At 37.1% G+C, this 543,189-nt stretch overlaps 7 protein-coding genes across 22 annotated transcripts; 3 read left to right on the top strand and 4 right to left on the bottom strand.

The window, feature by feature from the left end:
- Positions 1-15,557: 15,557 nt before the first annotated feature.
- ZNHIT6 (zinc finger HIT-type containing 6) lies at positions 15,558-58,141 on the bottom strand. Of its 7 annotated transcripts, none has more exons than XM_039320972.1 (10): positions 57,971-58,123; positions 52,263-52,328; positions 52,071-52,177; positions 51,134-51,219; positions 47,638-47,741; positions 43,758-43,826; positions 43,000-43,080; positions 42,751-42,843; positions 27,670-27,806; positions 15,558-19,014 (listed from the first exon to the last, which is right to left on the bottom strand). In XM_039320972.1, the coding sequence occupies exons 1-10, from the start codon at positions 58,039-58,041 to the stop codon at positions 18,938-18,940; spliced, it is 891 nt and encodes a 296-aa protein (XP_039176906.1). In that variant the 5' UTR covers positions 58,042-58,123; the 3' UTR covers positions 15,558-18,937. The 7 variants fall into 7 exon arrangements, with proteins under 7 accessions (XP_039176906.1, XP_039176907.1, XP_039176911.1 ...); XM_039320973.1 differs by having other exon boundaries at positions 42,751-42,831; positions 57,971-58,122; XM_039320977.1 differs by lacking the exon at positions 57,971-58,123 and adding an exon at positions 57,679-57,916.
- Positions 58,142-62,775: 4,634 nt separating this feature from the next.
- On the bottom strand, positions 62,776-206,457 carry COL24A1 (collagen type XXIV alpha 1 chain). The gene is made up of 61 exons (XM_039321005.1): positions 205,979-206,457; positions 202,581-202,640; positions 193,593-193,654; positions 185,609-186,879; positions 180,128-180,181; positions 175,124-175,177; positions 171,945-171,998; positions 170,513-170,566; positions 163,925-163,969; positions 162,756-162,809; positions 159,268-159,312; positions 158,010-158,063; positions 157,259-157,303; positions 153,091-153,144; positions 152,287-152,331; positions 147,581-147,634; positions 147,447-147,491; positions 146,988-147,041; positions 144,831-144,884; positions 142,179-142,232; positions 139,901-139,964; positions 137,765-137,883; positions 136,970-137,014; positions 133,268-133,321; positions 132,624-132,668; positions 126,881-126,934; positions 125,879-125,932; positions 125,103-125,156; positions 124,227-124,280; positions 122,680-122,733; positions 122,210-122,254; positions 122,075-122,119; positions 114,757-114,810; positions 111,806-111,859; positions 111,501-111,554; positions 109,688-109,741; positions 106,870-106,923; positions 104,066-104,173; positions 99,057-99,110; positions 97,619-97,726; positions 96,084-96,137; positions 94,555-94,608; positions 92,797-92,853; positions 92,012-92,065; positions 90,971-91,024; positions 90,787-90,840; positions 88,315-88,368; positions 87,758-87,865; positions 86,916-87,023; positions 86,233-86,340; positions 86,098-86,151; positions 85,711-85,773; positions 81,637-81,690; positions 77,501-77,536; positions 73,464-73,499; positions 73,341-73,367; positions 72,607-72,672; positions 71,446-71,614; positions 70,044-70,153; positions 68,556-68,771; positions 62,776-63,789 (listed from the first exon to the last, which is right to left on the bottom strand). The coding sequence occupies exons 1-61, from the start codon at positions 206,032-206,034 to the stop codon at positions 63,643-63,645; spliced, it is 5,178 nt and encodes a 1,725-aa protein (XP_039176939.1). The 5' UTR covers positions 206,035-206,457; the 3' UTR covers positions 62,776-63,642.
- A 52,060-nt stretch (positions 206,458-258,517) lies between these two features.
- ODF2L (outer dense fiber of sperm tails 2 like) lies at positions 258,518-288,031 on the bottom strand. Of its 5 annotated transcripts, XR_005553916.1 has the most exons (18): positions 286,977-287,111; positions 283,425-283,589; positions 279,337-279,463; positions 278,710-278,841; positions 277,598-277,660; positions 275,619-275,690; positions 272,830-272,946; positions 270,476-270,661; positions 268,399-268,508; positions 266,492-266,627; positions 265,985-266,095; positions 264,705-264,809; positions 264,413-264,571; positions 262,443-262,528; positions 262,188-262,350; positions 261,003-261,128; positions 260,203-260,313; positions 258,932-259,049 (listed from the first exon to the last, which is right to left on the bottom strand). XR_005553916.1 is itself a non-coding variant. In XM_039321026.1 (17 exons), coding segments are annotated over exons 2-17 (1,824 nt in total). In that variant the 5' UTR covers positions 283,427-283,589; positions 287,905-288,031; the 3' UTR covers positions 258,518-258,920. The 5 variants fall into 5 exon arrangements, 4 of the variants coding, with proteins under 4 accessions (XP_039176960.1, XP_039176959.1, XP_039176961.1 ...); XM_039321026.1 differs by lacking the exons at positions 260,203-260,313; positions 286,977-287,111 and adding an exon at positions 287,905-288,031 and having other exon boundaries at positions 258,518-259,049; XM_039321025.1 differs by lacking the exon at positions 260,203-260,313 and having other exon boundaries at positions 258,518-259,049.
- Positions 288,032-297,210: 9,179 nt separating this feature from the next.
- Positions 297,211-322,921, top strand: LOC120297887 (calcium-activated chloride channel regulator 1-like). 2 transcript variants are annotated; one of them, XM_039321031.1, is made up of 14 exons: positions 297,211-297,403; positions 299,002-299,142; positions 301,651-301,801; positions 302,340-302,448; positions 303,432-303,600; positions 303,679-303,900; positions 305,555-305,779; positions 308,332-308,509; positions 310,069-310,175; positions 312,612-312,842; positions 314,074-314,341; positions 317,379-317,543; positions 320,629-320,865; positions 321,182-322,921. In XM_039321031.1, exons 1-14 carry the CDS (start codon positions 297,221-297,223, stop codon positions 321,661-321,663), a joined length of 2,868 nt encoding a protein of 955 aa, XP_039176965.1. In that variant the 5' UTR covers positions 297,211-297,220; the 3' UTR covers positions 321,664-322,921. The 2 variants fall into 2 exon arrangements, with proteins under 2 accessions (XP_039176965.1, XP_039176966.1); XM_039321032.1 differs by lacking the exon at positions 310,069-310,175 and having other exon boundaries at positions 312,721-312,842.
- A 5,973-nt stretch (positions 322,922-328,894) lies between these two features.
- SH3GLB1 (SH3 domain containing GRB2 like, endophilin B1) lies at positions 328,895-349,150 on the top strand. 3 transcript variants are annotated; one of them, XM_039320997.1, is made up of 11 exons: positions 328,895-329,084; positions 335,575-335,716; positions 338,027-338,155; positions 338,543-338,676; positions 338,925-339,017; positions 341,290-341,328; positions 344,143-344,166; positions 344,905-344,994; positions 345,762-345,862; positions 346,330-346,564; positions 348,675-349,150. In XM_039320997.1, exons 1-11 carry the CDS (start codon positions 329,013-329,015, stop codon positions 348,780-348,782), a joined length of 1,167 nt encoding a protein of 388 aa, XP_039176931.1. In that variant the 5' UTR covers positions 328,895-329,012; the 3' UTR covers positions 348,783-349,150. The 3 variants fall into 3 exon arrangements, with proteins under 3 accessions (XP_039176931.1, XP_039176930.1, XP_039176929.1); XM_039320996.1 differs by having other exon boundaries at positions 341,290-341,376; XM_039320995.1 differs by lacking the exons at positions 341,290-341,328; positions 344,143-344,166 and having other exon boundaries at positions 328,896-329,084.
- A 19,434-nt stretch (positions 349,151-368,584) lies between these two features.
- SELENOF (selenoprotein F) lies at positions 368,585-390,387 on the bottom strand. The gene is made up of 5 exons (XM_039321006.1): positions 390,262-390,387; positions 387,987-388,154; positions 376,745-376,808; positions 371,205-371,254; positions 368,585-369,474 (listed from the first exon to the last, which is right to left on the bottom strand). Exons 1-5 carry the CDS (start codon positions 390,355-390,357, stop codon positions 369,343-369,345), a joined length of 510 nt encoding a protein of 169 aa, XP_039176940.1. The 5' UTR covers positions 390,358-390,387; the 3' UTR covers positions 368,585-369,342.
- A 489-nt stretch (positions 390,388-390,876) lies between these two features.
- HS2ST1 (heparan sulfate 2-O-sulfotransferase 1) lies at positions 390,877-496,353 on the top strand. Of its 3 annotated transcripts, none has more exons than XM_039320970.1 (8): positions 390,877-390,897; positions 391,198-391,466; positions 468,987-469,225; positions 477,342-477,427; positions 482,504-482,648; positions 484,743-484,840; positions 488,269-488,426; positions 493,425-496,353. In XM_039320970.1, the coding sequence occupies exons 2-8, from the start codon at positions 391,343-391,345 to the stop codon at positions 493,649-493,651; spliced, it is 1,077 nt and encodes a 358-aa protein (XP_039176904.1). In that variant the 5' UTR covers positions 390,877-390,897; positions 391,198-391,342; the 3' UTR covers positions 493,652-496,353. The 3 variants fall into 3 exon arrangements, with proteins under 3 accessions (XP_039176904.1, XP_039176903.1, XP_039176905.1); XM_039320969.1 differs by lacking the exon at positions 390,877-390,897 and adding an exon at positions 390,912-391,099; XM_039320971.1 differs by lacking the exon at positions 390,877-390,897 and having other exon boundaries at positions 390,914-391,466; positions 482,504-482,642.
- The last annotated feature ends 46,836 nt before the right edge of the window (positions 496,354-543,189 follow it).

The following is a 543,189-nucleotide window of genomic DNA, read 5'->3' as shown; positions in this document are numbered from 1 at the left end:
ACAAAGAATAAATTGTTAAGTACAGGAACTGAATTTGGAATCCTTTAAGGGCTATAATAATCTTCTGCTTATCCAGATCAGCAGTTGGTCTATGGCCCAATATTTAGACTGCAAATGGCTCCCAAAGGTTTTCAGCAGAGGCATTTCCTAGATCAGGGGTCTTCAAACTTGGTCTTTTTATGACTTGTGGACTTCAACTCCCAGAATTCCTCAGCCAGGCAGGCTGGCTGAGGAATTCTGGGAGTTGGTCCACAAGTCATAAAAGGGCCAAGTTGGAAGATCTCTATCCTAGATTAACCATCTGCAATGTTATTAAAACCTGAAGTGCAAGAGGCTAAACCTAAAGTGTTCACTGATCCTCTGCTGGACTATGGAGTCTCCCGTTTTATGAGACTGTCTTTTGAAAAATATGTATGGGTGATGTTCATATTTCACTCTAGGGATTGTTCTAAAAGCAATATATTAAACAAGGCAGCATGCTTATGGATAAGCTGGGATTTTCAGCACAAGAGATTCAGTCTGTTGGAATGTGATTGTTTAACTTGCTGGGTTTTTGTAACCACTCTGTCAGAAAAATTGTTATGCTGCTCTTGACATCCTATTAGACAAAGCTGAAGTCCTAGTAATTTCAATGCTCTCAGTGCCTCCCACAGGCAAAAAGGTAGGTTGCAAATCTCAAGTAATACAGTTAAAATATGCATTTTCCTAGCTTTCATGCTTTGATAAAATTCATGCCACCTCACAATATCTGTACAGTCCTAGCAAAGCAACCCATAAGATAAATAACCGAAAGAAATCCTTTCTGCCAGGCAAAGCAACCTTGATTAGTTTTTATTCTAGCAGGAACAAACAATAGTAGAACCCTGTTTCTCAAATTAAACCTGTAAAGAATACAACAATAAAATCTAGGCTCGGCTGTAACAACATCTTTTAAAACAGAGGCCTTCAAACTTGGCCCTTTTATAACTTGTGGACTTCAACTCCCAGAATTCCTCAGCCAACGTGCTGGCTGAGGAATTCTGGGAGTTGAAGTCCACAAGTCATAAAAGGGCCAAGTTTGAAGACCTCTGTTTTAAAATGTACTATATTTAACAACATTAATTTTACCAAATTAATAATTTGTCCACAGAACGTTTATCATAAAGTGTTGGCATTTTGCAGAATTCCGTTCTGATATCTTTAATTAATCTGGCATAGTGCACACTTAAGTATAGCTGTACAATCCTTATGTAAGATTGTACAGGTAGTCCTCAACTTAAAGACAACAACTGAGTCCAAAATTTCTATTGCTAAGAAAGGCAGTTGTGAAATGAGCTTTGCCCATTTTACAATCTTTCTTGCCACAGTTGTTAAGTGAATCACTGCCACAGTTAAGCTAGTAAGATGAGTGTTAAGTGAATCTGGCTTTCCCATTGACTTTGCTCGTCAGAACATCGCAAAAGGTGATTACATGATCCTGGGACGCTGCAGCCATCATAAATATGTGCCACTTGTCAAGCATCCAAATTATGATCACCTGACTATGGGGATGTTGCAACAGTCATAGGTCATTTTTTTCAGTAGTTATAACTTTGAACGTTTACTAAATGAATGTCTGTAAGTCAAGTACTACCCGGAGCACATAACATGCACAAAACCAATTTATCAAAGATTTAGCATAATGTAGAGATTAGTACAGAAAACCAAAACAAACCCATGACGTCTGAAACTCCCACATATTATCAACTTAATCTGCTTTACACAAGCATTGTGACAATATAATGACAAACTGTGAAGCGTGGCAAAGGAACAAGATATAAATATGCACATTTTTTAAAAAACAACAACACATCCTTTTCTTGAATGTTTAACATTATAGCCAGATTTTCCTAGATTGTGAAATTTGAAAGGTTTCTTGCTGGCCTAGTCAAAAAATTATTTTGCAGACTCTTTTGTTCATCATTTTGTTTATTAGCAACTGTATGATAAAACTGAAAAATTTGTACACTTGCAAATGTTCTTCTACATTGGACCAGGTAACCTGAAGTCAGATGGCATTTGATGAAGACTGTCATGTGTTTCTACAATTATTTCCACACTTAACTGATCCTCTGATGTTTCAGGCATTTCTTATTTCTTGAAAAACTTCATTGATTCAATGCCAAGCAATCGTATTTGTGCAGAATTCAAAGATCCAACACCTTGGCTTCTCTACTGAGAGAAAATATTACTGGGGCTTGCAAGAGGCCGATCTTTCAAGACATTGCTGTTCCTGAAAGGCTAATAACCCCCAGGTCAGGGGTAGGCAACCCAAAACACTTAAAGAGCCACTTGGACCCGTTTCCCACCAAAAACAAAACACTGGGAGCCGCAAAACCCTTTTGATATCTAAAATGAAGATAACACTGCATATATCCTTTTTTACCTTTATTATAGGTGTGTGTGTGTTTGTGTGTGTGTGTGTGTGTGTGTTTGTGTGTGTATGTATGTGTGTGTGTGTATATATGTATATGTATGTGTATGTATATGTATGTATATGTATGTATGTATATATGTATATATGTATATACACACACATACACATACACACACAGGTAAAAAAAAGGATATATGCAGTGTTATCTTCATTTTAGACGTCAAAAGGGTCTCTCTCTCTGTCTCTCTCCCTCCCTCTCTATCTGCCCTTGGTCTGCCACTCCTCTTCCCCCGCTCTCTTTCTTTCTTTCTCTCTCTCTCTCTTTCCTCTCTCTCCCTCCCTCTCTCTCTCTCTCTCTCTCTCTCTCTCCCCCCCCTCCTATCTGCTGCTCACCTGGCAAGCTTCAAGCTGTTGTCCAACAAGCTCAGGGATAAGCAACCTCGTCTCTTTTATGACTCATGGACTTCAACTCCCAGAATTCCTGAGTCAGCCTAGCTGGGCTAGCTAGCTCTCTCCTGCCCTTCCTGCTTCCTGCTTCCTGCAGAGATGCAGCAAAGGGAGGAGCTCTGCCCAGTAAGCTTTTCAGCTCCTCGGGGAACACTGTGAGTGCACGCTCTTTTACACATACACACACACACACACACAGACACACACACACACAAACACACACACACACACACACACACACAGAGAGAGAGAGAGAGAGAGAAGCAGGGAAGCGCAATTGCCTCTCTCTGTCTCTGTCTCTCTCTGCAAAGGCAGAAGAGGCTGGGAGCCACAGGGGAAGGCTCAAAGAGCCGCATGCGGCTCCGGAGCCGCAGGTTGCCGACCTGTGCCCCAGGTCCTATTGACTTTTCACTGATGCTATGGCTACTGGCCTTCAAGAAACAAGGGCATCCAGAAAAATCAGACACAATTCTAACACTGACAAAGCAGGAGGGGTAGCGTTGTGAGGGAATGGACGAAAGGAGCTTTAACTTTCCTTCTTAATCTTAGCTACGTAGATACACTGTATGCTCAGTTATCATGCAATGCTTAAGCCAACAGGGTTGAAGAAGTTTTGTCTACACTAAAGTGACTGTAAGAAGTAGGATGCAGCCCAGAAAGTCATGAAGCATAGGCTATCCCTGTTCCACAGCCACTTAGACAAGGTTCACAAAGGCAGAGGTCATTGGTTAGAGCAGGGGTGGGGAACGAAGGCCTTTTTGTGAATTGTGGACTTCAACTCCCAGAAACCCTGATGCAGCCATTTTGCCTTGGGAATACTGGGAGTTGAAGTCCACAAATCATAAAGGGGCCACCGTTCCCCACCTCTGGTTTAGAGTTTTGAGAAATAACCCAGTACTTCAACTGTGGTACACCAAAGGACCATCTTTATCATCCAACTGGGTTGTGCCAGGTCATCTAGCATGCTAGCTTTAGATCAGCAAGAATTATTTTTATGTCAGGTGTTCTGTTTCTATGTAGACCCTGTAGATCAGAGGTATCAAACTACTGGTCCACGGGCCAGATGCATCATAGTGAAACCACGCCCACCCCATTACCAGCAATGGCAAAAGTTGCAATACATCACGACATGTCAGGTGACGTTGCAAGTTTGACACCCCTGCCATAGATCAATCCCTTTTGAAATTTTAGCAAGCATAGTTTGCTTTTTATCTCCTACAATCAAAAGCAGATTCACAGATAACATTCTCAATATTATGGACTTGAAGGGAAAAAAATCACTGAGGTTAAAATGGCAATCTGGGAAGTATGCAGTTTTCTCCTATTATTTATGTGCCATTCTTCTTGTCTCAACACTCAAATACATATCTCCTTACATTTATTTCACTTCTGGTCATCTTGACTTCAATCCTTTCCCCATTGTTCTAGAGACCCATAGCATATATTTATTTTGGAAATGTTTTACCGTAAATGCCGGCGTATAAGACGACTTCCGCGAGCGCTGAAATCGGCGCCAAAGACGGGGGTCGTCTTATACGCCGAGTCGTCTTATACGCCGAAAATACTGGTAGTTTCCGGCATATAAGATGACGTTCTAGGAATGCGGCCCGGCTATAAAGACAGGGGTCGTCTTATACGCCGGGTCACCTTGTACGCCGGCATTTACGGTAAATGTCTTACTTCCTAACTGAGAATTATAATTCTATGAGGGATTAAGGTAATAATCATCACCAAGCTGCAGTTCTCAAGACTATTTGGAAGGAAAGCAATTTCAAGCATTAAATATTTGATATATACTTTTAACATTGGGTGAGGCCTACTTAGTTCCTGTGTGTAGGGCTGATTGAAGAAAAATTCTGGGAGTAAGAGTGGGTTTGGATTTCAGTTCTAAGGATAAATGAGAATATTCTATTCGATATTCTATTCAATATTGAATTGGCTGGGAGCCACAGGGGCCACCCTTGTTCTGCAGTAGAGTGAGTAGAGAAGCTTTCTCATTAAGGCAATGTGCTAAATCATGTCAGTTGAAGGAACACAGTGATTTACTACTGGGTGTTTATATGACATCACTGAATAGCAGGGACTTCCCTCCTCCCTCCGTTCTTTCCTCCCAAGATTACAAATTACATGAAGAATTTCATGTTGTCATTGTAGAGGCTAAACAGGAAAAAACACACAATACCAGAACACCCAGGCCTTCACTTGCTCACTTGTTTTATCCACAATCATATCCATACACATCACTTGTGCTGTCTCCAACATTTTGGCTACAACAGAGTAAATCTCTTACTTTATTAAACCTTATTAAACCTCTGCAATACATTGCATCTTTGTACATGCTTTCAACACCAGATAGTGTTGAAATTATTCAGACTGGTTAACACGGCAAATGTATTGATATATGTAATGTTGTATTAGAGGGGAGAGAGGGTGGTAAGGAAAGTTTTGGCAATTCAATATCCGCCTCGCTACCTTGAACAACTAAGAGCTAGAACAATCTAGTTGCAAAAGATAGCTGAGGGTCTGTGAAGACCAAATTCATTTCCAGAATCTTTGCCCTGAGTTGGAGGCAAAAGTACTAAAAGTAACTCTACATAGCTATGATTCAAACTCAGTAGTATTAAGGCTTTAGACTACACATGGTTCAAGGAATTACTGGATAACTTTGAGCTAATCTCTCAAAGTTACATTTATGGGTATAAAATAAATATAAAATATAATTTTTTAATGGTTGGTTATAGTTGGTCTTAATTTTGATGTTTGTACTGTAAACTATGTAAAATTGGTCACTGGCAAATAAAAAAGTTAAATAGCAAATACATGCAGATCTGATTCAAATTGTTGATTCACAGGGTTCATTCAATCTGACCCAAATTGATTTGGAAAATGTAACTGATTTGATAAAATGAAGAGGCATCCAATCTGATTATTTCATCTTCCAATTTGATGTCAGCTTGATTTGGAAATGGGATGAAATTGGCTCTGAATTACATCTCCTAATTACATACTATAATCATGATGAATCATGATGTCTGAATCATAATAGTCATGACATAATGTTATTTTTTTACCCTCTTTCATTCTTCTATGTTTGGGGCATTTCAGAATAATGAAAAGAAAATCCAGAAATTAATACTACAAAAAAAAATTCTACGTCTGTGAGTATGATAATTTTTACAACAAATATTGATATTAATATAATCATAGGAATGACAGAAGCCACTCTGCATTTAAATTAACTGAAATCACATTGAGCAGTTAGCAAAGTCTCACTAAAGGAACAAATCCCCTGAAATCTGATAGAGAAGAAGCTTCAAAATGAATGAACATGAAAAAAGCAGTGACACTTAATCAATTTTTTTTTTGGGGGGGGGATAAGCACAAACAATGGAATTGAAACTGGAGGCAATCTATACAAATTGTCAGATGATAGATTTATTTCATCTGCAATACAAAATAACTATATACCAATTACTGGAACCAATTAAAGTGCTATTGCTATTATTATTCTGTAAAAGTAGTTAAAATTATAAGCATCTTTTCAATAATAAAATATAAAGCAGGTTTTGAAAAATCATTTGTACTTGAATTCCAGCCCTCCACACCCTGTATGGGCTTTGTTTGATATTGGTCCCATTTTCACAATTTACTTATTCATCAGTTAAACTCCCAATTGGTTTTTCTGGCATCACAGAATTAACCTTACTGCGTTAAAAGTTACCATTTGGGGAACAGGATATCCACTTACTTTCTTCAAGAAGCAGCAGTATCCCATCAGCCTTCGTTCAAAGAGAATACTGGCAAGATTTCATTATATTATTTCATTATTCATTACCTCTTTTCTGATTGGCTTAAGCAAATAGTAATAGGCACTGCAGGATTACTTGTTAGAGTCAAGTAAGGTGTGTTTGTACCTTGGCAATGATGTCTATAAAATATCAATTAGTTTGGTGGACCAATGGACCCCTTTTTATTCCTTCCAACCCAACAAATTTTTGGAAAGAATTACATAAATGGACTGTTTCTGATGGTGAGCAGGATGACTCTCCAAAAGTTGGAACAGGATAGGACCAAATGTGGTGTGGTAGGAGAAATCAAGAAAGGAAAAATTGAATTTGACAATAAACCAGATCTGTCCAGTAACTCCAGAGGAAAAAAATATTTTAGATGAAAATCCCTTGAAATGGTCCTAACTACTTTATTCTAAACCTTGTCAGCAGAGAAGAAAATACAGACTTCTACTTTGGTCACTACTGGAAAAAGGATTGGAAAGAATTCCAGAAGCCATATTCTGCAGCCTTTCCCTACTCACTGTTGTTTCCACAACACATCTACACCTCCACCGCCCACTGACCCAGTTAACTGTGGGAACAGGGCTCGGCCTTTGCTGAAAACTAAAATCATACAAATCAATCATTGCAGTCTAAACTAAATTAAGAATGAATTACCAATTAGATGATAATGAGGAGAGTAGCTGTAGCGCTTCCAAATTATTCTAACAAAGATGCTGATACTTTCCAGCACATAAAGTTGTTTTATGTAGGGATAGTGAGTGACAATTGTTTTGGAAATGGAATACATTTGTTGGAACCTGACTCTCAGCTACTGATAAAATGGTTTGGCTTACAAAAAATAATTAAAGCTGTTAGTGAGTTCTTCTGATCTGCACTGTAAAAATTACAGAATGAAATGTACACCAGCTGCTGAAATAAGCCAATCATGGAGGGAAAGGATGGAATAAAAGAAATATAATGTGAAATGGTTATGTTTGTGCTGAAACCTCCGAAGCAGTCAGTCTGCTTACTCTTATTTTAAAAAATGACATGTGAAGTTATAGGTAATTATGCCTATAATGGAACTGGATGCATTGAGCCTTGTTCTTTGGAATCTGTACAGCAGGATGGAGGAGAACTGGAGACTAGCCAGTGCTGGGAAACCTTACTGGTGAATCAAGGTTTTGCATCTCTTTGCATTTTGGAAAAAACAGAAGGCTCTGGCCAGAATCCTGGAATGATAGAACTCTAGCCAAGTGGCCAAAGGCCTAAACTGAGCAGCTTAGGGGACAGCTTGAGATGTTTGAGTAGAACAACACATGCATACACACACATACACACGTGTACAGGTAGCATCACTCTTTAAGGTATGTGTTTTGTGAATCAGGGTGCTGCCTAATTGTATGAGTGTCTAATCAATGTGTGTGCATGTGTTGCTTCTGTGAACTTCTGTTGGATGTAAGCAGAGTAGTGTGTGTGTGTGTGTTCTGTCGTCATGTTGTATCCATGTATTTTTTGTACACTGATTTAGCATAAGATTTTTCATATACTGATCTGGTTTATGGGACTAGAAAAGTAGGATGGAGGAACGACTTAGGCTGCAATATTCAGGTGAAGTCATGTTAGGAATATTCCACAGTAGCCCAATTAACTATGTTATAGGGATATAAGATTTTTTTCAGATGTGTGGGTTGTTGGTTTTTTTTTACTGCTCTCGACACCCAGGTTATTTTGGTGTTGGGGTGAAGATCACCTTTTCTCATATCGAATGGATAAAGTTATCAAATGGATTAAGTTTTGGGAGACGTATTCTGCTGACAGACAGAAAAAATTCTGAGCCCATCCATATAATTATCTCTAACATCTCAGTGGATTAGGAAGAATAAAAATGCCATATAGGTACAGTTGAATACTACAGAAATATGACTAACAGTCCAGAAAAATATACAAAGATAGGATATCAGAGGGCAAACTGAAAGGTCGAAGAAGTGGCTCTGAGCCACATTACTAATCTTCTACTTAGGGACAACCATACTCTCAACAATCCTGCTTTCTATGGCTTCCCAAATTCTACGTGCATATACCAGGACCAAAGAGCAGTATCCCTCTGTGATTTAAAAAAAGACTGGTACAAGTGTCTCTTGCTTTTCCTTTGTTGTTGTTGTTGTTAATTGCGAAGTCGTGTCCGACCCATCGCGACCCCATGGACAACATTCCTCCAGGTCTTCCTGTCCTCTACCATCTTCTGGAGTCCATTTAAATTCACACCTACTGCTTCAGTGACTCCATCCAGCCATCTCATTCTCTGTCGTCCCCTTCTTCTATTGCCCTCAATCTTTCCCAGCATTAGGCTCTTCTCCAGTGAATCCTTCCTTCTCATTAGGTGGCCAAAGTACTTGAGTTTCAACTTCAGGATCTGGCCTTCTAAAGAGCAGTCGGGGTTGATCTCTTCTAGGACCGACCGGTTTGAACGCCTTGCAGTCCAAGGGACTCGCAGGAGTCTTCTCCAGCACCACAGTTCAAAGGCCTCAATTCTTTTGCGCTCAGCCTTTCTTATGGTCCAACTTTCACAGCCATACATTGCAACTGGGAAAACCATGGCCTGGACTATACGCACTTTTGTTGGCAGGGTGATGTCTCTGCTTTTTAGAATGCTGTCTAGATTTGCCATAGCTTTCCTCCCCAGGAGCAAGCGTCTTTTAATTTCTTGGCTGCAGTCCCCATCTGAGGTGATCTTGGAGCCCAGAAAAATAAAATCTGTCACTACCTCCATTTCTTCCCCATCTATTTGCCAGGAATTGAGAGGGCCGGATGCCATGATTTTGGTTTTCTTAATGTTGAGTTTCAAGCCAACTTTTGCACTCTCCTTCTTCACCCGCATCAAGAGGCTCTTTAGTTCCTCTTCACTTTCTGCCATTAGAGTGGTATCATCTGCATATCTTAGGTTGTTGATATTTCTCCCGGCAATCTTAATTCCAACTTTTGATTCATCTAGCCCTGCCTTTCTCATGATGTGCTCTGCATATAAGTTAAATAGGCAGGGCGACAGTATACAGCCTTGCCGGACTCCTTTTCCAATTTTGAACCAATCAGTGGTTCCGTGTTCGGTTCTCACTGTTGCTTCTTGACCCGCATATAGGTTTCTCAAGAGACAAATGAGATGGTCTGGTACTCCCATCTCTTTAAGAACTTGCCACAATTTGTTGTGATCCACACAATCAAAGGCTTTTGCATAGTCAATGAAGCAGAAGTAGATGTTTTTCTGGAACTCCCTAGCTTTCTCCATGATCCAGCGTATGTTGGCAATTTGATCTCTAGTTCCTCTGCCTCTTCGAAATCCTGCCTGTACTTCTGGTAGTTCTCGATCCACATACTGCTGGAGTCTAGCTTGTAGGATTTTAAGCATAACTTTACTAGCATGTGAAATGAGTGCAATGGTGCGATAGTTTGAACATTCTTTGGCATTGCCTTTCTTTGGAATTGGAATGTAAACTGACCTTTTCCAATCCTGTGGCCACTGTTGAGTTTTCCAAATTTGCTGGCAAATTGAGTGTAGCACTTTTACTGCATCGTCTTTTAAGATTTTGAATAGCTCAGCTGGAATACTGTCACCTCCACTAGCTTTGTTGTTGCTCAGATTTTCTAAGGCCCATTTCACTTCACATTCTAGGATGTCTGGTTCGAGGTCAATGACCATCTCATTGTGGTTATCTGGGATGTTAAGCTCATTCTTGTATAGTTCTTCTGTGTAGTTTTGCCATCTCTTCTTAATCTCTTCTGCCTCTGTTAGGTCTCTGCCATTTTGGTCCTTTATCATGCCCATCTTTGCATGAAACGTTCCCTTCATATCTCCAATTTTCTTGAAGAGATCTCTGGTCCTCCCTATTCTGTTGTTTTCTTCTATTTCTTTGCACTGTTCATTTAAGAAGGCATTCTTATCTCTTCTAGCTACTCTCTGGAATTCTGCATTCAATTGGGTGTATCTTTCTCTTTCTCCTTTGCCTTTCGCTTCCCTTCTTTCCTCAGCTATTTGCAAAGCTTCCTCAGACAGCCATTTTGCTTTCTTGCATTTCTTTTTCTTTGGGATGGTTTTAGTTGCTACCTCTTGTACAATGTTGCGAACTTCCATCCATAGTTCTTCAGGCATTCTGTCTATCAGATCCAGTTCCTTAAATCTATTTGTCACCTCTACTGTATATTCATCAGGAATATGATTTAGTTCATACCTGAGTGGCCTAGTGCTTTTCCCTACTTTTTTCAATTTAAGCCTAAATTTTGCAACGAGAAGCTCATGATCTGAGCCACAGTCAGCTCCTGGTCTTGTTTTTACTGACTGTATAGAGCTTCTCCATCTTTGGCTGCAGAGCACATAGTCAATCTGATTTCTATGTTGACCGTCTGGTGATGTCCATGTGTAGAGCCGTCTCTTGGGTTGTTGGAAAAGAGTGTTTGTTATGACCATCGTATTCTCTTGACAAAATTCTATTAGCCTGTGCCCTGCTTCATTTTGTACTCCAAGGCCAAACTTGCCTGTTATTCCGGTTATCTTTTGGCTTCCTACCTTAGCATTCCAATCCCCCATGATGATAAGGACATCATTTTTTGGTGTTAATTCTATAAGGTGCTGTAGGGCTTCATAGAACCGGTCAATTTCATCCTCTTCAGCACCAGTGGTTGGGGCATAGATTTGGACTACTGTGATATTGAATGGTTTGCCTTGGATTCGAATTGAGATCATTCTGTCATTTTGGGGATTGTATCCCAGTATTGCTTTTCCTATTCTTTTATTGACTATGAAGGCTACTCCATTTCTTCTGAGGGATTCTTGCCCACAGTAGTATACCTGATGGTCATCTGAGTTAAATTCACCCATTCCTGTCCATTTTAGTTCGCTGATTCCTAAGATGTCGATGTTCATTCTTGTCATCTCTTTTTTGACTACGTCTAGCTTGCCTTGATTCATGGATCTTACATTCCAGGTTCCTATGGAGAAAAAATCTTTACAGCATCGGACTTTCCTTTCACCACCAGATATATCCACAGCTGAGCGTCCTTTCGGCTTTGGCCCAGTCGCTTCATTCTTTCTGGCGCTACTAGTACTAGCCCTCTGCTCTTCCCCAGTAGCATATTGGACACCTTCCGACCTGAGGGGCTCATCTTCCAGCGTCATATCTTTTTTCCTTTTAGTACTGTCCATGGGGTTTTCATGGCAAAGATACTGGAGTGGTTTGCCATTTCCTTCTCCAGTGGATCACATTTTGTCAGAACTCTCTGCTATAACCTGTCCGTCTTGGGTGGCCCTGCACGGCATAGCTTATAGCTTCATTGAGTTACGCAAGCCCCTTCGCCACGACAAGGCAGTAATCCATAAGGGGCTTGCTTTTCCTATTACCCCTTATATTAGATGCAACTTAATCTAAGTATTCCAGTAATACTTTTATATCTCTTGCATAACCCAACCTCTCTGAATGGCTCTCTGAAGCTCCAGAGTTTATGGAAGCAAACTACACATAGTTAATTTTATATCTTTACATGACACTGTGATGTACAGTATGTACTCAAATGAACATTAAAGAATATAGAGGAACAATATGCATACGTTCCATTTTAGTTAGGGGATTATGCCAAGATTATTAATGCAAACAGTGTTTTGTATATACTGAGACAATGCTTTCTTTTTTCCTAAGACAATACATATTGCCTGAACAGTGTGTGAAACCTCATAGTTATGACTGCATTCTTCCAGCATTACTTGGAGAAAATATGCTTATTGACTAAGAAATATACTGCTCAAAAAAATAAAGGGAACACAAACGTATAGGATCCTATATGTTTTTGTTCCCTTTATTTTTTTGAGCAGCATATATTGAATCTTATTATAGAAAGAGTGAAGTATGAAGGGAATTCTGATAATTCCCAAAAATCTGCTGCTAATGGTTATAAAGAGGGAATTAAGAAAAAATGATCTGCATCTTAGTTTATAAGCATTCATAAATTACTATACACATTCATAAATTAGTTTATGTTATTTTAATCAGAAAGTACATTAAGCAAATGTGTATGTGTGTTTCTCAATACGGCCTGCTATAAAGATAACTTGCAGAATGTAAATGCCTGTGGTTCAATTACTATTCAGAAGAAAGCAGACTTGGAAGGATGCCAATGTCTCATAGCTGAACACAAACATCTGACTTAGCATTTTATAGACAATAGTACACTCTTTTCTTTGTCTATTAATATAAAGTGGCGACTTCAATGGCCTGTTAGTATTAGCCATTAGACAGGAGTATCTGCACTCTTGTGTACTTCTATAGAAGGACAGCATTGTGTTGAAAGGGGAGGAATAATTTTATAGTAAGGATTATGTTAACTTCAAATTGTGAAATGACAAGAAAAAACATATTGGACCCAATACAACTGGAGGACTTCAGCTCATATGGGAACTGCTGATTTAACAACCAAAGTATTACAAAAGAAGCCATTTCTAAAGTAATATGGGGCAAGGGAGAATTAAGAGGCTGGTTACCCAATCATACAATTCAGCAGAAAAACAGCCTACCTAATCCAAATGATAATTGCTTTACTTTATCATCTGTGACCGAGCAATCAATTTGTACATTGACATACTGTGGCATTTATTGTAATTTCTTATCTGTTTCTCTTGTTTGCTGATTTCCTTCCATTTCATTGCAAATCTTCATGAAATAAAACCATATGTTCTTCCATAGCAACATTCTAATACAAATACAGACTAATCTTTGTTTGCTGGAATACACAATCCCCCCCCCAATCCTATTAACACAATCTGCATCTGCATGTAGTTCAACCAAATTCCATAGCAACCATATAAATAAAAATGATGGCTTTTTTATTTTTTCTTTAAAAATGTTTTCCGGGAAATAGCTTGGAACATAAAAGGAAGAATGCAGTATTTGTAAGCAAAAACAGCTTGAACTGAGTAGCATCACTGGTTATAAAAGGATTCTTTGCAACTTTCTGCTACAAAATACTGTTATGTGGCTTTAATTTGCATTAATTAGAATTACACAGATTCCCATCACCGTGCATCTATTTCATGAATATTGCTCCAAAATAAAAATTACAAATGGCATCTATTAAGAGAAAAACTACATGTTTGGCCTGAGAAAATGGTTACACCTAAACCACCAATTATGTGTCCTACCATAACTAGTGAGATATATATTAATTGTACATACAATATGTTTAGAAAGAAACAAAAAAGATGGAGGTAAAACTACCAGAGGCAGAATTAGGTATCAAAACTTGAAGAGTTAGCTCAGAAAGCAATTTGAAAATTAAATAATATTAAATAAGCATTTCAGTACTTTTTTAAAAAAAGTTCCTGACTTTATTTAAAAATAAATTGAACACCTATTTTAAAACACATATTTTGAAATTTTGATATGGTGGATTGTATTTGTCTACTGTTTTGGTAGGATAAGGGAATTCTTACAGCATAGTGAGTTGCGTAATAACCTACTATTACTATCAATAATAATAGTAATACTATTGAAATGTTACAAGTGGTGAGCAGCAGTGCTGCTATTTAATCTCTCTCCAATCCCCGTAACATATTGGCTTTCCCATACTGGGTAACCCAAAAGGAATGATGGGGAAGTGCTCATATGGTCCACATCTGGGTGATTCAGCAAATGTGACAGTAGATGATACTCCATTTTTTTTCCAGTTATGTAATACTTTAATTATTTTTCAGTTCATTTCAAATGTTGCTTCTTTCAAGTGAGTTCAAAAGTGACTTCATCAACAGGAAGACCAGTTTATTCGGTCTCTCCCTCTGCAAAAGATCTGACAAATAAGGACCACAGTTCCATTATGGTCAAGAAATATTTCTGATGACTCAGGCAAGACCTGACCCTCCTATCCTCCAGCCTTAATGGGTCCCAATTATTAATTAAAAGTATTACTAAACTGACCAGTTATCTCCATGAAAGCTTCCAATGAAAACACTGGGGAATCACTTAAAGCGAGTGCTGCTAATACTTTCTTAAACAGATTGTGGGCTCAATCATATAAATGATCTTCACATTCCTATTCCTTGGGATCCTCTGAACAGGCAGTTAATCTAATAAACAAGCTGGAAAACCATTAAAAAGTTTGGCTGCTGCTTTTGTATTTTTTTGTGGGTGGAACAACGAAGGGCTAGCTACACAACCCACTCTTCCCCCTTTTTATAAAAACAAGACAATAAAGTTATCATAATAAATAATATTTACTCACCCTTTAGACAAGGACAATGAGCTAATGTTTATTTAATATCTTGAAGCTACAAATGTACCAACCCAAGAGCTAAAGTTGCTATTACCGTAGCAGTTTTTCCAGTCTGTTATCCAATCTAACTTTAAATGACTCAGTTAATAAGATGCTCATCATTTCCCCAAGAGGCCACTGCACAGAGCCGTTAAGTAAGTTATTGAGATTTTAAGTTATTCATCCAAACTCGGTCAGCTGCTTTTTCATTATTTATTTGAAGTCCATCCTGAACCAGCATGTCCATTTGGCAGATAGTTATGGCACGTGAGAATCTTTTGCTTACTATAAAGGATTCTAATAATATTCTCCTTAATAATATGGTAATGTATGATAGATTGATTCACAGTCTGCTGAATGAGACACCCAAAATGCTCCTTATTAGCTCTATTTTTGGCTTGGACTGAAGTACTGAATGGGGTCTCCAGGACTCCACATTGTGGATCCTCTGCTATTCGGCATCTTTATCAATGATTTGAATCGTAGGATTGATGGATGCTTAGCAAGTCTGCAATTGACACAAAGCTGGGAAGTCTGGCTAATACTTATGAGAAGCTGTAAAGCGTTCCAGGCTGACTTGAGCTATGGGCTGAAATGAACAGAACGGAACTTAACAGCATCTAGACAGGAAAAATATAAGGCACAAGTGTAAGTTCAGCAAGGCTTGGTTTGGTATTTAATAGAAAAGGATTTGGATATACTTGTTAACCACAAGCAATATATGAACTAGAAGAGGGATACAGTTGCTGAAAGGGTTAACAATACCCTGAGATACATTTACAGGAGTCTAAATCACAGGAAGTAATTGTTCTGTTCCATTCTGCCCTGATTTGAGCACGCTAGTTCAGTGCACCCTTGTTTAAAAAAGCCTATGAGAAACTGGAGTGAGTTGAAAAATGGATTACCAAGATATAAATGAAGCCCTATGAGAATGTTAAAAGACCTGGGCATCTTTACCCTATAGCAGAGGTGACTGAAAGAAGAAATGATAGCAGTCTTCAAATATGTTAAGAACTAGCATATTGAAGAGGGAGTGGACTAATGTTCTATTCCTGAGGGCAAGACCAGAACTATAATTATAAGGAAGTAGATTCAGTGGCGAGTTCTCCTTCCCTGGGGGGGGGGGGGGGGTGTCATCAAAAATAGGTTGAGCATGCATCAGATATGCTGTAATGGAACCTGCACGGAATAGGTTATGATTAGAACATAGAATAACAAGGGTGGAGGGGTTTTGGAGAACTTCTAGTTAAGACCAGTTCAAGCTGGAGAGCTAAGCCAATCTGGTCAAATGGCTACCTAGTCTCTTCTTGAAAACCTCCAATGATAAGAGGTAAGCCATTCCCCTGATGAGGAATTGTTCTCATTATTAGGAAATTTCTCCTTAGTTCTAGATTAGATCTCTCTTTAATTATCTTCCACCTGTTACAGGTCGTCCTCGACTTACAACAGCTCATTTAGTGACAGTTCAATGTTACAACGGCACTGAAAAAAAGTGACTTACAACCTTTACAGCGTCCGCAAGCTCATGTGATCAAAATTCAGATGGTACATATGACCATTGCAGCATCCCGAGGTCAGATGATCACCTTTTACGACAACCAAATAGGCAAGCCAGATTCACTTAACAATTGGGTTACTAACTTATTAACTGCAGCGATTCCCTTAATAACTGTGGCAAGAAATGTTGTACAATGGGGCAAAATTTACTTAGGAAATGTCTGACTTAACAACAGAACTTTTGGGCTCAATTCTGGTCGTAAGTTGAGGACTACCTCTACATCTTATCCTGACCTCAGGTGTTTGGAGAATAAGTTGACACCCTCTTCTCTGTGATAGCCCCTCAAATATTACAATACTGCTATCATATCAACCCCAATCCTTCTTTTTGTTAGACTAGTCCAGGGATGGGCAACCCTGGCTCTTTTATGACTTGTCGACTTCAACTCCCATGCTGGCCCAGGAATTCTGGGAGTTGAAGTCCACAAGTCATAAAAGAATCAAGGTTCCTCACCCCTGAACTAGGCATACTATGTTCCCTCATATGGTTTAGCCTCATCTTTGTTGCTCTTCTTTGCACTCTTTCTAGTATCTCAACATTATGTATTCCGGTGACCATATCACTAAGATATCTTGTAACTCCATGAATTTATGCGATAGCCAGTAACTAAAAAATTTAGTAACATTTAAGTACTGTAGCTATAGGTCATTACCCCAGAGGCATGCCAGCATTGAGATGAACGGTTTGAACTAGTTTAGTAGTTCAATATCATACCGTTGCAAATAATTAGAGTAGTTTAGATTTTTCCAACTATTCTAGGTTTCTTCCCTACGTTCCAAAACTGGCACGTCGACAATGAATGACCCGAGAAGAACGACAAAGGCAACAAATGGATTAACTAGATTCTGACTCATGCTCCTCAACAACATTCCCCCACCCGCAAAATGCCCTGGGGTAAATATGTTTGCCACAGCAAATGGCAACAACTTGACTTTGAAAAAAATGAAGTGTCACATTTCTTCATTTTGTTGACTCTGCCAATACAGTTATCTTGTGTCTTCTTTAAAATAGCTAGAACTTTCTTGGAGTAAAACTGGGCTTTAGATGTGCTTGTGATAAAATATGTTAAAGGTCGCTGGGACCGTCCTTACTGTTAGTAGGGAATGCTGATGTCTAACCCTCTGTCTTCTTTATCTTTTTAAAAAAGCATTACGAGAAAACTTTAGTTGATCAAAGTTATGATGGTAGGAAAAGTCAGTATTTTTAACCCCTTAAGTCAGAGGTTTCCAACTTTTATCGTTTGGCGGACCGAAGGGAAAAGGTAGTGGAAGCATTTTACGTGCACCCGCACGCGCACAAATGGGGCTGTGAGTGCCCGCGTGACACTTGCTAACACTGCCCCATTTTTGCTGTGCGGGAGCTAGCACTGTCCCGTTTTTGCCGTGTGGTGCTGTTTTTGCCACGTGGCAACAGTGCTAGCGTGAATGGGGGTGAGTGCACACACACATGTGCGTGCACTGGCCAGTCTGTTCCATGGCCCGGTGGCCAGCAGGCCATGGGCCAGTAGTGGGCTGTAGGCCACAGGTTGGGGACTCCTGCCTTAAGGCATGTGGAAGATTTCACCCTGGAATAGTGGAGAAACATGAGTTAATTCATAAAATAAAATTAAAAAATTGATACATTGTGGGTTTGTGGAACAAAAAGGGAAGGATACAACAGATCTGAATTGAAGATAGTTAATTTTGTGGAGTGATACTGAATACAGACAGGAAAGTAAAGATGTAGGAAGAATTATGAATTATGAAAAGATATGTCAAAGAGTATCAACTGAATGATTGTGGGTTGATGCATGTTTTGCTCCCATAAATGGTTTTAATTGAAGATTTAGAGGAAAAAATTGTGAAAAAATGTGCAATACTGAGTTAATGCAATCAACAGGAAAAATATTCTATTAGGTGATGTGAATGAATGGATGACAAATGAAAGTACAGAAGAAGTGATTGAGCCATTTAGAAATATCTTGATGAATATCTACTTTAAAAAAGGTTTGCTTTGAATACCTGGTTTAAGTATAAAGAAAAGGAGTAAATACCATCTAAAAGCATGATTGAATGTTTGAATGTGATGAAAACCATAAATGATAGAACTATATGGAATTGTTAGCAAGTACTTGAAAACTGAGCAAGGAATAACATAAAGAAATGTGATGTCTACGTGATTCTTTAACATATTTATAATACATCAATAAGGTGATCTTGAAGCTATGTTGGTTAGGGACATGAACGTACAATATACTAACTGAAGTCAAGAAGTGAAAATAAAACAAGCTTGCAAATTCTATAAAACCCTATTACACACTTGATCTTTTAATCTTTATTTAATTTATTTGTTCAGTCTGTACTGCTTTTCAGTGATTATAGATTTTGATTTTTTTTAATACAAAAAATAACATTCAAAACAAATATACTTGCTGAATACGTCCTAAAAATGGTAAGTATAATATAAAATACTTCAATCTGTATTCCACTGATATCTTCAGGAGCTATCATGGATTTCCCCTTCTTCCTCAGAAGACCTTTCCTTAATCATGTCTTCGTTAGGTGTATTGATTTCTAAAGGGGAAAAAGAAATATATTTATACAGTTTTTGCTATTAATTCAATCTAGTTGCATCTGCTACTAATGTGCTTATCTATAAACACATCGTTATTGATAAATAGCTTGCCATAAGATGTACAAATATGGATTTTCTATAAAATTATAGTTCTCAAAATAATACAGGTAGCCCTCATTTAGCAAGTGTCTTGTACAACAACTCTTCAAAGTTACCATGGTGATGAAAAAGTGACTTTGGGACCCATCCTTACATATAAGCCCTTCCCAGGTCTGTAAAACAAAGGTAAGCTGAAGTACGATCATAAGCACAGTCTCTGTTTCACTTAGCAAGCACTTCACTGAACAACTGAGTTGCTTGTCCCAAATTGTGTTTGCTAAATGAGGACTACCTGTAAAGCACTGCTAACAGTTAAAAAAAAGGTTCTGTTATCCTCTGATCAATTAAGATAGTTTCAAATCTTTAATCTAGAGGATCAAGCTACCCTCACCAATTCCACTCCTTACTCCTTGCACACCCTCCCCAATCCTTGCCACACTTCTTGTATACTCCCTTGTTCCCTCCACTACCTGGCAGCAGCCACTTATTTGCCTACTGGCTTCAGACTTGTAATTTCTTATGGTCCCACTGATTTTGCTTGTGCAGGGAGAAAATCAATGGGGAAACTGCAGGGAAGGTTGCAAGTTGCTTGGGTAAGTGTATCCCTCTCCTGCACACCATTCCCCAATCCCCCTACATTCATGCTGGCCTCACACATCTTCAGGGACCCTCCTGACCCACGCAACATCCTCGTGCACCTCTCCAACCTGTGCTGCACCCTTGCTACACTTCTCAGGCTTTTGGGAAGCTTGCAGGAGATATTAGCAATCACAACTAAGTTTAAACTGCTGGCTTCCCCAATGAATTGTGGAATATTGTGAGGTAATTTGGAAATGACAATCACATTTCCTGCTCTGGCTTGTGGGAAGCCTCCACAACTTTTAAACATTTCTATTCCAGGGGAGTAATGTGTCCCAGATTTTAGACACATTCTAAAAGCTAGCCACTTAAGGTACCTTGGTACAAAAAAAAAATGTTGTCCTACGATGTGCTGTTTGCTCAATTTAAAATTACAGACAGCAGAGTTTTAATAGTATATAGATAGTATATGTCAAATCAGCTCCCCACCCCCCAAAATCAATTCTGCAGAACAATCAAATGTCCCTGATTATCCAAAGCAGTTCCTTAAGAGCTGATTTCTAGAGGCTCACTCATCCTCTACTACTCTATGGCTCAGAAGTACCAGAAAGTAATAATACCAAAGTAGTAGTAGATGTTCTGTGGGTTTGGTCAGGCTTCATGAAAAGAATTTCCATTTCTGATAAAGATCAGCATTCCTTTTACTATATTTAAGTCCTAAAAATATTAATAATTACTGTTTTATCCAAGATGATTCCTCCCTTCTCGTATTATTATGTATGCTGGAAAGGTATGGGCAGAAGTTCTGTGAATACAGTTATGACATTTCGGGCAAAAACTAAATATGATTGCTATGCCAGAGAAAACCTGGTATTTCCTTTTACTGCAATTTATTCTGATAATTTGATATTTGGTGTCTGAAGTCAGGCTTTAATGTCAAAAACTTCTGTGATGTGAATCCTAATGATTGGAATTTCAGAATCACGTTGAATTTCAACGTTTGCCTCAGATGGAAGGGTGATTTGGATCATTATTCAGAAAATGACCTTTCATTTATTTGAGATTGCTACTTGTCTATTTAGTCTCCTAGAATTCTGTCTGTTCAAAGAAATAAGGAGATTTGAAGGTTTGCTGAAAGAGATTATTTGTTGATCTGATATTACCTCAGGAGCAACTTTCTTTTTCTACTGTATATTCTACTGGCAGAAGAATGCCGGGAAACCGATAATATGATATCACCTGACAGTGATTTTATTAACTACCTTGCCTAATTTCAAAATTGTTTAGCTATAGAAGCCTTGAAATCTTGGAATACAAAAAAAAAAAAAATCTTAATGGAGAAGACCTGATCTAAGTGATTTTAAAATGTTTATCTAGTCATAAGCATTTTGGCTTTCATGGCCCAATCGGAATCAATTGTGTCTTCTATTTACATTTTTTTCTGATTCTTCTTGCAGTGAGGAATGTATAAATTATGTACTTCTGTTTCAGGAGATTTAGAAGTTCTGATTTTCCTTCTCTCAACACATTAGTGAACCTTGCCACTGTATTGTTTTACTGATGTAGAAGCAGAATCTTTGCACTCTAAAATTAAAGGATCTAGAGCAGGGGTAGGCAACCTTGGCTCTTTTATGACTCGTGGACTTCAACTCCCAGAATTCCTGAGCCAGCATGTATAGTTATATATAGGTAATCCTTGATTTACAACCACAACTGAGCCTAAGATTTCCATTGCTAATCAAGACTGTTGTTAAGTGAATTTTGTCCCATTTTACGCTTTTCTTGCCAATTATGAAGTGAATCACTGCAGTTGTTAAATTAGTAACACTGTTGTTAAGTGAAGCTGGCTTCCCCTTTGATTTTGCTTGCAGAAGTTCTCAAAAAGTGATCACATGACCCCAGACACTGCAACCATCATAAATATATGCCAGTTGCCAAGCATCCAAACAAGATCATGGGGATGCTACAATGATCAAGTGAGAAAAACAGTCGTAAGTTACTTTTTTCAGTGCTGTTATAACTTTGAATGGTGACTGTAATTCAAGGGCTACCTGTAATTAAAACAGAGAACCTGAAAAAGACCCAAATAAATTTGATGTGAATACAAAGATGAGTCTTTATGATGTTGTGTCAATTATTTGCAGCAGAATGAAATTATTTTTTTTTCTCACTCTGAGTTTCCAAGTTAATCAAGGCACAGAAAATGCACACTATCAGAATGACACATTATTAATAGATGTTGTACAATTCCCATTTTCTAAAATGGGAAACATAGGATACAGGAGGATCTAGACAGACTTGAACATTGGGCGCTATCTAACAAAATGAAATTCAATGATGAAAAAAGTAAGGTTCTACATTTAGGCAAGAAAAAACAAATGTACAGGTACCTTGCTCAATAGTAGTAACTGTGAGAGGGACCTCCGAGTCCTAGTGGACAATCACTTAAATATGAGCCAGCAGTGTGCTGCAGCTGCCAAAAAAGCCAACACAGTGCTAGGCTGCATTAATAGAGGGATAGAATAAGATCACGTGAAGTATTAATACCACTTTACAATGCCTTGGTAAGGCCACACTTGGAATACTGCATCCAGTTTTGGTCACCACGATGTAAAAAAGATGTTGAGACTCTAGAAAGAGTACAGAGAAGAGCAACAAAGATGATTAGGGGACTGGAGACTAAAACATATAAGGAACGGTTGCTGGAATTGGGTATGTCTAGTTTAACGAAGAAAATGACGAGGGGGGACATGATAGCAGTGTTCCAATATCTCAGGGGCTGCCACAAAGAAGAGGGAGTCAAGCTATTTTCCAAAGCGCCTGAAGACAGGTCAAGGAGCAACAGGTGGAAACTAACCAAAGAGAGAAGCAACCTAGAACTAAAGAGAAACTTCCTGACAGTTAGAATAATTAACCAGTGGAACAACCTGCCTCCAGAAGCGGTGAATGCACCAACACTGGAAGTTTTAAAGAAGAAACTGGCAGCCATTTGTCCGAAATGGTATAGGGTTTCCTGCCTGAGCAGGGGGTTGGACTAGATGATCTACAAGATCCCTTCCAACTTTTTATTACTATTATTATCATTATTTCCAAAATCTGATGGGAGTTTCAGCTTCCATGCTAATCTTAAATAAGACTTAAAAGAGAAAAAGAAAGAAAGGGAACAGAGTTATTTCTAAGAAAGCTTGCAGTACATTTTCTCATGTTTCATTCCCATCGAGAAGGCTTTCTAAAAGGAAAATGAAGCATTTCAAAAATTTAGCTTAAATTATGCACTTCACTGCATAATCAGATACTCTATTCTTTTCGGCCACTACAGAGGCCACATATCTACTTCAAGGGGAAAGATATCTTCAGTGAAAAAAATTGGCCTAGACAGTTGTGTAGTAGAAACTTTCTGAGCATGCTTTTTTTCTAACCCAAAGAGTGATGGAAAGCAATTATGTAAAGGGGCTCAGGATTCTGCTTGTCAGCAGGAAAGCCTTTTGAAAACCGAACAGAAACTTGGTCTGGGGGCAGAATCCTCCAAAAGAAAGACTGAGTTGAAAATGGGCCAAGCACTGAGGAAAAAAAAAATTCAAATAATCTCCTCATGCAGTCAAAATGGGTCAGCATCTTGGAATGTTGCCAACTCCTTCATTCTAAGCTCCCTCCTTTTTTTCCCTAGTCATGTCACTCAAAAAAGAGCTATTATAAAGAAGTTGGGGGGGGGGGATCCAGACGTCAAACCCGGCGGTGCTTTCCCTTTTTCGTTGTCTAAAGAATACTTTAGTAGGTCTGCCGGCAAAGACAGACTTTCAAAACAAAAATCAGGACAAAAGCTTTTAAGCTATAAAGAGATTCCTTTGTTTTCTGTTTCTTACACAGGGAAAAATTTTCTGCCTTCTGTGGGATTGTTCCCCAATAAGTTTTGCCGTCATCATCATCGTCATCACACCATCACTATGATGACTTGTCTTGAAGTCAAATGAGAACTGAGGACCGATCCCTGTCTTCTAAATGGAAGATCTGAAAAATATCTTTAGGGCATGGAAAAAAGAACTTTTCCATTCTTACTGTCCTCTTTATTTTGCTGTTAAAACTATTTCTATAATCAAAGTAAAGAAATATGAAAATGGAAGAAATGCCCTTAAGCTTCTCCTAAAGAAACTATTAACATGTGACGTAGGAACTCTCATGCCCTCAGTTGGGAAGTCAGCAACGTAAAAATGTCTCTGTTCCAACAGGTTCACTGAGATATGGGTTATCTGCCATGGGCCATCTCCATATCTGAGAAGAGTACACTCAATCATAAACCCAGGATGCTGCAGAGATACACTGCCTTGTGTTTTGGAATGACAATTGATGTATTATTTATCTGATAGAAACATAAACTGTCCCCCCCAGCAACAACTGTGACTGTGACTGCTAAAGATTTGCAATTATCTTGAAAAAGTTTATCTTGTTTTGCTCAACATAAAAGGGTTTCTCAGTTCTGACAGATATACGTACATACAAATTATGCACAAATATATAATGAGAGAATCACTTCCACAGATTTATGACTGAAGGAAATCTCCAGCTGCGGTTTCAGCTGAAATAAAAATGTTTAGCCTGCCAAGTTGGGGACTTTGCCCAGGATTACTTTCTTTCTTTTGCTATTTTTCCTTAAGAGGTCATCTAAAATTCAGGCTTGTCTTCCTTTCAGGGCAATATCTTTGTGGCAAAAAGTGACAGAAATAAAAAATAATGACATAATTATGTTTCACTGCGAGTATTAAGAAAGCAACATAAGCATTTTTTCAGTTATAACATCTAATAAAATAATTTTGTCAGATGGTATTGCATTAAGGATTCTCTTAGATTTCTAATTCATGCAGAAAACTGTTGAATCCTGATATTTCTGCACATTTCAACATAGTGCTGTGGAATGGGAGCCAAAGATATTGTAATAAAGACTGCCTAATGCCTGGCTGTTGATGTCATAGTGTGATCACTCATTTCCTGATGTGCTCATCACCCGGATCCTTCTGTGTTCCAGCTTACCCCAATTCTCCTTTTGTAGCTTTATTAATTCTTTCTAGACTGTGGCCGAGTAATTTTACATATAGACAGGAATCCACACTCCCTACTGAAACAGAGCTAATGGAAAACTTACAAGAAACAGAACAAAAACCTATGGTGTATCAAGAATAGAAAAAATGGTTTTTCTGTAAAATTTATCATTTCAGCTAGATAGCCATACAAGTGGGGTTCTCCCTTATCTTCTGTCAAAGAATTTATGCGAATTCAGAGATTCACCACATGCTGGCAATAGTATCATTACTGTTGAAATGAGTGAGTTTCCTTTAAAATGTATTTGCTGCTAAATTTCCCATAGTTAAAGTTATATTTAAAGCTGACTGGAAATCTATCACAGCTAGCATAACTTTTATCTTTTTAGTGCCTTTGCATCCTCTCCTCTTTCTGGATATCTGTGCTGGTTAGACAGATCCTATGCTCTTCCTTTGCATAGTACTAATTCACCTTTATTCCATAAAGACAGAAGTTTCAGGCAATCAATCTTATCCTATCCTAAGATAGGACAGGATTACTCAATCCTATCAAATTCAAATTCAATTTGCATCCTTTTTGGTGCCCTTCAGTCACCTTGGAGCATATTAACTATTCAGGAGCCCAAGACTGCATAATAATAACAATAACAACAATCATCATCATCAAGTTGGAAGGGACCTTGGAGGTCTTCCAGTCCAACCCCCTGCTCAGGCAGGAAACTCTATACCAATTCAGACAAATGGTTGTCCAGTCTCTTTTTTTTTTAACTTCCAATGTTGGAGCATTTACAACTTCTGGAGGCAGGTTGTTCCACTGATTAATTGTTCTAACTGTCAAGAAATTTCTTCTTAGGTTGCTTCTCTTTTTCATTAGTTTCTATCCTTTGCTTCTTGTCCTGCCTTCAGGTGCTTTGGAGAATAGCTTGACTCCCTCTTCTTTGTGGCAGCCCCTGAGATACTGGAACACTGCTATCATGTCACCCCTAGTTCTTCTCTTTAAACTAGACATACCCAATTCCAGCAACCATTCCTTCCTATGTTTTAGCCTCCAGACCCCTAATTATCTTTGTTGCTCTTCTCTGTACTCTTTCTAGAGTCTCAACATCTTTTTTACATCATGATAACCAAAACTGGATCCACTATTCCAAGTGCGGCCTTACCAAGCCATTATAAAGTGGTATCAACACTTCACATGATCTTGATTCTATCTCTCTGTTATTGCACCTAGCACTGTGTTGGCTTTTTTGGCAGCTGAGTACACTGCTGGCTCATATTTAAGTGATTGTCCCCTAGGACTCCAAGATCCCTCTCACAATTACTACTACTGAATGTGGTAGTACCTATACTGTACCTGTCTATATGGTTTTTCTTGCCTAAATGTAGAGCCTTACATTTTTCACCATTGAATTTCATTTTGTTAGATAGAGCCCAATGTTCAAATCTGTCAAGATCCTTCTGTATCTTAAGCCTATCTTCTGGACTGTTGGCTATTCCTGCCAGCTTGGTGTCATCTGCAAAGTTGATCAGTTTCCAATGTATCTCCTTATCCAAATCACTGATGAAGATGTTGAAGAGCACTGGACCCAGAACAGAGCTCAAAAACTTTCTTTGTGCCCTAGCCGTATGATTCCTCAAGTGTGCTCTGTGGTGACTTGGGGCACTGAAGAAAATTCACAGGGGTGCCACAGGATATTTTACAACTTAAAAAATTATTTGCAATATGCAAATAATGCTTTTACATTGTAAACCTCCCAGACAGTACTATGGGGCAATGTATAAGCCTAAAATACTACTGCTATGCTGTTGCTATTAATAAATAGAATAGTTGGTAAGTTTGCTTTGGCATTGTGGGATGTCATGTCATACAGTTTGAAAATTAAGGATTTTCTGAGACAAGAAAGTTTGGGAACCCATTTTTTTTCTCTCCCACCAAGCCTAATTTCAACATTAGTAGCTTCCTGCCCTCTTCTTTCTCATGTCAACTTTCTTTCCTTGTGACAGATTCTGTGTATAAAAAACATTATTTTGTTTATCCCCCAGCTCTTTCTCAGTCTCAGATTGTATGACAAATGCAGTTTATATGTTTGAGAGATCATGTGATAGTATGTCAGAGAGTATATATACTTTATCCATTCCATTACACTAATTCTATACTACTAGTCAACTTTTATTAAGACCTTTTAGTTATTGCTGAATTGCTATGAACATCCCTGAGTTTAATAGTTTAATAGCACCTGAAGGGACTCTGGGTTCTCAACTGGATTTTAATGGTTTCATCCTACAAGAATCAGAATTTATAGCCAGATATAACTTGAAAATTTGAAGTCCTGTGTAAGCATTCAAAGTATATAGACTTCCAATTAAGAAGGACATTTGTTCTGGAAAACTGCTGATTTTAACACAATGCAACATTGTCTGGAAGAATGTTTGCAAGGCAGCTGTCCTATAAAATTCGAAATAATAGAAAATACTTATAGTTTGGGTTTTAGATTTTGCCTGTGGTTTGTTCTCCAAGCTTGTTTCAATATAATTTTTGATCATTTCGTTCAGAAATTGGTCAATCAACAAGAGCACCAATCAGCTGCTCAGAATTCAAATATAGCACCAAACAAACAAACAATTGCTTGACCAACTGACCATATTGGCACACAAGACATTTATAAGCTAAGGAGACTAGGACAAGAAAATCCTGCTGATGATGTTACCTAGCTTGGTAATGAAAAATTCAGAAATTATACTGAAACAAGCTTGGAGAACAAACCACAGCCCAAACCTATAAAATTCAATTACTTAGAAATCAGATCCGTGATATCTTGATATATTTCCCACAAAACAAATGAGCAAATGTTTTGGCATCATCATCATCAAAACAACTCTTCATAGACCACTACCTAAATACATTATTCTCTGCATCAAATATTATTTAGAATATGCAACAAATACCTTTGTTCACATTCTGGCCAAGAATCACCATATCTGTTGTGAATTTCCGCAATACCACATGCAAAGTTGGATATTCAATGACAACCTTCCCTTTCAAATTGTCTAGAAGGCTTTTATGGGCATCCAATTCTTGATACCTTTTTGAAAGGATAATAAGCACAATAAGTATTATATAGGGATTTCATTATTCCAACATAAAAATAAATGTCTTGAGCACAAGCGTACTATATCAATATCTTTGAAAATGCAAAAACAATATGACATTTTTTTCAGAAACAAATATTCACTTCTCTTATCAGATGTCAGCCTTTAAAAAAGTTGACAGGTTTGCCGATTAAACTTCAGCTTTCTAGGACATGTGAAAATATGTTTAGTATTCTGGTGAGTCACTCTCCAAGACATATTTTTATGCAATGTTAATTCACCCTGTATTCCATAGAGACATGTATTTCAGGCAACCAATGGAAAATCCCTAAAATTTATTCTGAGGTAGTAATAAACCTTTTACAGCTCAACATTCCATTGCAACGTGCAATTCCATATTGTTGGCCTTTAAAAACAGTCCATTTTTAGGATGTTCCAACATAAGTTTTTTTTTCCTTTTCCAACTACAGGAATGCCTAATTTGGGCTTTGCTTATGATGTTGAAATAACTTAGCTATGTAGCATTTTCTGAGAGAAAGGAGGAACGGGGAGAGTTACAACTATTTTACTTAACGTTTCTTTAGTAAAGAGAATGCCTTGGAGTAAATATATATCACATTTCAGATTTTCAAGCCATAAAACCTTAATCAATGGATTTAAATTTTGAAAAATATCTTTTTTAGGATTTTCTCCAATGGCAAGAATACTTTTAGCATTTTTATTATAATTCTTGCCAAATTTCAACTAACTCAGGTGGATGTATCTTGAAACAGTAGGCCATTTTTTTCTGATAAAAACGTAGACACATTTCTTATTTAGTTTTTGTTTGAAATAAAATAAAATGGAAACAGTAATTTAGGTGATCAAATCCAATCCCACTGTTCAGTTCAGGAATAAAATCAATCTGTATTCATAGAAAAGCATACACCTACATTAAGCATGATTGTATAGCTAACATAAGGAATAATTTGGCCATTTCATTTTGTTTTACATATTGTATAGGCTGCCTAACACCGAAGACTCTGGGTAAGTTACAATATGCTGAAATTATGTGCAGCAGTAGAAATGAATCAGAATGATAAAAACAGTAATGTTATAAGAGAGAACTATATACAATGCTTGAGATTTTTCCTCCTACATGTATATTTTCTACATGGAACACAAATTAAAGTCCTCTACTATAATTTCATGCGGGATCTGTTAGTGCTAAAATGCACCAAACGGATACATTGAGATGCCCATTTGTTGTTTATTTAATCCTTTATCTAATGTGAATTATAATGACAGCCAAAGATAGACCATGTAGTATGAATTGAACACACTCAGGTGGAACATAAATAAAACTGATACTGAGGTAGGTAGGATTACAAGTGCATCTCCTACAACTCCATGCAAATAAAACAAATGACACAGTAGTTTTACTTTACTCTTTTGCTGTGCTGGGTTTCGTTCTGCAGGAAATTGTATCACAAGATAATCCAACACTTGCAATTTAAAGACATGTAATTTCATTTCATTTCTAGAATTTATTGAATCTAATAACTCACCATTATTGGCAGCTTATCGGATCTAACCGCCCACCAAACAAGAAAAATTACTCTAATGACTTTGTTTCTGTTATGTCTAATTACTTGAGTATCAAAGCAAAATAATGTTACTGCCTTAAAAAAAGTTGCAAGGTAGCCATATAGCTGAAAGCTATAAAACTTTTTAAAGAAGTTTTATCCCTATATCTCATTGGGTTTTCTAGATATAGATGGGGCCCCTAAGTTGAAATAATAGAAAATACTTGTAGCTTGGTTTTTTTTATGTTGGCAGTGGTTTGCTCTCCAAGCTTATTTCAATTTAGTTATATACTAAATAGATAGATGGGCCCATAAGTTATATACCATTAGAGAAGCAGAAAGAAGATCAGAGAATTATCTCAGGAATAAATTGCTCTTTCAATTTCCCAATAATGAACTAGCAATATTAAGCAAAGCACTCTATGGACCAAATTTTGAAAGTTTAATTAATATACAATAAAGTTCACAGAACACTGTTACATAGCAACATGATACTGCTGGGAAGAATTAGTGGTTGTTTGTTGAAGCAGAATTCAAATTGCAATACTCTAACTTTGTAGTTTAATCCTGAACTCCCCATATCAACAACTGCAAACTGAATTCCCCAAAGAAAAATTCCATTTATTCGTTTATTTACAATTACCCAAATGACTTTGATCTTTGATCTAACACCAATTCCATACATAGGGTACCATTTTTCTCCCTCTGGGACTATGCATTCATGGCAATAAGTAAACATCAATAGAGTATTTATAAATAACTGTAATAATTTGTATTTAGCCATTTTTTTTACAATTACAAATATACAAACTACTACACTTCAGAATAAACTTCTCATAGGAAAATAATGAGAATGTCAATGCCTCAAACCCCAAATTAACAGACATAAATTCCTAAGAGAAATTATAATTATTAAATAACTACCATGCTCTTAAAATGATTGTGGGAGCTGGGAGTTTGAGGGATTCAGAAGGCACCAGGTTGTCCTTTTCAATGTCAAATATGCAATTATCCTAATCTGGACTAGTATAGATTATTTCTGCTATAGAATTCCTTAGCAATAACGACAGGGCACAGGTTAATATTTTTGATAAACTTTGCAGAGTTAGAGTTTAATGATCCAAATTCAATTAAAATACAGTACTGCAACTTGCTTTTCCTGGTTGGAAAGAAAGAACTTTATGCAAGAGTTACTTCCCTTAAATCCAACTTCAATCATCAGGAAAATAATTTGGTTTATTTATTTTTTTACCTCAAGTAATTATGACCAGTTCTTCCTAAACCCATTTTTTTAAAAAAAGGATAAGAGTATTTTAAATTCAAAGAGTGCTTTCATAACATTTGGAATGGCACATGAGGAGAAACATATTTGCAGATTTATTTACAGTACTTTAATACAAAGTACGGCGGTACCTTTCCACTGGCAAGAATCTCCACGCATTCTTTTCTGATTAAGCAAACATTTACCACCAAAAGGCTAAAGTCATTCACATGCCACAATACACTTTCCATTATCTCATGTTTTAGACAAAACATCCTTAGCGTCCAGCTTGGCAGAGCATAAAACATTTGTACTTTAAACTATTTTATGATAGTAAATTATTCAAGTGTTAGATCACCAAGGCCTAGTTTTAAGTAAACTTTATTGGTTGACAGACAGGGACAACTTCTGGCTAATACCCAAGGCCTCTGGTAGAGTGTGAAGAGCTAAAGAACTGTAAGAGAGGAGAAGAGTTTACAGTAATGTTACTAACTAAACTTATTGCCCTGTTTTAGTTTTAATTCCTTGGTTAACCCTTTCTATTAAAATATACTATTCTCTTTACTATAAATTTATTCAGCATTTAAATAAGCCTTGAAATACGTTGTTTATTCAATTTATCATCAATTCTACCACAGATTTTCAACATTGCTAAAACAACAAACCTAAATTAGGTATTTCAAAGTAAACCTCAGAGATGACAATGTTAGATTTGACAGTTTTTCATATTATAAGAAACCACCTCACCCCCCCCCCCACAGCTTTTATAACAGAGCTTTATCTCTTACATTCTTGTTGACATCTAATTTCCATATTCAGCAGGAAGGAACAGATGAAAGGAAACTAAGAAGAGACCAGAAGGTTATATATTAATCTTTAGCTAATCATGTTTGGCTAAATATAACAGTTATTTACTGCTGGATCATAATTTGCAGTCTTTAGTGCTGTGTTAGTTCATTTGATCTACAGCTTTGTCCTTGTCTTTTAAAGCTTTAGCTTCCTTCTCTCTTTGACATTCATTTTTTTCAAAAACTGGTTACCATCTGCTCTGTCTCTTTCAACCTGGGCTTTTTAAGCTTCTTAATCTTCTCCCAATTTGACAGGCAATTTTCTGAGATAAATGAAAAATGCAAAGGTGTTGTTTAGCTCACTTCAATCTCTCCTAATTTTAGTTTTCACAGTACCCATGGTAATAAAGGTGAATTTTTTTTGTGTGTCTCCTTATACAAAAGGGTCTTTGTTAGCTTCTAATATTTTACTTTATAGATGATGCTATTTCTACTGAATTTTGAAAATATATACCCTGCCTCTCTGTCATAATTAAGATAAATAGGTAATTATTTTTAAAATAATTTTAATGAAGTTTTTAGTGACCACTAAACAAATTCAAAATAAACCAGAAGGTACCGGGGGAAGGGGGGGGGAGAGTAAAAACTGTAGCCTCCAACCTTCAGCACACCAAGCATAAGCTAATATAGTAACTTTTTATTCCTTTTATAATTACCTTTTCTTCCCAGAGCCTAACATTTATCTATTGTATGTGCAACCCATAAATTGTCTTTTTTTAAGTTCTGCTTCAGTAAATGGTCCAGTACACGTTATCAGAAATATTGTGCAAATTGTTTAACTCTGATCAAATAGTACAATTTTAAATCCTTTCTTTTCGCTCCTCATAATCTTTGTCCTGTAAATCATTCCAATGGCATTGTAGGATTTAATCTTTCATTAATCTCTAGCATTCAATAAGAGTTTTAATCATGGAAATTTTGTGGCTGATGATAAAGATAAAAATCTTATGGAGTTGCTCATCCGATCTTGCAGAGTATTCAGATGAACACTGTGTGTTTGGGAAAAGAATTCTTGTGTAAGAATTTAAAAAAATATTCTGATATCTGCATATACTGACAAAAAAGGCTCCTGAAGGGAGTCACAATCTGTCACCATTACATTTTACAGACCAGTCCTCAAGGAAATGAATATTGTGAATTTGGGGACCAGGTGTGTAACATTTCATATGATTCAAGAAAAAGACTTATCTACTTATTTCCTTATTTGCTATATTTGTATCTTCACCTTTCCCTTAGAAATTCAAGGGGGCATACAAAGTTATTCCAATTCTTCCCTCCACCATAGCCCTGTGAGTAAGTCAGGCTGGGAGAAAATTACTGCTCAAAGCCACTCAATGACTTTTCATCGCTGAAGATGAAGAAGGTGGATAAACGTAGGTCTCTCTGGTGCAACCATGATCACTGTATTAGACTTGGTCTCAAAAGCCAGTGCATTATTAATAGAGTATGTTCTATTAACAATAATGTACAATGTTTGACTTCATTTCATGAAGTAGGAGGGTAGAAAGAACAAAGAAGAGATATACATAACACTTACAATTCCTCTCATGTATTAATTCAGAGGAGCTGCATTACAGCAGAGATAATAACTAACAGATGGACATTCATTCCTAAGTAGTGAACAAACCTTCCTTGTGGTTATGATTTCTGAACTAGAATACAGCAAGATTTACTCCACAGTTGTACAGCAAGGGAAAAAGCTACACACTGGATTGTAAATTTAGTTTATATAACTTACTTTGAAATTTTGTCTGTATGTTTGCCTCAATACTAATTTAAACAGGGTGGAAAAATTAAATTATCTATCTTTTTCAAGATGATTTTTAAAGAACACTGGCACTGAATGATTCTTTGGCTGAAATCCACATAACAAGAATTCAAACACTAAATAAATGCAATTTCCTGAAAACACAGACACTTTGTCAACTGAATTACCAACTATTTTCCCTCAGCTAACCTCTTTAACCACTTCCATACTTCTCAACTGAAGTTGAAGATCAACGCTTTTGGATGGAGTTTTGTGAGAAGAAAAGAATCATGTTAGTTATCTTCACCTCTAAACAACAATTCTTTTCCTTCATATAGTCTACACTACCATAATGTGAAGAATGGCACTTTTTAACTCTTTCATAAAGGATCGTGCATATGTTTATAATGCAATGAACCATGATATTCATATTTTACTTAGGTAAATTACAATATTGCTGAAGAAAAAGGTTCCTACAGAATGTATCTAGATTTGAAGACATTTGTAGAACAGATGTGGGTTGTAAAACATGCCATGAATGTATTCTTAACACATGAAAGTAGTTGGCTATGCTACTTCAGTGACTGTTTAACCCAATTTCAGACACACAAATACACTTTGAACATTTCAAAAATGTGACCCAGAGAAGGAAAATGTTGAGACTTGGCTTTAACTATTATAACCACAGTAGCTTGAAAATTCAGTTATAAAAAATCCCCCTAAAACATTCATTTATGCAATAATTCCATTTTTAAAATTGCTTAAGACAATTAAAATTAAGGTACCTCAAATATGTTCCTTTTACAATTATAAGGTCAACAGATTTTAGAAGGAAAATCATAAAAAAGAGGGATCCTCCTGGAAAGTAGTTGCTCAATTTTGGTGCATTTACCAAGAAGACCATGTTTTGAGTTGCTATCCATCTGCTTTAAATGCCAGTGGAATAAAGACAGCTTTACAAAGATTATATAATACATATGAGAGAAAAACAGACCTGTTAAGATTGATTTACATTCTTTATGGCCTGAACAGAATTGTAAAGGCACTTTCCACTTGCCGTGCAAACCAATGACCATTTTCTGAATTTACTAACTATGGTAAGCAGCATATCACAGCTGTAGTCTGAATTAAGTGCAACGTCTGATAATATTCAGAATTAGGCCAAGAGGATAAATGATAATAATTCAATCTGGATATCAGTGAAATGTACATTTTTATGAGTGTGACATTCTTATTCAGAAAAGGGTGAACAAGCCATAAAAAAAATTGGAAAAAAAAAGCATTCTTCCTGTGAATTGTTGCCACCAGGGTCCTTAATATCCAAGAATAACACTAAATCTAAGGATACAAAAACTTAGTCTTAACATGGAATAGAATGCCACGAAACACTTGAAAAGTTAATTACCAATTCTACTAATAGTCAGATTTATACCAGGGTGTTAATCATGTATTTGTTGGTTGCTGACTTAAGAAATACTTATCATGTGCCTTAATATGGCTGCTAGGCTTGGGCAGGGCAGAAGGCGTACAACACAGTGCATCTAGGCAAGTTACTGAAAATTAGAATGTAGCTATACCAAACTGCTGATTGTCCTTTTTTTACACAAAGATTTTAAACTCATTGCTACTTCTCCCCGCTCTTCCCACATTTCAGTTAATTCTTTGCCCTTCTTGACCAACAAGTGAGCAATTTCTCTTTCAAACAGTATTGTTTTCTACTCTTCTTGAAGCACCAAAGGGAAAAAAAGAGAAAGTTTAACGCAAGGTGCGAAGTACAGAAATGTGACCGGATTTACAGTGCAAGTCATACATACATAGATAGTAGGAATTCAGGCTCCTGGTCTTATTAAAAAACCTGAAAAGGATGAAAATAACTCAAGCCATCTGCTACCTTGATGTAAAACATAGATCTGTAAAGACTCCAACAAAGTTTAAAAGTCACAGACCTGGGAGCAAAAGTCTGAATAAGGAAAGATAACAGTACAACATCCAATATATGTATTTCAGAGAATAAGACCAAAGTTCATGAACAAGCTCATTCAGAAATGATCACCAATGAAATAATAAAGAATAGCACCATCATTTCACTCATTAAAGGTTGCTTTAATGAATGCCACAGGGCAATGGGACTGAAACTCAGGAATGTGTATAAGTAGTAAAATATGCAAAACTGAGGCACAATAGGAGGAAATGCAGCAAGTTAGGAAGTCCCAGAAAACAGTATCATTAACTATTCATACAACTTCCTTTTCAAATGTAATAATACATAACAGGGCCTGCAGAGACCATAAGGAATCTTTTAAAAACTAATATGAAACTGAAAGGAATAGAAAAGGTTCATATCTTCTTAGGAAAAATTAAAATTAATTGAATGGATAGACTGGAATTAAATATTCTAAAAGGAAATAACGTTGATAGAGAAAGGATAAACACATTCCTTGGTTAACAACTTGTTTGCAGTTGTGTATGTTCAATCTTATTTTGCATTTACTGAAACAAAGCATTTCCCAAGTTGGCACTCTCCATATGTTCTGGCTCCACAACAACCAGCATTTCCATCCAAGATGGTTGAAACCTCTGGCAGTTGTAGTCTCCTAAGAAAGGAAAGGCGCTATTAAGGCATGCAGTATATTTTTTGAGTAATCCAATGTTTATTATTGCTATATATTCTGAATATATAGCATATATGGTCACACAATCTAAAACTACTCTAATGTAAATATGAGATATGGTGTCGCCATTAACTAACACAAACTTCTTGGAAATGCCCCTTTAGTTAGAAGTCTACAATTTTTAATTTATACAGTTGATTATCACTATTTCACACATACACACACAAACACAAATTAAAGAAAACTGTTTTGTTTCAAATGCTGTAGCTTCAGCAGCTCCTTACAGATTTAAGTTTTATTCAAAAGTTCTACTAATGTTTGCTAAGGAGTATCCAGAAGCAGGGCAAGGTAAATAAATTCTCACTTTGCTTTCAGACAGATGTCTTTTAAATTATAGTTTTAACACTATTCAGTTATATTTTTGAAATTTAAACAGTGTGAAATGGCATCAAAGAGAGCACTGAAGGGGGCAGAATATAAACAAACCAATTTATTAATCATTGTGGAAGATTCAATAATTCATTACAGCAAAAGTCTCTAGGACCAGATGTTTTGTTTTAGGGATAGTTCAGCCTTATTCAGAACTTAGCTGAAAATGTATCTGACACACTTGCTTCTGCAGCTGGCAAATTCATGCAGACAAGCTTGGATCTATATCAGGAACTCCAAACCTGTAAGTGGTACATAAGCTTCACTCCACCCACCAATGTGCCCTATTCACATTCCCAAATGAAGTCTAGTATATGGATTTTAATTTAGATAGCTAGATATTGAAATAGTCTGATGTCTTTGCCAAACTATACTTAGGATGAATTATGATGAAAATATAAAACGGATGTATTAGAAACTGTGTAACGTTTATGATGAAGCAGGGCGAGAAAATATATCAGATATATCAAGTATTGCCTACATTTTAGTTATTCGAGACAAGAACCTTTAAAACAGTGTTTCTCAACCTTGACAATTTTAAGGCATGCTGGCTGTGGAATTCTGGGAGTTGAAGTCCACATGCCTTAAAACTGTCAAGGCTGAGAAACACTGCTTTAAAAGAACAAAGTCTCTTTATTAAAAGTGCTGTTAGGCCATGCATTCATCTTACCTGGCAAATGTCCCTTCATGAATAAAAGAAGTCTTCAATTAATATACAATAGGTTGTCTTTAAAAAAAATCTTAAACTTCACATTCCCATAAGGTCTTTGCATTCTTATGAAGTTTTTATTTGCCGATTGCCTGCCAAAAAGCCACTCACTTTTGAAAACAAACATATTCCAATGGCTCTGCCAGTGAAAGAAGGTCAAAGCTCTCATGACAAGGTCAGGAGAACAATTCTAGTTCATTTCTGTCAGTAAAAGATAAAACGGAGGGATTCCCTTTTGGCAAAGAGATGAGCAAATACGTTTTGTAGGTTCTCTTGGACAGCAGCACACAAAATTCCTACCTCAAACCAGAGGAAGAAACAATTTAAATTATTGAGGCTAGTCCCAATTATTCATCCACTATTACTAGTTCAAATTCTACAATATCTACATACTTTGTAGCATTTATCTTCTTACAGGTATACACTGAAGATAGCTTAGAACAGGGGTGTCAAACTCAATTTCATTGAGGGCATCAGCATTGCAGTTGCCCTTGGGGGGCCAGGTGGGTGTGGGCAGGTGAGTGCGGCCTACTGGGAGGGCGTGGAGGGAGTGGGTGTGGCCTACTGGGTGGGCGTGGTCAGCTCTACATTGTTTGCGTCAATGGTGCCTGTGGGGCCCTGGGCAAGAGTGGGACAGATCTGAGGGTCTCTGGCAGAAGGGGATGGAACCAGGGTAAGTGCCAAGGCATGGTCCACTGGAGGAGCCTCACTGTTCCCCTCAGGCCATGTAGGGGGGGGGGTCTTATGGAGCTAAGACTGAATGCGTTTCAGCATAGATGGTCACCACAAAATTGTACATTGGCTCCCGGCTGGCCTGGGCCAGGGCCCAGGCAGAGGGGGCCATTCCCTCACTGTTTCCAGGATGACTTCATGGGCCACATGAAACCACTTTGCGGGCTGCATCCATCCCCCAGGCCTTGTGTTTGACATGTCTGGCTTAGAAAGTGAACTTTTTAAAAATTTGTTACAGAGTCACAGTAGAATCAGCTTGATACAAAATAATTCTTGAGAATGTTCATTATTTATATGCTAAGAAGTAATTGCTTATAAAAAGAGTTTTTTTAAAGCTGCTTTGTCAATCATTTGCTTTTAAAAAATTTCTTTTTAAGAATAGGACGGCTTTTGAGGTAGTGCTAGGAACTACCAGGTTTGATAAAAAAAATATTATTGGCAAGGCTAGAGTAAATGAATAAATGACTGACCAATATTAGGCAAGTACAGTATTAAAGGTTGCACATGATGGGATAGGATAAGGTGTCAGCAAGTAACTGGTGAGAAAATGTGAAGCTAGAAAATTGCAGTTCTAAAAATCATTCTTTTTTTTTTTTTTTTATTCTTCCTGAATTTATCAGTAAAGAAAAGCCTTGATTTCTGTGATTGGCTTTTAGACAAGAGAAACAAAACAAAACACAGATTGAAATTCAGGATATTCAGGTACAGAACTCATTTGCTAGTTCCTTGAGATGCGTATGTGAATGTAAATATTACCTGCTGCTAGCATTCCACTTTTGATATTCAAGATGCCAATCTATAATCTTGTGCAATCTAAGGAAGCATAAGGTATCTATTTATAGTGCAATTGCAAATGGAGAAGAGCGAGCACTATTTGTTGAATGAATTTAGATGACAGTTTTTTACTGAAGAATGTAATGGATTCTTGCTAACATAGCACATCAAAAATATATTGAAATACATAAGGAAGTATATCTCTGAGGAAATGAGGCAAAAACAGGCTCTCAGTATTAAATGAAAATACTGATAGAATACTGGAAAAAAAAAGAGAAATATGAACAAGGTTCCTAAACTGTTTCCCCCTTTAGCTATTCATAGCTTTGTAATAAATAGAAAACCTGTGTGATTCTTAAAAAAATATTGTAAATAAAAATGTAATTCTTAAAATGTTTCCTCAACAGATTATTTTCAAAATTGCAGGTGGCTCAACTTTTACTAAGTATTTACAGAATTCCTATATGAAATCAAAATTTTAAACTATGACGGTAAGGTTCATTAAATTCAATGACACATAAACCACCAAACAATTTTTTAAAAAATTGAAGAGTGTCCACTATTTAATAATTCCGCATTTAAAGGTGGATAATTGAAAAGCAAATAGCACTGACAGAACTGAAATCAAACTAAGTTATAGCAAATGTAATAAACGCCTTTGAGAACAAAAAGGGTATGATAAAAGTCAGTCATGAAGAAAAATCCTGAAACTATGTTTTACATTGCATTTTCTCACCAGCAAACATCGTGGGAAAGATTATAGAAAGATATATGGAATAGTAGGAGTAGAAATTTGAAGATTGTAGAAAATTGATGCAAACCATCACCACTTTAAAAGAAAGATTGCTGTAATATCACACTGGCATATAATAACTGGAAATCCTCAAGACAGATTTGGCAATGAAAGAAAAAATAAATTTCAGTACTATGGTTTAGCTCAGTGGTTCTCAACCTTCCTAATGCCGCGACTCCAATCATTGGTCGTAAGTCAAGGACTACTTGTATTTCCCTGCGGGCGGGGCAGGAGGAGGCACGCACACTCCACCTCCTCTCCTGCGGCTGCAGGTGGGCCGTCGCCCAACAACCGCCTCGGCCCGGGAGTGCCGCACATGCGTGGTGCCGCCCCCTGCGCCGGCCGAAATGTAGCTGGCAAGCAGCAGTGATGGCACAGGCCGACCACCGGCTGGGCCACCAGCTGGCCCAGCCCAAGGGAGGTAAGGCACCCGCCGGGCCCCACACGCACCAGCAACCCTCCCTGCACCCGCCTTTGCCCCGCTAGCCTTACCTTGGCCACCGCACGTTCGATGTGGCGGCAGGCAGGCCCAGGCGCTCCTGGGTGCCCAAGGCATGCGGCAGTGAGGGCGCAGGCCGACCACCGGCTGGGCCACCAGCTGGCCCAGCCCAAGGAAGGAAGCCAACCACCGGGCCCCATGCGTGCCAGCAACCCTCCCTGCGCCCGCCGCTGCCCCGCTAGCCTTACCTTGGCCACCGCACATTTGGTGCGGTGGCAGGCAGGCCCAGGCACTCCTGGGCGGCCATGGCACGCGGCAGCAAGGGCGCAGGCTGACCACCAGCTGGGCCACCACCTGGCCCAGCCCAAGGGAGGTAAGCCACCCGCCGGGCCCCACACATGCCAGCAACCCTCCCTGCGCCCGCCGGCCTCCCACCTCTGGCCCTCTTTTACTTACATTTAGTAGTTGCTCAGCAGGGAGGGATGGAAACGTCCAGAAACCTCGCCTTAGCTGCAGACAACTTGCAGCACCGTTTGCAGACTGGGCTTTTGGTGGGCTCAGCAGGGCAGAGACAGCCTGGACAATTCCTATTGGCTTTTGAAAGCCAATAGAATTAGACTCTATTCAAGAGAGTCTATTCTATTGGCTTTCGAAAGCCAATAGATTCTATTGGCTTTCAAAAGCCAATAGAATAAGAGGGAGTAGCACAGCTAAGGAAAAGGGGAAAAAAATGGCGGACTGCGTTGTTTGGTGACCCCCGTAAAATGGTCGTTCGACCCCAAATGGGGTTGCAACCCACAGGTTGAGAACCGCTGGTTTAGCTATTCAAAAGAAAATTAAATTAGCAGTTAGCTAAAGACTAGTTCAATATTTAGAACTGGTCGTTCCACCCCAAATGGGGTTGCAACCCACAGGTTGAGAACCGCTGGTTTAGCTATTCAAAAGAAAATTAAATTAGCAGTTAGCTAAAGACTAGTTCAATATTTAGAACTGTAATATTTAAAACACAAAACAAGGAGATTTCTTCACAACAAATATATGTGTGCCTAAGAAATATCAAGGATGTAGCACAACCCAACAGCTTAGTCATCATACAAAGGAACCAAAGTTCAACAATTACTCCTTCATTGATATCGTACTATAAGATGCTCCTACAACACTTCTGAAGGAATATCTGAAACCATACACTTATAAGAAGTAGTGCACAGAAAGTTTATTCAGGTATGAAAAAGCCTTATCAATTACTCGTGATACATGATGAGGCAAATATATATATTATCGCAAACACGTCTTTTATTGAGTACAATAATTTCTATTACTCAATAAAACATTTTCTGGAAAGTCACTTGGGAAAATAATAAGATGTAGTTCCCCAACCAGATTGTATTATTTGGCAATTGCTTCTTTCCTTCCCTTACTGGAAAAAGCAATAATCCTACTGTATGAAATCATTACTAAGGCATTCCAAGAATACTGTGTTGGACAAAAGGATTAATTCTGAAGAAGACAAATAGCTATATCTAACAGGAATTTAAGAAACTGCAAACATAACCAAGGAACAACAGTGTATTGTCCCTGCTCTGAATTGATGATTAATAAGGTACTTGTAACTCTCATGTAATCTTGATCTGCATAACCAAACATCTTCCCTTCCCCCCTTTGACCATTTCCTTATTCAACATCAGCTAGCCAATCTAGACATCTGATGAAGGGAGGTGAAGTTCATGAAAGCATTTTAATAAACACATTTAATAAAATGTATTAACTGTAGTTGAAAAGGTACTACCAAATTGCTTCTAATCTCTGTGCCATCAGTAACATCACAACTCTTCACCGTTTCCTCTAAAAATCTGCCTGCTTTCTTAAAATCTCTCTCTTCTCTTTTCCTTTTGTCTGACAATGAATTAGCCTTTTTATGCTGTATATTTTACTTGTGAGAATGAGTAGGATTAATCATTTGTGGATTCTCCCAATCTCTGGAATCATTTCCGTTTTTCCCCTCTGCCTCAGACAAAGAAAAAGGGAAGCTGAGATCAAAAGAGTTCTATGAATAGATGTCACTATCATAGGTGGGATGGGTTTGTCATCTGTCAAGCAAATTTGCTTCTACAGTATTGACAGAATTTTAATGTCTTATGTATTCTTAACGATCAGTCACATAGTTTCAAAAAAAGAACAAGGGAAGCTGCAAACCCTATTGTTTTCACCAGAAGGAGGATTATTAAACACATTACTGTACTGAATAAACAATTTCCAAGATGACCCAATATGTTTAATAATATCATCCTCACAACAGAAGTTGTCATTGTCATCATCATCATCCATTTTGCATGGAAAAAAGATTATACCTGACCATGGAAGAAGCGAATTCCAGCACAGACCAAAGTAAAGAGAAAATAAATTCCTTTCACCATCTGCAATAACTATAAATTTATTTTATTTCCTAATAAAATAAGAATGTAATATAATGAAACTATAATAGTATTATACAGTACAATGTAAATACCATAATGGAATTGGCTACACCAGGGGTGTCAAACTTGCAATGTCACTTGATATGTTGCAACGTATCACGACTTTTTCGCCATTGCTGGCAATGGGGTGGGCGTGGTTTCGCTATGATTCATCTGGCCTGTGGGCCGACAGTTTGACACCCCTGCCTTACACCGATTGATACATCATATATTGATCCTCAAGAAGCCATGAAGAAGCCTTACATTTGTACATATAGCTTAAAGATTTGCAGTGATCTTCATTTTAAAAAAATAGTTTCACACAAGAGTCTTCTCAATTTCTACCCAGAATCAAACCATGTAAAGTATGTTTATGCAAACTATGTGTTCTGCATAAGCTGTAGGCCTTCTTTGGATATTACAATTTTGAAGAGAGAAAAATATCGTTTACACAATGCTGAATCTTTCTTTTTAAAAAATCCAATCTCTGATCATCTCATACTTCATCAATTGATTATCTGTAACCTAAGTAGATTTGCTGTTCCCTTTAATAACAATAAAATTAAAATTCTTACCTGATAGAATTATGAGGCCTATTTTCTACTTTCAACAAAATTTGTATGTCTGACTGGGGAGACACTGTGTAGATTTTTAATCTGCAATAAAAACTATTAACATTTTAAAAAATCACATAACAAAAAATACAGAAAGTTTAAAATCTGTTGTTTCAGCAAGAGAAACCAATCAAAAGAATAATATACACAATACACTGTATTAATACACTGAAATAATAGAAAATACGAATATTTTGTAGAAGGAAGTACCTTTGCTGCTTGACAAGATCAGCTTCTTGAGGATCAATATATGTCTTCAAAATATCACACAAAGGTTTATCATCTGGGACCCTTTATCCAGAAATACAAATCATCAGTGAAGATATTTGTAGGAATAGACAAACCAGTTAGCATCATATTAATATGTACTGTATGTAGTTTTATGATTTCCTCTGTTTCAGCTATATATAGTTCATTCATATGTATATGTATACACACACACACATATACACACACACATACATATGCACATACACACACACCATTTAGAAATTCATACCCAAGATACCAAAAATACTTTCTGTTAAATTATTCCTGTTCCAGTTACTTAGTCCAATTGAAATAATGCTTTCACATCTTTAAATAAATCTTACTGTTGTATATTCTTTTCTAAATAGGAAACCGAAGAAAGTGCTTGAGGGATGATGTTTACTAGGTTACATACCAAGATTGTAATACAGGATATAGCCATATAAAAATAGTATGTACAATAAGCCATACTTTCTTGATTTAAAGCTTCCTAGGTTACACAGATAAAGCTAAAAATAGATAAGATGATATGCAATTTTAAAATAGTTCAAAGAGAAATATCCCAATAATTTGTTTATTCAGAAGCTTGTGTATTTTTTCCAGACAAAAAAACTCAAATGTAATTGTAAAATATAATCCGGCAATTATTTAAATAATTTAATTATAGAATTATTTAAACTTCAGTGAAAGTAAATTTGCTGCCAAGTATGTATGAATACCTTTGCTCTGTGAATTTAGCATGACTCTGAGGAAATATAAGCTTCAAGTGCCAGTAGAACTTTTGTTCCCTGAAAAAAAGAAAACAGTACAGATCCTTAAAATTCTTTTTATTACAAATGCAATTGTAATAAAGAGAAAATTCAAAACAAGTTAAGAAGTAGGAGAAACCTGTTGATTTGGGGAGATATCAAAAGTCTTAAATTGTTCCCACCAAAATATAACCCAACAGGAAAATCAAGTACTTCCCCATGGCTCTAAATACAAACTTTCTTCTACTTTTTTAAATATGGTTTAAACTTAACTGCTATTTTCCTTACATTTAAGGATTGATGTTTCTTTTCCCATTACACATGTATGTATAAACACAAGTATCACAAGTATGATGTTAATAAATAAATAAAAACAATACAGTGCTACGGGTATAAAATTATTTTGATCTCTGCGTAATAAAATAACATTCTGTCAGCAGATCGCAAACAGAAGCAGTGTAGATCAGTCGGTTCCTAGGTACGATGAAATACTATGTCCAAATTGTTGGATGTAACAGCCTGGGAATATGTATAGCATTTTTCAATCTTTACTTAGAAATAAAGATTCATGTTTTGCTAGGATGAAATAAAATAATTTTACTTTATAAATTACCCAAGCAGACTGGTAATAGTCTGAAAAAAGAACGATTTTTGGAAGAAAGCAACTAACATTTTTAGAAAGGAGGGAAGTTGACTCATGACTAGAATAAGAAGTTGGCACGTATAAATAGAAGGAGAATAAAGAGAAGCAAGCACTGCAAAGAGGTTCTGAAAAATCTGTTTCTTTTCTACAAATACAATGCAAAGTAGTAAGGGAATTTGGAGACGACAGATAGTATGTATGCCGAAGCTGTTCTCAAAAAGTGTGAAGTCTCTTTGTTGGCTTTTACCTTTACCTAACGATGTACAACTAAATGTTGGAATTATATCTGTAATGTAGGGCCATAACAAGGTGCTTCTTCAGAATTAGGTTTCTGGGAGCTAATTTGTACAAACGATGAATTAGTTACTGACATAATTTTATCAATCTTGTGATAATCTGATGTACGTGTCTTTAACTTCCATGAACATCTAGGCAGAATGCAGATAGAGGTTTATGGAGTTACGGTGTAATACTACTGGATTATACTTTTATCTAGCACATTGGTCTTTTAAACAGCAGTGGATAGTCAGATTATGTATTTATTCACATAAATTTAAAAACACCTTTGACTGGACAATCACTTGTCTGACATGGTATAGGGTCTCCTGCTTCAGCAGGAGGTTGGACTATAAGACCTCAAGGTCCCTTCCAGCTCTATTCTGATTGAGGGTTGCCTCTTTGCCCCATAACTGTTTGAACAAATTATGCTCTACCCAATCTCTTTCTATTGTATTAATTAGTAGCAACATAGGATTCTGAAATTATCTTTTCAGTTTCTATTCTGCTGACAAAATGTAGAAGCCTTTTGCAAATATTAATTATCAGTGCAACACTATTTCTTCTTTCTCAAAAAAGGCACAATTTATACTTCACCTCCTTTGGTATGTAAGGGAAGCAAAATCTGTGGTGGAGTCCAGTGTTCTATAGGTTTTATCACGTATCTATTGTATTCATTTGCAAACACATTATCCTGCAATTCTTCTTTATTGGTTGCATCTTACATTGAGATGTTTTCACTTGATGCTTTCATTTTATTAATGCACAGGAAAACTGTCTCCAGAAATTCTTTTGCCAACAAAATTTAGAGCCACATTAACTGAATTTCAACAATAAAGGTGGGAATAAAAGCATTAAAGCCCTTCACCAAATATTGAGACAAGACAGAAGAAAAACATAGAAACCATATTTTTCACTTTCAAGAGATTTATAAACAAGACATTAAATCAGGGATGAGCACAGCCTATATCTGATAACACAAGTTCTGGCTTCTAGAATTTTTCAAAAGTGAATGTTGATATCCTATAGCTCTTTTCTAGCGCTGTGTGGGCCATCAGTGAAGCATGTGTAGATCAACATACAGAAAGACGGGGGGGGGGGGGGGGGGAAACACTCAGGAAACTGCAGCCAGCCTCCCAGGGGATGCAATGACTAATGCTTGGAGGAGAGAAGTCTTGCTTGGGCTTCATTATTCATGAAGTTTCCATTGGAATGTTTGTTTGTTTGCCCAGTGCCACAGTCTCCCTTTTTCTTAGAAAAAATTCAGCATGATGAAAAAGGGAACTAAATGAGTATTTACCCAGAAAATTTAATTAGGCCATTGCAATTCACGAGATTAAGGAACAAATTTAGCTGTTTTTATAGTAAGAATAATTACAAGATTCTTTAGGCAAAAGAAAAAGAGATGAAAGATGTGGGAACTTTAACCAGAAATTATCTATGTCAATTTTTGTATTTACATGGACAGCAGCTAAAAAAGAGTTAAGTCAAAGTAATTGTGAATAGGGGTTATTCTTTTTAACTACTGATCAGTTGAATTAAGCATGAATCATAAGTTCACTGGACATAAACCATTTATATGCCAAGCATCTGTCTTTCAGCCAATTTGATTATGTATTTTTTTAGAAACCCCATGATGTTGCAAAAAGTACTATTGTGGTTCATTAAGACAACAATGAAATCATAGGAATGGAAAGCCATATTAATACTCAAACATAAACTCATTTATGATTATATCTAGTAAGATTACATAATATTCTGATATAATTAGAAATAAGTCAGGTGTTGTTTTTTTTTAGCAACCAACACCATTATCTTAGGAGTTGATCAACATTTTTGTCCTAAGGCAGCATCTGAAATAAATATTTAAAGATTTTAAGTTGCACAACTCATTGATTAAGCAAAACTTTTATAAGTGATCACCTTATTGCTACAATGATCTGTATTCACTCACTGAACAGAACTGAAAGGTATTTGAGTTATGTTGCTGAAAACAGGAGCAAGATGAGAACATTTCTATTGCAAAATTTACAAACTTTTTTTGCAAATTTTAATCTGACACTGTCTTGATCACTAAAGCTGGAGGTTTTGCATGTTTTTGTGATATTCCTACTTAGATACAGATTTCTACTTCGAGCATAGAAGTATATTGGCCATTATGCTAATTTCTTCTTGCAAATGCCTTATAGTAATACAAAATATTTGCAAGAGAGCCATCTATTGGTTTCCAGAATTATAGCCAAGTTACTCTTTGCAAGAAAACAAAAAGCCTTACGCATAAGCTTTTGTGGATCAATGTCTATTTCATCCACTGAAAGAACAGTTATTAAAACAGACTGTGCTATTAAGACAGAGCATAACATTTGTGCATAAATATTGCAGACACGATTTATAGATTTATCTGTGTTGTTACATAAAAGCTTTGCCTCCTATCTAATTCAGTTATGCTCCTTGAAACCAATGAAGTGTATTAGCATCTCCTTGTTGATGAAAAAATCATGTTTCTTTTCCATCATTCTCTGCAATAAAGCTAGAAAGTTTATCTCATTCTACTGCTATTATCGCATTATACTGATGACAAAATTAAATGCATACTGTACATAGTACACACTGAGAAAACAACATAAATATAAATCAGTCAAAGGACAACTTGATTCAGAATGGTGAAAAGCAATCAGGACCCCTGTGGATCAACTGAAAATAATTCAGAGGTTATAGCTGGATAATGTTTTATTAGCATGCATCAAGAAGACACCCTTTCAGACCGGAGTTGTGATGTGTGCACCAAGTATGTAAGTGGCAGAATATATCTGACATTGCGCTGAATTTCATCACTTGCTCGCCTTAACATACTTACACATAAAAGCCATATTTAGAATGAAGGGCTTTGTTGAGCTAACATCATGCTGATAATAGTAGCCAGAAACTTACTTATTGCTATAGAAAGTAGAATTCTCTCGTCTCTTTGTGAAGCCAATCGGTAAAGTTTGCAAGCAGATCTTGCATCTTCGAGCTCGGTTTCTCAGAAAATTTACCTGATGAGAGATGCAGGGTTTTCAAATGCAAGGATAAGAATTGCTTTAAAAGGAGAACTACTTTAAAGAATTATTTTGAGAAATTGCGGTTTAGCACTACTAGGCCAAGCTTCACATGTTCAAGACCCAGAAACTAAGAGAATCGTGGAATCTTTTGCTTTCATTGAATTTGTCATGTCTAAATCTTGTTTCAATAAACCACAGTGAAGATTAAGCTTAAATTTTAGTCACTAAAGCAGAAAAACCTTCTAACCTCCTCATGACCCAACTATAAAACACAGGAGTGCAAAATTTGCTCTTACAAACTTACTTTTCTAAAAGTAAACCATAATTGAATGTTAGGTTGAAAGCAGATGTATCACGTTTCACAGAATAGATGAGATGTTCAAACCATTTCTATATGGGGCTCTAAGGCAGGGGTGTCAAACTGCCAGCCTGTGGGCCAGATGCATCATAGCGAAACCGCGCCCATCCCATTGCCGGCAACGGCAAAAAAGTCACGATACGTTGTGACACGTCACGTGATGTTGCGAGTTTGATACCCTTGCTCTAAGGCTTTGCCTTCACTATGAGGGACTTATTCACTAAAGGTTAGCAAGACTGAAAATATATCCAACAGCAACAATTCTCAAAGTCCTATCTTGTAGAATTGACTGCTCAAAAATGATTGAATTTATCTAGAGTATATGCTTTATTATCTCAGTAACAGGCTGTGCAAATCCTTTGGAAGAAATGCTTCAGAAAAAACAGGGATGGGTACACAGTAGCTCTTTTCAATCATTCAAGGAGGACCATTTTGCAGGTGGTTTCAGCAGCTTCTCCAGCTGGCTCTGCATGTGTGCATTTCACACAGCAGAAATAACAGGAAGCAGCTTCTAAAGCAGCTGTGCAAGCCTGGAAAAAGAAGTGGCTACTTTAATAAGCCAAAAAGAAGGAGTTTATATGTGTTCCCAAATGTTCTGAAACAACTCTTTCAAAAGATTTGCATAGCTCTACTCAGTAAAATAACTCCTTTTCATAAAACTGTCACTTGATTTTATTTATTTATGCCTTCATTTAATTTTTAAATGGCATACATAAAGAAGGCATTGACTGTTCTATACAAATGAATGCGCCTTCAAAAGCATACAATTCTGCAGTGCTACATTAGATGAAACTTAACAGAACTTAAATTCTGTGTTAACATCGCATGAAATTATATTGGATAAAATTATATGAGATCTATGTTTATATACTAATATTCAGTACCAGAAACGATAATCTTTTAACCTTAACACGTATTTACAAGTTGTCTCTTTATATTGATGTTTCTCAATTTTAGCAATATTAAGATGTGTGGACTTCAAATCCCAGAATTCCTTAACAATGCTCTAAAGATTTTCAATGTCACACTTAAATCTAATTCTTGCATATAAAAATAAGTCACAAATCCACAGTAAAGTCACATATATGAAAAACAAGCTCTTTCGCAAAACGGCTCCTTTGGGGAGAGTCTGTATATTCTTATGCACAAATAGCTGCCAGCAATTGGCATGTTCAGTCATAAAATGCTTATTTAACCAAATACAAAGAAATGAAGCTGCTCCTTTCCATCTTATCAATTGTTGTGGAATCTTTCTACTGCTCTTGAGATGTGGGAGCACTTCTAATGAATCATTGGTTTACAGTCATTAATTATATTTTAATTGTGAAAGTGCTTAAGTCGCATATGGAAATAAATATGCAAGAAATTTGTACTTTCAAACTTGCCTTACATCTATAGAATATCAAAAATCAGATGAGGCAGAGCTCCTAGAATACATTAAAAGAAACATCTATAGGCATTCACATGCTTACAGGGTGCTTGCAAAGCATAGCAAGTCTCCTACACAAATCAAAAGCAAACCCTTGAAAACCTATTGCTATATTACCTCTCTAGTTATTTCTTGCAATTCTAAATGAGAAATTTCCACTTTGCTAGCCGTTATTCCCTTAAGCTGTCTTTATTCAGCAAAACCAAATAGTGTCAGCACTGCTTACAAATAGATGCTTCCAAGTGAAACCAAACAGCTTAACCATTTTCCTTTCTACATTCACTCAACCTAATCATTCTGCAGACACACTTCCTGCTTCTACCAGCAGCAATTATCAAAGGGGGGGGGGGAAAGGTGGAAAAACACATCTTTCAAACAATAAAATGGAAGATTCTTCCGTGGGACAATGCTCCCTGCAAAATTCTTGTGTATCACTTGTTTTATGCAGAATATAGGCTTATTTAGACCTGGAGGAATGTTGTCCATGGGGTCGCGATGGGTCGGACACGACTTCGCAATTAACAACAACAGGCTTATTTATAGCTCTAGAAAACGGGTGTCAAACTCGCCGTGTCACGTGACGTGTTGCAACGTATTGCGACTTTTTTCACATTGCCAGAGCTGGGGTGGGTGCGGCCTCCACATGATGCAACCAACCCATGGGCCAGCAGTTTGACACCCCTGCTCTAGAATTTTACCACTGAATGGCAAACATGGAGAAATGGTCTTCATTTTGAAGTGTCTTAGCTCCTCTGAGGGCATTTTAGTAATCTCTGTGATTTATCTTTGTCCTTTTTTCTTTCCTTTCTATTTCCTTCAAACTTAACAAAGATAACAGCAGGGGCTTCCATGCAGGGATATATGCATTCCTGTTCAAAGTTACAATCAACCTGAATAATTTATGAGACTTATATACCGCTTTAAGTGCAAGCACTCTCTAAGCGGTGTACACCAGTAAGCAATGTATAATATATATTTTACATTGCCCCCAACAATCTGGGTCCTCATTTTACCTACCCCGGAAGGATGGAAGGCTGAGTCAACCTTGAGCCGGTGAGATTTGAACCGCTGACCTGCTGAACACAGTCAGCTAAAGTGGCCTGCAGTACTGCACTCTAACTGCTGCGCCACCTCGGATCTTTTAGAGGACTTATAATCTGGATTTGAAGTTCCAAAAGTCAGGGCCCCTCCATAGTCATGGGTCTAAACTTTTGTTTTCAAAGCTTGGAAAAAATGATGATATATAAAATAACCAAACAAAAACAATATGGCATACTGAGTAGTATTCTCCCAACTGCTGGGTTGCCAATATGGACACAGTTGCAATATTTTAATTAAGAATTACCACAGTACAACAATTATTTTCCTGAGGTTAAAGAGGTACTAAACTCAGTTTAGATTAACATCTTTTTCTTCTAACAGTATCTGTATCTCAAAACTTCCTCACAACAATCTTCAAATGTTGTTCAGTGTATCCATTTCAAGGTAACCTTGAATATAATGTGATCTTCCATGCTTATCTTTTCATTATTTACATTCCCAATCTTTTTTTCTAGTTGAAAAAAAATGTAAAACATTTAATTTCTTTAGAATATTTACAAATCGATTGCTTTTGGGTTTATGAGAAATAGTATCTCGAGCAGCTCGGTCAGTCATTCTTCCCACGTCTTCTAGAAATCGATAATCTGAAGAAGAAAAACAAGGAAAAAGGCAAGGAGACATTTTACTGAAATAAAAGTGATGCTGATATGTAAAAATATAAAGAACCACATATAAGTAGTGTCTTTAGCATTAAAATATTCAGTATGTATAAGAATGTATACCAGAACCAGAAGCAATTAAGATTTTGCAATACCTTTTAAGTAAAACTATTATTATTTTCAAAGTCAGAAAACTTCAGAGAAGGAGGGTACACTGTTGTTGTTTTTCTTACTCAAACATGCTTTTTTTCTGGAATCATAAAGTTATCATACAACCCCAGGAGAAGAGAAATTTCTTTATGGAGAAGCTGGGATTTCATATTTTATTCTGATTTTTTAAAAATTCTCTATGCTGTTTTGATGGTATTAGTGTATGCTAGATCTGACTAGTCACTGACTGCAAATAAATTTTACTATTATTATTGCTGAGAAGTGCAGTTCCATTCCTGTTTTTCAAGAATTTTTTCAAGCTTTGGAATCTGCGAAATTTTAAATACTTCTATATGTGCTAGGATTAGATTTCTTTTAAGAAATATACTTACATTGCCTCATTCTCAGTCCAAAATATTCTCAACCTATCTTTGTGTTCTATCCGACATACTATTGTGTTTGTTTTAGGATACTCGGACAAACTACACTGCTAGTATAGTAAAAAGGAGCTTACTACTGGCACAGTAGCAAGAGTTTACCAAAAAAAAAAAAAAAAAAAAAAAAAATTATAATTCTATTTTTTTAAAAAAAATAAACAACTATATAGCACACTGCACTAGTGTAGATCATTGCTTATCCCAAGCCCTAGAGTACTTTGAGTATTTTTATTGGACTAATATTCTTACCACTTAGAAGAGTTAAGTTGCTGAACTCATTCACTGAAACAAAGGCTGCTTTTTCTCTGATTCCATTACAGCTGTATAAAGCTTTATGTTTTTTTACACAAGCCAAACTGAAAGCACAAAAGCAAAGAAACACTGTTATTTTATTTTCAGTACCTAAGATAAAAAAAAAAAAGGTCTTTGGTTTATACCTACCTGCATGAATATTTCATACATCGAGGGCATCTGTATTTTGCTGCTTCTGTATTACAGAGTTCACATCTAAAAAATTGAAATTTGAGATGCTACATGTACACGTAAACAGCACAGAGAAAAGTCTCCACACAAGGGAATTTTGGAAAAGACAAACTAGTGAAGAAAAATTATCAGAATTTTTCACTTTTGTTCAAGTGCAAACTCCCATTGGCAGCCTTGGCTATCTCCCCAAAACTGATTTATTACAAATTAATAAACTATGTCGGGATGTCTTTGCTGTAACAGCATTCCACTGCATTTCCTGCAAAAGATGTTAAAATATTGTTACTGATAATCTGAGCCCCTTGAAGCTTCTAATGAGAATCGACACAACAGGGTCTTACATCCTGTTAATGGCCACTCTCAGGATTCTGGCTTATCGTTTGTCAGCAGCATCCTGGTAAATGCTGCTTTATCATTTCTTGCCAGTAGAAGCAGTTAAACAATGGAAATTCTTTTCCATGCTTTGTTTAGCCTGAAATGTAACTGAGTAACTTGGACTGGTGCCCCATCAGCTAGAGATGATGCATCAGAGTTCCAACTGGCACATCATACTAAATTAGAAATACACAACCTGAACACTAGCAATTTGTGATCTGATCTACAATCAGCTCCTGGCTGGGTCTTTGCTCTTGTAATTGATGGCACACCGATATTAAATAAAAAAATCAAATCCTAATGGTGGGTTTCTATACCATATGAAGTCAAACAGTGACAATATGTGAGCCTAGGCAATGAGACGCCACTATTCTAAAAATGTGTTTTCTTTTTAAATCACCAAACTGACATAGTTTTGGGTCTTTCTGTTTCACACTGTTACCACATCTATTAAAAAAATCAATTCCTAGATGGCTACATAGAGGTACAGAATAATTTCTTGGGGCCATGTAAGTTTTCCAGTTTTTGCAGCCCAGATATGGTAGCCTTTTCCCTCCTTGTTATGTATATGTCATCATGTGAAGATCACCTGAAGTGTTAATACCATTTTATAATGCCTTGGTAAAGCTACACTTGGAAGACTGCATCCAATTTTGGTCACCACGGTGTAAAAAAGATGTTGAGACTCTAGAAAGAGTACAGAGAAGAGCAACAAAGATGATTACAGGACTGGAGGCTAAAACATATGAAGAACAGTTGCTGGAATTGGGTATGTCTAGTTTAATGAAGAGAAGGACCAGGGAAAACTGTGACTGAATCTGGATGTTTTGCTTCAGATAGCACGAAGCCTCCTCCCAGAAGGTAACAAGGAACAAGCAGCTAAACAAATCTTTTGGAGCAAAATAAGCCTGATCACAAGGCATACCCTTTCTTTTATACATTGCTTTATGAATAAAATCAGAGCATGATGAACTTGTTTATATGGAACTAACTCAATTTTTAGTTTTAACTGCTGTGGAATTTTTTCTTTCAAAAAGGCCAAGTGTCAGGTTGCTGACTTAGCATTTTCCGAATTGTGCTTTAAACCTAGGTCAAACTGATCCCGACATAATTTAATACAGTAAATTCTGAGAAACCATTTATAGATACAGGGAGAACAGGCCTTTTTCAGGTTTGTCACTATAGAAGTAGCGATAGTTCTAAAGAAGTCCTGTTCTCCTTCATATCTATAAATGAATTACTAGTTGTATCTGCAATTCTCACTTGTTTTAAGATAAAAGCCTAAAATAATGCTAAGAAATATTTGTGAAAAGTATAAGAGCTTCAGTAGAGCAAAGATACCTTGATGAGAAATAATGCAAAGTAAGCAGAATTTTGTAAAAAAAAAAAAGTATGATATTTTTGCTTTTTAACTGTGTTACATCTAATATTTATTTATTTTATTTTTATATATATATATATATATATATTTATCCTTATAGTGCAAATGTATTGGGATTTTTCACCCAAAAAATGAGTAAATGATGATGTGGTGAGAGGGAGCTCAAGGTGTTACATGAACTGGGTTCAAAGATCATAGATTTCCCAGCTCTGAAATTTAATTTCGATTTCTGTTCAATGATTTCCGAAGTAGATTGGCTGATATTTTTTTCAGAACATTTCTAAAATTTATACCGCAGCCATGACAACTCCAATGATGTTTACACAAACATATTCAATAAAATAAATGTATGTACAGTATCCAAAGTGAATCCAAAAGAGATGTTTGCCTGTCATATACACAACGAAGCCAACAAGTCGTCTTTGAGCTGAGCACACATATTGTTCTTCTATTTGTTCATATCTTTTTAGGAGCATTTGAGATATGCAAAAATTCAAGTCAATGTTAGATGTAAAAGTACAGCTCCAAAGTACAATAGTCCAAATTAATACAAAAATAATGTGAAATTGTGCCAAGCTTGTGTCAAGCATCCTTCCCAATCAACATTGTCCACAGGTTTGTCATTTGCAAATGTAATTCTGTAATACCAGCAGAAGATCGCTGAAAAAAATGTCAATACTCATAAACCATTCATTATTTTTCACTTGGTCTACTCTGCAGACAGCTATAGTCACCTAAACCTTTGCATACCAAATTTGAATGTTGGAAAATGTTTTATTTCAAAAATCTCTTACATTTTATATATTTATTTATTCTTTTTTTCAGACATAAACCACTTGACTCTGGGCTGCTTACAATTCTAAAATTACAAACCAATGAAAAAAACATTTAAACCCTAAAAGCACCCATAAAATAAATAAGTACAAATAGTAGCTGTGATGATCAGTCAACTAATAATAAAGACAAATACAGGTGGTCCATGACTTACGACCACAATTGAGCCCAAAATTTCTGTGGCTAAGTGAGACATTTGTTAAGTGAGTGTTGCCCTATTTTATGAATTTTAATTCTACAACTGTTGAACGAAACACTGCAGTTGTTAAGTTAGTAACATGGTTGTTAAGTGAATCTGGCTTCCCCATTGACTTTGCTTTCAGAAGGTCACAGAAAAAAGAGAACACATGACCTCAGGACACTGCAACAGTCGTAAATGAGTCAATTGCTGAGTATCTGGTGCAGTCTCTTCTTAAAAACTTCCAGTGTTGGAGCATTTACTGCTTCTGGAGGCAAGCTGTTCCACTGATTAATTGTTCTCACTGTCAGGAAGTTTCTCCTTAGTTCTAGGTTGCTTCTCTCCTTGATTAGTTTCCACCAGTTGCTTCTTGTCCTGCCTTCAGGTGCTTTGGAAAATAGCTTAAGTCCCTCTTCTTTATGGCAGCCCCTGAGATATTGGAATACTGCTATCATGTCCCCCCTTGTCCTTCTCTTCGTTAAACTAGACATACCCAATTCTCGCAACCGGTCCTTATATGTTTTAGCCTCCAGTCCCCTAATCATCTTTGTTGCTCGTCTCTGTACTCTTTCTAGAGTCTCAACATCTTTTTTACATCGTGGTGACCAAAACTGGATGCAGTATTCCAAGTGTGGCCTTACCAAGGCATTGAAGAGTGGTATTAATACTTGCCATTTGTCCGAAATGGTGTAGGGTTTCCTGCCCGAGCAGGGGGTTGGACTAGATGACCTCCAAGGTCCCTTCCAACTTTACTACTATTATTATTATTATTAAAAGGATGCTGCAAAGATCAAAACTGTGGAAAACGGTCATAAATCACTTTTTTAAAGTGCTATTGTAAATTTCAAGGGTCACTAAATGAATTGTTGTAAGTCGAGGACTACCTTACATAGCCAAGTTTTTAAAGCTTTGTGAAAGGCCAATAGGGTCATTCTATTCAAATATTCTAAGTGAATAACTTAAAGGTTTAATCAGTGGTGGGATTCAGCTAGTTCACACCGGTTCGGCAGAACCAGTAGCTAATTTGTTGTTGACTTTGGCAAAGCGGCTGAAGCCTTAGTCCTTTTTTGCAAGGGCCAGGTTGGACCGCCGGAAGTGCACGGATGCCAGTTCCGGAAGTCTGTTCCGAGCCTCGGAGGCCTGGGAGAGGCCTCCCAAGCCCAGAATGGCCCACCAGAAGTCCATTCTGAGCCTTGGAGGTCCAGGCCCAGAATGGATTTCTGGAAGCGATGTCCACGCAGAGAACCGGTTGTTCAGGTATTTGAATCCCACCACTGGGTTTAATCCAACTAGCACAATTATTTGACTCCAATATTAAAGTGTCTCTTGAGGAATTCTACACTTAAATTGGGCAGCAAAAATTCTTGCACTGCATCATGTTCAGTTCCTCTCAAATGTTTCCATATAGTTTACCCCCTTCAGCTTCTTATATTTAACTGGCAATTTGCTTTGGATATTGTCCTGTTTATATAAAGTGTATACAGCACACTTTACAACTTACACCTCGACTTATAACCACAATTAAGCCCAAAATTTCTGTTGCTAAGCGAGACATTTGTTAAGTGAATGTTGTCCCATTTTATGATCTTTCTTGCCACAGTTAAGTGAATCACTGGAGTTAAATTAGTAACACGATTCTTAAGTGAATCTAATTTCCCCATTGACTTTGCTTGGCAGAAGGTTGCAAATGGGGATCACGTGACCCCAGGACACTGCAACCATCATATACATGAACTGGTTGCCAAGCATCTGAATTTTGATCATGTGACCATGGGGATGCTGCAAAGGTCAAAAGTATGAAAAATTCATTTTTTTCCAGTGCTGTTGTAACTTTGAATGGTCACTAAAATAAACTGTTGTAAGTTGAGGACTGCCTGTGCTTAATATTCAAAGAAATCCCCACACCACGTTTTTGTGCTTCTACCTATTCCCCTTCCCCACCTCCCAAGATTATTCAAATAGAGAATGCGTGTGGACAAAAATGTCTTTTAAAAGGGAGAAAATCCTATATGTCAGTGGTGAGTAAAATTTAAATCCACAGGAACACTTTTTGAACTAGAAGACCTCCAAGGCCCCTTCCAACTGTTATTCTGAAAGAAATGATACCTAACAATTAGACACAAATGACCTTCAACTACAGCTGACAAGCACCAGCACTGACTGATGCCCTATCTTTCATTTCCATTTCAGCAATATAGGCAACACAGATAGTCCTCGACTTAGGATCACAACTGGAGCCCAAACTTTCCATTACCAAGCAAAATATTTGTGAAGTGAACTTTGCTCCCTCTTGCGACCTCTCTTGCCACAGTTGTTAAGTGAATCACTGCAGTTGTTAAGTTAGCAACATGGCTGTTAAGTGAATCTGACTTCCCCATTGACTTTGCTCCTCAGAAAGTTGCAAAAAGATAATGACCCGGGGACAATGCAATTGTCATAAAAGTGAACCAGTTGCCAAACATCTGAATTTTGATCACGTGACCACGTGGATGCTGCAATGGTCATTTAAGTGTGAACAACATAAGTCACTTTTTTCAGTGCGGCTGTAACTTTAAATGGTTATTAAACGAACTGTTGTAAGTCGAAGAAGAGCCAAGGTTGCCTACCTAGGGAACCATTCAAAATAAGACACAACTCCCGCCTCCTACAACCGGCTTATAATAGCAGCAGAGCAACCAATACTAAAAACGGCAGCCCCCACCCCAACGCCAGGCTACAACTCGGCGGTCCACGCGGGAAGCTTAAAGTCACGAGGTTTGTTTCTCCACCCTCCATCGGGATCGTCCCTCGTTTCCGCCTGAAAACCTTGGGCCCCGCCGCTCGCGAAAGGAAACTCGTACAACCGCCCTGTGGCAAAGGAAGAGGTCGGAGAAATTGGAAAAGGAAGCGAGGGCCTACCTCCGCAGCGACATCTTCCGCTGAAGGCTCTCGACCGTCCCGCACGGAAAGGCTCCCGTCGCGGTCGCCATGCTCGGCGCCGCGCTTGCTGCAGCCTAGACTGGCGCGTCAGCTCGTGAGAGCGCGGGACAGCGCCTCCTATTGACCGTGCGGAGAGAAGCAGCGGAAACAAATCCCTGGGAGGCGCCGCACGAGTTTAGAGTCGCTGGGGCGGGCTGAGAGGCTTGGAAATGAGGGTAGATGGATCGTTCCCGGCAGACCCGGGCAGGGAAATGATGGAGGAGTTCCTCTTTTCTTGCTAAGGAATCGGGCAAAAGTGGTGCTGGTGCAATTGGCCATAGGCAGAGTAGACTGCAATGAGGAGTAAATGGTATTGGTAACTGGGGAAAAAAGGAAGGGTCCGTTAACACGTGAAATCTGATTCCTGAGAAGCTTCGGAGCCTGAATGGATCAAAAAGGAAATGAAGCGTTTTAGGTGTTTGGCTTTATTGCTTTGGGCACTCTCGCTGAAATGGGGGCATTCCCTGTGCTAGATGCTAATATTAGTATTTCATTTTTAATGGAGTTGTGGCTCCAAACACAAGCTTCTGGGGACTTAAGATATCTGGTCCAAGGTTTTTTGAGGTCTGCAGTATAAATTTTGTACAACATAAGAGACAACATAGCTTGTCTTGTATTCTGGGCATAGTAATTTAACAACGGAGTGACAATTTATGAGATTATTACATACAGTAAATACATGCCACTTTAGTGTAGTGGGGAAGGTGCTGTGTTAGAAACTTGTGAGTTATAATGCCGCCATAGGTCTGAAAGGCGGTGGTGACCTTGGGCCAGTTTTTTTCAGCCCAACTCACCTAACAGTTATGTAGGGAAAATAGGGGGAAGGAGTATTAAGTATGTTTGTCACCTTGAGTTATAATAATAAAGGATATATATATATATATATATATATATATATATATATATATATATATATATATATATATATATATATAGGAAAATTTGGAAACGAAACGAAAGCTTGGCAGCTTTTAGTAAAGTATATTTTTATAAAGGGAGTTGGAACAAAGGAAGGCATGATAAGCCTACAAACAGTTGCATTTCTTTCTGAGCAAATGTTTTATAATTAGATTTGTAATTTGCAGAGATGCAATGCTTACTATTAAAAATTAGCCACAAGTAAAAACAATTGTGCATATTCTGCATATTGAATAAAGAGAAGATAGTTTTTGTATTTTAAATCTGTTCTAGGCCTCACACTTTTAAAGCAGCAGGCCTTTGTTATAATTTGGAACTATTGTTTGTGGGAGGGCTACTTATGTCAGTTAATGACTTAAGACAGAATTGTCAAATTGCCGACCCGCGCGTCGGATGCATCATGCCAAAACTGTCCCCACCCTATTGCTGACAATGGAAAGAAAGTTGCGATATATCATAACACATCATGTGAGATTGCAAGTTTGACACTCCTGACTTAAGATGTCATAAGAATCCTGAAGCAGTTAAACTATATAGGTGGTCCTCAGTTACGGACTGCAATTGGGACTGGCAACTCTGCCACTAAGTGACACGGTGGTAAAGTGAAACATCCTGAGACTGTGCTAGACTTACAACATCAGTTCTAACTGGTGATGAAGAGAATCATTGCAGGTTATGACTGCAACTTGTGACTTCCTGCTGGCTTTTGCATTGATTGTTTGTGGAAAGCTAGCTGTGATCGCAAATGGTGATCACATGACTATGAGATGCTATGAGCATAGTAAATGTGGGCTGGTTGCCAAGTGCTCAAATCATGATCTGTTCTATCCCAGCCTATTGCCGTCCTTGTTAAAGGCACAAGGACCAAACCCCTGCTGATGCAATAGGCTGGAGACTTTACAACAAAACAAAACTCTTTTAATATGGTTGACAAACCTGTAAAATAGTCCAAAACACAAACAGCAAAACTCAAGTCCAAAGGAAACACGATGCAAACATAAGAAGTCACAAGCAAGATGAACAGACCAGGATTCCAAGAAGCACTTTGCAAACGGTTGCCTTCAGCAACCAGCACCACCCACATCTCCCTTTATTCAGCAGTCCCAAGGCGTTGCCTCTTATTGCCTTTTCTTTTTACTCTGGAGGTGCCTCATTGACTGTTGATTTACTCTTGCTAATTGACGATGTGTGCTGGTGTCAATTAGCAAGTCCATGAGGTGTGGGTCTTCCGGGTCTGACTCATGCTCCACACACAGCTGAGCTTCATCAGGAACACGACTGGAGGGCCTAGACTCTGCATCAAACTGTGAGTCCTGTAATTCATCAGAGCCTCTCTCTGCCCCTGATGGCCCTTCAAATGCCTCCTCCACCTCTTCCTCAGATTCCTCGGACTCAGCTGTTGTGAGCACAGGCTGGCACAGAATCACAACATGATCATGTGACGGGAACACTGCAAGGGACACAACTTCAAATAATGGTCTAAACTCTAAAGTCTGCTTTTTCAGTGCCCTTGTAACTTCACAATCAATGAGTGGTTGGTGAGGACCACCTTTAGGTCAGTCCTGGATCACCCTCTCTGTACAGGGTGGTAAGAAGGACCATGTTCCAGAGACACTTTTATTAATTCTCTGCAGCTGACTTCAGCTGTTCCTGTTGTAGCAGTGCAAGGAAAGGATAGGGTTGGAGGAGAGGATTACTTTTATTGGTTCGTTCTATTGAACCCACACATAATTTCTTTTTGCAATAAATATATATAAGTGGTCAGAAATCACTAAGGTGTTAATGATATTGGTTAAGGAAAGGCAAATTAATGGCAAATCACTATTTACTGAATTTCTGGACTTCTCTTATCCCAGATAATTTAAATGATGGATGGATGTTAAAGAAAGTATTTTAAAAGTATGGTGTTCCTTATAATTTTTATATACAAAAAGTCCTTGGCAAAGCTCTGGAATGAAAAATAAAATAACTACAGCATTTTCTCCTTGACCGCACTGAAAGCTGCTTGAAATATTGTCCTAGATAAGAATTATTTTGGGGAAAAACTTCAGCCACAGACCTAATTATTTCTTGAGATGGGAGACCTCCAGGAGTACACTGAGAAACTGGAAAAACATCTTGGCAACAGTAATAACATACTATATCTGTATGACGGAGCCCAGGGTGCATTCTGTTTGCTTGGAGAAGTTCCATTACCAGATTAGGTACTAGTGCTAGTGAATTTGGGGCTTACTCCGTTTATATACAGTAGCTTGCCCTGCCAATGTTGGTGGGTGTGGTGTATTGTTGCCAGAAAAACAGTATGTTTGTAGCCATGAAGTCAATAACCAAACTCAACAGGAAGAATAACTAACAGAATTGGAAGGGACCTTGGAGGTCTTCTAGTCCAACTCCCCCCCCCCGCTCAAGCAAGAAACCACACCATCACCACCACTGCCATCATCGTTACTGTTTGGTGTTTCAGAATGATCTAATGCCAGTTACGGTTTCAGAGCAACATGTGAACGTGTGAAATAATGTCATTCACCAACTGAGGAACCATTACATCCAAGGATGTAACGTTCTTGGTATAGCTGCAGAACAATTATTTTCAGATTCGGATACCTATGAAGTAATACGACTTGGTTCCATCTTATCTCTTAACTTTAAACATGGTAATAACAAAACAAGCATTTCTGAGTATTTAGAGCAGTGGTTCTCAACCTTTCTAATGCCATGACCCCATAATACAGTTCCCCATGTTGTGGTGACCCCCAAGTGGGTGTGGCCACCAATAAGGGAGTAGGACAGCTAGGGAAAAGGGAAAAAAATGGCGGACAGCGTGGTTTGGCGACCCCCGTGAAATGGTCATTCGACCCCAAATGGGGTCCCGACCCACAGGTTGAGAACCACTGATTTAGAGGGTAAGATTTTTTTCTGCAACAAGAAACTTAACTATTATTATAAATAACTCATATTTTACAAATCACCAAAGTCTTATGATAAATGAAAATTAAGAACATACTTGGCTAGTAAGAGGTAAAAAAGGGTTACTCTATAAAAGTTTGATATTTAAAAGTATAACAAATGTTAACTTTTTGATTCTGAATCATCCATATATAGCAGGACTAGTCAACTTATGCTGTTTCCCTGCAACTAGTCCCTATGGATCCAATAATGATATAGCAGTTGCTCTAGATTTGCAAGCATTCAGGCTGCATATAGTAGGAGTGCACCTATGAATTCATGGGTAAAAATGACGTCTGAAAAACTAGTATATTAGAGAAAACTGGTGTAAAGATGTATTTCCTTTCTGTGGTCAAAAATATGTTTTAAACCTTTATCTTTCTCACTGCTTAAAGTTATATATTCTAGATTTTATTCTGCTGGCCATTACTATTTAGTGAGTTGTTTCAGATTCAAACTGCAAATAAACTTATTTAAATGGATAATGACATACTAAATTAATCTATCCCACCCCAAGCCATCCCATCTAAAAGGAAGCAAAATTGTCATGTTTTCTTTGAAGGGAAGTACCGTATATGCCGCCGTATTAGGCGACCCGGCATATAAGATGACCCCCGTCTTTATAGCCGGGCCGCATTCCTAGAACGTCTTATACGCCGGAAACTACCAGTATTTCCGGCGTATAAGACGACTCGGCGTATAAGACGACCCCCGTCTTTGGCGCCAATTTCAGCGCTCGCGGAAGTCGTCTTATACGCCGGCATTTACGGTATTAAAGTATCTGATATTCATTTAAAAATTGTTATAAAACATTTGTGAGAAATTAATAAACTTATGAAGATAAACAATTTTGGCACAAAAGCACAACATTTTCAAAGTGACTTATTTAAGAGTATAATTTAATAGCCATTTAAATATATGCTGTATTAAGATTTTCAACAGTTACAAAATATTTACACAAGATATAATTATAGATTGCCCTGGAAAGTTAACATCTTTAAAATCATTGTATGTAGTCATTCTACAAGTACAAAATTCTGTTCTTTTTATAAGCACCAGATAGGTCTGTCCCATCCATTTCATGTTACAGACAGAAATATTTTCAAAACAAGATTTTCACATAAATAATGTTTTCAGTTATCATGAAAAATGTGACCAAATATTTTTAAGACACAATTTTACAATGAAAAGTTGCTTTGATGTAACCAGCACATACAGCCTAAAAAAAGCAAAGGAAAAAAAATAACACTTTATGTTATATATGGAGCGCCAGGCCACACAAACAGGAAACACAAAAGAGGTAGTGGATCATCTGTGAAGATGTTTGTATCCGAAAAGGACCATCATACAACTAAAGTGTTTAAGGGATTTTTATGGCGGCGTAACTCATTGTCAGTATAACATAAGCTATTGCACATTTGGGAGCATAAACCATACTCCTTTTTACTGCATTCTTCCATCTTTTAAGGTGTCATGGACAGTGCTGTTAATAAAATCAAGAAGAATTTCCATATATGTATATTCTTTGGTTCAGAGAATATCATAAAAAGCACCAACCAAAAATTAAATATTTTATTAATATTGTCAAAAGTTTCTTTCTGAAACCATTTCTCCTTCATAGGAGGAAGTCTTTTTCTTCCTGAGATTCTTTAAGAAATCACCAGCATGTTGCTGTACAATTCTTCCACAGTTTTATAATTATTTCTTGTGTCCTGCATATGGCGTTAGGAGGAGGTTTATTCAAAATCTTAGAGAAAGCACACAAAGCCACTTTCTATGTATCGCTGTTGTCCTTGTTTGAGATGAGAAAATGGATGAACCTGAAGAACTGGTAGTTGATTGGTGTCTTGAGTGTGGAAAAAAAATTGAGTCTTATGCCAGTTGCCATCTTGAATCTGCAATAAAAGAAAAGTAATGAAAACTTAAAATCATGCAATATTTTAATTCTGTACAATCTTTACAGAGAAAATCAAGAAAGAAGCAATAGTTATCACCAAGGATATGTAGATGTTCCATGCACAATTATGTGCATAAACAACTATTTTGGAGAGAGTGTTTTAACAAAATATCTATTTTAGATGTTTTTATCTCATCTGAAAATAAGACTTTTCATTTAGTTACAAACTAAAAAGTGGTTGTTCCAGGAAAAAAATGGATGAGGGAAAATAATTGGACAAAGCCAAGGACATAACAGAGGCAGGGAAGTGCATGTTATAGGAAAGCTAGTAGAATATTTTGTTTAAGGACATCAGCAGCAATCATGGCTGAAGGAAAAGAGGGACTGGAGGGATATGGAAATGCTGAAAGGAGAATATAAGATACTTGCCTTTCTTGATCCATCATATAGGAATTGCTCGGAATATTGTTTCATGTGAAATCTAACACAACCAAAAACTTCAGGATTTTGGAAATGGCTCAGCAGAACTTCACAAGCAATATATGGTATTCTGCTTTCTTGCACCAGCTCAAGACAATAAAAGCATCTGTCTAAGCACTGAACAGCCAAAAACCTGGCTAAAATTCATCAAAATGGCTGCATCATTTCTCTTCAGATCATTTTGCTTCTATTAATCAGTTTATTATACTTTGGGGAAACTACAACAAGATTGTGAAATGTTCTTTTATACCATGTTGTATAGTATAATACCAACATTTTGATGGCTGGGGTCCCTGTTTAAAATTTTAGAGGAGGTCACACTACAGGTAGTCCTTGACTTACGCTCACAATTGAGCCTAAAATTTATGTTGCTAAGTGAGACATTTGTTAAGTGAGTTTTGCCCCATTTTATGACTTTTCTAGCCACAGTTGTTAAGTGAATCACTGCAGATATCAAGTTGGTAACACGGTTGTTAAGTGAATCTGGCTTCCCAATTCACTTTGCTTGTCAGAAGGTCACAAAAGAGGATCGTGTGATGCTGGGACACTGCAACTGTCATAAATGTGAGACATCTGCCAGTGTGTGAAGTTTGATCACATGGCCATGGCAATGCAGCGGTCCTAAGTATGAAAAATGGTATAAATCACTTTTTTCAGTGCCTTAACTTTGAACGGTCACTAAATGAACTGTTGTAATTTGAGGACTACTGGTATATGGAGGAATTAAAAATACGGGGCGAAGAGGTTGTTGCAAAGTTTTAAAAGGGGAAACTGAGATTTCCCTTACTATTTAATAGAATCTTATTTAGTAGAGGCATTTCAGTGTAATGTTTAAACTAGAACCAGCCTAGATACTGGGAATCCATGAATGCCAGTCCTGGGTTGGCATGAAGCCAGCTGGGTGAGTTTGGGCAATCACTTTCAGCTCTAGAAAGAAAGCAGTGGCAGACCCCTTCTGAAAATTGCATGCACTGATGGTTCAGGTATTTGCCAGGAAGCAAAACTGATCTGCAGGCACTACCACTATCAATAAAAAAAAACCTTATTATACACCACCCTTTTCATTTGTTTCCTGTAATCTCCAATTTCTAGAAATTACGGTCAAAGGATGTTCTTTATAAACAGTATGCTAAGCTACTTGGAAGAACAGTGGAATATAAATGTAATAAATAAATATAATTGCTATCGGAAAACTAAGTATTGGAAGAAAAATACTTATTTCTACTTCATTTACTTCTATTTCCACTTCCACTGCATAGCTTTCTGTTCTTTTTGGGTTTGTCATCCTGCCATCTACACTGTACCTGCAAACTGAGATTTGTAAGATTTACAACAAAAAAAAAGTATTTGGAGTACAACTTTTTGTTCATAAACCAGAGGTGATTTGATACTCATTGGAAAAAATGAGCTCTTCCAAGTATCCATGAATAGTCATGAGCATTTTAATTTAAAACCCAACAACTTTCATTTTTAAACCATTATTTTATGATTGTCTTTATCTTGGGTATATACACAACAGCAATAGGCGTTCATGGCAATTATAAATTTGGGCAGAAAAATTTATGGGCTAGTATAAAAGAATCAGATCTGCATGCTTGCTCATTTGTTCTTGTGCCAACGTCTACAAATTTTTTGACTAATAGAAAATGGAGTCCTAATGTTGTATCTTGCACATTGGAATAGATGTGTCAAACACGGGCTGCAAAAGTTAAGCTCGCAAGGATATAGCACGTTAGGCTTCTGTTTAAGAATATCTACATTACTTAAGGGAATAAAAATAAATAATAATGATTATAGATTGAGAGCTTTTGCAGATGATTTGGTTTTAACTTTACAACAACCGATTCAATCGGTTAGTCATCTATTGGAACTTATAACTCAATATGGAAAAGATTCTGGTTTTAAAGTTAATAACAATAAGACTAAGGTATTATCTAAGAATATGACTGAGAAGGATAATGAAATTTTAGTTAGACTTACAGGTTTTCAGATAGTGAAGAAGGTTAAATATTTGGGAGTGTTTATAACTGCTTCTAATGGAAAATTATATAAGAATAATTATGGAGTATTATGGACAAAAGTACAAAAGGATTTAAATGATTGGAAAAAATTGCAACTGTCGTTGTTGGGGAGAATATCAGCTGTCAAAATGAATGTTCTACCAAAGTTTCTTTTTTTGTTTCAAATGATACCTATTTTAAAAAAAGATGCTAATTTGGATGAGTGGCAGAAGGGTATCAATAAATTTATATGGTCTGGGAAGAAACCAAGGGTGAAGTTTAAGATTTTGCAAGATGCTCGTGAAAGAAGAGGGCTTTAAGCATCTAATTTGAAATTATATTATGATGCAGCTGCACTAACTTTGATAAGTGACTGGCTTAATTTAATAAATAAAAATATTCTTTCTCTTGAAGGGTGGGATTTATTATATGGTTGGCATGCATACTTAATTTTTAATAAGAAAGTCGATTGGGCTTTTAAATTGCATATTTTAAGAAGTGCCCTACTTTGAGTTTGGAAGAAGTATTATTATAGGTTAAATTATAAAATACCTATTTGGGGGATTCCTGGACATGCAATAGAGGGGATATCAAATGGGATGAATTTTGGAAAAATTTCGTATAAAGAATTACTTATCTGGTCAGGTAATGACTGGCAATTAAAGTCTTTGGATGTATTAAGACAAGAAAACATTTTACAGTCATGGTTTCAATATTTACAAATAGTGGACAGGTGGACTTTAGATAAGAAAGTGGGGATAACATTAGGAGATGAAAATTTGATAATACAGATTAAAGATCAGAACAAGGCTCATATAAAAAGAATTTATAATATCTTAATAGAATTGGACTCGGAAACGGAATTGGTTAAAGATTGTATGGTGAAATGGGCTCAGAATATTCAGGAACCAATCCCATTGGATTTATGGGAGATAATTTGGATTAGAAATGTTAAATTCACACAGGCTCAAAATTTAAGAGAAATTTTTTATAAAATGATTTACAGGTGGCATTTGGATCCTAAAAAGTTATCTTGTATGTATCCTAATTTACAGCCCAAATGTTGGAGATGTGGTAGTTCTGATGCAACTTATTTTCCTATTTGGTGGACTTGCAAAAATATTAAGGCTTTTTGGATTGTGATTCAAAATATTTTTAAAAGGAAGATAAAGTTGATTCCTCAACTATTTTTATTAGGGATTTTTGAGGATTTTGATGTCAAAGAAACTATTTTAATGTTGAATTTAATTACAGCAGAAAGGTTATTGATAGGTCAATATTGGAAGAAAGATTCATTGCCTACATTAGAAGAATGGACATTTAAGGTTTCTAATCTGGCAGAAATGACTAAAATTTCTGCTTATTTAAAGGGTCATACACAAGAAAGATATATTTTGGTATGGAGAAGATGGATAGATTATATTCAGACTAAATATGGAACTGAAAAGTTCCATTTATTTTATGATTTAAAAATAAGTATTATTAATAATATTTTATAAAAAAATTATTATATAATAATTGCTTATAAACTGATTTGTTTATAATATGTTATTAAGGTTTAAAGGGAGTTAAGGGTTAAGTATGATTTTAATTGTTGTATAAATTGTTAAACTTGTTTAGCTTATAATTAATATACTTGTTAACTTAATTAGATTATGTTTAATATGTTTGAAATACCCTGTATTTGGCTCTGGGAAGTGGGGGGGATGGGGGTGGGGGGTTATTGGGCTTATTTTGTAACTGTTAATAAAACTTTTTAAATAAATAAAAAAAAGAATATCCAGATTATAAATCATAGCTAATCTCAGTTTTTATGGATGTTCTAAATTCATCATAATCTATAAACAATTACCGTATTTTTCCATCTATAAGACGTACGTGTATAAGACGTTCTCCGCACCGATCAGCTGTTTGGCGGAGCACCGAACAGCTGAGCCAGCAAATCCGCAAATTCGGCCAGCAGAAGATCTTGCCCCCTCCCCCCTCCCGTTAGTGGCAAGCCCACAGAGGCTTGATACCTGCACCAGGCGGCATGGCAATCCACATACGCATGCCCTAGGCTGTGGAGGTTACCATTACTTTTCCGTGTATAAGATGCACCTGATTTTTGAAGAGGGTGTTTGCAGGAAAAAATAGTGTCTTATATGCGGAAAAATACGGTAACATTTTTGGTTGAATGTTAATAAAATGGAATCCATATTGTTTGTGGACAAAATCCATACATGAGAAAACAGGAAAGTATTCTTTATATTAAGATTTTCAGTAATGACTACAAATAGTTTACCATGCATTCATCCATAAGAACTTTTGGTTCAAGCAGCGTATTTGCTTCAAAAATATCACCATTCCATCCTTTGAAGATCAGGGAAGGTTTCTGATCATGTAGTTCATTAGTTTTCCACACTGGGGTATTTAGGCAGTGAACTGTAATAGTGTGGGTTGCTTCTGAACTAAGTAAATGAAGGAAGTTCATCTGTACTTTTCCAATGTTAAATTCCAACTGTTTAACAAAAGTAAACATTATTAGAGAAAATACGGTGGTAGTTCATAACCACAAATCATACTGACACTGTTCAGTTTAGATATATTTAATTTATACTTATTCATTAAAATTCCATTGCAATCACAAACTATTGTTATTTAATCTGTTAATTATTCAGGCACCATAAGCATATTCCTTCCTTTTCTCACAAAACCGGATTTACACTATAAATATGAGGAAGAAGGTGACATAATGGGAATGGAAAAAACAACACTGCATACTTTGCTTTTCAAATTGTTGTTTCCATATGGACCTTGTTTAGGACCTTACATTGACATTTGGCTTGAATTTCTAATGGTTCTTCAACTACATAGCAATCCATTTCAGGTCTAGAACAATAGTGAGAATCAGCCTTTTTTTTTTTTAAGGCCATTTTCATCTTGTTTTTTCTCTTTGTTTCCACTAAGTTCACTAAATGTTTTAGGAAATGTGATACAGACACAGGGAACAAAAGAAATTATTAAATAATACTACCACTATACTAGTAATGAATAAGGTTTTGTTCTCCATGTAACCCTAAAGCATGATAAGACCCTAATCTAATCTTGCAAATTTGTAATAATTCTCTGGAAATTATTTTTGAGTAAGACTGTATAGGACTAATGGGTTGTACATCTACATAATTGCTGATCACTATACTATAAATCATTACTTGTCTCTTTTTTCTTTAAATCAGTGGTTCTCAACCTATGGGTCGGGACCCCATTTGGGGTCAATCGACCATTTCACGGGGGTCGCCAAACAACGCAGTCCACCATTTTTTCCCCTTTTCCTTAGCTGTGCTACTCTCTTTTATTCTATTGGCTTTCAAAAGCCAATAGGAATTGTCCAGGCTGTCTCTGCCCTGCTGAGCCTGCCAAAAGTCCCATTCTGCAAACGGTGCTGCACCAGTTGAGTAGTCCTCGACTTACGACCGGTTGGGGGTCGCGGCATTAAAAAGTTGAGAACCACTGCTTTAAACATTCAGCTAAGAACATGTATTTAATTCATGATCAAATATGTTCCATTGCAAGAGGCTGTTATTACATAATTTCCTATGTGTTAGCTGCCTCTACCCATCAAAACTAGGTTTATTTGTTGTGTAAATATGCATGGATATTGCAAAATATGCAAAAGGGAAGATATTTTTAATGATTGGGCAGCCAAATTCCATAGGAAAATTCCAACTCTTATAAATAAATAAAATAGCAGTAAGAATACAAGTATCTGGTTGTTGCAGAAATGATCTACCTTTGTGACAGATACAGATGATAAACATGTCTGGCCACCAGCAGTGAAGTTGCAGAAAACCTCAATAGCATCTGAAGGGCACCCAATATTTGGATCAATCCAATATTTTCCTGTGAGTAAATAAAAGATAGACAAATTCTAAAATACGTTTTTCGCCTGTGGAAACCTAGTTTCGTAAACAGAAAAGGCTTCAGTCTTAAGTTCTCTTCTGCCTTTATGTTTTCAGATTCCAAAAATACAACGGGAGAAAGAAGAGAATTAGAGTTACAGGTAGTCTTTGATAACCAACCACTCATTCAGCGACTAAAGTTGCAATGGTACTGAACAAGGGATACTTAAAACTGGTTCTCAAAATACCAGCCATTGCAATATTCCCACAGTTCCGTGATTGCAATTTGGGCGCTTGGCAACCAGCTCCCACTTACAATGGTTGCAGTGTCCTGTTGTCATGTGATAGTTATTTGCCACCTTCCCTACACTCTTCTCACAACCACAGTAAATGGGGATGCCAGCAGGGAATTTCACAACTTGCTTTGATAAGTTTCCCCACCCCACCTTCCTGCATACCACACCCTCCTTTCTTGATCACTTTGCACTTGGACACACCCACACTCTCCTCCCCTTAATGTCCCTGAATTCACACCCAGATTCTCCTACACCCTGAGCTCACACTCTCACCCTCCTTCCGTTGACCTTCCTGTGTTCGCATGCACCTGTGCACATGTGGGACTCTTGCTGCTTCTTAATGAGCCATGCATGGGTCTTGATGTTTCAAAGGCAACTGGGACAGCCTGGATTGCTGTCGCTAAGCAATGTGATCATGTGACATAGCCCTTTATGACCATAGTGCTTAGTAACGGCCCTTCCTGTTCCAATTTGCTGCTGTAATCCAAGGACTACCTATAACTGTACTGTGGCTCAACTATATCCAATTGAGTTGTGAGAAAAAGATGTAAGGACATTTTTCTTTGTAATTATTATTTCTGTAACTATAGTCAAAGACACCTACAAATACGTCATGTTAATAATGAGAATATTTTTTCTGTGATTTCACAACACTAGCAGAAGAAGTCATACAATTATAGAATTAGAAACTTTGTAGAACAGAAGAGTTTATAAGCAGTATCTTAGGTTCAAGATACTTGAAGTTCAAACCAGCTAGATTATGAAGAAGAATTTATTCACAGAATAAACTTTCATATAAAAATCATGTATAAGCTAGGCAATTTTTGCCATAGCTTCTGAAATAAAATATATGAATCTTATGCACAATAGGCAATTCTATAATAAAAAACCAAGAGTTCAGTAGCTGTGGATCTTTTATATTAAATAATCTCTGAACTCTAGACAGAGCAAAAGCTGTATAAAGTTTAAGAGCTTATTTATTTTATCGGAGACATACCATTGGATACTTTACGTTCGCAGTTGAGCAAATCTCTGCAGATACGTGCTGGATTATCTCGGGTTCCCAGTGGGTTTTTGATGCTATGGAGTAAATTGCTCAGATAATGTAGTGTTTTGAATATTTTGGCACTGTGGTCCAAGAATGTCACTTCAGTGTTCTGATAATTCTGCAAAAGGAAAAAAAATTATTTGCTGAATATGTGTCAGCATAATGCTATGGCTATAAAAAGACAAAATATAATTTTAACTAAACATAACTATAATTTTCTAGATTACCAGAAATAATAATTCCATTTTATGTTGGCAGGCTAGAACACCCTTTTCCCCAAACACACACACAGACACTGCCTCCAGTCCTGGGCACCATGCCTGCAAGCTTCAGACAAACTGGAACAGATTCAAAGAAGAGTAACATAGATGATCAAGGGACTAGAAATTAAGTTTTTATGTGGTGGAAAGAACTGGGAAAGTTAACATTCTTTAATTACATAGTGGGCATCAATCAGTAAGATTAGTATCTGTTTTCTATTACCCTGATGTGCAGTCTATAGAATAATGGAAGTTAAATGACAGGAAACAAATTCTGATTGAATGTTAGAAAAAAAATCTTCTAAATCTGTCAAAGAGCAATTTGACAGTGGAAACAAATATTCAGACTGATGGTAAAATTCCACTTGTTAGATGTGTTCAAGCGCAGCTGGAAAGCTATCTGTCAAGGCTGATTTAATTTGGCTCCCTTCACAGGGAAAGTATGAGGATTGACCTAAGTGATTCCTTCCATTTTTATAATGCTATGATTTTACTATATCATGTTTGGTTCCAATACCTGTTTAATCCTTTTCTATATTAAAAACTAATGCTGTAATATTTCCTTATGAGATGAGGTCATGTCATCTCTCTTTTTTGTTTACACCAGCCTAAATAATTTGGTGTTAAAACACAGTTGCATAATGTCTATAAGCATTTAGGCTAAAAGGCTCAGATACTGTAGCTACATATATCCTTTTCTAGTTTGCCATTCAATGCTTTTCCACATAAAGTAATACAATATTTCAAACTCTGTAGTAAAAGCCTTTAAAATGATGCATATCTTATTCTTGAAATGGTAATTCTAATGTATGTGTGTAATTTATCAGTTTCAACGTGTAAATATTGTTACCTCCATTTCTAAGGCAGCATTTGATTCAATCAAGGCTTGAATAGTGGCACTCATGTCTATTTGTTTCTGCATAAAATCAAAATGTTTCTTATCAGTAACATAACTGTCCAGAAATTCAAAATCAATCACATGGATCTTTCTACAAAATTAAGAACAGTTATTAGATAGGCAAGGACATTAACTGCAAGGGCTCCAGGAAACTGCCTGAGATATCAAAGTGATAAAAAAGGAGTATTTGTATTTCATAAGAATTATTATTTCAAATATAGGATAAGTACAAGAAGTTTATATTTTTTCATAATGATTCGAGTATTGTGATATGCATGCATATAAACATAGCCTAGTTTTATAAAAGTAACACGAAATATGAAAAACAACAAATGGTATCACTAATCAGGGATATATTTTGAACTGGCAGTTGTGTATTGACTGTACATTCCCTTGAATTAAATCAGTCATTTCCAAGAAGATTTGCACATGCTGTTCTACATGTTACCTGTACAACGAGCATAATCTTTTATTATTTATTTATTTATTAAATTTATTTGATACCTATAGCATATCAAAATGACTCTGACCGGTTTTAAGATAATACAAATGGAAGTAGAACTATAGCAGGATTAAATTATTTCCATTTAAATGGTGACTTTAGAGAAAAGGTCAAAGGTTAGGTTTGTATCCTTTAGCTTTATTACCCAGTGATTAAGTTATTCTAATAAATAAATGGAACCTACTCTGGGTCCAGGTCCTCCTGGTGGACCCTAGAAATAAAAGGGAAAAAGAGAGTTCATAGGATTGTACGTTATATAAATTGGGGGTTATACAATATGTCTTTTGATAGTATTTTGATTCCTTACGGGTAGACCTGGGTGACCGCGGGGTCCTTGAGGGCCCTGAGTGAAAAAAAAGAGATGATAAAAATGCCTAAGTAAGGGTAAGATTACTTTAAATTTTCATGTATCACTTTGTAATTAAATGTAATTTAATTCAAGCCTTTAAATAAATGTAAACAGACAAATAGAAGCTATAGTTGTGATTTATACAAAGATTTCGCAATACACTATAGGCCACTTATCTAAGTTCCTGAAAGTATGTACTGTATATTTATAAAGCTATTCTGTACTATTTTTTCAAATCTACAATCCCTTCTAAAAGATGGCAACCCAATAAGACTGGATAAGTAAAATTATTTTATTTTTCATTCCTTGTATACATTTGGAGATCATTTTGAATTGATTAATTAAATTATACCATAGACACAAGCAGCCAGCATTTTGCATAATCCCCAGTCAATTAAAATGTTACTCTAAAACAAATCCATGCATTACACACTTAATTTATTAGCAGTGCATAACTATTGCAACTGTCAGATGCAACTGTCTGCAAATCTGTTTTACATAAGTTAATATTTATTGCCTATAGGAGGACAAATACTTCCCAAATACACAAGCTTCCTAAAAAAATAAATTTGCATTGCTGTTTCGCAATGTCGGACTTGAGTAATTGTGCCATATTTGTACCATGCCACAGTACTTTTTTTTTTCTTCCATTAAATTGTATCCCAATTCTTGGACACCACCTGGACAATTCCCTGTAATTTTCTTAAGTTTTTCAGAAGTGGTTTGTCAATGCCTGTTTTCTAGTGCTGAAAGAATGTGACTAGCCCAAGGTCACCTTGCTGGATTTGTGGCCAAGGTGGGACTAGAACTCCCAATTTCCCAGTCTCTAGCCTAGTGCCTGTATCCACTGCACCAAACTGCCTACATAAACAGATACTTAAAGACATATAAAGAAGCCTCAAAAATGTTGCACAAGTTAAATTAAGTGGTTAGGTTAAATATGTACTGGGTTATAAATAAATAAATAAACCCCCTCGTACATCCATCAGAACTAATTCTTCCATCACCTTCCCCAACCATTCAGCAAAAGTTTTCTGCACCGCTTTAAGTTAAAAAAAAAAAACCTTGTTCAGAAGTAAATAACAACAGGATCTAGGAAAGATGCCAATGGTTTCCCCCACCTTCAGAATAATACAATCAGATGTACTATGGAACTGAATGATTTTTTCTTAATGGTTTTCAACATAAGTGGAAATAAAAAATTCTGCTCTTGTGGAGACTAAACTAATTGGTTTGTGCTGCCAAGAATTTATGTGTAATTCTTCTCTGACAAGTCTCATGCAAAGAATGTCAAGATGGAAGAAAATGTCTAATTGCAATGACCAGAAGATTAAATACTGATGCCGATTTTCTCCTGAAGCTCACTGAAAATACCATTAGCTAGGAGTTTATGTCAGGCTAATTTAATTTAGTTCAGCCGATAAACAACAAAAGTATCTTTAGACACTGAACCATTACAATAAAATGAAATACCTAAAGCTCCAATCCTAAATATGTAGTACAAAGGAAAAAGAACTGACAATAATTGGCTTAAGCTGTAGGACTGTCTGGACTCATCAGGATTAGAAAATAGTATTTATAGGACCAGTGCTTGTTCTGAAAGTTGCTATGAGTCTGAAAATGATTTAAGATTTCTACTTTTCTCTTACATGGGTAAAACATTATTAATAATATCTAATATCTGATAGGAAATCCCTCATGGAAAAAGTGAAAAATGAGCTTGTGATTTGTATGTTTGAAAATTAGAAAGAGTAGTAAATGTAAAGAGGGAAATTATGGTGTGACTTTCTATTTATAAGGACTATCAAAAAGACTGGAACCTGCTTTTACCTTTTCTAAATTTTCTTTTTCCATTTTCTTTCTTTCTTCTTTATATTATTCCTTATATCCTTTGTTTCTTTTTAATATTTGTATTGCTTTTATCGTGTTAAAATTTCTTCAGTAAAAATTATATTAAAACACTAATACATTAAAAGCATGTGGAATTTGCTTTGTTGTCAGCTAATGATCAGCTGCCAACATTTAGAATTGAAGGTGACAGATATGACATATGAAAAATAAGCATTATTTGTCCATAAAAGATATAATAATAAACAGATCTCAATAAAGTTACTTCATCAGGGTTGGCCTAAAATATTTGAATCAGCACCAAGCATGTGCTGCTTTCACACAGATACGCACTCCAAAATTCTTTGCAATGTATTTGTGCATATATTCCAATGATAGCTCACCCTTTGTTCTAAGAGGTTAAGTAGGGATCTTGACTCATTTTATTCCCATAACTTTGAGCTCGCTTGGAGTGAGTATGAGTAATTGGCTACAAATTACCCAGTTAGCTGCATAGTCCAACACCTCCTCTACTGTCCTATATTGGCTTGCAGCACACTGCACACATTTTGATTATTATTAGGGTTTTATTGTTACCCCAGCAAATGGCTTAAGTTTTGTGTACTGTTGGACTACCCTTAATCTTTGGATTGAGTGATTTAAAAATACTGCAATTAGTCACTCAATCAACCATCTTCATTCAGTAAAATTACTGTAGTAAAGGACATAATGGGCATTGAAATTAAAACCAGAAATTTTACTTTTACTTTTTTATGGCTTCAGCGAAGAAACCTGGGAACTGGAAGTTTATGGAGACCAACAAAATTTTCTGTTAGAGATATCTAATCTCAGCCATTTCTTAGATTTTCTGGACGACAGAGAAGCCATTCACATATTCATGGGAATTAGGCAGAATGTAGCATTTTACATTATTCCTGCATAAACAGAGACAGAATTCTCATTCCCAAAGCTAGTGAAGTCATTAGCAGGAAGGTCTACAAGTGCATGTTTTATCAAGATCCAATCTGGAACCAGAGTTTTTATCTTCCAAACTTTTGGATTCGTGCTGGAGCCCATCTTCAGGGAACTTCTCTCTAGTAGACTATGTGCTGTTCTCTGTGTGGTATTTATACTGCCTATCGTTCATCTAAAAAGCCACTTACAACAGGCACTATAAAGACAAAAATTCTCAACCCGGTGACTGATCTAGACTGGATCCTGCAATATTATCCTGGGAGATATATATTCTCCTTCATGCATGCTTTGTCTTCAAAAGGTCCCAGAGTCTGTCAGTTCCAGGAATGAGCTAAAACTGAAGTCCCCAACCTTTTGGGCATCAGGAACCGGTTCCATGGAGAGACATTTTTCCATGGATCGGAGGGGTGTGGTTTTGTGTGGATGGGGCTTTGCTTGTTTGTGTGGACGGTTGCTGGCATGCCGTGGCCCGGTACTGGTCCACAGACAGGGAGTTGGGGGCCCCTGAGCTAAAAGATTCATCTAAAAATCTACAGCTGCTATTAATATTTTCACCTAAGAACCAATAGTCTGACTTTGTACAAGACATTCTACATTCCCTACGTTTCCTTCTTTTCATGAGTTGCAAAATATAATAAAATATAATAAAAAAACTACATCTCTGATTTTTCAAAACAAGAATAAGTGAATTGTATTTGTCTGACTGATGAGCTCTGATCAAACAGGCTTGTTCTGTATCCTTTTGTACAGGACATATCATCACTAGGAAGTATAGAGAAGACATTTTCAGCTATTCAACTATGATACCTGGATATTGGGTATATATACCACTCAGTATTATAATGACTATAGTGATATATAAAGCCAGCCAACTATGCAATGGTAAATAAATCAGTCCAGTCTTTTTGTTTAAAAGCATGCTTACACTAAATAAATACAAAAATTTCACCCTACCATACTTATAGCACGTATACCACCTATTGTGCATCCACTCTAATTTTTGCTTTGGTGAGCCAACATTACTAGACAGGAGGCCTTGTAGTGGTACACAATATCAGCCAGCCCAGAAACAATTTAGAACCACAGCAGTATGATCTCTTATATAACTTGAAATCATCTTTCAGGGCTTTGCTCAGCACCCTTACATATATCCCTAACCCTTTCCACAAAATATAAATATTGGTTTCACTTACAATTTCACCTCTGGATCCCTTTTCCCCCCTGGGTCCCTGGGGAAAAAATGAAATTACATTAATCTTATATGTCCTCTATCATTTGCTTTCAATCACACTGAGATGTAATGATATCTAAATACTTATATGAAAAAATGCATTAATTCAGCTGTATGAATATTCACAGAAAGGCATTTTTTTTTTACTGGATTCATTGGCATCCTTCAGTCTCGAGAGACTATGGTATCGTGCTCTGGAAAGAGGTCCTAAGGCAGCATCTGGTGTGGCTAAAAAGGCCAATTCGAGAATGGCAGTCCCTTCCACACTGAGGACAGATAAAATCTGTCCCCTGTCCAGCCCCCAGATTTCGCTGGTTCCGGGACTGCCTCTTTGCCTCAGCCTGCCACACAAATGTTTCTTCAAATTGGATTAAAATTATGTTTAATAACTTTGGAAAAAAATAGAGTATTATACCATAGTTCAACTAATACAAGTTTTCAAAGAATTTATATAAAATATTTTTAAATAAAACTTTCTGTTTTAATTTCTATGTACAAATAACATAAATTTAATCTGCAAAATCAGCTTGTTCTTCACACTTTTTAAAATGTGTGTCTTAATTCAGTTTATAGATCAGTGTAATTCTATTTGCTGTATTTCATCTACTGTCTGTTTAGGTATAAATCTATGGTAAATCATAATAATTATATAGAAAGTTAAAATTCTCTCATGAACAATGTACATATGTATACTTCTTGTTCAATCATTGAGGCACTTCCAACTCTTTGGGATCCATTATATTATCAGGTTTTGGTTGCCAGTAATTGCTTCAGTTGGCTATTTTGGTGATTGCCTTTTATTTTTATATTCTTGACTTATTTTTATCCTTGACTTCACATTCTATGTCCAATATATTTAAGCTTGAACTTCTAGCATTACTAGTGCTTGCAGTGAGGACTCTAGAGTTTGTATTCATGAGTTCTACTTTTGTGATTGAATTGTCAACAATTTTCTCTAACACTACAATTCTTTTTTGTTTATTTTTATTTGATATTATTATATTGTTTGCTGCTAGAGTCATTAATGTGAGAAGGGCATTAATTGAATAACATAAATACATTCAAAGGCATCCATTTTTCTTTGTTCAGTTTCTAATATTTTTAGAGTTATATGTTACAGCTGAGGCAACCATGCTTTGACAATACATACCTCTGTTGCCAGTGTAATATCTTTGAGTTTTAATATACAGCTAGATCTGTCCTATTTATTCTCTGAAATAGTAGATAACCTATTTAAATATGGTGAGAACATACAACCTTGGTGAATTCCTGTCCCAGGAATTTGGATGCTCCATATTCTAATCTAAGTGTTACTATCTGTTCATCGTATAAATTCTTAAGCAAATTGATGAGGTGACCTGATATGCTCATGTTTTTAAGGAATATCTATGATGTGTTATAGTCCACATAATGATAGTCTAATCCAGGGGTCCCCAACCCCCATAGCATGCCAGCAACTGGGCTGCACAAACAAGCGAAGTCCCATTCGTGGGATGCAGGGAGCACACGAAACCACGCCCCCTCCAGTCCATGGAAAAATCTTTCTCCATAGAACCAGTCCCTGGTGCCCAAGGTTGGGGGCCTCTGGTCTAATCAATAAAACAAATCAGAAGTCATTTTCTAACTCTTCTGCCTTTTCCACTATTCACTGAATATTCACAGTGTGATCGCAAGTATTTCTGCCTCTTTTGAATCCACCTTGTACATTTGGCAATTCTTGTTTTATGTACCATTGATGTCTGTATTACAAATTCCAGAGCATTATTTAATAGTCTGTGCATTAAATGAAACTTTTTTTTAATAACATGAGCATGTTTCCAGCCTTCCCAGGTTTTTTTTTCTTTTTTGGTATTGAGATATAAATGAATATTTTTCCAGTCCCTTAGCTTCTACCCTGTTTTCCATTGATTATGATTATATACTATTAAGTTGGTCATGACTCCAGAAATCCACTGGTTTTTCTTCTATAGTTTTGTTAGTGATATTTTCTACAGCTCATAAACTTTTCACTTTCCAAATGTATGCCTTTAGTTCAAGAATCCAACCTTTGTATGTGTTACAGACTAAGGATCTTTTTTGTACAATTGTTTTATGTATTCACATTCTATTTTTTTTCCCTAGCAGATGCTTGCCTTCTGTGCCTTTTGTTTCTCTTGATCTTTTGTAACTTTCTTAAACAAAACTTTTAAATCTTTTAGATGTTATGCTCAAGCTCATTGTTTATTGAGATATAACTTTTTTCATTTTTGTTCTTCTCTAGTACTTGGTATTTAATTGACCAACTTTTCCTCTGCCTACTTTGTCTTTTGTTTTTCATCTTTTTTCAGATATTTTCAACATTAATAGACACTCATTTCAACATCTTTTGTGGGTTTTTTTGTATTTTAGGACATTTTTCTTTGTGAAATCTTACAAATTTCAGTATAGAATTTGTCAAGTCCATCTAATCTACTGTATTAGATCTATTCCTTACATTACGCTCATGATAATATGGAATATCGCAATGTTGGTATTTGTTGGTCTCATGAATTTGCTTTATTTACTTTAAATTGTAATTTTTCAAGGAGTTTGTGATCTGAGCTACAGTCAGAATGACATGTTTTTTGCACACCAAATGGAGCTTTTCCAGATTTGACTGTTGTTTACCTAGTGAGCTTGATTTGGGCGCTTCTACTCAGGTAATGTATTGAGTCGTCTTATAATTTATTGGAATAAAGTATTTGCTAGAAATGTTGAATTTTCTTGGCATATTCTTATTACTCTGTACATCGAGATAATTTTTTCCCAGTATTGCAGGTATATTTCACTTCTAACATAGAATCCTCATTTGCTATAACTATTATGCTGTCTTCTGCTATTGTATCAACAGTGTTTTAAATTTAAGTCACCCTAGAACTGTTAGCCTTCTGCTTCCTCTGCCTCTGTGGTTACAGCACAGATTCAATCACTATAATAGTAATTGGACTGGTTTATTCTGAAATTGAACTGAAATTAATTTTTTTATTTGGAAACGGTACACAAGCATTGATTTTGATTTCTTTTTGTTAATAAGTAAACCAGTAATGTATGAAGTAGGTCTCATGTTCCTTCTAACCTATTGCAGACCATTTCAGTTCGCCGATTTCCAGAATACCAATGTTTGATCTTAATATCTTAAGTCTCAAAACATAAATTTTGCCTTGATTCATGGATCTGTCATTCTATATACCAATTGTATAATATCTTTAGAGAACTGAACTTCTGTTTTGCTTCTGGACGTGTCAACAGCTGCATCCAGCTATATCATAAAGCACTAGTATTACTCATATTTGCTTTCTGCTGTTTGTTTATTTATTCCCTGTCTTTATTATTTTTATAAATAACTTAAGGTAGTGAACATAGCTATTTCTTTTTCCTCCTAATTTCCCCACAACAACACTGTGAGGTGGGTTGGGCTGAGAGAGAGTAACTGGTTCAAAATCACCCAGCAGGCTTTCATGTCTAAGGCAGGACTAGAACTCACAGTCTCCTGATTTCTAATGCAGTGCCTCAACCAGTAAACCAAACTGGCTCTTCCCAGTAGCTTCTGATTTGGAGATTCATATTCCAATATTATTTTAATATTGTCCCGGTATGAAAGTCCACTTAATTTTCATGGAAGAATCTTGAAAACGGTTGCCATTTTCTGCTCTGATGTATTGTATTTAATATATATGTACCTATATGTTTTGTTACATTGAATATATGGTTAATTAAAATGTTATGTATAGAAATGACACAAATAATTTTCAGTTTATTAAGAATATATCTGAATGGTTCAGTACCATCCAAAGCATAAAACAAAAACGAAAAGTAGTATTTATGCGTATAATTAGGACTTTCCTACAGAACATTAATATTTATGTACGTGTATATTTTCCTGCTAAAAATAAGCAATTATCTAATTTTTTAGAATAGTTTATGAAATTTCCATATATTGCAACTTTTTAATAAATATTCCTTGCCTTCAAAAATGTTTGTGGACTAAGGACAACATATCTTAATAAAAATCAAGAGAAAGCATTACATGTAGGAATAAAAAACAAAGGGAGATTTCAAATTGTGATGAATTGCACTTACAGGTCTGCCAGCTGGACCAACAATACCTTCGTAACCTACAGGGCCTGTGTTTCCCTGAAAACCAAAAGGAAAATAATTTGTAGAGCAATAACTGAATGCAAATGTTCTTATGAAAACTTCATGTTATGTCATATTTTTATTTACATTCCACTACAAAACATATAATGATACTAAACTATTTTCTGGGTACAAGATAAATGTAGAATGCAAATTTAGTTTATCTCATTTTTATTTTCATATTCTGCTTTGCATTTCAGAGAGGCATTTATGAAAATTTGAATACTGTACTAAAGGTAAAGGAAATTGATTTCTGTTTATTTAAAAACAAAAGTGAGCAAGCATTACATTTCATGTATACATTTTATGTTTAGATTATCAAATATAGTATGCAGCAAGCTGTAATTTCAGTAAATAAGCAAAATCACCACTAATTTTTTCTAACGAAGTTATATTGCTTTACCAAACATAAAAACAATACAATTTTATAAAGTTATTTTGATGAAACAGGAATTTCTTTCACTCAAATATTTTGCTTTAAGGCAAAGATAAAGATATGTACTACTGTTATTAGGTAATTGCTGTCTAACTCTACAGTCTAGTTCTTCTGAAAATTAAAAAAAAAATTAAATCAGTAAAACAATTCAGAAATAAATGCATAAAACCAATAAGAAAAACTAAGATTAATCCTAGTCTAATAAAGTTTTGAAGACTATGTAAAATCATTCAAGGAGGAGGCCAAGTATATTTTGTGCAGGAGGAAAAGGCTTGGTCCATGTAATGAAAACCTTTATTTTCTTAATGATAAACTCATTACTAATAACTGTTTTGGAAAACTCAAAGTTATATAGCAATAGCACTTATATATCGCTCCATAGTGCTTTACAGCAATCTCTGAGAAACTTCAGTATAGTATCCCAACAATCTGGCTCCTCATTTTACTGACTTCGGAAGGATGGAAGCTGGTCAACCTTGAGCTGGTCAAGATTGAACTCCTGGCTGTGGGCAGAGTTAGTCTGCAATACTGCATTCTAACCACTGTGCCATCAGGGCTCTTATCTGCTAAGCATGGTAATTTGTGTACATATAAGCAAGTAAAGGTACTTTGATGGATTTGAACTAGTGGCTGGACCTTAATGGAGAAGGTCTAAATGATCTGAGGAGAAACATTGAAAGATTTATTTCCAAATCAAGCTTTTTGGGAAACTATGATTAAAAAGGCCAGGAAGGATCCAGTAGGATCCCTTCTGCTCACTCCATCCACATTTTCCTAATAGCTTAAGATGTCCCTTATGTAATCGTTTCCTGATTAATGGAATTAGATTTGGGACCTACTGGTGATTCATGTACAGATTTGCTGAGATGTTGTCTTATTAATATCTGAGTTCAGTAGCAGATAGGACAGATGAACTGCTCTACATTTCCAGCAAATGATTCAGGAATGCCCTTTTATTGGACTAACTCCTGAATGCAAATCAACCTCCTGCTTCTTCACAGTCCTACAAGACCTATGCCTGTGGCAGCTGAAGTTTGACTTGTGAAGAAGACTGATGTGGTATCTGCAAAAATTAAACTCTTGATGGTACAGAAAGAACCACTGTAGAAGGCAAACATGAAACTTCGGTCATGCTAAACTATCTAGAAAAAAATACAGTCAGATTCAAAAGATGGATAAAAACTTGAATATCCATATCTTACCCATATCTAAGACAGCATCTTTAGCAATTTCTCTTGAAACAGGGGGATAAGGTTCAGGTACCCATAATTTTAAAATGAGTGTAATTGTTTATTTTGTTTTTAAACATATCACTGTTTACAACCAAGAAGGCTGATTTTTATGGAGACGTAGCTTTATCTGAACGTTTTCTCACTTTTCTTTGGAGAATCTGAACTCTGATCAGCAAGTTCTCTCATGACCAGAAGTTGACATTCTAACCTCGTTAATCGACTGTTTTAAATATTACAGCTTTTTAAAAAAAATTCTAGTAGACATTGCCATCTGGTGGTCAGAACTATTTTTTTTTTCAAATAGGAAATTTGGTCAGCCGTTTAGGTTCTAAGACAGGGATCTTCAAACTTGGCCCTTTTATGACTTGTGGAGTTCAACTCTCAGAATTCCTGAGGAATTCTGGGAGTTGAAGTCCACAAGTCATAAAAAGGCCAAGTTTGAAGTCCCTGTTCTAAGAGAAGAGAATATTTGTAGCTCAGGATTGAACCGTGGAGTCCTTGGTGCTCTTTGAGGAGCTTGACTAAATCCAAACACTGATAGAGAATTCCTGGAAGCCTATAACACAGACGAATCAGCCATCAACAAGCACATAAGCAACATTTTACATACCATTCATAAGAGACAAACGAAAAGTTAAAAAGGAAACAAAAAGACCAAAACACCTTGCCAGCAATCAACTCCCAGATAAACAAGGATTAACACCAGGATTAGTACCAGACCAACAATCAAGAAGTAAACAATAATCCAATCAAGGATCTACCAACTCAGATAAACAATCAAACACTAAACAACAGCCTAATCAAGGAACTATCAAGAAGAAAATAACACTCCCACCAATGCTGTGTAAGTCGCTACAATATATATAAACCAGAGGTCTTCAAACTTGGCCCTTTTGACTTGTGGAGTTCAACTCCCAGAATTCTTCAGCCAGGCAGGCCTGGTTTAAGAATTCTGGGAGTTGAAGTCCACAAGTCATAAAAGAGCCAAGTTTGAAGATCCCTGATATAAACAGAGAGCAAACCCCACTCCCTTCTAGCACTGAAGTTTTTTTCTAGTTGGGTAATGCAACATCTGCAAGAAAACAACAAAACTCACAGCACCAAGGATCCACTAAGATATTTTATTCAACAATAGCAAGAGCAACCACTATAAGTCCATCTCGTATTTTAGGTATTAAGAATGCTTGGGCTCGTCCAAGAAAAAAATAAAGCAGATGCTCTACAATTGAAACTTGCCATCCTTGCTATATCAATCAGCTGAGCTATTATTCAATAATATTCAATTTTTTTTGCTCATAGATGTCTGGTCCTGTAGCAATGCTAAAATGAAGCTAGAGAAAATAACAGCGCTAAAAAAGGAAGATGCACAGCAATGTTGCCCTGCATCATTTCTTCCTTTCATGTTGCACTGAGATGTCACACAGAAATACATAAGGAGTGAATTTTGAATTTTGACACTGCAATGCACAAAAATTGTAGGATTATAGAGTCATGAAATCGTAAAATAAATCAAGAAATTTATAGCTCATTTAACCACTAATTGTGGAAGCAAGAAGAATTTTGAAGTGTTCTTAAAGATTAGTGAATTAACCACAGTTAATTTATTATAATATCTACTTTTTGTACAATTACCTGGAAATAAGTCAAATTAACTTTAATTGGTTTTTACTTATTTCTTCAGAGATTAACATAGGACTATTTTAAATAATGCAAAAAATGATAATATCTCCTTAATAATAAAAATACAATAAATGAAGAATATTGGCTATTTGCTGATCTTTTATAACAGGGGTGTCAAACTGCTGGCCTGCAGGCCAGATGCATCATAGCAAAACTGCGCCCACCCCATTGCCGGCAAAGGCAAAAAAGTCGCGATATGTCATGACACCTCATGTGACATTGCGAGTTTGACACCCCTGTTTTATAGCATCTCAAAAGATGCTGTTTGAGGCAAGCCAACTTTATCAATGTCAAAATAGGTATTGGGACAATCTTTCCCCACTTGCCCTTGAACTAAATCTTAATTTATTTACTGAAAAGCAAAACTTTGGGTTAGGTATTCACACAATTTCTTACTGCTACAATAAATGTGTGGAAGATTCCTAAGAAAAATTAAACATTCAGGAGAGTATTAAAAACGATGTTCTTTCTCAAGGCTTTGGGAGAGCAGAGCCGCAATAAGATAGACAACACCTTTGGCATTTGATTTTTATCACTTCTGCTAATTAAGTATTTTATGTTGATTTTAGATACATATTGATTATGACTGTAACTTGCTTATGATTGACTGGCCTGGTGTGAATAGCTATAAACAAACAAATCTTGATATTCATATAGGTTTATACTTACTATTTCACCTATTGGGCCTTTAGGTCCCAAAATTCCAATTAAACCATGATCACCTTCAGGGCCCTAAAAATATAACACAATATACTTTATTTATTTATCAAATACACAACAATTGAATAAAAACCACAGATCTAAAAACAACAAATATAAAAAAAATTATAAAAATACACATTAAGAAATAAAATTTATCATCCAGTGGCCTCATGTACATATTAAAAAAGGAGAGGAAAGAGCAACTAAGCTCTGTGGCACCTCACATGGTAAGGGCCATGAGGTGGACTTCTTATTCCATGTCATGACTGGAATTGACCATCATCTTCCATTTAAATTCATAAGTCTTAAAGATGCTTAATATTTATTTAAGCTGGTCACAAAGAAACCACATACCTTGGGACCTGGAAACCCTTGAAATCCCATCAAACCTTGATCTCCAAATTCTCCCTGTAATATTTGTAGACAAAAGAATTAATACTTTGGAATGACAATTTAATAGATACTTTACATACTACAGCAGATACATACGGCGAGTCCTTTCTGGCCAGGAAGTCCTGGTCGGCCTTGATCACCTTGTGTCCCTGGAAATCCTCTTCTACCTTGCTTTCCTAGATGTCCCTGAAGCCCTTGTTCACCCTGCAGCAAGCCAGAATGAGAATGAATACATATTCTCAGAGAGAAAAAGAATGCCATCACCCTTTCCATTTATACTGTACTAGACTGGAAACAGACCAGATGAGCTACTGCTACTTTACTACAAACTACATTAACAGAATCTTGCAAGACTCAAAGTACAAATCTCTCACCATTTCCTTTATGGCCTGACAAGTTAGGGAAGAGGGTTCCTTCTAAGCCTCTTTCTCCACTCATTATGCAGTTGTAGGTTATATAATCTCTTATCTGACCATTGTTCCCTAGGATTCATCCTTTGCCCAACTTCTCAAGGTCTTTCTCACATACCATTACCTGAGCAAAGAATCTTTTGTTATTAATAAAAGCAATTTAAAACAATTTTAAGAAAGTTATGTACATCTTTGCTTTCACTGTGCTCTATCGTAAAGTCACTGTGGAGTGTATTATAAATTTATTTATTTTATTTAGCATATTTATATAGCTGCCCATCTCACAAATACAGGACTCTAGGCAGCGTACAACACAACAACAGTTACAAACTCCATAACAACCTAAAAACATCAAAAAACCTCAAGTACCTTTAATCCTGGCAGGCCAGGGCTTCCTGGCACACCTGGTGAACCTTTACGTCCATGAGTTCCAGGATATCCTGCTAGTCCAGCTAGTCCTGGGCTTCCTCTGGTACCCTTGACAAACAAAAGCTAGTTAAACAGAGTCCCTTAAGTCAGCCAACCCATTTATTTTTAGCAGAGGACAAATACAAGTTTTAATATATTCAGAATAACCACTATTATTTAATATATAAATTTGACTACCCATATTCACACACTGTGATGCTACACCCTTGAAATAATGCCATTACAGAAAGCACCATGTACAATATCTAAAATATCAGATATAATAGCATAAATCAAGCAGCATAAATAATGAATACTAACTCTACTAGATTCTAATTCAGAAATTACCTCATGCATGGCAGAAAGCTACAAACATCAATATCAAACTGACTACTTATAACTGGTCAGAAATTCCACCAACATAACAAGATAAAGGTGGCTCTTAATAAGATAAAAAGGAGTTCTTAAAGCTGTAAAAATATTAAGGTGAATATGCGGAAGGCATTGCTTATGTTCTCATTGTAACATATTCTGTTTCTACATAGGTTGATCCTATGCTACAGTGTAAAGTAAGTAAAGAAATGGAATTTGCATTAATGAAATATGAAAGCTTCTTCCCAAAGGAAAATGGTTGGCATTATTTGAGTGGGAAGTGACATCTGTAGGGAAATACTGACACTGTATTCTTGTGTAATATTTGCTACTATATATTACTGATGATGCCATTTTTTTAAGGCCTCCGTCATCATCACCACCATAACCACTGTCATAATCGGAATAAAATTAGTTCAACTGTTACTCACAGGAAGGCCCTGCTGTCCAGATAACCCCGGTTTTCCAGGATTTCCAGGAATACCTTCTGATCCAGGGTTGCCAGCTACACCTTTCTGACCAACAGGACCAGGTTCTCCCTGAAACAAATGTGAATTCTGCTTGAAATGCTCTACACCATCTAGATCTAAGTAATACCAATGACAATTTGACACAGTCAATAACCAATGTGATGGTAGCTCAGGTTGATAATATGGGACTGAAATTAGATTTGCCTACTTCATTTTAACTATATTTCCTCCCTGAGTGTATGTATTCATAATAAAATCAGGCTGCAATTCTAAAAATACATTTCAAATATAACCTATATTTTAGTGGAGCTTAGTTTCCTGTTAACATCTCAAGATTGCAATATAAAAGTATTTTATTGTACACTAGATTTCTAACCTAAAAATTAAGGACATTCTATCCGATTTGCTATTTATCTTTAACTGATAATGTGTCTGTCTGCATAGAATAACCTAAACTTATCTGTATCTGTATTGGCCATCACTTAAAATAGAAGCACTTAATCAATCATTTTACTCACAGGCGTTCCAGGTTTCCCAGGCTGACCACTTGATCCTTTTTTTCCAATAGGACCCTAGAAATGTCAAAATATTTATTAGCTCACAAACTATAAAACCTAACAATCAGTTAGGATCCTGAATTTTCCCACCATATCTTTTATTATTTATTTATAAAATGTACAGGCTACCCATCTTACCTCAAGGTAACTTTGGGTGGCATACAGTCATAAAAAATAAAATTATATAAACTAAAAACATAAGCAAGTAATAAAAATCCAGAACAAGATGTTCCTCGGGGCAGGTGCAGTGGCAGAAAAGCCCCTTCTCCTGTATATCACTACTCGGAATAATTTAGCTGATGGGGTTCGCAACGTGTCTTTTCTGCCAGCATAGGTGGGGATGGCCAATCCCAGTGGGATGAGACAGTTCCTCAAGTAGTCTGGATCCATACCATTAAAGGTGATTACCAACACTTGAACTGCATCTGGAAGCAGACTGGCAATCAATGCAGTTTGCGAAGCTGTGGCGTTACATGGGATGAATAGGACCTCAATGACTGAATGCATTCTTAGCAGTTAGAGATTATGAGCTGACTACATATTCTGTAAGATGTTTGTTCATTTACCACAAGTGTAAACATTTTGTGGTTTGACTGTAGCTCTACAAAGCTACTGATATATGCACTTTAATAAAATGTGCTTTACTTTCGATCTCAGATTGTCACATATCTTCAGAGCACAATTCTACTGAAACAAAAGTCGGTTTAAAGTGGGAGTTTGAGAGTACAATTGGAATCCTGAGAGAAAGCTCTTATTATATAATTTAAAGTCATTATTATGACTTAAAAATAAATCTGTAACAAAGTATATTGATATATTATTTAGAAATCAATTACTTGTGTTTATTTGTAATTTGCCCAATAAATCAAACAGAGATGAATTATGCCACAATCCATATTTTCTTTCCGAACAGGTTCAAATGGGCTTTTACCGTAGCCACAATTCAGAGAACAGCAATGCCTTGTAAGATTACTGATGCTTTACTTCACCTCCCACTTTTCAAATAATATTCCCCATGTGCTACATGACTGTTCTTCAAATGTACTTAGGATTTAAAAACCTTGTAAGGGTTAAGGCAGACAGCAGCTATTGTTAAAAAAAAAAAAAGTAAACTAAAAGATCTGCTTAGGAATCAGAGTTTTCTTTTGTAGTACTTTGCCCTATATAGATCTGGCTTCTAGTAGATTCTATCTAGTAGATTTCCTTCTTTTTAAGAGAACAAATTATCCAGGAAAACAAGAAAGTTGCTACCTTCATTATCCACTTCGAATCTTCCAAATGTGAAACTAGACAAGAAATTATCCAGAGCTACTGATGTTGTTCATTCTGAGCAGGCTTATCCTTGGGCAACAAATAGGAAATTTCATGCTGTCATTAAGTTTTGAATTGCCTCTAATAGAGGGAGGTTTAGATATGGATCATATCCAATCTACTAGCTAATTCCTATTTGGAATATTTTTGGTTTTATTACAAAAGAGGCAGGTACAACAATAAATTTCTATGTTGTGCTACTGAAGTGGCATGTTTTATTATTTATAGTTATTTTATTTGCATTATCTTTTTCCACGTTATTTTTTTCATTCTGTTTTACTACTTTGCCCTGCTGTAACTTTTATATGTAAGCTAAATTTCTTCCTCCTTTTTCTATTCTTTCTTTCATCTACACTTCCATTCTTCCATTTTGCTTTTGTTCTTGCTTTAGCTACACTGGAATACCAACACCTGCTAATCTGTATCAACACTGGTTTGGTCTTCTTTGACTCCACCACCCCCTCCTATGATAGCCCAGTGGTTAGAATGCAGTATTGCAGGCCAATTCTGTTGACTGCCAGCAGTTCGGCAGTTCAAGTCTCACCAGCTGAAGGTTGACTCGGTCTTCCATCCTTCAAAGGTGAGTAAAATGAAGACCCAGATTGTTGGGGGCAATATGCTGACTCTGTAAACTGCTTAGAAAGGGCTGTAAAGCACTGTGAAGTGGTATATAAGTCTAAGTGCTATTGCTATACACCCAATTCCTAGGCAGTTCCTTCCTAGATGGCTTTTGCTGGTTCTAAATCAGGTATAACTGATATTAGTGTTCAGGCTGAGGTAGTTTGAAAGCAGGGGTGGAGGCAGTTCTCTAGGCAAGTGGCATCTGTTCTGTTTATCCACTCACAGGGATTCATGGAGGTAACTTGGATACATAGGGAAATGAATATATGCAAGTCATGAGAACTTTATGCAAATGATGCCAGAACTCATTCTTGTCATTTTGACGTAACCGTGGCTTATTATGGATGTAGCTGCACCCAGTAGCTTCAGCAATACTCTTTATATCACCCCAAGTTCTACAAAACAGCAACTATGGCCAAAACAAAATGTTTCTAGACTTTAAAGCACTGAATAACTTTGTTTTGAATTTTTTCCCTAAAAAATTTCCCACTTTCTACTTACTCGAGATCCTCTTTCTCCTTTTAGCCCTTGCTCTCCCTGTTCGCCTGGTTCACCCTTTGGGAAAAGAAAACAGTAATGTAGATAATGTTTGTATGATAACAAACTGAGACTAAATGAAGATTTTCTATACTTATTTTGAAAATATATATATGCAGAATTACAATGTACTGTGCTAGAGACTTACTGGTGGCCCTTGTTGTCCAACAGCACCTCTAAGTCCTGGGAGTCCGGGGTGACCCTAGAAACAAGAGAACCTATTCTTGATAAGGAAGTTTCCATTTCTTTCAAAAGTGTAAATTCTAAAATGCTAAGTCACGCTTTAATTAACTGATGTTACTATGGTGTAAAGAAGCAGCATCTCATCTCAGATATATCTATGTTGTAAGAGGAGGGTGGCAGAAGTAATCAAAAGGCAAACAACACCATTCAAAGTGGGTGTTATTACGAATACACATACACATACACATATGTATACACAAAGACATTTGTTTACATTTTAGCAGACAAAACATTAGTGTCTCTTATTTCAATATAGTCTTTAAAATCTTGTATGCCATTTTGCTTGTTGATAAGTCTAAAATCTATTCTTCTAGATCAGGGGTCCTAACCCTCGGTCTGTGGACCGGTTCCGGGCCACGGCATGCCAGCAACTGGTCCATAGAAACAAGCAAAGCCCCATCCATGGGATGCAGGCAGCACACAAAACCATGCACTCTCCGGTCCGTGGAAAAACCTTTCTCCACAGAACCGGTCCGTGGTGCCCAAAAGGTTGGGGACCTCTGTTCTAGATGTCTTGTGATATCTGCAAGATCTTGCTGCTTTTATTAAATGGATAGAACCCACTTTGCAGCATATGCTCTGCCCTCTTTTGCTATGAGGGTGATGTGAAAAACCAAGCCTTTTTCTAGTCCAAGTTCTGTATGACACCAATACAAATATGATATTGGCTATCAAAAGAAAAACAAAGAAGCTTTAACTTTATTTCCCAGGTCCCAAATCTTTTTATTTAGTTTCAAAGTGCTCATTTTGATAAATTGATCCTGAATTCTGTTTAAGGTTTAGTTTTTATGTACGATTAGTTGCTATGTTCTCCATTTTTTTTTTCAATAATCAATGGTGGTCCTGGATTTATTTTTAAGAGGTATTCCGATAAGTGTAAGACGGAGTCATGTTGTGGTAAGTTCACTACAAGTAACATGCATATAAACAGCAAAATAAGTTTTACCATGTAACCTATGTCACCAGGTTCTCCTCTCTCTCCCCGTTCACCAGTAGGACCCTAGAGAAATAACCATAAAGAATCCAGACTGTTTAAAATTTCATTTGAAATACAGTTACTGCATTTTTTTTTTTACCAAATAGCATATCTCTGGGAGAAAAGGAAAGAAAAACAAGATGTTAGCAAATTCCAAAACACTGCAAAGCATCACTGAAATTTAATTTGTTATTAGTTCTACAGAACTGAAAGAATATATAACCGCAAGAGTTAAAGTGCTGTCTAAAAATGCTTAGCTTTCGAATCTTTCTTGCTCAAACTTAAACATTTCAAACTGAAAATTAGATTTTACAGTAGATGCTAGAACGTTTAAGGAAATGAGTACTCCTAATAGTTTGGATTTATGTAGAATGTTAAATCAGCTAAAGTGAGTCACATTATTTCATATAATATATTTTTACTGTCTAACATCCTTATATACAGCGTAATATTATCTGCATACAAATGAATGGCCAGAACCTTTAATGGATTAATTAAATCCATTCATACATTTACTAGTTCCTATATCAGTGAGATAGCTCCTATCTCCTCAGTGTTTTCCTTTATTATTTGTAGTGCAGATCAACACAGTGCATTAACTAATATTACTACTAACCTCTAGCCCATAGTCTAAGAACCATGGGCTGTATCAATAGGGTGTGGTACACATGCAACCATGCACATGCATATTTTAAAAGAAATTGTATCTGTTTATACAATGTTGACTGTAATTTTCTGGCTAAAGAAAGACCTACTGGTTCACCTAGGGGCCCAGGTGGTCCTAGCATTGAGCTGTCTTCCCCAGGGTAACCCTATAAAGAAAATAAAACCAATTGTTTATTGGTCACGAAATCTATTTTCTTATATAAAATACATAAATTATACATACTTTGCTTCTTTAGTATATGTGTGTCATATACATACTAACACAAAATATTGTTCAATTTATATAATGGATTGAGTTTGTGACAGCAATCTGTAAAATAATGATTTCACAACTTTTTTTTTAAAGAACTATGAAGTAACACATTCAGTTACCTACAAAACAATTATACGCATTATCTATTTGAAAGTAAATCCAATTAATATTGATGAAACTTACTCTCAATAGCATAGAATATACACATTCTAATTTTTAATTTTTTTAAATATTTTTTAAAATTCTGATACAGAAAAGACCTATTTATTATATTAATAAAAAAAGCTATAGCTTTGTTTTCTATCATTGATTAAATGTATTTTGTAAAGTCATAATTGTCTTCTACAGATACAAATATTTTCATCAACAGTTGCTTTAGTTAGCTAAATGCTAGCTTTGAGTCTGCAATACTAAATCTTTGTAAGCAGAAAAACCAGGCTTTTGATTCAGAATTCCATATGTTTTCCACGTAAAGCTGCATTATCATTAATGTCAATGTGAGATGGTAAATTTATAGGTACACCCTTTCAAAAAGCCACATTCTTTGAAGTTATATGTTCTCTTTTAATGTGGAAATTTTCTCAAAGATCCACAGAAATTTATGAAGTTTTTAAAAAGGTCGGAGTTCCATATGCAACTTGGAAATATTATGCCAGCAAGCAGGGTGATCGAAATTTGCAGAAGACAAATAATGGAAACACCAGGATCAATTTTAAAAGACTTGGGGGCTTTAAAACTCTAAATTATTCGGACCAGAGTATCTGAAGATTACTGGGAACTATATGAAAGATAGTTCCCAGTAATCAAATTTAGAAACTGTATGAACTGGTAATTGAAGCAGATGTCAGGATGATAGGTATTACAAAATTGCTCACAAATTCTTACTCTAGAAAATACAAAATTCTCTGCCTTTCAAAGAATTCTTAAGACAATTTTTATTTTAATTTATATGTTATTGTTGTTGCTCTTCATTCACAGCAGCTCTTCATTTCAAAGAGAAAATTATGTAAATTGTGTGAAGTTTTTATATCATGGATCTAACTGAATTTTCTAAATACTACCTTGTGAGTGCAATATGGTCTAAAAGATAATTGAACTGTTATAAGGTACTATGTTTCTGATTTATAGACCTAGTTTGATGTGGTGGTTAAGGCATTGGGCTAAAAACGGAGAAACCTAATCCTGCCTTGGGCATGGAGCCGGATAGGTGACCTTGTGCCAGTCACTTTCTCTCAGAAAAGGAGTCTTAAAAATGACTAATCATTTCTGAAAAATCCTGCAGGGACTTGTCCAGTCTCTGACAAATAAGCAACAATCTATTCACCCTTCAATTGTACACCCTCCTAAGACTCCACTAGGTTTGCATGGACAGTAGCTACAGCATATAAAGTGATAGCTTTAGACTTCCAATAAATGCTATGATACCTGCTGTAGTAGATGATTAAATGATTAAATTTATCAAATTCTTCAGTTTATGTTTTTAATGAAATGAGAAAAATTAAAGCTCATGCAACATGCAGACAAAATCTGTGAATCTTCATGGTTGCTAGCCAGCAGAAATTTGTCAATAAATGCAACACTTTCATCTCCTTACTTTCTCTCCTTTGGGTCCTGGAGGGCCAAGTGCTCCCATCGGACCTTGGTGACCCTAAGAAAAATATATGTCATGCAATATCTGCAGTTAAAAAAACACAAGTAACAAAAATTCTTTTCTGCATAGAGTGATAAAAAATCCATGCTTTGTATAATCAGAGTCACCTTGTGACGAGATGGGAGGCAAATAAATTTAATAAATAAAATAAATCTACCGGGACAGATTTTTTCAAGGCTGATGGAAATTGAGCAATTGGCATAAAATTACTGATGTTTAACTGTTATATTTATCTATTTATCCAATTTATATAGCCACCTATCTCACAAAACAAGCTGTCAAGGTTCTGACGGACAGAGACAAATAAAGCAGAACTCCGAGGCTTGCAAATTCCTCAAAGAACATGTTTATTAGTTACAAAATATCAGCATGTCAAAAGTGAAGCCATAGTCTGAAGACACACGTAACAATTCTCCAATATAAAGTTAAGAAATCCCACCCCTAAGGCTATACAAGCAAATATGTTCCCAAATACATCTTCTTGGCAGGCTTTTCACAAAACGCCCAGCTTGCAGTCTCGGGAGCAGCCGATGACCTTGGTTCCCATGGGATAAAAGTTTATTTAGACTAGAGAAGCATCTGGCAAACCCTCCTCCCTCCATTCTAGGTGTCAACTGAAAATGAGTAGGAAAAATGGCTGCAGCCATGCTTATTTTTAGAGTTGACACAAGCGATTTTGGGGGGTGTACAACAAAACTAAATAGTCAATAAATACTTAAACTATCATAATTATTAAAACATTAAAAGCATAAAAGGACTATAAAAACAGCAAGAAGAAATAGCAGAAAAAGGGATGTTAATAATTACAGAGACACCTAACTAGTTCATCCATTCCTTGGATGTCCCAGGCCTGCTGGCCTAACCAGGACTTAAGGGATTTTTGGAAACTCGGAAGAAATGAGGCCACTCCTACCTCAGTGGAGAGAAATTCCACAGCATGGATGCCACAGCAGAAAAGCCCCACCACCTAGGGCCTGCCAAATCTAATTCCCTTGCCGATGCTGATAAGGGTTTAAAAATTTTTTTAAACCCTTATCAGCATCGGCAAGGGAATATTCTGAAAAATTGTATGACGATTTCCACAGCTGTTTTCAAATGGATAACTGTAGAAAGCCAAAGATGCTTTTAAAAAGTAATGGCCAGATGCTTTTAAAATGTAATGGCCAGCAATCACAACAAAATATGGAATCAATAAACAATAGCCAATTGCTGGCCATCAACACATCAATCAACCAACAGGAAGGCACCACATAAATACGGCTCACAGAATAACCAAAGCGTATATTCCTATAGAAAGAAATTCCCTGAAGATGGGCTCCAGCACAAGTCCGAAAACTTGGAAGCCTAGTCCCGATGACAGACCCAGATCTTGCAACATTATCCCAGGACATGTATATTTGCTTTCATTCATTACATAACAATCATAAAATTAATGGATAGGCCCATGAACCCATTTCAGAAATGTATCATACCCTATAACCTGGAATTCCTGGTTTTCCTGCTGATCCCATTGCTCCTAAATGTCCCTGCACAAGGAGAAGTAGCAATTAACACATTTTAATACTTTAATAATTTCATTAGCCAAGCTATCAGTTCACATAGTACTTCTAATTGGAAATATTCACAAAGCATGGAAATAGAGAGAATTAAGCAAATTACCTACTGGAATTAATACATTTGAAATAAGCTTAATCCTAGTTAAAACCATAAGAATACTTTTTAAAAAAGTAATACTAAACAGACTTGTAATATAGTAAATAAATATAACTGAATCAGATTATAAAAAATACAAGGTGGAAATCTGATGGTCTTGTCTCTTAAAAAGTACATAAAATAATGTAAACATATAAAAAATGTGCTATAGAACACAAACATTCAATTTCCGGATACAATATTTCAAATATAAACAATGCTGATACATAAGCATAAATGAAGCATATATAATAAATTAGCCCAGTAAAATATATGTCTGCCTTGAAATATGTCATTTCACAGTGTACCTGTGAAAAATAATTCTGATATGACATGACCATAACGGAACCTGCCCATTATGATCATGACTGTCATAAAGCAGGTCAACGCATGACCAATCTGATTTTATGATCTTTTTCTTTGTAGCAGGCATTAAGCGATTCACCACAGTCCTTAAATCTACAATGATTAAGTGAACATTGTGGCTATTAAGTGAACCCATATTTTCTATGGGGTATGAAAACTGGAAGTAAATGCTGCTTCTCGGCAAAAACATAAACCATGTGACTGCAGGATGCTGCAAACAGACATAAAAAAAGCCATCCAGAGTCACTCTGGATAGTGAGATGGGTGGCATATACATTTAATAAATAAATAAAATTAATAAATAAATGTGGTGAGTTGCCGAATGCCCAAAATGCATGGATGTGACTGTGGGGGGGAGAGGCAGTTGCAACGTTGGAACCAGGTCATATGATTCTTTTTGGGAGAGGTTCATCTTAACTTTGACTGGTGGCTAAGTGAACAGTTGTAAGTTGAGGACTACTTGTATGCCAACCGTGGCTTCTTAAGAGAAAATCAAATATAATATAAATAGAATGGATAAATAGATGAATGAATCTGCCTTATAGAGATATATATTTTCTATTTAGGCTGATGGAAAAAAGCAACTGAACTAATTAATGAACGGGACTTGTTTGCATGGAAAGTAGGTAATGCCTCTCAGCTCTTGCTTTTTAAATAAATAGTACTGATAACAGTATAGATTTTGAAAATAGCTTCTATATAATAACAGAAAAACTGTTACTTAAAAATAAGTCACTCAACATTCTCACTCCTTTTGTCTACATATCACAAAAGGTGATTGACAGGGTTAACCTGTTAACTCTGTATGATGATTTATTATGGATGCTGTGAATTTTAGACAATTCACAAATCCGGACAAATCAATCAGCTTTAAATAAGCTCTTCACCTGCAACAAAATTCATATAAAACTACAGAGGATTATAAAGCTTAAATTAATGCTATACCAACCACTGGTCCTCTAGTTCCTCTTGAACCCTTTGGTCCAATTTCACCAAGCTTGCCAGGTTCACCCATAGCTCCGATTTCTCCTGGGAAACCATGTTGACCCTTTTCCCCCTATTTGGGTGGAGAATAAAACATTACACCAATTGAAAATCACACTGGAAAGCCAATATAGGTATAGGTAGTTACTATGATCACAACTGGGACCAGAATCCAGCAAGTGGGACATCACATGACTGGTTTGCTCAATGGCTGCAATCTTGGCACTTAAGGTTGTGGGTGATCTTGTGGGTTATTAAGTGCAGAGAGAACCAGGTAAAGAGCGTTGGCTGCCTTAAGGAGGTGGAGTAGGCCCTGGGAGGCCTGATGCAAGCCATGCACAAGTGTTTCCACTCAGAAACTGAAAATCCTTCATGTGCAAGCAGGCAGGCAAGATTTCAGCTCTGTGCAAGCAAGCAAGAAGATTTCAGCTCCACACAAGCAGGCAAGAAGCTGAAAAGCTTCAGCAGGCAGTTCTCTCCTCCAATTCCCAGAGATGAGAGGGAGTGTTCTTGACAGCAGCAACAGAGCTTGCACTCTTCCTTACCAACTTCCCATTGACTTTCTATGGAAGCCAGCAGAGAAGACTACAAATGGTGAACACATGATTGCAGGATGCTTGACTAGTCATAAGTGAAAACAGGTTTTCAAGCATCCACATCAGGATCACTAGGTCATTGGGGGGGGGGGTGTTGATGCAATGTTTTGCAATGGCCAGAAGTGCTTTGCTAGTTGCAAAGCACCCTCTCTGAGGACATCATTAATTTTCAACTGTTGTTAAGAGAACAATTTAAGTTAAGGACTATCTGTAATGCCAAACATTATTTGTTATTCTATTCTTAAAATTGAACAGCGGGGTGGCCTAGTGGTGAAGACGCCTGCCTTCCACTCAGAAGGTTGAGAGTTCAAACCTAGGTAGTAGCAAATAGTTTTCTTTCAGGGCGCAAAGAGAAAATATCTGCTGTGAACTCCATGAAGGCATCAGGAAGGACATCTGGCCAGTAAATGCTCAGCTCCATTCACATGCCCCAACTCTTCCCCAAATTAAGGGAAAAGAAAAAAAATCTATTCTTAAAACTATCACTTTTTTCTTTTTACAACCCTGTAATCCCTTATTTCAGGGTAGAATTGAAGCGACAGTACGGAGCTGAGCATTTACTGGTCAGATGCCTTTCCTGATGCCTACGTGGAATTCTTAGAAGGATCTCTGCACCCTGAAAGAAAAGCCTCCGCCACTACCTAAAATTGAATTCTCAACCTTTTGAATGGAAGGTGAGTGTCTTCACCACTAGGCCACCATGCCACTCTATTGTTAAAAAGAGCAGTATTTTATTAATATTGAATCCTTAATGAAAAATAATTTGTTTTCTGTCCAAATTCAAAATAAAAGAGGAAGACCACTTACCTTTTTTCCTGAACGACCTCTTTGACCTGGACTTCCTTGATTTCCTTCAGGACCCTACAGTAGTTAAAATAAAGAGAGATAAATCTGGGACCACATTTGTAGATTTAAAGATGAAGAGTTATAAAATCCACTCACTTGGTCTTGCCAGGTTTTCCATGAATAACTTTATCCAGCAGTTTTGTGTATACATTAAATAGGAGTGGTGAGAGTGGTGAGCCTTGAAACGCCCCCCCCCCCCAGGAGAGGCCTTTCCCCCACCCACACAAACTGGAAGGAGTCTCAGAAAAAAGGCAACAACCACTGCAGAACAGCGCTGCCCATTCCAAGCACCCAAAGCCAGTCCAGAAGGTTATCATGGTCAATGGTATCAAAAGCTACTGAGAGATCTTAGAACGGCAGAGATTGATGCATCAGCCTTCTCTTAAGTCTTTCGTCGATAAGTGCAACTATGCAGTATCAATATATTAACTCAGCTACAATCCTGACTGGAAAGTGTCCAGATAATTCCCTTCCTTTTGGGCTGCCAGAAACTGTCCACTTACCATTTCCTTCATGTCCCTGGGCTGTAAAGGACTAGGTGAGGGAAAACAATATGAATCTGAAAACAGGAAACTATTACTTATTCAGGTGAGCAGGATTTGGGAGATATCACTTATCTGAATGGGGTAACTCTTGTTCTAATAGATCAGGTTCATACCTTGGGAGGTCTCCAAGACATTGGTGTGAGAGAAGCTTATCTTTTACTGATAAGCCAAATGTGTCCACGGCTAGAACAAAGAGACCTAGTGTTGGTGATTGAGCCACTTTTGGTGGAATTCCCTTGAAGACAATTTGGAAAGTAGAATCGGTGGTGAGCAGTGCTTCAGAAAGTGTTGCATCATCTCCGTATTGGAAGTTTTCTAGGCTCAGTCCAAGCTACTTACCGTGGGTTATAAAGTCCTATGCAACTCTGTCCAAATTATTTGCAGTAGCACCAATTCCACTCAGTTCACCTTTTTTCCCACCTTTACTATCTACTATTTTTTCCCCACCTTTACTTTTTTCCTCACCTTTACTAGATAGCACTACTATCTAGTGCTGAAGCAGTGTTGGAAAGGTTTAGAAACATTTCTTTTTATCCAGACTATTTAAATTCCTTTTCAAAGCTAGAGTTTTAGTTATTTTTATTCTGACTGATCATTTGTAGTTGGGTAAATGAAGAATATTTTTAAACATGTGCCCACATAAGTACACAGATACCAGATTGATTTACTTATCTTTCCCACTGAAACAATACAAAGTAGTCTTTGAAGCAGCAAATGGCTATTGTCTTTCTGCATTTCCAAAAATCCAGTAAAACTGATCTTCCTCAATGCCAAACAGTTACGCCTAAAACTGGATCCATACTTCCTGGATAAATATATTCATAATTGTCTACCCTTTCCCAACCATATGGCAGGATCCACACAGTAAAAGAACCACCAAAAATCTCGTATTTCATCTTTGGGATTTTTTAATGTTATGTTGATGATTTTACAATAACATGCAATTCAAACTGTACTCTTTTTTTCACCCACGCTACCAGATTTTCATGACCATACATAATTTTGTATCAGATAGAAACTGATGACTGCCATGTTACAAAAAACAAATACTGCAGCAAATAATAATAGAAAAATGTTTCCAGCAGATACATTTTCCTAAACAATTAATGCCTGACTCAGAGTTGATAGTTGCTTCGCAAGAAAACTCTGCTATTGAGCTTCCTTGCTACAATAAATAAATAAACAACAAAAAAATATTCAGCTGGATAAGCTGGGTTTTTTTTTTTTTAGTTTTTCTCTGCAATAGTTTGTTCAAAGCAAGCACAGCAAAATGTTTCTGGTTTTTATTAAACTCTGTCATGTCCTGAGATACCAGCCAAATTTACTGACAAACTAGATGAGGTACCACTTCAACAGTTACATATCAGATGTTTGTTAAAAATCAAATGGAAAATACAGGATTGTTTCCTGGATCACAACTTTGTCTTGTTAAGTACAGTATGTGGGAGGGGGAAAACATACAGTGGTCCCATTCAACTGCTTTGTCCCCAAATGCAAGCAAACAGCACAAGTCATCTATAGAGAGTTCCTGACTGATGATCCTAATAGAACCTGGAATTTCATGATGATCATAAATCAAGGCATCCACGGGACCGACCCAATTTTAAAACATTTTTTGCAACAGTCGTTAAATGAATGTGGCGGTTGTTAAGTGAATGGGGTGGTCATTAAGCGAGTGTTGCATTGTCTGCAATGGACAGCTTTTGTTGGAAACAGAAAGTAAATGCTGGTTAAAAAAACATATGCTACAAACAACAGTAAATGCAGGCCAGTTACCGACCACACAAAATGCAATCATGTGACACGGGGGGGGGGAGAGAGAGCAACTTCAAATCCTAGTTGTTAATGCTTTTATTGGGGGGGGGGCTGTTTCCATCATAACTTTAAACATTTGTTAACCTGGTCATAAGCTGAGGACTATCTGTCTGAAAGCTCCAGCACAGGTTACCTACTATCTGAATCTACATCTAGGTTGCCTCCTCATCCAACAATTCCAACATTTTTAAGCCACTGATAACCATTTCTAATTGTTTACCTAGTGTTTCATTTAATTTGACCCTAAATCTATTTATTTTGTTATATCCTGGCTTTCCTCCAAATTAGGAAGAAACAGCAGCTGGCCCAAAGACACTCATGACTTCCATGGCTAAGAATGGACTTAAACCTGTTTCCAAGGTATAATTTTTATCACACATTATGTTTATAACAGATTGGTATTTGGGAAATAGTGGAATAGCATGGACCAGCTCTGAGAAACTAACACCAAAAGACAAATCAAGGAGACAATTTTTGCGGATAAAAATGACTCCTTAAACCAGACATGTCAAACACAAGGCCCGGGGGCCAGATGTGGCCCGAGAAGTGGTTTCATGTGGCCCGCGAAGCCATCCTGGAAACAGTGAGGGAACAGCCCCCACTGCCTTGGCCCTGGCTGGCCGGCCGGGAGCCAATGTACAATTTTGTGGTGGCCATCTATACTGAAATGCATTCAATCTTAGCTCCACAAGGCCATCTGGAAACAGCAAGTAACCAGCTCCTGCTGTGTCACCCCTGCCCCCTGGGTGCATGATGGGGAGGTGTCACTCTTTATGAGGAATGAAGAAATGGACCATGCCTTGGCGCTTGCCCCATTCCCACCCCCTTCTGCCAGAGACCCTCAAATCTGTCCTACTCCTGCCCAGGCCCCCACAGGCACCCTTGACGAGAAAGATGTAGAGCTGGCCACGCCCTCCTAGTAGGCCACACCCACTCTATCCACACCCACCCAGTAGACCACACCCACCCTGGCCACACATCTGCCCCCCCCCGAGGGCAACCGCAATGCTGATGCGGCCCTCAATGAAATTGAGTTTGACACCCCTGCCTTAAACCAGCCATATTCTTTATTATGGAAAGTTTTATTTTGAAAATTAATTATCTTAGATAGTGGGGGGGGGGTTTGTCTTGCACATAATTGTAAGAACTGATCCATTATAATGTGTGTGTTTGTGTATATATCTTTTCTCATATCACTACTGTTCATATTTAATTTTAAAAGAAGCATTTTTTTAAAAGAAGCATTTTTTTAAAAAAAGAATTGTTGCCTCTCTTACTATGTTTTCTATTTTCCACACATCCTGTGTCTGGTTTTTAATTATTTCCTGATAGTTTTTCGTCTTAAGGATGAGATATAAATGTTTTAAACCAATGAACCAATCAATAATATTTCACAAAAATTAGAAATGGCCAATAGTTGATACAGTTTTTAGACAGAATGTTTATTTGTAATCACTCTGACTTTTTTTTCTTTATAATAGAAAACATACGGTGTACTTATGCATCAAGTTATGTAACATACTACAGTGATGACATAATCGCTAATGTTTCTTACATAAAGAAAACTCCTTATTGTGAAGGACAAAAAAAATTGTCTGGAGGAGATGTGATAAAACAATCATTTGAAGATTTCTTTAAAACCTTTTAAAGCCCTGCTTAAAGTTTTGAAGCCTAACACGTGATATGCCTGCCTTCATCTCATTCCATGCATATATTGAGTGTGATGGATTCATAGTATCTTATCTTATCTCAATCAAAAATGCAAAATCAAGAAAACTGGAATAATAAAATGAATGCTCCTGTTTTATATCTCAAGTCTTATATGACCTATATAAGTGTTGAAAATAATCTATTCCATGTTGTTATTACTATGCCAGAAAATAAAATTAATCATTGCTGTTTGAAGAGAGAACCCCATCCAAAGACAGAGTTCAACTGGAATCTGCAATTTGTTTTATAACATTAGTCATGCCCTTCAAAGCTATTAAAGACAATTTCATTTGTATTAACAGGGGTGGCCTTTATATAATTGTAAAAAGTTTCAAATATCTTTTTCATTATCTTTTGTTATTTTCTATTATTTAGATCAGCGGTTCTCAACTGTGGGTCGTGACCCCATTTGGGGTCGAACAACCATTTCACGCGATCCGCCATTTTTTTCATCAGCCGGCGCAGGGGGGTGCCGCCGCGCATGTGTGCCGCGCAGGGGGCGGCGCATAGGGGCGTGCCGCACAGGGGGTGGCGCATGGGGGTGCTGCGCATGCGCGCCACGCAGGGGGGGGGCGCATGCGTGCCGTGCCGCCTGCTTATGACCGGGGTTGCCGTATAAAAAGGTTGAGAACCACTGATTTAGATCATGACATTTATTTTTCGAATTTCATTCTTCCAGGTAATGCTGCAACTCTGACAGTGACTGTATTGTATGATATATTCCTACAAGTATTATGCCATCAATTTAGCAGCCCAGTTGATTTCACAGCTCATGAAAAGTGTAGTTTTATTTTATGAACCTTTGGGACACAGTTGGGTAAAATATTACAGCTAAGATTCTTTAGAACTACTGGGTTTATATTTTTGTAAAATCTATAGAAAATATCTGAATTTACTTACTGGAATGCCTCTGATTCCAGGTTCACCTGGAGGGCCAATAAGCCCTGGAATTCCAATTTTTCCTTTTTCACCATCTTCTCCAGGAAGGCCAGGGTCTCCTAAACTGCCCTAAAGCACAGATATAAATAAAAAGCATCAAGTAGGATGGCATTAAATTACTGGACATTATTCAAACAAAGGCTTGGTAAAATGTTTTCTTCAGGTAGGTCTAGAATAGGGATACGTATGAATAACAAGTATGACATCAAGAACGTCATCTGCATGTGATATATCTGCAAAATGTATTTCAGTTTTGCTGTATCTTTCATTGTAAAAGCCTTTTTTCCTCATATACTTCAAAACTGTCACTAAATAGCTCATCTGCACATAAACAGCTCAGGTAACTTAAAATGTTACGGAAGAAATAGTTGCAATGCCATTACCTCTTATGTGGCAGAGGTTTAATAATGTTAGGGATGGAAATGCAATACAAACAAGTAATGGAGTTTGCAGGAAGCTAAAGGATAAATTAAAATAAAAGCTGAAAGGAATGTACAAGTGACGGAAACATGCTGCTCTGCCTTTCCTTTTCTTTCAATAACAAGGTAGAAGCAGAGTGCACAACTTAATGCTGGCTGGTGGATCACATTGGGCCTTGCAGGTTCTGCTGAGGGTCATTTTAAACAGCTTTTAATTTAATTTTTAATGTTATTTTAAGGCCATGATTTTTTAAATTATTATTCGGTAGAATTTTGGTAATAGCAAAATCACGTTCAATTAAATAAAATCAAAAAGAGAAAAGGGTTTTTTTTTGTCCTTTTTAATAGGTGGAAGAGCAGAAAATAAGTTATTACAACAGGTGAGTTTCGGGGACTTTTTATGCTTTTTTGGGATCTGGCGAGTTGTTGGAAACAAGTATCTTCTGGAAATACCATCTAGTCTGGATTTGAAAAGAGGTTCTGGAAGTCTATTATCTGTCAAAATAAAGACAGGGCACTGCTGTGGAATGTTATCTTTAACCCAGTGTTTCTCAAACTCAGCCACTTGAAAATATGCAGACTTCAACTCCCAGAATTCCCCAGCCAGCAATGTTGGCTGGGGAGTTCTGGGAATTGAAGTCTGCACATTTTCAAGTGACCGAGGTTGAGAAACACTGATTTAACTCCTTACTGCTGTAACAATCTGGTTATATAAGGGACAAGCCTTCCTTAAGTTTATTTCCCCTTTACCTGTTAAAATAGTCTTTTGAACAGTCATCTGTATATTCACATGTAGGATTTCTCCCACCTGTAAAGAGGTCTTTTAACCTTGAACCCTACCTACCAACTCTAGGGCAGAGGTGTCATCTTGAATTAAGACAAGAAGATTCAGGTCACAGTGTTTCTCAACCTTGACAATTTTAAGGCATGTGGACTTGAAGTTGAAGTCCACATGCCTTAAAATTGTCAAGGTTGAGAAACACTGATTCAGGAGAACATGAACAGCCGATTCATGCATAAAGCCTGCTCATTCCTTCATAAAAACTGCTAAAAAAAATCAGGATGTTTCATAAGACATCAAGGATTATAATTCACTATTCCTAAACAACAAAGTTCAGTTTAAAGCTGGATTCATTATCTAAGTTTGCTTTAATAAAAAAAAAAACCCATGTACTTCTATCTATGGGCAACTTGCAAAGTTTAACTGTCATGGAGATTTTTACCTACTCATATGAGAAAGGAAATCAAATTAAAATAAGTTTATGAAAAGAGCACATAAAATATATACTATTTCACTTGGAAATATAGGAAGATACTGTCTACAAATCAAATTATTGCTTCAGAATTGTGAGAAAGGAAACCAAGGAGGATAATGATGCTGTTTATATTCTGGTTTATTAACCACAAGTCATAGTTTCAAATGTTTTATGAATATAAAGTTTAGATTGAAGGAATAAAACCCTGAACCGAAAGTTGTCTTTTAATAAAGTGGAATAATACAGTTAAATCAAAGTGGAATAGTCCATGGAATAGTCTTTGAACTATAAGAAGATATTGTCAGTGGAAATGATTGGACATTCACTATTGCTCATGATAGAACCCAGACTTTGCATTTAGAAGAAATATGATTCTCTTTAGTAACTCAGAGCTTGAAAAATTCTGCCTGAAAACCTGGAGAGATGCTATTAATTGTTAACAAAACTGAAACAATAATTTGATCTGTACACAATATCTTCCTATGTTTCCAAGTGAGGAAAAATATTTTTTCATAAACTTACTTTAATTTGCTTCCAGGTATTCTGTATGAACAAGACACGTCTTTATCTTTTTATGATAGGTTCCAGCACTAGTCTGGGCTCAGAAACTGAATAGGGTTGGGTCTAGTTATCAGCTGGATGGGAGATCATTAGGAAATGCCGGAGCCATAAGATAGATTAGGAAGTTCAAAAACATCTTGAAGGAACAGTGACAAATCATTTTGCTATGGCGGAATAGAAAATTGTTGCATTTTTGTCCAAGTAGGAACTGAGTTCAATTTGAGAGTGTCTTTCTACGAGAACTGTAATATCAATAAATCCATAGACTGTTTGAAATATATTCCACACTGTGAGGGAGGAGAGCATGAGGATTCTTAAGCAGAATTAGTACTAAGAGATCAATTGAGTACCTTTTGCTTCTGTTTTTTTTCTAGCAAATGCAGCTTCTCTTATGCAATCAGAACATGCAACGCCAGTGCAGCAGAACTGTTAAGCACTGACTTTAAAAAATAATTTAAATTTAGGAATCACATAATAAAATGCAACATTTTTCTCATGTAAGTGTAAATTCTGATTTTTAAAAAAGTACCTTTGATCCATCTTTTCCTTGAACACCATCTTCTCCTGGTGGTCCTCGAATACCCTAGGTTTCAGAAGAAATATATCAAAATGTTATTACTACCAAAAATCTTGTATATTCAAAACCCAAGCAACAGTACATTATCTCAGCAAAACAGCGAATAGATCAGATTAAAAGAGTCAAGGATACAACAGTTTTTATCAGTGGTGCTTCAAAACACATACAGGACCAGTACACAAGGCCTTGCTGACTAAGAGCAGATATTGTTATTGTCAGTTTTGTCTTTTTTTTTTTAATCCTTGGCCTCTCTGGCCTTTCCAAATATACAGAAATGCTGAAATCCATGCATTTGAAATGATTCATGATTAACTTTATTCTTAATTTAAATGTGATCCTGTTTTAATACTGAAGGACACAGCAGTTGTCACAAACAAGAAGTTGTCTGAAAGTAATATAAAACAAGCTGCACTGAACAAATAACCAGAATGAACGCTGCGTGTCAGGGAGATGTAGAATTAAGCTTCCTGATATTGGAGTGAAGGGAAGTACAGGAAGATAAACGGGAAGATCAACTTTTAAAGAAGGGCTTAACAGGCACTAAATAAATGGTGCATTTCTGTAGCACTGCCTCATACTTTTAAATGCATTTGACTTTAAAGCAGTGGTTCTCAACCTTTTTAATGCCGCGACCCCCAACCGGTCGTAAGTCGAGGACTACTCAACCGGTCGTAAGTCGAGGACTACTCAACTGGTGCAGCACCGTTTGCAGAATGGGACTTTTGGCGGGCTCAGCAGGGCAGAGACAGCCTGGACAATTCCTATTGGCTTTTGAAAGCCAATAGAATTAGACTCTATTCAAGAGAGTCTATTCTATTGGCTTTCAAAAGCCAATAGAATAAAAGGGAGTAGCACAGCTAAGGAAAAGGGGGAAAAAATGGCGGACTGCGTTGTTTGGTGACCCCCGTGAAATGGTCGTTCGACCCAAATGGGGTCCCGACCCACAAGTTGAGAACCACTGCTTTAAAGGGAGTATCTTCACTGGCAAGCAGAATATTCCTTTCACTAATGCTAAACAGTTTAGCATTCTGGAGTGGATTAGTTTTTATGACAATAAATGACAGCCTTTTATATTTTATATGTTTTTAGTATGTTTTAGAAGAAACATGATAATATTTTTATGGAACCTAAGACTATAAACATGAATGTCTCTCTCTCATATATTCATATATAAGATATACTCAATATCTCTCTTAGTTGGCTTCTATAATTCTTGCAATGGGTAGTTGTTATATAGTACCTGTAAACTCAGTTCACATTAGAATATCATATTATTGTCCTCACTAAAAATGTAATTGCTTTGTCCTTCTGAAAAAGATAACAGATTAATACACTAAACATTTTGAAGTAAAGATTCAGGAGCTTGCAATCACTTGGGATTTAAATCTGAAGTTTTGAGATGTTCTAGATAAAATGGTTATGGAATTGGATGCTTACCCATTCACAACATCATTGCCATAGTTATGTAATTATTTAGAAACCACCAATTTATCAGACTGTTATCTGTTATCATCCTCTTGAAGGATGATCTGTTCTACTCTTGCTTACCTTCCAATTTTCTGGGCAGATAGCATATTTCAAAATAAAATATTCTTCCTAATATTACATCCAAATGAGCAAACACAATTTTCCAATTGGCAATTGTTATTTGACTTTGTATAGGAATACATATGCATGCTATGAAAAACTTATTACAAAAATATAAATAAGATAGCTGCCAACCCCAAGTAATCTAGGCTACCTCTGGGTTACTGCTTGAATTAGTGTTCTGACTTCAAGTTGTGATCTATTCTTTGAGTATTACTGATTTCCTCAGTAATTGCAAATGTATATGCAGAACAGTTACAGACTGTTACAGGAAGTTGATTATAATGTTCAACATGAAAAATTTACTTCAGAAAAAAATATGCTGCATCTCTTGTAATTCAGATTATATTGATCTATTGTCATTTTATATCTATAACAGACCTAGGTGCTTTTGTTTCAGAGTGAAAGACACAAAATAATAGAAGCTACAAGATGGCAGATTTTGATTGATTGTTATGAGAGAAAAAGTCATTTCTGGCAGCAATAGCAATCCAATAGTGGGACCAATTAACCAGAGAAGTGATCATCTCCCTTTCATGAATGAGTTTAAATCATAGTTAGTTAGCTAGAAACTTGGAGTACTTTAACTTAGCTTGAATACTAAGTTAAAGAATCCTGTCCAACTCTTTGATTCTACATTAATAGAAGTTTACGAATCTTTAAGTTATGTAATTAAAAACATATTCTGTCTAATGAAAAGCAGTGCTAGGGGTGACAGGATAGCAGTGTTCTAATATTTGAGGGGCTGCCACAAAGCACCTGAAGACAAAACAAGGAACAATGGATGGAAACTAATCAAGGAGAAAACCAAGCTAGAACTAAGAAATTTCCTGATAATGAAAACAATCAACCAATGAAACGGTTTGAGTCCAGAAGTTGTGGGTGCGCTACGACAGGAAATTTTTAAGAAGAGATTGGATAGCCATTTGTCTGAAATGGTATAGGGTCTCCTGCTTGAACAGGAAGTTGCATTAGAAGACCTCCAAGGTCCCTTCCAACTTAGTTATTCTGTTATTTTTTCTTTCTATACCTTTACAAATTTCTTTAATCAAATGTGATGCTGATATTTTCCAGGTATAGCAAAGACATTTTTTCGTCTCTCATCTGCTTTCCTAATTTACATAGCATTCCCAATATAATTTTGTCCCTAGTAACAAAATATGCTACAATATTCAGTACTTACTCTTACACCTTGTTCACCTGGTGCTCCAATATTGCCAATTGGTCCAGAATCTCCCTGTCACATGCAATAGAAATACATCAGACAGAGTGATCAACATATTCTGATATTCTGCTCAACAGAGCAAAACACTAAGTTTGCTACAATAGATATATAAAGTTTGCTCTTTATAAAACAAACTCATTTCTCAAGCATGAACTGGTCTTTATATTTTTCATCACAAATAAACTGCAAATAGAAAGGCAGATATGTTACAAGTATAATAATGCATAGTTTTCTGCAAATACAAATGCCAACTATATTCTTAACTAAGCCAAACACATTCTAGTCAATCACATAATTATATAATATGAGCTTCTCTACACAGCCCTACGGGCTAATTAACATAGCAGAGTTGAAATGAATGCTTACATAGTGGCATTGTATTCCTTGATGACTGAACTCTATGTTTACAAAGATGAAGCAATGAGAGGAACAAGAACATTTGCTAGTTCCTGAAGACCAATACTTGGATCCTTCCTTCCTTCCTTCCTTCCAACCAAAGCTTGGAGTGCCTATCCTAATTCCAGAAAGACTGACTCTAGCTACACTCCATTCGTTGACTGGAAGAAGCTCGGAGGGCTTGAGTAGTGGGCAGCTATGAGTGTGATTTAAAAAAGACTTGGACTTTTTTTCTCTAAATCCATATTTTCCGATTTCACCAGGCTTCCTGTATATCTGTACCTGTCTAAATGTGACTCCTATGATGGGTCTTTGGTCTTCATTATTCAAATTAGGTAACATCATCAATGCACCAATGACCCATACCTTATTTTAGATTCCATTTCCCCGTCCCTGTTTATAACCTTATTTATTCTACGGATAGGATAGGAATTTGAAAATGTTGTAACCTGGTTCCACATGTTGCGATCTGCATTAAAAATAGCTAAATTTAACCATAGAGTATTTTTTTAAAGGCTTAAATTCTCCTGGGTTGTTTTTTTGTTTTTGTTTTTGTTTGATATGAGCAACAGTTCACTTTTAGGATAGATCTCCTATATGCACATAGACAGAATCTTGTTTGATGTTTATAAAACCTTTTGCTGAAATTAGGATTGTTTCTTAATGCATGTTTCATTATAATTAACATTTAATGCAATTCAAAATGTATATTCTGATGCTGGCAATTATGTTTAGTATGCTGGCAATTATGTTTAGTATAAGTATTTCTGTTATTTATTATTATGATTTATTATTATTACACATTCCATCTCCCTACCACATTCCCAATTCTCTCTTTGTTGGGAAACTACGAGCTAAGCTGGAAGGAGGGGTCAAGTGGGGGTCTAGCTTGGAGTCATTGCACAGCTGCAAAAGGCATAAGCTTGAACCCCTTGAACTTCCAGGATACATGAAGTTTTATCTGGTCGTTCCTAGAGAAGGCAAGCAATCTATGAGATTCTTGTTATATAGGTGGTGGATAATAAAGTTATTGACTATAGCTATTCATGACTGGCTCTGATTGCTTGCACCTGACAATATCAATTCTACTAATACAGAATATTAGCCTTTTTGTTTTCTTTTCAGGAAAACTTCTAACTGGTACATAGGCTCACCTAATTTATAACATTTGTCATGATTCATACATGAAGGATACTGTAATGACAACAGCACCGAACGTTGGACCAATTTAACTGAAATGTCACAGCCAGTTTCTAGTGGAAATAATATTTCATGTATAGAGACATGAAATATCCCAAATATATGTATAGAAAAATAATTGTCTGTTTTCTTCATCATTCAAACTGCACCCCAACAAAATTACTCCAACAATCACCTTTGTGCCTGGTTCTCCATTTGGTCCTGGCTCTCCCTCTGGGCCAGGTGATCCCTATATTGAAAACATAAATGAAGTTATCCATTGTCCAGCACTAAATGCTTTCCAATATGATGAAACTCACTAGGAAGTTCACAGGACTTTTTAAAAAAAATTTATTGGTGTGATTAATGAGATACTTGTGGTATAATATCTTATTCTGCTATGGTGCAATATCCAATTTTTAAAGACCTCTATACTTTTTATATGAAGCAGGATCTTTCAGTTTTGCTTGCCTATATAATTTGGTGAAGTAAAGGACTTACCTCAAAGCCAGCTTCACCTACAGGACCAGCATCACCTTGTTCTCCCCTTGGTCCCTGATATCAAACAAAAATTATGTGAGCATTACATTCTTATTATGGGGAAAAAACACTTTTACACCTATATTTATAACATCAGCAATTTTTTGAAGCATTTTTCTCACAGCTGGATATTTCCTTTATTCAGATTCCGTTAGCTTCTGAGAGTAGAATAATTTAATATGGTCCGTACTCTTAAAGAGGATTTGCTGCAACAGTCCAATCATCATCATGCAATGGAATATTTATCAAGGCTTCTTATTAGACGTAACATTACATTTGAACCCTCAAAACATGTTGCTCCATATGTGCTCACATCACAGATTGAGAGATATGACATAACTGTATTACAGAGAAGAATGTAGCTGTATACATGTGAAAGCTCTACTCTCACATAACTCAGTCTGTCTGCGTATCTCTATGATGTAGGGCTTAAATTCGAGGCTTTCCTCCTGTCTTCTTCCTGCAGATTGGGTGGTATCCATTCAGTGATGATTTCATAATTTTATATCATCTGCACCTTGTCTTGCCAACTTCCTTCATTCTTTACACCATTCATAGAAAGGATATAACTTTGGGGATTTATGGACATCTGATCTACAGTACAAGAAATAATTAAGGATAAGAACTACCTCATGGGAAGGCTCTCAGATAAGTTTTCAAAAGCCCATGAAAGGTGTAGAGATTGTAAAAAAAAACCTCTTATCATATTTGATAGAGTAGCCTCAACATGAAAGTTGATGTCTACTAAACTTGGGGTTTCTGGTAGTGCCTTAAAATTTCCAGCTTTGGAGTCCACAACACTGTTTCTGATATCGTTTATATCAGCAAAATCAGGAACTCTGCTAGATAGCTGATGCCAATATCTACCTGACCTTCTTTGGGATCAAAAGCTAAGCAGACTCAGGCTTGGCTGGTTCTTGGATTGGGGGCTATCAGTGTATACTAGGACATAGGTCTCCAACCTTTTGGGCACCAGGGACCGGTGCCACGGAGAAAGGATTTTCCGTGGACCAGAGGGGGTGTGCTTTTGAATACTGCCTGCATCCCGAGAATGTTGCTTTGCTTGTTTGTGCTGCCCACTTACTGGCATGCTGCAGACTGGTGCTGGTCCATGGACTGGAGGTTTGGGAACCCCTGTACTGGATTTTTAAAAAACTGCAACGGTAACAAAAGCATTTCCATAGTATCCCAAAAACTGGTGACTGCAGGCATGGACATATCTCTGTTGTCACCAGGAGCTGACCTTGATTTAAAGGAGTTTAATCAGTTTAATCAGTTTAATATACTGATTTTATTTCAAATTTCATACTAGTTTTGCTTCATGCTCTGTAATTTCAACCAGTTTTTGTTAAGTACATATGAAAGAGGCCAAATCTTGGTTTTGTTTTAACGGATGAATTAAAGAAATTCTGACAGCAGATTCTTTGATTTTTAATGGAGAAAAATAAAACAATGGACACTAGGACAAATGAATGTGGCACAGAATTCTGAATCTGGTACTGGTTTATATCTGTAAGTTTGAAAAATAGGTTTTTTATTTAAGATATTTATTATGCTCAGACAAACAAAACAATCATTTGAATTATCAGATACAATATACAGATGCCCAATAATAGTACAGTAGTGACATATAATGAAATATGCTTGCATTTTAAAAATATTTCAGTAGTTTTTTTCAGGTTATCAGCCCCAAAAAATCATGTGCAATAATTGCCAACAGGCATTCCTATGAGGCTAATGAGCCAAAGACCAATCCTTGACTATTCCCAATAGTACAAATTAGTAATACATAAGAATTTTGATATAGAAATCAGTGGAGACAAATTCCACATTTTTGTTAGTCCTCTAATTTCTCTTAGATTGGGTTGAACAATTAGCAGACAATACTTGCCACCTGCCACCAACAATTTATAGCCTTTTTTTTTCTAGACTAGGAAATTTAGATGCTTCAAACACTGCTTATTTTGTCATAAAGACTGTTGTGCAAGTTGTCACTCAATTTACATCAGTGATTTTCAAACTTGGCAACATTAAGATGTATGGACTATAACTCATAGAATTGGGAGTTGAAGTCCATACATCTTAAAGTTGTCTATATTGGAAAAGATACTGATTTAAATAATCAACCGAAAGTCATTGTCAAATGTATTTATATTAACTGACAGGTGGGTTATGTACTCAGAAAAACAATTTACTTTCTATTTAGCTTCAAAGATCTAATAAGGAAGTTACACCAACTATCTGAGACTAAATTAAATATACAATCACACCAGCTAAGTATAAGAAACCTGAGACACTCTAGATCAGACATGTCAAACTTGCGACATCATGTGACGTCACGCAACGTATCAGGCCGGTTTTACCATTGCTGGCAATGGGGTGGGTGTGGCTTCCATGTGATTCATACGGCCCGCGGGCCAGCATTTTGACACCCCTGCTCTAGATTAAATACTTAACTGATCTTGGAGAGTGTATATTTGTGAACTGGTCAAATTGTAGCATTAGAGGATATGTTTGATATAAATGTACTACAGCTGGGTAATCTCTTGGGAATAAAAAAAAATGCCTCATGTGGGTTCTTTATAAATACTATCTGAAATGATGAGGTAAAAGCTGAACAGAAAAGGCCAGAAAAGGAATTTTTAAAAAAGTGAATGCAAGGCACCCTCTCTCAAGATAACAACTTTTCGGGCTTTCATGGATATGTTTAAGAGGACAATCTTCCATGTTAAAGAAATGACAAAAAAATTTCTTTATTCTATAGAACAGAAAGACTTATAAAGAGCCACACAGTTTCAGCCCAAAAATAATGCTTCTTCTTTAATATATCTTTAATTACAACAGAATAAGACACATGTTTTCCAAGAAATTATATTTCACATTTCAAATGAAAGGAAATGAAATCAACTTACTGGTTCACCCGAAGGACCTCTATCTCCCGTACTTCCAGAAAGGCCAGGCAAACCCTGAAAACACAAAATCAAAACCAAAAAGCTACTTAAAATTTCCCTCAAATCTTCATAAATTGACCAAAATGCAATTCATAAAACATCTTCAATGACACTTTTTAAATCCAATAATTTTGTTTCTACTATAAAAGGACTTGTGGCTGGTCACTGACTAGCTGATTTATGAATTAGTAAATTCTTTGTTTTGGTGAGCAGTATCCTAAATCGTCTTTGAAAAATTAAGATATACAAACTAAAGATAAAATCCTCTATTTATCTGTGAAGTAAACTACAGTGAATTCAATGACACTTACTTTGTTGTAGTTATATGAAGACATATTATAAATATATATGAAAAATGACAAATAACTGCTACAGTCTAGATGGCCTTCCTGTAGGATCATTTGGGGACAGGAAACAAAAGAATAGTCAATCTTTTTGAAGCTGCCTTTTCATATAACAAATCAGAAAATAAACCACTGACAACAAAAAAATAACTTCCTTTTAAAGCTTAGCAACATTAAGATGTGCTTTGAAAAAATATTCCATGTGTTCCATTTCTTGTATACGGCAGACATCCAAAGTATTATTCTTAGTGTCCTTCAAAACTGACCCATGTAAGATGTCCTATTGTTACAATACTATTGTCCAGAAGCATGGCTAGCTACATTGTAGAGGAAATGATTTTTAATTATGGTAGGAAACTATCAAATTATATATAAGGCATCCCCAGTAGCAGTGTTCCAACTTTGCAATGCTGGACCCAGGGAGATGTGCTGATGTCTGCTTAATGCCATTTTGTTGTGGTCTGTTGGCAGCCAGAGGACTCCGCAGCCAAAACTCAGAGAAGGAAGCACAGTAGTGGGTGTCGGGCCCAGCATCAGGGCCATCTGAAAGCTCCAATGGGACGAAGGAATGGAACTGTCGCAGCCAGGAACAGAGGCGGATCCTGGGCCATCCGCCAGCCCCCGGATGGAAAGGCTGAGACCTTCACGCCTTGAGGCAAGTGAGTCAGGAGAGGAGGATCACCAGGGGCCAGTGATTGATGCGCAGGTATGACGGAGGCTGAGGAGCGGAGAACAGCAAGAGGCTATGGGCCGGTCTTTGGGGCGGAAGAGCCATTGCTGCTAACAGAACCCAACCCTCAGCTGTGGATAAAAGGCAGGGGTGGAGACGAATAGGTAATAGTAATAGTAATAGTAGTAAAGTTGGAAGGGACCTTGAGGTCATCTAGTCCAACCCCCTGCTCGGGCAGGAAACCCTACGCTATTTCGGACAAATGGCTGTCCAGTCTCTTCTTAAAAACTTCCAGTGTTGGAGCATTTACTGCTTCTGGAGGCAAACTGTTCCACTGATTAATTGTTCTCACTGTCAGGAAGTTTCTCCTTAGTTCTAGGTTGCTTCTCTCCTTGAGTTTCCACCCGTTGCTTCTTGTCCTGCCTTCACTTTGGAAAATAAAGCCCCTGAGATATTACTGCTATCAATCTTTTAAACTAGACATACCCAAAGCTTATATGTTTTAGCCTCCAGTTTCATCTTTGTTGCTCTTCTCTGTACTCTTTCTAGAGTCTCAACATCTTTTTTACATCGTGGTGACCAAAACTGGATGCAGTATTCCAAGTGTGGCCTTACCAGGCTGGTATTAATACTTCACGTGATCTTGACTATCCCTCTGTTAATGCAGCCTAGCACTGTGTTGGCCTTTTTGGCAGCTACACTGCTGGCTCATATTTAAGTGATTGTTACTAGGACTCCGAGGTCCCTCTCACAGTTACTACTATTGAGCATGGTGCCATTATGCTGTACTTGTGCATTTGGTTTTTCTTGCCTAAATGTAGAACCTTGCTTTTTTCACCATTGAATTTCATTTTGTTAGTTAGTGCCCAGTGTTCAAGTCTGTGATCCTTCTGTATCAGCCTGTCTTCTGGAGTGTTGGCTATTCCTGCCAGCTTGGTGGTCTGCAAATTTGATGAGATCCCTTCATCCAAATCGTTGATGAAGATGTTGAAGAGTACTGGGCCCAGAACAGAGCCCTGGGGCACCCCACTACACACTTCCCTCCATATAGATGCAGTTCCATTGAGGACCACTCGCTGAGTACGGCCGGTCAGCCAGCTACGGATCCACTGTCTACCCCACATTTTTCTATCTTGTCAAGTAGTAGGTTGTGATCTACTTTATCAAATGCCTTACTGAAGTCCAAGTAAATTATGTCCACAGCATTCCTCTGATCCACTAATTTTGTCACTTGGTCAAAGAATGCAATAAGATTTGTCTGGCATGATCTATTTTTGACAAACCCATGTTGGCTTTTAGTAATGACTTTGTTTGCCTCTAGGTGTTCGTTGATTCGTTGTTTGATTATCTTTTCCAGGATCTTCCCAGGTATTGAGGTCAGGCTGATAGGTCTGTAATTTCCTGGATCCATTTTTTTTCCTTTTTTGAGGATGGGAACTACATCAGCTCTTTTCCAGTCCTCTGGTAGTTCCCCTGTGTTCCAGGATCTTTGAAAAATATAGTTCAGTGGCTCCGATATCACATCTGCCAGTTCCTTGAGAACTCTGGGGTGTAATCCGTCTGGTCCTGGCGATTTGAACTCATCTAGGCTGGACAGGTGCTCACTAACGATTTTCTTGCCTATCTTAACTTGTGTTTCTGTTTTGTTTTTTGTGGCACTATTTTTGATAGGTTGGTCTGTTTTTTCCCTTTGTGTAAAGACAGATGCAAAAAATGAGTTAAATAGTTCTGCTTTCTCCCTGTTGCTTGTCACCTTCTTGCCACTTCCACCCACTAATGGACCAATCATTTCCTTCACTTTTTTCTTGTTTTTTACATGTTGAAAGAAGCTTTTTTTGTTATTTTTGACTTTGGTCGCAAGCCTTAGTTCATTTTGAGCCTTGGCTTTCTTCACTTCATCTTTGCAGGCTCGGGCTATTTGCTGATATTCTGACTTAGTTATGTTCCCCTCTTTCCACTTTCTTACTTGTCCTTTTTATCTTTCAATTTGTCAGAGAGTTCTTTATGCAGCCATGCTGGTTTCTTTTGAGAGCTGTTATTTTTCCTCTTTGTTGGTATTGTGCTAGACTGTGCTTTTATTATCTCATTTTTCAAAATTTCCCAAGCTTCTTGAGTTGTTTTCCCCTTGAGGATTCTCATCCATGGAATCCTTCCCAAGCCCTCTCTAAGTTTATTGAAATTAGCTCTCTTGAAGTCCAAGACTCTAGTTTGACTGTGTTCTATTGGTTGTGCTTCTATAATGTTGAATTCTAATATTGCATGATCACTTCCTCCCAGGGTTCCTATGGCTCCAACACCGTCTATCATTTCATCTCTGTTAGTGAGAATTAGATCCAAAATGGCTAATCCCCTAGTTCCATTCTCTACTTTTTGGGAGACAAAGTGTCTGCTAGGTTTGCCAGGAACCTGTTTGATCTTCCACTTGGTGCGGAGTTTGTCTCCCAGTTGATGTCAGGGTAGTTAAAGTCCCCCATTACTATTGTGATGTGCTTCCTACATACCTTAGTTAGCTGACTAGCAAAAAGTTCATCTATTTCCTCTGTTTGGTTGGGTGGTCTGTAGTATACACCTATGGCAATGTCATTTCCCCCCCCTTTTATATTGACCCAAATGCATTCAAGACAGTTTTTATCATTGTTGTACTCTATTTCTGTGAAGATGTAGTTATTTCTTATATAGAGAGCAACTCCACCTCCTCTTTTATTTGGTCTGTTTCTTTTAAATAATTTAAATCCCTCTAGCTGTGTGTTCCATGTGTGAGTTTCATCCCACCATGTTTCCGTAATGGCAACAATATCGTATCTGCCCTCATTAACCTGAATTTCTAGTTCACCCTGTTTGCTGTTCATACTTTGTGCATTGGTGTATAAACATTTGAGTCCTTTGTGGGTGGCCCTGTGTTTCCTTTCTACATAACCTGTGTGGTGCCTGAGTTCCCCTATTGTCTTACCACCTATTTGGTTAGTGCACTTTATATGGCACTCGCTATTAGAGGCTTCATTTTGATTGGTAGCAAGGTTGGTATTCTTGTCCACACACACATCTGTGCTACATGCACTGATAGCCCTATAGTTTTTAAATTGCCGGGGACAGGGTTGTTCCGTATCAATTAACTCCCTGTCCCCGCTGTTTAGTTTAAATTTCCCTCCAGAAAATCTGTGAATTTATAGCCGAGTAACTCAGTCCCTTTTTTTGATGGATGCAAACCATCTCTTTTGTACATCTTTTGATTGGACCAGCTACTGACATCGTGACTAATATATCCAAAGCCTTCCCCTTTACACCATTCCTTTAGCCACATATTGAATTGTGCTATGCGCTGGCCTTTTCCGTTTTGCTCCTTATACACTGGTAAAACCTCTGAGAAAGTAAGCCTACAGCCTATTCTGCTAAGTTCCTTCCCCAAGCTCTGGAAATCATTCTGCACAGAGAGTACATCTTTTTGGGACAGATCATTAGTGCCAAGGTGTACAATAGCCTCCACATCACAGTCCTTGCTGCCATTCTTGATTATTTTAGAAATACGCTTCTTGTCCCTACTGGCAGTAGCACCTGGAAGACACCTGACCTCTTTCAAAGCCTCTGTGTCCTTTCCTAAATTTACATCCCTTATAATTGAATCACCTACCAGAAGGTAGCTTCTCTTTTTGGGAGCCTTTCTATTCTTGCATGACTGATGTGCAATACCTGATTCACACTTCTCCCTATCAAAATCTAGTTCTTCATCTCGGACCACAGACAACTACTTGTGGCAGACAACTACTTGTCTCCCTGCCGGTCAGCCACTTCTACTTGGAACTCCTGATTCTTGTTTGGAAACTTGCCAGAGTTTCCTCGGATCCTGTGGCACTGGGAATTGGAGCATCTTCTGAGTGTGTGCATGGGTCTTATGTTGGAAGAGAGCCAGCTTGCCTGAAGGACTCTTGTTGCAAGCGTGGTGAGAGACTAAGATTAATTCTGGGTGTTTGGGAGGCTCCATGGTTTGAAGGCAACTAAAGATTTTAACAGTCGGCTAGGTGAAATTGCTGGCGTTGAATAAAAGAGACGTTGGAGATTTATTGGTGTGGCTGTTGTGTTTGGGGATCCAGGTCAGAACACATTTTGACACTAAGCAAAGACCTTTTCATTCATTCAGGTATTTCAAATAAATCAGAACACGTTTATTTTTTCAATGCTGTCAAATTATTCTAGCTAGCATTTGATTTTTTTACGACAGACTTACTTTTTTCTTACTTTTCGCAGCATGCTTTTAGCATTTTTGTCTAATTTTGGAAAATTTAGGTTTTCTTGGCAAGGTTTTCAGAAGTCATTTGCCATTGCTTTCTTCCTAAGGGTTGGAGAGAGGGATTGGCTCAAGTTCACCGAGCCAGTTCCATATCTAAGGCAGGACTAGAATTCATGGTCACCTGGTTTCTAGCCTGATATCTTAACTACAATGCCAAAGTGCCTCTATATAAGCTTCATTTAGAAATTTGCTTGGAAATATGTATACGAGACTTTGTTCTTGGATTACAAATGCTGCCTTGTTTGCATTATAGACTGAAATAAATTTTGCACAAAATTCCATGGAAATAGAACTAAAAACATCCCTCTCTACTGCCATAGTTTGAATTGTAGCATAGTGGTATATCTGCAATTCAGTAAAACTGCAAATCTTTTCAAGGGTTTCTCTAGAATATGCATATGGCTGTACAAAAGAATAGGTAACAAAGCTATTATCTTTTTCCAAGTTCATGTCGCTGCTTCCAAGCCCTGCTCTATCTGCTCCCACATGCTCTTACACCTTACTATATGTTCTGAAGCCCATCTTTCAAAAAGTATGTACAATTCAATATTGCTACTTTTTCTCTGGTAAAGGAAAAAAATGTGTCTTATGCAGTTGCTGTACAAGTAACAGGACAGCACAGATCAGTTTCAGATGTGTGTTCAGGGCATGTATCAAATATTGAAGTGTATTTAATGCTTATTTGTATCATTTAGAAATACTGTATATCTGTTTTTACTTTTTAAAAAATAGATATAACTTGGCTTGCTTATGAAAATATGCTTGTTGTATAAGACTTAAAAAGTCAGTTTAATCTTTTACACTGTTATTGGCTGAGTTGTCTTTACATGTTTTATTTTCTACAAATAAAAGAAATAAAAAGTTGTTGCACTACAGGAAATTTATCATCTCATCAACCAAAGGAAGCAGTTCAACAAGCTCTTTGTTCTCTAATGCAGATATTAATGTCACCTGAGCCAGTGCATTATTGTCCTTGCATTTAAGAACTATTCTGGAGAATTTACCCTCTATGTATAATAGCTACAGCAATCTCATAAATTATATTACATAAATGCTTTCATATATTATTGATAACAATAATGTCTGCCATCATTACCAATGTCTTTTATTATAGATTTTAAAACTTAGATAGGAAATGTGACTTTGGGCTGCACGTGTTTCCCAGTCTTTGTCAAAGCTTAACTAACCAATGGGAGAAAAGACACTGCAATTATTATATCAAAACTAAATTTTGATTTGGGTGCTACCTGTAGATACTTTAAACACTTCCCCTGTAATACTTTAAAGGAGTTATTTTCAAACATTAGGAAAGTGATTCCAATTGGACCTGGAGTTATGGGGAAGGAACAAGTATTATGCTTACTCTTCTCCCCAGTTTTCCATTTATTTTAAATTAAAAGAGAAACATGAATTGCTGCAGCAAAAAATAAAACATGTAATACTTGACAGGATAGAATTCCTACATTTTTGCAGAAACTTTTTGAATTTTATTAGAAACATAATTTTTTAAATTTATTTACACTAGCAGTGTAACATAATGTTCCTATGGTCTACCTGGCCAGGGAAGTTAGTTTTAGCCCCAAACAACCCTATGGTTATTTGACTGAGAACCAGACTAGCTTCTAACAGAGGTACTCTTCATTTGGTGACCACAACTCGGACTGACAACTTGGTCATTAAACAAATCAAAATTGTTCTGAAATGAAATTATGACTGTGCTCATGATCTTTCAGCTTTCATGATTTATAGACCTGCAAACGTTGTAAATGCGAGGATTGTTTACAAAGTTATTTTTTCATCACCATCATAGCTCCAAATGTTTCTAAATAAGGCAGTTATTAAACAAGGTTTACTTTTATTCGTTTACTTTAGACCCCCAACTCATGTTAAGTGACCTCAACTATAAACTCAATGTATTATGTTAGAAGCAGAATGGAATTATAAAAAAATAAATCATGCACTGAAGCATGAACAACTTACTGGTGCCCCTGGACTGCCTCTTTCTCCAGGGATTCCAGCTTTCCCCTATGCAAATACAAAGGAGGCAATGTGTCTATTTCAAAAATATTGTCAGGATTGATGCCTTAAATATGAATGCTAAAAATTGCCACGTACAATGAGTCCAGGAATGCCTTTTTTCCCAGCATCACCAGCTTCTCCCTGGGAAAAATAAGCAAAAGGGCTATTTTAATGTACACTGTATTCAAACATATAACAATTTTCTTTTAAGTTCCAAATTATGGACATTCTTTTCAGTGTAAGCTTTTGGCAACTATGTCATCAACCATCCAGGCACAAATGCAGGTACTATTTATTTCTTTATTACTTTTTATTCCACTTCCTAGAAAAAATTTCAAAGCAACTCAGTAAAGATAAATAATCACTTGATCAAAATAACAATGAGGTCAGCTTTTATCTTAGTCTGGATGAAGCAATGAAGACACTATAAGACACTGGCATAAGATATAACACAAAGACAAAAAGTCGAGTTCCAAATAGCAGAAAGGTTATATGGTACTGTACTTCATGCATCTATCAGCATCATGGATCATTTTCTGGGGCAAAGGTAAAAAAGTTAAGTTTACCTTAATACCTTCTGTCCCTTGCTCTCCCAGAGGACCATCTAGGCCTCGTGGTCCCTGACATATTAAAACAAAAAACAGTCAGGAATGATGCAACTGTTCATGTCTATGCATCCAAGGATTCCTAAGACAAAATTCTAGCACAAAATCTGCAACTGCTATGATAATTCACAGAAATTAATTGGATTCAAATGACTATATTTAGTTGTTGTTTTTCCTATCACTTATTACATTTTTCCCACATATCCACACAGAATCCACTGGGGATTAAAAAATTGTAGGAGATTAAAAAAACATCAGTTTGAAAACATCCCCAGTCACCATTTTTGAATCAAAACAAATGAGAAATCTATCTCTCTGCAATTTTTGCCAATCCCTACTATTCCCCCTTTTTCTTGTCCATTATTTTTCTATTTGAGCTATGGGCATAATCACCTTTAGATCTACCCTTCAAGATAGAAATTGCTAGACTGCAGTTCATTTCTAGAAATTCAAAATTAATTCTTCAAGCTATTTCTCAGATCTTTTGTTTTTCCAATAGGTACACTCCAATGGGATTGATTTTCCAAGCCTTAAATACCTTAACTCTGTAAGGGAATAGGGATATGTCATACATAAATGATCAATTTGGAAGTGAAATAATCTCATTCTCATTTCTCACTCCTTTAAAGCATACAGGAGAATAAAAACTAAAGGCAGGAAAAAGAAGAAAGGGGGGGAGAGAGACAAACCTGTTTTTTGTGGATCTTATAAAATGACAGAAAATGCTATAATGTCTAGACATTTCAGGAGATTTTTGAAGAATGGGGTCAGAAACTAGTAGCTATAATTTAATTAGCAGTGTTTGCTGATATAGATGGATATTTTCAAAAATTTTAATGAAGAAATGAAAGGTGTGAAAGGTAATATTTTGGAAGACTGACAGGAAGAATAGGATAAACAAGAATCACCTGATGCAGAAATACTAGAAAATAAATTCTGGATTGTAAGACATATATGACGGTCAAAATGGAAATACAACTAATAAACAAGTGAAATTATTTGGATAATTTTCCTGAATTTAAAAATGAGGGTTGTTAAAAGCTTGAAGCAACCCTTGAGATGGGAGAAAGAAAAAAATTGAAGGGAGATCAATTTCTATGAGAACATTTGAATGAATTAAGGACTAAGATTGTTAGAAACATAAAAAAGGAATACAAAGTTGATAGATTTGATCAGGATTAAAATAAGACTTATCTTTATAAAATTCTGTGATCTCTTTGCGTCGACATCTGGATAGAAAGGTTATTTATTCATGGATTTGTAAATGGATAAGAGACAAATTATGGGAAGATGTGAACCATGTATGAAATCGTTTAGAATGAAGAAATGATAAGTTTGCTTATACTTGTTGGAATGAAGATCAGAACTCACTTATTTAGTTCTTGTTTTCCCCTTTTTCCTTTTTCCCCTTTCTATTCTTTGCACTTTTTTCTTTCTTTTTCACACACACAAATACACACACACACACACATAATGTGTATTTTAGGGGTCATCAACATACTACTTACTCTTTGACCTTTACTACCCTGTGGTCCAGGAGGTCCTCGTGCTCCTGGAGGGCCCTAAATAATAAATAAGAATGAAATACATTTTTATCATAGAGCAGAAGCCTATTTTGTACAAATTATATTTTGTTACCAACTTTCTTCCCAAAAGCTCAAGACCAGAAAACTGTCAGCCATTTTTCTCCTTATTGCCCTTTTTTAAAAACTCTCTCTAAAATAGGCTAAAATAATCCCTTCAGGTACTCAGCAGTATTAAAAGACTTAATCTCCCCTAGTCCCAGTCCAATACTCTATCCATTGCATCATAATTGCAGATATGGAAAAGTAAAGTTGTATGAGAGACAAATTATTACATTAGCAACTTGAAACAGATAACATATCAGTCATGGCATTACCTTCTAACAGATAGGCCTTGAAATGATTAATTAACAGACACATCTGCTCACATAGGTACATGTCTTATTTGCTATCTGGCCAAATTCACTGGACTAGATCCAGTGGGAATTATGTGGAGGTTTCACAAAAGCAGAAGTGATTCATGACCCTTCTTTCCTGCTGCTATGCATAATGTTCCAAAAGGTCCTAATTTCCTCCAGAATAGTTTTACAGCTTGTAGGGAAAGACTGCAAATCACTCCCCCCTATGCTGAACACATTTCCATCAATTTCAGTGAGAAATTGGGCATGGTTTAAATATCTTATTTTGAACTCACTGGATATAGCTCAGGTTGAACTCATGCCAACTCAAGCCAATATTCCCTACTTTTGGCTGAATAATTTTTCTCTAAAGTTAACCTGCCCATTAATAGACCTAAGCTTAAAAATTAATGGAGGTGTGACTGATGTGGAGGTGAACAAACGTATAATATTTTATACTTACAGGTAGTCCCTGTGGCCCTACATCACCAGAACCACCTGGTGGACCTGAATAACCCTGAAACAGAAGGAAATATAGTACGGCCGATACATAGTTAAGTTTGTTTCAGTTTGTATTGCTATGTACAGAATTCTTATGTGCTTTATTAATGAAGAAAATTTTCTTAGAGACTTATTTGCATTTGTATATGTATTTGATTTTTATGGCAAAAAAATGATTTCTCTCTGTCAATTCAAGTAGTAGCAATACTAGTTCTGTAAAATGTATCTGTGAGGTAAAACAATAGGCCTTTGATCTAAGTTCCAAATGATGTTTTAGGGAATTTTATAAAATCCCCATCACTATTTCAAGCTACTTTTTTCAGGTACTTTCCTGCTCAAACAGAACAGCTTTAAAGTCCTGCCTTCAAAATGATTTTCACAGTGAATTATGACCAACCAGAGCTACATTTTTGCTGACAGTATTGTTAAAAAAATAGTTAACGCAGAGTTAACATAAGCAAAAAACTTCTGTTCAAAAATAATGCAGAGTTTCAGTATATTTTAAGAAAAATGAATAATATTAAGCTCAATCCCTACAATCATTGATGCTTCTCATTTTTTTAACAGACTGTTTCATACAAATGTCTCTACACGTAAATGGGATTACCTTAAAGATCTTAAATATTTGGTAAACAAGAATATTCCAGTAACTATTTAAGTATACACTTTTTACTTAGGCTTTGTTAATGTAAGATAAATAAATAAAATTAGGCAGTAGTTTTTTTACATAAACCTTACCATGAGACCTTTTTCTCCAGGAGGGCCCACTGGGCCTGGATTACCTCTGTCTCCCTTAAAAGTAAATAAACAAATACATACATGCATGCATGCATAGATACATACATACTGTTCATTTAGTAGTTTATTTGATTTTTGACAGTAGAACTGCATATCCAGTTTTGAAATATTTTAAAAAATGAAAATATAACTTCTATACCTAAATAAATATTCAGTATGATGGTGTGAGTGGTAATTCCTGGTTCTCAACTAATTTCTAAGCCTCTGCAGGATTGGAAAACAAAACCAGTAGGAACTTAGTAGTTACTTTTGCGCCTGCCTATGAACCTTTTCCTTGTCTCCATTAATGCATTTATTGCTAGAGTTTTTTCCCTTATTCTGGGATAAATGTGTGTGATTCAAAACAGTTTTTAATTAACCCAGGAAGGACAAGATGGATGCTCTCTTCCCCATGAAAATAATCCCATTGTTGTCATAAAAATGTGAATGCTAACAGGCTGTGTGACTTTCAACCCAGTTGTATTATTTGCTGACAGATTCTATCAATGCTCTGCTTCAAAAATATTCATTTTATTAAAAAAAAATCCTGCTACAGTTTTACTATTAAGTAACATTTTTTGCAAGCAACATAGAGTAACTTTTACTCTTTTGCATTATTAAATTCCAATATTGATTTTGAGAATAAGTATGCTGTTATGTTTATATGTGAAATAAAATTTCAAGTACCGCAAACTCTCCTAATTAGAAAATGAGTAACTTACCTTTGCTAGAGAAATGGTAAAAAGTAAGATTTAAACTTCTTTTCCCCAGTTACAGAACCCAGCAGTTACTTGTACAATAATGTAAAAAAACTACAAAATCTAATCACAGACTTCTATCATGACAAATAATCTTATCCCATATTGAACAAAATTTAGAACAGTAGTTGTAACCCACAGTATAGTACATATTACTTGTGCTGCTCTTGTTGCATTAATTATCAACTAGCATCTTATAGTATACCTTCTCACCAGGTCCTCCAGATTGTCCAATTTCACCAGATGAGCCAATAGGTCCCTAAAGAGAAGAAGAAATAGAAAAGCAAATAATCCAGTAACCTGTCATCTATAGTCAATGTTATAACAACAGCAATAGCATTTAGGCTTATATACCAACCCCATAGTGCTTTATAGCATTCTCTGGCAGTTTATAATGTAAGCATTATTTGCATATACCCCAATAATTTGGGTCCTCATTTTACCAACCTCAGAAGGATAGAATACTAAGTCAATCTTGAGCCACGTTAGGATCGAACTTCAGGCTGTTGGCCAGTTTGCCCGCAATACTACAGTTTAACCATTACACCACTAAGGTTCTTATAATGAATCTCAGCAGCTTATATTTAAATAGCCATATGCACATAAGAATCCAGTCAAATTCTATGAAATATCTGAAAACATTTTTAGGCAACCTGTATAAAATGTACACATTTATTGTACACCATATAATCCGCTTCTTAGTTATATAAGGAACTACATGCAAAAATGAAGTTGCTTTTGCAAAGTCACCAACAATCTTAGTAACATTGCCTACAAATCTTAAATAATACCTTTAAGGACTCTTAAGAGCTAGGAAAAACATTGTATATACAGAATCCTTAAAATTACACAGCTCTGATTACACTGATATGCACATGTATATGATTCTTGTCTATTGGCATAACTGTTTGAAGATTATAAAGCTGTTCCCGTGATTATTGGAACTCAGAACAATATAACTGCGCACAAAAGCTGTTCAAAGCATTCTTTTCTATCTTCCTATTTGGCTACTGCATAGGTCCCATTCACCAGCTTTCTGGTGGTATATACATTTGAGGATCTGCCTTTAGTGATCAAGCTGATGGCCTAATTATTATGAGTAAGATGTCCTCAAGGATTAAATCACAATGTCAGTGCAGTAAATATTTGTAACTTGGCATCATAATTACATCTATTTCAGTGTACTTTTATTTTCATTTTAAAATGTGTGAAAAATCTAAAATAATTCTGCATTCAGCTTCAGGTCTTTTGTATAAGGCAATCCCAATCTTACATGCTTCGAATGTTTTCATGAAACATTTCAGTTCGAAGAGCTTGTCCCATGGTCAATAGGGTAGACATTAAAGAAATTTTAAATAAAATATGAGTAAGGTATTACCAGAGCTTAAAGCCAAGTTGTATTCCTCTGTTAAATTTTGTTCTGTTAAATCAAGTCTCATGAATGCCAGAAACTCCCTGGCATATTAAATGCCTTTTTAAAACAAATTAAAACTCAAAATAATAAATTCAAATATGGGAAAGAAACAATGTAGAAAAAATGTCTACATAAAAGTGCTACCTATATAATATCCCCCAAAATACCAACTATAACTAAAACAACAACATTCTTGGAACAAAATTGGGAACTGAAAAGCCAACTTTTAATGCTATTATAAAGAAACTTTATAAAGATAAGATTCAGGCTCACAAAGACTGAAGAATGAAAGTGTGAATATATGAAACTGGAAAACAGCTTTTTCTAAGTCAATATCTTAAATAATGAGCTGTTTCCTTCTGTTTTGTGACAGGAGACCAGTGAGCTGAAAATATCCATTCTTAGGCCAATATATGTCAGATGTATGATTTATAGCTTCAATAACTCTTCAGCCAGTGTGGAAATCATGCTGGAGAGTCACTAATCCAATTGAAGCATCAGATTAAAGAGAGTTCTGTAGAACTGAACCCAAAAATTATTCTGAATAATGAGCTGTTTCCTTCTATTTTATGACAGAAGACCAGTGGGCTGAAAAGTGTCAGATTACAGCTTTAGATTTTTTTTTTAAAAAAAATCTACATTATGGACAGCAGTATGTTAACAATATCTGTTCTTTTTGTGTAGAAGACGAAAGTAACTTGATTGTTGTTTCTTCACAATCCCCCACCAGAGGCAGGATCCAGCATCCTGAATAGCAGGGGTGGGTCACTATGGCAATTTTATGACCTGCGGACTTCAACTTCCAAAATTTCTGAGCCAGCATGGCAAATTCAGATATTTGGCCTTCTAACAATAGTTAACATCATGGTGCTGACAGATTTATTTATGGTCCTTTAAGATGATATGATGCAATATATCAGAATATTGTAATATTTAAGCTGCTATTATCCACAAATTGAATTTTTAGAATGGCTTGCATAGGTTGAAGTGATGTTTAGATAATCAGTTAACTGGGAAATGTTTGCCAGTTTGGCAGTGAGTTATAATGCTTCCAAATGTAATAACAGCCCTTTTATCAACCACATTATTTTCTAGGGGGGAAAAACTTTAACATTCTGATCTTATTTTTGTAATATTTAAAAATATTTTTGTTTTGTGTTCAATGATAGTAAAGTCTTGCTTATAATATACTGTGGTAATTTAAAAAACTGAAACTTAGCTGTACATGCCAGTATACAATAGCTGAGATAGAAGCATTTTTTCCCCAGTTCTTTAAATCAGTGTTTTTCTTGGCATGACTTTTAAAAAACACTTTCTCTCATTTGTTCTACAAATTTGCTCAATGGAATTCTTTTCATTCTTATTAAGTTAACCAAATATTATATAACTAGATCTCCTGATTCTGTATGAAGCCACTAATTGTACCAGCCAGGGAAAAAAACATTTCAATTATAAGATGTTATAATTGCTAATACATTGCTAATACATTAAATCAAAATAGTTTCTCCTGTTGAGAAAACCCCTTGACTGAGTTTCATGCAAACAAAAAATACAATTTGTTTAGAAGGATCTCTAATACCAAGAAGAGTTATGATGAATAATTACCACATGAATAGGTTTCACACAAGAATTATAGTCAAACGCATCATTTCTATGGAACCTTCCAACAAAAAGATTGAGATTTTTTATGTATCAAATAATCTAACTGTAAAGGTATCTACTGACAATAACCAACCTTGAATATATTTCTCAAAAAAAGAATGGAATGATGGACAAAGGATTTTGTATCCTTTCACCTTTCAGTCAGAATCACCCAGAATAAAATCACATATGTGAATCTGATATTATTAAATAGAAGGGAGATAGTTAAGTCAAAAGCTTAAAACTATTACATTATTTTAAAATGCTCTGAGTCTCCAAGCATTCAACAACAAAGCCTTCTTCCATCAGTGAAATAAATCAGGACCTAGTATGGATTCTCTGCTGAAGAAAAAAGGATTACTTCTTTTCTTTTTTTTCACCTGAGTCATCATTAATGTCTTAGATCGGGGTGTCAAACTCGCAACGTCATGTGACATGTTGCGACATATCATGACTTTTTCCACGTTGCCGGCATGGATGGGTGCAGTTTTGGCATGATGCATCCGGCCCATGGGCCGGCAGTTTGACACTCCTGTCTTACATACTTCTCTGTGGAGTTCTCATTCTGGATCCTACCTTCTGGTTTAATTCTGCTCTTGCTCAGTTTTTTTTAATCAACTAAATTTATTACTTGATTAAGTACTAGATTTAATCAAACTAATTATTAGAGAACATGATGCAAATTACTTCATATCAGGTACATTTTGAAAAATCTACCATATTGGCACAATTGTGTTTGAATTTCAGCAAAATAAAGGCATGGTTTAAAATTCTACATTTTCTAAGCAATTACAAAAAATGAAGTCATAAAACCTATAAAATTACACAAAACCTATAAATTGTTAATTACTGGTTATATCACTCATTTTTAAAAATATTTTTTTGTTTTGAACTAATGGGGGTATTCCAGTATATGTCTAAATAGGACATATTTATACACAAGAATGCTGTGATGTTCTAAATCAAAAATAAGGAACTGAGAACTTATATATTTTATTATTGTTGTTATTTAAAATTTCTTGCAATTCTTGATTAAAAATGAATAGCAGAGGATTTGTAATAGACCATTCCCTTCTTATTTTCACAAACTATGGTTTCTTAGGTCAGTCAAATGAGGGATTAGAGAAATCTAGATTAAAACTAAAAGTGTTTTATTTAGGAACACTAAATTTTACCAAACTCACCTGTTTCCTGATATTAGTTAGACCGCTATTATCTTTAATGAGATGTATACTAAATCAATAAAGGGGGTAAATGGAGACCATAGCTGTATTTTTATATAGGAAGGTGGAAAGTTGTTCTTCTGTATATAAATATTGACAGGATATTTAAATATTAATTTTAATATTAAAATTTAATAATATATTATTAAATATTAAATAAATATTATAAACTTCTGTAGAGTCTAAAAAGAACATAATAAATCCGTAATAAAATTATCTTCAGAATGAGTGCTTTTTAATCCATTACATTAATTAGGACTAAGCAACAACCTGGATTCAAAGTGGAAAAGTTGATCCAGATCTTCAGAACATGAGGGTACTGAGGTAACAATTATGGTATTCTTTTTAAAAAACCTCTAATAGAAATGGTTAAAAGATATGTAGATTGTGAATCCATATGGCTGCACAGCCGTTATTAATTTTATTTCAGGCCTTATTACATCTAGAAAGTACATTAAAAAATATAGAAACTACTTGAGAACTAGCATTAATGATGATGATATCATTTGATCTTCTTTAATTGTAAAAATTACTTATAATTTATCAACTTATTGAGTGCCTATGAACAATATATTAAGGCAAACAAACTGGCTAACCAGCATTTGTGTGCTGCTATCCTATCCCATCCATGCATAGTACCATGACTTTAATATGATTAAATGTGCTATTCAAATTCAGAATGACTGCCATTTCCAATTAGCAAAAAAGAAATTCTGTAAACATCAAATTCCAGTTTATTAACATAAATATGAGACCAAATTTGGAAGCCAACTTTAGCAACAGGAAAGTGAAAAGTCATGAGGGATGATTTGAAATAAAATGGGTACATTATTAATCCATCTTCTGAATGAACATAGTGAGGAATTCATACATAAGATCTTCAATGCCTCACTAATATATGGATATACAGCAGAGATGAATTTTAAGTAATGCATAAATTTTAAGTAATGCATAAATGTAAGAAATAATGAGGCAAAGAGAGGGAGAAAGAAACAGCATGTTCATTCAAATAAAAATGAGCATTCCAAGCAGATAATTTACACCTGCGTTCTGAAACCTGATGCTAAACTATTAGACAGAGCCACAAGCTTTATATAAATGAAAACAAAGTTCAGTCCTTTACTATGTTTTATTTCAATGTCAGTTCCACATCAGTGTTTCTGTAATTTTATAGTATATGCCTCTGTATTTTTATTTCTAGTTACCGGTAGATTTTGCATTTCAAGACAAAATGAAAGACAAAAGAGTATAATAGGATTTTAACAATGGAGATAATAAGATGTACGTCTTAACATAGAATTGTGTTATAATTTTTATGGCGAAAAATGCATTTTACTGAATAGGGTCATATAATGAAAGAAACTAAAACCAATATAAAAAGAGTGTTCCATCCACAATATAGAATTTCCATTGGGCTCATAAACATGCATTTCTTTCTCTCACTTTGCACCGGTAGGGCAAATTATACGAACTCCAATTTCTTATCTGGGAACATTAAGCAGAATATTACTGGGGAGGTTATGGAATTCCACAAAGATTCATTTTATCAGTTGCAGTTGAATTTTGACAGGAATATCAAGCTTCAATTAAATTCATAGCACATCATAACTAAGCAATTATAGAAAAATGAAAACGAATCCATTTAGAAATAGAAAATAGTATATTCTTACTGTTTCACCAGTTTTCCCGAGAACTCCTTGGTCTCCTGTTTCTCCCTGTTGTTTTAAAAATATAAAACTTTATTTTAAATTATATGAAATTTAAATATTTTCCTACAGTATATAGATTACACTGTTTTCTGTACTTTGGCAACAGTTAGAAAAAGTTTATTTACTTCTCTAAAAACTTTTCACATAACATATTAACTCAACTTAAATATTTTTCACTATTTCCTGAAGGGCTGAAATGTCATTTATTGTCTTTTATTTGCTAACAATTTTTGCATTCCTTCACCAGTATTATCTCTGCTTTCCTCTACAACAGGGGTTCCCAACTGGGGGTGCGAGATGATATTCCAGGGGGTGCAAAAACTTGGGTTTAGAAGTTTCAAAATTATAGTGTATATGAATAACTCGTTTTAAACTTTTATAAGGTGTGCGAGAATATATCAAAAGCATTCTAGAGGTGTGGAGTATAAAAAAAGTTGGGAACCACTGCTCCACAATTATGCACAAACTAACTATTTACTCGTACATCGCTCAGAATCCCTCTGTGAGGAAAATAGGTGTTTTCTTATTTTGACAACTATTTGATAAAAATTCAAATTCTTACTATTTTTAATTTAACAAGAGCAAGTATCAGGAATAAGTCCTACCTTCAGGCCTTCTAGTCCTGGTTCACCTGCAAAACCTTTCCTTCCAGGTTTCCCCTATATTCAAACAAAGAAGTCCAGTTTTTTTAAAGCTTTTAAATAAAGGTTTCATTAAATTGCTGACAATTAGAGTTTCATTATGCTTACTGCAACCTATCAAAGTGACTGTGGGCCAAAATATATGCCATCTGTATATGTAAAGTTTGTTAGATTTTTCTTTCAACAAAAACATCTAGAGAAAATTGCAGTTATGTTCATTCTTCATCCATGAAGTATTTTTGTTCATTTCTAATTGCTGAAATGCAAGGACTAAGTATGCATTTGTGTGTCATAGGGCAGAAATTTCAAAAGGAATATCATTTCTCAGAAAAAGACCTGCCTTGTAAAAAAATTTCGTATTCTACCTATCTTGCTCATTAATAAAAAAATAACTGCAGCTACACTTCATGTACAAACTGATTTAATTGTTCTCATACGAAATCTGTTGTGAACAACCCTTGTTTTTGTGTTTCATAATGTTCACTTTATCCTTTTGATGCTACCAAAAAGACACTGTCTAGCAATAATCCTATAATAGTTACTCATGAACATTTTTAAAATAATCTTTTTTACAATTGTTCTAAGCATTCATGCTTGGACCAAATCTGTAACAAATTTAAGATTTCAAAATATGTTTTGGATAAGGCTGAAGAAGTATATGGACCAATCAAAGGAAACTTCTGACAACACAAAATTAAGATATTGGATAATATGCTCTTCAATAATAATCTCCAGAGTTTATACAACTACCTTTCGATTCATTCTTGCTTCGCCTATTTTTCTTTCTTAGCATTTTAAATCTTGTACTTTACTAGCCTTAATTAAAAAAATAAACAATGATTTCAAAACTACTTTTTTAAATTGAAAGTAGTGATCTTTCTCAGTTTATCAGAAAACATAAAAAAAATCACTCAAGGACTATTCGTTACCATTTCAAAGGAAGTGGGTAGAAACTATTATAAAAAGTTTAACTTTTTTGTTTTATATTCTTAATTCGGAAGCTCTATTCATTTAACTGACAACGGAAACAGATGCACATACATGAACTTAGAATTTCCAAAAATAAAACTACTATTAATCTGAAAACAGAACTCACTGAAGGCCAAAGCAGTGAGGGGATCAAACTTCTTTCCAGCTTCACAAGTGAACGTAAATTCATTACAATAAATCAAATCCCATTTCAGCTACTGCTTTGCATTTCTCAAATTCATTCATTTTTCAAAAATACAAATTGTTTTACATTAACTGTAAAAAAAATGCAATGTTTTAATAGGCAATCCTTCTTAGCCACATTTGGAGATGTCAGAAATACAGATTAACTGTAGTCTATATTGAAGTTTTTTAACCTGACAGATGGAAATTCAGCCCCAAATAGGAAACTATACTAAAATGGACTGAAATTCATTTTGTGTCTTTAAGAAAAACTCCCTGTAATGAATTCTTTTTATTTCTTTTAATATTTCTAAGTATTTAGGAACATTTAAGGAGGTAACAATATAAATGAGTGGAGAAACGTAACTCCAGATAAGGAAAACATCTTTTAGATCAGTGGTTCTCAACCTGTGGGTCGGGACCCCATTTGGGGTCGAATGACCATTTCACAGGGGTCGCCAAACAAGGCTGTCCGCCATTTTTTCCCCCTTTTCTTTGGCCACGCCCCTGGCACCCAGTGATGTATAAGTGGTTGGGGGTCACCACAACATGGGGAACTGTATTATGGGGTCACGGCATTAGAAAGGTTGAGAACCACTGTTTTAGATAGATGGAAACTCGGCCCCAAATGAGAAATTATATTAAAATGTGAATATTTTTAACCTGGACTGAAATTCATTTGATGTCTTAAAGAACATTGCTCTGTGATGAATTATCTATATGTCTGTTAATACTTCTAAGTATTTAGGATCATTTAAAATGTAACAATATAAACGAGTGGAGAAAAGTAACTTTAAATAAGAAAAACATCTATTATTTAGTTTTCTAAAATATTGGGGAAAACACACGTAAGAAAAATAAGTAATTCTATGCCAGGGACCCTAAATTCTATATTATAAATAACTGATATACTTTCTGAATAAATTAAAACTCACAACTTTCTTTGAGAAAGAATCTGAGTTCTACTTGAGAGCATTTCGGTCGTGCGCAGGAGGAATGGAAGAGAACTTGAGAAGAATATTGATAATTAATTCAAGTGGAGTAGTTATCTATAAAACGATATGCTTTTTGAAACATTAATGGATGTGAAAGTAGGAGAAGAAGGGTTACCAGTAATACGTAATATTTTTATTAAATGTATATAGAAAGGTAGGAAATCTTAAGAGGAAAACTGGACTGAATATATTTAGTAAAGTAAATAAAAGTAAAATCAGTGAAACTTATAGTTATATTCTATTCTATAACATAGACTAGATATGTTTTCCTGTGAATATTTTAGCTCGGGCTCTCCAACCTTTCTGCTTTGGCAGTCTGCTGGGAGAGGGAGGGGCAGGTGTCTTACACTCGCATGCATAAACATGAATGTGGCCACACATGCACACGCACAAATAGGCCATGAGTGCACCATGCAAACAGAGCTGCAAGCATGCGAGTGAGGCTCTCAGCGACGCCGGTGCCTGTATGAGGCTTGTGGCTCTGCCGCCGCCAGGCTAGTGGCAATGCTACCACTGGCGCGAGGATCATGCCGCAGCCCGCAGCAATGCCACCACCGGCACGAGGCTCACACTGCAGCCCGCCTACTGCTTGCAGCGCTGCTGCCATCAGCACAAGGTTCATGGCGATGCCAACACCAGCATGTGGTGTGCCACCAGCCACCTGCCACTTGCGGTGCTGCCGCCTCCTGTGCATATACTTGGGGCGCTGCCGTCGCCTTCACAACACTTGCGGCTACAGTGGCATGAGGGTGGGTGAGCACGCACACACACACACATATGCACTGCCCAACTACTCCTGCGACCTGGTGGCCAAGAGACCATGTCCTGGTAGTGGGCTGTGGCTATAGGTTGGGGACTTCTGTTTTAGACTACAAACACCAGCAGTCCCAACTTCTAAGATTGAGGAGGTGCAAATTATGGAAGTTAAGCATAACATCAAGTCCTGCAAAAACATCTGATATATTTAAAAAAAAAAGCCAGAACAAGTTGATTTGATATCAGTTTGAAAGAAGCACTTCAAAAAATACTTTACAAAAAGCTTAAACATTAACTTTACAACAGTAATAAGATCCAAAATGCAATGATGTATTTAATTTTTAAAAGAATTCCATATACAATGAAGATGCAATCTTCTACAGTGATTTATATATTGCCTGCAGAAACATTTTTGCAACAAAAATAATTTACATGCCACCTATAATGTGAGAGATAGTTATTGTAATAGCATGTTGAATGAGAGATGCGGGAAGTAGTCGGATAAGGGTCAACTTAGCCTATTGCAGGAATGTGGATGTGGCAAATGTCTCAGAAGGCACCCTCCCTAATTTATTGGGCTTTAAAGATGATGGGAAGGAATGAAATTTCAGATTTGTAAGTTTTTAATGTAACTTTACAATAAATGAGCCATGCTGGCGCAGTGATTAAACTGCAATATTTCAGGCTGACTCTACTCACTGCCAGGAGTTCGATCCTGACCCACTCAAGGTTGACTCAGCCTTCCATCCTTTTCAGTACTTACCCTTGGTCCAGTTACTCCAATTGGCCCAATGGGTCCTTCTTCTCCCTAAAGCAAAAAAAGGACAATCATTTGTTCTTGGATATTGCATTTACTGTAGATATTTTTGTGATGTAAGACTAAACATCTGAATGTATATACTTAAACTTGAAAGATTACAGAATAATGATTAACTCATAAGCATATACTTATATAGGAGTAAATCTCACAGTACGACTTATTTCCTAGTAGTGTCATGCAATATTCTTTGTCATCAGTTAAAATCAGGTTTCCTGCTAATTAAACCTTACATTAATCTTGGATTAGGGCATATGCCGGTTAATTTTTCAATTTTTTTTCATTATTCACCAAGGTGGAAAGAGCCTGCGAAGTAGGGGTAGGATATCACCATTAATATACATGAATTCAAGTCAACATGCATCAGACAGATAAAATATACAAGAATTAATCAAGTAATCTCCCACTAGCAGTAAGTTAAATCACTTCAGACAAAATAAACTTTGCAGTGTACAAAGAAATTGTATAGGACATAAAAAGGTGAGATTCAGTAAAGCATACAACAGATGTGTACATTAGAACAAATCCCTATAAAAAGTTAGCCTAAAAGTAAATAATTTTGAAGTAAAAAAATATTAGTCTAGTTATAGACATGCATCCAGAATTTTTATTTTTCTTATTAATCAAATTTTATAATCCTATTGGATATTTTTTACAATACATGGAAGAAAAATCTTTTTTAATGTAAAGAAAAATTATAGATGGATGGATGGATATAGACTAAAAAAGTGGACAATATACAGCCTTGTCCCACTCCTTTGGCAAACTGGAACCAGTCCATATTGTGTCTTCCTGACCTGTATGTAAGTTTCTCAAGATATTCTGGAGTTCCATTTTCCTGAGTACTTTTACAGCTTGACCTGATTTACATGTGCTTTTATAATCACTGAAACTGACAAAAAATACTTCTGTATTAATCAGCTGAAATGGATTGTTTTTTTTCACTTAATCAAGGAGCTATCCTTTATTCTTTTAATAAATGTCTGAAAAACATAACTGCTACCTCTGTGAAATTTTCCATGGTCACGTGTTCTCTCAGAAGTAAACACCGTGATCTTCAATGGTACTTATTTTCTCAAAGATGTAGCCTCCTCTGAATGGAAATAGCTCTCTGTGACAGTAGTGGCATGAACTGAATTAAATTAAATTAAATTAAATGCTTACCACATAGCAGTGATGGAGGACAGTAGGAAGCTCAGATTACAGCACAATCTAAATAATCTAGATAGCATCTGATCTGTGGATGGGTCTTTTGGCTCCAGCAGAGATTTAAATAGTTTTATACAACTCAGAGTGCATTGACTCAATGTTTGGATATTATAAAATGGAAAAATCAAATCACTTCTTCTGTCCATTTACATTAGAAACTTTATTAGTTCTATTACAAAGTTAACGGGGAACTTAACATAACATTGTGACGCATATGTGCCTCATTTGTAGAAAGAAGTGATTTAGCAGTAATCAAGCTAGAAACATCTTTCTGTTCTTGACTGGTACCCATTCAATAACAAAATCTATATTTCACTGGAGATTATTTAACAAGATTTGGGCACATTCCAACCATTTTAGATCAAATATATTTTATTTCTAGCATTCTTCTATCAGTTTCACCCTAAATATATTTTAAAAGAGGTGAAAGCTGCTTTGCGTAGGTCACAAAAAGTAATAACAGTTGCATGCTTTACAAAATGATTTGTAATTATTGCACAGGTTACTTCTCTTCTTTTCTGATATTTTTAAAATAGGAATAAAATGAAACGCCCTGCTTCAGAAATATTACACAGGACTTTTTGAAAAATTATCTTCTTGGACTGAGAGAAAATGGCTGCCCCAAGGTCATCCAGTTGACTTTGTGCCCAAGGTGGAACTAAATGGTTTCCTGGTTTCTAAATTGGTGCCTTTAACCATTGCACCAAACTGGTTCCCTGGTGTAGAGAACCAGTAGAACAAGCTACCATATCTGTGGACCCACATGCTCAATTCTAATCTGTAGCAGATCTAGGAGTACCCAGATTCCCAGACCTCCCATCATTGTCCTATGTAGAAACATTCTGCAACAAAGCTATCAACACAATGGTGCAATAACATGATTTAAATGAATTACAGTAATCTAACTGTTAAGATATGCAATCATAATACATAAAGTGGTATTTGTTACAAAAGCTGCAAGCTGCCTCATTTTTGATGCTGCTTTTGTGATACAGAATCAGAGACATTACCTGAAAGCACAACTGGAGGGAAACAGATAAAACCCAAATAATCTTTTAGCAGTTAAATAAATTACAGTACATTAGAGGATTGATCATAAAAGAGCTAAACAGTTTCCCAAATGTTCTTTTTTGAATTGGGAATTGGGAAGACAGTGATGGAAAGAAAATGTCATTATGAAGTTGTCTCATTCCCAAGAGTCAATATTTTACATTAGTGTTAATATACAAGGCTCTGTCATGCTTTTCTGGAAGTTAGTTTATATTTTTACAGAAATTCCAGTGGTGAAGAATGAGGAAAAGAAGAGTTTAGCAAGACAGTCTTCCAAGAAAAAAAAGTCAGAAGAAACTCCACAAAACCTCAGTCAGTACGTGACATCTGGGAGCGCTAAAGCTGAACAAATCCAGTTTCAAATGTAAGCCACCAATTTTCTCTAATTAAAGACCATATTCTCCATTCATGAGAGCCAAAATGTTACATAGAAAAGACTCATCCTTGCATCAAATAAAATTTTCAGCTTCCAGCTAAATAATCAGTGTTCTGACTATGATCAACCAGCATAGTGGGACTTGGGAAAGGATATTGAATATTTAGTAGGGAAAAATATGTGTCACATCCAGAATTTTACTTGCTGCATTTAATTACAAAGAATTTATAATAAAGTTTCACATAATCTAACCTTTGGGCCTTCTGGACCGTTTGGACCTGGTACACCAATATCTCCTGGAAAACCCTAGGACCAAATAAATAAACAAAGAAATGGTATTATCATTTTATTCAAGAATTTAAAGAAAAACTGAGATCTTAGATATCCTTTTCTATTTTTTCCCTTTTGTTTAGCTGCAGTGAATATAGTGTGTGTGTGGGAGGGAAATCACCTGTTTTACTATAGAAAAGGATCTAATCAATCTTGAAACGTTCCAGATGCTAACCTGCAGCTTGTCTGAGTGAGAATAATGTATGGGCCACTGAGATTATACATTCCTTTTTTAGCCACTTCTTCCCACTAACTGATAACTAACTATATCAAATATTGCATTTGGATCTCTCATTATGACATCTCTCTATGATTTAGAAAGCACTTCAGTATTAACAAACACCCTAATTGCATTAAACTCTACCTAGGAGATTTTGCTGCTACAGGTACATAAATAAAAGGTTTAAATTTTTCCAAAACCTAAAGTAGAATAATAAAATGAGGCAACTGTGCTATATGGAATCTTCAATCACCAGATGTGTCTTTTTTTTTTTTTAGGGAATATGTCTTATTTCAGAAAATATCCATTATTCCTATAGTATTTGTGATTACTGGACTTTCAGTCTGGCAACCATGTGGCAATAAACTCTTACTTTGGAAACAACAAAGTATTCTAATGAATTCAAATGTTTGTGATATAGGTATATGAAAATCACAACATCTTTATAAATATACATATATGGCATGGTTCCTAAAATCAGTAACCTAGTAATTGCTATGCCTATTGTATAAAAAAATACCTAACACATATTATTGCAACACAATAATTACAAAGCTTGCAACACTTCATCAGAACTTCCAAATATGTCAGTATAAAATACAACATAGTTATAAATGAAACTTTTTTGGAACTTAAAAACACAAGTTAGCTAATGACTCATGTTGAGAGACCTGCACTTCATTACTTCTAACTTTTATTCATATCAAACATCACTTCTCTATATAATTCTAGAGTTCTTTTGTATGTAAAACATATGGCAGAAATCTTCCATACAGTTTATTGTCTTGAGGGGATTCTGTGCTCAATTAGAAATCAAAATGATTTACAGATCAAATGAAGTTCATGTTGAAAACAATAAGTAATGTTTTTTTACTCCAAAAGCATTCTTGAGAGAAAAGCTTCCCAAGGAAACAAAAAGCTTTTCTAGTGCAATAGAGAGACCTCCACACTAAAATTGAAAAATGACTTAAAGACATGTTGTGTTCTATCTGACGAGGGAGTAGTTCCTACAAACAATTTTGGGGCAATTACTATTACCAGAAAGTTTAACAGTAGAACATTTCTAATACTAGAAACATACAGCTGGTTTACAAAACTCATCTGAATTACAAATAATACAAATATTTTTAACTTCAAAAGCATTTTTAAATAGACTCTAAGACAGTCTGGGGATATTTAATTTTTAATGTTTTTGCTACACATAAGCAACTTAGTTCATGAAATAAATCTCGATCTTATATTTACAACTATATTTTTGGATGCATTTTACCAATACCATAACAACAAAAGTGTACTAGATTAGCCAAATTAGCAAATTTCAATAAATATATCCACTTTTCCTGGCAGATACTGAACAATAATCTATTCAGAAAGTGAAGCCAATGAAAACTATTGGATTTCTTATTTTAAAATTATCACATTCCATCCTGGAATTCAAAACAAAGTTCCGAAGAAATTTTCAAGTCAGACTTAGGCCTGTCTGTTTATTCTTTATTACTGATATTTTATTAATCAATTAATGATATTAAAACAGGTTAGTCTTCACTTACTGATTGTCTCATTGAATGAACTTTCAATGTTAGGACAGTGTTAAAAAAAATGCTTTGTGACTAATCATCACATTTGCAATGTTAATGATCACCATTTGTATCCCTTGCAACCAGGGCATCTTTACAAACATTGCAGCATCTCACAATCACATGCCCACCATTTCCATGTTTCACTTGCAACAAGCAAAGTTAATAGAGAAGGCAGAAGTAAAATTATAAAGTTATGATTAATGGTGTTTCACTGAATGGCAATGGTGGCTTGCTTAACCAAAAGGGCAGTGAAATTGTTAAGCCTATTCTAGTCATGTAATGTTCTGCTTACTGACTGCAGCACTTAGTGAAAGACTGGGAAGTTCCAACTTGGTCACTAAGTAAGGACTGCCTGTATGTAAGTTTGAAAAATTGCAGCTTGTCAATTACCTCTGGTCCGGGTGGGCCTGATGGCCCCTGGGGTCCTGGATCTCCCATTTTGCCCTAAAATTAGAACCTGTATTATGAATCCAAGTTTTTCTTAAGAGGTACAGAAAATGAAATTGAATGTTGTAGTAATGTGCCTTTTTAATGTCCAGCATTTGAATCTTGTTTATTTTAATAAGAAAATTCTTTGCCTTTTGGAAATTACTGCTGATTAGTAGAAAAAAATTACACAGAGTATTAGTATTGGGGATAATACATTTAAATAATAATAATAATAATAATGTATTATATTATATTATATTATATTATGTAAATGCTTTTATCGCGTAGGTCATGATTAAATTTACAATCATACACATACAGATGAATTTGAAACCAATTCATTATTTCATATTGCTTGATTAAAATATTCCATAGAAGGTCTGATTATGTGGGCAATAAAAGTTGACCCCAACCTGAAGGCACATGATTAATCAATTTGTTTAAAATTGATTTATAAAAATAAATTTCATACCTTCACCAAAAGAAAATCATGAAATATTTTTTTTTAATGAAAGTTTTTAATTTTTTCCATATAAACATTATTAAAAAAAAATATACAATACAATTTTAAGATAAAATAAACATTATTACGACCTGCGCACTCCCCCCAGGCCGCGTCCACCCTCTCTTAAGACATTCCCTACTTCCCTCCTCTTTCTCACCTCCCATCCTACTCTCTTCCCCTTCCCTTCTCCTCTCACTACCCTACTTCCTCTCTACACTTGCCCACCTCTCATCCCTATCAAACCCATGAACGCAGCATAAGGGGAGTGCCCAGGCCGCACCCCTATAAGCAACCATTATCTATATTACACTTACCCCCCACATTTCCTCCCTCCCACCCCCAACCCCCCTCCCTTCACTTCCCAGAGCAGAATACAGGGTTAATAATTAAAAGAATTTATAATAATAAGAAAAAAGAAAAGAAAAAGAAAAAAAAAGAAAAAAAGAAAAAATAATAATAAAAAAGGAAAAAAAATATCATACTTAACCTTTAACTCCAATAGCCTATAAGACAATTCTCTGTAATATTTACTATAATATTCATTCATAAAATAAGTGAAACTTTTTAGTTCCATACTTTTTCTGAATATAATCTATCCATCTTCTCCATACAGTAATATATCTTTCTTGTGTATGATCCTTTAAATAGGCAGAAATATTAAGGTTGCTTATTGTCTATTTTGTTAAGTGGCTCTGCTATGAAAAAAGTATTAATCTATGTTTAAATATTACATGTGATTACTCTTATAAAACAGAAACATATCTTATTCCAGTACTACATAAACAGTTTAGTTATTAATAATATTGATTTACTGGTTTGTTTGGTGGGTCACATAAAAAAGAAAAAGTAGATCAGAAGTAAAATACAGAAACTCCTTGACTTATGACTGTTCATTTAATGATGGTTCAAACTTATGATGGCTTCAGAAAAATTTATGACCTGTCCTCAAAGTTACAATTATTGCACTACCTGTGAGATCATGTGATCAGAATTCAAGTGCTTGGCAACTGGTTTTCATTTACAACAATTGCAGCGTCTTACAGCCATGTGATTGTGATTTGGGGGAGTCAGATTTGTTTAATAAGTGTGTGATTCACTTTACGACCACAGTGATTTTACTTAGCAACCACAGTGATTTGCTTAATGATGATAGTAATAATAATCAATAAAATCAGGTCCAGTCATTATGACTTGCTTAACAATCCCATCGCTAAGTGATTATGGTAGAATGTAGTCCAGATTCCCAGGAAGTGAATTCGAGAGAATAAGAAATAGCAAAGTTTTGATAATTTGGATGGGAAAAAGAGGGTAAATCAGTCACTACCTACAATAGAAATTTTCAGAGCATACGATAATGCAAGTAGTTTGCTATTAATTTGGGAAGATTGTGTCTATAGAAGACATGTCAAACTCGCAACGTCACATGATGTCGCACAACGTATCAGGACAGTTTCACCATTGCCGGCAATGGGGTGGGCGCAGCTTCCGGATGACACATCCGGCCCGCAGTTTGACACCCCTGGTCTATAGGAACAATTAAGAAAACTGCTTAGAAGTAACTCTGCATGTCCTTCTTGTTTTTTTTTTAAGCCTGACAGCAACCAGAATTCCAGTCCTAATTGAGGACTACCTGTTTTGCCATCACTTTTCATTTATGAAAACTTAGGCAGTAATAGAATTGATTAATGCATAAAACGGAACAAAGGTTTTCGTTGCAAAGCTAAAATGATTTCCTAGGTTCTTCTCCATTTCTTTTATGTATTGTTGTGGTTGTAATAAATGATTTTTTTAAAATGTTTTCCAAATTTTTAACATTCTTTCTAAAAGATGGGTATAGTTGTTTATACATAAATTCAACATAACAGATATTATAACAACCGGAATTTCACAAGTCCTGATTAGGAAAGACATTTGAAAATCCTTATATACACTTAGTTCAACAACTTATAGATTTTAATGCTGTTAGCACTGTGTGTAGTTATTTACATTTCTTTTATGCTATATACCTCATAAGATTCAGTTTGCAATATTTTATATATTCTTGATAATCAATGTGCAAATAAAGTGATTCCAACTAAATATTTAAATCCAAAGCCATTAAAACATACCGAGGGTCCTGGTTTTCCTCTATTTCCTGGAAGCCCTGGCAAACCAACAGCACCCTTTGAAAAAAGAAGAGATAGGAGTTGCTAAAATTAAAATAAAATGAATGGCTGCACTCTGCCACTGAAAACAGAAGAAAGGTAATGCTATTATTTTTTCTAAATAATATTTTTATTCTGTCCTTTCATTTGAAAGCCACAATTCAGGAAAAAAAATTTGCTTTGTTTTTTTTCATAGATACTTTCTGTTACAAATATATGTGAAATCTATATAAAATAAGACGTCGGTATTTCCTTTTTTTAGAGATCCCTTGATAGGGACTAAGCTATTTTAATGAAAACATTTTAAAGCAAAGAAAAATGCTTTAGCTGCTCTTTTGCTCTTACCTAACTCTATTCTGTTAAAGAAACATATATACTGTAGGTTGGAGTAATAAACAGTATGGTACACTACAAGCTGGATTACAGTGCATGATTTCTCTCCCCGCCCCGCCCCCCATTATGTCACTCTTAGAAGAAATGTCCTATCATATTAATCTAACACTGTTTTTCTCTTCGTGTCATGCATCCTGCAGGAGAATCCAGGAGGTACAGATTTTAGATTCCACCATAGTGTACTGTTTCTAAATATACCCGTTTCATCAGAAAAGGAGCAAGATAAGCATATAATAGGAGGTATTATGCAACAGTGATTTACTTCTAATAAATTGATATTTGTAACTGGCTATGTCCCCATAGCAGCTACTTGTGAATGGGCATTTCTTCCTTCAGCAGTATTTTTGCAAGAGTGCCAACAAAAATTCCAAATGTGCCCATCAGGCCAAAAAGACTGAGACTCCTGGGTAATGTAATCATTAATAGCCTGGCTAGGTGACAGTAACCAGAATGTTAAAAGTAGAAGATCCAAGAGATTTCATGTTCTTCTTCTTGATGCTTGATCACCTTTAAAATCTTTGTGGGTCAAGAATTTTAGTGATGATAAGCACCTGTAGGCAAGACAAAAAACAATGGATGGGAACTAATCGAGGAGAAAAGCAACCTGAAACTAAGGAGAAATTTCCTGACAGCAGGAACCATTAACCAATGGAACAGCTTGCCTTCAGAGGTTGTAGGTGCTTCATCACTGGAAGTTCAGACAGCCACCTGTCTGAAATGGTTATAGTGTCTCCTGCTTGACCGGGGGGGGGGATATACTAGAAGACCTCTAAGGTCCCTTCCACTTCTATTCTGATCGATTATATGTATCAGAAAGGTGTCTGTAAGTGTCAAGGTGCTTCAATACGAATCTGAGTCATTCTCTAGTCCTTCTTTTGCTACTCGCTGACATTAAGCAATTTCCAATATCAACCTCGGTTCGTCACTCATTCAGACCTTGCCATCGGCTGATTGGATGCCAGAGCCAGAGTGGGAAAGAGAATGGAGTTATGGCCCTCCTTTCTTCCCTTGCGCTGTGTAACTTACTGGTTTCTGGGAAACAAAGTTAGAAGACACCGGTGGCACTGAAGCGGCTAAAGCCTTCCTAAATTTCATTTCGTTCCCACAGGAGTCATGAGTCCCAGCATTCTGTAAGTTAACCCATTTGACTTTGTTTCAATAATTGGTGCCCTATACATTCTAATTTCACCCAATTGAAGGTTTCAGACACAGTATAGGTTATTATAGCACTCATGAATGAGTAACTTGATGCGACTGAAAGAATGGGACATTGCAGAGTACATACAGGTAGTCCTCGACTTAACAATTCCTTTAGTAACCGTTCAAAGTTACAACGGCACTGAAAAAAGAGATTTATGACCGTTATTCACACGTAAAACCATAGCGGCATCCCCAGGGTCACGTGAACAAAATTTGGATGCTTGGCAAATGGTTCATGTTTATGACGGCTGCAGTGTCCCGGGGTCATATGATCCCTTTTGTGACCTCCTGACTAGCAAAGTCAATGGGGGAAGCCAGATTCACTTAAAAACCGTGTTCCTAACTTAACAGCTGCCATGATTCACTTAACTACTACGGCAAGAAAGGTCATAAAATGGGTCAAAACTCTCTTAACAAATGTCTCACTTAGCAACAGAAATTTTGGGCTCAATTGGGGTCGTGGGTCAAGGACAACTTATACTGTAAAGTTTACATAAACTTTATAAAATGAAGTGCTTTTGAATTTACCTTGTCTCCTGGATACCCCACCTCTCCTTGCTCTCCTGTAATGCCTTGTTCACCCTACAAAGCCATTATATGATATAATTTTACCAACATATTATTATATTACAAAACATTCAAATATATAAGGGAGTTATAAATAGCACATTTTGTAAAGTTTAATGAACACAGAAATAACATGCTTGTTATTATTTTAGAGGCTAATATGTTGTCCTGCTTTCTCTCTCTCTCTCTCTCTCTCTCTCTGCATGTATGTCTGTATGTGTCTATGTATCTATATAAAACCTCAGTGCCTCTAATAATTAGAGCAACTAATGAAACAGATTATTTTAATCATTAAACTATTAGACGTGATCAGTAGGAATCTCACATGAGCAGCTTCTGGCAAATTAAAAAATCAGAAAAAGTTCTTATAGATAAGATTCAAAGTTTTAAAAATATTTATAATGAAACTCTTTAGATCACCTTATCACCTTTCAATCCAGGTTGCCCCATACTACCTGGAAGACCCTATGGAGAACAAAGAAGAACAGCATTTAAGGCTCTTTCCACTGCTTACAGTAGCAACCAGATTTTGTAATAGCTCTCCAATACTTTACCAGAGGTCCAGGAATCCCAGGAAGTCCAGATGGTCCAGCTTTTCCCACAATACCCTAAAATATAATGAATAAACCAGAAGATGTAACGAATAAACTGATGTCTCTTTGCATTATTTTGAGGGGATGCTCTCAAGAGGTTTTGCTTGCTTTTTTTTCCTGATCCATACTGAATAGTCCTAAAGTTAATTTAGAAAAGAATATCTGTTGTTCAGAGTTGAACTGTGGAGTCCTTGGTGGTCTCTGAGCGTGGTTGTTTGCTTGCGTACATTTATTTACCTGACAAGAGAACATCGGTGCTGCCGCTTGAAAAAGCACCTTTGGGAAAGTCATGACCCGGATGACTGAGAATCTCCATAGACATTTAGCTAAACACTTTGGGATGAACACCCTTTGAATGGTGCGGGAATATGAATGCGTTACCAGAAAAACTGCAGACTACAGGAACCATTTGCACTTCAGTTTGAAATGCAGACAACACAGACTCATCCCTAACAGCTTGTGTTCAACAGTGAAGGGACACAGGGCAGAAAACATCCTGCAGAAAGGACAGCTTCACAACACAGTCCTTTCAGCAGTTCCAAGAAGGCTCCACACCCATTTGCACCACTCAGGTAACCCTGACGACAAAGATAAACCTCCAAGTGGCCTCAACAACTTTCTAAAACAGGGGTAGTCAACCTTGGCTCTTTTATGACTCATGGACTTCAACTCCCAGAATTCCTGAGCCAGCTAAGCTCTAAAAGAATGCAAATGACCAACTGTCTGCAAGGAATATCAATCCTTTCATTCCCCTCCATCCAGCCAGAGCTGAAGAAGCTTCTTGGATGAGAAGTGAAACATCTTCAAAGAAAAAACAAGAAAGCCCAGTTGCTCTTGAAAAAGCATCTTTGGGATACTCACCCTCTATATTTGTGCCAAATACAATTTTAGTAATCTTATTTTCTAATTCTCATCCAAGTAATTTATAGATATGTTGAATGACAGTTGACACTTCTTCCAGCTTAATATTAAACCATGAACAATTGCTAATTATGTTTGTCATCTTTTGTACTTAGAACTCCCGGGAAACTTCATAAAATATTTTGCGAAAATGCTTATTACCACAAAAGAATCAGATCTAGCAAGGCTTTGTGAAGATAGCAGCTCAGAAAAAGGCCTTTTGCTACTAGTCTAAATAAAATACCAATGGAACACTGAACATAATTAATTATTTTAATTGTTTGATAAATTTGTCCATATTGTCACGTGTGGTATATTATTCTGATTTATACAAGTCTTGCTGAAACTTATACAACTGTAGTGAGGCGGAAGTCCCTTTATCAGTGGAACAGCTGGCCACAAACCCAGCTTTATAATATGTATGCATTATACCAGACACGCAGCAAGGCACTTCTCAAAATATGGGTTTTAAAAACCTGATCCACTTTTTTATCATAAATTAAATATGCGTGCCATCCATATAATAAATCCCATCCCTCAAGAGACAGGATATTCTTATTTGTTAAGTTGAGCCAATCACTAATCAAGGTTAAAGCCACTGCATCATAATACAATTTTAAATTCGGTGCCTTTAATCCTCCTCTTTCCCGTGTATCCTGCATAATTTTAAATTTAACTCTCGGCTTTTTCCCTGCCCAAATAAATTTATTAATCCCCTTCTGCCATTCTTCCAAATTGGCATCTTTTTTCAAAATCATCTGAAATAAAAAAAGAAACTTTGGAAGTATATTCATTTTAACTGCCGAAATTCTCCCCAACAAAGATAATTGTAATTTTTTCCAATCATTTAAATCCTTTTGCACTTTTACCCATAATATCTCATAATTATTTTTATACAATTTAACATTAGAGGACGTTAAATAAATTCCTAAATATTTGACCTTTCTCACTATTTCAAAACCTGTTAATTTAACTATAATATCCTTTTCCTTCATAGACATATTTTTCGATAATATTTTAGTCTTATTATTATTTACCTTAAACCCAGAAACCTTCCCATACTGACGTAAAATTTCAACCAAATCCCTAACCGAATCTGTCGGTTGAGATAATGTCACAACCAAGTCATCGGCAAAAGCTCTCAACCTATAATCATTCTTATTTATTTTTATTCCCTTTATTCTAGGTGACTCCCGAATTTTAATAAGTAAAATTTCCATGGTTAAAACAAATAACAATGGGGATAAAGGACATCCCTGTCTTGTACCCTTTTCAGTTTTAAATGCTTCTGTTAAACCCCCATTAACTATAATTTGTGCAGATTGCTGTTGATATATTGCCTTAAGGGCAAATAAAAATTTATCCCCAAAATTCATTTCCTCTACTACTCTGAGTAAAAATTGCCAATTTAATTGATCAAAGGCTTTTTCAGCATCTAAAAAAATCAAAGCCGCGGGGATTTGATTGTTCTTGTCCAAATACTCAATTAGATTAACAATTTGTCTAACATTATATTTCATATATATTCCAGATATAAATCCAGATTGATCACTATGAACCAGTTGTTTCAAAACTCGCATTAATCTATTTGCCAATATTTTTGAGAAAATTTTATAATCTGTATTCAAAAGAGATATAGGCCTATAATTTTGGGGCTGGGTCAAATCTTGATCCTCCTTCGGAATCAATGATATGAAAGCCCTTCTCCACGATGGAGGTACCTCTGCTCCCAACAGAATATTATTAAAAAGTTCCTTCAATGGTTCTATCATTTCTTCAGATAACATTTTATAATAAATTGCTGTTAATCCATCTGTACCTGGAGCCTTACCAACTTTCAATTGTTTAATTGCCCAAATAATCTCATCAGAAGTAATTAAACCATTAATCTCATCTCTTTGATCAGAAGTAAGTTTAGGGAAATGTAATTCCTGTAAATACTTTTCTATATCTAAAACATGTATGTTTTCACTGGCATATTACTATAGGTTAAATTATAAAATTCCAATTTGGGGAGTTCCAGGACACGTGATAGAGGGAGTATCTAGGGGAGTAAATTTGGATAAGATTTCTTATAAGGAATTACTTAGTTTGGTTGGACAGCATTGGCAATTAAAGCCTTTAACTGAGTTGAAGCAAGAAAATATTGTATATTCTTGGTTTCATTATAATCAATTGTTATTGAGGTGGAATATAGATAAAAAGGTTGGTATTATTTTAGAGGATGTGAATTTGGTAAAACAGATTAAAGATCAAAGTCGATTTCATATAAAAAGAATTTATAATGCTTTAATAGAATTGGACTCTGAAACGGAGTTAGTTAAAGACTGTATGATTAAATGGCCGCAAAATATCCAAGAGACAATTTTATTGGATACATGGGAGACAATTTGGGTTAGAAATGTAAAATTTACTCAAGCACAAAATTTAAGAGAAAACTTTTATAAAATGTTTTATAGATGGCATTTGGATCCCCAAAAGTTGTCCCGCATGTATCCGAAATTACAGCCAAAATGTTGGAGATGTGCAAATTTAGATGCAACTTATTTTCATATTTGGTGGACTTATAAAGATATTAAAGCTTTTTGGATTAAGATTTGGTGGAATATTCAAAAGATTTTTAAGAAAAAGATAAAGTTTACTCCGCAATTATTTTTGTTGGGTATTATTGTAGATTTGGATGTTAAAGAAACTAATTTGATGTTGAATTTCATAACTGCTGCAAGATTATTGGTGGGGCAATATTGGAAGAAAAACTTATTGCCTACTTTGGAAGAATGGATACTTAAAGTGTCTAATTTAGCAGAAATGGCGAAAATCTCCGCCTATTTGAAGGATCATTCACAAGAAAGATATATTATGGTTTGGAGAAGATGGATTGATTATATTCAGAAGAAGTATGAAACTGAAAAGTATTATCTTGCTTTTGAATAGATTTTAGATAATTATTAATAGTATTAATGGTATTATTATTTTTGTCTTAATTTGTTAATATTTGTTTTGAGAAGGAGTTAAAGTGTATTATGGTTTTGATTGATAGTTTAGTTGGTTTATGTTAGCTAGAGTATGTTTGTTTATTTGTTACCCTGTAATCAGCTCTGGGAAGTGGGGGAGGGGGGGAGGTGATGGGTGGGTTTATATTGTAATTTGTAAAACTTTTAATAAAAAAAAATATGTATGCATTATAGTAAACTAAAATGGCCAAGATTCAAATTAGTCATTTATTTACTGCTTAGTACAGGAATTCAAAGAAAAAGGTTTCAAAGTCTAAATAGCCAGACAACTGCATGAAATTATAGAAAGTATCTTTATAGAGAGTTGTGTAAATTACTATTGTTTCAATATGACACCTATACCTATACCAAATTGTACAAATACTTAACCTAAGCTTAGGAAGAGTTTCTAGCCAGGATTACCCGATTCTGTAATAGCTTTATTCTCTATGCCATCCATCTGTAAACTCACAAGATTCGTTTTTCTCGCCATGCACATGTATACATAATCCAAAATAGACTGTGTTGTTTCTCTCATATAATATATATGCGTAATTCTGTATTTATTTATTTATTTATTTATTTATTTATTTATTTATTTATTTATGTCATATTTATGTAGTGTATATCAGGGGTGGTGGCCCTCTGAGAGCTGTATGCAATGAAATTTCATTTTAATATATGCCGATTAGTGTACAAAGTGACAATAAAGTTATTATTCTATTCTATTCTATTCCATTCCATTTTATTCTCAGAGAAACAATTTATACTCACTCTAAGTCCAGGAAATCCAGGAGGACCAACACCACCAACATTTCCCTTTGAAAAAGTTAAATTAAAGTGATTGAAAATAAACATATTTCTTTATATATGATTCAGAAACATAGGAAAAATCCACTGCATAGTTAATCTACCCAAGAAAATTATAAAAACTGTGCTAGATTAAAAAATAAACCCAGACATTTCTAAATTCAGCATCATATTTTCAAAAGTGTTGTCCCCTGTTATCTACAAGTGTGCAATGTTTTCTTTTGTATTGTCTCTTGTCAGAAATGCAATTTCCTTAAGTTAAAAGGGAAAATCTTCTTTGCATGGTAGATCACAGTCTAGAGACTGGATTTAGGAACTGAAATGGGTACCTCAGACCTCTGCAAGCCCTCAGCAATTAAAAAAAAAAACCCAAACAGAAAAAAGCAACATTTATGGCTCCACTAATTTTTGACATTCTGAAGGTAGGAGGACACAAAATGGGTTACATTTTGTACACTGAAGTTATTTTTTATTAAACATGACATTAACAGGTTTTGATGTACAGGTTAAGGTGCTGGCCTAGAAGCCAGGAGACAAGCCTTAAATATGAAAAACTGGCTGAATGACTGGGCCAGTCACACTCTTTCTCTCTTCCTCCCTCTGACAGTTGTTGTGGGAAAATGGAAGAGGAAGGAGTATTAAGTACGTTTGCCACTTGAGTTTCTTATAAAAGTAATAAAGAAAGATAAAATTCAAATAAATAAATAATCAATCGAATAATCAATTAACTAATTAACTAACTAATTATTAATTAAATATCATACTTACAGGACTTCCATCAGGACCAGGAAGACCTCTGTTTCCAAAATCACCTGGCAATCCCTGGTTAAAACAGGGGGGGGGGGAGAAAAGCATTGTAATGCTAATAAAAATAATCTGGTAACAATTATATTCTTATTCTCTGACATCTTTGAAAAGGCAATTTTTTTTTTCAGGAGAATGTACTGGGTGTTTTTGTTCCAGCAGCTTTCCATAAAATCTGACATGCGTGAATGGTCATGCAGCTCACCCACAGAACATTCATATCATCCAATAAAATGCTTTTTACTGTAACCAGTTTGAAGTTCAGCTGTGTTAAGTATTAAAAAAATCACTAGGGTTATCCATATAACCAGCCATACATGTATGTATTTCAAAGCAGCTTCAGGATGAAACTTTTATTGTTTCTGATTCATTACAGCAACTTAATGGATTAAGAGGTGTGATGGCTCAGCGATTAAAGACACTGAGCTGGTCAGCTGGAAAGCTGACAGCCCAGGACGAGACCCGAGCGCCATACAACAGGGTGAGTTCCCGTTCCTTTCCCCAACTCCTGCCCACCTAGCAGTTCGAAAGCATGCAAATATGAGTAGATAAATAGGCACCACTTTGGTGGGAAAGTGCAGTGTTCTGTGCGCCTTGGCATATAGTCATGCTGCCCACAGAAATGTCTTTGGACAACACTGACTACCTTGACTAAGACATAGCTAAGCACTGTTCTCTAGAGATAGATAAGGCTGGACAGGGGAAACGTTTGCTTTTAGCTTAATGGGGCATTCAGACAACAACCATCCTTTAGTCAAATAATATATTCAGGCTAGGCAGGACTATTTTTTGGTAGCTGAGACATGGTTCTAGTATTTCTGGCAGAGCTGAGTGCTGTGGTCACTGTGGTGGTCATGGGAATGACGATGATTCAAAATAGGTGGAATTCTAAATAGCCAGACTTGGAATTTGTTGGGAGACATCTGCTTTTTATTTCAATGCTATTATGTCTATTTTAGACCTTTGGGGACATAGAAAAAGAAGTGCAGGGGATTCTGTAGTCTCAAGTTGCTTATCTTTTATTTAGCATGTCTAAGCATTTGAATCATTGAAAACATAGGGCCAGCTTTTGAGTAGAAGATAATGGTGATAAAGATTGGTTCTGAAGGCACTGTCAAGTTGTATTCACCAAATAGGAAATCTGTGTCCATGGGAGCAAGGATTAAAATAGCACCAAAAATACCAAGCAATGCTGACCAGTTGTACTTCAAGGTCAGTGGTTTCTCCTGGCTGGCTGACACTAATATATCAAGGCAATACTTTGATTGTCAAATTTAACTCATTTAAAAAGTCTAAAACAACCCATGCTCAGTTCCCCAAGCAGCCACAATTAATTCCACATGTCCGAATGTTTACTTGTCACTTTACAAACGCACACATACAAACATATATTACACACATAAATTACTTTTAGTACATTTTGCAATTATTTGAGGAATTTAGATGCCACCAACTTTAATGCTACCACCTCAAGAAGCCTATTCACATTTTACTAGAAGTAACAATGGATTGGTTTTGTAGTTACAGCAAAAGGTAATCACATATATTAAGCATTTTCTATCCTAATAATTTCTAGTCATAAAAAAGCCTTTATCCCATTGGCCTAATATGAAGTTTGCAAAATCTATGTATCAGACATAATCCAGGAGGTTGTAACTTTAACTTATACTAAAATTTGCCAGTTGGAATGTAATGCACATACTATAGAAAAATACAAGTTTGGAAGAATAAAATATCTCAGCATAACATTAATTTAGTATTTGGATTATAATTTCTTATTGATAAAAGTACTGAAGTCTTTTACCCCTTCATTGGCGTTGGCAAAACAAATACTCCAAATTGCTTCCCAGAAGCAATCTCTTTTTGTTTTAAGCAATTTTAAAGCTAATATCTGCGAAATTCTTGCAAAAAATGTAAGTAGTACAAAATACAAGAAAGTTTCCAGAGAAAGATTCCTACATGATAGGTGATAGAGACAATCAGACATGTATTTTCTGCAATCACCAGGAAATTTGTAATTGAAACAAGAGTGAGGGTGAAGGTTCGTTCTTCAAGCTTGTGGATTGGTTTCTGAACGTTTCATTACCAAGGTAGGTAACATCTTCAGCAGAGTTAGGGGATGTCAATGTCAGTGTCCTTGTTTATAAGGGCTTCAGGTGTGGGTGTGTCAAGTGAGGATCTGTGATGCATCTTGAGATGGGTCAGTTTTGAGTCATCAGTCAGTCTTGTGATGGGTCGGGATGGGGATGTTACATCAGGTCAGAGTCATTGGGAGGTGAACTGCTGGGGGGTAGTTTGCGTGGGTTGGTTGAGGGTCAGTATTGGCTGTGCAGTTGATTTGAATTCTGAGGGGTTTGTAGGCTAGTTATAGGTCAATGTGTTCGTTGATAGAATTGCTTGTGGCGTGCCTGGCTTCAATGAACTCACGAGCATGGCGGGTGGTAGCATGGTTGATGATTTCTGTGTTGCTCCAATCGAACTGGTACTGTTTGGTGTCAGTGTGGGTAGAGATTAAAGATTTGGGATCGAGGTGTTTGACTGCCAGCCAGTGTTCATGGATCCTGGTTTTTAATGGACATGATGTTTGTCCCACGTAAATTGGTTGCAATGGTTATAGTTGATTTTGTAGATTACGTTGTTTCTTTCATCCTTCTGTATCTTGTCTTTGGTTCTGGATAATTCCTGGTGGAGTATGGCTATGGGTTTGTGGGCTATTGCTATTCCTAGGGGTTGGAGAACCCTAGCTGTCATTTCCGACACCTTTTTTATGTATGGTATGGTTAGTTTTTGTGTGATGGTTGTGGTGTGTCAGAATATGAAGTATTTTGGATAGCTGTTATGGAGAAAGACATTGAGCAGCCGTTTCTCTTCTGCTTTTCTTAGTGTTGTGATGCTGCAATGGGTCCTGACCCTTCTGAAGAGGGTCTGGACACAGCTTCTTTTGTGTGCAGTGGGGTGGTTGCTTGCCAAGCTGAGGATCTGGTCCGTGTGTGTAGATTTGCGGTAGATGCATGTTTCCAGTTCTCTGTTGTCTAGTCTCCTTATGTTGATGTTGAGGAATGGGAGCCTGTTGTCGGTTTCCTCTTCGTATGTGAATTTGATCCCAGGGAATCTGTTATTGAGTAGATGGTGTTATTCTTCAATTTGGGAGCATTTGATGATGACGAAGGTGTCATTGATGTAGTGTGTCCAGAATTTTGGTTGGATAGTGGCTAGAGCTATGGATTCGAGTCATGCATGACTGCTTTTACTAGTAGGCCTATATGGGTGATCCCATCAGGGTGCCTTGTACTTGCTTGTAGATTTTCCCATTGAACTTGAAATATGTGTTGAGGCATAGATCTAGGAGTTTCATAATGGTTTCTGTGGATATGGAATGTTCTGTAGTGGCATCATCTTTGTGGGTATGGTATTTAGTGAGTAAGTGGTGAATGGTTTATTTACCCAAGTCGATGTCAACTGAGGTAAAGGGAGCGGTGACATCGAAGGAAGTAACAGTTTTGAATCCTCTTTAAAGGACATCTATTCTTCAACTAATTCTGTATCTAATTCTTCAACTAAGCAGCGCCTCTCTGAAACTGCCTCCCAAAGAAAAAGACACATATTACTCATCAATGCTGTTTCTGAATAAGATTTTATAATTTTATAATTTAAATGCACTGAGTTAATATTAACACACTGAATTCACTATGGAACATTTCTTTCTGCCCATCTCCCTCCGTTATGCTTTGTTTTATTACAAATTGACTTAGAATTCATGTAAGGGTAAAAAATAAATAAATAGTATTTAACTTCTATATACAAGGAACATTTAAGGTGCAATAGGGAGACCAGATCAAGGCTGCAAAAATCTGAACAAGTCATTAGTTGGCAGCATAGAGTTACAGTTTTCTGTGGTGTTTTGCTGCCATCTACTGGTCATCCAGAATTTTGGCAATTTTATGCTGTAATCCTATTAATTAATTAATTAATTAATTAATAAAATTTATATGCCGCCCAATCCCCAGATAATTATTTATCTGCAGGAAGCACCAGTGAAGTTCATTATATTTAGAAATAAGTCTAACCTGAATAAACTGAGCTGTCAATCAATACATGATACCATAAAATGAAATAAATGTTAGCCACTTACTATTCTCCCTTTTATACCTCTTTTTCCAGGTAAGCCTGGAATACCCTGAAAAAAAAATAATATTTAAATTTTTAATAGAAGTTGCAGATTTATTTAGATATACAGTAGTTTGCTATCATTCTTCTTTCATTTTATATTCATCACTACCACTACCAAATTAGAGCTACACTGAATTCCTTTCAAGAGTAATAGTTTCGGCTGAGCAAAGATGACTCAATTTACTCACATTTGTTTTCATAAGTATTGATTATTTTCTTTTCATTTTGCCCATTTTGGACCCTTAATGATATTCAAGGTGGTATTTTTAAAGCTCATAATTAATTCTTATGATTACCCACATTTCTGTTTAGTGAATAGTTAGTCATACTGAGCACAGTAACTGAGGATATCAAAGATACTTAGAAATAAGATCACGAGGCATCAATTATATGGATCATGACGCTATGACTACTTTATTTAATTAGATTTAGACTTCAGTGAAGATTATCACAGAGGGGTTTCCCAGGGGAAGAGAAGCTTCTTCATATAAGCTGGCCTTAAATTGTTGAAAGTTTTAAAAGCATTGAAGTCTGGAAACAGACCAGCAAGCATGATAATATAACTATTACAGCCAGTTCAAATAACAATCTATCTGCCCATTTCAGATAGGTTTTCATACTGTTTCCATGTATAATACAATCATTCAACAGGGTTGGAGCATAAATTTCCATAAAAATGAATAAAAATCTATCCTATATTCTATAAAACCTACTCTTTCTCCCTCAGGTCCAGGATTCCCAGCCACTCCCGGAGGTCCAATGAAACCCTTTGGAATTATAAATAAGAAAAACAAGAAAATGAGAAATTTCTTCCGCAACACATTAAATACAAATTTTACACTTGCCAACACAACTAAAACATAAACTTTATGACTTCTGCAGTCCAGGTTGTTTCCAAAATGTTTGGAACAGGTCTAAGTGGTCCAGAATGTCAGACAAGTTGTGTTGCTGAGATACGTTTTTAAAAACTGAGATGTATTGTTTACCCTGGGCATCATGGTTTATTGTTGTAGCTGTTGTTTATACATTGCTCAAATTCAGTCTTGCAAGATAGGCAGACATATAAAATAAATACATAAATGGCTCAGATACTTTTAGCTTGATTAGCAGATTCACCATTCAGGGTGAGAGTTAACTCTATATTTAGGACAATATACAGGAGCAAAAAGCAATTTTCCCTAATAAGTGCCTGCTGAGTAGCTTGAATTTTAAATTGGGAAAGCTGAGGTAAGAGGCTTATGTCAGAAATCCACAAGCCTGTCCTTAACTTATGACCATAATAGGGCTTACCTGTCACAGTAGTAAGTTGTGATCATGGTCATAAAGGAGTTCACCACATGACCAAACCAATTTTATGACCTTTTGCAGCAGTTGTTAGGTAAATAACTACAGTCATTAAGCAAACCAATTGTTCACACTGGGCTCGTTTTGCCAAAAAATGGAAGTAAATGTCGGGTTTTGGCAAAAGCATTGGAAAACATGGTCATGTGACTGCAGGATGCTGCAAACGGCTGTAAATGTGGACCAGTTGTCGAGCACACAAAATGCAGTCATATGACTATGGGAAGAGTTGTCGTAACTTCAGAACTGGGTCAAAAGTAATCTATGTCGAGGACTACCCGTACTTCTGATTTTATTTGACATCGCAGGCAGAGCCTGAATAGTGTCATCTAAGCACATCTTTATTTATGTAGTCTTCTGATATAAAACTAGTATATCAGGATTTAATATGAAACTAGTATCTCAGGCACAAAAAGGTTTCTATTCACATATGCACGAACACAAAAACTGAAGGATTAACATGAACAGATTGGAGATGATGGGGATGAAAATAAATTCCATATGTTAATGAAACTCATTTTATGAATCAGAATTAATCAGTGAGTAGAGGAAAAAATAACTCTGCATGAAATATCTCTAGCCCTACGTTATGGTTGAGCTAACAAAGCCGTGCATATAATGCTTACTTACTCTTACACCTTTAGGGCCTGGGTTACCTTCGGGTCCTGTTAAACCCTAGCACAAGAAAACATGTCTTTTACATTATTTTTCAAACAAGAAAACAATATATTTAAAAGGTGTTAAAGTTATGAATTTTGCAATGTTGGTAACATGCTTTTTGAAATCATGTCTGTGAAAGTCAACATTCGGTACATATAATGTAGCTCTCAGAGGGCTTGTAAAAGATACATAATTCCTTTGGTATGGGTACTTTTTCCTTTTTTTGCTATAGTCAAATATTCATGAGAATTGCACTCTTACTTCTTCAATAAAATATTTGGTTTAATAGGGTTTCACAAGAATTTTTAATAAACGAAAATCTGGATGCAATTCCATATATTTCCAAATCAATATAATACCAAATATGCCCAACCAAAATCTTTTAAATTCTTGCCCCTTAAGCATATTGCTATTGAGTTATGGAATCAACTATGAAACAGTATTGCAAAGTTTTAATTCCGTATGTCTACGATAATTGTTTATTATTTAACTATTGCTACAGAAGCCAAAAATAAAGTTGAAACTAGTCTGGGTATCTGGATAGCCAGGCTGGATAATTATTTTCCATATATGAAGTACAAAAAGGAAACCTCATCAACATGAAGTTTAGAAAGCCATGAGAAAACTATAGGGCTTTTTTATGCAATCACCAGTCACATGCATTGCATTTTATAAGGCATCCAGACAATTATATTTCTGGCTGAGGAATTCTGGGTGTTGAAGTCCACAAGTCTTCAAAGGACCAAGTTTGAAGACCCCTGAGGAAGAAGATTAATGCAACACCAGGGGCTGTTCGTCCTTAAGCATCATATGGGCCCTTGCCTTGAAGCCGTGAGGGTCTGGATGGGGGTTAACAGACTCAGGCTCAATCCTGACAAGACTGAGTGGCTTTGGATGTTGCCTCCCAAGGATCATGTTAACTGTCCAGTGTTGACTCTAGCAGGGGAAAATATACCCCCTTCGGAGCGGGTTCGCAACTTGGGTGTCCTCCTTGATCCACAGCTGAAATTGGAACATCATTTGACAGCTGTGGCTGGGAGGACCTTTGCACAAGTTCGTCTGTTGCACCAGTTGCGACCCTACCTGGACCGGGAGGTTCTCCTTACAGTCACTCATGCCCTTGTCACCTCACGCCTGGACTACTGCAATGTGCTCTACATGGGGCTACCCTTGAAAAGTATTCGGAGACTACAGTTGGTCCAGAATGCATCCGCGCAAGTGATAGTGGGTGTTCCTCGGTACACCCACGTTACACCTATCCTCCGTGAGCTGCACTGGTTGCCTATTGGTCTCCAGGTCCAATTCAAGGTGTTGGTTATTACCTTTAAAGCTCTATATGGCTCACGGCCAGGCTATTTGCGAGACCGCCTACTATCTCATAGTTCCCTTCGTCCGGTTACATCCCACAGGCTGGGCCTCCTTCAGGTCCTGTCGGCCAAGCAGTTCCATTTAGCGGGGCCGCAGGGGAGGGCTTTCTCTGCCCATGTCTTGGAACCAGCTCCCCCTGGAGATTAGGACCGCTCCCACCCTGTTGGTTTTCCGCAAGCTGCTTAAGACCTGGCTTTTCCGGCAGGCCTGGGGTTTATAAAATCTGACTCCTGGATGAATGTTACTGTATTGTTTGTCTTGTTAAGTTATATTGTGTTTTTATTGTTAGCCATCCGGAGTCCTACGGGAGTGGGGCGGTCTATAAATTTTAATAAAATAAAATAAAAAATAAACATGAAAGCTTTTTTATGCAGTTGGGAGCTAATTTCCTGACTTCTTTCTTACCTTTGAGGACAGAACTCTGATGGGCTCTAAGTATACTCGCTGTGTTTTTGTAGTACCATAATAAAGACATCACCCTACAAGACAGCTGTTAATTCCTATGCATTTGTCTCTCATCGTCTGTTCATTGCACTTTTTTTGTAGTTCATCACTGATATTACTGAAAAAGCAAAAATGACTCCAGTGCTAATTCTTATTTCTTAAGTTCTTTTTGTTAAATAGCTACTGTAATCTGTGTTATATCAGCACTTGTTTCTAATATACATGTAAAAAAACTGCAAGTTTGACATACCTATTTCTTAACATGATGCTTTTTTTTCAGTTATACTATTGGGAGAGTTTCCATTTTAAATCTAGAAGCTTTTTTTAGAATGAACTCTTGATAAGTAACAGTATGGTTTCCCTTCAACTGTATTGTTCGGGATAACTTAGTGAGTGGAAAAATGTATATTGCATAGCTTTTAGATTTTAACTGAAGTCTCTGTTAATGAAAACGAAGCTTTTATGACACTTCTATAGTTTATTAGAGAGAATGTTCATTGTTTTGTGAAAATACAGCCCTTGAGAACACATTTAAAAAACAGTGCTGACTTAGGATCTAGCTTCTTCCATGAAACAGTCATGTTTTAGATTAAGTGTCTAGCATTCTAAATAACATTTTGCTTAAGAGAAGTGCCCAAAGTTAATTAATATTCCATTCAGCTTCTAGAAATGTTATTAGGATTTTGCCATTTTCTATACCCTTTAGATAAAACTTTATTTAGTATATACTTTGAAATCATTTCAACCCTGAGCTACAAATATTCTCTTTCAATAGTATACACTTTATCTACTAAAATATTTTATGCTTGTGTTTGCACAAAACAATAATTGTAGAAAATTCTGGCTTTATCAATCATTCATAAGTTTCACCATTCCACCTGCCTATAGGAATATCTAACAAGCCAAGAATTTGCCAATAAGGAAAAAAAAATCCTAGCTTATCCTAAACCAATTCTTGCTTGCTCTGCTCAAAGCTGGAATCGTAGATCACACAGAATCACCCTGGTTTATATTCTGATATTTTTGGGTAGCTAGTACAAATAACATAAAGAACCTTGGTGGTGCAGTGGCTAAACTGCAGTATTACAGGCAAACTCTGCCCACAGCCTACTGTTTGATACTGATGGGGCTCAAGGTTGACTCAACCTTCTTTCCTTCCAGGGTCAGTAAAATGAAGACTCAGCATGTTGGGGACAATATGCAAATAATGCTTCTACATTGTAAGCAGCCACGAAAGTGCTGTAAAACATTATAGGGCAGTATATAAGGCTAAATGCTATTCCTATGCTATAAACCAATTTATTGTGGGTGAAACAAGCCAAACTCAAGCAATGGATGCCCCAGCACAAGGACTCCAGAATTCTGACTTATGTTTCTTCTAAAAATGCAGCCTGTTATCAGCTACTGTTTGTTTCTTTGTTCATTAGATATAACACCAATATTTCTTTTATAGGATTAATTCTAGAAGATCCTTACCTTTTTTGATATGTGCAAAAAGCATACTTTGGAAACAAACTACACACATTAAATAAGATACAACTACAAATTAAATTAGGTAGGGAGATCTTGATGTATATATATATATATATATATATTTTAAAAAATACAATTTCTGGTAATTTAGGTTTGAAGTATAGTTACTGCACCTGCCTGCCAGGGTAACCAAAAGCCCCAGGGTTGCCAGTCATTCCTAGAATTCCCTAAATTGAGAAGACAAAAATACAGTTTAATCATCTATGTAAGTATGAAATATTCATTACAAGTCCACTCTTCATTTAAGCTTACATAAAACATATTCTGTATGCAGCAGCATAACTCAAGTAAGCAGTGGAGAATGTAACTCAAAATGAGGGAAAGTGCATGGCCATTTTGTAGGGTCTTTTTAGAAAACTTGTAGGGCAGGCATGTCAAACTTTTTACAAAACTTGTAGGGCAGGCATATCAAACATGTAGGGCAGGCATGCCAAAACCGCACCCACCCCATTGCTGGCAACGGGGGAAAAGTTCCGATACGTCACGCGATGTCATGGGTTTGACATGCCTGTTGTAGAGTATAGGAAAAAAAATAAAATAAACTGTAAATTTTCTTTAGAGAAAAGAGTGAGATTTGTAAGCAGGGTGCACAAACTAATGCTAACTATGGCTGTATGATTGCAACTTAGATTGGAATGAAAGTATCAATGCGTTGGTCATCTACAACTGAATGCCATCAACTCTAACTCTCATCAAATATCCTAATGAAATAATCCAAAAGCTGAGGCTAATGCTTATTTTTAGTGACTCAAAAAGTCTCTGGAGTGTTGGGAGTAATGACAGATTTGTGAATAGTGACACTGTTATAATTCCTCTAGTTTTCTTTTTAACAGCAAGAGGTAGCCTATAACTTACTACATTACTTTACATAAATTCTACTATTCTGTTATTCCAAAAGAACATTTAGATATTTTAGTATGTTTTTTAAATTTAATGAATTAACGTATGTTTTTGTACGTAGTGGAAATCAACCAAAAAACCTGTAACAGTTGGGCATGCTTTCATTTTTTTTTAAATGCTGCAAGATACATTGCCTTCTTCTGAATCATTAAGCCATAAATATCTAAGCAATTTACTAGCGATCCATCTCTCTAGCTCACTGCTTTTTATTCTGATTAGCAATGGTTCTCTGATATGTGAGATTTAAATTGGTGTGCAGGATTAAACATTGGCCCATATTCACACAAGACATTTGACAATCAGCCAAGCAAGCAAGCATGAAGAGCTTATTAAATATTTGGGATTAATACATGGCATATCAAATCATGATTGTTTTACTTACTTGTTCCCCTTGCATCCCTCTTTGTCCTGAATATCCCACTAAACCCTGCAGGTATATAAAAAAGAACAAAAACAAATGTTGCACTGATGTCTAAAACTCTCCCAGATGTCCCCATGTAAACAGATTTTTTTTGGTCTCTCCCAAGAGAATTTTGCCAAGTTTAGTTTTTAGACTTGGCAAAATTTCAAGACATGAAGTACGACCGGAAAATATTACTGATATATACAGAGAGAAATCCTTATCTCAGTACAATTACTTTTAAAAATTTCTAATATGTCACCTGGCTGGTATCAAATGTAGATTTATTTTATGGAACATACAACTTATAATTATACATTTATAATTATTCAGATTTGGATATAAATGAAGTAGTTTTCCAATCCCAAATCTTTTTCAAAGCATCTTGAGAAGCTAATTTGATTATAGTAGAAATGCTACTCCACAGACCTCTAAGATTTTAACTAAAAAAGTAAATTTGCTAGAACTATTTTTTTTATACGTTAAAAGAAATATTTTGTTCTTATGACAACAGAAACATGTCAGTAAGATAGCTGATGCGAACTTGTTGAATAATTCAGAATAATTAGAAAGTTCTGGGAAACTTTCTAATCAAATGTGCTGTATATCATGGGAAATATACCATACACTATTATGGGGAAAATCCCATAATATACAGTATATTAACTGGTGAGAGATAGTGTATTGTAATGGTTAAGGTGCTGGACCAGGAGTGAGGAAATATAGTTCCCTCAGGAATGGAAGCTGGCTGGGTGCCCTCTCAGTTCTAGCCTGGGAAGAAAGAAACAACCATCTATAACCCACATTAGGCGAGTATAGATAAATGAAGTCTTCATCCTGGAGTAGATCTATTTAGGGCTGATAATAATACAAATTCAAGTCTAAATTAAGAAAGGCATTGACCAGAAACAGCAAGCTGAGAATTTATCAAAAGTATGAAACATAATTTCACAATATGAGCTCCACCCCTTAGATAATTGCAACAGAAGTATAAAAAGGGTAGGCATTGGCACTGCAAGATCACAACACACATTTAACCATTTTCCAAGCCTCTACAGACGGCCATTATGAAATCATCCATGTGTACAGTTTGATCTGGAGGACAGTATTTTTGAAAGCATCTGAAAATGTTCTATTACCATTTTTTGGGGAAGTTTTTGGTAAAATGAATTATGTGATGATAGCTTGACAATACAGAGGTAACTAGTTACCTGTTTCTTAAAATTCAGTATCAATAAAGCAAGGGAGGAATGAAGCAAGGGCTTATTTGAAGAGCAAGGACAAATCCTTCACATGTAAAGTAGGTCTGAACATAAATATCCATTCTTGGAGTTCCTAAATATTTTTCCACTGTCCATACTCATACTTCAGTACATTTCGCTTCCTCTTCTTGTACATAAAGGAGTTCTAATTCTTTTTTGTGGTGGCTATTCTAAAGGGTTTTAAAGCTAACAATGGAAATACATGCTAGTGATAATTTGTCTGTAAAGGTAAAGAGATATTGCAGCTGATAGAGGTCCTTGCTTATCAGGCAGTAGGTATAATACTTTCATGTGGCGTGGGCTTGCCCCATTTTCTTGGGCTTTAAGAGAAATGTTCGGTTACAGCCAGTGGTGGGATTCAGCTGGTTCGCACCAGCTAATTTTTTGTTGCCCAGGCCTAGAACGGACTTCCGGAACAACTTCCGGTTGTTCACATATTTGAATCCCGTCACTGGTTACAGCAGTAACTTCTGTCTGAGAATCCAGACGGTAGACCACAGCTACTAATTGTTTTCAGACATGCGTACAAATGAGGGGGAAAAATTGACAAAGTGAACAGAACTCATTCTAGTCATTGAATTTGTATAACTATCATTTCATACAGCTTTTTTGAAAAACACATGTGCTTTTAATCCAGTTTTCTTTTAATTACAGGCGGTCCTTGACTTACAAACATTCACTTAGTTCTGAGTTACAATGGCATTTTAAAAAATGATTTACAACTGTCTCTCACATTTACGAGCATGGCAGCCTTGTCAAGTCATGTGATCAAAATGTGGGTGCTTGGCAACCGGCATGCATTTATGATGGTTGCTATATAGTGGGGTCATGTGTTTGCCACTTGTAACTTTCCCAGCTGGCTTCCGACAAGCAAAGCCAATAGAGAAAGCCAGATTCCTTTAACAATTGTGCGAGTCACTTAACAATTGCAGTGATTTGCTTAACAACTAGGGGGGGAAATGTCATAAACTTTGACACAACTGACTTAACAACTTTCCATTGCTTAGCAATAGAAATTCTGTTCCCAATTGTAGTTGTAAGTCAAGGACTACCTGTACTGGGATGATCTGTAATTTTAGACCTATAATGCTTTTTTATTCTCACCTGGAATAAATTAAATAGTAGTTGAATGTAAGGCAGGCTTCTGGCTATTGTTTAAATCTCATTGTATTAATTTTATACATTGAAAGAAACTTTTGAATCTAAAAACTTTACTATACTCTTTTCTGAATGAAACATTGGCTATAAATCCAATAAATAGAATTTCACATTTGTCTGCAATGTGTAACAATTTTCAGATGAAGCATGCTGATGTGTCATGTCTTGTTTACAGCACTGGTGAATCCAACATGAATTCATGCTGATATATTATTCTTGTTCTGTTTAAAATAAACTCTAGAAGACACAATAATAAATTACATGTTTAAACCGATTGTTTTTCATAATTAGCAGCCTCTACATATTTGTTTGAAATTTGGTTAGCAATTCTTCAAATTAATTAGCTATACTTTAAAAAAAATATGCTTGACATTTTGTACAAGTAAAATATCATTTGAATGTTATTCCCAATTATATAAACACGTATGCCTTCCACATGTTCCCAGCAAGACATTTGCAGTAGTTACATCACATTCAATTTTTCTCTTGATCAACTCTTCTGAGTGAGTGGCTGGGAAATAGCACAAGGGTCTTGCTGTGGGATCAAAAGCTGTACACATGTAGAAACCTTAACAGCTGTCTGAATCCCAATTAAAATTTGAACCGAATTTACCTGTCTGAAATCCACTTTACTATATTAATACATTTTTTCTGTTTCTATTCTTACATACATATTGATTGAAAGCAACAGAAAATATATACTATAACCGTTTACTGGTGCACCCTCATATAAAGAAGATACAAAGTTGGAGTAGTCATTATGAATAAGCCAGATCATCCAGGGAAGTAAAAAACAGATTTGATGAGAATTGCACATTTTTGTGGGGCTTATTTATGGAAAACAAGCTCACTACCAAAACTTACTCCCACTCTGCCTGGATAAGCTGACAGCCAGCTTTATCTTAACCATGTCCAAAGCACGTTCTGACAGGGTTCCAACTCAGCATTCAGAAACCTAATGGATGTTGTTGGACAAGATGGCTGTCAGCTTGTTCAGGCAGGACGAGAACGAGTTCTAACAGCAATTTTTTTTTTTTTTACATACAAACCGTATCTAATCCTTTGATGCACAAAGCTGGATCACTGACTGAACTTGTTTCTACTCTGCCTGGACAAGCTGACATCAAAATAAGGATTAGTTGCTGCTATAAAAAGCATTGAGCCATGAAAAATAAATCTGAAACAAAAAATGAAAATATTTTCCTCAAAAATAAAGTAGGAATGATACAAAAAAAGCTTATTCTTCTCATTTAAAATATATTTTTAAATTGGATTGCTTCATTTTTTTCAGCTTTACTTTATAAAGCTGCAAATTTCTATTTCTGTTCTATTGTTTCATTTGACATATAAATGAAAATGTAATGATTTATTTCTTGCTCAACCTTATTCATGAGGGGGGCTTGTTGTTAAACAATTCATTTACATTTTAGAGAGTTATGGCATCACAAGTTTGAAATCTCTTATATAGATCCATAAATCTTGTTTTATTAAAAAAAGACTGGATTTTTTAAAACATGCAAAGCCAAAATCAAATAAATTACATTCTGTTGGTCATGCCATAAACTTTAATATCACATACATTTTGTAATGCCTGCCTGTATCACATTCATTTGACTGCAAGACAGAACTGAGTGGATGAATTGAACCCATATCCAGTGATAAAATCTGATAAAGAAACAAATAACCAAACAGTGCAACCTCATCCTAACCTCAGGCAGATACGTTTTAGTGTCATGGATGCGTACCAAACTGTAATTTTTTAAATTTGTTACTATAGTATTTTACTAAAACATTTTGTAAAAGCTTGTGACTCAGTCTAAAATGATATTGTGAGGCTTAAGTAGTTAGTTCTGAATTACAGGCAGCTGGTTTGGATGTCCTTAATATATAGACAGATAGTTCTTGGGTTACGAGGACAATTGGGACCAGAATTTTGTTGTTGGGTATCAGTTTTGTGTTGTGCCTTTTGATGATGACGAAGAATGATCTTCATTTAACATTAATCTGTTATTTTGTCATCTACAGCTTGACAAATATTAAACATTGTTTATGGATTTGAATAACTTCATTGGATTTTAGACACATATAGGACCACAATGTCTAGAGCCATAGTTACCTCTTTTTTAAAAAGGGATCGACCTTCGTTTTCAAAATGAGCCCTATTCATCTTGGTGGAACCTGCAACATGGGCTGCTAATTGATTAGAATTACTAATAATGTTGGACCTACTAATATATAGATTTTTAAAAAATAAACTAAAGTACAACCAAGCATATAATTTTCAGTTCCAGGTAAATGTACCATCCAAGGAATATTGGTGCAGTAATTCAAGATTTGTTTTTTTTTAGTTGATGAAAGAAGTTGCATTAATCAACAATGTTAAAATAAAGTGAATAAATTTACTAAAAGTAAAATAAATTTACAATTTTTATGAAGGGCTGTTGTGGTAAAACATTTATTTTGTACTTTGACAGAATACAAAATTCAACCCTATTTTTTTTGAAGATAATGCTCCATGCAGATATGACAATCAGTAAAGACTGCTAAAATGACTAGTTATCAGACTAGCCAGATAGATAGCAATAAAATTAAATATTAATCTTTTTTTTAAAGGTCCCTGTTCTAGGACATGGAATCCTGAAGAAATACAAAGCATTTTTCTAAAAATTTAAAAACAAAGTTTGAATTGAAATGTCAGTTTTTTTCAACAAGGAATTGTTCCAGAACACAAATAATAAAAATAGTAAAATTTATTAAGATGCATGCTGATGGATGTGCCCTTGTAAGACAATTCACAGCAAGCTGAATTGATCCCGAGTAGCAACAAAGGAAAAAAAATCCATCGGAAATCTGTGGTCCAGTAAACCAAATGGTTTATCAATAAAGGAGAATATTTGTAGCTCAGGTTGAAATTAGGAATCTTTGGTGCTCTCTGAGCTTGCTTGTTTTCTTGCAGACGTTTTATCACCCAAACTAGGTAACATCATCAGTGCTAATCAAATTGTTTATATTCATTGAGCACTCAGAGATAGTGTAGCTAGCATGCTAACTAATAGGAGGACATAAATTATATTAAGGTCACCTAGATAGTTTTATCAAAACATTTTAACATCATGGTGTCATTTATACTATGTCTGCCTTTTTCTATCTTTTGACTTTGTAAGAGTATATAAGCTATGGTTCTGCCTTTGCTTACTGCTGCCCAACAAGCAGCCAATGCTTTGCTGAAAAGCCCAGCATATACTATATTGCTTACATGCCAACTAAAATTGTGCTGTATTTTCAAAGTAATGTGGTTACAAAAATTACAGTCACATTACATTTTGTAGTTCTGCGTAATGGGAAAAAGTCTTACGAATACTCATGGTGTAAGCTGCAAAGCTCTATATTTCAGACAAGAGGATTCATAGAAAGAGAGATTTGGCTATGTAATGTAATTATAATGTGGGAGACATTATGCAAATGAATACGTTTGATCTCTAAAACAAAAGAAGAGATCAACCTTTCAAAGTACTTTTTATATATAGTCTTGCAGCGTATTATATGAAAGCTAAATAATTATATATGAATATTATAATGCTTTTTCAAGTTCCCTAATATTCTCTTGTCAGTTTATAAATATTAGATATTGAATTAGCCTAATCAACTCTGATCACTCTAATAGATTTGGTGAAGTCTCTACACCAAATAAGCAATCATAAGCTCACTATCATAACTCAGAAGAAACACAGTATAATCTCAACCCATATACTATTTAGTTTTCATAAAATATGCATAATTTCATACAAACAGCAGAATTCCAGTCAAAGGAGCACCTCAATTGCCACAATATTACAATTAATTTGCAAGTTTCCATCATTTACAAGGCAGCCATGATGCCGTATTCAAGTAATTAATATTCTTGTAACAGGGCTTTTCTTGGAAACTCTTTTTCAAAACAGATTTATTTAAACAATGTTTCTTTGGAGTCTTATTGGTTATTGAAAACTTTGTTTCCTACATTTTCAGTATCAGGAGTGGTTCTGATGACGAACTTCAACCTCAGATTCTATAATCTGTAAGAAATTCCTTTTACATATGAGCATGAAATTATTTATAATTATAAACCTTAATAATGGCCTACAAACAAACATATTTTAAAAAATCTTACCTTTTCACCTTTGAGACCCTCTATGCCAGGTAACCCTGTTAATCCTGCATCACCCTATAAATTTAGTATAATGTTAATGTAGCATGATACCAGATCAAAGAATAACTATATACTCTGAAAAGATTATGTTCCCCATAGCCCTCAAACTACTGCAATATGACCAATTATCATTGCATTGCTTCTAGAATTAGCATACTTCAGAAACTTTAAGCCAGAGATTCAGAGAATCTCCTGCAGATCTTTGTGTGAACAGCAGTGAACTAGCAAGGATTCCTGATTCTTGGTAGTACAGCAGTAACATTATCTTGCCTTGCTTTTCTTAAATTATATTTCTGAAATAAAGAATAATCAGGCGTCAATTTTTGTGGAAGAATTATAAACTCTGCTAAGTGCTGATATTAAAAATGAAGTCCAGAAGTCAAAAATAGGTAGCTGTTCCTTGCTATTTTCTGATGCACATTTAACACACTATTATTTTAAAAAATTAAATACTATATCTGATTTTTGTTTTGTTGGTAAACCACCAGGAAACACAAGGACAGCACACTGAAAAAATATTGATGGAAATAATGCAAACTCCATTTTGTTTACAAGAAAGCTATACAGACATATCCATGAAATCATCAGGAATTAAGCTGAATTCAAAACAGATGATACCATTTACATCAGGGGTGTCAAACTGCCGCCCGCGGGCCGGATGCGTCACAAGGAAACCACACCCACCCCATTGCCAGCAATGGGGGAAAAGTTCCGATACGTCACGTGATGTCATGTGACGTTGTGAGTTTGACATGTCTGATTTACATATTACTCTTTTGCATCAAGATCTGGATGACGAATCTTGTAATAAGAATAAAATTGCAAGGTGATCCCACTTAGATTACAGCTTGACTGCCCTGGGGTGCATCATAGCACCATTTTTAATAAATAGACAGAATCATTGCTTAATAGTAGAATAGTTCCAACCTTTTTTCGTATATAATACATGCAGTATCTATTTCTACAGTCTATTAGTTTTCAAAATTAGTAATGTAAAGCAAAAGAACCTGCAGATGTACCAAAGAAGTCTTTCCAAACAAAATTAATCAGGGAAATAGATTGTATCCAAAAGAAAATCAATAACAATGCAATAGCACATTATGAAATCCATATTTTCAACAATTAGACAAACCCATCATTTTCTTTCCCCTTTTGTTTGTGCATTGTGAGTCGTCCTCCCACCGAAGAGATGTAGCTTGCAGTATGACATTGCTTTGGTCATTTTGATGAAAGCAGGGAATTTCTGTTGATGCCCTTGCTTTAACAAGAAAATATTCCTAACTTTCCAAACCACAATTTCATTTGTCTACATAATCCTCCTATAATTTTAAATTGGACATAAAACATTAATTATACAGTACAAATAAGACTATGACCAATATTACTCATTTACTTTTTCTCCGCGCTTTGCTTGTCCTGGGGAAAACCCTGGATCACCTTTTGGGCCCTGGGAAAACAAAATTAAATTAATATATAAGGCACAGGTATTATTGCTAATATCTCTTAGAAGTGAATATGTTATTTAGGAGAAGGATATATAGATTCAATGAAATATATAAAATAACACTTTAATCAAAGAAATAATTTCTATTATATATTGGAGGTATTTTTATATGCATTTTACAACATTAGCTCTTCTAGGAGTTTGTATAGATGACTTAGATCTAGAAATAGAAAAACACAATTTTAGTATTCTAGTAGCTATATTTTAGAAATATTTAATACTTCTCTGGTAGTTTAAAGTATATAATTCAAAAAGGACAAATTAAATTACCACCATCTTATTCTAATAAAAGACACACCTATTCTTCAATCTCCTTAATCTTCAAGCAGTAAAGCTGCATCAAAAAATATCCTCAATAATCCATAATATTTTCCTTTCTTGTGTTCCTCTACCTTTCTTATTCTAACATGTTTTCCCCTCATTTCTTTTCCTTAAATTTTCTCCTAATTTTCTTTTCTGCATTTACTCAGCTTAAGCATAGTTTAATGTTAGCAAACGTCTGAGGCAATAGCAAAGTAATTACCTTTTTGCCTGCCAAAGTAAAATGGGCAAGTTTTAAAATTTCTCCCCCAACCTCAAGCGAGAAAGCTTGTAATGAACAAGCCCACATCTTACTTGACTTCAAGGTTCCTTTCTGAGAGCTTCTATAATCTCATAGGTGTTAAATTCTCATAGGTATTAGCATACTTTTAAAATAATATTTTCTTTAGTTTGGGAAATAAGCAAATGGCATCTATGTTTGATAATTCTGACATGTGTGGATAATACATTCTTGTCTTAAGCCTATTTGGAAACCATGTTTTTTTAAACACGTGGCCTGATTTGTTAGGGTTTTAAACTAATTTTCCTAAATTGGGAATATCCACTCAAGAGAGCTGAATCATTTTTGATTTAAGCAGTGCATCCATGAAGGCCAGAGGTACAGAGGGTTTTATCATGATGTCTTTGTACAAGTGATACAAATTATGTACTTGAGTCATTTTGAGTAGCAAAATGGAACAAGTACATGATTTTCATAATGACTTCACACAATGTCAGCTTCTACAGGATTCTTACATACAAATGTAAATCAGAATAGGGTAGAGGTGGAAGGGACCGTGGAGGTCTTCTAGTCCAGCCTCCTGCTCAAGCATTTCAGACAAGCAACTGTCCAGTCTCTTCTTAAAAACCTCCAGTGATGAAGCACCCACAACATCTGATGGCAAGCTGTTCCACTGGTTAATTGTCCTCACTGTCAGGAAGTTTTTCCTTAATTCCAGGTTACTTCTCTCCTTGATTAGTTTTCATCCACTGTTTCTTGCCCTGACCTCTGGTGCTTTGGAAAATAAATTGATCCTTTCCTCTTTGTGGCAGCCTCTCAAATACTGGAATACTGCTATTATTTAAACCCAAATACTTAATCTTAATTTAAAATACTTTAAAACAAATACTTAAACCCAAATACAAATAAACTCTCAAATACTGGAATACTGCTATTATTTAAACCCAAAGAGGCAATTTGTACAATCTGGAAAAGGATATAGCTATATTAATAAGATATCTTTGTCTCTTAAACAAATTTTAAAATATATGACAAAATAAAGTCATCATATTTATATTACCTATTACTTAACTATTTCAAAATTTTACAGCACTAATTTTGTTCAGGATCTCTCATGTGTGGGATATTTCTTCATTCCTTTTGTTAATGACTATTTTAAATGATGTAATATTAACCCATTTTTTAATCTGTCTCTTCTAATTATTCTAAAACTTGAAGAGGTGGGATTTTTATTATTTCTTTTTTACAGACAGGTAGCGGATCCTGTCAATAACAAGAGCTTAAGTATTAGGTGTTCTGAGAACCCATAGAACATTTAAGCTTGGGATTAACAAAATAAATTTCTTTGGGCTGGCTGCTCAAACTTGTTGGTGACTATTGATGTAGGCTGACATAATCTTGGTAAAAACAACTGTTCATGATAATTAGAGTAGCTGGTGACGTTCTACTGAGCTAAACTTGGAAAGGATTAAACCTGTCTTGAAAGTGATGGAAGTTCTACTAATTCTTAAATTCTTCTCTGGCTTCCAGTTGAAGAATTGCCAGCTTCTCTGGCCTATTAATTCCTCACTGTCCATCATAATTATATTTTCACTTCCTTACACTGAACAGGAGAAAATTAAGAAGTTGCAAGTGAAAGAACAAGGAATCATTCCTTGTCAAAACTTTATTCACTATATTTGAATTTGTTGCTGCAGTATTCTCCTTGCATCATTCATGTTTTTCAACTTATAGGAGAATATGCAAAAAAAAAAAAAATTCCAAATTAACCCAAACATCACTAACCGAGATTCATATGCCAAAATATTCTCCATTTGCTGTGCTAGATACTTAGAACGCTCAAAAATTACAGGGTACTTTGTTTTACATTAGCCTGTGTAAAGTTTATCTAATGCTGCTAACTGCCTGGGAGCAGTTTTTAACACTTGTCACAACAGGTCAGATTCCCACCCTAAGGAACTGTATTAGAATAAATGGCTCTAGTTGTTTTTATCCTGTTACCCATTTATCAAGGAGCTATAACTAAATCCGACTTGAAGGCTCTCCAGAATTCCATACAGCTGTCCAGAGTTATCTAAATAGTTTCTGCTTTCAGACCTCCCTTTTAATCTGCCTACTAGATTTGACTCTATCAAAGCATTACAGTATTTTACCCTTCAGGTAACAAAGCTTAGAAAGTTGCTAAACAAATAAAATAGGAATACTGAGGCAAAACCTTTATTGCAGCATTCACATATTTTCTTTGAATAATGTGTGTGTGTGAAAATATAAAAATGGCTGCTTTGTTAATCCTTGCCTTTAAAGCATAAACCACATTTAAAATAATGTGCCCGATTTTGCTTTTACAGATAGTCCTCACTTAGGAACCACAACTGGGACAAGTAATTTGGTTGCTAAGCAATGCAGTTGTTAAGTGGAAAATCATGTGGCCATGACGAGCATATTATATTATTTCCTCTTTGGTTGTTAAGCAAAGGGACATGGTCACTAAGTGAAAAATCATCAACATTACTCATGTGTGGCATACCTTTGGACCAGGCCAACCTGGCAGCCCAGGGTTTCCATGTGGGCCTGGAATACCCTATGGAAAATATAAAATATAAAATATGCAATTACAAAGAACAGTAAGGAAGGAACTTCATTTGCGCAAGGACATTTCTCAGGGTTTATTAACTTTTTTATGTTGGGTGTCATGAATATTGGTCTAAAGAAATTATTCAGAAACCATTACAACTAAACTTTGAGCCCCCCCAAAATAGGGAAGGTATTAGGAATAGATTCAAGAGAGGTTTCTTCCTGGCAGTCCCAGTTGCTGTCATTAACTAAATCACAGCAAATCATTAGGTAAAAACCGATGCCAATCTAAGCCATTCCCATCTTGGTTCTTCCCAGCTCCAAACCTCTATAAGATAAGGGACTCCCTCCCCTTCTCCTATCTCCTCCCCATCTCTGTCCTTTTGGTCACCCTGTGCTTCAATCCCTCTTGGCCTTGTGAGGCAGCTTCTGGTCACTCCAGGCCTTCTTTCCAAGCCTGTGTGCAGCCTTGTCCAAATCATGTGCAGCATTCTCACAAGGCTTTGGAAGGCTTCCTAGCCTTGCGAGGAGGCCATACATGATCTGAACAAGGGCACGCACGATTTGTACAAAGGTGTGCATGGCTTTTGGAAGAAGGTCTGGCATGGATAGCAGCTTCCTCACAAAGAGCCAGACTTCATGCAACTCATCATCATCAGCAGCAGCAGCAGCAGGAAGAAGAAGATGGCGAAGATCAGCTGGGTGCGGCAGGACTGGCAGAGCAAAAGGGCCAGCAAAGCTTAGACAGAAGTGCCAGAGTGGCAAAACTAGCACGGCAGCAGGAGCAGCAGAGGTAGCAGAGTGCAAGGCAGTCAAAAGGGCAGATGTGTGTGTGTGTGGGGGGGGGGAGAGAGACAGAAGGATGGGGGGAGTTGAAACAGCCCTGTGGTCTTAAGTACAGGACAGCTGCCAGGTGCCTGAATTTTGAACATGTGACTGCAGCTGCATTGCAACGGCCATAACTTCAGGAATTGGGCATAGCTAAATTCATTTATTGCTGCAGTAACTCTGAACAGTAACTGAATGAATAGTTATTAACAAAGGAGCAGCTGTAGTTCTAGTTTTTCTGATTTGACTGTTTCCTGATTTGGACAACTTTGAAGGGCTGACAAGTTCACACTAAGAAATCTTCTTCTCTTCACTCTACAGACTGAAGGCTGTGCCAATTAATATAGAGAATAAGTCACTTAGCATTTCAAACATTCATTCAAAGATATTTCTGTGCTGCTGCAATCAAACTGAGTCTTTGTAACTTACATAGAAAAATACATACAAAACATATCTGGTACAAAAAAAAACAATAATACAAAGAAAACTGAGTAAACAAACATTAACTCAATGAAAGAATCTCTTCATTAACACAATAAATGGAACATCTGAGTAATCAGTAGCAAGAATACAAAGGAGCAAACATTAAAATCCAACTCTATCAGTTAAAATGATATATCTTTTTCCTAAAATAAATTTGAGTATTCAACTTTTTCCAAATATTAAGCTGCAGAACCAGTTTTTGTTTTGTCCATTATTATAGGAGATGACCTGACAGCTACAGCTTTGACAACAAGGATCTTTTTAGATATTGTTGGATTATCATTTCTGGAATATTCAGCCAATCTTGTCAGCATCAGGAGTCCTAATGCAAAATACCTGGAGAGCACCAGAGAAGATCAACATTTAGGAAAAATCTGATAAGTGGGATTTGGGCTAAGCTGAAACTGCTAAGGAAAGTGACTCTGTTAACCAAATGGCCAATGTGAAAAAGCCATCTTTCTACTTGAAACCATTTGATAGTAAACTGAAAATAAAATAGCCAATATAATACTTTTATACAAAACTATTATGTGACAGCACACTTGGAATTCTGTGTAGAGTTTTAATTACCCCACTTTAGAAAGGATGTAATGCAAACAAAATGATTATATGGCTAAATTACCTCCCAGACAAGAAATAGCATGAAACAAAGCTGAGTGAAGGAAAAACTCATATAGGTATATAAAATACAGGTAGTCCTAGACTTACGACTACAATTGAGCCCAAATTTTCTGTTGCTAGGTGAGACATTTGTTAAGTGAGTTTTGCCCCATTTTATGACCCTTTTACCATAGTTGTTAAGTAAAGCACTGCAGTTATTAAGTTAGTAACTCAGTTGTTAAATGGATCTGGCTTCCCAATTGACTTGGCTTGTCCGAAGGTTGCATAAGGGGATTACATGACCCTCGGACACTACAACCGTTGTAAATATGAGTCAGCTGACAAGCATCTGAATTTTGATTGCATGATGGGTGGGGAAGCTGCAACGATCACAAGTGTGAAAAACGGTCATAAGTCACTTTTTTCAGTGCCGTTTTAATTTTGAACTGTCATTAAATGAGCTGTTGTAAATCGAGGACTACCTGTAATGCAGAATCTCCAAAATATGGACAATGTATTCTTTCACATATACAATGTGTCTACTAAAGGAAGAAGAACCAGAGCCATAAAATTAGAATACTCCTTCCCTCACCACATCTGTTGTTAGCCACCAATTTTGATAGATTAAAAGGAAATTGGAGAAACCCTCAGAGGATCAGGGCCCCAAAGGCTACTGGTTTGTACGGCTATGTTTGGAATCATAGCTAGCAATAGACCAGGAAAAGAACACACACTGCCCTCCTCTGAGTTTTTGAGAATCTTGAAAAGTATCCTGTTGGCATCCTGTTGGCATAATGAGTCACAGGAGAGAGACTAAACAATATATTCATCACATATTTTGCTCAGCTAAAACACGGGTGTTTTTAGTTGTATTGACCACATCGGATACACACTGAGTAAAAATAGAGATTTTCTTCATTTTTCCAGAAGAGGGGGTGGAAACCATGTAAAACCTCCTACATAGAGACCTGATATAATTGCCATATCTCTCTACTATGAAAACCTAAGCGTGTGTGGATCGTTATACCATTCTGATAGATTGCAAAACATGGAGGAGGTAAGTATTTCTGTTTCATGGTTCAAGTAGAAAATAACTAGTTGGTTACTGCTGGGTTTTGTTGTTTTTTTTTTGTCCTTACATATGTATTTATTTATGAAAAGAGATAAGCTGGAATGCCTGTATTAGGTTTTTTTCAGCATATTAAACATTATTCAGGTAATGTTTAAAAGCATACAGAAAGTCCTCGATTTACAACAATAAACTGAGCCCAAAATTACTGTTGCTAAGTTAAACAGTAGTTAAGTGAATCACTGCAGTTAAGTTAGTTAATTCCTTCTGCCCCATTTTACAATCTTTCTTGCCATAGTTGTCGGTTGTTAAATGAATCTGGCTTCCCTATTGATTTTGTTTGTCAGTCAGTCGCAAAAGGTGATCACATGGCCCCAGCCACTGCAACCATTATAAGTACGAGTCAGTTCCCAGTGTCTGAATTTTATCATGCTGCAACCATCGTAAGAGTGAAAAATGGTCATGTCCCTATTTTTCAGTGCCGTTGTAACTTTGAAGGGTCACTAAATGAACTGTTCTAACTCGAGGATTACCTGTCTTCCTTTCGGTAATGAAAATGATGCAAAATCCTTTCGGTCACCAAAGTCCCAATTTATGTGCCAATACAGCAACACTTCATTGGCAAAAATAAGGTTCATGAAAAAGTTACTTATCAGGAATGAGTTCTACATTCAAAGGAATTCGGTATAATGCCATTCTTTTTGTGATCTTGAGTAACAAATACAGCCTTGTCATTTCTGTTAGCATTTCAATTCATACATAACATTAAACAATGATTTTAGAGTCATTATTGCCAAATGAGCCTTAATGAACTCGCTGACACATCACAAGAAGCCATAATGGGTGGGTTCAAACATCTTCCCTAACTATATTGTTTATCACGTGACACCTTAGCCAGTGATAATTAGTCTTACAGAGTGGGTGGGAATCATAAAAGGACACCCTAGAAATTTCTCTTTTTCCAACTGGTAAAAAGACATGCCAAATTTTCAGCTCTTTGACAGAGAAGGTTTTTATATGCTGCCTGCCAACACACATGGAATCTGTGTCAGTGCAGTTAACTTTAATATAAGCCACACTAACGTGTTTTTGATGAGTTAGCTTTTGTTCATCATAACATGCCAGAAATTCCTTTCTTAATGCCTCAACCAATGTTTAGCAGAAAAAAAGCTAAAATATGTGTGCATATTACTATGTAAATATTAACATAGGAGTATCTCACAGACAAAAAAAAAAAAAAAATCCAGCATGGGAGAATAATAAAATTTATAATAAGGAGCAGGCAAATTCTAGATTTCAGAATTTTGGTTTATAGAAAATTTGCTATTTTTTTTAAAAATGTGTCTGTATTGTTACACTTCTCAATACAACTCATTACCAAACGAGATAGAAATTCTTTGTAGTCAATCACATTCTTATTACACCAAAAGAGTAAAGAGGCATTATAGGATTGCAACTTTAACAGTTTCTTCAGTGTTGCATTTCAGGTTTTAGCGCCCATGGCCTAGCAAACACATTTATTAATGTTTTGCCAGCAACTAAAGGAAATATGTTCTTTAAACCACAGTCACTAAACCCTGGAGCTCAACATTGCTGAACAGATATCAGCAGTGAAAACCCACACCAGTTTCTTCACACTTCTTTTTGCTTTCTACCTTCAGGATGTAAAATTCTAGGAAGTCCATTCTATCTCACTCCAAAAGGCAAATAAACAGGACATTAGACTTCAGAGACACATTGATGAGAGAAATGAAAAAAAAATTGAAGATGAACAGAATATAGCCTGATATATTGCTATCACATTAATTCAAAGTTTACATTCAGTTGCAGTGTAAACAAAATGCACCGCTTATTTCCAAGAGAAAAGCAGCTAAAAACATTTCATTTTTTTAATGCATTAAGACATCTCAGAAACAAATCGTCTACTTGATTGTGAAAAGGTGTATTACTGGAAACAGGTATCTATTTTTTACTCACTCTTGGGCCACGCTTTCCTGCTGGGCCAGGTAATCCTGGAGGACCTGGGGGTCCCTAAAGGGGAAATGAAATGAGAAAATAATGAACACAAAAATCCAGCATAGGAATGACAATCTTAAATTCTGTCTTTCAGAAATTGAAATTATTCATTAGTTTCCCTACCTGTAATAGGTCAACTAAGTGCGCAGGATTTTTGAAATTGAAAAAAGTGCTTACGCTAAATACCACAATGACTAGCATGTGCCTTAGAAGAACAGAAACAGTGGTTAGGTGGCTCAGATAGTAACTTCTAGTAAGACACAATACTTGATTAATATACAATAGCAGCTTAAGCAGGAAACTTCAGTTGATGACCACCACAACCTGGTCTAGATTGTAACTAAATTATCAAGGATTGAAAATAAGGAAAGATGCATCTATGTATGTCTTGCATCTATGTATTTGTACTGGAATAATATAAAAAGGAGACGACCATGTAAACTGCAAACCAATAGACTTTATGATAGCCATCTATATTTATGGCTGCTTGATTGGTTAAGCCAAGATAACTTTCTAGTAGATAAACATGCAAATCTTAGGATGGTTTGGCCAACTTTGGACCATTTCTTAATTTTATACGTATCCTTATTGAAAAATAAGATAAGATGAGATGAGATGAGATGAGATGGGATGGGAAGGGAAGGGAAGGGAAGGGAAGAGAAGAAAAGAAAAGAGAAGAGAAGAGAAGAGAAGAGAAGAGAAGAGAAGAGAAGAGAAGAGAAGAGAAGAGAAGAGAAGAGAAGAGAAGAGAACCTTTATTGTCATTTTTATACTGTGGACACAATGGCATACATCAAAAATGAAATTTAGTTGCCCGCTCTCAAAGTGAAACACATACATGACACACACCTAATACATACTATGAACAACATATGTATAGACCCACATCCCTACATATACATAGCAAATAAATATTAAATATTGTCCATCTTGAATATATAACGGAAGGAGGAAGCTTGAGGGTTCGCAAGGTTAATTCTGTATGAAATGAAACTCTGGCTTTAAATCTCCAGAGATACAGAGAGTTGATCAAATGTACAAACTGTCTAATCATTTCCAGAATACCTACAGGAATAACAAGAAGCTTGCAAACACTCACCATCTATTTTGTAAAGAAGGCCCTCAGTTAGCAAAAAATAAGTTAAGGTCTTAGCCAAAAGATCTCTGAAACAGCTGGCAAATAGGTAGGACACCAACTGAGCAAGCTAAGCTCTAAAATTATTTATGGATTGTTGTCCAAACTGCATCTCTAGAAAAGGCACCTATAAAATATACTGTCAAGAATATCCAATGAAATATTGTTATTTTAATACTCTTTTGGTGTATCAAGGAACATTTTATCCTCAATCAATTTTGTTCAGAGAAAAGTAATCAATTTGCTTTATGGAGCTCAATTTTGCTTTAGAACTGAAGGCCAATACAAATTCCTAAAGGTTATCACCACAATTCCTGAATTTATGCCATATTCAGTCTTCCATTTGGAGATAGGGTTAGTAGTGTAGTACAGCAATCATTTTCACTATGGCCTGATGTAATAAGGACAGAGATAGGAATGAAAAGTATAATTAGCTGCCAAAATATATTACATCTGTATAGCTTGAATCCTGTAAAAGCCTAACTAAATTTTTAAAAATATACTAGATAACTCATGACCCCCTGGATCATCATTTCAGTGATATTTCCTTACCAGATTCCTAGATACCTTCAACAATGGCAGAATTTCTAATATGCTCCTTCACTGGAAAAGTTGGGATACATTCAGAGATGTATCTACCTTGAAAATAGTCATGTTGAATTTCTTAACAGAGTCATATTTCAGTCATTACCAAGCTGATCAATTGATATCAGTTGTTGTAACCTTACTGCAAGCGATACAGGAATGCAATCACTTTCTCTACTAAACTATCACTCTTTCTGAAATGGTGTTGTCCACATATAAATTGGAGGCAATTTAATAAATTACAATGGAAATGGACTAAATTAACTGTAATTCTTGTTCAGTTCAGTTCTCCCTGCACTGTTTTATGATGATGGGGAATCAGCAATCATGAACTATTATAACTGATTCTATAAATCTTAGGAACATTTCTGGCTTCTCCATTTATTTGATTGTTCTTGATTTGTTTGTTTTTTAAGTCAAGTGTGGGGTTTTTTTTTTTTACTTGACTGCAAGCAATAAAGTATCACACAAAATTCTATACTCAAAACAGCACAAATTAAATGCATGTCATTCACTTGGTAGAGAACTGATAGTTTCATAAATATATATAAATAGAAAAAAATTCCTCCCAGCTTTTCTGTCCTTTGGAACTTTAAAATTAGCAGCCAGACTAGATTTAGAAAATGAGATAACCCTGTGTCAATTGAATGGAACAGAAGTGAAGATGGCATCAAATGAGCATATTAATTATTCATAGTGCCTGAGCACTGTCTATTAAGTCTAAGAATAAGCACAGAGTAGGCATTAACCATGTTCATAAACTAGGCTAAGCCAAAATTCTGACAGCATGAATGGTTAAAACAAAGTCTGAAACTCATTTTGTGGTTGATTTAATTCCCAAACAAGCAAAGAATTATTTGGCACCTAATCATGGAGAGAAACCATACAGAGTGCCTGGCATATATATTATACAAAACATACCACAAAAAGAGTTTTATAACTGCTTAAAAATTTATTGTCCAGATACATCTAGCATTGTACATTCTGATAACCAGTGGACATATTTCAGGTATTTACAGCAGTGTAAGGATTATGTTCCCTTCATATTTCTTTAGAACAAAAAAAATCATTTTTGGAATATAAGATACTAATACAGAGATTTTTTTTTAGTTCCTAGCTTTGCACTGAACCAATAACATTCATAATTACTGATGTACATGTTAAATATTCCACCACAGTTTTTTGGTCCAATACTGATGCAACTTTACTTTAAAACACTTTATGGTTGCCAATGATGTGATACTTCTGAAAAATGAAGTGGAAAAACAATTTTGGACAGTTACTTATTTGAACCACATACATACTAGAAACAACTATAGAAATTCCATTACATAAAATATGTTAGTCAACTGAAAATACAGCTGCACTTGCATATCAAAATATACTATTATCCAATACACATGTATATATGGATACACATGCATGCCTGCGCGCCCGCACACACACACACACACACACACACACAAAGAGACATGAAGCATCCTTTGGCCCACATTGACAGATTGTAAAGTTGCATTTGTGCAAAATAGAAAAGGAAAACAAAGGAAAAGCAAAGACAGGGCTCATACATCATTGATACATAACATGGATTGTCTGAAAAGACAATATCAAATTGTTTGGTTTTGGGCGAGCGAGTTAGCCACTGTAGTTTCTGCACTACAATGTATAGCTTACTATATCGTATGAATTAAGTTGCTGTGGTTTATTCAGTTATAGATGGTTAAAAGAAACCATAGTTTGGCACTGTATGTGAAACCAGCCACAAAATCGTATGGCACCAAAGAGACTGACAACTTAACAATATACAGAATTAAAAGCCATATGAAATAACAAACCTAATGAAAAGAATACATTTGGGAGCATCCTAGGTCTGCTACAATAATTGCAGATCAGTAGTTCATGAAAGAAAATATATTTTTATAATCAAGCAAACCCCCCCCCTCTCTCTCCCTCTCTCTCTCTCTCTCTCTCTCTCTCTCTCTCTCTCTCTATATATATATATATATATATATATATATATATATATATATATATATATATATATATATTCTTATAACATGCTAACCCATAATCTGCTTGACTTTGTTTTACTGACTAAATCACAATTAGCTGTGATCACACAATAAAACAAACCACCCTTCTTTCCGTCCCTCAGCAGAAAATCTTTTTCACTGCCTCTGCAGATCTCCGTAATTTCTATGAGCTATTATGCATGTTTTGCTTGAATGCAAAAAGATAGCTTCTTATAATTCTTAGAAGCAAAGATGGATTAGAAAGCTGTCATAATGTTTAAATGATTACAGGGATTTCAGACTGGTCGTTTTTCATTTAGAGAAGATTGAAGAACAAATATATTTTAAGAATTTTGAAATGGCGATTTAGAATTTAGCATATTCACAATAACGTGCACATTAAAGAAATTGGAAAATGCTTGCAACAAAAAGTTCATAAAAAGAAAAGGATATACTAAAATGGATACACGGTGTGTGAAAGTGCGTATGAACAAACCGAGAAATTGCTTCTGCTAAATTCTTAAATAACAAGGCTGTGACAGGTAAGGAAGAGTCAGCTTTCTTATAAAAACTTTAATGCATAAGCTTTCATGAATATATTCATACACCAGAGGCACTTAAATATTATCCCAAATTAGAGGAGTACAAATATCCCAGGTTGACATTTGAAACAGGATACAGAAAAAAATATCCAAGCAATATCTAGAAATCTGAATGGCTATGATTATGCAAAAAAACCCTCCAAGAATTTGGACACTGTTGCTGCTGGAATTCCAATAATCTTGGCCCTCCCTTTACTTTTACTACAGAAAGATTCATTTTCTAGCTATGATGCAAACTTTGACCAAGTTGTCACTGAACGGTCTACTTTTTATGTATTTGATTAAATGTAAGTCGACACTGCTCTATTATGAAAGTGAAGCTGGATGTCCCAAAGGTGCTTTTTCTTCAGCTTCTTGGATAAGAAGCAAAATATCTTCAAGGGGGAAAAAAAAGTCTACTTGCCTTTTGAAAAAGCACCTTTGGGACAACCATGACCTGAATTACTGAGACTCTCCATAGACGTAAGGCTGGGTCATTTCAGATTTTTTTCTAAAGTATCAGTTTTTTAGGAAGGTGTGTGCATTTATAAGGAAACAGTCTTGTGCCCTACCCCAAAGAAAATGTTATTCTGGATATCATGCCCCATGGGAAGTTTTAAAGACTACAGAGGTATGATCTATAAATATATTGGATGGGAATTCATGGAGACGAGGTGAAAAATAGCCCTCTTGCTTTCATGTAAAGAATATTGCCGTGGTCTAATTCATTCCATATTCACAATATACATTTATCTTCACTATAAGAACTAGGCCTTAGAAGTAGAATGAATTCAAACAATGGCTTTTCATTCATGGGGAAAACAATCTAATCCAGCTTTACTTAATCTTGTGATCTCCAAACTCTAATACAGTTGGAGGATAGCAACTGGTTCTTTGTGCTACGTATCTGGTTCTTTGCGCTACATATATTTCTCTAGAATTTCCAGGAAATCCATCTACAACAAAATATTTATTGTTATAAAATATCAAAAGCCCAGGTTATTTCTCATATTCCCACTATTAGCATAGAAAACTGAAATTACTGCATTATAATAACCATGGTAAATCTCTGTAATGTGGCTTGTGAATTCCTACATTTTACTAGATACCATAAATGAAGGCAACTTACCACCTGTCCAGGATCTCCTTTAGGCCCCTTAAGATTTTCCATGTCAAGTAGTCTCTCCCATTCTTCATAATCATAATCATAATAATCAGCATCAAATTCATAATTGCCTTCTGCATTATAAATCTCATCAATCCGAACTGTATGCTCATCCAATGAGCCAAACCGGTTAATTAAAGGTTCAGAATGGAAATCCTCATGCAATGTTGTATTTAAAAAATGTTGTGTATCCATTAGTTCATATAAATATGGCTTTGATGTATTTTTCATCATATGTTTGGCATTAGGCTGCTTTATGTAAAGCAGAAAACTGGAATTGGTTTTTCTTTTTATATTTTCTGTCACAAAGTCTGTATGATTTAAAATTAATTTTGTGAGATGCAAGGAATCACCTTTCCTTTTGCTGACAAGATGTTGATGTTCTTTGGAGACATTCACAGTTTGCTGGTCATTTGGTTCTGACAAGGCAGTAATATTCCCTAAGTAAAGAGGAGTCAAAGAAGAAGTTGTTTCCTTCAATTCTTGAGGATCTTGTACTAATGCTGACTTACTGACATGAAGGTTTAGGGTACCTTTTCTTTTACTTAATGGTTGGGTTACTTCATCCAACAGCTTGCTTGAGATCACCTCACTTGGAGAAATTGTATGAGATCGGTATGTATCAGCTTGGCGACACTGTAGTTTCACATATTGGCAATAGTTTGTCAAGGCTTGTGCAGAGGGGATAATATCCAACTGACATAACACACCTTCAAAGTTGACTGACTGGGAATTCATTCTTCCTAAGGTAAATAAGCTGTGTGAATCAAACTGTACTTTGGAAAGAATCTCCTTGCTAAAGTGTTTCCTTCCGCACTGAGTATATAGGGACACTGATTTTTCTGTAACATCAATAGCAAACGTGTGCCACTGCTCATCGTGAACCCGATAATCAAAGTATACAGAGTGCTTCCCTCCAGTGTGTACCATTATCTTCTTTGGTAGCAACTGTACACCAAACTGCAGTCTGTTTTTATTCCTAACACTGAAAAGAAAGGCATTGTTTACTCCATAAGAGCGTAAACTAATTAGTATGGCAAAATTGGAACCTAAGCCTGACGCTCTCACTTGAGAGATGGGAACTTCAATGGCTGACTGAGTGGATAAAAGGACTCCAAATGCAGTTAGGTGAACCCCTTGAGGTGATGAAGCACGTGACAAATGTATCGTAGACCCTGTTGTTGGATGATGCGTGGCTTGCCCACTTAGGCCTAAATGATGGAGAACATCTATGCCTGGAAGAGAAAGAAAAGGAGGTAAGAAAAATACTGCTGGCTTAAATTCACTCATGCGGTTTATAGCAATTTTTCCGAATTGTTGCACCAGTTTCACTTAGACATCCGAAAAGGGCACTGTTCAGTAAAATGCAAATCTGTCACATGTAGGTCTGCAACATGCCTGATTCATACCAACATAGGACATAAGAATTGTGCATTTACTAGTATAAACACTCATCAGTTATGTATGACATAACCTTAGAAAATGAGATAGTTTCTTACAAGGGCTTGCATCCCACTATAACAGTGGTTCTCAACCTTTCTAATGCCGCGACCCCATAATACAGTTCCCCATGTTGTGGTGACCCCCAACCACTTATACATCACTGGGTGCCAGGGTCGTGGCCAAAGAAAAGGGGGGAAAAATGGCGGACAGCCTTGTTTGGCGACCCCCGTGAAATGGTCGTTTGACCCCAAATGGGGTCCCGACCCACAGGTTGAGAACCACTGCACTATAATGTTACTTCCAGATGGCTGACCATGACTCTGACCTTTAGACAAGGATAATAATTCCCCTAATGATTGCCAGAAGGAAGGCTGTGTTAAGCCTGCTAAAGCAAAAAAAGATGAGTCAAGGTTTTATAAACTAGAGTTTACTCCAGCAGAAGCAACAAACCATTCAATTTTCTTCGCAACAAGATTATACATTGAATTTTTCTCTAATTTTTAACTTTTTAAATGGGATAACTTAGCCCATTCACTTCCACAAATTTTGTAAAAGTTGCTTGTTTTCTGCCTACACTTTTATCAAACCTCCTTATTGATAAAATCTATATTTGGTAAATAGGCATTTAGGTAGTAAACTGATAAAATATTAAATTTGAATAAAATAGTAATCAACAGTGATTTTTTGGGGGGGGATAGATGTTAATGTTGCTGACCATCAGCTTTAAGACAATGTCTATTTTGCTAAAAGTGAACATGTAATTTCTATAGTTTATAGAAAATCTAGTTTAAGATTCTTTACAAAATCAACACGGATGTATCTTTCTTTATACCAATAGCAAATTTAAGATTTTTACAGAAAAATAGATTCATCTATGCCTCCAAAGCAAACCAATAAAACTCAAACTTTTTTATTTTCAGTTATCAAAATGCTAATTGAAGCCAATGCCAAGCAAATTACTTTTCCTTTGTAAGGTATCTATAAAACTAAAAAGTACGACAGGCACACGTTCTAAAATAGATATATATCAAAAAAATTAAACACAAATGACTTAATTTCAAAGATAGAACACACTCTATACTTATCAAAAGAATACAAGATGTAATTTTCTCCTTCTACTCCAAAGAATTAGAATAAGCAAATATAAGACTTCAATGTATGTGAGACACACTGAGCCTGTAATGGAAAGCAAAAGGAATTGCATATGATAAAATAAAATCAGGGAATGCTGATTCTTCTCTCACCTAAGTCAAAGGAGAAATATGTTGCATTGTCATGCCTCATATAGCAGAGGAATGCTGCTAAATTACAGCTCTTCAACATAACCAGACTGGATCTTTGTGGTAGATCAAAATCAGCTCTGAATGGGTCCCTTCTCATGATATCAGCTATCCTGATATGGATAGTAGATCTATTGCCAGCTTTGAAGTTTATTTATTTATTTATTTATTTATTTATTTATTTATTTATGAGACTTATATACCGCTTTAAGTGCAAGCACTCTCTAAGCGGTGTACACCAGTAAGCAATCTATATATATATTTACATTGCCCCCAACAATCTGGGTCCTCATTTTACCTACCTCGGAAGGATGGAAGGCTGAGTCAACCTTGAGCCGGTGAGATTTGAACCGCTGACCTGCTGAACACAGTCAGCTAAAGTGGCCTTCAGTACTGCACTCTAACTGCTGTGCCACCTCGGCTCAAGTTCAAAATCATTGCCTATACAAAATCACTGTAATGATTTTTTTTTTAAAATTTGCCCTTGAAGAGCCTTAGATCTGCTTCCAGGTGGTCTAATCATCCCATTTCTATCCCTCATTGGTAGGAACCCTTTATCACAACCTGCATTCCAACGTGTGTTTTTTTCTTCCAGTCTACATTCAGACATCAGTCAAATAAAACAGCTTGGCTTGACAATGTTTGGGAGGGATCAGGAAGTGGAAACATTGTGATAGGAAAGTGCCCATCACTAAAAATCTCATATACAGTAGGATGACAACAGAAGGTGAATACATTACAAAATCTTAAAAGGAAGTAGTCAATTTTTTAAAGTACAAAATAAGCAAGGAAAGAAAGTTGAACTCTTTCTTATCCACATCCTTTTTTCTTCAGAAGTCTTTTCACTGCACAGATATATTTTTTTCCTAATTACAGAGCCCTGTCAAGGTAAAAAGAAAAAGAGTACCTTTAAAATGAACTTTTTATAGGAAAAAACCCACAGGTATCAACTCCTGCATTTTTACCTCTCATTCTTAACTTTAAAGTACCCTCCAAGCAACTTTTTAGGGAATGAATAATTACTCCAGTAATTATTCTCAACTTTTGCAAGTTCAAGATGGTGGACTTCAATTCCCAAAATTCCCAAATCCCAAGATCATCCATTTTAGACTTGCCAAGGTTGAGAAACACTGGATTATTCAGTTCCAATGGATGGAACTGCTATTTTCATGATTGGTTTGTTCTGATACATTAAACCTTATGTAGGATAGGGAGGCTGTGAAGAAGTCCCAGAAGTTATGCAAAGCTACTTATTAAAACCACATTAAGTCCTAGCATCCAATCCCACGAGTTATGGTAGTTTAATAATAATTCATAGGATCAATCAACAATTTAGCCTCAGAAGTAATTTGCAAAATTATTTCTTGGCCTCAGAATATACCATTTTAGCATTTTAGACTAAAATTATGTAAAATCAATTATTCATCAGCATTAATACAAGTTGAAGCAAAAGCCAAAACTGAATAAACAGAAGGATTTCCACAGACTTTTCTGAATTTGACTTTCTTCTGTTATTAGCAATGTTAAGAACTGACACGTTTTTTCTAAAGTGTGCGTAAACAGACTTACACTCATACATTTACACAAAACCCTCACAATTTTGGAATTGTCAAAATATAATTTTGTATTACCCCTTTTGAAAATTAGTTACATACTTTGCTATTAAGAGTTTGTTGAATAATACTTAGTTGGTGTACAAAGAGCCAACATTAAAGAAGAGCCAGCATACTATATTCAGAGGCACTGAAAGACATATCATTTGAATGGGGAGATGGCGTTATATATTTTTCAATTCCTTGGGATGTTCAGGCATAAAATAAATTTATTTAAGTCATAATTTGTGAAAATTGCAGAGCTGATCATGCTGTAATTCAAACTGTCATTTTCCCTTATTGGGGAAAAAAAGATTAGTTTAGAAATAGCCTGGAATCTAACAAACACAATAATGTTTTAGCTTCCTATTTTTCAATGGCTCCTATATTTCCCATAGAAAGCCAGTTTGATGTTAAGCTATTAGGCTAGGAATCAGGAGACTGTAAATTCTAGCCCTGTCTTAGACACAAAGCCCACTGGGTGACCTTGTGCTAGTTACTTTCCCTTTGCCCTAGGAAGGAGGCAATGGGAAAATGCTTCTGAAAAACCTTGCCAAGAAAATTGCTGGGACTTGTCCAGACAATGTTTGAGAATTGGACATGATTGAATGCAAAAAATAAAAGTATCTCTCATAGGATTTTCAGAGTTTGAGGAAAAATCATTAGATAAGGAATTTCTGAATGGAACAATAAGCACTTTATCTTTTACTCAGTGCTCTGAAAGAATGTAATGGGGGTTACACAAGGAGGTTATTCTGGTTTTTTTTTTATTAGTAATAGTAATAAATAAATTAACCTGTAGCACTAGCATTCTGTGGAAGCTTGGTACCTTAGCAATTGTACATTTCTCTTTAACCAACTTTCACAACCTGCACTTACAGCTAAATTTCAAAATTTTCCTTGTGTTTGTTTTCTTTTGTTTGTCAATGTTGACTCCTGTCAACTGCCTGGACCAAGTATCAGTGGTTTCGTTGGCAAGATTTCAAAACATCATCTACTTCCTAAGGCTGAAAGAAAGTGACACAACTGGTCACACAATTGGTTTTGTGCCTACGGCAGGACCAAGGTCACACAATTAGCTTTGTGCCTACGGCAGGACCAGAATTCAGTTTCTCAATTTCTAGTCTGATGCCTAAAACACTACATCAAATTGGTTCTCTATAATAATTCTCTTAGAAGATGCTTTAAAAAATGAGTACTTTAGAACATGTAATCCACTCCAGGTGCTTTGACTTTTTTTTTTTTAAATAATCCATTAAGGATCTATTCTTTTTCTTTTCTCTGCACAGATGCTGGCATCTGACTTCATTTACTCTGTACATTACAAAGAACAAAAAAACTCAAAGGAGATTTGCAACAAATATTTATGGTTTGTCGTCTTGAAAATGACTTGTTTCAACTTCAGAAGACTGTGCTTTCTTCCCTGTTTGCTCGCAGACTTCATTAATCATTTTCCTACAGTGTGGGGGATAAGGGTAACTGTGCTGTGTTTTATCCCTCTTGACAGACCATTGCCAAGGAAGCATAGTTAGAAATGCCAACAAACTTTTTTTTTCCCCTGTAGATGCCACATGTCTTCAATTTATTCTATATTTTAAGTGAGTTTCTGTTCTAAGAAGCTTAAGAGAAGCTGATATTGACAGGCAAGTCAGACCATACATGTCTTTAGAGTATCTCATCTCAAGGCTTGGGGTAAGCAATAGCTCTTTGAATTTATCATATATACATCTAAACAGAAAGGCTCCACAAACTATTGAACTAGATCTATATTTGGGCTTTGCATTTAGGCTTCTTAAACAAGAATTCCACTACAAGCATAAAGTAAGCAACACTGCTTCAGCTTTTTTTCTTAACTAAACAAATTTATTGTTTATACCCAAATCCAAAAACAGCTCTTTGGAGGCCAGATAAATCTTCTGAGTATATTCATGATCTGCAACTATGAAGAAAATCCTTAGAAGAGGATTCAGTTAACTCCAAAGTCAATAGGCCTGAAAGTGAAGCTCACTTAGTACATTTTGCATCTATTAAATTATGCTAAGCCAAAACAAAATACATGATACTTTAGTGCAGTGTGTGAATTTACTAATCGCTCAACCTAACTCACTTCATAGGATTGTTGGAAGGTCAGGTGCAAAAGATCAGATCCACACATGAAGATCCAATTAAACTCATTTATTGCTAAGCAGCCTACGCACAGGAGTTTTCTCAACTAGCGATTAGCACCTGCTTAGAGTTAGATACGGCTCCATGGAATTCAGGGGAGGGTTGGATTTAGTCTGCTAGTGGCTATATAGAGATACTAGGCCAGACATGTCAAACCCGCGACATCACGTGATGTTGCGCAACGTATCGGGACAGTTTTGCCATTGCCGGCAATGGGGTGGGCGCGGCTTCCATGTGACGCGTCCAGCCCGCAATCCGGCAGTTTAACACCCCTGTTCTAGGCTGATCCTTCTTTTAACTCCACCCACAGATGTTGCCATTCGTTCTTCTACAGTAACGTAGAAGAAAATGCCATGTAAACATTTCCTGGGCTTCTTGGAGAAAAGGCCAAGATTAATAAAAATATATTACATGAATGGATATACAAATGTTTTTAATAAATAAAATATAACAAACCTATGAAACTTACATTTGCGTATTTGATGACAATCAAAAATATCTTCTGCATAATAGTAAAAAAAATGATGCAAGAAGAATTTCTACTTATAACAATAATGATAAATCGACATCCAAAGTGTTCTGAATGTCATAAATTTCTTTACAATAACTACAAGTAACTTTTCTATAGCTAACTCTGAGAAGTATTTATTCTGTTTCTTAAGTTCTGAAAGAGAAGGAAATGTCTTGGAAAAGTAAAGTCCTTTCAACTCCTAAACTAAATGTCTCTATCCATAACTGGGATGAAAATACAGTGAGATATCTTATCTTGCTCCCTGTGAAGAGCAAGCTGGGATCATGAGCTTCACAAGAGGGAAAATCAGACACTGCAGCTCCCCCCCCCCCCAAAGTCAGCGTTGTACATTACTCACAGTCACTGTTAAGAGGGGGACAATCATATAAATTATTTAAAGTAATAAAATAAATAAAGATTCCATCCTGAAAGTTTTCCAACATTAGCAATGGGAATGAAGTGGAAGAGCCCAGACACCTAGGTCATAAAATGGATATATTGGAGCCTATAATTGCTACGTTCCCAATTTAACTTTCCAGAGTAAACATCTATCCATTTCTCAGTAGTCCAAATACAAACAGTAACATAACACAATCATGTTTTTCAACTATCTTCAGCACATTAAAATGTAATAAAATGAAGTAAATTTTAAAAAATGCAACTGCTTTTGATGTGCCTTAAAAATGAAATTCCAAATAAGTGTTTAATAAGCGCTCTGGGTTATCTTGGGAAATCCTCAAAAGTACAGCTTCAATTTTTATTATGCAAATGTGAGTAATCTCGAAAAGGTCAACATGTCTAAAGTGGTTTCTTTCAACTTCTGTATCCATTTCAACTCTGCCTGATATTTGAATAAATGGTCAATCAAAAACATTTCAAAGTGATACTAACAAAATCAAAGCTATACCTTTCTCTTAACAGATCATTCAAAATGTTCTGTAAGAGATGTTTCTTACCTTCTTGCTGTCTTTGCACACAACCCACAGCTATACATAGTGTAAGAAGGAGAAGGGTCTTCCTATAAAAGACAGAAATTTCATTAGACTTGACACACACCATACAAACAAAATATATAATGCAATATGATAATATAGTATAGTATAAATATAATACAGTGTAGTAATGTAAAAATACAATACAATGCAATGCAGTGCAATGCAATGCAATACAATACAATAGGCATGGTGGCCTAGTGGTGAAGATACTTGCTTCCCACTTGGAAAGTTAAGAATTCAATCCTAGGTAGCAGTAGATGTTGCTCTATCAGGGCGCAAAGAGAAAATATCTACTATGAACTCTGCGTAGGAATCAGGAAGGCCCCCAACTTTACTCCAAATTAAGGGATTAAAGGGTCATAAAAAAGATTTTTTTTATAGTATAGTATAGTACAGCACAGCACAGCACAGCACAGCACAGCATTGCTAGAGTTGAACAGCCATGTTTAAAATGTCACCACATCAGATAACCCTTTGAATCTATTAGACACATTATAGTCAAATCTTGATTCATTGAATGTTCATCTGTCGTTTGATGGGTGATAGTTCAGATTTCCAGTAACAGTTCAAAACTATTTTATATTTTCTTTCTACCAATGTATTTCATTTTTCCTCTGGAACTTGTTGGCCCCTCTAGGACTGAATGCTTTGCTAGACAAGGCAAAGTATTTCTTAGGAGTAGACTGACATCTCCCAGATGTTTCCATGCATTTCTCCCTTAAAATATAATGCTCTAAATATCCTAGTTTCTTGCAGTTAAATATGCCTAGAAATAAGGTGCATGATTACAATTCATGGCTAGAGGTACATTTGACAGTGTCATGGTATCACTGAGGAAATTACATCTCATTGACATCCCCACTGTCAAAATATATCTACCTATAACTGCTTATTTTTTATTTTCTGTTTACATGAACATCCCCCATAAGAAATGATATAGTAGCAGAGACACTGCCTTGAAAACAGGTTTAAACAAGAGATAATAGTAGACTATATTTAATCTCAGAATTGACCTCATCTCTATAGCTTGAAAGCAGATGTGAAGTTGATCTGTAAACATTGGCTATAAATGAACCTGGTAAGCATTAACTACTGTCATGCTAGAGCAGATATAATATTCAGCTATGATTAAACCAAGTCTAGAATGTGTAATATGTTTTACGTTTATCTATATATCTCTATCTCTATCTATATATCTCTATCTATCTATCTATCTATCTATCTATCTATCTATCTATCTATCTATTGTTTTTTTTAACATAGTCACCTTAATATTTGGTAAACATTGTGTTGTCTGGGTTTATATTTAAAAACAATCAATAACAATTAATTTCTATAATTCCATAATCCACATAGTAACTTTCCTTGATTTTCTCTTCTTCCAATAATATTCTCTTTTATAAACCTTAAATTAGTACGTTTCTTAGTATTTTGATAAATAATAATTGAATATAAACATTTTCCTAGTATTTCTACAAGTAACAACTACGTCAATATAAAGCTTCTTTTCTAATTGATTATCTTAATTACCTTATCATAGATCCTGGGTTTTTTTACGTTTATCAGTGGACGGGTATTAGGAGTACAATCCTTTGCATGCACACTCAGAAGAAATAAATCCTTTTCTGCCAATGGGCATTTTTGCAGTCTATCATACTCTAAATTCTTGGTATCCAGGAATAAAACAACAACAAAAAAAAGACCAATCCTATGTAAATTACAGAAGAAAATCTGGAGTGCACTTATTAATGCATCAAAACAATTCTGGCTCATAGAATAGGAGAGCAGCAGCAAGAAATGCCTAGATTTTATTGTTTTTTTTTTCTTCCCGAAGCTTTTTTTTAAAAAAAAAAAAAAAACAAAACCTCCTACCCATGGAATCCAAAAGGACAGAAAATATCCACACTAATCCTAAACTAATCCAACACATGCCTAAATGCTTCATCTGAAGGCTTGTTGCAGACAAGAACATAAGAATAGTGATCCTTAATGCCAATTTTTCTGAAGGCATACTGTGGATTTGGCAGGCAGATGAGCTAGCTAGCGGTGAGCTAGCTCTTTTTGCCAGAGAAATCGTTCTGATTCATCCTAACCCTCCTCAGCCATTAATACTAAGAAAATAGAATTGGTTGGTTTTTCTGTTCATATACTGTATGTCTATAAATATTATCATTCTGAGTTGTAATAACCACAAGGTTGATATAGTATTTGTAAACATCTGACACTTTCACAAATGAACCATGAGTTTATTACTTCCTATATACTCATATATTATGCGCTTACAAAAGTGAAAATGAGTACTGAGAAGAAATTCTGATCCTGTCTACATACAAACAAACTTAAACATATCCAACTAAAAACATCAGAGAAAGAAGAAAAAATTTAAATGCAGGTATAGCAAAAGACCATACTTTTCAACTAAGCAAGGGAGATTTTAGGGAATATGAAAAAAAATGGAAGGGGATATTTAAATGCCAGCAAGAATATATATTATTTGCACAGCCAGCCAGATGTTCAGACTGGATTTGGCATTTTTATCTACTAAAAGAGTCTTTCCCAAGGACCTTTGGATAGGCAAATGTGGATGTTTGATGATGATAGAAGTATCATTGCAAGGTATAAGCTGTTCCAAATAAGGCACTCTTTTGCAATTGACTGATGGTGAATCTGTCAATGTCAATGTGTTCAAGTGGTGCTCCACAAGTTCTGGGATTATAACCAAGGCGCCTACTGCTATTGGTACTACCTTTTGCTTTCTTTTGGCATCATTGTTCTATTTCTATTTGCAGGTCTTTGTATTTTGTTATCTTCTCCAGTTCGTTCTCTTTTATTCTGCTGGTCTCCAGGTATTGCCTCTTCCACTATCCAGTCTTTTTTGTCCCTCTTATCGACAGTTTTTAAGTCTGGGGTGTTATGTGGCAGATGTCTATCTATTTGAATTCTGAAGTCCCACAGCAATTTAGCTTCTTAATTTTCTATGACTTTCTCTATTTTATCATCCCTTCAGTTCTTGCTTGCACACAAATGATATTTCTTGCTACTTTGTCGTCCCATAGTTTGTAGTCAGTCTGTGCAATCTTCTTGCAGCAGATAACCAGGTGATCCGTTGTTTCTTCAGCTTCTTTGCAGAGGTAGCACATTGTATGATGCTGTATATGATTATTATTATCATTTGATGATTTTTTTAAAAAGTTATCTTTTAATAGCATCAGTCAAGAACAGAATGGAAAATGGACAGATAGTTGGGAGCCATTAAAGAAAATGTCATATGGATGATTATCCATTGAAGCTCAAATAAGCTCAGCTAAGGCAGGCTGAGATAGAAAAAGACAGTATTTTAGACACCATCTTCCTTAGTTGGATAAGGATTTTAAAATGAACACTTTGGTTATCATAGTACAACATACAAATCCATAATTAGCCATTTCTCCAGGTTTATATAAAATCTGAGCTACAATTCTACACATTTCTTTAAAATGATTATTTAGGTTATAGTTCAACGTGCCATGCAAAGTTTGAATTTATCACTATTTCTTATTTAGTTTCCTATAATCCACACAGAAGCATATTTCTGCCTCCAGCTTGGGGTTCATGCCAGATTAAAATGCTCTGGCTATGCTATGAAGAGGTCAGCATAAAGTCTGATTTATCAGCCAGGCATAATCTTTTTGTTTTAGTATGTCCCAGAATGTCTATTGTTATTCTCTGTACTGGAGTTCCCATGATAGGCAAAACTCCATCCTTGTTGTCCCTCACTCACTGGCAATTATTATAAAAACTTATATACTTGATCATATTCCTGCCACATCCAGTCCAGAAAAAATTGCCTTACCCTTTTTTTTTGTCCACTTGGGTATCATATGACAAGTGGAAGAAGCACCTGTGAAACTTGCTGAGCACAATTAGTTTTCTGTGGGGCTTGCGCGCGCGCACACGCACACACACATACATACACACAGTGTGTGTGATACATCAGTTCTGAGCTTGCTGGGGGGGATTGTCTCCTATATTTTTATAGACAAGCTCAGATATTCCTCTTGTTGTCTCTTGAACACTTATGTGTTAGTTCCTGACAACTGTTCCCTAAAAGAGTTCTTTTTCCCAGAGGACGTATTTCTGTGGCATTCTATTGTAAAGGGACCACGTGAAGGGGAGATGGATTGGATTCCTCCTTTGCTTCCTAAGGTACCTGCCCTTCCACCTCATGTATTTGCTTGGAATCAAAGTGTAGATCTTATTCCTTTGTTCCTGGTCTCTAAGAGAACTATGTGTGCTCTCTTTGCTGCCATATACTGCTCTTTCCCTGTCACATAGCCATGGTAATTCTTTTTCAAGTTATCCAGGAAGTGGGTCAAGGATTTTCACCCTCTTTGTACTTTGGAAACTTGTATTTTTTTCACAGGAAGTGCTAAGAAATTCAGACTGATTGCAAGTGAAGGCCTTCCACTCTTTAAATTCCCCCTTTCCAACTGTTAGGTATGTTCCTTCTTCCTTCTTTTTCCTAGCTCACAGGTCGGCAACCTGCGGCTCCGGAGCCACATGCGGCTCTTTGAGCCTTCCCCTGTGGCTCCCAGCCTCCTCTGCCTTTGCAGAGAGAGACAGAGACAGAGAGAAGCAATTGCGCTTCCCTGCTTCTCTCTCTCTCTCTCTCTCTTTCTCTCTCTCTCTCTCTGTGTGTGTGTGTGTGTGTGTGTTTTGTGTGTGTGTGTATGTGTAAAAGAGTGCACTCACAGTGTTCTTCGAGGAGCTGAAAAGCTTACTGGGCGGAGCTCCTCCCTTTGCTGCGTCTCTGCAGGAAGCAGGAAGCAGGAAGAGCAGGAGAGAGCTAGCTAGCCCAGCTAGGCTGACTCAGGAATTCTGGGAGTTGAAGTCCATGAGTCATAAAAGAGACGAGGTTGCCTACCCCTGAGCTTGTTGGACAACAGCTTGAAGCTTGCCAGGTGAGCAGCAGATAGGAGAGGGGGGGAGAGAAAGCGAGAGAGAGAAAGAGAGGGAGGGAGAGAGAGAGAGAGAGAGAGAGAAAGAGTGGAGGAAGAGGAGTGGCAGACCAAGGGCAGATAGAGAGGGAGGGAGAGAGAGAGAGAGAGAGAGAGACCCTTTTGACATCTAAAATGAAGATAACACTGCATATATCCTTTTTTTACCTGTGTGTGTATGTATGTATGTAGGTGTGTATATATATATATATATATATATATATATATATATATATACATACTGTGTATGTGTATATATATATATATATATATATATATACACACACACACTGTGTATGTGTATATATATATATATATATATATATACACACACACACACACACACACATACACATACACACACACACACCTATAATAAAGGTAAAAAAGGATATATGCAGTGTTATCTTCATTTTAGATATCAAAAGGGTTTTGCGGCTCCCAGTGTTTTGTTTTTGGTGGGAAATGGGTCTAGGTGGCTCTTTGAGTGTTTTGGGTTGCCTACTCCTGTCCTAGCTCCAGTCTCTTTACTTCCAGATACATTCATTTAAGGTACTCCTCTTGGAGTGCCATTCTTTCTTTCTTTTTCTCTAGTTCCAGTTTTTCATTCTGTCTAGGCTTAGATTCTTAATATATTGAATCCAATACTATTTGACCATGTGCTGGCTTCCACAGATACAATACTATAGTCTCAGAATCTGACACTACAAAATGCCTTCAGCTTTTCAGAAGAAAAGCGTATGTTTTCATGCTTTTCAACAGAATACAGAAAAACCCTGCTCCTTAAACAAATCTAGCTGTCTAAAATAAATCTATCCAAGAAGACATCTAGATTTTCATCCCTTGTCCCCATCTCCCACTTTAGGGTAGCAATTTGGGTTTTTTTCTCTCCTGCCATCTCCTATTTTCCATGGGTGGCATCCTTCCTCTAACCCTGGCATATGAGGGAAGTAAAGCTTCTTCCTCTGCATTTTGGATGATTAAAAGGTAGAAACTTTAAAAAAATAATTTCTATAGGAGCAGTTCCTATAATGCTGTAGAAGAAACAAGTTTCTGTCTTCTAAGGAAGATAGACCAACCTCACAAAAAATGAACAAAAATCATACTTTTTAAATGAAAGATAAATTGTTATATCTTTAGATTTTAAAACGCAAACATTCCCTGTTGAAGGAGAAATTATATAGAGTTGCTTCAATAAAACAGCACCTTCTAAGTGGACTAAAAAGAAACAAATTGTATGTAAGGTGCAGTGCTCCAAGCAAACCACACGATGGCTACAAAGCAGCTTGATGTAAAGAGCCTAGAGCTGGAGTATAAATATTCTAAATCACAGGATAGTCTAACAAGAAATTACTTACTCATGCACAATCTGATATGTATAAACACTAAAGTACACACACCTGCATAGAAAGATTTTAAAAAATGGAGAGACTCAGACAGGATAGTAAAATGAAGATTAAAATTAATACAACATTCCTAACTTTTCAGAAATAACTATTGCTTGAAACAGTTATTCCCATTGTCTCTATTATTCCTGAATTTCTTCCTTCCCGGGGGTTCCAGCAAGTTAATTTTGAGGCTTCTGAATTCTGAAAACGATCTCGGTCTTTTTCCTACTGTAGCTTCTGTCTATAGCTTTTGCTTCCATTCTCTTCCCTTTTTTTATATATAAAAAAAGGAGAGGGGGAGGCTTAAATTTTCTTCTCTAATTCTCTTTATGTCTATGTGAGGAACAGTCATTTCTCTTTATTTGTTTCTGTCTGACCTTTCCTTCGTTTCTCTATATTTGCTGCTGTCTGGCATGTACGCTGACCAGCTGTGAAGGGGATAAGGCCTATCATTCACAATAATCCCAGAAGCAAACTGAGAGCCATGTAGTTTTTGTTTTATTATGTTTCACATGCACACACACACTGGAGCAATACATAAATGTCAACAGAAAATTATTTTGGCATCTAACTGTCATATAGATATAAACCAACTATTGATTCAACCAAGATTGATTCATGATTATTAAAAATGTGCATGCCTCTTTTTTTAGATTATTTATCCTTCTTTTATTATTTTTATAAATAATTCAGCCAATTATTAGAAATATGTTCAAAGTGCATCACTGAATCATACATCATGACACTATATTAATAAATAAGTCTAACATTGCTTAATATATGAAAGATGTATGATTTTGTGGCCTTTTTCTTTATCTTTATATATATCAAATGGAAAAATAAAAACATAAGAAACAAACACTGGAGCAAAATACTTATGGGGATGTAAGTTTACTCTTCCCCATGCAGCTCTTCATAGAGTTTTCAGACAATATTTCCCTCTGATGTCAAAACATGAAACGGTTATTACAGGCTAGCACTTTGGAGTTACAAATTATTTCAGCAAGGAAAGGTGTGCTAGGAATTGGTACATTGTTTGCAGCAGCTAAAAAGCTCACCTCAAAAGTTACATTTCATTTTGGCACTGATTTTGCTGTTCTGAAAAATGCTTATGACTTCTTTCCCCTCATACTTTTTTTAACACCCAATTCAAAATATTTTCCCTCATCTGGACTCAATTTACAAATCCTCAAACTAGCCAGGAAACTATCAAAGACACTATCAAGAGAATGAGAAAACAGTATGAAAAGATAAATGGTAAGTAAATCCACCCACAGCTACTTGATAAGTAAGCAGATGGTCATATCCACTGACTCTAGAATAGTTCTCTAAGTTCCAACTGCAGAGATCGCATTTTAAAATAATAGTATATTGTACAAATACACCAGCTTCATCTTGAAATTCATATGTATGTTTTATCTCAAGATAATGACAGGAAAAGGTGGACAAAGAATTTCTTAAAAACCAAACTCTTCATGTGGCTAGATCTCTGGGAGATTTTCTGCAAAAGAAAATTAGCCTTACCGTTTACACTGGGTTCATGGAAACACTATGTAAACATTTTTTGCCAGAACTGTGGGATAAGAGTAGGCAAGTGTTTGAAGTAAATTCTCCAAACTTAATGCTTGTAACATCTGTTGGCTATGTTTACACACTCTCTAAGATGGCAAGTGAGTAGCAACCTATTCAAAGAATAATTGGAACAAACCTTGGGAAGAATTCCTACTTAAAATTGAAAAAAGCTAGCATTTGTTTTCACACACTGCTTCACTCCTTCTCTAAGACAGAATGTAAAACTTTATAGTTTTCCATTCCAGATTCCAGTTTCTGAATTACAAACTAAAAGAACTAGAACAGCTAGGGCACGGGTGTCAAACTCAACCGTGTCACATGATGTATCGCAACATTTTTTTCCTTTGCGGAGCCAGGGTGGGCATGGCCTGCGTGTGACCGTAAGCATGTGACCACGGGTCGCCAGCTTGATACCCCTGAGCTAGGGTATAGAAGAATTCTCTAAATGACCTACAACAGAAGTCACTAGGTACTGCTGTGATGCAAATATATTGTGAGGCTGTCATTTACATTGCTTTATATGTAACAAAGAAAAAAAATGCTCCTTAAGTGTCTCTTTCACTAACTCACTAATAAAGAAAGAAATAAAGATGAAGCATATTGCAAGTGATTTAGTTCTACTGAAATTAGTGGAATCAAGCAGTTTTTATGCAAATGCATGGCCTGACATCTATACCTATATTATTGTTTCATGAGTGTGAGAAGGCACGATTAGAGTATTTACAATCGGAGAAAATATATGACTAACCAAATTAAAGTCATTTTCCATAAGCAAAATATTCAGTAATTTTATTTATTTATTTAGGTACCAGCCAATCCAGACAGATCCCAGTATAAATAAGACAGAATAAAAACACAACATAAATAGATAAGACAGAAAACAAGATAGTGAATCTAACCAACAACATACAAATACATACAAACACACCCAACAAAGGACCCCAATCACCTTTGCACTGTATATGCACTGTACTTCCTTCAATTCCCTGACTGGTCAATAATAGAATACTTACTGAACATCAGACTTGCTTTTTTGATGATTGAAGGGTAATATGATCATGAATATTTTTTTCCTAAAGCAGAATAAAAAAGGAATTACTTGTTTTTAGCATATGTTTTGCACAGGCTTGGAAATGAATGAATCAGACAAATTTTCTCATCAGAGCCACTATTAGCCAGACTAACTTTCAGGAGTATATGCATTCAGTAGTAACGTCCAATTTCTCATATAACATATGGAACTTAGGTATATGCATCAGTGCTCAATTGAAGTATCACTTTCTGTATGATTTCCAACTCATAGCTGCATATCTTTGTTATAAGGGGAAAAAAGTAGCCTTGCTTTGATTTTATCAGAGATAGACCTACTGTATATTCTGATTAAATCTGTCATTACTTCCACTGTGCTGTTTGTTTTACAAAAAAACATTTAGGACAAGAACAATCTTACCATTAGACTGAACAAGTCAGTTGCTTCAAGTGATAGACATAAGATCATATTGGCAAGGTAGAAAAGTCTGAGTATGTCACAACATACAATATGCAGGCCCCTCAGGCAACCATATGACAAAGAATATTGTTCTGTTATAAGAAGTTATATATGAGTTAATTGCTAGTCTCCCCAGGCTCTATTACACTGAATAGTATACCATACCCTTGGGCTGGTTCTGACATGGGAAACAGTGTGAAAGCAGGCTAGCAGTGCTGAAAATGAAGGGTTAGTTATCATGTTAGGAAAGTTCAGAAACAGCAACCACACACTGAATATGTATGAAAATCTTCCCAACATATTTGTATTTCATATTGGTGTAACTTTCTCACCCAAGAGCAGAACCTGACTAGCCCAGGTTCTCTACACACCCCAAGTCCACTAACTTAGTGGGCCCTTTTTCCTGCATTTCTAAATGTGTAGTTGGCAGATACATCATCTTATGGCTAACTTGTTCTCAATTCTCTCTATTGTGGTTTTTAAATATGAAGAAGTTCACCTGACCTTATCTACTATACCAATCATACTGTGATTTGTCACACCATTATCATCTATGGACACCAATGAGAAGTGTCTTCTACTTCTCTACCTGGAGTGAACATGATGACATTACCATATTGATAATGTCAAAATGCTTGAGTTTAAAAATTCCTTCTCCTGAAATGAGCAGTCAAACAATCCGAGAAAGATTAGGATATAAAAAGTAGGCACTAATGAGAAGATTTCTGACTGTTCCCCGACTACTGCTTCTTAATTCAGAGGGTGGTTTTTTTATCCTGGATCAAGGAATTGTTAGTCATGTGAATACGCACCTGCAGCTAAAATGTTACTGCCCAAACAGGTTTAGTACCTCAATAAAAACTAGAACATAAAAGCAGACACAAATCTGACATACACAGATTAATTCAAACCAGAGAGGCACAAAGGAAAGAAATCAGCCTTACAGCTTACAGCTCTTGACAAAACAAGAGCTCTTTTGCTTATCCATGGAAAGATTACCTAGCATGCTAAAATATTTACTTGTAGAAAGCAAGCCTAACAGACTGCTGTACTATATTAACAGATTGGCTAGCCAATAGAAACAGTTCATTTTTTAAACAGAAACAAAGGCAAAGCCTAGGATAAATGAAAGTGCTTCCACAAAAAAATCACCTGGGGTTTTATGCTTGAAATCACACCAATATATCAATCCTCTGCAAGTAATTATAAATGCTTCCTTGCTTCTGTTGGCTTCAGGGAAGAAAAAGATAATAACTAAAGATGAGCTAGAAAGAAAAACTATAGTTATAATTTGGCAACCTGACCACTGAAAATAGCATCTACCTGTAAAGTGAGACAGAAAATGTGAACTTGAAAAAAACATTCCAGTTGTCCAATTCATTTCCCTCTTCCCTTTCATATCCATAAACAATAATCTTCAGAAAAATTTTCTTTCTTACACGAACAGGGCTGCAAGATTGGGAAAATAAATGTTCTGGTACCATGTTCATGTCTAGGGGCTATTTAATACTTACAAATCACCTACAAAGATGTTTATTTTAGACAAGCTGAACGGAAATTTTGTGCATACCTAAGTCTTGCAAGCAACATTCTCTAGCATGGAGTTAAACCTACTTAAAAATCAAAAGGTTTCATCTCTTTAAAAACATACACAAAGATGGCCTTTCTAGTGAAGGAAAAAATCTTACAAAAAATTAGCATTTTCAATAGATTCTTAAGGATGTCCATAAGAATCTAGCTGCCTAAGAGATGCAGCTTAAGATAGAGCCCATTTCTTTACCTCAAAAGACCTTTCATTAACTAGAAAAGACAATACAAGAACAAAGTTTCGGTCTCTGTCCTACTAGAAATTCAAATGTAAGAAAATTCACAAAAAATGTTGGATTTTACTAAGCTTGAATATTCAGTAAGAGCAACTGAGTGAACATATAAGTGTGCTGACAGTGAAGGACATTTCCATCATGGCTTGTTAGATTAAGTAGCACTAGATAAAACACACAAGTTCCTCTTCTCTTCTCCTCCTTCTTCTACTACTACTACTACTAATAATAATAATAATAATAATAACAACAACAACAACAATCAAAGGAATGACACTTGAGAACTACAGATATGGTATGTAATCTAAGATACATGTTCTTTTTTTGTCTAGTTATATTTTATTAAAATGAATTAATTATAAATCTGTCCCATAATTAATATCCAGATCAAAGCAACATTTTTCAAGATCTCATGTCGGAAAGCAAAACTGAAAAGATTAAAACAAATGCAAAAACTTTAATTTTTAAAAAAATCTAGAAATTTCCCGGTTTTCTACCTCATCCTATCTCTGTAGATAAACACACCTCCTAATTTACAGCCTGGGACTCTTTCCATCCTATGCAGGAATGGGAAACCTGCCAGCCAACTTTTTCCTCTTCCTTTTCCGCCACATGGTTGTTTTAAACATCAACGAACAGGATGAGCCCAACTTTCCCCAACCAGATGCCCTCCAGATGTGCTGCACTAGCTGGAGAGGATGAGTTGTAGGCCATCCAACACTTGTAAAGGGTGCTGCATTGGGAAAAGCTGGGGCAGTTTATTAGGAAATAGATACAACAAAATGATGATGATGACGAAGATCATAATGATGAAGTAAACCAGAGTAGCGGCAAAGTTATTCCTACAGCCGTCCTTTAGACTCCAGAAGACCTACTGAATACAGTGGTTCTTACTCTCAGTTAACCATGCCCCAGGGACCACCGTTTTATTTATCCCCTTGATTTTGAACCCGAAGCGGGACATCCATAGAAAAAGGGGTTCGCATGTACTCCAGACATTGACCAAGACGGGCGCAGTGGAGGGACCTCAGGTAGCAACCCGCCCCCTCGCCGACTGCTTCGGCCTCCCCGCAACCCGCCCCGTGTCCTTTCTTCTACTCACGTTTGTGCCGTGGGAGAGATGCTTCCACTCCTTGTCCTTTGAGCTCCTAAATGCATTTGTATGCATTTGTCCGAGCAGCGAAGTTCTAACCGAAATCAGAAGCCAATTTCCCCCGGATCGCTCAGGGTTCAAGTACTGTCCATGAAATCGACCTCCGGAACCTGATAGTCTCTTCTCTTTGGCTTTGCCCAGTGCCTACTTCTCTTTAGCGTTTCTTCCACATAGTTTACAGTCCGTGGCCAGAACGGGAGGGAGTTCACGTGTGGCTCAGGAAAAGACGTCTTTTTTGTGTGTATGTGTGTGTGTGGTTTGGGGAGAATGCCTTTGTTTGTTTATTCGTTTACAAAAGTGCTGCGCTCGGCTCGCTTGCAATTGGACTTGGAGCTCCACAGCGAGGAGACCTTGGCGCTGGGAAGCAGCAGCGAGGAAGAGTCGGTCGGAACTGGGAAGAGGCAGCACCTCCAGAAGACTAAAGGCTTAGCAAGGGGGTGGGTGGGGTGGGGGGGAAAAACGAAGAGATTTAAGATTGCTCTTTGCAGCGTCTTAGTGGCAATAGCGCAGGCATTCAGCGCTGAAAGGCGAGAGCCTCTGGCTTTGGAGCAGAGCGAGCAGCCAACCCAAAGCAAAGCAAAATCCTCCCCACCGCGGCTCGGTGTTGAATTTCATCGCTCACTGACTTGCGATTACATCATCAAACCCATCTAGAAACAGCTCGCGCTGCCTCCAGTCCCGCGCGCCTCTCCAGCAGCCGCCAAGCGGAAAAGACAAAAGCGCGAGAGGGCACGCGGGTGGTGCGGGCCGGCCAGTTGGCGCGCTCGCCGCGGCCGCTAGAGGGAAAGTTGAGGCCGCCGCCGCCGCCGCCGCCTTCGCTTTTGGCGCGCAAAGTCAGGGGTGCTGTTTGATGGCCGTGCGGAAAGCGCCATTGCAATCGTGGAGGCTCTCTCATTGGACCGTGCTTCTCGCTGCCTAAAAAACCGAAATGGCCACTATTATTATTATTAATGCCACTGCTGTTTCTCTCTTTCTTTTTTTTAAAGGTTGCCACTTTTTGAGGTAACATTTGGTCAGGGTGGCTAAGAACCTTTGAAATTTTTCTTAAAAGCCTTGTCGTAGCCCTGGCTATCACTCTGGTCAACGTTTCCCCCAAAAGAAGTTAAGGGAGTGACAGTAGCAAAGTGGTTCCAAGAAAACATATAAGATCTGTATTAAAGTTATTAAGCTCTGAAGGTCAAACAAAGGTAACGTGCAAGCCTTTTCCAAAATGTTCATCAGACAGGATTGTTTTAAATAAATCAATAAAATCTGCTTCAAATCGCACTTGGTTCCTGGTAATTTGGTAGACAGCAATGTCTTGTGTGTTGTTAGCAACAATACAGAAGCAGCTTGCTTGCCTTTTTCTCCAAAAAAAAAAAAAAAAAATTTCAATTTCCAAAATGATCCTACAGCTCTTAGACTATATTTTGTCATGGTCTTCCATCCAAATACTCATCGGTATGTTTTTGCTTAGCCTTTTAAATCAACCCCAACCAAGCCTGGCAGAGTTCCAGGAAAAGGTAGCTGATTGCTATTAAATGAACATCTGATTACCTTAAGTAAATAACTGATTTTTTTCATTTTAATTTTGCTATTGGGATAACTTGAAAATATGCATGGGATTCTTTGAAGAAACAATGGAAAAGAATATTCAACTAAATCAATATAGTTAAAGCTCCTCACAACATATGTTGGACCTGAAGTCCAACAACCAAAGATTACATCAACCAGAGAGGGGGCAGGTAGGATCTGATGAGTGTCAAAGCCACTGCCCAAAACCTAGAGCATACAGGAGTACATCAGTAAGATGGTACCCAAAGGTGAGTTGCTGAAAGGATGCCTAAGGCAGGAGCAGGCATGGGAGGAAGATCAAGCAGAGGAAATGTCATGGCAAGATGAGACCCTGCATGGGATGAACCATCAGCAAATTGCTGAGGTGGCAGACATTGGGAAATTCTACCAATGACTGGAAAGGGTTGGACTAAAACATAGCAATGAAGTACTGATCATAGCAGCAAAAGAACAATTATTAGGCACCAAAACCATAGAAGTAGGGGTCTACCACACTAGACAGGACCCCAAGATGATGCAGAGAGGCCTTAGCGACAGTCCAACACATAGTGCCAGGTTGTAAGATGCGGGCAGGAATAGCATACATTGAACAGCACAACCAAGGAGCTGACATTGTGGGCTAGACCAGGTGTGGGCAGCTAATTTTCCCAGCGAAATGAACTGTTGTGGAGGACTGGCCCTTGATACTGCCCGGCCCCCTGATGCAATTGTCATAATTCACTGGCACATCACATTACAAGCTACAAGTATTTCAATCAAGTTTAGTACAAAATGATTGGGACCAATAACTATCACATTTTGATAACAGTTATGCAACATAAAATTACTTAGCAAAAATATTTCATCATACAAAAAGTTGGCCATGTTGATATAAAGGATCATATTAATGCCAACTTCTATGACTTAAAAATCTTCTTCCAAAACAGTCTATTTTATCTTATGTGAGTTTCTATAATACTGGGCACAACTGACCATTGTAGCCAATGAAGGTTGTGGCCTTAACTTTAAAATTATTGAAAGTGTTTTTTGATTATTAGTGAATATTCTAAGAAAACTACACCAGCAAAACCACCAATAAATCCTCCCCCGCCAAAATAGCAAAGATACAAAATCCATAATGTAGCTTCCCTGTCTGACCCAACCATCAAAAATAAGAAGAAAATGAGTTTGCCTTTTACTGTGACCAATCCTAGCAATGCAGAATCTAGGTAGGCATAGTATGAGGTATTGTTAAAGTGCCAAAGAACATTTGTATCAGATTATGAATTTCAATTAAGTACATAAAATATTATTTTAGTATCTTTTTCTTCTTGTGTGCTTCTTAAATAAACCAGTCTGAGGAGATGGCACAGCAGGAAACAAAAAGACTGGGAAAAGACAAGACAGTTGCATAAACACAGTGCAGGTGTTATCAGTAGTCCAGACTGAACGTGGGATGCAGGCAGTCTGTCCCAAAAGGACGGTGGGAAAAACTCAGGTCTTAAAAACTCCATTCTTTTCCGCTTTCACACAGACTATATATTGCAATATGCATATATGAGTGTGTGTTTGTTCTTAGACCATGTAAAAGCTAATCATTACCATAATAATCTGTAAAACAATGTATTACTAGTAGATTCTGTTTCTGTTTCTACTGCTATGTTAAAGGTGGCTAATACTAAAGTTCTCTTATGTTATCAATATACGATATTGTTCTGTCAAACATATCCATGCTTTCCATATCTGTCCTGTAATGTTTTCACTGAAATATGTTTTGATCATGGTGTTGTATGTGATGCCACTGAAATGCTACATGCTCAGAATGTCATACATACTAAAGATCACTTGTATATCAAAATAGGAACTTAGTTATTTATAAAAATAATAAAAAATAAAAACACTTAAATTAATAGTGAATTATTTAACAGTTTGATCTCATTCCATGATACTTGCAAACTATTTTATGTTTTTTTCTCCTCCCATTTTTGTTTTCTTTCTTTTTTTCTTCTTTTCCTTTCTTTTCTTAAAAAATGCTTAGTAGAGAAAAAAATAGGACAATATGGTTCTTGACATGATCCAAGAAGGACAATCAGAATCATTGCAATGACTTGGTGGTCTATCAGACATTTAGAAATTTATCAATAGCAATAGGATCTCAAGCCACTGAGATTTAAAATAAATATATGGATATGTGTTGCTAAAACTTTTCTAAAAGCTCATTAACATCTTTTATTTATGTTTAAATCTTCCAGTCCAGTGGTTCTCAACCTTTTTAATGCTGTGACCCCCAACCGGTCGTAAGTCGAGGACTACTCAACTGATGCAGCACTGTTTGCAGAATGGGACTTTTGGCGGGCTCAGCAGGGGAGAGATAGCCTGGACAATTCCTATTGGCTTTTGAAAGCCAATAGAATTAGACTCTATTCAAGAGAGTCTATTCTATTGGCTTTCAAAAGCCAATAGAATAAAAGGGAATAGCACAGCTAAGGAAAAGGGGAAAAAAATGGCAGACTGCATTGTTTGGCGACCCCCATGAAATGGTCGTTCGACCCCAAATGGGGTCCCAACCCACAGGTTGAGAACCACTGTTCTAGTCACTAGAATCTAGTGATGATGGGATTGGGGGAAGCAAAAAGTTGATAGTAACCCCTTCCCATGAGGGGGTAGCTTGCCAAAGTATCCTCAAGAACTTGTCCAGCTTAGTGAATAATCAGGTCTCAACTGCAGCCATTTTAAAGGTGGTGCCCTGTGAGCACCTAAGATTCTCTGACTCTGATTTCAATCTCTTTCTTGCACACAGCAACCCCAGCCAGTCTGTAGCAACCACAGTGATGTCTCATGCATCAAAATGTCATTGCACAAAAGATAAAAATTACCTGTTACAGTATATCAATTGTGTCATGATGTGATGGTGCACAATATGTAATTTGTGTCATTTCTGTGGTGATGTGATGTGCACAATGTCACTTGCCCTTCCTTGCTTTCTGCAGGTGGTCATGATTGTATGGTATATCTGTGATATATTGTTACACTTATTCCCACATTGCTTTTAAAGTACCACAAATCTATCAATGTAGATCTTATTTGTAAGCTCTTTAAGTTGATCAGCAGTACTGTTCTTAGCCAAGAAATAGAGTCAAGGTTTAAAAATATAGCTTCTCTATTTAGTATGAATCTACATAATTGGCAAAAGCAGCTTAAATTCCTAGTGGGTACAACAGCAGCCAAGCCTTGGAACTAAAATGTAGGTATTAGTTTAAAGGATGAGGGGTTTATATTGAATACAATTAGAGTAAAATCTAGCCATACTACTTCTGGAAAATGTTTGAAGAACAGATGTAATTTGGAAGCAAGTTTTTGCCAAAAGAAATACTATACTCTTCACTCCATTCTTCCTTTTTGCTGTTTTCAGTTGATTTTCCAATGTTTTTGTCCTTACTATGAAACACTATAAATCTGAATCAGTGATGTTCAGATGACCACCCGATTGCTAAAGTTTATAAAATGTTACTTAAGATGAATCTGGAAGATAAATTTGTTAAAGATTGTATGGTAAAATGAACGAAAATTTTTTGTTACAATATAATGCTAGATCAGGGGTAGGCAACCCAAAACACTCAAAGAGCCACTTGGACCCGTTTCCCATCAAAAACAAAACACTGGGAGCCGCAAAACCCTTTTGATATCTAAAATGAAGATAACATTGCATATATCCTTTTTTACCTTTATTATAGGTATTTGTGTGTGTGTGTGTGTGTGTGTATATATATATACACACAGTTTAAAAAAGGATATATGCAGTGTTATCTTTATTTTAGATGTCAAAAGGGTCTCTCTCTGTCTCTTTCTCTCCCTCCCTCTCTATCTGCCCCTGATCTGCCACTCCTCTTCCCCCACTCTCTTTCTTTCTCTCTCTTTCCTTCTCTCTCTCTCTCTCTCTCCCTCCCTCCCTCCTTCTCTCTCTTTCTCTCCCCCCTCTCTCCCTCTCTCCTATCTGCTGCTAACCTGGCAAGCTGGCTTCAAGCTGTTCTCCAACAAGCTCAGGGGTAGGCAACCTCGGCTCTTTTATGACTCATGGACTTCAACTCCCAGAATTCCTGAGCCAGCCTAGCTGGGCTAGCAAGCTGTCTCCTGCCCTTCCTGCTTCCTGCAAGACGCAGCAAAGGGAGGAGCTCCGCCCAATAAGCTTTTCAGCTCCTAGGAGAACACTGTGAGTGCACTCTCTTTTACACACACACACATACACACTACACACACACACATATACACACAGAGACAGAGAGAGAAGCAGGGACGCGCAATTGCCTCTCTGTCTCTGTCTCTCTCTGCAAATGGCAGAGGAGGCTGGGAGCCACAGGGGAAGGCTCAAAGAGCCGCATGCGGCTCCGGAGCCGCAGGTTGATGACCTGTGTGCTAGACCAATGGAAGAATGTATGAACCAATAGTTTAAAATTGACTTTGAATTACAATTTCAATGAAAACTTTTATAGGATGATGTACCACTGGTATTTGACTCCAGATAGACCAGTGAAAATGTATAGAGGTATTTCCAACCAGTGTTGAAAACGCAATCAAATCCAGGTACATTCTACCATATGTGGTGGTCTTGGAAATATGCTAAATCATATTGCATAAATATAATATTGACAATGCAGAAAATATTTAAAATACAAATATTAATGAAACCTGAAGCTTTTCTTCTAGGTATTATGGACAAACCAATTCAAAATCAGTTTGGGACATTATTTCTTTACATGGTGACCACTATGTGAATTGTACATGGAAAGAAAAGGGGATGCTGATTGTTGAAAAGAGGATTTTAAAATTGATTGAATTAGCAAACATGCCAAAATTAACTGGTCTGATTAGAGACAATGGATTATACAAGTTTATAAGAGAATAAAAGTCATTTGTGGATTTGTATGTGTTAAATACAATGACAAATGGTTAGAGGGATTTAAAGATCATTTTTAAGTTTGGGGTAACCTATTGACTGTATATAAAGACTGAACATTACTATTAGTCAGACAATAGAGACTTGATTTCTTCAACAGTTACAGAGCAGAGGTGTGTAACACCATCTTAGCAGTCATCACTAAAAACACTAATTCACTCGTTAAAGTTCACTGAATTTTTCACAGAAAAATTTTTCAATAGAAAAAGCAGAAACAAAATAAGGCTGTTATATAAAACCCCTTTATGGATTGTTACCTTGTGGTAGTGAAGGGGCTTGTGGATCCCATTGATCCTATAAGGAGAGTACATTCCCAGAAGGGCAGCCACAAAATGGCAGATCGGCAATGAAGGTAAATACAATCTACTGGGGGGGGGGAATGACAAGCTGTATTCTGGCCAACACAACCAAATGGACATACGCAGCCAGACAACATCAGCATGATTCTGGAAGATGAGCTTTCAGGTTGGAAAGTATCCAAAAAGCTAGTGGGGAAAAGCAGGAGGCAAGTACGAGCAGCAGTGGTGTTTGTGATGTAGTGGGATTAAAGCTGAAAGAACATCTAGCTACTGACATGGCCAGAGGGAAATGAAAATTTGATACTATAAAGATATGTATACCGTTAGTATGCTAGAATCACAAAGTCAGTCTTGTCAGATCAGAAATGTCAAGGCTGAATATGAACAATGTGAAAATCAGCAAATTGAGACAGACTGCAGTTGTTCACTTCAGAGAAGCTTCAGATCTTTTGTTGCAGATTATAGAAGAAATGGACTGGTCAGACATAAAGATGTGTCTACATTGGTGCTCACATACAAGTCAAACATGACTGAATAACCTCTATTCAGACTCAATATAAGACAATATTACAATGACACAAGATTAGAATATAACCACAGAGGTAAGGGAAGCAGAACTTGAAAACTTCTATAGTAACTTCAATAGCATATCAACACAATAGCAAAGAAGACATTTTATTAATTATAGTAGACTGGAATACAAAAGCGGGAGATAAAAATAGCTTTTGGAATAATGGAAAAATTTGGCCTTGATGAATGAAATACAGAAGAAAGCAGACTAATAGTCTGCCAAGAAAATGCAATGTTTATACCAAATACCTCTTTTCAATAAACGAAAAGAAAGTTCTGCTCATAACTGGATAGAGAATACCAAAATCAAATTCAGTAGGTATGCTGCAATATTAAATAATATATTATATAATTAAATCAGTAAATACTTAATATTATTATTATAGTAAAATTGTTAATCAACAGCATAGGGAATGTCAAGCAGCCTCACCTAAAAAAGCATACAGCAACAGTTTTGCCAAGACAGGCTAAATCAGGAATCAGTTCTCTTTTAAATATTATGTTGCAAGAAATTAAGATGATCCATTTTTTTAAAAAAGGAAATATAGCCTGACCATAGAAATGAGATTGAATTATTACCTGAGTATTTTGACTTATTAAAATTAATACTGTTATTGCACTACTTTAAAGGTGAACAGTATATCAAGACTCATTCATAGCGTATATAGGCACAAGGCCTTCCATCAGTATTTCTCATATAAGGGCTATGTAATGTATATTTGTTGTTGTTAATTGCGAAGTCGTGTCCGACCCATCACGACCCCATGGACAACGTTCCTCCGGGTCTTCCTGTCCTCTACCATCTTCTGGAGTCCATTTAAATTCACATCTACTGCTTCAGTGACTCCACTGTATATAATGTATATATAATGTATATAAAGGCTATGTAGCACTTGGAATTTGCTTCAATATCAAGAGCTCCCTCACTTATGCCAGAATTCATCACCACTGGGGAGAGCATTAATCACATCAAGGAAATCCACATGATAAGCATATTTGAAATATTATTTATCATATTTGTAATCAGATCTTTCTCTTTTAGAATACATGTGGCTGTCAGGTGTTTTGCAGTATAAGCCTACTAATTGTTAGTAGCAGAAGAGCACTGAGTGTTTTTTAAGGTCACATCCAGGCAGGGATTCAGTACCAGTTTACAACCAACTCCATACCTCTCTTTTCCTATGATGCTGCCCATGTTCAAGTTGTGATAAGTCATGTCCATCTCACCAAGACATAGTTGAAACCACAGTACTTGGCTTTGGAATAGCGAGCAATTATAGGCATTCCGGTTCCCTAGGGGCAGAATCTTTTGGCTCATCCCACCTTATGATTCTTGAATTCAGGGTAATGGTTACTGTCTTCCCTCCTTCTTAGACCTTCTCTGGGAAATGCCAATTTCAAGACATTCAAAAGAATTAAAATAGGAGCATTATGCTTTGAGCCGACCAAAGAAGGATAAGACACTTGCCCTGATACGGAACATGCCCAGTTAGATTTGCAATCATCTGCAAAGTGTCGAATAACTCAGCTCAACCCTGCCTGCATTTTAAAATACAATTCCTGCCTATATTGCTTAGAATTTATTGTCCCTACTCCTGTCTCTACAGTAGCATCTATTTATGATTTAAGAAACCTGAATGTATCACTGCGAATACTTCATCTTCAGTTCCTTTTTGACACAATGTGGCAGTGGCAAGGCAGCTCCATTGTTCCCATTTTTCTTTTTCCACTGGCCATCATGCCTTGCTTTCCATCAATGCGCATGGCAGATGCATTAGTAGTGATTAAGTTCTTTTCTCCCAGTCTTCTCTGATGTGGGGGAAAGGAAATTTTTGTTTATCAACATTACATTCCCCCTCCTCCATTTTCTGATGGTTGGCTTCTGAAAAGGTTCCCTGTATTTCAGACTGGGTTGCAGTGTAGAAAATCACAGGTCAGTTTCAAACTGTTTTGGAGATTGGAGTGAAAATGCCCTAATTATTTATGTATTCAGACTATTGTCTCCGAAGAAAGCACTTATTTGGTGCATTTTTAATGACCTCCATAGAGATTATTGAAGCATCTTTATGGGCTTCTGGACTTTGAAAGCTTCTGGGCTTTTAAAGTCATACATATATAGAAAGTCTTAACTATTCAGATCAGAAAACATGAACTTAAAGAAAACTCTAGAATGTGAATTAAAAAAAAATCACAAAATTAGGTCATGCCAATTGTCAGTATCAAATGAGAGGAGTGGAAGAAGAAGCAGATTGTAAAGCCAAACAATAACTGAATACATAATGATACACGTAATCATGAAAAACATTCAAAGAACTCAATAACATAAAGTCAAATACCTTTCACAGTTCTTAGCTTCCTCTCACAGCTAGATTTTGCGGTGACTAACTAATGAAATTATTTTCTCTAAACATCTGTATTCTTATGGAATATAACTTTATTATTTCTCTTACGTTATTTAAAATGACAGTTCATACAACATATTCTCACTGGGAGAAGTAATTGCAATAGGAAATTATAATCAGAGTATACCATAAACATGCTGTTAAAATGTCTTAATTTCTTTCTTTTTTATCAGTACAAGATGAGAAGTGATATATACTTCATAATTTCAAAAGATATTTCCTAAATATTGGACATTTGGAGAGACAAATAGAATGAGATGTTTTATGCTGGAGTCCACATGCCTGGCAGATACTCCATGAAAAAACTGAAACTATTTCAAACATTTATTTCCTCTGTACCCCACAAAATACAGCAGTGGGCCATGTATTAAAGTTTGTGGAAAGCAACACATAGAATTGTTTATTTAAGTTCTGCAACAGACAGCCAAATTTTACATGTAATTGCTCTGGTTAAAGAAAATATTACTGGTTTATCTAACATGGATTGAGGAAATCCAAGAAATGGAAAGATTTACACCATGTCTTTTTTGGCAGCTGACTACAGTTAGATGGGAATCCCAAAATCAACTTATTGCTTTGTGGAAATAAGAAGACTGAAGTAGCTGAGAAGTGATATGTATAGTCAGAATAGTCTTGTGGTGGAACTCTGAAGGGTTTTGTGAAATTTTAACTGCAGGTGAAGGCTAGTTTTCTTAAGTAGTCCCCACTGGTACAAAAGCAGACAGTTCAATTGGAAATTATAGGAGATTCTCCAGCCTCTGCTTCATTCTTCTCCCTTCAGCCAATGGAAAATCCTCTAAGGATCTCCCAACTTCTTATATCATTTCCATGGCCAAAGCTTCTATCTCCAGCATTCCATGTAATCAGTATCGCAGCATACCTTGTATTATTGCCATGGCAGCTGTATTAATACACGTTAATTGGCTCATTGGAGACTTCCCTTGGCCTGCGTGGATGATGGACTCCTAACTCCTCTAAGAGTTCACCTACTTCCTTCTCTAATTGTTCTGCAGCTGCAAAGAGTTCAAAAGTTTTCACTTCCAATGTTAATTAGTTACAGTTTAGTGTTAGGCATTCACTTTAAACAGGGGTTAATTTTAATTATAGGTAAAATGAACCTGCTTCATGTGCCAGTGGCTCACTCAGATGAGATGATAAGTTACTAAAAACAAGGGCAAAACTTTCTAAACTGTTCATGATTGTGCTAAGGGAGGAAGACAGACCCACTTGTGTCTCAAGAGAGACTAGGACAGTGGTGGCGAACCTATGCCACGCGTGCCAGAGGCAGCACTCAGAGCCCTCTCTGTGGAAACGCGCGCCATGCCCCGGAGATGGCAACTGTCCCTCTTCAACCAGCCGCCCACTAACTCGCTGAGGTCCCACATGGCCGGATGCATCCCAGCATGGCTGGTTTCTCTCCCCCCGTCCCATCCTTCCTGGCCTCGCATGCTCTCTTTTTCCAAGGCATGGCCCACTGCCTCACCTCCTCAGCTGTCGGCTGGCCGTCCAGCTCAGAGGAGGCTTATCTGAACTGCTGGCAGAGGGCTGCAGAGCCCCAGAGTGTGCCGGTCGAGGAGCCAGCAGGCTGTGGCTGCTGATGGACACTGTCGGCCCCCATGCGCTCACTGGCCTCTGTGTGCGAGGGCCGATAGTGTCAGGCAGCAGCTGCCCCGGCCCCTGCCTCGCCTTGCCCTGCGACAATGGCACCCCTGCCCTGCCTCGCCTTGCCTTGCCTCACCCCGCAGGACGAGCTTGCTGCCCACCACCCCATCTGCCAGAGACCCTCTGGATCTCCCCCAACCCTGCCCACAGGCATCCCTCCCCATGAGCAACATCGAGGTGACCACGCCCACCACAGCCACGCCTATCCAGTGGGCCATGCCCACTTGGCACCCAGCGATAAATAAGTGGATTTGGGGTTGCAGTTTAGGCACTCGGTCTCTAAAAGGTTCTCCATCACTGGACTAGGAGATTCTTGTTCTGAAGTCAAATAAAACTTTTCATAACGTACCATTGCACCCATTAAATCTATGTTTCTACATTTACAGCTGCAACATGGAATCTATAATGTAAGCCTGAAATATAGAAGTTCAAAGACAGGTAGTCCTTGATTTACGACCACATTTGAGCCCAAAATTTCTGTTGCTAAGTGAAACATTTGTTAAGTGAGTTTTGCCCTATTTTACAACCGTTCTTGCCATAATTGTTAAGTGAATTACTGCGGTTGTTAAGTTAGTAACAGGGTTGTTAAGTGAATCAGGCTTCCCCGTTGACCTTGCTTGTCCGAAGGTCACAAAAGGGGGTCACATGACCCTGGGATATTGCAAAGGTCATAAATACAGTATGAGTTAGTTGCCAAGCATCTGAATTTTGATCACATGACCGTGGGGATGCTGCAATGGCCGTAAGAGTAAAAAATGGTCATAAGTCACTTTTTTCAGTGCCGTTGTAACTTCAAACAGTCACTAAACGAACCGTTGTAAGTCGAGGACTACCTGTAGTTATACCATAATATTAATTTGAGAAAATCTTCAAACAGATTTCCAACAGATAAAGAGTGAGAGGAAAAAAAGAGCTACTGGAAGGAGAGAGCCTGCATTTTAGTTCTGTATCTATTTATTTACAGGGCTTATAAACCACTCTAATCTGCCAACAGTGAGAGGCATACAATTCCTCAGCACGTAATTGAGATTTCAATCATACAGTCAGTTAAAACAACTGCTAGAAATACTTGTATGGAATGAGGAGTTGCTAAATTAAGATTCCAGCAGTATCTGGAATATATTTGTGGGACAGAATGTTTCAAATGTCATTGAAAAGTTTTTGTGACTTTCCTCTTACCTCTCATCTCTCTAAATGCTGCAGAGCTGATTAGCTGACTTTCTGGGGACTAGTCACAACATTTCCAGTCTGTTTGCTGAGTAGTATTCCATTTCAATATTTCTCATTCCCTCTATAGGCTATAAAAAAATATCTGGCACAAATATAGGTTAGAAATGGTTTTGCAAAATTTGCAAAAGCAAACTTTAATAGTAGGGACTTCAGTAACGAATAGCATTCTCTAACATCTGTTGTTGTCCTATCATAATAGAAGAAGCTGAATTATTCGGATGTAACCCTTAATAGCTTTCCCTGCTTCTTTTGGATACCTTCCAGTATTTTTCTCTTATGGGGCAACTAAAACAGCACAATCACTAGAGAAAAGCCTTTAAGCCAAATGTTTCTGCATTTGGGAAAATTCAGCAAAATGGGCAAAAGCATCTCCTTAAAAGTCTCCTATCAAAAATAGAAATTCCATTTGATGGTGGAAATGTAACAAGGAACAAGATTAGGAAATTTACTAATTATGCTAAGGATTTCTGAGATAATTTAATAACGAACAAAGCTTTTATGTTAAGGAGAGTTGCAAATATCAGTGGTCATGCAGGTAGTCCTTAACATATGACCACAATGCTAATTAGGGTGGTTTTTTAAATGAATTGTGCCCAATGTTATGACCTTTTTGCCACAGTTGTTAAACGAATCATAACAAAACCAGTTTCTCCCACTGACGTTTTGGAAGCCAACATTTTGGGAAAGTTACAAATGGTGATCCCATGAACACCGCAACCATTGTAATTATATACTGGTTACCAAGCACCCAAATTTTGATCACATGACTGTGGGGATGCTGCAACATAAATGTGAGGACTGGACATAAATGTGTCATAAATGTGAGGACTGGATATTTTTTCAATGCCACCGTAACTTCAAACAATTGCTAAATGAACATCTTTCATCCTTCTAAGGTTGGTAAAATGAGGACCCAGATTGTTGGGGGCAATATGCTTTTATTGTAAACCGCCTAGAGAGTGCTGTAAAGCAATATGGGGCGGTATATAAGTTTAAGTGCTAGAGCTATTGCTATATTCCTATTCTTCTTAAACCCCCGAAGACTATGCTTGTTTTGAAATGTTCCACTGGAAAATATAATGTACAGTATTGATGTTTTCATCAGTTTTATCAGGTTTTTCTTTTGCAAGCTGCAGACAGTTTGGTATCATTTACCTATATAAGGCAAATAATTCAAGCTTTGCTTTTGTAATGGAATGCGAGAATGGCCTTGGAAAATTGAGAAAGTGGACGGAGAGATGATGTTGAAGGAATGGTCCAATAAAAGGGGGAGGAGCCCACAACTCCAAAGTAAGAGACTTACAAATAATCCATCCTAACTAATCAACCAGGAAAAAGAGATGATAGGAGATTTATACTTTCAGACTTGCAAGATTCTATTAATGTCCTTCCATTAATTCTAAGGTAGAATTAGCTCATGCTGTCACGTTTCCTGTCTGGTCAACTTGGTAGTCTGACAGTTTTATTTTTCTTAGGTAAACCCTCAGAATCCGGCACTCTCTAATTCGATGTGTTTTTTTGGATCACAACTTCTAAAATCCTCAGCCAGTACTGCTTGCAATCCCAACCCTTCTGGAAAACAACTGGCTAGGAGAAATTATTCCAGACAAATATAGGATTCCATTAAGAATCAATGAAAGAAGCAGAAACAGTCTCTCTCTCTCTCCATTATACTACTTGATACTGACAGCCATAATAGCATCTTTCTCCTCTGCCAGCAGTACCACCCAAGCCTTGCCTGAGTATGGTTATTATTTAGAGATCAGCTAGTTACTGGGTGGGTGTGTCTGCATCAAATTTATGGGTTAAGCAGGGTTTGGTTTCAATTTAAGGATCAGCTAAATACTTGTGTGTGTCTATGTGTATGCAATTAAACAAAAAGTTCCAGTTCCTATTAAGCTCTGGTATGGTGGTCTATCGGCCAGCTGTCAGAGATTTATATGGCCCTCCCACTTTTGATGTGATAGCATCTTGAAACCCCAAATACAGAGGTACAGTAATGTAGAAGATTGAACTTGAAGAGATATATACACAAAAGAAAAAGCTAAGCCACAAAATAACTATGTAGTTTTGAAGTGCTGGATGAGAAGCAACTATAGAAAATGAAGGAAGATAAATTGGAAAGTATTGGTAAATGGGTAAGTTAACTGTGAGATGGAATTAAAGGCTTTTTGGGTAGTTTTAACCACAAGGATTCAGCATCTCAGAGTGACAAGGAAGCGTTATACTTTACCACAATGCTAAAATAATGTGGTGTTCCTAAAATACACTAGAAATGCACATCTATTCAATTCCATGACAATCTCAGGGAAAGTTTAATTTAAAGTTTACAGAATTGGCTCACAAAAATCCAAAGGGCAATTAGATGACAGCAAATAAAGTTGTCTATAGACTTACACTGAGAATCAAAGAAAAAGAAGATACAGAATATTTTCAAACGTGGAACTTCAATGGCTGGAAAAAACGGGATAGACTAGAGAATAAGAACTTAACTTGTATTACTAAGCAAAACAAATTAACCCAAACAACATGTTGTTCATTAAGCACTAATGAATTGTAATAATAGAAAATTAATAAAATACTATAAAAATAATAAAGTTGTCTATATCTTTCTGTTTTTAGGTAATGGCCATTTGTATTTTTTCAGTCCATATTTCACATATCTATCTTAATGCAAGCCATTTCATGAAGGAATTTTATGCATAAATAGGGAACAGGTTTTACTCAGTGTATAGCATTGGACCTTAGCAGAAATCTTTAAACAACTAGGTGAACACCTTATTGCAGAGCAAAAAAAGAGAATGTTAATCGCAGGATATTAGTTAGATGACAAGGTGATAAGTATTGGTAAAAAAAAAGAATGAGGGTTTATTCCATCAGTATAACATGCCCCAAACCTATTTATATATTACAGGAAAGCCACTTTTCAAAGCAACACATTATATTAAGTTCAAATCCAACATAAAAGGGTTGGGAAGGAAGAAAGCTTGATCAAGCTTCTAGCTAAACAAACAGCAAGTCTAAAAAAATTAAAATTCACTCAGTGAATGTCCCAATTTTTTTTGAAGCAGCTCAAGATGGCATATATAATTTCCTCCCTAATATCTGCAACACACAGAGCAAGAAAGAGAGAGAATGACTTGTGTAAGATATTCTATTCTATAAGTAGTGAGTATAGGCAGAGAAATTTGTAAAAGTAACTTCCTTACAAATTAAGGCAAATATACATGTCCCAAGATAATGTTTCAGGAGCCCAGCCTCAGGGAATTTCTCTCTCAACAGAATTCTGTTGTGCTTGGAAAACTTTTGGTCCCAGTGATCCACCCAGATTGGATCCTGCAGTTTTTATTTGTAAATACTCAAAGACACTATTCTAAAACCCAAATAATGGCATTGCAGGAGAGAATATAAGAAAAGATTATAGGACAAGGAGTGATAATGCTGAATAAATTTTCAGAAAAAAATATTCCTGTGAATAAATAGAAGAATAGACAAGATTATCAGGGTCCATTCAAAGAGTCTTAATGTCCTTTCCTGGTTCTCAAAAGACTTCCCAGGAGGGTAAATATTCAGTTCATTCATTTTGTTCGTAAGCCTTGTGAATATATGTATGCACAAAGAAAACATTTTGTTTACAGAGAATGATGGAAACAGTGGTGACATGTCCAAAACTTGTGTTCTTCAGAAACCTAAGGTTTGGGGTTAGCTCTGAGGGTGCTCAATGAAATTAGGAATGATAAATTGCCCTGAAAATTAGCTTTACCCATGTTTACAGTTTATAATACTTCTTTTCTTGTTATGCTCGATCACAGTGTGGGTCATAGAATGTATTATTTTTAAATCAGGTTTTGTTGAATAAACCAGTTAGCTAGTTTTGCACACATGGTAAGCCATAAAATATGTTCTATAAGCCACAGAATTAGGGTTTACATAACACACTAAGCCAAAGCCAATTAAAACTTGTCATATCCTACAGTGATTTACAAATGAATCCACTTGGGAAGTCTGAGCAATAGCAAAAATGTATCAAGTTTGGGCATGGTCATATTCCAAATGATTGATATAAATGTTGAAAGTCATACCTGATTTAAAAGAAGTTCTTCTATGACCAGAATGCAAATGATGTTCACTCTTTGCACTAGCTGGATTCAAATATTTTACTAAGTTATGGTTTGGGTCTCACATCACTACAATGGCTATGTTCACACATCATGCCAAATTACAAACCACCTACCTCCTGGATTCATATGGAATCTGATGGCATGTAAATAAATAAACCCATGTATGAGTCAACCAAATTGGCATTAGGTACTATAAGTAAGGCATTCTTCAACATATTCATATGACAATTCATCAATATCTTCCATTCACTGGGTTTACACAAACCTATATATAACTTTGTGCAGTACCTGAACCATTGTGTAGTGTGTACACCATGCTATCTAATAATAATAATATAATAATAGTAAAATTGGAAGGGACCTTGGAGGTCATCTAGTCCAACCCCCTGCTCAGGCAGGAAACCCCACACCATTTCGGACAAATGGCTGTCCAGTCTCTTCTTAAAAACTTCCAGTGTTGGAGCATTTACTGCTTCTGGAGGCAGGTTGTTCCACTGATTAATTGTTCTAACTGTCAGGAAGTTTCTCCTTAGTTCTAGGTTGCTTCTCTCCTTGATTATTTTCCACCCGTTGCTTCTTGTCCTGCCTTCAGGTGCTTTGGAAAATAGCTTAATTCCCTCTTCTTTATGGCAGCCCCTGAGATATTGGAATACTGCTATCATGTCCCCCCTTGTCCTTCTCTTCATTAAACTAGACATACCCAATTCTAGCAACAGTTCCTTATATGTTTTAGCCTCCAGTCCCCTAATCATCTTTGTTGCTCTTCTCTGTACTCTTTCTAGAGTCTCAAGAAGAATATCTGAAGAATAATGGACAATATATCTAACATATCTGGAATGAAGAGATGCCTGGTTTGAATTTCCTGCTACCTACAATTGGTTTTCATTATCTGTTTGTGCTGGCATCCTTCTCCACATCTGTATAGAAGTACAGGTCATAAACTCTATCCAGATTCCAAAGAACAAATGCCCAGCTCTGTTTCAGTGGCTTTTATCCAACAGCCTCTCTTTACTGACCGAAGATTCTTGGATCCAAGTGGAAATTCAGAACTGAACAATCCCCTTTCCATTCTCAGGCCCCTAACTAGAGATTTGGAGGCTTTGCCAAATTGTGGGGAGGCGATACAGTTAGCTGTTGCAAAAGAAGAACAAATAAAATATCTTATCTCCACATGTACACATGGATAACCTTGCTGGATTAAAGAATGTTGTACCAATTTAAGGGGCAATATAATCATCATGGCTATTTTTGCTTTATTTATATTATCCTAGATTGTGCTTGACAGAGCAAAACAAGCTAATTGGCGAATTCTTTTTCTGCAAAATTTACAATAAGACAGAGAAAACAAAAAGCACACTACAGAAGCAACAAATGACTGGAAACAAATAGACCTAGAGGCTAGTGAAATTATTGCAATATATGGGGCTTGCAAACCTATGAAATTAGTTTGTTATATTCATTTGGTGGATTGGGAATTCTGGACGTGATATAATTCTTGCTAAGGTTATATCATAGTTATTAGGAGGCAGCCTTCCCCAAAAAGGTACTGCACTGGAGGATTGGGATGACGTCTGGAGGGACTTGCAGTCAAAATTGAAACTGGCTATTTTCTTGGATTTCTTGCTAAGCAATTTGACAAAGAAAAGGGATTTTCAGAAGCCAACCAATTCACACTTAACATTGAAACATCTTAGGAAAGCGACATTTTGAACCTGCTAATGTATTTTCTATGATTACATTTCTAAACCTATCGATACAGAAGTCAGTTGCTTCAAAAGCGCAAACAGATCTCAGGGTTGCCTGTATATATCATTTTAAAATGAGATAAATGTTTTAAGAAACAGACCCATTTGTTTGTAAGCAGGAAGAATAAATCCTGAAAGCAAGTTGCTGTATTATGCATTGCAGGTAAGCGTAGTCATAAACGAGTATCAAGTGTTTGACCATTCACTGACCTCACAATAGAGGAAATGCTGCCCACATTTTGGAACACTTAATGAGTTTTCCATATTTTACTAAGTTGGATGTGGCCAGCAAGTGTCTACAATATCAGAGCTCAGCAAATTAACTTCAGACTAGTTAAGGGTACAAAGCTTCATAGTAAATGGTTTATCATTGATGAGAATTACTTCCTCCTCCTCCTCCTCCTCCTCCTCCTCCTCCCACTTCCAAGACCCTTGACTCTTTCTTTTTACTTTCTAAAATCAAAATGGCTTGGCACCTAACTAGCATTTCCCTAGACCTGCTCAGTTTTTGAAAGTGAGCACTGAAGCACTTTTTCACCTGGTGGCTTTCTTTTCCCAGCGGCAAAAAACAATTATTAACAGGGGAAGACTTTAGATCAGGGGTGTCAAACTGCCAGCCCGCAGGCCAGTTGCATCCTGCAGAGGCCATGCCCACCCCAGCTCCAGCAATGTGAGAAAAATCACAACATGTCGCAACACATCACATGACGTGTGCTTTAGATAGATGTCAAATGTGCCTTCCCCTTGTTAAGCAAGAGGAAGTTCAAGTGGTCCTCATTTAGCTAACACAACAGAAACCCGCAACTTGATTACTAAGCAAAGTGGTTGCTAAGTGGAAATCATGACTTTGCATAGGATTTTACTTCAGGTTTCTTTTGCTTTACTAGACCTGTGAAAGTCGTAAATGAGAGGATTGGTTGCAACTTACTTTTTCATCCCTGTTATAACTGTGAACAATCACTAAACAAGGCAGTTGCTAAACAAAGACTACTGGTATGATCTGCTCATAAGGAGAATAAAGCTTTGGAAGAAGAATGACAGTGAGGACCTTTGCAATATATAACCTAAAAAAATTTCTGAGCCTCATTGCTTTCTTTCATCCTTTTATTTCTGAGAATTTTAAATTATCTAACACGCTATCTGTTGAGTCCTTGGCGAAAAGCAGACGCGAGAAGCAGTTGTAGTTCTCAGGTTTTCTTTTATTCTGTGTTCAGCTTACAGGTGAAGGCTTCAGCAACGCCCAAAACCTCCCAGCCTCTTATATAGGCAATTCCCGGGTCAATGTGTTACTTTTCCCGCGCCAGCAACCGCGCATGCGCACAGGCGCTGGCGACAGTCTGTCTGGTCCCGGGCAGCTTGCACCTGCCCGGGACTGCCTGCAAACACCCCGAGCCCGTTTGCAAGGCTCGGGACATAACACTATCTATATAAGCTATTTTATGTGGAACTGGTTCTATAATCACATGTGCTATTAGCAGACACCATTTAAAGCCCGGTTGATATATCCCATTGCTCTAGCTATGGCTACATTTTCTATTGTAGCATGCTGATGTTGATAAAAGAGGGTTTCCTCTTGGAATCTTGTATGTAACTTGGATGTTTTATCAACTACTCCTGTGCTTTTAAAAGGTAAATCTCATGTGCATGGAGAATTATACAATGAAGAAAAGTTAACTTGTGCAAGTGAAAATAGTAAAAGGGCAGGATAGAGCCATAAAAAAATGTTACTAACCCTATCTTGAAACTAAGATTTCTTAGGCACCCAATAACTGATATCATTTTGCACTATCAGTACTTAAGAACTAAGGCTTTAAGAAATGTCAAGACTGAATAAATCAGCTGCATAGGAAACTGGTCCTTGACACTGTATTCCTTACAAAATTATTTCCAACAGTTCTTCTGGCTGATCATTTAAAACTGGTATCTGGTAAGAAAAAAAGAAATCCAGAAGTCAGTATTCGGAATTTAGAGTGCGTTAGCTCTGAACAGTGACGGGAACAATTCTTGCCCATCCGTGAGCAATTGTGTATAAAATATATTGAATTCTTAAAAGATGGGATCCATTCTCAATGTTATTATAGAAGTATAAAAAAAAAAAAAGAGGACTCAACAGCCTGCATGCAAAAGAGTTCTATGGAGACTGTACCTCTTGAGAAGGAGAGCTCTTCTTGATTGGTCAATAAGGGATCCTTTAGTAAACTCCTCTTGTTGTGAAGAAGTTTCACTTAAAATTCAGGCTGCAAACTGACATCCGATACCTTAAAGACATATAATGTGGTCCTGTTTTCTAGGACATTAGAAAATAAGGGGTTGCCTTCTCATTTCCCAATCAGAGCCCTTCAAAAATTTGAAATGATACTATGTACCCCTGTGAAATCTTCCCCTAATGATAACCTCTGAACCAGTGGTTTTCAACCTGTGGGTCGGGACCCCATTTGGGGTCGAACGACCATTTCACGGGGGTCACCAAACAAGGCTGTCCGCCATTTTTTCCCCCTTTTCTTTGGCCACGCCCCTGGCACCCGGTGATGTATAAGTGTTTGGGGGTCACCACAACCTGGGGAACTATATTATGGGGTCACAGCATTAGAAAGGTTGAGAACCACTGCTCTGAACGAAATAAAAAGGATTAAATCTCTGCTCTACAGACAAAACTTGGTCTGGAGTGGCTGAACAGTGGGGGCTGTAAGTGATGTGGAGTTTTGTCTTTTTCTTGATGCACTGAATTTGTACTTTTCAAAATTAATTTCTACTGATTTCTGATACTAGCCTCTCTCTGCTTAACTAACATGGATTAAGCTCATTAAACTTGTTAGAACTTACTTTTGAAAAGACGCACGTAGATTTTGGCTGATAGCAGGTCTTTGATAGCTACATCTGCTCACCACTCCCGCTGTGTAAGATGAAAAACTGTTATCAAAGAAATACCCAGAAATAGAAAAGCTTTTGCATTTCCCAACATTTACTATGCAAAAAAAAAAAAATGCCATAATTGAAAGGAAAAAAAGGTTTCATAGATTCAAGCAGAATATAGCCATTGCTAAAATAGATTCCATATGGTAGATTGATGAGAAAAGCTAAATATGGCCTTGGAATTCTGGTTGAAAGTACTTCTGGCTGAAAGATGAGATATAGCTGAATATCTAGGAAGGCTTGACTGGAAATGCCTTCTTTCATTATAAGCATTTGTTTTATTTGCTACAGAATATACAAAGAAGATGTTTCCACACATAGTGCATAGAAATAAAGTGGCTTATTAGGTAGGTAAAATTTAAGTCTAATAGTCTCTGTTATGAAAGGACTCCAATTTTTTTTTTATAGGTGGGGTATAAGATATAGTCCACAATTGACCGAATATTTCTGTTGCTAAGTGATATAGTTGTTAAGTGAGTTTTGCCCCATTTCATGACCTTTCATGCCATAGTTGTTAAGTGAATAATTATAGTTGTTAAGTTAATAGTATGGCTGTTAAGTGAATCTGGCTTCCCCATTGACTTTGCTTGCCTTCAAAGCTAATCAATCACATGACCATGGGACCTCCCAACCATCATACATATGAGCCAGTTGCCAAGCGTCCAAATTTTGATTATGTGAGCATGGGGATATTGCAGGTGTGAAAAACGGTCATAAGCCACTTTTTTCAGTGCTGTTGTAATTTTGAAGGATCACTAAATGAATACTTGTAATTCAAGGACTACCTCTAGGTGTGTCTTGAAACCCACCTGTACAGGTCCTATGGAAGGGACTGAGACATGTTCATGCTTAGTTGTCTAGAAAGAGTTGGAGGAAGTGAACAGGATCTTTGGAGCTTTGACTTCTGCCAGCTGGTTTTAGATTTGTATTTTCTTCTGGCTGGTTAAAGCCTCTTAGAAGATAATATGTGTTAGATCCAGGTGGTGCTGAATGCTTTTTGAGAGACAAATCATGTTGCCTGCTTTGAAGTAAGCAATGGTTCACCCTTTCCTCAAGGACCCATCACTGGGATCTAACAACACTGGGCAACTGTTGTCTGATCTATAATATTAAAGTAGGATTGTTGAGAAGGTAGTAGGTTTGTAGCTCCAAGGGCTCTGTAAGAAATCGATTATCTCAATCCCCCTTCAGTTTTCAGATGGGATGAAAGTACTATTTGTATCAAGCTAGTTTTACCTAGGAGGTAGGCTTTCTCTGTCGTAGGCCTGCCTTGTCCCTGAAGATTCAGATGGCCTTGCCTCTGCTAGCTGCCCAGAAAGACTCAGATATTTGGCTTTTGCCTTAGAGGCTGGGACCAGGATGTTAGTTGAGCCCAGTATGCACATTTTAGGGTGTACGAGAGAAGAATTTTATATGGAGCCACAAATATATTGTATTGTTTTATTTTGTTTTGTATTGCATTGATTTTGTTTTCTGTATTGTTAGCTGCCCCGAGTCTCCCTTTTTACAACCCTGTAGTCTTTATTTGGGATAGAGTCAGGGTGACTGAATGGAGCTGAGCATATACTGGCCAGATGCCCTTCCTGACACCTATATGGAGTTCACAGCAGATTTTTTTTTCTTCGCACCCTGGGAGAGAAATGTCTGCCACTATCTAGGATTGAACTCTCAGCCTTCTGAGTGGGAGGCAAGCGTCTTCATCACTAGGCCACCATGCTGCTCTTAATTATCCAGAGAAATTATGTTTAAATGGACAGAGTTTTAAATTATTTTAATAAATAAATATATTTGTGGATGACAGGTTTAGGTTAGCACACCTCAACCCGATCCCGCCATGAATCTGGCTGCAGCTCCTTGATCCTCAGTCAAAATGGACATGCTGAGATTAGAACTGGTAACTCTATTCATGCCTGAATCGGAATCAGTGTTAAGCCTCCCAGCTTTCCTTCTTTGTTGATTTGAGTGAGTTCCTGTTTGGCTCCAAATCCTTTGTTTTTAATCTTGCTCATTTGTACATAGCAAGTTATAGGAATGCTAATGTCCTTGGACTGATATTTCAAAGCAAGCTGCAACAATGAACCATTTGTATGTTGTGGGTGGTATGTGTTATTTATGAACTCATCTGGAAGTTCTTGGTAAGCAAGCAGCTCTTGAAGCATATTAGAAACATTGCTACTGAATGTTTTAATAGCTAAGCTGAGCATCAGTCGTATAAAGGGCCAGTCTTCTGCTTTCATTCTATTCTCTATTAGTAACCTTCATTTAAGATTATCTCACAATTCCAGAGTTGTCAGTTTATTAACTCCTGTGACTTTAACCAGTGATTTAACTGACATACCATAGAAAGTTTCACCTCATAGTTGCTGTAGATTAAGTTAACCTATTTCTTCTTTGCAAACACCTCATTACACTATGAGAAATCAGAGTTAAGCAATATGCAAATACAAAGCATGTGTGTTTCTTTTAGGAAGCAATTAGTAGGTCCCCAAAACTAGATTAAAAATGTAACTCTTTTTTGAAAAACAGAACAAAATATGCCCCAAACCTTGTAGGATTTCTGGCCTAAATGGCCAAACTACTGTACTTTTTTAAAAAAATCTTTTATTTTTATTGCAGAATTTATTTTTATAATTGCATTATTTTTTTTAACCTATTAAGGAAAACATTCTGTGTTTGCAGTGTTGCATAGGGATTTACTGCATAAGTGCCTTAAAGAAACAACAGGGTGCTTAGTTAAACAAATCAAGTTAAAACTTTGCTGAAGGCTTGCAGCTTTCTTTTTTATCTATTTTTTTTTCTGACAAGCAGTCAGTGGGGAAGCTGGGAAGGATCACATAATGTCTCACTTAACAACAATGATGACATAATGTCTCGCTTAACAATTATACCACTTAATGATGAATTTTCTGATTCTGATTGTAACTTGAGGATTACCTGAATTGTTTTCAAAGGCTAGCATGTAACATTTATTAATTTGTTTTGCTCATAATTCTTTTTACCTCTCTTGGAGTCAGTTGCTTTTGTTTTCCCTGTTTGTATGTATTTTCCCTTTTATCATACCATTTTATATGATACAATATTTTTTTTAGACTTCATTGTCCCTCTTTTTCATTCTCCATTTATTTGAATTTAAATCTAAGTGATTTAAATAAGCAACTTATTTTCCTATATGCATTTATACATGTAACAACTTGTCCTGTGCTTTGATGTGCAAAACAATTAAAAACAAGCAGACAGTATTCCTTAATCTAGATTTAAAAATATATACTTAGTAATTTCCCGCACCAGCATGTTGTCTGTCTTCACCTGGGCCTTTCATTTTTAATAAAATGACCTAGTTTGATGATAGGTTGCTATGAAAGGGAAAAAGGGAATAAATTATTGTACAGTATATCTCTTGTTACCTTAGAAATCATATAATTAAAACCAACATCATGCAAATATATGTATGTCCAATATAGATCAAGGCTATAGTTGGTAATTTTCACATGGTATATTACAGTTACTGATTTGTTACTGAACAGAAAATTTTTCTGTATTGTGTGGGTATATAATCTGCAGCCCAAGTGCTTATACCTCATCCAAACATTTAGGGAGAAAGCTAAGGTAAGTTATTGGTTTCTAAACTTAAGCATTCTATTCAGGATACAATCGGAAAATGTTTACATATTCCAGATTAATCATCAACAACTTTAGAAAGTCTGTTAAGAATGAGAATCATCTCTCCTCTCTAAAAAGTGAATGTACCATACTTATATGATTTAGTTTACATCTTTTGCTTCAAAAAATGTCACTGCAATTAAATCTGTGAACTGAGCCCTGATGGCTTATCAATGGATTGATATATAAAATATATTGGAATATTGTTTCATTTTTTTACTAGGAAGTGATGGTGAAGCTTTTTAAAAGAAATTCCTGTCTTTTAATTTTAAATGGATATCACAGTTATTCCTAAACTAGGCAAGTACATGTTCTAATTTTAAACCTACTTCTTTGATAAAAGCAAAGGTTAGGATTTTACTCTGTTTTATAGATTACAAGATGTTCTTTTAACTATTGTATAACTACTCAGGCTGGATTTATGATCAAGCTTTTGACAATATTAGATTTTTCACTGATGTTCTTGTTTTAACTCAAAATAGATGATGCCCAGCAGCTATAATTTCTTTGGATGCTTAGAAAACCTTTGATATAGTTTCTTGGGAGGTTTGAAGTGGGTTTTGACTTTCTTTAGGTTTCCCCCTAATTTTATATTTTGGATTGGTATGATTTATTCAACTTAAGTTATGGCTGTTTATTATTGTTACACCCTTTCCTTGGTTACGCTTCTCTCAAAGTATATTCTAAGGAGTCCCTCCTTTTCGCCTTATAATTTGGCTTTAGTAACTCGGACATATATAATTAGAAGTTTTGAAACATTAATGCGATTAGGAAATGGAGAACATAGCATAAAATCTGCTATGTTGATGATATCGTGTTTTATAGATAAGTAAAAGCCTTTATTTCTAATTTCATTTCATTACTGTTTGAGTTTGGAATAATGCCTTGGTGCTCTATAAAGTGGGATAAATCAGGCATGATACCATTAAGTCAGGCTAATAATATACAAAAATATAAGGATGGGGCTTTATTGGGGTTTGCATCTTTTATTCACCTTGGTATAAAAATTCCAGAAACGCTTTTGAGATGGTTAGTTGAACTGATTCCCTCTTTGTGGAAAAGAAAATAAGATCTATTCTAGGCAGAGATAATCTAGAATTCATATAAGTGTTTGGGATAAAGTAAATGTTATTAAGATTACTCTATCTCTACTCTTGATTTTTTTTCATTGCATTTTATTAATTGAATGCATAGAACAGAGGTGGGCAATTATGGCCCCTTAAGCATTAAAATAGTAAAATAGTAAAAAAACATTAAAAATAGTAAAATAGTAAAAAACATTAAAATGTCTAATTTGAAGTATATACAAAAGCAAAATACAAACCAAAAGAGGAGAAGTTCTTAGCTGGATCCCTCTTCAAAAGGGTTCCTTAGGGAAGCTGTCCCTAACCTTTCCAGCTGTGAACCAGTAATGGCCACAGCAGTGGCAGCGAGAGAGAAAGGGGATGGTTTTGCGCATGCACCCACTACTTGTACAATGGAGCTTTGCACACTCACATGCTTGCCCGCTGCTTGCGCAGCCCTGTTCCCAATGGACCACAGGTCGGTACCGGGCTGTGGGCCAAGGGTTGAGGATCCCTGCCTTAGGAAAAACAAAGATTCATGATTGATTGCTACAAGTCAGGCTAAAACCATAGACTGTCCAGTGAGAGTATTTTTGGCCCTTTTGCACACAATTTCTTCCTTTAGCTCATCAGTTGGAAAACAGAAGGGAAGATGCTTTGGATTGCCCTCATAAATCCCCGAAACAGGGAACTTAATAAACTTGTACCACTCTTGAAACACCAGGAGTAACCATATAATCATTATGTGGGAAAGAGTTTAATGAAACATTCCCTCCTAAAATTAATAAAGGCAAATGCCAATCTCTAGGTATTAAAAAATGTTTGCTGGGGAAAAACTATTTAGGGGAATCTAGGGAAAGCACCAATGTCACCTGCACTGAAGTCTAAATAAACTGTTTAAATAGAGAAGGAGACTGTAAATCCTTTGCACCTTTTTTGTTCTTTATTAGCACCAAGTACATTTTGAAAGATTATTAGCTCACTGCCCAAACTAGAATCATGGGCCAAATGTCATAGTTAGAAATGCTATTTATTTTGGACTGTCTGCATTTATTTAGATGTGAGAAAAATTCAGTCTGTGTATAATGAGTCACTCATTTTTTCACCTGTTTTAAGGTTCATAATCTTGACATATGTTTCAGAGTTAATATTTGGCATTGGCCAATGGAGCATAAATTAGGGCCATGTTTGGCTGCAGTGAATCATTACTTTTCAAAAGCTTCTATGAATGGATACTTCTGAAGAGATTTTGAAGAACAAGAGTGACAACTAAATGTAACCAATCTTTTATTTATAAATATGCCACTATAATTATATAAGGAACTATATTTGAATAACAAAGAGTGACTGATGTATATCAGTGTTTCTCAACCTTGGTAACATTAAGATGTTTGGACTTCAATTCCCAGAATTCCTCTGCCAGTCCACACATCTTAAAGTTGCCAAGGTCAAGAAACAATTCTCTACAGCCTACAAAAATTAATTCAGACATACTACATTAACTTGGCAGAATGAGTGGATTGTCTCGTAAAAATAAGGACATTTTTTCATATTACCCGTTTTCATGGAACAAGCCATATGGAACAGTTTAAAACTGACCCAGATGTTTAAGCAACATCGTCAACCTTGAAATGTTGAAAACACCATAGGGGACCTATTGTACCCAGAGAAAAATAATGTACTCAGCTGCCCATCCAACATCCAAATATTTTATGTAGTACAGGATTTATGTGGGCCTGGTTTTCAAATTTAACAGGAGAGTGGTGCATAAATACATTTAAAGTCATGGTCAGGGAAGAATCTGAAAGAAAGTGCAAACAACAAAGCCAACTTATCATTTAAAAAAAAATCACAAAAGAAAAAAAATAGGCATATCTTGAAAAAATTGTAGACACGGATGTAATATACAATGCTATACACCAGGGGTGTATAGCAAACTCAATTTCACTGAGGGCTGCATCAGCATTGCGGTTGCCCTTGGGGGGCTGGGGGAGCATGGATGGAGTGGGTGTGGCCTACTGGGTGGGCATGGCCAGTTCTACATCATTCACGTCAAGGGTACCTGTGGGAGCCTGGGCACGAGTGGGACAGATCTGAGAGTCTCCGGCAGAAGAGGGTGGGACTGGGGCAAGTGCCAAGGCATGGTCCACCGGGGCAAGTGCCAAGATGGCCACCACAAAATTGTACATTGGCTCCCGGGTAGCCTGGGCCAGGGCCAAGGCAGCGAGGGCCGTTCCCTCACTGTTTCCAGGATGGCTTCGTGGGCCACATGAAACCACTTCGTGGGCCACATCCAGCCCCTGGGCTTTGTGTTTGACATGTCTGCTCTACACAGATGATTTGAAACTATGTATACAATCATATCAAGAAATTCAATCGCTTTTAAATAAGTTCAAATGTTTAATGAGATCATAATAGAATTTGGATTAGCTATGCATACAAAACCGAAATAAAAAAAGAAGAAAATAATATTCAGATGGAATTGAATCAAGTTATGGAATGGTACTAAATCAAAGCATTAACTATAGAGCAGAGTAAATAATATTTTATATGCTGTGTTGACAAAGAAAACCAGTTCCAAATATGCAAAACAATTTAGAAATATTTTAAAATTTAGTATGACTGGCAGTAATAAAACTAAAGCCATTAATGCGTAGGTGGCTCCTTGAACACTGTACACAAAAGATATTTTTGGCTAGATACAATCCAAACTATATTCTTTAGATTTCAAATCTCCCAAATATATTGCAACACATCATACACTACACTCCCAAAGAGGCATAGATCACTTGCTATAGCCAAAGAAAATGGGATATTGTAGTTTGCTGGAATATACCAGACAGTGATGAAAACAGACCTCTTATTACTTAAAAGCAAGCAGGGGGATGCTTAGAAATCTTTGCAAGGAACACAGTTTGAATCAACGGCATCATACAAAACTGGACAGCAAAAAAAAAAAATATTGGGGAGATAAACTCTGTACAGTCAATACCTGAAAAAACAGAAGGTGCGTTGTACAATAACAAAATTTGGCAATGGCTTCAGACTGGACCATCAAGAAGGAAATGGAAGGATTACTAATTGTAGACCAAGAAGAAATTATAGCAAGAAATGCCATGAAAACAAAAATTCAAGAAATGGGAAAAAACAGCAAATGAACATTAGGCAAAGAGGAAAACAAAGACTGTTGATCACCTAATAAGCAGATGTGGCAAAATTGCCCACACAGATTATAAGACAAGATATGATTATGTAGCAAAAATTGCACATTGGAATTTAAAGAATGGGTTTGATTCTCTAAAGTATTGGTATGACCATATGTTGATAAAGTGCTTCCAGAATGACTATGTAATTATTTTATGCGACTTTGGATTTCAGAGGGACCAACTTCTAGAACATCATAGTAGTTGAACAAATAGATGTAGCAATACCAAGTGATAGCAGTGTAGTGCAATAAGAATCAGAAAATATTGCAAATATTGGGGCTTAACTAATGAAATTCATAAATTATAGAATAAACTGGCAAATGTTTCCTCATAATTTCCCAATAAATAATTAGGAGCTACAACAATTAAATTGTCAAAACAGCTGGAAAAAAATAGAATAATTTGATTTCACAATATTTGATTTAAAAAAAATGACTTTGCTGGAACCACATATTATGACAGGATTTTAGAGAATTTGTAAGTTTTGGAACTTTGAACTATGGTGCTGGAGAAGACTCCTGCAAGTCTCCTGGACTGTAAAGCGATCAAACCAGTCAGTCCTAGAGGAGATCAACCCTGACTGCTCTTTAGAAGGCCAGATCCTGAAGTTGAAACTCAAATACTTTGGTCACCTAATGAGAAGGAAGGACTCACTGGAGAAGAGCCTAATGCTGGGAAAGACTGAGGGCAATAGAAGAAGGGGATGACTAGAGAATGAGGTGGCTGGATGGAGTCACTGAAGCAGTAGGAGTGAGCTTAAATGGACTCCAGAAGATGGTAGAGGACAGGAAGGCCTGGAGGAACGTTGTCCATGGGGTCACGATGGGTCGGACATGACTTTGCAACTAACAACAACAACAAAGTTTTGGAATACTGGATGCTGGACATCCTTCAGAAGAGAATATATATGTAATAGCCAGAAATAAATAATTGTGTTTTATGACATGACATTGGTGCCAATAAATCCTTTTTCCTTATTATTATTAATTATGATAATATCCAAAGAAGAAGTAGCAGTAATGTTTAAAAAAAGATTGGGAAAAGCCTCTAACTGAATTTGACAAACAAATTGTATCTTCATGACCTTAGTATTCTGCCTTAGTTCTGAGACAGTGAACAAGTTCCCAATAAACTCTTAACGTTCTCATTCTGAACGCTTCTTATATACTCCTGGAAAATGGATCTAATTGGCTTCCTATATTTGTAACAGTAGATTGCCAGATGCTCCAAAATAAAATATGCCCTTGCCAGATGCTTCAACACAAAACATGGTCAATTATAGCAAAGTTGGGATTGCTATTGTGTAATTGAAACTGAACAGTGAGTTCAATAAATATACAAAACAATTGTCCACTGGAATGTTCAATAATATAATTTCCCACAAAGGCTATGGTATGCTCAGCAAATTATTTTTCCATCTTTATTGCTCTGCTGTAAAAATTAATGGATTTATCTTTCTGATTTATTTTCCAGCTTTTTCTTCTAAGGGGAAATGGAAAATTATGTGGTTCATCCACTGAAATAAAAGAAACAAGAAAGCTTCTATTTTCTCTCATTCTTGTTTTAAAAAAGTAATTGCCAGCCAGCTCTCTTGGAGGAAAACATTTATTACCATCCAGAATAAAACAACACAGAAACAAAGGGCATAACCAGGTGGTCACCATAAAGTACAGTCCTCCAAACTTTGAGCCAAAGTATTCTGGCATAATTTGCATTGCTCCTTTATTCTGTCACAGGAACCAGACCGACCCCTTATTGCTTTAACACAGGATAAATTAAAGAATTATCCTGACTTATTTTTTCCTCCCAGCAAACATTAAACTGGGAGGGGGAAAATCCATCAATTTTTCTTCTTAATGTGGAATAGGCCTAGGAAAAGACAAGTTTTAAGAGATGACTAGACCAACAGGATTAGCCATTTGTTAAAACCTAATACTGATCCATATGTGGGGTGGGGTAGTGTCTGGCAAAGAAGTAGGGAGTCCATTCTTTACTAATCAGGTCTCCAATCCTACCCAGATGGTCCATGAAATTGGGATCTAATGAAAGTGATGAGTTACTTTGGATGCTGCTGAATCAAAGCATTTTGGTTAAAATAAAAATGGTCTTAAATAGTACTTGGCAACTATGCTTATTTCCGTTTGAGAAACTCTTGATATATTTTCAAGGAACCCTGGCTTTCTGAGAACATACTTTGAAACTATTGTTGAAGAGCCAGTAAGTGGGGAGAGTTTAAATGTATAATCTTATTAATTTTTCCAGTCATAAAAAAGAAGTTAATAATACAATATGAGTTTCCACTTTGGAAACTCAATCTGTTATTCTTCAAATATATGTTCGACTCTCTTCTTTAATATCCATAGATACTAGAGAATAACTAAATAGAAGTTGAATCCCAACCTCTTTATCTATTTGCCATTTTGCACAAATTAGGAGTGACACCCAAGTCAGGACATCTTCACCTAACCAGGAGTAAAATAATTTCCTCCATTTAGCAAACAGTTTAATTGTTCTTGATAAAATCAAGAAGATGGAACAGAGGTTAGATTTTTGCAGGTCTCTTCCTGCCCATACATTCAATGGTTTTGTTTCCTAATCAGCAGCATTTTTTCCTTAAAATGAAGAATAAAAATTTACTATCATTATGAACAGTTTTAAATAAATAAAGTAACAACTTTGTAGTCCTCCTCCCACTCATTTTGTCCTTTCTTACTGTCCTTCAATACATTTGGCTGAGAGGTGTGAAATGAGGAAGAGCTACCATTATGTCAAGACTTCATTTACAAGCAGTTCATCTTTATTCTGATAGAGACATTTTCTACAAAAGACAGAAACATTTTTAATAGTTGAAGCAATCACTGGTTGTAATCAGAGGTGAAGAAATCAATAATAGTTAAGCACAAAATCCCCAAACAATGATGCTTTAATGGATATGACAGACTTAGTCTATTGCAGATCCAGTATATCCAGTGGCCAAATCTGATGGCCTTTTCAATGAGCTAAATGTATTTATGGCTGAAATGGAGAGTATATACATAAATCCCTTGTGGGATTGTAGTATTGTACTAAGCACTTCTTGCACTTCAGTTAAAGTAAAAATATTTTGCATATGTTCCTACAAGTTTTCTTTACTTGCATCTGGACTTTAACAGTAAATTAGAATGAAAATTGTTCATCTAGGATTTCATAAAACTACTATCACCTAGAGGAGCAAGATCTAAATTTGTTTTGGTCCTTTTTTCTCTTTGTTCTCTAGGCTAGTTATATATTTATGAAACTAGATCCTATTTATCTGATTTACCCTGGCTGTCAGGTGTAACGGTTAATACAGCACTGCTTACATATTACACGGATATTTTGAGAGAGAGCTCAGATGTAATGGGATGATAGAAGGACCAGTGCATAAAAATAAGTAACCACAGATATATTTGTTACATATATACTCTAACAAAATCTGATCCATTGCTCTAATTTTCATCAATACTAAATGAATGGAAAAGGAATTAACCTATTCTTGATTATTCATCAGAGTTTTGCTTTAAAAGAGTTTTGTGTTGTTTGAGCTCCTAATTTCTGTGGGACTAAAGGATTTTTCCTAGTTAGCCACCTTGTCTAAAAACAGACAAGAAATTTAATAATAACAAAAACTAGGCTGCATTAAGAATTCCATTTTTTCCCCACTTCATATTTTAAACCATTTTCCTGAAGTTGCAGGGGTGGAACGGGAAAAATAGGCTAGTGCCAACATAATTTCATCACTCCAGATAATTAATTTTTGTCTTGATGAAAGAAAAAAAAATGGCAGGAAAGGATAGCTTTGCAGCAATTGGCGTAAGGGTGAGGCTGTCAAGGATTGGGGCATCTGTGATCATGTGCTGCTAGCACACATGATGGTGTTTAATTGTGGAAGAGCAATGAACAGTGTCCGTTACATTGTACAAAGATAGCCAAATACAGTGTTCAACTATGTTTTTATCTTGAAGACAAAGCAAGAAAGTAAACCTTAAAATAGACTAGAAAAATAAAACGTTGTTGAGTCAGCTGTTGAAAATACATGTAATTGCCAAGTTCCACTATTTTGATTTTCTGAAAATATATTTTCTGAAAATATAGCCTCCATATACAGTATCTCTGTGTTGCTGTTTCCTGTGCAATGCCTACAGTTTAACAAATCTATACACTAAGGCAGGAGAACTATATGTGAAATCTACCATCCAGGCCTCTTCTATAGCCCCAACCTTTTCTGCTGGACGCATCAACCAGCTTTTGATGAAGAACAGTGACCAAAGGTTTGTTTCTGACTTGATTGCAGTTAGGATCACAACTGAGTCCAAAATTTCTGTTGCTAAGGGAAACAGTTAAGTGAGTTTGGTCCTGCTTACAGCCTTTCTTGCTGTAAGTTGTTAAGTGAATCCCTGCACTTTAAGTCAATACCACGGTTGTCCCGGTGAACCTGGTTTCTCCGTTTTGCTTGTCAGAAGGTCACAAAAGGGGAAGTGCGTGAACCCAAGATGACGCAACTGTAAACAAGTGGCCAAGCATTTGAGTTGTGATCATGTAACCACGTGAAGGCTACAACGGCCGTTAAGTGTGAAAAATGTCCATAAGCCATTTTTTTCAGTGCCATTTGAACGGTCACTAAACGAATGGTTTTAAGTCAAGGACTGCTTGTACTTATAATCCAAAGAACCTTCACCTGGCAAAGCCAGCCTTCCACTTCTCACATCCTAGCCCATATTGATGCTACAACTGAATTCAAGTATATAGAAAGGTTTTTTCTTGTGTGGGATGTTACCTCTGTCTTAAATCTATTGTAGATAGTCCTTGATTTACACAACAGACCTCCACAAATGTACCTATGACCATTTTTGAAGTTATGATGGATGCATACACACAGACACACAGATACACAGACACAGATATTATCACATTTTGGGCGCTTCACAACCAGCTCACCTTTACAGCCATTTGGAGCATCCTGTGGTCACATGACCACAATTTAGGACATTTTCTGACAATTTATGGTGTTTACTTCTGGCACAAAAAACAAACAAATGTTCACTAGAAAAAACTGATTCACTGAACAACCACAATATTTGCTTAGTCCGCTGCAAAAAAATGTAAAGAAATTGGGCCTGGTCACATGACACCTCAACTTAGAATATGACCAGGGGTCTTCAGACTTGGCCCTTTTATGACTTATGGACTTCATGCCTGAGGAATTCTGGGAATTGAAGTCCACAAGTCACAAAAGGGCCAAGTTTGAAGACCCCTGCCTTATGTCTGTAATTCCAGACTTAAGTATGGTCATAGATTGAAGTTTACCAGAACCAATTTTTCCAAATTGTCATCTTTTTCATATGTTGAATTATTAACCCCCAACTAATGACCATGTTAGCTACAGTATAAATGTTGACTGTTCCAATCTAAGCACTTTTGAAAGGCAGGAAAGCGATATTACTCTCATCTCTGAAAATCACTCAGAAATATCGATGAGATGCTGGAGTGAAATGCTAAAAGTACAAATGTTCATTTATAGAATTCATTGCTCTTCTCTTTTAAAATTTATCTTACAATGCAAGCCAGCTGAAGAATTGGAAGAGCGCAGAGAAAAGCAACAAAATGGCTTGGAGGCTAACGCCAACAAAGAGCAGTGAAAGTAACTTTGGTCGGTTTTGCTCAAAGAAGAGATGGCTAAGGGGAGACAAGAAAGAAGCCTTCTGACACATTAAGGGATGTCACAAGAAGAAGGACTGGATTTACTCTTCTTAACACTTGAGGATAAAGACAAGAACTAGTGGATGGAAGTTTTTATTTTTAATATATATATATTATTTTCTTCAAGAGAAGGCTAAAATACAAACTAAAAAACTAAAAAAAAAAACCCAAAAAAACCCAAAAGCACAAAAAAGAAAAAAAAACACACACAAAACAATCAAAACATTAAAAAAGTGCATCAAAGAAAAACACACACACATATACACATATTATCCCCTCTAGCTGAATACTGATTAATATTACTACAACATTAGTTCCCATCCCTTGCGTGAGTGGAAACTTTTTAGTGAAAGACCCAAACTTGAACTAAGGAGAAGTTTCCTCACAGGACTATGTAAACCCATCAACACATTCTCAATTTTTAAATGTATCTACCAGCCCCAAATACCTAGCTGCCTATCATGATCCACAACCTGGTAGACTTTTATTAACCATAAGCTTTCATGGACAGAAAGCAGATATCCTTTCAGTAGATTTCCTCTGTTCCACCACAGTCAGGAGATTTTGTGGATCATCTCATCCTTATTTAAATTAGGGAGGAGAGTGGAAAGTGTGGGAAAAATTCTACTCCACTCCTTGAAAAACAGATTGCTTATCACTCACTCTTTCTCATCTCTACTTAGATCTGTAGACTAAGTGTCCCTAACCTATTTGCCACTGGATCATGTGAGTGGCTGGCTTTTTGAGCCCAACATTTAATTGCCAAGCAAGACAGTTGTTAAGTGAACTTTGCTCCATTTTATGAACTTCCTTGCCACAGTGGTTAAGAGATTCGCTGCAGATGTTAAGTTAATAATATGGTTTTTAAGTGAATCTGGCTGCCCCATTAACTTTGCTTGTCAGAAAGTCGCAAAAGGCTGAAACTGTCATAAAGATGAGTCAGTTGCCAAGCAGCTGAATTCTGATCACATGACTCTGGGGATGCTGCAACAGTTGTAAATGTGAAAAGTTATTTTTTTTCAGTGAAATTGTAACTTCAAAAGGTCAATAAACAAACTGTTGTAAGCCAAGGACTATATGTACAAGGCATGCAGAATGGCCTTCCTAGGAGATATCTACTTGCAAAGGTAATGGCTTCTAGTATGGCTTATGTAGGGATTGACTGGGTTAGCAGAATTAATTGATGCTCCCAGAGAAGTGAGATTGATTTAATTTCAATGTCCTGTTCATTGGTTTTAAAAAGACTGCCAACCGTTTTGAAATTTAAAATAGTAGCATCGGACTGCAGGCAGCTGTGTTCCACAACTACGATCCCAACCCTTCTCTGCCCATTCAGAACTCACTTAATTCATGGGGTTGCTTAAAAAGCTTTAATTTGGTATTAGATTTTCTTTTTAATAAAAGCTATCAAGTTCGATTTGTCATTCTGGATTCCTAACGAAGAGAAAAGAATATATTAGCTTTGCTATCATTTATAGGTCTCACGTTAGAAGAATATGGTATATACCATATTTTAATTTTAGACCTGAAAATTATTTAACAACTACTTTGAAAATATAGGAAGTAGGAAATGTGTGAATGCCTGAATGCTTTTACATAAATATGATAACTCTATACCAGATTTATTTATGAAATATATATCCCCTCACTCCATTACGATCCAAATAAATACTATATCCAGATGTGAAGGACTGGATTTACTTAAGCTATTTAACAGAATAGGGGAAACATGACATTTCATTTTGACCAGGAGTTTCCAGATTTTTATTTTTATTTTTTGTTTTTGCTCTGGGGAAGATGGATACAATTATTGAACCCCTTTGTTGAGGCTACTGCTGTGGAAAAGTGGGGGGGGAGGACACCAAAGGAAAACTTTTATTTCTTACCACGTCAATGGCTTCACAGATCTGTTTCTTCAGAATAGAAAAATTATGTTCTGAGTGATCCAGATGTTATTTCTGTTTACTGTATATGCCCTTTTAATTATGTGAAATTCTGCTAAAGAGAAAACCAAGTCTATTAAAACAGATGTTCAACCTGTAGAAGTTCAACTTATGTAAACCAAGAATTGGCTATGCATTTGGTATTTCTCTAAGACTTTGTTTTGATCATATGATTTTAATTTATGATCTAGGGATAACTATTGATTCAGTTTGCTCTCCATAGCAAACCTGGAGTAACTGCTCGAAGTTGCTTCCATTGATTTAAGATTAGCACCAACACCTTTTACCAGCACTTCATATAAAAAAGGCATCTTAACCCTTCATATGTAAAAGGGTCTAAAACTTGGTGATAAACACAGTACACCAACCATAGGTTTCTACATCTGATACACACTTTTAGGATTTTGGATTTAAGATTGGTTCTTCTATTGCAAAGCTCTCATCAATCCAAACTGCAATGCCAATCATAAGGGAGGATGAGAGTTGTTATCCCAATGTTCCTATAGAGCTTGATATTTGGTTGCCCTCCAACCTAAAGCAAAAAAATAGTCCTGAGGAATAAATAAAATTGATTGAAAGTTTCATTCATTTCATTTCATTCTTAGCTTTGTGACCAGAATTACAACAACTGCAATCTCTGGTAGCTCCTTTGAGATTATCATCATAGAGTGTTACTAAATACATTTACAGCTAATGAAAACTGCATAGGCATATACAATGTATAAGACCCTTGGTGGCGCAGTAGTTAGAATGCAGTATTCCAGGCTAACTCTGCTCACAGCCTGCAGTTTGATCCTGACGGGGCTCAAAGCTGAATCAGCTTTCATCCTTCTGATAAAATGAGGACTCAGATTGTTGGAGGCAATACGCTATCATTTGTAAACTACTCAGAGAGGACTGTAAAGCACTATGGAGAATATATAAGTGCTTGTGCTAAGTGTTATAGTTACAAACAGATGTAGTTCTTTTCTTGATGGAATGAAGTCTGTTTCTGCTTCGTTTCTGAAACAATCTATGCACTGCCTCTAAATAAGCGCAAATTCACCTTTCCTCTTTCTCTAGTCCAGAGGTGTCAAACTCGCAACATCACGTGATGTGTCGTGACGTATCACAACTTTTTTTCCATTGCTGGCAATGGGGTGGGCACGGTTTCACCATGACGCATCCGGCCCATGGGCCGGCAGTTTGACACATCTGCTCTAGCCCATCACATTTTAGAATGTACCATTGTCCACATCTATTTTTTTTAATTATTAAGTTTGTTTTTATTTTCTGTTTTATATATGCATTAAAAGGTTGCCCCAAGAAAGAAAAAATATTTATAATTCACACAAAGGCTAGTGAAATCATGAGATGAGTTGATTATGGTTCTCCTTGGCTGAAAACTGGAAGAACCAGGTATCTCTGAACTCAGTCTTGGACAGAGTTTTACATTTTAAGGAGATGCTAGTGTAATAAATTCACCATTGTCATCTGTTGAAGCTCTAGCTGACTAGATGTCTATATGCCCCATTTATTTCAGCAAATCAGGTCTAGAATTGGAGCCTACATCTAGGTGAATTATTCCATTTGTTCTGAAATTTTCTTTTTCACTGACCTCGTTCATTTGAGATATACTGTATGAATATCCTACATGTGAAGAATTTCCTAAATGAGAATTCTATTACGTGGGAATCACACATCTGGGAATGTAGATTCCTGCATATGACAGCTCATATTGCAATCCTCGTCAGCTGGAACAGTTTTTCAGTCCAGAACATCCTTCCCTAAACTTGGATTCCTGAATCTTGAACTTGAGCACCTACTATCCCTGATTGTTGGTCTTGATAAATGGGAGTAGCTCTAAATCAGTGTCCTGAACTTTGAAGTTATTCCTTGGGGAGATACAGAGTCCAGAGTCCAGGGCAGCTGTGAAAAACTGTTTAGTTATATTGTAGCAATATAACAATATTGCAGTAAACCTGTCTTTTCCAAAGTTTAATTTGTTCATTTGTTCCCTTGTATGCATTTTGTTGTTTGAATTTTTATGCAAGTGTGTAGTTTAAGATTCATTAATAAAGATGTGATGAGAAATAATTTTAGGAACCCTTGCTTGAATCAACCTAGGAACTTAAGGCTAGGTAGGATTTTGTAATCTGAAATTCAGTGAGGATTAAAATAATCTTATGTACTTCAGGCCTGCCTTTTCCATTCATGGAAGATCCACCCAGGACTCTTGAATGCCTGAAGCCTAGAAGATGGAAAATATGACTTTTCAATAGTTACAGTGGAAAGTTAATGAAAAGTCAATCAGTTTTCATTCTGTAAACATTAATTAGCAGGAAAAATATATAGGTAGCTGTAACTTTGAAAAGGATGTGTATTTTCTTAACACAAAACCTTTGATCATTTTTGTAATAAGAGTGTAAAGTTAGAACGATCTTTTTAACTTCCTACAGAGTATCATGCATATAATATATATTTGAAGGTATCTTGCTTAAAAGGTAGATAAAGATGTCTATCTTGATTTTAAATATAATGTATCTGACAGTTCAGTGCTTTGAAGTAAGCTGTATATGGATTTTTTTTTCTGTCAGCGAAACTCACTAACTGTTAATTTAACCTTTTTATTCTCTGGTTCGCAAGACAAAGAATGAAAAGTTTGGAAAACAAAATTAAAGAAACAGAAAATATTTCTTTGATGCAAAGTTCTCACTAGGATGACATCATGAAGCACTTCATTATGTTTTATTTGACTGAAAGTTGAAAACTCATGAAAAGCAGGACTTGATGCTTAGTATAAAATTAAATATTATTACTTTTCTATCATTTACTGTTATTCTTCAATACAATATTTCTAGCACAACTTGCTCAGAATTTAGTTTTCTACTCAAAAGATAAATTCTTTAAAACACTGGTAAAATTAAGATTAAGATAAAATTTACACAGACGAATGTTCAGTTTTAGGCTGTGGTTATTCACTCATTTGTCAAAATGGTTCTTATATTCACCTTCTAATAAAGAAGAAATATAAAAGTAAAAAGCAGCAGTTTCTGTATCCCCAAGAGCTCCAACGTGCTGCTTCATAGCTAATTTGTGAATTGGGAAGCCCTGACATCAGTCATTTGGCAAAGTGCCCAAAACATGTTTTGAAAATTCCAGATGTGCTTACCAGCCCAAAACATTTGGCAATCTTTCCATTAGATTTAAATAAAGAATTAAAGCTGTTCTTTTCAATTGTTCGAATACAAATATTTAGATAAGCTTTTGAAATGGCTTTCCAAAATGAGACTACTACAAATAAAAAAAGCTTTTTTGTTGAATGAGGCGGCTGTTGGAGAAATTTCACATAACTAGACTTTCAGTGCTATATTTGGCTGGAAGTCTCTTAAATATATACTCAGTGCTAAGCTCAGACTTCTTGCTGGAAAACATCTGGATATCTAAAACACAACACCAAAAGAAGTAGATAAATAAAGCCATAATGCTGTTCTTGTCTAACAGGAAGTTGTGATGGGGTTTGCTTTAGTTGGAATTTAATGAAATTTCTGTTTCATTTTTAAGAAGTCCTAAGTAGCATGTGTTAGTACAATGGTAAAAGTGTAAATTGTTCCTTGACCTGTTGCCTTCATAATACAGTAATGAATGACAGAAGGAATAATAGAAGCCATTTATTTGAGAATCAGATGGAAGTTTAGTAAACAAGTCTCTAAATTTTAAATCTGTATATTTGTACTTGTGGAGAGCGAGCCCATTTTGTGTAGTGGTTTAAGGCACCAAGCTAAGAGTTCTAATCCTATCTTAGGTCTGATGCCAACTGTTTAATCTTGAGATAGACATTCTCAGCTCTAGGAAGACAAAGGCAATGGCAAACCCTTTCTGAAAACCACACTTTTATGATTTTTTTTATTAGATAAGTTACTTCACGGAGTGTAGGGATGCTGTGGACATAATGTATCTTTCCGAAAAACATTTGACAAACTATTCCATGACTTATTGATTAAAATGTGTTATAGGAAGGCAGATCCCAGATGAATGTCAGGAAGAAAATCCTAATTATATAAATGAATAAACTATATTAAATGTGCTTTGATACACCTGATATGGTCTGATCATGCTGAAATAGTTTCTTTCTATGATAATCTATGACTCCTGTAAAACTTTGTTCTTTAACAATGGTCACGATTTTTATTAAGCAACAAAACCCCAATATAGCAACTTTTGCGTTACATTGCCTAAAGCAGACATGTCAAACTCACGACATCACGTGGTGTCACCCAACATATTGGGACAGTTTTGCCATTGCCGGCAATGGGATGGGTGTGGCTTCCGGATGACGTGTCCAGCCCATGGGCCGGCAGTTTGACACCCCTGGCCTAGAGAATAACACAACTGCCTGCAGTATGTTCTTCTTAAAGGGGTTCATATGAAAAGCTGATGTTCCTAATTTCAAAAGTATGGTTATGTTTGGTAGTCACCCAAGAGCAGGTGTGAGATTCAAAAAGTTTTAAATACGCTGTCACAAATGTGCATCTAGTGAGAGATTTGCTTAGGATGTAATCATTGCTATTCTGAGAACAGAACTTTTCCATCTGGCCACCATGTGCTCTATTCATTAAATCTGGCAGTATGAGAGCTGCCTCCAAAAGTGCTATGCCCTACTACAGATGTTCCAATGAAACTGTGAGGGCTACAATCAAAATTCTGCTAGGGCAACAAACAATGCCTGTAATCTAAATGTTGTTAACTCTCACTGTTATGACCTTTAACTGGACAGAACGATGCTTCATAGGGCAACAATTTTTAAACCAAAGTACTAGCATACAGAATATGTCCAAAATCTGGGACCTACTATTTCTGAAGGAATGAAATTTGGGGAAATTGTGGCTGCTTCAGTGCTATTGGCTGCTGCTGGGCTATTGCTGTGGTCATGTGACCTTCGTTTGCAACATTCCATTTCCTAGCTGGTCTTGCAAACCCTTGCAAGGAATGAATTCCTTATATGGCTCTTAAAGAAGCAACAACTTTAAAGTGCCCCAGCATATAGAACTTTACTCATCAAAGCAAGCACCTTGAAGTGCACTCATGCACATCTGTGCCTAGATACAGGTAGTCCTTGAGAAATGACCACAACTGAGCCCAAAATTTCCATTGCTAAGTGAGACATTTGTTAAGTGGGTTTTGACCCATTTTACGACCTTTCTTGCCAGTTATTGAATCACTGCAGTTGTTAAGTTGGTAACATGGTTGTTAAGGGAATCTGGCTTTCCCATTGACTTTGCTTGTCAGAAGGGTGCAAAAAGACACGATCCTAGGACACTGAAACCGTCATAAATATGGGTCAGCTGCCAAGCATCTGAAATTTGATTACATGACCACAGAGATGCTGTAACAGTTGTAACTGTGAAAAATGGTTATAAGTCACTTTTTTCAATGATGTTGTAACTTTGAACGGTCATTAAACAAACTGACTTGTACTGCATATATGTTTTGGGGGACCCGATATAGAGAAAAAAAGCTAATCTTCTCCTTCCGTTATATCTTTGAATAATTTATTCTAACAACGTAACAATTAAATTTATCCTTTATGAACAATCAAATATAAGGACAATGTTGATGTAGGAGAGGTTAAATGTGCAATCAGTCTCTAGTCCCTTTGTGCCCACAAGAGATCTAAGTCCCGCCCACCTCAAATTCTGTTGGCTCTTATCTGCCACCAATTTGCTTTGAACTGCCTGGACTCCCAATTTCCTGCGCGTTACAAATGAATGTTTTATTATGAAACAAAAATACCCAATAAACTATTATTGATTTTCTCTTCATTCTTGTTATGAGAACTTCAGAAATATGACTGCCTTGCCTAGTAGGGGGGAAAAAGTTTACTACAGTATTTGGTGCAAAAGAAACTAGTATTTGGAGAAACAGACTAGCTATGCAACGGAGCAGACCAAGGGGGACAATCTTGAAAACGCTCAGAGATATAACCTCAAATGAATTTGCCAAGTTACATAAGTGCAGAAGACTTTGGAGAAAATTACAGAGAGTTGGTTTCCAGAATCAACAAGTACTATGGAGCCACAGGAATACTGAATATGTGTGGCTTGGCAAAGTTCCTGGGTTCAGACCCACAAGGTTTGATGTCTATAGAAGATAACAGGTTTAAGATTAGGATGGCAGGGCTCCTATATTAACACTTAAGTAAAGTACTGCTTTGTGCTAGGAGAATTATAACTGCAATTGTAAGGTATTTGCCTTCAGAGGTTATCAAAATGGGAGGGTGCAGATTAAAAATAAATCTTTGCAATTTTTAAAAAAAAAGCTTTTAGGTTTCCATTATTAAAAGCTTTTCCTGCACCAAAAATGAAATCTAAAAATAATTATTTCCATAACATATCTGTCATAATGCAATGCCTATACATAGTATTCCCCACTCTCCATGTTCTGAAGTGTACCGGAAAAATTTTGCTGAGCACCCCACGGTTCATATTAAAAGCAAAAATTTGAACAGCTATGTGTAAATTAATTATAAGCAGCATATGGGTAAGGGAACAATCTAGTTCAAAGGATGATTAATCATCTCCAGTTCAAGGCATGTTAAACAAAATTGATTTGTTCCAGACTTCTGGATCCCTAAACCAAACCCTTTTGTTTCCACAAACTAACATACATTCATACAGAAAACTCAGAAAATTTATTCTAGTTCATGGGAGCACTGACTACAATAAACGACATATTCTCGGATACTGTGGGAACCTTTTTTATTGGGATAAAGCCACTAAATATCTTGTTGGTGGTCCCACTTATTCAAGTTACTTAATAACCTTGATCCTGCTTATTTTTGGTACCATTATGCATTTCAGCAATGCATACATTTTCTTTACCAATTTAAGTTGGCCATATTTTCCTTTCCATAATCCTTATTCAGCAGAATGTTTAATGAAAAGGATTTTGTATTTCAAAAACAGTAGTGAGAAGGAGCATTGAAGGGCAAACAACTGCATTCTATTCAAACAAAATAGGTGTCTTCATCTGTTTGATCCTTCTTGACCTCCAAATTGGACATGTTGAGTTCCACTTACTTACCACCAGGATGTCCCAAAGGTGCTTTTTCAAGAGGTAACTGGACTTTCTTTTCTTTGAAGATGATTCGCTTCTTGGATGAGAAGTGAAACATCTTCAAAGAAAAACAAGAAAGTCCAGTTGCCTCTTTGAAAAAGCAAGAGGCAACTTTGGATCTAGAGGACTGAAAATCTCCATAGATATTTACCACCAGGATCCATTCATAACCTAGCATACTGTATATCAGACTATTAAATATAGGTACATGCCTTACAGCGAGGCTTTTCAACCTTTTCACACATTGTACCACTTTTAGGACATGACAATATTTGAGTACCACCAGTGCTTAGCAAAGTGTCAAAAACTTGATGACTAAAAAAAAACAGGGGGGGGATTTTGGGTTTTACTGATTAGATTCATTTGTTGTTATAGAAATGGCTAGTTTATAATAGTATGGAAAAATAAAAAGTTGAGGTTCAATGTTAATGCTTCCTTCTACTGCAGTGTTTCCCAAACTTGACAATTTTAAGGCATGAGGACTTCAACTCCCAGAATTCCACAGCCAGCAACGCTGGCTGTGGAATTCTGGGAGTTGAAGTCCTCATGCCTTAAAATTGTCAAGTTTGGGAAACACTGTTCTACTGCAACAGAGGAACTGTTCTTTTTCCCTCCCCCCCCTCACTTTTTCCCTCTTTTTCCTCCCCACTGTGTCCTACTATTTGCTTTTATGTTTTTGTATTTTACTCTATAATCTAATAAAATATTACAAACTGAAGAGAAAAAAAAGAAAAAAGTACCAGTTTAATTTCTTGGGTGGCTGTTCCTTTGCTGAATCAGTTGTTAAGAAATTCACAGAGTGCATAATAGCAATAGCACTTATATACCGCTTCACAGTGCTTTATAGCCTCTAAGCGGTTTAGAGTCAGCATATCTGGACCCTTTTTTATACCAACCTCGGAAGGATGGAAGTCAACCTTGAGCCAGTGAGTCAACCTTGAGCCAGTGAGGATCGAACCCTGGCAGTCAGCAGAATCAGCCTGCAATACTGCATTCTAACCACTGCACCACCATGGCTCATAATAATAAGCCGGATCTTACTCTGTCTATATTTGTGCTTCCTTCTGGATGTATGGCCTTCTACTCCCAAGGTCTTCTAGCCAGCAAGCCCATAGTTGGGTGTTCAGGAACTGAACTTTTTATGTCTAGAAGCTGCCAAAATTTAGAAATGCTGGCCTACAATAGATTAGAAAATGTTTAATTACTGAGCATCAAAACAATGAAAAATAAATATTCCACCACTGAATAAATAGCCCTTCTCCACAAATGATCTTTCAGGATTAAACTTTATTGAAATGGTTTTATTCTACAATGTAGAAATCACTTGCGATTCCAAAGTATTCTCTATATTTTTCACATGCCCCAAACATTGTAAAATAACATTTTGCCTTCTCAGAATAACAGAACTACCAACCTACCATTTTGCTTCTGCCAAAGCATATTTTCTTCTCTAAACCCTGCCTGAAAATTAAGGCTGCTAAAAATACATGGTTTATTTTTTGTAGTTTGTAATTCACAATGGCTTTCTTGGGAGGTGGAGCTGTTAAATTGGTATGTGGATAAGCACCTGGCATGTTTGCAAGGAAGGGCCTTCACCAGGAATAATTGTGTGGCTGCAGTGATAATTAAAAAGAGGAATTGGCATGACAAATGCTTTGGTGGGAAAGACTTCAAGTTGGGCAGGTGGTTGCTGGGTGTCTAAAAACTACTCTGCAAATTAGATGGTGCAGATGAGCCATGAAGAACTATGTGTAGCTTTTTCTTCTTTAAGTATACTGTACTATATGTGTTTCCATAAGATTGTTTTAATAGCTCTATTGGTGTTGGAAAGAAATTAAAACAGACATTAGGCAGATCATAATATGCTCAGCCATTATGGTTGGCTGCAGATCAGAATCAAGTTGTTCAAATTTAACCATTGTGGCTTATAAACCATGGTTCGTAATTCAGTGTTCTATGCAAACGCAGTTACTAAGCTGGGAAGCAGCATCTAACCAACCACAGTTGATCTAGGAGCAGTTAAGCAGAGTTGATGGGAAGTTAGATGGGGGAACCAGAATCAAAGCAGGCAAACCATTTTGCAGTGCAGCTCAGAAAATGACACAGACTGTCCCTGTGGCCAAAAGACTTTATCTTGTTACTGCAGTTTATTTAAATGTCTATGGAGATTAAATGCCTACAGCAGTTTATTTACTACTGCACAAAATAAAGTTATGTGTAGTAATTTGTAGAAAAACATTTGGCAAGAAAAGATGACAATCCCGGGATTTGGCAACAGACATCAGTCTGGACCAGTTCAGGAGACCTGGGATTGTAGAATAATCCGGACTGGAGATTAAATCAGGAAGTAACAAAAGGAAACAAGCAGGATGATTTAGAGCAGACATGTCAAACACAAGGCCCGGGGGCCGGATGCGGCCCACGAAGTGGTTTCATGTGGCCGCGAAGCCATCCTGGAAACAGTGAGGGAATGGCCCCCTCTGCCTTGGCCCTGGTCCAGGCCGGCCAGGAGGGAGCCAATGTACAATTTTGTAGTGGCCATCTATACTGAAACGTATTCAGTCTTAGCTCCATAAGCCCCCCCCCCCCCCGCATGGCCTGAGAGAAAGTGAGGCTCCTCCAATGGACCATGCCTCGGCACTTGCCCTAGTTCCACCCCCTTCTGCCAGAGACTCTCAGATTTGTCCCACTCCTGTCCAGGTCCCCATAGACACCCTTGACGCAAATGATGTAGAGCTGGACACACCCATCCAGTAGGCCACACCCACTCCATCCATGCCCACCTAGCAGGCCGCACCCACTCGGCCCCCTGAGGGCAACCACAATGCTGATGCGGCCCTCAATGAAATTGAGTTTGACACTCCTGATTTAGAACAATAAATATTGGAAAACCAAGCAAGCCTTAAAAGAAAAAAAATTGGCTTGTTATTCAAGCATTGCTCCTATGCAGTTGATGGCTTTTAATATTCCTTTCTGCCCAGCTGATCCAGCAGCCTCAGCCTAAACCTGGAAGATGCTTTGCTAAGGAAATGCCCACAGGGGCACCAGGTCAGGTGCATCACATCTGAGGCTTCCTGGGAAAGCTGCAGTTTGCCCTTTTGTCACTTCATGCAACAGCATTAAGATTGTCGCATCCCCTCCAAAATAGTTATTTTGATGGTCAGAAACAGCCCTGTAAACTAGGCCCAGAAACATACTGTGTATATAGCGATAATGTATGAACCTAAAAACACTCCATTTCAGTTAGGACTTTAGCAGACGTATTTTCCACAAGCAATTTTGGGAAAGTTTTCAAAGTACATTGCAATATCCCGTAAAAGAGCAATTCCTCTTTACAACCTGACTGAATATACAAAGCTGGGATTCCATACAGTGTTCTGGAACATTCTGTAGATAGTCCTCATTTAGTGATTGCAACTGGAGCCAGCAAATTGGTCATTAAACCAGTCACTAAATAAAAATCGCATGACTGTGACTCTGCCTTCAATTTTATTTCAGCTTTCAACAATTTCTTGCTACTTCTTTCAGCTGAATTGGTGTTCTTTCTCTCTGAGGACACTTTGGTATGGAGTAAATAAAAATAAGAGCAGAGCGATGCTGCTGAGGTCGTAAATGCGAGGACCTGTTCCAAAGCTTTTTTAAATATTATGATAACTTTGGTCACTAAACCAGGCAGTCACTAAGCAACAACTCTAAAATTATTCAAGCATCTGGATGCCTTAAACTCCTCCTCTTGATACAAGAAATCTTATGTAAGTTAGAATATCTTTTAAGGAATTCAAGGCAGCACATTATGGAGAGAAACCATTAAGATTGTACTATCAGGCTCAAATCATTCTTAGCAAAACGATTTATAGCACCTTCATGCCATGACTAGGAAATAGAGATAAAAGTTGTTTCTTGGTTCTGAAATACTAGTAATAGTCTATTTGGCAGACTAGATTAAAGCGAGTCAGGCCTCAAGTTGCCTTGAGAGACTTCGGCTTCTGCTCTAAATTCTGCTTTCCCAGACATTTAACAAATCAAAAGCATATGAAAGCAGGAGCATTCCTTCCCTTGAAACTCTCAAGCACAGGGATAAACCAATTGATAATGCAGTATCCCTTCCCTTCTCCCAATCCAGAGTCTTTTAGGTCTTCAAAGTCTATATGGACTATAGACAATAACCCAAGTCCACTTTTCTATAATAAAATTCCAAGAATCTGGGAGAAACTCTTAGCATAAACATTTGCATAAAGGTGGAGGGATTAAAATCTTGAGTAACAAAACTCAGAGCAAAAAAACCAAAACCAAAACATTTTACCAGTCCTGGGCTAGGTGAACTGTACTTATTAGGTTATGATTGTCATCTTTGAAAATATTATTAACAAATGACAAAAGGCCATCACAGATAAAATATTATTTGTGGATATCACCTCCCAAATTAACTCCGTTGCCCAAGTAGGATATTTGGGGGGGGGGGTTTGAAGATATTCAATAATGATAGCCATGCCAGCACTCCTCTTTCTTATCTGGATTACTTGTTTCTCTATTACCTGCATTCCTAGGGTACACAAAAAAACTGATAAAACGATGAGAGTCAGAATGGGGCATTTGGGTTATGAACTAACCACTCAGAAATCCAAATTAAAACATCCCTAATAATGGATAACTGGTTCCTCTGGTTTGGTCACTAGGAAGTTAAAAAGATGAATCACATTATGTCTTCCTGAGACGTAAATGTATTCTGAACTAATGGAAAGCCAGTCTCATTCTTTTTCCTTGTAACTTCCTTATTGGTAAAGTGCCATTTTTCTTCCTCGGTTTACTTTTACTTAAAGCTAAACATACCAGATCTTTCAATCTGTCTTTAGGTTTCTCGAACATGATTATCCTCATCCTTCTTTGAACATATTCCATTGTGATCCTTCTTTAAAGTATGGTGCCCAAAACTGGATTTATTCCTTGGGAGTCTCAACAATGCAAAGCAAATGTATTACTTCCTGTGATTTAGAAATGATGCTTCTCTGGATGCAACCTAAAATTACATTTGCTTTCTTTGCAGCCGTCTCAGACTGCAATCAAGAATTACTGTATACAGTTAAGGATAGGGAAAGTTTGGTCAAAGCTACAGGTTTCCAGATGGTAAAAAAGGTTAAATATTTGGGAGTATATTTAACTGCTTCAAATGGAAAATTGTACAAGAACAATTATGAACTATTATGGGTAAAAGTACAAACTGACTTAAAAGATTGGAAAAAACTGCAATTGTCATTGTTGGGGAGAATTTCAGCTGTAAAAATGAATGTTCTACCAAAGTTCCTTTTTTTGTTTCAGATGATACCTATTTTAAAAAGAGGCAAATTTGGATGAATGGCAAAAGGGCATCAACAATTTTATATGGGCTGGGAAGAAACCAAGGGTTAAGTTTAAGATCTTACAGGATGCTCGAGAAAGAGGACTTAAGGCACCTAATTTGAAATTATATTATGATGCAGCCGCCTTAACTTGGTTAAGTGATTGGCTTAATCTAACAAATAAGGATACTCTTTTTTTGGAAGGTTGGGATTTCATATATGGTTGGCATGCATACCTGATTTTCAACAAGAAAATTGATCGGACTTTTAAATCACATATTTTGAGGAATGCCCTACTTCGTGTTTGGAAAAAGTATTATTATAGATTAAATTATAAAATACCTATCTGGGGGATTCCTAGACATGCAATTGAAGGAACTTCCAAGGGGACAAATTTTGATAAAATCTCGTATAAAGAATTGTTAATTTGATCTGGTTCGAATTGGCATTTGAAATCCCTAGATGTATTAAGGCAGGAAAATATCCTGCAGTCATGGTTTCAATATTTACAAATAGTGGATAAATGGACTATAGGTAAGAAAGAGGGAATAACATTAGAAGATAAACAATTGGTTATTCAGATTAAAAATCAGAGTCAGGCTCATATAAAAAGAATTTATAATGTTTTATTAGAGTTAGACTCGGAAACAGAATTGGTTAAAGACTGTATGATTAAATGGGCCCAGAATATACAGGAACCGATTTCATTGGATTTATGGGAGACAATTTGGATTAGAAATGTTAAATTTACACAAGCTCAAAATTTGAGAGAAAATTTTTATAAAATGTTTTATAGATGGCATTTAGATCCTAAAAAATTATCCTGTATGTATCCTAATATACAGCCTAAATGTTGGAGATGTGGTAATAAAGATGCGACATATTTCCATATTTGGTGGAATTGCAAAAAGGTAAAGGCTTTTTGGATCATGATTTGGTGGAACATTCAAAAGATTTTTAGAAGGAAGATAAAGTTTACCCCTCAACTATTTTTACTGGGTATTTTTGTGGACTTAAACGATAAAGAAACTATTTTGATGTTGAATTTATTAACTGCAGCAAGGCTATTAGTAGGTTTATACTGGAAGAAAGATTCTTTGCCTACTTTAGAAGAATGGGTATTTAAAGTATCTAGTTTTGCAGAAATGGCAAAAATTTCTGCTTATTTAAAGGATCATACACAAGAAAGATATATTACTGTATGGAGAAGATGGATAGATTATATTCAGAAAAAGTATGGAACTAAAAAGTTTCATTTATTTTATGAATGAATATTATAGTAAATGTTATAGAGAATTGTTTTAGAGGTTATTGGAGTTAAAGGTTAAGTATGATTTTTTTTTTCTTTTCTTATTATTATCATAAATTTTGTTATTATTAACCCTGTATTCTGCTCTGGGAAGTGAAGGGAGGGGGGTTGGGGGTGGGAGGGAGGAAAAGTGTGGGGGGGTAAGTGTAATATAAATAATGGTTGCTTATAGGGGTGCGGCCTGGGCACTCCCCCTATGCTGCGTTCATGGGTTTGATAGAGATGAGAGGAGAGAAGGTGTAGGGAGGAAGTAGGGCAGAGAGAGGAGAGGGGGAGGGGAAGAGAGTAGGATGGGAGATGAGAAAGAGGATGGAAGTAGGGAACGTTTTAAGAGAGGGTGGACGCGGCCTGGGGGGGAGTGGGCAGGTCATACCAATGGTTATGAATTTATTTTATTTTAAAACTGTATTGTATTTTTTATAATGTATAAATGAAAAAAAATAAAAAATTTTTAAAAAAAGAATTACTGTATTACAAAAAAAAATTCATTTACTATTAGCAAGCCAGGTATCCCACTTTTTTTTTATTTCTGCATTGGATTACTGTTTCTAAGTGAACAACTATCCATTTGTCTTCCTTAAATTTCACTATGTTACCTTCACCCATTTGTTTTATCTACCAAAATTGTTCTAAAGTTTATCTCTGTCTTCTAGGGTTGGGTTGTTCTTTTTAAATGTTTTGCTTCTTTCCCTTTTGGACAGCAATGGTGTGTTTCTTATTTTTATTCTTCTTGTTTTAATTTAAAGCCACACAGAATCATTTGGATTGGGTACTCTCTATGTAAAATAAATATTAATAACTATTGCATCCGTTTTTGTGTCATCTGATAATCTGATAAACATTCCTGCAACTTCTTCATCCTGGTCATTAGTAAAAATATTGATAAGTATAGTATCCAAGATTGAACCTGTGATATTCCACATGAATCGCACCCCAACTTGATAAGCACTATTTGAGTGTTATTTTCAAGCCAGATATTAGCTATTCAGTAGTCATTCCTTCAGCCTGTAAACAAATAGTTTGGTAATATATCACAAGGTGCTTCCTGAAATAGTTTGCTGAAATAAAAATATATTACTCTACAGCATTCTTAGAATCTGCTATGAAATTACCTGATCAAAAAACAAGACTAAATATTAACAAATCAATGCAGAGTCCCATTAATAATTCTATTGTTTTAGGTGCTTACAGAATAATCTCTTCATAATATGTTCTAATATTCTGAGACACGGAAGGTATACTAAGAATTTAGTTTCTTACAATCCCTTTCCTTTTCTTTTGAAATATGTATAGATATTTTCTGATAATTTTGAATAATCTCAAGTTTCAATGCTGCCTCTTCATTCTACCTTTCATAATTGTGTGAAAAAACACATAATATTTTCATAGGCTGAGCCAAAATAAATTGTATAATTCTGGTCTTGCTTTGTTCCCTTTTGACATCTTCAATGTGCAGCAGATAAACTGATTCTTTTAATTCTGAATATACCTAAAGGATCCATCTTTGTTCATAGCATCTCTTGCCAAAACTAAAATTGTCTTAAGTTTTAGCTTTCCTGTCACCAGCTGTTTAGTTCCAGGCTATCTGTATATATTATTGTCTGCTGAAGTATTCCTTTCCCCATCTTTTATATGTATCTTCTTTGGTTTTCAGATGTCAATCAAATTCCTACTATAGCCACATGCTGCTTCTGTGCTCCCATTTTTTTCCTCATTGGATTGTTCAGCAATTATGATTCTGAATTTATTAATGTTAGCTTTTTTAAAAACAACAAGAGGATACTTGTTAGGTTACACTCAGCTTTGGTTTCCTCAAAATCAAGAACTCCAGTATTATGAGATTACTTTTTTCCAATGTTCTTGCTACTTCCATCTCTTCAACTTAGACTTCCATATCAGAGTTGGAATAGCTGGTCCTCTTCGCCCTCAAGAATTTTCTGGAACAGCCATGCTTGGTAGAGATTTTTTCAACAGATGTTGGGTACTTTGCTAAAAATTGACAAAAATTATGAATTTCAGGGAATACAAGGGGAAGAGATCCTAAATCAGTTCCAATGCTATAAACACAGACACAGATCTTTTCCAAAATATGCTTTAGTCTGTGAAAAAAAACAACAACAACCAAGGAAGTTCAGCCAAACATTGTTATATATGAGGCTTTCAAAAACTTCACATAGTTTTGGATACTTTGGTTTTGGTTTTCTGATCTTTGAAGACTGTGTTCTACTTCCTTTAAAGACAATTCATGATGTTTCTCTTGCTGAAAAAAAAAAAAACAAACATTACCAATACATTTACATATTTTCAGCACCAAGTACTTGAAAATGGGAGTTTTCAAGTAATTTGGGGGTTTTAACGTATTTTTTTTTTATATATATTCAAGTAGGGAACTATTTTCCCATCAGGTTAAGAAAATGTCCCTGCAATTTGTGAGTGCTGGCTGCAGTAACCACTTCTGGTTAAAAGTGACTTTCTTGGGGTAGGGTTTTTTATACATACAATAAAGAATAACAGAGTTGGAAAGAATCTTAGAGGTCATCTAGTCCAACCCTCTGCTCAAGCAGGAGACTCTGTACCATTTCAGACAAATAGTTGTCCAATCTCTTCTTAAAAACTTCCAGTATTGGAGCACTCACAACTTTTGGAGGCAAACCATTCTACTGATGAATTGTTCCAAAAATTATGATTCTATAATGATAACCTATAACACGTATACATATAAGAGTCCCGAACTTTGTTTATAGGTATATACCATTCACAATTATTTTCAGAAATACTTTACTTGAAGTGGAACAATCTGATATGTGTTTTCTTTTCAATAATGTATTTTCAGTATATGTGCATTGTACATGCATGTATGCGTGTATATATGCTTCTGTTTGTGTAAAAAAAGGTGAAGAAAGGATGTGTTCCATATTAAATCTATGACACTCTGCTGGTGCATGAATTAATATTAGTTTTATGTTTATTTTTAACTATCAGTCTAAAACAGGGATAGTCAACCTTGGCTCTTTTATGACTCGTGGACTTCAACTCCCAAAATTCCTGAGCCAGCCATGCTGGCTCAGGAATTCTGGGAGTTGAAGTCCACGAGTCATAAAAGAACCAAGGTTGACTACCCCTGGTCTAAAACAAAAATGGAAAATGCTTAAAACATAACTTAATGGCTCACAAAGAAGCACCCAGCCTTGGGGCTGGTTAGTATCCTGAAGGTCCTCCTGCCGCCTTTTAATTAATTTTCTAATATTAAACTTAAATATCTTTGTCTCTTTTATATAGTTTTTACATTTTAATATTTTACTTGTACGCATTTTATTTGTACCCATTTGTCCAGTGATTCTCTGTGAGGGAAATGGGTAGTTTCTAAATTTGATAAATAAATGAATAAAATAAATATATATGGCTGTACTCACTAAAAAGTGTATTTTAGGATTGCAGTTAGGTTTGTTCGAATTTCTCTTCATCTGTCTTAATGAGCTTTGTTAGGGATCTGATCCCAAATGCCCTTGGTTTAATTCAATATCCTGACAAGATCAATGCAAGGGAGAAATACATTGTAAAATTACATGACGAAGTAAGTACATAGTTTGCTAAGTCCTCGTTCTTCTTATTTTCTTCAAATTATGGCAGGTATTCGAACTAGTCCATGTGTGAGGAAAGGATATTTAATCCTTTCCTTTCAGGCTCAACCTTTTCAAACTTTCCTCCTTTAATAATGATCACAGCCAGAAAAAATTAATATAGAGAATTCTCAATGGATTCTTGGAAGTAAAGGCATATAATCCAGTACATAAAAACATGCACAGAAAAGGTTTTCGGTATTGTTGAGAATGAAAAATCTGAGCTTTGAAAGGAAAAGGATAGACAGCAAACAGTAGAAAGTGAAGATTAAGTGATTTACAAATTCATACTTTTGTAGACATTGATCGACAGCACCTGCCATGATAACCATGGAATAAATTGGAAAATTGATGTGAACTGGAGAACTACATCTAATTAGCTTATTTATAAATAAAATATACTTCATTTGTTAGATACAATATGTTTGACCTTTTTAAGTTCCTATGGAAATCTAATGAGTTTAAAAAGTTCAAGACAAATTAAAGTAATACTGAAATAATAAAAGGAATTATACTGAAATCAGCCTTAAGTTAGATGTGCTATTACAGTACACACATCTTGAATTTTGATATGGAAAAAAATGTCTACTTACACTGTCCAGTCTTTTGGATAGCTCTTTCTTTTCTTTTTTCTTCTCTCTTAATTCATTTTCTAGATCCAATATTTTCAACTGAAAAGATCGCTCCTTAGAATTAATTTTTTCTAGTTCCTCTGTAAACTGTAAGAATTAAATATCTTAAGGTTCACTTGAATTACACAGCTTTTCCACTTCAACAGTAAACTGTTGTTTCCATGAATAGTCACTAACATGCTTGTCTGTTACAGAAATCCATATTTTAATAGAAAAGATGTATAGAAAAAACAGATTGAAATTATATATTTATGATTTTTTATGTTAACCTTCAAGTACCGTATATTATGAATATTTTTGAAAAAAACTACCACCATTTTAGAATAATCACTCAACCAGAAATGATAGTATTTTTCTCATTTTAACTGCTAACTTCTTGGCTCAGTCTAAAATATTAAATTTCACTTTTGCTAGCGCTATTATCTATCTTTGAAACCAAGTATTGGCTGAACCCCTTTCTTCCACTTAGAGAAACCAATTGAAGTTTTTTTTCCTAGTGAGGAAGGTTGTGATCCAGAAGACTTTTGGTTGAATCCCTGCTATTAAGTATATTATCTGAGAAAGAAAAGCTCCTGTTGTGGATATTCCAGCAAAATCTCTTTTATACAATTTGACTTTTTTTTACCCAATTAATAATTTCATCTTATGTCTCTCTGACTGCATTTTTGTATATTCTATTTGTTTATCAGGGTGATTTTTTTTTTCAAAAGGAGGATTTAAAATTTATTTTTTTCCATGCTGCTCTTTTCACAGATTGACTTAATATAGATAGATTTTCAGTAAATGTATTTTTAAATCCATTTTGCTCCATTTTTAAAAACCAAATTTCAGAGTAGTGAGAAATCCAAAAGATTATTTATGTTACAATGGGCAATTAGTTTAGAGGAACAATTAGAATGGGCTTTGATCTAGGATTATTGCACAGGAAGGAAAGAAGGTAGAAAGGAAGGAAATGAAAAGGTAATTCTTTTGCAATATAACAGTTGTTCTGTGATTATTTATATAATTTTACACACACACACACACACAATTTGCCTCAAAAAGATTTGAATTGGAAATATATGGATCTTTGCAGTTATGCATATTTAGAGACATAATATTCTTAATTTCACTAACAAAACATTCAGCCGTCAATATTACTTTTACCTGTTTCCTTCCATCTTCCAAAGCAGCTTCCAACTGTCTCGTTAAAGCATCATATTCAACAAGTTTCTGTTTGACGTGCAGTTCAGTTTTCTGAAGGCTATCTTCTTGATTCACCAACTGATTTTCCAGTTCTTTGTTTTGCAATTCAATTTCTTCTAGCTTTCTTTTAAGTCAAATATGTAGACAGGAGTAAGAATACCACAGAGAAATAAGTAGGAATAAGTAGCTTTGAAGAAAAGCAAGTATCACGCTTACCTTTTAACTCCTTCATATTTTAGCTGAATGTTGTAATTTTCCTCTTCCAAAGAAAGCTGTTTCAAAAAGTCATCACTATGATTTATCTGTTTAAAAAAGGGGATGTAAATAGTTAGCATGTCCAACAAAGCTATATAGAAATTAAGTGCTGTGAAACTAGCTCTGTTCTGTCCTTCACTGCAATATTGGCAGATAAATCCACTGTAAATACAAAGTGCTCTGATTGTACTTTGCAAGAGTAATCCAAAATTGTGAAAGATCTGAAGAAGCAGTTCGCCTTCTCCTGCATGCAGGATGAGAAGCAATTCTTCCATGCTTCATCTGAAGAGCATCCTTCCACACACAAGAGGAGGCAGCAAAGAGTTGTTCTCCATGTTTTCCAGTAGAAGAATTGCTTTCTTATCTGCCCTTCAGACAAGAAGGTATGGACATCAGGATCAATTCATTAGATCCTGCTCTGGTTCTTGTCACCTTCTGAATTAAGCTGAACAATGGCAGGAAATGGACCTGTTTTCTATTATTTCAGCAAGTGTTCACCTAAGTCCATCCTTCTTGGGGCTTGGGACTGTTAAGCAGACATCTTTACATTGGCCTTGTTTTAAAACATAAATATACTATTGTGCTTTTATGATGCCATTTTATTTCACTCCTCTGCTGTGTGATACTTGCCTTTCAATGCTTTATTTACTGTGCCGATTAGTTTTTTGACTGTGAGAGTATTTGCTGGAAAGGGACTTATAAATATACAGAATAAACAAAAAAAAAAAAGCCCTCTTGAATTTTAAAAGTTTTGTGTATTGCTATGTAGCATGCAACTATATATTTGGCAATATGATGTTTGTTTGAGTAGTGACTTCTTACTGGAACCATTTCAATAAGAGAGAAAAAGATAATTTCAGGAAAAACAGAGATTTTGTTAATCACTGTATGTTGGGACTTTTTTTCAGACTGATAGCTGTTGAAAATTAATGGCTGCTGAATTAGGTATCTAAACGGAGGCATTGCTTGTGCTGAAAACTCTCAGCATAGCCCACTTCACAGGGTTGTTGGGGTGAAATAGGAGGGGGAAGAAGTATTAGATATGTCTGCCACCTTGAGTTAGTTGTAAAAAATTATAAAGGTGGGATAATAAAAAAACAATAAACAACGGCATTATTCTTCCACTCTATTATATGAGCTTTATTATTTCCTATTCCTCATGCCTATCCAAAGAGTTCTCAAAATAGATAGCCATTATTTTGTGTACCTCCATGCCTCCATGAGCCTCCTGATCCATGCCAGATACCCATAAATCCTCCAAGACCCAGCCCTTCACAATCCACGTTCCCATCCCTCCCCAATTGCACATTAAAGCCTCATCATTTAGGAAGAGAATTTCCAATTCCAACTGCCAATGTAAGTTGAGGACTACCTGTATAATACTTTTAAAATGCCTAGCGCAGGGATAGGCAACCTTGGCTCTTTTATGACTCGTGGACTTCAACTCCCAGAATTCCTGAGCCAGCCATGCTGAGGGGAAAGGGAGAGGTTTCCAAGCTGAGTCAAGCTGGCTCAGGAATTCTGGGAGTTGAAGTCCACTAGTCATAAAAGAGCCAAGGTTGCCTAACTTGGCCTAGCGGAATGCAACGTTTTTGTTTAATTGTTACTACTGAAAAGACACTCATTGGTGCCCCGACTACCTTTCCTACCTGGGAGAAACTAATTCCCGAATAATATTGTATGCCCAAGTGCCCACTCTGAAATGAGCCTGGTAAAACACCTACTTTAAAAACAACAGAAAAGAACAATTTGGAGCATTAATTCCTTGAAAAACTGGAGTCAGCTTAAAGGAAAAAAAAAACCTCCCTCGTTTTTTTTAAAAAGCTGATGATAGCTAATGTTCGTGATGATAGCCAAGTTGCCAATTTTTTAAAAAATATTTTCCGGTGCTGGTTTAAATATCAAGCAGGAAAGTTTTATTCTCGAAGCACCTGAACCTGCAGCTCCCTAATGGCTTTGGATTTTTCTACGCAGCTCTTTTGCCAGGAGAGGAGGCTTTCCTGATCCTTCTGCAGTTTCTCTTCAGCTGCTTTCTGTAAGCCACGGGCATATTCTACCTCCTTCTGGCGAGCCTCCGTTTGGCTCTTCATCTGCGTAATGGCATCGGGGGTGGAGGAAAAAAAACACATAGAGTTCAGTCACTTTGTTCACCTTCCTGCAGTCAAGCCACAAACCACAGAATGGAACACAAAGAATATATACCATAAGATTGGAACCACGTACCACATCCCTTTCTAAATCTCTGCCTTCTGTTGTAGTTCTGCTGTCGTTCATGACCGTTTCGTATCTTGTTCTCAGTTGCTCGGCTTCCATTTCTAGTTTTGCCACCTAGGACAATATTTTATTTATTGTATGTGATAGATAGATAGATAGATAGATAGATAGATAGATAGATAGATTAAATAGACACAGCAACATTATTTGGACTGGATTTAGGATGGTGTCAGTCAGTCAACTAGCATACTTGACACCCAGAGCGGATCATTCTTTAGCATCCCCTTCTTTTGTTATTAAAGCCTATTTGGTGTAGTGCAGGGTTCCCCAACCCCCGATCCGTGGACCAGTACCGGGCCACAACCGGTCCTCACAAACAAAGCCCCATCCGCGGGATGCAGGCACCACACAAAACCATGCACCTTCTGGTCTGTGGAAAAACCTTTCTCCACAGAACCAGTCCCCAGTGACCTCTGATGTAGTGGTTAAAGAATCAGACTAGAATACATGAGGTTGTGAGTACTAGCCTCACCTTGGCCACAAAACCAGCTGAGTGATATTGGCTTGTCACTTTTCTCAACTACAGGAAGAAGGAATTGACAAGCTACTTCCAAAAAGTGATGTCTGTTGACTGCCAGGGGAAGAACAGTGAACTAAATGTCTCCAAAGTACTGTAGATGACAATGCAGCAAAGAACAGTAAGCACGGTTAACTGAATCTTTCTGGACACAGAGATTGTCCACTTGACAGGAGATGGCTGTTCTTAAGCACCAAGAGACGAGGGAAGCCATCAAAAGCTCTCAACAGATGGAGACTTTAAGGATACCAGGTTCATCTAATCTTTTTAAACCCTTTGGATTTACAATTATTTTAAACTTAAAAGAGCTCCTCCATACAACAAATTTAAAAAACTACCTGATGAGTAAATCTTCATCCTGGAACATAAATCTACATAAGAATTTAACTGAAATAAAGTGTGTTTTCTATGTTATGCAGAGCTCCAATAGATGTAAGGGTCCAAACCAGAAGCTTCTAAAGTGGTCAATACTGATTCCCAAGGTTACTATTATTATTATTTTTCATAGTGCTATTTGTGAAAGTCATATTTATTAAATAAAATACATGTTTTGAGTTTGTTGAAAAATCTGAAACTTTATAAGGAAATGTATGTGCTGAATCTTGCTTTAAAACTGAGGCAGGATTGTTAGAATAATAAGAAAAGCATACCTTCAATTCATATTGTATATAAGGAGAAAGTATTGTCCAAAGTAGGCTCATGGCAAACTTACCTCAGTTTTATATTCTTCAATCAGTTCTTCTTGCTGATGCACTTGTTCATGTAAATTTTCAAGTTCAGCTTCTGCAGTAATAAAATTTTCTTCCAGATCGGCTAGAGATGCCTACAATTAAGAGTATAATTTGTATAAGCACTGGTCCTGAAAAATGTAATGGCTGAAAAAAACATTTGTAATGTTTAAATGTAGGATATATAACATTCAATATTATAAGCTCGAAGCTTAGATTTATTTCTGAATGTCCCCTATTAGACTGAGAATCCTTCTTAATATACATTTTGAGAACTAGAATGAACTTTGAAAGCTCTCCATCCAAAAGGAAGATTATTCTGAATAAAGGCTTCACCTTCACAGAAGGATGAGGCAGAAAAAAAAGCTTCCTATTTCCATTACTGTACTTGCAGCAGATCAAAACAGCCCTCTAAAGTTAAAGACAAATTATTTAGGGGAAAAACTGGAGGTTGTAAAGCTGAACTATAAATAAAATTTTAGATAACTTGCCTTTAGTTTTGAATTTTCTGTAGAAATCTTTTTATTTTCAGAAGCAACAAAATTAATCTTTTGGATAATCTGGTTTGTTGACTTTCTTCCATCATCTTCTATTCTGTTTAGATCCATTACAAGGTCCGTGGTCTGCCTTTAAAGTTTGAAATACAACTTCTTTAGCAATTAATATGTGTAATACTATTTAATTATAAATGCACTGCAATAATTATAGCTTCTTAAGTATAATCTCTATTAGCAACTTTTTAGATGTTTAGATATATGTATCTTTATATACAGAAAACTGTGTTTCAATAAGTAAAATATACTTATTCTAACTATGACATTAAAAAGAAAGACATAATTAAATTAATTAATTGATTAGGAATTTAAGATTTTTTCAAGAGTAGCAATGTTTTATCTTATGTCCATCTATTTTGTGGTAAGTTGTGCTGCATTTCATGGAATTCCTTCTCCAATGTGCATACAAAAGCAGCCAAGTTAATAAAAACTGTAGTGCCGCCCAATTTGTATGGCCCCAAAACACTGCATTATAAAACTGCACTACAAAAGAGGTATATGATTTTATCTATGCTATTCCTGGTAACTAATCAGGTTAATTATGATATATTTGACTGTTTATCGCACTCAGTAAATTCCATACATGTCACTATCCACTTACTACAACAGTTGGAAATTTTTACAGCCACCAGAAACTCAAGTGCTCTTTGTTATAGACATTATAGTAGAGACATGTTTGATTATGGTGGGAAAAAAGTGTCTAGCAGTACCTTTTCTACTAAGAAGTTTAATAAGGTTTGAGCTGCAGCTGACTTCACCAGTGTTTGCAGTTTGATGGAAAAATAATTAATCCCTTACAGAAGAATTAACTGATTGCACTTAGTAGCTTTCCTCTCTGAAATTGCAAGGAAGGGGAAATGCTCCTCTCTACTACCAGCATGGGAATGTATGTAAATTATTTTCCATGAAGCATACTAACGATGGAAGGATTTGGCAAACACCCTACTGTATTGGCTATAGAAGAAATGCTGCAAAGAATCACTGAAAATAGAAAAATATTCTGTCTCTCTTCACCAGCTTCTTTCAATATTGGCCATGGTCAAAGAGAAACCTCTTCTTTCAACAGCCACTATGGAAACCAAGCAATCTGACAGAAGAGATGTTCAACCTATCCTTCCTCTAAAGCAGAGGTCTCCAACCTTTTGGGCACTAGGGACAGATTACGTGGAGATGGGGCTTTTTGTGGACCGGAGGGGGCATAGTTTTGTGTGTTGCATGCATCCCGCAGATGGGATTTTGCTTGTTTGTATGGCCCGGTTGCTGGCATCCCATGGCCCAATACTGGTCCATGGACCTGGGGACCCCTGCTCTAAAGGCCTGTTCATTCGCCTACCGTCACCAACGGTGACCAAATTAGTATTTATATCCCAAATGTATTTCTTGCAAACGAACCACAGTAGGAACAAATCTACCATAACAGAAGCAGGACAGGAGGTAACTAAATGATAATGCTTTTGTATCTTCTTCTCAGTTTCTTTTTTAAAAAATCTAATAGATAGGCAGTGTAATTGTTGCCCCACTAAAAAGACTAATATAGACATTCTCCAAACTAGTTGACTGCTTAGGAAAAATGACCGCAACTCAATGACCCAGAGTAAGTCTGTTTTATTGCTAAAGACCATAAAAACCACAAGAAAATGATTGAAATCCAAAAACCTCTCTATTATAAAGTTGGGACTTGTTATTTATTTAGTTCTTTATATTTTATTGATTCCTATCAAATGTCCAAGCAAAATATCTAAGCAGAATGGAAATTATAAACATGACACAAATGACATGAAAATGAAAACAGGCTGTTATACCCTTTAAAAATGAGAATTATTTAGCCACAGGCATTTACTTACTTTTTTAGAGTTTCAACCTGGACCTCTAACTTGGTTTTTTCCTCTATTATAATCCTGTGATGACTTTTCCAGATATTAGAAGCTGAAAATGCCTCAGACAATTGGATTTCCTGGAGATAGTACAAAATTTAAACTTTGTATTATAAAGATCTCATTTTCAAATTCTATAAGCTCAGGAGAATTTTTTTTTCTTCAAAGCAGTTTTTGAAAATATTGCAGTAGAACAAGAGTAACTTTTGAAACCTCATCATAAATACATCACTTAAAAAGTAAAAAAACCCTGTAAAACATTGTAACTGTAAAATAACCTAACAGCAGAATTTTCCAAAATTCTAGGAATGTTTTTCCTCAATGAACAATATTAATATTTTGTTCAGAAACATATTATTTTAAGGAAAGACAAAAAAATGACCATAACCTTTAACTGTTACCTCAGATAATTTCTCATTATCCACCAAACATTTACAGGCAAGAATAAGACAAGGTTACTCAGAAATATTTCTATTTCAATTGCCTTAAATGCCTGACTGGCAAATGCCAATGAGATTGCTATCAACAAGAAACCCAGTGAGATCATTATTGGAATTGTAAGCTTTTTTAAAAAAAAAAACCGATTGGAACCTGGAAAGTATTTTGCATTAGAACTGTCTTCACCAGTTGCCATAGGTAACTGGAAGTTCCGTTTAGCAGACATGTCAAACTTGCGACATCATGTGACGTCGTGAGACGTATCGGGATAGTTTTGCCATTGCCGGCAATGGGGTGGGCGTGGCTTCCGGATGACGCATCCGGCCCATGGGCCGGCAGTTTGACACCCCTGGTTTAGAGGAATGAATTAGCTGAAAGAGAAGCAATGCTTTACTCCACTCTTCCTCCTTTTCTAGAATCAAACTGAGCAGATTACTGAAAAAATCCTTCTTTCTGGATGAAGGGTAGAAATCCAGGGATTGCTAGTAGAACAAAGCTCCTAGTTCCTTATCTTCCATGCTAGAAACTTTTGTATGCTTATTTACAACTTGTAGTAAAATACTGCAGGCAACAAACATACACAAACACACCTATTCCAAACAATAGTTAAAGAAAGCCTGTTTTAAAACACACACATAGTACAGTGCAATATTTACCTAGCATTGATGATGTTACCTAATTTGGATAATATAAGGAAACAGCCAAGCTCAGAGAGCACCAAGGACCTCTCATTTCAACCCTGAGCTACAAATATTCTCCTTTATCAGTACCACATATTCAATTAGATGGCTTTACAAACAGTGCACAACATTCAGCTATGTTAGCTAAATTGAAAACAAACGACTTTTTCAAGCAATAGATGGAAGAAACAAACACAAGCATTTTGAAACTTGTGCTAGCATAAAATCTCTTTGCTACTTGTTAAAGTAAACAAGTCTTCTTTCAGTGCCACTACACAAGCCTGAAAAAAAGAGTTGCATTAATATATGTGTTTCATTAAATATGTTTTAACTATGCAGTTCATTAAAGCAGCAGCCATCTTCTTTCTGTCTCCCATGGAAGCCCGATAAAATTATTTAAAGATTTTCCCAATCTTTTTCAAAATGTGCAAGTCTTATACAGTAGCTCAGGGAAACCAAAAACAACATAGGTGAGAAAGCAGTCCAGTGGACCAAACAACACCAAACAACGACACTGTAGTATCGACAGTCTGTTTATTCAAAATTAGACTGAATTTATTTTTTTTCTAGTCATTTAGCTGAACATTATCTGAATGCATTTATGAATTTCTTTGAATAAAACCTGATAATTTTTTCATATAATTCCCATGTATGTGCACATATAAGTAAGACACCCCAATACCCCTATTATGTATTTCATCATAAAATGTAAATATGCATGTTTGTATATGAATTGAAATTTCTATCTATTAAATCACTACCAATTATTAGTTTCCTTTCAAGAAGGTGTCAGCAATATTTTTTAACCAGCAGGCATATCTGGAATTCTGAAGGAGTATTGAGGGCACTCTCATAAAGTAGTTAATATGGAGCTATCGGCAACCCTATCACCCTTCTATCCACTCACCTCAACTTCTGTTATTACTAACCTTCTCCTTAAATTCGGAAATCAAGTTTTCGACAGCCACTTTCATGTGTTCAGCTCTTTGTTTCTGAACAACAGCTGCTCTTTTCAGGGCGTTCCTCCTTTCCACTTTTCTTTTCTTTTCAGCCAAAATCTGCTGCTTATATTCACCAACTTGTCTCTTCCATGCAGCAATATTCTTCTCCATTGTCTGCAACAAAAATTTTTTAAATATATTCTGAGTACAGCAAAAATAATGTGAATTTTGGCTAGATGAAGGAATTGATCGAATGTTCAAAATATCCTGCCTCTATTATCTTTATAAATAACTCAAGATTATGAGCATACCTAACACTCCTTCCTTCTATTTTTCCCCACAAAAATCCTGGGAGATGAGTTGGGCTGAGAGAGTGACTAAATGTGAGTAAGTTCCATTACTGGATCAAGGCTATTGAAAATGTAGAATATGCGATAAAAGTATTTTGAATATCTAGCTGACATAATAAGTACTGAAAACATGAACACTAATGGAGGCTACCTGACTCATGCATACATTGTCAACTCTATATTCAAAGATAAACAGCAAGCCTGAGAAAGGAAGGAAATATTCTGCTACTGCTCTCTGGAAGAATATTATTTGTCTTGTACACAATCAAAAGCCATGCAATTTGTTAATAGTGTAAATCCCATCCACATCTACTCAGAAATAAAGTCCTTTTTTTTGCATTCAAAGGGGATTACTTCCAAGTACACTGTTATACAGAACTATACCCTATTCTTTAATTTATTGATAACCCTATAAACAAGGATAATAGGTTTTTGTATCCAGTACTAGAAAGGGAGTCATTCTGATCAGCTCAAATCAGTTTGGTTTATGTTCTTTGTGGAACATAAAGACAGCACAAAAGTACTGAAAATGGTTCAAAGCAAAACACGTATATTTGATCCAGATTATGAAACGAAACTGGGCAAGTGAAGAAGGAGAAAGTTGGAAAAATGTAAATAGGTCTTGGTATAGTTGTGGTGGCAACGGAACGGAAGCAGGGGATAGAAAAGAAAGTACTAGTAAGATCACGGGGAAGGAGAAGAGAGGCTACAAATTTCATTTCTGCTGAACCATGGCCTAACTGGAACACCACAGCTTATTTCAGATTTTAAAATATCCTACCTACTCTAAAAGGCTTTTTACAAGTTTCTCAAGTATAGAATCCACTGGATAACCAGTTGTCATGATATATTACAATTAAAGTAGTGTTTCTATGTGCAGAGGACAACAACACTGTCTTTTAAAAGACAATATACAAGTATAATCATTTTATGCAACAGCATCAAGAAACAAATCAAGTGGAGGAGTGCAAAAATGTTATTTTAACTGGATCAGACTGTCTAAAGAGGTTGCTTGGAGAAATATTTTAAGCTACTGTTCCAATATAAACTTTACAATCCTACATTTTCATTTCTGTAGCCAAGGCAGGTTAGAGCAGATCTGTGTAAGCTGAAGCCTGCTAAATCAAATGCAGCCCACCTTAGTGTATGATAACCTTCCAAAAATGCAAAAAAAAAAAATAAAAATCTTGTTTTGTGCCTGCCTGGAAATACATGGAAGGAAATTGTGAATGATGCATATGTTAAAATACAAGCAGGTTAGTTGGGCATAAATGGATCTCCATTTGCCCAGTGTACTGACAAATGTCCATAAGAAACCATATATAATATGTATCATTGTTCTTCCTGCTACCACTAGATGTCACCATTACAGTTCTGTAATTTCAACAAAAAAACTCCAACCTAGTCATAAAACAACTTTATGGCTAGAATGTTCACATTATTTACAACATCTGTCAATTATGGTTACACTTAAGAATATGCTCTTTTACAATGTAAATTAAAAATAAACAATGTGGTTATTTTCAATTTTTCTAAAAAAAATGCCTAAATGTAAATACAAAGAAAAAATACAAATTTAAATGTAATTTTTAAATGAAATATGTCAGAGATCAAAGAAATCAAATTTTCAGAATTTCTTCCATTTAGTCATGAGATGGATTCTATTTTTTTCCCCCAGAAAATTCATTTAAATCCCTGGTTTGGAATCTGAACTTGATTACTGGCCTTCAGAAACTATGACATTTAACAATTTTCTGTCTCTAAGACAAACATGCCTTTTCAAATCTTCGATTGAATTAAACAGATTAGCAGATATTGGAAAATTTGTATGTGCCCATCTAAATAGGCAAGTTTTTTAAAAAAAGAGCAGCCCATTCATTTTTATTTTGGATAAATGTTTACATAACTAGTTTTTAATAACTATAACTACTTTCTCAACTCAAAGATGTTCACCTGTTTATTGAGGAAACAAAAATTATAAAAAAAACTAACCTGAAATTTTGCTCTTAGTTGATTATTTTCTTCCTCTTTTTTATCTACCTGAGACTGTAGATGAGTTTGTACTGCTTGTATTACCTCAGAATGGCGGTATGTTTTTTGTACATTAGCCTAAAATATAAAAAAAAAGCCCAAATAAATTTCAAAAAGCTATATAAAATCAATTTTTTAAAAGCACTGAATTACTAATAGCTGCATCTGACATGATCATTACAAATTATGCTGAAATTTTAATTCACTGTAAATGTGCTCCTAATCCTTGTACTAATCCACCTTAAATATTTATACTGCATGCAGAACTATGAATAACAAAGCAAGTGTTTCAACTATTTGAAACTAGAAATGTTTTAATTTATAGACTATATGTATTTTTAAGACAAAAAATTATAAGTTTTTAAAAATGTAGAAATAGATAATGCAGATTACAACCAAATATAAACAGTCAAATATAGGCAAATATATAACAAATTAAAATATATGATTAATATATTATAATACATCATTAATGTTCTAGATGGTGAGAGTTCTTATCCATTCAAGCATTAAACTTTAAAAGTATTTGATTAACAGAAAGGGAGTTATTAAAAAGGGAGAGAGATTATGGATGATAAACAATGCCTTAAGAGAATCCTATGAATTATATGTAGATTATTATACAGTATGACAAATCAATATATATAAGTCAAACTCCAAATTTTATGTATAAAATTGCAGTCTAGAAATGGCTTCCTAATAGAATTGAATTCTACATCAGATTTATTTTTTAGATTAGATTAGATAACCTTTATTGTCATTTTTTTCCTTGTGGGCACAACGGCACACATTAAAAATGAAATTTAGTTGCTTGCTCTCAAGTGTTACTTACTTACATAACACACATTTAAAACATACTATATACAACGTATGTATAAACCTACACCCTTATATATAAGTAACATATAAACATTAATCACTGTCCATCTTGAGTACATAACGAAAAGAGAAAGCTTTAGAGTTCACAAGGTTAATGCTGAATGGAACAAAACTGTGACTGAATCTGGTTGTTCTGCTTCGGATACCATGGAGCCTCCTCCCAGAAGGTAACAAGGAAAACAGGTCGTGAAGAGGATGTGTAGTGTCCCAGATAATCTTACAGACCCTGCTTAAGCAATGCTTATGTTCTATGTCCTGGATGGGAGGGAACTGCCAATGATCTTTTCAGCCATCCTCACCACTCTCTGCACCGACTTCCTGTCTGAAGCAGTGATGCTTCCAAACCAGACTGTGATGCTGTATGACAGGATGCTCTTAGTCGTCCCTCTGTAGAAAGTGGTAAGGACTGGGGAAGGAAGATGTGCTTTTCTCATGTGACACAGAAAATGCAGGTGCCCCTGTGCCCGCTTCACCAATGTCTCACTATTGAGCGACCAAGTCAGCCTACCTGTTAACTGCATACCCAGGAATTTGATGCTGGTAACCATCTCCACAGGTGAATCATTAATGCACAGAGGAGTGTGGCTGTGCCTGCCTTTTCTGGAATCGACAATGATCTCTTTGGTTTTTCCAATATTTAACACTAGTCTGCTTTCCTTACACCAGTTCACCAAACCCTCAACCTCCTCAAGGTAAGCACTCTAAACCTAACATAAAGTTATTCCAGACAATTTAGTTAGCTGCTCTTCCACAGAGGGGATGGAAGATCCTTTTCAACAAAAATTATAGAAATCCCTTGTAGCCATCAACACACACAATGCCAAATCAGTATGAATGAATCTGTGGGTTAATGAAATATAATAAAATATTTCAGGATGAAACAGGATTATGAGTTTCAAAATGTGTTTCTTTCTGTGATGATTTTCTAGTCTTGTTGAATTTTACTATGTTACCACCCTATCTAGAAACAGGGTGAAACCTTTTCTACTTTTACTATTTTATTTTCTCTGGACGCCCTACTTTTTTCAGCAATAAATGGCTTTATACTTTTTCCAGTCACTTTTGGTTGAAAGATTTCACCCTCATCTTCCACGGTGCATTGGTGGAGTTTTTCTTTCAGAAGGGAAAAAAAAGCACAGGGAAAAGTATGAACTTCAGGAAAAGAAAAATAATAATTAAGAAGGAAAGAAACTTTCCTTGTTTCAAGCTTTTTATTTGCAATACAGGAGTCATATCTGCTAGCAATTGTAGCGTTTATGATAAAGATGGCTTGAAAATGCATGGTAAACTTTTACGCGACTGAAGGGGAATTTTTACTTCTTTGACGTAGTCAATCAACCACTTCACAATTAATGTGCACTTTCTGAAATGGACAGAAGCGCTAGAAGTAACATAATGTGGAAAATTCCAGAAACTGTTGCTAAATAAATAAAAAAAAATTTTTATGAATTTACTCCATTTTTACTTCCAAATGAATTCTCAAAGCAGCTAGTAATCATAACTATGAAAATAAATGCAAGAGCAAAGAAATAAAAGGTTGTTTGAAACTGTACTAAAACATCACAAGAAATGAGTAAAAATGTAGACAAAAATTACATCAATTGTTTAAATCAGCATAAATTCTTACTCAATAAATTTTAAATAAATAATGGATAGATAATAAAAATATGGCAGCATATTTATTCAAATATTCAATTCAGTTTAGTTTATTTCTAGATATGGGATTGAAGCTTAAAACAGGCAAATACATCCTGAAGCCCAAAGATTCCAAAAGCAATGGGATTACCATATAACCTTATAGCCAGGCACATCTTGTTATGAATACAAAAGTTAAAAAAAGAAGTATGCCTTAGAGAAAAATGCTCACTTACTTTTTCTTGCTGAAGCTGAGCTGAAAGCTCTAAAATATGCTTCTCTTTTTGAATCACTTCATTTCTGAGGCTCTTCAGACATAAGGAAGAAAAACCCAGTATCAGGAAATGTTTATGTGATTGCTCTTTTTAGGTGAATTCTATCCTTACTAATAAGTAGAATGTCCAGGACTCATTCACATAGCAAATGGTCAATATTTATTACACAAGCAAGCTTGATTTCCCCCCTCTTCTGCCAAGTACTAAAATGAGCCAGTTTACTGTAGTGGTTTAGGCACCAGATTAGAAATCAGGAGACCATTAGGGATGAAGTCAGCTAAGTGACCTTGGGCCAACCACTCTTTCTCAGCCCTAGGAAGGAGGCAATGGCAAACCACTTTTAATAAAGTGTAGGCATTTGTGCAGGCAGTTATCAGGACTCAAAAATGTGTACATGCCTGCGAGCACACACACACACACACACACACACTCTATTGAAAAGATAACAGATGTCAAGTGAACTCTATCAACGTCCGTCAAAAGAACAAAAGATGTTGGCCACTATAATGCAGCTGAAGACCTATTTTCATGCATATACCCAAGAAGGGGTGGGGTTTCAAAGATACAGCTGCAGCTGCCATCTTGCCTCTTCTGTTATCTGGCACCCATGGATATTTTTGTTTAAAACATAATCTGATAATTTAACTGGTTCCCCATTCAACATTTTTACTACATGAATGACAGATATCTTTCCAAAACCAATTTAGGTTTAAGCTATTAACACCCATTAGATATACGATTTATTCCATATTTATTTGTGCTGTATTTCTTACTAAGGCTTTGGGATTCTGTGATCCAAAATATCTTAAAGCTGATATACCACCAGATGTCTACTTTACTTACAGAATGATGAATCTTTACATATGCTATTATTTGTTATTAGTATAGCTAGTACAACTAAATATATTGTTCACTTAAGAGAGACTATAGCTGTTGCTATGAAGGTCAAAAAACTTTCCCAAGTTCAAAGAAATATAATAGAAAATAAAACCTTTCTTAAATATAATTTTTCCAGCTAATTAAAAAAATGAAGACACTTTCATGGCTTGGTTCTTCCAAATACAACAATGTTTGTGGGCCAAACCAAGCTTCAAATACGAGAAGCAGCTTTTGTTGCCTGGGTCACTTTAGCTTTTTGATCTAGCACAGGAGTCCTCAAACTTGGCCACTTTAAGACTTGTGGACTTCAATTCCCAGAATTCCCCAGCCAGCATGGTGATCTGGCAGGAGAGCTGAGTGGGCATACATGTGCTACATGTCACAAGATCTGGAGTTTTTGCATACGACCTTTAAAGCTATTAAAAATAAATAGTATGATTCTTCATGTATTCCATCAATTTTTTTCCTTGTGTTACTTTGAAAATACTTACCTAGCAACAAGTCGGACAAAGTTTTTAAAGAAATGCATATAGCTTTGGGGCATTGGGCTATGCACCCTGCTGCAGGCTAATATTCCAACCTGCATACAGCCATTTCCTTATTCTGCTGGTGTCTAAGTAGGCAGGCAGTGTATAGGATAACCTGGCTGCACAAGGTTTTTCTAAAAGCATTCCTGCTTCAGACTGTACATTTTGTTTCTAATTTTTTGTGTTCTGTTCATGTACTTTTTCTAAGTAACTTTTTACAATTATATGTAACAAAGAAATTGTAGAAGGATACCAGCGTTAGTCTGTGGTGACAAAAAAAAAAATCAGGAGTTTGGTAGTGCCTTTTCCAACTAGCCAAAATATGAGCTTTGCATCTGATAAACTGAGCCAAAACTGACAAAAACTGATGTCTTTTAATAAAATGAGTTAGTTGGAAAATATACTATCAGAAGTAGCAATCAAAGCATAAAGTTGTTATCTTTTTTTCTTCTCTTAGCAGGTGCTAAGTATATCTTCAAGAAATGGAGATGTTACCCTTGATGAGAGCAAGGTGTACAAGAAAAAAGAACTTACTTCAACATCCATTGCACTTTCTGATAAAGTCTGATCCAAATCTTTTGTCTCTTTACTGATAATCTAAAAACAAGAGAAACTGAATCCAATTGCTTCATTGTCATTCAAAAACACATACAACATACTAGTTTGACATGGTTTCTGCAGTATCAAATCTCCCCATCTTCCTAAAAGAATAGGGAAGACGCTCTGAATGTTACAATTCCCAGCATAGCCAATGATAAAGAACGCTGGATGTTGCAGTTTTGCTACATCTGGAAAGTGACTGATCACCCATTTCTAATAAATATACAAATATGTGCTATATTTATGCATAATTTAGAGCTAAGAACAAAGCAAAATTTATTCTCATTACCAAATACAGCTACAGAACTACAAAAAATGTCTATGGAGATTTTCAGTTATTTAGGTTATGGCTCTCCCAAAGGGGCTTTTTCAAGGAAAAACAAAGTCTAGTGTCTTTTGAAAAAGCACCCTTGGAACAACTACCAAAAATCTATTTTCTGTTAATAACTTCTGCATTCATTTTTGTTTATTCAGGCAATAAAGGGTAATGTATTTATGAACTCTGAATGTTTTTTTTTCCTTGAGGGATTGGAAAAGTACTCAATATTTAAAAGCAAAAATCTAATACATGATACAATAAACTGCTCATTTTGTCTACAAACAGCTGTTTTGCTAGAAGAGGGACATCCAGGAAAACTTTTTTTTTTCCTTCAATGAATGGCATAACCTAAATAGATTTATTTCAAGGAAGCAAATACTTCACTTTAATGTTTTTGATCATCTGGGAAAGCCGTTTGACAGATCTGCCGGGATGAAATTTTTACTTGCAAATGGATCTAATAAGCCATTCCTAAGTTACTCTGTCATTGAGTCGCTTTTTCACATATGCAAAGCAACAGAAACTTAGGGACAGAGTACTAAACCTGAAAGCATGTGATTCATTGCTCTGGTAAGTAATAGACAGGTACCGAAAACTTGGTATCTATGTTACATTTTTCTGTGAATGCACAACCTCCCTTTTAAATCCTAAATCAAAACAGTTACAAATATTTAATTCCCTTTTAATTCATGGTATACTTGGTCACAGTAATTTACATCCTTCTTACTTCTTTTTCCTTGCTTGACTCTAGTAGCCAGATTAACAATCCTTTCATTTTTTGGATAGCTTCTAGCTCCTTTGCCAGTAAGTCCTCTTGCATAGAAATTGTTATTTCATCTGAAGCAGCAATACAACAAGCCTAAAAAAAAAAAAAATGGTTAAACAGATTTCCAAAAACTCTAGTTTTTTAATGTCAGTTTTACTGTTAACATTATTATTTTAAAACTAACCATCTTGAAATACAGGTAATATCATCCAAATACAAGAACAGCTTGCTACAATGAATATGACCACTGGAATATTAAAAAAAATTTTTAGCAAAATTAATCTTCAAATCAGATATGGACTGCTAATCTGAAGTAATGTTAAAAATGTTCAATATTTGTATTGACTTATCAGAGATGAATCATAAACTTACCCAAATATTTTTTTAAACCCATAGCTTCATTTTTATTTTATTTTTTGCAGTCTCTTTGTGCTGAACTGAACACTGAAAGCTCTTGTCTTTCTAAATTTAGTCAGAGAATAGTAGACAAAGAGAAGAAAACTCATTTCTGCGATCACAATTCTACTCATAATTCTTATATGAGTTCACCTGATTTAGCAGAATTTATGGATAACTAACTGAACTTACTTTTGTAATTCTAACCAGACTTTCTTTAAATGATGGCAAAAAGATTTCTGCAGAGTCAACTGCCAGCTCTGCTTCACGAACCATTTCCTGAAAAGTAACTTTATCTTTCATGGTATCTTCCCAAGACCTAAACATAAAAATAATGCAAACAGAAATGTATTCTGTATTATAAAATACACAAAACCTGTTTACCCAACCCCTTATTTATACTAATTAAAAACATTGCATATCCATGCTTAACCATGGTTTATTGAATAAATTGTAGTGTATTAAATGGTGAATCAGGAGTAAAGCATTGAGGAAGAGCTAAAAGCACACACAGAATAAAGACTGACAAACTTTAAAAAGAAGCAAGCCAGGGAATGGCTGGGGAAAATTACTTTATTCTTCTCCAGACACCCTCAACTGCATGAATCCGTAATCAGTACTTTTTACAAGCACCGTGACTGGATTCATATAGAACAAAGAGCCAAAAGCGAATCACATTGTGATGCCTAAATTCATTCGAAGTGTATAAGACTACTTAATCCTTTGGACCTGCACATAATTTATTTAAAAGTAAAGATACTGGTTTATTCCCAGCATTTTTACCAAAATTTTTAATTAGATAATTTCACTATGCACTCTTTTACAAATCTTTCAACCTAGATCAGGGGTAGGCAACCTTGGCTCTTTTATGACTCATGGACTTCAACTCCCAGAATTCCCGAGCCAGTATAGATGGCCTGAGCCTGACCTAGATGGATACCTAGAAAATAGGAAGAATTTTTGAGGACTCTTAGTTGTCTCTGAATTAATGTTCTTCTTGAAGACTTTTCATTATCAGATTAGATAACATCACCAATGCTCTAACACAGGGATGTGAGCTTTAATATCATGCATGCAACTTTCATTCTGTTATTTTTCGAGATGTCATATAGGATGATGTGGTATATATTATGTAGAGCAGCCCTTTTAGGCTGCCTCGACTTTTTGAAATAAAAGCATTTGTTTATTTATAGCCTGCCTTTATTCTTTGTATAAATAACTCCAGGTGACAAACACACTTAATATTTCTTGCTCCTATTTCCTAATTTTACCACAACAACCACCCGGTGAGGCGAATTGGGCTGAAAAAAGAAGTGATTGGCCTGAAGTCATTCAGCCAGCTTTCATGCCTAAAACTAAAACTCGCAGGCTCCTAACTTCTAGCATGGCGTCTTAACTACCACACCAAGCTGGTTTTTAATGTTTTACAATAATAGTTATTAATTTGAGGTGATTTGAAGGACTGCCTCTTCCAAGTCCCTTCTCTACATCCCAACAGGTCCACCGGAAGGGGCATAATTGCAGGTTCTGCCCACTATATAACGTCACCTGACAGGACGCGGGAAGAAGGCCTTTTGTGCTGCTGCACCTGCTCTATGGAACATCATTCCCACCACCCAAATCAAGATGCGCCCAGCCCCGACAGCCTGAAGAAAGGGCCTGAAGACATGGCTGGGAATCTGGCCTGGGAATCAAAAAGTGGTGTGGAGCCCATAAAATGATTGCATTGCTCTTGAATCAGTTGTATTCTTGAATCAACTGTGTTAATCTAGTGACTTAATGTTGGAACAATGATGTAATGTTTTCATGTAACGTTTTGTCCAGCTTGTACAGATATTTTATGTTTTGGCTTTTTGATATTATATTTTAATTGCGAGCCATAAATGTAAGATGGATGGCTATATAAATTAAGTGAATTTAATCTTAATAAATGTTTCCAAAGTTATTCTGGATATGTTTTTTTTTTAAGAAAGCCATCTTCAAATCATTTGGTCAGCCTAGGAAAACTCAAAAGCTTTGTTTCTTGATTATATATCAAGCATAAGCCCATGGGATGGGGTGGGGGGGCTCTAAATCTGTAGATGGTAATCTACTACTTAGGAAAAAAACACACAAAACCCACACATTTTCAAGCTCTGTAGAACTCAATGTTACAAATAAGGACTGGGATAAACAAAAGAAAAAAAAAGAAAAATATCCTAAATTGTCATTTATTTCAGCTTTTCGTGTACATTTCAAGCCAGTCTCATATTGCAGTTTGTAGATTGTTTGCTAATAATAAATGATTTTATATTTACACATTTATGCATTTTCCCCCATGGATCAGTATGATTTTAAAGTACATTGCAATGGTATTTAAAAAAGGAAATCCTGCATCTGTACATCTATAACTAACCAGCCATATTTTGTGCTGCCAGTAGATACTGAATCTTCAAGCTCTTCTCTCACAAATATGATGTGCTAAGTGGTAATCTATTCAATATTTCTTTTAATATTTAAGAGAAAGGGGATGAAAAAGTGAAGATTTTGTCAAAATGAGTTTTAAGATTTAATAGTATTCAACTGGTTTGTTTTAAAATCCAAAGGTATTATTTGTGTCATTATAAATATATGTACACTTTATTGCTTTCAAGACAATTCTGGAGAAAAAAATTACCTACAAAATTTTCTAAAGCTTTGGCTCAACTTTTAATCCGGCTTTCCATAATCTACATATAGGCAGGAAATTCTTGGCAAGATAGGTGTAATAATAATGATAAAAACCAAATACATTCTAAAGGAAAATATGCTCTAAAACCCTTCCTTTTTCCATCCATCTCAAAGCATACCATTTTGGTTCACTTGGGCTCAAGGTGCTAGGCAATAGTTCTTTCATCCTTCTCCGATGTTTATTCATTAATCTGTTGTATGAGATCCAGTTCTCCTTCAGTGATTCAACCTCTTCACTTTCTGGGGGCTTACAAACTATTGATTTTGCTTCACTCTTTATTTTTTCCCATCCCCACACCCAATTTCCCAAAGCAAACTTTACATCAAAATTATGAGATTCTGAGATGCTAATACTTCCCTCTCTTCCTCCTGACACAACTTGTTATTAAGTAATGATGTTTAACCAAGACCAATATTTAATAGGAGTATTTAACCAAGACCAGCATATCACTAAAGCCATATAGATTTACGGGACATTTAATCTTAAGTCATAATAGTTGGCTTGTTGTAAAATTGCTAGAGCTATAAACAATTACAGCAAGATTCAAGATAGCCATAGAAGAAAACTGCCACATTTTCTATAATATCTGTACTGATAAGATAAAAGGAAGTATGTATCTTCTATATCTTACCTGGATTTTAATAAAATAAATAAATAAATCTTCAGACTTGGAAGATTGATGTCAGCCCTTCCAAGTAAGTCAGATAGGAAACACAACTAGATGACCTAAATCAACTTTATTATAAGGCTACATTAACAAAATTTTACAAGTCTGAAGGTACAAACCTCTTTGCTATCATTTTTAGCTATCTGATCAGTTAGGTCAGATTCTTTCTATGCAACTTTCTCTAATCATTAAGTGATTAGGCTCCTCCCTCTTGTTTGATTAGGCGGCTTTTCTTTTCTTGTCCCTTGATGTCATCCACAGATTACATTACACATGTCTGTCCTTATCTTTGACAGTAAATTCAGTTTTTCTACAACTGCCATATCTTCTTTGATCCTCTTTTTACTTTTTTGTAATCTAACGGCACTGGCTGGTTTATTGCTTCAGATACAAATAAAAAAAATCTTCATTATATCTTTTTAGATTTTCTTTTTGCCACACTGTCCTAAAATTAGCTTATTGTTTTGGTTTTCTTTATTATCACATTATTATTTTCTTTTCCGTTTTTTTCTTTCTTATGATGCATTTTCCATTTCTAGAAGGAAGACATCTTAATTTTCAAGCTTCCTAGAGAGTTGTGCTGACTTCTTCCCGAACTTTCTGAATTGTCCCAGGAACTGATTAAACAGGTTCCTTTTTGTTTATTTCACAGGGACAGGGCACACTCCTGACAATATTTTTATCTTTTTTAGTGTACATGGACAGATCTGTGAAAAATGAAGACAATGAAGCAGGATAGAGTATTATATGGTCACACAATAGTTTTCTTCAGGACCTCTTAAATATAGTAAAACCACTTGATTTGTTGGTGCACATGCATTCGGTTCTATAACTATAAAGCAATACTATTTGTAACAGCCAGATAACCAGTTTCCAAGTTAACACTGCAATAACATTACTTACATGTGTATCTGATCTGTCTATTGATTTATTTAATAAATAGTTTCCAGTTGGCTGGATGATTCTGTTCCAAGATGATCTTTTACAAAGTTTGAATCACGTGACTGAATAATGCAGCAATTTTTTTTCTGCTTCCCCAGAAGTAAGATAGGACATATGGTTCATTTCCTAAAATAAATCACATAAGATGTTTCTAGATAAATATGCTTGCTAGCTTAGCAATATATAATAATATATAACTGTCAAAATAGAGTTTTAAATAAAATCCTGTAAAATCAGACACTCTGAAAAATGCATCAAAGTTAGATGCAAAATTCCATTTTAAGGAATTGTGGACAAGATCCAGAGAAAGTTGGAATTCATTTGTTGCCTTTATCTCATGTTTTTCTAGCCAAATAGTAGAATGCTTTAAAATAAAGGCCATTTTCACAAGATGACTGTGATATGGCATGAAAATCAATTGTTCAAAGTAAAAGTCTTGTAAAATTACTTAAGTGAGAAATAGCAATCTGTTGCATTGTACCATATTTGAAAAAAATACATTGAGTTTATATTATTTTTGAGTTTATAAATATTATAGTTGTAGAGAATACATGAAATGGAAAACTATATTTTTCAATAGCTTACTGCATAACTGCTAGAGATAGTGTTTCTCAACCTTGGCAACTTTACAATGTGTGGGCTTCAACTCCCAAAATTCTCCAGCTAGGAAGAAAAGAGTTTCCTTTACACATTGTAAATAGATTGCTCTCCTGGCCATTCAAATACTGTCTAATCATGAATAACACATGAATGCTAAAATTGATTATTTGCAATGAATTTATTCTCATTGTGTTCCTTTGTCATTGTTTACTTTATTGTTCTATTCTGTTTACATGCCTTGTCAGATTTCTTTATTTTTATTACTGTAAAAAGTAATAAAGAGTAGCCCGAGATAAGCGGCAAATAATTTTAACAAATAAATATTCTATGCTGATTCAGTTTTAAAAAGAGAAAAATAATCCCCTTTAGTTTTCTTACTCTAAGGCTAATGATTGTTTTGCTGTTCTAGCCAAGTGCTATAATTTCAATTAGTGTACTGTCTAATAAAGCTATTTCAGGATTTGCACAATCCCATTGCTCAATCAGCAGCACTCTTTAGTTTACATTTTTCTTCAGATTATATTTGAAACTGTAGGCCTTAGCTTCATCACCAAATGCATTAGAATTATTAATTAATATAAAACTAAAAAACAGAAAAATAAATGGAGAGAGTGATATTAAAGGCAGAGTTATCCTACTTTGTATTATCAAAGTATAGAATTACTATGCAAATTATTTATTTATATTTATTTATTAATCAGATTTATATCCCACAATTAAAAAAAATTCTCAATGGCTTACAAAGATAAACAAACATCATGATTGTATCTAAGAATATCTTACAAATAAAATTAAAGAACAAATTAAAAATAAGGGAAAGTAAAAACAAAAGACAAATAAAGTATTCATATGCATAACTCTAGAGATGGGAACTTCTTAGCAGAGGGGTCCCCAACCCCCAGTCCGTGGACCAGTACTGGGCTGCGGCATGCCAGCAACCGGGCCACACAAACAAGCAAAGTCCCATCTGCGAGATGCAAGCAGCACAGAAAACCACACACCCTCCGGTCCTGTGGAAAAACCTCTCTCCACAGAACCCGTCCCTGGTGGCCAAAAGGTTGGGGACCTGTCTTAGCAGATAGTATTTTTCCTTTCACTTTTCATATGGCATGCTATAATCGCAGGATACAAAGTGTAGATTGCATAGAATTATGAGAACCGTCTCACACCAAAGAGCTTTCGTTCCTAATAGATGCAATTACATATTCCTAAAATTTAGATTATGAACAAGAATTTACGGATCCAAAAGGTTGTAAAGTTGTAGAGCATGAAGATATAAACGACAGGGCTAGTCATGATGGGATGGGCATCTCAGATACAGGTAGTCCTTGACTTATGACCAGTTAGGCCCAGAATTTGCATAGTTAGCAAAGTAGTTGTTAAGTAATGTTCTATTTTACAATCTTTTTTGTCACTGTTATTTATTATTTATTTGTTAAATTTTATACCCCTCCCAATTTCACTGATATAGGAACCTTGGGTGGCTTACAATATGATGAGCAAATCACTGCAGCTGTTAAGTGAGCAAATCTTGGCTTCTCTCATTGACTTTGCTGATCGGAAGGTCTGGGTAGGTCACAAATGGTGATCCACAATCCAGGTACTGCAATTGTCATAAATGCATGCCAGCTGCCAAATGCCTAAATTTTGATCATGCGACTGTGGGGATGCTGCAATGGTCCTAAGTGCGAGGACTGGCTGTAAGCCACTTTTTAAACTTTCATTTTAATTTCGAATGGTAGTAAATCAAGGATTATCTATAATGGGATGTTAGAAGGTAAAAAAATGCCTGCACCATTTGAATTAGCCCATTGCCTTCGCATATAGTAGAAGATGCTGTATTGTTATTCAAGATGCTGCTGACTTAGGATTCAATACCTGGGTAATGAATTGAAGATGGCATCATCTTCTCCTTTAACTTTAGTGGCAAAGTATCTTGGCCCTGTCCTAATCCAGGACCCTTCTTTCAGGAAGAGAAATATGTTTCTGCAACCTATGCTATAAGCATGTTCCTTATATTAGCATTCTATGGCAATTCACAGAATACTCTTTTCACTTCCAGTATTGAGTTTGGAAATTGATCCTGAAGTATGATAGTGACCTTAACAAGTTGAGAGGTGCACCACACAACTTCCACCCCTAATTAATATCCCTTTGTTAATTGGTAATTATTCACAGGGCTCAGAACTATTATTTTTACATTGCAATTCTCCTCATCAACATGCCATAAGGTCAAGAACGTAAAAACAATATAAAAATGGGAACATATATTAAAAAACCAAGTAATTTGGAAGCTGCATTTTCTGTTTCTGACATCTCAATGAAGACTGAAATTAATATCTGTAGTGAGGGAAGTATACACTATACATGCTCAACAAAAATTTTCATCTATTTCAAGTCTAAACCTTTCTACTCCCAGTTTACATACTGGTGCCCCCAGTTCACTTGCTAGTAGCACTTGCTACTAAAAAAAACACCTTTCCATATCACAGTCCTCACAGGCTTCTTTCTACCAGGGTTATAAGCAAACAAATATTCCTACCCAAAACTGAAATCAGCTAAAAAGTGCTTTCCTTGAATCCCATATTAACAGGCCTTTATACCAATAAGCAATAAGAGATAAAGAGAACTCAGTTCGTGGAAAGAGGCATGCGAGATGCCGCACCGTGGCAAAGGAACGGCGCTCTATACGTGCTCAGAGGCATTCTGCTTTTCAGACTGCAAATTAGCCTTGTTCCTTCATCGCCGTCAATTCTGAGCAACCATGTAACCATCATATAGAAAAGTGCAAGCTGTTTCGTGGGAGGGGGAGGGTTTCAAAGACCAAACATCAACCCAACATATCGCAGACCCACGAATCTCCACCTTTGGCCGCGACCCAGCCTTCTCCCCTGACCCAGTTAGCGATATTACCCATTGCTTTCCATTGCCACCGCCGCCTAATGCTCGCCGCCGCGGTCTCGGGCGGGAAAACCGAGCTCCGCTTCCTTCTCACCCTGGCAACAACCCTAGGAGGGCCGCCGGGAATCGCCGAGCATGCTCGGCTCAACTCCGGGCATGCTCAGGAGGGGCGATTGACGCCTTGCCTTGCCCTTACTGGGCGCTCTCTTAAGCGATGGGCTCTGTGCTTCTCTGCCTACCCAAAAAAATGTATCACTTTTCTTTCGGTAAAATGTATAGGGGGAGGGGGAGGAAACAACAACATTTTGATTTTGAAAAATTCAAGAATTATCCTTGTGAAACAAGCAGCCAAGCCTAATATTGAATATCCTTGTGAAACAAGCAGCCAAGCCTAATATTGAATAGAGCATGCTCAGTGGCTTCCTCCGAAACCGCTGCTATTTCCCCGGCTCAAGGTTCGATGTCAGTCCGAAACGGGGCTCAATTTTCTATCCCAGCGGGAAACACCTACGGCTCTATTGCTCCGCCAGGAAATCCGTAATGAAGCAAAACCAAAAGCGAATCAGCTTTAGGCTTTAGATGAGGCTTTGGCGACGCAGGACTCTGCAGAAACATTGCATTAAGAGAAGAGAAACGTTGCGAAGTTTAGCTACAAAGCGCAGCTAATTCTACTAAAGATCTAGAACGGGCTCTTCGGCTAATAAACAGTACCAATAAACAGTACCACTCCGGTGTTTCTTTTTTAAATCATAATAAACGCTTTTATTGATGTACGCACATTTATTCAGAAATAAAACCGGTTAAGTTCAATGCGGCTAAATAAATGCCAGGATTGCCGTCGTGAAAAGCGAATCCGGACGCACCAAATCCCGTGCCAGATTAAGCGCGCGGGGAATAACAGTTGTAAATACACAACGCCTCGATCTGCTGCTTTTTGTACCTGTGTAAGCCTTTTGTACCCATAAGCCACGCAAAGAGCTTTTTGGTGGAAGGGGCACTGAAACACCAATGCCTGAAATGCATGTAACTCATCCGTCTGCAGGACTTGGCCAGCCGCCAGGGACCCTTTCAAACGCCGTTTCTCCAGGAAAAGGGCGGGAGGTGATGAGGGACCCCCTTACCGCCTTCCTTTAATAAATCAGAGACGGTTCGCTCCATTTTTGCAGTCTATAAAACTGCACCCTTCGGGTCGCCTGCTCTTTTTCCCGCCCAAACAGGTTCCCAGCCGAGATTGAGAGGGCTTCCCGGCTTGGAAAAGTCCAGTTATGTTGCCTTTCCGCCTTAGTCCTTAGTTTGGCTGATTAGGAAAAGGCCGATTCTGTCCGGTTCCTTCAGCTGCTCCAGATAGGGGAGGGGGACGAATGACGCCGGGGCAAAGTTCCCTGGAAGGGAGATTGAATTCTCGAGAACGTTTCCAGGTTTTGAAATGGGTCGTTCCCGCTCTCCCTCCGCTTGGAGGAGAGATGCTTCACTCACGTTAAAATGCTTTGAGTGGAAATCTCTCTAGAACAGAGTAGGCCTTCTCAAATTAAGCCCTAGAACAGGGGTAGGCAACTTTGGCTTTTTTATGACTCGGGGACTTCAACTCCCAGAATTCCATGCTGGCTCAGGAATTCTGGGAGTTGAAGTCCCCGAGTCATAAAAAAGCCAAGGTTGCCTACCCCTGCCCTAGAAGAACTATTCTCATTCATAGTTTGAAACAATTCTCATCAATCTATTCACAAGACTTGTGTGTTATTTAACAGAATAACAGGTAAAAGATAAAAAAAAGTCATATACCTTTAGATTATTTTTTCTTACTGGCCCATATGCAATCAACAATGCCAAAATGTTCCTGTGTAAAGTAGATGGTGGAAGGGGCACTGACAGAGGCTAATATGCAAATTTGTCTTGGAGGCAGCACAGCAGATTAGGCAACAGTACAGCAGATTAGGCAACTGTTGTTGCCTAACAAAGCAAAAATGTGTCTTTTTCCTATGGCTGAGAGAAAATAACTTGCCTAAAGTGAAATCAGGCGGCTTTCGTGGCTAAGGTAGTTTTTATAAAGAATAAGCCTTATATAATATGTTATTCATAAGCTATATGCTATTCTACAATTCTACAGTGCACTATTCTAAAAGTATCCTTTAAATCAGTATATATAATTCCTCTCTATTCGTTCAACTTATTATATCTCCTTTCCTAAAAGTATCTTAGCTAAGTGCCTCTATAATTTAAGGTGACCAACCGTCCTCCTTTTGGGAGGACAGTCCTCCTTTTTTGAGTTCTGTCCTCCCTCAAAAAGTGTCCTCCTAAATGTCCTCCTTTTCCATAAACCGTCCTTCTTTTGGGAGGACAGTCCTCCTTTTGGAGTTCTGTCCTCCCTTGAAAATGTCCTCCTAAATGTCCTCTTTTTCTATATTTGAAGACTTATCTGCAGGACTTTTTTTTCCTCATAGAACGATCAGAAGGCGTTCCAGAATCTTTTTTTGATTTTTTTTCAACTTTTGCCTGAGCTGTGCTACTCCCCCTATTGGCTTTCGAAAGCCAATGGGAATTGCTGCTGAGCGCGCCAAAACACCCAGGTGGTAAACTTTGCATGTCAAGTTGCAGGAACTTTGCACCCCTCACTGCTACCCAACTACACCATCTCTTACTTAGTTCTGCAGATAGCTGGAAGAGACTGGAGCGGTAAGTTTCTCTTGATCTTCCCTGTTCGGTTCTACACGGGGATGCACAGAATAGGCGGTGGTGCTGGGGGGTGGCTGCAGGGCTGGAGCCAGCACAGCTGGTGGTTTGCAAGCCGCGGGGCCGGCTCTACGGGGATGCGCAGGGTGGGCAGTGGTGCTGGGGGGCGGCTGAGGGGACAGCTGCAGGGCCGGAGCCAGAGCAGCTGGTGCTTTGCCTTTGCGAGCCGTGGGGCCGGCTCTACGGGGATGCGCAGGGTGGGCGGTGGTGCTGGGGGGCGGCTCAGGGCCGGAACTGGCTTGGCTGGTGCTTTGCGAGCCGCGGGGCCGGCTCTCCATGGCAGGGCAGCGGTGCTGGCGGGGAGGCTGTGGGCCTTCCATGGGCCGCCCCAGCTGGTGGTCTACACAGTGCTGACCTGCGCTGTCACCACCTCACCCTGCGCATCTACGTGGCCATCCTGGAGCGCCTGGCTCACAACACCTGCCTCCACCGCCCACCCCCGCGCAGTCCAGCTGTGTAGATTTTTGGACAAGTGAGAAATCGAGATTGAATGTTGATACTCTAGCTGCAGCACTTGCTGTAAAATTCAATATGAAGGATATTTCTTGTTCAGATATTTCCAATATATTGTTAGAAGATGATACATTGACAAAAAATATTCATTCAATGGAAAAGTACTCATTTAAATAATTAATAGGCATGTAAGCATAATTACAATATAAAATGTTATTGTTACAAATGTTTTTTATTATGCATTGATCATATTATAGTGTATTCTGTATTATTGTTGCAATAAATACAATGTTTCTTTTATTTACGATATTTTTTTCTTCAATTTATTCGTGTCCTCCTTTTTGTTGTAAAAAAGTTGGTCACCTTATCTATATGCCTATTCCTTTAACAGAAATGGAAAATTATAACATGTACATTTCTTGTGTACCTCACAAGAGGTATGTTGCCCCTCCACATGCCTTCCCCAACCGTGCATTATTCTTATAAAATTACAGTATTTTCAGTCTATGAGTGAGAATTGTTGTGAGCAACTTATAGTCCTGTAGTGGCAAACCTATGGCAAGCGTGCCACAGGTGGCACGCAGAGCCCTTCTTGTGGGCACACGCGCCGTCGACCCAGGCCTAGGCCTTCAGGTGGGTTTTATAAAACCTTTTTGCTTTAGGCGTCTGCCCCATCTGCAAAAAAAAAAAAGGCTCAATCAACTCCTCGTGAGGAAATTTCAACTTCTCGCGGGGAAAAAAAAGATCACGCAAAGTTGGAATTGATTGATTGAACTTTTTAGGCCCACCCAGTCTGCCGTTATCACCGCAGCCATGCCCACCAATTGGCCATACCCACCCAATGGGTCATGCCCACCCGGCATCCAACGATACATAAGTGGGTTTTGGGTTGCAGTTTGGGCACTCAGTCTTTAAAAGGTTCGCCATCACTGTTATAGTCATTCAATTTAACACCCAGAGTTCTTATGGTAGATGGACATCTATATAGATTGATTTAATATAAACAAACAAACAAATAAAAAACAACAAGCACTTAGGTATAATAAGAACTCATATCCTAGAGAGCCAGTCTGGTGTAGTGGTTAAGGTGCTGGTCTAGAAACCACACAACTGTGAGTTCTACAGATAGCCTTCAACTTACAACAGTTCGCTTAGTGACTGTTCAAAGTTACTATGGCACTGAAAAAAGTGACTTATGACTCTTTTTTCACACTTATGACCATTGCAGCATCCCCACGGTCACATGATTTGGATGCTTGACAACTGACTCACACTTATGATGGTTGCAGTGTCCTGGGGTCATGTGATCACCTTTTGCAACCTTTTGACAAGCAACATCAATGGGGAAATGAGATTCACTTAACCGCGTTACTAATTTAACAATTGCAGCGATTCACTTAACATATGTGGCAAGAAAAGTTGCAAAATGGAGCAAACCACACTTAACAAATTTCTCACATCAACCTAAATTTTGGGCTCAATTGTGGTCGTAAGTTGAGGACTATCTGTAGTCCTGCTGCAGACATGAAAGCTAGCTAATAAAGGTGGGACACAAATCAAATAAATAAATAACCTAAGCAATTGACTAAACCTATTCTCCTACCACACCTTCTCAAAATGCGCCCATTCGAATTGTTTCTGCCATGTTTCCTATAGCTGACTATTTCCTTCTGTCTTTGTGGGCCATGTCTTCAGTTCACTTCAATCCTACTCATTCTAGCACAGTGATGGCGAACCTATGGCACAAGCGCCAGAGGTGGCACTTGGAGCCCTCTCTGTGGGCACACATGCCGCTGCCCCAGCCCTGCCTCCTCCCATGGCCCCTTCCACACCAGCAGCCCCTCGGAGGAGAGTCGCCCCCAGGCAGTGGGGACAAGACTCTGCCCTTGCGCCCTTTCGCAAACAGATGATGCTGTGGGGCACGGATGGAGGGTGTGGCCATCATGATGCTGCTGGGCTGCCTGGGCAAACTGCGGTGGGCCGTGGAGGTGGTGGGTGGCCCTGTGGGTGGGTAGAAGCAGGGCAGGGGTGGAGCGGGGCTGGGGCAGTGTGGGAGTGGGGCAGTTTTGGGGCACTCAGTGTCTAAAAGGTTCGCCATCACTGTTCTAGCATCTTCAATTCTCTCCAGCTAGCTTTCCAAGCTGCTTCTCAGCTTCTCTCAAAAATAAAACTTCCAGCTCTTTGACTGATATTTACTCCTTTGGTAGGATTGCTTTGATATTGTTTAGATGAAACCTCATGCCTTTTCTTTTCCACTTCTTTCTCATGAATAATCTTTCTGACATAAGAGGGCAGAACATCATGCCTTTTCTTCTTTCCTTCTCACTATCCTTACCACACCCAAAGTGGGGATTTTATATTCATTTTTGAGTTAGCTTTCTTCCTTGTCACCGGAATTAGTTTCTTTTTCCTCCATTCTTTGCCCTGTCCCATGACATGACCTTTAGCACTGACTTAGTTAAACTATAATCTGGAGCCCACAGATTTAATAAGCAATAAGAGCTTTTCTATCTCTTCCCTAAATCTAAGATTCAGTTTCCTGCATCCTGTAGTTAATCTTTCTTGCCATGAACCTCTTTTATGGCACACTTAGAGTTATGGCTTCACGCCAGATACTAAGTTATTATTGTTGAGGTTAGCCCAATGTAGGATAATTGAACAAGAAGATTTATGTGAGATTCAGTGTACTGGCCAAAAGGATCTGATAACACACTTTTCTGAACCATTCCTAATATTGTTTATGTAAGCAAATAATTGCTCTAGCTTTAAACATTACAGTGTCTTGGCGACGTTTCGACGAAGTCCCATTCGTCATCTTCAGGCTGGTGTTTTCAGCTTCGTGCTTCGAGAAGCACGAAGCTGAAAACACCAGCCTGAAGATGACAAATGGGACTTCGTCGAAACGTCGCCAAGACACTTCCAATTTTACGTGGGGGAAAACCCGAATAACCAAAGACCTACATACATACATACATACATACATACATACATACATACATACATATATATATATATATATATATATATTAACAGTACAAGTAAAAATTTGACTCTTGGGAATTTCCATTTTTTATTAAAATAATGATCACCAAGAGAAATTAAGAAATAAAAGTTTCTTTCAGCATCTGCCTTTTAACCCTGATGATGTCAAGTGTATTTGATGAAAGCTTGGTTGATTAAACTTTTATTTCTTAATTTCTCTTGGTGATCATTATTTTAATTATATGGAGTAGTCCACTTGTTATTTGGAAGTAAATGCTCTGAAACTGCTTGTATTGTTGCAGATTTAATATTTCGGACTAAAAGTTTACTGTATTTCTAGACAAAATACCATGATCCATTTTTTGGTTTTTGGAGTGACTCCTAAAGAAAAGAAAAACAAATGTTAACCAGGAAAGGCATAGTCTGGGCTTGCTCAGAATGGTTTTGCATATTTCCAGAACAATCATAAACCGTTCTCTGTCATTTGATTTAAAAAGTCCTGCTATTTCCTCATTTTTAATTTTGTTATTGTTTTAAAATACAAAAGAGAACAAGGCAACAAAGAACTAAAAAACACAAATGCAAACAACAAAAAAGAAACCTATTTTCAAATATAGGAAAAAAAATTAATATTGTTAAATTGTAACCACACAGAAAACAATTAGTCTTTCTATTAGACTGGTAAAGAGCCACTTTACAGACATAAAGTGAACACATATTTTCAATTTTCAATTCAGCATAGTAATCCTGGAATTGCTCAATTTTTCCAAAATTTTTATAATATCATATGCTCAGTACTCCCAGTAATAAAGTAATATTCAATAAAGTACTCAAAAGATAAGCAAGAACACATGCACAAGACTACATATAACAGCTCAAATTTCAAAGTCCTTAATGGGAGTGCCTCCTATTTCAGGTAACATCAGGGCACTGGTTCATATGCAATTTCTATATGAAGGTAAGCAAAACTAAGCTAAGCAGAGAAGCAAATTAACATAAATTAGAGTCTCTGAAGATAAGTGTCAAAACAAAGTGTCATTTACCATAGGGAACGTGGAATAGTAGTTAAGATTCAGTCCGGAGTTCAGAGAGGCCAAGCAAGCTTTATTGGGCAGTCCAAGTTCATCAACCTTTCAAAAGAAATAAGGTTCAGGTTTTCTATACAGGAAGAAAACACAGGCAAAACATGTCAAGAAAGGAAATCAGATGGTTGCTGCCAACAGTGAAACTTGGTCAGGACTGTCTCTTAAAACAGAATGCAGCCAGCTCTTCTTAGAACATAGAATAGTATGGTTGTAAAGAATCTTGTTGGTCTTCTAGTCGAACTTCCTGCCCATGGCAGGAGATCTAACACAAGTCTGGACAAATGGCTATCTAATCTCTTCTTGAAAGTCTCCAGAGATGAAGCAACTTCCTGAGGCAAGCTGTTCCATGGATTAATTGTTCTCACTATCAGGAAATATTTCCTTAGTTCTAGCTGGATCCCTTTTTAATGATCTTCCACCCATTACTTCTTGTTCTGCCCTGGAAAATAAATTAACTCTTCTCTGTGATAGCTCATCAAGTACTGGAAGACAATTATCATATCACCCCTAGTTCTTCTCTTGGTTAGATTAGGCCAGTGTTTCTCAACCTTGACAATTTTAAGGCATGTGGACTTCAACTCCCAGAATTCCACAGCCAGCATTGCTGGCTGTGGAATTCTGGGAGTTGAAGTCCACATGCCTTAAAATTGTCAAGGTTGAGAAACACTGGATTAGGCATACCTAGTTCCTTCAATCATTCATCATATGGTTTAGCCTCCAGACCGTTATCATCTTTATTGGTCTTCTCTGTTGCCTTTTTTTTTTTTTTTTTTTGTATATTCCAAGTGTGGTCTCACCAGTGCAGTATAAAGCAGTTCTATGACTTCATTTATTCTTGAAACTATCCCTCTGTTGATACAACCTAGTATTGCGTTTGGTCTTTTTGGCAGCTGCAGCAAATTGCTGGCTCATACTTACAGTAAGTGGTGGTCTATTAGGGCACCTAGATCTCTCTCACAGTTGCTATTATTGAGCCATCTACCACCTATTGTATATCTGTACTTGTGAGTTTTGTTGCCTAAGTGTGGAACCTTACTTTTCTCATCACTGAATTGCATTTTGTTGGATAGGGTCCAGTGTTCAAGTCTGTCAGGTTCTTCTAAATCTTGAGTCTGTCATTTCAAGTGTGAGCTATTCTCCCCAGCTTGTGGCAGCTGCAAATTTGATGAATTCTCCTACTATTCCCTCATCTGAATCTTTCATGAAGATTTTGAAAAGTACTGGGCCAAAGACAGAATTTGAGGTATCCCACTGATTGCTTCCCTCATGTAAGTGTAATTCCAATGAGGACTAACCCCCTGAGTGTGGTTGGTTAACTAGTTGCGAATCTACCTTGTGGTGATACTGTCCCACATTGTTCTATCTTACCAAGACGTTAGGTTGTAGTCTATTTTGTTAAATACCTTATTGAAGTCTAAGTAACCAATGTTACTAACACTGAATGAGTTTCCTTCAATCCTTAGCGAAAGATGTTTTAAATATAAATCTAGTCATTTTTTCCAAATCAACAGGAAAAGGGGGATTAGGGGAAAGTTACAATTGGACTAAGGCTCCAGATAAATTTGAAATAAGATTTTGGAGCTAATTATAAAAACTCTTTCTATGGGAAAATGATTTTTTTATTCTATTTTTTTTATTTTGACTTAATTTGATGATACTAATGCAGAATAAATTAAAATACTTTAACATTGGGTATAATGAAAGATCACTTTGAACAATGGACTTAGAAATTAATTTTAAGAGTGTCTATTCCTATAAGTAATGTTTTAAAAATGTATAAAAGAGAAATAAGTTTTACCTGATAAGACTGAGACTGTCCTTAAAGTGATTTTAAAATGACATGTTACAAGAATGATATGGACACAAAAGAAATTGGCCGATGTCTTAATAATTTAAAGGAATATACAAATAATAAGTCAAGAATGTGACCTGGATAATTTCCTAAATTGGATTTACAAAATAATTGTTAAAAGTTTTAAAAAATTTTATGAAAAGGGACAGAGAAAACATGAAAATATTTTGTGGGACGTTATTTGAAGGATCTAAAGATCAAGATTGTTAACCATAAAAGGAAGGAATATAAATATGGTTTAATTAATCAAGGTTAAAATAGATAAATGTTGTTATCTTTGTTAACTCTTAATGTACTTTTGCTGATCTGGACTGAATATTAAGTCCATAAGGGTTTGTTTATGGATAAGAGATGTGCTATGACAGAGGTCCTCAACCTTTTGGGCACCAGGGACCAGTTCCGTGGAGAGAGGTTTTTCCGCAGACCAGAGGGTGTTTGGTTTTGTGTGCTGCCTGTATCTCACAGATGGGGCTTTGCTTGTTTGTGCAGCCCAGTTGCTGGCATGCCGCAGCCCGGTTCTGGTCCACGGTACCCCTGCACTATGAGAAGAAGAAATCACTTGTATTTAAGAGAAAATGAATGGTTTATAATTGTTTTGATGAGGAAGACAGTTATTTATTATTTTCTTACTTTCTTTTCCATTTCTATTTCTGTTTCTCTTTTTCCTTTTTCCCCCCTGCACTTTCTACTCTTTTTTCAGTTTGTATTAGTTTTTACAGTTTTAAATATAATCTTTAATAAAATTATTACAGGAAACCACCTCCACTCAATTTTTGGAGAAATGCAAATAATAGACCATCATATGACTTCTATCCAAATATTGACTTCAAAAGTGGGGGGGGAAGTTAAGTTCATGAAGTGAACAAATTGCTTTCCTATAAGATTGATATTCCAAAAGGTTGATTTAATTTGCAATGTTTGTAGAAGAACAAAAGAATGTTCTATACGTTCTTTAGGAATGCTTGCAATGAATTAAGATCAGAATGAGGAACTTCAATTCTTATTAAACTGTCGATTTCTAACTAAGACATATCAACAAAGTATAATCAGCAGCTGAATCACTCCATCAGAACAAAGTCCTGCTATAAGATATGCTGAAGTTGACTGCACATATAAATACCTGCATATCTAATACTTCTGTGCCATTCTTTCAATCAATGAGGGTGAGGAAAGTAGTGCCAACAAAGATGGCAATCAGTCAAGACATTTTGGTGGTAATGATGCTACTACATGGAGTAATGGGAACGATGATCAATCTCAACAATAGTGGTTTTGAAGACATTGTTATTGCTATTAATCCAACGATACCTGAAGATGACAAAATTGTTACCAACATAAAGGTATGATAATTAGACATTTACAAATATATTAACTGTATAATATATTAAGAATTCTGCTAGCTATATAGTGGTAGAATCTATTTGCCTCTTGTAAATAATGAGTTAACTTCCAAGTTGTGTGTGTGTGTGTGTGTTACGGTGGACAGCTCCCTGTGTCAAGGGACTGGGCAATTCGAGACCAATTTGATAATAAGAAAAGAGACCTTTTCTGATTGGCATCCATTTGAATAGGCACGAATATCAACTGATAAACAAGCTAAAATATATTTGTTTAAATTGTAACTATAGCTGCCATTTTTATCTATTTCTATTGATCATGCGACTTGATTCTGTCTAATATTTTACTGATTTAATTGTATCCTGCCTTTATTAGTTTTGCAAATAACTCAGGGCAATGAACATATTCAACACACCTTCCTCCTCCTATTTTCCCAACAACAACCCTGTAAGGTGCTGAGAAAGAGTGACTGGGCCAGTTGGTCATCCAGCTGGCTTTCATGACTAAAGAGGGACTAGAACTCACCACAGTCTCCTGCTTTCCTGCTTTTGTCCTTTTAGTAATGCTTTCCTCTTTGGTGATGTGTAAGTGTACCCCCTGCTTTTACTATGAAGTTCCACCATTAATGTTTATGAAACTCTAAAGAAATTCATAAACGCTTCAACCAACTTGAATACTCAGGCCCATAATGCTGCCCTTTATCATATGGACTTTGTGCTCCATTTTAAAAGTTTTCCACACTCAAATCAGGCTAATTGTTAACTAGTCTCCCTCTTTCACCTCTTTGAAGGAGAGATGAAGAAATCCTCCTTCATTTCATATAATTGTAATAATTTGATCTCTGGCACAATATATCATATTAGTGCTGGCCTTCCCCACCCTGATGTTTTTGAAGATGAACTACAAGTCTTCTTTTTTAATCAATATGGCCAATGAACATGTTTACTGAGATTATGGGAACCATAATAGTTCATTACATCAGAAAGATATAAAAAAATGAGGAAAATTCATACAAACAAGCTGGAAGAAAAGTATATTTCTTATATATTCATATATTAAACAAGACTGTGAGCTTTAGCAAAATTTTATTAAATAGTTTTATTTTTAATGGATCTTATTCACATACATTTAATTTAATTCTTTTTTTATAGTTTCTCAACATAGCAGATAGCCTCATTTGCTAATTTCCTGAATGTCAAGATTTTGTCAAGTGTTCAAGAAAAAAAGAATACAGAAAGGACAAAAAAAGATACAACATAATTTGTAACTTTCAGATTCTGGGAAGTTGAGGTCTAGGTAGAATCATTTGCGTATGTCTAGTTTAATGAAGAGAAGGGCGAGGGGTAACATGATAACAGTCTTCCAATATCTCGGGAGCTGCCGCAAAGAAGAGAGAGTCAAGCTATTCTCCAAAGCACCTGAAGACAAGACAAGAAGCAACGGATGGAAACTAATCAAGGAGAGAAGCAACCTAGAACTAAGGAGAAATTTCCTGACAGTCAGAACAATTAATCAGTGGAACAATGTACAGAGCCCTAAGCAGTAACTATTGACAGCTCCACAACAAAGTGAATATATTTGCATTTTGTGTTTCTATTAGGATATGGTTAAAGAAGCATCCAATTATCTCATCAGTGCTACAGAACGAAGATTTTACTTTAAGTCTGTAAAAATTATAATTCCAATGACATGGACATCAAAACCAGAGTATAAAAGAGTAATAAGAGAATCCTACGAAAAAGTAAGTGGAGAATATTCCTCAAAAATATGTGATATTTATTTGATTACAGCCGCAAGGCTGTTAGTAGGTCAATATTGGAAGAAGGAATCTTTGCCTACTTTGCAAGAGTGGTTTTTTAAAGTATCTTATTTGGCGGAAATGGCAAAGATTTCGGCTTTCTTAAAAGAGCAAACGCAAGAGAAATTTTTTGCTGTATGGGAAAAATGGATAAATTTTATACAATTTAAATTGGATATGAAAAAATATCATTTAGCTTTTTTATAATTTCTATAAAAACTCTATTTTTTCTTTTTCTTTTCTTTGTTTTTCTTTTTTAAATACTTCTTTTTAAGGTTTATAATTCTGTATTTATATATATTTTGTTCTTAATTATCTTATAATTTTGTTAATTCCTTTTAATTAAGCCTATATTCTGCTCTGGGAAGCTCGGGGGGGGAGGGAGGGGGTGATGTGGGAGGGGTTGGGGGAGGGTTGTATTGTTTTGTTTTTTTATTTTTTGTGTTGTTGTTGTTATTGGTTTTTTTTCTGTTTCTGTAAAAGTTCTTAAAAATTTTTAATAAAAAAAATGTGATATTTTAAGACCCAGAAATTATAATTTAGCTGCAGGTCTCTGATTTTGTCTTTATAACTCAGTTGCCTTCTCCAATTGCAGTTGCTTTGAAAGGGTATTTGCCTTTTAAGAAGGGAGTCTGAAAGAGCTCTATATGTTTAATCATCAGAAAAAATAACTGAGATAGAATATAGGATACTTTATAAATAAATAAAAAAGGTGACAGATTTAGAAGGTAAAGAGCTTTTCACTCACTCTCTTTCTCATTCCAGAGGTCAGGACAGAGAGTAATAGATTTAAGTTACACAAAGACAGATTCTGACTATTAGTAAAAAGAAATAAATGTAATAACAGTTCAACTATGCCGGCTGTATTCAGATTCTTCACTGAAACTCAATAGCCTAAACAGGTCCTTCCAAATGGACAATTTTAAGATATTGCAACTGTGATATTTGCAGGGGTTATGAATGTAAAACTCCATATTTACAGAAAGTTTGCAATTAAATCAATGTTAGCCCTACAAGATGGACTAGACCAGGGGTAGGCAACCTCGGCTCTTTTATGACTCGTGGACTTCAACTCCCAGAATTCCTGAGCCAGCATGGCTGGCTCAGGAATTCTGGGAGTTGAAGTCCATGAGTCATAAAAGAGCCGAGGTTGCCTACCCCTGGACTAGACTAAGAAACAATGCTGTTAGGGTCACCTACAGTAACAGAATCTTGCAAGTCTGAATCTCTTCTTCTTCCTCCTCCTCCTCCTCCTCCTCCTCCTCACAACCCAACTTAATATGGCCCAGGCAAATCAAAGTTTGGACATGCCTACCCAATACCCTCTGCAGTCAAAGAATAACAGAAAAGTTGTTACCTTCAAGTGAGCTTTATGCTCATTTCTGGAAAAAAACAATTTCTAAACTAAAACTAAAACAATTTCTAAAACACTAAAACTCAATTTAGTGGACTATTAAGGAAAGAGATATCCATTATTCTCAAAGATCTGCTAAATCCAAAAGTACTTTTTTGAATCTATTTATATCACTTATATAATGATATAATTAAGCAACTGTTGTAATGTTCACCATTTAGATAGTGACAACATTATAGAAATTGACACATAACATAATTTGTTTTTATTTTAGAATGACATTATTAAGGTGAAATTAACTGAAATGTATCTTGATTTATCTGAACTATTTGGGCTGTAACAGATTTGCCTGTTATTTTGAAGAGGAATGACATCTAAATGAAAATTTTACTCAATCTTTTTCAAGTCTGCTAAATAGTAGTCCACTAAATTAATGTTTTACTGTAATTCATGAGTGTCAAACTTGCCGCATCACGTGACATGTTGCGACATATCATAACTTTTTTTGCATTGCTGGAGTTGGGATTGCTGTGGCCTCTGCATGATGCAACTGGCCCGCAGGCCAGCAGTTTGACACCCCTGCTGTAATTGGTTTTTTGTGATATAAAGAGTCTTTCTTACAGTCTAACAAAGTGACTCTGTATTGCAAAGATGTTGCTGATATTGCTGAAAAATAACTGCTCACATCCCTAAATATTTCTCCTGCTAATTGTGGCTGCAAGGAATTATGAAGGACAATAGTTTCCCATCTCTGCAATATAATTAAATGAATTAAAGATATACTTAATATGACTAAATCATATGAGTATCAACCAAACCTTTCATTATTATGGTGATCCAAGTTTATGTTTCAGATGCAGAAGGAATTAATTTTGACTACTTCCATGCCAGTGTGCAACACCTTGTCAATTAAGTACCATAAAAGATGTTGTATTCATTATAGGCAATTTCAAGGCTAACGAATACTGAATAGTGTAATGCAATAAATAAAATATACAATGAATTTCTAAGAGGTGGTTTAAGACCAAGGATAATTTTGTATTAGCAATTTTTTCTTCACTGATCTTTAAAATATGCCCATTATTATTTTATTTTAGGCTGACATCATAGTAGCTGATCCTTATGTGAAATCTGGAGATGATCCCTACACTTTGCAGTATGGAGGTTGTGGGATACCAGGAAGATACATTCATTTCACGCCAGAATTTCTGACAAATGACAATTTGCATGATGTTTATGGATCTCGAGGTAATATATTGTAATTAACTGGGTCTTTTTTTCATTTTCATTAATGAAACCTTCAGTAGGCAGGGACTGAACAAGAACCAACAAAATAAGAAAGTTCATGAAAAATAAATGCCTAATCTTGCTCACTTGTTTCTAAAGGGTCAAAACTCAGGCAAAAGTTTAACAAGTTTGCATTTTAAACAAACCATACACCCTCCAGCCTGAATAGACCCTGGGTCTATTCAGAGGATGGCCAGATTCAAAAGATGGCTGGGTGTCTGCATGTTTAGTAATAAGATAGAAAAGGAACTTTCGATTTTGTGCAGCAAGTCATCTATGCTTTACTTAATGAATTTCCCCTTTGGACTTGCACATAGTTTTAAGTGCAGCTTCAATTCCAAAACTTTTTTCAGTGAGATCACCATTAAATACTCACTAACAATGGTATGTCTACAGTTCCAACAGCATTTAAACACATACACATAACATCAACTTCTTACCGACTATTGTAAATTTAAAATATTGTATTACAATTCAGTTGTTTTATTTTTTCCTACAGGTAGAGTCTTTGTTCATGAGTGGGCTCATCTCAGATGGGGTGTCTTTGATGAATATAATTATGATGCTCCTTTCTATGTTACCAACGAAAAGAAAGTTGAGGCAACAAGGTATCTTCCTCGATTTATATTGATCTAATAAAATACAGTGTCTAGATTTCAGCACTTCATCTATTTCTATCTACTTGTCTAGATCCAATTATTATCCAAATAATAATTCGGGTCACTGTCTTGATTTGTTATTTGTATATCCTTTTCAATTATTAAGCTATTAAGACAATGGTTTCTTTCATACATCCAGTGTAATATCATGGGAAGTTTTCTTTATAATTAATTTAAAAAACCTTATTTCAAAATTATCTGGGCTCTTAATCCATTTGTTTTGCTGTTTATTCAAATAAACTTTTGTTTTAGTCCTTAAACTTATAGTTTGAAGATTTTCTGTCACTAAGGATTGAAGGAAATTCACCTGGTGCTGTAAAACAAGTGAATCCCGAGGTTCCTAATAGCTGAAAGGCAGTTAACAAGTAATTTCTAAAAGTGATTATAAAAGGAAGCATGAAAACGTAAATGTCAAAGGGGTCCACTAGGATTTGAGCAAGATGACTAACCTTTCTTCTCCCAGAATTCCACCAAGGACTATCATCTTGGAAGGACCAGATGTCTGGACCATTGGTGGGTGATCTCTTGTCTGTAGAAGAATTTTCAAAGAGCTGCTCAGCGCTCTCCATTCCGCCATGGTTGTCAGCTCTGCTTTTCTGGGAGCCATCTTCAGTTCCCCATTTTTTCCCTAGAAGTCCCTCCAATACCAAAATTCATAATTGTCAATACTCTTCCTATCCTGCTTTTTCAGATATTCTCTGTTTAATATAAACATCTTCTCCTGACGTGAATGAGAGACCAAGAATTACTTGAGCTTTAAGCCAAACCTGGAACAAGGCAACAGCAAACCACTTTAGTACTCTTGCAAAAAAAATGAAATGGATATACCCCAAAAGTTATCAGAAGTCAAGCTCAATTTGAAACAAATGTTCTCTTTTTACATTGATGTCATAATATTTCATTTGTAAATTATGTATATTTTTATCATTTAGATGTTCAGTTAGTATCACTGGTGTTTATATATTTTCAACTGGACCAGGAAACTACAGAGACTGCAGATTCCGGGAGGACACTCAGATGTATGAACCGGGATGTCAATTTGTACCACATAAAACCCAAAGCACTCCAGTGTCGATAATGTATATGCAAAGTCTACCTTCTGTAAGTATGACTAATGTAAAGCATTTAATCTGATCCGATATTTGTCCTCCTGATTAATTCTTACTTTTATATTTTTAGGTTACTCTGTTCTGTAATGAAAGTAATCATAATATGGAAGCACCAAACCTGCAAAACAAATTCTGCAACTATAGGAGTACGTGGGAAGTAATCATGAATTCCACTGACTTCGCCTCTTCATCTATAATAAATACTCCTCTACCTGACCCCTCTTTCACCTTGATGCAAGCACGTGACAGAGTTGTCTGTTTAGTGCTTGATGTTTCGGGAAGCATGAGAGATGTAAGTGTAGTGTTAGACAATTCTTTTAATAGAAAACTTCAAAGTGATTTCTTATAGGAATGCTGGGTTAGCTGTTAAGTCGGTATTAATATTTAATCCCTTCTAACTAATACACACTTCTTTTTTGTAAACATTAGCATGGCTATTTATGAAACTATAATAAAATTATAGTTGCTGAATTGTTCTGAAAAAGGGAAAGTTATCCAAGAGGATAGATATGATCCAAGATGTTAAACAGGCCTTAGAAGCAGGGTTTTGTAAGACAGTTTGAAAGCAGGGAAGACGTCCTTGCTGCATCCATACATCTGGTTTGTCTTGCCATCTTCCTGTTCTGAAGCTGGCAGGAAATTGCTATCCCAAAAGCCCTACAGCAGACACTTAATGTCCAGTTGGACAGGTCTGTGGTGTGCTGCTGTCCATAAAGCAGTATGGAACATGGAACTTTGCAGCATTGCAATAATTGGTTCATTCCCTGACTGAGAGTTTGTCTTCTCCAACATCATCCACTATTTGGAAAGCCTCCACCAACTGGCACATGCAACCCTCTGGGGTTACTTCATCACTGCATTTTCTTTTTTTCTTCTTTCTTATTGTACCTTTGTCCAGCTACACTTTCAAAGGTAACTCTGGGTCATCCATCAACAGTTTGACCACTTGATCATCAAGGCAGCAAAAAGTTACGTTTTTATGTCTTTTGGCACTGTCTTAATGGCCCTCTGCCTTTTTTGCTGCTGGATAAGGATTATCAAAGAGTGGGAGTTTAAGAAAGAAGTTTAGGTGTGGGGAATCAATGTGGGAGCTGGAAACTCCCTTAAGAATATTACTTGAAGAAAGGAAGTGAGGAGCCGGGCTTCCCTAGGAATAGCAATCACTGAAAAGGGAATTACAGTGATATTGGCCTCAAGTTATCACCACAACTGAGCTCAAAATTTCTGTTATTAAGACATTTGTTAAGTGAATATTGCCCCATTTTGCAACTTTTCTTGCCACAGTTGTTAAATGAATCACCGCAGTTGATAAGTTAGTAACCCAGTTGTTAAACGAATCTGGCTTCCCCCTTGATTCTGCTTGTCAGAAGTTTGCAAAAGGTGATCACGTGACCTTGGGACACGCAAAGGTCATCAATATGAACCAGTTGCCAAGCACCTGAATGTTGATCACATGATCATGGGGATGGTGCAAAGTTCGTAACTGTGAAAAGGGGTCATAAGTCACATTTTTCAGTGCCGTTGTAACTTTGAAGAATCACCAAATGAACTGTTGTAAGTCGAGATCTGCCTGTACAAAAGCCAAGTCTTCTCCTCTTTAAGCCAGGGAAACAATACACAATTTCAAAGTTTCATACTTTCTCATCCAACTAATCACAAGTTGACCAATTCATTTAAAAAAAAATACAGGGGAACCAGAGAAGGTAGAGTTTAAGTCTCTCCCAAGCCAATCAGTTCAAAATACCATAAATGTTTAGTTATAGATCTTGAACAAGCTGTTAGAACTTTGAGATCAAGGTTGGGTTAAGGCCAACTGTTGCTGCTTTTAAATTGATTTTATCATTTGGCCAAAACAAAGGCATTTGAAATGGTTGTTCAGGCAGTATTGACAACTGACAACTTTGTCACTCTTCCCCGTTCTCCCATCTCTTTTTCTTTCTTTGCAGCATGATCGCATTGCTCGTCTCAGGCAAGCTGCAGAAGTGTTCATCCTACAAATCATCGAAACTGGTTCCTGGGTTGGAATTGTAAGGTTTCAAAGCATTGCCAGCACTACGATTGACTTGCAACAGATTGTCAGTGACAAAATACGGCAGCATCTTGTGAATTATTTGCCTACCATAGCTAATGGAGGGACTAATATTTGTGCTGGAGTGCGCCAAGGATTTCAGGTGAAAGAAAACATTCTTCCATTACTTTTATTTCTAGTTTCCCCCCCCCCCCCAAGACATAAGTTGTACAGTGAGCTGGTGCAGGTGTTTTAAGAGAAACATAAAGCAATTATATCATTCAATCATTGTTATTTTTTCAGCCTGATAAAGCTGGGTTGGCAGTATTCACAAATACCACAGCTTTAATAGATGCCTACTGAAATTAACGCACACAGACATGCGTATTTTAAAATGACAAATCTCATCATCGCAGTGATCTTTTATGAAGATCTGATGGCAATTTGATCTCTTTTTTATTTAAATTGCATTTATTATATTTATTTTGGGGGAAACTCCTGGACAGCATCCATGCCAAATTAAGATCCATCATCTCTCATCAGTGTGGAAATGAGGGACAAAAAATGCCATTCTATCAGTGGGAGCTTCTCTTCCTAATTATTAAAAAAAACAATTAAAAGTAGAATTTCCATATTAATTTTTGAGAGGTAGACTGGCATTGCAATTCTTGTTGACTGGATTAGCCTGCAGGCCAGTTTCTGGATTTGCTTTGAAGCACTTCTTACAGTGGAGTTTCAGAATTTGAAAATATTTTTATTTTATAAACAGCTCATGTACTCTTTTCATCTTTTAGTTCAGGGGTGTCAAACTGCCAGCTCACGGGCCGGACACGTCACGAAGAAACCGCGCCCACCCCATTGCCGGCAAGGGGGAAAAAGTTCCTATATGTCGCGCGACATCGTGACATCGCGAGTTTGACATGTCTGTTTAGTTGTATACTACAGGCAATTCTTGACTTACAACCACAATTGGGAACAGAACTTTTGTTGTAAGAAAGTTGTTAAGTGTCTCACACCCAATTTTATGACTTTTTTTGCCACAGTTGCTAAGCAAATTACTGCAGTTAAACGAATTATGCGGTTGTTAAGTGAATTTGGTTTCTCCTACTGACTTTGATTGTCAGAAGCCAGCTGGGAGGACGTCAAATGGTGACCACATGACCCTGGGGTGCTGCAACTGTCACAAATACAAGTTGGTTGCCAAGTGCCTGAATTCTGCTCACTTGACTGTGGAGATGCTATGATGATTATAAGTATGAAGAACGTATATAAGTCACATTTTTCAGTGCCGTTGTAACTTTGAACAGTCACTAAATGAATAGTTGTAAGTTGAAAACTACTGTGGAAAGAACTTTTTCCTATATAGAGAAGAGGAATATGCCTGCAAATGCAGATTTTATAAATCATAATTCCAAAAGATAGTCTCTGAGGAACGGAAGGATGAAAATGTGAAGTCATCTCATCTCAAGCTTGAGCTGACCTCATTAATCATGACATAAAATGTATGCAGTGTTTTAGAACTGGAGTGCCCAACCCTCAGTCCATGGACCAGTAACAGGCCGCGGCATGCCAGCAACCAATCTGCACAAACAAGGAAAGCCCCATCCACAGGATGCAGGCAACACACAAAACCACATCCCCTCTGGTCCGCGGAAAAAACTCTCTCCACGTAACCAGTCCCTGGTGCCCAAAAGGTTGGGGACCTCTGTGTTAGAAAACACAGGAATGCTTATAGTATGATAGGAGGATACAGCAAGGGATGTGGTAGGAATATTTGTAGTATCAAAATTCTGGCACTTTTTTTTCAAAGTGTATTTCATATGAATCAAGCAGCTTAGTGTTGCTCTGCTTGGGACAGATTAATAGAAGTAGGGTTAGAGGGAAAAAGAAGACAAAATAAACAAACAGAATAACAAAGTAGAAAGACGTTTTTTATTATCGCTGCTTGGAGATGTTAGGATGGCAGATTTCTTTGCAATAATACTAGTTCTGCAACAGTGGCACCCATGGCAACAGGCTGAGGGTGTGTGTATCAAACTGAAGAAAATAGCATACAACACAAAGGCCACCCCTCTTCTATATTTGTTGCAAATTAAACACACACTCAAAGGAAACAAAACTTACAACATTACAACATGACACCACAACACCGCTCTCATCAGTATAACACAAATTATAAGATCTTATGGATTTTGTCGTTCGGTAGACATTTTATATGGCAGTCCTGGCAACTACTAAAATGGAATTGCAGTGATGTACTGCTGAAAAGTAAAAAGAAAGATTCACACCAGAATAGAGCTTTAGAATAACCAAAGCAATATTGTACATGTTGTACATTGTCTTGGTTCTAAAGCCAATTGAACAGATAGAGGAAAAATAGTGAAGGATGAAGGATTCATAGCGCATCATTCCGCTGAGATTTATAATATATTTTCTCTCTTTCTTTTCTTCTGTCTCTCTCCATTCTTTCTATTTCTGACTCTATGTGATCACAGGAAGTACCTAGTCTAGCTTTTATTTCATAGGTAATGATTTCTAAGGAACGCAGCACTACTTTATGGCAGTTGAGGAAACGTGCTGTACTTTTTATTACAAATTATTTATATAATTATTCTATGAATGTTATCCAGCTCCTTCATTTGAAAGAGCATTTCATGAGTTTTATACTGCATTCCCTGTTCTGCTAATATTTTATTTTATTTATTTTTAATACAGGTGATTAGTTCAAGAAATGGAAGTACCGAAGGGGGTGAAATTGTGCTCTTGACAGATGGAGAAGATTCAGGAATAGGATCTTGCTTTAGTGAAGTTGAAAGTAGTGGATCAATAATTCACACCATTGCTTTGGGGCCAAGTGCTGCAAAAGAGCTAGAAATGCTGTCAACCATGACAGGTAAAGTAAACTATATACTTTGAAGGTCTCCAGTGTTTTGCAATAACAAATGGTGATTCAGAAAATGTGAGCTTATCCTCATAATCACTGTATGTCATGTATTCTAACTTCAGGTATTCTAAAATGATATTACAATAAGACCCAAAGAACACAGTTTCAATGCCCAAATTGTATTAGTTCTGCTTCCTTGTCCCATTCTCATTGCTCCCCCTTGTCTTTTAGATAATTTCTAAAATATGTTGTCCTGACTACATGTGAAACTGAGATCACCAAACTTTGCACAAACTCACTAACCTTATTCTGCAGTCTTGTAGCAATATTACCTTTATAGCATTGGGTGAATTTCCTTCAATCCACAATGAAAGAAGATTTAATTACAAGTTTAGGAACTTAATTTTTTTTTCTTTTGGAATGAACACCAAAAGGGTACTTCGTTTTTGAAAAGTTACAAATAAGAGTCCATATAACTTTGAAGTAAGATTTTGGAATTAGTGATAAGAATCCTTCCATGGGAAAATACTTTTGTTTTGAATTCTATTTGAAAAGAAAACCATGACAGGATGACTTTGAAAGTTGGATACTAGAGGGGACCATTATTACACTTAAAGGAGAAGAACATTTGACTTTCTAATTGAGAATGGAGGATTTTTTTTGTAACACTGGATATATTGAAGAATATTTTTGAACAATGGGCTCAGAAGTTAATTTTAAGAGTGTTTGCCTCTGTGTATAGACTATGTTTCAAAGATGTTATGAAAGAGGAACAAGTTTTAACTGACAAGATTGAGACTGAATTGAAAAGGGATTACAAATGACAGACTACAAGAATGATATGGAAAATGATATTCCATTGGACACCTTAACAATTAAAAAGAGACAAATAACAAACCAAGAGAGTGACCTGGAAAATTTTCCTATATTGGATTTACAAAAGAGGCTTATTAAAGTCTTGAACAATTTTGCGAGAAGGGATAAAAAATGAAAATAAATCAAACTCTAGAACATGATTTGAAGATCAAGATCAAGAATGTTAAAAGGAAGGAATATAATGTTGGTTTATTTGAACCAGGTTAAAATAGATATATATGTTTTTATCTTCAGTAACTCCCTAATGGACTTTTGCTGATCAAGCCCAATGACAAGCCTTTAAGGCTTGTTTATAAATAAAAGATTGGATATGGGAAGAAGAGATCATTTGTTTTATTTTAAGAGGAGGCAATAAATTATTAAAATTATTTATAGTTTTGATGAAGGGGAAAGTAATTTCTTTATATATTTCCTTTTTTATTATATTCTTATTTTTTGTTTCTTTCCTGTTTTTCTTTCTATTTTTACACTTTTTTTCTTTTCATTCTTTTTATTTTTTTAGTTTGTTTTAGTTTTTATCTTTTTAATTGTAGTTTTTAATAAATTACTTTTTTTTTTGAACAAAAATGAGATGGTCTACAAATGACATTTGGATTGTTGCTAGTGCTGCATTGCTGATCCCCAATGTAATCCCTTTAGGCATAATGCAAATATTTTAGTGAAACTAACAGATTATCTCCATCTTAATTTAGGGGGATTAAAATTTGCTGCCTTTGATAGTTTGGATGCCAATGCCCTCATTGATGTTTTCAGTGGAATTTCATCAGAAAGTGGAAATATTTATGATCAGTCAATTCAGGTTTTTGAAAGCTATTTATTTATTTTTTAAAAGCATATATTACTCGACTGTCAACAACACTGGATGATTAGTAGCTAGTGGGGTTTATATTTTCTCAAATCCAGTTGGTCCTTCCTTTGACCATTACTTTTGAATGGTTTGAAAATGGAAGCTATTTCTATCAATCTGTTGATGGCTAATTTGTCAAATGCCGTGTTTCTAAACATTCTCTTGCATGCTTAGATTTGGCTTGATCTAAAACATTTACATATTCCCAGTTGAAATTGTGATGGAACTTCTCTGTGTCTGGTGAAATTAAAGACATTTTATCACGTCTTCTGATTACCAACTGACATTCATGGATGCATTCTGCCAATCTTCTGCCTGTTTGTTCTTCATAGTGATTTTCATAGTCTTTATATTATATAACTCCCGTTTTTCATGTTTGGCTGCTGATTTTTGGATTTGTGTAGGATGCTTTGGGGTTATTGTGTTACTTTTTAGGATAACAAGACCAATGATATTGGTTAGTATTTTCTTGGAAATGTTAGTACATTTCTTATATTTCCCAGTGTCTTACAATAATTATTTAGAAATTTTTTTTTAACTTTCTCATAATTTATTGTCTACCTTACTGCCACTGTTGTCCCTGTTACTGCTTCATTATCACTGCTTGCATTATCATTAATTTTGCATTGCACTTTTTTATTATTCTTGATCATCTGATTAAACATATAGGTTTATGTATGCTTAGCTGCAGCATTCTGATAACTATATGCATGTGAATGCAGATGTTTGTATACCTGTGTATGTCAATTGTTTCTATGGTTCGTTCTCCACTTATGACCACCATTGAGCCCAAAATTTATGTTGCTAAGCAAGACAGTTGTTAAATGAATGTTGCCCCATTTTATGACCTTTCTCGTCATACTTGTTGCGAATCGCTGCAATTGAAGTTAGTAACACAGTAATTAAATGAATCTAGCTTCCCCATTAACTTCGCTTGTCAGAAAGTCACAAAAGCTTATCACATAACCCCGGGACACTGCAACTGTCATAAATATGAACCAGTTGCCAAGCATCTGATTTTGGTTATGTGACCATGGGATATTGCAACATCTGTAAGTGTGAAAAATGGTCATGAATCACTTTTTTCAATGTTATTTAACTTCAAAAGGTCACTAAATTAAGTACTGTAAGTCAAGGACCATCTGTAGACCAAAGTACGCTTTTATTATTTATTATAGTAATAAAAATATGCAATTACCTATAAAAATTACAAAGATAGATAGATAGATAGATAGATAGATAGATAGATAGATAGATAGAGATATGTTGTAATATCTGGGAGAGATGCTGCTATGTCAAGTGGTTGTTGCACTAGAAATACACAACAATATCAACGTTTATTCTTTAACCTTGTATAGCTTTGTACTCAATGTTCTTAACCTGGGTGATATCGCCCCCCCCAGGGGGCGATTTTGTTTTTCAGGGGGGTGATGGAACAAAAAGGGGCGACGCGGGGGCGAAGGAACAAAAAGGGGGCGATATGGGGGCGATGGAGCGAGAAGTTTTGGGGACACTTTTGAGACTTTTTCGTTCAGTGAATCGCTATATATCTGTCGTACAAAAACATCAGATCGCTCGCGGTGATTTAAGAATGTGATTAACAAAAATGGTTCCAGACATCAAGAAATTGGCATCAGCTCACCAAGCACAAGGCAGCCATTTTGTTCTTTGTGCTCTGTAAAACATTTTGTGTGTCTCTTTGTATTGTACTTTTTCAGCATGTACTCCAGTTCGATATTATATTTTCTTTGTCTTTTTAATCCCTTTTACAGTGTGCGTGACTATATATACTTTCCTCGAATCTTAATTTAGTTTCAGAGTTTTCCTCTTGAAATTCTTAGTTCCTGCATTGCGGTTTGTTCTTATGCCCTTTTTATATTTCTTTTTGCGTCTTAAATTTCACTTATAATTCAATCATTAAATGTTACTATTTTTCTTTTCGGTCATTTCACTTTCTTGCAATTGAATTTTGTTTTTCAGTGGTCATTACATTTAAGTGTCTTGAATAAATAAGATAATAATGAAATACATGTATCACGAAGTTTGGGAATAAAGTGACGGGTGGCACCAAAATTTTTCGCACAGTTGAGATATGGGAAAAAGACTAGAAATAAATTATTTGCATCTATATGTCCTGATGATAATTTTAAAGAAAACAAAAAAGTGTTTGCATAAATTGAAGAATTATTTCTTATGTTGTGATTGAGAGGTTATGTTGGGGGAGGGGGCGATGACAACTTCCTCATTGGCTCAAGGAGGTGATTTGTTAAAAAAGGTTAAGAACCACTACCTTAGATGATATACTCCCAAAGTAATTAAATACATTTTATTACAATTATAATATTTTCTTGCTATGTCATAATTTCTTTCTCTTTTTTTCACTTATAGCTTGAAAGTAAAAGTCAGAAAGTTAATGCCAGCAATTTTCTTAATGGTATTGTATCCATCGATCATACTGTAGGAAATGACACTTTTTTTGTACTTACATGGAGTGTAGCCAATTCTAAACCTGGAATTCTTCTGACGGATCCAAAAGGAAAAACATATAATCTTAATGATTTTGAAGTTGACAATACCAATCGCAAAACTGCTCGACTTAAGATTAATGGGACTGCCGAGGTAAAATATCTCAGCTTTCTTTCCATCAAGGAAACTGTATTATCATTAAAGTTATAATTTTAACATTCCTTTTAGTACATAGAGAAACAGGTCTACTTCAGAGTGCAAGCAATATACTAATAAAGTTTGGAATACTTTAAATTAGTACAATTACTTTATCTGCTGAAGCACCATAGGATGGTAGATGAGACAAAGAAATAACAGGGTCTCTAAAAGGAGTGGCCTGGTGTTTCAAATTTCTCTTTGCTGCAACAGTTAGCTGTGCCATTTATTTGTCCATTCATTCCATTTTGACAGTTGGGAGAAGTCATACTCTACTAATAACTTATTTCCACTGTAGTTGAAAACTGAAATTGTATTTTACCATGTTTATTGGAATTTTAGGTACTACAGCTGCAGTACATAGAAGACATTGGATTGGTGAAGACTTTCTTGAAGGGAGTCATCTTATGGGCACTCTTGTGTAGCCCCAAGATGGCATTTCATTAAGCATAGTGTTCTGGCAAAAGCCTGGTCTTCTATGGACTGTCTTCAAATATACAGTCAATTGATATTAGTGATATTGTTAATTGCAAATAGTTGCACCATCATTAAATCTTTCACACATACAGTGTGAGCCACAATCATGAAATTATGGGACCTTAGTTCATATGAAAGCCAATATGTGTACAACTGTGTGCAAAAATACCAGGGAGTGATATTTGAAAGCTGCAGAACTAAAACTGAAGACTTCACAAGTGATCATGAATTGGCTTCTGTTGTCAAATTCTTTAAAATTCCTGCACATACAGATGCCTATTTATTCTTATGAAATACTGCAGGGGTTCCCAATCTGTGAGCCATGGCCCACTACCAAGCCACGGCCTACTGACCACCGGGCCACATGGGTGGCTGGCAGATGCATAGCCCTACTTGCGTGAGCTTTGTGAGCATCATGGACGTTCATGGCCCCACTCAAGGGAGCATCGCTGTGAGTGTTGCGGGCTTTCATGGCCCCATTCGTGTCATAGGCACTCGTGGCCCCACTCATATGAGTGCCCCACTCACACAAGCAATGGGTGTTCGTGCATGCCCACATGCGCTCATGCGTTCCTCCCCCACAAAATCATCCTTTCCCCCCTCCTCCCGCTACAGGCCAAAGGGTGGGGAATTCTGAAATACAGTATGCAGAGAAATAAAAACTGCAGAGTGAATATTTAATAAAATTTTACTTCCAAATTTTGATCTGCAGGCAGGCGACTGGACTTATGCACTTTATAATACACACTCAGTGGCTCAAGTGCTATCAATCACGGTAACGTCTCGAGCAGCATCTCTAGAAGAACCTCCAGTAACTGTGAAGTCCTACATAAGCAGTGATGCAAATGCTTTTCCCAATCCAATAATTATTTATGCAGAAGTCAGTCAAGGATTTTTGCCAGTACTTGGTGCAAAAGTTACAGCCACAATTGAATCAAAGTCGGCAACTGAGGATCTAGAGCTTGTGGATAAAGGTTCTGGTAAGTGTACTTGGAAGAATGCTTGCATTATATATTTTTCATTGACTTCTCTACATAGTATTCCAAAGATATGAGCTTACCCACATGAACTCAGATATTTGTCTTACTACTGTTATTCTAAGATCATAAATAGTGATAGTGATATTTGGCCACTGGGTCTGTTGAGTTCTTTGCACCATTGCAGCTGCTTGCCTGGAAAAAATATGAACTGTATTGGATTAGGTATGGAAGGCTTGTTTGTGGCTAGTGTGCTTCTGCTCTGCTCTCCTTCTGTTGTATTGCTTTATCACACCCTTTTTAGCTTGATGTATCAAAATCTTCACCCCAAGGTATAAATAGCCAGTCGCTTAGATTATCAGCAACATTTCTACATTAATTTGGTTCAATTGTACTGAGACCGTACATTGTCCCTTTATTTATTTAACTTAAATGTAGACTTTGTCATGAGAAACGTTGAACTGGTAGAAACAAAAATTCAAAATAAAATTAATGGGAGAAATAACAGCCTCAGATCTACTAATGATACAACTTTAATGGCTAGAAGCAAGAACGACCTAAGCAATCTCTTGTTGAACATGAAAGAAGAAAATGCAAAAAATGCTCAATATTTAAACAAAACCCAATATTATGTTTACAGGCTAAGTCAATCCAGTACTTCTAGACCAGGGTTTTTCAACCAGTGGTACGAGTACCACCAGTGGTACATTGGCATCTGGCAGGTGGTACGCGACCATCCTAGAAAAGTGGTAGTGGACGAGGAGAATGAGCTGAACCAGTGGCAGCACTGCACAAGCCTGAGCAAGAGATGGCTGGAGCTGCAGGGCTGTCAGGGCTCAGCAGAAGCACCAGGATCAGCGCCAGGCTCCAGCTGGAGCTCGGCACTGATCCTGGTGCTTCTGATAAGCTCTGAAGAAGCACCACTGGAAAACAGCACTGATCCTGGCACTTCTGCTGAGCCCAGAAGCGCCGATCAACTGGAATTTATTTATTTATTTATGAGACTTATATACCGCTTTAAGTGCGAGCACTCTCTAAGCGGTGTATACCAGTAAGCAATGTATATATATATTTTACATTGCCCCCAACAATCTGGGTCCTCATTTTACCTACCCCGGAAGGATGGAAGGCTGAGTCAACCTTGAGCCGGTGAGATTTGAACCGCTGACCTGCTGAACACAGTCAGCTAAAGTGGCCTGCAGTACTGCACTCTAACTGCTGCGCCACCTCGGCTCTTTTATAATAATAATAGTAGTAAAGTTGGAAGGGACCTTGGAGGTCATCTAGTCCAACCCCCTGCTCGGGCAGGAAACCCTACACCATTTCGGACAAATGGCTGTCCAGTCTCTTCTTAAAAACTTTTGTTGCAACATCTCCAGGGTCTTGTGATTTACATTCAGATGCTTGGCAACTGATTCGTATTTATGATGGTCACAATGCCCCAGGGTCATGTGAAGTGACCAAAACCTGCTGCAACCACCCAGCAGATGGGAGGTAATAAAAACCAAACACCCCCACCCCACACCTGCTGCCAATCTGCAACAGAAATGCTCCCAGCAATGAAAACCTTGGACAGGAGGGAGAGTGCCACTGGGTGGGCAGGCAGGTGTCTTGCTCGGCTGTCGCTTGGGGGGCACTTTTTCAGTGCCATTGTAACTTCGAACAGTCACTAAGCGAACTTTTGTAAATCGAGAACTACCTGTACTTTATCACTTTTTTCCTTTTTTTTGTCATCAAGTTTTTGACACCATGCTAGGCGACTGGAGATAGTTGGATGTTGCCATATCCTAAAAGTGGTACAATGGGTGAAAAGGTTGAAAAGCCCTGATCTAGACAGAGTAGACTTCTAAGTTACATTGTGACAGGAAGGCTTCAAGTCTGACATCTTAGCAAATTATTGAAATAAAAAACAACATCCAGGTTCAGCCATAATTAACTCTAAAGTGATATAACTTTGTCAGAAAGTCAAATCCCTCAACTCTTAACCTTCTAGAAAAAAAAGAGGCTTTATTGGGGAGGGGGACTGTAGGCAGAAGTCCTGGAGAAACTGAGAAAGAAAGTGAAACAATTTTATTTATAACATTGTGAGATTCTATCATTATTTTGTTTGATATAAAGATTAGCATGTAATTATTAGAAATAATTCTCACACAATACTCAGCCCAGAAAAGTCTGGACAGAGGATGAGGGATATTTTAGCAGTTGTGGTATTCCAAGTCTTGGGAACTCCTTCATTATTCATTGATTTCAGTAGAAAAGCACAGAGATTTGGGCAAACCAAGGTACAAAAATTTACTCTGGTGAAACTCAAGGTAACATTTGTTTCTTACCTTACCATTTAATTTTCATAACATTGCTTTTCAGAGCTAGTCTTCTGAAAAATGTATATTATCTTAGGTATCTACACTTAACAAAAATATGATTATACAGGCCTGTTAGTTTGAAGTTTGGAATATATCTCCAGTGGCGGAATTCAAATATGTGAACAACCACTTCTCTGTGTGGATGCCGTTTCCGGAAGTCTGGGCCTGGGCAACAAAAAATTAGCTACTGGTTCTGCTGAACCGGTGCGAATTGGCTGAATCCCACCACTGTATATCTCTCGTGATTATTTACAGACATTTATATGCAAAAAAATCATGCATGGCATATGCCATCACTATGATATCTCTATCAGAGAAATTATATTCTGATAAACCTTTAGCTATTTTATCATTGGCTTTGAGTGGCTCACAACAGTACTCAAAATTAGCCCATCATCCCTCAAATTTAGGAACTCATAAATTATGGTCCCTACTGTCTTAGGAAATCTATGCCAATAACATTGGTGTTTAGAATCTAAGACCCAAGAATTACAGAATTGGAAAAGCCTTTGTGGAGCCATTTTGACCAACTCTAAACCTATAACAGCTATTCTTTGGTTCTGAATATAAATAACATAGAATTAAATATTTACTTCTATAAAAACAGGAATACAACTTATTTTGGGTGTCATTTCTCCATTATGCAGGTTGTTAATTTTTAATATTTTTGTTTCAAGGTGCAGATATTATCAAGAATGATGGAATCTACTCAAGATACTTCACATCATTCAAAGACAATGGTAGATACAGCATAAAGGTGCATGTCCAAGGGGGATATAGGACCAGCCGACAAACTCGCCAAAGGAATCATGCTCTATATATGCCAGGCTATGTCGACAATGGTAAAATTGATGAAAGAACAATAATTGATTGATTAATTAGATGCCATCAAGTTGTTTTGGGCTCCTGGTAGCCACATAGATTTTCTCCATCATGATCTATCACAAAGACCTAACTTGACAATAATTGAGTCCATCGACCTTGGTCCTGGTCATCTTTTTCTCTTTACTTCTATCTTTTCCAGTATTAGAGCCTCTTCCAGAGAGCTAGGTGATTGCATAATGAGTCAGAAATAGGATAATTTGAGTCTGGGGTCATTTGAGAACTCTGAATTGATTTGTTTGATGATCCATTTGTTTGTCTGCAGTATTCTTCAACATCAGAGTTCAAATACTCTTCCCATCTTGCTCCTTCAAGGTCCAACTTTCACTTCTGTAGAATATTACACGGAATATCATGGCTTACATGATTTTTTAAAATATAATTTTATTAAATATTTTGATACTTAATACAGACTAAACTAAGTGAAAAAGAATAGAATAGAAAGAAAGAAAAAGTGCAGAAAAAAAGAAAAAGAAAAAGAGAAGAATACAATAAAGAAATATATAAAGAATTTCAAGCTTCATCACAATAAGTATAAATAAATTTAATAACTCTTCACTAAAAAAAATTACAAACAGCTATTCCTTCATTTCATATCCCTTTCCTTACCTGTAAGCAAATACATAAAATATCAATTTTTCAATCCTGGGATTAGCAAAAAGTTCATAAAGGATTGCCATAGTTTTGCAAAAAAAAAAAAGTGTTATTTAACTGTGATGAAATAAACCTATTTTATATTCTTTCCTTTTACTTCTAACAGTCTTAATATTTAGTTCCATCAAATATTGTTGTAAGATTTTATTTGTCTTCAATTCTTTTTAATTCCATTGGACAGATTTTTTTTTCAAGACTTTAACAAGACTCTTTCATCAGAAAATATTTTCCAGGTCATTCTCGTGGTTTATTATTTGTATTTCCCTTTTAATTTTTAAAACTTCAGCCAATTTCTTTTCTCCTTTCAGTTCTTTCCTGTCCTGTCAGATAAAAATTTGTTCCACATCTGTCATTCTTTCATTAACAGCTTTTGGACATAGTCTATCCACAGAAGCAGACCTCCTTACTGACTCTGTTGATATTGTAGTTACAAATTCTGGCTCCATTCTCCCAAGATGTCTTTTCATGTTTTCAATATTATAATATTTTATATCATTTTGTAACTCCCAGTATTGGCCAAGAACAAAGAGCAGGCTTCTATTTTCTAACATAGTGATTTTAAAAGCTACATTAACCTTAATTTTATCACACCAGAGAAAGCCATGCCATCCAAAGTTCAAGGAATGCCATTCTAGTTTTAATATCTTATTTTTCAGCAGCGCCCACTCTTTCATCCAAACCAAACAGTAAGCTTCAAATACAATTTCAGGCATTCCCAACCTTCCTCCTTTCTTTGCAGCTTGGAGGATTTTATATTTAAGCCTTGGTAAGATGGCTAGCATAGAAATTTAATAATAAAGCCCTGAACTTTTTATTTCATCATGCAAACCTAGATGTATTTTTCTGCCATTGCTTAAATTGTACAGTTATCCCCAATACGTATTCTTTGAAACAAAAACATCATTTTAGACAGTAAATTCATTTTTATCCTAAAAATTCTTCCCAATAATGACAGTTGTAATTTCTCTCATCTTTCATATCATCTTAATTTAATTTCATGTCTTAACATATTGTAATTATTCTGAAATAACATACAATTCATATTAGTCATAGTAACTCCCAAGTATTTCACTTTTTCTTGATCTTAAAATCATTGTTCCCATTTTTTCCTCTCCATCTCCCTGTTTTTGTTAATACTTTCATTATCTAATTATTAATTTTAAATTGAGCTAATGCAGCAAAATCATTTAATTTTCCTTTAATATTTCTATTCCTTTCAAAGAATTTTCAAACATTATCAACAAATCATCAGACAACCACCCATAATTTATATATTTCCCTTTTAATTCTCATTCCAGCAGTTATTCATCTTGTTTTAATACTCCAATCAATACTTCCAAAGCTAAGATGAGTAGCAATGATTGCAGGGACATCCTTGACTTCTCTCTCTCTTTTTTTTTATTTCACCAGGCTTTTTCACTTAAAATTATTTGTGTCTTTTGCAAAGTATAAATCGATTTTACCCATGTAATAAAATTTTCACTGTTATCTTCCAAACAGGAAAGTCAGTTATCAAAGGCCTTTTCTGCATTTGGAAAGATCAAAGCAGCCTGTTTTTCAGTATTTTGTTTTCAGTATTCCAAAATTTCCAATACATTTCTAATATTATCTTTTGGGTAAAAACCCAAATTGATCTTCATTATGGAAATCAATACAATAAATAACTATAACTATAAAGGTAACGGATTCCCTGCGGATTTTACTCCCCTAGTCCTGGTCAACTATAGGGGGCAATGCTCATCTATGTTTCAAGGCCATTGAGCCAATACTGTCCTTTCTATGGTCATGTGACCAGCATGATGTCACGGAGCTCTGTTCTCTTCCTACCAAAGTGGTACCTATTTATGTACTCGCATTGCATGCTTTCGAACTGCTAGGTTGGCAGGAGCTGGAGCGAGGACGGGAGCTCGCCCCATTGCGTGGTGCTCAGGTCTTCAACCTGGGCTGCTGGCTTTGCAGCTGGCAAGCTCAGAGTCTTAACCCTGAGCCCTCTTTGCCTCTCACTGTCTGTCTCTGACTCTTTCTCTCTGTCTCTGATTTTCTCTGTCTCGGTCTCTCTCTGTCTGTCTCTGACTCTGATGCTCTCTGTGTGTCTCTGTCTGTCTGTCTGTCTGTCTGTCTGTCTATCTATCTATCTATCTATCTATCTATCTATCTATCTATCATCTATCTAATAATTATGTATCTCACAGTCCCTGATGAGTAAATAGGCATGATTGTGTGTATGTGTACAAACACACACACACACATACACACACACATACATATATACAAACAATAATATGAAAATGATTTGCTATTCTTCTTTGTAGACAACTGAAATAAGCATCAGAATAATGAGAAAATCTGGATTTTCCACTGAATGACTTTCTTAAAAACTTTTTAAAATAGGTGAAATAAAAATGAATGCACCAAGACCAGAAGCTAGTGACAATGATACCCAAACAAACCTTGGAAAATTCAGCAGAATTGCTTCAGGAGGTTCTTTTGTAATGTCAGGAGTTCATAAAAATTCTTCAGATGTCTTTCCTCCATCTCGAATCACTGATCTTGACGCAAAACTCAATGATGAGGATGAATTCCTTTTGTCATGGACTGCTCCTGGAAACGATTATGATAAAGGAAAAGGTAACATTTTCTTTCCTATGTTGGGCAGAAGAAATAATGCTAAAGGAGGAACAAAATACTACTTGTTACTAGCTCCCAAACTTAATTCTTTATGTAATTTTCCTTACCAGATAAAATTAGGTGAATGCAGTCTAATTTATCACACACACACACAGTGCTTTTGGTTTAAATGAGATGCATTTGCCTTAGAATATGCCCCAGAACCCTCTGTGAGTAGTTGCAAAGATTTCCCTGACAAAGATGTCTGTTCCCAAGTGTTATGGAGAATTTGTCTTAATGTCTCTTTGAATATTTTCGTTTTTTTTGTTTTTTGCAGCTGAAAAATATGAAATAAAAATGAGTGAAAATCCTGTGGAATTAAGAGATACTTTTGAAAGTGCTGCTTCTGTCAACACATCCGATTTGAAACCTGATGTTGCTGGGGCCAAACAGTCATTTCAGCATAAGATGAAAAACTTCACAAAACAAAATGGCACTGCAGTTTATTTTGCCATTCGTGCCAATGATGGCACCAATTTTGGGGAAGTATCTAATATAGCAAGAGCAGTTGTACTTCTTCCTCCACTGGTCCCTACTCCCACACCAACCAATCCTAGCTCTGCTCCTCCCACGAATCATTCCACCATAAAAACCACTTCTAGTGTGACAGCTCCCAATGATGAAACCCATGTGATAAATATTGTGACTCTAATTATTATCATAGTGTGCATTACTCTAATTATTATTTGTGCTTGTATATGTATAACTATTTGTGTTTTACATAAGCAAAAAAAGCCAAATCCTGAAACTGCAATGTAAGAAGAAGTAAGAACTCAAAACTATAGACTGGAAGGAGAAATAAAGATGATTTGTGCTAGTTACATAGACTTCTAACAACCTGTATATGTATATTTAGAAGACCAGTTAATAGACACAGATTTCTGCAATATCATTGATTTTAATTTTTAAAAGAAGAAATTGAATCACTCTCCTCAGCCTATAGAGGAAGAGGTGAGTCAAAATAAAAACAAGTTAGAAAGACTTATCAGCCTTGTATTTTAAATTTTATAAGCCACCTGGAGTCACCTACTATTTGGGGGAAAATATATAAATTTGTTTAATAAATAAATACAGAAACAAATAATTTCCCCATACTTTCATTACTCAAACAAAGGTGAATTTCCTGTGCAAATACCCCATTTACCTATTCTTTCTTTTACCTTTACTGTAAATTTAACATAAAGCCAATCTGAAATTGTTTAGCAATCTCAATGTCAGCACTAATTTCATCTACACTGATTTACAAGAATAAGTTTTATGTTAGGTTTAGGTTACAATGGTATTACCATAATAGAGTCTGATTCAGCTTTACACTGAAGTATTTTTTTTCTGAGATGAGAAAGATTAAATTAAATTAACTTTCTGCAGGCAGAATTTAAATGGGTTGAACATGTTGAATGGTTAAAGTGGCAACTTTTTAGGAATTATGGTTTTTACAGTCCAAGAAATCTGAAAGCATCAAAGTGGGGATTTGGGTTGAAATAATTATAGAACAATAGGATTTTCACCTAATTTAGTAAAATTGCCAAATACCCAATCATTATATTGCACCATAATGTTCTATACTACAACGTTAACTATAGTTGAAGATAGCTTACCAATTCTAATGGCTATCAACAGGGACCAAATTGCTTCTCCTAAATATTAGTAAAATAAGTATCAAGACTCATGACAAAATAATGTTTTTCATACATGGTAAGGAGAGATTTAGAAGAATCATATGAGACAAAAAATATTGTTCCATCTGAACAATTTTACTTATTTTCATTTATTTATGAATACATTTATTCAATGTATACAGTTTCAGTTCCATGAATCTGGGCAGCTAACCAGGATTTTTAAAAAATAATAACAAAAAAAATCACTAAATAATATATAGAGTGGCCTAGAAAACCAGCCAACTCATCAATCAACATTTGTTCCAGTCTTTCTGAAGTTTAATAAAGAAGAAATTTGATTGATTCCCAAACGTTCACTATTGTGTGTGCAACTGCTACATTAAATAGGTTTTGGTGCATTTGTGAAGTGTATTGAACTGTTTGTTTTTGTAGGTATAATTCAAAATTATGGGCGAGATGAAAATGGATGGGGATTTAATAATGTACTTATGATTGCCATCCTGACTTTTCTTTTTTTTTTTTATTAAAAAGTTTTATAAATTTTACAGAAAATAAAAGACAATACAAAAACAAAAAACAACATATACAAATAAAAAACAAACATTACCCAACAAAACCCCCCTTCCCCCACCCCTACCCAACCCCCCCTTCCCCCCCCAGGGCCTCCCAGAGCAGAATATAGGCTTAATTAAAAAAAAGTTAAAAAAAATTATATTTGTAAAAAAGAGAATATAAAATAGAAAATATATATATATATATAGAGAGTTAAAAATTATGAAAAAACTATATAGTATTTTTTTATATCAAATTTAAATTGTATGAATTTTATCCATTTATCCCAAACAGCAAGAAATTTCTCTTGCGTTTGTCCCTTTAAGAAAGCCGAAATCTTTGCCATTTCCGCCAAATGAGACACTTTAAGAAACCATTCCTGCAATGTAGGCAAAGATTCCTTCTTCCAATATTGTCCTACACCATCCTGACTTTTCTGACACCCCCTGGAAGATACCCTTGTATTTGAATCCCCAATTTCTCCTTTGAAAATAACACCCTTGAATTTGATGGGCCAAAATATTTTCTGACTTCCCGTTGACAGACTTATCAGACACCATTGCACATAATCCTCGACTTACGACCACAATTGAGCCCAACATTTATGTTGCTAAGTGAGACATTTGTTAAGTGAGTTTTGCCCCATTTTATCACTTTCCTTGCAACAGTTGTTAAGTGAATCACTGCAGATGTTCAATTAGTAACACAGTTATTAACTGAATCTGGCTTCCCCATTGACTTTAATTTAAGAAGGTCTCAAAAGCTGATCACATGACCCCAGGACACTGCAACCGTCATAAATATGAGTCAGTTGCCAAGTATCTGAATTTTGATCACGTGACCATGGGGATGCTGCAACGGTTGTAAGAGTGAAAAATGATCGTCATTTTTTTTTCAATGCTGTTGTAATTTCAGTCACTAAATGAACTGTTGTAATCAAGGACTACCTGTCCAGCAACACACTGATTCACTTTGAGAAAACTATATACAAGTCTTTATCTGAGGTCTCCATTCCCACCAGGATTCATTTTTATGCCCTCTTGATCATGCTTTATCAAATACTTTTTTGTCAGTCCTAGTGAAGAGTAATCTTCAAGCAAGTGGTTCATCATCTAGATCAGGGGTATCAAACTGCTGGCCCATGGGCCGGATGTGTCATGCAGAAACCGCGCCCACCCCATTGCTGGCAATGGCAAAACTGTCCCAATACATTGCGCGATGTCACGTGACATCGCAAGTTTGACATGTCTGATCTAGATAATTGACAACATGATTAAATGCTTTAAAAGAAAAAAAATGAGTGAGATAAGTCTATTCTGGAGAAAATTTGGGGCAGTGGTTAAGGGTTGGATTAGAAATGAGGAGACACAGATTTACATCAATCCTCAGTCATAAAAGCTCATTGGGTGACTTTTGGCCAATTATTTTCTCAGCCCAACCTACCTCATAGGGTTATTATTTTGGAGAAAAAATAGAGGCAGCTGTGCTATGCATCCACCTTGAGTTCCTGAAGAAAAGGCAGGATATAAATCTAAGAAACAATACTGCCTAAAATATCTTTTAAATTTATCTTTTTCTGGGAAACCTTTGGAAGAAGGGATCTGCCAGTGAGATTTTCAGTGGGTTCTCTGCCAGGTTGTAATAATCAGTTTTGTCGTGCTTCAAGATACATTGCAAGAAAAACATCAAGAAATGATCCCCAGCAACCAACACAGATAGAACCTGGAATTAAAGAAAAAAATTGCTGATTTTGCAACAAAGTCTTAATGTGGGAATGCTCAAATTCTAAATTAGAAGCCACTATTAAAAGTTTAGGGGGGCATGGTGGCAGAGGAGTTAAGATCTGGGCTTGTTGACCAGAGGGTTGGTAGTTCAAGATCTAAGTACCATAGTGACAGAGGGAATTTCCATTACTTGCCCCAGTTCCTGCTAATCTAGCAGTCTGAAGCATGTAAATGCAAATAGATAAATAGGTACCACTTCAGTGGAAAGTTAACAGTGTTCCATATGCCTTCAGCATAGAATCATGCCAGCCATATGACCATGGAAGTTTCTTTGGACAATGCTGGTTCTCTCGGCTATGAATCGGAGATGAGCATTGCCCCCAAGAGTCAGACAAGACTGGCAGGGGAAAACCTTTATTTTTATTAGACATTTAGCATTTCTCTCCTTCCTCTTGGAGATAATGACTCACTTTTTGAAATTATCTTTCCTTCAGATGGGAAACTTGAGGAGAAAAATAAAAGGCCTCTTTCCAATCACATTTCTCTGAGCTAAGGACTTTCCACTTTCCAGGTGGTTAATTAGTTTATGACAGAAGTAGTTTGGTGCAATGATTAAATTATTAGGCTAGGAGGCAGGGGACCCCGAGTTCTAGTGCTGACTGAGGCAGAAAACCAGCTGGGTGACCTTGGGCCAGTCGTCTCTGTCAGCCCCAGAAAGGAGGCAACTGCAAACCACTTCCAAATCTTGCCAAGAAAACTGCACGCAGTCATTAGGAGTCAAAAAAATGATTTGAGAATCTGGAGGCGAGGGAGGGGACAGGCCAATAGAAACGGAGGCATTATTTTATAAGGCCTTAACCCTGGAACTCTTCCCATCTAGCAGCCGGAATCCAACTTTCAAGCCAAATGGGAGTGACATTTTCAGGTTGTGGAAGGTAAGAATACAGTCCCTCTCTCACTGCTTGCTCTGTGTGCAGCAAAGCAATGCTAGGACAGATCATTTGCCCTTCCTAACAGTGGGTCTCCTGTGGGAAAACTAGGTCAGTTTACATTTCGCTTACAGTTTTCTCCAAATGCTCCTGTCTGTTTTTCTCCTTCCCCTGCCCTTGTTAATTCATTCTTCTTAGGAGATAAGGTTGACCCAGCTATTACCGTAGATAGGCGAAGCCAGCCACCTGCCTGCTTCGAGCTACTTGTATATTTAATTTATATATTTTTTTCATTTAGGGCTTCTAGGATTACATCTAGTAGAACTGTCTGCAGTTTCAATTCAATATTTATTTTTAGTCACCACATGTAGTAAAATATTTCTTCTTTATTGTGGGATTTCCAACATTTTTTTTTGTTATATGCTTTGGCTATCTTAGCAATCATCGTTGGATCATGTTATCATCTAAATCTAAAGCAGAGGTTCCCAACTCCCGAGTCTCAGATTAGGACTACTCCGCAACCTGCAAACTCAAGGCTGGTCTGTAAAGGAGGCCTGCTCCTGGAAGGCTTCCTGGAACAATCAAAGGGCCACTTTAAGCGGCCTGAGTTGGTGATCTGTTCTGCAATCAGCACTTGCTCATGTTTTTGATACCTTAATTGAATTCCTCTACCTCCTTTTAGCAATAATATAGTCCATTTTATTTCTATATGCTCCATCTGATGATATCCTTCTATAGATGCATTATTCTCGTTGTTTCAAGACAGTGTTAGCTATGAAAAAATCATAATGGCAGAAGTTGATAACATCTGTTTTTATTATAAATGACAGCTTGCGGCTTAGTGTCATACATAAACTCATTTTCAATTCGCTTTTCTTGATGAAATTGAGCTACTGTTAAATATTGGTGTAAATTTATCTTGTAACTCCCCAAAATGTTAAATTGATTGCTTGCAGTATGCTGACATCTAGTGGAGTTACAATATTATTTTTATTTTACCTGTTTATATCCTGTCTGATAGATTCTATTTGCTCTAATACCCTTTTTTGCATTGTGGAAATGTGCTGGTGAAACTTTCACCATGTGCATCACTGACCACACCTCGATTTTGGGGAAAGAAGTCCAAGTGTGAATGTAGAAAATGGATCTTCAGTGACATGCTGCACTTCATAGAGCTGTAGGCTGTAAGAAGTTTGTCAACCAGCTGAACGTAATTTGGTACTCAGTGGTTGCCAAGAAAATTCTCAATGCCATCCTTGAATGCTTTCCAGGCAATTTTCTCGGACTTCACTAACAGATTTTCAAACCACTTGTCACTGATGATGTATCTGAATCATGAACCAAGAAAAATGCCTTTGTTCATCTTGGAATTAGTTATTCTTAGCAACATGTGTCTCAAATAACAAAAACCTTCACCTTTCTAGTTCATCACTTTCAGAATTTTTTTCATTAGAGTTTTATGTGAAGCAGAGGCAAAAATATATTTGTCCAGTCAACAAGTGGTTCATTTGCCATGTTTTTCTGTCCTGAAACCAAATTCGTTTGGAATGATCATTTCTTCATGACTCTCTTGCATGACTATCCCATTCACATAAATAGCAACAATACTTGGTCCATCTGAAATGTATTCCAAACAGCAGAGCTGCTACTTTTAGATCTCTTATATTTGATCTACTGGATATGCATCAACCAACAGTTTCATGTTTTTGTATGTTTCTTTCATGTGTGCAGCAGAGCAAACAGGTATTTGAAGGATATATATGCCATTGTGTAACAACAGAAGCATTTTATAAAACGTTATATGATAAATTAAATTACAAGCTATTTTCATGATTAGCAGCCAAAAATCTATAGGATACAGCCAAAAGTGTTCAGGAAGCAAAATCGTTGTTGTCCAGAACTCTGTTGGGAAATCTAGAGCAATGAAACTAGAGGAAGAGTAGAGGAAAAACAGGCAGGTGAATTCAAAAATTAGTTTTAACAGGTTTTATTAAAATAGTTTAAATAGCTTTTACTAACAGCCTGGTGAAAACGTGATCAATGAGATAATACTTTGCAGATAAAATTGTTCATGTCCATGGTAGTTTAGAGTTGATAATGGGTACTATATTGACCGGTGTACCAGCAAACTGCATTTCCTTAGGTAAATTTTGAGTACTGAAAATTACAAACTGACAAGAATATGGGTTTTTTTAAAATCCCACAGTGATTAATATCTTTCAAACCATCTTGTCTCTATTACTAAATTAACAGGTGAGGCACTTTAGTATAGTGCTTAAGGGGCCAAGCTAGAGACTAGGAGATTATGAGTTCTAGTCCTGCCTAAGGCACAAAGCTGACTAGGTAATTTTGCCCCAGTCATTCCCTCTCAGTCCTAGGAAGAAGGCAATGGCAAACCACTTCTGAAATCTTGCCAAGAACACTGCAGAGTTTTGTCCAGGTAGCTGCCAGGAGTCAATGATGACTTGAAGAAATGCACATAATTTTGTAACCTTCCCAGATTGTATAATAAATTCCAAATAGGAATTCCAAAAGGCTATTTGAAGATTCTGAGATATAATGGGCACTTTTTACTATATTGGCAATTTACAGTGTTATATATACACACACTTCTGTTCAGGGTGCAAAAATACCTTTTTATGAATTTACGATACGTGCCACATTGTCCGAAACATATAAAAACAGGTAATCGTTGTTCAATGGCGAGAAAAAGGCACGTAGCAAGTACTCAAGGGCAGTCACATAAATTTATTATGACACTTATTTTTGGAGTAGATGTTCCTTCTGATCTTGCTCCCGTTTTGAGGATAGTGACCCTGTTGTGTTCTGAAATAAGCATGACCGGTGCTTGACGAACGAACACAAAACTCTCTCAAATCAAGCAGTAATTACCGAGACAAGAAAAAAGAAAAGATCCACGTAGCTACTCCACAGGCACCACCTCTCAAGAGATTAGTACGTGACCGGCCGCTCTAATCTACACTGCAGCCGCTGAAAGAAGGATCACGCCCAAACTCAGAAGGACGTTCCCGTAAGATCCTCTTAGGAAGCTCGTCATCCGGGCTGGGGGCGGAGCGTAGTTAGCTCTTGGCTCCGCCCATGAGATTCGATGCCTCCAATTGGCTGCTGGTTTCGTAACTCCTGGCCAAGGCCCTGTTGCGGCTGGCACCACCCTTCTACTGCCGCCGCCTTCGCCGGCGCTTCCAGAGGGAGGAAGTGTGGTGGGCGGCAAGCCGCCGCCGCCGTCAACGACACCCCCTGAATTGGTCGGCTCCCGCTGAAAGATGAATATTATGGATTTCAATGTGAAGAAGCTGGCGGCTGACGCTGGCACGTTCCTCAGCCGAGCCGTACAGGTAAGGCACGGAGAAGGCAGCCCCAAGTGCTGAGGAAGCGAAGCCTCGCTTTCCCTTCTTCCAAAGAGGGACTTCTTGTCTTGTCCCTCTTGAGAGAGAAGCTCGGGCGTTGGCCAGGCCGTTGCTGCACGCGCGAGACCCCACCCCTCCCACCCCTCCTCAACTGGCACGGAAGCCAGCCTCTCTGGCATTGGGGCAACAACCGGTTGATCAGGAGCCAAATTAGGCCTCGTCTCCTCTCCTCTTCCTCCTCCTCTCCCAGCTCTGCCCAGGACCGGGCTGTCTGCATATATTATAGGCGAAGAAGGCAGAGACGTGGATAAAGGGGGGAGGGGGAGGGGGGCTGTTTTTGTGCCCCTTGCCCTACGGCTTCCCTCCCAGCCCCCTGGGTCGGTGGGGAGCGCAGCTGGCTTTAAATGCAGCTGTTCCGCAGCTCCAGCGCTTACGCAAGGTCTCTCTCTCTCTCTCTCTCTCTCTCTCTCTCTCTTCCCCCCCCCCAGCCTTTCCCCTCCCTCGTTGGGTTTTCTTTTATTTCGCTTCCGTTTATCAGCCTTTCTCCCCGTCTCCCGGGGGCGTTTCCCGCGAAAGGGAGGAAGGTAGGGGGATGAAGATGCAAAAACCCCGAATGGCCCTAGACAACGTGAAGAGTTTATAAATGCTGGGACTTTCAGGACTAACGGAGCGAAAATCTTTTTTTTTTTTTTTAAACCCCCACACCAGGACAACTAACGCTTTGAAATCCTCAAGCCAGTCACAATAATAAAACAGCAGCCGGTGCGGATGGTTTGAAAAAGGGCTTGGACAGATTGATGGAAGATTTGGGAGGGCGGGTGGTTTTGGGGGTGGTCGTGACTGATATTGTTCGCTGCTTGCCACCCTTGTAAAAATCAAAAGCTGATGTCTTCTGTACAGGACCAGATTTTGGGAATTAAAATGTTGCTATCAAGCTTTCAAAGTCCACCCCGTTGGCTACTTTGTGACACAAAATGCTGGACTAGGTGGCCCTGTAGTTTGATCCAGCAAGATTCTTGTGCCATTATTGTTTCACTTAAATAGCTGTAGACAAATAATTACAAACCATTAGGATAACTGTAGTGACCCTTCTTAGAGGTCGGCATTTATGCTGTCATTTTGGAAGAGTACAGTACAAGTAAAATAATATATAAGAAAACAAAGTGAGGCCTCTTTCTTGCTCTCCATGTGTCTCCTTTCAAAAACAAAAATAAAGGATGTGCTCTCAGCTATTATTAGCTTAAGAGCAAGAGTGACTTCATACAACTGACTCTGCACATTGAGATTATGTTTAACTTTGCAAAAAGAAAATGCCTGTCTACAAAGTCTTACGGTGCCTGATATATTATCAATTTTGTTGATTTCTTCTCATTTTAAAGAAAATGTAAGGCTATTCCTGTTAATATACAGCATGGTAGTGAGAGGAATTGTGCCCTTCTACTTAACATTCACTTTTTTATATTTGCATTATTGGTGGATTGGATGAATTTGTGACTTTAGAGTATATTTTGTTCCTAACTACACTTACATAAGACTTCCTGTGTTATGCAATTGTTGCCAAAGCACAAAGTTAGGGGATATCTTTAAGATTTTCCAGTTAATAACAGGATGGCATTTCATTTCTTGGTAAAATTCTGCTAGTTGCATAATTGCCAATACCACTAAAACCATATTCATCTTCTCTTCTGCCCCACTCCTAAAGTGCTGTTATATATTAATTTTAAACCATCCATTTGACTTTTATGGTAGGTTTTCTGATCTTGTCTCTTAATTATAAACTAATGAGGAGAAACAAAGTAATAGTAAAGTGTTCTTTAAGTTGTTGGTATCACCATGTCTGTATCGTTTTCTGAGCACCAATAAGAGAATGGTTTGCCTTCTGCCAAGATTGATTTTCCAGTCTAGTCTATAGTTCCAAAGTTTTTTAGAGGCTCTCTATCCAGGTCCTAAACAGAATTGACCTGCTTTATGTTTTGAGTTGAGCTTTCATTGGCTAAAGACTGTTTGTTTATTGATAATATTTATTGATGTTTATAGTTATTTATGCAAATCTCAATTATTATATAATATTAATATTAATAGTTATATATAGGATAGAATAACATAATGAAAAGTATACTGATGTCATAGTGGTGCACCCCATTTTGTAACATACCTCTCCCTGGGAGGTATGTATGACCCCAATGTTGTTGGCATTTCATGCCCAGGTCAATTTTATTCCAGCATATGTTGAGCCCTGAGTTTAGTTGGATTTGTTTTGTGGATATTCAATCAATTTATTGTTTAATGTTTAATATTATTTTAACTAATTTTATATTGGTTTTTGATTTTGTTTGCTTTGACTTTGTACCTTGTCCAGAATTCCTTAGGAATAGCCTAGGCGATGTATATTGTAAAGTAAATATGCTAAAAGAACATTTAAGACTAAGTCAAGTCATTTCCAAACTACCAAATATTTTGGCTGAATTTTTCACAAGTAAGGAACAGTGTAGGGGAGAGAGAGACAGATTGCTGCTTGACATATAGATGTCTTTATGTGAGGGATATTCCTAAAAGTTCTCTTGTTGATGGCTTTATGATCTGTTTATAATCTTTAAAATGATATGTGGAACAGAATTTTATATTAGAAGTCTACTCCTTTGGCGTCTTCTTTCTCCTTCCCGTGTGACCATTGCTACTAACTATCCTGCGCAGTGGTTTTACATGTTTGTTTTCATAATATATACTGTATTTTTATTTACAATTGTTTAGATTGCAATGAACTCAGAAGAGAGAGGGAGGAAGACAGGCAATATGCACAACAGATGTTTGTTCAGTTGGTCTCTTGCTTTCTCCATTCAGGCCATCGACACTAATTGCCCTTTACGAAATCTCCAAGTTTATTAAATTTTTATTTATAGATATATGTAGTATTGAAAGCTGCTAGGAGATAAAGCAATACCAAGCGGATTGCATTGCATATCCCAATCTCACTAGAGATCATCCACAAGCATCTATATACTACTAAAAGTATTGTGTTTGTTTGATTGTAATCTTCAATTGGGTGAAACAGTGCAGCATAGGGCACAGATTTTTGAATCAACGTACCTCAAATGGGCTAATCTACAGAATGTGTACCAAATGTAGGACCCTTGACTCCTGCAAGGTTAAAATTTTGAAATTTTGCTAAGTTGTGGCTGCTACACTCAGCCATGATCATGTGATCATCATTTCCTGCCAGTTTTCTACAAGGAAAATCAATGAGGAAGTCAGAAGTCACTCCCATTGTTTTTCTGCCCAGCTCATGGTCGTTCTGTTTCTCTGATTAGGTAAGGAAATACCTCTGAAATGAAGACCCAATGGGTAACAGATTGTCTTGTAATCTTGGTGGCACTCCTAGGTCTGAACTAAGTTAGAATTAGTCTAAAAAAATCTGTTTCCCCAGGGCTTTCTGCAACTGTTGCCCCAAAATCTTCTCAACAATTTTCCTTAGAAAGGGTTGGTTGGAGACCAATCAATAGTTGTCCTGAATTTCCAGTCTGAGCTATGGTTTCTTGAGAAAGAGGTATATCACCATCTCCTCCTAAACAGGGGACATTGTCTACTATCTCAAGGATGTACTGAGCAGTGTACCAACCCATCACTGAGTCATGATTTGGAGTCTTTTGCCAATCAGAAATGGAAAGGATCCAGATTACAGACATCCTATTCCCATTCTTCTAGCTAATTGCTAAAGATTAATATAAATAAAAGTTAACATTTTTCATAAATGCCAATGTTTCTTAAATTACTTAATAGGCTACAGTACTTCCATGTACTTTCCTCTATTTTAAGAACTACATTTCTTCATATGTAGTTTGTTCATTGGCGCTGGGATGAGAACAAACAAAACTATCTTCTAATTAAGAGATCCTATGATGCTTGTCTTATGATGCTGACTTATTCACTTTTAAAATTAATGAAAAAAAATTAACTGTTTCATTTTGCATTTTCTTGGCTACAAATAAATATATTTTTGATCTGTGTTAAACTATTTCTATAGGCTCCAATAATTTTCATTTTAGTAGGTCATCATAATAGTAATGCTGTTGTCGATTTATATGTTATGGTGGTATTGTTATCATGAATTAGATATTTGACTATATACTTCTCTACCTTCTTCCATGATTGTATGCAAAAGAAATTGTATTACTGGTCCATAAAATGTATATCACATTGTCTTTTGAAATTGCATAAATTCATATCTCTGTCAAGTAATATTCATTAATAAAACTTGCATACTGGAGATTCTACCCAACATTCTCATGCAGTGTTTTATTTACACATTGCATAACATCAAATACTCACCATAACTGTAGCATACAGCACTTCTTAAGCATTCATGTGATTTCACAAAGCAATAAAGCAATATTTAAAGATATCTCTAAATCTCAAATTTTTGAGAGATTAATCATAATCTTAAACATCAACTTTTGTTTATTATTTGGTATTGATTGGAATGTCATGTAGAGCCAATTTTCAGGAATATTTTATTTTTTAGATTATTTTTATCCCACCTTGATTACTTTATAAGTAATTCAAGACAGCGAACATACATAATACTTCTTCTTCCTCCTATTTTCTCTACAACAATAACCCTGTGAAGTAGATTGGAGTGAGAGAGAGAGTGTAATTGAACCAAAGTCAACAGCCAGCGTTCATGCTTAAACATGGGCTAGAACTCACCTTAATTACTACACCAACCTGTTCAGAAAATAAATAGTGATCAAGCGCCTGTTGTGAAAGAGAGGTCATAGGGATATGTATGCTATTCCATTTTAGTAAAGAAGCTGGATCAACATGCTTGAGCATTTCCTAAATGTGAACCTAGTTCTCTAAAGTAGTTCTCTAAAGAACTACAGTACACTCTTTAGAGAGAGTGTAGTTCTAACTTGAATAATCTGAACAATATCTACATAAACCACCAAAGTCATTCCAGGATAAACGTTCAATTTACAGAACACAAAAAAAGATAAATTGCTTTTAATTAATTAATTTAGCCATATAATTCCAGAGACAGTATGTATTTTACAATTACTGTAAAATTTAATTTATTTATTAAATTTATTCACCACCTATCTCGCTGTCAAGCAACTCTGGGTACAACATCCGAAAAGTACCCATCATTGATGATGAAAGAATTAAAATGATATATGTTCTTTTAGCATAAGCACATAATGTGGTGTCAAATGATAATTTAGGAGGGCCTCTTTTCTGAAATCAGTCCTTAGAAATGGAGTCACGATGTTCTGCCTCATACTTACAAACTAAACTGGAAGGATACCATGTGGTTAATGGTACTGAAAGCTGTTAAGAGACTTAGGGAAACTATTCCAGCTACACCCTGCGTGACCTTTTCTACAGATCATCTGTCAGGCTGACAAAGATAGCTTGTGATAGATTGCAAAGGATAACGAATTTCAGGAATTGCATAGTCATTGCTTGCTTAAACATGTTACTGAAGGAAGGCTTTTCATCAAGGATGCAAACCCTTAGTAGCCAGTCATTATTTCTTCCTACATTGTTGCCCCTTCCCCTCAAGTTCTGAAGCTGTGAGGAGGAAAGGTTTTTTCATTTAACACAGAACTTGAAAAACCCTGTGTCAGACTACTGTACATGGGAATGCCTACAACCTATTGGTGGGAAAGGAAGGGATGTTCAATAATGCTGAGGCTGAGGCAAACAGCTTCTGGGATCAAGTAATATATCTCCAGGCTACCTGAGGCACCATCTAAGCCAATGGGATTGGCTCGTCCCACTTGCAGAGATTTAGAAGAGCCTCCTCTGCTGCACCCTCCCTCTGGAGCATCATATATCCTCTGTAAGATCTGCACCCACTCTTTTGATCTCCCATTAAAGCAGTGGTTCTCAACCTTTTTAATGCCGTGACCCCCGACCGGTCATAAGTCGAGGACTACTCAACCGGTCGTAAGTCGAGGACTACTCAACTGGTGCAGCACCGTTTGCAGAATGGGACTTTTGGCGGGCTCAGCAGGGCAGAGACAGCCTGGACAATTCCTATTGGCTTTCAAAAGCCAATAAAAGGAGTAGCACAGCTAAGGAAAAGGGGGAAAAAATGGCGGACTGCGTTGTTTGGCGATCCCGTGAAATGGTCGTTCGACCCCAAATGGGATCCCGACCACAGGTTGAGAACCACTGCATTAAAGCCTTAAAACCTGGTTCTCCTATTGGGCTGGGGCCTGGATGGGGATATGTTATTCTAGAGGTGGTTACCAGATTAGAAGATTCCACCTCCACTCTATTGTATGCCTCTCCACTAGCTTCGCTATTGCTTTGTTAATTTTATTGTATTTATTATCTTGCTGTTTCAATCTTTTATAATATTACTGTAAGCCACCCAGAATCGCATGGCAGAAAAATGGGCGGTGAATAAATTTAATAAATACAGTAAAATAAATGCATATATACCAATATATATGCTTTTGTTTAATCATTGTAGTTTACAGAAGAGAAACTTGGGCAAGCAGAGAAGACGGAATTGGATGCTCACCTAGAAAATCTTTTGTGTAAGGCAGATTGTACAAAACAATGGACAGAAAAGATTATGAAACAGACAGAAGTGTTGTTGCAACCCAATCCAAGTAAGAGCAAAACTTTATTTGTCTTTTGCCATTAACTGATTTGCATTTTGATAAGTTCTATATGCATATATAATGTAACCTGAATTATTAACTTCAGAGAAACTAGCATTTAACTCTTCATGAATCCACATGCCATCTTTCAGTTGTTTTATTATGTATAAATTATGCAATAATTCTAGAACTTAAAATGTTAATTATAACTATAAGCTTACAAATTTGCAAAGCAAGTTGATTCAAAATAAATACCAAACTTGTAATATCTTAAGTGACTAGGATGGAATAAAATTGATAGTATAACTCTCTGAATGTCAGAAATTCAAGATTTGTTGAAGCAGAAATAACCAACTGATTATTCAAAGATTTATGCTGCTTTAATGTAACTAAACTTAATTCAGTTCTACAGTTCTGAAAATTGATTTCTTAAAAGCTTTTAATATGCTTGGGGTGAGACCTCATATACACATTTTTAAAAAAAGCTTACACCCCAGCTTTCATAGAGTAGCTCAAGGCAGCATTTAGCACTCTTTTCCTCCATTTATTCCTCACAGCATCAACCCTTTCAGACAGGATGGGCTGAGAGAATGTGACCAGCCCAAAGTAAGCCAGTGAACTTCTTTCATTGAGGGAGAACTTTAACCTGGTCTTTCTTCCATCCCTTTCCTAATGTGACATTCTAACTGTCACATTGTATTGCCCTTCAGCAATAATTTATTTGATATTATTATTATTACAGGGGCACAATGGCTAGTGGTTAAAGACATTGAGCTTGTCAGCTGAAAAGCTGACAGCCTGGGTTTGAGACCGAGCCCTGCATGACAGGGTAAGCTCCCATTTTTGCCCTAGCTCCTGCACACCTAGCAATTCGAAAGCATGCAAATGTGAGCAGATAAGTAGCTACCACTTCTGTAGGGCAGTAACTATGTTCTGTGGGCGTATAGTCATGCTGGCCACATGATGCTGGAAAGAGTCTTCAGACAACTCTAGCTCCTTCAGAGATGAGCACCGTCTCTTACAGTTGGACATGACTGGACAGAGGAAAACTTTACCATTACCTTTATTATTATTACAAAATATACAAGTTTGGTTGTATAGATAGTCCTCAAGTTACAATGGTAATTGGGACCAAGATTTCCATTGTTAAGTTATATGGTCATAAAGTATGTTATGTGACCACATTGCTTAACAGTGACAATCCCAGAAGTCCCAGTTGCTCTTGTAACCCCATATTGTGTAGATCAGAGATCCCCAAACTTTTGGGCATCTGGGACTGGTTCTGTGGAGAGAGGTTTTTCTGTGGACCGGAGGGTGCGTGGTTTTGTATGCTGCATGCATCCTGCGGATGGGACTTTGCTTGTTTGTGTGGACCGGTTGCTGGTATGCCGTGGCCCAGTATTGGTCCACGGACTGGGGGTTGGGGATCCCTGATGTAGGTCATTAAATAGGAAGATGTGGGAGTCCTAGGCAGATAATGCAGGGGAGAGCACGGTTGCCATGGGGGAGAGGCAGGTGCTACCCAGTGAATGTGTGGCTAGTGAGGGTGCTGCAGGTAGACGCTACAGCAGGGTCCCCAACCTCCGGTCCGTGGACCAGTACTGGGCTGTGGCATGCCAGTAGTCGGGCTGCACAAACAAGGAAAGCCCCATCCACAGGGTGCAGGCAGCACACACCAGCCTCTCTGGTCCATGGAAAAACCTCTCTTCTGGTACTGGGGACCGCTGCACTACAGAGTGAGGGTGGATGAAAAAATAGCAGGAGTGACTTCCGATTTCCTGTCAGCTTCACCATTCACTTTGTTTGTAGGAAGCTGGCAGAAAACATCAGAAATTACAATCATGGAGCATGGCTCCAAATTGCAAGCCAGCTACCCAGACATCCAGATTACATGACTATTGGGACGCTGCATTGGCTGTTTTTCCAATAATTGGACATAAATCTCATTTGTTCAGTGCTGTAGTAGCTGTGAATATTTGCTGAATGATTGGCTGTAACCCAGTATCAGCCTCCCAAGTAGACCAGACAGGAAATATGACAAGATGAACTAATTCTATTTTAATGTAAGGCTATATTTACAGAATTGGCAAGTCTGAAAGTACAAATCTCCTACTACCCTTCTTTTACCCCTAATAAATTAGTATTTTTTTTCTAAGTTTCTTTTTCTGTCTGTTACTCAGTTCTGAGCTTCTCCTGATCATTCCCTAGGCAATATATTTCCCACCACCTCACCATCATACCTTCCAAGTTCGTTCTCACATTCCATTCCATCCAAGAATTGTCTGTAATGAACACATGGTATGTTTTATTTTTTGCCAGATGCTAGAATAGAAGAATTTGTTTATGAGAAACTGGATCGCAAAGCACCAAGTCGTCTGAATAATCCAGAACTACAGGGCCAGCATATGATTGATGCTGGAAATGAATTTGGCCCAGGAACAGCATATGGCAAGTTGCAACTTTTAGTTTATATGACAGGAATGTCTAAAATGAATTAACTAGATACTAATTCTATGATGAATAATTTATCTTCTTTTTTTTTATTTTTATTTTCAAAATTTTATTTATAATACAATTAAAAAAAAACATTGGATATAACCTGACATTCCAGTATATACAGATGAATAATTTATCTTCATTGTTCTGAAAGTGTTCTATAACTTTATATTTTGAAGCTATGTGTGCTGGGTACTGAAAATAATATTTTAAACCTACTATAAAAATGGTTGCAGTATTTAAATATGTAATAATACACAACTAAGGAAGGCTTTGAACAAATGGTGTCAATTATGTCTACGTTGCTATTTGAATCATGCAATCAATTTTTCATTGCAGGAAATGCTCTTATTAAATGTGGAGAAACACAGAAAAGAATTGGGGCAGCAGACAGAGAACTAATACAGACTGCTGCAATAAACTTCCTTACACCTCTTAGAAATTTTATTGAAGGAGACTATAAAACAATTACTGTAAGTTATTAATATAACTTCTTAATGAAACTTGAAGTAATTCTGAAAGCTCAAAGAAATAATTTTTATTGCTGTAGTTAAGCATTTGGTAGCATTATCAAGAAATGTAGCACAATCCCTGATATGCAGCCTTCGGTGATACGAGGAGCAAGAAATTGAAGTAGTTATGCTATTTCATTTTTGTGAAATAAAACTGAATCTTTTCCACATTTTTGTCACAAATAATAATGTTTTGGTTTTTTTAACAGAGAGAACGCAAACTATTACAGAATAAAAGGCTAGATTTGGATGCTGCCAAAACTAGACTGAAAAAGGCAAAAGTAGCAGAGGCTCGTGCTTTAGTAAGTAAGATCTGCTTCTTAAGAACTTCACAATACATAATTTTGTATTTAATTAGCATTTTGTTTTAATTCTTCACAATCCAGACATTGCTGCTAATAGCAGAAGGGATAGAAAACTTTAACTCATTTGTCCTTACCCTCTTTTATAGTCATGTATACCTTAGATTTTGGGAGTGCACAAAGTATTTATATTTTAGATTTTTAACCCGCCTTTATTACTTTATAAGTAACTCCAGGTGGTGAATATGCCTAATGCACCTTCCTTTTCCTATTTTTCTCACAACAACAACCCTGTGGGTTGGGTATTGCAAGAGAAGAGAGGAGCCAGCAAAATACTTCCACCAGCAAAATGCTTTAGCTTGGATGAAACACTTTATGAATATTAGGAGACCTTCATTTGCAGAATAGGAAATCTGCGTCTAGTCCTTTAAAAACAGTCACTGTGGGTTAATTTTTCAAAAAAATAAGTCACATAACAAGATTAATAGGTTTGCGGCTGCGAACATAATATTAGTAGAAGAACTTTGTTCAGCTTAAGGTGAAACTCTAACAGAAAAGCTCTAGTCTTGGGGAAATTAAATGATTCTTGAAATGTTATTTAGAAAACAAAGAGTACCTCCAGGCATTCATATTGGTGGGAGAAAGACTATAAAAAGGCTGCTTCCAGGTACATAGTTTCAAGAAAAAAACAGAACAAGTACCACATCTGAGAAGACAGGCAAAACATTATATTGGCTTTAATTCTGAGATATTCCGATGAGAAAAAGAGCTCAGTCAGCATGAATCATAATAGTCAGGCTATACAGAAAAGACTGAAGATGATGAATTTATTACACTTGTTAAGAGGTGCAATGCATCAAAGGCACATAGGCATATAAATATGTGAGCACCTCCATCTAACTAATGCATCAGAAAGGATGTAATCATAATCTAGAATTGAAAATTGTCGTAAACCAATGGGAGCATTTCAAAAGCAAGGGCAAGAAACTGCTTGTCTATTAGATATACAAATATAATTGTACGTTATTAGATACTGCCTACTCTCAAAAAACAAGTCCCTTTATAAAAATGGAACAAAAACTAAGGCTATCCAAACACCACAACAAAAAATGACATTAACCAAAAAAGTGTTAACTAAAAACACAAATGCAGTTGAACTGGATAATACTGATAATTCTGAGGGTCATTGTGATCGGCCAGTATCATTATAGAATTGGGTGGTCTTATACATTTTTAAATTAAATAAAAGGACAACACAACAAACTTGTCTTTTTGGCTTGTGGAAGGACATGTCATTTATATTTGTGTGCATTTTAAATAAGAATTGTTAGCCTTTGCAGGCTTTTACTGTATCTGTGTGACATCTTCCTTAAAGGCTGTTTTAAAAGAAAAAGCTGGTCTGTATATTATTTATACCTATTTATTTACTTGTTTAGAACAGCTGACAAACTAGGAAGAAATCATTTGTACTTCTCTTAATACAATTACCAGCAACTTGTTAATTCAAATATATAACAAAATGAAAATTGGCTTAAATTGAAAAAGCAGATATTAGTTTTTTCCCTCAAGATTTTTGAGACGATATTACTGGCTTGTGTCTAAATGAGTATTAGACAGCATTTTTTATAGCTAACAGCCACTGTAATATTTTTAAGAGAAGCCATAAAAAGAATAAATCCATATTATACAGGTTGATATCTCTCTCTTGAGAGAGAGAGAGAGAGAGAGAGAGAGAGAGAGAGAGAGAGAGAGAGAGAGAGAGAGAGCAGTATGAGCTTGAAAACATTCTAGTTATAGGTAGTTCTTATTTAGCAACTACTTCATTTAGTGACTGTTTACAGTTGCAATGGTGACAAAAGAGTAACTTTACAATCAGTCCTTGAATTTGCAACTTTCATAAGCCTGTAAAACAAAGGGAAGCTGAATCAGATCATTAGCACAATTGCGATTTCACTTAGCAACTGCTTTACTTAATGACTGAGTTGCCAGACCCAAATGGGTTCTCTTTACTAAATGGGGACTACGTATACTATCTAAGATATGTAGGTAAGGCTTAAGAGATGATCTAATAATACAGATACAATGATCTGGAAGTACTAAATTCTGTATATTGAAAAGCATTAAAAATTATTCATGAAGTGTCACTGCTCAGACAATGTGTATCTTATATCTTTGGCTCTGCCTACTGATACTGCAATCTAATTAATTGATCTACATTGCATTTTCTAGCTTTTTTCCACAACATAACATCCTTTTGTCTTTATACTTTAAGCAACTAAACCTGTCACCACCTGATGAAAATAATATTATGGTAAATGTCTCTTACATGCTCAACTTGCTGCATGTAAAATGGCTGAAGGTTTGTTGGCCTCTTGTCTTCATAACATTTCTTAAGGTGTTTCCTCTTGCTTTCCTGCTGATCAGTATTATTTACTTAGATGAAGTACCACATCAGCAACCATGATGGCCTATATATAATATGTGGTCTAACATATTCACTGGTGGGGAGGTGGAGCTGTATCTCAAAGAGCAATTTGCTGATTGAAAAAACTAATCATTTAAATAATTTTATTGTTGTGTTTCTTGCCCTTATAAGGTGCTGTATATATTTAGGAAATAATATATGTGCATGCATGAATTCCCAATGTACTATTAACCTTTAGGGTGAGCAGGAGTATTTAGAGCATAGAAAATGAATAAGAAGGAGTAAGTTTTTAAAGGTACACGATAAAAAGGAAGACATAGTAGTAGTAGTATTAATATTATATGATTTTTATCCACCTCTATAGGTAACTCAAGGCAGTGACATAATACTCCTTTCTCCTTCTGTTTTCTCCACAACAACCCTGTGAGATGGCCTTAGCCAGTATCATTCATTATATTTTTTCCATATCTGGAAAAGTATTCTGGCTTATACCACTTTTATACTACTCCATGTATTCCCTTTTGCTTTTTAAACTTCTTACCTTGTTTTTTTTAGGAATTCATTAACTCCGTCCTATACATGTCTTGATTTTCCTCTTCCCCATTCATTTTATTTTTATAAATTTCTGTTGCATTTTCTATGACTAAATGACCTCAACATACATCTTTTGTACTTTGCATTTACATTTATATTTACCCATTCATTTTTTATTGTCTCTTGTTTTACCACATACATTTTTTCAATATTCCAATTCCCCTGCATTCACTTTTTATGTTTCTTCTGATATCTCCCAACTTCTACTTTTGTCTAGCAAAGTGCGCGGAAACACTCTTGTATCTATAGCTATCTTCACTTCTTTCAACAAACATCAGACCTCACATCAGACCTTTTATTTTTTTTATTTAGTAATTCATTATTTCATAAATGTGGGAACCAAATAAGGGGATATTAAAATGTGCATGTAGGGATATTAAGATGGCAGGTAGCATGTTCACCACGAGAGATGAATATTTGTTGAAAGAAATGAAAATGGTAGACACTGGTAGAATATATACAGTTTCATTCCAGTCTTCAAGATATTGGTATTGTGTTCCTTAATATAGGAGTACTCTCTTACCTTTTGGTTCTTCAAAATCAAAGTGAAGTTCCATTAATTTATGAATGATCTGTCTGTCTTGTCAACACCACCCTTTTTCTGGTTTAAAAATTCTTGTGCTTTTCTACATTTGTTTCTTAGGAATCTTCTTTATGTACCCCTAACTTGATTAGGTAGGGAAGATATAGGATGGCACAGTCACTTAGTTAACATTTAAACAAAAGTATGAATTTCAGTAAATAAGTTAACATAGGCTATAAAGAGATTAACTTAATATTATAATTATTTGTAGTCTATCAGCACTTATCTTTCCTAGCACTAAATATATTCATAATTCTGTCTCTTTGAAGATAGAGTTTTTCTTAGACTAGGACTCTGATCCTCTCTCAATTCTATCTTTTCATCCAAATCTTATATAAAGTTACGGTTTCTACATAAGAAATTTTGCTCTACTGAAATTTCAAATAGACTTTAAATGCTGTTTATTCACAACTTTGATATCTTGTAAGGCCTTGTGAAAATATTTTGACTTATCTCAGTGCTATCATGGAAGCTTTTAAGGCACATATAATTTCACACTAATCTTTTAGAACAGAATTACATGACTTAAAATGCAATATACTAATTATTAAAAGATATAATACTTTAATTGTGAGTGCTAGCAATTTGAATATTGTATTGTCTTTAATGTATAAAAACAACAAAATAAGTGGGTCCTTTTTGGTAACCATTGGATTTAAATTATTGAAATGTCAAAGGCAGGCTTGATAGCAAGAGAAATCACTTATGTTTCCATTATTGTTTGTAGTAGCTGTTTTTTGAATAGATTTGGCTTGTGTAAGCCATTTTTCAAAATAAATGTCTTCCATCTGGTCATAATTCTGTCAAATGCTATTGAGATTGTATTCTTTGTGTTGCTTTCAAAGATATAGGGTATTTTTAACACTTAGACTATTCTTTTGACACATTTAATTCATTGGATCCAGAAGTCTATAAAGGGAATATGTGAAATGAGGAATTTTCTCTCTGTGTATGTACAACCGTCCTACTCTATGTCCTATGTCATCTCTTAAATATTGAACATTATAGAGGAGTTAAGAAACATCTGGCAAGGAAGAAAATAAGCCACCACTGAATCAAAGCCCAAAGGGACCTTTTTTTTTCTAGAAAAGCAAGTCTGGATCCAAATACTGAATATCAATTTTAAAAAAATTGTTTCAAGTTTTAAGCTGCTGACAGAATGTTGAAGATTCCTGTTTCCACATTTTCCTTTTCTACAAATTGTTTTTAGACTGCCACGAAGAAAATTGTTGCATAAAGGTTTTATCTGGCAGTAAAAGCATAATAATATATGGATAATATAAATAAGGATAATAATGATGATAATTTGGAAAACCATCCTGTAAGAAACTGCACTAGTAATAGCACTGTCAACTATAACAACATTCAATAGATTAAACTTCAACTAATATCAAGCTATGGTCATTACATTATAAAATAAATCCATGAAATGATCATTAATTCGTAGCAAGAGAAAAATGAACAGTGAGGAAAACTTAGCAATATAAATTCTTATTGTTTCTTTACATTTTTATGCTTACAAGATATGGGCAGAGGAAGTGACAAAAGTAAGTACTCCAAAGTGAAAATCTTGATTAAGAAATAATGCTGAATTGCTGATATCCAGAGATAAATATTATTGTTTCATTCAATGGTCAATAGTGCGATCATGGCAAAATGATAAACAATTACCCAAAAAAATTCTAAACCTATATATGAACTCCATAAGATAATTCTGATCTGTTGTGCGGGATAAGAACTTGTTTGATTAATCTATGAGCTTCAGTCTCCAATTCTGTGTTTGAAATGCATTCAGTACTACTTCTCACTGGAAGTTTGGAACAATATAGTCTTGTTTAGGCACTCATTTGATTGCTTTGAGACTTTAAAATGGGGAGGGAATAGGGCATGTAGACAGCCTCATTGCCACTTTTTTTTCCAACTAGACCTTCAGACAGGTGTTCTGAAACAAACATGTATCGGCACTCATTTAAACATGAATACATCTGTCAGGGTGATTTAGGATTGCATTACATTGAATGGAAATATATTGTAGCTGTTTTTCAGAATTCAGCTCCTGAATTATTTTCAATATAGTTTCGCTGAAAATGTTTTTAAAAAACCTATTTTGCCAATATAGCCTTTAGACTTACAATAAGTGTTCTTCCAGCAAAAAATACAGTGTTTACTTATTTCAGGAGCTGGCTGTTCAGTCCACCATTTATTGAACCATTTATTATATTTTGCCCACAGCATAAGTAATGTTGTGTTATCAATACTCTTAAAAGTTGTAATATGTTTTTCAGTCGGAACAGGAAGTGCGGATAGCCCAAAGTGAGTTTGACCGGCAAGCAGAAATTACTCGACTTCTGCTGGAAGGGATCAACAGTACACATGTAAGTACAGAGTAAAAGGGAAGATTGTTTTGCTTAATTGTTAAGGGTAAGAAAATCAAAAGCAATTAATTATAACTAAATGTAAGATTATTAATTATAACTAAATGTAAGATGATTATATTCCTGCCTCTCCTTCAACCATCCTGAATCATCTGATACAGTAAAAACTATAGTAAATAAAATATCCTGTAGAATTTCAAGTTCCTCCCTTTGCCCCATTTAAAATGAAAATCTGCAGTTTAAAGTTCAGATTACAGTCTTTGTTCAGTGATCACTCATTCAGGGTCCATTTGAACTTACAACAGCGTGGAACTAGTGGGACATTATGGCTGGTTTTCAAAGTTCCAGCCATTGCAAAGTCCTCATGGTCATATGATTATGATTTGGGTGCTGAGTGACTGGCACGCAATTATAATAGTTGCAGTGTCGAGCATGTGATCACCATTTGCGATCACCTAACAATGACAGTGGGAAATGCTGCCACTGACATCGTAAATTGATGTGGTCACGTGATATCACACATTCTGACTGTCCATCTTAGCTGTGGAATTGCCAGTCCCAATTACTGTCATTAATGAGGATTGCCTATATTAATAGTTAATTGTCTTATTTGTAAAATTTGTAAAATTTACCAATTTCACGTCTGATAAAGGTAATCCTTAAAACTTAATTCCCCCATATCCTCCAAATTAACATCCCTGTATTTTTAAATGATGGAAACATCCCTGTAATTTTATTATTAGTATTTATGTTTTATTGTATCATAGGCACATCATCTTCGTTGTTTAAATGATTTTGTGGAAGCCCAGCTGACTTACTATGCACAATGTTATCAATATATGTTGGACCTTCAGAAACAACTTGGAAGGTAACAAAATAATCAAATATTTAGTTACATGTTTAAACTAAAGAGGTAAAATCAATAGAATTGGCAGGGTTTTTTTAAAATTTTGCTTAGTGACTATTCAAATTTCATGATAGTGCAATTCCTTGAGAATATCTTTCTGGAAAATTTCTGTTCACATAACATCAAAGATCAGTATTTTATCATTATAGCTAGGATTTAATTGCACACATTTCCTCTGAAGCAAAGAAAAGGTTTTTTGGAATTTATATGACTAGTCATTGAAGACAATTTGAATCAAATATTTTATAACTTATACAATTTTGTTTTTAAAGCTTTTGTACATTGTGTTTTATAGTTCAAAAACAGAATTGCTTGTTGTTGAAAAATTATACTGGAAGATAAAAATCCACGTTAAAATTGTTATTTGAAAGTGTGTTACAACATTCATGTTTATCTGAAATAATTAATTTTATTTTCATCCTTTATAGCTTTCCAGCTATGGTTCTTGCCAACAATAACCAGTCATCTTCAACCTGTGCTCCAAGTAGTTCTTCTAGTAATGTGTCCTCAGCTACTGTTACACCCTCACTAACTTCAATAAGCAGTGCAGCAGCTTCTTCAAGCTTTGGTGAATTGAAGTCCTCAAGTGGTCGCAGAAAAGCCAGAGTACTTTATGATTATGATGCTGCAAACAGCAGTGAATTATCACTACTTGCAGATGAGGTACACATTTACTATTTTTTAAATAAAAGCAAATATTTTATATAAGTATGATAGATCTGCCTTTGGTCTTGGAGCAATTGCAGTGTGATCTGGGTTTGAATCATATTACCATAAGGCCTTTGCCTTGGTCAGATTATGTATGATCTCTTTTTGCTCATTGGTGATTGCCCCCTCACTTTGCAGGTATATAGAGTTAAGATTATATTGGTCTGCCCCAGGTGACTGATGGATCCTGTGAAGATTCAAATGGACCTTGGATTTTTATTCCAAGGATCTGATGGGTGGTTTAACTGCAGCTTGGTTATTGCCTGGAATGGGCCTGTGTTGGATTGCTCCTATGTGGCCTCTTACTGTGCCTTTAGCTGGAAGTGCTCTTTGTTTTTCTGAGGAACTTTGGGAGAACAGTGTTGGAAGAGGACAGAGAGTGAATCTGACCAAATATGAGTAAGAGCCACATCTGGAATTCCATCATGGCAATAAGTGTGGCAAAACATGGTTATTTTTCTGCCTTTGTTGTGTCTGCCGATAGCCATCCAACAGCTCTCTTTAAAGAAGAGCCGGGGAAGGATGAGCCATTGAATTACTGGGGGGGGGGGATGGGAAGAGTTGGCATCTGGCAGATAAAATTATTTAGATTCACTCAGAAGTGGACTCCAACTGGATAGATTTACCAAGGTGACAGGAACAAGGACCTATGTTGTTTTTCTGGAATGAGTTTGTCTGGTAACTCCTGTGAAAAGAGAAAGGGTCTTTGGGTCTTTTAATCTGTCCACTTGTTTATTAGAATAGTGAACACTGCCCAGGGGTGAGATGTGATATATCCTTGTGATAATATCAGCTTCATTCAGAGGAAATGGTACCATTTGCATTGAAGGTAGTATGCTCCGTCCTCAAGAAGCCTTTGCTGGATCCAACAATCCTGGAGATAATTTTTCATCCAGCCTTTAGAGTTTTGATTCTGGGGAACATTGTTTAGAAGTTGGTTAGGCTACAGCTTCAGAGGGCTGTGGCAGATAGGGATTATCTAGAGTCCTTTCAGTCACATTCGAGACCAGGACTTAATATTGAGATGGCATTGGTTGTGCTTGTTGATGACATTTGGCAAAATCAGGATGGGGTAGTGCAATCATTGTGGTTCTCCTTGATTTCCTGGCACCTTTCTATGCCATCAGCCGTGATATCCTTCTTGATGCCATGCAATGATTAGGAGTGAAAGCTTAGCATCTGGTGGTTCTTTCTCTGTGATCAGGGCCAGTTGATGTTAGCAGATGTGTGGAAGAGATCAAGACAGAGACCCTGATACATGAGGTTCCTCAGGACTTAATGTTCCTCCTATTGCACATGGTAACAATTGCTGTCAAAATCTTAGGCTGGGCAGTTCTGGATGAAGAGCAACAGCTCAACCTAATCTTGACAAGGTTAAGTAATGTGGTGTTTGGACTACCCTGATCTGAAGATGTTCTATCTAATGCCAAAGAAAGTTACACTTTCCCAGTTACGACTCATGTGCAGTTAGGGGGACTTTTGGATTCATGGCTCCTAAGTGAGGATCTGGTGTGGTCAGGGAGATTTTTGTACAGATTCCTCTAGTGTGCCATTTGGCACCCATGCCTGGATTGGGAAGCCCTTGAGATAGTCACTCATGCTTTGGATTGCAGTGTGCTCCACATGGGGCAGCTTTGAAGACCACTCAGAAATTGCAGCTGTTTCGAAATGTAGTGACATAAGCAGTTATAGGTATGTCATTTATGCCCATGTAACCCCTCTGCTGCATGAACTGATTACTAGTCTTCCAGGTACAATTCAGTGTTTATTTGACACTTAATGAAGCTGTTCCTAGCATGGAGCCTGATTATCTGAGATCTGTCTTCCATAGTTACTGCCCACCCTAAATGATCTGGGAGAGTGGGAATGCTGTCCTCCCATCAGTTAAAAAGTGTCATCTGGAACGAACCAGGAAGTGGGTTTTCCCTGTCACAGTACCTGCAAGTCTTGCTTTTAATATTGTCTAAAATACACTGTTTTATTCCGTTTGCCAGTCAGAATTATGTTGGAGTAAGGTGACTTACAGTTTACATATATAAATAAATGTTTTCTTTATTGTTTCTAGGTGATAACAGTGTACAGTGTCTCTGGCATGGATTCAGACTGGTTGATGGGTGAACGAGGAAATCAAAATGGCAAAGTGCCTATTACTTACTTAGAACTGTTAAACTGAGTGATTGGCTTGTATAAAGACTGTCAGTTATCGTGAGATCATATTTATATGCAATTTAACTTTATATAAACCAGATTTAAGTGTCTTCCATGTTAATGTCTTAATGGATGAGAGTAACGAGCATTAGAAATGGGCATTTCTTGCCAATATTGTTGCATGGTAGATACTGTTTTGAGAACTAAGTTGTTTAAGGGCTTTTTACTTTATGTGCCAAGATTGTTTCCTACATAACTTTGTTTCTATTGGAATTTTCACTAATAACAGTTTTCTGCTTTTGAGTACCCTGAACCTGAAAGCAGGGAAAACAGTTTTCTACAGAACTTTTCATAATGACAAGCCTCTTCACAATAATAAATTGTTGAAAAATTGTTGCCTTTCTTTTCCTAGCTACAATTGAAGTTTTATCTTTTAAAGGACCATAACTGTATTTTTGTGCAGCAAAACACTATGGTCTTAAAGAAAAGTCTTCATAACATGTTAGTGTTGGGGTAGATATTGGATCACTGGAGGGCAATGTTTATGGGATATCCTTGACTTATTCCCCCACTTCCACACATTTGAGTTTTTGCACAGATTTAATAGCATTGCTTGTTAATACAAGTATTTTGGTCAAATGTTGAATGGATTACAAGTGTTAGTCACCTTGAATACAAAAGGAAAGGAATAACATCAAGATAGTCCGAATTGGGAAGTCTTTTGTGAACTTGCCTCTGGGTGACACGGTAATTCATCTATGCCAGTAGTTCTCAACCTGTGGGTCGGGACCCCATTTGGGGTTGAACGACCATTTCACGGGGGTCGCCAAACAATGCAGTCTGCCATTTTTTCCCCCCTTTTCCTTAGCTGTGCTACTCCCTTTTGTTCTATTGGCTTTTGAAAGCCAATAGAATAGACTCTCTTGAATAGAGTCTAATTCTATTGGCTTTCAAAAGCCAATAGGAATTGTCCAGGCTGTCTCTGCCCTGCTGAGTCCGCCAAAAGTCCCATTCTGCAAACGGTGCTGCACCAGTTGAGTAGTCCTCGACTTAACGACCGGTTGGGGGTCGCGGCATTAAAAAGGTTGAGAACCACTGATCTATGCAGTCTAATTTTTCACCATTTATCATTATAATTCACAATTGTACATTTCATTTTTCCTGTTAAACATTTTTTTCCTTTTATGTAAGGGAAACAATAACAGCCACAGATAGTCTTCACATGCATCCTGCCCAACCATTCCAAAAGCAGGCAAGCTCTGTGACATTTCTCCAGATACACCAGAAAGAAATTCCTCGTTTCACAATGCCACTACCTTCTTTCGTGTTATCATTGTAACTGAGGGCCTTCTTAAGTCATAAACACTATTGAGAAAGGAGATTAATAACACACAAGAAGCCAAGCTCCTAATCAGCTGAAGATTGACAAAGTAATGGCTGCCAGAAAAGAAACTCTGGAGTGCATGCCACCGTCCTCTCTTAATATTTGGTTACTTTCTGAGGAAGGTACCAGCAAAGTTATAGCTGGAGAAATCATTCTGAAACTAGGTGCTGGGATTTCATGGCACAATAAACAATGCACCCAATAAGGACACTGTATTTTGGCTACATTTGCATTCAGCTCATACCATAATAACTATTTTTAAAAACTCAATTATTGAACATAAAATGGATATTAGGGTCTTTCCTATGTAGCTTGTCAAGAGGTGATCAATGGACTTTTAATCTGAAAATAGTTTGAGTTTCTAGCTTCAGAAGAGGATTTTCCTTACCTTCAGACTACAACTTGCCTGAAAAATGCCACAGGTTATTAAAGCTTTCTTGGCCAACTTCCTTATTGTTCCCAGAGGAGTTTTTAAAGATTAAGCTTTGTAATTGCTCCTCCAAAACTGAACAAATAAAGGGAGGTTTGCTTCTGTTAGGTTAATGAGCAAGCTTTATCTTGTCTATAAGTTACATGCTCATTATGTGCTTTCCCTTTTTGGTTTGCTTAGCTTGTTTAGCTTGATCTTTAAAAACTCCTATGAGAATAATAATAATTGGGCAATCTCAGTATCTCAAGCACTTCCCCCATAGTCCACATGAGATGCTAGGAAAGCTGCAAAAACTGGCCCAGATAGTCTGCAGTTGATAAGAAAACTGGAAAGAGTTGTGTACCAAAAGAGGCTGCTGTCCATCTCAAGGATCCCAACTGAGGGAAGGTTCAGGAATGAGAAAAATTCTTTAAAATGCTGTGTATTTCAGTGATCAGAGAAAATAATAAGGAGAATAAGCTGTCAACCTTCCCCCTATAGAGTTTCTCAGTAACAGCAACAACAATAACAATAATAATAAAGTTGGAAGGGACCTTGGAGGTCATCTAGTCCAACCCCCTGCTCAGGCAGGAAACCCTATACCATTTCAGACAAATGGCTGTCCAGTCTCTTCTTAAAAACTTCCAGTGTTGGAGCATTCACCACTCCTGGAGGCAGGTTGTTCCACGGGTTAATTGTTCTAACTGTCAGGAAATTTCTCCTTAGTTCTAGATTGCTTCTCTCTTTGGTTAATTTCCATCCGTTGCTTCTTATCCTGCCTTCTTATCTTATCCTACTTTGGAGAATAGCTTGACTCCGTCTTCTTTGTGGCAGCCCCTGAGATATTGGAACACTGGTATTGTGTCCTACCTTGTCCTCTTTATTAAAGTAGACCAGGGGTAGGCAACCCAAAACACTCCAAGAGCCACTTGGACCCATTTCCCACAGAAAACAAAACACCGGAAGCCGCAAAACCCTTTTGATATCTAAAATGAAGATAACACTGCATATATCCTTTTTTACCTTTATTATAGGTGTGTGTGTGTGTGTATATACACACACACACATACATACGTACGTACGTACACAGGTAAAAAAGGATATATGCAGTGTTATCTTCATTTTAGATGTCAAAAGGGTCTCTGTCTCCCTCCCTCCCTATCTGCCCTTGGTCGGCCAGTCCTCTTCCCCCACTCTCTTTCTTTCTCTCTCTTTCCTCTCTCTCTCTCCTTCCCTCTCTCCCTCCCTCTTTCTCTCTCTCTCTTTTCCCCCCTCTCCCTCTCTCCTATCTGCTGCTCACCTGGCAAGCTGGCTTCAAGCTGTTCTCCAACAAGCTCAGGGGTAGGCAACCTCGGCTCTTTTATGACTCATGGACTTCAACTCCCAGAATTCCTGAGTCAGCATAGCTGGGCTAGCTAGCTCTCTCCTGCCCTTCCTGCTTCCTGTGCCCAATAAGCTTTTCAGCTCCTGGGAGAACACTGAGTGCACTCTCTTTTGCACATGCACACACACACACACACAAAAACAAACACACACACAAACAAACACACAGAGAGACAGAGAGAGAAGCAGGGAAGTGCAAGTGCCTCTCTCTGTCTCTGTCTCTCTCTGCAAATGGCAGAGGAGGCTGGGAGCCACAGGGGAAGGCTCAAAGAGCCGCATGCGGCTCCGGAGCCGCAGGTTGCCAACCTATGAACTAGACATACCCAATTCTAGCAGCCTTTCCTTATATGCTTTAGCCTCCAGTCCCCTAATCATCTTTGTTGCTCTTCTCTGTACTCTTTCTAGAGTCTCAACATCTTTTTTACATCATGGTGACCATTATGCCTGAGTCCTTTGGGATTGGGCGGCATATAAATATTTGAAAATAAATAAATAAATAAATATATTACATAGTTCCCCTATACAATATGACTCTGTCAAAAGGGAGAGTGGGGAGGAATTCCATTTCAAGCACCCCATCACTTCCTGGAGCAATAAACTACAGTTCTCCCAAATACAAAGACCTGTGAGTCTTGAGTGTAACCAAGCACCTGGTCCCTTTTGTCACCAGAGGGATATTATCAATTTTGAAAGAATTATTGATAACTGATTTTCAAATTTCATACTAGAGGGATACTAGTGATGGCCTTTTTCAGAAGTTTAAATGTGCTGAAAAATACATGTTAATGACCCCATTGTCAAGAACTGACAAGAACCACAGATGTTACTTTGCCAGTTTCTCTGTCTGATGGCTGCCCCTGTGTTTGGTCTTGTGCATATTAAATGGCTCTCTCCCTAAGGACTGTTCTACAACTTTTTAAAGTACAGTGAAAGATTCACTCTTGATGGTTGACCTCTAGTAATACAACACATTATTCGTTTTGGTGATGAAGCCACACTTGGAAAGTGACTGCTTTGTAATAATAGAGGATGCCTCCAGTGAAACATCAAGAATGCAGCTGGTATTCTGAATGGCTAAAAATCTTGATCCACCACAAAAATATTCACTAGCTTAATTTCTACTGATGACATGTAGACCCATATACATATTTGAACAGCTAATGACTGCCTTTAAATCTAATCTGGGCACAGAGGAAAGACACAGATGGGTTGATTCAAGCCATAAATTACTTATGTGGCTTGACTTTGAAAGCATCAGAGTAAAATTCAAAGATGTTTGTTTATAAATAGCAGCCTATGGAGGCACACCAGGTGGCCCTCCTTGCATTAAACTATCATATAATGTCTCATAAAGGCAAAGACCAAAGCCATCATAAAAACAAGGCAGATGTTGATTCAGTCTGTCAGATTGCTAAACTTCACACTTCTGGCATTTAACAACTTGAAGTTTTTGTAATGGACTGTCACTCTCAGCCATCCAAGAGCTTTATTGACATGGGAGGCACGTTATAAAGTCCTCTCTCTGAATGTGTGCTACACACCTATATAACAGGGCTAACAAGAGTGGCCCCCCAGTTTCAATATCAGAAATGGCAAATGATATCTGAAGATAGGCAAAACTTTGGGCTTTGGTCTAGGTTTATCAGAAGCAATAAAACCCCCAAAAGATCCCTAAAATCTACATACCCCACCCAAACTCTAAACAACATGCTCTTTCGGGACATAATAAGATTAACCTACCAATACCAAAAGGGCACACTCAGACTCAGGTCAGAGTACAGGACACAGGAAATACAAAGCCTCAAACAGGAACAGGGAACAACCTCAAAAGCCCAAGAAGGCATAAAAACCCACACTCCCAGCAGTGGTCAGCTTTCCCAGAGCCATCTTCTGTCTGGTTTTGCTTTTCAATAAACCACAACCTTCTTTCTAAAGCAGTCTCCATTTTGTTTATTCCCAGCTTGGACTGGACCCTAAAGAAGATTTTTCTTTCAACAGTATTATACAGAGCAGAGTTGTCTATCTCTCTGCCCTTAATATTGGGACCTATTCTTGTTGCTCCAAGTTTTGTAACCAAAATCACTTTCAACTTTGAGGTGGCAATGCGTAAAGTAAGAGTTTATGACCTACAGACTGATGATCATCAGTCTGTAGGTCATAAACTCTTACTTTATTGGCTAAAGGCTTACTGTAGTTCTTGCCCTCTGCCCTATTATTGCTTTTATTGTCTGAGGACTATTTGCCAAGCTTGAAGGATGCTATAGAGAAAGCTCTCAGAGAAATACAGTACAGTATACATATTGTATACTGTATATACCTACATTTATATATTATAAAGTTTAAGAGAAGGTGGACTGTGTATACAATTCTGATAGACTGTATATATCCCTTATTTCAACATTACTGAGTGCTGGGACCTAGATAGAGTTAATGTAGGTATTCCTCAACTTACTTCCCCACACGACCCCTGGACACTGCAACCATCATAAATATGAGTCAGTTGCCAAGCATCTGAATTTTGATCACGTGACCATGGGAATGCTGCAAAGGTTGTAAGTGTGAAAAACAGTTCTAAGTCACTTTTTTCAATGCCATTCTAACTTTGAACGGTCACTAAACAAATTATTTTAAGTTGATGACTACGTGTAGTGTATCATATCATCTGGCTCTGATGAATCCCTGTAAGGATGAAACTAGACACATACTGCTTTCTGGTGGTCAATGTGTCTGAAGACACCATATGAGATATATACCTATTTCACTGAACCCTAGTTCTGTGTTGTGTTCATCTGGCCCATCTGCTTGAATTACGCTCTGTGTCCAGACAGCTGATGTCAATGAAAGATCTTATTCCCATGCACTGGTAATGAACTGCGTCAACATTTAAAAGTACTGGCCATACAGTATCTTTCTCTCCTAAATTGGCCATGAAATGTGGATAGACAGATAGATTCATGTGTGTTGGAAATATATGTAAATATGTGTTAAGTTCTAATTCTTTATATTCAAGAACTCTTTATTTTACAAATCTATTCCCATTTTCCTGAGTAAGTATTTCAAAGCTTCTTTAGCTGCTGACCGGACTTAAGGATTCAAGGGAAAAGTGAAGCTGATTCTGCAGACATGACATTTGCCCAGTTCTGGATTTAAAAATGGTCAAAATTCAGCAGGTTAGGCCTAATTTCACGACAACCCTAGTCATTTTGAAATTATAACCTGTATAACCTGTTGACACATGACACATAGCGCACAATCTGTTGGGCTGAAATTAGGGTTGATTGCAGTTGTTACACTTGAGTTTGCAACTTTACATAAATATTTATTATACAATAGTATACAATATAGATGGTTAGAAAGAAAAACCCTAGTAGGCTAGATATTAGCCAAAATCACATAGAATAACACAAGCAGCAATACATATATTTTTCACAGTGTTCATGTTAATTTCAATTCCTTGAATTTAAGAGCAAGTAAGAATATTTAATAAATGCAATATATTGGTGCTATTGTTTAAATGTCCCCTTTAAAAGAGAAAGTAGAATTAATATTAAAGGTGGGATTTATTTCAGAAATGAATGAATCTTGTATGAGAACTATATTGTGGCAATTAAATGCTGGATTAAGACAGGGAAATTTGTGCTCCATGCCATCTTCAGCCATGAAAGCTTATTGTGCAATTCTCAGCCCATTCTGTCTCAAAACTTTTGTAGGGAAAAACTGAAGGGGAAAGAGCTATGTACATTCCTAGAAATCCTGGAGGAAAGAGAGACTGGAAATCTGAAAAACTAGCTTTTGAAGAAAAAACAAAGTGAAAGAGAATTTCTGGCATTAATAAACGCTTCCTATATATTTACTCATCAGGAAGTACTAAAGATCATGCTCCACCTTCACTAAACCTGTGCAACTTGCCAGCAGTGACACACATCATTATATAATTGAATGTCATGATAATGTATGCATTTAGATACATTTGGAATTTTGGTAACATATGGTAGGTGTTATAAAATGACTGCCATTAACAGATGCTTCCAGGTACCGGTATAAATCATATATTTACTAGAAAGCAAACTGCTAAGATGAATTTGTGCCAACTCTTTTTACTAATTCTATTTTTGTTTTTATTTTTTATACTGTGGACACACTTCCAAGCAAAGCAGTGTGAATCATTAAATGTTGTTGAACTGCAGCCCCCATTAGCTCCAGCCAGCATAGCCTGTGATGGGGAGTTTAATATTTGAAGGGCCATATTTATAATAATGTTAAGTTTGCTAATGTCACTTAATGGCAATTACTAATGCTTTTTACCATTTCTTCATGGTGTTGTTTCACCAGTAGATGGCATCATCTATTTCCTAAAAATAATGTAGAACTATTATTTGCATTTATTGCTTAGGAAGAGTACCAGTACTGGGGAATGTTTTCTGCAGTCTTCAAGGCACAATAAACACGTCTTTACTAATTTGTATGCAGAAGAGCTGTAATCAGGTCACAGAACAATGTCCACTATGTTATACTGTTTAATTGCAGCAACAAATGTATATTGGTTATCAACAACTGGATGTGTGATACAGTATGTCCAGTAAAATCTAAATAGACAGTGCAGTTTCAGAACTCATAAGTTGCAAAATTATCCAGAAGTTTATTACCATACAACTAAATCAGAAGTAGACAAGGTTTGGTCCTCCAGTTTTTTGGTTTTCAACTCTCGTCAGTCTCCTCCAGTCAACCCACTTTTAAGGGCTTAAGATCTAAAATGTTTAGAGAGCACTGATTTCCTCTCCCAGATCCCAATTATACATCCTGTGAATCTACAGGCATTTTTAAAGAAAAGCCAATCATACATCTCTAAAAGGTTTAATGCACTGGATGTAATGTTTATGAACATATTTTGAAAAAAGATATATTGAGGAAAAAATGCATTTTATTTACCCATTGTTTCTATGTCAACTTTTGATCACAAGTGCATTATTGATCCTAAGTATATAAAAATGAAAACAGTCAAACACAAACAGGGCAAAATTACACTGAGCCATTCTAACCTGTAATACAAAAGATAGAGATTAAGAGGACTTTACAAGGACTTTACTTTTCAAGATAAACCATTCACGCGATGTGATGGACTACTGAGGGCAAACATCAAAGTCACCATCAAATTGTATTATTTTCCTAGCACAGACCTTGATCCTTGGACACTTTACCCATTTCATTGGAATTGTGGGTGGGATTGCTAGAAAAGACAATAAACACAGAAAGCACAATGAGCACGGTAGGGTTGTGATTATCACTCCAGTTATGAAGTTTACAATAAGAACAAGATAATATTCTTACAGCATATATATATGTGCCTATCTTTATAACTTGAGCCAAAATAGATGCTGCATAAGAAAACAAATGAACATTTTGACAATGTGTAAAGGATATCAGTTTTATTTGGTACATGTAATTCTCAATTTACCATCACCACAATTGGGAGCAAAATTTCCCTCGTAAGTCAATGCATTTATAAAGTGAGATGGCATGTATCCCCTCTGACTTAGATTGGCAAACCTGGCACTCCCTGTTCTGATCATTAACCAAGAATCATGGTTTATTAATCGAGTATCTATCCCAATCCACCATTTTGCGCTTGGTGCCTCCCTCAGCCCCAAGCCTGTATATGAATGTACCCTAAAATCTTTTTATGGTAAAAGGGAAAGTTTTTAAATGTTGTCCAAGCCATTCTGATGTTTGGCAAATGTTTTTTTGCATGGATATTATTATTATGGGCATACAGCTATGAGAGCTGTTATAACAGTTTCAAGTAGACTGGTGGCATCAAACTGAAATGGAAATGTTTATTATGGGACCAACGGCAAGACCAATCAATTACCCAAGAGGAGCCAAACAAAAACCAAAAATCACACCAGCTAGTGAATAGCTTTCTTTCTTGGCCCCTCTTTGCCTGTTCAAAAGCTAACAGTTGTTCTTCAGGAAATCCCACTCCTTTGCTCTAAAGAAAAAAAAAATGCAAAAAGTCCTGCTTTGCTTCACAGGCAGTTTTTTTTTTTTTTAACACACTAAGTGTGAAGTTTTAGTGTTATGTTGGCAATCTTGGCTCAGTATCAAACAGCTTTTTCAATTTAGCTTAGAACCTGAAAAAACAATTGAAATCAAGTAAGTTTATTATCTCCCCTTTCTTGTCATCTCCACTATGGAGATGATCTGCTATTGGCTCTGTTAATGTTCTTAACCCATTTCTGAGGAATATTATTTTGAACCCTAAGATTTAGCAAAATTCTCTATAAGAATAAAGGTGGTTCTCTAGTGCAACTGTGCAATAGAGCTCCTTACACACACAACCAAAAGGTGCTTTCTTTCAAAAGGCAACTGGACTCTCTTGTTTTGCTAGAAGACATAGACACACAGTACACCCCATTAAGTAATCCTTCCACTGGAGGGGGTGGGACTGCATAAAGCAGTGTTTCCCAAACTTGACAATTTTAAGGCATGTGGACTTCAACTCCCAGAATTCCACAGCCAGCATTGCTGGCTGTGGAATTCTGAGAATTGAAGTCCACATGCCTTAAAATTGTCAAGTTTGGGAAACACTGGCATAAAGCATTAGTGTATGGAGTATTGGATAACAGGACCAAATTATGTACACTTGCAGAGAGCCTGAGCTTTAGGAATGCAGCATCATAAAATTAGGCACTCTGTGACTAATTCAGTTCATGTAATGTAAACATCAAGGAGGCTTTTTGTGTTAAACACAATCAGTAACTTGAGAAGACAACAAAAGCGAGTATGAAGGAACATCCGTTTTGGGGGTGTTGGAACTACACATCTGGTTAGTAATGGTGGGGTTCATTTCTCCCTCTTTTGTTCCCTGTTAAAATTGAAGATCAGGAGGAAAGCGAAATCCTGGCAGGCTCTGACATCTTGCTTCAAAATAAGTGGAAATCTATAAAGGGTTACCCAACTTTCAATTCTTTAGCACAAATCTGAAAGCAGATGTTTGGAAGATGAACCTTCTGTTGTGACCTCTCAGTTTACTCCAGGCAATGTATATTCCGGTCTGCAAAGGATTTAACTTGAACCTACGCTCGACAGAATGTTGTTTCAAGCAGTGATGGGATTCACATATGTGAACATGTGGGTGCCATTCTCTGTGTGGGTGCCACTTCCCGAAGTCCATTCTGGGCCTGGGCAACAAAAAATCAGCTTGCACGAAGTAGTACAGTTTGCATTACTTCGGTTCTGCCGAAGTAGTGCAAACTGGTTTCAAGGCTGGATTTCAGTTCTCAAAGCGAGAGTACAGGTAGTCCTTGACTTATGATTCCAATTGAAGTCAGAATTTCCACTGCTAAGTAAAGCGTTAATTGTGCTCCGATTTTATGACCTTTTTTGGCCACGGATGTTAAGCGAAACTTGCAGTTGCTAAACAAATCCAGCTTCCCCTATTGACTTTGCTTGTCAGAAGTTGGTTGGGAAGCGACTAGCAAATACATGACCTGGGACGCTGCAACCATCATAAATATATGTTGGCTGCAAAGTGCCCAAATTATAATCATGTAACCCGGGCATACTGCAATGGGCATAAATGTAAAGACTAGTTATGGGTCACTTTTTTCAGTGATGTTGTAACTTCAAACTGCGGCTAAACAAATGGTTGTAAGTTAAATACTACTTGTAAGGTTGCGGACCATGTATGGAAAACCTTCCTTTACTATCAAGTATCTACTGTATTTTCCCCAAAATAAGACTGGGTCTTAAATTAATTTTTGCTCCAAAAGATGCATTATTTTCCAGTTAGGTCTTATTTTTGGAGAAATACAATACTAAGTGCACCCATCTGGATGACAATCTTAACTGGGGCTTATTTTTGGGGTGGGGCTTATATCACAAGCATCCTGAAAAATCATGATAGAGCTATTTTCCAGTTGGGTCTTATTTTCGGGGAAACACAGTAACCCATGCTGGCATATTGAGATACTTCTACATGACAGATTTCAGCTCCAATACAACTCAATCCTTGGCCCCATTCTTAATTCAACTGCATTCTTTTACCTTGGTTCGTGCAAGCACGGGAAACATCCATGTTGAATTTGGACTGCTAAAGATCAGATTCAAATATCCATGCATAATTTAGTCATATTGGCTGAGGCCAGGGAATGCTGAAGTTTGACATTCAAACCTTGCTGGCTTCAGGCCAGTTCAGTGAGAGGGCTTTTTGCTATTTTTTTTCCCTCCCTTAATTTCTCTCCCATGTAAACCAGCTGAAATATCCAGCTATGGCATGCATGTCTCCCTAAATTGGAAGGGACATCTGAGACTCTTAATCTGCCCCTGAATCTTGATCCACAAAATGCTTCTAACATCAGAGCTTTGAAAGATCAGCATCAACTGGTAGTTTAACTTTAAACAATATATATAGTATTCTTTTTGGGTGTTCAGAATCACTATTCACTGAAACCATATATTAATAATTAAATATTGGGCCAGTCACATGATCAATGCTGTAAGAAAATACATTCCAGATAGTCAGTGCAAACAGGCTGAGATCGTTGTAATGGTGTCTTGACTTAGAATAAGTATAACATCCTACACAGCCCTCTAATAATCTGATTTATACTCTAAAATCACCGAGATGCCAGAATTTAATTCCAACAATTAGATGTAAAATAAACAGAAACATAAAAGTGGCTTTCTTTTCAACACACTGGAGCTCTTGGAGTGTTAGTTGAAACCCTAATTCTGAGTGGGACGTTATCGTCACAATTAAATTTGTATGTGTTGTCTTGGTATACTCAGGACGCTTTGAGTTTTTAACATTATTGTATCAATGCAAACTGACATCAGTGAGTAGACCTAATCGAGAAACCGAAGGAAGTGGAAGAAACTAAGTGGAAGTCTTAATATCACATTTATATCCCATATTATATGTTCTTGTAAAGCATAACTAGCTTGGCCCTCCCAACAGCTGAAAAACTGTTCCTTGCAGAAAGTTGAAATGTTATCTCCACAACAATGTTGATGATTGATACAATCTGAAGATACAACCTGCTATCTAGATCATCTCAAGGCTAAGTTTAGCATGATGTTAAAATTATATCAAGTGCGTTTAAGTCAAGGATGTACAAGCTTGCCGACTTTAAGATTTGTGGATTTCAATTCTCAGAAGCTGGCTGGGGAATCCTGAGAGTTAAAGTCCACAAGTCTTAAAGTCGCCAAAGTTGAATGCCCCTGGTTTAAGTTTAAGAGCAAATTAAATATGCATAATGAGACTAGGGCTACCATCAGGATTTCAGATATGGGATTCAATTTATCCATCCTGCATGCCCATCCAGAATATCTTCTCCCTAATTAGCTACTGGCATAACATCCAACAGGAATATCTTCTGAAACTAGTTAGAATGGTAATGAAAAATTTATCTCTGGCTGTGAACTTTGAAAAAATGAGCTCTGTCCAGGAAAGGGTTACATTAATTCTCTCCCCACTCAATTTTGACCGATTTCTTGGCTTGCACCTGTGTTTCCCCCTCCAATTTTAATATGGTTATTCTCATGTGTAATTTAACTCTCCTTTCCCACCTAATGAGAGGTCAAATCTGATTAGCAGGATATTAGCTCCTTTATCTCAGCATACCGTTTTCCAGATGCCTCCCCCCTCCCCTTTTACACATCACTGTATCTTTCCTTGAGTTGTGTCTTCCAATTGCTTCAATTTCTACTGCCTGAAACAGTGACCGAATTCAGATTTCCAAAATTCTTGTAACCTGGTGAACAATATGAGCAGGGTAATGATCATTTTGTTGGCCCCACTGCTGAACAATGCAATAGTCTGTGCTCATTAATGTGGGGTGCAGAAAATGCCTGATGGACTCTACGAGAGGAAACCTATTGATGTTGCTTTTCTATACGTTGCCATGAATAGTGTCTAGTTCGACATGACTTATATCCATGAAGAAAATGCATATGCTCTTATAAACATGTAAGAATGCAATGCTCAACTTAGGACAATTGAGCCCAAGATTTCTGTTACTCAGCAGAAATATGTTAAGTGCATTGTGCCCCATTTTACAACCCTTTTTGCCATGATTATTAAGCAAATCACGCTCCTTCTCTCCCCCCCCCCCGGCCAATTGACTTTGCTTGTCAGAAATTCCCTAAGAAGATTGCAAATGACAATATCAGGACCCTGGGATGCTGCAGCCATCGTAAATGATGCTTGTGAAGCACCCCAAGTTTCTTCATATGACTTTGGGGATGTTGCAGTGTTCATCGGTGTGAAAACCTCACATTTTTCAGTGCCGTTTTCATTAAATAAATGATTATAGGGGGACTGGAGGCTAAAACATATAAGGAACGGTTGCTGGAATTGGGTATGTCTAGTTTAATGAAGGATAAGGGGTGACATGATAGCAGCGTTCCAATAGCTCAGGGGTTGCAACAAAGAGGGAGTCAAGCTATTCTCCAAAGCACCTGAAGGCAGGACAAGAAGCAGTGGATGAAAACTAACCAAAAAGAGAAGCAACCTAGAACTAAGGAGAAACTTCCTAACAGAACAATTAATCAGTGGAACAACCTGCCTCCAGATGCTGTGAAGTTCTAAAAAAGATACTGGACCGCCATTTGTCTGAAATGGTATAGGCTTTCCTGCCTGAGCAGGGGGTTGGACTAGATGATTTCCAAGGTCCCTTCCAACATTATTATGCTATTATTATTGACCATCTATATGTGGAATGATAAGCTAGGTCAAATTAAACTTTGTTATACGCAGTTGAAGCAAAAAGGATTTGCATCTGAATCAGAAATCCTGGCCAAAATGGCCATGGCCATATAGCACAGATGGGTTGAATGAGAGCAAGAAAAGCCAGATGTTGGGCGTTTCCAGGAAGACCAAGGCTTAATTTTACATCTTCCCCATTATGGATCCGAATAGCCTTTTAACAATATTCCTAAGACATCAGTAATAAAAGATGCAGTCTGTTTAACTTTCAATTAACACTGTAAGTTAATTTAGTTGTATGAAAAGTCTGGTGCTTATCAGGAGTAAATGCACCAGGAAATTGAATTAATGTCTTGGCTCTTTATGTTGTCTGTTTTTCTGGAGCTGAAAACGTCTTTCTGCCTTCTAGTCAAGTCAGAAGATTACCAATAGGATACTGATCTTCTTAGGAAACCTTTTAGAAAAATAAAGCAAAATATCAAAAAACAATACAAAAAGAGAATAAGATGATAATCAAACAATAAAATTTCCCAAATATTCACAATCTCAAAAACATACTCCTATTGAGGCAACTTGGGAATGACTTTGAGATGCGCCATTGGACTTTTTGGTTATCTTGGGCTTTTCTGTGATTGTATTGTAGTTGTTTTGAATCGAAAACCCCAAATACCCTACAAGTTAAATTGGCATTTCTCGCTCCCCCATGGATATTCTGCAGAAAAAAAGTGAGAACACTTTAACTAATGTTATACATTTTAATTGGAACCTTGCCCAGTTTTGAAATATAATTTTTTAAAATTAAATATCAATGGTCATTTATATCTGCATAATAATTTATTTGTGTGTGTGTGTGGGGGGGGAATCTTAAACAATAAGAAATTTCCATTGCTTAGCATAGGAAATTTCTGTTCTACTGATTTATGTCCTGTGAGTATTTCCCATTATAATCCAATTTAGGAAACTGGATTAAGAGTCCTAATTATATTGCTTAGGCTGTTTCTTTGGCTTTAAACATGTTTTCCTTGTTTCTTGCTGAATAAATTACTTTTATTAAGCAAAAAACATTGCTTAACATTATTTTGCACTGAGATTTTAAAAACAATTTTTTGAGGGGCAGCAATTTAAGTCTGCTACAGAAAAAAAAAAGCCTTACTGTACCCAAAATGGTAATATATTTGTGCTAAAATTCCCCTATTTCAATACATCTGTAAATTTGATCTGAACTGTTTGGAGAGTTTTAGTCTTTTAAAGGCACCACCATTAATGTTTTAACCAACTTTTGAAAAATAATAATCATCCCCTAATCATCTTTGTTGCTCTTCTCTGTACTCTTTCTAGAGTCTCAACATCTTTACATCGTGGTGACCAAAACTGGATGCAGTATTCCAAGTGCGGCCTTACCAAGGCATTGTAAAGTGGTATTAATACTTCACGTATTAATGATATAATCACAATATTACTTGGTTTGAGTACAAGAAAGAGAATTGGAATGACTGGAGGATATCACGTTTGTCATCATGGTTAGATCACTTTCAGATCACTGTGATGCTAATTGGCACCAATGGGATCTGCAGGGAGGAGAGCTGAATTAAGATGGTTGTCTAAAGTACCTTATGGATCCTCGATTCCCTGCAGGTATTTTTGCAATGTTCAACGATCCGGCAGGCAATTGAGTTGGGTATTTAGTTGATCTCCGGAATGCAGAAACAATGAAAATAGTTGGAAGGATTTCTCTGCAGAAACTACTCTATGTCAGTCTCTAATCAAAGGATGACTGACAGATGGAGCACCATAGGAGACTCCTGGAAAAATGAGGAAACATGACTGGACAAAGACACAAACTCATATCTGGGCCTACAGCATAGTTGCAAAGGTGGTGAAACGTCTCCGTTCCAACAGTATATATGGATCACCATTTATCAGCCCACAAGGTAAGCCATATTAAAAAAAAATATGCCATATAGGTCAGGATTACTTTTATTGTTAACAGTGATAGTAACAGAATCTTGCACATATGAATGTGCTTCTTTCTTTATTTTCAGTTGAACTAAGATGGTCTTGTCTTGAGATGTTTTCTCAAGTTACTTTCTTGGTCCAGGTTCAAGGCCCATTTGTCTGTCCATTGATATTATTGTATCATTACTAGTACTTCAAGCTGCAATAATGAGATTTTTATACCTGTTTGTGAAGACACCGATCAGATTAAAAACAGATTCTGTACTTCAGGAGGTCAACTTTTTTTTTTTTTGGTATTATTATCCTTTTGAGAAACTGTCCTTCTTAAGCCATCCCTGTCTTAAGCAAGTTTACAAAATCATTTAGAATTGCATTTTTTTTTTATCTTGAAAATTTTTATTTTTTAAAAAACATACAATCATTTATAAAAATACAATAAAATTTTAAAATAGAGAACCCCCCCCTTACCCTCCCTCCCACCCCCACCCCCCTCCCTTCACTTCCCAGAGCAGAATACAGGGTTAAGAAAAAAAAAGAAAAAGAAAATTATAATAATTAAAAAAAAAGAAAAAAAAAGAGAAAGAAAAAAAATATCATAATTAACCTTTAACTCCATAACTTATAAAACAATTCTCTATAATATTTGATATTCATTCATAAAATAAATAAAACTTTTTAATTCCATATTTTTTCTGAATATAATCTATCCACCTTCCCCATACAGTAATATATCTTTCTTGTGTATGATCCTTTAAATAAGCAGAAATTTTTGCCATTTCTGCAAAACTAGATACTTTAAATATCCATTCTTCTAAAGTAGGCAAAGAATCTTTCTTCCAATATAGACCTACTAGTAACCTTGCTGCAGTTAATAAATTCAACATCAAAGTAGTTTCTTTTTCATTTAAGTCAACAAAAATACCAAGTAAAAATAGTTGAGGAGTAAACTTTATCTTCTTTCTAAAAATCTTTTGAATGTTCCACCAAATCATAATCCAAAAAGCCTTTACTTTTTTACAATTCCACCAAATATGAAAGTATGTCGCATCATTATTGCCACATCTCCAACATTTGGGCTGTATGTTGGAATACATACAAGATAATTTTTTAGGATCTAAATGCCATCTATAAAACATTTTATAAAAATTTTCTCTCAAATTTTGAGCTTGTGTAAATTTAACATTTCTTATCCAAATTATCTCCCATAAATCCAATGAGATCGGCTCCTGTATATTCTGAGCCCATTTAATCATACAATCTTTAACCAATTCTGTTTCCGAATCTAACTCTAATAAAACATTATATATTCTTTTTATATGAGCCGGACCTTGGTTTTTAATCTGAATAACCAATTGTCTATCTTCTAGTGTTATTCCCTCTTTCTTGTCTACAGTCCATCTATCCATTATTTGTAAATATTGAAACCATGACTGTAGAATATTTTGCTGCCTTAATACATCTAGGGATTTCAAATGCCAATTCGAACCAGAACAAATTAACAATTCTTTATATGAAATTTTATCAAAATTTGTCCCCTTAGAGGTTCCCTCAATTGCATGTCTGGGAATCCCCCAGATAGGTATTTTATAATTTAATCTATAATAATACTTCTTCCAAACACGAAGTAAGGCATTCCTCAAAATATGTGATTTAAAAGTCCGATCAACTTTCTTATTAAAAATTAAATATGCATGCCAACCATATATTAAATCCCAACCTTCCAAAAAAAGAATATCCATATTTGTTAAATTAAGCCAATCACTTAACCAAGTTAGGGCGGCTGCATCATAATATAATTTCAAATTGGGTGCCTTAAGTCCCCCTCTTTCTCGAGCATCCTGTAATATCTTAAATTTAACCCTTGGTTTCTTCCCGGCCCATATAAAATTATTGATACCCTTTTGCCATTCCTCCAAATTTGCCTCTTTTTTAAGAATAGGTATCATCTGAAACAAAAAAAGAAACTTTGGTAGAACATTCATTTTTACAGCTGAAATTCTCCCCAACAATGACAATTGCAATTTTTTCCAATCTATTAAATCCTTTTGGACTTTTGCCCATAGTGGTTCATAATTGTTCTTGTACAATTTTCCATTTGAAGCAGTTAGATATACTCCCAAGTATTTAACCTTTTTTACCATCTGAAAACCTGTGGCTTTAATCAAACTTTCCCTTTCTTTAACTGACATATTCTTAGATAATATCTTAGTCTTATAATTATTAACTTTAAAACCAGAAACATTCCCATACTGTGTTATAAGTTCTAATAAACCATCAATCGCCTGATTCGGCTGTTCCAAAATTAAAACCAAATCATCCGCAAATGCCCGCAATTTATACTCATTCTTCCTTATCTTTACACCCTTAACTAACTTCGATTCCCGAATCTGAATCAATAAAATTTCCAATGTTAAAACAAATAACAATGGGGATAATGGACATCCTTGTCTTGTCCCTTTTTGAATATTGAAATTCTCAGTCAATCCCCCATTTACAACAATTTGTGCAGATTGCTGCTGATATATAGCTTTAAGTGCATGTAAAAAATTATCCCCAAAATTCATTTTCTCTACCAAAGAAAATAAAAATTGCCAGTCCAATTGATCAAAAGCTTTTTCAGCGTCCAAAAAGATAAAAGCCACAGGAATCTGATTATTCTTATCCAAGTACTCAATTAAGTTAATAATTTGTCTAACATTATGTTTCATATATCTCCCTGTTATAAATCCTGCTTGATCACTATGAATCAAGTCTTTCATAACCTGCATTAATCTATTTGCCAAAATTTTTGTAAAGATCTTATAATCAACATTCAATAATGAAATTGGCCTATAATTCTTAGGCTCTGTAAGATCCTGATCTTCCTTCGGAATCAGTGATATAAAAGCTCTTTTCCAAGAAGGAGGAACTTGCATACCCAACAAAATACTATTAAAGAGTTCCTTTAGTGGCTCTATCATTTCTTCAGATAAAATCTTATAATACCTAGAAGTCAGTCCATCTGTTCCAGGAGACTTTCCAACCTTTAACTGCTTAATAGCTAAACCAATTTCCTCCACAGTAATTAAACTATTCATCCCATTTTGTTGTTCCTCTGAAAGTCTAGGAAAATGTACTGATTGTAAATATTTATCTATATCCAAACCCCTTATATTATCACTTGAATATAATTTTGTGTAAAAGTCCAAAAAGCTTTTTTTAATCAAATCTTGCTGAAAAACCTCAGTACCTTTATATTTTACTTTCTCTATAATTCTAGCTTTCTGTTTCTTTCGTAACTGATAAGCCAACCACCTCCCAGGCTTATTCGCATTGCAAAAAGTATTATGTCTCATATACGACAGATTGGTAGCCACCTGATCTGCCATCAACATGTTAAATTGTTCCTTAAGCATCTTTATAGATACCTTTAAATTATTATCAGTAGGGTTAAGAACCAACTCTTGTTCTTTTGATTTGATCTCTTCTTCTATTTCTCTACGTCTTTGTGACCCTTTTTCCCTAAAAACTTTATTCAATTGAATCAAAATTCCCCTCATATATGCTTTACTAGCGTCCCACACCATAGACATCGATGTTCCCTTATTCATATTTATAGTAAAAAAGTCCTTTAAATGTTCTTTACACTTTTGTACGAACTCCTCCCGATTAAATAAGTTCTCATTCAATCTCCAGGATCTTCTATTCCCGTCTTCCGAATATAACTCCATCCACACCGGACTATGATCTGACAATGTTCTAGGAAAAATTTTCACCTTCCTCACTCTAGGGAGGAAGTCACTAGTAATAAAAAAAAAATCAATCCTTGAAAATGACTGGTGTCTATCAGAATAAAAGGTAAAGTCTCTATCACTTGTATTCCTTTCTCGCCAAATATCAATAAGCTCGCAGCATTTTTAATTGAGGCACTATACATAGGTTGATTTAATTAAAAAAACGTAAATGCCTCAAATCACAATGTACCGAACAAATGACACATTCAATACATATTTTGTGAAGTAATTTATTGCCCTCTCAAATAATTTTCCTCTTCACTGAACTCATGTCTGCTGAAGATGATAAAATAATTTAGTGAAAATACACATGACATCAGACATGCATATGCCTTTCTTTAAGGCTTTCTATGTAGTCATCATTAAGTGCAATTCCCTAGCATTTTCCAGTCATTCAACAGCATGGGTCTCTCCAAAATGACAAACCATTTTTTTTTTTAAAAAGCAAGTATCTATTATGGATATTCTCAGTTATAAAAAACAGAATAGTAGAGAAATACAAAATGCAAAGAAAGGTAGCAAGTATTTGGGTGGTGATGGTGGATGGAATATAGTATATCACATTTGGTATTAAGGTCTCATCATTGTATAAATGACCGGCAGCATAATTAATATGCACACTTATATGCAAGCACAGAATCACCTAATTAAGAGAAACCTTTATGAAAAATATTCAAGTTGTAAAAAAAAAATCAGTATTTGTATCAGATAAGTTTATCAAACCTAACATAAAGGATCTCTACCTGCAAAACTGAATTGAAATATACTTGACAGTCATTTGATCAGCCTACCAATTTATAAACTGTGCTTTGCTTGAAGTGCCTCGTAATCAACATCCACATAATGGGGGATAGCTTTTAAATGAATGCAGAAGCTGGGATGTTTTCCAGCATTTATCACACTTTGAGAAGATTATAACAATGAAATATATGAGAAATCAAGGTTTCAATTATTTTTAAAAGGGGAAAATATTTAGAGACGTTCTAGCTTTTCATTTAAGAATTCTTCGACGCTATCTGTATTCCATTTCAGGATGCTCAGTTCTTCGGCAATGTTCCCACTGTCGTCCAAGAGCTTCAATACAGGATCAGAGCCGCGCACATACTATGGAGAAAAAACATATCTAAGGTTACTGTCTGTCTGGATTAAAAATATTCAGCCTATTTTGCTTGGTCAAACCTCGTTTCCCTTGCTAAAGTTCAAATGTCAGTTTTAGATTGAATTAATTATTGTAGCCTGTTGTAAATATGGATCTATTTATGCCATGAAAAAAAGTCAAACACAGGCCTTTACTGCTTTATCTACAGTCAAAATTGGGTTAGTTAATTCAAGTCTATGACTGATTGCAAGAATATTCCATCACCAGAGAAGAAAATTAGATTCAGCAGAATTAAATAAATATCTTGCCATTAAATAAAGCAGAGCTGTACTTGGAGTAGAAAAGATCAAGAGCCTATCTGAAAATGCAATATTGAACATTCCACCTTCCTCCTATTCAATCCTTCCTTATAAGATGTTGAAACAATTTAAGCATAGAAATTTCTTTCTTTTTTCACTAAGTACAAAAATACTATGACAACTGGAGGGGAAGAGCATTAGAGATGATAAAATATGTAAATACTACTTGTGGTTAATACATATTTTTGTGCAGTCTGATCTTGGGAGAACTCTCTTGTGTGTGCTAAACTTTGAAACAGAGATGTTTGCTGATGTAAGATTACTCCTAACTTTTATGTTATTCAATGGAAAGCCTGATTTTTTTTACTACTGAACTTCAATGGAAAATCTCTTAGCAACTGGACTCATGGTGCTAACAGAATCTGAAGGCACTCTGATACCATCACATAAATCATATTCAAAAATCATTCTGTATAAAAATATTGCCCTCATGTCTTTAAAATGTATAACGAATCAGTACAAGTTATTTTGTATCAGGTCAACATTCCTGCCTCCTTTAAAGTTAAATTTCTTTTTTATACAAGTAACTAACTCGCTATTTTTTATTATTATTGATCAAACCTATCATTTGCCTCTTTTGATGCAAAATGCATACTTGAATTCTCTGTATTCTCTCTGAATCCATGTTTTATACCCACCCTTCTACTACTAGTTGACCACAAAAAGGAGAGTAAGAGAGCAAAAAATATGCAAACTTAACTATCAGCTATCAACTTTAAGAGCGATAAACATTGAAAAAAGGAACATATTATATGGTTGGTATGATTAAACAAGGCTTTATTCCCTTGAGAAAGGAACCGCAACCAAAAACAAGGGGAAAATGTATAAAGAGGAACAAACTGTAAAAGAAAACTTGCCATACAAAGTTTTCTTACCAAAACAGGTACCATGACTTGTTCTGTATAAAATCTGGAAACCCGGGGTTAGAAAAAAAGGTTTTCCTATCAGGAAAATCTTTGGACTCTCCCAACTTCCATTTTGCCCAGTGAACAAGGAGGGGTCTTTTTTTGTTGTTGTTGGCAGGCACACTCTGAATCAGGGGTTCTCAACCTTGGCAACTTTAAAACTTATGGACTTCAATTCCCAGCTTTGCTGGCTGAGGAATTCTGGGAGTTGAAGTCCACAAGTCTTAAAGTTGCCAAGGTTGAGAACCCCTGAGTCTGAATGCTTGTAGAATATGTTCTCGGAAAGTGGTTAGAAAATGGCTGATCATATTCTTGGCTTGTTTAGTTGAATGCCACTCTCTATGCACAAAATGTTTCTAAATGTCTTATAATACTTTATGCCAGACAAATGTAATATTTTATGATTTTTTTTAAAAATTAAAAATTAAATAAAAAGGCAGTACCAAAACCAGAGAAAAAATTGGTCCTTACCTTAATCTGCAGTCCCCTGAACAGTTTGGGCTTGTCACTCTTGACAAAAGCTAGAATTCAAAAGAAAGAAAAAAGAATTCTAAATAGGTTTAATTTCTCCAGATAAATACCGTATCTGTTTTTAGGTATCAAGAGATTCATATTTTTACATACCGATTTTAAAATCTAACTGGAAGGCAAAAATGATTTTGGAATGCTACTCTGAACATTACATAATATTAAAAGATAACTGAAGGAGAACAAATGCCTCCTGAAGAAAATGGACAGCAATTGGATTTATGGTTAGTGCCACATGATATGAAAAAAGGGGGCGCTATTAATCACTCTAAAGTGTTTACAGTAATTCCTTATTCATTTTTCCTACCTAATTTATAGATGCCATTCTTTTCCATGTTAATCATGTTTTACAGGTAGTCCTTGCCCAGCAACTATTTGAAGTTGTGATGGACCTTCCCAGAACTACTTACCACTCTATTCTCATGCATTCTGGGCACTTGGCAACCAGTGTGGATTAGTAGCGTTCTGCGGTCACATGACCACCGTTTTTGGCAGGTTGGTTTCCAGCAAAAACATGACCACTGAAGATGGGTTTGTTTTATGGCTGTGGTATTTGCTTAGCAATCACAACCAGAATGACTGCCACAAACAAGGGCATAAATTAGGTGCTGTGTCATGGTGACTCACTTAATGACTACCACAACTTACAACTATAATTACAGGCTCAATTGCAGTCGTATATTAAGCATTACCTATAACTATACTATAGTACAGTGGTGGCGAACCTATGGCATGCGTGCCAGAGGCGGTACGTGGAGCCCTCTCTGTGGGCATGCGCCATCACCCCAGCACACATGGTCTCTAAAAGTTCGTCATCACTGGCCTAAGCCAGTCAGCCTGCCTGGAGCCGCCACTGGGGAGCCCACCATCCCACCCGCCAGAGACCCCCTGGATCTCCCCCAACCCTGCCCTGCCCTGCTCCCACGGTGTCCCTCCCCATAAGCAACATCGAGGTGGCCACGCCCACCCCGGCCACGCCCATCTAGTCTGCCATGACTACTGCAGCCACATCCATCCAGTGGCCACACTCACTGTAGCTGCGCCCGCCAAGTGGGCCACACCCACCCGGCGATACATAAGTGGGTTTTGGGTTGCAGTTTGGGCACTTGGTCTCTAAAAGGTTCGCCATCACTGCTATAGTATATTCATAGCCATAGTATTCTACTCTATTGTCTTGACCAATGTATGAGTACTAAGTCACCTGCATGTAAATAATGAAGCAGAGAGGTAGTATCAGAAATCTGGGCCCCTGCATGTGAGTTATTTGGCTAGATTTGTATATAATACTAAACCATGACTTAACAAAGGTCTGATGAATAACCCACAACTATTTATTTTCAAATTTATTTACATGCCATGGATTTGTAATTGGCTCATAGCAGTCTTTAAAAAAGAAATAAAACAGATCTATCAGCAGATCTAAATAAGCAAACTAAAAAATTCAAGAAACAATAATGCATTAACAAATAAAAGCCAATTCCAGATAGCAATCAATGTCCAAAAGCCCTTTAAAAGAGTTCAGCCTTCACAAACGTCCAGGAAACCATTCCTAAGAGGGTCGAATCAGCTTCTAGAGAATGTTTCACAATATGGGTTGGAAAAGAAGTTGTGTTGGAAAAAAATAATAATTTTTTTTGGCTCTTGTCCCCTTCATCTCACAAGCATTGGCTGGATTTATATATAATTCAAAGTGATGAAGGATGGTATATCAACCACAATGTCTAAGTTCACACAGCATGCTAAATCAAATCCAAACAAATCCTATTATGTGTAATACAATGAGTAAACTCAGAAACAATCTGGGAGATCAGCATTAAGTTATCCAGATGAGATGCAAATTTGCTTTGTTGATTGAAGAATTAAAACCTTGCAGTGTTTATCACAGTGGTATGGAACATTTCATCAACTCAAAGATATTCCTTTGTAGACAGATTTCTCTTTCGCTTTTTCGGGAACATTAGCAGACCAGATCTCACTATGCCAAGAACAAAGTGATATAGAGTGATAGAAATAACTTAATGCTGATCTCCAGTGTTGCTCTGTCTGATGTCAATTCAAAACTCTAAGACATATTGTAGAGTTGGCAGCTGCCTCACACTAGCAAAAATGAACTGAGGCACCTTCTGGATTTAAAAAAAGGCAGTAAACAACCTGCTTTATTTTCTGTTGAAACATTCTCAATATGTGATCTGAGGATGAGTAAGCATCAGAGCATTTTAATTTAAAAAAGAAGGAAAAATTATGCTAGTTGAAAAATGCCACTTCCACTATAACAAATGAGATTTTATTAGTCTCCTGAAAGAGAAGAGATCTTTGTCCTAAAACAGAAGCACGGAGTCTGTGTCATAACAGCAACAGGTTAAAATGAGGAAAACGAGGACACGGAATTTACAAAGATGTGCAAAATATTCCATGCGTTTAACAGCTAGGTTCAGGTGGACATGCATGTTTCAGGCAGAAGTGATGTGTGTCCATGTGTGAAAAAAAAGTTTTTGGAAGAAGGGGGAGGAGGAGGAGAAAGAAGAAAGGTAACATTTCCACTGCTGTCTTCTTCTTCTTCTTGTGCCATATCCGCTATCGGACGTTGGCGATCATGTTGGCGATCCTGTTTTTATCAGCAGCTGCACGAAAAAGTGCTGCTGAGTTTTGTCCAAACCAGTCCCTTAGATTTTGAAGCCATGATGTTCTTCTTCTGCCTGGACCTCGTTTGCCTTCAATCTTTCCCTGGAGGATTAAATGGAGTATGTCGTATTTTTCTGGGTGTCGCATCACATGTCCGAAATATTCTAATTTTTGTTTTTTAATTGTTTGGATGATTTCCCTTAGCTTTCCCAGGTGGCTTATCACCTCCTCATTTCTGATCTTGTCAGCCCACTGTTGTCTACAAATCTATAATACAGTAGAGAGAGCTTTTGCTCAATTGATAGAACAGAGACAGAAAACAATGGGACAATAAAAAAAGAACAAAAAACTGGCAGAAGCAGGGAGAAACCTCAGGTGGGCTGCTTGAATAGCAGATGTTGGTAAAAGAAAACAGAAAAGAAATCTACAGTTCAGCTGTTAAAACCAGAAAGGAGCACTCGCAGTTCAGTGCTAAATCTGCACATTGCAGGTCCAGGTTGAACTTCCGGCATCTCCAGGTAAAAGAAGCAGACAATGGGAGAATACTCCAGATGCCAGCCAGGTGAACACTACTGAGTTAGTGTACAGCAATTTATAATAACTAATAATAATTTAAAATAACTAATTTCATAGCCAAAAAATAATCTTTGGTAGACAAATCTCTCTATTTGAGAAGCAACTGCTCTAATTCAGGGAACTGCAAAAGATAAGCCCAGTGTGGTGGATCTGAAGGAGAATACTGCTCAGCTGAAACAAGAGTCTGCAATTTTAAGAAAAAGTCATGATTTTTGTGCAGAGGAAAATATTGTTGACTGTTGAGAAAGTATTTTAAATCTCAGTTATTTTAAAAGATGAATTCAGAAAAGGGATCGTGTTGCTTTCTTACAGATAACATAAAATAATTAAATGTTAATACACTACAGTTAGACTTGGCTGCCATACTCATTTAGTAATAGTTTCAAAGTTATAATGACATTGTAAAAGTAATTTTAAGAACCAGCCCTCACATTTATGACCATTATTATGACGTATGTGATCTCATCAGTGCACTCTTCCCAGGAAAATATGCTGAAGATCATGAGGTGAAGGAATCTACATATTTCCGTGGCAACCCCCTGCTTTGGAACACATTTTCTTCCGAGGCTCATGGGTTCTCTAACTTGCTGGTTTATAAGGTGCTAAGAAGGATTTTACTCTGTAGGACTTTTGTACTGGTGACAAGGAAAGATTGCCTGAGATTATGTAGAAATGATGTTTTGTTTTACTTTTGTTTGGTTGATATTATTGTTGTAGATGAACTAGAACAGGGGTGGGCAACCTTGGCTCTTTTATGATTCGTGGACTTGAACTCCCAGAATTCCCGAGCCAGCCATGCTGAGGGGAAAGGGAGAGGTTTCCAAGCTGAGCTATGCTGGCTCAGGAATTCTGGGAGTTGAAGTCCAGGAGTCATAAAAGAGCCAAGGCTGCCTACCCCTGAACTGGAATCTCTGGAGTGGAGTGATGCAGAAGTTGCTACATGAATAAATTAAATGTTCATAGATTAGCCACTCAATTTGATACAGCTATTCCTATACCAAGATTTTCCAGTGAAACTGAAAGAATGATTATAAAAAAATAAAAACAATCAATGTGCACTACTTAAAACAAATGTCCAGGTTTTGGGATATTCAGCAAAGAAACAAGTGGGTCCTACCAGACAAAAGTCAACTTAAAAAAAAAAGGAAAGCCTTGGCAATAACAGGGTATATAGTCCAAAACAATCTAAAAATATTCTATCTTTTGAAGCAACAGAATGGTCTTCATCTAGCCTCATGTTCAATTATAGTTATTCAAGTGACATGTAAGGAACAAACAAAGCCCTCAGAACAAAACCAGTAATTCTTCTCTAGGAAATGGCTGGCTGCAGTTTAAGATTTTAGCGTTGCTGAATAGAACCACTGTTAAGAAAACCTCTTACACTCAACACTTCTTAGAAATCTTAAATGTTTGCAAAGCAAATGACTTCTCATGCCTGCTCTGCAACGTGAATGCGCTACCAGCGCTACTTTTTTTCCCTTCTATTTCTGTTGTTTCTGATTCTGAAATCACTCTTTGTTATTTATTTATTTAATATTTATGCCACTTTTCACGCCAGGAATAATAGTATCCTAAAGCGATCATTCACACAGCTGCCAACAACCTCCTCCCATCCTATTATCATGTTTCCAACAGCCAACTCTCAATAAGCATTGGACAGAATGATTTCGCCTAACAGATATTTTAAAAATAGTTGGGGCAAGGAAGGGAACGGTGGAAAATGGGAGATAGCCATTTACACACGTATCTCGCTATGTGTGCACGTATACATCAATATAAAAACAAAGTGGAATTGACATGGATATTTAAAAACCCACACACTATATGCATGTACATAAAGCTACTGCATATTCAAGAGAAAAACTCAAGGCCTGGGCTACATCTCTCTCAATCCTTCTTCTAATTCTGTTTCTATCAGCAAAGTGAAGAGCAAAATTTTCACCTCCCCACTATCTTGATAGGAAAAAAAAGAACAGTGACTGGCAGTTTTTAATTCAAGAAAGGAAACCAGAATTAGATGGGATGGTAAAATATTATTGCACGGATTCTGGGAAAGGAAGGTTGAAAACAAAAACAAAACTGAACTACAACTTCTATCACTGACCATGCTCTGTAGTACTGATAAGAACAAGAGTTCAGAATCTGTATTGAATTGACCCATCCCTTATAAATTCAGTATACACATACTATGTCAAACTAGACATTCCTTCAGGATTTAAACAAATGATGGGGTATAATGACACTGATTATGGAAAAGAAATACCAACCACTGCAATTTCACTTACCCTGAACCTGAGGGAACCTCCCCAATTTTCATCCACACACTTCAAGGATTGCTCCTGCATAGAGCTGTAAGAAATAAGCAACGTATATTAACAATCCGATCCAACAATATTACTTTTCGTGTGGAGCATCAATTTAACTTGATATACATTTACTTTTAATAAAAAAAATTACCAAGATAATCGATACATGTGCCTGAATTTTCTATATAGCGAATTGGTTTACCAAGATTAAAAAAACACCTTAAATAAATTACTAATTAATGTTGTGCAAGATTGCACATTCTACACATTATCATTAAGAAAACCTGCTGACGCTATATCCATTCCCATAGGAGACACTGAAACTATGGACAGATATCCAGGGGGAAAAAATCTGGAAGGACAAGAACTAACATACTTTACCAGAATTATGTAGATGCCATTCTAGATAGAGTGATAATCATACTATTGGATTCAGTTTACGCTATCAAAAATTCTGTCACTTTTAATGATTTTTAAAAACATTCTAGGTTGATTTGAAAGTTATCTAAAAAGGGGGACACAGGCACAGTTAACACATGCCTTGAATTTATTTCATTACAGTAATATGTTCTGTAACCCGCTGAAGGGAGTATGGAAACTGCCACTAATACAGCATGCAAGTCTTGGTTGGTAATCCTCAGGTTATGAAGGCAACTGAGACTGGAATTTCCTTCACAAAGGGATGCAGTTATAAAGGGTGATGTTCCTGTGACTTCATTGCTTAGTAACACAATCTTGGCAGTCCCTGTGGCCATCATTAAGCGAGGTTCATTAGGTGAGAGTTTTGTGGGAAGAGGCATTGAAATTACATCCCAAGCAAGCAGCTGATCGGCAAGAGCTACAGGTGGGCAGGTGCTATGGAGAATGGGCAGGTAAGTATTGTAGGGAGGAGCTATAGAGCAAGGGTCCCCAACTACCGGTCCATGGACCAGTACCGGGCTGCGGCATGCAAGCAACTGGTCCACACAAACAAGGAAAGCCCCATCCATAGGATCCAGGCAGCACACAAAGTCATTCATGCCCCCTCCGGTCTGCGGAAAAGCCTTTCTCCATATAACTGGTCCCTGGTGCCCAAAAGATTGGGGACCTCTGCTAAAGAGTGAGGAGGGGCACTACAAAGTACAGGAGGGAATGAATATTATAGGCCAGCACTGTGGAGTGCAGGTGCTATGGCTGGGCACTACAGAGCATGGACAGGTGGCTGCTACAGAATGTGAGATCTCCATGCAGGCTTCTTGCGAGAAAAAGCAGCAAGAAAAACTTGCAACCTTCTGCTGGCTTCCCCAGTGACTTTGCTTCTGTGAGCAGAGAAGGTCATAAATGATAACCACATGACTGCAGGGCACTGCAACCACTTAGTAACTGTGAGTTGCTAAGTGCCTGAATCATGATCATGGCACTGTGGGGAATCTATGGCAGCCACAATTTTGAGGACCAGTTGTAAGCCCCCTCACTCAGTACCACTGTAACTTTGCATGCTCACTGAACAAGGGGTTGTAAACTGAGGACTACCTATTCACGCGTAGGACAAAGTGTTCAGAACATAATGATTTGCTATTTGTGACAATGGCTTTTGTTGTCCGTTTCAGAATTCAATTAAAAGTTTTCATTTGAGATTCAAAGCTTTTATTGTGTAAACCATATTAGCTGAAGGACTGCCTGTATACATATGATCCTTCATAATTGCTAAGATCAGGGCCTGAAGTTCTATTTTCTGGCCCACCAGCATTAGGCTAATGTGTACCAGGAGGTAGACTTTTCAGTACCCAACCAATGCATCTTTAAAGACAGATTATTTTGAGGAGCCTTTGATGCTTTAAAATGTTTACCCAGGTGCTGCTGTTCCATTTTGTTTTGCATGTTGCCTCTTAGTGAGGTCAGGGCATCCTGGCCTGATGCTACTATAAAATTTTGTTGTTAATTGCGAAGTCGTGTCTGACCCGTCGCGACCCCATGGACAATAAAATACATAATTCATTTCATTGGAGTAAACCAGGGGTAGTCAACCTTGGCTCTTTTATGACTCGTGGACTTCAACTCCCAGAATTCCTGAGCCAGGAATTCTGGGAATTGAAGTCCACAAGTCATAAAAGAGCCGAGGTTGACTACCCCTGGAGTAAACCAATGAAACATCATTTCAACCTAGTTCAAGCATGATGTGGTTAGTAGTGCTTTCGATGATGGCTATTGTGCTGCCTGTTCCGTTCTCCTTGGTTGGGGAGCATAAAACCTAGGGAACAATATAGGCAAAAGCCTTAAAAACTATCAGATTACCCCTGTGATCTTTTCAGGGATTAGTCTTTTGAATCCTTTGCCTTCCAGGTAAAGGAATTAATAGGCCAAAAAGTGTAATATGCTGAGATTTAGAATCACAAATGTGATTTCATTTAAAAACACAACACATCTCCAAGAAAATGAATATGGATGTATTACATCAGCAAGACAAATTTCATACCATGGAGCCAAAATGTAGAAATTCATGGACCAAGCGGCTAAAACATTCCAATGAAAATGATGCATTGCATTTTGGAAATGCAGATAAAAGAGAAGGCTTACTCAGAGGTGCTTACAAGTATTTGTAGTTTATAAAGTTGGATTTTTATTATTTGTAACTGGAAAATTGTCCAATGCAGTACACCTAAAAACACTGAAATCAGGCATATTTAAATCCTTCTGATTTCAAAGGGAGAATTATGCAGATCTTTAAAAGCTAAATTCTAAATATGTACTCAGGAGGGAAGTTTATATCTGAAAGCTAAATATTCCATTGAAATCAGCAAGAAGGGGAAATGCTTAATTCTTGTTCAATCATATCTTTGTACCTGCTTATTGAATGGATCAATCTTTCTTTTAAATCAGACAATTATTAGAGCTGACTCGAGACTTCTCGTTATTACAATAAAAAGCATACAAACATTTTAAAACTAGCATCTTGAATTTCAACATAACTTAGGACTCTGAGCTTATTTATTTCTATATTTCAATAAATGATCTCTTCTGAAATCCTGGCAGATTCATGAATAATGCAATGCATAAGGTAAACCAACCCCAAGAGAGCCTTGAATTCTGAGGTGAATGTTGATTGTGGGACCTGAGAGACTCATGATCAAATTCCCTATTCGACTATGAAGCAAACAGAGTCATCTCCGAATATTCCACTTTTTTTTTTTAACCATACATCTACTGAGGTGAAAATAAAATTCTAAGTAAATTTCGAAGGGAGAAGATGAATAAAGTTCAAGCTAAACATGAAGCTGGGATGAAAGTCAAGAAACAACGTCCTGTCCTTTCACCATTCTAGTGATAAAGGAAAATATTTGTAGCTCAGGGTTGATATGAGGGGTCCTAGGTGCTCTCTGAGTTTGGTTGTTTTCTTGCAGATATTTCATTACCCAAATTAGGTAACATCACCAGTGCTAGTAAGAAAAACTCATCCATTACTAGCACTGTTGACATTATATAGTCTGGATAATGAAACATCTACAAGAAATCAATCAAACTCAGAAAGCATTAAGGACCCCTCATTTTCTAATTCTAGAATGAACCTATCACATTTCTACCCTCATTACAGGACCTCCTCCTCCTTCTCTACTTCATAGGATCACTAACAACATGGTGATTGAATATCAAGGATTTATCTCTGATCTAATAGTTACACTTTCAAGAGAGTATCAACATTTTATTTGGGATGAAAATATTAAAAAAAAACAAAGAAAAATGGGAAGGAGTATTCCCACTGACATTGCCATAACCAAGACAATCAGTCTGTTTTGCAATTACTACTATTTTGATAAAGCCTGCAGCAGAAGCCCAGAGGTATATGATCTAAAGCACGGGTGTCAAATTCGCCGCGCCATGTGACGTGTCGTGACGTATCGTGACTTTTTTCGCATTGCCAGAGCTGGGGTGGGCGCGGCCTCCACATGATGCAACCGGCCCACGGGCCGGCAGTTTGACACCCCTGATCTAAAGGAAACTAAAAATAAGAGTCAGAATCCTTTAAGGTCACAGCTATATTTTAATTACCACAGCAAAATGAAACTGACTTTAAAATGAAGTTAAATCAGGTCATGCAAATAACATTAGCCTAAAGCACCAAACACATTCTACTATATTATCAGTTCGTAGAACTGGCAGCTCTTCATGGTAACTTGGTTTAAATTATTCTCAAAGATCTATTTTCAAGTATTTCTATCCCTCTTATCTATTCCCTTCATATACAGGAGTGGGGTATTTTTGTTTTGTTTTCGAAAAATACCATTTATGGGAAGGGTAAAATTACGGAATCTTTGTAGAAATAATTTCCTTATATTATAATATTAATACTGATCATGTAAAAGAGTAGTTTCACTAAGTATCTCACTCAGTTTCTTGGCATTCTCATGCATACCATTTGTTGTGCTAATAATCCATACTGTTCAACATACCATACTGTTCAACATGCATACCATTTGTTGTGCTAATAATCTCTTTCCATACTAGCCCTGATGTCAGGTCAATGATGGGAGACTTGGAAATGGAAAGCTGCTTCAAAGCAGCTGTTGAGAGTTGACCATTAGGCAAAAAGAAAAAAATATGTATACAGAAAACAGCCTTTGGGCTGACAAAAATTCTGCCCATGAACAGAAGAAGGCTTCACACAAAGTCTTCATTACGATGCTTTGAAGAATGATGCCAGTATGCTTGCTCCTTCCCAGAAGGGGGAAACAGAGGAGATTTGTCATGAGAAATTCATTATGGAGCCTTGAAAAGCACTAGGAGCAAGCAACCATCTGTTCTACTTCAGCCCTTGCCTTTTAAAAGGAGCACGCATATGAGAATATGCATATGAGGCATGCATCTTAATTATCATCTGCAGAGATCTGATACAGCATACAAAAATAAAAAGGAGCATTGTGTTCAAAAACGACAACAAAAACATTCATCTGCTGAATTCTGAGAAGGTTCATAAGAGACAGTATAGAGAAGTCTGTGAATGGACTCATAGCTGGAATTTGGTTGTTTTGTTTTCAGTTCAGTGTTTCCTGTTGTCCAAGAAAGAGACAGCCATTCTGCTTTAAAAGCCAGCTAGATCTTTCTGAGGAAGATTTTGACTAAAGCTTCAGATTCACACCCTTGTTCCATTTCAGAAGCCATATAAGCCAATTAGCAGAGAACAGACTTCTTAGATTTATATATATGTATATTTACACACACACACACACACACACACACACACACACACACACACACTATCAGGCAACCACTGGATTCACTCTTTTTTTTAAAAAAAATTGAGTTCTAACAGTGAAAAATATCAGAAACTACTGGATTATTAGAAATTAGAAAATGCAGTGTAAAAATAGATTTAATTAAAGGAAATAGGTAATTCCAAAAGAGATGACAGTCACTAGTAAAAGAGCAAAAAGTCAGTTCCAAAGTGCAAGTCAATACATGAATTGGCTTTAATGCTAGCGTCTATTTTCCAGGGGGTAGCTTACAAGACTGAAAACAGAATTTCTGGCACGTTTTAACTTTTTCAGAACAGAATAGTATATGTGTGTACAGGTAGTTTTTGACTTATATCCATAATTGAGTCTGGAAATTTGGCTTTGCATCATTGATGTCATTAAGTGACCGTGTGGGGTATCTCGGGGGTGAGGGAGACCCTGGCTTCAATTTGGGAATGCTGAGCTTCTTGTAGTGCTTAAGTTCAATGCCCAGTGTCATTGCCGAGGTGGCGCAGCAGTTAGAGTGCAATACTGCAGGCCACTTTAGCTGACTGTGTTCAGCAGGTCAGCGGTTCAAATCTCACCGGCTCAAGGTTGACTCAGCCTTCCATCCTTCTGGGGTAGGTAAAATGAGGACCCAGATTGTTGGGGGCAATGTAAATATATATATATACATTGCTTACTGGTGTACACTGCTTAGAGAGTGCTTGCACTTAAAGCAGTATATAAGTCTCATTCATAAATAAATAAATAAATAAATAAATTGCCATCTGATACTACTCGCTCATTTGCTTAGGAATTCCCCTGTAGGTGCATGCTTGAAACAGGTCACAGTCCAAGCCCTCCTTAAAGCAATGGATTAACAATTGCTCTGGCCACTCTTATTCTGCCTGCGACCCTTCGGAACTCTTGAACAAACTCCTTTGCTGGTCGACCCCTTTGCTTTAGGTCGCATATCTCCACTTCGGCTTGCAGAGTCTGGGACTCGTCTTCAAACCTGGCTCTTAGTTCAAAAAGATCTATGTTCCCTAGTCCGGTGTATCTTCATCGTGAAGACTGGTTATCTACTTTGCAGCCTCCCCTTCTATGTTGGCTACCACTGCATTCACCATTACCCTCTTGTCGGGTAGACAAGGCCATAGGGGTCTAGATGAGCCCATACTTGGTTCAGGAAGTAAGACAGCTTATCTAGGTCCCCATCAAACATGGCTCTCCAACTCCTGTGGATGGTGGATCCACAGGAGTTGGAGGTGCCCAGTGTGCTGGATACCAAACAGGGCATCGGTACGGGGGCCGTGGCTGAGATGGAGCCCATCTCTGGAAACCTCTTGGCTGCCCCGCTAGGCTCGCGGCTTGCTATTGGTATGGAGGGCTTCACCTGGGGCCTGCTGCTGGCCTGTGAGGTGGGGAAGCTGCACGAGTCACGCTGAGTGGACTCGGGCTCCGATGGATGAGGAAAGGTTGGGTTGTTCTAGCCTCAGCCCCAGCTGAGACCTCGTATCTTGCAATCAGCATCACTTCTCTGATTTCCATTTGGTTGAACTTCTCCTTCAATCTCTCGAACAAATGCCCATGGACTGCTATCAGATACTTCCATTCCCCTGATTCATCCCATCCATTTCGGTGTGAGAGATAGGGGGCTGTGGGAGGAGATCAAGGGGAACTCAGCTTTGGTAGCCTTGGGGATACTCTTGCGCTGGAAGTCTTCCTCTACTCGGTATAGATCCCCAATGGCTAGAACAGTGGTTCTCAACCTGCGGGTCGGGACCCCATTTGGGGTCGAACGACCATTTCACGGGGGACGCCAAACAACGCAGTCCGCCATTTTTTCCCCCTTTTCCTTAGCTGTGCTACTCCTTTTTATTCTATTGGCTTTTGAAAGCCAATAGAATAGACTCTCTTGAATAGAGTCTAATTCTATTGGCTTTCAAAAGCCAATAGGAATTGTCCAGGCTGTCTCTGCCCTGCTGAGCCCGCCAAAAGTCCCATTCTGCAAACGGTGCTGCACCAGTTGAGTAGTCCTCGACTTACGACTGGTTGAGTAGTCCTTGACTTATGACCGGTTGGGGTCATGGCATTAAAAAGGTTGAGAACCACTGGGCTAGAACTTCTTCTTGCACTGCTGGCCTGTCAGACTTGTCTGCACGGATTTTCAGCCGAGCCCCATTGGTGGAACTCTGTCCCCTGTCTGGGCAGCCATCCGTGTCCCATCTGCAGGTGTTGCACCAGGATTAGTGGTCGCTTCTCCTTTTTTCTCTATTCTGCAGTCTTCCAAGTCTTTGCCAACCTCCCAAAAGAATTGGAACTCAGGACCCCGAAGAGTGCTCTTCGATAGCTTTCTATCTCAGAGCAGATTTTTTTTTTTGTAGAGTTGGTTTAATGTCAAGGTTCTGACTAATGAACCCAAACAAATCAGAACCCCGAGGCTTGAAGTTTTCTCAAAGAACATGTTTATTGGATACATAATATTGGCACTGTCAAAAGTGAAAATAACTCTAAACTCCCCCCCCCCAGGAATTCAATGTATCTAAATGTAGCATTTCCCTCCCCTTACTATGCTAGTGATCATGCTACCCAATGAAGGCAATTGGCGGGCTTTGTGACACTTATTCTCTCCACCTTCCAGCACTTATGGGAAAGACCTTGGTTCCCACGGGATCACTTATGTTTGGTCTAGCAATCCTGTTGAGTTCTTCCCCCCCTTCCTCCCAACCTGTGTGGCAACCGAGAACGACAAAGATGGCTTCAGCCAGTTTTGTTTCAGAAATTGATCATTAAGCATGGCATGCTTTTGTTGAAAACTGGAAGTGCCACTTTCTGGCAAAAACAATGTAAAATGCAGTCATGTGACCAAGGGATGGTGAAAATGGTCATGAAGGCAGCTGTATTGCTGTGCACCTGAAGTTTGGCCATGTGACAGTGGAGGGGGCCTGACCACTGGATCTCTCAATTCAGGTTGTAAGTCCCCTTTGGGAGGTCAATTTTAACTCTGAACAGTGCCTAGGTGATTGGTCATAAGTTGAATACTATCTGTATATCATTAATATATTTTAAAAGAATTAAAATATGTTTGTCAGCGCCAAATACCTTTGGCTGAGGGGATAGGATAATTTTAACTAAAAAGTATGTAAGTGAACAGCACAGTTAACTAGCTTCACAATGCAGTGATCCCTACTATATTGAATTCAGTGGACAGATCTCCAGAAGATAAGGCTTTTCAATTATTAGTGATGAGTATATAACTGCTTAGCATTTATTTGATCACATATCATTATTTGCATACAGTACTATTATGTGTTAAAATCCAGTTTAACTCATTAGAGATAGTTTTAAGTGCAGTCTTGCGTAGAAGGATTAAAAGAAAGATACTGCTGGAAGAATTATAATACTATATATAGATAACAATAAACTAGTTTCCATATGGGAGTTAGCGTACTAGTATATTAATAGCTGTTTTCCATGAATGATTTTTTTATATTAAGAATATCAACATTTAATAAGAATTTTTATTATAATTCATGATGATTTTATTATAATTATAACATTTAATATTAGACTCAAAGAAAGAGTACTGAAAGGATAAAGTGCAAGGGAAAAGCAAAAAGAAAGAGAGGGAAGGAAAAAGTAAAAATAAAGAAAAATAAAATATTTATAAAGGTGACTTCCAACATTCATCACAAGTATGAACAAATTTTACACTCTACTACCTCTAGGGTTACAATTATCTCTTCATTCCATATCCCATCCTTATCTATAAACAAATCCATAAAGCATCGTGTTTTCTCATGTATGCCTGTGTCTCAATAAAAATGATAATCGCAGTAATGAACCAATGCATTGTTGATCTATTCTCTTATCCAAATAGTATTAATTGTGCTCTGTACTCTCTTGATGTTTGCCTTGACCTCATTTTGTTAACTTTATTAAATTAGCATGCAATAGATTCCTTTCACATCAAACAAGATTGGATGATTTGATTCTTCCACGAGAACAGAATTGAGCCAAGAAGCAAATAATAATAATAAAAGAACAGGAATAAAAATGTGCATTGTGGTGCAGTGGTTAGAATGCAGTATTGCAGGCTAATTCTGCCCCAGCCTGGAGTTCAATCCTGATGGGGCTCAAGGCTGACTCAAGCCTTCCATCCTTCTAAGATTGGTAAAATGAGGACCCAGATTGTTGGGGGCAATATGCTTACCCTGTAAACTGCCCAGAGAGTGCTGTAAAGTACTGTGGGGCAATATATAAGTTGAAGTGCTATTGCTATTGCTAAAAGATTATCAGAAATTCTTTACACTTCCACTTGCTATCATTATCATTAACTTGACTGGTAAAGTAGTGATTATGCTACTCGACACACAATTAACATAGGGGAAAAGAAATACAGCTTATTGATTAGCATTCATTTTATGTTGAGAAAAGACAAGGGCTCTCTATGCAGGAAGAATATGGCAACAATTTCTCCCTTTGCATGCAGAATGGGAGACTAACTTACTGTAAAAACCAATAGGATAAAATTTAAGTCACTTTTTCTATCAGGAAGGCAAAGCTTAAAATTTCTTCCTGTTGTATGCAGGAAGCTCTGTCCCTTCAATCACATGAATTGATTTTATCAAATTCTGTACTACTTTTAATCTGCAACTGGTTAAGGTACTTGGGAACAGAAGAGAATGTGCGCAACAGTCAGCATAATACAGTACATAATTTAAACGCATCTATTAGGTGGCTAACTCATGAAAATTTTGATGACCAATGCTTAAAAGGCATATGAAATATGTTTTCAGATATTATGTGATTATCATTTTTGATTCGGCCTGGACATAATCAAAGTCATAAATTTAAACTATAATATACAAAAACAGTAAAATGGGATACAAGCAAGTTCCTATGAAGCATAAATCAGTTATTACAATGACATGCAATTCATTGTACATGTACAACCTGTGAAAGTCAATTTTTTGAAGTGTTGCTTATACAGTGTTTATATAATAAAAAGTATCAGCTTTTTTAAAAAGTTGCCAAACAGTTTTCATTCATGCCTTTTTAGAAAGACAAAATATTCTGAGAAGTTTCCGACTGTATGTCATGTAATTCTTAAACCTCTCTAAATAAATCTAAGAAACCTAATAAATTTTGTTTCTTGAAACAGAATTTCTGAATTACTAAGCATGCTATTCAAAGCACAGAGGACTCTTTCAGAAATGTCTTTACAATGAACTGGGCATTCTTATCACTCTGGTCCAGCACAAGATAAATTACTTCTCTGCAAATATTTCATTGTTGTACTAATAAATGTTTTTAATTGCATTTAGTTGTGTGGCACCTGATAATGATGCCTCGAGAATAGAAACAATACATTTTGATTTCACACCAATGGGGGATGACTATTACCAATAATTATATAAATAATTGGCTTCTCCTGAATGGCAGTAAGAACAGTTATACAGAAAAAGTTCATCACTTGCCATAATGGAAATATTCAGATCTGAAATACAATAGATATTTTCCTTTCTTTAGATAGGAAAAATATTCTTCTATTGTAACATGCACAATAAACACATATACTGTATTTATTACAACATCAACAAATAGTTGGTTTTTACCCCGAGGAGCTGATATTTAAAAGAAACGTAACTAGCTATTTAACAAAATCTTCTAAACGTTTTCAGTAAATAGCAATGTATTATTGTTAAGCTAACAAATGGAATCTGTTCAACTTTCTCTTCAGTTGATTGTATTTAATCTAACATTTAACTGATTGTATTTCATTTTGCTCAAACTTAACAGACTCCCTAAGATACAGAAAGCAGACTGCTGGCTGACTCATATTTGACCTTAAAGTTTTAGGAAAATCAGTACTGGCTTAACCAAATGAAAATGCCAACAAACTTCTGTTGGCAAAATTTACAGTATTAAGATTTAATAAAAACGTTCAGTATAAATAATCTTATATCACAGGATAGTTAAAACACATTTTAGCTCAGATATTTAAACATAACAATGAAACCTACCTTTCTAGTTTCAGATTGAGCTTCCTCTTGGCAGCACTTTCTGCAGAATGGATCTAACTGATTCAAGCCAAATTGGCCAAGAAGGTCACAAGAACTGCACAACAAATTACTGGAAAAGCCAAGATCTCTGCATGCCTCCGATGACAATTCTGCTCCATAAGCAGATATCTGAAATCAAGTAAGATTTATGCAATCACTTTAACATAGATATCTCTAATGTTTCAGTATCCATATCAACAATTTCTAAATAACATAGTTTCAAGATCTTCCATTTCCCACTGCAAACAAAATCTACGATTACTCTTTTGAGAGGACTCAGGTAAACAGGAAGCATATTCACTAATTTACCTATTTGCTATGTGAGGTTTATTGCCACAGGAATTGTTGTATTTATCCTGTCTGACTGGTTTGCTATCTTTACTAACTTTAATTTGTTCCCTTTGAGTTTAGTGAATAATGAGCTATGAGCTCATAATGGTTTGAGAATCGGCTTATGTCGTTTATTTTGGAAAGCCCAGCATGAATTTGTGGAGAGGTGGTGTTATGTTCTTCATTTAGCAATTAAATATTTATCTTGTTCTTATTGCAGATCTGATCTAATACTACACATATTAACGGCAGCAAGAACTATATTTGCCCAACATTGGAAAAATGAAAACTTACCAACAGAAAAAGTATTAATTAAGAAAATTTTGGAGTGCGCAGAAATGGATAGATTGACCTTAAAGATTAAAGAGAAAGAAGACTCTGTATTTTAGAACATGGGATAATTTCTATCAATGGCTAGAAAAACAAGTCAGAGAGAAAGGAACATGTTATGTAATTTTGAATATAGTTAATTATCATATTGTTTATGATAATTAACTATATCTATTATTGTTAGTTAAGTGCATGTACCCAGACATTATGCTGTTTGTTAAATACTGAAAATATTATTTGGAAAAATCCCAACCACAACCCTAACTAACCTCAACCCTAACCCAAATCCCAACCCTAATCTTGACCCCACCTTATCCCCAACCCTATAAAAACTAATAAAATCTATACAAAAAAAAATCTTGTTCTTCAAAGGGCTCATTTGCTTTTTTATTTTCATAACTGCCTTGCAAGGCAAATTGGGTTGAAGGCTAGTGAGTAGACCAAAATCATCCAGAAAGGTTTTTTTTTTTTTTCTGAACATGGGGCTTTAACTTGCCACTTCAAAAGTTTCCACTGCCCCCACAATTCAAGTCTTACTTGCAAGGGTGAAATAATAGTATAAATGCCCACAAAAACTGCTACTATGGTGGTGGTGGGAGATTTACCCAGTTACAAAGGCTCCTAGGATGGGTGTGTCAAGTCACAAAACTCTACAATTATAGTTTATTTCTCAAGCCTTTTAATGCCATTGTTATAGTTTCAGTTACTATATATAATTGGCTAGATTTTTTTTAATTTTGGTTTTAACAGGCTGTTAGGGTAGTAGCGCTTTTACTATTGACCTATAAGCCACCTAGACCCATCTAGCAAGCAAACTGTGTACAGATAAGTAGAAACTATGAATGTGATTTTGGTCTTGAAATTAAAGATCTAATCACTTCAAATAGCGTCTTTGGGAATTGGGGGGGGGTATATACATTAAGAACATTAATAAAATTTAATTAACTTATTATGTAAAGTTCTATTAACTATATTTCCAAGGCTCAAGGTTGACTCAGCCTTCCATCCTTCCGGGGTAGGTAAAATGAGGACCCAGATTGTTGGGGGCAATGTAAATATATATACATTGCTTACTGGTGTACACCGCTTAGAGAGTGCTTGCACTTAAAGCGGTATGTAAATCTCATAAATAAATAAATAAATAAATCTGTTCCAAAGTATTCATATATCGAATTCATTCTCCCCCCCCCAATATGTTCCTTAGTACGACTAAGAAATTAAAAATGGGGGGGGGAAACCTACCCAATATAGCCAATGGCGAACACCGAAATAATTATACTGAATCGATTACAAGACTTAGCATACTTATTCGAGTAAAACCACGACAAGCTTTTACGCTGATTCCAAAGCGTTTAGCTAAGATATAACAAGGGCCGTATCCAGCTCAACTTTTTTACTTTTTTCCAAAAAATCAAGCGCATCTGCATTTTGCAATCTTTTCGGGAAGGAACAGCCGGAAAGTCGAAGAAATAGCGAGTCAAAAATAATGAGCAGAAATATATTCGCCTCAAGACCCCCTCTGGCTGCTCCCCAACTCATCGTCGCTACTTTCCTCGTTCTAACGGTGCTTTCTTACCGCCTGCAGCGTCGCTAGCAACCAAAGCCAGTAACGGCCAAACCCCATGGCTCCCTCTCGAATCGCCATGTTGGCACAGACGGTCAGCACAGGCATTCTATTGATTAGGCCCCTATACCGGCAGGATGACCTAAGTACTGCCTGTTTCGAGCAAAGGAAATATCCATACGGTTCTCCCATTCACACGGAACTGACCAGTGTAAAAAAAATTCGAGAAGGGGAAGAACATATTGGAATTTGCAAGAAACAATTTACATGCCTTCCAAGACCACTCACTCTCTCTTTTTTTTCAGGCACTTTTTTTGGACGCTTTGGAATAGAACTACCTACTCTCCTTAGCGAATGGTGCCTAGAGATTGACAAGACGACAGACCAATCACACAGGGAACATTAACATTCGCCTTTACGGCCGCATCCAATACCCTAAGGGAAAGTAGCTTAGGCCTACGGGACAAGTTTGTCCAATCAGTAAGTAAAGGGCTAGAAGGGATGTCGGCTCAGTTCCTTCCAAGTTACGTGAAGGAAGCGTTTGTAGGCGGGCGGATGGGATGCATAGCCAACCGAAGAAGGACAAGGGGAGTGGTAGCCAATGGACGTTACCTTTTGGGGTGGAATCTGTATTCTGGCTGGTCCGGGGTAAGCGAAAGGGGGCGTGAGTACGGCCGGGCGTTCGGTTGCTGAGCAGCGCACGCAAATTGGTGGCTGGGGTGGCGGGGCGCGTGCCTGGGACCGTGTGCGGAGCGGGGTTGCCGGACTGAGCTGCTCGGAGGCGGTCAGGTTGTCGGGTGGGCGTGTGGCGAAACGCGCGGAGCCGCCGTCACGAGGTTTCGTGAGGAATGTGAGAAGCCCCAGTTCTTCCCGCGAGCTCTCCCCGGCGACGGGCTCTCCCCTCGCTCGTCTGCAGCCGCCGGTTTTTTTTTTGTTTGTCTCCCGCAGAGGCTGTTCCCCAACCACCCTGGTCTCCCCTGTCAGCCCCCCCCCGCCTCGTGTGATGTCGTGATCTCCAGGCGGACGTGCGACCGAGGAGGCGGCACTCAGGTGGCGGCGGCGGCGGCGGCTGCTGCTGCCGCTGCAGCCGCCGATGGGGCTGCTCCGGATTATGTTGCCGCCTAAGTTGCAGCTCTTGGCGGTGATGGCGTTCGGGGTGTCCGTCCTTTTCCTAGAGAACCAGATTCAGAAACTGGAGGAATCCCGTGGGAAGCTTGGTAAGTCCTGGACGGCCTTGGCCGTGGGAAAAGTAAGTGGTAGCTAGGGAAGGGGACAGAGGTGCCGTCGGAAAGTCGGGGTTGAGGTGTGTGTATAATGCGATTGTCTGAAGTGGGGTGGGGGGGGGGGGAAAGAGCCCTTTCATTTTATTGCAGTACAACCAAGATGGCAAGGATGAGGATGGGGGGGGGGGCTGATCTGGCTAAGCTTTGGATTGGGAAGACAGTTGAAAGCCCTCGGTGTCTCTATAAAAATGAGATAATTCGGTTTTGTTCGCATGATTCCGCGACAAGCCCTGCAAAAATAAATAAATAAAGAAAGAAAGAAAGAAAGAAAGAAAGAAAGAAAGAAAGAAAGAAAGGACTCAACTACTGGCCCCGGATTTAATCTATATGTAGATCCTCTCGGTGTGAATCCCAAAGAAATAAAAGAAGAGCCATACATTTTAGCTTAAAAGAACGGAACGAGGAAGTTTTTTTTTTTTTTTGAGTTCTGGTTCTACATAACCAGATAAGAGGATGGGTAGGTCTGAAGTCTTTTTCTTCAGTCCCAAAGGAAATATTTGGAATGTCCCTTTTTCTGTTTAGAGTCCAAACTTTGAAATAGAGAAATGTGAGGGAAGAGAAGGCAGGCGAGCACTCCGAATGAACAGTGTATATTGATTATGAAATATTAACTACTAGATGTGGTTCATGTATTTCATAACTGATGTTTCTATTGCTACTCAGTTATTGTGTAATTGTTAGGAAGACCGCTAGCTCAGAGACTTAAACTTCAGTTTGTATAATTGTATCCTTTAAGTTTAGCTAAGCTTTGTTGACATACATTGTTGAATTGTTTTGCTATGACCGGTAGTAAATGATTATACATTTTAGTAGTCTGTAATCTATTCTGTATATAAGATGCTATATAGTAATGAAGGATTTCAGAGTCTATCTTTTTATGCTAAACATTACTTTTTAAAATGTGGGTTACTGGAAAGCCATGATTGATTGTCACACAATAAATTCCAGCCAATTAAGATGTGCACTTGATAAACATATAATACACATTATAGTTCTTAAGCATGTTTGCATATAATCAATTTATTATAAAACGTTATTGGACGTTGGTGATCATGTTGGCGATCCTGTTTTTATCAGCAGCCACACGAAAAAGTGCTGCTGAGTTTTGTCCAAACCAGTCCCTTAGATTTTGAAGCCACGATGTTCTTCTTCTGCCTGGACCTCGTTTGCCTTCAATCTTTCCCTGGAGGATTAAATGGAGTATGCTGTATTTTAATAGAATAAAACTTATTCTATTAAAAAGCAAAAATTAAAATTCCTACCTCTTGATAGGGTAGGAATTACAAAAGGGTTGTGTGTTTTTCCTTTCCAGTATGTGCCATACAAAACCAATAAAAATGATGGTAGGATGGCAGTTTAGTGTAATGGTTAAGGCACTGGGCTAGAAACCTGGAGAGTGTGAATTCTACTCCTGCCTTCGACATGAAAGCCAGCTAGGTGAGTTTGGGCCAGTCACTCACAGAATCGTTGTGGGTAGGAGGAAGAATATTAGACATGTTTGCTGCCTTGAGTTATTTATGAAAATAATAAAAGTGAGAAACATTCCATCTACCAGTATCACCTTATTATATTCATACATTCTAACTGGGGGGAAAAACTTTGGTTTTCGTACTTCTAAGGTTAAAAAGGGGAAAAAATGGCTTTTATGCTGTACCATACATGTTATAGTAATAACTATGAGAGGGATCTTGGAGTCTTAGTGGACAATCACTTAAATATGAGCCAGCAGTGTACTGCAGGTGCCAAAAAGCCAACACAGTGCTAGGCTGCATTAACAGAAGGATAGACTCAAGACCACGTGAAGTGTTAATACCACTTTACAATGTCTTGGTAAGGCCACACTTTGAATACTGCATCCAGTTTTGGTCATCACGATGTAAAAAAGATGTTGAGACTCTAGAAAGGGTACAGAAAAGAGCAACAAAGATGATCAGGGGACTGGAGGCTAAAACATATAAAGAACGGTTGCTGGAATTGGGTATGTCTAATTTAATGAAGAGAAGGACTGGGGTGACATGATAGCAGTATTTCAACGTCTCACAGGCTGCCACAAAGAAGAGGGAGTCAAGCTATTCTCCAAAGCACCTGAAGGCAGGACAAGAAGCAATGGATGGAAACTAAACAAAGAGAGAAGCAACCTAGAACTAAGGTGACATTTCTGACAGTTAGAACAATTAATCAGTGGAACAACCTGCCTCCAGAAGTTGTGAATGCTCCAACACTGGAAGTTTTTAAGAAGAGACTGGACAACTATTTGTCTGAAATGGTATAGGGTTTCCTGCCTGAGCAGGGGGTTGGACTATATGACCTCCAAGGTCCCTTCCAATAACACCATCATCATCATTATTATTATTATTCCTCATTTTGTAGTTATACTGTAAAAAATGAAAAACAATTTGTATTTATCTTCTAAATCAATACGGGCCTTTAAATACTGCGCATAAGATCTAGAAGCAACTCTATTAACTAGAAGAAAGTGAAATTTCTTTCAAGTGGCTTTATTGACATGTTTCTGTCATTTTCTTGGCAACAGTATGCCTATAGCTCACAATTGCTGTCATCAGTGCTGGCTTACACTTTCCCAATCTAGCCCAGAACCCTGAGATTCTCTGATACTTTTTCACTGAGAAGTAAACCTGTGTATGTACTCTAATAATGTATTAGAGTACTCTAATAATGTATTAGAGTGCTCTAATAATTATTAGAGTACTCTAATAATGTATACCATACTTAAATTCCGTGTGTGTGTCCACGTGCATATATGAAAATAATCTAGCTAAGACCTTTCACTTTTAAATGCGAAAAGTGGAAATGTGATTCATATTTTCTGATCCAATATGTTTGTATTGGTGTCTTGTTATGCAGCATTTCACATTTTTAATATTATGCAACTCAACGGCATCTTTTGCACAGCACTGTATATAGAAAAGGGGATGGGATCTGAAATTAATGGACTTTTGTTTGATGTGATTTAGGCAAATGCAGGGACCCTTAAACAAGATTACATTTCAATAGGGTAGTCCTATCATGTTTATGTAAATGGGCCACTCAACTCAAAGGAATTCCCCTTATGTAAGACTGTGTAGGGCTGCAACCTTAAATGCTTTCAAAAAGAGGCTTCAGTTTATTGGGTGGAAATATTAAATGTTGGTGATATTTGGTAGAATAATAATTTATAATCTGAGAAATAAGCCTATTGTGTAACTCTGGAAAGTACATGGTAAAATGGATATATACTGTGTGAGGGATTCTGTATATGTGATAAATACTGTGTAAGTCCATGAGGAAGCCACAATAAATGCATGCTAAATATAAAAGTAATACAGTTTGGATCTATATTCAGTTGGAATATAGACAAAATATTCTGACAAAATATTTCTGCTGATGATCTGGGGTAAAAGGCCTGTTTCCTTTCACCCTTTCCCCTTCTTTCCAGATCTCTTTGCGCCTGAAAATCTATTCCACAGGTTTTAGGCTATTCTATAACAGTTTAACGAGTAGCACAGGATTTACAGAGGGAAATTGATGAAAATAGTTTTCCCTCTTTTTTATTGGTTGGTATGTTTGGATGGCACTCTGCATATGGAATATTCTGATAGAAACCAAGTTGTTTCTGCAAAGTCAGAGATTTTTCCTCTATATTTACTTCTTCACAAAATGGTAAATAGAATGCTTATTAGAGCTTTATGAGTTAATGGAACCATATTAATTTTCTATAGTTAAAAATTAAATCATGTTTTTTGATTATTTGAACTACATTAAGCTAGATCCAATTTCATGTAAGTAGATTTTAGCTCACACAGCTAAAAATCACAGCTTTTTTTAACTTTTTGTCCTCTGTATACCATTTAGTCCTTCTGAATAGAAGTCAATTTGCTTGTTGTGTTCGTTCCACGGATGCATGTATGTGTGATTATAACCTGTTGATTTCATCTGTGTTGGCTTGGGATACTTTTAAAAATATTTTATGGCATATAATGGAAACTCTTGCCTAATAAATAATTTGTCATTTCTAATTCCTTGGTTTAATGGTTAATTATAGTAGTATTGGTTAATGTGTAAGGAAGGATAGATTGTATGTCAACAAATGACTTATCAAAAATGATTGGAGTTCATTATGTTAAAGTCTAGAATGTTATCACCATTGTACTATTTGCAACAAACAAGTAATTTCAGATTATATTAATTTAAAGTGTTTTTGTTTCTGAAAAAAAGCTTCCTTGAATTAATATAAATATGATTATAGTGCAGTATGAGTGCAATTCCTGTTTTATTAATAATTTTGAGACTTATCAGTAGCGTTATAAAAGCTAGCAATATATATGATCACACTTTATTCTGACACAATTTGAGATAAACTTAGAAAATGAAAACATATTTGATGTTTGAGTGAACATTGTAATATATGTTTTTATATTTGACATCATAAGGTTATGGAAACAACTGGTGACCTAACTGCAGTTTTAAATACAGTCTGATTAAGCAGCAATCTATAATACTGACATGCCAGCAATTTTTTACTTCTAAGTATAACCAAATCCCTCAAAGTACATTGAAATGTGAATTAATTGGCATGTAGCAAAAATGAAATTCCCACATTGTGTAATAAATGGAAAGGATAGTCTTTCTTAATACATGTACTGTAATTTAGTTTAACAATTCCACACTACCTATGACAGTGAAAGTGAAATTGCTTTACATGCTGTGATTAGTTTTTCTTAACATTCCTAATTTAATCTCATTAAAAAGCACTCTATAAAGAGAGCCATTTTTTTGCATTTACTCAATTTTTGGTAATGATAATTCTAGGAAATGACAACTCCAACTATAAGAATTGTTTATTGCAATTGGAAGAGTGTGCACTTTTGTTTAACTGTAAACATTAGATTTTTAAGAATTTAGGCAAAAGTTGAAAATAACTTTCAGTTCTATATTTATTTACAATATGGGGTTGTGTTATAATTTTATCTTAATTGTATTCCAAATGCAGTTACACTTTGGTTATATTTTACATTCCCCTTGCCTTGGCAATTGAAAGTTAGTGAATCTTAAACAATTGAGTAGTATTAGGTATGTTTTTATGCTGCTGCCATTATGTAACTGAGCTTTAACAATGACAGTATGTAATACATAGCATTACAATAACTATCAAGTAATCACTGTGTGAAGTATATTAAGTAATAAATATGGTCAGTATCAGTCATAATAAAAAAAGCATGGTGTTGTACAACATCAAAACAGCTACATTCGGGTACATTCTCCATTCTTTCCCCAGTACTCCAAATACATTTAAAAGACCATGTTTTTTTTAAAGATATTTAAATACCCTTGAAAGTGAAACTGGTTCTTCCATCTTTGGGGAGCATGTTCTGCCTTCAAGAGTAACTTGTCCTGAGATGTAGGGACAGCAAACCTGTTTTTGGGGTGAAAGATTTCAAATCTAGCCTGACCCTTTTGCTGGTTAGTGACTGAAATAAAATGACTGACTGGCCTGATCCCTAACCATGTAGGGATTTGACGTTGATCACCAATACCTTGAATTGCATTCAGAACAAACTGACAATCCATGTGGCTTTCATAATCTTGATGTTATACGATAATATCCACTTTTTCTGATTAATGTGCAAGTTGCTGAACTAACTGAATTTTCAAGGACAGTTTCATTTGGAACACATACACTAGCTCAGCCATGAACTGATAAGCTTCATCACCTTCTGCTTCAGCTGGTGTACCAGTTAAAGCTGGACAAAGTTCCTCCTTAGCTACATCATGAAGCTGCTTCTCCACCAAAAGTTGAGAATCCGGGAGCATCCTTAGATTATATAGCAGCTCCTCCTGGTACAACTCTACTCACAATTAAAATTGATTTTAACTCAGAGGCAGTCAATTTCTGAATCCTCAGCTACTCTGTCTTGCTAGGGTTTTGGTCTCTACTGTTTTTCTCCCTTTAGATCCTTGTAGCCTTTTAATAGGCATCAAAAAGAAGACGGAATAATTTCCATGTTATTTTTACATGGAAGGCCTGCCTGAATCTAATGATAGATTCTTCACAGATTTCAGCAGGCGAGCACTCCTAAGAACAAGTGGCATCACAGAGACTTCCTCTGGCTACCTTAGGAAGTGCTTTCCTTGTTACAGACAGTGTATAAGGCATTCTTATCCCAAGTGTATGATTATAGATATCCTACACTAGGAATACCCCTCAGTAGCTGTTGCTTTGACAGTGGTATAATGTGTACATTGCGAAGATACAGTTTGTGATTGCCTTAGTTAACTAACCATAACATATTATGTATTGCTGCTTCAGTTGAAGAGGAACAGCATAATTGATAACTAGAAGTGTTCTAGAGCATTATAGCATAATAGTATATACTTACACATACTAGTATGCTATGTACCTAACTGACTTTATCCTCGCAGTATGTCTATGGCTTAAAAATTGGCTACTTATTGATGGCTCAGGTGATAACCTAATCTGAAGATTGATTTGGAGATGCTTCATATGTTATATAACACAAAATTCGGAGTATAGTTAGAACCCTCATTACACATTTAGATATGTGTATCTCTAAGACATGTTGATGTGTACTTAATTTATGAAGCAGTTATTAGTGTAACATTTTAATTGCTGGATAGAAAGTTTCTAGTCACTAGAGAATCTAGGAAGCTCTCTGTTGAAACTGCTTAACAAATATTTAAGAGGTCTTTAGGAATTTTGCATTCATAGTTGGGTTTCTGTATGTAGCTTCAGCTCTGTGAAGTCTCAGTGGTGATAAATTGTAGAAAGTTTGATAGTAATATTCAAAGATTAGATGGGGTAATATCAAATGTATGCCAGGTTCCCAGTTCCACCATTCTAATCAAACTTAGGAAGCTTGTCATCTTGACAATAGTTGTTTTAATTGAAGAAAGAGTTGCAGCTTATTATGAAAAATGATAAGATTCCATAATGTGGGAGTCAGTTTTTTCACGTTAAAAAAAGATGGAAATTAAAAAAGCTATTATTTCATAGGAAATTGCATGGAAATAATAATATAAATTGTTTCCTGTTGAAATATGGAAATTAGTTCATGCTATCTTGATTTAGCTTGTCAGATAAGTATTTTCTTAAAACTTCATCCACAAAATTTAGAAGATTGTGCACTGTTCCTGATCTTAATACTTTAAATCTTGCTTATTAATGCAGACATTCACATAGTGTGGATTGTAATCCCTAGGGAATCATAGATATATTGGGGGGGGGAAGCATTGCAGAATGTCTTTAAAATGTTGTCTCAGGCTTGATAGCCAAGCTTATATATTTGAGTATTAGTAAACTTATAAAGCAATTTTTACTTGCTTTCCTTTTTTTGGGAGAGGTACAAGATTTATATTAATCTTCAATAGTATTGTATTCCTTACATTATTATTTATGTTATAGGATGTTACTTTGAAATGGTTCGTTTTTATAGTCTCAATTTACCTGTTGACATCCATCATTATGACAAAAACATCAATAAAGTTTTATAACAGACTTTGATTCAATTGTAATGTATTTTAAAGCAGTTGAAATTCTCATTTTTTCAAAATATAGCAATTCTATGTATTGCTCATATGACAAAACTATTTTTCAATATGGGCAATCCATTAGTACTGACCACCATTAGTGAGGTTCAGTTTCTGCTGAAAAGAATTCTGTATTTTCAAAATGCTTGTCAGCATGGACTATAATAGCATATCTGTAACTTTTGGAATATCTGTAGCATAGAATATCTGTAACTGAAGTTCAGTGATACGCTATGTTTACTTTTTCAAAATGGAAATGTTTTTGTTGGGTAGTAAATTTAAAGTAAAATTGATCAATCTTGTGGCATTAATATAAGTAAGTTAAAATTAAAAAAAATGATGAAAGATACATAATTTTTGGTTTCACAAACAGTTTTGCTTTTGGAAAAGAAGGTTTTATTATAATTTCTCAGAAAATGCTGTCCATAAGAGCATGAAGCTAAGTGTCTGGAAACAATTGTAAGAATCTACCATTGGTTATTTGCTGAATAAGTGAAAAGTTTATTTTTTAAAAAATAAGTGATGTATTTAATTGCTGCCTAACGCAAGGCAGTGATGGCCACTGACTTTAAAATAGTAGATGTGATCATATAATCAAACCCCACCTTTTTAAAAATGTGTGTCACATGCATTGCATGCATGTAAAAAGGGACAGGACTTCAATCTCCTGGTAGCAACTCCCCCGTCCCCCATTTTAAACCCTGTGGCCATCACAGCATGTATGCACTTACCCTAACTCTTACCTTGTAAAATTATTAGTTGGTGATGTAACCCCAAATTAATTCTTAAATAGGGGGTCAAGTACACCATTTCAGAACCTGTTTATTGAAAAATAGAGAATTCTACTCAGAATCACATACTTTTTTCTAATTTTAATTGAGAGAAAATATCTAATTTCAATTGCTTAAGTACATTTTAATGAGTTGACAATAATTTTCTGAGATGTCTATTGCTGTTCTTATAAACTAGAATAAATGTGATAAATGTATCTGAGCCTTAGACAGCTGTTGGGAATATAAGTAAGCAGTATTAACCTAGATCAGACATGTCAAACTCGCGACATCACATGACATTGCGCAACGTATCAGGACGGTTTTGCCATTGCCGGCAATGGGGTGGGCATGGCTTCCAGATGACGTGTCTGGCCAGTGGGCTCACAGTTTGACACCCCTGACCTAGATAGGCTAATGTTTTGATAGGTTAATGTTTTAAAAAAACTCACTTGTAAGTTATCTCCTAGTTCACCTAGATTTTGGTAGTATGAATGGATAGGGATTTTTTATATCTTTTGATATAATTTTGATGACATGACAATACGTTATAAAATTGCATAAATGTCTTGACAATGCAAAGATTCACAGAGAGGGAATGGGAAGATAGGCTTTGATGCCATATGTCAATTAAATGCATGCTTGATTTATTTGTTTCATTTTTTTAAAATGGAAGAATAGTAACAGTAACCTTCCTAATATATTTATTTACATATTGGTTCACTTTCAGCAATTGCTGTGCTTTCAGCAAAATTACCATGTAAGAATATGAAGCCTTACTAAAGTAGAAAATATTTTCCAATGCATTTTTTAAAGTAATTCAGTCATGAAGAATTCAGTGCTAATATACAGAAACTGAACTGTAGGTATTTTCTGCTGGATTTACAAAATATATTTGTAGGCTTCTGTAAGTTAATGTGGCATGCCTAAAACAGATTTAGAATTTCTAGTTTATAAGCTTAATTTATGACTTAGAAATTATGTGGAATATTTTGTTACTGTTTACAATTGACATTTCTATAATGGATTGTTTTAGGCAAACAATGTATAGTTTTCCTTTTAAGCAGTTGCCATCTTTGAAGAGGGATGGCATTATACAATATTATGGATTTTATTTCTTCTGACTGTTTAAACATAAGACATAGTTGAGTTCTGAAACAATAATGCTTATATGTAGAGTAGTGGGGAGATGGTTTGAAAATTACCTAAACAAAACCCTCAAAATTATCTCATCTAATTGTCCTTATTATATGAGTGGAAGGTAGAATCTCTTGTCAGAATTTCAACAATAAAGTACAAGTAGCCTTTAAGGAATCTGTTTTTCTGACCTGGCTTACTGCAAAGGGCGAATGCTATAGCCTCTTCTGGCTATGCCAGCATTTTATTTGTGCAAGATTGTTCATTAGAAATTTCTGTCTGCTTCTGACTCACAAAGTCATTTTCCATTTCTTGTTTATTGTTTCAAAACCCTAATGTATGTTTCTTTTTATTTTGAACACTACACATATTAAAATAAATATTTTTTCCACAAATTATATTTGAACTGTCATATGGGATTTGAATTGTGCTCAGCTTGGCAAAACAAACTTCAAATAAACAATATTAATGTATTTGATGTGGTATACTACAGCTGTGAGTTAGCCTTAGCTTTTCTGCTTTCAAGAATATATTCTTGATTTCTCAAAACTAAATATTCCCATCCCATGTTCTTTTATCTTTTACATTAACTAAATAGGTTTCTCCTTTCTTGGTAGGGACCAGCCACACCCCAGTTATACTTTGGAAAACTGGGAGGATCAAGTGGTGATATGGAGGAGATAACTTTTCTGGGGTTGAGGGTGGTTATTTACATTCTCTGAGCAGAGGTTGCATTATGATAATAGGTGTCTATTCACGGTGGTTTTTTTACCTTTATTTTATACACACACACACACATACACACACACAGAGAGAGAGAGAGAGAGAGAGAGAAATAAAATAGTCCGAACACCAGGATAATATTAAAACAAAAACTATTTAATATAAAAGCTAAAGCTGAGCTTTCGTTGGCCAGCACTACCGACATCATCAGAGCGTAATGCAAGATTGCTGGGAGTCCTTTTTATACTGCCGGGCGGCTCTGCACCGGGCTCTTTGATCTAGTTATCAGTCTGTCCGTTTTCTCTACTTGGTTTGTTCTTAAAGGGCACACGTCTCTTACTATACTGGTGTTTTCTGGGGTTGCTGTTTCCTTTGCCTTGGATCCAATTGCTCTCTGTCTACTAGCGTGAGCCAAAATGCTCGCTGCCTCTTTTCCTAGAGCTTTAAACCTATGGGAGATTTCTGTCTTGTAGTTTCCTCCTGAGGAGTAACTGTCTGAAACACTTCTGGGCAATCTCAAGCCCTTTCCTTATCGTATTTAATTTTGCTTTTAATAGTCCTATCTTCAGTTTGCCATTTCTTCCTGGGAAGGGAGAACTTGCAATTTCAAGGAATGTTTAGAAGAAAAGACCAAGATTAGCAATGCATGAATATAATCCAGTTTATATTAGAAAGAACAATGAAAAGTTTTTACCATACATTCAGTAGCTCTTCAATACACAACAGAGGTGGAAAGATTTGCAGATACAGATTTTAAAATACATTTAAGGAGAATATTAAAATCATTATCTTTTTCCTAATACTAAAATGGCTCATGTGAGCAGGTTACTTATTGTGCACTGGACATTATCCTTATTTTTCTCTCATCCTCACCCATTACATACACCTTCTAAAACAGTGTTTCTCAACCTTGGCAACTTTAAGAAGTCTGGACTTCAATTCCCAGAATCCCCAGGGAGTTGAAGTCCAGACACCTTAAATGTGCTAAGGTTGAGAAACACAATGTATACATATGCATTAAGTTAGTGCAGGGGTTCTCAACCTTGGCAACTTTAAGACTTGTGGACTTCAACTCCCAGAATTCCTCAGCCAGCAAAAAAAAAAGCTGGCTGAGGAATTCTGGGAGTTGAAGTCCACAAGTCTTAAAGTTGCCAAGGTTGAGAACCCCTGTTCTAAAATATCTTAAATAGGATCCCTTATTCCTGCCAAACAAATGTAGCAGGGAAAGTGATAATTTTAGCTTAACCTTCCAGTGATGTCAATTTGGTTGGCAGACATATACAACTAGACATAATTGGCTGCAAACTGTTGTAACAAAAATTCTTAAATGGCAGCTTCCACAAGGAGCTATATTTTATGTTTGTGAAACAATTTCATTTTTATTTTATGTATTTGTTACTTATAAGCATAAATCTTAAAACACTTTATCTTATGACTTTGAGTTGATAAATCAGCTGGTTAACTTGAATTGGGCCTTGTCCCAGTTAATATTCATATCCCCTATATTTTTTTTTATTTTTGGCAAAAGTGAGTAAAGTACACGTGAGCTTTGAAACATATGAATAATCATATTTCTTTTTTTCTTTTACAGATGCTAAGTAGATACTGGAAATATTGGATAAATCATACATTTTATTTTGATTCACCTTTAAAATTTATTAAATGCAAAGAGTTAGTAGTCTGTAACAAGAATTTTCAAGGACCATGTTTGTACTTTAAAAACAAAATAAAAACGATCCTTTCTTAATAATAAAATAGTAAGTTGGATTGCTGCTGAACCAGTAGTTGAATCATCAAATGTCAGCCCACTTTGTACTATTTTTATGTTTGAGTAAGCATTGACTTGATAATGATCCCAGTGTAAAAAAATTACAGTATTTCTTTTGACCTTTTAATCGGGTTTTTTAGATGATGATTCACATGTGGTATTTGAATTAGTTATAGTAGTTGTTGTTTGTATAAATAGAAAAGTTGGGATACATTAGTTATCAGATCTTAATAAAATAGTATTTTTCAGTGAACTACAAATTTAAAAATATGTAATCTAGAGTTCACGCGATGAGCCTAGATAAGTATTTTGAATTAATATGGGATAAACTTCATATACACAATCATGTAATGAGTGTACATACCATATTCATAGTATAAGTCCATACATTGAAAGCATTGAATAAATTTTACATAATTGTAGAACAGATATGAAGAGTTGATCAGACACTATGAACCTTTGCTGTTTCCATATCAATTGTGTGTGTGTGTGTGTGTGTGTGTGTATGTATGTGTCTGTGTGTAGAAAATGTATTTAAGTTGCTCCTCTCCCATCTGAAATTTAAAAGAAATACTAATAGATTCAGTTAGGGGTGAATAATTTCTGGGTTTGTTGACACAACTTAGCATCCTGACCAGGTAGCAGATCGTATGGAACATTTTAATGATATAATGAAAATGTTTAACCATTTCATTTGGGGTTGTAAATGTAGAAGCAGTTTTCTTCATTAAAACTTACACTGCATTCAGGATTCTAAAATTGTTTCTAAATCAAGTTAAAATCACATTGCTCCAAATAGGCCATTTTGTAACTAGATTTCAGTGTGGCAACATCAAGATTTTGAAGGAATTGCAATTGCAGTGCTGGAAGTCACATGCACTGCATAGATTTCTGCCTCCGCCAAAACATTCAAGAGAGGGCAAAGTATTTTCTTTGTATATTTTCAATATATATAAAATACAGAACTTGCAAAGAAACTCTGCACATATGATTAGTACTATACTGTGTAAAATAGATTATTTGACAGCAACCATTCAAACAAGTTGCAAAACTGAAGAAAAAAACGAGGAGCAGGATCATATTATATTTGATCTTCCTTCAAATGAACCTAATCAGTAAAGACCACTAAATGGAATGTTATGAATAAATTGCTGTAATATTTCCTTGATGATATTTGGGGGTTAAGTTTAGCTAATTTAAGAGATGATCCATTATGTTCTATATTATCTTTAACATTAGTTGCAACTACTGGCACCCTGCTATATTTCACTGCATTAGACAGTCCAGATTTGGTGTAGGCAATTTGGTGTAGGCAATTGGTATTACTTCCATTTGTTGCTGAAGTAGTAACTTTAGCAGGTATGGCCACTAGTAAGTGATGCAGGAAGTTGTAGTTCAGCAACATTGAGAGTGCTCCATGTTGCCTACCTCTGCATTAGTCCTTCAATAAATCCATTGTGTATTTGTAGATGAAGGGGCATGCAGATTAACAAAAGAAAAAATTAAGATGGCAAGGCTTTAGAGTAGAATGTTAAGTCTGGAAGTATTCCAGCTTATCCCAAAGCTAGACATTCCCGAAAGAATTTTTTTTTTTTTTGCCTATTAAGATCTGAAAACGGGTTTGTTTTCTTTTTTTCAGCTTTTCAGCTTTTTTCATATTTGGTAATATTTTTAATTAAATAGCTGACCAGTGTGTAAGGGTTTAAAATATCTTTTCTAAAATAGTTTAGAATTGAACTTTTATAAGGTTGTAAGGTCAACAAGGCAGTGTTAATATAGATTAGAAGGTATCTGGAGAGACTTATAAATATGTAAAAATGTAAATATGTAAAAACTGTTGTCACTTATTTCCTACTATTTATCTGTTGTGTGTATGCTATCCAGCATATCATTTAATAGGCATAATTTAATGATTGGTGTAATTGGTTTTGTTACATCAGTATAGATAACTGTAACTGATCTTATTTGGGTGCAGTTTGCATTAATCAATGAAGGGGAATATTGGTAGCTCAGGATTGAAATAAGGGGTCCTTGGTGTTCTCTGAGCTTGCTTGTTTTCTTGCAGACGTTTCATTACCCTAACTAGGTGGCATCATCAGTGCTCTAGCATCAAGGACCCCTCAGTTTGCATGAATTCGGCTGCTGGTAGCATTGCAACAAAAACTCCATTCACCAAGAGTTAAAAAAACATTTTATCAACCATTCCTGAAAATTGGAAAGGTAATAACACTGCCTATGCTATTTAGAATATTACAATATTCTGCCCCCTCCAGAGACTCTCTGTTATTGATTTTGTTTTGTCTGTAGACCTGAATGATTATGCTTTCATATACTCATATTCCTTCTTTAAAGATGGGCTACTATAGCCTATTTTAAACTTGTACCCCTTGTAACAATAGCCCTCTTAAGTGGGAATGCCTTTTGTATGCCTTTTCTGTCTCTTGGAATGTCTTGCCAAATGTTTTTTTTTCTTCTTCTTTTCACAGATCATTTGTAATTGCTAGAAGTCTTGGCAAACTGTTCAAGTTGTAGACCAAAAGATTTATTAAAGTGTCTACCCCAGTAATCTTTTTTTTCTGTACCAGCTTTGTCGTAAAAGCCAACACAATATGCCAGGGCCTTATTAAATTGTTGGCTAATTTGGTTCTGATCAAAATAGCCTGAATCTTTTCCACAGCAGATCGGTATCAGATGCCATAGCTCCACATCTTCTTATACATGAATGGAGTTTATGTTCCATAATTTGGGACTCTGAATTGCAACTAATAAACTGTTTTGTGTTTGTATGTATCAAATGAAAAAAGTAAATTCTAATTAATTAACTAGCTAGTAATCCTGGATCCCTACAATGGAGAAGCTAGAGAGAATTTTGCAGGATTGCATCTTTCTTTGAACTTTTTCTGCAGCTGGCACTTTGGAACACTTTCCCATACCAGATGTTACCTTTAAGAACATAATTGTGTAGTTTTCTTTTGTCTTCAATAGTCATGTGTCAAAATTGGATATTAATTGAATAAAAAAAGTGCTTACAGTGTGATTTTGATCAACCTTGTCTAATTATCACCACTTTAATGCGATAGCACTTAATATAATTACATTGCTTGGATTGACCAGCATAAAAGGACGAAATACGCTCTCTACTGCTATTTGCTTATTTGTATCCCACCTTTATTATTTTTACAAGTAAGGCAGTGATCATATCCAACACACTTTCCTCCTCCTGCTTTACCCACAACCACAATAACCCTCTGAGGTGGGTTGAGCTGAGAGAGAGTAACTGGCCCAAGGTCACCCATTTCGTTTTCAGGGCTAAAGAAGAATTAGAACTCAAGGCCTCACAGTTTCTAGCCTGGTGCCTTAACTACTAGACCAAACTGGCTCTCAACTGCTTGTGTTTGTATGTTTGCATGTGGGGGCATATAAAGGTTATATACAAATAGTGACATGGTAGTTGATATAATGATTTTGCACCAGGGTATAGGTAGTCCTCGACTTACAACTGTCATTTAGCCTGGAATTATGATTGTAAGTCATGCCAGTCATTAAGTGGGGCATCATGTGACCCAATTTTATGACCTTTTTGCAGTGATCATTAAGTGAACTGCTGCGGACATTAAGTGAACATGTTGATTGTCAAGCGAATCTAATGTCCTCCAAGAGTGGGTTTTTTATTTTGTTTTTATTTTGCTAGAAATCAGAACTAAACACCAGTTTTTTGCAGAAAATTTTGTAAATTGTGTGACCATGGGATGCTGCAAATGGCTGTAAATCCGGGCCAGTTGCTGAGCACCCAAAATGCGATCATGTGACCACGGGGGGAGGGCGGCTGTTGAAACTTTGAATCTGCATTGTGAGTAACCCTTGGGAGGTCCTATAACCTTGAATGGTTGCTAAGCGACTGGTCGTCAGTTGAGAACTTCCTGTATACAACTAAATAGGGGTGTTAGGGTGTTAGATGCAGATTTTGAGTGAGAAAGACATTTAAAAGGTAAACATTACCAGTATGTAATTTTCAGTAAAGATTACAGTTACATCCCCCCAAAAAATCAAACTCCAATTTGCTATGCAAATACACGTAGAAGTCATTTGGTATACTCTCTTTCCAGATGGCATTTAAAATTACATAAACTAATTAGGGATGATGGAACGTTAAGGAAAGGAAATCAATTCACTGTTTTCTGGAAATTAGTTCAGTATACTATTTTGGTAAAGTTAGGACCAGCTTGCCTTTTATGAGTGTACTTCCAAACACTGCTCAGATCATAGTTTGCTATAATGTATAATGTAGCATTTACTTTATTTTTATTTTTAAGTTTCTCACTGGTAAAACTTGAATGTAATTTTTTTTTTTGATACAAGAGGAGTGTCAAGGTTTCAGTTGGAAAGCCCAACAAAGTACCGTAAATGCCGGCATATAAGACGACTTCCGCGAGCGCTGAAATCGGCGCCAAAGACGGGGGTCGTCTTATACGCCGAGTCGTCTTATACGCCGGAAATACTGGTAGTTTCTGGCGTATAAGACGACGTTCTAGGAATGCGGCCCGGCTATAAAGACGGGAGTCGTCTTATACGCCGGGTCGCCTAATACGCCGGCATATACGGTAAATCCACCAGAGACATTGCGATCTCTAATGTAAAGCTTTATTAGGCAGAGCATACCAGCAGGGTAGAAAGTATACCAGCTCTGGCAATATGGTGGGAAAAAGATAATTAAAAGAGTTAAACCTTCCCTCCCCTCTCTGATAGTTCAGGTCACATTGTCCAGTCTTCAAATGGTTGTTATGAGACAAAAGTCTCTATTCGCCAAAACATCTCTTCAGTGACCTCGACTCTCACACTGATAGAAACTACTTGTGCTTTCCAATCCTTTCCCCTCCCCTGTAGCTGTAGGTAAGCAAAAAGCAGCATGGCAGTTTGTCTTTTGAATGGTGTGTAAACATGTTTTATTTCTGTGTGTCTATTGATGTCTAATTTGTCTGAATGCTAAATTTCAAGGAATTCCCTAGTGTTTTTGGATTTGGCTTGGTCTAGGATACTCATTTTCCCAGTTGAAACTGGTTGAATCTGTCAACCAGATTCAACTGTAAAATCCAACTTATGGTATCAAAGATTTAAAAAGCAAGAGTAGCTTATCTTTAAAACTATATTTAAAGCTGTGAGAGAAGCAGTGCTCTTTTCTGATTAAGATGAAATGCTGCTGCAACATCATTCTATGTGTCATTTGCTAGATAGTGTATAGGATATTGTCTAGAATGAAATACAGGTACTTCTCATTTAACAACCATAAGTGGGACTGGCAGCTACATTGCTAAGTGACATGGTTGTCACATGACCACGATGGACTCAAGATGTCACTTTTTTTCCTGCAGTTAAGCAAATCACCCTAGTTGTAAAGCAGGCATGTCAAACTGCCGGCTCGTGGGCCGGATGCATCATACTGAAACCGCGCCCATCCCACATGACGTCGCGAGTTTGACATGCCTGTTGTAAAGGGACACATCATCATGTGGCCGCAATTTGTGATTGCTAGCTTACTGGAAGTTGGCTATGCAGCATGTAAAGGGAGATCATATGAATCTGGGGACACTGCGATGGTCATGGGAGGACCAGTTATAAATTTTTCAGCACTATCTAATAGTCACTATATAGGGCAGTTGTTAAGCAAGGACTGCCTGTAAAGGAATTAACTCTCAATATATCTTCAATGGCTGGGTGAGAAAGTTAGCAAGGAGAAGTTATCTTAAGAAAAAATGAATTATTCTCTCCAAATTAGTTCTTTTCTTAGCAGGCTTTAATAGGCTTTGCTTCCTATTTGCCTCCTGTTGCTCACTACCAAGAGTTGTAAATGATGAAGTTTTGGGGCAAGTAAAATACCTTGACAGTGATTCTAGGTTTTGTCTCTCTCTCCATGGTCCTTTAGTAATTTTTTTTTTCTAGCCGTCTGTTCAATCCACATTTTCTTAATGTGTTAACAGCAGGAAGGGATTAGAAAACAAATGGTGCTTTGTTCATTATTTTTTCAATCCAGCTCAATTAAGCAAGATAGATTTATCAAACCTGAGCTGTTACAGCAGGGTTTATTGGGTGAAATTCTTCTTGGTTGTATGTAAGATTGAGATAAACTGAGAAGAATGAGTTCAGATTAATTTGTATAATAGATATATAATAAAACATGTTGATTGCTTATAGATTTAAATTATTTTTTTAAGTAGCAACATATTTAAATATCTTTAACCCATGCCTATTGCATATGGTTTGAAATACATTTCACCTGGCTTGGCATGAAAAGGTCTCTGATTTTACTTTGTGGGGGAAAGGGGAAGTAATTTCACTCAAATGGATAAAATCAAACAAAATGTGCAGTCACATTTGATTGTGGGAGAATTTTTAACAATGTAATATAATAATTTCATAAAGCCTGCTTTTATATGCATAATATTAAAAGAGGGAGCAGTGGGATTTTCCTTCTGATTTGTTTCCATCTATCAAGATTGGCTTAATCTTAGACTTTTAGAATTTTAAATATTTAAAGAAATAATGAACTCAGAGTGAGAGGCTGTTTGATTTTTTTGTCAGATAAGAAAACAAAACGCCAAAGATAACATTAAAGTAGAATAAGATTTACTATTTAAAAGGCAGCGATCACTAGTACTATTTTTGTGATAGTGCACAAGTAGCTAGAGAGCCATTGTCATACACAGGAAACTGATAATACTGTTAGCTTTTAATGCAGTGGTTCTCAACCTGTGGGTCGGAACCCCATTTGGGGTCGAACGACCATTTCACGGGGGTCGCCAAACAACGCAGTCCGCCATTTTCCCCCTTTTCCTTAGCTGTGCTACTCCCCTTTATTCTATTGGCTTTTGAAAGCCAATAGAATAGACTCTCTTGAATAGAGTCTAATTCTATTGGCTTTCAAAAGCCAATAGGAATTGTCCAGGCTGTCTCTGCCCTGCTGAGCCCGCCAAAAGTCCTATTCTGCAAACGGTGCTGCACCAGTTGAGTAGTCCTCGACTTACGACCGGTTGGGGGTCGTGGCATTAAAAAGGTTGAGAACCACTGTTTTAATGCAAGGGTTCTTGGTTCTCTGTAGTACCGGGGGCCACCTAAAATGAAAAATGAAATTGTACGATTACTGTCAGTTGTGATAGTACTCAGTGAGTATGCCCGCTGTCAACTTAGCATTGAAAGGTTTCCTTGCCCATTCCTTATTCTCTTACTGCTATATCATTTTGACTCTGTGGTGTCTCTCCTAGTGAATCGATTTTTAGCAGCCAGAAGCCTCCTACGTTCCCACCCTCCTCCTTCCACTGTAGTAAGCAGATTAAACAACACAGCTTCTGTTGTGTTTTTGAAAAAAAGTGCCCATCAATCACACTATCCAGATTGTAAGCTTCCTTTTTATATGCATTGGCTGGCCTTCCTAACCAAATGTCTTGTTCTGATAGGTCGGATCCTAAGACTTACCTCCAATGTTCCTTTTAGCTATTCTGAACTATTGTAAAGACTTGTTTTCAGCTTAGTAGATGGATTCCCATGACACCGCTGATAGCGCAAACTAAAAGATTGAAAGCCTCATTCATTCTGAATCAAAGTGCAGACTCATAAAGTCCCTCCCCTATTAAAGTCTCAGAATTCGTGGCTGTGGCTCTGATCTCTTCTCTGCCAGAGTATTGGTATTTCTTGGGTACAAACAAAGCAGCAGTTCCCCACTCTTCACTCTGCTATAACTAATTAAGACCCAGTTCCACTGCCTCAGTGATGTGATTGACTTAATGCATGGAGAGTCGGCCTTAGGTGTCAGGTCCCAAAGTGATAAACATTGAGGAGAAATCTCTGATTTCCAGCAAGCTTCCCTGATACTAGGAAAGAGACCATCTCCTCACTGGATAATATGAAGTCTGTTAGAAAGAAAATCGGAAAATGTCAGAGAGATATTGCCATGAAGATATTGATTCTAAATTGAAAATAATTTAATTGCTGAAATATCCCACCCCAATCATCTCAATAAATCTTGCTGAAGACAACTCTGTGAAATTATGCTTGTGTCTGTAAATCAATATTTATTTTAGAAGGCTAAGACTATTTTATACATTCATAGAATGTCATTTGCAGCAATACATTTTTGTCTTAAGTCTATCTGTTACCCAAAGGCAGATTCATTTCCAGCTCCAAATTTTTATTTTCTCCCAGCTCCAAACATTAATTATCGAAAAACACATTATGGATGTGCATTGTTCATGGGAGTCAGCTATGGGGCTGATTTGGAGAGGAAGCCTTGGATACAACAGTTACACTGAATGAAGCAGAGATACAATCCTAATGAAATAGGGCAATCTACTTCCATGCAGAGGAGCAGGAATTTCAGCATTTGCTTATAAGAATACAAATGCTATATTGATAATGCAATCTTAGGAATTATAGTTTATAGATGCTCTAGTCTATAGTATATAGATGCTCTTTTTTGAGTTGCCAGCATGTTTGTTCCATGTCATCCTACAGAGCCAACAGTTTTAAGACAAATATGTGAAAAGGTACAGGTTTTCCACCTCTTGAAAGTAGATCACCAGAGAATTTCATCCTCTTTAAATTTTGCAGTTAGGGATCTTTGTTTGCTGTTGTGACTGTTTACTCCACTTGAGCTTTCTAAATGCTGGTAGAAGGTAAAACATAGCAAATCAAGTGCAGAAATAAATTCATTGCTAGTGTAACAAAGTACATTTGAGGCAGATTTGTGGGGAAACAGTCCTCTTTATGGGAACTATAAAAATTGAAGATCGGGGACGTTCATTCGAAATGCTGAAAGATTAAGATAGAAGAAATGATTGCAGTGAACTGCTTTCCAGTTTTAATGCAGTTTGCAGTGTCAATTCACAAATAGTGAATACAAAAAAAATGGCCGGAGTATGGAAATGTGTATACTGTAGGTTGTTGAAAGCTCTGATTTTAGATGTTTGTTTCTCTAATTACTGTAGTAAACAGCCCCAAAACACTGAAGCTCAAACTTGGTCCTCTGCTAATTACTGTAGTTGAGAGCCAGCTTGGTTTAGTGCAGTGGTTCTCAACCTTTTTAATGCCGCGACCCCCAATCGGTCGTAAGTCGAGGACTACTCAACTGGTGCAGCACCGTTTGCAGAATGGGACTTTTGGCGGGCTCAGCAGGGCAGAGACAATTCCTATTGGCTTTGATAGCCAATAGAATAAAAAGGAGTAGCACAGCTAAGGAAAAGGGGAAAAAAATGGCGGACTGCGTTGTTTGGCGACCCCCGTGAAATGGTCGTTCAACCCCAAATGGGGTCCCGACCCACAGGTTGAGAACCACTGGTTTAGTGGCTAAAGGCACCAGGCTAAGAACCAGAACACAATGACTTCTAGTTTAGGAATTAGTACAAAGCCAGCTGGGTAACTTTGTGGCAGTCACTTCAGCCTTTGGCAAAGCACTTTTGAAAATGTTGCCAAGAAAAGTGCAGGGACTTGTCCAAGCAACTGCCAGAATCAAGGCTGACTTGAAGATCAAGTCTGACTTGAAGTTTCTCCCCCCCTCTCTTTCTCTCTCTCTCTCTCTCTCTCTCTCTCTCTCTCTCTCTCTCTCTCTCTCTCTCTCTCTCTCTCTCTCTCCCTCCCTCCCTCCTTCCCTCCCTCCCTCGCTCCCCCTCTCTCTCTCCCTCTTTTTCTCTCCCTCCCTCTCCCTCCCTCCCTCCCTCCCCCCTCCTTCTTTCTCTCTCTCTCACACACATGCTTATCTTGATTTTAAAATTTCCTCTAGCGGTTCTCATCTGCCAAAGAAATGTGGCAACAATTATGATATGTCACCAATTATAACTGCATGATTAGCAAGCCTTCCTTTCTTCTTCTTCACTGTAAAGAGCCAGTGTAGTATGCTAGCAAAGACCTAGGATTCAGGAACACATAGACATTCACATTTTTGTGAATGCCTATGTGTTTCCTCTAATTCCTTATGATTGATTGTCCTGATTCTTAAGGAAATATTATTTGAGTATACATCTTGAACCTTTTTCAGCCTTCACGGCTGGAGTGTATGTGCATTGTAGGCACAACACAAAGAGTGTGTTAAAAAATGTATGGTTATAGACATTATTTTTCAGATTTGTATTAAGGAATATTATAAAAATGCTATCTCACAGTCATTCATACTGAATTTATTCAATTATTTTTGCAAAAAATGATAGAGCTATATTTTAACAGGAATTTGATAAAGGAAGCACATATTTTTTCCTTCTTCTTCAAATCAAAATCTGAAGTCGATGGAAGAAAAACTCAAAGATTTATGCATAGAGGTTGGGCCATATCTGCTTTATTTCCCGAATGTCAAAAAAATACTTCCAGAAAGCAGAAGCTAGGAATTTACCCTTTTAAAATTAATATGCTGTTGTGTATGTATGACTTTCCATAAGCTTTAACATCCATTTTATTATCATTTTTATTCATTATCCTTTGCTATTTGTCTAATTCTCAAAGCTTCAGCAAAACAACATGGCATGCCATCTCTTAAGTGGCCTTAATTCTACTTTTGGACTGCTCTAGAATATCCTAAGGCAATTGTTACCTCAATCCCTAGCTTATACAATAAATGCATTATTTTGCGTAGCTCAGCAAGTACTGTATGGGTCAAAGTGAAATCTATTTTGAACTATAACTGCTGAGCAAGCCTCTTGCTCTTTGTCTACTTTGCATATCTGGCCCACTAATGTGATTGTAATCCAATATAAACTCCATATGCAGAAGAAAATAATATTTTACAAAGTATTTGATTAATACAGGTAGTCCTCGACTTACGACCACAATTGAGCCCAAAATTTCTGTTATTAAGTGAGACATTTGTTAAGTGAGTTTTGCCACATTTTACGACCTTTCTTGCCTCGGTTGTTAGGTGAATCCCTGCAGTTGATAAGCTAGTAACCCGGTTGTTAAGTGGATATGGCTTCCCCATATTTGACTTTGCTTATCAGAAGATCACAAAAAGGGGATTTACATGACCTTGGGACACAGCAACAGTCATAAATATGAATCAGTTGCCAAGCATCTGAATTTTGATCACATGATCATGGGATTGCTGCAAAGGTTGTAACCCTGAAAAATGGTCATAAGTCCATTTTTTCCCGTGCTGTTGTAACTTTGCACAGTCACTAAACGAACTGTACAAACTGACTAGCTGTATATGGATTTTTTACCAGCAGTTACGGTAATTGCAGCTGATATGAATGATTTAAAAGGAGATTAGATACATACATGGAAGGTCAGGTTATCAGTAGCTGTTAATATTGGTGGTAATTTACTGCCTCTTACATCATAGACCAGGGGTAGGCAACCTTGGCTCTTTTATGACTCGTGGACTTCAACTCCCAGAATTCTTGAGCCAGCATAGTCCACGAATCATAAAAGAGCCAAGGTTGCCTACCCCTGGTAAAGGGTTTCCTGCCTGAGCAGGGGGTTGGACTAGATGACCTCCAAGGTCCCTTCCAACTTACTACTACTACTACTACTACTACTACTACTACTACTACTACTACTACTATTATGGATCATCGCACAGTCAGCCAGATGTTCAGACTGGATTTGGCATTTTGTCTACCTATCGAGTCCTTACCCAGGACCTGGGATAGGCAGATGTGGATGTTTGATGGTATTACAGATATCGTCGCCAGATGGAAGCAGTTTCTAGTAAGGCCGCCTTTTGCAATTGACTAATGGTGAATTTGTCAATGCCAATGGTGTTCAAGTGGTGCTTCAGTTGTTTTGGGATGGCACCCAAGGCGCCTATTCCTATTGGTACTACCCTTGCTTGCTTTTGCCACAGTCTTTCAATGATGATGATGATGTGATGATGATGATGATGATGTCCGGGGCAGGAAGAGAAGATTAGAAAGAAACTCAAGCTGACTTCTTCTTAACTTCCTGGGGTATTATTATTATTATTATTAGTTAATTATAATTAGTTATAATTAGTTAATTATAATAAATTATAATAAATTATAATGAACTATAATAAATTATAATATAATTTATTATAGTTCATTATATTAAATATAATAGAGTATTATAATTTATTATAATACTCTATTATACTTAATTATAATTAACTAATTAAAATTAATTATAATTAATAATTAGTTATAATTAATTATAATAAATTATGATTAATTGATTATAATAATTAATTATAATTTATTACAATAAATTATAATAATTAATTAGTTATTAATTATAACTAATTATTAATTATAATCATTTTAATTAGCTAATTATAATGAATTATAAAAAATTAATGAATTAATTAATTAATTAATTATAATTAATTATTAATTATAATCAATTTTAATTAGCTAATTATAATAAATTATAATAAAGTATTATAATAAATTATAATAAATTATAATAATTTTTATAATTTATTAGAATGAATTATAATAATTATAATTAGCTAATTTATTATAATTTATTATAATTTATTATAATTTACTGATTAGTTAATTATAATTAATTATAATAGAGTGTTATAATAAATTATAATAATGAGTTAATTATTAATTATTATAATTTATTATAATTTATTATAGTTCATTATAATTTATTATAATTTTTTATAATTAACTAATTATAACTAATTATAATTAACTAATTATAATAATAATAATAATAATAATAATACCCCAGGAAATTAAGAAGTCAGCTTGAGTTTCTTTCTAATCTTCTCTTCCTGCCCCGGACATCATCATCATCATCATCATCATCATCATTGAAAGACTGTGGCAAAAGCAAGCAAGGGTAGTACCAATAGGAATAGGCGCCTTGGGTGCCATCCCAAAACAACTGAAGCACCACTTGAACACCATTGGCATTGACAAATTCACCATTAGTCAATTGCAAAAGGCGGCCTTACTAGAAACTGCTTCCATCTGGCGACGATATCTGTAATACCATCAAACATCCACATCTGCCTATCCCAGGTCCTTGGTAAAGACTCGATAGGTAGACAAAATGCCAAATCCAGTCTGAACATCTGGCTGACTGTGCGATGATCCATAATAGTAGTAGTAGTAGTAGTAGTAGTAGTAGTAGTAGTAAAGTTGGAAGGGACCTTGGAGGTCATCTAGTCCAACCCCCTGCTCAGGCAGGAAACCCTTGCCAGGGGTAGGCAACCTTGGCTCTTTTATGATTCGTGGACTATGCTGGCTCAAGAATTCTGGGAGTTGAAGTCCACGAGTCATAAAAGAGCCAAGGTTGCCTACCCCTGTCATAGACCAATATCTTAAATATTGATTATTAGGAATCAACGATGAAAGAGAAACAGTTACTTTCTAGTTCATGCTGGTAATTTTATTGAATGATTCTAATCGCATACTGCAGACAAAGAATGCTGAACTATAGATGGGTCTGTGGTCTGATTTAGTAGTTCTTTGTACATTCTAATCTTATTTTGATAAATGTATAAGTAGTTCTCAACTTATGGCCACAATTGGGACTGGGACTTCCAGCAGTTAATTAGGAGTCATCATGTGACTGCACCCAATTTTATAATTTGAGCAATGCTAATGTTTTATTTCACATATAGTAGATTTAGTCAACCTGTCTTTTACAATATTTATCTAAAATAAAACAATAACTACTTAACAACTACTTTTGAAGAAGGGAGAGGGGGTCTCCTTATATTTACAGAAAAGAGTGGTACTGCTATTTTTAAAAAGTGTTTCTTATTGTTGGCCTACGGATTTCAGGACTATACCATCTTTGGTACTGGATGGGGTAGCACTACCCCAGACCTGGTGTACAATCTGGGGGCCCTCCTAGAGTCTCAATTCCTGCTTGAAGAGCAAGTGATGACTGTAGCTAGAAGGGCTTTTGCACAAGTTTGTATGGTGCACCAGTTGCGCCCATTTCTGCACCGGCAGGCTCTGATCATGGTCACATGGAACTGCCCTTGAAAAGTATCTGCAAGCTTCGGCTGGTGCAGAAAATAGTGGTGCCAGCTGTTATGTGTTCTCCTTGAACAGACTGTGTTACACCTCTACTCTGCGAGTTGCACTGATTATCAGTTTGCTTCCATCTCCAATTCAAGGGGCTGCTTTTAAAACCATTCACGGCATGGGACCAGGTTAACTGAGAGACTGCCTCTTTCCAATTACATCTGTTCATCCCATTAGAGCTGGCTGAGGGGGCATCCTTCAGATTTCATCAGCTAGGGATTTACACCTGGCAGATCCTAGGAACAAGGACTTCTTTGCTATGGCGCCCACCCATAGGTCCATCCCCATGCCCCCCTTATATTAGCTGTATCCCTCCTGATATTCCAGAAGTTAACCTGGCTATGTCACCAGGCCTGGAACTCCCAGAGAATGGGAGAATGGATACTGTTATTTTTCTGCCTGGCACTTGTATATATTTAAATTTTAATACTGATTTTGTAATAATTATATAATAATTATTATTACAATTATTATAAAAAATAATTGTTTTTTTATTCTGGTTGCTGTGGGCTGTCCAGAGTCACTTTTCATGAGATGGGCGGCCATAAAAATGATTAATAAATAAATACAATAAATAAGTGAATAAATATTACTAGTAGGATCATCCCTTTTTCTGCCTAATTCTAGATATTCATGCTGTACATTATGGAGGGCAAGCAGTGTAATCCAGTTCAAAATGGTTGAAAGCTATGACCTGAATAGCAGCGGTGAGATCCTCTTTTGCCAGATAATTGCACTGCCATTTTTCATATGACTAATTGTCCTAGAAGTACCTCCAAAAGCATAGAATATATATATATATATATCCACTGTGGATTCAGTTTCCTTACTGTTCAAGTTCTTCTTAAAATAACATAAATGTAGCTAAATGAATATTTTGAAACTTTAGCCTAAGATTATTTAAATATGCATTTTTATACTGTTAGTATATGTGGCACTCTCCTTTCAACATGCCATGATTTGACAGCAATACATTTAATATTTCCATATAGTACTTTAGAATTTGTGTTTAATTTCAAGGTTGCAACCTGAGCTTTGCATTTAGTATTGATCTATATACTACAAAAACTCTGAATTCTATAACCTTGAACTGAGCAAAACAGTGCATCATAGGGCAAAACATTTTGAATCAAGGTACCTCAGCTGGGTTAACTTACAGAATACATCCAAAATCTGAGACTCATGACTCTCATGAGATTGAAATTTGGCAAATTTTATAAAACATTTTATAGCATATTACAGAGTGTCATAAAACATTTCTTGTGCTGATGTTTGACATGGCATCAACATGGACTATTTTCAAGGCATCTCTGTATCTCTACTTTTCCAGTAAAGATAGTACATTACAAGCTCTGTCATTGTTTAAAGCATTGAGGAACTTGGTAAAGAAACATCTCTGAAACAATGACCCCAGAGGGCACAAATTGTCTAGTTTTAAATTAAACAAGGAAGGAGACCATTATCAAGAAAAAAAAATCTTGATAGCACTCTGCCAATACAGGGAGGAATGTCACAGGGTAGAATCTCCAGCACCTGAGAATAAGGTAAACACCAATGAGTACCGTAGATGTTTTATAGAGGGCACTCCAAAATTGAAATAAAGAAGAATTTTCTGATTGTGGAAAGTGTAAAACTGTGAAGTTGTGGCTCCTCCATTACTAGACATTTTCAAGAAAAGACTGGCTTGTCATTTGTCTGAATTATGAGGCTTCCTGCATTGTGCAGAAGCTTAAAGTAGAAGATCTCCAAGGCCCCTTTTGATGCTGTGATTCTGTGGAGTTTTTATTTACACTTATAAAAAGATCCTGCTTTGCTTACAAAATTAAAGTGTACTATTTCTGGGTTTTCTTTTAAAGGCAAAGAAAATTAAATGGAAATTGCATTTACCTGTGGAAGATACCATCATATTTACATAAAGTCACATTTACAAAATTACATCAAGAGGGAAATGCAACATAATGATTTCATAATTTATAATCAATTCACTATGATTATATTTTGTCTCTTGATGTAATTTAGTAAATAGGATTCAGGTAAGTATGATGTTCCTCACTTAATGTAATTTATGCGGTTTTTAGAATTTCAGAGAACTGGGTCTAAAAAAATCTGTTTCACATTTTAGATTAATGGCTGTTTTATTGAGAAGCTATTTGTCAATGCTTAAAAGTGGGCCATCTGGAAATCAGTTTAAAACTGGAAATAATGTCAAATTGATTTTTTTTATAAAGCATCTCCATTACTTCAATTGCATTATTCAGCATTTTTAGTTTAAATTTACTGTAATACTTGGCTATGGTGCAGGTTCTAGTGCGGGAAGTACAAAAGATTATAAATAATTTCTTATATAATAGTTGCATCTGAATAGTTGGGAAGAGATTTGGCATTTGTAAATTTATCGGTGTTAGGCTATTTATACAGTCTTACAAATGGTTTTGCTTTCTTAGTTTAACTCAAAGAAGAGAATAGATGCAGCTGATATTATGTAGAAAATACTTTAGTATTGAATGAAATTGCTATCTGAATTTAGTATCATAATGCAATATATTACTTTTTTTCCACTCTTCTACCCAAAATTTACATTATGAGATCTCTAGTACAATCTTCCTGAAATGCTGCTGTACATTGTCCAGAATGTCCAGTTTGCACGGCCAGTATCTGTACTACTGACAAAAGTTAGTTATCGTAAAGGATGATCAAGTGATCAATTGGAGAAAGGTTGTTTAGTGATTGGAAATAAAACTGGATATGTGGCACTAATATGAGGAAATCATATGGATATTAATAGAACTATGGAAGCATTCTGGTTTAGTTTTTTTAAATTTTTTTTTAAAAATCCCACCTTTATTATTTTATAAGTAACTCAAGGTGTCAGATATTCATTATATTCCCTCCTTCTATTTTCCTCAAAACAACAACTTCATGAAATGGATTGGGCTGAAAGAGTGACTGACCCAAAGTCACCCAATTGGCTGCTTATAAGAAGCAGTACAAAAAGCAACATTTCTAATAATCTTTTTCTTTTTTGGTAAAAGAGGCTTTATTAAGCTAAAAAAAATTTCTGGACAATTTGAATGCTACTAGCTATAAAGCTTGCAAGATAATAAATACAGTATTATTATTTAATTAACCGATTAGTTCAATTTATATAGCTGCTCATTGCGCTGCATGACTCTGGCCAGCTTACAGCAATTTAAAAATTACAAAAACCATTAAAACATATTAAGAAAAGTATAAAACCAATAGAATTAAATTAGGTAATGATAAAGGAAAACAAGAAAAAGCAACTTCTGTGGGAAATGCATAGTAAACTGAATCTGTAAATACAATATTAAATTGTTTGTTTTTAGGCAGAAGGGAGAGAATTTGTTGATTTGTTTTCTTAAATGAAGTTAAAATGGCCTTATTTTAATTCTATAGTATAATTGTTTTTAAAAGCATCTTTCCATTTTGAAGGACTTTAGGAACTCAGTACAAGGAACTCTTTATAGTGCATTAGAAAATAAAAATTCTGCTTAACAATCTCTATTTTATTGCTTGATGGCTAACCTTTACAATGAACATATTGACTTGGACTGGCGTACCACATAATGTACATTCAAGGTAGTTCTTAGCATTAACTATATATAAAAGCCATTGGCTTGTAAAATACTGCTGTATATTCCTGGATGACAGATGTACTCAATCGTTCATTAATAGAAATAGCAATCTTAAAGATGGCCTAATGGACATTGCTTTTAAAAAACACTGATTTTCTTCTGCACTTAGTATCATTATATTATTTCAAATGGAAACTGCTTGAATAACTGCCCCTCAAGCCAGTTTAGAAATGACAGAGAAGATTTTAGAAAGCAACTCTCCGTGGTTCAGCTACTGGATTGCAGTTAAAATATTACATTATTAAGTTCAATTTATTATTGAATTTATCTGCAAAATACTTTGTGTAGACTAAGATTAATATTAAATTCTATCTTACAACTTCTGTTAATGTCAATAATGGTGGCAAACTGGAATCTATAAACTGTCTCTATAATTTTTTTTTAAAAATAGTCATTGTTTTACAGGAAAGATATCAGTTAAAGTTATGATTCTACTATTGTAGCATTGTCTGATTTGTTCAGAGGAACTATTTTGTGGAGTCTCTGCTGATTTCACATGGCAACTTATGTATTTCATTGCTGCAGTTTTTAAAAAAATAATGTTTACAAGATAGTTTGTAATATGAAACAGAAAACAAAATATTAAAAGCCAGATAACCTTGGTAGGAAATTTAATGACTCATCCACACATCCCATTTTTAAAAGACATACCCTCACGTTGGAGCCTTAATTTTCGTTGCCTGTCCAAAGTATTCTGTCATGAAAGTATTGCTTTACCTTAATGCCAACAGAAGAATTAATCTGTAGATGTGCATGGAAAATAAAACTGAAGATAACACAGTCTGGCTTGCAGTCTACCTACTTCAGTTGAATGGCAGCTCTGCTATGAGTATCCTCCCTTCTATCCAGTTCATTCTTCATTTGATTGCTGGCAAAATTGTAACCTCAGCCTTCCACAGTCCCGCTCTTTCTTTAAGATGGGTAGACAAAACAGTAAAATAATTGTCCTGAAGAGCTGTTGCTTATACAATACCGCAAAGAGAAATTGACTGCATTTATCGGTTACAAGTAGTCCTTGATTTGACTTAAGACCACAGTTGAGCCCCAACTTTTTGTTGCTAAGCAAGACAGTTGTTAAGTGAGTTTTGCCCCATTGTACAATCTTTCTTGCTATAGTTGTTAAGTGAATCTGTGCAGTTGTTAAGTTAGTAACGGTTGTTAAGTGAATCTGGCTTCCTCATTGACTTAGCTTGTCAGAAGGTTGCATAAGGGGATCACATGACCCCAGGGCACTGCAACCGTCATAAATATGAACTGGTTGCAAAGCATTCAAATTTTGATCACTTGGACTTCCGGTGGATTTTGCGCGCGCGATGGCGGCTACTTTGTAGCCGTCCTCCTGGGTAAGTGTAAGAACCGCTATGAATAGCAGACATCAGCTGTTCAGCAGTTCAAAACCCCCTCCCGGGCAAAGGGGGGGGGCAGAGAGTTGTCTGAATAGTGGTAGAGCCTCTTATGCACCCCCCAAGTTTTTCTTTTGGGGGGGTGAAAAGAGTGCTCCCACGGAGTTCAGACTGTCTCCGCTTCCCAGCTGTTTTTGTCCTTAGGGACAAAACGAGCCGCTGCAACCACCTCCGTGATTAAAGAGAATTGGTGAGGTTTTTTTTTATAAACGGACAGAGCTGAGTAGAGGATTTAGTTTTTGCTTTCTTTGATTTATTTGGATTTCAAGTTTCAAGACTTGTTTTTACTTTTATACTCCCTCTTTTTATTTTTTTTCTCTTTGTTGAAAGGGAAAGTATAATGGCGATCGGCAAGCCTCTCGGTGTTTTTTTTTTTTTGGAAGCTAGAATGGTGACCGGCAGGCTTTTTGGTCTTTCTTTTTTTCCCTTTCCTTCTTTCTTTTTTGTTTTTTTATGATTGGAATGGAGTATTAGTATTATTATTTTTGTTTAATTTTTGTGTTTTGTATTTTGTATTTTTTGGTACTTTTTAAAAAATGGAACGGATTTTTTCTATTTAATTATTTTTTTTCTTCTCCTTTTTTCTTTTTTTTCTGAACCCCTTTCTTTTTAATAATGATCCCTCTTGAAGGATTTATTTTTGAATTTAGGGAGTTAATTTCATATTTTTTTTTGCTTAATTCTTGCAATTTTTAAGAAGGAGTAAAGTTTTTTTAAGATGGCTCCAAAGCGTCCAGTAATCTCTACAGCTTCCAAGGTAGCTTCTTCTTCGGTGTTATCATCAGGGCAACAACCTAAATTAATAGTTTCACCTTCTTCCCTGCCACAGTCAATAATGGTGAAGGACTTGCAAGATATGATGGGAGATGTTATACTTCAAATTAGGGGAGAAATGAAAGAGATTTTAGAGGAAAATAACAAGACTTTGAGGCAAGAGATAGTTTTAACTTTAAAAGGAGTTGCCTCTGTTCTTGAAAAGTTGAACTCTCGTGTAGAAGAAGTTGTAGAGAAAGTGGAATTGATGGAGGAAAAATTTGAAAGTATGGAAAAAGAGATGAAAAACTTTCAAGATGAGATTCTTATGCTTCAATATAAACAAATGGAATATTCTTTAAGAATCAGAGGTTTACATGAGTCTGTGCAAGGAGATTTGAGAGAGATGGTGGCAAAGGGGTCCTCGCCCCTGGTCCATGGACCGGTACCAGGCCGCGTCATGCCAGCAAGAGAGGAGAATTGTGGGGAGTTCATTTGAAGTGGAAATGTCTTGTTGGAAGGATCTTTAGGAGCTGAATTGGCAAAAACCTGGGATGGTTTTCAATACTTGAATTAGAGGAACAGGCAGAAAGGGGCTAGTAGGGACTTGGTAGGAGAGAGAAAAGCCACCCTACACTAACCCAATTATGACTCTGAAGTACGTATTTTTGATTCCTAGAGCAGCCATGGGCTTCATTAAGTCATTTTTTAGTTTTGTCTCAGAAGAATAGCCTGGACAATTGATAGACTATTTTCATTCAGCAAAATCAGACCGTATTAACTTTGTAAGTTCAACAGAATTTATATAAAAAAAGAGACTGCAAAAGAGACTGTACATCTTTTGTCCCAAAGGTGCTTTCCAAAAGGCAACCGTACTTACTTATTTTTTTCCTTGAAAACATTTTGTTTCTTATCTAAGAAGCTTCTTCACTTCTGACAAAGCTTCTTGGACGAGAAGTGAAACATTTTCAAGGGAAAAATTAAGGAAGTCCAATTGCCTTTTGAAAAGCACCTTTGGGACAACCATGACCTGGATGATTGAGAATCTCCATAGATGGTGTTTCTTTTCTTTTTAAAATTGAACTGCAGGCAATTCTACTCTCTTCTTAATAGAAAGCTTTAATTAAATCCTTCCCTTCCCCAAATGCTAGTTTACAAAATACCAGTATTTTGGCTCAGTTTCATTATATAACCCCAAGTACGAGAGGTTTTTATTTTTAATTTAGGATTTCTAACAATCCAAAAATGATTTCTTCCCATCGGCCTGAAATTTTTCAGAATGTGAGCTGTGGTGAGGACCTAGATATGCTAGTCACATTTGGAAGCCTTGGGAAATGGACAAATTTTCACAGAGGTGTATATCACCCTAGCTCAGAGGTCCCCAACCTTTGGGGCGCCAGGGACCGGTTCCATGGAGATAGGTTTTTCTATGGAGCAGAGGGTGGGTGGTTTTGTGTGCTGCCTGCATCTCACGGATGGGGTTTTGCTTGTTTGTGCGGACGGGTTGCTGGCATGCCACGGCCCGGTACTGGTCCACGGAGTGGGGGTTGGGGACCCCTGCCCTAGCTTTAGTAGCACAAAACAACGCCTGCAGGTTTAAGTCAGAACTTCACCATCAACAAACCCTTTCCGTCTGCTGCTCAGGCATACTTAGGGCTTCCTTTTGTCTTAGTCCTTCCATGTAATAGAGGCAGATTGGGTGTCACTTTGTAACCACTCCTTCCTATCCAATTCTGCATGTTTTCTGCAGTGAAGGAAAGCCTACAGCATAAACGGTAGAAAGGGGTAAAATTGACCAGGATAGTTCAGGTTGGATTGTGGGAGCCTTGAAATCTTCTAAGAAGTTGTAACCTTATCAGTACCGATCGCTTCAGAACTTTTTTAAAGGCAGCCTGTTATTATCAGCCCTGACTTAGGGCTTGTGTGCTCAGGTGTCCCACTCTTGTGTTCAAAGGAGTGATTCATGATAATACTGAAAATATGGGAAACGATGGAAGGGATGGTTGTCAAGGCAACATCTGAATTATTGTTAATGGATTTTTTTAAGGCCACTCCAAGGAGACTCTTGGTGGTATACAATAAAACTAATGCATATGTTAAAAACATAACTAAAAAGCATATCACTGCTCATACCAAGTAATACTTCCCCCAAGTTTTCAAAATTGCCATAAAATTGCTTTAGCTTTGGAAGAATTGAACCAAGCAAGTAAAGGTAATATGGCCTTTAAAACTTTGATATTTGTTTACAGAACATATTTGTTTTCTCCACAATAGTGAGAGCGTTTGCAGAATGCTGGTCAATATTCTCAAATTAGATGACTGAACAATAAGATCAAACACTAAAATTCAGCACATTTCCATCTATATCTGATTCCTCAAAGCAACCGAAACCTATTACTCCCTTGACCATTGATAACCATTAAGACAACCAATGATTGGTTGTCTTAAAAAAGCCAACCTTGTAGTAATAAGTACGATCCATCAAATAACAGCCCATCTGAAATCTAGAAGATCAGCCCCTGCTGACTATTAAATGCTTCATATGCATTTCTTCTATAATGCCTTTAGTAAGGATTCCCTGCATGCCTGTGGCTTTGTGGTATAGAATTGCAAAGTAGGAAGCGACTGATAAACATTGCTACAACTCTTTAATATTTCTGGCAGCAGAAATATGCTGAGCTGGTAACATCAATGCTAAAACCCAAACTTTAATTCACTGTGGCTCCCAAAGGAAAGCATTATTGTGACTAGTTCACAATGTACTTTAAGGTAATGGAATCTCTCCCCAAGAATATAGCAAGCGTATTACCACAACATTATTGATACTCTAAAAAGCCTGTCATAATATTTCTAGTACTGCATTAAGATTTATGGTTAAAGAGGCTCCAAACTATCTTGGAAAGGAAAAAAAATGTACTGCTACTTTAAAAGTTAAACAAAGATGTTTAAAAAATGATACAAACGGCAAAATGGGACTACTTTTCATTAGAAAAACCATAGCGTTTGGCCATGAATAATGGGAAGAACAAATAAATAACTTTTAAAGAAGACTGCAGAGTAGTTTATTAATGCTAGATTGTGGAGAGGAGGAATGTTGTTATAGTGCTATGCTTGTGTTGAAAGCAAAATCTTCATCAGGGTCCAATCCAAGCTGGGAATAAACAAAATGGAGACTGCTTTAGAAAGAGGGTTGTAGTTTATTGAAGAGCAGAGCCAGACAGAAGCATGGCTCTGGGAAAGCTGACCACATGTTGCTGGGAGTGGTGAGTTTTTATACTTTCTTGGGCTTTTGAGGTTGTTTCCTGCTCCTGTTTGAGGCTTTGTATTTCCTGTGTCATGTACTTTGACCTGAGTCTGAGTGTGCCCTTTTGGTATTGGTGGGTTAATCGTATTATGTCCCTAAAGGTCATGTCTTTTAGAGTTTGGGGTGGGGTATGTAGATTTTAGGGGTCTTTGTCTTCCTAATCTCATCAGTTTTTAGCTTCCTGTCTCCAACCTTCCTGAATGGATGATTACATCTGCATTTCTAAAAGCTGGATTCTGCTGAGTTTTATGGCTGGGGAAGGGAAACGTTTCTGGGGGCTGATTTCTGTCTTTTAAAAGATCTTCTCCATTATTCCTTTGGGAAAATATATTCTGCCTTTTTAATATCCTCCAAAATATTTCTTTCTCTGGATTCTTCTCACACTTGGACATGTTAACCACCACAGTTCATTCTCTTTTCACTGCTAATGAAGAACAGAGGAATACCTTGATTACTCTGGTACTGTGACTTAGCATAACAATTTATAATCTTTGCTATGAAAGAGTGATTGCATTTTTTCAAAATGCAGATGCTTTACTACTTTATTTCTAGGAAGCCATATAATTTTGCCTAAGACTGGCTTGATCTTGTTAACATGAACATTTTAATTTAATCTAAACATGTTAAATCTTCTCACTTTTCTAGATCATTTTGGTCTCTTGTAAACATCTAAAATTTGAACATGGGTTTATATACTTTGACTACATCATCTTCTTTCACATGTCTATAGTCATTCATTCCTTTTTCCTAGTCAGTGCAGATCCTGCTAGCATTTTTCCTGCAAGTACAGGTTCCGCTACTGTTTTTCCTACAAATGTAGGTTCCACAATCAACTAGGTTTTGATCCATTGGTTGCAGCAGAATTGACTAACTGGCTTGTCAAGCAAGCTTGACGTTGTGGGCTGAGAGAGAGAAGCTGGCTCAGATTCACCTAGTTTAGACAAAGGTGGGACTAGAACTTATAATCTCCTACTTTTAAGCCTGGTGCTTTAACCAAACTGGCTCTCCTCCAAAATATATTCAATCATATATTTTCAGGAATCTTATTCAGTTATCTCTATCTATTTGTATATGTTTCTAGCACTCATCATTGAGAACCATAACCTGTCTACATATTGATTTGCTGGACAGGCAAGCTAGAAATTAAGAGAAGACTGAACAGAATACTAATTCCAATTCTACCTGGTTGATAAGCAGCAAATACCCATGTGACTGTTAAATATGTTATTTTGAAGAATTGTAGATAGTAATGTTTATCTTTTCCCTGGCTACCTGCATTCAGAAATCCCATGTATTTTTTGTCCAAAAAATGTCTTTTTATCGTCCAATCTAATGAGGAAAACTGCACACAACTTTAGTGAAAGCTTCAGATCTGTACATTATTGTAGACATTCATATGTTTAGCTTTATTTGAATTGTAAATAAGAGAAAACTCACAATAAACTTAAGTTTTCTGTATGTAACAGGATAACCTATCTGGCTTATGAGGACATTTATCAACACAGTGAAACTGAATTCATACGCTTGGTTTAAGTGGTCTACTTTCAGGATGTTAATCACAAATATAAAAGATTTTTTTTTACCCTAGTGCTATTTTTCTTCAGCAATAGATACTTTACAAAACAAAAACCAATAAACTAAATCTTCCAGTCTTTGTTCAGGAATTATCTTACTTATTAAAATAATTACTTTTGCTGCCCACAGAGTTTGTCAGGATTAGGACAGCCTAGAAATATCAATCAAATGATCAATAAAACAATCTGCTTGCTAATAATTATCATGGCATAAGAAAACATAGGTGTTAACTAGTTCACTGTTACCACCAGTCAGGATTTTTAACTTGAAATCTATTGCTGCTTTAATTGTATCACATGAGAAATAACAATCTTGAATTTTAATTGTTGCTTTGGAGAAACCATTTGCTTTGTGAATTCAATCCTTTGTTCAATGCCTAACTGGCATCTATCTAGCTTTGCTTCCCTCATTTTCCTCCAGTTTTCCTTCCTCCTTTCTTCAGCACAGGAGATGGAGAATCCACCAATGGGTTTTTTCCATCTTCCTGCCCAATCAGATCAAATCAGCCAAACCTGCCACGCCCGTCCTGGACTAGGACCTCCCAGTCTCGACTTGATCTTTGCCCAGGACAGACGTGCAAGTTTGGCTCATAGGCAGGTAGATCAGAGTCCCATTGGTGGATTTTCCTTACTCCCACAGTTTTCTGGGCAGTGCTGGGATCAGCGCTGCTTCAGCTTGACTGCTAGACATCCTTAATCCCTCTTCATTCTCAGGAAGAACGGAGGCTTCTGTTCTCCCTCCCTATCCACAGACAGCGCTGGGCTCAGCGCTGTAGCAAGTCCCTTCCTCCTCTCCCCATCAGGCCTCCCTTTCGTCAGAGCTTGCTGCCACAGCTTCGGCAGCCGCGTAATGGCTGGATCGGGCGTTTCACACTCACGTATGGTTAGAATCCCTCTCTCCCTCAGATCGGGCCTTGGGCCTCCTTTTGCCTTTTGGATTCTCACTTCGCCGGACGGCTCTTTAGTTAGGCGTGCGGGCCAGATTCATCCCTCTTCTCTGCCAGTCGCTTGGGGGGAATTGGCCTGATTGATGCAGCTGCCATTTTGCGGACCGCGTGGCCGCCGCCATTTTTCTAGCCGAGGGATGCGATGGGGGGAGGGGTCCTCCTCTCTGCTGCTCCCAACCGCTCAGTCTTCTCCGGGGGGGGGTTGTGCACAGTGGGGTGGGCCGGCTTCGATCTTCCACACATTCTGCTTAATAGAGCTTTGCCTAATTCCACACAGGGAAGCCAGACCGGGCCACGACCAAGATTTTGAATGGCCTTCTTGGTCGTATCACTGGCGTGTAGGCCCATATACTTTGTAGATCTTTGGGGATCACAAAAGGGTTCCCCCTGAAAGTGCTTAGGGTTCTCCTGACGGTAAAGTACCTCTTCTGACTATACACATTTTATCTTTTTCTTTCTGGAGCACAAAAGCCATTGGACCCAAATTTAGGCCTAATCTGGTGTCTCCCTTCCTGGTCACCACTTGGCAGACTGCGCATTGGACTGTGGTCACCACGTGAGTGGTTTTGCCGCCTCCACAGATCTGCCCGCCGCGCAAACCATGCTGTCACTTATCACCTCGCTGGCCCTGGCAACACTGCGCATCCTATGAGCAGGCTGGCTGTCGTCACCCCGGTGACTTTGCCGCGGACATAAATGCGACTGGACACCAGGATTATTACCAGTCTAGTGACCAGGGGGGCAGGGCGATCATTAACATCCCCTGCTCTTAATTCTTACCCACCAATCGATCCACTGCCACGGGTACCTCTCAGTACTCCTGAGATAACTCTCACTGGGATGGAGGACAGCACGGCCTCCCAGCCCAAGGACGCCTCACCTCCTTCCTTGAGCCGGAAATGGCACAGGTCCTCCAACGAGGAGGCGGCAGGTAGGATCTTGGCCAAGGCCAAGGCCATCTCTGGGAGGAAGACCTCCAAATTGGCGGAGAAACAGGCCAGCAGGAGACACCAGGCTCTGGAGAAGGAGTTCTCCAAAGCACAGAAGAGGCCAGGGCTGAGGCTGAACAAGCCGAAGTTCTTTCTTCGATTTACCACTGGCTCCCTCAACCTCTGCCCCGGGGGTCTGGTCAAGTGGGACTTCCTGCTTCTCCTACTCCACCTGGACCGGATCAGGACATCACCACCCTCCAATCGCTACCTGTACCGTGGGCCCAACGCCCGGCTCCAGAGGCAACCTGTACCCCCATGGCTGTGGGACTCAGGGTAGCCTCCCTGAGGATCACCTTCAGGCTTTAATTGCTCAAGCGATGGATCAGGCCCTCATGGCCAGGTCATCATACATGCCCAGGGCTGATTCTGTGATTTCCCTTCCGCTTCCCCAGGCAGCACCACCGGGACACCACAGGCCTCCCTCCCCGTCCCAATCTTCATACAGCAGGGTCTCATCTCCTCTAGAGTATGACCAAACGTTAGATGCCCCATGGTCGGAGAAGGAGGACTCTTCCCCAGATCTGCCACCATTTGGCGGGCTTTTTAACCCCTCTCTTTTTCTACCCTTACTTCGTAAGGCCAGTTCTATGGCACATATTGGCCCTGATCGGTCTACTCCAGCAGCATCTGCACCCGAAAATACAGGAAAAGAGTCAATCTTTTCCTGTATTTTCTAGATCAGAGCTACACCCATAGAACAGCTTCTCACTAACCCAGAGATCCCCAACCTTTTGGGCACCAGGGACCGGTTTCGTGGAGAAAGGTTTTTCCACAGACCGGAGAGTGCGTGGTTTTATGTGCTGCCTGCATCTCACAGATGGGGCTTTGCTTGTTTGTGTGGACCGGTTGCTGGCATGCCACGGCCCGGTACCAGTCCACAGACCGGGAATTGGGTACCCCTGTTCTAGATAACTTGAGTGCTGCAAGAATCTTAATATTCTTCTGCTTGAAAAAAGGAAGTTTTCTGCTTGCTCTATCAAACTGTTTCAGGCTGTGTTGTTGCTAAGTTTTGTTTAGAACTCAGTCAAGTTCACGCCCCTCTTATTTCTCTTTAGAAGCAGCACATTCCAAAATGCTGAGGGAGTACTTCAGTTCCTCAAATGCATCTCTGACATTGCCTTGTAGCAAGAGGCTGGCTTACTGTCGATGCTTTGATCTCCAGTTAAAGTTTAACTTCTGTCCAGTGGATCTGATTCTTCTTTATAGTCCTTTTTAATTTTCATTCGTTCTAGAGGAGGAAACTGAACTGCTTACCGGTGGGGTTTTTTTAACTAAAGTTTTGAATGTTCACATGCTATGATCATGCTAGTGTGAATCTGATCATGCTAGTGTGAATCTGTTCATTCTTCTAAATAGAGAATTCTGGACATTGAATGGCAAAGTAAATTAGATGTAGTCCCTAAAAATGTTTAAGTCCTGGAGATGGCATCCAAGACTGCTAAATGTCACAGAACTGCCTGTCCTTTTCAGAGCCTTGTCTGAGACTTGGTTTATTATCCTCCCAACAGCTGCACTGGAAGGCAGATTTACCAGGATCCCTTTTGAGGTCTATACTTACTCTTAAAGTTTGGAGTGGTTAAAAAGGTTGGGATAGTACAGTCAGTCCTCAGCTTGCGACCACAACTGAGTCCAAAATTTATGTTGCTAAGTGAAACATTTGTTAAGTGAGTTTTGCCCCATTTTGCGACTTTTCTTGCTGCAGTTGTTAAGTGAATTACTGCAGTTGTTAAGTTAGTAACATGGTTGTTAAGTGAATCTGGCTTCCCCCTTGACTTTGCGTGCCAGAAGGCCTCAAAAGCTGATCACATGTTGGAGCATTGTAACCATGGTAAATATCAACCAGTTGCAAAGCATCTGAATTTTGGTCACATGACCAAGGGGATGGTGCAATGGTTATAAGTGTGAAAAACAGAAGTCTCTTTTTTTCAGTGACATGGTAACTTTAAACAGTCACTAAATGAACTGTAGTAAGTCAAGGACTATCTGTATTCAGCTGCCACTTTTATAGGGATCTATACAACGTTTGTGCCTCTTTCGGTAAACTCTCTGAGGCTACCCAGATAAATTTCTTCTTCCTTATTTACTTATCACTGTAATAAGTAAGCAATGTTGTATACATGTAATACAACAAAAAATTTGCACTGCACAGTTCAGCAACAGATAATAAAAAGGCATCAGCTAAGCTGGTAGTCCATCTCTCTTCTCAGTTGCATATAATCTTTTGCTTTTATATTATTGTATTTATATCTTACATTGTATGTTGTATTATGTTTTGTACTGTTTGCATTCTTTGTTCCTCTGAATTGTTTTGTGCTGTTGGTCTTTGGCTCTACTATAGAAGTAATTCATTTATTATATTGTTCACAATTATTTTGAAGCATTGTGATTCATTTTCCAAGTGGACTATGCGTTATAATTCATGAACTTGTTATGCATGAACAATAGCATTTAACTGTTTCATGAAAATTGTTCATTTTCTTATACAGACTTTCATTAATGACTTTTATCTCTCACATAAAACTTACTGTTTTTAAAGACTTTTATTTAAATAGTATTAAACCATGTAAGAAAAATACTTTTGAAAATTTTGAGCAGATTTGATTTCAATTTCAATTTTCTTTTTTAATTTATCGAAGGAATATTCCCCATCTGTCAATCTAAATGTCACTATAGCTGATGAAACAAGTAATACAATAAATCCATAGAATTGTATAAATTCAAGAATGGCAGCATAATAAGAATCACATCAGTAAGAAATGAGCTAAAGAGCAGGGTACATTTATTAATTTATACCCAGAGGGGACTCCCTCTCGCTCCGAAAAAAAGCTGGAAATATGTGATAGGTAAGACCTGGAGATGGCATTATGTGTCCAGAAGGCAATTTGGAATTCTATTTCTAGTTGTGGCTTGTTGAACGCCAGAAGGCAACTGAATTAAAGGGAAACCTCAAAATCATCAGTTGAAGATCCTTGTGCTCAAGTGAACAGATGCAGGAAAACCTAGCAGTTAAGCAACGTATTTCAGAAAAAAAAACTATGCTGAGATAACTAGAACAGTGGTCCCCAACCCTCAGTTTGTGGACCAGTAATGGGCTGTGCAAGAAGTAGGCACACACAATCATTCCCCCGCTGCTGTTACTGCTGGTCCGCAGAGCCAGATGTTCTAGACCGCTGATCTAAAAAAGAACCTGGAGTAAGAAACCGCACATGTGATTTAGCTTGGAGAAGGATGAGGCCAATACAGCTTTTTGCTGTAAGATTTTAACTTTATCACCCATCCTTGGTCAATTGCATCACAGCGGTATGCTGAGTTAACTGCATTTCCCAGACTTCTATTAAAGGTAAACTCTTCATACAGGGCATTACAAGAATTTATCAAGGCAATGATCTGATGTAATGGTCAGACTTTCCCTGTCTGGAAAAAGGTTGTGGCTTTTATGGAGTTATCGACTTTTAGCATTTAAGAATCTAATAAACTAGTTATATTATAATTAGACCAACAAATATGCTAAGCTGCTCTGAGTTCAGTTGAAGTCTGAGTTGATGCTAATTGTCTTCCAATGTTTTGAATCTTGTCTACTATGCATTTTACTTAAGATGAAATTACTTTGAACAGAATTTTTGGAGGCTCTGGAAGAGGTGGCTGTAACAAGATCTCTAAAAGTAGTTTAGTTTTCATTTAGCAAAGCAGCTCTAACTAACTTGATAATTCAAGGCCGAATGTTTCTAGAAAATAAATCCCAAGTTTTGAAATGTCCTTCCAGCTACGTGTATTTGCATGTGTGCGCATAAATAATCTGCGGGCTTTCAGTAGCATTTGATGCTTATGTTTTTGGGGTGTTAGGATTTTGAAGAATCGATACTTTTGGTTTTCCAAAATTGCTGGAAGATTCAGTGACAGTTTTTAACTTCTAGATTGCTTTTGGTTTATAGCTGACATCATTTTCCCCAGAAGTTGAGATTAGGATCTGGACGGTTTACTGCTGATGTGCTGTCCTTAGACCATAAAGCTTTCAGACTCCATGCAGTTGCTTTGGACACATCAATTAGAAAACATTAAAATGCAGTACACTAAGAAGAAAAGATTAATGTTACCCTAAAGTATTCCATACCAAGGCTTTTCTGGTTTAATTCATTCATGGGTAAAGCCGATTGGTATCTAAAATTCCCCAGGCTACTCAGTGAACGCATTTGTGCTTGTTCTGTGACAGAACAGCTATAGGAAAAAGGCAGAGACAAATGATTGCATTATGCTGATAGAAAAGAGATTGCATTTTCAACATTTGTCATCTCATTCAACTTTGATAGGAGACATTCTCCAGACTCTGCTTTTTAGGCAGATTTATCAGTGTATTTTTTTTTCTCCCTGGTCTTAAAAAAGTAATCAAGTATATTGAAAAGGAATTTAATTTCTGGCCTTCTGTTTTAATGCTCATATCATGCAATGAGCTGTGCAACTTGCCTCTTGCCACTAATCTTGTAGGATTAACATGTGTGTCGAAACCCATCTTTTAAAAGGTAACATATTGATAAATTTATCCCCTCCCCACCCATGTGGTGACAATAACAAAATCAAACAAGCTACTTGAAAGGCTCCAAATGGAGTCCCAAGGCCCCCTGACAAAACCATGTCTTCTAAGCCTTATGGAAAACCAACAGGGTGGAGGTCAATTTTATAGCTGGATGAATAATGTCCCAAAGGGAGGGAGCCACCACAGAGAATGCCCTTCCTAGATTCCACCAGATGTATTTCCTTGAGAATTGGACCCACAACATGCCCTGCCTTCCTGCTCTGATGGGTTGAATAGATGTAATTGGGCAGAGGCGGTCCATCAAATAACATGGTTTTAAGTTCTGTAGGGCTTTAAAGAAACATACAGTTTAAATACATCACCTGATTATTAATAAAGTCATTACTTGGGAATATGACTTTGAATATAATTTTAAAATAAATCTGTATGAAATGTAGTATGTATTCCCAGGAGGGAGGTGCTGTATTCCAGCGTGAAAGAGGCAGCAAAGCCTGAAATAGTGGGTTGGGAGGAAGAGAGTACGAAAGGGTCCTCCATAGCCATTCTCAGTATTACAAATAGTTGCTTTAGTTGGGCAAGATTTCTGTCTATATGTGAGGAACAATAAAGGAAACTACTATACTCAGAAATAATTCCATGTGTCTTTTCTGGATTTGTGAGCTGGCTGACAATCTTTATCCAAATCCTGCTGCAAAAACCCTTTCTCCTATGTCTCTGTGCAGAATTTCATGCAGACATCTTTTTCAAGATGAATTTTTGTTAAAAAGTGTTCAGGATTTGCATGTTTGGAAATACTAATCAATAGAAGACTCCAGGTAAGACAATGTAATCATATAGTTCTTTGATAAAATGCAAAATCTTTTTTTTTATAAAGCATGATTTGACTCTCCCTCTAGTGGTGAGCAAGTATTGGAGTGCATCTGAAACTGAATTGTAAATCTCTAATAGTACTTTTTTTTTTTAAAAAAAAATCTCTTTTTAATGAGATACTTTGTCAAAGGGATAGAAACAAAAACAAATTAATAAATCAATTTGCTTTCACAATACAGTCCTAGGCAAAGAGACGAAAAAATAAGATTGGCAGATGTTTTCTCTAATGCTAAAGAAAGCCATATTATTTTTTATCAGTTTACTGACTTGATCAAAACATTAATTTATGGGATATATTTTTAAAAATAAATATAATTTATGGTTTTTCTTCTTATCAAAAATAACTGCCAGAATGGTTTGCAGCATGTCTTTTTATGTATGTTTTCCCATTTTTAATCATAAGTATATATAATCTTAACTATATTCATAATATTATTTATTCCATTGCTGTATTCTATACCAGTGTGGTTGAAATAGCAGAATTAAATGCTGCTGATTTGGTCTCCTCTGTTTGGGGATATAAATGACAGTGTGATTCATATTTATTGTAAGACTTTTTAACTGCTGAAACGTATTAAGAAGATGAAAAAATACAGTTTTTGTTGTTATTACTATATTATGTAAGCAAACGTCACCAAATTTAATATCAAAGGTAATGGCTGATATCTCTTCTGGCTCATTCACTGATGTACCATATAACCTCTTGCAACCTATTTAATTTTGCCCATATTACTTCTCAATCTGCAAATGAAGTGAATCATGTTGATTTCACAGTAATTTTTTAAAATCAATGATTTGGATAGCTTAAAAATAGTTATATCCTTAATATCCAAAACTTCATTTTAAAAGAGCGGTTGAAATAATAATATGAAATATACAATTATGAAAAAAAGACAAATAAAACATTATCATTGTTTATAAAATCCTCTTTCCAAAATAAGAGGAGAAACACAATTGTGATTGGTTGGTAGTATTAAATACTGGCATACTGGAATATTGGCATTATTCACAATAGTTGTGAAGTTGAAGACAATTTGTCAAATGCATGCTAAAACCTGGCATGATAATTTAGTAGACTTTAGCATTTATATAAAAAATAACTTATAGTCTACCTATTTCACAAGCTAAAATGATTGTTCAGCTACTTGTTAACAACATTAACACTACCAAGCTGAGACAAGGATACCTAGCCAGCGCAATATAATGAAGACTGGAATTTCTTAGGTGATTTGAGTTTTACGGTTGTAAAATAGTTAAGATCAAAAGTGTTTTTAGTAGAAATCTGCTGACATATTTAGGTTGAAGGGAAAATGGGTATTTGATGAACATAATTTTTTTTTACAAATATAAGTGTTAATTGTTTTTCTGAACATTATTATCTGTGACTCATTACAAACTCACAGTTTCTCAAATTATGTTTTAACCCAGGGGTTCTCAAGTGTGGGTCATAAATAAAATTGAGGTAGACAAAAAGCAGGAGTCCTTTTCAGTAGACTGGTGGTGATACTAGAGTCCAAAATTGCATATTCCTTTAGTGTGCCATGGACCCAGCTGCTGCTGCTGCTGCTGCTTCTTCTTCTTCTTCTTCTTCTTCTTCTTCTTCTTCTTCTTCTTCTTCTTCTTCTTCTTCTTCTTCTTCTTCTTCTTCTTCTTCTTCTCTTCTTCCTTCTTCTTCTTCCTCCTTCTTCTTCTTTCCTCTTCTTTCTTCTTTCTTCTTCTTTCCTCTTCTTTCTTCTTCTTTCTTCTTCTTTCCTCCTCCTCCTCCTCCTCCTCCTCCTCCTCCTCCTCCTCCTCCTCCTCCTCCTCCTCCTCCTTCCCTTGCTGCTCCCACTTTTCCCACTTGCTCTGTTCTCTCCCTCACTTCCCCCAAACAATTTCTGCCTGCTCGCCACTTCAGCTTCTCACTTCTTGCCAAAATGCTATGTTCCACTCTTTAGGACTATCTGATACATTCTATGATATATATGGAACTGAGTTGCAAAATGTGTGTTCTTCTGTTAAAAATTGTATATTTTCCTAATTAGGGATGTGTTGCCTTTCCATTCTTCCTTGCACCTTCCTTTCTGTCAACCACTGTCAGTGTCAAGTTGTGGTGTATTCAGCTCTCCCTCATCTTCTAAGCCTTGCCCTTCCCCTCCTTCCTCTGCCACTGTTATCTCAGCATGTTCCAGTCTCTCACCTGCTGCAAATCATCACTTTCCTTCTACTACCTGCCTTCCTTCAACTGCTGATTTAGTTGACCTCTTCCTTCTGTTATAACTTCCAAAACATTTTTGCCTGGGAAGACTGTATTTAGATCTGTACCTTTAACTAAACACATCTGTTTTGGGCTATAGTTGAGGCAGAAACATATTTTTGAGTGCATGTTTTGTTTTGTGCATCGATTGATTTGCACATTCCTAGGAGCAATAGCAGATTTACTTAGGTATGCTTCACATACAGGACTGTGTTCTGTTTAGTAAGCTCTAGAAAAAAAATGCACTAAAGCCTGCTCCTAAGTACTTTATCACATGGTCTCAGCTGCTCCTTACCTCAAGCACATGTTTTTTCTGGGATCTCATGTCTACCATGTGAACCCAGGAAAAAGTTACAATTCCTTTAAGGAGGTATTGACCAGTGCAGCCTAGAGGTCCTCTTTGAAAGGCTCCAGATCTGAAAGTCAGCACATCCCTATCTCTAATTATGCGTAGTCCTCGACTTACCACACTTCATCTAGTGACCGTTCAAAGTGACAACGACGCCGAAAAAGTGACTTATCACCATTTTTCACACTTAATGACCGTTGCAGCATCCCCATAGGTCACATGATCAAAATTCAGATGCTTTGCAACTGGTTCATATTTAAGAGGGTTGCGGTGTCCCGGAGTCATGTGATCAGATCATTTTGCAAGCTTCTGACAAGCAGAGTCAAGGGGGAAGCCAGATTCATTTAACAACCGCGTTACTAACTTAACAATTGCAGTGATTCACTTAACAACTGTAGCAAGAAAAGTCGTAAAATGGGGCAAAACTCAACAAATGTCTCACTTAGCAACATAAATTTTGGGCTCAATTGTGGTCAAGGACTCTCTGTATGTTAGTAAATCTTTAATAGAAGATTACAGTTAGTGGTTCATAAGTTCAGTTCTGTTATAAGCAGAGAGAATAATCAGGCAACAGGATATATTTTTTGGGGGGGGGAGCTGCAGTATTCCTACTCAATATAGGGTCTAGCCAGGGGTAGGCAACTTTGGCTCTTTAATGACTCGTGGACTTCAACTCCCAGAATTCCTGGGCCAGCATGGCTGGCTCAGGAACTCTGGGAGTTGAAATCCATGAGTCATAAAAGACCAAGGTTGCCTACCCCTGACTAGGCTAACACAGAACTTTATCTCTAGCATATAAAGCACCTTCCTAAATTCCTCATTATTGGGTTCAGCATGATTTCTCTTTGGCTCTTTAAATGAACAGTAAATACTAAATGCTAATGCTTGTTTTGTTTAATTTGTCAAATATCCAAGAGCAGTTTCGTGCAAGGAAAGTATGAAGTGAAAAGAATTGTAGACCGTTGGAATAAGCTAGTGATCATGCAAGGCACAGAAGCATAATTACTGTATAGCAGAACTATTGCTCTTTAATAAAGAAAGCTTCAATATCTTGAAATTGGTTGTGAGGTTCTGTGTGTTCACATGTGAATGGATACACTGGGTACTAGTAGGGCCTTGGCAAAATATAATTGAAACATTTAATATTCGTATTCTGATCAAGCTGAAGGACTTTTCTCTTTGCATGTGAAAAGAACTGGTTTGCAGCCAGAATGTATTATATGCAGACAGGGAAGGCTGTTTTAATTAGAAGTTTAATCTGGTGTGGAACTGGATTAACTCCCCAAAGCCCTGGTGAGCATCTACTCACTTTACCAGCTGGTGTTTTTCTCTTAACAGATGCATTTTTTATCTGTGTATTGCTCTTTGAATCTTTTCCCTTTTCCCTCTTTCCACGTTATCTGTTTGTCAGATAATAAACTCTGAGAAAATTACAGCTTGTCATTGCTGAATACAATAATGTTTTTGAGAATTCTTGCCTTAACCACTAATGTATACTTTGATCAAACTTATCCAGTGTTCTAGGCCTGATGGTATTTCTTTTAGAATATATAGTATTGGCTTTATTCTGCCTGAGCAAATAGAAACTGACAGTTTTATGGACAAAATCCATTGCAGTAATTTTGTGAAACAAAACAAGAATGAAAAACATTTTACAGAATTGGATATGCGAAACGCAGTGGGCATAAATGGGTATGTGAAAAGCTGTTACTAGTTGTGCATTTAAACAATCTTGTATGGAACAATAGCACTGGGTTGGGCCCACAGAATGTTTAAATATAAAGCACATTCTTAATGAACTTCTACAGATATCCATTTACTATGAGCACTGAAAAGTGCACATCTTGCCATAAGTGGCTCTGTCAGGACTCCAGAAGCACCCACAAATGGATAATCCTCTAGACAAAAGCTAAAAGACACTTAATTTTCCTGCCATTGTGGAGCCATCTCTGCTTCTCACCCAGACTTTTTGTCCCTTATTCACAGTGAACATTCATTTCTGAAAGATGTTGGAAAGGTTACAGAAGGTATCGGTGAAGAAATAAACCTACTTTATAATAATCGCCATCCTGCTGCATATCAGCTTACGTAGTTTGAAATTGACACTATAAAGCACCCAATATTAACTATATTCTTTTAAAAAACTGTATATACAAGCCATCTTAGCTCAACGTAACACCTTCAGTGGGTTTTTTTTTGCCATTAACAAAGATTTTCATAAAAGTATAATGAATTTACTATGTATTCCTCAGCAAAATGTCCAGCTCTACAATAGAACGTAATTTTGGTATTCCTTAATGTAGCATTTCTAGTACTGTAGTCATCAGGTCAAGCAGAAAGATGTATGGAATTCTACCAATGTACTTCCTGTTGAACCATTCACCCTGCACTTTTCAACTTCTTAGCTTTTTGACTAAGATCAAATATGGGAAACGTGATTCTCAGGCCAGATGCCACCTTTGTTCCAAAGGTGTTATTGGACTTTCAGTAAACGAGACTTTGAATTGTTATGCTTTTTGTCTCTTATTTGTTCTTAGAGGTTCCTATAGGCATAGTTGCCTAGACTAGGTCCACCACAGTCTTTCTGTGTACATTCTATAAGAGTGATTTTCATGTCATTTAGTGTTATTTCAAGGAATAGCTCTTCTCATTCTCCAGCAGGATGGCTGTAGAGTCCAATGGATGGGTTCTACGACAGCCTTCCTGCCTGGCAGACTGGGTAAAAACTTCCTGTGGGCGTGACCCCAGTTTTGACTCAGTCTCAAAGCCTGGTAGAAGCAGCGAGAAGCAGCTCTCAGGACAAAAGGAATTTAATTCAAAGAGAGAGAAAGGAATCCCCTCTTCCTTCCATTTGAAAGAAAAGCCTTCTGGCAGCTGATAGGACTTGAAGGGTGCAGCCAGGATCAGCGGATTTGTGAGTGGGGCGTCAGGGCGGCTAGCTGGGGAAGCTCGGAACGGGGCTGGATCGCTCGCCGATATCCGGCCCGCCGAGCAGCTGTTTGGCGCGGGGACCTCACACCGGGCTGTTCGTCGCCCTGCGGCCCGCCAAACAGCTGAGTGGCCGACTCGGCTTGGCCGACGGGACCGAGGCGCCGCTCAGCGCGAAACAGCTGAGCTGTGCGGGAAAGCGGCAACCCGCGGCGCCGCTCGACATCGATCAGCTGAGCGGCGCGAGAAGCAGCCCTGACAAGAGCAGAGCCCAGTGCTGTTTTCTTTCTCCTCAGAGGAGAGGCGCAGCCCCCTTAAGGCCAAAGGAGTTACCTTACTGCTGACTTCAAAGATCCGCCATTGCTTGAACCTCGTGGCTCCCCAGGCTACTATTGGGAGGCGTGGCTTCCTCCCATTCACCATTTTGAACAAGTGGATCAACCCGCCGTTTTCTTTCCCTTGTGGGTGGGGCTACCACCCGGGCTCCATTTCCCGGCAGATAAAGAAGGGATCGTTTAGGTAAGGGTCTGAGATTACCTCAAACATTGGGGCAAGAGGAAGGAAGAGGGAAAAGAAAGAGAACTATCACCCGTTCTGATCGTGGTCTGCTGCCACAGCCACAGACTGGGGGAGAGAGAGATACAAACTGCACTTTGTCTGGACTAGGTGAGGAGGTGAGGAGGAATATTTTATCTGACTGTTCCTATAGTGACCTTTAGTCACTGCCTTGCAGGATCTTCTGTCCAAAGGACCCTGCCTGTCCAGCCATTGTTTGTATAGGCAGAAGAGGGCAACAGCCCCAAGTATCTGCATCTGATCTGCGTATCTTATCCCCCTGCTCCAGGCATTGCCTACTCGGGGTGTCTGGCACAATGGCAGACAATGTCTCGTATTCAGTCACACAGGTCCCTCAATTGTCCCCCCCACAGCAGCAACAAAAACGCAGATCTTCTGAATCAGAGGTGGGGGGGAAGAAGAAGGCTAAAACAAAGCACCTCACTCAGAAGGGACAATCTAAAACAGCTGAGCGAGAGGCTTTGAGGAGACATTTGGCTTTAGAAAGACAAATTAGCAGAGCACAGAGAACCAATTCCAATGGGACAAATATGGTTTCCCCTGTCCCAGTGGTGGCACCCAGCACAGAACCTACTGCCGAGGAAGTGCTCAAGACTTGGTCTCCTCCTGGGGAAACTGAACAGTTAGATTCCTCCAATCCCTCCTCACCAGCTTCTTCACCCGACCACACTCCAGCGCGTCACCCCAGTGACAAAACGCAGGAGAACATATGGTCGGCACAATTTCAGGCATTCATGCAGGATGCCTTTTCCCAGTTCATGGCTTCCAAGGGGCAAGTGGCCTTTCACACACCCCATAAGGGACGAGCTAGGCTGCCCCCTACCAACATTTCTGAGACTTCCTCTCAGATAGGAGAGGGTGACTCATTAGACCTCGATATGTCAGACATGCCCCTTTCGGAGGATGAGGAGACCGCACCTGAGCAGGCGACGAGCTCTGGCCTCTTTAACCCTGCGTTCCTAAAATCACTCCTGATAAAGGCAGTCTCCACAGTCAGCCTAACTTCAGTACAGGAAGAGAAGCCCACTACAAGCAAGGAGGCCAATCCTCTATTTGCCAAAAAGGTTCCACAGGATAAGTACATTCCATGCCCGGAGGTCTTCATGACCACGGTGGAGGAACAATGGTCCTCACTTGCAAGCCCACCGGCATCTAATAGCGCAGAAAGAAAGCTTTTCAACCTATCTCCCTCCTTCTCGAACATGTTAGAGGTTCCTGCTGTAGATAACCCCTTGATCTCATTATTTTCTACCTCTGCGATTCCAGGAGACATGGCGGAGGTCTTGAAACCTGAGGAGAAGAAATTTGAACACTCCCTCCGTCGTTCCCACATGGCTGCAGCCTGGGCGGCCAGAGCAGCCACTTCATCATCATTCTTCGCGAGGGTCTGTATCATGTGGCTGAGGGAACTGCAGGGCACGGTGCCTCCAGACCAGGTCAGAGTACACCAAACATTGGCCAAGCTCCTCGCGGCCTCTCAATTCGTGTCTGATGCTTCACTGTACGCAACAAAGTATGCGGCAAGATCCATTGCGGCCACGGTGGCCTCGCGTAGGTTACTGTGGCTCAAAAATTGGAAGACGGACCTGAGGTCCAAATGGCGCCTCTCGACGTCCAAATACAGTGGAGAAGCCCTATTTGGGTCCATATTGGACCCACATGTCAGCGAAGGCAGAGACAAGAAGAAAATCCTAGTACATCCATCAAAAAAGTTAGACAGGAGAGGCAGTCAAGATTTCCGGAGACAGGGCTTCCGCTCAGGAAGCCCCTTGGAATGGAGACAGCCCTTTCGATCAGGGCAATCCTGGGACTGCCCCAGAGGCTCACGATCCTTCTACCCGAGGCAGGATCGACCCCAGGATCGCCAAAGCCCGGGAGCCAGAGGCCAGTTCCAGTCCAGACGTCCATATAGGGGAGCAGGAGGCAGATCCTTTAAGCGTACCAAGTGACGCCAAACAGGACACTCCCATCGGGGGTCGGTTAGAAAACTTCATCGAGGTCTGGGAGCAGACCACTACCGACGCCTGGGTCCTGGAAACAATCAGGCATGGCCTGACCTTAGACTTTTGCTCTCCCCCACCAAACCGGTTCATCAGATGCCCCATCTCCAGAAAGGCAAACAAGACAAGGCTGATAACTTCGGCCATAGCTCACCTCCTGTCAATTCAAGCCATAGAGAGGGTACCAAAGGAAGAGGAAGGAAGAGGATTCTGTTCCATCCTCTTCGTTATCCCAAAGACATCAGGAGGGTGGAGAGCAATATTGGACCTAAAGGGCCTGAATTATTACATAAAGTACAGGAAGTTCAAGATGCACTCCTTGAAATCCATCCTAGCCAGCGTCAGGGAAGACGATCTACTATCTTCATTAGATCTCACAGAGGCGTACCTACACATTCCCATCCATCCCAGCTACCGGAAATTCCTCAGATTTACCTACGCGGGCCGGCATTACCAATACAGGGCCCTACCCTTCGGGCTATCCTCAGCACCAAGGGTATTTACCCAAATCCTAGCTGTAATAGCAGCCCATCTCAGGTTGATGCCGGTTCGCGTACAATTTTATCTGGACGACATCTTGATTCAGTCCAGATCTCAGGAACAAGCAAGGGCAGATCTCAGAACCACAATCCGAACCCTACAGGGGCATGGATTTTCGGTCAATTTAAGCAAGAGCCACCTCACCCCCTCAAGGAGACTGCAACACCTAGGTGCAGTGATAGACACGTCACAGTGCAGGGTATACCTTTCCCAGGAGCGATTGATCAGCATATCCAAGCTAATTCACCAAATTCAAAAGATCAGGAGAGTGCCCTTGATACAGCTCTCGAAACTCCTGGGAAAGATGATATCTTGCATGGGCATCATCCCATGGGCAAGGCTCCACTCGAGGGAGTTGCAATGGTTCCTTCTACCCTACCAAAGGAGGAACCTCAGCACCTCCAACAGGAGAGTGTTGGTACCAGTACAGGTGATGAGATCACTAAAATGGTGGCTATCCCCCACGGTACTCAAGGGGAGCATATTCAGGGAACCGAACAGGGTCACACTCACGACAGACGCGAGCTTGGTCGGATGGGGAGCCCACCTGGGAACTCAGATAGCACAGGGCCAGTGGGGACAGAATGACCTGTCATGCAGCATCAACTGGCTAGAGCTCCGGGCCATCCACCTGGCTCTTCGCCACTTCTCACACCTAGTAACAAGGAGGCACGTCCTCGTACTAACAGACAACGTAGCAGCCAAGGCACATGTAAACGAGGGAGGAACACGATCAGTGGAACTGATGAAGGAGGCATTGGCTCTGGCTCGATGGGCAGAAGCCAATGTGAGTTCCATCAGAGCGGAACACATCTCAGGGGAGATGAATACCCAGGCAGACTCCCTGAGCAGAGCCAAGGTGGACCAGTCGGAATGGCGTCTGGATCCGGCTCTGTTCGAGGAGATCTCCCGGAGATTCGGACAACCGCATCTAGATCTATTTGCCAATCACAAGAACACACAACTCCCCAGGTTCTTCTCCAGATTCCCGTCTCCGGGATCGGAGGGAACGGATGCTCTCAGGTGTCGGTGGCCGGCACAACTCCTGTATGCCTTCCCACCGCTGCCCTTAATACCGGCGACCATACGCAAGTTGATCCTGGAAGGCGCAGAGATAGTCTGCATTGCCCCTCATTGGCCACGGCGCCCGTGGTTTGCCGACCTCGTGGACCTTTCGATATCACCCCTGTGGAGGATTCCCCCGGACAGGGTAAGACTCAGCCAGGGCAAGCTTGTGCACCCAGATCCCCAGTGGTTACAACTAGCCACTTGGCATTTGAGCGGCAGAGCTTAGCCAAACAATCTTATTCGGCAGGGGTGATATCAATCATACAGGCATCACGAAGAGCATCCACTAACAGGATTTACGACGCTACATGGAAGGGGTTTTGCAGGTGGTGCGCCCCTCTCCGTCTAGATCCGACCGCAGTATCTATCCCTAATATCCTAGATTACCTCTTGGAGGGTCTCAATAAGGGCCTATCAGTCAATACTATTCGCAGACAGATATCGGCTCTCTCAACTGTTCTCTCCTGCGACAACTTAACCTCCCTAGCGCAACACCCAGCGATTAATGCCTTTTTAAAAGGGGCAACTAACACAAAACCCCCCGTCATACACAGGTACCCGTCTTGGAACCTGCCTAAGGTCCTTCTAGCCTTGACATCAGCACCCTTCGAACCTCTCGAATCATGCTCTCTTCATCACCTATCGCTGAAGGTAGCTTTCCTTGTGGCAATCACTTCAGCAAGGAGAATTTCAGAACTAGCAGCACTGTCAGTAAGGAAGGACCTGTGTACCTTCTCCAAGGACAAGGTCGTTCTTAGACCAGATCCGGCCTTCATCCCGAAGGTAAATAGCATCTTTCACAGATCTCAGGAACTGATTCTTCCTGATTTCTGTCCAAAACCCAAACATAGGCTAGAACATAGATGGCACAAGCTGGACGTGCGGAGAGCGCTGTGTTTCTACGTGAAACGCACCTCGGCTTTCCGAAAGACTGAAGCATTATTTGTGTCCTTTCAACCATCAACTATGGGAAAGAAGGTGTCTTCTTCCACCATAGGCAGGTGGATCAGAGCCTGCATAGCACAAGCCTACGTCTCGCAGGATCTGCCAGCACCCACTCATGTGACTGCCCACTCAACTCGGAGCGCAGCCACATCTGCGGCGTGGCTAACACAAGCACCGGTAGAAGAAATTTGCAAGGCCGCAACCTGGTCTTCACCTTCGGTTTTCATTCGACATTACCGTTTAGATTCCCTTGCAGCAGCAGACGCGGCCTTTGGTAGAAGAGTCCTTCAACAAGTCGTATCTGCTCAGAGTTCGGTAGCCTAGACTTTCCCTTCCAGGGGGACATGAGGGCTTTGGTATGTCCCATCCATTGGACTCTACAGCCATCCTGCTGGAGAAGGGGCGTTGTCTTACCTGAACGCCTTTTCTCAGCAGGATGATGTAGAGTCCAAGCCCACCCAGGGGTTAGGTCTAGGCAGAGATATAATAAAGAGCTGCAATGTTAATTCCAACAAAGTTTCTCGCCTAAGTCAAAACTGGGGTCACGCCCACAGGAAGGGGTGTGGCCGAAGTTTTTACCCAGTCTGCCAGGCAGGAAGGCTGTCATAGAACCCATCTATTGGACTCTACATCATCCTGCTGAGAAAAGGCGTTCAGGTAAGACAACGCCCCATCTCTGTAAGGTTGGCTATCCAGAGATATGTTGCTGCTAAAAGCTTGCGAACTCTTTTAAATTTTCAACATTTTTGTATAAATATGGCCTAAAACATCCCTACTATAAGGATAAGGTTTTTATGCTGCAATGCAGGTCACCAAGCCACACTTTTCATTCAAGCCAAAATGTTCTATTTTGATTTCAGAATATTCTTCCAATAGCCTTTTGGCTTATCCACATGATCTTTCACAAACTGTAGATGGGCAGTAATGTTCTGTTTGGAGAACTTGACATTCACCAATGCAAAAAAGGACTCTTTAGTTCCTTACATTTACAGTGGGTTCTTTGAGATTTCCTGTAATATTACACACTGCATTTACAACTGGTTTCAGAAATATCCTTTGTTCAAGGATATCTACCTGTGTTATGAAGATCAGAATTTTGGAAGTAAATAACACATGACCTCTCATATTGTACCTGATTTTGCAACTCATTAATTGAAATACCTGCCTCTAATTTCCCCTTATGTCAGTCCCAAAAACCAAGAATGACACGTGGTGATTCTTCTAAGCCAAGTTCTTTATTGTTTACTCACCTAAAGACAGAATCTTGCCAGATTAAGCACTCTACTATATACATCTACCATCTACCCTAGAGCTGTAGTGGTAGTGGTTAGAATGCAGCGTTGCAGGCTAATTGTGCTAACTGCCAATTGCCAGCAGTTGACCGGCTCAAGGTTGACTCAGCCTTCCATCCTTCCAAGGTCGGTAAAATGAGGGCCCAGATTGTTGGGGCAATTTGCTGACTCTATAAACTGTATAGAGAGGGCTGTAAAGCACTGTGAAACGGGTTGTAAAGCATTGTGAAGCGGTATGTAAGTCTTAAGTGCTATTGCTATTACTATACTCTGAGAAGTATTAGGAGGGGCTATCTTCACCCTCTTTCTCTCACACAAAATATCTGGAGTGAATGGTCTTCCATTTTTCTAGAATGCACTCCTTCCCTCCTGGAAAAATCAAGCCTAGTACATTCCATCACACCTTCAAGTGAACTTGTAATCCTAGAGGTGGATATACTTTTGCCACACAAACAATTACCGTATATGCCGGCGTATAAGGCGACTTCCGCAAGCGCTAAAATCGGCGCCAAAGACGGGGGTCGTCTTATATGCCGAGTCGTCTTATACGCCGGAAATACTGGTAGTTTCTGGCGTATAATACGACGTTCTAGGAATGCAGCTCGGTGACAAAGACGGGGGTCGTCTTATACGCCGGGTCGCCTTGTATGCCGGCATATACGGTATGTAACTTTGGATCATTTTCCTTCAATCAATTAAAAAACATGTTTTGCTTGTTACTGTTCATACTTTTGATACACAATGATACAACCCCCCCCCTTTTTTAAAGGATGCACATGTAGTCAAGTCCCATACTTCCCTGCTTTCTTTGCTGCAGTGCTTATCTTAGGAGCAGAGAGGAAAATGGGAATTATACTTCTAAACATTTACAAAAGAATTCCCCCCCTCAGAGTTTGACCTAATTATCTTATTATGTAGTAAGTGATAACCTCTGTGAGCCAAGTTCCATTTCATAGTGGATTTTGTGCACATGGCTGGCTATTTTGCCTGAAGATCTGGTAACTTTGAAGTTCTTGTAGTCTTCACGCCTGTGATTTCCTACTAAAAGGAATATTGATTCACAATGCATATGTATAATGAATCACTCAGTTCTCAGAAAAGAGGCATCAGGTAGTCATATGCAGTGGAACATTGTAGAAAGCAATGTAACAGCCATGCTTAGTGATTTCAAATTTCCTTCTAAACATTATAATTCCTATTATGAGACATAGACATCAGCAGAATGAAGAAATGGCATGTTTTTCTGGGCATTTGCACATCTTTCACATAGGCATTAGTCCTATTGCAGACCATAAATATGAATATCCTAGTTTAAAATTCATAATGTGAGAAATTAAGGAGGGGTGATAAATATGTTATGCTGCATAGCTGTGATTGCTATGCAGAGTATATAAGCAAAACGAACCAACACTGAATTAGATGTTAATTAAAATTTTAATGAATTTTATCCATTTAAATATTCTGAAAAACACTCAATCTGAGAAAGAACAGAATATAAAGATTAAAAGGAAAAGGAACATCTCACATATACAACATATTGTATATATATTGTTGTATGTATGCATGCATGATCCTGCAATAAATCTGTATTAATTAAAAGTGCACCTGTTTTTCTTTTGAAGTCCAGAATGGCTATATAAAAAATGCACAGAGCAAAGTATAATAAGATGAATTATAGCATTTGATCATGCTGGCATTTGGCAATACATTTAATTGAAAATTAACCACTGAACTTCTTTCTAGGTTCCTTATATAAATATTTGTATATATACAAATGTGATACTTGAGTGGGTTATCTGATGGTAATAAAACTAAAGTTTTCAGATCACTAGCTCTAATTTCCAGACAGCTGCTGCATTAAATTGTATTTAATGATATCAAAACCCAGCTGGAGTTGTCTTAGCTGTCTTTGCTTACTAGTATAGAGAGCACCAGGTGTGTGTGTTGGAGTGTGAAAATAACTCTCTACATAAGCTATGAGCAGTGCTATTTGCATTCTTATCTCAAAATGTTTTTACTTGCTGTTGGAGAAAATAAATACTTTGGACATTGTTAGTAAACACTGATTCATTAGTCCAACTCTATTTGTGGTAAAGTGTTTGTAATTATTTATAAATATGAGAATTGGCTCCTAATGTGCTCATGTCTTACAGGTGATCCTCGACTTCCATTCCTCCAGTTAGGACTGGAATTTTGGTCACTAACCAATGCAGTCAGTAAGTGAGTCATCACATGACTGGACCCAATTTTACAACCATTTTTACAATGGTCATTAAATGCAATCATTAAGTAAATCTGACTTTCCAGATTGATTTTTTTTCTTGGAAGCCAGCCAAGTAGGTCATAAATCACAACTATGAAACCGCAAGATGTAACTGTCGTAAAAGCGAGCGGGTTGCCAACAACCCAAGTTGCAATCACAGGATCGTGGTGGTGCAACTGTTGCAACTTTGTGGATGGCTCTCAAGTCATTTTTTTCAAGGCTGTCATAACTTTAAACCGATAGTTAGATGAACAACTGTAAGTCAGAGACTACCTGTAATAGGGTCTAGGGCAATTTAATTTTAATGTTATTTAATTTCATGAGATGAATATAAGGTAAGATGTTCCTACCACTGCTCTACAAGTAGTGCCAGCTTCCAGCAGTTCATGTAGGATTTTTTTTGTGGAAGGATTTACAGTGCAGTTTTCCATTAGGGAACATCATTACAAACCCATTATTTTCACTATACTTGGAAATATTTCTTCAGGTAAGTCAACAGTATATCATCTTACCTGTTATCTTCAGCCCATACAGATGGAATATTATATACACCTATTCGTGATAATAAATGTTTTAAAGCAGTACCGTTACTACCGTGTGTTTTTCTTTCTTTTCTATTTTGCCTTTAAAGAGTTGTTGACTGTCTTAAGTTGACAGGCTAATCATGCATACGCTAAAGAAACCCGTATTAGTGAATCCTCAGGCTGCCAGTTACCATAGACCTGCATTAGCTATTCTGCACGCTATCCAGGATCTTTTCAACTTCTTAGTGGGGTGACATAGTGTGACCTGCCCAAGTATTAGCACCCTACTTTGTCTCTACACTTCAGTTCAAAGCAGTGGTTCTCAACCTGTGGGTCGGGACCCCATTTGGGGTCGAACGACCATTTCACGGGGGTCGCCAAACAATGCAGTCCGCCATTTTTTCCCCCTTTTCCTTAGCTTTTGAAAGCCAATAGAATAGACTCTCTTGAATAGAGTCTAATTCTATTGGCTTTCAAAAGCCAATAGGAATTGTCCAGGCTGTCTCTGTCCTGCTGAGCCTGCCAAAAGTCCCATTCTGCAAACAGTGCTGCACCAATTGAGTAGTCCTCGACTTACGACCGGTTGAGTAGTCCTCGACTTACGACCGGTTGGGGGTCGCAGCATTAAAAAGATTGAGAACCACTGGTTTAAAGGATAAAACATGCCTTGCATATAAATTCCTTGGTTTATTCCCTAACTTCTCCGGATAGTAAAATGAAAGACTCCCATTAAAATCTTAGAAAGTTTCTATCGGCCTAACTAAGAAATATTGCTATTAGAAGATTAATGGTCTAATTCACTTCAAAACAAGTTCCTGAGTTTATGTTCATCTTAAACAAGGCCACCTTCAATTCCTAGAAATGATTGGGATATAAATCTAATCTCTCCTTCAAACATTTAAATATAAAGTTTAGAATTGGTACCTATACAGTTAATCATGTAACTGTGCTGTATGCAAAGTGTTGGGAATTTACTGTTTGAAGGAAAATATGCTAAGCATGATTCCCATGTTGCAAAAGTCTGTCCTTGGTTAAATTTGACATGTATAATCCACCCTATGGGAGAGTGGCTTTCTATCCTGCATGGATGTTGATGTTCTTCATGGTAGAAATAAATTTATAGGGGTTGGGGAAGAAGACATAATTCTGGGCTATTGAATCTAAACTCAGGCTCTTGAAAACATCTGTGGTTAAAATCAATATTGTTCAATTTATACTGATAGTTCTAACGATGTTGCATTTAGAAAAAAAGTGAGACCAGCTTTTTATGTTGCTATTATATTATTTGTTGTATTGCCTTTCAAATATGTCAGCTAAATTAATGACAGCATTGTCAGTGTTGGAATAGATGTCCAGATGTCCAAAGAACTGTAATCTTATCTGATTCTTTGACAAGGTTGGTGGCCTCCCATAATGGAAGAGTGAGATGTAACAATTTTTTGATGAATCAATTTGGTTTCTGAACGCAGAATCACAGATAGTAGATTTTTCGATTTTATGGGGATATTTTAAGGGAATGAAAAAGTAGATCACGCAGCTGAGGAGAGCTTGTATAAAACTGTTGTGGATATTCCTTTGTATTAATCTTCTTTGGAGATCAGATGTAGGCTTAGTTGAGAGATTGAGGATGAATTTGGAGATAGTGTGAGTTGCGGCTTACTGGGAGAATTTATTTTCTTTGTCCTGATTTCACATTTTTAGGGTTTTTACTGCTTGGGCCATAGGAAACAGATGAGTCATTCTGGAGTCTTGTTAGGATACTGTGCATTAAGGAGAAATCTCTTCAAAAATGATAGGGATACTATGGGATAGTGTGATGCTTGTAGAACAGAAGTGAATCTTGTCCCTTGGAATTGTTTGTGTTATGATAGAGACTTGTTGCTGCAATGACTCCCTGACTTGGGTGTGTGAGTTCTTTCTGCAAGAACAATGGTTCATAATACTGTAGAACAATTTAAAAGGACTTGTGGATGATTTGTGAGACTAGAAAATATGATTTTATTGTGACTACTTGAATTGAAATCATCTTCCAGGAGGTGGCAATAATAGGGTTTATATGTGTTTGCAGTGTTATTTCTTTGTGGCAGTACAATAAGGCTTTAAGGAGAAGGTAGGAATTGTTTTTATTGACTGGTTTTGCTATTGATTGGTCATGGGAAATAGTGAGAGCAGAGAATAGAGCATGGCCTGCTAGTAAACATTATATTAATGGAATAGCTACAGCTATTAATATGTTGAGGGAACCATAACTTGTCTATCAGAGAAAGAAGGGAGGAGATTGGATGAGCTCCCAACCTTTCAAATTGTGGCCTAGCAAAGATATCAAGGTGGCAGTAAAGGTGGCTCTCCAATTTAAGATCTTTGCTTTATAAAGTCTGGTCCCTTGCTAATAAATACATTTATTATATAAGATATAGTCTTACCTAGAAACATTCGCTGTGACATGTCTTACAGAGATTTAGCTGAGAGAAGAGTATATTAGAATTGTTACAGACTCAACAGTGAACAAAGTCAGATTCACACTGTTGGAGCAAATCAGAGAGAAGTAATTGCTAACTGCTTATCTCTTTATATAGATTGTTTTTATCTAATAAATATTGAAGAGTGGAGATATGAAAGCTCTTTCTGTTTGCTTGATCTTACTTCTCTTGGCTGACTAAAGCAGATGAAACAGAACTGATGCCATCATTATGTAGTCATTGCCATATGGAGGATTCAAATCAGAATAATTCTTCTGATACGACTAAAAAAAACCCGTATTGGATGAATGATAAAAACATAGGAGCCTAGCAATTTGGGAATGGATTGGACTGCGTAGAGACAATTGAGAAGGGGTTAACAAGAGAGAAGGTGTTAGGTACCAGTGGTATTGTGACCATAAAGCATTATTTGAAACTAGACATTCTGTGACTCATTTTAGAGATATTTCCTTACCTACTACCATGTACCCTTGTGCACTTTCTCTGACCCTCATAGCACCTTCTCTGCAGCCTCCCAAACCAATTGTGTGCTATTCCTGACCTGCAAACCATATCTCATTCACCTCCATGAGTTCACCCCAACACACACTATGACAGAGGTCCCCAACCTTTTGGGCACCAGGGTCCGGTTCCATGGAGAAAGGTTTTTCTGTGGACCGGAAAGTGCGTGGTTTTGTGTGCTGCCTGCATCCCACGGATGGGGCTTTGCTTGTTGGCATGCCATGGCCCGGTACCAGTCCACAGACTGGGGGTTGGGACCCCTGCACTATGACACTCCTGAACACCTTCTCACTTCCTCCTTCATGTGGCAGCAGCCATTTACCTGCCTGCTGGCCTGGGACTTCCAACTTCGTGCCAGCTTCCTTCTTGTGGGAAGTTGGCAGGGAGTGTTAGAAATGATGATCTTGTGACTGTGGATGAGCCTAGCAGCACTAAAGTGGCCACAACGTTGCCAAGTTTTAGTCCTAGGGGAATACAGTAAGGAGTTCCAGAGTTTGGATGCATTCTGTAAGTTAGCCCATCTGAGGTACCTTATTTCAAAAATGTTTGCTTTATGATGCACTATTTTGCTCAAATGATAGTTACCGATAAACAGGAGAGTTTTAATAGTGTATAGATTCCTGAGTTTAGGACTTAACTGAGAAATTGATGCTCCTGCTATAAACCTGCCCAGTTACTGGAATTCAACAGGTGTGGCTCTTTTCAGTGTGGTCCTGCTAGAACTTTATTGCTGTGAAGGAGAGCAATGTATTTCTCCCAAACTGTGAAGTGTTCTTCCTAGAACAGCTTAGCTTCCACTCATCCAGCATTTTGAAAAATCCTGAAACTATCCTTTTTTAATGTTAAATTTAAATTTACCGACAAAGAATTAAAGGGAGACTAGTATAGCTATTTTACTCTTTTTTCAATCATATTTTTAAACTAAATTTTGATCTGTTGATTGTTAATATTAACAAATCAACACATCTTTTTGAACGCCACCCAAAGTCACATTTTTGTGGGTGGATGTATTAATTTGATAAATACATATTATGCTTAAACATGTTTATTTAAAGTACTTAATTTGGATATTATACATGCACTTTTACAAGTCATATAGTGTATGAATGCAATAAACAAATATTAGTTTAATTCACTTTAATGCTGCTTAATATTAGTCATTTTTGTGTTTACCTAGTAGGGTGTCATTGAACCAGCATTTCAGAAATCTCATTTTCACTCTTGTGCATAAATTAAATCCAGTAACTGGATTTGATTTACACAGTCCAGTTACCACTGTTGCATATGTGTTCAAAATTAATGATTTAATTACAAGGTGGGAGCTTCTTGCGCTAGCTGTCAAGGTTGTGCTTGTGTACTCTCTCATGGAGAGTAAGGTAATTATTAAACTAAGCTTTGCAATGGTATTGCCAAACCTTTACTCAGGAAAGTAGCCCAAGGCCAGAGTAAAGTATCAGGCTGAAAGGGAGAAGTAAATAAAGAATAATAATTATTTATAATAATTATAAAAAATAATAATGATATAAATTTAGGGTGTGGGGTTTTTTTTCTTTTATCTGAGGAAATGCCCAAACTTCAGCTAGTACAGTGCTTCTCAAATAGTGGGGCGCGCCCCCCAGGGGGGCGCAAGGCTCCGTAAAGGGGGCTCGTTTGACCTCGGCAAATACTGTCATATTGGATTTCTAGATCGGATCATCCGACTCACTCGCAAGCGGCAGCCCGACGCGAAGGACTGTGTAACTGGACTGTGTAAATCAAATCCATGACCGCCAACGCATGTGACACATGCAAAGGACCCGATTGGATAGACATGATGCTCTATCCTGATTGGCCAAACCCGCCCGTGTGACTTTTAGACCCGGAAATCGGTCCTCTGTACAGAAAAAAATTTTTTACAGTCGCGCGGGGGGGGCGCGAAATGTTTTCTTCTTCCTAGGGGGGCATGACAGAAAATAATTGAGAAGCACTGAGCTAGTATAATAAAAGCAAGTATTTGTCCTTCTACCTCTCCTCTAAACACATCTTGTTTTGAAGAGTGTTATGCCAACCTAGGAGAAATAGTTTGGTCTAGTGGTTAACATGCTTATCCAGAAGTAGGGAAATCTGAGTTGTATTCCTGTCCTGGAAAGAGACGCCAGCTAGATCTCTTTGGGCAGTTGGAGTCTCTCAGTCCTTGGAAGAGAAGGCAGATCACCCCTGAACTGGAACCACTTGTCATTAGCATTTTGTTTGTGTGTGTTTTACTTTGTCTGTTGACCTCGGCAACTGCTTGCTTAGATCACTTCTGCCATCTGAACAGTGACACTGATATCTGGCTTTCACACTTCAATGTCTCCAGCTGGCTGCATGTTATCCAACTGTGTTCTTGTTATCCACCCAATGGACTGATTATAGACTGATACATAGTCTGATGATGAGTTACTCTGCTTCAAATCCTTCTTCACCTTGGCAGAATACTGTAAGCGTCAGGAGCCCTCCCACCCTCTTTTTCATGCTTGTTGCCACATCTGCAGTGTATAATTAATGGTGTCATTGTAGGATATCAAAACTCCCCAACAGTAGATTTGGACTGAAGATTCACGGAAGATTTGATTCATAAAGTTGTGTAGAGCCAATCATTGTACTGTAATACTGTACATGACAGATTTTTTAAAATGATTTTCCTACATTTTGAAAGGCATTTTATGTCGTGTTCAAGATACTTGAAAAAGAAACTACAATTGAAATATAAAATAGATTAATTGTATAGTTTGTGTGAAATTTAGCTTTAGATAAATAAAGTTCATCCATTTGTCTTAAAGATTTACAGTATATTTAATAAGTCAGGGTTGTTGTTTTTTTAACCTGATTCCTTTTGGAGTAATCGAAATACTTCTCAAGTAGTTTGCTGCCAGCTTTTCAGGAAATTGCTGAATTTTGTGGCAAATAAAGGAAAGGTCTTGTCTTTTCCTTTTCAAGTTCATAGCAATATCAGGGTCAGATATTTTCTCCCAGGAAAAAATGATAGAAACACAAAGATATTGAGTCTTTTTGGTGCATACCTTACATGCCTAATTTATAATAAAATCTATGTTGTTCCCTTGGGGCATAAGTAGAAATCTGTGTTATTCAAGAACAGATACAAAATAGACAGAGAAGGCTGAGTTGGTGGGATAGAGAAAATGAAACAAGTTGTGATCACAAGTTGGATTTTTTTTATCTTGTAATGAAATAGAACTATGCTAAATTTGATTAGACTAGAATCTGGTCTGTATTACAAGGCAATTTTCTTGACAGTTTAAGAACAGGAAAAATTGAAAGTGCAAGAATCCTGTTCCAACTTGTCTGATCTGTAAAATCCTGACAAGAAACCTATTGGTGGTGAGAGTCCAGGAAGGAGGAGCAGTTATTTATGTCTAGGTTATAAGAACAGCTTAAAAATCATCAAGCCAGTGGAATCTTCTGTCTTTTATTGGGAATAGTAAGGTTCCTGAGACAGATTTTTAATTATGCTGTTTGAATTGATGTGAAAGAAGCTTATTCTGTTATTCTGAGTATTTTATATTGAGATGTTGATAAATCCTGTGTTGAAGAGTAGCTGCTAGCATGTGCTTAAAACAGGGGTCTTCAAACTTGGCCCTTTTATGACCTGTAGACTTCAATTCCCAGAATTCCTCAGCCAGGCTGGGAGTTGAAGTCCACAAGTCATAAAAGGGCCAAGTTTGAAGATCCCTGGCTTAAAATATAAAGGCCATACCTTAAGGCAGGGGTGCCAATCTGCCGGCCTGCGGGCTGGATGAGTCATCGGGACGACATGCCCACCCCATTGCCGACAATGACGAAAAAGCTCCGATACGTTGCGTGACATCACGTGACGTCGCAAGTTTGACATGTCTGCCTTAAGGGAATAGGCAACACTCTGTATAGGTGATCTTTAATTAGGATTTGTTAACTTCAACTTGCATGATTTATCTGTTTTCTGCTTTTTCTATGAATAAGAATTGTCTTAAAAAGACTGGGCTGAAGTACTTAAAAAGTATTGGCCTGAAGACTGAATATAATCATGTGAAAAAGTAAATATATCCCCTGCAAAAACTTTTCCTTAGTAATATATAAGGACATATCAGTATTTTATCTTCATTCAAGAGTAGAAGGGTAGCTTAATTGAACAACAAACTATGAAAACGTTCTTTGTAACTATTTATTCAACAAAAAGTTAACAGATGTGTGATTTCCTTCTGTGCAAAGTAAATATACCCTTGGCTGTAATACCTGTATTGCTCTCTTTGTCAAAAACAACCTCCTCAAATAGGCATTTTTATAAGTATCTACCAGTTTCTAACATTGACTGGGAAAAATTACGTTTTTTCAGCTCTGCGATTTTTGAGGAGTTTCTTGCAGTCTCAGCCCAATTCAGTTTGTCCCCCGCATCTCAGTGAGATTTAAATCCAGACATTGACAGGCTCATTCCAGAACCCTCCATTTTTTTCAGTCATTCTTTGGTGGATGTATTGGAATGTTTAGGGTCACTGTTGTGTTGCAAGGTCCACTTTTGGTTGACTTTCAGTCTTCTGATAGATGGTCTCACGTTATCCTTAAGCACTCTCTGGTAAAATGAACAATTCATAGTGGATTCTATGATGGTGAGCTGCCTGGCCCTGAATATAGCAAAGCAATCCCAAACCATTACATTCTCCAGCAGGATGGCTGTAGGGTCCAATGGATGGGTTCTATGACAGCCTTCCTGCCCGGCAGACTGGGTAAAAACTTTGGCCACACCCTTCCTTTGGGCGTGACCCCAGTTTTGACTCAGTCTCGAAGCCCGTCGGCAGCGCGAGAATTAGCTCCTAAAATTCTTTCAAAACAAAGGAAAAAAAGCAAATTTCTTCCCTCTCCCTCGATTCTCTAATTTGGACAACAAGCAGAGAGTAATCTGACCTACTGGCTCGGGGCTCCGAGCCGTTACCAGATCTACATCTCCCGGACGATCGACGAGTGGTGAGAGTATCCCCAAGGTATAGAGCCTCTTGCAAGGGGAATCGAGCCGCTCTACCTTACGAGCGCTCGTCGGGGTTTTTTTTCCGGTGCACAGACCAGCTGATCGGCGCGAGGAATAGCAGCCCGAGTGGCCGACAGAGCCGCTGCGCCGAGAGCTCCATCAGCGGAAAGGCGCAGTCCTTAAAAGCTTCATAAGGGCCGCTCAGCCGATTTCTCCCATCAGCGTTACTGGGAAGCCAGACGCAGACCTCTCCCCTTCGCGGAGACAGGGACCGCAGTCTCCCGCGATATCCGCCATTTTAAACCTCGCGGTTCCTCAGTGTACTGTTGGGAGGCGTGGCTTCTTCTTAGTCGCCATTTTGGCCCTCATGGTTCCCCCTCAGCTCACTGTCGGGAGGCGTGGCTTCCTCTTAGTCGCCATTTCAACCGGTATACTTAATCCATCTACCGTCCGGAGTTTACCTTTCTCTTTGCCTGCAGAAGAGATGACTTGGTAGCAAATGCATGACCACTGATACCTTCAATCTAGTGAATTATAAGAGGGAAGGGAGGAAAGAGCGAAAGACTCATTACTATTCGTGGTCTGTTTTCACAGCCACAGCTGGGGGAAACATTACAGAATCTACAAGTGTACTCCACTAGGTCCGGACGCCTGTCCAGGACCTTGGTGAAAGAGGTAAGGAGGAATAAATTCTATCTAACTGTTCTTTTTGTGACCTTTAGTCACTGCCCTACAGGGTCCTCCTTCCAAAGGAACCTGTCTGTCCGGCCATTGTTTAGCTGTGCAGAAGAGGGCTCTTAGTCCCCAGTTATCTGCAACGGATCTGCGTAACTTATTTCCCCACCCCAGGTATTGCCTACTCGGGGTACCTGGCACAATGGCAGACAATGTCTCGTATTCAGCTATGCAGGTCCCCCAATTGTCCCCCCCACAACATCAACGAAAACGCAGATCCTCTGAATCTGAGGTGGGGGGGGGAAGAAAAAAGCTAAAACAAAGCACCAGAGGGGACCATCCAAAACAGCTGAGCGAGAGGCCTTGAGGAGACATTTGGCTCTAGAAAGACAATTTGCCAGGGTACAGAAGGCCAACTCCAATGTGACAAACATAGTTTCCCCTGTCCCATTGGTGGGCCCCATGGCAGAACCCACTGCCCAGGATGTTCTCAAAACTTGGTCTCCTCCTGGGGAAACAGAACAGTTGGATTCCTCCACCTCATCTTCACCAGCATCTACACCAGATCATACTCCCACTGTAGCTACGTCCAGTGACAGAGCTCAGGAGGACAAATGGTCGGCCCAATTCCAGGCATTCATGCAAGATGCCTTTTCCCAGTTTATGGCTTCCAAGGCCCAGGTGGGTTTTCATCCATCCCATAAGGGACGAAATAAGGCCCCACCTACTAACATTTCTGAAACTTCCTCTCTAATAGGAGAGGGAGACTCATTAGATCTGGACATGACAGACATGCCCCTCTCGGAGGATGAGGGGACCGCACCTGAGCAGGCGATGAACTCTGGCCTCTTTGATCCAGCGCTTCTCAAATCACTCCTGATAAAGGCAGTCTCTACGGTCAACTTGACCTCAGTCCAGGAGGAGAATCCTTCCACAAGCAAGGAGGCCAATCCTCTCTTTGCCAAAAAAGTCCCACAGGACAAATACAGTCCCTGTCTGGAGGTCTTCCGCATCACGGTAGAGGAACAATGGGTTTCCCTCGCAAGTCCACCTGCTCCTAACAGCGTAGAAAGGAAGCTATTCAATGTCTCTCCTTCCTTTGCGGGTATGCTAGAGGTCCCTACGGTAGATAGTCCCCTGATCTCATTATTTTCTACTTCTGCGATTCCAGGAGACATGGCTGAGGCCTTGAAACCAGAGGAAAAGAAATTTGAGCATTCCCTCCGTCGTTCCCACATGGCCGCAGCCTGGGCGGCTAAGGCAGCAACATCATCATCCTTCTTCGCCAGGGCCTGTATCATGTGGCTGCGCGAGCTGCAGAATACCATATCTCCAGATCAGGTCAGAGCGCACCAAACTTTGGCCAAGTTTCTGGCGGCCTCTCAATTTACGGCTGACGCTTCACTGCACGCAACCAAGTATGCGGCAAGATCCATTGCGGCCACAGTGGCCTCTCGTAGATTACTGTGGCTCAAAAATTGGAAGACAGATCTAAAAGCCAAGTGGCGTCTCTCGTCGTCCAAGTACAGTGGGTCATTATTATTTGGATCCATCCTGGATCCACATGTAAGCGAGAGCAGAGACAAGAGAAAGATCCTAGTACATCCATCAAAGAAATTAGACAGAAGAGGCACTCAGGAGTTCCGGAGACAAGGTTTCCACCCAAGCAACTCCTGGGACTGGAGACAGCCCTTTCGATCAGGGCAGTCCTGGGACTGGCCTAGAGGCTCACGATCCTTCTACCCAAGGCAGGATCGGCCCCAGGATCGCCAAAACATGGGAGCCAGAGGCCAGTTCCAGTCCAGGCGTCCCTTTAGAGGATCGGGAGGTCGATCCTTTAAACGAGCTAAGTGACGCCAGACAGGACACTCCCATAGGAGGTCGGTTAGAAAAATTCATCGAGGTCTGGGAGCAGACCACTACCGACGCCTGGGTCCTGGAGACGATCAGGCATGGCCTGACCTTAGAATTTTGCTATCCCCCACCAAACCGGTTCATCAGGTGTCCCATCTCCAGAAAGGTACACAAGGCAAGGCTGATAACTTCAGCCATAGCTCACCTCCTGTCAATTCAGGCCATAGAGAAGGTTCCAAAGGAAGAGGAAGGAAGAGGATTTTATTCCATCCTCTTTGTGATCCCAAAGACATCCGGAGGGTGGAGAGCAATATTGGACCTGAAGGGATTGAATTATTATGTAAATTACAGGAGGTTCAAGATGCAGTCCTTGAAATCCATCCTAGCCAGCGTCAGGAAGGGCGACCTCCTGTCCTCTATAGATCTCACGGAGGCGTACCTGCATATCCCCATCCATCCCAGCTACCGGAAATTCCTCAGATTTACCTACGCGGGCCGGCATTACCAATACAGGGCCCTACCTTTCGGGCTATCCTCAGCCCCAAGGGTATTTACCAAGATCCTAGCCGTAATAGCGGCCCATCTCAGGCTGATGCCGGTACGCGTACAGTTTTATCTGGACGACATCTTGATTCAGTCCAGCTCACAGGAGCAAGCAAAATTAGACCTCCAGACCACAATCCGAACCCTACAAGGGCATGGATTCTCAGTCAATATAGACAAGAGACACCTCACTCCATCAAGGAGACTGCAACATCTAGGCGCAGTGATAGACTCGTCGCAGTGCAGGGTATACCTTTCCCAGGAGTGGCAGACCAGCATCTCCAAGCTAGTTCACCAAATTCAGAGAACCAGGAGAGTGCCCTTGATACAGCTCTCGAAACTCCTGGGAAAGATGATATCTTGCATGGGCATTGTTCCATGGGCAAGGCTCCACTCGAGGGAGTTGCAGTGGTTCCTCCTACCCTACCAGAGGAGGAACCTCAGTACCTCCAACAGGAAAGTCTTGGTACCAGTTCAGGTGATGGGATCACTGAAATGGTGGATATCTCCTATGACACTCAAGGGGAGTTTATTCAGGGAGCCGAACAGGGTTACGCTCACGACAGACGCGAGCCTATTCGGATGGGGAGCCCATCTGGGAACCCAGATAGCACAGGGCCAGTGGGATCAAAAGGATCTTTCACACAGCATCAATTGGCTAGAGCTTCGGGCCATTCACTTGGCTCTACGTCACTTCTCCCACCTAGTAATAAGAAGACACGTCCTCGCGTTAACAGACAATGTAGCAGCCAAGGCACATGTCAACAAGGAGGGGGGAACACGATCAGCAGAACTAATGAGGGAGGCATTAGCCCTGGCGCGGTGGGCAGAAACCAACGTGAGTTCCATCAGAGCGGAACACATCTCAGGGGAGACGAATCTCCAGGCAGACTTCCTGAGCAGAGCCAAGATGGACCAGTCGGAATGGCGACTGGATACGGCTCTGTTCGAGGAGATCTCCCGGAGGTTCGGACGGACGCACCTGGACCTATTTGCCACTCCAAAGAACTCACAACTCCCCAGGTTTTTCTCCAGATTCCCGAGTCCGGGTTCGGAAGGAACAGATGCTCTCAGGTGTCGATGGCCGGCGCAACTCCTGTACGCCTTTCCACCGCTGCCCTTAATACCGGCAACCATACGCAAGTTGATCCTGGAAGGCGCAGAGGTAATCTTCATTGCCCCACATTGGCCACGGCGCCCGTGGTTTGCCGACCTCGTGGATCTTTCGATATCACCCCCATGGAGGATCCCCCCGGACAGAGTAAGTCTCAGTCAAGGCAAGTTTTTACACCCAGATCCCCAGTGGCTACAACTAGCCGTTTGGCATTTGAGCGGCAAAGTCTAGCCAAACAAGCCTACTCTGCAGGGGTGATATCGATCATACAAGCATCAAGACGATCCTCCACAAACAGGATTTACGATGCTACATGGAAAGGCTTTTGCAGGTGGTGCATACCGCTTCACCTAGATCCAGCCGCAAGTATCTATTCCCAATATCCTAGATTATCTCTTGGAGGGTCTTAATAAAGGCCTATCAGTCAGCACTATTCGCAGACAGGTATCGGCCCTCTCAACTGTACTTTCCTGTGACAACTTATCCTCCCTAGCGTAGCATCCAGCGATTAGCGCCTTTTTAAAGGGGGCGGCCAACACTAAACCTCCTGTTATACACAGGTACCCGTCTTGGAGCTTGCCTAAAGTTCTTCTAGCCTTGACATCAGCACCCTTTGAGCCCCTTGAATCATGTTCTCTTCATCATCTATCGCTGAAGGTAGCCTTTCTTGTGGCAATTACTTCAGCAAGGAGGATTTCAGAACTAGCGGCACTGTCAGTAAGGAAGGATCTTTGTACCTTCTTCAAGGATAAGGTCGTTCTTAGACCGGATCCGGCCTTCATTCCGAAGGTAAACAGCATCTTTCACAGATCTCAGGAACTGACTCTTCCTGATTTCTGCCCAAAACCCAGACATAGGCTAGAACATAGATGGCATAAACTGGACGTGCGTAGAGCGCTGTGTTTCTACGTGAAACTCACTTCGTCCTTCCGCAGGACGGAAGCATTATTTGTTTCCTTCCAACCATCAGCTATGGGAAAGAAGGTGTCATCTTCTACCATAGGTAGGTGGATCAGAGCCTGTATAGCCCAAGCTTACGTCTCGCAGGATCTTCCAGTGCCCACACACGTGACTGCCCATTCAACACGAAGCGCAGCTACATCTGCGGCGTGGTTGACACAAGCGTCGGTGGAAGAGATTTGCAAGGCCGCGACTTGGTCTTCGCCTTCTGTCTTCATTCGGCATTATCGTTTAGACTCCTTTGCTGCAGCAGATGCTGCCTTTGGTAGAAGAGTGCTACAGCAAGTCGTATCTGCTCAGGATTCAGTGGCCTAGACACTCCCTCCCAGGGGGACATGAGGGCTTTGGTATGTCCCATCCATTGGACTCTACAGCCATCCTGCTGGAGAAGGGGCGTTGTCTTACCTGAACTCCTTTTCTCAGCAGGATGATGTAGAGTCCAAGCCCACCCAGGTATTAGGTCTAGGCAGGTATAGGATAAGGAGCTACCGTATCAATTCCAACAAGTTCTCGCCTAAGTCAAAACTGGGGTCACGCCCAAAGGAAGGTTGTGGCCAAAGTTTTTACCCAGTCTGCCGGGCAGGAAGGCTGTCATAGAACCCATCCATTGGACTCTACATCATCCTGCTGAGAAAAGGCGTTCAGGTAAGACAACGCCCCTTTCCACCCCAGTTGTTACCAGTTTCTTCTGATGAAATGCTGTCTTTGGGTCTCAACAAACATGTCTTCTGGTATTTGGCCAAATAACTCTGTCTTTGCCTTGTCTTTCCAGAGGACATCTAGAAATCATAGTCTTTGCCTAAGTATTCATGAGCAAATTTATTCTTTGCCTGATATTTAAACAGGAAAGGTTTTGGAACATGTCCCATGAAGTTAATTTATGTAGTTTCATTTTTAATAGTAAACTGATGCATTTTGACATCAGTAGTGTTGGGAGCTACTTGTAGCTCATGTGCTGAAATTCTGGGCGTCTTAGAGACTTCTTTCAGCATCTTGCATTTTGCTATCTTGCTAGGACTTCCTGACCTAGACAAGTTGGCAGTTGTTTGAAATCTCCTCCAGTTGTAGATAACCTAATCTAGACAGTGGAATGATTGATATGTTTTTGTTTGGTAATCTTTTAAAATATCTTCCTAGACTCATAGATATATGTTTCTGAAGGCTTCAGAGAGCTCTTTTGATCTAGGCATGATGATATCACACACTTCAACAACAAAGAGCAAATCAAGCTAAATTGTTTGAGGTTTAAAGATAGTTTCCCAGATCCTCTCTAACAATGCTCTAATCACCTGATGCATCAGATTCTAATTTTAGGTATTTGAAGTAGTGAGAAACGTAGGGATATCATTTTTCCACATGTGAAATTTGCATTAATGTATATTTAAATTACACAATGGACTATAAAATGTAAGTGGTGCATGATGTTTATATTATACACTGTATTCCCTTTATCAATATTGTTGAAATGAAGATCAGGTATTTATATGTTAAAATTTGGCAAAAAAGTGAAAAATTTCAATGGGGTGTACTTATACTTTTTCACATGAATGTAGATACAACTTTTCTTTAGTTCCTTTTTTTTTCTTTTAGTACCTATCTTTCTTTTCCCATCAGCTTTTAGATGCAAAATGTTAAGATTCTGCCATCCTTAAATACCACTGAACTAAAAGCAACAAAAATCCTTCACAATTGGATCAATGAAATAATTTGCATGTAATACAAGCGTAAACAAGGGAACGACTTAGACAAAGAAAGGAAGGAAAAAAGAAAGGGAGTAGTGAACTGAGAAAAATGACACAGATCTCCGTTTTTTAAAAGATATCTGTAAAAGATAGCTTTTGTAAAATATATATTTTGTATCTGCCACCTGTTTTAACAGGACTGAGCATTTCATTACATATGTTAGGTTTTACTTGCTCTTTTTCTTGTTTTCAGGAAAGAATTTTTATTGCTCGGATGGTGTGGTGTTTTTTTTTTTTTGTTTGCTTGTATATCCCAAGGGTATATGTTCCACAGAAAGCAAATATAGAAACGGAATACTTTATATTGTTCCTACTTGTGTGCTAACTCTGAGCATGCTTTAATGTATATTTGGGGATGGGAACCATTTTTTTCTCTTCCTTTGAAAGCCCCACTCTTCTCCAGATGGAGAACTGCATGTTGATGGTGAGGACAAATGATGCAAGACATTGATAGTGCTGCCCATTTTTCTTGCTCTTACATTTCTCTGTTCCCACCCAACAAGCTGCTGCCAAACAAAACAAATGTATTTCTTACTTGAGATCTCAACTGATTAATTGCAGGGCATTTTCCTCGTCTTGCTTTTCTTTTGACCATTTTAGTCTCCCTGTTTTTACCCCACCCCCATCCCACCACATTATTTCCAGAAATTCAAAATGACTTCTAACATTGGATTTCCCTTTTCTGGGTGGAATATAACTCCATTAATTTCAGATTTCCCTGATTTGTATTCTTTCTATCTATATGAACTTTGAGAAGTTCAGGATGCCTATTCCTGCCCTAAAATCCCAATATTATCTTTACACTCTCCCATTGCAAAGACAGTATTTCTATCTTCTTGACTAGGTTAAGAAATTGCAATGAGGAGTACTACAATCATTATGGAAAGAGTATGTTTATTAAACTGCTAGGCAGTTTACCTTCAGGGCATCTAGGAGTGACAGGCCTTTATATATACTACTACTACTGCATTCGTGTTGGAAGCACCTACCAAAGCACTTCTGGGTTGAAAGGATTATCTGGTAATATCACGGTTGCCCAGGGGATGCCTGAGGGGGCTTCTTTCATGTCCCTGTTATTTTCCCGCTGAAGTGGTACCCATTTATCTACTTGCATTTACATGCTTTCGAACTGCTAGGTGGGCAGGAGATGGGGCAAATTGACAGGAGCTCATTCTGTCACATATTCATTCTCAGGTTTTGAACTGCTGAGCTGTTGACCTCTCAATGGTCTTTTGACTCAGTTTCCTAACTACAAGAGTTACCACGGCCCCATCCCTATATTGAAAAGGTACATTCATTTGGATGATAGTACTGGCTATGTTCTTCAGCATGGCGAGTGTAAAATAACACCAAAGTATATTGTCCCAGTTTCTGGGATTTCCATTTCAGGTTTTCTACTTGCTTCATTTGTTCTTTTCTTTTTTGTAGCTTGTGTTTTTGTACTCAAGATGGAAATTTTACGTCTTTAATGATGATATTGTCATAAAATGCTTCCACTTCTTATCAGACTTGCAATTAATGTCTAATTGGATTTTGCAAAGCAAATCATTGTAATATCATACACAAGGGACAGTGCTTAATTAAAATAAGCGCAGGATTCATTTTATCTAAATTTCAGTTCCTTTTTGCAATTAATTGACTAAATCCAAAATGGTCACTAGCTAATGTTTTGCAAAATTCATATTATGTGCAGTATCTTTTCAACTGTCTCCCTTTGCAAAGTGTTGGATATTTTATAGTCATTATTTGTAGGATATACAGTGGGGCAAAAAAGTATTTAGTCAGCCACCAATTGTGCAAGATCTCCCACTTAAAAAGATGAGAGAGACCTGTAATTGTCATCATACCTCAACTATGAGAGACAGAATGAGAAAACAAATGCAGACAATCACATTGTCTGATTTGGAAAGAATTTATTTGCAAATTATGGCGGAAAATAAGTATTTGGTCACCTACAAACAAGCAAGATTTCTGGCTCTCACAGACCTGTAACTTCTTCTTTAAGAGGCTCCTCTGTCCTCCACTCATTACCTGTATTAATGGCACCTGTTTGAACTTGTTATCAGTATAAAAGACACCTGTCCACAACCTCAAACAGTCACACTCCAAACTCCACTATGGTGAAGACCAAAGAGCTGTCGAAGGACACCAGAAACAAAATTGTAGACCTGCACAAGGTTGGGAAGACTGAATGTGCAATAGGCAAGCAGCTTGGTGTGAAGAAATCAACTGTGGAAGCAATAATTAGAAAATGGAAGACATACAAGACCACTGATAATCTCCCTTGATCTGGGGCTCCACGCAAGATCTCACCCCATGGGGTCAACATGATCACAAGAACGGTGAGCAAAAATCCCAGAACCACACGGGGGGACCTAGTGAATGATCTGCAGAGAACTGGGACCAACGTAACAAAAGCAACCATCAGTAACACACTATGCCGCCAGGGACTCAGATCCTGCAGTGCCAGACGTGTCCCCCTGCTTAAGCCAGTACATGTCCGGGCCCGTCTGAAGTTTGCTAGAGAGCATTTGGATGATCCAGAAGAGGATTGGGAGAATGTCCTATGGTCAGATGAAACCAAAGTAGAACTATTTGGTAGAAACACAACTCATGCTGTTTGGAGGAGAGAGAATGCTGAGTTGCATCCAAAGAACACCATACCTACTGTGAAGCATGGGGGTGGCAATATCATGCTTTGGGGCTGTTTCTCTGCAAAGGGATCAGTGACTGATCCATGTACAGGAAAGAATGAATGGGGCCATGTATCGTGAGATTTTGAGTGTAAACCTCCTTCCATCAGCAAGGGCATTGAAGATGAAACGTGGCTGGGTCTTTCAGCATGACAATGATCCCAAACACACTGCCCGGCCAACGAAGGAGTGGCTTCGTAAGAAGCATTTCAAGGTCCTGGAGTGGCCTAGCCAGTCTCCAGATCTCAACCCCAAAGAAAACCTTTGGAGGGAGTTGAAAGTCCGTGTTGCCCAGCGACAGCCCCAAAACATCACTGCTCTAGAGGAGATCTGCATGGAGGAATGGGCCAACATACCAGCAACAGTGTGTGCCAACCTTGTGAAGACTTACAGAAAATGTTTGACCTCTGTCATTGCCAACAAAGGATATATAACAAAGTATTGAGATGAACCTTTGATATTGACTAAATACTTATTTTCCACCATAATTTGCAAATAAATTCTTTCCAAATCAGACAATGTGATTGTCTGCATTTGTTTTCTCATTTTGTCTCTCATAGTTGAGATCTACCTATGATGACAATTACAGGCCTCTCTCATCTTTTTAAGTGGGAGAACTTGCACAATTGGTGGCTGACTAAATACTTTTTTGCCCCACTGTATGTGAAAAAACACTTACTGTGCGATCTTTTTTCTTATTCTTGTTAACCCTGAATAGTAGTTTTGTTTCCAAATTATGATCATATAGCATTAACTATGATTAAGACTAGCCATAACCTTAAATATACCTGATGGGTTTCCCTTCCTGTAGTTTATTTTATTTTATTTATTTGTATGACCACTCACCTCAACAAGTGGCTGTAGGTGGCAATGAAATAAAAACAATTACAATAATGCAAATGTTAAAATACATAATAGCCAAGAATGTATGATATACCATAATCACTAATATAACCAAGAAACAAGTCACTGCATACAGTTGGGACCTAAATTTTCCATTCAGGTTGAGATGGCATGCAGCTCCTTCATTTTAGGAAAAGTAACATTCTTTAAAGATATAGCTACAAATTTAGGATGTTTAAGGTGCTCCTTTTTAGCCATAGTTTAACCAAAGTCACTTTGCCCTAGTCTATCATATGATCCAACTCTTAGTAAAAGGAAATTGAAATTATATTGGTCTAACAAATGGCAAAATTAAAAATGTGTTTGTTTTGTTATGTGCTTTGTTTTCACAGAGAGGGCTATTGCAAAACATGAAGTTCGGGAAATAGAGCAGCGCCATACAGTAGATGGCTCTCGATCAGATCTAATCCCAGATGAAGACGATGATGTAGTGATCATTTACAATCGGGTACCTAAAACTGCAAGTACATCTTTCACAAACATTGCATATGATCTTTGTGCGAAGAATAAGTATCATGTTCTTCATATCAACACAACCAAAAACAATCCTGTTATGTCTCTACAAGATCAAGTAAGTTAACATAGTTAAGATATTACATTTTGCATTGCTCATTAATCTTACTTAATGATTTTTTTCTATCAATCATAAAGTATTGTTTGTGAGGTGATGTCTCAGTCCCAGTGGAGAACAACAAAATAATACGTTCTAATAAAATCCCTGACTTAGAATTAGAGTGGAAATTTTCATATCTGATTTATGTTACATTCTAGTTTCATTGAACTTAAATTTGAATAAAAGCAAATGTAGGTATGATATTAGTTAGACCATTATAGGTATTTGCTCTGTGATAAATTAGGGCATTCTCTCACTGTTTAAAACAGAATAAACCTTGTTCTCCTTCTGTATTTTCTACATCAATTGGTCATTCTTTCCGTTTCATACCAAATATAAATTTTTTTAGTGGCTTAAACCTTTATTTCCATCATTTGTTCATAACTGGGTCATATCATTTTTCCATACAAACCTCTTGATGGAATCCACTGATTCATATTCAGATCATTTTCCATCTTCGTTCTTAGTCAGTCTTATTACCCTTCGGCCTTCTTTTTCAAAATTCTAGAAGAATAATTGGCTTAATAATGCTAACCATATGATGTCCCTTTATGTGCTATCACGAGTAGCAAAAAAGGATTATCTGACTTATGGCTGATCAAGAAGGACTTTATTAAGGCAAGTTATATGTCCACAGAAATATGCTGAATTACTATTTTTGCCTAAATATGTATTACACACCTGGGCACTTCCCCAGAAAATCCTGTTGACTCAAATCTCAATATGCATGTTTAATGAAATCATACTGTCAAGGTTCTGATTAATGAAACCAAATAAATCAGAACTCCGAGGCTTGAAGTTTCCTCAAAGCATATCTTTATTGGATACACAATATCGGCACGGTCAAAAGTGAAACCAACTCTGAAATTTCCCTAGAGATTCATTGTAAGTAAAAGTAACATTTCCCTCCCCTCTACTTTCCTACAAGTAATCCCCAGGTACGAGCGTTTATTTCGTGAGTTTTCACAAAAACAAATTAATTCAGAAAGGGTACTTACATTAGAAATTCAAAACTGTGACCAAAAAGAGGCCTCTGTAGCCATGTGACTTGATTTCAGTCTCTACTGCAGCGGAGGCCATTTTTATCTCTGTGACTTGCCTGGGCCATTTGGGGCTACGAGAAGCTGGAAGGTTTTTTTTTATTTTTGTCCCTGGTCACATGGCCAAACAAGAGCCGAGCCGGTACCAGTTTTTGCTTTCGCTGCAATCTGCTACTGCCTGGGCTCGAGTGCTACAATTACTTCCGTAAGTATTTAAAAAAAATTTTTTTGTTACTCTATAGTTTGCAAACACAATAGTTTGCAAAGTACAGTACTTAAAAAGCAGAGCAGTTCCCAAAGTGGGAACTGCTCTGCTTTTTAAGTACTGTACTTCGCAAACGATTGTATTTGCAAACTATTGAGCTTTTATTGTGGAAATTAGCATATATTACAGTAGTTTGTAGATTTTAAATTTAAATTCCCTCCAGAAGTTGTGGGTGCCCCATCACTGGAAGCTTTTAAGAAGAGACTGGATGGCATTGATCAGAAATACTCTCTTGTGAGAGCAGTGGGTTAGACTAGCTGATCTCAAAGTCCCTTCCATCTCTGTTACTATTGCAAGCCGAGAGTTCTGCAAATCCCTCCCCCAGCTCCTTCTGGGTGCCTGGCTGGCTCTTAAGCTAGTGATTTTTATTAAAGCAACACCTGCCACCGCTCCCCCCTCCCCCCGGCAGCTGAAGATGCTTGAGCTGACTAGCAGCAGTGTTTTTTTTTTTAAATAAAAAATAACTCTGATAGCTTGCAAGCCCTGCTTGGAGGAAATTTAGTTCTTGAGCCAGTTCACCAGAAAGAGCTGATCGGTGGCTGGTGGTAAACCCTCCCAGTTCAGTTAACATGGCAGCTATCGGAGGAAATAGTAAGTCAGATCTTCATTCATTTAACAATCCATTTGATTTAATCAATAAATTGGATTTTAAAAATTTCTAAAATTAAGTCTGATTCATTTGAAGAGTTTTTTTGACTTACGAGCCTAATGGCCAGGTTCGTACCTCAGGGACTACCTGTATAGATCATGCTATCCAATGAAAATAATTGGCAGGCTCCTCAATTCATCTTCCCTCCTCTTTCCAGCACCTACGGGAATGACCTTGGTTCCCACGGGACCGCTCTGCGTTTTGTCTAGCAATACTTTCGTTTTCTTATCTCCCTTCCCCCCAATCTGTGTGACAACTTAGAACAACAAAGATGGCTTCAGCCAGGCTCTTTTTAGAAGTTGACACAGACATCATTGTTGCACTTGTTTTTTTATCATATTTATCAGCAATTTTGAAATTCGTAACCTATTTTATTCCCTTACGTTTTTCTGAGCATGTGATTCTTATTCTTTATATCTCAGAGAATTTTTGAAGCTCCCAATTTTCACTTTTTTTCCCTGTAGGATTTCTGATGCTTTTTCTCTGTCAAGATACATTTATTCTATTTTTCACATCTAAAAAATGCATCTGGGTTGAAAATGTAAAACAGTTTGAATATTCCAGAAATTCAGAAATAGCTTTTGAATACTTTCTTTTTAAGTATCAGGAAAAAAATGTTCTGCAAAAATCCTTTTATATTTTCTGACCTTCCTAAGTAAAATTTTAGAAAAAAGTCTCCAGTTCAAGCATTCCTCCAAAATAAAATCCCAAACGTGTGTATGTGTGTGTGTGTGATAGCTTTTGTAACAATATGAAAGAGAAATAGTAGTGAAAATACTTGCAGAGTTGCTTATGATCCTGAATAATTGATGACAAATGAATATTCTCTGTTCATGAAAGGCTTTGGCATCAAATATAGTGATACCAACATACATTAATTGTTACTTCAGTTACTTACTACTGCAAGATAGAAGACAAAAATACTAGTATTAAAAAAGGCCTACAGGTAAGGTCTTTTGTATTTATGTGCCATTATGATAGTAGATTTTCCCTAGAAAAGAATGTTGAATGGGCAGTTTAATATTTGCTCCAGTTTATTTTCCTGGGATTTTTCATTCAACATGCAGGTGCTGGATGAGGTGGAGATTTGAATGACAGCATAGCACAGTCTTTTTTTTAAAAAAAATCACACATTGGTATTCACGGTCTTTGTACTTAAACTGTCTGGATTCACTTGGGAACTGATGCTGCATGAGTTGGTTGAAACTGAAGTAATAATTGGAAGGATCTGTGACTGTTGGACCTTGAGTTTTGATTGTTGGAATAGTATTTTTCATATTTATCTAGATTCGATTATTGGAATAGTATTTTTCATATTTATCTAGCTTGGAATGTTTAGAATATCATCATTATGTCTAGATCTTATAGGTCAGTTGTAGGATAAAAGAACTATTGTAGCCCAAATAGTTCATTTCATATTTAAGACCTTCAAAAATCTAACATTCTAAAAATATATAAGCAGTTGTAGTTAAATTTAAGAGACGCGTGACAGTATTTTGTTTTATTTTTTTTAAAAATATATACTTGACGCACTACACTGACTGTTTACTCAAACACTGGGAATGAACATCCATCATATGTCTTTGCAATAAGTTAGAAGAGTATTCTTTAGAGCTGGATCCATGGCAACTGTATTCCTAATAACTTCATTCACTTTTGATAACAACATTAAAATATATATTTAACTTGTATAAGTAAGCTTTGAAATATTTGCAGCAGCCCATGGAATGAAAAATTCTGTGTAGGCTTTTTTATTTATTTTATTTTTGTAGCAGATTATGATGGCGACAGGTAGTCTTCGATTTATGACAGTAATGGAGCCTGCCCATTCTTGTCAGACTACGTTAAATGAAGTGCATAATTAATGATCTCCCCGTCCCTGCTTTCCCCAATGCGTTCCTAAAACAAATGCATAGGTCATTAGGTAGAGCTTGGGGTGACTTGGGGGTGAGGGAAACCATGGAGGCCTAGTGCAGGCACACGCGCACCGGGTAGACCTCCCCCAACCTCTGATATCCCAAGCTCTGCCTCCTGATCCTTGAGTTTCCCAAAGACTTATGGGCCTCCTCCATACCCCACCCCGTCACAATCACACATTTCCTTTTGAAGATATTCAGAGCTCAGGAAGTTGGAGTAGAAAAAATTCCCTTGCTGGATGATTGCTGGGCCACATGGCACAATTGAGAAAAAAAATCCTGCTGGTTTTGCTTCCCTCACAATCTTTTCCTGCCCAGTGCCAGTCGCTCTAGCTTTACGCTAGTCTGGCTGGCATTCGGGGAATCAAGTAATTGTGCCGATTTTGGTCTGTTGCAATCCTTTCTTCCTCAGCAAGTGTAAATCGGCACGATTTCCTTCTTCTTCTTGTGCCATATCCGTTATCGGACGTTGGCGATCATGTTGGCGATCCTGTTTTTATCAGCAGCATGAAAAAGTGCTGCTGAGTTTTGTCCAAACCAGTCCCTTAGATTTTGAAGCCATGATGTTCTTCTTCTGCCTGGCCCTCGTTTGCCTTCAATCTTTCCCTGGAGGATTAAATGGAGTATGCCGTATTTTTCTGGGTGTCGCATCACATGTCCAAAATATTCTAACTTTTGTTTTTTAATTGTTTTGATGATTTCCCTTGGCTTTCCCAGGCAGCTTATTACCTCCTCATTTCTGATCTTGTCAATCCAACTTATACGCAACAGCCGCCTGTAAATCCACATTTCAAATGCTTCTAGTCTCTTCAGGTGGCCTTCTGTCAGAGACCAACTCTCTACTCCATAGAGCAGGATAGAAAAAATGTAACATCTGACAAGCCTGATTTTCTTTAGCTCCTCGAATGCTGGCATAAGGCCTTATACTAGTATGGCTAGTATTCGGGGAGCTACTGGTAAGAAGAAATTGTGCCAGTTTTGGTCTGTTGCAATCCTTTCATCCCCAGCCAGCATAAATCAGCATGACTTCTTATCCTCCCAAATGCCAGCGTAGGGCTAGAGTTACACTGGCTGAGGAGGAAAGGATTGCAATGGACCAAAATCAGCACAATTTCTTTTTTAGTTCTCCAAACGCCAGCCATTCTAGCGTAAGGCCTTATGCTGGCATTCAGGGAGCTAAGGATGGCAGTCGGCATGAATTCTTCTGAACACCCCGAACCCCAGCCATGCTAGTGTAAAGTTAATGCGGCTAGCTCTGTGGACAAAAGGATTGTGAGGGAAGCAAACCCAGCAGGATTTCTTCTCAATTGTGCCATGTGGTCCATCAGTGGCCGAGCAAGGGAGCAGCCTTCTCTACCTGACTTCCTGAGCACTGGATATCTTCGAAAGATAAGTGAGCGAATGGTGCCAGGAGTGGTGGGTGGTGGATAGGAGTGAGTGGAACCCGGTATGGTGGGAAAGCAGGCTCAATGCCTCGGAGAGCCTGACAGGGCAGGATGAGAGAGTGATAGGTAGGATGGTATGCTGCAGTGTCTTTGTGGCCGGTGGTAAGGATGAATGACCACAGGGGTGCTGCAGGGGTTGTTAAGGTTGAAAGGATTTGTATTTAGATTATTTGGGGGGGGGGGAGTTGTAACTTCCAGTGTTCATTAAATGGCCTGTTGTACCTTAGTTATCTATATTTTGTAAGACACATTGATGTTATATAAGAGTTTGCGATACATTGTAGATAATAATTAAATAAAATTTGGTTTCTGTATCATATATTTCTGTTCCATTTGACATAGCATAGAGAACTAGCTATTGTTGCTATACCAAAACAGAATTAAACTTTCACCCCACCTGTTCTCCCCCCCTCTCTCTCTCACACACACACACCTATGTTCTATTATTATTGAGTATGCTTAATTCTGGAACTTCTGGAAGTGTGTAGTGGGGTGCCCCAGGGCTCTGTTCTGGGCCCAGTACTCTTCAACATCTTCATCAATGACTTGGATGAAGGGATAGATGGGGAACTCATCAAATTTGCAGACGACACCAAGCTGGCAGGAATAGCCAACACTCCAGAAGACAGGCTTCAGATACAGAAGGATCTGGACAGACTTGAACACTGGGCACTAACTAACAAAATGAAATTCAATGGTGAAAAAAGCAAGGTTCTACATTTAGGCAAGAAAAACCAAATGCACAAGTACAGCATAGGTGGCACCATGCTCAATAGTAGTAACTGTGAGAGGGACCTCGGAGTCCTAGTAGACAATCACTTAAATATGAGCCAGCAGTGTGCTGCAGCTGCCAAAAAGGCCAACACAGTGCTAGGCTGCATTAACAGAGGGATAGAATCAAGATCACGTGAAGTATTAATACCACTCTTCAATGCCTTGGTAAGGCCACACTTGGAATACTGCATCCAGTTTTGGTCACCACGATGTAAAAAAGATGTTGAGACTCTAGAAAGAGTACAGAGAAGAGCAACAAAGATGATTAGGGGACTGGAGGCTAAAACATATAAGGAACGGTTGCTAGAATTGGGTATGTCTAGTTTAACGAAGAGAAGGACAAGGGGGACATGATAGCAGTATTCCAATATCTCAGGGGCTGCCATAAAGAAGAGGGAATAAGCTATTTTCCAAAGCACCTGAAGGCAGGACAAGAAGCAACGGGTGGAAACTAATCAAGGAGAGAAGCAACCTAGAACTAAGGAGAAACTTCCTGACAGTGAGAACAATTAATCAGTGGAACAGCTTGCCTCCAGAAGCAGTAAATGCTCCAACACTGGAAGTTTTTAAGAAGAGACTGGACAGCCATTTGTCCGAAATGGTGTAGGGTTTCCTGCCCGAGCAGGGGGTTGGACTAGATGACCTCCAAGGTCCCTTCCAACTTTATTATTATTATTATTATTATTATTATTATTATTATTATTATTATTATTATATAATTCTCATTGTGCTAGGTATTGTTTTTATCTCTAGGTTTTTATGATTATTTTGGGGGGGTTACTTTCTCAAACATTGCAGTTCCACTGAGCAAGTTGGTAGCTGATTTTTTTGTTAATAATGCTGGGAGTTAGCACTTGAATTTACTATTGGATAAATAGTATAAATTCTACAGTTGAAATCGTCCCCATTTTATATTGACTTGACAATCGTGTCTGTGTTCATTGGCTAAAGCAATCTCCTTCTCCAAAGGTCAAGATGTAGCTTACTTCAGATGTTTGGTATTCTCTTGGCAATAGCTAAAGTCATTTTGCCAGACAACTCTCAGAAATTCCAGCAGCCATGAATACTGTGTTAGGAATGTTGTTCTAGAAATAGCATTACATATTATCTTGATAAATTACGAGATATGTCTGCTTTATCTCATCTGTTTTCCATTACAGTTTCAACTTCTGAAAGTACAAGATTAGATTATTACAGATACTGTTTTTCATGTTGATCAATTTTTGTCCAAGTTTGTTGCTTTCCGAATTATGTATTTGTATGCAAACTCATATAGCTTCTTCAAAAATACTAATACTGAGTGTCTGTACAGATAATAGGGACAGTCTTGAGCAGTCATGTAAGCTGTCCTAAGGATCTAGCTGCTTTAATGCTTTGAAGACCCCAGATCCTTTAATGCTTTGAAGACAGCAAACTTTTTAAAGCACCACTTTCAAATACTTGGAATAATACAAATGTATTGTAATTTCCAACTCAAAATTCCAGGTCTGTGGACTAGAATGAGACGTTGAAGAACGTTTCTATGATATTGCTAAGAAAATTAATTGAAATATTGCTGAAGTTGCCAGGAGTTAAGCCTGGCTTGGAGCTTTTACTCTTATCTGTATTTACCGGTGTGTCATTGTGTCAAAATTTGTATATTCTAATTATGAAAGATAGGAACTAAATATAACACTTCAAATAATAAATACATATTTGACTAATAATTAAACCTAAGGTTGTTCAATGTATTATTATACAATATGAAATATAACACATCCCTGATTAAAAACTTAGCCATGTTTAGCAAATCCCAATGTTTTCAGCTATCTGTCCATAATAAATATTGATGATGCTGGCTCATCATCCTTGAATTTCTGGAGGATATAAAGTAGAATAAATTATATAATGAATACACACACACACACACACACACACACACTCACACACACACACTGTTGTATTTTGTTTTGTAAAATATTAAACAATCTTCCTTTTTCTTATAGGTACGTTTTGTGAAGAACATAACTTCATGGAAAGAGATGAAACCAGGATTTTATCATGGACATATATCCTTCTTGGATTTTGCAAAGTAAGCTACACAACAAATCATTCAATTTGCACCAATTTGACCTTGAATCATTCTTTATCATTTTAATTTTCATGGTATAACAACTGTAGTTCACGATTCACTTTAGTTTGTACTGCCCTCTCATGGTCAAGATCAGAAACTGCACCATACAGAGAACTGCAAATACCGTACCGGGTTTTGGTCTCTCCTATTAAAGTTTTATTTTTCTCTGCCTCCACCTCCTCTCTCATTTTCTTAACATGTCCTTTCCTGTTCAGACTTGGTGACAAGAATGTTGTAAATCATGTTGCCTCTTAAAAGAGCAAGTTATACACATTGATATATCTGAATAGTCAGAGAAATTAAATCAGAGAAATTATTTTTCCTGATAGTTAAATCTTGAATGTTTGTGTATATGTATGTGTGCATGTGTGTGCACGTGCGGGCGTGCGCATGTGTATATCCCTGTCATAAAGATAAGAACAGATTATTTTAATAACTTATTTTCTCTAACATTTCAACAGAGGATCTCTCTTCCCCTATCTCAAGACAATAACCAAGTTATAAAGCTTCATCATTCAGTCCTAATCAGTAAAACTCCATTAAAATTTATCAGAAAAAAGAAGGTATATAGGTATATATTTAACCATATTGTATTCTATATCTTCCTATATATTTTAATAGGATTTTAAACACAAGAAGGATTCTTATAGATTTATAAGATTTCAAAATCTTATTTTCAATCCATCTGGCCCCTTAGCAACTTTCTAAAATCAATGTTCTAATTATTTCAAAACAATTTATTCCAAGTTGTTAAACTTCTTTCCCTGTGGACTGAAGGAGAAACACCAGGTTTGATGAAACTTGCCATTCTGAAAGTTCTTGATAGCCCCAACGCAGTTAATAAACAATTTCCAGAAATGATTAAGAAAGGATGTGGATGAACCCAGTGTCCATTTGAATGCTTTCAACCATAGCTTGGGCAAAGCTGAGTTTGCTTCAGCTTCAGGAGCTCTAAAACCCTCTAGAGCAGTGGTTCTCAACCTGTGGGTTGGGACCCCATTTGGGGTCGAATGACCATTTCATGGGGGTCACCAGACAACGCAGTCTGCCATTTTTTCCCCCCTTTCCTTAGCTGTGCTAAGGAAATAGACTCTCTTGAACAGAGTCTAATTTTATTGGCTTTCAAAAGCCAATAGGAATTGTCCAGGCTGTCTCTGCCCTACTGAGCCCGCCAAAAGTCCCATTCTGCAAACGGTGCTGCACCAGTTGAGTAGTCCTCGACTTACAACCGGTTGAGTAGTCCTCGACTTACGACCGGTTGGGGGGTTGCGGCATTAAAAAGGTTGAGAACCACTGCTCTAGAGGCCATTGTTTTACAGTTTAATTACAAGGAGCCTCAGTATAGAGCACATAAAGGAGATCCCAGGTCCTCCCCTTTATCTGGAGAAGAATTTCGAAGCACTAATTTGTTTGCCATTTCCTTGCTCCATTTCAGTCATGGTGGTATTAAATTGTTAAGAGCGTCCCATCCTCAAATGTTAGGACTAAATGCTTATTCTCCTTAAAGGATTTCTGAGTGGAAGTTGATGTTGTGAAAAATCTCAGGTACTCCAGGCTAGTGGCTAAAATTATTTTATAGAAATGTAATTGTTAGTTTTAGCATTAAATGTGATTAAAGCAACATAGAGCATTGGGCCAGAAACTCCACACCTTAGGATGGGTGCATGCTTTGCAATATATACAGAAAAAAGGGTATGGCTTGCCTTGCAACTTGCATCATTTTGGGACTCTCCTGCTTATCTTTGTGGATCTTACAGTTCTGTACTCTGACAATGTCTGAGACAGAGACCAGTGCATGAAATTTCTGTTTGAACATTTATTTTAAGAATAGTGGGAATATAGGTTGAATATGATATGTTTTTCATATTTTTTTCAGATCCTTCTGCTTATAGCAATAACATTTAGACTTATGTACTGCTACATAGTGCTTTACAGCACTCTCTGAGTGGTTTACAAATGTCAGCATATTGCCCCTAACAAACTGAGTCTTCATTTTACCGACCTTGGAAGGATGGAAGACTGAGTCAACCTGGGGCCAGTCAGGATCGAACTCCTAGCTGTGGGCAGAATTAGCCTGCAAATATGGCATTCTAACCACTGCACCATCACAACTCCTATATGTTGTAGTCATTGTTTAATTCTCAATTTTGCTTAACCTTGAAAGCATGGTAGTTTTTAAAGCAAATTAAGAAAGAGTATCGTGTGTGTGTGTGTGTGTGTGTGTGTGTGTGCCCTCTGTTTTATTTTGGTAATTGTGTAAAAATGGCAATCTCAAACAAGTTTGTATTATATATACTCATGAAACATAGTATCACATAATGCTGCAGTGAACAATGGCAGAGAAAGGTTGAAATATATTACATACCAAGAAGGAGCTCTTAGTCTGAAAGAAAAAAAATCGCGAATATAAAATTGCCTCGTTTTTTTCAAATTCAGTAGTGTAACATACTGTATTAATGCATCTCTTGTGTTGAATATATAACCAAATAATAACCTTGTGAACAGCTTTGTAAGCATTTCTTTACTTGATAGATTATTCATAGTTTGAAACTGAAAACCTCTTAATCAAGAAAGACAACAAAACAATATCACAATTTACATTTACAGGCATATTTTCCCTAGGACTGGTTTATACTTAAGTTTTTGTTTGTTTGTTAAATGGCTGTGCCTGCCCTCTATATAGTTTGTTTGCTTATGTTTGTGATTTTGATTTTTAAAATAATGCAGTATTTGCTCTTCTTGAGTAACATATGGTGTGATGTTCTTTGAGGGAGGAAATATACACTCTCTGAATATTGTTTATTTATCTTCCTGAATAAACTCTCCCCTAGTGCTTTGATTCAATGTGCATTCATACAAAATTAAAATGAAGTTAAAAAGTTTTGCAACAGCTGTGGTAAAATATATTGTAGAAATTTTATCAAACAGCATAATGAATTAATATATACAATATATTGTTGCTTTCATGTTCTTTGAGATATAACTATTCAGCACTAACTTACTGACAGGATTCTCTTTATTTTTGAATTTTATCATGATTGATTTCTAAGAGACCTTGATATCTTTTGGGTCTCTTTCATAACAATACTGATTCATCTCTCCCATCTACCGAAGAAAGCCAAGCCTGTTCTATTCTGTGTTGGCTGTATACATTCATAGATGACATAAAAAACATATGTTTTAGAGGACATAAAGTATAGGAGGGATAATTGTAGCAGTCAGTTTCCCTTCTGCTCCTCTTTCCTGAGCATTGCCTTCCCACAGGCAGAGCTGAGCTGGCACTTCTGCTTGAGTCAAGGAATGAGAAATATGAATTAAGAAACATGTGCAACAGAGACCTTGATTCCTCTCTTTTACCTTCGCTGCAAAAGAAAGATTGGTCTTAAAATACAGTTTTTGCATTTACACCATGCGACAAATTGTAGTGTGAACAAAATGATAAATATAGCAAAATGTCAGAATGAAAGCACTTAATACATACAACAAAATCAAGAGTAGCAGCAAAAGAGGCCTTAACTGGATTGCCTGCTCTTGACATTTTGGGACCTGCACAGTTCTGTGGCCAGTGTTAAGGTTACTGCAAAACATTTAAAACTCTCCCTACCTCTTGTGGGAAATGCTGAAATCTATTAGAAACGTCCAAAATATAAGCTAGTTTTGAGTAAAGTTTCACAGAACAGCTTGTAAAGGACCATTTTGGTCAAAAAACCCCAACTTGCTGCTTAGTATATCCAACTGAATATATTTAAATAGATAATAATCTTCCACTTTAGCACAAATCTATCCGAATTTCTGGAGCAATGAAAGACAGTTTTTGCCCTTTCTTCTTGCAACCATTTTCCCCAGTGGGGCCGGAAGAGGGCCCAGGCCTTCTCCCAGCCTCACCACACCTGGGCCCTTTGTCCGGTGCTCTGCTTAACGACTGTACAGTCACTTAACAACTGAAACGGGAAGAGCCAGGATTGAGCAAAGCAGTCATTTTTCTCGTTTAACAACCACTTCACTCAACTACCAAGATTCTGGGTTCGACTAAAATTGTAAGGGGAAGACTACCTGTATGCACAATATGATGAAAAGCTTTATTTTGTACTAAATTTTCATAGGCAAGCCACTTTGCTGTGGTGGTTAAGGCATCAGTGTAGGAACCGGGAAACTATGAGCTCTAATCCTGCCTTGGGCACAAAAACAGTTGGGTGACCTTGGACCAGACACTTACTCTCTCTGCCCTAGGAGGGAGGCAGTGGTAAACTACTTCCAACATGTTGCCCAAAAAATTGCAGTGGCTTATCCAGGCAGTCTATAGGAGTCAAAGGCACAGAGACACAGACATTTTCACAAGATCGTTGTATAAATTCCTTAAAAGAAGGTGCTAATGAAAGAAGAAAACTATTGCACTAAGTCCAATCCTATCGGGTTTCTCATCTGTTGAATATAGCTAATTATCATTTTTCCAGCTTCCAGTATTCATCAAGCTTAATTATCATCTCTGCAACAAGCCTTTAAAAGGCAGGACTTTATCAAATTTATTTAACATTTATTTAAAAGGCAGGACTTTATCAAAGCAAAAAAACAAACAAACCCTATTTCTGAGCACCTCCCTCATCATACCTTTCCTGCATCTGGTCATTATAGTAACACCAGCTGCATTATCTTCTTTGTTGCAAAGTATAGTTTTAAAAGGTTGCATCTGTTGGAAGCAGAAGTACCAGACTAGACTTCTGCTGATAATACTTGTTAGACAAAATAAAGTGAGTATCTAAATGTAAATATCAAATATGCATGTTTAAAATCCACCAAAATGGAATGTATTATGATAAGGTCTGGTGACCTTCCTTTGAAAACTATCTCGACTGTGAACTTTTTTTTAAAAGGACCTTGAAATGGAAAACGTATTGTCTGCTTATTGTTTTTTCCTGAATACATTAATATGGGGGGAGAGGAGCACTCTTTTGAAATAAACTTGACACCGGATCCCTTTTTACATCATGCAGGAAACGCTTTGATTTGTCAATTAGATTATCTTTTCTGTTTCAGATTTGGTGTTAAAAAGAAACCAATATACATCAATGTCATAAGAGATCCTATAGAACGGCTGGTTTCTTATTATTACTTCCTGCGCTTTGGTGATGATTACAGGCCTGGACTCCGAAGGCGAAAGCAAGGGGATAAAAAAGTAAAAGTATATCTTGTTCACTTTCTTTGTGGCTTAGTTTTAACTATGTAATTTATGAACTAAATGAAAAACATAATGTTCAAAACCAAAACTGGAGCAAAAGTTCTCATTCCATTCACAAGAGTTTTCTGTACATTTTTTTGATCTTTTAAAACATCTATTCATGAGAGCAGGAATGAGTTTTTTTTTTAAACACTCCTTTATATATTTCTTTTGTTATTTCCCCCATAATCCTTTATTAAAGATCTTAAGCTGATTGGCTCATGTTAGAAGTTTCTGCTGTAAATTGTGAACTTACTTGCTTGTCTAGCTCTTTCCTGGATTTCTTAGCTTTCGCTTTTGACAAGTAAATAAATATGTATAGACCAGTGTTTCTCAACCTTGACAATTTTAAGGCATGTGGACTTCAACTCCCAGAATTCCACAGCCAGCAATGCTGGCTGTGGAATTCTGGGAGTTGAAGTCCACATGCCTTAAAATTGTCAATTGAGAAACACTGGTATAGACTAACTGAAGGTATCTTTCTCAAGTATCTATAGCATAAGAGGTTTCATCAAAATGATGGAAGTAGTGTCATGGAGGCACAATACAAACCTTGTCCCTTTTATACATGTGGACGCTATAATGATACATGCACAAAAGAGAAGGAGCTTACACAGTGCAATGCTACTTTTGTAATTGGCCCTCCCCCAAGGACACTTCTGATACCTTCTCCTCTCTTAGCAAATATCTGGATGCTTCATACCATGAGCAGAGTGCAGTCTATTAAGAAGTGTGTAAATATCCTTAATTGATCGGCCTGAATCTGGCGGGATAATATTACAAGTTAATGATGAATCATAAAACTTTTGCCCTGTATTGCAAAGAATCATGGATCGGAATTCTTCAAGCTGCAAGTAATATAGTCATCCCTTCCCAGTATAATATTTCATACTTTGGGGTTGAATATTATGAGACATTATCACTATCGTCTCAGAATGGAATTAGGTACAGAAGAGGATTTATTCCTGCCCCGCTTTTGTGCAGTCCCAATGAATTGAGCCTTCTTTGTCTATTTTTCATAACTACTGTATGTGAAGCAATGTATATAGAGTATGTGTATACTGTTAATACTCCTGCTGTTTACATATACAAATCATGGATCATGTAAATCCATAGGCACCCTCAGCTGGGTCTTCATTTTATGTTATGGGAACGCTAAAGCAATTCATGGATCCATTTCGGCCAGACCGCATGGGTCTTCCTTTTGCTTTGGTGCCATGTTAACTGTATCCAGGAGATACTTTTCCTTTAAGCAGATTCAGTCTACTTATGAGATTGTTTATTATAGCATTACTTGGAAAATTCAGTCCAGAGACCCTACTCTTGCTATAATGCCTAAAGAGTTTCTTAGCAAGAAGGAAGTTGGTTGTGATCCAGTTGATCAGTCAGCTGTAACTAATGCTGTCTTAAAATCTGTTCTGACCACACATTTCTTGCTGATGTACACTTAACTTGGTGGTTATCATATCTCACCCTCTGTGCTCTTGGATTTTGCATTGGTTATAAGCAAGAATTGTTCTGCAACATTTGTTTGGATTCTGCTCCAGTAGCATTAAAAAGTACTAAGTAATTAACCTTTGTATAGGAGGATTCAGAACTATCAAAATTAGCCCAGTCTACTGTAGCAGCAGCAGCAGCAGCAGCAGCAATAGTATAGCTTGATTGCCAACAGGCAATCTTTTTAATCAATAAATATAATACCTTCAAATTAGTTCCTGCTAATATAAAATAAACCATTTTAAAAAAAATTAACACATTTTGTCTATATTCCCACGAGCCATTTTAATTTCCATTTTTAGTTTAACTTCTGTTGTGATCTCTGCAAATAACATTTGCTTCTCAAGGGTCTGTATCATTGATTGGTTATCTGCAATGGGAGCCCAACAGAGCTTGACTTGCAAGCATAGTTGATGCAAGCAGATACAGTTGTAGAAATGGGACTTTTTGCTATTCTTATATCCATTATTTAACAATATGACCATATTGAAAAGTTTCATATGGAAGAAGGAGGTTTATAGCTTACTTCTGAGTTTCTTTGGTTTTTTTTCCCCCCCCCAGACATTTGACGAATGTGTGGCAGCTGGAGGCTCAGATTGTGCTCCTGAGAAACTCTGGCTTCAGATACCATTTTTTTGTGGGCATAGCTCTGAATGTTGGTAAGAATATGACATTACAGAAGAGATTTATCCTCGATTGTGTTATATTGATTGAACTAATGAAAATGGGTACCAGAAATTTAAATTCGGGCTGATGGTGGTGCTGAGAATGGCGAGCTTTAATTAACAAAAGTAGCTTCTCTTCCAATGAGCAGAGTTTTAGAGAATTATAAACCATTTTCAAACTCAACTGTCCCTTTCCTTTCTAACCTTCCATATCAATGATTGACTATCCCGATTAAAAACTGTTTAAGAGGACTTCTGGTTTTGCATCATGGTGAGACGGGACGCAGGAAGGCAGAGCATCACCCAAAGAGGTGATGAAGAAGGAGGGGTGCCTTGTTGATCACAGAGAGACGGCGGTCTCCCTGTTTGATCCAGGGTGTGGCCGGCCATTAGTTGCTGACAACCGAAGAACAAAGCTTTAATTAGCACATCGTAAACAGCATGTTTGGACTGGGTGAGAATATTGATCCTTTATTTACTATTTTACAACTGAATTTCCTGGGAAAGGCTCCCAAGAAGTTTAAAGCTTTGGGATGTGAACAGAAGCGGCATTTTAAATTTGTTATGGGGGACAGAAATACACAATACTGAAGTGAAAGTAATACAAAGCCACAGCTTTGATAAATCTGAGATAATTGTTAAGATTTTCTCTTTGGGAAAAAAAATATTGAGGTGAAATATAAGAAATCAGACCTTTGTTTTAAAAGTGGAAAATGGACTTTGAATGACATCTAGTGGTGGATTTGAGTACAGCACTATAACTAGCTCCTTGGCTGCTTTGGTACAGCTGGCAATAAAGGAAAATATTATCATCCTGACCTTCTTGGACTATAAATACCTCCTGAACTTGGACTTTTAATCTCAAGAGCTAGTGGGAGAGAAAGAAAGATTTGACTTTTGAATGTATCTGGCTGCAGAGAGATTTAACATTTTGAACACTTGGAACATTGTGGACTACAACCTTGCCTGATTGATAATTTTCAGGATACTTGAGACAAAGTATTACTACAAAATATTGCTATTAGGACTGGATTATGAAGCTATATATAAAGACCAGAAAACTAGAGGAAATCTTATTCCACTTTTAATGAGACTGGTGATACCAGAGGATTTCTAGGAATGATGCCTCAAGAAAAAACAAATACATTTCAGAAGGAAATACTCCCTATGTTACAGCAAATTCATCAAACATTTGTTGCACAAAAAGAGGACATAAAAAAACTATAATGAGACTAAAAATAGCCTAGATGATATAAAGGACCAAATCTCCAAATTGACGCTACAGCTGGAAAGCTCCAGGACAACGACTGTAAAGTATGACCAAATAAACAAGAAATCAGAGGATGGAGTAGAAGAAATAGATCTAGAGATGGAGGAGATAGGAGAAGGAAAATATGGACTGCCATATACATATAAAATACTGCAAGACCTACCTATAACAATGAAAATACAAAAGACCTTTTACTCCTTTCTCCAAAATACACCTGATGACAAGGAAGAAGATTTTAGAAAATGGAACATAGAGTGGGCAGAGAAAATGTCTAGGGCAGTGGTAGGCAACCTTGGCTCTTTTATGACTCGTGGACTTCAACTCTCAGAATGGCTGGCTCAGTTCTGGGAGTTGAAGTCTACGAATCATAAAAGAGCCAAGGTTGCCTACTCCTGGTCTAGGGAATGTGGATGGGCAGAATTCCTCCCCCCCCCCAAATACTCTGCCTAAATTGTCTTTCTCATGCCAAGCAGCTTGCACAAAAACAGAATTTTTGGGGGGCAATTTAATTGCCTTGCCCTGGAAAGCTACTTGGCAAAGAAAGAAAGCGAGAGTTAGACTTAAAAAATAGAAGATTTGATTTATCAGAGGGGGCAATATCTGTTTAATATACCTGTTTGAATATGATTAAAAGAACAGATGAGCCTTAGATATAACTAGAGTTTTGTAATGGAAGATATGATTTAGAATTAAAATAGCATTTTCTTTTTCTGTTTTTGATATGGAAATTTGAAAATAAGAGGATTGGTATAAATAATTTTTTTTAGCTATATAAATGTAATTAGTATTGAGAAAATTTTAACTGATAAAAATACTGTAAATATTGATGGGAAATCAAACTTTAATAAGAGCAGGAAAAACAGGATATTGACTTATGAATTGATATTGTTATTTCTATAACATTAGTAAAATACGATGAAGATGTCTATATCTAATTTTGTATACATCAATAGTACTAAGAATTGTAATTGTTTAACGAGGGAAAAGGGGAAAAAATATGAGAAAGAAAAGAAGATCATGGAAAAAATATTGGAACGTACAGTACCAAATAGATTTATATTGAAGAAGTTAATGTTAAATACGTAAACCCAGACAACATGTTGTTTACTAAGCTCTAAAGATTGTAATTTTTAAAAGTCAGTAAAACTTATATATATAAAAAATAAAAACTGTTTAAGAGGAGGTGGGGATTTTGGCACTGGCTTTAACAAGTATTCATCCAAAGGAGCTAAGCTTATTTTTCATTTTAATTGATGGAAATAGGCACAATTGAACTGCATTATAAAAAACTTAAGCACACTGTGAATTCATCAGTAAAGGAAAAAGGAGCAAATAAGAGGGGTTTGTCATGATAGTGCCCCAAACAAGTAGTGTCTGGAGGTCACTTCAAGTATAACCTATTTCCAACAGAATGTTTTTGTATATAAATGTGTTGATGATCATTTCTTCAGACAATTTATTTGGTGCAAGCATGAGCAACTACTTTCTGAGTACTAAATTTCATCTGAATGCTAAATCATTTTAAAAATAGAATATAGAATATTCTTTATTGGCTATGTGTGATTGGACACACACGGAATTTGTCTCTGGTGCATAAGCTCTCATACAAACAATGTTTGTACATACAAACAATGAAGTAATATACAGTAATCATAAGATACCAATAGTAGATGATAATAGGAAAGATGAGAAGGCTAATAGGAAATCCCTTTGTTTTTGCTTATAATGTAGACTTACTAAAATGCAAATATTCTATGATTGTTGTGGAAGACTGTTGAACAACTCAAATGTTCTCTGAATCTTTTTTTCTCCCATTACATTCAAACTGACACTCTTGGCTATTTTAGTATAATAGCAAAACTTTCCCCACTCCATAGCACATTTTAAAAAGGCATTTGCACCATCAAGAAGTTAGAAATCAGAGCTGTAAAACTTTTGACATCTAACCTAGGCAATGAAGAGAACAAAAAATGGGGAGAAGGGAAAAAAGCAAAAAAATAAAAATGTGTGTGGCTGAAACTTTGTTTTCTTGTCTGTGCAAAGATAACAGCTTAGCCATTATTTTAGCCTGGTGTGAGAATATCTAAATGAAGGGAACCAAAATTCTTGGCAGACATCAAAACCATCCTGTAATTACTTTTTATCATTTTAGGAATGTGGGAAGCAGATGGGCTTTGGAACAAGCCAAATACAACTTGATTAATGAATATTTCCTAGTGGGAGTTACTGAAGAGCTTGAAGACTTCATTATGTTGCTGGAGGCAGCTTTGCCTCGCTTCTTCAGGGGTGCTACAGAATTATATCGAACAGGTATTTCATCACCCGTCAACTACATCATGTCTCTCTCTGTGTGTATTTCTTTTTAGGAGAAAGCACAGCGTCTTTTCCGAGATTTTTCATTATTTCGTTCCTGAAAGAATTACAAGCGATGTATTATGGCTATTAAAACTGAAAATGTGTTTCAAGCATAGAATACACACACACACACAGCACTTTGCAAATTCTGCTGAATTGATTGACTGGGGTGTGATTCAGCAAAATTGAAGACTATGGCATTTTGATTGATTGGGGTTTTGGCCCAAAAAACAAAATCTGCACATCTATTAGAGGCTGAGGGCAAGGTTTATGTTCCTCTCTGTTCTTCCACTACATACCTAAGCCAGGCAACTTGGCTAGCAGATGATGCTTGAGGGGCCGAATCTAACCTCCCACCCCAAATCATCCAGCCAGTAGTCTCCAAAAGAAATATAATAATAATAATAATAATAATAATAATAATAATAATAATAATAATAATAATAATAATAATAAAGCTGGAAGGGACCTTGGAGGTCATCTAGTCCATATAATTATAAAGTTGGAAGGGACTTCGGAGGTCATCTAGTCCAACTCCCTGCTCAGGCAGGAAACCCTATATCATTTCAGACAAATGGCTGTCTAGTCTCTTCTTAAAAACTTCCAGTGTTGGAGCATTCATCCCTTCTGGAGGCAGGTTGTTCCACTGGTTAATTGTTCTAACTGTCAGGAAGTTTCTCCTTAGTTCTAGGCTGCTTCTCTCCTTGATTGGTTTCCATCCATTGTTTCTTGTCCTGCCTTCAGGCACTTTGGAGAATATCATGTCTCCCTGCTTGGGGTGGTTCTTAAAAAAGAATTCAAGTTAGCAATTTTGTTTTAGATTGGTGTACACCCAAATTATTTTAATAAATTCTAACAATTTGAATGGGTTACAAGTCTGTATTTAAATATACATATGTGTTTATATTATACCTATTGAGATCCCTTCCTCCTCTCCCCACCGTAAGCATTTCTTTCCCCAATCAGCAGAGGCACACTGAGACTCCGCAGAGGACATTCTTATGTTCCCTTTTAGCCACACCTCCCTTCCTTTCCCCCCAAAGCAGTGCATCTCTATGATTTGCCCCAAGTGCCAAGAGGGAGGGGGAGGGGGGGCACATGGCCTCTGGCCCCTTTAAAAAGAACGTTCCCAGCCCTGGTCTAAGCACTGGCTCCCTCACCAGTCTTTCAGTGCTTTGCTTCCATTTTATATATTGTTTTACCAATATATAAAATACAAAGAAAAATAAAAATAGGAAATTAAGAGAAGGAAAAAAAGGGGGAAAGAAAATATGAGATACAAGGGAAGAAAGAAAAAAAAGAGTTGACTTCTGACTCTTTTTAGCACAGTACAAGATAACATTCCAGCTCAACTTTTTACTTTTACACATTACTATATAACTAGCCATTTCTATAACAACAAATCTATCTAATCAGCAAAAGCAAGTCAAAGTTTCATTTTGTTTCATCAAAAGCCCCAATTCCAGAAGTGATATCCAAATAAAAAACAATAATTAAATATGTTCTTCTCTTTGAATAAAACAATCAATTTAACCATTTCTGCATTATCTTCCTTGCTGTGGAAATAATATGTATTTCTATTTGCACTTAATAATCTTTATAAACTATCACCATTTATATTAACAAAATTTACTGTATTCTTTCAGATTCTTTAACCTTAAAGGGAAAAATACTTTTTTCATCCATTTTAAAACATTTCTGAAATCAAAACTTTCTAATACATCTTTTTTTAACTTCCTCTTAACATGCATACTTTTAAGTTCACTATTAAATTTAAATCACTCCCTCCAAGTTACCTTCATAGAATATTTTTTTCTTCTTGTATACATCCTTTTTAAAATTCTAAACGTTTTTAAAATTAATACATCTTTTTCTTTAACTTTCTCTTAACACAGGTACTCTCAAATACACATTCAATAACATTTCACAAGCTTTAGGAATTACATAAGCATTATATATAAATGAAAAACACATTTTCAAACTTTAGATTAGACTTTCTTTCAATTACAAATATCAAACGATAAAAATCCATCTTAATTCCAATTGACTCATTAAGTTTAAGTCACTCCTTCCAGCTTGTCTTTATGGAGTAAAGTCTTTTTCTTCTCTGGAATGTTTGTCAAGTAGTTATAAGCTTCTCTTTTCCTCAAGGATTTCTCAACCGTTAACGTCCATAAGGGAAAGTTTTAAACTTATCCTTTTAAAAGTTGCAGATTTTCTTGGAGCTTTTCTTTCAATCGTATTGGGGAGCTTATATTTAAATTATCATAATAAGAGTCAGTGTCAGGTTTATATTCCAAAATTGCAATTGACTTCTCTGCATTGTCAGCTACTTGTGAAATTGCCTCGGAGGTTTGGTAACTTTCTACACATATTTGCATCTCTGAAGTAGTTTGAGAAGCTTTTTTAACATCCTTGGTGCATAGCTGATCTATAAACTGATGGATTTTATTTAAAGATTTTTCAAATGCATTTCTAATAATTTGCTGCTCCATTTTCTTAATTCTCTCTCTAGTCAAAGAGTAGTTTTTTTGGTAAACCACTTAAGAATTGCTGGCCAATTAGGAATCATGAAAATTGGAAGGTTTTAGCCACCCACAGCAAAACAGACCAAGCTACAAATTACTAAAAACAATAAACTAAACTAAACTAAAACCACAACTTTCTGCCATTATATTCCTCCATCAACTTTTTTTTTTTAAAAAAAAAGATACTCCACACATCCTTATTTTGGCTTGCCTTAACAGCTTCTTCCTTGTTTAACACTGAAGAAATCCCCAAAATGGCACAGATCTTCAAAAAGGAATAACAGGCTGTGGCTAAAGAGGCTCATTTAGCTTAATAAAGATTAATAGTCCTTAAAAATTACTAAGAAATGAAAAGCACAACTTACTATCCATTTGAAAAATAAATTTTAAAAGGCTGCTTCTTCAACAACGAATTGATTGCAGCCCCCCTGCTTTCGACACACAAGCTGCTTCAAAGCACAGCTCCTGAAGCTACTTGCAGACCTTTGCTGTATCGGAGGATCTTGAGGGATAATTCTAGGCCTTTTCCTAAGCCAGGAGAGTCATATAAACTAAAGGAATGCCAGTTCCTTTTGTTGGTAGTTGAAAAAACTACAGCCCAGGGAAAAACCCTTCAGGGATCCTTCTCTGGGCATGTCAGTTAGCCGTCTTTTCATCAGAAGTCACCAGTCTCTCAGTGCTTTTCTGTCCATACTCTTGTAGATCTTGCCCACTTCTTTGGCTTCAAGTGCACTATATTCCACTGCTTTTTTCCCTTCCTCATGAATCTTCCCCTAGTTACCCTTAGCTGCCACTGTTTTGCTTCGCCATAATGTATACTGCTGGCCTGATTGCCTCTCCAATCACCCTTAACTGCTGTATGCTATCCCCAATGTTGTTTGGTTTCCTTCTCCCCCCCCCCTTTCTCCAAAAACACTTCTGAAACCGATTTTGGTCTGGGCACAGTTGTGTGCACAGAACATTTTGCCATTACTAGTGAAAATATAATAACAGTGGCTTTTTCCAATTCTCCCTTATGTATCTGAATACATATAATTTATCTTTTACTAGTTGCTGAAAACTAAATAAAACATAAATGGCCTTTCTATATCCATCTAGGCTCAGTAGACCTAACCTTTTCATCACCATTTGAAGAGGTCTAACAAGTTTTCAGGGGCTATCAGTGTATTACTGAAAAAAAAGAAAGTAAAGCTTTGTACCTGGCATTAGGAAATAGGAAATGGACCAAATCACCTTTAGACTGTATTTCTAAATAGCAAATATTACTCCTTTAAGTGTCCAGTTATATGTAGCAGAGCTGTGCAGCGCTTCAGAGTGAAAGGGGAAAAGATATTTCAAAGCATGGATGTATGTAAAATTTGAAATGCCCTGTGTCAAGCTGAAAACAGTTGTTTTCTATTGGAAATGAACTGTTTTTTTAAAAAAGTTTTTATTTATTTTTTAAATACAATTCAAAAGTACTTATTCAGCAAACATTGTCTGAATTTATCATTCACTAATACAAATTGAATTCCTAATCCCTTATTCTTTTCTCCAGCCATTGATAAAATAAGTCCCAAGTTTGAAAATATTCTATTCTTTTTCTTTCAACCTCAGAGTAAGTCTGTCCATTTCCGCACAATCTAGAATTTTTTAAATTATTTCTTCCTCTGGTGATATTTCTTCATGGAAATGAACTGTTTTAATCCTGTTGGAAATGTCTCAAGTATAACACTCCACAAATGATCAAAATGGCCTGTTCCCAGTAGAGTACAACTGTTTGGAATTTAAACATTTTTCACACCATTTGATAGGAGCCATATTTACTATTTTCTTTAAGTTCATTGTAGTTTATAGCCTGACTTTGATTATTATTTCACAATTATGGCTAGAGAGTAGAATATAAGGAGCTAGTTTTGATAGAATGTAATATAATATACAGTATAGCTTGTACAGTATGTTAAATGCATATAAGTCTTGTGGGATATACCTAACATAAATGACTTTGTCCTCTTGCCTTTAAAAAGATATTTTAAGATAAAACATTTATGTTATGAGAAATGTCACCCAAACACAAATTGCTTTGGTTTTTTTTTATTAATGATGTTAATTGTTATTAATTTTGCTGAATTTCTAAATATTAATCATGATTGAAATAGATAAATGAATGTGATAAGAAGAAATGCACTTCTCTGCAGTCACTCCCTCTTTATAATTAAGCCCTTTAGCAGTGATAAGAATGCAACTTTTTTGTTTTTCCCCTGTTGCTCACTTCTCAAAACTTAATAAATCTTGGTCAAAATTTTGTCACTTCATATCCCTTTAGAAATCTGCAGGCCAAAACAACAGCAACACTCTGCAAGCTTGCATAAATTTATGGTCCATGAGAATATTTACGCTATGACCCAATGAAATTGTGACTTGTGACTTTTTTTTTTTTTTTAAGGTAAAAAGTCTCATCTTAGGAAAACAACGGAGAAGAAGCTCCCTTCAAAAGAAACCATTGCAAAGCTCCAGCAGTCTGAAATCTGGAAAATGGAGAACGAGTTCTATGAATTTGCCCTTGAGCAATTTCAGTTTGTCAGAGCCCATGCAGTTCGAGAAAAAGATGGAGAGCTATACATTCTGGCACAAAACTTTTTTTATGAAAAGATCTACCCCAAATCAAACTAAAGACGATGCATATTTTTAGGTTAAGAAAACAAACCTTGTGATCACATCCTTGTTCTCGGCACCAATTTGTAGATGATTGATAAATCCACTCAAGTGGTAGAGTGCACTGTGTGTCGCTGGAGGAAGACAGCTGAAGACTAGAGACCTTGATCATCTCTAAGTTTAAGCTTTGGTTCCTTTAATATTCTGAAAGAAGGTTACTACTTAGACCTTGCACAAAGATTTACAGAAATTAAGCACATACCAGTTGTAGCTGAAGCTTAGGTGAAAGACTTCCTTTTATTGTCTTCTCGATTCATGGGGCAGTTTCTTTTACTTAATGCAGTGCAGAGAGGAAGCTGTTGGTTCAAGATGGAGATTTGGATTGTATACACTTACAATTAATATAAATAACTGGCTGACATTTGTGCTTTGTTCTTGTGAATTCATATCACATAACATTCGTTGGAATGTTCACCTCCTAAGAAGTGATGCAGCTGGACGTTCCCGAATTTATAAATAATGGATTTTCATTTTAAGAAGTTAGAACTGGTCATCAGTGGTTTTTTTTTAAAAAAAATCAAATTCTATAGTAATATTGTAAAAAGGCTGGAAATCACTCAATGTTTCTTTAATATCTTTTGAACCTCCATCTTAGGTTGGAAAAACTGTTAAGTTAGGTTTTGCCTACATTTCAATGTAAAACAGATAATGGATTCTGTATCAATGTTCCATGAATTCTTTGTATTTTTAACAGCTACTGGCAAATCCATATTCTGACTCAAATAGTGAGCCTGTGGTATGGTTAGGGTTTTCCTATTTAGATACTTTTACCAGTAGAATATTTTTACTAAGGTCCTTTACAATGTGTTTTAAAGTATTGCATTTGCAAAAGGAGAAAACAGCTGTAAATAATGCGTATTTTATGTATTTGGACCAAAAGGCTAGAAGTAAATTGTTTAAAGTGTCTTTGCACCAATTTTGTTGGACGAAAAGTAAAAACAACCCAATTTGCTTTTCCAATCCCCACTTAGAATTGACAGTTGGACATCATTGAAACATACTTCAGTGATCTCAACAAATTTAAATATACAGTGTGTCTGCCTAGGATCTCTTTTTTCAGAAAAACAACTTAATCTTCATCTTTTTATCATGACTAAAAGAAAACTGAAGCATGTGGCCTGGCCAAGAGAGATATGAAGAAATTGATGTCAGTATATTCATTGAACGGCCTTACATTACTTAGTAAAATTGCATTTGCCACAGTTAGCACCTTACAACATAAATGAGATTATTTAGCAATTAACATTCTGAAATGCTATATTTTAAACAAAAATCAAGAACATTTGCAGTTCTTAAAATTCCCTGTTGGTGCACAATTGATTTTTTTTAAAAAAAAACAAATAGCATTAAGGTTTGAAGATTTTAAAAAAGTTAAAAAAATAGCCTTTGAATTTCACATTCAGTAGAGTGCTAGAAGTGTAGCTGTATCAAGAGGAAAGTGTGTCTCTATTATACAGACAAAACAAGTTCTATCTATAATTGAATGTTTTAATGCCAAAAACATGATACTGTTATAATAAGGTAATGAGACTGTTAAGTAAAGCTTTTACCTTTATGTATATTTTCCTTTGACTACTTCTTAGAGAGATTTTAAAATGGCACTGCTTTCCTATGCTGTGCACTTTTGTTCAGTTGACAGATACTGATTATGTTACTTCCCTATATTACCATAAGCCTGACTGTTTTATGGCCATTTAAGTCCAGCTGAAAGAGTTATGGGAAAATGTAGTAATTCTTGCTGTACTATTTAAAATATATTAAAACTTATGAACCTTAAGTGTGGATGTTGACATCCCAACAAAAATATTGATATTCCAGGCTAATGGTTATATAGTTTGCCTGTTTTTCATTCTTGTGTGCTGGGAAGAGAATTTAAGGTTCTGCTTCAAAACAAGGAATTGTGTAACATAATCTGAGCTAGTATCACCATGAAGATATAAATGTGACTGCAAATTATTTCCAAAAACCAGTATGGATCATCCTCCTTAACATGGTATCGATTACATGGGATATCAGTCCTTGCAGATTCTCCACTATGTGGATGTGTGTTAAAGGAAAGAGTGTTTGTCTGCTAATTAGACATGAACTACTTTGCCTCTAGATGTATCTTCATTAGTTCAGGTGCATTTTAGGCTGCAATGATATATCTACAGTTACCTGGGATTAAGCCCTGTTGAACACATTGGAACCCATTCGTGAATAAATGCATATGGTTATACTGGCAATATTGTAAAACATACATCAAGTGGGTAAAAAGAATAGAAAGGCCCCCTTTTTATTTCCTAAATGCTCATTTTGAAAGCAAACTGTAGCAGCTATATACATTTTAGTTTAGTTACCTTAAATCATAAATGAATTATATTTGGCTTCATGAGATATCATCAGATACCACTCCATTTAGGGAAAACAATATTCCTCATGGCTATTTAGTCCCAGAAACTATATGAAAAGTTGCTGCAATATTAAGATATTGGCAGAAAATTTAAAAATGTATGATTGCATTTAAAATAAAACACAATATTTTGAGACCCACAACACTGCTATTGCATTTTACACTTAAAACATCTGTATTTTATTCCCTAAAATTCTTTGCATGATGGGTTTGTAAATTACTTTTAAAGAAATAACTGAATAAAGCTCTTAATGCTTATAAAGTAAAATACATGCTTCTAAACATTTAACATAAACTTACAACTTACAAAAATTAATTGAAGCAAGACATAGCTTACACATTTCAACAGTATTGAAAGTTTTATTAATGAATTATTTATCTTCCTAGAGAAGGCTGTTTAACTATGATTTTACTTCACAAGTAAAAGCATAGTTTAAAAGGCTAATTTCTGTTTGAATCTTAGCTGTCAGAGAGACGGTAGTCAGAGCTTTGATCTTTAAAGAACTAAATTATCTCTTGTTAATCGTTAACATTCTCTGATTTTTGCTACAATAATTGACTTACTTGTTCCCTAAATACTTTTCTTCTAATCATTTGTTCTTTCTGGACATTCCATTTAGAATTCATGGAAAGTTTAGCTGAGCTTTTTGTGGGGGAAGAGGTGAAATATATAACAAGGACAAATAAGACTTTTAAGGGGGGGGAGATAGAGCAGTATTGTTCAGTGTGGCTGAGGTCTCATTTTTAATCTTAAACTTGAAAATAGTTGTAAACATGGGCATACAGGAACAAAAGGCTGTGTCAAACTCAGGCTTGATTTGAAATGTCTTACTGGAATGACTAGAGCAGTGATGGCGAACCTTTTAGAGACTGAGTGCTCAAACTGCAACCAAAAACCCACTTATGCATCGTCGGGTGCCGGGTGGGTATAGCCCATTGGGTAGGCGTGGCTGTGGTGGTAACAGCAGACTGGATGGGACTAAAAAGTTCCAATCAATTAATTCCAACTTTGTGAGATTTTTTTTCCCGCGAGAAGTTGAAATTGACTGATTGATTGAACCTTTTTTTTTTTTTTTTGCACACGGCAGCAGAGGCCTAAAGCGAAAAGGTTTTATAAAATCCAGCTGAAGGCCTAGGACTGGGGCGACGGCATGTGTGCCCACAGAGAGAGCTCTGAGTGCCGCCTCTGGCACCCGTGCTGTAGGTTCACCACCATTGGACTAGAGAATTATAAACTTATTCAAGAATGTTAAAAATATGGAAGATCTATAGGGATATGCTTTCAGCTAAATTCTACATGACAGTATCCATGTGGAAGTAAGACTATCTTATGGACAAAGTTTTTCTTCAAATCTTCCCCATCAAGATCAGGAAATCAAGAGTAGAAGAGTATGGATTGGCATCTTCAGATTGTATTGATGACCCATCACCCAATAGGACTTACACTATAATGTGATCTAGTATACTTCTAAGGCAGGGGTGTCAAACTGCCAGCCCGTGGGCCGGTTGCATCATGCGGAGGCCGCGCTCACCCCAGCTCTGGCAATGCAAAAAAAGTCATGATACGTTGTGACACGTCACGCCACAAGTTTGACACCTGTATTCTAAGGTGTTCCAGCAAAGACTGCTAATGGTAGAATGGCCTTTGTTATTAAAAATAAACACTCTTTTCTCACTGTTCCCTGGGAAACCACAGAAAGACTTGTAAAAGTGAGAAAGTGTTTTGATCCTATGATTTTTAAGTATCTTGAAATAATTACAAATATAATATCTAGAATGTTCCTCCTTTGCAGCACATACAGTGGATATAAAAAGTCTACACACCTGTTAAAATGCCAGGTTTTTGAGATATAAATAAAATCAGACCAAGATAAATCACTTCAGAATTTTTTCCATCTTTTAACATATAAGCCGTACAATTCAATTGAAAAACAAACTGAAATCTTTTAGGGGGAAAAATAAACATAATAACAGGGTTGTTTAAGTCTGCTCACTCTTAAAACAAATACTTTGTTGAAGCACCTTTGGATTTTATAACAACAAGCATTCTTTTGGGGTTGGAGTCAGTCGGTAAGGCCCATCTTGCCTTGAAAGTCTTTGCCCGCCCTTCCTTGCACAAGCGCTTCAAATCTGTCAGATTGCAAAGGCATCACCTTTGCCCAGCCCTTTTCAAATTGACGGATATTTGGAACTGCTCATGATTCCTTCCACCTTGACTAAAGCCCCAGTTCCAGCTAAAAAAAAAAGCAGCCCCAAAGCATAATGCTTCCAGCACGGTGCTTCACTGTGGATATGGTGTACTTTTGGTGATGCACAGTGTTGTTTTTACGCCAAACACACTCTTTGGAATTATGGCCAAAAATTCAACCTTAATCTCATCAGACCATAACACATTTTCCTACATGCTTTTTGCCAGACTTGGGGTATTGTAGTAGCTTTTGCAAAATGTAGCTGGCCTTGGACGAATTCCTTTAAAAAAAAAAAAAAGACTTCCTTCTTGTCACCCTATCCCACAGGCCAGATTGTTGTCACATGTAATACAATGAGATCTTTTTGATGCTTTGTAACTCTTTGCAGTTACAGTTTTTGCTGTAAGAGGCAACTGAGTACATGTCAGACAAATCCTACAACAGCTGAACTTCATATGAGCTTGATCAGAATCACTTTAATTGATGGCAAGTGTGTACTGACTGCTATTTAACTCCAATATGAATGAGATTGGTTAATTCTGAACACAGCCACAGCCACAGATCACAGAGTGTGTGCATGGTGAAGCAGCTATCTTATTGTGCATTTTGTATTTTTATTTTTTTCCTCCTAAAGGATTTAAGTTTGTTTTTCAACTGAATTATACAGCTCATATGTTATATTAAAGGCGGACAAAATTCTGAGGTGATTTATCTTGGTCTGATTTTTTTGTAACTCAAAACGCTGGCAGTTTAAGAGGTATGTAGACATATCACTGTAGATGGTAGTTTGTATTCCAGGCAAACTCTGAGCAGTGGCTGTGATTACATGTAGGATTGGCACAATAACCATTGTCTGGTATCCTTCAGGAGCAAATCATGGTTAGTGGGGGTCTTATTTTTTTCATTTCTCCTAATAATTTCTGGGCATAATTCTAAACAGTGATTTTGAAGAGTAAAACAGCCAACACAAACTGGATCTTTTGTTACCTCTGAATTAATATCACATAATAGATTGTCCAGCCACCTGTAACTATGGTTTGTAGTTGATTACATGCTATGGAACTGGATGAGGGATTGTGACAAGCATAGTTTCATGTTACATCTAAATTGTATTAGGGTCTGTGAGCTCTGCAGTTTTTCAATTATTGGTTCTCCTGAAAAAACTCTTTGTTGTTAGGAGTCCTCCATGGTGATATTCTATAAAGAAGATAACTGAATAATCTTCTCCTCTCCTAACTGTGAGTAGAAGTATTTTTCCTTCATACTGAGCATGTGGGCTCAAGATGCACCTTACCTGTTGTTTCTCTTGATAAAAACTACAAATGTACTTTTTCTGAAACATTATTTTTTTTTTAATTTGAAAATAAAATGGTGGTGATGGCATAGAGAAACTACCAAAACAAAACTGATTATCAAAGACTGTCAAATAGTAGCTAAACAGAGATTTATATTTCAGACTCAATACTCAATACGAAACTATTACAATTGACTTTCCTTTCTATATGTCAGCAAGCAAGGATAACTTTTTTCATCAGGTTTTTTTTTAAAGATTGTAAATGTCAAATTAAATTTGTATTAAATATTGAGTAACATATTCCTTAAAGGTGCAGCTCGTAGTACAGATAATTATTAGTCTGGAAGATAAAATTCCTTAAAATACTTTAATGCATGTATTTAAAGAATTTGAATAGTAGGACCGCTTGAATGAAGTTGTAAGAATTGCTTTATAAATCTTTAGGCTATGGGGGGGGGGGATAGTGATATTCTGATTATTTATATATTTTGTAAATCCAAATATATGAAATATGTATGTTGTAATGTTTATAGTAGTATTCCCCAAATCCAGTGAATTATTACACAAAAGCACTGTGCCTGCTAGAGATGGAATCAAATGAGGGATGTGTGTATGCAGTTGTTATGCACATGAATTGCTGCCCTGAAACAAATGAGAAACTTACCTGCAAAAGGGCAATGTGTCTGATTCTGGAATTAAAACACAGTTGTGGAAAGTATATTATTGCGTAGGGCTTGTGTCTGTCTGCTTCACAGGTTAAAATTGCCTCTTACTAAGCCGTTTCTGTACATGCCCAAATCTGAAAACCCTCCTCCCTCTCAGCAGATGACAGTGTAGAATCAGCTTTTTGAAATCATGTGCATTGGAGAACAGAACAACTTTAATATGCATTTCAACTATGACACTTTTTCTCCAAGTTACAGGTAGTCCTTGACTTACAACAGTTTGTTTAGTGACAGTTTAAAGTTACAACGGCACTGAAAAAAGGGACTTCTGACCAGTTTTCACACTTATGACTGTGGTAGCATCCCCATGGTCACGTGATCAAAACTCAGGCAATTGACTCCTATTTATGACAGTTGTGATCCCCTCTTGCGATTTTCTGACAAAGTCAATGGGGAAGCCAGATTCACTTAACAAGAATTTGACTAATAACTGCAGTGATTCACTTAACAACGGTGGCAAGAAAGGTCGTAAGATGGGGCAAGCTCACTTAACAAATGTTTCACTTAGCAACGGAAATGTTAGGCTCAATTGTGGCTGTAAGTCGAGGACTGCTTGGATTTAACTTGCAGAACTTGATGCACGTAGTAAAGTAAGTTTTTGTAATATCAGAATTCTAGCAAATGTGCTTCAAAATGTACAGTGGGTTTATACATAATTTGTTCAAATACTGTATATTCACAGAGTCCTCAAATTATTAGAAGTTAACAGTAACATTGTTTTTGTCATTTATTACGTAAGGGAAGGGTGGCCACTTTAAAAGAATTGAATGCTTTTTAGATATTTTGCATTTCTAAACAAAAACAGCTGATACTGACTTCCCTATTATGAACATTATTCCCTGTCCATGTTCTATGTACTCTAAAATAAAGTCTCTTATGATTTCAGTAAGATTTGCTTTTACCCTAACTTCTCCAGCATTGAAGCTGAAAATGGTCTTGGAAATATTTTCTATATTCAGTGCCTAATCTGTGCTGCTATGAAAACCTGCTGAAAAAACTCTGCTATGTGCACTGCCAATTAGCTCTTAAGTGTGAAAACTCAAGTTCAACCTAGAACAAGTGCCATCAATGATTAGTTGCCAAGATATACTGTATCTTAAGCCCATGTAGGTATGTAACGTTTTGCACCTATTTATAAGCAAAAGCCCTTGTGATTTCTTTATATATTTGCTTTGAAAAAAAAATCTGTTCAGATGCTTGGATTTCTCTCCTATTGAAGTTTTGGTGAGCTAAATTGTAATTTCTATATTACAACATTTCAAAAGCATTATCGAATGTAATTTTGAGAATAGAGATTGTGACTCATTATTTTTTTAAGCCACACATCTAAACTAGTGCCTTTTTCCTCACAGTCTGTGTTAGAACATACTCTTCCTTTTCACATATGGATTCAGTTGTTCAATACTCTCTCAAGTATAAAAGCATTTTGTCACGGCTATTTGATAGACTTGCTTTATTATTTTCCTTTTATTTTGCTAAGAGCTTTCTCTTGCTGAGTGTTTCAGTTGATTTACCTACTGCAAATGATACATAAAATAAAACACCCAATGGGAATGGGGGAAGACAAGTCTGGTGTCTTTGTTGAAATGTGTCTTGTGAACATTCAGTAGGTGTATCCTAGGAAAATGCAGTGTCAGTGCAAGAAATCAGGAAGCAAGGCAATTCAACTGACTATAGGTTTATTGCATGCTAATCTTCTCTAAAATAATCTGAACCACTAATGGTTAAAGCAAATTGGTGATAGAGTCAATAGAATTCAAGGTGGGCCCAACTACTGAGGTGCTTGATCTCAGGCTCAGCTTGGTCATCTTCTACATGCAAGCAGTTGAATGTAAATTTTAAAAAGCTGCAGGAGTGCCTTTATTATACTTTAGTATAATCTTTGAACAAGTGCATTGGCTTGGATATGACTTTTTTGTGAAAGAAGTGCACAAGGAGGTAGAGACCTTGTGTGAATTAAGACGTGGGTGAGTGAAAAAATCAAAGTTGAGTTTGGAATGACAGCTCACTTTGGAGGTTTGAAGGAACTTGAGGCAGCTGAAGGAACGAGAATGGAGTCCAAAACAATCCACAGGTTATCACTCCATAACTCAAATGGATGGCAGGAAGAAAACAGAGGCATCTCACAATCAAATAGAAATTTTGGAGAACATTATCTGAAAGGAAAAGTGTGCTAAATTGAAGACATGCTCCCTAAAGGAAGATTTAGACAGAAAATAAGTTTAAAATCACACACAACACAAAGCTATACAGGGAGTCCTCAAATTACAAAGGAACTTGCTAAGCAATGCGGTCATAAGACTGATGTAATGTGACCACACTACTTAGAAAAAGCAAACCCGGCAGTCCCAGTTGCTCTTGTAAATCCCCAAATGTGCAGATTGTTAAGGAGGAAGTGGTGGGAGTCCCAGAGGTAGGAAGTTCAGGGTGCCACATGGAGTTTGTGAGGCCTCGTGCAGGCTACATGTAAGTTGGGGAACAAGGCTACTACAGGCACGTGTGAGCCCAGGGAAGAAGGAATGACACTGTGAAAGAAGGAAAGGAGGCTCATTAGAGTGACTTGCAATCTTCCCTGGTGGCTTTTCCATTAACTTTGCTTGTGAGAAGCCAGTAGGGAAGGTCACATATATGGGAACCAGGGGACACTGTGTCAGGCATCCTGGGTAAACCAGACAGGAAATGCTACTAAATGAGCTAATTCTATTTTATTGTAAGGCTACATTAACAGACTCTTGCAACTCTGAAAGGACAAACGTCCTACTACCACATTTAATTCCCTGATCAATTAGAGCAGGTCCTTCCTAAATTTCTTAATCTGACTGATAATCCATTAGGGGCTCCTGCCTCTCATGTCTGTCTGTTTCCTAGGCACCATATCATCCCCTCCTTCCCCAGGGTCACTTGCAGATTCCATTACATATGCAACTGTGGTTACATGCAAGCTGGTTGCCGAAGCTCATGTGATTGGGAAGCACTGCAATGGCTGGTATTTTGAGGACTGGTTTTAAATACCCCTCCTTTAGCACTGTTGCCACTTTGAACAGTCTCTGAAAGAGTGGTTGATAAGCAAGGACTATGTGTAGATGCTTGGTTTCCTTATCTTGTCACTTTCTAGTGAAAAACAATCCTCATAGACTGTTTTCCTCAACAACATGTGGTTGTGTGACATTACTATATATATAGTATGTATCTATTACCTGCATAAAATTATACACAAGAAATAGCATTCCAAGAAAATGCCAGGCCAGGCTTAAATGTAATTTTAATTAACAAGTATCTGGAATTTGAGAAGTTGAAGTCCACACATCTTAAATTTTTCAAATTTTGGAAACACTGATCTATCTCTACCACATGCCACTCAAACACTAATCCAAACTGGGCTTCTTAAATTAATATGCAGTCTGCAGGAAAGAGATTCCTGAACTTTTTTCTTCTTCCTTCTCCTATATGCAAGAAAAAGGAAATGATAAAGACTTAATAGAAGAAATCTACAAATTTTTATTTTGTAGGAAGTCCCACAGAGTTCTGTAATTAAGAACTAAGTCTGTGCTAGCTCCCATCCCTTCCCCTCTTTCCCTTCCATGTTTGCACCAGAGAACTTCTGTTGCTTGAAGAGCTGGTTTTTCAAAATTGTCCTCCCCCTGCAGATCTTTGGGGATGAAGAAGTTCTCCGTTGCAGATGTTCTTGAAGGGTAACAACAGGAGATAGAATTACTGCATTCGTTCTCATTCCATCACAAAGCGAGTTCCTTTCTCCTGATTCTTCCTTCAAGCAGTTGCATTCTTCTTCGCTCCCTTCCAAAGTATCTTCCTGTTGGATTTAGATTCCTCGCCGAGTAAAGTTTGGATTAAATGCTGTCCTGTTCAACTCCAGCATTCAATGATTCCTGTGTGAACTGTATTCATAGTAAATGTAACATGTCTGCACATACAATGTGCTGGTAACCACTTGAGAATAATTCTCATTTTCCTTTTAGATATGTTTTGTAACTTTCTTTAACTGATACAGCTATTTTTGTCTATTCCAAGTTTTCCTCACAGGACACTAACTTTGTTAAAGCAACTTATACCTCCTCAAACGCCAGTTTAGGCCTCTTTCTGAGGCTAGCTGTCCCTATACCAAATTCTGAAGAGCACCATTTCTTACTTTTCTCTTCCCATATGGCCCCTTGGGACATGATTTTTTTTTTTTTAATAGCAGATCTTCAGCATGAGACTGAATGAACCAATCTAACTTTCCGGTTTGTTACCCAGAAGCTATAATGCGTAAATGCAATCTTTTATAAATGTCCTGAAATCATAACGCACTTCACTGCAGCTGTCTTTTAACTGTGGAACAGTCAGCTGAGCCCACTTTACATGCTTGCTTTCATCTCTTAATGGGATAGTTCCTAAATATTTAGTCATCAACATTACTGAGGCAACAATTCCTTCTAAGGCCCAGCCGTTTAGCCAGCCAAGGAGACTCCTGAAGGTTAAATATACAGCTGACTTGGGGGGGGGGGGAGGGGGAGAAAGAGAGAAGAGAAGAGAAGAGAAAAATGGAAGATTACTTATCCTAGGATTAGGGAAAATGTAAAGCCCACTCTAAAAATCATGCTAAGCTATTAACGCCATGCAACCTTATCTTTTATGCAGGCAAACACATGGACTGTAAAGCTGGTAGACATGCTTCCTCCCAGGGCACCCTTCATTCAAACTGAAATATGGAACCACTTGAGCCATTATTGCCAAGGAACATGACAATACCTCAATATGGAACACATTAGCATCCTGAGTAAGAAAATGTGCAGATTTTATTGGGTTGTCACATTAGTTAGTAAGGCACCTTTTAAAATAAATGCTTGCCTGCATAGCCTGTGTGAATCCTAAATTCACTGAGGGGGGAGGGCATGGTTGTTCGTTGGCCTTTTTGTGGGTCTCTTTCCTCTCCTTCCCCCCTCCATGAGCTTAACACAACTTTCCTTGCTTCTTAATAAAATATAAGAAGCTGCAAGTGACTCTCAAAGCAATATCCAGATGTTTTCTTCTTACAGAATTCCCCCTTCCTGTGGTGACTTCTCTCTGGGTTTCATTACCACATAGCACAGATGTGGTAACTCACAATAGAAGCTAATTTTTCAAAAAAAAAAAAAAAAGCAAATAACACTTTGTTTTCTAAAAAAACATAAGCCTTACTAAGAACACCTGCAGGTTCAAAAATGAAAGTTTCAAGACCTTTCAACTTTTGATAAGAACACACTGGAACCTTGTCAAAATGAAAAGGGCCAGGCAACAATTTCTGCCAATTTTTAGAAACCTAAGTTGCTCCTGGCCGTAACCTTCACAGGAGACCTTTTTAAGCAATTGAACTAAACGTGACTATTGGACTATGCTCTCCCTTTTCATGGAATCTCAAGAAGTCCTAAATATTATTTCAGGAGTGAAGATATCAAAACTCAAACAAATCAGGACTGAAGAACCAGTTTTCTTTTCCCATGAATCTCCCTCATCGCCATGGAGCATGACCAGTTCTGCTGCCATTGTCAAAAGGCAGTGCAGATGGTATGAGATGAATAGGTTTCTTAGAAGGCTGTATTTTCTCTCCATGTTTTTTCTGCTACCATCTTGCTCCTACTTTCTTCTCTAATTTTTATTAAAGAAATCTTTCCTAAATCTTTAAAGTCACCAGCTTTTGAACTGCTGGATTGGCAAGAGGTGGAGCGTGAGACAGGAGCTCACCCCATCCCATGGCAGCAATTGGGTCTTGAATGCGGGCCTGCCTATTATCAGCCCAGCATCATAATCTTGTGAGTCACTCCCTCTCTTTTAACAAAGTAAAAACCATCAGAGAAAATATTTATTTATAATCAAATAAAGATAATAAGCAGCAGTAGTAAATAGTGAAAAATGAAAATAGGAAAGGAAAAGAAAAGAAAGATCATAAAGAAGCAATTTCCAATCTTCTTGACAGTAGTTATACTATATATACATTTTTTACTTTACCCTCTTTCTCTAAGTTGCATCATAATTTCCTTCTTTCTATAAGCTACTTTTTTTATTCTTCAGAGTCATAAATTACAAGTTCATTTTTCTCTTTTATTCAGCAAAAAGTCCATAAGAGGTTTCCAGTCAGTAATAAATGTAGTCATTGAATTTTTGCAAATCAAATAGGCTAATTTTACCATCTTTGCTAGTTCTCTCTCCTTCTTCCTTCTTATATTCATCTTCCTCCTCCACCACCAATGCTCCCACCGTCTGGAAAAAAATACCTTCTGATGGGCAGGGGCCACAGCCTGTTAATAAGACAGCATGCTTTCACAACCAACGATCCCTGGTGCTGGCTCACAAAAAGGTAGTGAAGACCCACAAAAACTGATTGGTCCTGAGTCGTGTTTTTGTTGTTGTTGCTGTTGTTCAGATGGAACTTGATAGGTGAAAATTTGCTCCCCTTACCCAACTCCTTGGACAAACTCTGATCTACAGATCGTCTTTGCTTAGTGACTACAATTAGGACCAGCAACTCCATCGCTAAGTTGGTACACCAGACACCATTTGATCATGATGGACTTACAACCTCACTTCCACCACAATAGTTAAGTGCATCCTCCATGGTCATTAATTGAGACATCATATAACACCATCTTGCAATTTTACTGCCAGCTTCTCTCACTGGCTGTGAAATGCACAAATGGCAAATGTGACTGTAGGATGCTGCGGCAGTTGTAAATGCCTGCCCAAATCAATCACAATCAGGGACACTGCATTATTCATAAGTGTGAGGACAGGTTATAAAGTTACTTTTTCAGTGCCATTGTAATTTCAAATGGTCATTGTTGTGTCCAGAGCCTGCAAATGCAGGCTTGGGACATTGTAAGGCTCCTGGGCAATTGCAGAAGCTGCCCGGGACCAGACTGAGTGGCGCCGGCCAAGCGTGCATGCGCAAGGTGCGAAAAGTGCTTAGAAATGTTGCCATCTTGTCTGGGGAATTGCGACGTATAAAAGGAGGCCTGCATGCCTTGCTCGTTGTTGTTGGAGTTATAATGAGCACAATAAAGAGCTGTTTCAGAGACTTGCGTATTCTTCATTCGCTACCGCTCCCAGGACTTAACAGTCATTAATTAGGATAGTCATTAAGCAAGGACTACCTACACTGATCTCCTTACCATATATAGTGCAATTGCCCATCAGACTGTGGCTTTTCTATGACTGTTACTCATGCTGAACACCATGCTAATAAATTTCATATGCCCTTAAATTGGAATGCGTGAATGGGGTCCTGCAGTGTGGTATCAGTCAATCATTTTGAGAACATTTGGAGTGGATAACGGAACATTTGAATTCACATCCAAAGCCAAACAGACTTGTTTTGATTCATGCTACAACTGAAATCAAAGCACATTGCTTCACTCAGAAACCGATCAAACCCACTATCCTGTGCTCAAAGGGGTTCTAATTTAAACATTGCACATTCCTTATAAGAATACATCCATGCACTTATATGAATTTGATTAAAGCTATTGCCATTCAAAAAGTAGCTGGCTATCAAAAAAAAATCACTAAAACAAATGGGTTTCATACCTTTTTTTCTTAGCTGATATTTGATATATTTGTGATTAATAACAATCCTATTTAAAACAAACTTTAAAAAAAATTCTCATGCCAAGAGGCTGCTTTAACCCTTTAATATCGTCAAGGCTGCATCTTTAATCTGATTTTTATGCAAGAGTTTTAGTAAAGTGAAAAACTTTCCCTTCTCAGGGAAGGGGTGGGAGCAAGGTTTTATCAGGCTTTGAATGGAATTCCTGAAATCAGTCGAATGAAATTAGCCAGGAGGACAAATTTGTCATGACTATGCTGGAATTCAACCCTGCATGTTTGTTTTCTAGCATCCTCGCCGTTTTATATATCAACAAACCTATGAGGTGGGCTATATTGAAAGGGAGAGGCTACTTTTAAGCCACAGAGTGTGCTTGAGAGCAATGTCTTATTTATCACTAAGGAGCCATTCAGCCTTTTTTTCCTTGTGCCTACAGGATGTTCTGACTTGCAAAGATGAGAGGGAAACGATAGAGCCAAAATCATGATAGGATCACGTGCCCAAGTTCTGGCCACACATATCCAGTCAAACAATATTTTTCCCAATTAATTGATGGAGTTTAGTGTGAGCAAAGACTTGGTTTCTTTTTGACAAAGTTGCTCTGTTGATGGCACAGATGTCCAGCCCTTCTATGCTTAATGAGGAAACACTGTGCATTTAGATATTTTATCTTGCAGGATGACATTTGTTTTCAGATAAGATGACAAGCAAATGATGTGTCATCTATTGAAGTCACTGGTGGGATCCAAAGTGCTGTTTATCATTCTCCAAATTGTTTCCAAAAGCTGGGGAATTTCCCAAAGGAGTTGCTATAATCTACAAAACCTATAAAGCTGGTGTGAGAAGATGAAGAATGAAGAAACTATTTCTCTTATGGGCCATTCGGTCCATGATACTATGATTCAAAGTTGGAAATTCTCAAATGTTCTGTAGGGTTATTGGAAGAAACACCCTCCCCTCCCCTAAATGCTGGTATGAAGGACATGAAGTGGTATTTGTGTTTGCTGGTAGAGAATTCCTTAAGTCTAAGTAGAATTTTACAGCATGGTAAATACTATGCTGATCTCAGTAGAACTCCTTTGAGTTTCAGAATTAATTATCAGACGTCTACAATTGAGCTTGGAATGTGAAAGAAAGGAAGGAAAAGGGAAGGGGGGGGGGAAGAAGGAAGAAAAGGAAGGAAGAAAAGGAAAAAAGGGAAAGAGAATAATCCCAAAACTGGAGCATTGATACCTCCATAGTAAACCATTCTTTCAGACAGGGTTTGAAGCAAATGTCTAAAACTGTTTTACTAGGTGAGGACTAATTTATGCAATATTTTTTCCAGCCATGTTCCAAAGTGATTTGTTATTTAAAATAATGAGAACACATAAATACAAGCCTAAGACAGTGACGTTTTCACATTTGTACACATGAATATTTTGGCTGTTATTTGACCATAGAGAAAAAAAGGCAAAGTCTTTCTGTAGTCAAGCTTACCTCTTGATATAACTGTAATTTCTTGGTAGTGATATGAAAGACATTGCCTCTTTCTGGGATTTTTTGCCCCTATTGTTTCTGACTCTCCTGTTGAGTTTATAGCTCTGGGATTTCCCACTAGTCCCCATCCATCTAATAAGAATCCCAATTTTTAATGTCAGCCAAACTTTACTTGGGACACTTGATAATAGAACCCATGAAACTAGGTTTAAGTCCATCATTTTAGTCTTGATCTGACCTACATCCAAGGTGCTGACCTGGCTCATTTTACTTCATCTTATCCTCCTGTCTGTATTCTTGTGGATGAAATATATTAGCACCATGCAAACCATCTTCCAAGAATCAAAATTATTGTAGTGGGATATAAATGCAATGAACAAAGCAATTAATCCCGTAATGTTCGTATACTATCAGAAAAACATAACGTCTGCCCCTTTAAAGCTTCTGCCCCTTCAAAGGACTAATCAGTTAAATCTCTTTTAATACCCACAGTGAACCATCCAATCTTCCCAATCCAAATCTTAGTGCTTTCTACCCAGAGAAGAATCCAAAGAGAAGGTCTAAATATAGGATATTCATATTATTATTTTTAAATTCATGCTATTTTGTGGAATAAGGATTTTCATCTGGTCCTCTGAAAAGCTATTCAATCACCTGTTGGCTATGTTAACCATCTCATAAACTCCACAGTGTATCCTTATAGTATACAATTAGAAGATGGCTCTGTATTGGCTACAGCCTGTTGTCATTTTAAAGCTTTTTACAAGCTGTGTGCACTTTAACCGTCTTCATAAAACTTTGCTTGAACCCTGGTGTCTCAATGTTTCCCTTCTTTTCCTCTTCCCACCCACCTCCTAGGGAAGCTTTTCTCTTTTATGTAGACAGCAAAGTGACTTTTTAGAGCATGGTCTATTGGGAATAATCAGCAATTTTCATGTAAACCTTTCTCCACTCGCATTGGATAGCAACAATCTGTGGTTTCTGGGTCTTCAGCTTGGCAGAAACCTACTCCTTTTAGTTATCTAACTGTTTAATCTCGCTGAGAAAAGATCTATGCAAACATAGTGATAGTACCTTTTGGAGAAGTGGTAAATCATTTGATATATGATTATTGTTCTTGGAATCTTAAGTGAAACATCCACCAAACATGCCTTGTCTAGTTCCTTGCTTGAATTTGTGTTTAATATTATTTCTGCCTGAGTACTTAATGAACCTGGTCAATAAAGTGAATCTCTTTGGTTACATCTCAGGGCAGGAAATAAAACAATCTTTTTTCTTTTAAAATTTTTATTGAGGCTATACGCTTTCAACAATAGATAAACAGAACATTTATAAACTTTTTTTTGCTACTTGCAATTTTAAAAGCTGGATTAAAGAACGTACATAGAGTTCCTAGAAATTCAATTTAGGTGCCATCACCAAAGCATGAAACCAGAATGAAACTGAAACCTTTAAAAGTAAATTTCTGATACCACCTATGTTTATTTAGAAATAAATCCAACTTGTTTTTTTGGGAAAAAATTTATGTGAATAGCAATAAGATTGCAACCTTATTTAGTATTTTCTGTAGTGAGGAGTGGAAACACATGTAACATAATAGACATTGTTAAACAACTTTTTAGCAAACTATCAAGGATACCAGATTCAATAGAAAATCCATCAATAAGTTTTCCTGATTTGACTTTTGATTCCTAAAATGAGTTTTACCAGTTCTCTCCCATAATGAAGTAAACATAATCCTAAGTATTTTTATTCAGAGTCAAATCATACATCCAATAAAAATAAGTACTGTAAAATATCCATAAAACCTCAATAGATGCTGAGTTCTAGAATGTAGATTTATAAATTGCAATTATCATCACTTCCACTAAATGCAAATAATGTACCCTAGTTACTGTGAGCCTACAGCTGTTTGCAATCTACAACAAACTGCTTCCAGAAGTTGCGAATGCTCCAACACTGGAAGTTTTTAAGAAGAGACTGGACAACCATTTGTCTGAAATGGTATAGGGTTTCCTGCCTGAGCAGGGGGTTGGACTAGAAGACCTCCAAGGTACCTTCCAACTCTATTATTATTGTTATTATTGTTATTGTTACCAAGCTAGACAACCATTTGTTGAGACCTATCATGGACTCTATCAGAATTTTGCTTTCTGAGACTGCAAAACTAGAACCACTGCCAGCTATCCATAGTTTTGGTATTTAAATAGTATGTTATGTTCAACTGAGAGGGTCAGACAGGGTACAGGCCTACTACAAGCCAATAACTGTTTAATATATTCCAGAATTACTCTTAAGAGTCTAAGATCTGCAGAGGCTTACCGATAGTATTTAAAGCTTTTTCTGATGGGAAGTATGTGTTAGGGTGCTAAAGAACAAGAAATTCTGTTGGAGGATATATTGTTGGTGTTGGGTGTGGGTGTAATGTGTGGTGTAATTATCTATGAGTTTATGTGCTGTGAATAGTTGTTTCTTAACAAACGAAATTTGCACGTATGAACCAATACCAGGTGAATGTGCTTACTGAAAATTAACGGTCTCAAAATAGCCCAGGTTTTTATTTTTTAGAATATTGTTTCTCAACCTATTATTTAAGATGTGTGGATTTCAACTCTCAGAATTTCCTAACCAGCATGCTGGAAGGATTCTGGGAGCTGAAGTCCACACATCTTAAATTTTCCCAAGTTGAGAAAACACTGCTTTAGAGGGGAAACAGCCATGCTGCTTTGCATGCACTAGATCCCAGTTTCATATTCTGCGGAATGACAAAACAGTACAGTACAATACAGGTAGTCCTTAACTTACGATCACAACTGAGCCCAAAATTTATGTTGTTAAGTGAGACATTTGTTAAGTGAGTTTCGACCCATTTTACAATCTTCCTTGCCACAGTTGTTAAGTGAATCGTTGCAGTTAAGTTAGTTAACATGGTTGTTAAGTGAAACTGGCTTCTCCATTGGCTTTTCCTGTCAGAAGGTTGCAAAAGGGGATCATGTGACCCCCATCATAAATAGGAAATAGTTGCCAAGCATCCGAATTTTGATCATGTGACCATAGGGATGCTGTAATGGTCATAAATGTGAAAAACGGTCATCAATCACTTTTTTTCAGTCCCATTGTAACTTTGAACGGTCACCAAATGAACTGTTGTAAGTTGAGGACTGCCTGTTGTTGAAATAATGGACAACCATCTATCATTGACAAACAGAACTGCAGAACCTCAGATTCCAAGGCCAGATGATGCTTGCTGAGATGAGAAAGTGCCAACTCAGTAAATCAAACCTCCTGCTCAGTCCCTTTCAATTCTATTGTTCTATGTTTTATGATCTATGTTCTATGTTCCATATTCTGTTTTATGTTCTATATTCTACAGATTCCACAGATCACCCAGGCAGCCTTGCAGCGCCATGGCAGCCACGCCCTCTGCCCACACCCCACAGCATCATCTCCACGTGATGGGGCGCGAGGGTGGAGTCTTGCCCCTGCTTCCCGGCTGCCATGTGTTTGGCTGCGCTGCTCTGTGTGGGCTGTGCCTGGGGGAGCCTCTCCTCCGGGCATAGCCCACACAGGGGGTTGTGGGGAGGCGGGGCTAGGGTAATGGCATGCGTGCCCACAGAGAGGGCTCCGAGTACCACCTCTGGCAAGTGTGCCATAGATTCGCCACCACTGTTCTAAGTTCTACATTCTATGTTCTATATGCTGCATTCCATGTTCTACGTTCTATGTTCAAACACTCTTTCCTGGGATTACAAGGCAAATGTGGAAGGCAGCTGTACAGTACCACAAAAAGTTGTGGCTATTGTAACTGCAGAGAGGTGCTACAGCTGTTCTTGTACACACCATATCACCTTTTTGGTCTTGGAATTTGAAATGCTACACATTTGCAGAGAATATGTGACCCTTGCCTTGACAACGAGTTGATGATCATCCCAAAGCATCTTCATTTTATGCAACTATAGCCAGAGATGTTTAGATCCTGGAGGTTCTTTTGTGACAATATTACATCTGAATGGTAATCAAAACTAATTCCCCCCCCCCTGCCATTTAGAATAGTAAAACCAAGGAAAAGTTTTGCAGCATGCTTCTGCTGATCTGCTAAACTTATCTTCGCTCTTCAGTTTTTAGTTCCTTTATTTTATTTCTTTTTGTAAAAAAAATAAAAAATAAAAATCAAGGGACTGTGGCTATGATGCAAAGTGGGGACTAATTAGCAACTGGCAATTTGTGTATTTTACCCTGGATCCTATTGCCAGTGGGCCTCCCCTTTAATCTTCTGCTTGACGAATCTTATGTTAAGGCCAATAAAACCAACTGCCTTACTTCAGCTCTTATCTAGCGTTGAGCAATTATCAAGAGGCAATTATCTAACTGCAAGCGCAGTGACCATGAAAGATAAGTAGTGACAAACATACAGCTCTTTTCCTACTTTTCTTCCTTACCTTCTTCTAGAATAGGAAAAAAGAGACTCTGTTAAAATCAAACAGCTGCAGAATGTACTATTCCCCCCCCCCCTTGGTACAGCTCTTAAAAAAGTTTCTTGCAGTTGATAAGCGAGGGATTGTTTTCATCTGTCCTTCCAAATGGAAGTCATTTAGTACCTCCAATCCAAAGGCCTCGTACAGCTGTCCTTCGCATTCCTCAGTTATTCTGCAGCAGTCAGATATTAAAACCACGAGGAAACAAGGGAGAGTTGAATCTAGAAAGTGACAAATGCTGGATCCTCCTTGTACAAAATTTGGGAAATGAGACCAGATGGTTGCACCATAAAAAGTGGCCTACAAGCTTCCGTCCTCAGAGAAATCTCAAACTTTCACAGCAAGAAGAAGCATAGTTGGAACCAGGGGGAGAAATGAAACACAAGCTAATACTGAATTTAATCCACTAGATGGTGCAAAAGGAATTCTCACTTGGTACTAGAAAAGTATTCAAAGCTCTTTGGGAAGGCTCATCGGACTCTGATGACATCTCTTACCCTCCATGAAGGTTCTCATGTTTTATGCTCAAGCTTCTTCTTCCTTTTTTTCAAGTAGAGAATTCAGAAGATGCTGCTTGCTGCTAATGCTTACTTACAAACCAATGTCATACGAAGCAAGTAATCATTACGGGGCAGTTTTAATGTGTTAATTAAATAAATGGACCCATGCCTTAAAGAGCTGAATCTAGCAGAGACGGCAGACCTACTTGACGTGTGCTACTGCCTTTGGAAGACTTTTAACCAGTTGCAGGTTTTTTTTCCTCCCTGAAATCCATGCAAAATACAACATAACTAAACAAAATCCTGTTGACTTCAGCACAAACCAAATGGGTATCTTTTGTTCCAACAGTCCATGTCTGCCCTAAACAATGGTAGGCATTGTTTAGGCATTACAGCTTTATGTCTCAACTGGTGAATGTTTTACAAATCTATTTTGGGCTTATAGATTGGCAGCTACTTTGATATCAATTTGGCACAATAATGAACAGAGTTGAAATAACTACGAGTTAGTTTAGGAACTAGGTACTTTGGACAGAACGACGAAAGCAGTGTTGCAGCAATGTACCACAAGCTCCTCCCTTTTTACATGTGATGTCACATATGCACAAAGGGGGAGAGGGAACAGCTAGATTTTTAGTATTTTTTATATGATTTGGTCTTACTTCTGTTCTCCCAACACCCCTATCAAACATATTTGAAGGGCATCGTTCTAGGAAAGTACCATTCTTGTCAGTGGAGTTGATCTTTTTATTGGATCCCAGTTTCCTATTTACCCTTTGGACATGTCTTTGGAGCATAATGGGATGTGATGTAAATGTACACATTTATTTTTTAACTCTTGAAAATGGCTAGAAAATGCCTTTAAGATTTTTGTAACATATAATAGAGAGCATGTCAAGTCCTGATTATTTATGGAGATTCTCAATCATCCAGGTCATGATTGTCCCAAAAGTACTTTTTCCAAAAGGCAACCGGACTTCATCTTTTTTTCCCTTTGAAAATATTTCATTTTTCATCTACAAAGCTTGGATGAGAAGCAAAACATTTTCAAAGGAAAAAAAAACCAAGAAAGTCCAGTTGCCTTTTGGAAAAAGCACCTTTGAGAAATGCTTGCAAAGTCATGTCTGACCCATCGCGACCCCATGGACAATGTTCCTCCAGGCCTTCCTGTCCTCTACTATCTTCTGGAGTCCATTTAAGCTCACGCCTACTGCTTCAATGACTCCGTCCAGCCACCTCATTCTCTGTTGTCCCATTCTTCTATTGCCCTCAATCTTTCCCAGCATTAGGCATTTCTCCAGTGAGTCCTTCCTTCTCATTAGGTGGCCAAAGTACTTGAGTTTCAACTTCAGGATCTGGCCTTCTAAAGAGCAGTCGGGGTTGATCTTTTCTAGGACTGACTGGTTTAAACGCCTTGCAGTCCAAGGGACTCGCAGGACTCTTCTCCAGCACCATAGTTCAAAGGCCTCAATTCTTTGGCGCTAAGCCTTTCTTATGGTCCAGCTTTCACAGCCATACATTGCAACTGGGAAAACCATGGCCTTGACTATACCTACTTATCCTGAGTTAATTATGAAGACAACTTTTTTTAAATGCTTGCCCTGCTGTGATTACTGACTCCCCTATTTAATGCTCTTTTGTTTTTGACAAGCAATCCTGGAACGTATCTTAATATTATAAGAAGCTCTTTATCTAAAGCAACAGTTCTCAACCTATAGGTCGCGACCCCATTTGGGGTCGATTGACCATTTTACCAAGCAAGGCTGTCCGCCATTTTTTCCCCTTTTCTGGCGGGTGCCTTACCTCCCTTGGGCTGGGCCAGCTGGTGGCCCAGCCGGTGGTCGGCCTGCTCCATCTCTGCCGCTTGCCAGCTACGCCTCGGCCGGCGCAGGGGGGAGGCACCACGCATGCGTGGTGCTCCCAGGCAGGGAAAATCCTCGACTTACGACTGGTTTAGTCCTCGACTTACGACCAGTTTAGTCCTCGACTTATGACCGGTTGGGGGTCGCGGCATTAAAAAGGTTGAGAACCACTGATCTAAAGAAAGTTTCCTGTGAGTTGTCCAGATAAGTTTAGCAACAATCAGCGGTTGTAAAAGAACCTGTGGCAGAACCTGTGGGTGGAGTTAAAAGAGAGATCAGCTTAGAATCCCTACATAGTCAATAACTAAACTAAGTCCAACCTCCCTTGAATTCTGTTGACCCTTAACTCCAAGCAGGTGCTGGCTGTTAGTTGAGAAGATTCCTGTGAATAGGCATGAGTAGCAATAAATCAGTTTAATTGGACTTTCACCTGTGGACCAAATCTTTTGTACTTGACTAGCCACATGTCAGGGATTGTAATGATCCTAAAGTGCCCAAGTGGTCAGATTAACCTCATAGATTAAGAACTTCCATTTGAAAATGAATCCAGTATGGACTCTGTGCCAGAAAAATAAGCCTTAAAAGGTTGCCTTTCCTTACACAATAAATAGCCCAGTAGATGTTTCATATTGATTTGTTGGGTATTTAAAGTGCTGTGTTTTATCTCACTGAACACTTAGCAAATTTGTCATGATTGTATTTAGCAGGGCAACCGCTCATTATTTATTTCCCCAAACCTTTCTGGCATATTGCTTAAACCCTTATTACACCTTGGGTAAGCTACTATTACATTACGAAGGAATGATAATGCCCTCTCTGCTTAAATAAGCATGACAAAATAACAACTCTGTTCAGGGGAGGCTCCATTGGAAGGGAATACCCCACTGCCAAATGCAATTCACTTTGTGGCTGGTAAAACTTGAATCCCATTCAAAAAGATTTGGAACGTCTTGTTGCTATTTAAATGGGCAAGCATGTTCTCTGGGATTTGTATCTTGCATCTTGCAAAATCAAGCGAACAATTCCTTGGAGAAAGGGAAAGAAGTCTAGTTCCAGGTATTATGATGAAGTTCTACTGTATTTATAGTGTGATCTGTCCATGATATGTACATTGGTCCTTGGACAATGGACGGCAACATCCAGATAAAGATATACATCTAATAATCATTACCATTCATCACCAATATCATTTTAGCCATTCTCTATCCACTGCAGGATGAAGGCCTCTTCCATCTGTTTCCAGCCCATACGGTCCTGAGCTTTCTTTTGCCAATTGGGCCCGCAATACTTTTTGATGTCATCGATCCATCTTGATTTAGGTCTTTTTCGTGGAAGCATTTTATCAATTGGGGTCCACTCTGTGACTGCCTTGGTCCACCTACCACCAGTTCTTCTTGCTATGTGACCAGCCCATTTCTATTTCAATTCTTTTACTCTCTTGATGATATCATATACTTTGTTTGTTCTCTAATCCAGAGGTCCCCAACCTTTTGGGTACCACAAGGTTTTTCCACGGACCGAAGGATGCGTGGTTTTGTGTGCTGCTTACATCCCCCCGATGGGGCTTTGCTTGTTTGTGCGGACTGGTTGCTGGCATGCCGCGGCCCAGTACCAGTCCATGGACCAGGATTTGGGCAGCCCTGCTCTAATCCATGTGTAGGTCTTTCTATCTTACAATCATTACCATTATCATCTTGAAAAAGCTAAGCAGGGCAACTACTAGGAAATGCCATGGCTGTAGGTTAGACAGGAAAATCAAAAGAACATCCTAGGAAAAGGCAAAATTTATATTATTGTACTGTCGAAAAAGCAGTGTGTTGGGTGTTTGTGGAGTCACCAGAAGTCATGCTCAGCTTTAGAGATGCTTATATTTTACTTTTGATCCATGGGAAACTATCAGAGAGAAGGTTCCTAGTGCTACCAATTAAAAGGATTGGGTGTATCTATTCAGCCTTTCTCTCTTCTCTAACGATTTCACACTAAGTTAAAAGAAGAAGGGGTGGGAAAACAGGCCATGAAATCCAAGATGAATATTGCTTTGGCCCTCTATAATATTGGATGTCTAGCTCAGAGCAACTGGAGGCTCTTTGTTTCAAGAGCTGCATGTAATGAGAATTAATTACTCAGCAGTAATCATTACAATCATTACAAAGTCAATCACATTTGTTTATCTTTCTTGGTCATGTGTTCCTTTTGTGTTCATTATCTCCATAACAAGTCACCTCTACAAAGTTTTTTTTCCCTGCAGTTTGTATCTTTCTTATGTCCCCGAGTTATTTCTTCTGGCTTCTATTTAGTTGTATCAAAGGAGAATAATAAGAATTCTCTCCAAGGAGAAAAACACTTTTTTGGTATAGTTTCTTTAGTTCATGCCCTCCAAATAGAATGGATTACAGTGTCCAGGTTTCTTAATTTGGGAAGTTATTGTTCAATAGATCTTGAAGGTGTTGGTTTGGGAAAGACTATAATAGCAGTTACAACTGTCTTAATAGTTAGTCCCTTCTGATCAGGAAGGGAGTGAATTGTATATGCTATGTAATATCTATTTCAGAAGTAGAGAAAGATGGAATTAGACAAGTAATTCATTTGGGTGCGCAAGCGTAAGAGGAAATGCTAAACATTGCTTTTCCTAAAAAATAGTCTTCATATTAATTTCATTTCTGTAACACAGTTTATTTAAGGCAGTTTATTAATAGCCTCTTTGCTAATAGACACAGAACACCTTGTATACAAGTAAAAGGACAGATTTTGCTATTCGATTATCCCATTCTTATATGTTTGGTATTGTTAGACAGTTAAGATTCTCTCAATTGTGAGTCTTTCACAGCTTCTGAGTTGAAGTGCTAGCCAACTATCCTTGAATTATTAGCAAGTTACTAGCATAAAATCTGCTGTCTCCATTATGAATCCAACGCATTTATTATGAGAGAAGTGCACAAAAGCAGTCAATCAAATGAAAGTTTGAACTACCTACGTATCTTTTGAGCAGAGTAGTGAACAGGAGTAACAGATTTAATTATTAGTTTTGCCATTGTCCCATTGTGTGCAGAGAGGGTTCAAGGCATATAAGTAGTCCTCGAATTACCACCACAATTGACCCCAAAGTTTATCTTGCTAAGTGAGACATTTGTTAAGTGAGTTTTGCCCCGTTTTACGACCTTGCTTGCCACAATAGTTAGGTGAGTCAATGTAGCTGTTAAAAATTAGTAGCCTGGTTGTTAAGTGAATCTGAATGGATTTTGCTTGTCAGAAGGTTGTGAAAAGGGATCACATGACCCCAGAGGACTGCAACCATCATAAATATGAACCAGATGCCAAGCACCTGAATTTTGATCACATGGCCACCGGGATGCTGCAACAGTCATAAGTGTGAAAAACGGTCATAAGTTACTTTTTTCAGTGCCATTGTAACTTTGAACGGTCACTAAACAAGCTGTTGTAAGTCAAGGACTATCTGTAGTTGTTCCCTGGTTTCACAGGCCTAATTTATATAATTGTCTCTATAAACAATTGCTCCCGTTTTTAACGGTGTCCCTCCTTTCTCGTCAAATATTAATTCACGTCTACATTCCATACATAGGACCTGTATTGTCAAAGTCAGCTGGTGGTGTCACATGACGCCGTATGAGCTGCCAATTCCAGTATTGTTTTTTAGGCTTTTTTTTTTTTTTTGGTCTAAATGAATTATCGTGTATCCTCTTAATTGTACTGAACAAATTACATTTGTCAAGGTCTATCTTGGTAAATAAATAACTGGAGACACATGGATGAGTATTTATGCTGCTCAAGGTCTCTTGTTCCATTTGTGGGAACCAGATGAGCATGAAACAAAAGAGAACTTTCCTCTAAAAGCAATTATCTCCCTGCGTTCCCATCAGGATAATTATATTGCAGGGAATTCTAAGAAGCTGTGGAAGTAGACCTGAATAGTTAAAAGCGACACTGGCTAAATTGTTATGCAAAAGTTAACAGACAGTGCTACCACTGGGCCGGTTTCTCCTATTCAGAGGAACTTGCGCACGGCATCGGGCAATGTTAGCATGAAACAAAAGTGGCATTAGGAAAAACAGTTGTGATATGAAGCATGAACTAAAAGAGTAGACGAAACCTATACAAGCTCGGACTTGACTGCTGCTCTTAGAGGCTTAGAAAGATTGAAAGCCCCTTTCTTTAGAAGTTAACCATACTTCCTTCAGAACTGCTTACCAAACAATTCTTTGTAACTTCAACAATTGTGATTTATTTTTGGTTTTGGTTGGTAAACTCAGACTAGGTAGGACATCACAACATTCCTTGTTCTTGCCAACGGGACTTTGGCATGTTACCAAAAATAGCTCTAGGGCTGAGTGGGTGTCACATCTTGGAGAACCAAAGAGCCCAATATATAACAAGGTAGGGACATGGCTTCTGGAATTCTTTCTTTCTTTTTTCTTTTTAATCAGGAGGGGCCATCTTTATTTTCTTTCACATAATAGAATAATGTTGCATTTCTGGATTTATTTCCATGTTGGATGTATGTGTGCACTGGGAAGTACAGAGCAGTCTGTTTATGTTTCTTATTTGATCAGTAACCAGGAGGTAGGATGGGGGTTTTGAATAGAGAAGTCAGCAGAACTTATTCCATGAAGATGAATTGGAATATTTTCCTAGGTTTCTCTCTCTCTTTCTCCCACACCCCTCTCATCCCTAGTCCTATCTGACTCATTTTTTGAATTCAACCTCTTTTTTTTTCCTGGCTTTTTCCTAATCCCATATGTGGTCCTGTTCTATTTTGTTTTCAGGGCGTTATCCTACTGATGGAGTCCTAACTTCTTTTACACAATTTCTTTTAAACATCGTATAGGGTTGGAATGAATAAACATGAAAAAATTAGCTAAAGCCTGGAATTAATCCTGCTTCATCAATGGATCAAGCGAACACTGACTCATTAATCTATCTCCAGTACTGTTTTAAACATAAAGTCTGGTTCTTAAAAACAGGAGGAGAAAGGTTGGAGTAGAAGTTATTCCCAGACTTCAAAGAACTTTCCCACTTCACAGAATAAGTGTATATTCTTAAATAAACCCCTTAAATTTTTTAAAAAGAAACCCCCTAGAGACTGTAGAGGGAAATGTTTTGGGTATTTTGAATGTAAAGGCCCTCTTCATCACAAATCTTGCATTACAGCTTACAATATCTGAGATAAGCACTCTCCTTTCTTACCAAAGCTATTCATTTAACCAGGCCAGTTAATGGTTCAGCAGTATCCATATTGATTGAGCAACCACTGAACTCTTGTCTATATGTTCAGCCTGCAGCAATTAAAACTAATTCTGGTAATATGGATATCCCAGATATTTGCAAGCCATGTGAAATCTAAGTCAGGATCAGGAGCATTTTTAATTATAAAGTGTCCTGCAACTGTCACCGTGAAATGTCAAGCAGATGCACACTCCATTTAGGGATGAATTCCTTCCTTGATCTTCAGGCATTCAGTCTGTCCAATGCTGTCTTGACGCAACAAGAGGTCTGTGATCGTTTTAGTGCTGCCATTATCTTGGAGCAGGCTCCCAAATTATCTCTATTTTTCCCCCTCTATCAATCATCATACAGATATGAGCCATGGTGGTACAATTATGAGCCCTGATGGCGCAGTGGTTAGAATGCAGTATTGGAGGCTAATTCTGCCGACTGCCAGCAGTTCAATCTCACTGGCTCAAGGTTGATTCAGCTTTCTATCCTTTTGCAGTCAGTGGTGAAATGAGGACCCAGAACACTGAGGGCCCGTATGCTGACTCTGTAAACTGCTTCGAGAGGGCTGTAAAGCACTATGAAGCGGTATATAAGTCTGAGTGTTATTGCTTTTGCCATTTTCCCCTGAAAGGCTGAAACTAATCTGAGCTGCAAAAAAACGGATGACCAGTAGGTGACAGCAGAGGGAAAGAGAAAGACACACCAACACTCTAGGACTTCACTGTCATCTAGAAGTAGCCCCAATTTTTGCTATCCAAATATGATAACCCTAAAATAACAAATACTATTGCACTGCATTTCTATTGGTCCACTTTTGACTAACTGTATTCAGTGAAGGCATAAATGCAAACACTCTGGATGCAATAAGTTAGAGAGAGGGAGGGAGGGAGGGAAAGAGGTAGGTAGGTATGTCTTTGTAGGTCTACTGAGGCAATAAGTACCAATGAAGGCAATGTTCATTTGATGAAAAACCCAAGAACATGAGGAACTAAATTAAAAGGCAACCCAGCAGCAAAACAGTGATCATGATTGTCTGAGCACCAATTCTCCTGTTAAAACAACATATTAGTGATTGTGGCTTAAGTGTGGATCTCATGTTCTCATCAGACACAACATATACCCAAGGAGAATTCAGAAGGTCTATTTTACATCAATCTTTTTTCTTCTTTGGAAGATGTAAGAAGATGGGGTTTCCTAAAAAGCAACTTTTTTTAATGAACAGACTCTTACAACTTTTATAAATGATTACAGTGTAAATGATTACACAGAAAAGAAGATTTTCAAAAACCCATTGGCCTAAAAATGGTAGCATTTTAACTCTGAGCTTTTGAAATACAATACTTAAAATTTACTTTTATTTATAAACACACCTTCAATTCAACTGGACTCTAGGCAGTTTGCAATGTATATAAAAATGCCTTTGGAATACAGGTAGTCCTTGACTTACGACCACAGTTGAGCCCAAAATTTCTGTTGTTAAGTGAGTCATTTGTTAAGTGAGTTTTACCCTATTTTATGACCTTTCTTGCCACAGTTGCTAAGTGAATCACTGCAGTGGATAAGTTATTAACCCAGTTGTTAAGTGAATCTGGTTTCCCCATTGACTTTTCTTGTCAGAAGTTCACAAAAGGGGATCACACAACCTTAGGACACAGCAACGGTCATAAATTATGAACCAGTTGTGAGGCATCTGAACTTCGATCACACAATCATGAGGATTCTGCAAAGGTCGTAACTGTGAAAAATGGTCATTGGAACTTTGAATGATCACCAAACAACAAACTGGACTACTTGTAGTATAGCAAGTAAAGGTAAAGGTTTTCTCTTATCTAACTCTAGGGGGCAGTGCTATCTCTGTTTCTTAGCTGAGGGAGCCAGCATTGTCTGAGGATCTTTCTGTGGTCGTGAGGCCAGCCTGACTATATGCCGAGGTGCATGGAATGCTGGTACCTATTCATCTATTTTCAATCTATTAGGTGGGCAGGAAGTGAGGGAAGTAAAGTGAACTCATCGCGTCGTGCAGTGCTTGGGTCTTGAATCTGGGCTGTCAGCTGACAAACTCAGTGTTTTTAAACCCGGTTTTTGCACCAAATATAGTAAATGACATAAAATAATTACGTGTCTTTGTGTGTGCATTCACAGACATTTAACTGAACAATGCATTTCAAAAGACAGCAAGATAAGGCAATTACTGTAGGTCCAAGATCGGCTTATGACCATTTCTACTTCTCTCAGGCATCCAAAAGAAGATTCAGTGTAGCCTAATATAGGCTGGCATATTTTATTAAAGCACCTAAGATCATTCTACAAAACGAAAAGAGAACAGGTAAAGAAGAGGAAAGCTAATATACACGGTTCAGCTCTTCATTCCTAAGTTAATGGATAGCTCACTGCAAGGTGGATATTGTGTCCTTCCTAAGATACAGGATGTGCAGTTTCTCAGGATATTGTATCTCTTCCAGTTTGAAGAGGTCCATTAAGGATGCTATTCTTAAAGGTCATTCTTATTCCACTCTAGTTCCAAGCATCATCATGGCAGAGGAATTGAATGTTTCTTTTGTCTGAGCTTGACACTACACAAATAATTGTTCTACATCCAGCTGGGGACTCTTATTATGGAGAAGTTAAATGCTTTAGCTTTTCCTCTTGATTATGGACAAAACTAATAACCTACACTCAGTGTGCTGAGACAATGTATTATGATTTTAGTATGCGTATGCCAGCCTTCAAATCAAAAGTTTTCCCATGGGTGATGTCTTCTGTAGCAATTCAGCAGAGAAACCAGATCATACTGGGGCACTTGATTCTTTAGTTGATGGTTAAGTCAACAATGCTTCAGCTTTCCAATCCCATTATAATTAAGAGCTGACTATAGGGACAAGTGAATTCATCTAAATCTGATTCGAACTATTTAAATGGAATCACATGAAAAACAAGCAAACAAAAATGTGCTATGGAATTTGGGGCTACATTTCCTGATTATGTACATTTTAATGAATTATTGTATGGGAATAAATAGTGTTCATGTATGGTTTATCCCAGATTTAGCATACAATACATCTACTTTAAACACATTTTATGAAGAATCTGTAAGTGTTCACCGAGGTAAGATCTATATTCATAGGGCAGAAAGGGATCTTGGAGATCTTCTAGTCCAAACTCCAATTTACACTGAGGTACATTTAACATCTGAGGCATCATTTTATGTCCTGTTTGTTAATAATGTAACCAAATATTACAGACCAATGGATATCTTTAAACAATGATGAAAGTAGGCAGAATTTGGAAGATCAGTTATATTTCAGTATGTGTACACATATTGTAAGTATGTATCACAGATCCTTGTGTAGCGCTGCAACTGAAAAAGAAGTGGATCCCTGAGAGATTGTGCTACTAAGTTGCATTTTAACAAAACTCCCAATAACTATGTGCACATCTGCCCAGAAAAGCAGGTTCAAAAATGAAACTGGATTTTTGTTTGTTTGTAGATGTACAATTGTGTAGATGAGCTATGAAAAATAGTCTCTGCATTTATCAATAAATAATCCATTGTCCCACTTGCAAAACTCTCTCACCTATCTGAGCTCAAAACAAATTTAACTATGCTGAAATTATTCCCAGTGGGATATGTTTTAAAATTCCATTTTATTGGATTATAGTTTGCAGAACTGTGCTCCCTGCAACATGAGAGTAATTGGGATAGAAAAGCAGAATAAAGGGGAACTGCATTGTGAGGAGAATAAGTTGCACATTGAATCATGTGCTGTATGAATGATTCAGACATAACAGCACTGAGATAAAACTTTAGCTTAGATAATCCCCAATTTGTTGGGGGTGGAAGGAAGCTGGGACACTGCTACAATTCATTTTCTTTATCATGAATCTCCTTCCACTGTTGACTTTTAAGTTCTGTTCCTCCATCTTTCTTGGCCTTCCCTGTTTAGCTACAGCACATTAACTCTTCTTGAAGTATAAATTGGAGGACAGCAAGTGCCAGGCTTTTTTTTTTTAATGGTTTCCAAACGCTGTGGAATTTCCTGCTGGCTATATTAGATTGGCCAACAACTTTGTAATTGTCTAAAAACAGTTGGTTGACATTTCTTTCCACCCATGTTTTTAAAAGCTACTTGGCTGAAATGCTGCTTCTTTCTTTTTCTAAAAAAAAAAAAAAAAATTAAACCAAACTGTATCCTGGAATCTTTATGTTTTCTCTGGGTGAACCATGCTTTCATATTTATGACTGAACTCCCCTGCAAGAGACAGTTTTAAATCTACGGTGAAAGAGAAGTTGTATTCCTTTCAGTGATTTAAGAGTAAGAGCAGGAAATGAGTAATTCTGATTTAAAATCAGGAATCACTTAAAATAAGGATCACGTGATCCTCAGTTTCAGAGTATTTTGTATATGTATTTTTTAAATTTCCTGAATAGGAGATGGGGGGGGGGAGCCACAGTTGATGAAAGTTAATTACTGCTTTATTTTTGCATACCAAGAGTTTAAACAAGCATCACACCATTTATCCAGCCAGTTCAAGGTACATCTAAACCAATGTCTCATAAGAACGAATCCTTTAGCTATGTTGAATTGCTGCTTCTTCCATCTCAAGAAATAATGGCTGAGTGACAACTGGACACAAACATTGATTATGCCGGCTATCGTCTATATCAGCTGAAGCCCAGTTCATCCAGAGTTGATCTCTTTTAGGAAGGTTAATCTGTAGTACTTGATAGTGCTCTCCCACTTACAGACTAAGGTATTTCCTCCCTTGAGATTTATTTATTTATTTATTAAATTTATTTGCTACTTATCTTGATGTCACCAGATGCCAAAAACTGAACTGTCCCCTTTGACCTGCAAAGTATGTAATGTCCTCTGAGCCACATCTCAGCTGTCAGAGTTAAAGTGTTTACAAGAGCCGAGGTGATACAGTGGTTAGAATGCAGTACTGCAGGCTACTTCTGCCGACTGCCGGCTGCCTGCAGTTCGATTCTCACCGGCTCAAAATTTACTTAGCCTTCCATCCTTCCAAGGACCCAGATTGTTGGGGGGGGGGCAATAAGCTGACTCCGTAAGCCTCTTAGAGAGGGCTGTAAAACATTGGGAAGTGGTATATAAGTCTAAGTGCTATTGCTATTATCCTCAATAGTATTTACAGATAGTCCTCATTTAACAACTGTCCTGTTTAGCAATAGTTTCAATACACGGCAGCACTGAAAAAGTAGGTTTATGACTAGTCTGTGAACTTAAAATGGCCACAGCATCCCACGCTCATGTGAACATCATTTGTGACCCTCACAGCCAGCTTCCAACAAAGTCAATGGGAAAGCTGACATTGTGTCAGGCCCCAAAAATGAGACATGGAGTTTTTTCTGAGTAGTTTCCTTTATTGTTCTTCACTTACAGATAGACTCTTGCCAGACTAAAGCAACTATTTGCATAATTATAAATATACTCTGGAATTTGCTAGGGAGGAGCTGTTTAAACCTCCTTCCTGCCGAACAAACATTCCAAGTCTCGATACTTCTTTGCCCTTTCAAATACAGCCCTTCCCTCCTGGGAATCCAGACCACATTCCACCCCAGTTGCAAGCCATAGTTGTGTGTCATCAGGCTTAATGACTGAGGATGATTCATTGAATGAACCACAGTATAAATGATGTGGTGTTTCACTTCTGTCATTTGGCAATGGATTTGCTGATCATTAAGTGAGGACTACCCGTATTTTTTATTTCTTTACATAGAAGCCCATGCAATGAGTAGGGTATGCCAGATTGCGATGGCACACATGACTCTGAGCAGGTCCACCCATGCAGATTTATTGTATGATAGGATGGGGTAAACCCTGCAGGGATATTCTGCATAAAGGGCACCTCTTGGGCAACAAATGCCACAGGTATAATTGTATTTAAAAGTTGGATTACAGAGGAGAATGTTGATTGGTTCCTTTCCACAAGGCCACAGGAGACCATAAATGTCTCTGAGAAATCATAATGAATTACATAATTGACATTATTTGTGTGATGATACTCATGACGATTTTTGCTTTCCCCTGTCCTCAGCCTGTTGCAGACCCCCCATTTGAATAGTTGTGGGGCAGGAAGATCCCGAAAAGGCCAGTGCCTCTAATTTTTTAATTTTGGAGGAGTGGGAAAGAGAACGGTGGTCCCCTGACCTCCACAGTGGTAAGAACTACCGTACCGGGGAGAGAATTTAACTTTTTCTTCAGAAAAACAGAAATACAATTGCACTACCTCTTTTGTTAGCCACCTCTACTTTAACTCTGAAATTTTTGAAGGGAGTCATTTTATCCTTCATCAGTAGCTAAACCTGCTTGAGCTCATTAAATGGCAATGTGTTGGTTACTTACAGTTGATAAAATTATCAGAGGCCCGTTTTTCTCCCAGCTGGGGCTGCAGGAAAGCATATGTTTCCAGGCCAAGAAAAGCAATAAGGGAGAAATGTTATTCTCAGATTTGACCAAGTGACCCTTTTCCCTTTTTAGAGGAGTTCTTCTGAATCCCAGCCCGGGCCTGTCCTTTTGCAGCAAGGCAGCATTCCCGGGTCTTCTGGAGGAGGGGAAGATGGGGTGCGGGAAGTGACTTATTATAAAACTCACTGTACTCATGGAAGTTAATGAGATGTGGAAAGCTTTGTAATTTGATTTGCTGGACCATATGCTGTAAAAGGATACTGCTGATTGCATTCCTCCACATTTAATTTAAGCAGTATGCAACAGCTTCTTCATATGGCTACTTGTATAATTAAAATTAAATTGGAGTATTTAAAAAAGACAGAGGGAAAGAAAAGAAAGCACCCCCCCCCCATCACTGGCTATATTACTTAGTGTGTGGTTGGACTGCAAGGTTTCTTCTTGAAAACATCTGTAAGTAATGTGTGGGTCTAATTTTAAATCTTGGCAAATATCTTCCACTTAACATTAGAGGGTTTTTTGTTTTTTGTTTTTTTTTACTGACAAGGTTTCGAGTAGTGGTTTTTTGGAAGCCTGTCGGTAACAGATATGCATCCACAAGGACAAAAACATTTCTTAATTAGAGTTAACTGTAACACAAAACTTAGCATTCTCCTGACCTCCCTCTCACACTCAATTTAGACACTGAAACACAAATGGGGTGCGGTGAAATGAGGCTTCTGTCTTTACCAGATGCAATGAAATATTTTGTTGTTCTTTTTTTTTAAAAAAAAAAAGTCACCCAGGATCCAATGTGTGTGTTTTTCTTTTCTTTTTTCTTTTTTGCTTTCTTTTCACCAGAATTGTGGTGTCACTGTGGTATCACTGAGCAACATTTGTCTGAGGAAAAGTTCTGTGCAACTTTGAAGCTTACACATTATTTTGTGGAGTTATATCACAACAGAAATATTACTTTATATCACTTCAGTTTTAATATAGCAGAATGTACGGAACAGAGGGAAGATCTTTTCTTGGTGCCCAAGGTTTTCCTTCATGAAAAGTATGAATAAGAACCTATTTATGTTGTTGAAAGGCAATGAATTGTATGCATAGTGTATATAGTGCATATACTTGAGGCATACTTCACAGAACGTCCAACTGTTGCTTATTTAACAATATTCCTCCTCCCCTCTGGATCCATTGTAATACTTGTTTTGCAGTCTGGCTTTGCTCTAACCTAATTGAAGGACTTTTGCTCCCTTCTTTATGCCGGCAAGAAGAATTTTTCAATACCAAATATGTTTGGTTGAAAAGAAAGGATTAGTTTTCATGGCTCTGTATAGTTGGATGGAACAGGTTGTGACAAAGGGAACAAATCTCAAGTGTATTGAGATGCACCAAAGTTTTAAAGAAAGATGCAAGGTATAGCACACAAGCCAGCCATCCTTCAATGTGGAATTGTTCATATACAGCCCTATAAATTATGTTTGGAACCCATGGCTTTCCAGAAGTTGAAATCCTATCAATCTCAGTCACCATGTCCAATGACAAGGGGCAAAGGAGCAGGGGAGGGGTCTAAAACATTAAAGTAACACCCACAATTGGGTGATCAAAGCCCCACCCATTTTACATGTATACATTCAGTGCCAGACTCATTAAAAAGGAGTGGGGCTTTGATCTCTCATTCAATTTGATTTTGATACCATTTTGATACCAGTGACCTTCCAGGGACAACCCTGCAGAAAAGACTGAAATTAACATTTGTAAGAAGACAAAGCCCTCAGCCTTGTTATATGTGGAAATAGTTGTAAGGAGCAACTGGGGATTTGAATGAGTGTACGTATGTGTGGGTCTTTTGGGATGATTTTGACAACATTGGCCAGGTAGGGAAGAGGAGTCAAGCTGGGAACTAGCTTGAATCCTTGCATAGCAATAAAAGTCATATGCCTGACACTTTCTAAGTTCCATGGAACCGTCTATGGTTGTTCCTAAGGGAAGGCAAGAGGCCTGGAGAGATTTTTATAGGTAGAACGTGATAAAGTTATTGACTTCATAAATGAATCTGGTTGCTTGTGTCTGACAGATGAATACTCCTGGCATGTGGACTAGTTTGGCTGTTCTTATAATGGCTGAAGAACCCAAATATCTCTTGTTGGTTTAAAAAATTATTATTATTTTTATAGTATTATAGTATTATTTTTATAGTATTATAGTATTCACCTTCCAGTTAAGTGTGGATTGGATTATAGCCGAAGCCTAGGATATTTTGCTTTGAAAAAATTCCCCTTCTGTGAAATTTCCACTCTTTGGGGAAGGAAAAATTACAGACAATCCACTCCTGTCTCTTAAACCAAGTCAATCATCTTGTTGTTGTTGTTGTTGTTAATTGTGAAGTCGTGTCCGACCCATCGCGACCCCATGGACAACGTTCCTCCAGGTCTTCCTGTCCTCTACCATATTCTGGAGTCCATTTAAATTCACACCTACTGCTTCAGTGACTCCATCCAGCCATCTCATTCTCTGTCGTCCCCTTCTTCTATTGCCCTCAATCTTTCCCAGCATTAGGCTCTTCTCCAGTGAGTCCTTCCTTCTCATTAGGTGGCCAAAGTATTTGAGTTTCAACTTCAGGATCTGGCCTTCTAAAGAGCAGTCGGGGTTGATCTCTTCTAGGACTGACCGGTTTGAACGCCTTGCAGTCCAAGGGACTCGCAGGAGTCTTCTCCAGCACCATAGTTCAAAGGCCTCAATTCTTTTGCGCTCAGCCTTTCTTATGGTCCAACTTTCACAGCCATACATTGCAACTGGGAAAACCATGGCCTGGACTATACGCACTTTTGTTGGCAGGGTGATGTCTCTGCTTTTTAGAATGCTGTCTAGATTTGCCATAGCTTTCCTCCCCAGGAGCAAGCGTCTTTTAATTTCTTGGCTGCAGTCCCCATCTGAGGTGATCTTTGAGCCCAGAAAAATAAAATCTGTCACTACCTCCATTTCTTCCCCATCTATTTGCCAGGAATTGAGAGGGCCGGATGCCATGATTTTGGTTTTCTTAATGTTGAGTTTCAAGCCAACTTTTGCACTCTCCTTCTTCACCCGCATCAAGAGGCTCTTTAGTTCCTCTTCACTTTCTGCCATTAGAGTGGTATCATCTGCATATCTTAGGTTGTTGATATTTCTCCCGGCAATCTTAATTCCAACTTTTGATTCATCTAGCCCTGCCTTTCTCATGATGTGCTCTGCATATAAGTTAAATAGGCAGGGCGACAGTATACAGCCTTGCCGGACTCCTTTTCCAATTTTGAACCAATCAGTGGTTCCGTGTCCAGTTCTCACTGTTGCTTCTTGACCCGCATATAGGTTTCTCAAGAGACAAATGAGATGGTCTGGTACTCCCATCTCTTTAAGAACTTGCCACAATTTGTTGTGATCCACACAATCAAAGGCTTTTGCATAGTCAATGAAGCAGAAGTAGATGTTTTTCTGGAACTCCCTAGCTTTCTCCATGATCCAGCGTATGTTGGCAATTTGATCTCTAGTTCCTCTGCCTTTTCGAAATCCTGCCTGTACTTCTGGTAGTTCTCGATCCACATACTGCTGGAGCCTAGCTTGTAGGATTTTAAGCATAACTTTACTAGCATGTGAAATGAGTGCAATGGTGCGATAGTTTGAACATTCTTTGGCATTGCCTTTCTTTGGAATTGGAATGTAAACTGACCTTTTCCAATCCTGTGGCCACTGTTGAGTTTTCCAAATTTGCTGGCAAATTGAGTGTAGCACTTTTACTGCATCGTCTTTTAAGATTTTGAATAGCTCAGCTGGAATACTGTCACCTCCACTAGCTTTGTTGTTGCTCAGATTTTCTAAGGCCCATTTCACTTCACATTCTAGGATGTCTGGTTCGAGGTCAATGACCATCTCATTGTGGTTATCTGGGATGTTAAGCTCATTCTTGTATAGTTCTTCTGTGTAGTTTTGCCATCTCTTCTTAATCTCTTCTGCCTCTGTTAGGTCTCTGCCATTTTGGTCCTTTATCATGCCCATCTTTGCATGAAACGTTCCCTTCATATCTCCAATTTTCTTGAAGAGATCTCTGGTCCTCCCTATTCTGTTGTTTTCTTCTATTTCTTTGCACTGTTCATTTAAGAAGGCATTCTTATCTCTTCTAGCTACTCTCTGGAATTCTGCATTCAATTGGGTGTATCTTTCTCTTTCTCCTTTGCCTTTTGCTTCCCTTCTTTCCTCAGCTATTTGCAAAGCTTCCTCAGACAGCCATTTTGCTTTCTTGCATTTCTTTTTCTTTGGGATGGTTTTAGTTGCTACCTCTTGTACAATGTTGCGAACTTCCATCCATAGTTCTTCAGGCACTCTGTCTATCAGATCAGTTCCTTAAATCTATTTGTCACCTCTACTGTATATTCATCAGGAATATGATTTAGTTCATACCTGAGTGGCCTAGTGCTTTTCCCTACTTTTTTCAATTTAAGCCTAAATTTTGCAACGAGAAGCTCATGATCTGAGCCACAGTCAGCTCCTGGTCTTGTTTTTACTGACTGTATAGAGCTTCTCCATCTTTGGCTGCAGAGCACATAGTCAATCTGATTTCTATGTTGACCGTCTGGTGATGTCCATGTGTAGAGCCGTCTCTTGGGTTGTTGGAAAAGAGTGTTTGTTATGACCATCGTATTCTCTTGACAAAATTCTATTAGCCTGTGCCCTGCTTCATTTTGTACTCCAAGGCCAAACTTGCCTGTTATTCCGGTTATCTTTTGGCTTCTACCTTAGCATTCCAATCCCCCATGATGATAAGGACATCATTTTTTGGTGTTAATTCTATAAGGTGCTGTAGGGCTTCATAGAACTGGTCAATTTCATCCTCCAATCATCTAACAGCTATTTACCAATTGAGTATCTGCAATTATAGCCCCATACCAGATGTGTGAACTTTCCAACTCCTTTTTTTCATTATTTAGTATCCTTGTAGTATACAGGATGTGTTGTTTCTCTTAAATTTCCTTCTGTTGCTTTGCCTACTATGGGCAAACAATTCCTATTGATGCAAGCAGTGTCTCTTGTCTTCCTTTGTTTCTTCCTCAAGTCAATTCCTCATCATGCATTTTTATTTTGCTATATATTTGGAGTGAGATTTTCTTTCATTTTTTACAGTACATTCTTTGCCTTTTTCAAGATGACATGATCCCTATCATTAATGTTCCTCAGCACTGTCCCTGTTGTTGGTCACTTCTAAATGGGTAATGAAGGTGATTCTATTTGGAAGGATTTTTACTTAACAACTAACATTCATTATTACACTTGTCTCTAATCTGTGTTGCTTTGGTCTTTTTGCACATTTTAAATTTGGGTTTTTAATGTGAACCCTCTTGAGTAGTTCTGCAACTTCTCTGCTCCCCCTTTCACTCTACCCCCCCCCCCCCCGGCTACATTTCCTCCTTGCTCATTTATCCGCAACCTAGCAGAATGGGAGCCAATGGGAGGAGTTGAAGAAGAAAAGCATTTTTATCCTTGCCTTATTACTTTTCATTCAGCCGCCCCAGTGCCTTGTTTTACAGCTAATTGGTGCAATTTGCAAGACACAGGTCTGCTTCCATCACCTTTTGGTTCCACTGAAAGCATGCAAAAAGAAAAAAAAAAGTAGCAGAGCTTTTCAAGATTATTTTTTTTTTTGTAGTTCTGTTGCAGGATCCAACCTCTCACTTTCAATTATAGTTATTTGATAAAAGGATCTAGTGCACAATTTATGGAGCAAAAAAAAAAATCCTTTGGCCAAGTCTAGTGGTTTTCTCCTGTTGAAAGAAAAGTCTTCATCCTGGTTCATCCAAGCCAGGGATAAATAAACAACATGGCGACTGCTTTAGAAAGAGGGTTGCAGTTTATTGAAGAGCCAGAAAGATGGTTCTGGCAGGAAAGAGGAGAGAAAAAGGACCGAGCACATGTGGGTAATAGGTTTTTATACCCTCATTTGAATATTTTCCTGTTCCTGTTTCAGGCTTTATATTTCCTGTGTCACGTATTCTGACCTGAATCTGGTTGTGCCTTTCTGGTATTCTTGTTGTTGGTGGGTTAATCCTATTATATATTCTGCTTCCCTGGTGCTGGGGCCAATGACTCCTAGAGTTTGGGTGGGGTATGCAGATTTTAAGTGTGTTTGTCTTCCTAAGCTTCTAGCTCCAACTTTCCTGATGGTTTACATCTGCATTTGTATAGAGCTGGCTTCTGCTTAGGACAGAGACTTGGGGGCACGGTTGGTTTCTGCTTTTAAAATCCTTTTGAGGAAATATATGTTTCTGCCTTTTTAATACCGTATATGCCGCCGTATTAGGCGACCCGGCGTATAAGACGACCCCCGTCTTTATAGCCGGGCCGCATTCCTAGAACGTCATCTTATATGTCGGAAACTACCAGTATTTCCAGCGTATAAGACGACTCGGCGTATAAGACGACCCCCGTCTTTGGCGCCGATTTCAGCGCTCGTGGAAGTCGTCTTATACACCGGCATTTACGGTATTCCCTTCTCTGGGGGAGCTGATTTCCCACACTCCCATCTTCTTCATTGGACAAAAAAATATGTTATGGTCTCTCAGGGAGGGAGGAGGAGATCAAAAATCATTGGCGATCCATTTATTTTCCCCAAACTCAATGTGGAGATCAAGACAAAGATTTTGATCAAGCTTGATTTCAGCCCTTTGATTCTGGGTTGCAAACACAATGAAATAATTTTACCACCCCGAGCCTATACAATTTAAAACCAACCCGGCTGGCTGGAGCGTCATATCATACCAAATTCCATGCCTGGGATTTTCGATAGGGAATCAAGGATCAAATCTGGAGCAAGTGTTAGAATCAACCATTAAAAGAATTGAAGGTCAGTTTGGAAATCTAATCCAAATATGTTACAAGAAATCTTGAACTTATTGGTTTCACTTTTGAAACCTGTTTTTTTTTATTATAAATAAGTTAGAACTGTGGGGTCCTTGGTTCTAGCACTGATGATGTTACCTAGTTGGGTAATGAAATGTCTTCAAGAAAACAGCCAAATTGAAAGAGTACTAAGGACCCCACAGTTCAATCCTGAGCTACAAATATTCTTTTCTAAAGTTAGAACTGTTTGTTGAAGCCTTGGTTTTAATATTAGTAAAAACGTAGTTCAGAACTCTTTTAATAGTTAAGAATATATTATTGGCAATAAGACACTATTGGAACATATGTATGGAAAGCATCCCCCAAGCACGTGTTTTGTGTATCTTCAACCTCTTTCCCCAAATTTTCCTCCCTTGACAAAATATTTATGCTGGATGCACAGATATATTTACCATATATGGCAATCTTACAGTTAATTAAGCATGAGCAAATCAATAATTACATAAGGTGAATTCATGTCATGTAGGTTTCTTATAATCTGTTAACAGTGTCACCCAGTAAAGACGTCTTCGTTGATGGTGATAATCGTTCTATAGTTGAATTAAATGTCCACATTTTTAAATTGGCAAATTTAAATTGCAAAAGAAAGCACAAGACCATATTGGTTGGAAACATGCAGAAGAGGCCTTCATCCTGTATCAACAGTTTCAGTTCTAGTATACATTCCTGTAATCTTTATCTAGGTGAAACAGTGCATCACTGGGCAACAATTTTTGAACCAGGGTACTTCAAATATGTCCAAAATTCAGAACCAATGATTCCCACATTTTATAAAGCATTTTATGACTTAAAAATTATCATAGAACATTTTATGACATAATATAAAATGTCATAAAATATTTTCTGTGCCAATTATTTGACTGTGCTCCCTATATAGAGTCATTTTGTTACAAACTGGGTGGCCAATAAATTCAATTCAATAAATAAATAAATAGATAAACGATTCAACTTGGGCTACTTTCAAGGGAGATACATCTCTGAATATATCCCAACTTTTCCAGTGAAAGCAGTATATTAGAAGCTCTATCATTTTTTGAAAGCATTGAGGAATTTGGTAATGATCTATTTCTGAAAGAATGACCCAAGGGGTCATGAGTTGTCTAGTATTATATTATCATCAAATAGAAAAAGATAGAAGTTACCCAATAACCCCACTGTATTTCTCATTGTCAACCAATCTATATTCCAATAAGAGCTAAAGATTTATCAAAGTCCATACTTCTGGAAATAAAATACCACTTCTATTGATGATTGATCCAAAAACAAATGGTAACTTTTCCCATAAAGTCAATAAGGGATGATAATCTACTAAAGTTTCATTCCCCATACTTATGGCTGATAAAATACAATGCCAGTGGTTGGTTTTTTTTTTTTTTTTTTGCAAACCCAATAAATTAAAGCCACCCTCATCAAATGGTAATCTTCATTTATTGAATGAAATCCTATTACCCCCAAGTAAATTTCTTAAATAATCTATCAATCTGAAGAAATATTTGGAAGTGGCATTAGAATGCTTCTGAGGATCTAATTCAAACAAGGGACAATGCACAAAAGAGAAGCATGCTGGCTGGGAGAGTTCTGGAAATTGAAGTCTACACAACTTAAAAGCTGCTGAAGTTGAGAAACATTGATCAACTGGCAACCTGAACCATCTTGTAGAAAATACTTGTTGGTTTGGTTTTATATATATATATTTTTTAAAAAATGCATCATTTAAATCAGAAAACAACAGAGGAGTACTTTCCCTATCCAATATTATCTTCTTATTGAAAACATGAGACCAGCAGCCCAAAAATAGTTATCACTGATTAATTTGAACACAGGATTTTGCAGCGTGGAAACAGTACTAATGATGATGATTCCCAACCCTTCCAGAAGAGCATATTCTCCAGTTAATACTAATTCTTACGAATTATCTCTACACATGCAATCCTATCTCTCAATGCAGTGCGAACAACTCTATTTAACAACTTCAGTCAATTTACTGTAATGTAATATTTCACTTAGTGCAACATACTTCTGAGTAGACTTGGTACAAGTTCACTGATAGATCCAATTCATAAACAGAAGGTGCTTCCCCCCCCATTCCCCTTTATAAGACTTTATTTTAAATCTCAGGATAATTTCTCAGTCTTGGAAAACTCATTAAAGAGAACCTCTGTGGGTAGTCATTTTGGGAGATACAATTTAAGATTTTAATATGAGCGTATGTCCCTGCTTCGTGCTGCCAAAAATTTAGAAACTGCTTCTGGAGAGAAGATTATTACTAATGGCAAACTTGGCTTTCTTTCTCTCTTTTTTTTAAAGATGCTGTAATTTGGCCCAAAAATGATCATTGGCTTCTACTTTTTAATGTACAATGTATTGTTTTTTTAATCCAAGCCCACAAGCATAGCAAATTAAGTAAAAAGAAAATGAACTCTCTGTTTACCACCAGATCTTGCCTTTCTTTCTAGCTCGTTTTTTCAATGTGAATAAAGATGCTCTTTTCATACAAAAAAATGGCAAAGGCCAAAAGTTTAATCTTTCCTAGACAACTTATTTTATTGCATTTTAAATTTCCCCATGTATTAACGTGACCCTTTTCTGTAGCTTTTTATGCCTGGTGTTTAATTACTTATCATTAGCAACATGCATGGGGGAAGCAGTTTAGCATCTTTATAAACGTGATCATTAGTACATGGAAAGACACCGGTTTCTTTAGGACTCTCATTATTTATTCGGTTTTCATGGAAATGATCATTAGGAGAAGACGGGCCACCTGGTTAATTGCAGTCCCGATTTGAAAATCTCTGTTGCATTTCTTGTGGACCCTGTGATTATGAGCGTCTCTGCATTTCCTAGCTAGGTGCATCTTTTGTTTTATGTCTGTTTGGAATGGCAAATAATTTACAAATGCCAAACTTTGTTAAGGGGAAGAACCTACTGGTTATACTTAACCCCTCCCCAGCAGTTATAGCCAAAATTCCTTTAACAAAAATAATAATAAAATAAAAGCAATAAAATAAGGGTCATGAATATGTAAGCTGGAATCAAAGTTATCTGAAAATACATCACCTTTTAAAGTTATGTGTTTTTCTTTCCTTTTCAAAAATCTTTATTGGCAAAGAAGTTGTTGCCACTGCAAAATATACTCATTTATCCAGCAAAATCTCATTTAATTCAGTAGGGCTTTTGTCTAAATAAGCCCAATTATTTATTTGATTATGCTTCTAAATCATTTAGTAATCACAGCTCTCTCCGTGTTGTTCAAAGAAGTTAAAAAACGATTATACATCCTATCACATCCTATCTTTTTCCCCTATGCAGAATTACATTTATTTTATGGCGTGTAGGCATTTTTTTTAAAAAAAAACAACAGTATATGCATTTTGTTGTAGAACTTTGCTTTGGAAGAGTAATCAATAAATTATGTTATGATTGTGAGAAAGCAATCATGTAGATCTATCTTGCTTTATTACCACAGAAAATCATAAAGTGTGAAAAAAAGTGGCTACCTCTTAAAAATTTAATGTACGGCAAACAAGCTATGGCCATTCAGAATCTGTTTAACTCTCATTGGCTGGGATCACTGGGGCTGATGGGAGATGGAATCCAATCCTATCTGGAAACCTCAGTTAAACAGACAGATAAACCCAAACAGTTTGTAATTCATGCTTCGATGTAGAGGATTCCTTCAACTATAGACACGTCATCTACCCTTTAAGAAAACCTTCCCTAACTTGGTGGCCTCAAGATATGCTGTGATCCTTCCACAAAATTAGATCAAGCTGCCAAATCCTGTTTTTTGTACTTTTGCAGAAGTGTAAACTCTGTAAAGTTTAGAAGCACTTGATTTTAAGACTTGGAAGTGGAAATGTTGAAATGGGGCCCTCTTTTGTCCATTAGCCTTGTAAAATCCTAGCATTTATTTTTTTTGTAAGAACTCACCTTACATATACTGTATTCTTTTTTTTTAAACATTGCTTCTCCCCAACCTCTTTTCCATCTGCTGATTATTTTAATACACTGCCAGTTTTAAGTTCCTTGATACTTAATCATGGAGTCTATGTTATATAATGGTTCCTAGCCACAAATCAGAAGGCTGATTATGACCTATAAAGATTTCTACGGTTTTGCATTAGAACCTCAAAGGAACGCTTGGATTCTGAAGAACTTTAGAAGATCTTTTGTCTCAGACGCCCCCCTCCAATTAGAAGAGTGTTTGTCAGAAAAGACTCTGTCAGAGACCCTTCCCAATTTGGGCTGATTCTGATTCATATTTGTTGTTCTGTTAACAGATGAAGCCTTTCTTTTAGACACATTTTTGCTTATTAAGCTGAATGCTTCCCTCTAAATTAGCTTTTAACTGATGGGGGAGATGCCATTTTTATTTCTCTTTTTTTAGCTGTATATTTTCAGTCATTCTATTTCCATTTTTTAATCATAATTTTCTATTTTATCCTGTAACTTCTGGTTAGCAGCTTTGCGTGTTATTGGAAAAGTTCTGAAAAACTACTGCAAAGAAGAGGAAATAAAAAATGTCAAATTGTTAGACCTTTATCTGTTAGTCAGGTGGTAGCGCTTAGCTGACTTTGCCTGATCTTGGAAAGCTAAGTAGAGTTGGGTGTAATTACTGTTTGAATAGGAGACCACCAGAAAATATCAAGGGTGAAAAAAATCTATCATGCTGGTAAGAAACTACATATAACTGTCTTATGAAATCTCCAGGATTCATGGTTAGTTCAAAGAAGTCTTCATCTATTAACTGATATTTTAATCAAACGTAACCCACAGGGTTCTCATGAAGATAAAGGGAAGTGAGTGAATGTGTAATGGGACAAGAACAAACAAATGTGTACTGTATGTCAGATCCAATTTCTTGGGAAAAAGTGAATTAACATACAATTCTTGCATTTTTCAGCGTTAAAGTTGTGGCAGAATTCTCTACCTACAAATAAGTGCTAATAGGTATGCACTTTTAATGAGGGAGTCACCTTTGGGCTTTTTTTCCCGGTAAAATGTGTGTGCTGAATATGCTACACAAATAACAATCATAGGGCAGTAATAGAGTATAAGTATGTTGTGCTAGCATTAAAAGGCATGAAACCTAGAAATAAACACTTAACAAAATAAGGATTACCTTCCATGCATTTATCCTATTTTACCTTCAGAGCTTTAAGGCAGTAGATATGATATGATAATTTCTTCTGTTGTAAAAAAAACCCACAACTGTGACAGGAAAAAAAGCTTGTCAGAACCTCTTATTTTGTCTGTAAACAATTAGCCGGCTCTTGCTCCTTCAACCTAGTCTGAAAAAGCTCTGGAAATCTGCAATCAGTTATATCTCCAATTAGCATAAAATATATTATCCATCTATTCATTTATTAATGATTCATCAGTTAACCACACATAATGAGCAAATAATTAGTAATGCAGTCTGGTTGCCAAAGAACTGAAAAAAAAAAGTGTTGGCATTTTAAAGATGAAAGGTTGCATTTATTCAGAAGCTTGGTGATGATAAAGTTAATACCAAAGATAATTACGAAAGCGCCTACCCGATATTAGAGGCTGTGGGCCCACAAAACGTGTCTAATTGAACTTAGATTATTCTTCAAAAACCGGCATGTTAATGCATATTAGGGACTGGTTTTGCTGGAGGGCTGAGGTATACCCCCAAATAATCGTCCGAGTTAATAAAACGCCAGACAGCAAGACAGCTAGTGCTCTTTGTTTGCCTGGTTGAGGCCTTTTGGAAAACAATAAATTGCATTGATGTCAGCCGAGCCACATCCCTTTGCTAATTATCGTTTGGTGCTGAAATGACTCCTGTGAAATTGGAAGCAAGGAGAAACATACAGCCGTAGAGGGAGGCTTTTCAAGCTTCAGCAGTAAATGTGGGATAGGCCTCAGGCACACAGATGTTAAAACAGTGAATTCCCCTACAGATTACGCTAATGGAAACCCTGTCAGAGTAAGTCAAATCCAGGGTCTGTGGTCAAAATCTAATTAATGTACCTAAAAAAATAAAAGAAAGAAAGAAAGAAGAAAGAATTGGGATGCCTGGAGGTGATGAAGTCTCCAGAAGAAACTTGCTTGTTTGTTAGCATGCATAGCAACAAACGCTGAGCTATTGCTTCACGATGTAACACTTATTTGTTGTGCAGCTCTGCGCTGTGGATTTTATAGAGGACTGGTGAATCCAGTTTGTACAGCCACACGCTTTGATCTCTAGAGAAATACCCTTCCTGGAATCCATTTGGGAGAGCTGGGACGATGTGGGTGCTCAAGTCTCTCTGCAGAAGCTGAGAGGAAGCAGAGTTTCTCCTGGAGTTTGGGAACTGATGGAGCATTAAAGAAATTCTGGAGAGAATGAGATTGGACCAAAAAAAGGCCAAATTACTCAACTGTACAAAAGTAAAAAAAAAAAAAAATAGAAAGGGATAATGCCAGCTGGTGCTGGAAGGTTCAGTTTGGGAATGTTGCTGGCACCATCTTATAAAGCAGCATTGCCCAACTTTTGCTGGCTGGGGAATTCTGGGAGTTGAAGCCCACACACTTTCAAGTTGTCAGCATTGGGCAACAGTGTTCTAAAAAGCTTTCGCAGCTGTACAAAATTTGTCCCAAGTAATAACAGATTAAATGAATTTCTAATGTAGGAATCTTTCAGTTTCCACAAACCATCCATTTCCCCCCCCCCAAGCACCAACTCTCCTCCTGCATATTTTATAAAGAACAGCACACATAGGAGAGACCTTACCTTTTTTTTTTAGAGGAAAAAAACAAACGAACTATGAAACTCTTCCACCAAGATACACATTCACTACTGCAGAACTCCATTTCAGAATGGTGAGTAGTTTGAGGATTTTAACACGTTGAATTATTTAAATCTGTTTTAGGATAGGTGTCCTTTGTAATTTGACTTTCTTGTTGAGGGTATGGCTTTCTGAGAAAGATATCTTTCCCAGGGCCTTGGAACAATGAGCTTTTGTAGGATGTGGCAGAAGTAAATATGCAGGAAAAAAAAAATTGCTAAAGATCTATTTAGCAACATGTACATCTCTGCAACATACAGTAAATAAATAAATAAATAGGCTCTGAGCATCCCATTGGGTTGTTTGCTGATGCATTTGTGGCATAATAGACATTTTATCCTTAATACTTAAATTTGAAGTAAACGAAAGGTAGAATGATATTAATTCCCAACGAGATGTTGAAACTATTATATTTATTTCTCTTTTGCTTTCCTTATGAAATGGTGCAAAGTCTTTTTAGGATATGGAAGGAATGTGTTTTGCTTGTTTGGCAAGTGTGCAAAGTACAGGACGCTCAATATCCACGATGCCAATATAATTCTTACATATCTTTTTAAGCAGAAACAAATTGTTTTCCCTTTGGGAGTTTGTTGCTAGGGTTCAGAAAGAAGGAAAACAAGATAAATAGAAAATTTACATAGGTGACTTAAAACATCATAGCTAGATAAATTATACATAATTTATTTGATGATTGTCCTGAACTTGAGCTAAGTATTATCATATAAATGCTGGGTTGTTTCATAATACCCTAATTCATACAATTAAACAATAATATCTCTAATTTAGGTTTACAACTTGCGTGAAACAAGCTACAGTGATTTATAAACCACAGTTTCTGGCTTATCATATTGTGCAAACACAGCCACTGTAATGTATAATTTATATACCGTATTTTCCGGCATATAAGACGACTTTCTAAGGCATGCAAATCATCTCTGAAGTCGGGGTCATCTTATACGCCAAGTCGTCTTATACGCTGGAAAATACGGTAGTTTCCAGCATATAAGATGACTTTCTAAGCATGCAAACCACCTCCAAAGTCGGGGGTCGTCTTATACGCCGAGTCGTCATATACGCCAGAAAATACGGTAATAATCACAGCTTAGTGCAATGGTTCAGCCACAAGTAGAATTCTTTTTGTATATATATATATATATATATATATATATATATATATGTGTGTGTGTGTGTGTGTGTGTGTGTGTATATGTGTGTGTATGTGTACACTTTTAATTGAAGATTTTAAAAACATAGTTAAAAACTAATGCAAACTAATATAAAGAAACCAAAAAGAAAAAGAAAGAAATCAAAAAGAGAGCTAAAAGTGTAAGAAAGAAAGAAAAAAGTAAAGGAAAAATAGAAAAGAAAGAAAAAAGATACAATAGCAATAGCCCTTAGAATTATATACTGCTTCACAGTACTTTACAAATCTCTCTAAAACAGTGGTTCTCAACCTTTCTAATGCCGCGACCCCATAATACAGTTCCCCATGTTGTGGTGACCCCCAACCACTTATACATCACCGGGTGCCAGGGGCGTGGTCAAAGAAAAGGGGGAAAAATGGCGGACAGCCTTGTTTGGCGACCCCCGTGAAATGGTCGTTTGACCCCAAATGGGGTCCCGACCCACAGTTGA

The sequence above is a fragment of the Crotalus tigris genome, unplaced genomic scaffold, assembly GCF_016545835.1.
Source record: "Crotalus tigris isolate CLP2741 ecotype Arizona unplaced genomic scaffold, ASM1654583v1 scf7180000023718.2468807, whole genome shotgun sequence".
Taxonomy (NCBI): domain Eukaryota; kingdom Metazoa; phylum Chordata; class Lepidosauria; order Squamata; family Viperidae; genus Crotalus; species Crotalus tigris.
Note: the sequence above shows the minus strand (reverse complement) of the source record. Positions and strands in the feature narration are given on the sequence as shown.

What these genes read in the sequence shown, in the direction of transcription:
- ZNHIT6 (XM_039320972.1), bottom strand. Translation starts at nt 58,041, where the DNA reads ATGGCGACCGCGACGGGAGCCTTTCCGTGCGGGACGGTCGAGAGCCTT. An exon ending in GATCTTGTCAAGCAGCAAAG is followed by an intron (nt 42,844 to 42,999) that starts GTACTTCCTTCT and finishes AAATGTTAATAG; the next exon opens with TTTTTATTGCAGATTAAAAA. An exon ending in AGGCCTCATAATTCTATCAG is followed by an intron (nt 27,807 to 42,750) that starts GTAAGAATTTTA and finishes CCTTTCAAAAAG; the next exon opens with GTATCAAGAATTGGATGCCC.
- COL24A1 (XM_039321005.1), bottom strand. Translation starts at nt 206,034, where the DNA reads ATGCATTTAGGAGCTCAAAGGACAAGGAGTGGAAGCATCTCTCCCACG. An exon ending in ATCTCTCCCACGGCACAAAC is followed by an intron (nt 202,641 to 205,978) that starts GTGAGTAGAAGA and finishes ATTCTGCTTTAG; the next exon opens with GAAAAAAATATTCATGATCA. An exon ending in CAGGTGAACAAGGTGTAAGA is followed by an intron (nt 106,924 to 109,687) that starts GTAAGTACTGAA and finishes TCTGAAACCTAG; the next exon opens with GGTATTCGAGGACCACCAGG.
- ODF2L (XM_039321026.1), bottom strand. An exon ending in GTCTGGTTAGAATTACAAAA is followed by an intron (nt 278,842 to 279,336) that starts GTAAGTTCAGTT and finishes TTTTTTTTTTAG; the next exon opens with GCTTGTTGTATTGCTGCTTC. An exon ending in AGTCAAGCAAGGAAAAAGAA is followed by an intron (nt 277,661 to 278,709) that starts GTAAGAAGGATG and finishes TCTTGTTTTTAG; the next exon opens with ATTATCAGTAAAGAGACAAA.
- LOC120297887 (XM_039321031.1), top strand. Translation starts at nt 297,221, where the DNA reads ATGAGGGTGAGGAAAGTAGTGCCAACAAAGATGGCAATCAGTCAAGAC. An exon ending in TAAGAGAATCCTACGAAAAA is followed by an intron (nt 299,143 to 301,650) that starts GTAAGTGGAGAA and finishes ATTTTATTTTAG; the next exon opens with GCTGACATCATAGTAGCTGA. An exon ending in TGATGTTTATGGATCTCGAG is followed by an intron (nt 301,802 to 302,339) that starts GTAATATATTGT and finishes TTTTTCCTACAG; the next exon opens with GTAGAGTCTTTGTTCATGAG.
- SH3GLB1 (XM_039320996.1), top strand. Translation starts at nt 329,013, where the DNA reads ATGAATATTATGGATTTCAATGTGAAGAAGCTGGCGGCTGACGCTGGC. An exon ending in TCCTCAGCCGAGCCGTACAG is followed by an intron (nt 329,085 to 335,574) that starts GTAAGGCACGGA and finishes TAATCATTGTAG; the next exon opens with TTTACAGAAGAGAAACTTGG. An exon ending in CTTCAGAAACAACTTGGAAG is followed by an intron (nt 345,863 to 346,329) that starts GTAACAAAATAA and finishes CATCCTTTATAG; the next exon opens with CTTTCCAGCTATGGTTCTTG.
- HS2ST1 (XM_039320970.1), top strand. Translation starts at nt 391,343, where the DNA reads ATGGGGCTGCTCCGGATTATGTTGCCGCCTAAGTTGCAGCTCTTGGCG. An exon ending in TTATGTCTCTACAAGATCAA is followed by an intron (nt 469,226 to 477,341) that starts GTAAGTTAACAT and finishes TTTTTCTTATAG; the next exon opens with GTACGTTTTGTGAAGAACAT. An exon ending in GGGCATAGCTCTGAATGTTG is followed by an intron (nt 484,841 to 488,268) that starts GTAAGAATATGA and finishes TTATCATTTTAG; the next exon opens with GAATGTGGGAAGCAGATGGG.